Source organism: Furipterus horrens, unplaced genomic scaffold (assembly GCF_987537825.1).
Source record: "Furipterus horrens unplaced genomic scaffold, mFurHor1.1.pri manual_scaffold_7, whole genome shotgun sequence".
In the NCBI taxonomy this organism is placed as follows: domain Eukaryota; kingdom Metazoa; phylum Chordata; class Mammalia; order Chiroptera; family Furipteridae; genus Furipterus; species Furipterus horrens.
The window spans coordinates 24,144,245-24,650,201 of record NW_028327177.1 but is presented as its reverse complement, the minus strand read 5'-3'; the positions used below and the strand labels follow the sequence as shown (position 1 = coordinate 24,650,201).

The 505,957-nt window shown below is 34.8% G+C and overlaps 2 protein-coding genes and 1 long non-coding RNA gene across 14 annotated transcripts; 2 read left to right on the top strand and 1 right to left on the bottom strand.

Annotated features, from left to right (window-relative positions):
• Positions 1–56,720: 56,720 nt before the first annotated feature.
• On the bottom strand, positions 56,721–61,327 carry LOC150004122 (uncharacterized). Of its 4 annotated transcripts, none has more exons than XR_016512363.1 (3): positions 61,163–61,327; positions 58,566–58,675; positions 56,721–56,990 (listed from the first exon to the last, which is right to left on the bottom strand). It is a non-coding gene; the product is annotated as an uncharacterized LOC150004122 (long non-coding RNA). The 4 variants fall into 4 exon arrangements; XR_016512362.1 differs by lacking the exon at positions 61,163–61,327 and adding an exon at positions 60,734–60,881; XR_016512360.1 differs by lacking the exon at positions 61,163–61,327 and adding an exon at positions 60,739–60,881.
• On the top strand, positions 60,746–487,509 carry RIMS2 (regulating synaptic membrane exocytosis 2). Of its 9 annotated transcripts, XM_090283465.1 has the most exons (29): positions 60,746–61,254; positions 143,512–143,722; positions 186,815–187,125; positions 260,161–261,086; positions 278,150–278,358; positions 279,823–279,942; positions 282,124–282,223; positions 283,088–283,211; positions 287,014–287,060; positions 290,640–290,752; positions 297,968–298,015; positions 301,689–301,819; positions 304,685–304,856; positions 306,855–307,008; positions 309,900–309,968; positions 314,653–314,809; positions 316,294–316,410; positions 334,709–334,888; positions 335,784–335,893; positions 336,687–336,719; positions 359,579–359,611; positions 373,362–373,462; positions 392,424–392,596; positions 425,817–426,058; positions 479,904–480,045; positions 482,030–482,142; positions 482,462–482,563; positions 483,960–484,099; positions 484,656–487,509. In XM_090283465.1, the coding sequence occupies exons 1-29, from the start codon at positions 61,079–61,081 to the stop codon at positions 484,872–484,874; spliced, it is 4,773 nt and encodes a 1,590-aa protein (XP_090139591.1). In that variant the 5' UTR covers positions 60,746–61,078; the 3' UTR covers positions 484,875–487,509. The 9 variants fall into 9 exon arrangements, with proteins under 9 accessions (XP_090139591.1, XP_090139590.1, XP_090139589.1 ...); XM_090283464.1 differs by lacking the exons at positions 278,150–278,358; positions 297,968–298,015; positions 336,687–336,719 and adding exons at positions 159,583–159,594; positions 277,965–278,032; XM_090283463.1 differs by lacking the exons at positions 297,968–298,015; positions 336,687–336,719; positions 359,579–359,611.
• On the top strand, positions 80,915–81,431 carry LOC150004121 (large ribosomal subunit protein uL23). The gene has a single exon (XM_090283471.1). It carries the CDS (start codon positions 80,922–80,924, stop codon positions 81,390–81,392), a length of 471 nt encoding a protein of 156 aa, XP_090139597.1. The 5' UTR covers positions 80,915–80,921; the 3' UTR covers positions 81,393–81,431.
• Positions 487,510–505,957: the final 18,448 nt, after the last annotated feature.

Genomic DNA, 505,957 nt, shown 5'->3' with positions numbered 1-505,957 from the left:
CATTCTAGGGGTTTGGAGAGGTTTGCAGTTCCCAGATCCTCGGAACATCCTTGGAGATCTCCCACTTCATATTTCAGAGTCCTATGTTTTCCCTTCCAGAGTCCTGTTTTTAGCAACAAAGACCTACATTGGCTGAATATTTAAATGTCTCAGGAGCTCTGCAACTCTCAAATCTTTTTTCTGTTCTGCAACTTTGCACTTTGACCGCAGGAAGTAAGGGCTTCTTTGTAAGCTAGCTGAGACAGGTTCCTGGCTCTCACATGTAGGCTTTAATTATTAACGGTCCTCAGTTTCTCATTAATCCTCTCCAGGGCACCAGTACATCTAAATAACCAGCAACTCTGCTGCCTTTATAGACACTGCCCCTTGATTCTTTAAAATCCTTGAGCCATCACTGCTGTAAGGGTATTTCCCAACATCAGGACATTTTCCTAGGTCAGCACCACCGAAATCTTCGGCAATTGGGCCACTCCAGATGGGGCCATTTGTTACCAGTCAGGTAGTGAGTAAGCCTGTCCCCAAACCCCAACTTCACTACCTGTTTTTTTGAACCACCCCTAGTAGCCCTTGGGTCTGTTCAGGTTCTCTGAGAAACATACACCAAAACAGGGTTAGACGAGAAGAGATTTACTGGAGGGAATTGCTTGTGAAGGATAAAGAGTAAGGAGTCTTCCCTCTGTATCAAGGCTTCACACCTGTGACAGGAGGGAGGGAAAGAAGAAAGACTGAGTAGGAAGAGCCTGAGACCACAAGTGCAGTTTTAAGAAAGCTTTAGCCAAGCCAATGCAGAGTCCCATAGCCAAAGTTGCCTATTATAGAAGTCCTAAATCCTACAGCAATAGGCCAGCACTAAGACCCCTACTGTGCTCAGTCATTGGCTGGGAACAGCTGAGGAAAGTATAGCTATAGTGGGATCCAGAGGTGGGTTGCAGCTGGGGTTCTTGGTCAGCTGTGCTCCCCACAGACAATTCTCTTGAAGGGGATCATGAAGAGGACCACAGATTTCTGTTCTTATCAAAGGGGATGGGCAAAGGGTTTCAATGGTGGAAAAACGTTAATACAGGGTTCTGGCATCTCCACAATCTGACCACTGATACTTGCCATCATCCTTCTGCATTTTTACTTGAGGGGAGTATAGAGGGGAATAATGGAAGGAAAATGGTCACCAAGCCTACCTTCATGCCTGATGACTGGGTTCCCAACTTGAAATCAAAAGAAGATGTTGGTGAAATGAATATACAGCATAAGCATATTTTTTGTTATATAATTGACAGGTAACATATCAATTTCAGGTGTACAACATAATAATCCGATATTTGTATATATTGTGAGATGATCACTGTAATATTTAGTTAACATCCATCACCATACATAATTGCAATTTTTTTCTCATAATGAGAAGTTTTGAGATCTTTTCTTATAGCAACTCTGTTGTTTGGACCATCCTCACTGATTTTGCAACCCCCCTTTCCTTTCTGGCAGCCATCAATCTATTCTCTGTATCTATGCATTCAGGGGTCTCTGTTTTGTTTCTTCGGGGGGATGTTTTAGGTTCCATATGTGAGATCATAGGTATTTGTCTTTCTCTGCCTGACTTATTTTACTTAGCATAAGGCCCTGTCATGTAAGCCCTGACAGTTTGGCTCTTCTTTGTGTGATGCAGGTGCCTGACTTAAGCTTTGATTGCCATAGCATCCAATCTCCAATATACATGTTGCCAGCCGTGACTAGATAAAGAGCCAGGGCATGCATATTATGTCAGGGTCCCTTTAGGGGCTGCCACCCTATCTCAGGGTCCTTTGTTTCAGAAGTATTGGTTGATTTTAGTAATTGACCATGGGGGCCACTTGGTTTTTTCTCTTTCCATGCATTAAACTTCTGCTCTTATGTTTTAAAATCACCAATTAGAGTGAGCCCATGAAACCCTCAATACATTCCACAACATGTGGCCCAGGTCTGCTATGTAATTTCCAGGTTCTGTAAGAAATAAACCTTATTTTATTTCAGTTTTCAGGAAGTTATTGCTGAGGGCATCTTGTAATCATAATAAGAGCCACAAGGGCTGGTTGCCGCAATATTGGTTATTGATAGGCACACAACATGCCCTCAAGGCCCATCCATGTTGTTGCAAATGGTGCAGTTTTTTTCTTTTTTATAGCTCAATAATATTCCATTAATTTTGTGTGTGAATAATGATACACTGAACATATACATGTAGATATCTCTTCAAGGTCCTTATTTCAATGCCTTTGGATATAGACCCAAAGGTAGTAAGGTAGTTCCATTTTTAATTTTTTGAGGAACCTCTGTACTGTTTTCCATAGTGGCTGAACCAGTATACATACCCACTAACACTGTACAAGTGTTCCTTTTTCTCTACATCCTCTCCAGCACTGGTTATCTTGGTCTTTCCTTTCCTTTCCTTTTTTTCCCTTCCTTCCTTCTTTTCTTTTCTTTTTTCTTTCTTTCTTTCTTTCTCTCTTTCTTTCTTTCTTTCTTTCTTTCTTTTTCTTTCTTTCTTTCTTTCTTTCTTTCTTTCTTTCTTTCTTTCTTTCTTTCTTTCTTTCTTTCTCTTTCTTTCTTTCTTTCTTTCTTTCTTTCTTTCTTCCTTTCTTTCTTTCCTTCCTTCCTTCCTTCCTTCCTTCCTTCCTTCCTTCCTTCCTTCCTTCCTTCCTTCCTTCCTTCCTTCCTTCCTTCCTTCTTTCTTTCTTTCTTTCTTCTTTCTTTCTTTCTTTCTTTCTTTCTTTCTTTCTTCCTTTCTTTCTTTCCTTTCCTTCCTTCCTTCCTTCCTTCCTTCCTTCCTTCCTTCCTTCCTTCCTTCTTCTTTCTTTCTTTCTTCTTTCTTTCTTTCTTTCTTTCTTTCTTTCTTTCTTTCTTTCTTTCTTTCTTCTTCTTTCTTTCTCTTCTTTCTTTCTTTCTTTCTTTTTTTTGTTTCTTTTTTGATAATAGCCATTCTATAGAGTGTGAGGAAATATATCATTGTGGTTTTTTTAACTTACTAGTCTACCTGACAACTGTAGGTAGTTTTTTAATATCAACCGTAGCATGCATTTAATTTGGAAAGATAAGAATGCCTTAACATTTAGAAAGAACTTTAGAAACAGCCAATTGGATATTGATGTTTATAATTTTGGCTTTTTTAATGTTACAATTAGAATCTTGTGTATATCTTTTTATATTTGTCTAAATATTTCCTTCAGATAAAACTCCTAAAGATTGCTGACCATTTTGAAATGTAACTTACCCAGTCAAAATCTTCTGGAATAAAACGCACAGATATATTTTAAGAAGTAAGGGTGTTAGGGTAGAACCCTGAGGCAGGAAGTAAGGATGGTAGAGAGATGAAAGTGTTGCTTGAGGAGCCAGAGAAACATTAGTAAATACAAAGGATTTATAGTAGCCCCTCAGAAAGGAAATTTGCCTCAGATCCTTACTGAGTCTTATCATTAGGTCTCTGCTACAATCCTTAGCTTTGAGAACCAGAGAAGGCAGACTGCTCTTCACCCTGTGGGGATTGTATAATTCCCACTCATCATCTTATTTTCAGAAAAAAGGAAGGGAAAAGAGGAATCCTCCTGCCTGCTACCCATCTGGTGATATGGGCATAGAATAGTCTTTTTGTCTTTTCCTTCTTTTCTTTTTGTTCTTTCCTTTCTTTCCTCCACTTCCTTCTCCTTCTTCTTCATCTTCTACATTTTACAGAACAGATGAGGGAGATTTTTCAAAATTGATGTGGCATCTGTGTACTAGAGAGACTTAAGGACTCTGTATGTCATAGGCAAGAAGGGCTAATCAGAAAATCAGGCATCTTAAATCCTTATAGAACATTCATTGTCAGTTTGGATGTTTGAGCACTGAATCCAAAACTGATTGCAACCAAGTGAAATTGGTGATTTAAAACCCCATATATTAGAAGATTCCTAATTTGATTATTTGATGAAAGGGATTAAAAAACATACTATAAGTCAATGTTTTCCAGTTTTGTGGTACTATGACACTTGTAGTAGTGATAATGGTGCATACATTTCAAAGTAAACATTGTTTGCTTTGATCCCTTCCTTTAAAGTTATTGAACAGCTAGAGGATGCTGTCAATGAATGAATGATTGAATGAATGAATGAATGAAGTGGATGAGCATTCTTTGATAAGGTCAACATTTATTGAGTCCCAGCTATGGGGCGGGGGGGTTGTTTTTAAGTCAGCTTCATGCCTGTGTCTCTTCACAAGCGAAGCTAATGTCCCATAAGTGAACTTATTATTTTGCTCCAACTCCCAAATTTCTTCTTCTTCTGTATTCCCTGTTTTTGAATGGCATATCACCCACAGAGCTACCCAGACAGAAACCTGGGTGTAAGAAAGCAAGTTATTAATAATAATTATAGTAGTAGCAATAGCTGCTAATGTTTATTGAACAGTCAGCACAGCACTGCAAGTTAATTTACTTTAAATTATCATAATAACCCCCAAAGGAAGGCCCTATTATAATCCATACTTAGTCTCTGTACTCAATCTACAAAAGATTCTAAAAGGAGCTCAGTTTGAAAGGAGACAAACATGAAAACAAGTAATTGCAGTACATTATGAAGACTTAGCAGGATACTATAGCAGCACTGGAGAGGAAAAGCTTAACTTCCTACTGGGGAGGGAAGAGGTGAATGATGTTTTTCAAAGGCCAGTGGGTTTTAGCATATTGTTTGGGTGAGTACAGACACAGCAAGTTTGTTTTCAGTATAAATCTGTGATTTCTCTTTCAGATTGCTCACTATTAATGAAAGAAACTGTTGCAGCAATGCTATATTATCAGAAACTTATTACCCTTGGTCAAATAACATATAAAGTTGGGGCTGATATTCTCCAGAGAGATAGTCATCTGGGGATAGAAATTTCATTAGGTACTCAAAAATTAATGGATCAGAAAAAATAAAAAATACATCAAACCGTCTTAGGGCAGAGGGCAAGAAGGGCAAGTGTCAAGTAAAGATAAGGGTAGGGGTGAGAAGTGGAGGTACCTGGCCAAAGCGTGCTACAGACTCTGGTGGACAGGTCCATGACAAGACCAGTCAGCAGCGACAGAAAGCAGGCTTCCAGCAGGTGCCCACTCAAACATGAAAGAGTAGGGAGAGGGCTGGCAGCAGCAAATAGGGAAGTAATCTCTTCTGATCTTGACACCCATAATTCGCCCAAACAACGGAGGCAATAAGCTTTACTTTTAGGGCCATTTTAAAAAGTAGGCCTGAATAATTTTGTTATTCCTAATCTCCTGCCCCCACTAAATAAAACATCTCTTTACCGGAACTAAACACAAAGATTAAAAAATGAATTAATAGACTGATGCGAACACACCATGGTTTTGTTGTAGATTAGGGGTTATTTTGTTGCAAGGAACAAGATTTTCCTCTAGGTAGTTTTGAGATTTTTGTGGCGAGTGGTCAGAAAAATTCAAGGACAGGAACCCCGGCACAGCCGAGCCAGCCACGCAGGGCTCTGGAGCTGGCATTAAAGAGTCACTAGGAAATGAGACTCCTGCATCTGCTCTTCTTTTTACTCATAACTTCTACTCTTCCATAACTTCAGCTCTTCTTTTTCCCGATTGGTTGCCCCAGCCTGCCTCAACATGATTTTTTAGTTCCAATGCTCCATCAATTGGCTACTTATTTCTATGCTTTTTGATTTCAGTTGCCCAGAGAAAAAAACCCCTTAGCTGGGATCACCTATTTGGGGGTAGAGTCCCTAGTGACAGAGTCACGCAGAGGCCCTGGTTAGCAGGTCCGCCCTTGACCACTTGCGTAGCATGGGCTGGAGGTGGGACATTTTCAGAAGGAGCTCTGCATAAGCAAGCCACCAAAATGCTCACTACATTTCAGTTAATCATCAATATAAATAGTAACATCATGACAGTATTTTGATATCAGCAAGGAGGGGAAGAAAACAGGAAGGACTCGGGAGTTCAAAGTGGGAGACAGGCCACTCCTGAGTTGATGTAAGGGCAGAGAAGGAGGAGGTTGATGTCTGCCTTAACTCATTTTGACTGCCTCTGTTTTCCCAGCTTCTTAACTCCAGGTTTCCCGAGGCACGTCCCAAACTGCCCCCTTGGCTCAGTCTTGCCTCCAGTGCTCCTAACTGAGTTAGGAAGGATAAGGAAAGCGTGGGATTCAGTTAGACTCCCTAGGTCATTGATGCTCCCTGGGTCTGGGGGTAGAACCCAATCATCCTTTCTCCAGGTGGTGAGTAGTGCCAGGGAACTTGAACTAGTTTCTACTAAACTGGCTTCCCATGGCTGCATCCTGCTAGCCTGTGCCCTGCTTACTGGCATAATGGACACTTCGTAATTGTCTTGTCTGGCTCCTAATCTGAACCACCCCGCTCTGAAACCCTCACTCTGCGCTCTGACCAATCACTGATGAGCCCGAAATTCTGTCCAAGCTTGCAAAATCACAGTGCTGCTAAGAGGTACCGCATCCCTTACCAGCAAAGGCAGCCCTTACGTTGCCAAGCCAGAGCTTATCTCAGACGGCCGAGGGTTCAGCAAGCCTTGCACCTGAGAAGAACACAAACTTTGCAGCCTTCATAATTACCTCAAAGAGAAATTTGTCTTCACCTTAGCGGAGATGAAATAGAAACTCTGTACAGAGGTGGTAGCCTGCTAACACTTTCAGGAATCCTTGCTTTGTTGGCTTTAACACTTTGAACTTCCTCATGAAGAAACTTATTTCCCCCAAGGATTCCTTAATCAAAACATCACAACATTAGATTTGTAAAAATCTTTCATTAAACAGTTAGAATTCTTAGGGAACATAAGCACCAATATTGAGTTTGGTATGACGGTAATACACAATTCTCAAGATTTGTCATTTTAATTTAAAAGATCGTTTGGATTTACGTCTACTTGTCACAGTACACAAAATCCCAAAATTTTAAGCTCAAATATCACAACCAATTAACTAGAACAAATATATTTGAGTAATTTCAATTCTATAAGGAAATAGGTCAGGAAATTAATTTATAAAAAGCAATATTGTTAATTAGTTTCAATGTAAAGCTTTGAGAAGCATTATCCAATCTGATTTATAATTAATAAACTCAATTTCTATTGTAATGAAGAAACTTTCTATTTCTGCATCAGGGCCATATTTTTCTAGAGGAAATATATATTTAAAAATAATTTTAATTATTGTGTTTTGCTTAAGTTCAATAAATAAGGTAGAAGAAAATAATTACTCCAAATCTGTTCATGTTTCGTAATAACCAATAATGATGATAGTATGTGACATTCTTACTGAGACTCATTATTTCAAATGGGTATATTAGGGTGGGTATTCCCACACCTACACAGAGTTGAGGGTTTCTAATGAGACAATGCCACACCCTAAGCAAACAGCAATCTTGACAAAGATGCTTGCTTTGAGGTCTAAGAATCAAAGTTAAGGGTAGACCCTGGTGGTGTTTGTTATTTGAATTGGCCAGTGGAGATACACCTTGAGCAGAGTTTCTCTGAAGCCCTTAGAAACATTTCTGAACTCCTTGGCTGAAATTCTTTTTTTTTTAAATTAAAATAACACTTTAATCAGTTTTCACAAGCATTGAGTGTGCATTGAGCATTTGTCCTTCTTGGGGCTGCCCAGTATCTATTTTGATGGAATCTATACCGTGTGGTTTTTCAAGTGATAGCCAAACACTCCCTGTCCCCATTCCCTATTCCCTCATGGGAAAAGACAATTGGATGCTCCTGCCCAGTTCTTTGAATCTGGGGTTAGTGAGCCGATTATGCAGGGACAGCTTTGAGTTGACACATGGAGATGCATCCAGCAGTCACAGTGGCAGTCATGTCCACTGAGACATACCAAACAGACCATTCCTGCATTGGGACTTTGGCCTGGTTCCTGCTCCCTAACCTTCCCTGGTTCCTATCACATTTCTAGCCTTGGTGTCCAGCCTTCCTATGCAATCTGTGATCTATCCTATACATTTTCAACAAATTCCTTTTCTGCTAAAGTTAGCAAATTGACTATAGTCAATTTCTGTTTGGCTCTCAGCCAATTCATTAGGAAATTACCTTTCGGAAGTGACCTTAGAAAGAATTCTAATTTGTTAGTTTTTCTTAAGTTAAATTGTGCCTTTCTGAGAATTATTTAAACAACAACAACAACAACAACAACAACAACAACAAAAACAAAACAAAACAAAAAACCATTTGAATGGGAACCCTACAAAAAATGGCAAGCCTTTATACAATCTATTGACCTGGATATCTTGCTTATGAACTACCTCTTCTGGTTTGAATGGGAACTTTTTCTCCTACTGGGGCTGTATATTTCCCTCTCTCTATTCCTTTGTAACCCTGTCTTGCTCTTCTCAAGACCATTTTTTCTCATCTCCTAATTCCTGCACCTCCCACTAGTTAGTTTCAATCGGTCAAGGAAAGCGGATTCCATGAAGAAGGAGCACAGAGGATGGGAATACTGCAGTGTCTGGGAAGGGAAGAAGGGACAGGAAGGAAAGCTTTATCATATTTCTACTTTAATAAATCACTATGCCACATTTTCTGTGCAGTTAACGTTTTCTACTCTTGAGACAGAAAAATGAAAAGAGAAAAGATAGAAGAAAGAAAGCTTTCTTGTCACAATTGTTTATCCTCAGTCCCTTATTTCCAACTAGACAGCAAGAACTTTGTGTTGATTATTGTTGATTTCTCAGCATGTAAACAGAATCTGTTGTATCATAGATACTCAATTGAGCTTGTCGAATAAATAGAGGGATCTCTTCAACATGATTTTTATAGATTCTTATTCTAGTTATATTAAGGCTTAAAATACATTCTTAGGAGCTGGTTTGGGAACTTATCCACAATTTATACCTTTGTCCTATTAGAAATTATATTCCAAGAGTGAAATAGTGGTCTTACAAAAAGATATATGTAAGGCAATTTTAGGAAGCTTAGGAATGGCCTCTCCAAGCAGAAGAGTGCTCATGTTAACAGTGATGATGTTAAGTCAAGAAAATTTCACATCAAAGTTGATTTGCATTCATAAAGAAAGTATTAACATGACTTTAATAAATGAATTGACTAATAACTGTTCTCCATTTAAAAATATTTACTCAAATTCTGTCTTCAGCAGTAAATCTATACCAGATATCTAAAGTGAATTTTAATAAAAATATTTAAGAAGTGTTTTGAGCCCTGGCTGGTGTGGCTCAGTGGATTGAGCACTGGCCTGTGAACTGAAGGGTCCCTGGTTTGATTCCCAGTCAGGGCATATGCCTGTGTTGTGGGCCAGTACCCAGTTGGGGGTGTGCGAGAGACAACCACACATTGATGTTCCTCTCCCTCTCCCTCTTCCTCCCTTTCACTCTCTTTAAAAATAAATAAAATCTTTAAAAAAATTTTTTAAAAAGAAATGTTTTGAAAGTACCAAAAAGCTTCAGAAGCCTTGCCATCTTGAAGACTGCCCACAGCTACCAACACTGCTCCTTCTACCATTATTCTCAGCATCCATCCCTGCCTTCTTAAGCTGCCGTACCATCATCCTACATTCCACCTCTCAGCTTCTTCCCCCTGCCCTGCAACATGCTAGCACTGCTCCACTAATATTTATTTGTTACACGAGAGTTCTAGTTTTAGATGTTCTTGGCCCCTCCCTCTCCTTCCAACAGTCCTAAATAGCTCTCAATTATCTTCGAATCTTCCCTCTGCTCTTTATTCCCCACCACCAACACCTCAGTCTAGCCCTCCATCAGACTAATGCCATGGCCTCCTACATTGTAAAAAATGTTCGTTTCTTTTACATGAATTTCTTTGCTTTTCAGTTTGTCCTCTACACTTTTGCCAGAATCATCTTCTTTAAAAGCCAGTCTGATCATGTCCTTCCTGTGCTTAAAAGCCTTTCAATAGCTTTCTATGCCATTAGAACCAAGTCCAAAGTTCTTAACATGGCTCACAAGCTCTCCATGGTCTGCGCTCCCCATCGCCGGTATGCCTCCACCTCATGCCACACGCCTCCTCTATGCTCAGCCAACTGGACTTCTCTCAGTTCTTTGATAACACTGTACTTTCTGCTGCCTCAAGATTTCTGCAAATTGTTCCCGCTACCCTCAGGGCTTGTCCAAAACTCTTCAGGTCTTCTCAAACATTTCCTCAGAGGAAACTCTCCTGACTTCACAGGGCAGGTAGGTCCCCCCTTATCTAATCCCTAAGCACTTCTCTGCCAACTACAAACTCTAAGGGCACACGGACCGTGTCTGTCTTATCCTCACCTGGAGTTTCAGCTCCCTGCTTTGGCATATCCCACAAAACTCCCCCTTTCCTCATTACAAACTCTCTCTTAGAGAAATATATTCAATAATTAATATACTACAGGCCTGAGAGTCAGTGTGAGAGGTCTCTGATTAATCGATTTCTTTTTCTTTTTCTTTTTTAAGTATATTTTATTGATTATGTTGTTATAGTAGTTCCAATTTTTTTCCCCTTTGCTCCCCTCTGTCCATGGGTCATGCTTGTGAGTTCTTTGGCTTCACCCTTTCCTATATTATTCTTAACTTCCCCCTGTCTATTTTGTACCAACTGATTATGCTTCTTAATCCCTGCACCATTTCCCCATTTCTTCCCCTTCTGCCTCCCAGCTGATAACCCTCCAAATGATCCCCATACCTATGATTCTGTTCCTATTCTGGTTTGCTTAGCTGGGTTTTGTTTTTATGTTTTAGATTCAGTTGCTGATAGTTGTGAGTTTGTTGTCATTTTAGTGTTCATAGTTTCGATCTTCTTTTTCTTCAGTAAGTCCCTTTGACATTTCATATAATAATAGCTTGGTGATGATGAACTTTTTTAGTTTTACCTTGTCTGGGTAGCACTTCATCTGCCCTTCCATTCTAAATTATAGCTTTGCTAGATAGAGTAATCTTGGTTGTAGGTCCTTGCTTTTCATCACATTGAATACTGCTTACCAGTCCCTTCTTGCCTGCAAAGTGTCTTTTGAGAAATCAGCTGATAGTCTTATAGGCACTCCTTTGTAGGTAACTGTCCACTTCTCTCTTGCTGCTTTTAGGATTCTCTTTATCTTTCACCTTTGGCTTTTTAATTATGACGTGTCTTGGTGTGGTCCCCTTTGGGTCCAGCTCGCCTGGGACTCTCCATGCTTCCTGGACTTGTATGTCTATTTCCTTCGCAAAATTTGGGAAGTTTTTCTTCATTATTTTTTTTAATGTTTTTTATTGATTATATTGTTACAACAGTTCCAATTTTCTCCCCCTTGTTCCCCTCCACCCAGCACCCCCCTCCCCCAGCAATCCCCCCCAAGTCCATACCCCTGGTTCGTAAAAATTAACTATCCCCCCACCTCTCAAATATTAGGACCCTTTGTAATCTTGTAAAGGACAATGGGCGAAGGTCTCAAGCTCCTCTAGCTGCTTCAAGCTGGACATGGTCATCGTCCTACCTACCCTTGGGTCCAGAAAACCCTAATAAGAGTGGGGGTGTGGAGGGGAGGGTGGCCTTCCCACATGGGGAAGGATCGTGCAGACTCCAGGTCAGTTGGCTGTCTCCGGTCAACGGCGTGCTTGGTTTAACAGGCTGGTGTCCTTGTTGTGTTCTGGGGGCAACAGATTTGGCGAAAAGGGTTAAAAGACATCATTCAATCCATAACTACTAGATGACAAAAGGCAGGGATTAATTTTTCAATGTTCCATATTAGGGAAAAAAAAAAAAAAAGCTTCTTTGTAAGAAGGTGTGCTAGGCACATCTCGCCTGTCCAAAACCCTTTTGCCCATTATACTTAGTTTGGGCTGAGGTAAATAGTTTAGGTTTTTCCCCCTCTCAGACCTCTGGGCCTTTTCTGTCCAAGCCGTTAGGATAGAAAAGAGAAACCCGTTTTAAAGTGAAGCCCACAGACCACCCCATTCTTCCCCAACCCAGCCATTTAGTTCAGCCAAACCGTTGAGTCTCAGGAGGCAGCGCTGCAGAGAGGATTAAGTGAGGCTTATGCGTACAGATAATCACTCAGGTAATGCGATCATTGGCTTATGTCCTTTGAAAACAAAAAACACGTGTTAATTTATGTAACATAACCCGCAAACAAGTCTCTAAATCTGGAGAAGAAACTTTTAAGACGGTTAGTTGCCCTGTTTTGTACTCTACTACTGATCATTGTGATTTTCCTTGAATAATAATTTTTCTCCCTAAGGTTACCCTCCTTGTCTTTAAAGGGACTACATTAAGTCCATTTTTAATTTATCCTGTTCATTTGCATAAACATAACAAGAGCAGCAAATGATCACTTACGATCTTTAGTTCTGCTTTGCTGGAACTTACCCAAGGAATATTTGGGGTGACCTTCAGTCTGTTCTTCAGGGCACAGAAGCTGTGCCACATATCTGGCATTCATCCTTGCCTGTACACACCTGTTTTTTCCAAGTCTTTCTGGTCTTTCCTTGTGCCTTAAGGTCCCTTCTAGCCATCTTTCAGGAAAACAACCTTCGTTCCTTCCCTGGAAAGATTGCTGTGGACCGCACAACCAACCATGGTACCAGGCCTTTTATCTCACGGGCTTTTATTACCTTTGAAAGTCATTCCCAGTTCCTCAGGGCTTTCTGGTAACAATCTGAGCCCAAGTATGTTTCCTTTAGGCTTGACATTCCAGTCAAAGACTTGGTCAAAAAAAAAAAAGAACCTCTGTTGACAACTGGTCTTATTAGTTCTATGCAAAGGAACTTATGTCATTACTTACTTGTTTAGAATGCCAAACACTGGAGGGATCAAATAGGGAGAAAAATATACAACGTGAAGGAAAATCTTTGTCCTAATATTCACTGAACTGGCATTTCCATTCTTCATATTTTCATTTTTCCCCCACTAAAAAATTTTTGTTTGTTTTTCCATTACAGTTGTCTCACTTTTTTAGCCCTCTTGTTTCCCTGCACCCTGTCCCTCCCCTCCCCCACATTTAGTCCCCACTCAGTTGCACCTGTCTGTGGGTCATTCATATATATATATTTTTTAACTTGACCCATCCCCTTACACCTTTCTTTTCCTCCCCCCTGCCCCCCTTGTTACTGTTAGTCTACTTCTTGTTTATATACCTCTGGTTCAATTTTGCTCATTTGTTTGTGTTGTTCATTAGTTTCCTGTAATAGGTGACAGCATAAGGTATTTTTCTTTTGTTGCCTGGCTTATTTCACTAAGCATAATTTTCTCTAGTTCCATCCATGTTGTTGCAAATGGTAGAAGTTCCTTCTTTCTTTCTGCTACATAGAATTCCATTGTGTAAATGTACCACAGTTTTTTGATCCACTCATCTACAGATGGGCATCTAGGTTGTTTCCAGCACTTGGCTATTGTAAATAGTGCTGCTATGAACATTAGAGTGCATAGGTTCTTTTGAATTGGTGTTTCGGGATTTTTTGGATATAATCCTAGCAATGGAATTGCTGGTTCAAAAGGCAGTTCCATTTTTAGTTTTTTAAGGAAATTCCAAACTGTTTTCCACAGTGGCTGCACCAATCTGCATTCCCACCAGCAATGCACCAGGGTTCCCATTTCTCCGCATCCTCTCCAGCATAAGTTGTTTGTTGATTTGTTGATGATTGCCATTTTGACTGGTGTGAGGTGGTATCTCATTGTGGTTTTAATTTGCATCTCTCTGATGGCTAGTGATGTTGAGCATACTTTCATATGTCTATGGGCCCTCTGTATGTCTTCTTTGGAGAAGTGTTTGTTCAGGTCCTTTGCCCATTTTTTAATTGGGTTGTCTGTCTTCTTGGTGTTGAGTCGTATGAGTTCTTTATATATTTTGGAGATCAATCCCTTGTCTGAGATGTCATTGGCGAATATATTTTCCCATATGGTTGGTTTCCTTTGCATCTTGCTGATGTTGTCTTTAGCTGAGCAGAAACTTTTTAGTTTGATGTAGTCCCATTTGTTTATTCTTTCCTTTATTTCCCTTGCCTTAGGAGATATATCAGTGAAAATGTTGCTACGTGGGATATCTGAAATTTTCCTGCCTATTTTTTCCTCTAGGACTTTTATGGTGTCACGGCTTACATTTAAGTCTTTGATCCATTTTGAGTTTATTCTGGTGTATGGTGTGAGCTGGTGGTCTAGTTTCATTTTTTTGCATGTCCCTGTCCAGTTCTCCCAACACCATTTGTTGAAGAGGCTCTTTTCACTCCATTTGATGTTCTTTCCCCCTTTGTCAAATATTAGTTGACCATATGAACCTGGGCTTATTTCTGGGCTCTCTATTCTGTTCCATTGATCTATATGTCTGTTTTTATGCCAGTACCAGACTGTTTTGATTACCGTGGCCTTGTAGTATAGTTTGATATCGGGTACTGTGATTCCTCCTACTGTGTTCTGCCTCAAAATTGCTGTGGCTATTCGGGCTCTTTTTTGGTTCCATATAAATTTTTGAAGTATTTGTTCTAGGTCTGTGAAATATGTTGCTGGTATTTTAATAGGGATTGCATTGAATCTATAAATTGCTTTGGGTAGTATGGACATTTTAATGATGTTGATTCTTCCCATCCATAAGCATGGTATACGCTTCCATTTATTTGTATCTTCTTTAATTTCTTTCTTCAGTGTTATGTAGTTTTCTGTGTACAGGTCTTTTACCTCTTTGGTTAAGTTTATTCCTAGGTATTTTATTTTTCTTGTTGCTATGGTAAATGGGATTTTTCTTTCAGTTTCTATCTCTGAGTTTTTATTGTTGGTATATAAAAATGCCTTCGATTTCTTAATATTGACTTTGTATCCTGCTATTTTGCCGAATTCACTTATTAGATTGAGTAGTTTTTTTGTGGAGTCTAAAGGATTTTCTATGTACACTATCATGTCATCTGCAAATAATGACAGTTTTACTTCCTCTTTTCCAATTTGGATGCCTTTTATTTCTCTTTCTTGTCTGATTGCTGTGGCTAGAACTTCCAAGACTATGTTGAATAGGAGTGGAGAGAGCGGACATCCTTGTCTTGTTCCTGATCTCAGGGGGAATGCTCTCAGTTTTTGCCCATTGAGTATGATGTTGGCTTCAGGTTTCTCATATATGGCATTTATTATGTTGAGGTATGCTCCCTCTATTCCCATTTTGCTGAGAGTTTTTATCATAAATGGGTGTTGTACTTTATCAAATGCTTTTTCCGCATCTATTGATATGATCACGTGGTTTTTGTCTTTCATTTTGTTTATGTGGTGTATCACGTTTATTGATTTGCGAATATTAAACCATCCTTGCATCCCTGGGATGAATCCTACTTGATCGTGGTGTATGATCTTTCTAATGTGTTGCTGGATCCGGTTTGCCAATATTTTGTTGAGGATTTTAGCATCTATGTTCATCAGCGATATTGGTCTGTAGTTTTCTTTCTTTGTTGTGTCTTGACCTGGTTTTGGAATTAGGGTTATACTGGCTTCATAGAACGAGTTTGGGAGTCTTCCCTCTTCTTGTATCTTTTGGAATAGTCTGAGGAGGATAGGAGTTAGTTCTTTCCTAAATGTTTTGTAGAATTCACTTGTGAAGCCATCTGGTCCTGGGCTTTTGTGTGCTGGGAGTTTTTTGATTACTGCTTCAATTTCACTAGCTGTTATTGGTCTATTCAGACTTTCTGCTTCTTCTTGATTCAGTTTGGGCAGACTATAGTTTTCCAGGAATCTGTCCATTTCCTCTAGGTTGTCAAATTTCTTGCCATACAGTTGTTCGTAATAATTTCTTATAATTCTTTGTATTTCTGTGGTATCAGTTGTGATTTCTCCTCTTTCATTTCTGATTTTATTCATTTGGGTTCTCTCTCTTTTTTTCTTGATGAGCCTGGCTAAAGGCTTGTCAATTTTGTTTATCTTTTCAAAGAACCAGCTCCTACTTTTGTTGATCTTTTGAATTGTTACTTTAGACTCTATGTCATTTAATTCTGCTCTGATCTTGATGATTTCCTTCCTTCTACTTGATCTGGGTTTTGCTTGTTGTTCTTCCTCTAGTTCTTGTAGCTGTAGGGTTAAATTTTTTATTAGAGATTCTTCTAGCTTTTTTAGGTAGGCTTGTATTGCTATGAACTTTCCTCTTAAGACTGCTTTCACTGTATCCCATAGGTTTTGGGTTGTTGTGTGTTCATTATCATTGGTTTCCAGGAACTTTTTGATTTCTTCCTTGATGTCATTGTTAACCCATTCATTATTTAATAGCATGTTATTCATTCTCCATGAGTTTGAATGTTTTTGAGTTTTTTCCTTGAGGTTGATTTCCAATTTTAAGGCATTGTGATCTGAGAAGATGCTTGATATAATTTCAATTTTCTTGAATTTATTGAGGCTTGTTTTGTGTCCTACCATGTGGTCTATCTTTGAAAATGTTCCATGTGCACTTGAGAAATATGTATATTTTGCTTCTTTGGGGTGTAAACTTCTATATATATCGACTAAGTCCATTTGATCTAAAGTGTTGTTCAGTGCCTCAATATCTTTGGTGTTTCTTTGCTTTGAAGATCTGTCCATTGTTGACAATGGGGTGTTAAAGTCCCCTACGATGAGTGTGTTGCTGCCTATATCTTTCTTGGAGTCTTTCAAAATTTTCCTTACATATTTGGGTGCTCCTAAGTTGGGTGCATATATATTTATAAGGGTTATATCTTCTTGATGGATTTTTCCCTTAAGTATTATGAAATGCCCTTCTTTGTCTCTTTTTATGGACTTTGCTGTGAAATCTGTTTTGTCTGATATAAGTATTGCTACCCCAGCTTTTTTTTCATGTCCATTTGCTTGGAATACATTTTTCCATCCCTTTACTTTCAGTCTGTGTAGATCTTTTGTTCTAAGGTGGGTCTCTTGTAGACAGCATATATGTGGGTCATTCTTTCTAATCCATTCAGCTACCCTATGTCTTTTAATTGGAGCATTTAATCCATTTACGTTTAAGGTTATTACTGATAAGTACTTATTCATTGTCATTTTCCCCCTTTGTACTCGTGTTCTTCTCTGTTTCTCTCTGTTTCTTTATCTTCTTAGAGCAGACCCTTTAGCATCTCTTGCATTGCTGGTTTGGTGGAGATGTATTCTTTTAGTCTTCCTTTGTCTGAGAAACTCCTTATTTCGCCTTCCATTTTGAATGAGAGCCTTGCTGGGTAGAGTATTCTTGGTTGTAGGCCTTTGTTTTTCATTGCTTGGAATATTTTTTGCCATTCCCTTCTGGCTTGTAGTGTTTCTGCTGAGAAATCTGAGGATAGCCTTATTGGAGCTCCCTTGTATGTTATTAGTTGTTTCCCTCTTGCTGCTTTTAGGATTCTCTCTTTGTCTTTGGATGTTGCCATTTTAATTATGATGTGTCTTGAGGTGGGCCTGTTGGGGTTCATCTTCATTGGGACCCTCTGTGCCTCCTGGATTTGCGTGACTCTTTCTCTCCTCATGTGAGGGAAGTTTTCTGTCATTAGTTTTTCAAAGAGGTTTTCTATCCCTTGCTCTTCTTCTTCTCCTTCTGGAATTCCAATGATACGGATATTGTTACGTTTCATGTTGTCCTGCAGCTGTCTTAGAACTTCTTCAGTCTTGTTCAGTCTTTTTTCATTTTGTTGCATTGTCTGGGAGTTTTTGTGTACGTTGTCCTCCAGCTCGCTGATCCGATCTTCTGCTTCCTCTAGCCTGCTTTTAATTCCTTCTACTGTGTTCTTCAATTCAGAGATTGTATTCTTCATTTCCTCCTAGCTCTTATTGATAGCTTCCATGTCCTTTTTGATGCTGGTATAATTCTCAGTAAGTTCCTTATAGTTCTTCTGGAGTTCACTGTAGTTTTTCTGGAGTTCTTTGTAGTTTCCGCTGAGCTCATTTAGCTTCTCCATAATCCATGTTTTAAATTCTGTATCTGATATTTTGCTCCCCTCTATTTCATTTAGCACTCTTTCTGGGGATTCTACCTTTCCTTTTGATGGGGGGTTGTTTCTCTGTCTCCCCATTTTTGTGATTCCTTTTGTTTATTGGTGCTTCTTGGAATGATCAGTTCTTCCTGGATCTGCCTCTGGTAGCGTCAGATCATGTACCAGACTGGCCCTAGGCAGCCTGTTGGAGACTTCCAGGGATCTACTGCCTTTGTCTCTCTTCTTTAGTTGTTACTATACTCAATCTGTGATCAGCCGTCAGGCTTAAGGACCGTGGGTGTGGCAACTTAATTCCTGTAGGCAGGGCTTTTATTTCCCCTTAGTATGACACCACTTGGAGGGGGATGGTCTGTCTGCTGTACTGGGGCTGAGTCAGCACTGGCTGGTCCTGGGAGGGGGTTAGTGTAGCTTCCACTTACTCCTCCGCCCTCCTGGATCTCCGTCTGTGTTGTCCTTGATGATATTTCTTTAATCTGTCTGGTTGTATTTCAGCTACTTTTTGGTGGATCTTTTTCTCTGGTTAGTTGATTGAGAGTCACTCTGCCCACCTTGTCTTGAGATCTTTTGTGAAGGTGCTGCTAAAACATAATTACACAACCCAGGCAAGAAACCCACACCCTCCAATGTCTCCCCCAAATACAATCCCACTATAGGCTGCAAATGAGCCCGTGTTAATATACTTGTGGAGATACTGGGACTCTTATTTCATAGGAGAAACAGAAAGGAGTTGTTTTAAATGAAGGAAGGGTAATTTTTGAGCTGGAAGTTGATAGAGTATTAATATTAGCAATTGGGATCAAGGTTATGTAAGAGAGCAATTAACACTTACACTGTCTGTTTGAAAAGGAGGGGAGGGTTACAGTGTGGAGTGTGAAAGTTGAAGTGCATAGTATTAGGATTATATAATCGGTATATACTATATGATTAGCGTGGGAGGTAGGGTAGACACAACAGACATCCAGGTAGACAGACAGCCAGAAATTGAAAGAGAGGGCTGGGGAGGTTAGAAGGTAGGAAATAAATTGAGAGAGAATTTTTTAAGGATAAAAATACAGAGTAGAAAATAGCAAGACAGGAAGGGAGAGAGGAAAGAGAGAGAGAAAGTAGAGAAGAGAAGGGTAGGAGAGAGAACAAAAGAAGAAGGGGAGGTAGAAGAGAGGGGACGGAATTAAAATTCTTTTTTAAATTATATGTTATAAAAAAGATTAGGAGATTAAAACATGATATAAAGTTGCAAGATAGAGAGAAAAGGTGAATATAGAGAGAGAGGAATAGGAGATAGGAAAGCAAGAGGATTTGGGAGGAAAAGAGCTCAGAGGAGGGAAGGAAATCAGGAGGAAGAGGAGATATTAGGGAGGGGAGGATTGAAATTGAAGAGTTGGCAAAAGATAGGATGAAGGAGAGAAATACAAGAGGTAGGGAAAGAAGTGGGGGGATGGGGTAGAAAAAGAGAAGGGGTAAGAATGGGAGAGTAAAGGGAGAGGGGGATAGATTAGAATTATAATTTGAATATTAAGAGATTAGAATATAAAGTGTAATAGGGAGAGAGAGATTATGTATAGGGAGAGAAGGAAAATAAGGACAAGAGATGAAAGAAAAATGAATGTAGACTGAAGGGGGACAAAATAAAGAAAGAAATTTAATAAAGTTGAAGGTGCGTAGCGCAGAGAAAGGAGAGGGTGAGAAAGGGAGAGAACTTAAAATTATAAAATTAACTGAGAATAGGATGCAGGGGAGAATGCTAAGGGGAGAGAAGGGAGGGAAGGGGAGGGGAGAAAAGGAGCGAGAATAAGAAGGGACTGACGGTGGGGGTAGTTAGAGAGAGAGTGAGAGATAAAAGAATGAGGATTTTAACTCAATTCAACTTTTATGCACAGTCTCTGGGTATTTTTGGTTTGTTTGTTTTTTGGTTTTTCCTTGCTTCCTTCCTGAGTCTGCTCCTATTCAAAATTCCATGAGTTTCAAATCTTTTCTGGTTGGTTGGCTGGCTGTGGGAGGGTTCTGCTTGATTCTGGGGTTGCTAGTCTTTTTTTTTGTGGGCCTACCGCTGCTCTGCTGTGAGCTGCCTTTAGTTGTCCCCTCCTGAGGCAGCCTCAGCCCTCCTCAGGCTTGTCCAGCTACTCCTTCCCTCTGTTGGTCCAGCCTGTGCCTGCCAGCAATCCCCGCCCTGCCTCCGGTCCTGTCTCTATTCCCAGGCTACAGCTTCTGCTCTCTTCCCTGTCTATATGCCTGCGCACCCTACCTCTCTCCCTGTCTCAAGATCATCCTTTTGTTCTGCAGGACTCTGGCACAGTTGGTCAAAGTGCCGGGCCCAGTGGCCCTTTCCTGCCCAGGGCCTCTCCCCTAGTCTGGAGCTTTGCAGTGGCTTTCCTGCCTGTGCTCTTCTCCTTGCCCCAAAACTTTCTCTATTCCGAGCTACCGCTTCCGCTGGCTTCCCTGTCTATCGGCCTGCGCGCTCTATCTTTCTTCCCGCCACAGCACCGTCCCTTTGTTCTGTGGGACTCTAGTGTGGTCGGTCAGCGCAGCACTCTCCTTCCCTGGAGCTCTCTGCCGGTCTGGAGCTCTGCAGCAGCCCTTCCCTGCGGGCCCTTCTCCTTGCCCTAAAACCGTCTCCCCTCCAGAACCTCCGCCTCCGCTCTCTTCCCTACTTACACACCCTGCACGTCCTATTTCTCTCTTAGCCCCAAACCTGCCTTTTGTTCTGTGGGATTCTAGCGCGACTAAAGAGCAAACACTGATTTCAAGAACACAGTTCTCCCCCAGTCCGGAGTTCCGCAGCAGCTTTTCTGTGCGGCCTGTCTCCTAGCCCCAAAACTGCTCCTTTGTTCTGTAGGGCCCTAGCGCAAGTGCTGGGCGCGCCCGGGTTGCCGAGCTTTCCGTCGGAGGTTGCAGCTGAGGATGTTTCTCTCTAGACTCAGGTCACACAGTTTCTCCCAGTCCTGGTTGTTCACTGTTCTCTCCCTCCTCTGGCTTTTTCGGCCAAATCCTCTCCCTAGCTCCCTACAAGAATTCACTCCCGGCTAGTGAGCTCTCCGGCTTGATAATGCAAACGCACGGAGTCTCAGAATGACTCAGCCTGCAGTTTGTGATAAACCCCTCCACCCCCCTCCACGCTGCTCCCACGATCTCCTCCCCGTTCATGTTATCAGATATTCCCACTCACTCAGTCATTCCTCCCCGAGTTTGTTCCTCCTGGATTGTCTCCTTAACAGGAGCGAGCTGAGAACACTGTTCCTACTCCGTGGCCATCTTGGTCCCCCCCCTCTTCATTATTTTTTCAAATAAGCTTTCAATTTCTTGCTCTTCTTCTTCTCCTTCTGGCACCCCTATGAGTCAGATGTTGGCGCATTTAAAGTTGTCCCAAAGGTTCCCAAGCCTTTCCTTATTTTTTTCAATTCTTGTTCCCTTATTCTGCACTGGTTGACTGTTTTTTTCTTCCTTGTATTCCAAATCATTGATTTGAACCCCGGTTTTCTTCCCTTCACCATTGGTTTCGTGTGGATTTTCCTTTGTTTCATTTAGCATAGCCTTCACTTCTTCTCTTATGTGTTTGCCATACTCAAGCATATCTGTCAAGCCTGTGAGCATCTTCATCACCAGTGTTTTGAATTCTGTGTCTGTTAGGTTGGCTATCTTTTCGTCACTTAATTCTCCCACTGGAACCTTGATCTGTTCCTTCTTTTGGGTCATACTTCTCTGTCTCCTCATCTTGACAGGATCCTGTGTTTGTTTGCCTCTGTGTCTTAGGTAGAGCTGTTGCTCCTGTTACATTATAAAGGACAGAGCCTTAGAGATTCGTCAGTACAGGGTGACCCATTTCATCACGCTGTGGTGCTGTATGTGGGGGAGGGGTCTGAGAGGGAACAATGTTGCTTGCCCAGCACTTTCCCCTTTTCCAGGCACTTCTCCCAGTTCCATATGGGACTGGTGCCTCTCTAGCTGTGGCCCTGGCTGTCGTTTCCAGAGTGGATGGGTCTGAGGATGTTCTTGGACCATGGGGCCCTTTAAACAAATGGACTCTGCTGAGAGACCAGCAATTTCTTCCGCCACCCCAACCCCCACTGGTTTGCACAGTCAAAAGCAATGAGGCTTGGTTTTCCCTGGTGCTAGGACCGTGAGCTTCTAGGTCTGTTGAGGAGCTGGGAACACTCCCCAGGTGTCCCTCCTGATTTTTTAAAATGTGTAACTGTGCTTTCCACCAGCCTGCTGCTGCCGCCACCACACTGCGTCCTCCCCACCCCAGCACCCCCCCTCCTACCTGTCTGAATGAGTATTTCTTCTTTATATCTTTGTTTGTTGGACTTCCATGCAATTTGATTTTCTGGAACTTCTGGTTGTCTCTAGTTTTGAGGTGGTTGTATTCCCTCTTAGTTGTGGAGGAAGAAGCAACGTGTCTGTCTACACCTCCATCTTGGCCAGAAGTCTGATTAACCTATTTCAATAAGTAATTTCAGAGAGAGAGAGTAGTACGGTAGATAAGATCATGGCTCCTTAAGTTAGACTGCTTGAGTTTAAATCCTTACTTTGAAAATTACAAGGAGTGTAACCTTGGGTAAATTACTCAATCTCTATCCTTGATTGATTTTCCTCATCTGTAAAGTGGTAGGGTTGTTGGGACAATTAAATTAGTTAATATATGTCAAAAACCTAGAATAGCACCTGGTATGTAACATATGCTATGCAAATATTTGCTATGATCATTTCTTGAACACAGACTCTGTGCCACATTAAACTAGAAAAGTTAAACTTATAAGGGTAGGGCTTATGTTGGTCTTATTTATTTTCATTTTCCCAATGGCTAGCACAGTAACTAGCACTAAATAGTTGTACATTGAATATTTGTAGCAGGAAATCAAGAATGACTGAATGAATGGTCATCATTTGTTAGAATCATCATAGTGTAAGATAACAGAGAAGGTACCTACACTTTATTGAGAGTTTTTATAAACCTCCTCTCCTTATCTTAAAATGGTAGTAATAATCCTCTTCATGGGACTTTTGTGATATTTCAGTGACAATAAATTATATAAAAGACTTACTCCAGTAACCAGCACAGTAAACTCACCAAATATGGGCTATTATCTTTTCCAAGTATGGAAGCTAGTAGGTCTCTTTCTTTCTCTGGGTTCCTTTATTACTTATTATTATGGCATTTGGGAAAAGATGATCTTCTGTTTTCTCAACCTCTGATTATTGTTATAAAATCTCTATGAAAGGCCAGCAGACTCCTCTGACTTCAATATTAGCCAACACTTTCTCTGTCCAGAGCTTACTCTACCCTTACGGATATTGAGAAGATAAACAGAAATGATTAGAATGTACTTTCTAAATATAAAACATTGTACTACAGACATTTGTCAAAGGGGATTAATATAGCCAGATATCTGTAGAACTTTATGAAGACCCTGTGTATCTCTCAACCTTAATGTCTAAGATCATAGATGTGATAGAAATCTGTGAATAGCATGTAAAAGCAATTTATTAAAGTCTAGGACAACTGCATTACCCAGCTGTACACAGCATGTTATTTCTTCAGATGCTGTGATAAATGGAAAAAAAATGGTTGCCATAGAAATAATTAAACTATTCCCTTTGGCTAATATATTGAAGTCCATTTCAACCCAGGAGAAGACAATGTATTTTGCTTTTAAGTGATATTTACAGATTACTTTTCTCACAGATGCAATACAAAATATTAAAACAAATATTAAACCTATAAACATTGCTCTTTATGAAGACTTTTTTGTACTTTTGGTAAAACTTATTTTAACATTTATGTGAAAACCTTAAAAGCTACTATATTTTAGCCTTGGGAAATGTAATTTAAAGCTCTTTCTTCTACAATATTATAAAAATCTTCTTTAAAATCCATTCTACCACATAGTTGGCTTCATTTTCTTTGAAGCTCATATTTTATTTTTGAGTCATTTGTCAGAGGCAATATGTAGTATCACAAAGGATATGCTTTTGAAACATGGAAAACCCATTTAATAATAATTCATATTAATCAGTAGAAAGATTTGTGGTAATATTCAGAACCTTATGTAGTCATTTAATCTATTCTTCAAAATGAAGGAAGTCATTATAAATCCACAGCTGGGAAAATCTCCAGTTGATGCAAGCATTTGCTGCAGGGAGAAAATTTGTCAAGGTTAAGCTTATTTTGCCTGGTTGGGTAAGATAGGTTCTATGGATAACAAAGAGGAAGCTGGATATTTTTTTTTTAAATTGAATGAATTTTATGTCATCATAAATCTGACCACCGTTCCTTGAAGTATTGCTGCATAAATCTAATTTTTCCAGGTGTGATAACTTAAAAGAGATTTGCATTCCTTAGGAAAATAATAATTTCCGTCTTTTCCTGGCATTGGGTATTTAGTCACGACCTTCCTTTGCCCAGGCCAAGGTTTAGATAATTGCTTCCTTTCCCTTTGCTGGTGGTGGCTATTTATATCGGTGAGTGTGTGTGTGTGTGTGTGTGTGTGTGTGTGTGTGTAAGTGTATGTGTTTAATTGGGCATTGAAAGGGAGAAAGACTAGTAGAGAAAAAGTATCTTGCTAAATATCTTAAACTCTAAGCCCCTTAAAGTTCTAAATTTGGATGAGTAAATGATCATGTAGCTCATTTTCCATCTTCTCCTTTCTCCCAAACTCCATTGTCTTTCTTTTAAATGTAGTAAAAGCAAATGAGTCAATATGTGTGAAGATCTTTTAGAACAAAAAAAGAAAGGCCACAAATCATTTAAGGTAGAATATCAGTTTTCTTTTTTTCTGAGATGAAGTGAAAACCTAAGCAACATCATAATTCCTAGGTTAAGAGAGTTGAAATGAGTCATATATTGTCCATGTTCTTGTTTATTATGCATAAAATCAGTTATTTTACTTACCTATTTAACCAAGAATCTCTTTAATGTTTATACAAAGAAAAGCGCAGCAAATGATGAAATACGACAAGTCTAAAACCCACTTCCCACCCACTTACCCATTCCTAACTCTCTACTAGAGAGGCTAGAAATGCTAAATATTTTCTTTCTGCCTCCCTTACAATTAGGGAGGCCATGTGAGCCTGCGCTGGCCAATGTGGCATAAACAGAAGTTTCCTGTGAGGTTTCAGGGAAAGCTTCTCTTTCCTAATTAAGAGACAGATTTGGTTGCCACCTTCTTTCTCCCCACACATGTCCCCCATCCCTTTTTTTTTCTGCCTTTAGTGTATATGTGCTGTCTGGTCCTGTGGTGGCCACATTATGACCATGAGTCCAAAGTATGAAGCTAAGTATGGTGGAGTGGAAAGACAGAAAATTCAGGGTCTTTGATGACATCATTGAGCAGGAGGTCCTACCTCCTATCTCCTGTTTTCTAATTATGAGATAAATAAATCCTTATTGGTTTAAGCCACTGTTAGTTTAATTTTCTGAATACTTATAGCCAAGAAAGCATCCTAAATGATATAAGACTTGGTCTGAGTTTCATTCTGTAAACCACCTCTTACCACAAAGGATAAGTTCATACTTTTCACTTTATTCCTTGTTTATTTTAAGTGAGGTTGTTTCATCTGCAATAATCATTATACATTTTTTAAAATTCAATAAGTAAGCTGGACCTTTCCAAATGTGGAAAAGAGGTGATAGTTTGCTGTTATGCAAACATGAGCATGTTATCAAGATGTACATGTAGCACAGTTCAAGAATCATCCTCAGGGTGACAATAACACTTAACCAATTTGAGAAATGAGGCCAATTGCAGACCATGAGGGAACAAATTTAAAGTTAATCCCTTTTAATTAGGGGTTCAAGTAAATGGCTTGTATCAAGACATTTTCCATGGAAGTTAATGAGACTGACTTTCAAAAAGTAAAAAACACATCTTCCGTGCAAGGATTCTTAGTTTTTCTACCCAAATTCTGTATCTCCATGGCTAGCACATGATCTTTTAGCACACTCATCTGTTCATAATAGAATGATGTATAAGTCTTCCACAGCACTTCTCCCGTTGACTCCCCGTCCTAATTAGTACTCCACAGAATGGTAGATGTCCTTCTATAGTTTCTACGCTGTCAGCTGTGATGCCACGTATCTATCACCTTCATCACCTGACACTATCAAGTTCCCCATGATCTCCCAGTCACTTCAGACAGGCGGCCGTGTCCAAATTAATGTCATTTGTTCTGAACCCATTCTCCATCAGTTATGGGAAAACAAACTAGATAATTTATGCTGCTATTTAACAGCTATCAGCTAAACTTTGAGCATACACAGTCATAAAAAGGATTTCCCTTAAAAGATAGCCTTATATGATTCTTTGGAAAATTATTTCCACTCAATAGACTATTTCCATCATCAAAAGTCATCGACATAATGTTGCATTTTGTTGATCCTGGCTTCAAATTTGCAGATCGTTCAGTAACAATCATCAACTGCTTTTTGTTTTAAATTGAGGTTAAATTTACATAACATGAAATTAACCAGTCGTAAGTATACAAACAATTCAATGACATTTGGTATATTAACAACTTTGTGCAACTACCACCTCTATCAATTCCAAAACATTTTTACCACCTCTAAAGAACACCCCGTAACCATTAAGCAGTCACTCATTATTCTCTCCCGTCAGTCTGGGACAGCCACTGATCTGCTTTTTGCCTTTATAGATTTACCTGTTCTGGAAACTTCGTGTATATGGGATCATACAGTATGTGACCTTTTGTGCCTGGCTTATTTAATTTAGCATAATGTTTTTACATCATGGCACATATCAGTACTTTCTTTTTATTTTTGGCCAAATAATATTCTATTGTATTCATACACCATGTTTTGTTTATTCATTAATTCACTGATTAACATTTGGGTTGTTTCCACCTTTAGGCTATTGGGAATAGTGCTGCTATAGACATTTATGTACAAATATTTGAGTACCTGTTTGTTTGTTCGTTTAGTTAGTACCTGTTTCAAATTTTTTGGAGTGGAATTGCTGGGTCACATGGTAATTTTATGTTTAGCTTTTTGAGACTAACTACACTGTTTTCCATAGCAGCTGCATTACTTTAGATACTCACCAGGAAAGTACAGTTCCAATGTTTCACATCCTTACCACTTGTTCTTTTTTTTTTTTTTTTTAATAATAGCCTTCTTAATGGGTGTAAAGTGGCATCTCATCGTGTTTTTGACCTTTCTTTCCCTAATGATCAATGACGTTGAGCATCTTTTCATGTATGTACTCATTGGCCATTTGCATATCATTTTCTGGAAAATATGACTACCAGTTCTTTGTCCATTTTAAATAAGATTGTTTATATCTCTGTTGTTGAGTTGTAAGAGTTCTTTCTATATTTTAGGTACAAGTCCTCTTTTGTATATGTGATTTGCAAATAAGTTGTATGGGCTCTCTTTTCAGTGTTTTGCTAATATCCTTTGATGCATGAAAGTTTTTAATTAAAAAATTTATTTACTTGTTTGTTTATTTATTTATTTATTTTTAGAGAGAGGGGAAAGGAGAAAAAGAAGGAGAGAAATATCACTGTGTGGTTGCCTCTCACTTGTGCCCCCAACTGGGGACCTGACGTGCAACCTAGTCATGTGCCCTGACTGGGAATCGAACCAGTGACACTTGGCTCTCAGGCCGACGCTCAATCCACTGAGCCACAGCAGCTAGGGCAAAAGTTTTTAATTTTGATAAAGTCCAGTTTATCCATTTTTTCTTTTGTTGCTTGTGTTTTTGGCATCATATCTAAGAATCCATCACCTAATCGAAGGTCATGAAGATTTACCACTGTATTGTCTTCGAAGAGTTTTATAGCATCTAATGCTTTTGTGAAGCTAGCACAGCATGACTGCTGAGAAGAAAAGTAAAAATAAATAAAGTTTATGGACTAACCTGTTCTAGAGAGAGCTTATCTGATGCTGAAAACGTTTTGTTTTCAGCACTGTTTGATTAGAAGCTAGTCCTGGATTCTGCTACCTAGACTTCTACATTGTCCTCTTAGCATCTAATTAACAGAGGTTGTTAACTGAAATCAAGAAAAAGACAACAAGAAGGTCAGCACAGCCCTTGGAAGATAAGCAGGAGGTTTGGTGATAAAATGCCAAGCTTCTTAGCAAATAAAGGTGTACAGCACAAACCAATAGCTGCTATGGTTCAAAATATTTTACCTATCACATAAATTTATTTTATTCCTTAAACAGCTCCATTAGCAAATATCTTTTACTGAATATCAAGGCAAATCCTCCACCAGTAAGATGTTAGACACAGCTTTAAAATGGGTGGGTGGTAGAATGCCCTCATAATACTATACAGCAAGCAGGGCCAGCCTTTGGAAAACTGGACTAGAGATTAAGTTTGTCTTTAGTACCTATTGTCCTTACTAAGGTTTCAGAGAAGCATAGGACAGCCTCTGGGCCCCACATATGAATGATTTCTTGGTAGAGTCTCTGTAGATTTTTAGATTTCCAAGTTGAGACATTATTTTTTTACTTCTTACAAAACTATTCAAGTTTAGGGAGAACTCAGGTTATTCTAACCTAACTCACAAGAGGCTGCTTTATAAAAGGATTTCAGAATTTACAGATGCCCCCATTGGCTATTTGCTTCAACTTTTCTCTCTTGGTAAATCCAAGTTGTGGTAAATCCACTTTGGAAAACAAGGTGTTGGTGCTGCATTTTGGTAGAAATTCAGTAAAATTGTGTGTGGCGAATTCAGATAGTATGGATAGTTACTTGAACCTCTCCACTCACAGTATCAGGAAACTTATGTATAAATATTAGTTGATTTTCCCCTCAAAGACTTTCTGTCTTTCACCAGGTACATTGTTCATTCCCACACACAGCTGTTCTCTTTGGTAGGTTGTAGCCTGAATAAAAGCATATTCAGAGTATTTAGGAAAATCGCTCTATTTGCATTTCTCTGCCAACAATTCATTACATACCAGGGGAGATCTTACTCTTCTGTTAATAATCGAAAGCCCTCTTCACAAATGGCTCCCTGCAGTTTACACAATGAGTAATCCAGTAGTTTCAGTAACTTAAAAATAAGCTTCAGAGCCACCTAAGTAGGAGAAAGTTAATGGTGCTTTATTTTCTCCTTTTTTTTTTCCTCTCAAAAAGTAAGAAGGAGCCTGAAAAAAACAAGTGAATGAGTTTAGCACTTTTCTTCTTACACACCAAACCATAAAATTGTTAGGGACAAGCAATATATATCTTAGGGTTTCCCAGAGAGAAATTTGTATATCACCAGTAGAACAAATGTTGATTTCAGCTGTCACACAGATGGAGAGCTTTGATTTTGAAGGTTATATATTTATGGTAATGTGTGTTATAAAAAGCTCAAACTAGCTTGTCAAACTCATGATGTCATAGACACTATTGCTTAGGATGAAGCTAAAGTGTGAAAAAAATGAATAAGTTATTTTAAAGAGTTACATTAAGTTATATTAAGATAAGAATAAAGTTACATTAAGGAAGAATTACATTAAGAATATAGCTGGTACGAAGAAGATACGTTACAGTTGTTAAAAGTAGTACCCATGACTAAAATTTGGGAAACACTGAATTTATTTCTTATATTAACTAACAAAGTTATAGAAGCATTGATGTAGCATGTCTTTACAGCTGATTTAATACATCCAACTAATCACACTCTATTCCCTATCTTCTACTTTGACTGGTTATAAGTGCTTACCCTGACTCAATTGCTTAACATTACAAAGTATCAGCTTCATTTAGGGGGAAAAAAATGCTTACTGTGGCAAGCTCTACGTGGGACATCTTCTCCCAATTTCCCTTCTCATTCAAGCATTCAGATTCAGTGTTTATCTATAAATGCACTCCCTTGTGATTATGCCTCATCCTAACTTCCTCTTATCAGTGGGTTGGCCTTGCCTTTCTCCTGGTCTTTCTGTTCATCCACTCCTGAGCTGCATGTCTTTTGAAACTTTCATTTAGCAATTTATTTTTCTATCTGGCACTAAATGTACATTATTTTCATTATCCATGGCATTTTTATCCACTCTTCTTCCTAGTTCTTTCTGCCTACTGCTACATTCAGTGACAATAATGACAACAAAAATAGTTAGATGTAATTACTGGCTATTTTTATAAAATTAAGTGTAGCTTGCCCCTGTTCTATTCTAGGTATATTCTAACTAAATAATTGACATTGGCCCGCTGAAGTCAAAGTGTCCTTCCCTTTGGGGAGGTGGATAAAACTAATGTTAGCTTTGCTTTCTTGCCTGCCTTTTCTTAGGTCTGAGGCAGACTTCCAATACTGCTGTTACAACAGCACAAGAATCTGAGGCATTCATTATCAGTGAGTATGCTTCAGTTCTTTGAGAAACCCGTGACTTTCTTCATTGAACTAAGAGACAATGGCTCCATTTGGTACATGTTTACAAACTACTTAAATTGTAGTTTTAATATCAGAGCTAACATTTTCTTGACCTCATCCCCAAATGTTGGAGCTGTAACCTATTTGAAGCCTTAATGAATTACTATGATTGGGCCTTTCTGTCTTAATTAGGTGCCCATATGTAAAGTAATCTTTGCCAACAAGGTTTTTGTTGATTAAAACTTGTGGCTATAAAAAGAAAATCCTTCCCCAGTGAATGTGTGGCTTTAAGGACACAGTAGGCCTGTCAGTATGGAGGCAAGAATAATTGAAATGTAAATGAGCTTTATGTTGTATTAAGAGGGAAGAGATAAAGGTTCTGAAAGTACTTGGAAGTATAACCATGAGAGACAAAGATGGACAAAATGAAATATAGACGTTACTTAAAGAGACACTCAAAGAAAGTTCTAGAAGCATAGGAAACTAGAGCAGAGATAGGCATTTGTAAGGATGTTTGGCAAGCCTAGAGGGAGAAGTAATTAGCTTTATATAGATAAGTTACCTAGAAAAGGCTTGAAAACAGGAAACAGCAGCTTATATCACTTCATCCGAACAGATGGAAGAGATCTTGAGATGAGAAATTTGGTAAAGAGTTTAGACTGGAATCCAACGAGAACTAACTACTGAAGTAATATCTGGAGGTTGCAGAAAGAAAGAAATCTTCAGTTGGGATCAAGGACACTATCTAGTGGCTAGATCTGAGCTGACCAAGGGAGTGAAGTTTGAGAAACAATCTCTTAAAATTGGGTTTAATAAGTTAAGAATCATCAAGCTGGTTTAAGAGGCCAGACTGTATTCTGACCACTCTGGATAATTTGCTGAAATTTCCTCACTGCAGAACCACATTGAAACCTAAGTGACTGACTGACTGGACTGAAATAACAAGACCCAGAAAGGAGGGGAAATAGAGATGAAATAATAATAAAATATAATAAAAATTCACTGTCCATATGACAGGTGGTGATAGGGAAACTTCCTAGGCACGGAATTCCAGGAAGATTTTTTCCGGGAGTACTCTGGTATATTTTTGTCCCAAGGTATTTTGAGGTATATCTTTCTAGTACCCTCTAAATCATTCCATGTCTAGTCCTGAGAATAAACTAAGGTGGTTTTAAAAAATACACTTAAAAATACACACTGATATCGACTGTATAATCGAAGCATAAGTAGGCACAAGTAAAGTGTAAGTACATTTTTTTCAAATCAGATTTTCTTGATGTCAGAAGTTAAACCAAAGAAACACATCACTGAATACTTTATTCTCTACATTTCTACCACAATTGCTCCATTCTTCTCTGTATTATCATTTAGGTTTGGCGAGCAATGATGTGTTTTTGATTTCTTATGATTCAGGTTACTTTTAAATTCCTTTGTTTTGGATAGGTAAAACTCTGAACACATTTTTCTTAAAGCTCTTCCCCACTGCAAAGACCAATTTTATTTTCAATAGTTTTTGTTTTTATTTTAAAAACAAATTAGAAATTAGAAAATTGAATCCAGTGGTTATCATAGAGAGCACAAAATTTTGATTTGGGGGTGTGGAAGAGATTTGGCAATTTATTAAAATGAAGTGACCTGGTGGTAGAATCAGACCTCCAAGTGAAAAAATGAAAACAGGGCATATGACACTGTGCTATCTCAGAAATGGGAGACCCGTGTCAAGTGTCAGTAATAGATGGCACCTGGCTCAGGGACAGCCATCAACCAGATAAGACAAACCTGGGGATCCTATCCTGGGCTCTTTACTTAGTGCCCTACCCCCATGCCCTGTTGTGGGATAAAAGTTCATGGGGAAATTAACAAAGGAGAAAAGAAGATGATTCATGTTTCAGGTAATAGGATGAGAATTTCCTAAGCATACACTTGGCACCAGAGTGTAGGCAGAATTTACCATTCGTATACACAAGCCTGAGAGTGCACATGGGGTAGGTAGGGGAATGGATAAGGCTTCTTTTGAGAAGAGAACAACCAAAACCACATTAAACGGTTGCCACAGTTTGTCTTCCTTTTCTACCATTTCTCAGTCTTGATTTCTCACTGCTTCCTCTACATCTTCCCATCATGTTATTAACAACTGCCAACTCTCACATTAGGAAATTGTTGAAAAGGAGCCACATTATGATTGATACCTAAAACTACTCATCTCCAAAACAAATTGAGAATTCATGTCCCCTTCCTGCTGTCTCCATCTGTCCAAAGACAAACATATATGCCCTTGATATTTAGGCTATTTGCAGTCCTCAGTGACTTTTTTCCCCCCACGAAGGTGTCCATGATGTTCACCTGTAACTGTTCCCTGTCCCTGTGGGATGGTCCTGGTCAGACACCATGTTCTCTGCACTACACGTATACTGGGCACTTATTTATACACACTCAGTGGATATTCATGTAGAATATCTCCCTTTGTGTCTGTAGCTTCCAGGGATTCTAAACTCTGTCACAAGCCAACACTCAGCCTTTAGCAATTCATTAAAAAAAAAATTAGTTGTATTATTTTTAGTTGCTTATATGGCACCTGGAGTTTCTTCCTCTTGTGCTCTGGGACAAGTAAGTCAATGTTCTCAACCCATCTCTCCTTGGAAGGGTCTGTCTTTCCTTGGATTTCAATGAACTTTGTTGCCCTGCGATATCAGTTCTTTGATGAGTTTATGGGAAAGTATGATTATGTTGATCACCCTGCCTTTTCTTTTTATTAGGGTAAAACTAATGTTCTTTTCAGTTCTTTATATCCTAGGTGGTAGCTGAATTATGTTTACTTTTAACTATATTTGATTTGGGCCGATGGTAGAATAAGCATGCAGATATCTATAAGCAGTAGTTACAATTGAAGACACAAGACATAAAAATTCAGATTTTACTTGTAAATGTGATTGATCACCAAAGTTGAAAGAATAGATACTTCAGGGGAAGAATAAACTGAAATAAAAAGAGCTGATGGTTGGAGACAGAATGAAGTTACTGAACTTACTGTAAAAAGGATAATGTTTGTATATATGTATGTGTTTGATGGCAAGTGGATGGTTGAACAAATTAGTAATTATACATTCTCTTCAGTCTTCTGTCATTCCAGTTTTATGTCTGATTTCCTGCTCTCTGTGCCTTGTAGTTAAAGCAAAACTCTTCCTAGAGAATCATCTAGTCTTTCTTCTTTCTAAGTTAGTTAATATTAATATATTCTGGCTTCATCAACAAAGAAAGAAATCACCATTTCTTTTATTTTCTTCTTTTAAATTCCCTTAATTATTTAAAGTGGTGCTGCTCCAAATAGCTAAAGACTAATTAAAAAAACTAACTGGTGATTCATTCATTTCCTCCGCCAGAGCCACATCTCAGCCCAAGGGCTCTGGATGGCAGCAGCATGAGGTTAATTCTGGAATCACAGGCTGCTTGCTTGTGAGCTGTTAGTTTCACTGCTCATCTCCTCCGGATGGGGAGCTCCCACTGATTGCATATACAGAATAACAGATGAGGATTTGGTTTTCTGATTGGGAATTAGGTATTTTGAGCAAAGTTAAGTATGGTGTAGGTAGGGTGGATTAGGTTGAAAACAACCCTGCTCTGATGAGGCTCTTAAAATATACATACACGTACACATCCACTAGACAACAAAGCCAGCATTCACCCTCAAAAATGAGGTAAAGCACCAAACATCTGCAGTATCTCACTAGTTTTCCAGCAACAGCAGCATATTGTGATAATTAAAGTGATTAAGGCTTTGGACTCTGGATTTACATCCCGGCTGCATCATCTACTAGCTGTGTAACCTTGAAAAATTACCTGATCTCCTTGAGTTTCAGTTTCCTCTAATGTTATAAAGGGGTTGGCAGATGTTCAAATATATTAAAAGATACGAGAAAGGTTGAACCTCGCGTGAATCACATGAGGTATTATGTCTGAAAGCACTAGACATCGTAATTGTCATATAGTAAGAAATTGAAAGATATTACTTGAATCTGAATCTCCTGTAGAAAGTCTTTGCAGAGCAAATTATCATGCCCTAATTTATCTTTTATGTAAATCTAAATGTTCCTATGATGAATTTACATCAAGCAGGCTAATACTAAAAAAATCCTTCTTTTTCATTTATAAATATTCTTTTATAAAAAAATGAGTTTTAATATGTTTTAAGGAATTTTCTTTTTTAAAAGTATATTTTATTGATTATGTTATTACAGTATTTCCAATTTTTTCCCCCCTTTGCTCCCCTTTGCCCAGTACCCCACTTCCCTCCAGCAATCCCACCCCCTTAGTTCATGTCCATGGGTCATGCATATAAGTTCTTTGACCTCACCCTTTCCTATAGTATTCTTACCTTCCCCTGTCTATTTTGTACCAACTGAATATGCTTCATTTTTTTTTTTTTAAAACCCAAAACGACTTTATTTAACAAAAGACAAAAACAAAACTTATTTACAGTAGTTTTCTGCTCAAATTATTCAACGGGGTAACTGCTAGATCTCCCAATTTACCTCACAACCAAACCAAGCAGAGGCAGCTCAGCCCCAGCCTCCAGATTTTGCGCTAAGGGGGAAGGCCAACCAGAACCCAGCAGCATGGCTCCCACACCCCTCAGCACCCCCACTGCTCAGTGCACTGCGGAAGGCAGTCCCACCCTAGCCCCATTACCCTGGTCTGCTACAAGCATCTTATGACAACCGCACCAGACCTGGGTGGGGTGGAAGGGACTGGGCAATGAATATGCTTCTTAATCCCTGCACCACTTCCCCATTTCTCCCTCTCCCCGCTCCCAGCTGATAACCCTTCAAATGATCCCCATACCTATGATTCTATTCCTATTCTGGTTTGCTTAGGTGGGTTTTGTTTTTATTTTTTAGATTCAGTTGTTGATAGTTGTGAGTTTGTTGTCATTTTAGCGTTCATAGTTTTGATCTTCTTTTTCTTATGTAAGTCCTTTTGACATTTCATATAATAATGGCTTGGTGATGATGATCTCCTTTAGCTTCACCTTGTCTGGGAAGCACTTCATCTGCCCTTCCATTCTAAATGATAGCTTGCTGGATAGAGTAATCTTGACTGTAGGTTGCTTTTCATCCCATTGAATACTGCTTGCCAGTCCCTTCCTGCCTGCAAAGTGTCCTCTGATAAATCAGCTCTTAGTCCTATAGGCACCTCCCTGTAGGCAACTCTCTGCCTCTCTCTTGCTGCCCCCAGGACTCTGTCTTTATCTTTCACGTTTGGCATTTCAGTCATGATACGTCCTGGTGTGGTCCCCTCTGGGTCCAGCTTGCCCGGGACCCTACGTGCTTCCCAGACCTGTATGTCCATCTCCTTCACAAAATTTGGGAAGTTTTCCTCATTTTTTTCAATTCTTGCTTCCTCATTTGCACTGGTTCACTGTGTTTTTCTTCCTTATGTTCCAAATCATTGATTTGAACCCTGGTTTCCTTCCCTTCACCGTTGGTTTTGTGTGGATTTTCCTTCGTTTCACTTAGCATAACTTTCACTTCTTCTCTTTTGCGTTTGCCATACTCAAGCATATCTGTCAAGTATGTTAGCATCTTTATCACCAGTGTTTTGAATTCTGCATCTGTTAGGTTGTCTATGTCCTCATTTGTTAGGTTGGCTATCTCCTCATCACCTAGTTCTCCCATTGGAACCTTGATCCATTTCCCCTTCTGGGCTATACCTCTCTGCATCCTCATTCTGACAGGCTCCCGTGTTTGTTTGCCTCCATGTCCCAGGTAGAGCTGTCATTCCTATTACGTTGTAAGGGACAGAGCCTTAGGGATTTGTCAGTACAGGACAACTTGTTTCGCCACGTTGTGGCACTGTATGTGGGGGAGGGGTCTGAGAGGGAACAATGCTGTCTGCATTGCCACCCCCTGCCCAGGCACTTCTACCTCCGCACTGGACTGGCACCCCTCCAGCTGCCCCCTGGGGCCATCGTTCCCAGAGTGGGTGAGTCTGAGGATGTTCTAGGACTGTGGGGGCCCTTTAAACAAGTGGACTCTACTGAGAGACTGGCAGTGTCTACCTCTGTCCCAACCCTCACTGGTCTGCACATTCAGAAGCAATGAGGCTTGATTTTCCCCGGTGCTGGGACCATGAGCTGTGAAGTCCGGTGAGGAGCTGGGAATGTTCCCCAGGTGTTCCTCTTGGCTTTTTAAAACATGTGACTGCCCTTTCTGCCAGCCTGCCACCACCACCATGTCCTGTCTGCCTGGCTCTGCCCCTCCTATCTGTCTGGATGAGTCTTTCTTCTTTACATCTTTGTTTGCTGGACTTCCATGCACTTTGATTTTCTGGAACTTCTGGTTGTTTCTAGTTTTGAGGTAGCTGTATTCCTTCTTAGTTGTGGAGGGAGAGGCAGCATGTCTGTCTACACCTCCATCTTGGCCGGAAGTCTAAGGAATCTTCTTTTTAAAATAATAGAGCCAAATATATTTTACAATATTAATTTGTTTTTAAAATAAATGGTCATTTTTAATGTGATGTTTGATAAATAAAATAATTTGGAAAAACATATCACTTGAAAATTTTATGTGCAAATATAACATTAGAAAGTTAGTCAGTGTATTTAAGATTCTTAATGAATCAACAAATCTATAGTTCCAGTTATATAATTATAAAATATATTAATATTTTGAAGGCAATAAAATTTTAATTAAAAATTTTTATTTTAAAATGTATTAAATGTATCAGAAGATATTAAGAAAAATATACTAATTATAATTAGTGTAGTCATTTGAAATTTTTCATAAAATTCTCCACTTTATTTATAATAATGCATTGGTATGTTATTGATAAAAATTATATTATTGCTTTACATAAATTACAAGTCAATTTGGTCTTTAACTAGAAAAAACATTGGTTTTTGGATGCTTCTCTTTTCTCTTTTGTACATTAGGAATTGATATTTCTATTCACAATTTTTCTTTAAATAATAATTTTAGAGGAAATATTTGACTTTTAGAGTAAAACTTATTTTACTCCTGCTCCCTTCCTCTACTTAGGCTAGATAATACTCTTATTTAATCATATGATATAGATTTCTCTTAAACAAAATTGAGGTGACAATATGAATTCATTCATCCTAGGTATTGGGGCTTTGGGTTAGTTATGACCACAGCAAGAACAGTCTAACATTGTAGGACAATAGCTCCATGCTGGCACTTGATGACCTTGAATGTATCCACAAAGGCCATGTAAGCAAGATTGAACTGCAAAGTGCTGCCATTTTCCCAAAACACGGAGAGTGGGAGGCCGTTGCCCACTCCCTTCCTTATCTATTAGGGAGGGTGCCATGAAACAGTTTCCCTTTACCTTTGGGAAGGGGAACTGATGAGTACGAGGCTTTCTGCCTTGCTCCCACCCCACACTTGGGGCTTAGCTGCAGCCTATACAACTGCTTAGCAGCAAAGTGTCCCTGTCATTTGTGGGGCAGTCATCAGGCCTCGGATGTTTTGGGGTTGCCATGCCAAAGGGCCACAGGGAGCTGGCGACTTTGCATTTTCCCCCCGTTGCTGTCTATGTAAGTAATAAACCATCTGAATCTTTAAAAGGGCCTGTTGTTTCTTTTGCTAGTCATACAGTGCCTTGTGTCTGACAGTAATAAAACACCTAATAACAAACTTTGCTAACTTATATATACATCTTAAATACATCAGGAAAAGATGAATTATTCAATAAAATGATTTTGGGACAACTGGCAATTTAGGAAAAATATTTGTATCTCTACTTCATTTCTTACAATGTCCTTCTACCCCAATTCAGATAGATAAAATATTTAGTCAGAAAAGGAAATGAAACCACAAAAATGTCAATGGGAAAACAGATAATTTTTTGAATATACTTCTTGAGATGAGGCCTTGAGTATGGTACAAAGTACAGACTTTAGAGAACAAAAGGATGATGATGAAGTTGACAACATAAAATACTGAAACATTTATGTGAGAAAGATATACCACAAAAATGTTCAAAAGAAAAAGGCAATCTGGAAAATATATTCTCAACACATGTGACAGACAAAATACCAATTTCTATCATATGCAAATAATTTTTATTTTTATTTAAAATATTTTTTAAAGGTTTTACTTATTTTTTTTTAGAGAGGGGGAAAGGGAGGGAGAAAGAGAGGCAAAGAAACAGCGACCGATCAGTTGCCTCTCTGCACACCCACAACCAGGGACTTGACCTACAACCCAGGTACATGCCCTGACTGGGAATAGAACTAGTGACCTTTCAGTTCCCAGGCTGGCATTCAATCCACTGAGCCACACCAGCCAGGGCTGCAAATAATTTTTAGGTACCAGTAAGAAAAAGACAAAAATGAAAAGGAATGGACATTTTGCAGTAACTCCTCATAAATGGCCATTAAATATTTGTCGTTCATAATTGAAGAAATAAACATTAAAATAACAAGTAGACATTATTTTTCATCTATTGGATTGTCAAGGATTAAAAATAATTGTAATATCTAGTGCTGGTGAGAGTGTGGGGAAACAAGTATTCTTACACAGGAGCTGGGAACCTAAATTTGTGTGATCTTCATTAGAGGAGAGCTTTTGGCAATCAATAAAGAATGTAGCCCTGTTAGTGTGACTCAGTTGGTTGGAGTATTGTCTGGTAGATCAAGGGCACATGCCTACATTACAGTCTCCCTCCCTTGCATCAATATTTCTCTCCCTCTCTCTCTCTCCCACCTTTCCCCTCTCTCTCTATTTTTAAAAAATATTTTATTTACTTATTTTTAGAGAGAGGGGAAGGGAGGGAGAAAGAGAGGGAGAGAAACATCAATGTGTGGTTGCCTCTTGAGCACCCCCTGGAGACCTGGGCCGCAACCCAGGCATGTGCCCCAACCAGGAATCAAAATGGCGACACTTTGGCTCACAGGCTGGTGCTCAATCCACTGAGCCACACCAGCCAGGGCTCGCATCTCTCTAAAATCAATGGACATGTCCTCGGGTGAGGATTAAAAAAAAAAAAAAAAGACTAACATGCATCTACTATTTCATCTAGAAATTCTTGCATGAGTACACAAAAATGTCCAAAAAAACCAGACATCAAACTATACTACAAAGCCACTGTGGCCAAAACAGTCTGGTACTGGCATAAGAACAGACATATAGATCAATGGAACAGAATAGAGAGTCCAGAAATAAACCCAGGACTATATGGTCATCTAATATTTGACAAAGAGGGAAGGAGCATAAAATGGAGTGAGAAGAGCCTCTTCAACAAATGGTGCTGGGAGAACTGGACAGGGACATGCAAAAAAATGAAACTAGATCACCAGCTTACACCACACACCAGAATAAACTCAAGATGGATCAAAGACTTAAATGTAAGTCATGACACCATAAAAATCCTAGAGTAAAATATAGGCAGGAAAATTTCAGATATCCCACATAGCAGTATTTTCACCGATACATCTCCTAAGGCAAGGGAAATAAAGGAAAAAATAAACAAATGGGACTACATCAAACTAAAGAGTTTCTACTCAGCAAAAGAAAACATTAGCAAGATGAAAAGGGAACCAACCATATGGGAAAACATATTTGCCAATGATACCTCAGACAAGGGATTGGTCTCCAAAATATATATATAGAACTTACACATCTCAACACCAAGAAGACAGACAGCCCAATTAAAAAATGGGCAAAAGACCTGAACAAACACTTCCTCAAGGAGGATACACAGAGGATCCATAGACACATGAAAGGCTGCTCAACATCACTAACCATCAGAGAGATGCAAATAAAAACCACAATGAGAAACCACCTGACACCAGTCAGAATGGCCATCATCAACAAATCAACAAGCAACAAGTGCTGGCGAGGATGTGGAGAAACGGGAACCCTACTGCACTGTTGGTGGAAATGCAAGCTGGTGCAGCCACTATGGAGAACAGTATGGAATTACCTCAAAAAATTAAAAATGGAACTGCCTTTTGAACCAGCGAGTCCACTGCTAGGATTATACCCGAAAAATCCTAAAACCCCAATTCAAAAGAACTTATGCACCCCTTGTTCATAGCAGCACTGTTTACAATAGCTAAGTGCTGGAAACAGCCCAGGTGCCCATCTGTTGATGAGTGGATTAAAAAACTGTGGTACATTTACACAATGGAATACTGTGCAGCAGAAAGAAAGAAGGAACTCCTGCCATTTGCGACAACATGGATGGAACTAGAGAGAATTATGCTTAGTGAAATAAGCCAGGCATTGAAGGAAAAATACCATATGATATCACCTAATACAGGAAATTAAGGAACAACACAGAACAAGGAACAGAATAACAGTTATCAAGGGGAAGGAGGGAGTGAGAGAATGGGGAATAAGTAAGGGAAGGATTTAGTCAAAGAAGATGTATAAATGACTCATGGACATGGACAATGGGGTGGGGATTGACTGTGGGAGAAAAGGTGGGCTGGGTGGGGGGGAGTAGTGGGGGAAAAACGGGACAACTGTAATTGAAAAACAAAAAAAATAAAAAATTTAAAAAATGTCTAAAAAAGATGTTCATCATAACATTGTAATAACAAGACAACTAGAAATAACTTTAGTACCTATTAATAAGGGATTGGTTAAATAAACCATGGTGCTCTGATATAAATGGAAAACTATGCAAACCATTAAGAATGATGTAATTCTTTAGAATTATACACCTGAAACCTATATAATTTTATTAACTAATGTCACTCCAATAAATTTAATTAAAAAGAAAAATTAAAAAAAGAATAATGTAACTCTTTAATACTAACATGGAAAGGTGTCCAAGATGGATATTAAAACAAAAATGCAAATTAGCAGAACAGTATGTATATTATAATCTCATTCCCTTAATTATATATTGTATCTGCATAGCAAATTTCTAAATAATTTTGAGTAAAAGTGTTAATAATGGTTGTCTCTACAGAGTGGAACTGGGAAAAGGATGGCTGGGGACAAAGAGAAAAATGTTTGAATATTTTTTGCTATGATATAGTATATTTTTAAAAAATTATTTAATATAAATTATAAAACCTTACACCATGTAATATAAATTTCCAAATTTGTATAAATGCCCAAAGATTTTTCCTAAATAATAATCTTCCTTTTTTTTGTTGTTTTTTTAGAAGAATTTTATAAGAGTTTATTTGAGCCAAACAGACTATGTGTGCTGGGGAGCAAGATCTCGGATGCTCTTGATAATCTTCAAATTTAAATTTAACTTTTTCTGTGAGTCAAAGCATTAAGGATAAACAATTGGAGAAAAAAGAAGTTAAAAACATGACCCATCTACCTAAGTAACTCACAGTCGCCCTATTAAAGCATTAAAAACTAAATAGTTTTTATCTGCACTCTAAGGATAGCATGATTTCAGTAATAAAAGTTACCTGTTTTTTAAGAGGTAGAGTAACTGGAAAAAGCCTTATTCTGGCAGTGAGATTCTAAATTTTCTCATTGAATAGGAGACGATTTAGAAAGGGAAGAGGCAAGGTCATTTCAGCAATACACAGGCATTAAAGCAAATGTGCTTGGCATTGTGGAGGAAGTGCCTAGATAGATGTCTCTGTCTGAAATGAGTCTATGTTTCAGGCAGTACTGGGAAATAAAATTTATACAAGTAGAATGGAGTTGAATTGTAGAGGGCTCTCATTTCTCAGAAAGAGAAGCGTGGCCTTGATACCCTAAGCAATACGGATTCTTGAGAGGATGAGTAGTGACATGATAAAAATAATTATTAGAAATATTAATCTGATAGCAATATACAATGATTGAAGTAGGGTGACCTGTACTGAGGTAATAGCAGTGGGGAAGGAAAGAAAAAAATGAAAGTGGAGAAAATGTTTAAAACAGGAGGATTTAGGGATAGTATAGATACAATATAGATAGGGCCTCAGTGGAGAAAAGAATCAAAAGTAGTTCTCATTTTTTTTTTTTTTTTCTAGCCCGCAAGCCTAGGAGAATTGATATCGATGCTATGGGTAACCCTGTTAATTGGTTGACTGAAGTTAATGAGAACCGTAATTCTTCATCCTTTATGTACCTTCTGGGTATAATTTTCTATTCTTTTCAAATACAGAAACATTTTGTATACATTAAGATTTCTTTCCCCCATGTCATTTCTTGTCATTTTTTCTCAATTATGTTTGTAAAGACCCACAATTCCCCCGATCTCAATGCTATTTCTCTTTTATTTCTAACTCCTCTAAGCTTTCCTCAATTGAATTTTTATATCTTCTTTTTCTATTGCTCAATATTATTTTAACTCTGTTAAATCTGCTACTCCTGATTATTACTAAATAGTTAAGCCATTAGGGAGTTATCTTTGTACCAGCCCAGCACAGCATCATGTGGAGTAGAAGTAATCACCAGGCACCACAGGGGTCTATAATTAAATTTATGATAATGGTAATAGTTAAAATATTACCATGTTTTTAGTCTGGTTTTGCTGAGATTTTCATCATTATTTCACTATCTCCATCTCTTAGGGAAACCATAAAAGTTGACATGTTTAAAGAGTAATCTTATAAACTTTGTAAAAATATTTTTAAGCCATGTCACAATGCCATGCCCTTTTCTTACAAAAGCTGAAACACAAAACTGTCTGAAGTTCATTCAGTGAAAATAAACTAAGAAAGGAGAATCTCTAGGAGGAGAATCCAAGTAAATTCTTTCACCTCCACTTCCATCTTCCCTTGGGAAGATTTTTCCTGTCCCACTTTGAATTATGATGGGTACCAAATTCTGGTCCAAATGTGAACAATGTAGCCTATGTTGGTTCTCCTTAGGACAGAAGAAATAGGTGGTCATTTTGAAAACTTGACTACATATTAAGATAGAACAAAATATTAAAGAAAATCACAAAAAATCAAGCAAAATAGGTAAGATTTTGATGAGGTAATTATAATTGTATAGCAACCACAGAAGTTTAGATCATTTTGCAAGCATGGTTTCCTCCCTGTCATCTCCCTGCTTCTACATGACAGGGCATCTCATTTACCATTCATTGCAAAAGAGCCGTTTTTGTTTCATTCTTGCACCAATTTTAATATCTCAGACTAACTAGTCTCATGCCCTTCAGGTTTCTAGCCTGAGATATACACTTGCCTTATTCATAATGGATTATTGGAATTTTTACAGTTCACACAATGGAATCTATACCTTTCTGGATGGAGTTAACAGAACTGCGAACTTCTTGAGTATGTGGGGAAGTGATTGAAAGGGTTATTATCATCATCATTACAAAATGACTTTAATCATATCACTATAACACATGCACAATAACAACAGAGTAGTCTTTTCATAGAAATGCATAGAGAATGAAGAAGGAAAAAATATCAGCAATTCTGTAGCAGAAAATTATGACCTTCTATACTACAAGCTAGAAAAGAATATAATCACTTTTTATTTTTTCTATTAAAAATTAAATTAAAAGAAATTAAAATTAAAACGAAGGTGAATTAGAGTTTGGAAAAGTGAAATGATGTGTCATCGATTTACCTAACCAGGTAATTTAAATTATTTTCAATACTTGTTAAATATAAAGCTAAAAGCAAAAGGAAAAAAATGTCCACCAACATTTTAAATGAAGAAAATCACATTGCTTAGATGTTTTTCTTTCAAGGGTCAGGATTTTAGAGTCAAAACATTGTCTGTGAATTGTTGGCTTATTAGCAGGACTTACTGATTTTAAATTAGATTCAATAAATATTCACTGGGGTAGAAGGCGCTGTGCTAGATGGAAAGTGAATAATAGTCAGAAGAAGTCTTCTCACATACCTTCAAGCAGTTCATAATCCACTGGAGAAGACAGAACAATTATTATAAACTTTACCTAGGAATGCATATTTTAAGCTTAAGAAAGAAACTGCAGTAGTTATTTGCATACTCATTGTTTATTGAATCTGTTTTTAGAAATTAGTGTTTTCTTAACGTGTTAATAATTCTTACTTCTATACTTTGCTATGTTACTCTGGTAAATTTAAATTTATAAAGCACATTCATTTCATTTAGATTATTAGGAGTACATTTAATAGAGAGAAAAAGGCATTAGGTGTGTGCTAACGATCTCCATTTATAAATAAAAGATTGTGACAGCTGGAATTGCTTTCTTCTTTTGAAGTGCAATGATTCAAGGAGAATTTTTTAGAGCAGTCATATTTGAATTAAAAATGTGAATTAAAAATTAAAATGCCAGGCAGCTGCAAAACTACAAGCAACAGTTGCACGGTGAAGCCTTTATTATTAGAGACATATTAATTACTCAAATTTCAAGTCATGACATTTCAGTAAAATATATAATGCGTGGTTTCTATTAATAAAATATTTTGTATAGAAATAGCAAAATATTTTGGTCCAAGTAGTGGGTCTGTCATCACTTCCACTTGCAAAGGATGAAGACTATCAATAAGTCCTGTTTCCTAGAACATCTTGGATTCTAATAGTTAGAGAAGCAGGAAGGAGGTCAAGGGAACAGTTATGAAATAAATGAGTAGAATATGGTTTCTCTGATGTCACTTGAGGGAAAATATTTTGGAAGATCCAAAAAACAATAAGAAACTTAGATTAAGATTGTCAAGGCTAACAAAGCCATTTGTGGAAGCATAAATATATTGTTGGGCACAGCAATTAAAAGATCATATTGGCTTAAAACTCATTCAGAAAGCAGAAATGGGATTCTGCAGGCTCCTGTTTTAGGGAAAGAAACCTGCCAAGTTTTTTTTAAAACCCTGGAACCCATTGTTTAACTTGTTACTCTCCCTCAAGGTCAGTTCTAAGATTGGAGACACTCTATCACAACCAAACTTCTTTCAACCACCTAGTTCCACTTTCCAAATATATAGTGTTAAATACACCATAAAACTATTTTATCCTTCATTGAGTGTTCTCTGTATGCAGCTCAGTGCTGAATAGGAATATAATGTCCCTGACTTCAAGGAACTTATAATATTCTTAGGGAGGTAAGACATGTATACATAAAAGACAGTAAGGGCATGTCAAGGCAGTGTTAATAGAAACTGACATTGTCAGAGATATGGTCTTTAACTGAGCCTTAGGAATGGTGAAATGGATATTCTTGACTCCATAACCAAAATCTATTACCTTCTTTCCAATTATTAACAGCACCCAGACTTTAACTTGGATAATATCCTTTACCATAAGCCTAAGTACTCAAGCTTCAGGAGGACCTGTGGCTGGATTAATTCAATCATTGGAATATCATTACCTTGTTTGGTTAGGGCTGGGGTAAGGGATGAGAAGAGGAAGATACATTCAGTTAAGGTGAATTTCAGGACTGTTGTTTGGAATGCTGGGAAGAATCTCTCTTCCAACAACAATGTGCATGAATGTGGAGCCTGGAACCGCTAGAACTATTTTTTCCAGATGTAAGGACAGCCTGAGGGCCAAGAAAATACCCAGAGGAGGGCACTACAAGGATACCTGCAAAGAAGAGATACAGCACCAGAATGAACCCAATCTGAAACCCTGTCTTACCACTAGACCAATGTATTTTCTTATTGTTTAACCTAATTTAAGTTGACATTTTTTTCCATATAGCTAAAAGCCTTCTGACTTAGATGGGTATACCTCGAACAAGTAAAGAGACTGGGGGGTTCCAGGCATAAGTGATACTGGGGAGATGCAACTAAGTCAGGGATTTCTCGAAGATAAAGAATAGACCAGTATGTTTGAGGTGGAGGGTCTATAAAATGCAATAGTAAGGGCAGGTGTAATAAAAAGTGATTCAGAGGCAGATGTAGAAAAATGTAAAATTCAGGCCATGATTTTGGATTTGTTTAGCAGGGTGAGGTCAATTAATGGCTTTTGTTTGAGAAATGTAAGAATAACAAACATTTATTGAACACTTAGAATGTGCCAGGCTTTATATATGTATTACATAATTTAATCATTAAAATTTTTAATGAGGTGCTATCTTTTCCTGTGTTAGACAGATGAGGAACATATGTCATGGAACACGGTTGGTAAGTGGCAAAGATGAGATTAGAATCTGCATTCTGACTTTAGAGCTGGCATTCTTTTCTTTCTTTTTTTGAATCACGATTTTTCTCCTTAAGATTACCCTCCTTGTCATTAAATGGACTGCATTAAGTCCATTTTTAGGTCACCCTAAATGTTCCTTGCGTAAGTTCCAGCAAAGCAGAACTAAAGATCATAAGTGATCATTTGCTGCTCTTGTTGTGTTTATGCAAATGAAGAGCTGGCACTCTTAATTATGGTTTTCTTCATCTGTCTTCTTCACGTCATGACCAAAGTGGTGGTTTTTTTTTTTTTAAACAAGGTTAATCTGGCAGCAATATATAGAATGATTTAAAAGGAAAGAGTAGAGGAGACTGAAGCAAGGGAAAATAGTTCTGCCACAAGATTTTAGAACTGAAGAGAACATAGTGATAATCTTGTCTAATTTTATGCAGTTTATAGCAGAATTTGGAGCTAAAAAATTGTGATACCTATAATGAAATAACTAATTAGTGGCATACTAACTCAAAAAGTCCATGGTGCCTAGGATAGTGCAATTATTTGAGTGAGATGTTAAAGCGGTGGCAGTGAGCATAATTTAGGGGCTACCTTTGAGATATTACAAGAAATAATTGGTAGTATATAGAGACCAATTAGATATAAAACAAAAATATAAAGGATAATCACAGATGTTTTTGATACTATAACCCAGAAGATTTGGGGGAAAATTATGGCTCCAATGACAGATAGATGGAAATCAGAAAAGTAACTGTTTGTTGTTGTTGGGGAAGGGGAGAGTGGATAAATTCTGCTTTAGGCACATTAAGTGGTAGTGGAATACTCAAGTATAAATACCACATAGACAGATGAGAATAAAGGACTGAAACTGGAGATACAGTTTTAGATATTAGATTCACTGATGTAGCAGTTGAAACTATAACTATCATTAAACATAAAGTGAGAGTAAAACTAAGTGGGGGCATTATTATTTTTTTAATCTCCAGCATCTACCTGGGGTCCCTTGAGTTACTTGAAAAAACTTTAGGAAAGTAAACTTTCAGTTACTTTGAATGTTTGCAATGCTTCTGCCGAACTTGGATAAAAATATTCCAATCAATAATGGAGAAAATATAAACAATAACATGCCCAAGATTATACCTTATCATGGTAATCAATTCAATATATCTTTGTATATTAGAAACTTTATATGATAGTTATTGTCTATGTGTATTTATATATATATATATATTTTTAAAATATGCTTTATTGATTATGCTGTTACAGTTGTCCCAATTTCTTTTCCCTTTGTTCCCCTCTACCCAATGACCCCCCTCTCTCCAGTTGTCCCCCCGCCCCTTAGTCCATGCCCATTGGTTGTGCATATAGTTCTCAACATTTTCCTGTCTACTCCACTTCCTCCTACTATGCTTCTTAATTCCTGTACCATCTCCCTCCCTTGCCCCCCTTCCGCTTCCCAGGTGACCTCTCTGCAATATGTTCCCTGTACCTATAATCCTTTTTCCACTCTCATTGCCTACTTAGTTTGCCTTTGTTTCAGTTCCCTAGCTTCTGTTGTTGGTTGTTGTGAGGCAGTTTTTATTTTAATGTTCATAGTTTTGATTCTCTTTCTCCTAAATAAGTCCCTTTAACATCTCATATAATAGTGGTTTGGCTCTGATGAACTCCTTCAGCTTTACTTTGTCCTGGAAGCACTTTCTCTGCCCTTCTATTCTGAATGACAGCTTCGCTGGATAGAGTATTCATAGCTGTAGGTTTTTGATGTTCATTACTTTGAATATTTCTTGCCAGTCCCTTCTTGCCTGCAGAGTTTCTTTTGAGAAGTCAGCTGATAGTCTTATTGGGACCCCTTTGTATGTAAGTCTCTTCTTCTTTCTTGCTGCTTTTAAGATTCTCCCTTTATCCTTAATTTTTGATATTTTGATTATAATGTGTCTTGGTGTGGTTCTCCCTGGGTCCAGTTTTTTGGAACTCTCTGTGCTTCCTGGATTTGTAATTCTATTTCTTTCCCCAAGTTAGGGAAGTTCTGCTTCATTATTTTTTCACATAATTTTTCAATTTCTAGTTCTTCTTCACCTTCTGGCAACCCTATGATTCGGTGGTTGGCCCCACTTATAGCTGTCCCATAGGTTTCTGAGTCTCTCCTCATTTTCCTCATTTTTAGTTTCCTCTTTCTGCACTGGTTGACTGTTTGTTCCTTCCCTATGTTCCAATTTGTTGATTTGATCCCTGGTTTTCCTTCCCTCACCATTTGTTTCATATGTGTTTTCATTCATTTCAGCAGGACTAGCCTTCATTTCTTCCCCATCTAGTTTAAGATCCGCTGTTAGGTCTGTAAGCTTTCTTATAACCAGAGCTCTGAACTGTGCCTCAGAAAGATTTCCTGTTTGCTGGTCCAATAGATTATATATTTGCTGTCCTGTCAGCTGCATGATTGGGATCTCTATCATGATCCCTGCCATCCTGACAGTTTTGTGTTTATCTTTGGTTCCTGGGTGGGGCTGTCACACCTCCTACACTATAGGGGGCAGAGCCCTGTGCACTCATCACTACCAGGCGACCCTTCTCACCACACTGTGGTGCTTTGTTGTGGGGGGGCCAAGATGGATTCCTGCCGTTCACTCTCTGCTGAGAGAATGGGAGCCTCTTCCTCTGTTCCCACGCCTTCCAGCCCTCACAGTCCAAGGCAATGGGGGTCTGCCTTCCCTGCCATTAGAATCGCGAGCTAACAGGTTTGGTCTGCAGCCAGGGGTGCTCCCCAGGCACTTCTTGCCTCCCCTTAAATACAGGTGTCTATGCTTACCGCTATCCCACCGCCCCTCGCCACAGCTGCCGCCACCAGCACAGCTTGACCTCTTTGCCCTGGCTTCGCCTCTCCTCCCCATCTGGACAAGCACCACTTGTTTATAACTTCATATGTTGGACTTCCATGTAGCTTTATTTTCTGGAACTTCTGGTTATTTTTTGTTTTGCAGTAGTCATATTCCTTCTTAGTTGTGGAGGGAGACTGAGTGTGTTAATCTAGGCCTCCATCTTGGCAAGAAGTCTATGTGTATATATTTTAACAGTGGAGTGGCCAAAGTCCTTCTGGTACTGCTTCCATTTTTAAAAAAGATTGTCACCTAGAGTTTTAGGGTAAAAAAATCTAGGTATATCCCAATCATCCTTATAACATAGCATCAGTTCTTCTTGAGTCTACATCCCTCATTTTTTGTGGCTGCAGTGAAAATGTAAAACTTATCTTAATGCCACCATTTTCTTCCTTAGGCTTTCACATTTCACAGTGTATTTTCTTATCATGATAATATTACTTAAAATGTAAAGATTAAAAAAATAAGTTGATTAAAGTGGAAACTAAAAAATAGTTCGCCTTCTTTTTCTGCTGACATAGTAAACACATATTATAGCTATTTCCCCAACATCTATTTCACTCTTTCCCCATTACGTGGCAACCATGTGGTTTGGATGGGCCAAGCATATCAGGTAATCCCATTCACTTGCTACAGATGGTTTCAGGTTAGTCAGACCTAAGACTTCAGAGCTTGGTCTGCGCTTCCCTGAGGGATGATTTAGAAGTGCTTCTTCAATCAATGCGCAGTTTGGAACTTCAGTTGATTAGATATGGAAGCAGACTAACTCGGATATGGAAATTCCCTGGTTGTTGTTGTTAGTCATATTATGCCAGTGAGAAGTAATCATTGTTAAAATAAAGTTAACACCATAGACAATTAAGTGCAGATATAGAACCAAAGAGTCCCTGATAAACCATAACTAGATAATGGATCAACCAATTTGGAAATCTTGTCTTCTTATGGATTTTCTATATTTAAATGAGCCAGTAAATTACCTTATTGTCTGTCAGTTTCTGTTAAATTTTACGTTAGCTATCACTGAAATCATCCTAAGTGGTAAATGGAGAAAAGTCCTAGAATAGCCTATACCTCTGTAGTCAGTTTTTTCTTGACTAAACTACTCGTGGCAGTTGCACAAGGCTAAAAATTCTGTCTTCTTTATCCATTGTTTACATATTGGGAACGTGTTTGTTATCATACTCATGAACTTACTTGCAAATGAGCTCATTTTCTCAAGGGTGTTATGATCTTGAGACGTCTTCTGGGATTTCCAAACCTTGGAGTTGTTTCTCAAAGGACAATGATGTTGTTGAGTCTGCCAAGATGTCCTCACCTTCAATATGGTTTTTAAAAGTTCCTATATCTTATTTCATTGACTGTTGCATTAAAAAAAAATTAAAGTATCTCCCAAGAAGAAATGAAATAAGCAAAGAATAAAGAGAGTGGGATTTTTTCATAATGTTGACTCCTTGCTATGTAGATGCCTAAATATTCCTCTATTAGTCCTGTCCAGTAGAAATTTCTTCTAATGGAAAAGTTCTATATTGGTGCTATGCAGAATGGTAGCCACTAGCCACATATAGTTGTTGAACACTTGAAATGTGACTGGTGTAACTGAAGGACTAAAATTTTAATGTTATTTAATTAATATAATAATAAATTAATATACATTTAAATAGCCATATGTGGCTAGAGTAGCTATGGCTAGGAGCTACTATATTGGACAGCACATCTCTAGATCAACCTTAGACTATTACAGGGTTAAATAGAACAATGGCAAAAGATTGCTGTATCCAAACAAGTGTACTTTTTTTTTCTTTATTTTTTGTTGATACTATTACAGATGCCCCGTTTTCCCCCTTTGCCAACTTCCACACAGCCTCCACACTCCTCCACTCTGGCCATCACCACACTGTTGTCTGTGTCTATGAGTTATGCATATATGTTCTTTGGTTGTACTTTTATAGTTTTTTCTTATCTTTGGGGTACAGTTCAACATTGATTTAATGAGAATTTATTCATTTAAATCAAATTAAGTGAAACTTGTGTGGACATTTCTTTCCTTTACATGTCATAGCTGATTGTGACATGTCCTATTTGTCCTACATCATAAAGCTATCTTAAAGATATCATCTCCCTTCAGTATCCACCATCATTGGGCAGCTTCTTTTTGACCTTTATTATTTTAATAACTTCCCAATTTTTCTCTGTACTACCACCCTTACTCCTTTCCATTTCACTTCCTACCTGTTCATAGGGTAATCTTTCCTAAAAACAATCTCACTATTATCATTTCCCTGCTTATAATACAGTTCACACTCAAAATGTGGTCCATGGATCAGCAGTATAGGAAATATCACTTGTAGCTCATTTGAAATGCAGAATCTCAGGCTCCACTCGAAACTAAATTAATCAGAACCTGCATTTTAATGAAATCTACAAAGGTGATTTTCATGCTCATTCAAGTTTGAGAAGCACTGTTGCAGGATGAAGTCCAAACTCCTTAGCATATATTCGAGGTTCTGGTCAATTTTCAGCCTCCTCTCCAGCAAATGCCCATTTGCAATTTTTTAAAACTGATACTTTTCATCTTTGTTTCTCTACCTAAATAACGTTCTTTCCTGGTCTTTGAAAACCATTCAAAATTCTTCTTACTATGGTTTCTCATAGGAGTTAGGCATATCCTCTTTGCACTCCCACAGAATTTTATAGATACCTCTCTTATAGCATGTACCACAATGAATTATAAGTATTCGTATGTCTTCTATGTTAGGCTGAACTTTTTGAGGTAGACATTATTTCTTACACAGTTATGTTGTTCTCAATAGTTCCCAATTTATGCTTGCTGTTTGGATATGTTTCGGAAGTGAGTATTAGATAATGGTAGTATTTCATAGAATCATCACATTTGAAAAGTATAAAGAATCTTACTGATCACCTTGTAGAGCATTTTTATTCTATAAGAGAAAAACTGGAGCTCCCAAAGTTGGATGACTTTTCCAAAATTATTGGCATGGTGACATTTTCTCTTTATATACTAGGCACCCCACAAAATATTCAGCCAATAAATATGATAAATTTATTTATTTTTCTCTGGTATTTGGATGATCTAAATTTCCTTTGACTAAGTAAAGACTTTAATAAAGTTGGATTATTCTTAATCTCTTTTGCTAATCTTTTCTTCACCTTTCCTTTGTGGGAAATGACAGGACTCTTTTCTATCTCCCTTTCAGTTTAGTGTTACATGACACTAATCAGAAAGATAGTGAAGTAATTAGGGATGCAGTACCATCACTACACAGCTGATAGCAAGCTCTGCATCTCCTTTCATCAGATCTAGGATGTGGTTTCTTGAATTTCACTGTGTCTGGCAGAGTAAAGAACATGGACTAAAGCAATTGGATCAGGCACCATCTAGATAAGACTAATACGATCCTCAAAGGCAGAGGGGGACGTTTGAAGTATACAGCAACCAGTTCATATTGTAGAAGATAAACCCACCCTTTGTCACTGAAAGCCACAATTTTGTGGGAAATCTTAGATTGCGGGTTATCCCTAAGTGATTAGATTTTTGGCTGAGACTTCTACCGTCACTTCCCACATGCTTTCATATAAACAACTATTATCTTTTCTTACAGTTGGGAAGTTTGTTATGACTTTATCTTCTTGCACTATATGCCAACCTATGTAGACAACATCCATGTCAATTATTATGCTTATCATACAAATGCTAGGCAGTTTCACCCACTTTGCCATGAATCTTCATTACAAGATGGGCTTGATATTCCTGATATTCTGATTAGTTATTTCTGAATTCCAACTGGGGTCAAAATCTTGTCCTTGGGGAAAATATGTGCCAATCAGAGTAATTTACTCTTTTGTAATGGAGAATTCATTAACTCTATTTCAACCAAATGTGTTTAATGTCTAGCGTGTAGTATGGTAACTACAGGATGGTTATGACATGCACTTTTACTCTAGGAACACACTGTTTGGATTTTATAGATTTTTCTATACCCATTACAGATGTGCATGTGCATATGAGCCTAATTCATATTACGCTAAATATAGCATGGCCATAAAATTTGAGATGCAAATTGAGATAGTTTTGAGGGTGAAAGGAATTGCAGTGAATAATTTCCCTGATCAACAGATTAAATGACTGTCCAGGGCAAACTGAGATAGTGTCAGGCAACTGGAACATGACTAAACATTAGTTTCTGTTATAATTGCTTTCCACATTTTAAGTATGGTAGTTATTAGGGAGCAGGTTGGGTTAAATAAAACTTTTATGATGGCTATTATATGCCAGACACTAAAGTAAAAGTGTACTCAGGTTTAGTCAGGGAAACAGAATATATACATATCACAATGCATATAACCATTTTAAGCAGTTGTATATAGTGGCATGAATACTGGATAGGGAGCCAGGAGACCTAGATCTGAGAATTTCCCTTGAAATTCCATCTTTTTTTGTTGTTGTTTAAAATATCTCTCAAGCCATTTTCTTACATATAAAATGAAATAATACTAATTCTTCATAGAATGGTTGGTGTGAGAAGGTGGTAAAAAATGTGATAGCAACTAACAGCGTTATCTATCAAATAATGAATGCTTGATAAATGGTTGAGTTTGCTGACTTCCTAGTTTAGTGAAAGGCAGCCATAGTGGGAGCTAGACTTATTCTCTTTCTAAAAACTTTCATCAGAAATAATTTTTTATTGTTTTCTATGGACAATTTTGCTCCACTCACAACCCCATCTATATTATTTTGAAGTAAATCTCAGATATTTCATAATTTCATCTATACATATTTCAGTGTTAATAAGGATTCTTTATGCTTTAACATCATCACAATATTACTATTAATCTAAGAAAACAATAACTTCCAATTATTCTCAAGTTGATAGTTACTGTCCAAATTTCCAGTTCTCTTATAAAAGATTTTTTAGTCTTTTTTTCTTTAAAAACCAAGGTCCAAATGAGGTTCACAAATCCTTATACTTGGTTGATGTCTTTTAAGTTCCATTTAAAGTGTAATATAGATTCCCCTTTCCTTCTCTTTATTTTTTCCTTGCATTATAATTGTTGACAAAACTGGGATTTGTCCCATAGAATGTTCTATAGTATTCCATAGATTGCAATCCCATGCTACAGTTTGATATGGTCCTCTGTCCTCAGTATTTCCTGTAAATTGGTATGTGAATCTAGATGTTCAAGTCAGTTTTTATTATTTATTTATTTTGGCAAGACAACTTCATAGGTTGTGTTGTGTTCTTCCACCAGCAAGCACACAATGTCTGGTTATTTTTTGTGATAAAAGCTATTACTATTTAGTTGATATATGTTTATTGATTTTAGAGAGAGGAAGGGAAAGGGAGAGAAACATTGACCAGGTGCTCCCATACATGGCACAACTGGGGTTCAAGCCCATAACCTAGGAATGTGCCCTGAATGGGAATCAAACCCATGACCTTTTGGTGTATGGGATGCTCCAACCAACTGAGCCATCCAACCACGGCCCTATTTTGTTGATATTTACAGCCTAGATCTATTTGTTCATTAGCAGTTTTTATTTCTAATATCATAAAATTCACTTAAAAAAAAAGAAACTTTTGTAGTGGTCCGAGTTGTAATTAAGATGAAAATGTAATTATTTAAGAAAATAGTAACAGTAATTATGCTTGTATGTCCCAACCTCTAATATTGTCCTATTTCACTTTAAAGATGTGTTCATTGATTGGTAGGGGGGAACAAAAGTAGAAATAACTTTATAATGCTATAAATGAAAGGTGATTTTAATATGATTTTTCCAGATCCTTTTAATATAAATAGTTCTATGGGTTTTATGACATAATAATTAGTAACTTCCTATATTGCTAAATACACGAAAAGTTATTAATAAAGCTTATCTACACTAACATCCACTAAGTTTTTCATTACTTCTTGGCTTCAAATTCCAGTAATTAAACAATACTAATCTCTAGCATCTTTTCTAGGAACAAACAGTGTATACTTTCTCTTATGCTGTGCTCTTTTGTTATCATCGATAAAATAGTGCTATTTTAACTTAAAATGACAGTATCGTTCTGTAACAATAGCTAAGCACTTTGAACTACTTTCCCAATAACAGTGATTAACTTTTGATTAACTAGTCATATTCTTCCACCCAGTTCCTGGTCAAAAAATAGCATATTATCATCTGACAACTGGCAAAGATTAACAGTCAGCTGTGGCCACTGCACTGGCTGACTCACCCAAAGATCTAAACCATGACCTTGACCTCATTATCATGCTGTTACAATCTACTGAACAAAAGAGTCAGTAAAATAAATTCTGATGAAGTAAAAAATTCTGCTATTTGAGGCTCCACTCCTGAACAACGCACATCTGTGTCCTTTCAGTAATTCTATTAGCAGGTGTTTTGGATATGGATGAAGAACAAAAGGCAGTAGATATTATCCTGAATATCAAAGCTGATCATGTCCGTTCTCTAAAAGAAAATCTCCACTGCCTGTCTAGTGACTGACTACAGGACAAGTTCAAATTCTTTAGCATAGCATATAAGGTTGTAGCATAATCTTGCCACAACCTTTCTCCAGCTTTATCTCTTGCTACAACACCCTTCCTCCCTCTCTTCACTCCAGTAAGAGTAATTTTTCTCATTATTTTATAACTGCTCATGTAATTGTGCAGCATATATTTATTGAGTCCTTATAATACATAAGACAGTTTAAGAGGCCCTGGGGAAACTGGAGTAAAAGGCATATTCCTTGCTCTGCCCTTAAAAGAATTCATGGTAGTTGAGACAGACAAGGAAATAAATGTTTACAAGACTGAGTGACAAGTGCTACCTGTGACCAGGCAGGTACAGTGCCTGAAACAGCTAGGAGGAGAATGGGAGGGAGGAGCATATGGTGAAGACAAAGAAGTTAACAGAGAGGAAGGTTAAGTGAGAGAGTAGAAAAGGTGATCTAAACTGAGGGAATAGGAAAATCACAGATAAGAAGCTACATATTCAGTGAAGTGCAAGTAGGTTGTCATGGTTTAAGAGGTTGAGGTGTTGGTAAGCTGGGCTGGAGAAAAGGCTACAGGGAGGCAAAAGCTTAATTCTAAATGAATCTTTATTTCCTGACAGAGTTTTAGATCTTACTTCTCTGTACCTGTTTCCCTCTTTAGAGTATGATTTTTCTCTTTCTCCTGCCCAGCTGAAACCAATAATGACAAATCCTTTCCCCAGAAATTCATTCAATAAGTACTTGTTGGAACACCTATTATGTGCCATGTGTGTTTTAGGTGCTTGGGATACATGCGTGTAAATACTGCTCTATCTGTTTATACTGTAGTAGGGGGCAGCTGATGATCAACCATAAACAGGAAGTGGTAAGTGCTATGGAAAAAAGAGGCTGGGTAAAGTAAAGGAGATTGGAGTGAACAGGAACTGGGTGGGGCAGGCTGGAGTATTACAGAGGATGGATAACCGAGTAAAAATGTGACAAGTGAACCAAGTGAGTATCTTATTGAAGAATGTTCTAGGCGGCGGCAACAGCTAGAGGAAAGCCTAAAAGAAAGTAGATGAGGTCAGAGAGATCATGAGGGACTTGGAGGTCATTTAAGGAGTTTAGCTCTGAGAAAAATGGAGATTTTATTTCAAGGTCAAAAATGCTCCAAAGATTTTTTTAAAAAAGATTTTTTTTATTTATTTATTTTTAGAGAAAAGGGAAAGGAGGGAGAAAGAGAAACATTGATGTGAGAGAGAAACATCAATAGGTGGCTTCTCACACGTGCAACCAGCACGTTCCCATGCTCGTGCCTTTGCCCTGACAGAGGCTCCTCTGAGACCTTTTGGTTTGTTGCATGAGGCCCAACCCACCGATCAGGGCCACCACAGGATTTTGACCAGTGGAGTGACTGACTAATGTTTCCGGAGGCTTGCTCTTTGTTCTGTGTTGGTAAAAAGATTATAGAGCTGCAAGGAGAGAAGCAGAGAGATTTGTTAGGAAAAACTGTAGAAATGCCAACCATCCATGCATATTCGTGTGCAGAACAGCTGTAATGATTCAATGCATTGTGAGGCAGCTGGATATCTAAGCAAGAGTACTGAGTCCTTAGAAAATCCCTCTGATGTGACTATTTTAGTTTAGATATGCTTCCTTTGAAGATTACAAGTAGCCCTTACTCATGTAAAAATGAAAGTCCACAGATTCATAGGCTTCAGAAGCTTGTGTTCCTATAGGAACTGACAAAAGACTTGCATTTTGGACTGTTCCCCATCAACACCTTGAGAATTCAATGAAGATAGCCAGTTACTTTTAAAGTTAAATAAAAATGACACAGTTGTTTAAACTTCAAATGTGTTCATATATTTGAGAGACATGCCCAAGTAAACCAGAACAAACAAAATGTCTCTAAGGTCCACACTGTATTAAGATATTTTGAAGGTATTTTACTTTCTTTAGTTCTGAGCATAGCAATCTTAAATTGAGCCTACAACTTTGAAAAGTAGTCCACTTAAAATTCTATGTAATAGTCTATATATGTAAATTTTTATTTTGAAAAGGTGTATGAAACAGGGTGGAAGGTGATTTTAAGATATTTTCACCATAAGGATTCCCTTTAATAGGAAAGACAAACAGTTATAGTAAAAAAATGTAAAAAGGAAATACAGTAACAGTAAGCTCACTCACTTCTGCTTCAATCCTATAAGTGAGGTGTCCGAGTGATAGCTGCTCCTGCACATCCGGTTTCATATGATTGCACTATCTCCAGGCTGGGGAGAGGCAGTGGGGGCAGGCAGCCAGCTGCAGGCAGCCAGCATTCTATGTGACTGGTAGAAAACAGTGCAGGGCCCAGGATATGACTCTCTACTGTAAAAGGAAGCCAAAATTGCCCAATCTGCACAACCACTTTTAAGTTCACATTTTATGTACTCAAAATAACTATACTATTTTAACCTCAGAGTTTCAGCCTCAGAGTAGTATATGTATTCTGGCTTCTGTCTGCTTGGGTTGATAGTTGGCTGGAGGATGAAATAGTGTTACTTCTTCAAATCCAGCTCATAAATGGTTGAATAAGGTAGACTATTCCACCCATCCCCTTTGATTTTTAGTTCTCATCTCCTCCCTTTTAAAGGAGCTCGTAGCTATTTCAGTGGCAAGAAGGGTTTCCTAAGTGTGTGTACTTACTGGTACTTGTCATTGCATATGAGTAGAAGAGGAAAGTGTGACTATTAGAACACCATCAATGTTTCAATGTTAGGTAAATATAAAAAGTTCAGCCTTCCTGGAAGTGTTCTTTTTGCTTGTTTTCCACTTCCCAATTTCTCCTCCATTATTGATTTTGCAATGCACATAGTATAGTTCTCAACCTTCACTATACATTATTCACTTGGAAAATTTTAAAAATATACCCATGACAAGGGTCCTAACCCCAGAGATTTGATCTAGGGTTGGATCCAGGTGGTCTTTATGAAAAGTGAGCCAGGTAATTTTAATGTGCAGCTCGGGCTGAACACCCCTATAGTTTCAAAATGGAGTAAGCATACCTACGTTCGAGTTGCAGTTGCAGCACTGCCATTTACTAGCTGGCTGATCTCAGCACCCACTTTCCCGTAGATGATGATCTCGGATAGAGATTGAGAAAAATTCTCTAACTCTAAAAACAAAATGAAATATAATGAAATTTGTATGATATCTAGTTTGCTCAGCTCCGAAGAGATGCAAATGGAATTATTTGGGGTATGAGAGAGTTCGGTTTAAATCAGGCGAGTAATAAAAAAATAAAACAAAACACAAACTTTCCTCTCTTCCCTCTTCCCAATTACAAGGCCCGTGAGAAAAGAACTGTTAGTTTAGGAATCCCGAGAGACTTCTAGGGCTGCTTTGTCTGCCCCCTGCTCTCTCAAATTGGGAGCTAGTCAGATGGTCCCAGGGGACAGAGGAAGGGGAGACAGAGCTGACTACACTACAAGAAAGTAAATATAATATAATCCCCAAAGGCCTTGCACTGCTCCTCAGACCACAATCTGGTCTGCTACTCAACAGGCGACTGTGGAAGGCGGGGCAGGGGCGTGTGCCTGTCCCTGCTGCCCCTTCCCCCACCCACTCTGTCGTCCGCTGCAAGGGCTAGGAGCACCCAGAAGAGGAGGCGCACCCTGGAGGCCCACCCCCTGCCCCACCCCCACCCGGAGGGCTACCCGACCTCTTTCACCGAAGCCACCTCCAGAAACTGACTCCGCTCTACCCGATGCCCGGCTTAGGGCTTCCCTAGACGAGGCCAGCCAAAAAAGGCTGAACACGTGCAGGCAGGACCCCGGGCCCCAGCTCATAGTCAGCCTCCGGAGCATCCTCCGTCCCTGTCCCCGGACAGCCTGCCGCCCCCTCCGGGTCGGGTCCGCACACCTCTCCCGGACGAGCCCTAGCTCTCCAATGTCACCTCCCCACTTCCCCACGCTCTCTGACGTCTCCCCGCAGCACTTCACTGGGTGTTTTTTATTTTCTTTTTGCCACGAACCTCTCAGTTTTCCAGAACTTCCTCACCGCAACCCCTCTTGCCGCCCCCGAGCTGGGCCCCAGGTCCTTGACCTCACCTGAGCTTCTCACTCGCTCAAGCCTTCCCTTCCCCTCCACTCAACTGGCCCCTTGTGCCCCCCCAAACCCTGACATCCCAGGGATCTCCTCCAGGCCTACGAGCTCCCTCTTTCCAGGACCCCGCCCAAGACCTCAGGAGCTCCCCATCCGCTCACACCCCTCCCCTACTGTTCCCTCTTCCCAAACCGCGGGCACCCCGGCTCCCTAGTCACACCCCATCTCTGGCCCTGATACTTCCCCCACTCCAGTCCCCATGCTCCCGCCCCTTTATCTCCCGATTCGACCCACGGGGTCCCGCCACCCACCAGGCTCACACCCCTGATTCCTCGGACGCCCCCTCTGGGTTCTCCTTCTCCACACCCCGCCCTTGGCCCCTCTCCTCCCTCCCAGCCTCGCCCTGCCGGGAGGGGTGGCTGCCGCCCGCCCGGCGCCCAAGGTGCCGGGGCCTGGGCTGTCGGGAGGTGACGCGGCCCTCGCGGGAGGAGCCCGGGAAGCGGAGGGGAGGAGGCGCGGGCAACGGCAGTGGCGGCGGCGTAGGGAGGGAGCGGGCCCTCAGCGCTGACTCCACGAAGCTAAGGCAGCTGAGGGACCCCGAGCCAGCGCGTGATGAGAGAGGATAGTCGCCCGACCCCGCGACGTGTCGGAGCTCGCTGGGATCCGGGCGCGGGCAGCCGAGGGGCCTTGGCCCCGGGACTCTCCGCCGCTAGCCCTGGTCATCCCTTCCCCGCTTTCGTTTCTCCACTCTAGCCCGGAGGGTCTCCGGACTCGGGACCATCTCCCCGTCGTTTCTGGAGGGGTCCCTCCTCTGCGGCGCCTGGAGCCCTGTGACGCGTCAGCTGGCGGGACGGCTGAGCTGCTTCCCTGGGAAATTAGCCCCTGCTCCCTCACCACCTTCTCCGCTCCCGCCTCGGCGCCCCTCTTGCTCCCGGGACGCCGCCTCCGGGCGCCCGGAGCGAGTTGCCGGGACTCCCCTGGGGAGCTGGTGCACGGCTACCCTTTTTCCCTCCGAGGTGGCGCGCGTGCCCCTCGCCCCCTCCGCGGCCGGACACACTCGCGCCCTGGCCCTTGCGCCGCCCTCGCGCCCGCTCCCTCAAGTCACCCCACCCTTAGTCGTCCCCGCCACCTTACTCCATCGCCCTCCCCCGCCGCTCAGCGCACACCGCATCCGGGCCCGGCCTCACGCTCCGCTCTCACCCAAACCGCTCACTTGCCAGCCCTTCGCCCCCGGAGGCTGAGGAAACATTTCCCGGAGCGCACTCCTCAGCCCTCCCTCCCCCCACAGCGCTCGCCCTCCCCTCCCCCTGCTCTTTCTTTCTTGGGGGAGGGGGGCTGTCTCCTGGGATTGAAGGCCATTGATTTGTATGTATTTGTCCCGGCGCTGGAGGCTGCCCCAGCCGCCCAAGCGGGTGCTGCCGCTGCCAGTGGAGTTGCCTCCCGACTTCCCTAGGGTGGTTAGGCTCCACCAAACATGTCGGCTCCTGCTGGGCCGCGGGGCCGCCCGGCTCCCACCCCAGCAGCCTCTCAGCCGCCTCTGCAGCCCGAGATGCCTGACCTCAGCCACCTCACGGAGGAGGAGAGGAAAATCATCCTGGCTGTCATGGATCGGCAGAAGAAAGAAGAGGAGAAGGAGCAGTCAGTGCTCAAGTAAGGACCTAGCTCCATCTTCCCGCCTCCCTCCCTGCCCTCCGCCCCCTCGGCGGCTGCCCTGCGCGCCCCGGATCGCCGCCCTCCCTCCCGCCGGCAGCGCTTGGGCCATGAGGGCTGCGGCCGGGCGCCGGCCGCCGGGGCCGCGCTCTGGGTGTCAGAGCACGGGGGTGTGTGTTGGGAGGGAGAGCGTGAGGCCGGCTGAAGAGAGAGTGGCGCGCCATTGGGTGTTGTAATTTTCCCGAGCGTCCTTGGTGATATCCCCGCGGGCAAGATCGGCTGGGTGGGGGGGCCCAGCCGGGTCAGGGGCTGAGCCCCGGGTCCGCGTGTCTTCTTTGCCGCCGCCCCTGCTCGGAGGCAGTGACTGGGGCAATGCATCCAATATGGCCGTGCACAGGTGCTCCCGGTCCGGACCCGGGCGTAGGCGCGCGAGCCGGCGATGCGGGCGCCACCGCTGGCCCCAGGTCCGGCGCTTTCACAGGGAGGCTCTGCCCCTAGCACTGAGGAGTGGAGAGCGGCCCACGGTCACCGCGGGCAGGAGGGCGGCGGTGCGGGTGAGGGGCCTATGCTCTGCTGTGTCTCGGGTGGGTGTGCGACCGCCGCCATCTTCCAGCCCCTCCCCCTGCACTCTGCTGCTCTTCCTGTTTGCAACTAGTAAATCTATTTAATCCTGAGGACACTCCAGTTCCTACCATTACTGCAGTTTGGGATGCTCCCTTACCTTGTGAAGTTCTATTCGTGCTCACAGTCTAGGCTGCCGAGATTTGGCTAAGGGTGGGAGAGGGAAAGCAGTAGCCAGACCTCGGGTGAGCGGCGGTGTAACTTCAGCACTAGGGAACTGTCCAGACAGCTATAGAGTTGAGATGATTTCTTGTTAGTTTCTTGTAAATGTTTCACGGTGATTTGTTTTCTCTGTTAACTGTGTGAAGGAGATTGTGCAGAAGATCTGTAACTTTTTTATGTTTTTCCAACTCAACTTTTTTCTTCTTACTTGATTTATTCAATAAGATTAATTTGTATAGTTTATATGCCAAAGAGGGACAGTTCTTTTGTGTTATTAAATATACTTTCCCATATACTCCACAGAAACACACAGTGGAAAGTGTAGCATTCCTCTATGAAGGAACTAACACACTAACCTTTAATCACGTAAATTTTAAAAACAGGTTGTTGAATTCAGTATTTAACACACTTACAAAGAAACAATTCTGTCTATATGTATATTTCCATACTTTATCAAAAATATTACTTTAAGTAATTAATGATAAAAGTGTCAAATATTTGTACATGTTTGAGAAAAATGCTACTTATCAAAAAATATGGAAGGACTAAAATAAAGAACAATTGCTTCTTCTAAGATAATTTCTGGGCTTAAGCCCTTTTGGGACTGTGATTTATTAGTAGGCTTGGGAATGGAAAAAAGATTAAGAGACTTAAGTAGCCTATTTCAACTAATAGAAGAATAAAGCATGATTTTTAAAAGCTTTTTGAGCATACTCCTAACTTTGCTTTACTATGTATACTGACAATACCAAGCTTTTGATGACTTAGTTTGATATTTAGATATATTAGTCTATATTTTTACTATATTGCCATAAAATTAGTGTTGCCAAAATGATGTTCAAATAAAACAGTTTTATTTCTTTGACTCACATATTTAAATGTAGAATGTGTTTTTTTATTTCTTTATAGTATGCTAAATAACAGTATTTATTGGCAAATTCACTATAGTTTCAAATCTTTTTACTATAATATATAGAAATTGAACTTTTGCATACTGAATTAAGAATTACTCAAAATGAACAATACATTATACTAGAAAAATGTTGTGAAACGGTTGGTTATTCAGGTGGGTACATGTAAATGTATTACACTTCTTTGTAAACCTACATACTATGTAAATACATATAATGTTTGTGTGTTCATATCTTTATAATTTAGGTAGAAACAAACATTCTCTAAAGATATTCATATAGTCTATGAATTTACATTGATGAAAAATTATTCATATTTAAAAATCTATATATATTTGTATTTATTCCTAACTTAGCCTTGGAAAGGGTCTTAGTTCAAAATGACCTACATGGCTTCAAAATTATTGTTGTTTTCATTTTAACAATAACTTATTCGAGGTTAAGACATAATATATTTGAAAATTTAATTGTACATGATCTTTAAAAGTGCTTTTATAATAAAATAATAGTAGGCAAGGAAAATGAGGAATAGACTTTAAATAGAATTGTAATGAGAGATGAAGCATTTTCAGGAGTTTGACAATTTATTAAGTAATATATTATCGATATTGGATATTAAGTTTCACATGCCATATATAAGGAAAAATAATAATAATCTTCAATGGTTATTATTTCCCATTAACTTTTAAGGGACAAATACCTGGTTATGACTATAATATCCTTTGTTTCTCTTTAGTGATATCCATTTAGTTGCATGTTAATATCTATTCTAAAAGGTCATGGACAGAGAGAAATAAATTGAAATTCAAATTCATATCTGCTGTCTTTTAACAACTGTGTTAGAAAGAAGAGTTTGGTGTGTGAAAAATTGAAACTTGAATAAAAATATTTTTGTGTGATCTGTGAGTTTCAATATTCATGTTAAGTATTCATACAAAGTGGGTGTGCATTACAAGATGATATATTGGAGTACAGGAAAATATTAAAATATATATACATTTCTACTCTTATTTGATAAAGTAATTAAGCTTTACTTATATATATAGATTGATAATATTAAGATGCATATAGTTTACAAAGCAAGATTTATGCCTGAGACATTTTTAACAAGAGAGGTGAGCAATTATAAAACAGACTGAAACCACTATAATAATCTCTTGCCTTAGGAGCTGGCATAATTGAAAAACTATATTTAATTGTTAGCAATTTCTTCCAAGCCTAGCTGAACTTATCACCATCAAATACCATTTTACATGTGAGTGAGATACTAGAATTTTGAAAGCATTTTGAATTTTGAAAGCATTTTTATATACCTTATAGATCCCTAAATAGATCAATAATTACTTTTGTTTATCCTTACATGAATTCCATTAAAACTTTCAGTTTGGATAACTCAATCTATCAGTAAATTCTATAATGCCCTTTTACTGATTAATGTTTTTAAGCCTTGTCTTTCAAGACTATAAACTTCTTGAGGGCAAGACTAAAAATGTACCTTTTTTTTGAGTTTGTGTTTTACAGTATCCTTAACACCTGTGCATAATAGGTACCTAATAAATAAATGTTGATTTAACTTGTGGTAATGTTAATAAAGTAGTTTACCAATTTTGTTGGGACGATGGAGAATGATTTTTTTAAAAGAAAAGCATAACTTAAGCATTTTTATTTTCCAGTGAAGCTTTTTTGTTTGTTTTTTTTTTTTGGTGTAGGTACTATGAAAAAATATGAGGAACACAGACCCACTGAAATCAGTAGAGAGGTGTTCATTCAGTAAATATTTATTGAATTTCTACTGTGTGCATACATAGTCTTTCATGTGGGGTGTTTTTTGTCACAGATTAGAAATTATGAGTTTCTTAACGTGTAAATTATCTTTTCAGTCTCAGTTTAGATTTTCTGTTAATGTCAAAGGGATAATTTGCCCCCCAAATAAAGATAATAAAAACAATTTCCTGATAGATCAAAGTAATAGTTTAGCTTATATTTAAAACAGGTGAGTAGTTCTACATATTTTAATAATTCAATTTTAAAAGTACTTTCCAAAGTCTATTTGTAATCTTCTTTATTTAATAGATAATAAATAAATGGTACAAAATTTCTTACTGTTTTATACAAAATTTCTACCATTTTCTCTAGTCAGAGGCAACTACTATTGTATAGTCCACCAGAAAATTCTATGTGTAAGAGTAGATATGTATATATATCAAATATTTTGTGTCTGTATATTAGCGCATATGTGTGCACAAGCATATATGAATGTATGTGTATAAACATAAAAAACACAAATGTATCCTGAAGTTTACTTTTTAGGAGATAATTTCCACACCCATTAATATATAGCCACCCATTCATTTTAAGGACTGCATAATATTCCATTTTATGAATGTTCTGTAATTTCTTTAATAGTACCATATTTTTTGGTAAGTTGATTCTAATTATTTTACTATTAGGAAAAACACTTAAATATCTTTGGACATATACCATTTTCTGACGTATATGACTATATCACTGGGATAAATTTTTAGAAATGGAATTATTTGGTCAAAAGGCCAGTATATTTTATATTTTAATATCACCTAATTTACTTTCATAGAGGAAGTATACATAAGTGACATAAATGAGGGAGACTTTCCCACATCATTGTCAACTCAATGTGTGATAATCTTTGCCAATACTTTGGTGAAAAATATGCCATTGTAGATTTAATTGGTGTTTTCTCAGCAAGGGTAAGAGCCTTTTACATTTGTGTAGAGCCTTTTGTATTTCTTTTTCTGTTGGTCATTTTTAGTGATCTGTAGAAGCTCTTTTTATGTCTTCTGTTTTGTGACTTTTTTGTGTCTTTTTTTATGGGTCAAAATTTTAAAAATGTATTTGAATTTGTTACTTTTTGTTTTATGGGTTGGGGTTGGTGATATACTTAGAATGATCTTACTCATTCTAATATTTAAAAAAATCTACCATACTTTCTTCTTAGAGCTAAATGAAAATTTAAGAACATGGTATGTCAGATGAATGATGCAATTTAATTATGCAGACTTTCAAATAAAAATTATTATACATGTAAATAACTGTAGCCATTACCATTGCCAAAATTGAAAACCTCTATTTTGTAAGGATTCAAAATCCATTCTAAAATTTTAATTGGCATTTTTATAAGGAAGTACATAATAAATTCTTTATATATATTCTGTATTTTAAAGTAACTAGGACAATTAAAGAATGCTTTCTTGTTGACAATACATATTGATAAAGAACTGTGTGATGAAAAGGGAAGTAGTGGAGGCAAGGGTGATGGACCAGATGGACTTTGACCTGAAACTTTACTTCACTAATCATTAATAACTGTAAGGTCTGGCTTACGTTATTAAACTCTCTGGGCCTGTTTCCTCATCTGTATTATCTGAGTAATATTAAAACTCTCAAGTCTACATCCCCCTCAAACTTTATCTTTCATTTGTAAAAGAGAGTCAGTGCATGGTCTGGAGCATGATATTTAAATGGAGGCAAGTTAGTAGGAGAGACTGGAGAGATGGCAAGGGTCATAGCTTAAAAGACTTTTCCTGCTTTTTATTGAATTTATTGAGGTGACACTGGTTAACAAAATTATACAGGTTTCAGGTGCACAATTTTACAACATACCATCTGTACACTGTATTGTGTGCTCACCACCCCAAGGCAAGTTTCCTTCCAGCACCAATTATCTCCCCATATCCTCCTCCATCTCCCCCCTCCACACCCATCCTCACAGTCACCACACTGTTGGCCCTGTCCATGAGTTTTCTCTCTTTTCTTTCTTGCTCAAGCTCTCTACCCAGCCCGTCTCCCCCTAGATGTTAGCCTGCTCTCTATCTGTGAGTCTGTCTCAGAGCTTAAAAGAATTTATCTGCTGTTCTTTTAATTTGGATTTAATTCTGTGTTCCCAGTGGGTGGTCCATTGTAAGTGGATATAAGTGTTTTTGAATGAATGATTAAATCTGGCATTGTCTAGCAGTGAAAAGCTGCTAATACCTCAAGAAATGATTATCTTTGGGATTTAGTGGCCACGGTTGTAAGTTTCATTGTTTACTTCTGTTGGACATGAGAGCTATTGGTTATGGTGTATGGTATGCATTAAACTAATCAAGCAGTGGACAACAAATATGAAATCAGTGAGAACAAAATATATTTAATAAATATTTTTTCCACTTAAAAAACTTTTCATTTAATAAATGAGATGAGAGTTTAAGCCACCTTTCCTGGGGATAGGCACCTGTTTTTGCTATGGTGTGGTGTATTTTTCTATTTGAAATAGTAGTTGTTAACATTTTAGAAAACCACCAAAAGAAAATTCCTTGGGCAATCATGATGGTGGTATTGCAGAGGTAGGAAGCCAAGTGGATCTTCAGAGAGAATATGTGGAATTGGATCATCTTGTAGGTATGCTTACAAAAAAACAAAACAAACAAACAAACAAAAAAAAAAACCCCAGAATTTTAAAATCAAGGGAACTTCAGCACAGACATTTAAATGGTCAGCTAGTGCAGAGGGTATGTATGCACTTTTCAGGACAAAGCATCTTTCACCAGGTTTAATGTTGATATCTAGCTAATAAAGGATATAAAGAATATTCACATAAAGAATATTTACATAATGGGCAGTGCCACTCTTCTAGTATGCTAACAAGAACAAGGTAACATGATAATGAAGTTGAGCCAAAGAAATGAACCAGGACCTGATTCATTCAGTTGGTTAGAGCATTGTCCTAATAAGCCAAGGTTGCGGGTTCCATTCCCAGTGTGGACACTTACAAGAATCAGCCACTGATGCATAAATCAATGGAACAACAAACTGATGTTTCTCTCTTTCTCTTTCTCTCAAATCAATAAATTAAAAAAATTAAAAGAAAAAAAGAAGAGATTAACCAGAAGGTAGGTGTAATCAACTGTTTCTTTTGAGGAAATCAATGGCTAAGATTACTTTAAATCAAAGAGCCTTTGCTCTACCTCTATCTCATGTTTAATTTCTTAAAATATTTCCCTTTACTTTCTAGTAATATTCTTACAGTAAACTCCAGTCTATTTTTGTTGATGTAATAATGAGAGCTTATGGTACCCCTAGAGACAATATTGTTGTAGTACCATAGGTCGTCTTAGCTGAGATCTGAGAAGGAATATATGGAGTTGGAAGAAAGAAGTGGAAATTCAGGAAATTCAGGAGTATGAGACTAGTATTCAGTTTTTATCTTAAGATGGTTCCTGTCCACATAGGCTTATTTATTTATTTTTTTAAGCCTTTCAGTGCCAACATCACTGTGAGTGATGCTGACACATTTTCCCAAAAGTGCGAGCGTCGCTCCCAGCGACTCTTTTTCAATGGCTATAAATGTAAATAACAATGGAATAATTCATATTTTATGTTTTATTCTCTTTTTTTGTACCTCATGTTATATATTGATATAATTTTTTTTCATGTTGATCAAAATTTTGAATTACACATGGCACTCAAAGGATTAAATTTGAATATATGTCTGGACTTGTAGCAGGAATTGAAGGAAGCAATTAATATTCAGTGTCTATTACAGGCTAAGATCCAGGTCACAAAGCTTACAAACACCAGTATACAGATCTGTACCGGGATCATTCTAACACTAAAACCCATTTTCTATTCATCATATTGCTGTTCAGTCTTCTGGAAAACAGTTAAGAGCCTAGTGCATATGTGTCGGAACTCAGACAAGCTTGGGTTTGAGTCCCAGCTCTGTTACTTGATAGCTGTGTACCTCAGTGTGTAAAATGGGAATAACAACACCTATTTGAGAAGCTGTTATGAGGATTAATTGAGTTTGCATTTGTAAAGCCCTTATAATTCTTAGCACATAATAAATACCATATAAGTGTTTATTATATAAATAAATTAGCTAGAACGGGAAAGTATTGATAGCTATAGAGAATATCAATCTCGTTTATCATCAATAAATAGTTTTATGAACCCCCAATTTCTAAATGCCTGTTGAAAGGACATTGTTACTTTCTTTAATAAAGACCCAGATCTTCCACGGTTATAAATAGTATTTTTTGTGTTAGTTTTCTACTACTAACAAACTTAGTGGCTTAAAACAACACAAATTTATTATCTGACAGCCCTCTCGGTCAGAGTTCTGACATGGGTCTCATTGGACTAAAATCAAAGGAATTGGCTGCATTTCTTTCTGAAAGCTAAAGGGGGAGGATATTTCCTTGATCATTTAGGTTGAAAGAATTCAGTTCCTTGAGCTTATATGATTGAGATTCCCATTTCCTTGTTGGCTCTTGTTGAATGCCGTTCTGACCTCCTAGAGGTTTTGCTCTCTCTCTCTCTCTCTCTCTCTCTCTCTCTCTCTCCCCGCCCCCGCCATCCCCCCCTTGCAAGTAGCCTCCTAAATCAATGGGCTGCCATCTCTCTGACACTACTTGTGCGGGTATCTCTCCGCTCAGAAATTTTTGAGCTGGGAAAGATTTTTCTCTTTTAAGGATTTATATGGTAGATTGGGCCCACTAAATATTTCAAACAACCTTTCTTCTTAAATCACATCTGAAATCCTTTTTGCCATGTAAGAATATATATTTACACGTTCTTGGAATTAGAATGTGAACATCTTTTGGGGTAGGGGGGCGGTTGCATTATTCTCTTTATATTTCTCTATTGAGTGCTGCTAGGTATAAGACTGCTTGTCTGTTTTTTATAAAATAGACATTGTGTTCTTATTTTAAAAGATGTATTTTGTATTCAGAGATGCAAATTCCAGAGTGATATCTTTGAGATAATATTTTACAATGCACTTTTCCATAGGTACATAATACTTTATTGCCCTGAAATTACTGCCAATCTGATCCTCACTTTTTTATTTAACAGTTTACTCCTGAATTAAAATGTTAGTCTAACTGGGGGTAGGATTGGGAGTCTGGGGAACAACAGTATTAATTGTTCTTGGCTCTGCACATAAGCGCTCTTCCTAACTAGTCATTTTAGTTAATAATTGTGTTTAGTTTTTATAGGAAAGAAAAAATAATATTGCCATATGACTAACATAATGAAGTTATTGAAATCTTTCCAAATGCAGTATTTTCATTATCATTTAAAAAGACTCATCATAAACTTTATATTGCAGTATGACTAAATAAAGATTTGGACTTAATCTTTTGGCAAGAATATGATTTCTCTTGGAATGTTTGCTTGAAGAACCATTTCTTATTCTACAATAAGTGTGCCATATTTTTTCTTATGGTTATTAGCCTAGATGTTTGACTTAATAAAAAGATGTAGTATGTATTATGACTTAAACTTTATCAGTATTTAAAATATAATAAATTGTTTTAACATAGTATATAAAACATTAAAAGTAGTTGTGAAACAAAGTAGAGAAAGAAAGTAATCCAAGGTTGTCTTTCAAAACTACTACTAATAATTTATGCTGCAATATATAGATTTATGTGATAGGAAACACTAGATATCAGAGTTCAGTCAGGTGACAAACTAAAAAAGTAATTTGAACAGGAAAATTTTAATATAAAGGGTTATTAACCTTTGGCAGAGCTATAGGCCTTTTAGGACTGAGTCCCAGTACCCAAGCAAGAAAAAACTTGGAAGAGGCCCCTGCTCTTCATGACTGAAGCTGAGATTCAGCCCTTGTAGGAGGGTGTGGCTATGGCTCTTTGTTGTTGCAGTCTGGGGTAAACAAGCAGGACATCACCTGTGGGGTTATCAGTGGGACTCATAGAGAAGCTGGCTAGAGTGATCACGGAACTCACTGGGAAGCCACCTAGTGGGGTTTCAGCGAGACTTGCGGGGATACTGCCTGCTGGAGTGCTGCTGAAACTGTTGGAAAGATGCCCCATGGAGAAACCCCACTAGGAAGGTGAGTGCCCTTGGTGTCCTCTAAGCTCCTGGCAGCCACGTATCTCAGGAAAACAACAAAGCACCCAGACCTAGAAAGAGTAGCCCCTTCCTTTAATGTCCCTCTAGCTCCCTCTACCGACAAAGCCTAACATGTGCCATCTGGTAAAGGGGAAATGGTTGGAGTCCAGATCCTGTATCAGGAAGCAGGACAAAGAAGGGTGGATTTGGAGCTAGAAGGCAATAAGTTTATAAATTTACAGTAGGCTGTGTTATCCCAAAATGTCAATAGCATAAAACAACGAAGGTTTATTTTTCTTCATGCTATATGTTTTCTCTGGGTCACTTGGGATCTCTATTCCATGTCATCCTTATTCTGGAACACCCAGGCTGATGGAGAAGCTAGCTGTAGCATTGAGAACACATGAAAAGAAAGACTGGTGAACAACAAGTTGTCTCTTAAAGTTTCCTCTCAGGGGAAATATATATATCCACCAATGTATATAATATGAAATATAGACATTTGTTGAAGAAGAGATAAGATACAAAAAACATCGTACATTGGACAGTGACGCCTCAGTCCCCTTCAAAGTAGGCACCTTGGGACCTCACACAGTTCTCCCAATCGCCATCAGCTGCCCTGTCATGTTTTCCTGAATCTCATTGATGGTCTGAAATCTCTTCCCTTTCAAAGGTGATTTTAGTTTTGGGAAAAGCCAGAAGTTGTGGAGTGCCAAATCTGGCTTCCAAGGGTGCTGAATCACCTGAGTGATTTGATGTTTTGCCAAAAAACTGCATAAGACATGATGCATGAGCAGGTGAATTGTCATGATAAGGCTGCCAATCACCAGTTGCCCATAGCTGCGGACTTCTGAATCATCCAAGTAGTTTCCATGAAGGAATGTTCAAGCTTAATGCAAAATTTGATATAGATTTGTTGCTCTACTTGCTCAGTCATTTTGAATGCAAAAGCCACACAGTACATGTGCTCACTCCACGGGTCTACCACCCCCACTGACTAGTACGGTGAAGTTGTCATTGTTCACTCATGTGCATTCCAGTCCTTTCCCCTTGACTTTCAAAGTTACATCGATGTCATGCATATCATTCTCATATTAACAATGGCTGGACTTTTTCCAGAAAGACTCACATTTCATTGGCTAAATCAAGTCAAATCAAGTTATATGATTAAGCCTACCTCAGGGTAGAGAAGTGCAATTCTACCACGTATGGAGAGAGAGACAGAGATATTTAAAAAAAAATTACGACAAGATTGACAGGATTGACATTAGAAAATTTGGCAATCCGTAGGATAATTATTTATAATTCTCCCTTTAAAATTTTGTTTTATTTGCTTTGCAGTTTTTATGAATTTTAGTGAAAAATAGCATCAACATAGTAATTGATGGTACTCTTGACTTGAGGTCAGTGACCTCAAGCCAGACAGTGAAGTTATTCATCAGTCTGAAACAATAAAGTTGAAAATGAATTAAAGCATTAAAGCAGCAGAAAATTTGTTTTGAGGCTTAGATACAAATAGACTTTATTTTTAAATTTTGCATTAAATTTTTTTTTTATGTTAACTTACATGAAAAATGAAATGTCCCTTTATGTAAAAAAGAGTTTTTTCATTTATGGTCTGTCATGGATAGGTGATAAAAAACAATATTTAGAGATCTGGATTAGAGTTCTGGTCCCATTATTCCCAAGCTATATTATCTTGAAGAATCATCTGAACTCCCTAAGCTCAGTGAAATGGAGATTGAAAACATAGGTCCAAAATCATTGAACTGAAGCTCATGGTGCCAGATATGTTTTAGAATTCAGTTGTTTTGGATTTTAGAAATGTAAAGGTGCATATACCATATTGTAAATTGCCGTAATATGTAACTCTTAGCAGGGTCAGGACAGCAGCCCTAATCAAACACATTATGTATCTCCAATGAAACACAAGAATATTTGTAAGTGGGTTAAATAAAGGCTATCTAAGTCTCATGCTAATTCGTATCAGGAATTTAAGACAGTATTACAAAATTTGTTTTCAGAGCTTTTTGGATTTTGGAATTATGGGTAAGTAATTATGGGCCTGTGGTGGCTAATGATGGTATCATTCGCACCAGCCATTTAAAATAATATTTAAAGGAAAGAATTGAATATTAGATTTTTGCTGCTGTTGGCTCACTTAAAGAGATCAGTATTGGGGTCTTGATCTCAAATCATTTGAATTTTTAGTTAAAATGATTTAAATGGCACTGTTGCCAGAAAGCTTCACACATGAAAAATATGATCATGTAAATAACTCCTTTGCATAAAATATCAGTGTCTTCCCAATGCTATCTGCATGCAGTCTTTAACTGTAGTCCCTCCTCTCAACCATGGAACACACAAAATTATGAGTAATTCTTTTTTCAGGTGTGAGCACATAGCTAGTACCATTGTAGATGTATAGGAGATGAATTAATTTATTACATACAATGGATGCTTTAGGGCTTTAGAGCTTAATTCTTCTATATCTCTGGTTGAATAGTTACTCTCCTTTACTTAGTGCTTTCAAACCTTTTTCATGTCATGCCACACACAGAAAATGATAATAGACATGTATGTTGTGTTGGGGTAAACTGGAAGAGATTTGGGGTGTTTATATGGGACTTTCTAAAAAAATAAATCTCATTTCATATTATATAATTATAAGCAAAACAAATGCAAGATATTATGGAAGATAGTAAACGTTGAATTGTAAAAACTTTTAAATGGGAAACTTAGCTGACTTTTTGTAAGTACAAGTTTTAAAAAAATCAGGTTTATTTCCTTATTTTTGAAACATACACATGGTTCTTGATCTAGACTAATTAGTGATGACCTCTTTTAATTTTCTTCAGTTTCCACTGATAAAAAACACTATATAACTAATTGGTAGCAAGTTACAGGAAATAACTCACTTATTTTTACATAAAAAAGTTGATGGAAACTTTAATGCTATCAGCCAGAATTTTGAAAATTCATCCTCTTTAAGTTTTACTTCAATCAGTTATTAACTAGATTACTACCTGTAGATTCACTGATCTGCATTGAAAACTTAGTACTGAGTAATCAGACTTTTTGTTTAGGGCTGTCTCTATATCCTCTCAAATGCTATATAATACTAATGTCCTCTCAAATACTAATAATATTGTTGAAAGTGCCACTCATTCTCTCCTTCTGTTTTTCCCTTTTAATTTATTGATTTCAAATATAGTGTTGGCAATTTCCTTACAGAATGGTAAATAAGCAGTTCTGCCTTGTGCTTTGTTATTTTTTCACTTGCAGTCACTTTAAAAAGTAAAATCTTTTACTTTCTGGTAAGGTGCTGGCATCGTTTATTTGATTCCATTACTTTGTGATAACTTTTTCGTGGCCAGAAGAATTATCAGGGTATAGAAATCCAAATTAAAATCTTTATTATATTGTTAACTAGTGATTTAAACTTTCACTTCAATAATTAAAGTTTTGAAAAATTCACCATTGCTTTCATGTGGGATTAAAACTATCTTCAAAAAATATTTACTTATTTAATTATGTTAACCACATTTATTTATTTAATTATGTTAAATGGTTTTTATTTTTAAAATTAAAGTAATTCACTATGAAATTCTGTCATGAATGAGTCTCTTGTTAATTGTTAGCATCAAAAACCAATAAAAGACAAAAATAAAAGAAAGGAAGAAAAAAGAAGGACAGGCAATAAAAAAATTGACTAAGTAATTTATGTTCTAATAAGGACATCTAATATGAAAGAATGATGATACTGATGAGGACAGTGATAGCAATTATGCATAATTTTATATGTTAGAAAACATGAAAGTAAGGGCAAATTAAATTAAAACTAAATATTTAACATATGCATGTAAAACAAAGAACTCATTAATAATAACCCCATTGTGGTAAAAGTAATAATTAGAATAGATTACCTGAGATGATCCATTGAGAAGGCCAGGGAGACATACTACACGGTGCTGCTTTTACAAAATGAAGGATAAAAACCACACGATCGTATCAATAGATGCAGAAGAAGCATTTGATAAAATCCGGCACCTCTTTATGATAAAAACTCTCAGTAAAGTGGGATTAGAGGGAACATACTTAAACATAATAAAGGCCATATATGACAAACCTACTGCCAGCATCATACTCAATGGGCGAAAACTGCAAACCTTCCCCTTAAGACTGGGAACAAGACAGGGATGTCTTCTTTCACCTCTCTTTTCAACACAGTACTGGAAGTCCTGGCTACAGTAATCAGAAAAACAAGGAATAAAAGGCATCCAAATTGGAAAGGAAGAAGTAAAACTGTCATTATTTGCAGACCACATGATACTATATATAGAAAACCCCAAAGATTCCACCAAGAAACTATTAGAACTGATAAATGTATTCAGCAAAGTAACAGGATACAAAAATAATATCCAGAAATCAGTTGCATTTTTTATATGCCAATAACAAACTAACAGAAAGGGAAATTAAGAAAACAATCCTCCCTGGCTGGTGTGGCTAAGTGGATTGAGTGCTGGCCTGCGAACCAAAGGGTTGCCTGTTCAATTCCCAGTCAGAGCATGTGTCTGGTTTGTGGGCTGGGTCCACATGAGGGACAGCCACACATTGATGTTTCTCTCCCTCTCTTTCTCTCTCAGTTACCCTCTCTAAAAATGAATAAATAAATAAAATCTTAAAGAGAAGAAAAGAAAATCCCATTCACAATTGCTACAAAAAGAATAAAATGCCTAGGAATAAATCTAACCAAGGATGCAAAAGACCAGTACTAGGAAAAATATAAGACATTGAATAAAGAAATGGAAGAAGATACTAGTAAGTGGAAGCACATACAGTGTTCATAAGTAGGAAGAGTTAACATCATTAAAATGTCCATACCATCTAAAGCAATCTATAGGCTCAGTGCAATTCCTATCAAGATTCCAATGATGTATTTCACAGAACTAGAACAAATATTTTAAAAACTTATATGGAACTATAAAAGGCCCCACATAGCAACAGCGATTCTGATAATGAAGAACAAAGTTGGAGTAATCATGCTTCCTAATATCAAACTATACTATAAGGCCATAGTAATCAAAACAGCATGGTACTGGCATAAAAACAACACATAGATCAATGGAACAGAATAGAGGGCACAGAAATAAACCCACACCTTTATGGTCAATGTTTGACAGAGGGAGCAAGCATAGACAATGGGTTAAAGATAGTTTATTCAATAAATGGTGTTGGGAAAATTTGACAGATACTTGCATGAAGTGTTGATTATGATCTCGGAAGCTGAGATAAATCCAGCAAGCAGGATGATTGGCTAGTAACAAACAGAGGACTGTGGCTCGCTCTGACCAACAGCAGAGAGCGGGAAGCCTCATCCTCCTTTTATTAGGATTTCAAAAGTTACTAGAACAGGGGGTGTGACATTCCAACCAACAATAGGAGAATTTTACAAGTGAAAGAATTCTTACAAAGTATTATTAATATGTAAAATGCAGCCAGGGTAACTCCTGATTTAGCTAGCACCTATCAGGGAAGCAAAGCAGATCCACTAATCCTCAATGCCAGCTCCATTTTAAGACTTTATTTACACAACAGAACTCGCTGTTCCCAGGATTCTATGACTCAGTGGCCTCAACAGCCTAAAGCCGAAGGCGGAGACAAGATTAGCTCATCATCTCCTGGGTCACTGGACGACACCTGGGCGGAGGAGCATGAGAATGCCCCTACCCAGAGATCTGTGTTCCTGCAACACTTGCAGAAAAATGAAACCAGATCATCTTCTTACACCACACACAAGAATAAATTCAAAATGGATCAAAGACTTAAATGTTAGACCCAAAACCATAAAAATCATAGAAGAACACATAGGCAGCAAAATCTTGGACATTGCTCATAGCAATATTTTATCAGATATATCTTCCCAGGCAAGGGAAACAAAAGAAAAAATAAACAAATGGGACTACATGAAACTAAAAAGTTTTTGCACAGCAAAGGAAATCATCAACAAAGTAAAAAGATAACTCACAGAATGGGAGAACATATTTACCAATACATCTGATAAGGGGTTCATGTCCAGACTTTGAACTTATAAAACAACACATCCAAAAAATAAAAATCCAATTAAAAAATGGGCGAAGGACCTGAATAGACACTTCTCCAAAGAGGACATACAGATGGCCAATAGACATGGAAAGATATTCAACATCACTAATCATCAGGTAAATGCAAATTAATACCACAATGAGATAACACCTCACACCTGCCAGAATGACTATCATCAATAAATCAACAAACAAAGTGCTGGTGAGGCTGTGGAGGTAGGGGAACCCTTTTGCACTGTTGGTGGAAATGCAGATTGGTGTAGCCATTGTGGAAAGCAGTATGGAGATACCTCAAAAAATTAAAAATGGATCTGCTTTTCGACCCTCTGATCCCACCTCTGGGAATATATCTGAAGGGACCCAAAATACTAATTTGAAAGAACATAATCACCCCTATGTTCATTGCAGCATTATTTACAATCGCCAAGATACAGCAACAGCCTTACTACCCTTCAGTAGATGAGTGGGTAAAACAGCCATAGGGTATTTACACAATTGAATACTACTTGGCCATAAAAAACAAGAAACTTTAACCTTTGGGACAGTATGGATGGATTAGAGAACAGGGAAAGGCAGACACCATACAATTTCACTCTAATTGGAACTAATTAACAAACTGAACTAACCAGGAAAATGGGGACAGACTCATAGATGAAGGGCAGGATGACAGCTACGTGGGAGGTGTGTTTAGGGTGTGGAGGGATTGAACAAAAAGGAAAAAGGACTCATGGACATGGACGACAGTGTGGTGATTGTTGTGGGAAGGAGGTATAAGGTGACTAAATGGTAATGCAAAAAACAAACAAACAAAAACAAACCAATAAAGATTAAATTAAATAAATAAAAACTTAACTAAAAACACCTTTGAAGAGAGTCAGATAATATTAAAGGCACAAACCTCATTACTCATTTTCTTGAACTTTAATAAGAATCTTATGGAATTGTTTTGGAACACATGCTTCCAATCTGCCACCAGATTTTGCAGCAGGAATTTATATAACCATGCCATAGCTCACAATTTACTGTCTCACAATTTACCATATGTTTCAGTATTTCCAGTGTTTTCAAACACACTCTTGTTTCCCACCCTTTCCAGTTCACATTTCTTAGTTTTATCCTGGCTTTACCCCACAGTTCTTATTCATTTCTGTGATTCATGAATAATCTCTGTTATAGCCTTCCAGTTTAGAGTCAGTTTCTAATCTGGTTCTCTTTTCTGGGTTCTTTTCTTGATTTATAAACAATGCTTAATCCTCAGTTTAGAACTTGATATCTGTGCTAGGTTCTTGTTTTTTATAGCTTTGCTACTTGTCTTTTACCTCTGTTTAAAGTTAATAGAGTCAGAAGGATTATGATTTAGAGTTGGGCCAGTTTTTGTAACTATAAGATAGTAGGTCTTACTTTCATCTGGTTAGAATTTAGGGGATTTTCTGAAGTCTCAATCTAATCAGTTAAAATAGCTTTGTAAAAGTAGCTATATCTTTATGACTGCAAATACTGCTTTTTCTGCTTATTTTCCTCCTAATACTGTGTTTCCTTAGCTGGTTTCAAGAAGTCAAGGCAGTACAATGTGTGAAAGAAGTATAAAGGAAAGGCTTTGGCATTAGGCAACTCTGGATCATAGCCTAGTTTGCTAGTTACTAGTTTTGTGACCTTGAGCAAGTCACTTAATCTCTTGGACTCTGTTGCTTTATCTATAAATTGAGAACAATAATGTCTGTTTCATAGGGTTAATGTGATATGCAAATATAATGCACCTGATATGTAGAAGATATACAATGAACTTTAATAGGAAAAAATAGGTATTATGAATTTTAGGTTACTTTATCTGCTACCAGTCTTGTGCTTGTTATTTCTATCTGAATTTAGACTCATTTGCTTATGTGAAGGTCAGTGTTGAGGTTAGATTAAGAGACGAGAGAGGAAGTGAGAAGAGAACAACTGAAATTCATCTTGAGTATTTGTCCTTGAACATTTTCTTCACTAAAGGGTTTTTGAAATTGTTGATAATAGCAAATTGACTTCTTGAATCTGGAGAGTGGGTTGACTTTTTTTTTTTAAACAACATGCTGAAAAATTAATCAGTAGCTCAGCTTCACTCTACTCTAGTTATTGGTAACCTGACAGTTGTATTTAAAAATTCTTTTTATAACTAAAAAGTAACTTTTAAAAATGGTTTTGTTCTTAAAATTCTGCAAACCGCTTATCCAAATCTAAGCCCTGCTATGGATTTATGTAGTTTGACAAGTGTATATTTCAAGAGTGTTCATAACCTTCTCAAATTGATCCAAGTAGTAATACTTGTAAATTTATATTAATTCACTTCTTACTATCTTAGGCACTGAAATCACCATTTTTCAAATACTTTCACCTAGTGCACTGATTACATTATGCAGAAATAGAAAATTCAAAGACTATTCATTTTTCTCAATTTTTATTATAAAACTTAATACACATTAAAAAAAGACAAAATTCTGTATTTCTTACCACCCTATACAACTGTTTTTACATATTCCATATGTGTATATACACATATCTCAATCATATGCTTTACATATGTGCAGTTATGGTACATGAGGTCTGGCTGGAAAGGGCCCAGCCATTGTTAATATAATGAGAATGGTTCGCGCGACATCGATGTAACCTGGCAGCCAAGGGAAGTGGCTTGGAATGTGCATGCGTGAACAACGACGACTTCACTGTACTAGTCGGTGGGGGCAGCAGATGACATTGTGTGAGCATGTGTACTGTGTGGCCATCATATTCAAAATGACTGAGTGAGTAGAGCAACAAATCTGCATTAAATTTTCCATTAAGCCTGAACATTCCTCTGCGGAAACTATTTGAATGATTCAGAAGGCTCTTGGGAGTGATACTATGAGTGCATTGCAAATAAATGTGTGGTGCAAATACTTCAAAGGTAGTCAAGAACCTGTCAAAAGTGATCCATGTTCTAGAAGGCCTGAAAGAAGCAGAACACCTGAGAATGTTGAATGTGTATGGGCTGCAATCAACAAAGCTCAGCAACTGACAGTGCAAGAACTAGAAGCTGATCTGGGGATTCCAGAACCTACTGTGTCTGAGATTTTGATGCAGGATCTTGGCATGAAGCGTGCCATGGAAAAATTTTTTTCATTGCTTCTGCTACTAGAGCAGAATGAACATCATGCTGCAGTTGCTAATGACTTGATTCGAACTGCTACCAATGAACCAGATTTCCTCAAGAAGGTCATGACTGGAGATAAATGGTAGGTCTATATCTTTGATCTGGAAACAAAGGCCCAGTTGTCTCAATGGAAGTTGCCTGGTTCTTCATACCTGAAGAAGGTGCAGCAAAATCGCAGCAAGATCAAGACTATGTTAACTGTGTTTTTGATTGGGAAGGTGTTGTCCATCACGAGTAAGCCCTTCCAGGCCAAACAATTAATAAGGAGCACTACCTCAGTATTCTTCTTTGGTTGAGAGTTGTAATATGATGAAAATTGCTGCAGCTCTGAGCAATTGGTGATTGACAACTTCATCATGACAATGTGCCTGCTCATGTATCATGTCTCTTGCTGAGTTTTTTTGTGAAACATCAAATCATCCAGGTGACTCAGCCCCCTTTACAGCCAAGGTTTGGTGCCAGGTGACTTCTGGCTTTTCTCAAAACTAAAATCACCTTTGAAAGAGAAGAGATTTAAGATCATTGGTGAGATTCAGGAAAATATGACAGGGTAGCTGATGATGAGTCTAACAAAGGATTTTTCAGAGTGTTTTGAACAGTGGAAGAGATGCTGGGAGTACTGTGTGAGGTCCCAATGTGCCTACCTGGAAGGGGACTGAGGTATTATTGTCCTAGGTACATTGTTTCTTGTATCTTCTTAATAAATGTCTCCAGTTTTCATATGATGTGGCTGGATACCTTCTGGACAGGCCTTGTGTATACAATTTTATATTCTGCTTATACTTTATTATAATTTTTTTTTACTTAAAAGGATATAGCCTTTCCACGAAGATGGCGCCCAAAGCGAAGAAGGAAGCTCCTGCCCCTCCCAAAGCCGAAGCCAAGGCAAAGGCTTTGAAGGCAAAGAAAGCAGTGCTAAAAGGCGTCCACAGCCACAAAAAAAAGAAGATCCGCACGTCACCTACCTTCCGGAGGCCTAAGACACTGCGGCTCCGAAGGCAGCCTAAATATCCTCGCAAGAGTGCTCCGAGGAGAAACAAGCTTGACCACTATGCTATCATCAAGTTCCCCCTGACTACTGAGTCAGCCATGAAGAAGATAGAAGACAACAATACACTCGTGTTCATTGTGGATGTCAAGGCCAACAAGCACCAGATCAAACAGGCTGTGAAGAAGCTCTATGACATTGATGTGGCCAAGGTCAACACCCTGATTAGGCCTGATGGAGAGAAGAAGGCATATGTTCGACTGGCTCCAGACTATGATGCTTTGGACGTTGCCAACAAAATTGGGATCATCTAAACTGAGTCCAGCTGGCTAATTCTAAATATAAAAATTTTATTCTAAAAAAAAAAAAAAAAAAAAAAAAAAAAAGGATATAATTTTTTATGAATATATTTCTCAATCATTTACCTCATCACCTATAACATGTTATGTATATTCAATTAAATGGGTTCTCCTCTATGTTTTTTTAATACTTGCAGAACATATCATTGCAATTACAACAAAAAAAATTAAATATTTGACTACTTATTTTTTGCTGTATTTTTTGCTTTTATCTTTGTTCTGGTGTCATGCCAAATGTGGGACACAGCCCTATATTTTGGATTCTAAAATTTTACTTATATTAGGTGACAGTGTTCATAGCATTTCTCTGGAGATTTAGGGATAATTCAAATTGAATTATACTTTTCCACTCTTAAAACCTTTGGGTTCCAACTTATAGGCATAATGTTAGCTAACCTTTTTCTTTTCTTTTTTTGCTCTCTTTCTTTTTCTCTCTTTTTCTTCTCTCTCCAATTTCTATTAATTTTTACACATATGAACCTATTCTTAGAGTTCCCCTTCCATTTGGAAGTAGTTTAGCAAAGTATGTTTCTAAATGTAGTTTTTTTCCTCCCCCAAAACCCTTCCAATATTATTTGTTAAGAATATTTTTTTTCTCTACTCTGTTGCATAGGTTTTTTCATAAGTTGTGGTTTAGTTGCTTTTGGTTTGTCTTTAGGGAATTTCTTTAGAACTGGTAAGTTCACTTGGACCTGGATAATATTAAAATGTGGGTAAGAGTTTTATGGTATCTACCTAAGAGAAAGGTTAAGGAACATTAGGTTGACATTATAATTAAATTTCATCAATATTTTCCTGGTGTTTATATGGAGTGACCACCTTGATTAACTGACCCTCTTAAGACATAGCTTTTTTATAATAGCCTCATTAAAGTAGAAAAAGAATATTTGTCTTTTGAAACAGGGTTGTGATTCTTGTGGCCCAAAGACAGTGTTTCTAATGCCAAGGCATTTATATGCCAAGTTTGGTGATAATGAGGGTGAGGCCACAGTATGCTATCTTGTGTTTATTTTAGTTTTACCATTTGATACATTTTCCCCATTTGTGAATGAGTTCTTTGGGTATCTACTATTCTCCTACCCTTTAATCTTCTTTCCTCAATCTGTAGCACACTAGAGAAAGAACAATCAATCATTTATATTTTCCCAAGTGGCAAATATTAATAAAATAACCTTAATTTTCCAAATGGCTAATTAAATAAAGTTATAACCCTAAGTGGATAGTTAGTTACAGGTTAAACTTGTTATTAATAGATTATTTTTTATGTGGAAACTGAAGACAGGAACTGTGTGTGATGATGTATCACTCTACTTCTTTTTGAGGTTAGCACATTGCCTGATACATAGTAGGTGCTCAGTAATGAATTAATGAAGGAATTAAAGACATTGTTCAAAGCATTTCAAGGTACTGATAGGAGATATGAAGGGAATGTTAGGGAATTTTAGTATAGTATTAGAAATAATCTAAAAGCTGACCCTGAAGGTAAACTTAGTTAATCATTTTGGTGTAGCCATAAATGAGAATTTGGGTTGTGTGTGTGTGTGTGTGAGGGAGAGAGAGAGAGAGAGAGAGAGAGAGAGAGAGAGAGAGAGATATGGATGGGGGAAGCACATGAGAGATGATTTACTCTTCATGACCTAGGAGAATGTGAGGGAATCTCTTCAATCTTCAGTATCCATTTTATGTTAATATATTCCCTGCCAAACAGTGAAGTTTCCACTTTCATTTTTGGATTGAGCATCAATTTATTGTTACCTATTATTTACCTAGGAAAGATGTCATTAACTTTAATTTTGGCCACTTCTCTTGAGGAGGACAGGAGACAAGAAAGTATGTGAGAGATTTGCATAGGATGGACTGAAAGGGACTTTGTGCACGTGTGTGTGTGTGTATGATGAGTTAAGTTGAGTAATTATGTGACCATTGGTTATTTTCCTTATCTCTGTGTGTTGCATAAGGGAAGTAGATACATTGAGGATGGACCAGTAGACAGGAGCCAGCCAGATTAGGCAGAGACTTATATGATGTGGCAAAGAGTTTGGTTTTATTCTAAATATAATGGCAATTTAAGGGTACCCGATTTGAGTGTATTGATCTGGGGTGGGGGAAGTGATAGTAGAAAGTATTTTAGAGTGGGACAAAAGATGTACCTGATTTCTGGTTCAAACAAGAGTTTAGTTTTGAACATATGCTAGGTTTGGTTTGTGATCCCAAGGGAACAGATGAACTTGTTGTGTCTTCCAGACATAGCTAATAGATTAAAAAAACCTCTTAGGTGAATTAAATATTTTGACATTGTCTTATTGTTATCTTCTAAAACAGGTACCAAGCTTCTCTTGTTTATTATGGGATAATGATGATACTTTTGAAATGAGTCTTTCAGGCTAGGAAGATGTTGCCACTCAAATGGTGAATTGTGGTGGTGTTTATGAAAACTGTATACTAGGTATTGACATTCGTAATTAAAACAAAAATTGGATTTTAATAAGGAGTTATTGTTTCTAAGGAAATTATTGTTTTTGTACTTGAACTACTGATTACGTAATTGAAAACATTCCAACCTCTTTTGCTCTAAGTGTCATAATAATAAAAAAGTGACGTAGATACTATTAGTATACTTAAGAACTAGGTCAAGAAGAAAGAGAAAAAAGGAAATAGAGAGGATAGAGAAATGGAGTGAATGAATGAAAAAAATGAGTGGACAAAAGAAACATAAAAATGGAAAATAGAAAAAAGAAGATGCACATGACACTCCAAGTTGTGTAATTAAAAAATAAGGAGTTACTTTAAGTATTTCAAACAAAGGGAATTAATTACAAAAAGTAATGGCTGGAGAAGCAAAAGTAGGTGAAGAATTTATTGAAAGATCAGCAACAGCAGGAAGCTATTACCATTTCTAGGACTAAAAATGAAAATGGTGTTAAACTGAACCCATAAGTACTATGATGCTAAGATTGTTGGAGTATCACTGCTACCTCTGGAGCTACTACTGCTCTACAGAAAGCCTAGAAGCCTGTGCATCTAGTGATGTAGAAAATGTAGAAAGCCTGTAGTCTTGTTGATGATGCTGGACTCACCTTAGAAGATGCTAGAGCCTGCAATCACCCACTGCTACCTGTACTGGAACTGCACTGCTGTTACAGTAACCAGCACTTACTTACACGGTAATTATCTGGTGCTGCTATTGCTGCTGGAGGCAAAACCCATGATCAAACTTCTGCTGAGGTTTCTGGGATACTGCTGCTGTCTCTGCAGGAACTAGAAACAGAAGGAAGAAAATAAAATGGTTGGTCTTCTTCTGCCATCTAATTTTTACTAGTGTTTCCTAGTGGCAAGGGAACCAGCTATCAAGGGAGTAGGAGAAATGTAGTTTATAGGCTTCTAGCCCTCTGAAGTAAAAGGAGAGCATGGAAGAGCTGGAATGGAGCTGAGAGTCAACAAAGAACCAGCACAGAGGGAAGTTATAAAATACTTTATTCACAATAGACAGGAAAAGCATTTTGCAACTTTCAGAGTAATGTTAAGACCCCCCCACCCCCTTTTATTTCTGATTGATAGAAAGATTAAGTTATAGGGACCTGTAGAAAACTTGAAAGTGAGATTTCCATTGGGGTATCAATTGAGTATTTTAGTTTCAAGCAACAAAAAAACAGACCCTGGTTAACTTAAGAAGAAAATATATTCATGATAAGAATATTGGATAGCTCTCAGAAAAGTAGAATAGTCCCTGGAAAAGATAGAAATTCGTGATACCTAGTTTGCCAAAACTAACTGATGGCCTGTTCATGGGGCTACTTGCTGTTTGTATGGATCAGCTTCACTATTTTCTTCCTAAGGGTCACATTACCAGTAGAGAGGCAGATCTGCCCTAGCTTTCATCAGAGGAGGACATGGCACCTTGATTAACAGCTACATCAAGATCACCCAGTAGTTCAGGACTAGTTTGTCAAAGGAATTTTCAGGTGTTAGAGGAGAATGGGTAGCAGGCAGGCAAAACTACAACATATGTATTAACTGTGCCTTATTTTGGATTAGTGAAAGATAGCTCAAAACCATAGCCAAAAGTTCTTGAGCACTTAATATGTAATAGGCACTCTAATCTCTTTTAATAACATGTTTGAGGAAGTTGTCATTATTATCCTCATTTTACAGATAAGAGGAATTGAGAGGTGCACTTCTGGTGATGGTGGATTAGGCAATTTGGACTAACTCTCCCACTGAGAACAACTAGAAAAGATGGATCATATATAAAAATCATCTGTTTGAAGGTATCAGAGAGCTAACACATCAGTGAAGACTATGGGGACAAGACCCTGGAGAAGAAGGAAACTCAAAGAGGTGAGCTGGGCATGAGAGGCTTTTTTCTGTTAGGAGAAACTTCTGTTTCCAGTAGAGGTGTCTGAGAGGCTAAGAAGCCGAGAAGAATTTTTGACACACTAGTGGGGTGGGGCTAACAGAGCAATAGTTTGAGTTTAGGGTCCACCAACAAGGGAGATTTCCTGCTAAATCCCCCAGGCTTGGGGTTGGGACCCTGAAGGGCTATGCCTTAAGAGTAAGGGTAAATAAAAAATAGGATGGACTACTTATAAATAAAACCTAGTGTAGAATCATTGATTGGATTAAGGCTATCCAGGATTGTTAGTGACTCTAGCCACTTGTTTAAACAAAAGTCAACCCTTTTTGGAGGAAGATAATGTTATCTTAGACCTCAAATAAGTTTTACAGTTTTTTCATAAAATATCTTACATGCACACAAATACAGCCAGGAATTCTGGAGACAAGATTATATACTGAAACTAAGTGAAACAAAGACCATAGGAAAAGACTCACAAGGGAGCCAGATAATGGAATTTTCAGACAATAGGTCAAGCAGACAAAAAAAATTAGTAATAATGTAGAATATGTGAACAAATGATTAATATGCTCTACCTTATGACATATGTAGAGTATTGCACCCAACACCTGCAGAATGTATGATCTTTTGAAGTGTACATGGAACATCAGAATTGATCATATTCTGGATCATAAAGCAATTCTCAACAAAAATCAGACAATAGAAACATGCAGAGTATATCCTCTGAACATTACTGGAAATCAGTAATATGAAAGTAATTAGAAAGTTCCCATATATTTAGAAATCAGGATATCCACTTCCAAATAACCCAAGGATTAAATAAGAAATTACAAAGAAAATTTGAAAATATTTTTACCTGAACAATAATGAAAACACAGCTTGTCAAAATTTGTATGATGCAGCTAAGGCCCTTTGAAAGTAATTGATAACTTTCTGGACATATATCATAAAAGAAGAAAGGGTGAAAATGATCTAATGAATTTATCTCAAGAAAGTAAAATCAAAACCCCAGCAAATTAAGCCTGAGAAAGAAGAAGGGCATAAATAATAAAGACAAGAGAGAAATCAATGAAAAGAAAAATGAACATAAAATCAACAATGAAAAGATTAATAAAAAGTGGTAAACACCTGATATCACTGATGAAAAAGAAGAGAGAGAAGGATCAACTAACTAGTATCAAGAATGGAAAACAGGACATCACTGTAGACACTATAGATTCTAAGAAGTAATTAAAGGGTATTATGATCAATCCTATGGCAATACAGTTAAAAAAAGAAATAGAAAATTTGACCTATCCTTTAACTCTTAGTGAAATTGAGTCTTTAATTTTAAAAACTTTCTCACAAAGAAAGCTTAAAGACCAGATGGCTTAGCAGATATCTCTGAAAAGGAAATAATGCTTATCTTAAACTCAGAGAATAGAAAAGAGAACAATTTCAAACTTCATTTTGTAAGGTCAGCAAAACTTTGATACCAAAACCTAATATTACTTATTAAAAAGGAAAATTACAGGCTAGATTTTGCTCAGAAATGTAGAAGAAAAATTGTAAAGAACCCAAACAATTAGCAAAAGTCTATCAAGAGAAAAGATAATAGAACTGATAAAATTGTGTATATTCCAAGAATATAAGGTTGGTTTAGCATTTGAAAACCAATCAATCTGATTCACAAAAACTGTGATAATGTCATCAGATGTAGAAAATATATTTGATAAAATCCATTATCCATTTTTGATAAAAATTCTTAGCAAATTAGGAATTGGTAAGAACATCATTAATCTGATATAAATATTAGAAAGACTTTATAGCAAATATACTTATGTCAGAGAAAGGGATTCCCCCTCTCAACATTTTCTTGATTCCTAGCCAGTAAGAAAAAGAAATACATCATGTTGGGATTAGAAGGAAAAAAATAAAACCATTATTTGCAAATGTTGATATAGAGAGAATTAAAAAATATACAGATACTCTTTTATAATTAATAAAGATTTTAGCAAGGTTTCTGGATGCAAAGTTAATATACAGGAATTTATATAGAAAATATAAAATATAAAAAATATTTATATTTTTATATAAATATAACACCAGAAAGTAAATCTAAAATATATTGATTTACTTCACATAACAAGAAATCTGAGGAAAGATATGTAAGGTTTTCACACTGAAAACAATGAAACATTATTTAGACAAATAAGAATTAAATAATGTTGGTAGATTGGAATGCTTTATGTTATTGAAATGTTAATTATCTCTTAAGTTTATCCATCGAATCAGTGCAACTCTAATAAAAATTTATCAGTTTATTTTAATTTTTAAGTAAACTGATAGGCCAGTTCTAAAAATTATGTGGAAATGCAAAGGACCAAGAATAGTCAAAGGCACTCTTTTAGAAGAAGAACAAAGTGAAAAAAAATTACTCTACTGGATGCTAAGAATTATTATAATTCTAGACTTTGAGTTAATTGTTCAAGGTAAACAGATCCCTACACGAACCATAAATATATGGACACCTGGGTTTTTGAAAGAAGAGCACAGCAGAGCAGCAGGGAGAGAGAGTGTTTTCAGTGAACAGTGCAGGGCCAGTTGTGATACTCTGATTTTTCTCCTACCATGTGCTACATTCACATATCAATCCAAGATCTAAATAGAGAAGCAAAATAATAGAATTTCTAGAAGATAATTCAGGAAAAGATCTTAATGACTTTGGGAGGGGAAAAGAATTCTTAAACAGGAGTAAAAGAGTAGTCATCATATAACAAATGATTGGTATATTGTATTATATTGAAAATAACTTCTGTTCATCAAAAAATGTCACTTAGTACAAAGCAAGTCAGAGAGTTGGAGGTACTTGAAAATTTGGATAAAAATCATAACATGACTGGAAATACAGTCACAGTATCTTTTATATATATATATATATATAGAGAGAGAGAGAGAGAGAGAGAGAGAGAGAGAGAGAGAAAGGGAGGATGCATTGTATCATATACTTTATTTAGCTGTTTATATTTTTTTAGTACAGTTGCTCAAAAGGGATCTTAGAAAGTTCTCTTTGCTGGTAAGGGATCTAATTTATTTAAGCATTATATTAAATACTATATTTAGTCCAAAGGGACTGCATTTTTCTATATTCTATATGTGACACTATGATAAAATGATCTATATGTGTGTGTATTTGCTAGACTCTGAGCTACTTAAAATATTTGCTCTGTTTTCTTTATTGCATAGTTTGAACTCATTGTTTGATGGACAAATGAATAGTACTGATTTAGGTAGGCAATAATAATACTAGTTGCAAGCTACAAATATGATTATTAAAATGTTACAAAAGAGAAATTCAGGGCCATTTCTGGTTACCCACCTCAATTTACTCATGTATTGAAAAGTCAGCTTTTAATTTTAATTCAAATGAAAAGAAAGAGGTAGCAACAGTCCTACCTCTTCCATCAGTTCTGTGGCCTTGAAGTCTCATACCTTCTTACTTCATTTGTAAAACTAAGAGCCTGTGCTGGATGGTGTATCTCTATGGCTTCTCCACTTTTAATGTTTATAATTCTATTATCAGAAGAATTAAAATTTTACCCACTTGTTGCATTATGAAACAAGTGAATTATACTTTAGATTTTTAATGATTATTGTAATATAAAACTTGAGTTTTAATAGTACATGTCCAATTTCTGCTTATTATTTTAACATTCTCTGTTCTGTGTTTATGTCTTTAAAATTGTATATGGTACAGAAGATACATATAGGGTCAATACTTAATGTCATTTTAAATTATTTAAAAACTTTAAGAAAAAAATTGATCACACTTTGAACAACAGATATTTGCTGTAATGTTGATTGGCTTTATTGGGTTCAAGTAAGCAATATAGGTTTTGGAAGCAGACAAAGTTGGTTCCTTTCATCTATTAGTTTGTTGTTTAATAAGTTATTTACCCAGAGGGACTGTAATGTAAGGTAATTTATTTTGTAGTACATTGAGAATGGGGCAAGAAACAAATGAAGTGCATAGTCATAGTATTTGCAGTTAAAAATTATTTATTTTCCATCCTCTCTTTAACAATACCGAGTGGGGCTGTCTACCTGAGGCTACATAAAGACAAGAGAAATAGTTAGAAATGACACATTATGCAATGTTCAATAATTAGCTAACGTAAATTTAGGCATAGATATATACAGTAAAGTACAATAATATGCAGCTACAACTATTTTGTGCTTCTAGTGTTAATTTCCAATTATTCCTCATAAAGTTCTGGTGAAATGCTCAGCCAGATGTGGCTGAAGGATATAGCTTTGTTATGGTCCCAGTCAGATCATCTTTCATTCTTTTGGTTCTTCATTGTCCACAGATATGATTTTCTGTTTAATTCAAATCTATTTCCCACTCATTACATCACAGAATTATGATTCACTAGATCTTATATGTGGTTCTAGGTAGGAGTGAAGGAAAGATTTTTTTAGGATGTTCTGATTTTTATCTCCGTCACTCCATTGATGGCTTTTAACTAGGGGTTAGCAAATTATACTAATCATGGGCCAAATATGCTCTCTTTTTTTGTATGACCTATGAGATAAGAGTGGTTTTTACATTTTTAAGTGGTTGTAAATAAAGTTCTTTTGGAGCTGTCATGATCATTTGTTTATGTCTTGTGTATGGCTGTTTTTGTAAATACTATACTGGCAGAGTTGAGTAGCTGGACAGAGACCCATATGTGGCACTCCTTTTCTCTGTACTGCTGCCTGATCACAAATTATGTGATGCAGTTTAAAACTCAACAGCATTTTGAGTGGCATGTGGCCAGCTGCACTTTTGCAGCATAATGGAGTATGGATTATTCTATTATCAAATTAGATGATAAAGCATCATGTTTATTATGTATTGACGCAATAGCTGTGCTAAAATAATACAATATATGTTGATATTACCATACCAAGCACCCATCACAATACTCCAATGCAGGGAAAATTAGAGAGTTTTAAGTGGAATATTTATTATAGCAGAATTTCTTTACAAAAGTAAAAAAAATGAAGACGTGCTTTAATCAAAGAAAGTTCCCAAATGGCTCATTTGTTAGCCAGTCCATTTACCATGGTGAGCTAATTAAATCACATTTGTTTTGCAGCAGCTGAAAAAATGTGTCTAGAGAAAATAAACTTGTTTAAGACTATTAAGCTTTTCAATGTGAATAGTTTTTCAAAGAGTCGAGGACGTTGGGAGCAACATCTTACAGTCAATTAAAATACAAGGCAAATGATTTTGAAGTTTTCCTTGGTCCTGCTAAGTTGACATATTGGTATTGTTCTGTTGTTTATTTGAGGAGTCCAGGACTGAGTTGTAAGTGACTGAAAAATAAGCCTCTGTGAATAGTCTTTGTGGAACAAGAGGCAAGACCATTTTTTTTTTTTTTTTTCCCAAGAGAGGGAAGGGGATTAGAGGTAAGAGGGAAACTCCTGGTCCACCTCGAGGGGCCCCTTGGCGCAAGGGGGAAGGGGGGAAGGAGGAAAGGGGAAAGAAGGTGCGGGGAGGGGGACATGAGGGAGGCTCCCGGTTGCCCAGAAGGGCCTGTGGGAGTTGCCTCCTCTATGACAAGACTATTTTTAATGAATTTAAAAGAACACAAATTCAGTACAATTTGAAGTAATCTTCTACAGTGTGTTAAAACTGATGATAAAAATTTGTATGGAGTAGAAAAAGGCTAAGTTAGAAAAGCTTACAAACCTTATGGAAATACAAGATTTTGAACAACCATGGTTACTCACTATGTTATTTATGAGTAAGTACTTTGCAGAAAATATTTGAATCATCATGGACTATTGAATTAGTAGTGTTAACAGTGAACTTAATTCTCTCTTGTGTACTTAACCACCAGTTCTGTGCATTTTTGTCAGAAACCAAAACTGAATATCATGACTTGCTCTATCACATAGAAGTTTGATGGCATACAAGTGGTAAAATTACAGTTTTTGAGCTCAGGGCTGACATTTTATCTGTCTCTACAGGAGAAAAAAAATGCCCTTAACCACTGTTATTGAACACTGTATGGCTTTGGAAATTTGTTTTTGCTGTAGAATTGGTGAAATTTCTGAGTTCAACTTATAATTACAAGGCAAAACTGTGCTTATCTGTTGAATTTATTATACTGTTGTACAGTAATTTCAATGACAATATTTATCACAAATAATTTCAGCTGCTTTTATGCTTCCCATGCTATAAAAAGTTAAAGCAATTAGTAGCAAGTTCTCCATTCCCACACAAATTTGCAGTGTATGTATTTTCCCAGTTCCAACTATGCTTCCACTAACATTTTCAGACTTTGAGGCAGGTGCAAAAAATTTACATATTTAAAGATTCAGTTGAAGAGCTGTCATTCAACCTAAATCTTCAGTGTAATGACATGCTAAAAAGCAAATACCAAGAGAAGAATCTAATTCAGTTCTTTAAGTGTCCTTTAAATGATGAATATGGCCAATAGAACTTAATATTTTTTATCTGTGTGAAAAGACATTTCTAAGATAAAATATGTAAAGTCATGTTATAGATTATAAATAATAGAAGGTCATTTCTAAATTCTTTGGGTGATTTGGGGTACTGACTTTCTAAGTAAAATATTGTTCCCTCCAAAATAATGCCATTATATTCTTATGAATAGACCTATCTTATTGCACTCAATTATTTGAATTTTGTCAATAACAATTTTGTGGAAATGTGTTTCCTCTCTTGTTATGTTAGTAGTACATATTATCCTAATCTTGCCTTCTGAACCACAAAAACTAAAACATTTACTATCTAGCTTTTTACTGAAAAACTTTGCTGACCTTTGATTTAGGCCAGTGAATACGAGGAGATACTAATCTGAGATCTGCACATTGTATTGGTTTTCTTTTTTCGAGTAATCAAGAAGAATTTGTTGCTCTTTAGCGTGGTGTATCCAGTTTATTATTGTCTACTTCTGGCTAAAATAATGTTTTTTTGAGGAACTTTTGAATATAATTTGTTTACAACTTTAGAACATATATGGTTGGTCTCAGCATCATTACATCCTTTTTTTAAAACATCCTTTGCAAAGTGGACCAGCTAGAAACAACTGTAAACTGTGGACAGAACTAGATCAACTATCTTCATCATCACCTCTGAATGTCAGAGCTCCTTTCTCCCAGTGAAATTTTATTCTATCATTAGATTAGGCTAGTAGTGTTACTGGTGGAAGTGGGCTCTTTCATAGGATCCTGAGAAAAGCATTTCATGGACTTACACATGGACGATTGCTGTGTGGCCGATTTTTTGGGGTGGAAGACTGTCCCTGTGTCCTATCTTAATCCGTCCCACCATGGAAAAAGTCCAACTGTGTCTTCAAAAAGGCCAAAACAAAGGCCAGTATCCAGAGTTCCTGTGCCATATTAAAGCTTAGTCTAGTTCAGCCTTTCCCTCCATCTGCCTAGCTTAGTTTGTGTTCCTGGCTGCAATTCGTTGCTGTGCTGCAGTATCCAGGCTCCTTTTGGAGCCTGTGTTTGAGTCTAAGGGACTGATGGTCATGCAACTGCTAGGGCCACACGTTATGTAAAGAGAATGTGCGAGTGCAAAGGGTGAACACAAAGGGTGAATGCGGCTCACGGAGGGAGCTCTTATTTGTTCCCTGGGGTTATATATCTTGGGCTTGGGAAGGACCAGGAGCTTTTTCAATCACCTTCCCAAACTTGCACAGGTTTCTGATGGGTCCACCTCCTAGCTCCTTTCCCAGGTTAGACTGACAGACCTCTATGGTCAAGCAGCTTCCCCTGAACCATTTTAACTTCTGTTGTACATGTGCTTACTTCCCCCTGGGTCCCCCTCCACCCCACAACAATCCAGTACTGGAGTGGGGAAGGGAGGGGTGTGAATCCTTGTGGGGCAATGCTGTGATCCCTGGGGAGTGTGACGTTGTAGCCTTCTGGCTAAGCAAAGAGGCTCATGCTCCCCAACCCATTAAGCTCAGCAATGTCAGATTCCCTTGCTTCCTTCCTTTATTAGTAATTAGCTACCTATGGCAATAGTAGGAGTAAAAATAGCTGTGGAGGGACAGTAGAAATTCTTTCTTTTCCCTTGACGTGCAGAATATCATTTCACCCTGATTTCAAATAGTCTAGCAATGAGCTGCATTCTAGAAAGCCTTATTTAAACCCATATTCTAAACTTTTGACTCTGACATTAGAAACTTCTAAGAGCCTTGTTCATAAGTTTGATTATTTATTCTGTAAGTGACACATCAGGCCAGGATTTTAATATTATAATGTTTAACCCCATCATTGGGGTGATCTACCTGGAGTACCTGCAGAGCTTTGCCAGAATTCAACATTAGGTTTTGACTAGGTTCCAGGAGCCAGTGGTGAACCTTGGCCATCTGGTCATTTTCTGCACTTTCAGATTTTGCCAAACAGTGAGACAACAATTTGGTGCATTTTGATTAATGATAGGCTTGGCGAGGGGTGATGAGTAGGCTTTCAGGTAGCTAAATGTGACAATATGAGTAGGACTTTAACAACCTTCTGGATACTATAAGCTTAGAGTGAAGGAGAGAATGTGAAAAGGCCTAAGAACCAAAGTTCAGGAAGGGACTTAAATTTATAGAGCAGCTAGATGCTTTACATGTATCATTTTATTAAATTATAGCCAAAAAACCTGGGAGTGAGGTAGATGAAACTCAGAGACAAATGATTTTTTTTTATTTACTTTATTGGAGTACCATTGGTTAATAGAACCATACAGGTTTCAAGTCTACAACTCAAAGCATCATTTGCACACTGCATTATGCACTCACCAGCCAAAGTCAAGTCTCTTCCATCCCCATTTATCCCCTCCTTTGCCCAGTTTCACTTCCCCCACTCCCCTTTCCTTCTTGCTATCACCATAGTGTTGTCCATGTCTATATATATACATATATATATATGTATATATGTATATATATTCTTTTTTTGCTTAACCCCTTCACCTTTTTCACCCAGCCTCCCAACCACCCTCCCCTCTGGCAGCTACAGTCTGTTCTATGTATCTATGCTTCTGTTTCTATTTTGTTTGTTAAATTATTTTTTAATTTATATTTTATTGATTATGCTATTATAGTTGTCCCAATTTTTCCCTCTTTGCCCCACTCCACACAGCCCCTCCCATACTCCCTCAGGCAATCCCCACACCGTTGTCCACATCCATGAGTCATGCATATATGTTCTTTGGCTACTCCATTTCCTGTGCTGTACTTTATATCCCTATGACTATTCTGTAACTACCAATTTGTATTTCTTAATCCCTTCACCTTATTTTACCCCCTCCCCCCCAATCTGGCAACCATCAAAATGTTCTCTGTATCTATGACTCTTTTTGTTTTGCTTATTAATTTTGTTTTTTAGATTGAGTTGTTGATGTGTATTTGTTGCCATTTTACTGTTCATAGTTTCAATCTTCTCTTGAAAGAAGACCCTTTAACATTTCATATAATGCTGTCTTGGTGGCGATGAACTCCTTTAGCTTTTTCTTGTCTGGGAAACCCTATCTGTCCTTCAGTTCTAAATGATAGCTTGCTGGGTAGAGTAATCTTGGTTGTATGTCTTTGCTTTTCACCACTTTGAGTATTTCTTGCCAGTCCCTTCTAGCCTGCAAAGCTTCTTTTGAGAAATCATATGACAGTCTTATGGGGGTTCTCTTGTAAGTAACTAACTACTTTTCTATTGCTGTTTTTAACATTCTCTCTTTGTTTATAACCTTTGGCATTTTAATTATGATGTGTCATGGGGTAGGCCCCTTTGGGTTCATCTTGTTTGGGACTCTGTGCTTTCTGGACTTCTATGTCTATTTCCTTCACCAGGTTAGGGAAACCTTCTGTCATTTTTTCAAATAGGTTTCCAATTTCTTGCTCTCTCTCTTCTCCTGGCATGCCTATGATGCAAATGTTGGTATGCTTGAAGTTGTCCCAGGGGCTTCTTATGCTATCCTCAATATTTTGAATTCTTTTTTCTTTTTGCTATTCTGATTGGGTGTTTTTGCTTCCTTATATTCTTGGCTTCATTCGGTCTGCCGTTATTCCCTGTAAATTGTTCTGCATTTTAATTAGTGTATCCTTCATTTCTGACTGGTTCTTTTTTTATGGATTTTATGCCCTTTTTAATGCTTTTGAAGTTCTCACTAAGTTCACTGAGAATCCTTATAACTAGTGTTTTGAACTTTGCATCTAGTAGCTTGCTTTTCTGCATTTTGTTTAGTTCTTTTTCTGGAGTTTAGTTCTGTTCTTTCATTTGGGTCATATTTCTTTGTCTCCTCATTTTGGCAGCCTCCCTATGTTTGCTTCTATGTATCAGGTAGAGCTGCTATGTCTCCCAGGTTTTGTATGGTGGCCTAATGTAGTAGGTGTTGTGTACAGTCCCAGTGGCACAGCCTTTCCTATTACCCAAGCTTGGTACTTGAGGTACGCCCACTCTGTGGGCTATGTACACCCTCCTGTTGTAGTTCAGCATTGATTGCTCTTGGCACATCCAAGGTCAGCCACCACCTGTGTTTTGTCCAGGGTCACACAGCCTAAGCAACAAATCAATCTTCAGATGCCTGCTTTTGTCCTGGGCTTGGAGGAGTTCAGGTGAGGCTTAGCTGTGAACCAGGGCTGGCTGCTGCTAGTGCCAGGCCTGGGGCATTGTAGTGAAAGGTATGAGGTTCTCTGAAGACAGATGCTGCTTGTTTGAGGTAATTTAGAAAAATATGAAGCATGGGCCAAAACAAGTCCACATGGAAAACAAGCATTTATATGGAAAAGTTACTGGAAACAGCTTGGGTGTGGCTGAAAGTTGGGAGGGGCAGGGCCTCACAAATCACCAGGGTGGGGCAAACAGTGAGAGTTAGGTTGATAGAGACTCAAATATGGTGTCCGCCTGCTGGCTCTGTGGCTCTGTGGCTCTGTGGGGCGGGGGGGAGGGCTTCTGCCAGAACTTCTGTTTGGGAGAAAGTTGCCCCCCTGCTCTCCCCCTGTTGCTGGCCAATGCAGTTCCTCCTCGTATGTTTCTGATACCTTTCAAGCTGCTGCACCAACACTGGAACTCAGAGGGAGTGGGTCTGGGTAAGTCTGTGTGTGGGCCCTTAAAGAGGATTTGCTAGGGAGTTCAACTATTTCTGTCTTCCAAATCCTCAACATCTGTTGGTTTTTACAGCCAGATGTTATAGCGACTTCTCTTCCTGGCTCTGAGACCCTGGGCTGCAGGTCCTGGAATGGGGTTGGGACCCTTTGCTCCTGAGATATTCCTCTTGATTTTTATCGCCCCAGGTGGGTGTGGGGCCATCCTGTTCTGTGTCTCTGCCCCTCCTACCAGTCTCGTTGTAGTTTCTTCTTTAATTCCATTGTTGTAGGACTTGTAGCTTGATTTCTGATCATTCTGAATGATGGTTGTTCTATAGTTTAGATGTAATTTTGATGTGGTTGTATGAGCAGGTGAACTGTATTTACCTCTGCTTTCATCTTGACTGGAAGTCTTGTAGGTTAAATTATTTTGTTCATTAGATTTCACATGTAAGTGAGATCATATGGCATTTGTCTTTCTCTGACTGGCTTATTTCACTTAACACAGTAATTTCTAGTTACATCATGCTGTCACAAAAGGTGGGATCTTCTTTTCCTCCTCTTCTACCTTCTCCTCCTTCTTTCTCCTCTTCTTCCTCTCTCTCTCCTTTGCTAAGTAGTATTCCCATTGTGTAAATGCACCACAGCTTTTTATCTACTCATCTACTGTTAGGCACTTGGACTGTTACCAGATCTTGGCTGTTGTAAGCAATGCTGCAACGAACATAGGGCTGCATATATTCCATTAAGTTAGTATTTTCGGATTTCTTCGAGGTAACTCAAAGTAGTGCGTATAGATTAAAGCCTAGTCTGTCTGTCTTCAGTACTTGACTCTTGTGATGTAGTTGACACAAGTAAGTATTTATAGCCAAATGAGAAAAGGCCAATAATAAAACAGCAGTTTGGGACACCTCTGACTTCAGCTTCATCATATTGCATTTTATTGGGAAGCCCAATTGTGTTTGATCCAAGCTTCTTTTCTGGGAATAGGACTGCAGAGAATATCCTGATCTTTTTTTGTTGTTGTTGTTAAGCTCTAAGAGGAAGCTTTCATGACTGCCATAGTAGAAACACACAAGAGCACTTCCGTAGTAGATTGAAGAGAGATTTTTACGTAAGAAAAAATTCAAAGTTTAGTTATATATATTTTTAGATGTGCTTTATGGTAGAGGAGGCTTAAAAGAGTCTGCATGGACCTAACAAAAAGCAATAAAAAAGAAGAAAATATTAATATAGTATAGAAATTGTGAAATAATCTCAAGATATATACTGGTCGGTCTTTGAATAATGTCTATTTTTCAATTGTAAAGTTTAGAAGAGACAAGACAGGTCACAATTTTAAAAGTGTACATAAATCAATTTATGTACTGTATTTAGGTATTATAGGAGTACTGGGCATGGGTAATCTGTGCTCTGGTTCTAACACTTCCCTAACTAAATGTGCAGCTTTGGGCAGGTTACTTTTTAATAATGTGTAAAATTAAAATGTAAGATTAGAGTACTTCTAAGGTTTCTTCAGGTCTAAAAAATTTCTTTGGTTCTAAGGTTTTAAAAAAGCTGTGAAAAAGTACCTTTTCTATAGAATGTGTTATTGTTCTGATACTGTCAACTCAGGGAGGATCCAGAATTCCAGCCTTATTCTTTTGTAAGTTAAAACTATGTCATCTAAATCAACTACACTGAATCTGAATCAAGGAGGCCAGGTAAAAGCCTACTATTGATAAACCAAAATCCTTATGTCTTTGCAGTTTTGTTACTTCAGCATTTTCACTTAAAATTTTCTCATCCTGCTTGTAGGTAAGGATTTACCCCAAAACATGATCATGCAGCATTCTCCTTTATGATAAATACCCAACAACCTCAATATTGGTTAAATAGATATGGTAAAAATATATATAGAACAAAAGATAAATTTTGCCGGAAGAGCAAAATTTAAAATGATGCTATGTTCTTTAGTTTTTAGGTTTAAAGAAATCTCTGTTGCTGGTCACTATTGTATGTTTTCAAGGTTTGGGTGAGCAGTGTGAATAGAAATTGAGAAAACAAACAAACAAATTATGTCACCTAGCATAGTTCTAAACACAGTAGAAGATATTCAATAAATACTTATTATATCATATTGGTTCATTAGATTGTCAAGGACTTTGAAAGATCTGAGATTTTACTTTACTTATAAGTTAACCTACCACGGTTTCATGGATGCTAGTGGAAGATGAGACTCTGGTCAGAGATGAAGGACTGAAGGATAGTTGAGTATTTACAGCAGCAGCAGTAGCCAGAGTATCATCATTTGTGCTAATTCTCTGAACTCCTACGCCCATAGAGTGACACGAAGAGTTCCAGATTATATCTGTACATGCAGTATGTTAAGTTATAGTAGAGGAACTTTGAGCCTTGGGGCCCCAAATTTTGTATGTGTAGTATGCATACCTGCTCTTTGCTCTGGTAGGAGACATTTATCTTTCATGGCTGTAAGCATCTCCGCCTTCGGCTTATGAGGCAGGTCTTATTTTCCAGATTTTTCTTTTTAATATACATCCTTGAGAAGATAGTACAGAACAATGATAAGTCAGTGTTTCTGCTCACAAAACACATTGAAATAAAGACAACCCCAAGGAAAATCATCTCCCAACAGATTCTTTATTAGAATTATTGTTATATTAAATAATGAAAAAGTAAATTTAGATTTCATCTTACCTATCTCTATTCACTAAAATACTAGGTGCTGATAAACATGTGTACTTTATATAAAATTCTTCAGAAAAGAGTTTACTCTGAAAGCAGCATTTAAGTCAGTTCATGAATGTTACTGAACACACAGTTCACATATTTGACTTTGTTTAGTCTTTGAAACAAGGGAGATGGAAAGGTAGCTCATATAAAAATTCAGGTGTCTTACATATAAAGTAATGAGGCTGTATGTCAATGTCTGGGGACTTGGAGACTGTTAAAAAACACAAGATGCAATCCTATGAAATTTAAGATGTCTTAAAATTTAAAAATAAGGTTACTTTAAGACTCTCATTCACTTCATCAAATCTCTAAATGAAAAATGAAACCCCAAATACCATATTTTTGTTCTTTTGAGGCTCTGTTAATAAATATAGATGTACTATTTATATAAGTAGGAATTGGTTGTTAATAAATATAGATGTACTATATATATAAGTAGGAATTGGTTAACAATTTGCCTCATATTGCTGGCAAACAAATAACAAAAAACTGCAAAGCAAAGACACATGAAAACAAATCAATAACGAAAATCACTATCTGTATCTTTAAATTCTTAAATGTGTTTTAGAATTTGACAAAGTTAGGTTGATTTTAAAATTTAGTGCCGTGACTCAGTTGCAGCTGTTCCAAATAATTGGTTGTGAGCTTCTTATACTGTTTGGCTTAATTTAACAGAGTGCAGCTTCTTGCCATTTTTTTCCTCCATGTAATCAAGAATTTGAAGTATACTCACGTTAGGGTATTACCTCAGTTGTTCATATTTAAGAATAACAATTTAATTATTAGTCTTATGAAGAGCAGTTTTAATATACTTTTTATTTTAGATACTTTCATCTGAATAGATAAAAATAATAGGAATTCCAAGTGATTATGTATTTTAAAAATAAGCTCATTGTATCAAGATAAAAAATCCAGGCATATATCAGTAAAAGAAATACTACTGCTTTCACTGAGAGATAGCTACTTAAATATTTGATATATGACCCTACCACTATGTTGTAACATCAGATTTATTGCTTTTGTAATGATTAAAATTATTTACCTATTATGATTATGGTGGAAGTCAAGAGATACATAAATTACCAGTCCTGATCCATTGAGAACCAATTTCTTATTCATATTATCAAGAAAGCAAAAAGGAATGCTCCTCTTGACTTAATAAATACTAGCTACTTGATAACCATAAAAATGAGTTAGTGCTTACTTGACTGGGTTACTCAAGATCTTTATATAGTAAGTGTTTCTCCTGGCCTGTTTTTATGACCTCAAATCACAGCGTATACTGTTGCACTGCAGTGACTAAGTCTGCTGCAAAATTTTGGTCCTATTTTCCCCATATAGAGGAAGGACAGAACATTTGTAACACATACACTAAAGTTAATCTTTCTTTTCAACTCTCATCTCACATGTGTTTATTTGAAATATGATTATAGGGAAAAACAAACTGATTTTTAATAAATGCATCAGAACCTGAAATTTTGAACAAATATTTTCTCCCTTAAAGCAGTCACCGTGGGAGATTATGAGTTTATTCCAATTATCCTGTCATTGCTGTTCACATTTTTAGGAGTTAGGCATGGTCATCTCTTTGCAAGAATGAGAGCAAGAGAGAAAATGAGAGAGTGTGAATAAGAGGGAGGGAAGGAAGAAAGCAAGAGACTGATTGTTACATGATATAGTTCCATCTTCAGATTTTTAGCCACATCTTTAGAGTAGCCTCATACTGAGGACTCTGGCTGGGTCCTATTTGGGCTGTCACAGGAGCCTCGACAGACTAAAAACATGTATGTATATAGAAATTCATTGTCTGTAATGGTTTTGAACTGCATTTCCCTAATGACTAATAATGTTGAGCATCTTTTCATGTGCTTATTGGCCGTTTAAAACCTTCCTTGAAGAAATGCCTATTCAAATCCCTTGTCCAGTTTTACCTGGAATTATCTTTTCATTATTGAGTTTTAAAAGTTGTACATTTTGCATACAAGCCCCTTATTGGATATGTGATTTACAAATATTTTTTCCCATTATGTGGATTGTTTTTCCTCTTTCTTGATGATGTTCAATGAAGTACAAAAGTTATACATTTTGATGTAGTCCAATTTGTCTTTTTCTGTTGTTGTTGCATGTTCTTTAGTGTCATATCTATGAAACATTATTTAACCCAAGGTCATGATAATTTACTTCTCTGTTTTTTCTAAGAGTTGTATTTTTTAGCTCTGACATTTAGGTCTTTAATTTATTTTGAGTTAATTTTATATTAACTGAATTTATTACCTTGCATGTGGATATACAGTTTTCCTAGCAGCATTTGTGAAAAACCTATTTATTTCCATTGAATTGTCTTGACACACCTGTTGAAAATCAATTCATCATTGATAGAAGCGTTTATTTCTGGAATTTAAATTCTTTTCTATTGATCTACATGTCTCTCCTTATGCTAGTATGACTCTCTTTTGAATGTTGTAGCTTTGTAGTAACTTGGAATTGGAACGTGAACAAATTTGTTCACCTTTTTCAACATTATTTTGGCTACTCTGGGTTCTTTGAATTCCCAGTTGAATTTTAGGATTATCTTGACAATATCTACAAAAAAGCCAACTTGGATTTTGATAACTATTGCATTCAATTGGTACGTAAATTTAGGGAGTGATGCCATCTTAACAATATTAAGTCCTCTTGTCTCTGAACATGGGATGTCTTCCCATTTATTCAGATCTTTAATTTCTTTTAACAATGATTTGTAGTTTTCAGTGTACAAGTCTTACACTTTTGTGAAATATACCTAAATATTTAATTCTTTTTGCTACTGTTTTAAAATGTGTTTTCATTTTCTTTTTCTTTTATTTTTTGTTTTTTCAATTACAGTTGTTCCATTTTTCCTCCATTGCTCTCCCCCACCCAGCCCACCTCTTCTCCCACAATCATATCCCTCCGCGTTGTCCATGTCCATGAGTCATTTATACACGTTCCTTGACTAAACCCTTCCCTTACTTATCCCCCTTCTCTCCCTCCCCCCTCTTCCCTATTGACCGCTATTCTACTCTTTGTCCTATTTAGTTTGTTTGTTTGTGTTGTTCTTTAGTTTCCTGTATTAGGTGATATCATATGGTATTTTTCTTTCATTGCCTGGCTTATTCCACTAAGCATAATTCTCTCTAGTTCCATCCATGTTGTCTCAAATGGCAGGAGTTCCTTCTTTCTTTCTGCTACATAGTATTCCATTGTGTAAATGTACCACAGTTTTTTGATCCACTCATCTACAGATGGGCACTTAGGCTGTTTCCAATGTATTTTCTTAATTGCATTTCTGGAATGTTCATTGATAGTGTATAGAAATACAGTTGATTTTTGTATATTGATCTTGTATCTTGCAATGAGTTATAATTTACTCAGAACTCTTTTCAAATATCATCTTTTCTGTGAAGTTTTCACTGACCCTTCTGGAGAGAATGAGGTAAACCCTTCTTTATGGTGCTATAAATCCCTACCCATACCCTCATTATATAATGTATTTCTATGTTATTTTGTTATTGTGGGTTTATTTCCAGACATCTTATCTAAACTGTGAGATTTGCTTTTAGTCCCAATGTTGTAACATACTTGTATCCAAGTTTAGTGAAAAAGTTTGTCCCAAATATTTTTTAAAAGTATATTTTATTGATTACACTATTAAAGTTGTCCCAATTTTTCCCCATTGCTTCCCTCCACCATGTACTCTGTTTCCCTTCAACAATTCCCCACTTCTTAGTTCATGTCCGTGGGCCATGCATATAAGTTCATTGGCTTCTTCATTTCCCATACTATTCTTAACATCCCCCTGCCTATTTTGTACCTACCGATTATGCTTCTTAATTCCTGTACTTTTCCCCCATTCTCCACCTTCCCCATCCCCACTGATAACCCTCCAAATGATCTCCATATCTATGATTCTGTTCCTGTTCTAGTTGTTAGCTTAGTTTGTTTTTGTTTTTCAGATTCAATTGTTGATAGTTGTGAGTTTGTTGTTATTTTAGAGTTCATAGTTTTGATCTTTCTTAAATTTTAAGCCCCTTTAACATTTCATATAATAAGGGCTTGGTGATGATGAACTCCTTTAGCTTTACCTTGTCTGGGAAGCACTTTATATGCCCTTCCATTCTAAATGATAGCTTTGCTAGATAGAGTAATCATTGTTGTAAGTCCTTGCTTTTCATCACTTTAAATACTTATTGCCAGTCCCTTCTTGCCTGCAAAGTTTCTTTTGATAAGTCAGCTGACAGTCTTATGGGAACTCCCCTGTAGGTAACTTTTTGCTTTTCTCTTGCTGCTTTTAAGATTCTTTATCTGAACCTTTGGCATTTTAATTATGATGTGTCTTGGTGTGGTCCTCTTTGGGTCTAACTTGTTTGGTACTCTCTGTGCTTCCTAGACTTGTATGTCTATTTCCTTTATCAGATTAGGGAAGTTTTCTTTCATTATTTTTCAAATAAATTTTCAATTTTTTGCTCTTCTTCTTCTTCTTCTTCTGGCATCCCTGTGATTCATTCAGATGTTGGCACTTTTGGAGATGTCCTAGAATCTTCTTATTTTCTTCTCATTTTTTTTGAATTCTTGTTCCTTCATTCTATTCAGGTTGACTGATTATTTCTTTTTTAAATTCCAAATTATTCATTTGAACCCTGGCTTCCACTTTTTCACTATTGGTTCCCTGTGGGTTTTTCTTTATTTCACTTAGTGTAGTCCTCATTTCTTCCCTTATGCTTTTGCTGTACTCATTGAGTTCTCTGAGCGTCTTATGACCAGTGTTTTAAACTCTGCATCTGATAGGTTGACTGTCTCCATTTTGTTTAGTTTTTTTTCTGGGGTTTTGTTCTGCTCTTTCATTTGAGCCATATTTCTTTGTCTTCTCAATTTATCAGCTTCCCTGTGTGATTCTGAATGTTAGGTAGAGCTGCTTTGACTTCCTGTCTTGGTGCTTCTGTTATTGTATGGGGTGGTGATCACCAGGGCAGGGCAACCTCTTCACCACTTTGTGCCTCTGTATGTGGTGGAGGGGCCGAAGAGGAGACAGTGTTGCTGCCTGGCTGCTGGAGGTTTGCTCTGTACTTGCACCTTTTCTAGTTACTTTGCCCCCTTCCCGTATGTGACTGGCGCCCCTCTAGCTGTTGCCCTGGTGGTGGTTTCGAGAGTGAGTGGGTTTACGTACATTCTAGGACTGTGTGGGCCCTTTAAATGGACTCTTCTGAGTCCAGCAGTTCATTCCACCACCCCAACACCCACTTGTTTTTACAGACAGAAGATATGAGGCTTTATTTTCCCGGCTTTGGAACCCTGGGCTGCGTGGTCTGGCCTGGGGCTGGGAGCGCTCACTCCCCACTATCCCTCTTGATTTTCATCCACCACACGTGCATGTGGGACCACCCGTTCCACTGGCTGCCTCTGCCGTGCTGCCCCGACTGTCACCACACCGTATCCTCTCTGCTCGGCTCCTCGTCTCTGCCCCTCCTACCTGTCTGGATGAATATGACTTTGAATCCTTGGTTTTGGACTTCCATACAATTCGATTATCTGGCAGTTATGGGTGTTTTTTGCTTTGAGGTTAGTTGTGATTTTTTTTTATAGTTGTGCATATCTATCTATGCCTCCATCTTGACTGGAAGTTGTCCCAAATATTTCTTGAAGTACTGAAGTTTGTGAAGAATTACTTGCTACTTAATAGTAGCTTACTTTAAAACTCTGTAAATCTAATTCTAACAACAAAATAAGGTTTATTTTTCTATCTTTGAATGGCATTTGTTTCTTTGTCTTATTTATAATATGTATATAGAGTGGAGTTTGGGGCAAAAAAAGACCAATTTTGAAAAAATAAAATTTAGGACTTAAAAATTGTTTTACTTCCTATTCTTTATTATTTATTTAACCCTGAAGAATGACATTTTTTGTTCTTTAAATGAGCGTACTAAATTCACATGCATATTTAATGTTTTTATGAATAACTTTCTCCTACTCCATTAACTCTCTGATGCTTGACTTCTGTGAACATTTTTTTTAAGAAAATATTTGGGCAGGAGATGCAAATGTGTTTAGATGGAAAAGGTTAACAATACTCCCACAGACTATAAGTTTCTTAAGGCAAGGAATTGTGTTTTATTTATTGTTAGCACCTCACACATAATAGTTAAAATAAATTCACTGCTGGGTGAATATTTCTACTTGTAAATCTTAAAGATACCTTTTTGTAAAAAGAACACATTTGGTGAGCACCTACTAAGGGCTAGACACTACTCTAGACCCTGGGTTTTAATAGTGATTACAACTTTCATGGAGCTTACCTTTTAGTAGGAAGTACTTAAACTTTCAGATCAAGCTCATAGTATTTATTGACAGAAGCTATTGCTTTTTATACTGTCTTTCTAATATTAATTACTCAAAATAAATATTTTTGAGTCATTGTAATAATGACTAATTCAATCTGCTTTAGATTTTTCTTTTTTCCTATTTGTTCTCACCCATTTTCTTATCCATTCTTATTTGTCACCAATGTTTTCTTTAAAGAATGCAGACATGATCACTATACTATAAATCCCACTAAAGCAGCTCTTATGTGTATATATTCTCTAATATAGTGCCTGATGCACAGGAGGTATTTAGTAAATAGGCATTGAATGAATAAAAGAATGTCACTTATGTTCTTAAAAATATCATAGATCCCTATTTTTAACAGCAATTTTGTATTTCTCAATAATCTGATCAATTTATGTTTCTAACCTCATCTGCATTGTTTCTCTTTTCTACTTTTTCCACACCAGTCTGCTTGAGGTTTCCTGAAAATACTGTAACAAGACATTAATAGAAATAGGATATTAATTTGAAGATTTGGCCAAGATTCTCAGGCAACAGATTTTACCACCTAGTAGAGTTATATTTAGCTCTTTATCCTCTGGGTATATAGAATAAAGCTGCTTTCCTTTTGTGTATGAGTGTATACTGCATCAAAAAATTATGAAAATCCCTCTGCCATATATGTATACATTTCCATCTATTTTGTGATTTATAGACATAAGATTTTATATTAGTTACTATCTTTTTTCTTTGTGTTAAAAAACAAGTTAAATTAGTTTAAAGAAAAAAAATATTATTGACTCATAAACCTGGGAAGTCCAGTAGGTGACTGGAACCAGGGTCTCAGAAAGTATCTTTAGGACTTTTTCCTCTGTTCTCTTCATTCTGCTTCCTTTTATTTGTTGGCGTCAGAATTTTTTGTATCTCTTTTCTGCAACTGACAAAGGCTACTTGCATATTTGGGGCACATGTCCCAATTTATCAATCTTTTCATGCATTTATAACGCAAATAACAAAAGCAATAATTATAATAATGGTATTAATACATAATATTAAATTTAATGATTTTTAAAATGCCAGTTACTAGGCTAAGTTCTCTATATGTTTTATTATATTTAATTTTCATAATAGCTCTATGTGGAAGGTATTATTAGTAGCTGTGTTTTAAAGATGAGGATTTTAAGAGACAGACCAGTTAAGTAACTTTCTTAATCATTCCGTTAGTTAGTGGTAGAGCCAGGAGTTAAAAGTCTAGGCAGACACTTTGTGCTTACCACTGCATTATGCTGTCCATCCAGAATCAATCCAGGGAAGAACTCTTACTATATTTGCTTCAGTTGCATGCCCACTCTCAGACCAATTACTATATGCAAAAAATAATGGTACCATGTTTACTCAGAGCTGAGTTATCTACCTGACCCCATTGGCAGCTTTATTGGAACTACATAGAATGGGGGAGGGTGATTCCCTAAAGAAAGTTATCTTGGGATAAACCAAATATGCCCACTAAACAAAGATTTTGTGGACAATGTTGCTTCAAAATAGAGTTCCCTATTAAACATTGAAAGGCTTAGCTGCAACTATCAGCAGCCAAGTGTTGTCCATTTTGATTATAGACTACTTAAATGTGTTGTTTTTGTAGGTGAGACCATTTGCTGGTAGTACATAGTTTGAATGATTATTTATGAAAATCTTAGATTATGACTTTTTAAAATGAATCACTTTGGATAGTTTCAAAATACTTTAAACTCATATGTATTTTATTTATCTATACTTTAAAAGAAATTTGACTTAAAAATAATCTTAAGAATCTTAGATGGAAAAAAGGAAAATGAAGCAGATAAAATAATGACAAAAGATACTTTTCATAATTTTCCTCAACTGTGCATTGACTGCAGTAAGCTGTTTGGTTTTTTACCCTATCAATGTCTTTCATCTGCCTACTATAGGTAGGCTTCGTTCTTTTGTGAGGTGAAGTATGGAATTACCTAAGAGACAATACTAACTGGATGTTATTTAAGGAGAAATTGGATATCATATTTGCCTTAGGCTCACCCAATTTATTAAATAAAAAGATATTTGGACAAAAGGTGTTTCTAACAATCATAATAATTCTGATGTGGAGTGCTCTTGTTATACTTAGAGTAGTGAATCTGAAGACAATACTTTCATATACTAGTCTTCCCTCCTGTACTTTCCATTAAGACTTTGTCATATAAAAACAGGTATCTCTCAGCCTAATATAGTTCATAGCCTTATCTTGAACAGTTTCCCCAAGTTTGTTATGGTTGACTTGTTCCTATTTCTAGAGGTTCATTTTCCTATTTATTTCTTTCCTCCCCTGATATGTAACTACTCTGATACTGTCATTCTCTGTCTACAATGTTTGCATTTATGACAATTTCATTCTTTCTAAGATACCTTTGCTTACCCTGTAAAAATATGCTTCTTGGCCTACCTGGTTCCTGCCAGTCCCTGCTACTTGGCTGTTACACATTTGCTTGAGCTTCAGAAATTGTGACTGATTACCAGGAAGTCCTTACTTTGGAAGATGATAAATGAATTCTGTTTACCTAGGGGACTCTTCCATTTAAATGTATACTCAGTATACACTAAATGTATACTTAGGATCTGCAGAGGATACAAAGGAGATAGGAGATATTTTTAGCCCCTGCTCTGAAGTGCCTTTTAGTCTAGACATTTAGTCATGTTATATTGAAGGCTTCTGATAAGCCATGATGTCAGCATTGTAGCCATCAAAGTTTCTTACAAGGAAGGATCCACAGAGAGCTACCAGAATGCTTCCTTTTTAACTCTTATAAAGTCCTCATTTATGTGACAATGTGGACTCATCCAGATTATATAAACAACTTACACAAATCAATAAAACAGTAAACTATTCAATTGAAAAATGGGTAAGATGTGAAAACACTGGATAAAAGAGGTTATGTAAATGGGCATTAAACATGTGAAAAGTGCTCAACATCATTAGTTGCAATTGCACATTACAACCACAACAAAACTGTACTGTGTAACCCACCAGAGTGGCTAAAATAATAATGTTAAAAAAAGGAAATACCAAGTGTTGCAAGGTATGGAATAACTGCAATCTAGATACACTGCTTCTGGGAGTTTAAATTAATTCCACCACTTTGGAAAATATTGGTAAAATCTGCTAAAATTGAATCTGTGATACCTTATGACCCAACATTCCATTCTGAGGAATTTACCCATTGGAAGTGAGTACATGCATAAACCAAGAGAAAAGTCAAGAATATGCATTATTTATAATGTATCTGTATTAGTTTCCTATTGCTGCTATAACAAATTATCACAAACCTAGTGGCTTGAAGCAATACAGACTTATTCTCTTACAGTTGTTTAGGTCAGAAGTCTAAAATGGGTCTCACTGAGTCAAGGTGTTGGCGTGCTGCTTCCTTTTGGAAGCTCTAGTGAAGAATTCCTTTCCATGTCCTTTCCAGCTACTGCACAGTGTCCATTTTCTTAGTTTGTAGCCCCATGTTTCATTGCCTTTTTTCCTTTTGCTTCTGTTTCCACATGGCCTTCTTTTCTGACTGTCGTGAATTCTTATAAAGACCCTTGTTATTACATTTGGCCCACCTGGATAGTCCAGGATCATGTTGTCACCTCAAGAGTCTTAATCATATCTGTAAAGTTTCTTTTGCTATATAAGATAACATTCACAAGTTCTGAGGGTTAGGATGTGGATGGAAGTCAAGGGTCATTATTTGGCTTACCACAGTCGCTAAACTAGAAACAACCTAAATGTTCATTGAGAATAGAATGGATAATTGCACAGTGGTCTATTTACATAATTGAATACTAAAAAGTATAATAATAAAAATGAAAGAACTATTACTAAACTCAGAAACATGGGTTTCTTTTTGGGTCGAGGTTGTTTGGGATGCTGTGTGCTTCCTGGACTTGTATGTCTATTTCCTTTGCTAAATTTGGGAAGGTTTGCTTCATTATTTTCTCACATAAGCTTTCAATTTCTTGCTCTTCCTCTTCTCCTTCTGGCACCCCTAAGGTTTGGATGTTGACATATTTAAAGTTCTCTCAGAGGTTCCTAAGCCTGTCCTCATTTTTTTCAATTCTTGTTTCCTCCTTCTGTATTGGTTGACTGTTTTTTTCTTCCTTATGTTCCAAATCATTGATTTGAACCCCAGTTTCCTTCCCTTCACCATTGGTTTTGTGTGGATTTTTTCTTCATTTCATTTAGCATAGCCTTCACTTCTTCCCTTATGCATTTGCCATACTTAAGCATATCTGTCAAACCTATGAGTATCTTTATGACCCGTGTTTTGAACTCTGCATCTGTTAGGTTGGCTATCTCCTCATTTGTTAGGTTGGCTATCTCCTCATCTCTTAGTTCTCCCATTGGAACCTCCCCCTTTTGGCCCATGCTTTTCTGTTTCCTCATCTTGACAGGCTCTTGTGTTTGTTTGCCTCTGTGTCTTAGGTAGAGTGGTCATTCCTGTTATGTTGTAAGGGGCAGAGGCTTGGGTTTCTCGTCAGCAGAGGGCGACCTATTTCACCATGTTGTGGCGCTGTGTGTGGGGGAGGGGTCTGATAGGGAACAATGTTGCTTGCTCAGTTTACCCCTTTTCCAGGCACTTCTCCCACTTCTGTATGGGACTGGCACCTCTATAGCTGTTGCCCTGGCTATTGTTCACAGAGTGGGTGGGTCTGTGGACATTCTAGGACTGTGGGGGCCCTTTAAACAAGCGGACTCTACTGAGAGACTGGCAATTTCTGCCTCTGTCCCCACCCCACTGGTTTGCACAGTCAGAAGCAATGCGACTTTATTTTCCCTGGTGCTGGGACTGTGAGCTGCGTGGTTTGATCTGGTGCTGGTAGTGCTCCCCAGGTGTCCATCTGACTTTTTAAAATGTGTGACTGCACTTTACAGCAGCCTGCTGCTGCCAGCACCATACGGCATCCTCTTCGCCCTGGCTATGCCCCCCTCCTACCTGTCTGGATGAGTATTTCTTCTTTATATATTTGCATGTTGGACTTCCATGCAGCTCGATTTTCTGGAATTTGTGGTTGTCTCTAGTTTTGAGGTAGTTGTATTCCTTCTTAGTTGTGGAGGGAGACGCAGCATGTCTAGTCCTCCATCTCGGCTGGAAGTCCCATTCCCTATAAAAATTCCAATGACATTCTTCACAGATATAGAGTAAACAATCCTAAAATTTACATGGAAGCACAAAAACACCTAAAGTAGTCTTGAGAAAGAATAAACCTGGAGACATCCATCATTTCCTGGTTTCAAAGTGTGTTACAAAGCTATAGTAATCAAAACAGTATGTTATTCACATAAAAACAGAATAGATCAATGGAATGCAATAGAGAGCTTAGGAGTAAACCCATGCACATATGGTCAAATAATTTACAACAGAGGAACCAAGAATATATAATAGGGAAAAGGTAGCCTGTTTGATAAATTTTGTTGGGAAAACTTGACAGCCACATGCAAAAGAATAAAACTGGCCCCTAACTTACACCATACACAAAAATAAACTCAAAATGTATTAAAGACTTGAATATAAGAGCTGAGACCATAAAACTCATAGAAGAAATATAAGCGGTAAGCAGCTTAACATTGATCTTGACAATGATGCTTTTTGAATATGACATGAGAGCACAAGCAACAAAAGCAAAAATTAACAAATTGGGTGACATCAAACTAAAAAGGTTTTGCCCAGCAAATGAAATTATCAACAAAAGAAAAAAGACAATCTACAGAATGGGAGAAAATATTTGCCAACCATATGTTGGATAACTTGTTAATATCCAAACTATATAAAGAACTCATGCAACACAATAACAAACATGCAATTCGATTAAAAAGTGGACAGATGAAGGGAATAGATATTTACCCAAAGATGGCATACAAATGGCCAACAGATCATGAAAAGGTGTTTAACATCTTTAATTATCAGGGACATGCAGGTCAAAACCACAATGAGATGTCCCATCAAACTGGTTAGAATGACTGTCATCAAAAAGACAAGAGATAACGTGTTGTCCTGTATGTGCAGTAAAGAGAAACCTTGTGCCGTGTTAGTGGGAATATAACTTGATTTAGCCACTATGGAAAACAGTATAGAAGTTCCTCAAAAAACTAAAAATAGAACTATGTGATCCAACAATTCTACTTCAGGGTATATACGAAAGAACATGAAAACAGGATATTGAAGAGATATCTGCACTCTCAATTTTATCGCAGCACTATTCAAATAGCTGAGATATCAAATAAATCTATGTATCTGTCAGTGTATGAATGGATAAAGAAAATACGCATACATATATACACATGCACACCCATGCACACACACAATGGAGTATTACTCAGCCATGAGAAAGAAGGAAGTACTGCCTTTTGTGACAGTATGAATGAAACTTGAGGGTATTATGCTAAGTGAGATAAATCAGACAGAGAAAGAAAAATACTGTATGATATCACTTATGTGTGGAATGTAAAAAAGCTGAACTTGTAGAAATGGAAAATAGAATGGTGATTACCTGGGGTAGGGTGTGGGGTAATTGGGGAGGTGTTAAAGGGTACAAGCTTACAACTAGAAGATGATTAAGTTCTGGATACCTAATGCACAGCATAGTGATTATCATCAATAATACTGTATTACATACTTCAAAGTTCCTAAAAGACTGGATGGTTAATATTCTCACCATAAAAAGAAATGATAATTATGTGATGTGATAGATTTGTTAGCTATGCTAAGCTTGCAATCATACTGCAATATAAATTTATCAAATCAAGTTGTATACCCTAAAGTTTTACAATGTCATATGTCAGTTATATAGTAATAAAAAACAAACAAACAAACAAAAAAGGAGTTGTTGGTGGTTGTTTTTGGTAACCTATTTCCTATTACAGGTTACTTACAATATTTCTTTTACAAACTGTGTCGCAGTGAACATGTTTGTAACATTCTTGGGTTTCAGGGTATTTTGCAGCTTTTACTCCTTTTTTAGATGGTTCATAATCTGAAATTTGTCTTTTAATGGGACTTATTTTCATATCTTTTTTCTTTTACTAAAACCAAAAAGTCTTTGTAATGTCTTACTTTAATAATAAGTCAGTTAAGTAGGGAATATTTCAAAACTTCAAAGTTGAAGAGTATATTATGAATGCTGTACATATTTTATGAAATATTTAAGCATCTAAGTTGGTATTTCTTTTCATTCTGTTAACTTGCTTTTTACTAAAATTATCTGTGACTAATATTTTGCTAATAAGTTTAGGTGTTCACCAATTAATAGGACTGCTAATATCACATAGATCTTTTTAAAAATTATTTTTGTGCTACATTTGCCTAAGGATGAACTGGATTGAATAGGTTTTGGTGAATTATTAGGTAGTGAATTTGTTCTGCTCATAAATATAAATGTGTGACTAATTATAATAAATTTAAATCTGACCTCAATTTGAATTTTTCTATTAATTTGTTACATAAGTACTGATTCTTATTCTTTTCCAAAAAATAAAAAAAAGAGCCCGGCTGGGTGGCTTAGTTGGTTGGAGTGTCATCCCATATATCAAAAGGTTGGAAGTTTGCTTCCAGGTCTGAGCATATACCTAGGCTATGGGTTCAGTCCCAGGTTGGAACACATACAGGAGGCAACTGATTGATGTTTCTCTCTCACAGCAATGTTTCTCTCTGCCTCTCTATCCATTTCTCTCTCTCTGAAATCAATAAACGTATCCTTGGGTGAGGATTTAAAAAAAAACAACAAAACTGTTCAGTAATTTTTCAAAGATGTAGCTTAAGCATTGCCAAATGATAATTACTTTGTAGTAATTGCATAACTATGGTAATTTATTGAGCTATCTTGGAAGTAATTTTTTATTAGTAAAGAGTAATAAAAAAGATAAATAAAAAGTTAGCTTCTTATAATATGAATCTTAATTTATTTTTCAACTAAAACAACATCAATATTTCCAGAGTATAGTTGTGTGCATGACATATTAATTTAGGAAACCATTTGGATCTGCAAAGAATTATAAAACAATGTGGCAGAATTCTATTCTAAGTTCTGGCAATAGGAAATTACCAGATAGATAAAGAACATGTTTATTTACTCAGTAGAGCATTTTAATAAAAATAGGTCAGGATAATTTGTAGGAAAGAAGTGCTAATTAATAGAGCATAATAAACAAAGACCACATTAAAAAAAAACAAACTACAGTGAGTTGTAGTTGCATAAAAAGTTCTAGTTCTCTGATAGCCCCAGAGAACACACATAATAGCACAGTTCCATGCCTTTCTGCTCTCATGCATGAGGCAGCCAAATGCCATCAGCCTTTTTTCTTTTCTGGCATAGCATTATTTTCTGTTGGCCTTGTTTCCTTTTGTGTGCCTGTATCTGCTTTCCCTTCCGTCTCTGGCTCCATTTAGCCTCCTGCTTCAGGTTCTGCTCATTTTCCTGGCTCAGTCTGTGTTTATACTCCATTCTCTGTTTCCTTTGTCAGCCCAGTAGGTCCTGCACCTCCTGCCTCTGCCCACTTAATGTTCATTTCCTTTTCTTTGCTCAATATTTATGCTTACCGTCTGGCCCTAATAAACCTCCCTCTTCTAATTTACTCTTCTTTGCACTCCTTTACACATAGAATTAAAATGATTTGAAACCCATAGGACTACTGAACAACTTACTGCATCTGCATATATAAAAGGTGATTATAAAGGCACCCCAGGTTATTTGGCTATTTTTAAGTCTTAACCTGCTCTCCTAAACTTAAGGAATATTTTGAAATTCATGAGGAACTCAGAAGATATGGATTTGGACTGAGGTCTTAAGATGCAATTTATCTGTAGTTACTATAAAGGAGTGTTTTTTCAGACTGTGGGTGATGGAATCAGTTTAGTGTGAGTACAACTAGCAAATAAGAACAAAGATGTAAATGGAGAAGAATAGTCTCTATCATTGTGTATTTGCTCAGTAAGTATTGTTTCATGGCATTTTATTATATGCCTTTATATAAATATGTAAAAAGTATTTCTTACCGTGGGTCAAGTTAAAAAATGTTAACTCATTGTGTAAAATATTTACTTTTAGCCTTGGCTGCTTTCTGATGATACTTATTCAAAGAGACCACTTCATATGGTTGTGATCAACTTTAGAAGCATACATACAAAGCTCTGAGAGTGAGCAGAGGCACCTGAATTCTATCACAATATTTGCATGAGCCGCAGAACAACATTCTTCTCTTTGAGATGCTTGGCTCAGAACTTCATTTGGTGAAGCCACTGTGGATTCCAAAGTGTAATTCAACAGTGAATAAGCATTTGAAGCTCTGTTGTAGCTCCTTTGGGCCTATGCTACATTTGACAGTGACTAGGCTAGGAGGAATGCACTGAAAGATTCATATATATATTGAAGTCCTACTCTTCTTCCTATTTATAAGAAAGAAAAGAAAAAAATAAACAAATGATACTACATCAAACTAAAATATTTTTGCAGAGCAAAGGACACCATCAACAAAATGAAAAGACAACCCACTGAGTAGGAATACATATTTGCTGATACTTCTGATAAGTGGTTAATATCCAAAATTTATAAAGAACTTATAAAACCAACACCAAAAAGACAAACAATCCAATTAAAAACTGGGCGAAGGACCTGAATAAACACTTTTCCAGAGAGAACTTTAGATGGCCAGTAGGCATATGAAAAGATGCTCAGTCACTAATCATCAGAGAAATGCAAATTAAAACCACAATGAGATATCACCTCACATCTGTCAGAATGGCCATCATGAATAAATTGACAAACAACAAGTACTGGCAAGGATGTGGAGCAAAGGGAACCCTAATGCAAGTTGGTGCAGCCACTATGGAAAGCAGTATGGAGTTACCTAAAAAAATTAAAAATATAATTACTTTATAACCCGATGATTCTAATTCTGGGAATTTATCTGAAGAAACCCGAAACACTAACTTGAAAGAATACATGCACCCCTATGTTCATTGCAGTGCTATTTACAATAGTCAAGATTTGGAAGCAGCCCACGTGTTCATCAGTAGATGAGTGTATAAAAAAAGAAATCTATGGTACATTTACACAATTGAATACTACTCATCTATAAAAGAAGGAAATATTACCCTTTGCATCAGTATTGATGAACCTGCAGAAGATTATGCTAAGTAAAATACGCCCGTCAGAGAAAGACAAGTACCATATGATTTTACTCTTACATGGAATCTAATGAACACAATGAACTAAACAAGCAAAATAGTGATAGACTTAGAGTCTGATAGCTGTCGGGGGTGCAGGGCTGGAGAGGTGGAGTGATTGAATGAAAAATAAAAAGAGAGAGAAAACTCATGAACTGCAACAACAGTGTGGTGATTGCTGGGGGTAGTTGTGGGTGTAGGGGTGGAAGGAGGGTATGGGGGGATAAATGATGATAGAAAGAGACTTGGTGTGGTGAACACACAATACAATGTACAGATGACGTGTTGTAGAATTGTGTACCTGAAACCTGTATAATTTTGTTTTCTGGTGTCACCCCAATAAATTCAATTAGAAAAAAATAATGTTTTCACTGCTGGTAAGGAAAGAGATTTCAGATAATGAACTCTGTTAAATAGTGAAGCATAAACATAATATTCCCATAGTTATTTACAGAGTAAATTGCATTAATCAGCATTCAAATGTAATTGGATTTCATCTTGTTGATTTGTAGGAATTTTCTGAATAGTCTAACACTAATGCTTTTTTAGTATTGCAGATTCTTCTTCCACTGTGTCACCCATCTGTTAGTGATAGGTGTCCTATGTTGTCCTTCATTAAACAGACATTTTTAATTATAATGTTGCCTGGTGCACAATTTTTTACTGCAATGTGATTTTAAGAAATCTTTATTCATTCCAAGAGTCAGTTAGATGTTTTTCTTTATTTATATGTTAGTTTTATAGTTTTATCTTTCACAGTTAGTACTTCAATCTAATTTAAAAAATTTTCATTGAATTTATTGGGGTGACATTGGTTAATAAAATTATATAGGCTTCAGGTATACAATTCTATAATACATCACTTGTGTATTGTATTGTGTGTTCCCCACTCCAAGTCCAGTCTCCTTCCCTCACCATTTATTCCCCTATTTACCCTTTCCTCTGCCCTCCCAATTTTTTAAAATGGTGTGTAGCAGGATTTCTCAAACTGCAACCCACAGTCCATATTTGTCTCAAATCTGAATTTTTATACAGCTTGTGAGTTATGAATGACTTGATATTTTGAAGTGGTAAATAAAATAAAAGAATAATAATACTTTGTCATATGTGAAAATTATATGAAATTAAGTTTTTAGTGTTTATAAATAAAGTGTTATTGGAACTCAGCCATGTTCATTCATTTGTGTGTTGTCTATGGTTATTTTTGTTCTAAAATGACATAGTTGAGTAGTTGCAACAGGGATTGTATAGCCTGTAAAGTATAAAATATTTATTATCTGACCCTTTACAGGAAATTTGCTGATCCCTGATGTAAAGTAAGGATATAATTTCAGTTTTCCCTTTACAGTGAGTTAATTTTGATACCATTAATAAAGCATCCACTTTTTGTTCTTCCACTGGTATGTGATGCAACCTATTCTATGAGTTCTGTGTGTTTGAACCACTATAGATTTGTAAGTTTAGTCCATTAAACTACAGGAGTCCTTAGAAGTGGGTTCCTTTTTGCAGTCTGCCTTAACTTTGTCTGTTCTGAATTTACTTGATCATCATTTTTCTATTTATGTTTCTTTTCTCTTAGGCTTTGAGAAAACTCTTTTACACCCTTGTGCTGAAAGTCATTACATGATGTTTATTTGTTGTGATAAATCTGCCTGGAGGTATAGGTCTAAATTTGGTGACTTCTTCTTGTTTCTTTTTTAATTTAAGCTAAAAAAACAAACTCTGGTTTAATTTTCATGACTGTAACAAGGAAGTGAATCAACATTTATTGAGAGCCCATTATATGCCACTCATTGCACTGCATGTTTTTATAATATTCCAAACATATAGAAACTTCAGAGTGTAATAAGACACACATCATATATTTTTATCTGTTACTTTATTTAATCCTAACTACCAATCTATGAGTTAGCTATTTTAGTCCACATTTTTACAAATGGATTATAAAGTGATTAAGTAACTTGCCAAACAGTAAACACTGGAGCTAGTAATATTCACACCTCAATCTGCTTGACTCCAAAGTCTATACTATTCCATATAAAATTAAATTGGGAGATCACATTGTTTCTTTCTTAACCTCCAATATGTCAGATAAAATCCCTTATCATCCTTATTTTCTTTGAGCATCTTGTAGATGGACTACAGACACAGTGTCTTTCTTTATTCCTTTTAAGTTCTTCTGAAGTCTCATTATTTTGAGTTCTCTCATATGTTGTGACAGCAGGTTCCTTTGTCAACCATCCTGTTCAGAATAAATAGCCTGTGCTATGCCAGCATGATTTATTGCTGCTACTTCCTTTCTTTATGTTTTGAGTAATTTTATCAGAAGGATATGAAGTATTTTAGACATGTGAAAATGCCTGAGTGACTAGAACAGTTCACCTGGCTGCTTGGCCACCTGCCTGTGGACAGTTTGATAGCAGAGAAGAGAAGATATGAGAACAAATTAGATTTGTCAAGTAAGATCCATATACCCAATCTCATCAGCGTTTCTCCTCTAATGACATCCACAGAGAATTGCCAAAGGATATCAAAGGATCAGAGAACATATATATAAGATTTACTTCTGTTCTTTGAAAAACTCTTTAATTTATTGTGACAAGGCCAGAAAGAACTTGTGTAGCTGAACAGGAGGTGCTAATTGTAAATTCCTTTTTGTGGAGACTTTGAAAATGGATTTTATATATATATGTGAAAGATAGTTTAATCTTTAAAACTGCCTATAAACATAGGGTGCACAGGATGGTTTGTTCTTTTTAAAAACCAGATGGTATCTTAAAAATATTTTACATACTTAATTATAAGAAAATGTAATTACAGGAAATTTATAAAATACTGGAAGAATTGAATCACTCACAATCTTGCCACTCTAATAGAAATGCTAATAATATTTTGATGTATTTCATGCTTGTTTTTTTTTAATCTTATGCATTACAAAAAAAAAAAAAAAACAACAAAAAACAAAAAACAAGCCAAACAACTTAAAGCTATTCTTCCAGATACTATCGTAATATTTTTTTCTGGACTCAAGGCTATATGAGTTATAGTGATGTTGCCAAGGAATTCCAAAATGTCTACTTTTGTGTCATTGGATATATATATTTAATCAGATATAGATACCTTTCTAACATAGACTGATTTGTTGCCTCGTCCATCTGAACTATTAATTCTTGTAATCTACTATGGAAAAATAGTTTTTCCGTCTTTATGATTTAACTGGTTTTCTCATTTGTAAAAAGTAATGACGCTCTTCTTTGTGAGCGATTTTTATATTTTTGAGAAGTGTATATTTCTCTGCAAGTCTCTAGAATTTAAATGGTAGTTTTAAAAAAGTATATTTAAATAAATGTATGTATTTTATAAAATATTCAAGAAAATTAATACATATTTTACATAAAAAATAATAGTGAAAGAAAAGTGTTCAAAATATTAACCTTTATATCTCTAAATGATGGAATTATAGATGTTTTTTGTTGTGCTTTTAACTATTAACAAGCTTTTTTCTTAGCCGTAATAAAGAATGAATATATATGAATGTTCTAAAATGAAAAAATGTACACAATGAATACATCAGTGAATGAAAAGAAGAAATTGTAAGATAGCGTGTATGATCCTAATTTTATTTAAAAGGAAATGTTTTTTAAACTATTATTTTTTACTAAATTTATTGAGGTGCCATTGGTTAATAGGATCATATAGGTTTCAAGTGTACATTTCTATGATACATGATCTGTGTATTGCATGTGGCCCCAAAGTCAAACCATCTTCCATCACCATATATTTGGCCTCCGTTATCCTTTGCTACCCCCAGCACTCCTTCCCTTTGGTAACTATTACACTGTTGTCTGTATCTATGAGTTTCAGTTTTATATTCCGCATAAGAGTGAAATTCATATGGTTCTTAGCTTTTTCTGACTGACTTATTTCACTTAACATATTATTCTCAAGGTCCATCCATGTTGTCGCAAATGGCAGTATTTCATCTTTTCTATGGCTGAGTAGTATTACATAGTATATATATGCTCCACATCTTCTTTATCCAGTTCTCTATTGGCCACCATGAATAGTGTTGCAGTGAACACAGGGGTGTATATATCTTTGCGAATAAATGATTTTGATTTTTTGGGTAAATACCCAGAAGAGGGATTGCTGGGTCATATGGTAACTCCATTCTTAATATTTTGAAGAACTGCTATACATTTTCTGTAGGGGCTCTACTAGTTTACATTTCCACCAGCAGTGAAGGAGGATAACTTTTCCTCCACAACCTCTTTAACACTTATTACCTGTCTTTAAGATTTACTACCTGTCTTATAATAATAGCCTTTCTAACAGGTGTGAGGTGGTATCTTACTGTAATTTTGATTTGCATTTACCTAATAGCTAGTGAAGTTGGATATTTTTCATATATCCTTTGGCTGCTTATATGTCTTCTTGGGAGAGGTGTCCTCTGCCTATTTTTTAATTGGATTGTTTGGTGTTAAGTTGTATGAATTCTTGATATATAATATTTTGGATATTAACCTTTTGTCAGAACTGTTGTGTGCAAACATCTCTTGTTTGGTTGGCTGCCTTTTTGTTTTGTTGTCAGTTTCTTTTGCTGTGCAGAAGCTTTTTAGTTTGATATAGTCCCATTCATTTATTTTTCCCTTTACTTCCCTTGCCTTTGGTGTCAAATTCATAAAATATTCTACATAGCCAAGATTCATAAGTTTAGTACCTATGTTCTCTTCTATGTACTTTATTGTTTCAGATCTTATATTTAGGTCTTTGATCCATTTTGAATTAATTTTGTACATGGGGATAAACTGTAATCTAGTTTCATTCTTTTGCATATGGCTTTCCAATTTTCCCACCATCATTTATTGAAGAGACTCTCTTTTCTCCACTGTGTGTTTTTGGCCCGTTCGTCAAAAATTATTTGCCCATATACATTTGGTTTTATTTCTGGGCTCTCAGTTCTGTTCCATTGATTTGTGTGTGTGTGTGTGTGTGTGTGTGTGTGTTTCTGCCAATACCATGCTCTTTTGATTATCATAGCTCTGTAGTATAATTTGAATAGGTACTGTGACACCTCCAGCTTTGTTCTTTTGTCTCAGGATTGCTTTGGCTATTCAGCAACTTTTGTGGTTTGATACAGATCTGATGATTTCCTTTCTATTTCTTTATAAAATAACATGGGATTTTGATGGGGATTGCATTAAATCTGTATATTGCTTTGGGTAATAGAGCCATTTTAACTATGTTGATTCTTCTAATCCATGAACACAGAATATCATTCCATTTCACTGTGTCTTTTACAATCTCTTAATAATGTTTTATACTTTTTAGTATACAATATTCCCTCACTTATTGCAGGTATTATGTTCTAGACCCCCCCACGAAGTGGGAACCTTACATTTATTCTACACTCTTAAACCTATGTGACTTTAACAACATACATATATAGTACCACAAAATCCCACGATATAGCAAAAAATCCACTATCAATAATTAAGTATAATATTTTTAAAAATCCCGCGGTACAGTGAGGCCGTGATAAGTGAACCACGATATAGAGAGGGACGACTGTATAGGCCGCTCACATCCTTTGTTAAGGTTATTCCTAGATACTTGTTTTCTTTCGGTTGCAATTGTGAAAGCAATTGTTTTCTTTCTTTCTTTCTTTCTTCCTTCCTTCCTTCCTTCCTTCCTTCCTTCCTTCCTTCCTTCCTTTCTTTCTTTCTTTCTTTTTGTTTGATATAGTCCCATTTGTTTATTCTTTCCCTTATTTCCCTTGTCTTAGGAGATATATTGGTGAAAATTTTGCTACGTGGGATATCTGAAATTTTCCTGCCTATGTTCTCCTCTAGGACTTTTATGGTGTCATGGCTTACATTTATGTTCTTTTTTTTTTTTTTTCCCCTGAGATTTATTTGTTAGTATATTGGAAAACAGTGTATTTTTGTACATTAATTTTTATATCCTGCAACTTTTTTTGTTTTTTGTTTCTAATAGTTTTTTTGTTATATGGACATTTTAACGATGTTAATTCTTCCCATTTGTGAGAAGGGTAAATATATACTTTCATTTATTTGCATCTTCTCTGATTTCTTTCTTCAATGTCTTGTAATTTTTTTGAGTATAGGTCTTTTACCTTCTTGGTTAGATTTATCCCTAGGAATTTGCTTTTATTTTTTGATGCAATTTTAAATGGGATTATTATTAAGTTTCTCTTTTGATAGTTTGTTAGTGTATAAAATGCAACCAATTTCTGAATATTTATTTTATATCCTGCTACTTTACTGTATTTATTTATCAGCTCTGGTAGTTTTTTAATTTTTTTTATTTTTTAATTTTTTATGGAATCTTTAAGGGCTCTTTATATACAGTATTATGTCATCTGCAAATAATGACAGTTTTACTTCTTCCTTTCAAATTTAGATGCCTTTTATTTCTTATTCTTGTCTGATTGCTGTGGCTAAGATTTTCAGTAATGTGTTGAGAACAGACAGCCTATCTTGTTCCTGAGCTTATTGGAGACACTTGTAGTTTTTTCCAATTGGGTATGATGTTGGCTATGGGTTTGTCATGTATGGCCTTTATTACATTGAGGTATGTTTTCTCTATTTTCAATTTGCTGAGGGTTTTTTTTCATAAATGGGTGCTGGATTTTATCAAATATTTTTTGCATCTATTGATATGGTCATATGAATTTTTAAAAATTTTGTTTGTGTGGTGTAGCACAGTAATTGACTTGAAGATATTGAACTATTCTTTCATTTCAGGAATAAATCCATTTGATTATGGTGTATGATCTTTTTAATGTATTGTTGAATTTGCTTTGCTAATAAGTTGTTGAGGCTTTTTGCATCTAAGTGCTACTGATTCTTAGCATTATATTTCATTCTTTAAAAAACTTTCCAACCCTTGTGTTCTTTCATGTTGTTTACTTTTTCTATTAGAACCTTTGACATATTAACATTAGTTATGTTTCCCAATCAGGTAGGGAAAAATATAAACCTTTGCCATCTCTGAGTCTGGTTCTGATGCATACTTTGTCTGTTCAGACTATGTGTGGTTTTACTTATTTAACCTTTTAGAATGTCCTGCATTTTTTTTGTCAAGTAAAATGAATGTGTGTAGATAGCACTTTTGAGTCAGTTTTTATATTTATCCTTCTAGGATTTAGGCTGTGGTTACTCTTTGCCGTAGCTGTGGTGTCAGAGGCTAAAATTTCTTCTATTATCCTTATTTTTTTTCTGATTTTTAAAGTTGTGTTAAAATCCAAAAACATAAAACATATTATCTTAACCATTTTAAGTGTACAGATCAGTAATATTGAATCTATTCATAATGTGCTTTCTTTACTACTGTCTATATAAAGAACATTTTTCATGCTATAAAATTGCAACTGTATACCCATTAAAAATAACTCCTCATTTTCCCCTTCCATCAGCAGCTGGAAACTATGATTCTACTGTCTGTTTCTCTGATTTCAACTACTTTGTCTTATATAAGTGGAATCATACAGTATTTGTCTTTTTGTGAGTGGCTTATTGTACTTAGCACAATGTGTTCAAGGTTCATCCATGTTATAACATATATTAGAATTTCATTCTTTTTTAAGGCTGCACAATATTCCCTTGTATGTATATACCACATTTTGCTTATCCATTTGTCCACGGATCAACCCTGAAGACGTGTTTATTCTGTAGTTATTATGAATAATGCTGCTGTAAACATGGGTGTACAAATATCTCCTTGAGGTTCTGCTTTCACTTTTTAAGAGCGTATACCCATAAGTGGAATTGCTGGCTCACATGGTAATTTTTAATTTTTCGAACATCCACTATACTGTTATCCATGGAAATGGAACCTTTTTATATCTTTACCAAAAGGGATCAATGGTTCCAATTTCTCCACATCCTTGCCAACACATATTTTCTGTGTGTGTTTATTTTAATAGTGGCCATTCTAATTACCGGATGTAACACGCTATCTCACAGTAGTTTTGATTTGCATTTCCCTGGTAAATGAGATTGAGCATATTTTCATGTGCTTATTGGCTATTTGTATATCCTTTGTTGAGACATGTCTATTTTCTAATTTGCCCATTTTTGAATACTTTTGTTTAGTTATGTAAGTTCTTTATATAATAATCACTTATTAGATATATGATTTGTGAACATTTCCTGCCGTTCTATGGCTTGCCTTTGTACTCTGTTGATAGTCTTTTGATGCACAAATTTTTAGAATTTTTGTGAGGCTGAATTTGTCTGCTTTTTATAAACTGCTTTTCATGTTATATCCAAGAAATCATTGCCAAATCCAAAGTGGTGCAGATCTTGTCCCATATTATTTTACATTTAGGTCTTTGATTTTGAGTTAATTTTTGCATACATTGTTAAGTAAGTGTTCAACTTCATTCTTTTGCATGTGGATATCCAGTTTTTCCATTCGTTGAAAAGACCGTCCTTTCCCCTTGTCAAAAAACATTTGATTTTATGTGTGAAGGTTCATTTCTGGGGTATGTTCTATGCCATTTGTCTGTGCTCTTCTTTATGCCAGTACCACACTGATTACTCCAGCTTTGTAGTGATTTTTGGCATCAGGAAGTGTGAGTCCTCCAGCTTTGTTGAACCTTTTCAAGACTGTTTTGACTGCAGTCCTTTGAGATTCCATATGAATTTAGGATTAGTTTTTATATTTCTGCAGAAAACATCACTGGGATTTTGATAACAATTGAATTGTGTCTGTAGATCACTTTGTGTACTAATTGGACATTTATCTGTAGTTTTGTTATAGTGTCTTTGGCTTTGGTATGGTAATCGTGGTCTCAAAGAATGGGTTAGGAAGTGTTTCTCCTTGAATTTTTAGGAGAAGTTAACAAAGTATTGGTATTAGTTCATCTTTAAAAGTTTGGTAGAATTTACCAGTGAAGACATCAGGTTTATGGCTTTTCATTGTCAGGAACTTTTTGATTAATGATTCAACCTTCTTACTAGTCATAGGTCTATTGATATCTTTTATTTCTTCATGATTTCTTGGTGGGTTTTATGTTTCTAGGAATTTGTCAATTTAAGATAGGTTGTCTAACTTGTTGGCACACAATTGTCTGTGGTACTCTCACATTTAAAAAATTTCTGTAGAATAGTAGTAACATCACCACTTTTGTTTATGATTTTAGTAATTTGAGTCTTCTCTCTTTTCTTTATCCATCTAACTAAATGTTTGTCCATTTAGTTGATCTTTTCAAAGAACCAACTTTTAGTTTCATTGATTTTTCTCTATTGGTTTTCTCCTCTCTGTTTCACTTCTGCTCTAATCTTTATTCCTTCCTTCTGCTGGGTTTCAGTTAATTTCTCCCTCCTGGTTTCCTAAGTTTAAAGGTAGGTTGTTGATTTGAAATCTTTCTTGTTTTTCAGTGTGTTTATAGCTATAAATTTCTTGTGTAGCACTGCTTTAGCTATATCCCTTAAATTTTAGTAAACTACAGCAGTCCCTTTCTATATAGTAGTTCACTTATTGCGGCCTCACTGTATTGTGGGATTTTAAAAAATATTATATTTAATTATTGATCGTGGATTTTTCGCTGTATCATGGGGTTTTGTGGTACTGTATACGTATGTTGTTAAAGTTATGTAGGTTTAAGAGTGTAGAATAAATGTAATGTTCCTACTTTGTGGGGCGGAGGGTCTAGAACGTAATACCCATAATAAGTGAGGGAATACTGTATTATTTTTGTTTTCACTTGTTTCTGATTTTCCTTGTGTTTTCTTCTTTGATTAATATTTTTATAAGTGTGTAATTTAATTTTTATACATTTGTGAATTTTCTGTTTTTAAAAAAGTCGATTTATTACTTCATCTGGTTGTGGACAGAAAAGATACTTTATATGATTTCTATATTTTAAAATCTATGGAGACTTAATTTGTGGCATAATATATGGTTAGTCCTGGAAAATCTCCTAAGTGCAACTGAGAAAAATGAGTATACTCTTCTTGTTGAATAGAGTATTCTGCATATATTTGTTAGATTTAATTGGCTTATTATGTCTGTGTGGATGATTTCATCTTGGAGTTTGTTGATATTCTTAAATATTTATATTCATGTCTTTTATCAAATTTGGAAAGTTTTCAGCCATTATTTTTTAAATATTCACTCTGCTTTCCTTCTCCTTCTCCCACTCTTTCTCTCTTTTCTTTTGGAATTCCCACATCAAGCCTATGTTGGTTCACTTGACAGTGTTCCACAGGTTTCTTTGAGTCTGTTCATTTTTCTCAAATATTTTTTTTGTTTCTCAGATTCAATAATTTCCATTGTTATCTCTTCAAATTTGCTGAGTTCTTATTCTTTCTCAAATGTGCCTTTGAATCCTCTTAGTGAATTTTTCATGTCAGTTGTACTTTTGAGCTTCAGAATTTTTTTTTGCTTTTTAGGTTTTATATATCTTTATTTATACTTCTATTTTTTTCATACATTGTTATTTCACTTTTTCCACTTCCTTTTTAAAATTCCTTGAGTATGTTTAAGATGGTTGTTTAATTAAAGTCTTTGTCTACTAGATCTGCCCTCCGGTTTTTTATTTGGGGACTTTTTTTTTGTTGATTCTTTTTTCCTTTGTTTGGAATGTACTTTCCTCCTTCTCTGTATGCCTTCTGATTTTTTTGTTGTTGTTGAAAACTGGACATTTGAATCTAATAATTTGGTAACTCAGGAAATCAGATTCTCTGCCATCACCAGGTTTTGTTGTTTTCTGTTGGAGGACAGGTCCTTTCAACCTTCCCTGGCTCCTGTAAGCTGTGTGCAGGTTGCGTCCAGAGTAAGTGCGCTACTACCTGCCATGGGGCCAGGGGTGGGGATGGGTAGCTGCTAGCGTGCTAAAATCTCAGACTGACCAAAATTAATTGCAATATACAGTTCAAACCTCCTGAAGTTGAAAATCTTCAACTGGCTGCAGATTTCCAAATAGTTACATCAGACAGATTCTGCCATTGACTAGGTGGTGAGACAGATTTCTGTTGCTTTCTACTCAGTCAACTTTCAAGAATACTCTCTCCTATTGTCTTTATTTTTATCTTTCTTCCTGTTTTGTGTTTTCCTAGAGATTCCTTACTAAATGGTGTCTAAAGCTTGCAGTTCTTTTAGTTGTAAATCCCCTATTATTATTTAGGAACTCCATTGATTTGGTGGTAAGGTGTTGACACAGGATAAACATTTGATAGTCCTATAATTAGGTCTCAGTCTTTCAGTGAGCCTGAGTTGGGTATTTCCCTTCCCCCATGTAGAAAGTTTGAAGGGGCTGTAGTTTGGTGTTTTCCTTCTCCCACATTGAAGACTAGAGGGTTATGTAATTGGGTAGTCACCTTACTTGGGCTTGTTTGGTTTTGATATAATTCCAGTTGGTTAGACTCTGGTAAACTATTTTCCCTCCACTTGAAGGTTGTTAGGAGAGTTGAGAGCTCTAGGAGTATTTTAAAGTGGTTACTTTCCCTTCTTCCTGTTGGAGGTTTTTATCTCACCTTTTCAGTGAGTAACTGTTAGGGCTCCTGGAGGTAAAATTTATGGAAGTGGCTAAGACTGGACACATTGGAATTTTAAACACTCTATCTAGTTTACACGGAGTCAATTATAGTTAAAAGTGTTCCTACAGATACTGACCCCAGCTGTTGGCTTTTGTTCCCCGGCCTGTACTTTTGGTAAAGTGTGATACTCTGCTTGTCTGTTTCTCTAGTTTTCAGGGCAGCACTTTGTCCTGTGCCCTAGATTCTTCATGGCTTTAAGAATTACTGATTTTCAGTTTGTTCATCTTTTTTCTTTGTAAGGATGGGAGTAATGATTTCCAAGCTCCTTATGTATCAGACTAGAAACTAGATGTCCCTTACACACTTTTTGGAGTGCAGAAATGTAGGTTTTCATTGTCAATAATGTTAGTGTATTGACAAAGAAGTATGTACTTCTTCATATTACCAGTTCTCACTTAATTATCTCAACATGAATTTTAACTATGATCGGATGGATACTTTGAGGTTTGATTTTATTTAAAATATTGGAAAAATGGAGAATAATTTTACACTCGTGATTTTATTTAAAGACAGGATAAATGTTGATACTGCCATATTATGATACATATTTTACTTGGGAAGCTGATGCAAATGTTTGCATATTTTATTTATAGATATTTTACAACACCCAGCAATAATTCCTGAATTGGTAATCAAAATTTTTATGTCTATTAACTTTTTCAAGTAAAGATTTGAAATGGAAAACTAATTTGTAGATTAATATCTATTTGTGATAAAAAGAAAAAGAAAACTTTTGTCACTAATTAAGGGAAACATGATTCCTAAAAAAAGTCCTCACTCAGGATTTTTTAAAAAAAGTATCTTCTCATATACACATTTATTTCAATATTTGTTGTTTTTAACATACATATTATTTGATTAAGTATAATCTTGAATTCTCTGTTTTGATGAACTGGTATGATAATCTTTCTTTGTCGTTATCTATATGGGGCCACTTTTGTTCTAAAATCTTAAGAATTATTTTTCTTATTTTCAAAGAAATACAATGATAACTTTCCTAAATAGAATCCAGTGTCATTATAGTTTACATGTGTTTGCTTGTTAATATGATTTCTGGTGTTAGATATAACCTATTGTACTATCAGTTATAAAATTATTTACATATTAAATGACTTTGGCTTTAGCTTTAGGCTAAAAATATTACACTTGTTGAAGTGAATGCGAGAGCAGGGGATTTTTTTTTGTGGTTAATATAGAGCTTTATAATTACTAGTTATATTTATTCATTAGGATACAAAGATGTATAAGGGTACCTTTTCATTTATTGCTTATATCATTAAAAATAAGAATACACTGGAAAAGAAAATCAATTTGATGTTAAGAGAATTTAATTTATAGTATTAATATAACTTCCTAAAGAAAGTCCTCAATTTTGGTCACCGGTTTTAGCTACCAATTCTTAGTCTTTCTTTGGGAAAGTAAAAGCTAATCATCTCACCACTGAGACATAGTGTTACTTACTTGTCAGGACCAGTCCTAAGCAAAGTGTGGGAAGCCAAATTTCAGGGGCATCACTACCCTTGTGTATGATCTTCCTCCACCTTTTAAATATTTAGTGCTCTTTCAGTAAAGCACTGAGTTGATTATAGTTTAAATGCATTTTTAGTTTGTTATAGTTATATGAATAATTTACTTTAGCTTATGAATATTTTAAATTTAATATACGTACTTATCTAGTAGCTATTTTTAGGAAGATTGGATACATTACCCTCTCCCACATTTCCTTTAACTGCTCCTTTAAGCAGTAAATACAGTCATTTGTAAGGCTTTAAAAATACATTTATAAAACCTTACATTTTATTTAAAATTTTATGCCTTTGCTTCAATTTATATTAATGAAAAAATTTTAAAAATAAAAAGGAAATCTATTTCTGTTCAATAAATGAAATGTAACTGAGTTTAATGTGGTACCTTAGAATAATTATTTTAAAAGCATCAATAGCAATAAAAATATACAGAAAAACTTAAGGACTAAATCATGAAATCATTTAGAACAGCGGTAAAGTTTTAATATTAGTCCTCTATTAAGAACAAATGATTCAACTTCTCTTTTTTCTTGTGCCAAATTAATTCAAATGTGTAACTTCAATATATAGCAAAGCATTCAGCTTTCCCCTTTAACCTCAGTTTTCATTTTTATATGACCACAAATCTGTAAATAGACATTTCTTGCTAGTACAGTGCACTCAGTTGTGCAAACTTATCTTTTTAGGGTCAAAGAAGAACACAAACCACAACCGACACAGTAAGTAAATGTATGAAGAGTGCAGTAGGCTTGACTTCTGTACCTTTGCCATACTCTGCTTTCTGCACCTTTGATGGTATTAGCTTACTCTAATACTGGATAGGCTGCAGCTAGTGTGTCTTCTGCTTTCTGACTCTCTGGCTTGTAAGAGAGCTGCCTGTAGTTTTTTACTTCATCCACATACTGACTGGATGTGGTTTTTTGCTGCCTGCTTTTGGACTAGTTAAGTGTTCAAACTTAATTTCCCTATATTCTGACTGCCTGGATGATAATTGGAGCTCACGTTTCCATTGGCTGTAGCTTTTGTGCCTGTGTATTTTTATTATTATTGATAAGAAAACATTTGACCTACATTGTTATTCATTTGGTTATTCAGTCACATTATTTGCTTGTTTAAACAGGTGGTTTCCCTTTAGTGGGATCACTGAACTGGTAAATAACGTTCTTCAGCCCCAGCAAAAACAACAAAATGAAAAGGAGCCCCAGACGTAAGTAAGCTGATCTGTATAGACTAAATATTATCTCTGATAGTATAACATGCAAAAGAGTATGTTTAAAATACTGCCCTTGGAATATTACTCCACAGAAATGAAAATTGTTAGGTTATGAGTTTGGTACCTTAACCTTTAATTGTCCCATAGAAATCTAAAAAGAATACAAGGCTAATTTATAGGATAGTAAAAGCAAAGAGGTAATTCTCCCCCTAGTTTTCGTATAAATAATGTAAAACATATTTATGCAATTAAATATCTTTCTCTAATAATGCAGTATATTTTAAAGTGTGTTTCTTTCAAAATAATTCCAGCAGACATTAAGGGTATTAATTCCCAAATTCAATCTTTGGTCAATAGTTTTGGAAAGATTCTTTTTAAAAACTTTAAGCAGTTTTCTTTATTGTAGTACTTCTGAGTTTCGAAATGTGCTCCAAAGTGTTAGAACATGCAATGTTTACTAAACTTATTTGACTACTGAGTCCTCTTATCACTGAACATTTCATTAGAGTGGTGTACCATCATTTGGGAAAGCAGCAATTTATTCTCATATTGACCTGAAACATTAAAAAAAAAGGTCCATTCCATTTATAAGGTTGGTGCAAAAATAATGTCCGATATCAAGGTCTATCTTAAAAATGAAGAAGCCCATGATTATGAAAATATTTATTCATTAACATAACCTCCTTTGCTTTCTAGAACCTCATTCCATCTGTCATCTAGCCTATATATGCCATGCTTTTAAAATTCTTTAGGTTTTGAAGCAAAAGATGAATCCAACTCATTTTCAACCTCGTCTCTTGATGTCAACCTAAGACCATGAAAATGGTTCTGTAGTCTCCGAAACAAGTGATAATCGATATTTTGTTATTATTTAAGAAGTAGGTCACACTTGTATCTTTTTAACTTTGTGCAGGCCATATTATTTATGTTGTGAATTGAAAGTCAGTCTGAGAAAGTGAGAGAGACAGTATATATTCAAATTCTAGTCTCCTGAGGAAAACCTCCCATCTTACTCAGAAATGCTCCCACCACCCAGCCTCTACACTTTTTAAAGTAGGAGTTATGTTTACAGAGAAGATGGTTTGGTTGTAGGAATGGGCAGTTTGAGAAGGACATGAACTCTAGAAAAGAACAAAAATGACTATTAGGAGCTCTAAAGTGAAATAGAGAAACATTCACTTTTACCATGAGGGTAATCTCTCCATACTTTGTTACCTTGTAAGCATTTAATTTAAAATTTTGTCATTTCAGTTTCAACTAAAGTAAAACAATGTTGTGATATACTAGTAATAGTTGGTATATAGTTCTAAAATTGGAACTGTTGCTATATATATGCTAGTTGAAGTCAAGACCTGTTTAACTTGTCTACTTTTTTATCATTGGCATCTAGTGGATGCCAACTGATTTTGCCTTTTATATTTTATAACATAATAATAGTATGTCACAAGGAATAGAAATAATTTTTTCCTCTAATTAGCAAAAATTGTATCAAAATGGCACATAATGTCATTGTCTGGCTGATTTATTTTCCTAAGGCATTGAATCATGTAATAAATTAGTAAAATCAATAGCAAAATATAATTAGATGCAACTTCGCTTCAATTTTAAATAACCAAATTATGTATCATGTTTATGAGTTTGAGAGAATAATAAAGTTTAAGTTTTATTATTTAGTGGATTGCAATGGTTATTAAATAGTAATTTTATTAATAACTTTAAAAAGTGATCTCTGTTGAAATGAAGTGACATTTGATTGGCATAAACAAAGATCAAGGCAAATTTGAAAAGAAAGAACTTTACTTCAATAATAAATAGGAAGGGCTAAGTGGATAAGAAGATGGTTGGAAAAAAGACATACTTTCAGATGTTTTAAAAAATAATTATTGATTAATAGAGATTGTTTTCATTAAAGTTTGTTGAATAACTCACACAATACACATTTACTTGTTCTTCACTAATTCAAGCATTTGTAAGTATTTATAGAGATGTTGGCTATGGTCTATGCATTAGGCCAGTCAGTGGGCTAAAAAGGAGAGCAGAAACAGAAGAAATAATCCCCATGGATTATATTAGGCATAAGTCAGATAATCATTTATCTTAAAAAAAGGAAATGCAATGTACTATAGTGTTTTGAAAATATTTAAAGGAAGGGTTTAACATAGTCAGAAATGTTAAGGAGTACCTTCGCAAGAAAGAGTTACTGAAGTGCATTGAAAATAATGAGGAGTTATGGAAGTGAAAAGTAGAAAGTATTATGGTCATATCGGTTTCATGCAATTGTTGGGGAACTGGCTTTTACTTTTTTCTGAAACAAATATAAACATGAGACTATCTTATAGAGGCCCTTAACCTTTTTTTTAATATTTTTTATTTTTTGGCAAATTGATGAATCCTATAGGGTTTTTCTCAAAATAATGTTTTGAAATGCAGTTAAAATAAATATAAAATAAGGTATAATAGAAGCAATTGCAAAGGGAGCCAATTAAATTGAAATACAGGTCTATGTATAGACTTTTTTTGGGGTAGATTGCAAGTTAAGGTGAAAAAAATTTTAGTTAAAAATTTGCCTGGCCGTATAGGCAGTTACTGTTTTTGAGATTGTCAATAAATGGTCTCATTATGCTTGTAGGAGGGAAAACTCAACATTGTAAAGACATCGGTTCTCCTAAAACTAATGTATAAATGAAATGCAATTCCAATAAAACTTCTACCAGGATTTTTAAGAGAACTTGGTAAAAGGATTAAAATATTTATATGAATGAAAATTTTTATAAAGAGTAAAACAATTTTCAGAAGTAACAAGGAGGAAGATTCATTTTGCCAGATATCAAAACAAGTTGCAAAGCCAAAGTACTATATATTCTGGACTATATGGAGTTCTTCATTTTTCTAATAAAAGGAATTTGCTTTATTTTTCATTCTTATAAAATCTATCTTATTATGAGAGGCCCTTGATTTCTTTAGTTTGAATCACAAAGTACTGCTTGGAGAAGACACATTATCCTGAAAGGACCTCAAATAATCATATCTATACCTATAGAGATTACATTAGTCTCAGTATTCATGTTTTTGCTTTTCGCGGTTTCAGTTACCAGCTATCAACCCTGGTCTGAAAATATTAAATAGAAAATTCTAGAAGTAAACAGTTCATAAATTTTAAATTGTGTACCATTTTGGGTAACAGGAAGAAATCTTGTGCCGCCCCGCTCAGTCCTGCCTAGGATGTGAGTCATCTCTTTGTTCAGCACATCCACATTGTATATGTCACCCACCCCTTTAGTCACTTAGAAGCCACTCAGTCATCATGACAGTGTTTGTGTTCAAATAACCCTCACTTACTTAACAATGGCTCCAAAGTACAAGAGTATTGATGCTTGCATTTTAGATAGCCAAAGAAAAGCCAAAAAGTGCTTTCTTTAAGTGAAAGTGTGGAAGTTCTAGACTTAAGGAAAGGGGAAAAAAAATATAACCTGATGTTGGTAAGATCTAAAGTAAGCATGAATCTTCTATTAAATTGTGAAGAAGGAAAAAAAAATTGTGTTAGTTTTGCTGTTTCACTTCAAACTAAAAAAGCTATGACTACATTGTGTGGTAAGTGCTTATTAGTTCAAATGGAAAACTCATCAAATTTGTGGGTGGAAGACCTGAACAGAAACATAATCTTTTTATTACAGTGCATTTTTATAATTGTTCTATTTTGTTACTAATTATTGTTCTTAATCTCTTACTGTGTCTCTGGTTTATAAATTACATTTTATCATAGATATATATGGATAGGAAAAATCATAGTATATACAGACTTTGGTATTACTGTGGATTCAGATCTCCACTGGGGGTCTTGGAATGTATATTCTGTGGATGGGGGTGCTACTGTACCTGATAGAATTTGTGAAAGGGGAGATAAAGAAATTTAACATCAGTCTAGAAATTCATAATGGCTGGTGTTGGAAGTTGTAATAAACAAACCTTTAAAGCTTACTTTAAAAAAGTAGTAATGTAAATGTTTAAGGAGATCATGAAAGTGTACCTATTACTTCCGGCCAAGATGGAGGCTTAGACGGATGCGCTAGGTCTCCCTCTACAACTAGAGAGGAATACAACTACTTCAAAACAAAGGATAACTAGAAATTCCAGAAAATAAAACTACACGGAAGCCCAACATATGAAGTTATAAACCAGCGGCGCCCTTTGGGCAGGTAGGACGAGAGAAAGGGGGCGGTGCTGTTTGCGGTCGCACCTGGGACAGCGGCGGGGAGAACAACCCCGGCTGCAGTCGAACCCCTGGCAGCTTGCGACCCCAACGCTGGGGAAAGCAGCCACCACATCGCCTTGAACAGTGAGGCCCAGGGGGACGGGAGGACGGATCCTGGTCTCCTAACGGAATAACTGTGTGAATCCATCTTGGACCCCCGCCCCCAAAGAAAGCGCCACAGGGCTGTGAAATAGGTCGCGGACAGGCACGGGTCGCTGGACTGTGACGACAAAGCACCACGGTGCAGCAAGAAAGGCTGCCGAACGGGTCATTACGAGTACACAGGCACTGCCCCCTACAGCCGGCCCAAGAAAACAAAACGCATCTGTCAAAATGAGGCAGACAACTATAGAAATCCCGGTGGCACAGCTCACCAGGCAACAGATGGAGAACCTGACAGATGAACAGATAAGAAACCTGTCAGATGCTCAGTTCTGGGCCATTGTTATCAGGTGGCTTACAGAATTCACAAAAGATCTGGAAAAAGATGAGAAAGAAGCGAAAAACACTCATAACGAAAGGAACAAAACCACATACGAGACAGATGGTGAGGAAAAAAAATCCAGAGTTCATTTCAACAAACTGGAATATGGAGAAGGAACAAGCAGTCAACCAGTGCAGCGAGAGGAAATGGGAAGCAACGATGAGAGGATCAGAAACCTCTGGGACAGCTATAAAAGGCCCAACATAAGAATCATTGGTTTGCCAGAGAGCGAGGAAGATGAACTAGAACTTGAAAAATTGAGTGAAAATATAATAAAGGAGAACTTCCCAGACTTGGGGAAGGAAATAGACTTACAGGTCCAGGAAGCACAGAGAGTTCCAAAAAAACTGGACCCAGGGAGAACCACTCCAAGACACATTATAATCAAAATGTCAAAAATTAAAGATAAAGAGAGAATCTTAAAAGCAGCAAGAGAGAAGAAAAGAATTATGTACAAAGGGGTCCCAATTAGACTATCAGCTGACTTCTCAAGGGAGACCCTGCAGGCAAGAAGGGACTGGCAAGAAATATTCAAAGTAATGAAAATCCAAAACCTACAACCACGAATACTCTATCCAGCGAAATTGTCATTCAGAATAGAAGGACAGAGAAAGTGTTTCCAGGACAAAATAAAACTGAAAGAGTTCATTAGATCCAAACCACTGTTATATGAGATGTTAAAGGGACTGGTTTAGAAAAAGGAGGATCAAGACAATGAAATCTAAAATGAAAACTGCATCACAAGAAACAACAGAAGCTAGGGAATTGAAACAAAGGCAAACTAAACAGGCAACGAGAGTGGAAAAAGAACTATAGGTACGGGGAACATATTGGGGGGAGGTCAACAGGGAGGGGGAATGGGGAGAGGGAGGGAGATGATATAGGAATTAAGGATCATGGTAGGAGGGAATGGAATAGACAGAGAGAGGTTGAGAAGAACTATATGCACAACTAATGGACATGATCTAAAAGGGGGGGACAACTGGAGGGAGGGGGGCCACCGGGTGGAGGGGAGCAGAGGGAAGGGAAATTGGCACAAATGTAATATTATAATCAATAAAACACATTAAAAAAATAATAAAAAAAATAATAAAATCCAAAAAAAAAAAAAAAAAGAAAGTGTATCTATTAGATCAATGAGTAAACAACAGTAACACAAACCTATGTGGTTGGGTATAAAATTTCGAGGACCAGCAGAATTACCTTGAACTAAGAGACTGAAAAGTTTAGTTTTGTCAAAGAACTCAGAAGTGAAGAAAATTTATTCTGGACAACATTGAGTTCCATGACTTGCTTTAGTGATAATAGAGACATCGATATAGAATATATACATTAAAAATTTGGATTATAAAAGAGCTTTGTGAAATAAGAAAGTGGAAAAAGCCATATTTCCAAATTAATATATTATTGTATATGTCTCTTAAGCATTTATTTGTAATAAAAGTTTTAAATTAAATATGAGTATATCTTTGGCTTTTATTTATATCAGGGATTTGCAAAATATGGCCTGTGATTCAAATCCTGCCTGCTGCCCATTTCTGTAAATAAAGATTTATTGGAACACAAACTAATTTGTTTGAATATTTTATATGACTGCGCTTGCATTCCACTGGCAAGTTTGAGTGTTTGTGACAGAGACCCTATGCCCACAAAGCCTAAAATATCTACTATCTGGACCTTTACAGAAAATGTTATCTGATGTCTGATTTACATCACTGGAAGGTTATATACATATTCAGGTTTACATATTTAAGATCTTTTAGACCTTTCATTGTATTTGGAGTTTGGTTCTGACAGTGTTGTTCTGGAGTAGGAATGAACATAAAAACCAATGAGATAAAAGAGTCCATAAATAGACCTATGCACATGTGGAAATTTAGTATATGATAGATTGCCATCATAAATCAGGATGCACTATTTTGTGGTCCTGTGAAAATGGAATCTCTGTATGGAGAACATTGAAATTAAATTCTTGCATCATATCACATATAAAAATAAACACCAGATCAATTAAAAGCCTAAATATGAGAGGCACAATTATAAAGCTATTAGAAAAAAACTCTGTAATTTTTTTGTGGTTGAATTAGGGGTAAGTAAGGATTGTTTTAGAGCTAGCTACCAAAATCACAAACCATGAAGGAAGAAATTTATGTATTTGACTATATAAAAATAAAACATTTCTCTGTTTTAACAAAGGACACCATCTACAAAATCAGGAGTCAGTTGTCAGACTGGGAAATTTGTTTTGTTTAACATGTAAAGGATTAACATATAGGTTATATTGTGTGCTCCTGAAAATCAGTAAGAAAAATATAGGAAATCCAAGAGTATTGGTAAAGATGAAGTGAATAGGTGATTCATAGGAGGAGGAATCCAATTAGGTAAATGTCATTAGGAGTCAGAAGAACACGAACTTAAAAAGAAGCTCCAACAACTTCAAAAGTTGAATAGTATTACATATTGGCAAGGACAAGAGAAAACTGAAATGTTCATACCCTGCTAGCTGGTGTGGTAACTGGATTAAGCTATATGGGAGAGCAGCTCAGAGATATTTAGTGAATTTGAGTATGTGTATTATATTCCTGCATGTATACTGCAGAGAAAACTATATAAATATGTCATTACAGAAAGATTATATTATAGTAAATTATAAAGGTCCAACTTTAAAAAAATAAATGCACGAATAAAATGTAGTTTATGCAAATGGGATATTATACACTATTAAAATGCAGGAAGGAGATGTATAAACTATTATGGCAAAGAGCATGGATTCTGGAGCAATACTGAATGTAGATCTGGCTTTAATCACTTATTGGCTTGTGACCATGAGCAAAGATAATGTTTCTGAAGAATAAAAATAATAGTAGGAATAATAATAATAGTACCTATCTACCTGATACAGCGTAAGCACCATATGCATCAAGTATAGTTTATATATAAAGATGTATAGTTGAATGACATGTAAGAAACACCATTTAATGAAGTAGGAACAATGGAAGAGTATATGGTTTGTATAGGAAAATCATGAGTTCAGTTTTGCAAATACTGAGTTTCTTCTGGTGGTGCTGAGATATCCAGATAGAGATGTCAAGGAGGCCATTACATATCGAAACTCAGAGGAGCAATGTGAACTGGGGATTTATGTCTTTAAGTCTTTTAAATTTATAAGTGGAAATTGAAGCCTTAGGCATGGGTAAGACTGCCCAGAAGACCTTATAGAATTAAAAGAGAAGAGAAGTTGAGTCATAGCCTGGAAAGGAGAAAGAAAATGACAGGTTATAGGTACAGGAAGAAAACCAGGACTATGTTATGAAGGCCAAGGGAGTAGTGAACATAATTGAATGTCATTTCAAATCTTGTTCAGGACTCAGTATGATGAAGACTAAAAAATCTGTCCATTAATTTGATCATTGATGAACTTTGTGCTAATTAGGAAGTAGACTGGAAATTAGGTTAGGTTGGTTGAAGAATGACTGGTGTGAGGAAACAGAGATAGAATTTTGCTTATTTATAAATGGGAGGGGAGGGTGTACTCTTCTTGGCAAGGAATGAAATTTAGCTACTGAATTGGCCTATATTCACCACTTCTACATCTTATAGGCTAATTTCTCATTTTTATAAGACTGGAAGGATGAATACATAAAACCTCTCTAAAACTCTTTAAAATTTTTTTATTGTATTTATTTTCCATTACCATTTAGTCCCCTTATTCCCCCCTCCCCCCAGTAATCACCACACTGTTGTCCATTTCCATGACTCCTTTTTCCTTTTTTGCTCAATCCCTCTACCCTCTTAACTCTCCTGCTTCCCAACCACACTGGCTGTCATCTGCTCTCCATCTATAAGTCTGTCTCAATTTTGTTTGTTAGTTCAGTTTGTTCTGTAGATTCCACATATGAGTGAAATCATGTGGTATTTGTCTTTCTCTGACTGGCTTATTTCACATAGCATCATGTTCTCCAGGTCCATCCATACTGTTTCAAAGAGTAAAACATTCTTTTTTATGGCCGAGTAGTATTCCATTGTGTAAATGTCCGTAGTTGTTTTATCCACTCATCTATTGATGGACACTTGGCCTGCTTCCATATCTTGGTGATTGTAAATAACTGCAACGAACATAAGGGTGCTTATGATTTTTTAAATTAGTGTTTCAGGTTATTCAAATTATTATAGTCAGGTCCTGTCTGGAGTGCAGTTTCTATTCTTTCCACATTTGGAACCTTTTGATTCCACCCTGCAACTTTAATGATGTCAGAGGCACTAAGTTAAGCACAGTTCACTTAACTGGATTTCTACTTTTTGTTCCTGTGTGCTTTGGTAACTTGCCTAGTAAGTACTCCAGTGTCTCTCCAACTGAAACAAAGAATCGCTCTTTCTAATTTTCCTTTTCCAGCCTTCTTTTTCATTCAATGAAGTTCAGCCATTTACTAAGAGGTATGCCAAAAATCATGTGTATCCACAGCTATACAGTAGAAATGTACAATGTATCTCACACATTGAAAGATAAGCTCTGCTGTAGAGCTGAATCAATAGTCCATTTAAAATCGTGCATGTTGGAGAGGGGAAAAAAAAAAAAGTGCATGTTTTGGTATGTTTTATTGGCTTGAACCTCCTGTAATGGTTGGTGCTTGTTTTGTATTAGCAAAGCTTTACTTAATTTTTTAAACTTGGTCTGGAGATCATCAGGGAAAAACAGTGTATTATCTGAAGTTATGAAAAAAGTTAATAAAACTGGCATGGTTATTTGAATTTATTGGTATGTGTGAAAAAGGAAGGTACACTTTGTGATTAACTAGATATAAGGACTCATTCACATAGCTCTTCTTTTAATTTACCTACTGACTTAAGGTTAGCAATGTGAAACTAACTTTTTTTAAAAGTCTGGTTTTTTGAGGTATAATTTATTAAGTAAAATTAACTACTTTGAGATAAACATTTCAGTGAATTTTAAAAAACATATGCAGTTGTATATTTACTACCATAATCAAAACAGAATATTTCTTATCCCTTAAAGTATCTTTTGCCCGCTTGTAATTTTATGCCCCTTGCCTTACTGCAGCCGCTAACAACCACTGATCTGATTTCAGTACTTAAAATTTTGCTTTTTCCAGAATGTCATATAAATGAAACCATATAGTACAGAAGTGGGCTATTTATGGCCCATAGGCCAAATTTAGCCCACTGCTTGTTATTTGTATAAATGGTAAGTTAAAAATGATTTTTACATTTAAAATTGGTTGAAAAAATTTTTTAAATTATAATATTCTGTCACTATAAAATCACATGAAATTCAGATTTGTGTTCATAAAAATGTTTTATTGGAACATAGCTACGTTTGTTCATTTATATATTGGCTACTTTCTAGTTCATACTTTTTACATCCATTGAAGAAGTCTTTATTTAACACATGAGCACAATTTTCTTCAATTTTGTCTTCTAAAAGTTCTATAGTTTTAGTCATTATATTTATTTCTGTAGTCCATTGATTATTCTGTAATATATTAAGTTAATTTTAATACAAGGTGTGAGGTAGGAGTTGAGGCTAAACTTTTTACACATCGATTTTCAATTACTTTTTTACACATGTATTTCCCATTGCTTAAAAGACTATTTTTTCTTCAGTGAATTATCTTGGAATCTTTTTTAAAAAATAAATGAGTATTTAAGTATTGAACTACTCTGGACTCAATTCTGTTCCATTGCTATGTGGAGTTTCCTCTTTGCCAATATCATATTGACTTGATTACTTGTGTAGATTTTATAGTAAATCTTGAAATCAGGTATTATGAGTCCTTCAACCTTCTTTTCAAAATATTGTGCCATTCTAGGAACTTTGCTTTTTTATATACCTTTTAGAGTTAGCTTGTCAATTTATTTAAAAAATTATGCTGAGATTTTGATTGGAATGACATTGAATCAATAGATATATTTTTTGAGACTTGATATCTTATTATTGATGTATACAGTATATTTTTTATATTATTTAGATCTTATTTGATTCTTATGTATATTTTATTGATTATGCTATTACAGTTGTCCCAGTTTTTTTCTCTTTTGCCCCCTTCTGTCTGGTATCTTCCCTTCCCTTCAACGATCACCCCCCTTAGTTCATATCCATGGGTCATGCATATAGATATAGGATTTGTCAGGCTCTCTATTTATTGTTGAGTTAGGTGTGATAATTTCTAACTTCTGTCTTAAAAGGAAATGTTCTGTTGCTCATGTAAGTTTTAGCACTTATGGCATGGAGTCATTTGCAGCATTCTCTTATAATCCTTTAAATTTAATTTTGTTTAATTGTGGAATTTGTAGTTTTAAATTTCTGTAGGTAATTTTTGTTTTTCAGTTGTGTCTAGAGTTTTATCAATTTTATTGAAGTTTTTAAAAGAATAGCATTTGGTCTCATTGATTTCTTCTCTAATCCTTTTTATTCCTTTCCTCTACTTTTTTGGGTTTAACCTTCTCTTCTTTTACTTTTTTGGAAATGTTTCCATATAATATGTCCAAGTGATATCATACTTCTTTGGCCTAAAGAACTTAACTCTAAATTCCTTGCATTTAAGGTCTTCTGATAATGAATTATTTCAACATTTGTTTGCTTGAAAAAGTCTTTATGTATATTTTGCCTTTTTGTTTTTTGAAGCATATCACTGCATATGGGATCTTAGGTTGACCATTCTTCTTTCAGTACTTTATGTAAATGTCACTTCGAAGTCTTATTAGCTTGCATGGTCTCTAAAGGATAGTCTGTAATTCTTATCATTCGTCTCTTTACATAATGTTTCATTTTCTCTGGCTTCTTTCATTTTTTAGCTTTGGTTTTTAGCAGTATAACTATGACATGTCTCTCTCTGTGTGTGTGTGTCTCGTGTGTGTGTGCGTATTTAGTAATTGTTCTACAAAGGATTCTCTGAGATTCAGGTATCTATGATATGGTGGGTTTCATTAGTTTTGGAAAATTCATGGCCATTGCCTCTTCAAGTATTTCCTTTGCAGTGTTTATTCTTTCTTCTTCTAGAGCTCCAATTTCACATATGTTAGATCCATTTAGCTCTTGGATAGCTCTTGGATGCTCTGTTTTTTTCCCCTTTTTTTACTCTTTTGTAAAAAAATTTTTTTAGTTTAGATAATTTTTATTGACTTACTTTCAAGTTTACTGATATCTTTGTCACATTTTTTTCAAGCCTACTCCTGATCTCATTGAAGAAATTCTTCATCTCTGATGGCATATTTTATATTTTTAGAATTTTATTTGACTCTTAGAGTTTCATCTTTCTGCTTTAATACCTCATCTGTTTGTGCGTATTGTCCACCTTTTTCTATATATCTTTTACTTTAACAATTTTAATTACTTAGAAGCCTGTGTATGATAATTTCACTACCCTTGTCATCTCTGAATCTTATTATATTGGTTATTTTATCTCTTGGTGATGGGTTGTTTAACCCTTGTTATTTACCCCCTCCCCAAGTCTCATGGTTTTGAATAGCATTTATGTTTTAAAGTGGGCATGCCTTTTCTGTTAGATCATTAGTGTTGGGGAATAAATCACCAATCAGGTCAGTAATTCAGATAGGTTTGGAATGGAAGTGACATTGTTTATAGCTTTGTAAATCCTAAGCAGAACTAATTATAGTTCTAAAACATTTTCAACTTTCCTTATAAAAATAATGAAAGTTATATCACTATTTATTTTTAATTAGAGTAAATAATACCTTTGACTAGGTATCTTTTCTTATACTTCTACTTTATCTATAAAGTAAAACTTGGCCTTAACTTTTATTTGCCCAGACTCATTCTGTAAAATCCTAATATTTCATAGTGTTTTTATAGCCAACTAATGTCCAGACTGTTGAATAGATTTCAACAATTAGGGAGAGCACTCATCCAGTGCGTTCCCCTGTTTGGACTCGTAAGATCACTTCAACTGAGATTCTGTCTCAACGATTTGAGTTTCATAGGTTTTGACTTCACTGTGTATGTCTAATTAGCTGCCTTTATTTAGAAATTAAACTGTTGAAAAATAATATGGTAAATATTTTGGAGTGTATGATGGAAAATATATTGCAAATGGTAGGTAGAAAATTTACAATTGTAATAGAAGAAATACCTCCATAAACGTATATTGTATTAATTGGTTCTTAAATTCATATGTATATCAGGAGGCAGAATTAGTTGCAACACTTATGATGTTATTCCATTATCAGAAAATTAAAATTTTATTCTTTTTCACTCTATGGATTTTTTGATATGAAATTGTGTCTACAGATTGTAGTGAGTTATTTTTTTAAGACCATCAGGAAACCAATTTTTCCTTATCTGTTTTCTTTGCAGAAAACTTCATCAGCAGTTTGAAATGTATAAGGAACAGGTAAAGAAGATGGGAGAAGAATCACAGCAGCAGCAAGAACAGAAGGGTGATGCTCCAACATGTGGTATCTGCCACAAAACAAAGTTTGCTGATGGATGTGGCCATAACTGTTCATATTGCCAAACAAAGTTCTGTGCGCGTTGTGGAGGTCGAGTGTCATTACGCTCAAACAAGGTACAGAAATGAAAATCACACATAATAATTCTCTTATAGTTAAGCTTATTGTGAGTAAAATGTAAAAGACAACTGAAATTAATATTCAGATTAACCAATAAAAAAAACCTTTTCCAGCATCTTCATTTTAGTTAGAAGAAATTGGTGTTTTTTTTCTGTGGTTTAAAAATATATTTGTTTTATTGTTTATGTCCTTTAAGTTATGATTTTGTTTAGAATCATAGAATCTTAGGCTCTCAAAGATGATGAATAGAATTTGGGGACCAAATGGTCTAATTCCTTAATTTTACAGGTGCAGAAAACTCAGATCCAGAGAGACTGAAGTTCATTTTTAGAGCCAGAGAACTGATTAACATTAGAGTTCTGACACACCCTTTTCCATTGCCATGCATAATTTTATAAACTTGGTAGATACACTCTCCCCTTGGCCCCTGTTTTATTTCCTTTCTAAAAGAGTCTCTCTCTAACTTTGAGATTCTGTGTTCTGTAATTTTAAAGCTTTTAAAGCTGCACTACCTTTTATTTTGTCTTAACATTAATGAAATAAACATCATACTATGGAATTTCAAGAAGAAATGTTAAAGGAGGTGTTTCACATTTATACTAGATTTTTGTAGTTCACCCATCCCCTTTAGAACAATATTAATGCTACCTAAAGAATGTTTGTTGAAGCCCTGGCTGCTGTGGCTCAGTGGATTGAGCGTCGGCCTGCAAGCCAAGTATCGCTGGTTTGGTTCCCAGTCAGGGTACATGACTGGCTTTCACGTCAGGTCCCCAGTTAGGGGTGCAAGTGAGAGGCAACTGTACAGTGATAAAAAAAAAGAATGTTTGTTGAAATGAGCAAAAACAGTTTTTTAAAAAAAATTTGTCTTAAAAGCTCTTTAGAATTTGCTTTTATCTCCTCACTTGTATCTTATCAATCAGTTCTTCATTTAGATGGTTTTTAAATAGTAAGCTGATATCTTTACATACCTTACTTAGGCATAATGGTGTTAATTTTGTTGCCCTGTGAGATTTCATTTCTCCATTTTCTTATTTCTTCCCTTTCTCATTGTTTTGTTTATTCCAATTGATTTTTCACCCTGGTTTACCTGATTATGCTTTTTTCTTGGCTAGTTGCATTGGCTAGAAATGGCAGTACAATTCTGAATAGAAGTGGTGAGAGCAGACATCCTATCTTGTTATTGATCTTAGGGAAAGAGCATTCAGTTTTTCACTATTAAAAATTACGTTAGATATCAGCTTTTCATAGATGCTGTATTCCTAATTTCTGAGAGTTATTTTTTAACATCAGGAATAGGTGTTGGATTTTCTCAAGTGTTTTTTCTCTAAGCGTTGAGATTAGGAATGTGCAGGTCCTTTAAAGGGACTCTACTGAGAGACAGGCAGTTTCTTCTGCCGCTCCAATGCCCACTGATTTTACAGCCAAAGTTTTGAGGTGGTCTGGACTGAGGCTGCGTGCTCACTCCCTAAGTAACCCGCCTGATTTTATCCATCACTCATGCATGTGGGAGCACCCATTCCGCCAGCTGCCATCCTGCTGCCTTACTGGTGCCTCCTTTCCACTGCCACACCATGTCCTCTCCTCCCTGGCTCCCAGGCTCTGCCCCTCCTACCCATCAAGATGAGTATGGCTTCTTTAAATTCTTGGTTGTCAGACATCCATAGAGTTCAATTTCCTGGCAGTTCTGGGTGTTTTTGTTTTGAGGTCAGTTGTGATTCTTCTTATGGTTGTGCAAGGAGACGAAGAGTGTCCACCTATTCCTCCATCTTGACTGCAAACCTTCTGTACTTTCTTTTAGATACTATTTCAGTGGCATCTCAAATATTGTGTCATTTTAAAATTTTTATGCATTTAAAAATAATTTTTCTTTTCCTCTATGACCCATTGATAACTTATAATTATGTTATTTATTTTCCAAATATTAGGGGTTTTCAGACATCTTTCTGTTAATGCTTTTTAATTTAATTCTGTTGTATTCCCAGATATACTTTGTATATCTTGAATCTTTTGAAATGTATTGATACTTATTTTATGGCCCAGAATGTGACTTATTTTGGTAAATGTCCTGCATGAAAAGAATGTATATTCTGCCATTTTTGGAGAGTGTTTTAAATTATTCATTAGGTCAAGTTGGTTAATAGAGTTATTCAAATCTATAATATCCCTGTTGATTTTTTTCCTATTTATTTTATCACTTATTACAAGAGGTATATTGAAATATATAGCAATAGTTGGATTTATTTGTTTCTTGCAGTTCTATCAGTTTTTGTTTCATACAATTTTAAGATCTGTTCAGGTGCATAAACACTTGGGATTATTATGTCCTCCCAATTAACTGACTTTATCTTATTGAGTTTCTTTATTCCAAGTAATATTGTTTGTTCTGAAATTCACTTTGTATTATATTAATGTAGCCTTTCCAACTTGTATTGATTAGTATTAATATGATTTATGCTTTTCTATTCATTTACTTCAAACTTATTTGTGTCTACATATCTAAAGTACTTTTCTTTTAATTGAGCCTTGCTTTGTTATCGAATTTGACAATTTTTGCTTTTAAATTGGTGTGTTTAGATAATTTACATTTAATGTGATTATATATTATAACATCTTTTTTTCCCCTACTTGTACCCTCTGATTTTTGTTTATATTTTTCTTTTTCACTCTTGTTTTGATTAACCAAGTGTTTTTTATTTTGTTTTAACTTCTTTGTTGGCTCATTAGCTATAACTTTTTATTTTATTATTTTAATAATTGCTTCAGGTTTATAGTATATATGTTTAGATCACCATAGTCAATCTTAACTGATATTATACTATAATATCAATATATGTATAACGTAAGAATATCACAATAGTGCACTTCCATTTCTCTACTCTTGGACTTTACGTTATTGGTTTCATATGTATTACTTTTACTTATTTTATAAACCTCATGTGCATTGTTATTCCTTTTGTTTTAAAATTGTATCTTTTAATGAGTATTACATAATAAGGGAAAAAGTAGATATTTGCTTTTGTCATGATTATATCTAGTGCTATTTATTTATTTATTTACTTATTGTAGATCTGTATTTCTAGCTGATATTATAATATTATATTACATCTGCTTAGAGGATTTCCTTCCTTCCTTTTTTTTTTTTTGGATGGTGCAACCTGCTGGTGATGAATTGACAAATGCCTTCAACTTTTTATGCTGAAAAATTTGCCTTTGGGTTTTTAAAAAAGATATTTTTGCTTGGTGTTCCATGTTTTCTCCCTTTCTCTTTTTCTAATGAGATGTGTGATATCATTCTTATCTTTGGTATATTTTGCTTCATATTTCTTGTGCTTGGAGTCTTTTGAGCTTCTTTTTTTTTTTCATCTATAAATTTACAGTTTTCATAGGGTTTTGGAAAATTTTGACCATTTTTTCTTCACGTATTTTTGCTGGCCCCTCCTCTCTTCTCTTTCAGGGACTTCTGTTACTCATAGAATAGGCTGCGTGAAGTTCTTTTCATTAAGCCAAATTTTATTTTATAAATTTTCTATAGCTGTGTCTTTAAGTTTACTAATCCTTTCTTTGGCAATGACAAATCTGATCTTATCTTTCAGTGTATTTTTTATCTTAGACATGGTAGTTTTTACATCTAGAATTTCAGCCCTGGCTGGTGTGGCTCAGTTGGTTGTAATGTCCTCCTGTAGCTGAAAGGTTGTGGGTTTGATTCCCGGTCAGGCTACACACCCGGGTTGTGGGTTCCATCCCCGGATTGGACATGTATGATCCCCAATCTGGGCACATGTGGGAGCCTTCTCTCTTGTATGATGTTTCTGTCTCTCCCTTTCTCTCTACTGTCCTCTTTCTCTAAAAGCAATACAAAAAACATCCTTGGGTGAGGATAAAAAACATTAAATTTCAATTCTGGACTTTTTGATATTTTTCATGATCTATTTAACTTTTTGAATATGTAGAATACACTGTAATAACTGTTTTTGATATTCTCCTTTGTTAATTCTAGCATTTCTGTCAGTTTTTCTTTATGGTCTGCATTTTCTTGAATCTGCATGCTTGTTATCTTTTGTTGGATGCCAGGCATTGCAAATTTTACCATGATGGTTACTGGATACTTTTTGTGTTTCTATTACTCTTCTTTAGTTTTGTCTGGGATGCAGTTATGTGGAAACAATTTGGCACTTTCTCATCTTTCTTTTATGATTTGTTAGGTGGATATGGAGTTGAGTTCCATTTAGCACTAATTATTCTCTTCTACTAAGGCAAGGCTTTCATGAGTACTTTAACCAATACCCTATGATTTAAGAGTTTTTCCAGTCTTGCTGGTGGGAATATCCTTTGTTCTCTTTAATCTTTTCAAATAGTTCCCCCCCCCCCCCCCACTGTTGGGTCTTTTCTCATACGCGTGCTCACTGATCATTATTAAGCGAAGTACTTCAAGGGACCCTCTGCAGATCTCCAAGGTTCACTCTCAGTGTGGCTTTCTTTCTTCTGGTAACTTGTCTTATGACCTATTGTTGCCCTCCTCAGACTCTCAGTTATAATCCCTTAGACTCAGGATATCTGCCAGAATGAACTTTAGCTCCTCTGTGCTGCTCCACTGCCTAAAAAGTATTTCAAAGCAATAAGCTAGCTGGGACAACTGTAGAGCTTATATTTTTTGTTTCCCATCTATCACTGTCTTTTGTTGCAACATTCGAAATGTTGGAAACCATACTTTCATATGTTTTTTGTCTGTCTGTTTTAAGCAGGTGGAGAATTCAAGCCCTTGCTACCTCATTTAAGTCAGAAGCCGAAGTCTCTAATGATATCTGATTATAGTTTGCTTGGAAATATATTTCTTGATTTCTAACACAGGTCCCTTTATGCTGAACAAAGTTTCAGTCAATAAATTAAGTATGGTGAAAAATTGGAATACCCCTTGAAAATCTGTTGCAATTTAGTTTACCATAAATTTCTGTATGTTTTGGATTAGTCTGATGGAGATGGTTTATAGAAGGAGTGTTCCCTTCTTTTTTCATATATATATGAAAAAATATATATATATTCCTTTCACAGTTTCCTTAGATCTAAATATATATCTGAGGAAAGTGTCAAGGGAGTAAAACATAAAAAAATATATAGTTTAACTCAAGAAAGATAGCGTGGATTTTTAAATTAGTTTTTGTACATTTTCATTGAGGTAAGAAGCCTGTCATAAGAGTGTAATAATTTACTTGGGATAATGTTCCTTTGAATGATATGTATAAAGGTTGCCTATATTCTAAATGAAAAAGTATTGCATTCAATTTCTCTTTTCAAATTAAATCATAATGTAATAGAAGACTTTTGCTTTCAATAAATGCTGAATACATTTCTTTGATTTATTATATCTCCAAAGGACTAAGCCCAGTGAAATTTGGTCACACTATTCTAATGAAGTAGAATAATGAGAATACAAATATTTTATGGCTTGAAATTTAATTATAAAGCTATTTAAAAATTAGCTTAGTAACCTTTTAAGAATCAAGATAAAATAATCTTTTGTTTTAATTTTGAAGCTCTTAGATGTGGAGCCATCCTTAAAAATTATTTAATTATTTTGAGTACATTTAGGATACAGAGAGAATAAATGAAGTGAAGGACATATGGAAATTTCAGTATAAGATTTTATGAAATAGTGCTTCTATTTATTTCCTTCTAAGGTGATATCCCATTAATAAAAGCTATATGTTTAGTCACATTAAAAAATGATGACTTTATAAGGAAGACATTATTTTGTAATCATAGAATGCTTACTCTAGTAGGAAAGATTATGATAATTTACAATAAGGATTATTTTAAGCTTTAATATGGGCATCATTAATTTTTTTGTTTCTTTTAATTTTTGGCATGAAAAATAAATTACCACATGCTTAAAGGTTAATCTAATTTGGATAAAGACCATACATTTTTAGAAATTTATTGTTTAATTTATAAATGTAACATATGAATTTTTCTATCATGAATTATCAGACTTGAAGCAGAATGAATTATAACTTTATAATGACTATAACAGAAACCGATGCTTGAGAAAGTCCTTTAAATATATTGGTATATGTGTTTTCAGTATATCAGGTGGTAAGAATGGAATGATAATATTGACATGCTTCTGTGTAAATGAGTCATTAAGTATCACTTATATGAGTGGTTTTAATGACTAATATTTAAATTGTGCATTGAGAGATAAAATAATGGTTAGAGTATTTTTTTAATATTCTAAGCCATTCCTTTCTTTTCTTAAAATTTCAAGCTATTGTGCTTACCTGCAAGTCTGTAGCTAGTGTGCTAGTGCAATATGCAATCATTACCCTTACATCAAAGGCAAGCATATCATATGAATTTTCTTTCAGACTTCATAGAATTACTAGAACCCAGTATATTGGGAAAAAAGTTGGACAGTCTCCAGGAAGAGGGTGTCATCATTTGAGAAAATTAGGAGAACCAAGTTTAGTTCCTTCCCTGATATTGTATGACTTTAGTTTGATGTGTTATGTCATGTCTTAGTGCTTCTGTGTTAAAATCTGTAAAATGAAAGCATCAGTCTAACTGATTTGTAGGTTTTTTGGGGGGTGATTAAACGTTTTATGATTTTAAAATTAATACTGGATTACTCATGTAATTTTTTTAAAAATTTAATCTTTATTGCATTTTTCCCCATTACCATTTAGTCCCCTTATACATCCCTCCTGCCAGTAATACCACACTGTTGTCCATGTCCGTGAGTCCTTTTTCCTTCTTCTTATGATAAAAAAAGATTTTATTTATTTATTTTTAGAGAGAGGGGAAGGGAGGGAGAAAGAGAAGGAGAGAAACATCAGTGTGTGTTTGACTTTTGTGCATCCCCAACTGGGGACCTGGCCTGCAACCCATACATGTGTCCTGACTGGGAATCAAACCTGCAACCCTTTGGTTTGCAGGCCGGCACTCAGTCCACTGAGCCACACCAGCCAGACCTTTTCCTTTTTTGCTCAATCCCTCTACCTCCTAACCTCTCTGCCCCCAGCTAGCTGTCATCTGCTCTTCATCTATGAGTCTGTCTCTGTTTTGCTTTTTTGTTGAGTTTGTTTATTAGATTCTACATATGAGTGAAATCATATGGTATTTGTCTTTCTCTGACTGGCTTATTTCACTTAGCATCTTGTTTTCCAGGTCCATTCATACTGTAACAATGGGTAAAATTTTCTTCTTTATTACAGCCAAGTAGAATTCCATTGTGTAAATGTCCCATAGTTGTTTTATCCACTCATCTACTGATGGACACTTGGGCTGCTTCCATATCTTGGTGATTGTAAATAATGCTGCAGTTAACATATGGGTGCTTCTGTTCTTTTGCATTAGTGTTTTGGGTTCCTTTAGATATAGTTACAGAAGTGGGATCACTGGGTTAAAGGCAGATACATTTTTCATTTTCTGAGGTAACTCCATACTGCTTTCCACTGTGGCTGCACCAGTCTGCATTCCCATCAACAGTGCAAAAGGGTTCCCCTTTTTTCATATCCTGGCCAGCACTGGTTGTTTGTTGATTTACTGATGATAGGCATTCTGACAGGTGTGAGATGATACCTCATTGTGGTTTTAATTTTCATTTGTCTGATGATTAGTGACATTGAGCATCTTTTCATATGTCTACAGTATTGGCCATCTGTATGTCTTCTTTGGAGGAGTGTGTGTTCAGGTCCTTTGCCCATTTTCTAATTGGGCTGTTGGTTTTTTTGGTATTGAGTTTTTTAAGTACTTTATAAACTTTGGATATTAACACCTTAGAACATGTATCAACGAATATGTTATTCCATTCTATGGTTTTTTTTTTTTTGTGATGATGATGTATTTCTATTGCTGTGCAAAAACTTCTTAGTTTCATGTAGTCCCATTTGTTTATTTTTTCTTTTGTTTCCCTTGCCTGGGGAGATATATCTGATAAAATATTGCTACAAGCAATGTCCAAGATTTTGCTGCCTACGTTTTCTTCTACGATTTTTATGTTTTTGGATGTAACATTTAAGTCTTTGATCCATTTTGAATTTATTCTTGTGTGTGGTGTAGTTTCATTTTTCTGCATGTATCTGTCCAATTTTCCCAACACCATTTATTAACTAAACTATCTGTACTTGCTTCCTCTGTTGAATATTAATTGGCTCTAAAGATGTGGGTTTATTTCTGGGCTCTCTATTCTGTTCCAGTGATCTGTGTGTCTATTTTTATGCCAGTACCATGCTGTTTTGATTAGTATGGCCTTGTCGTACAGTTTGATATTGGGTAGCATGATTCCTCCAACTTTGTTCTTCCTTCCCATGATCGCTCTTGAAATGTGGTGCCTTTTATGGTTTCATTTAAATTTTTGAAATATTTGCTCTTGTTCTGTGAAATACTTCATTAGAATCTTAATGTGAATTGTGTTGAATCTATAGATTGCTTTGGGTAGTATGGATATTTTAATGATGTTAATTCTTTCTTCAGTGTCTTATAATTTTCCTAGTACTGGTCTTTAATGTTGGTTAGGTTTATTCCTACGCATTTTATTCTTTTTGTAGCAATTGTGAATGGGATTATTTTCTTAAATTCCCTTTCTGTTATTTAGTGGCATATAAAAATACAACTTATTTCTCGATATTAATTTTGTATCCTTCTACTTTGCTGAATACATTTATCAGTTCTAATAGTTTCTTGGTAGAATCTTTGGGGTTCTCTATGCACAGTATCATGTCATCTGCAAGTAAAGACAGTTAGTTTTACTTCTTCCTTTCCAATTTGGATGCCTTGTATTTCTTGTTTTTGTCTGATTAACTGGAACTTATTCACTGTGTTGAATAAGAGAGGTAAAAGAAGACATTGCTGTCTTTTTCCCAATCTTAAGGGGAACACTTATAGTTTTTGCCTGTTGAATATGATGCTGGCAATGGGTTTGTCATATATGGCTTTTCTTATGTTTAGGTATGTTCCCTCTAATCCCACTTTGCTGAGAGTTTTGATCATAAATGGGTGCTAGATTTTACCAAATGCTTTTTCTGCATCTATTGATATAATCATGTGGTTTTTCTCCTTCTTTTTGTTTATGTGGTGAATCACATTTATTGATTTATGAACGTTGTATCAACCTTGGATTCCCAGAATAAATCCCACTTGATCATGTTGTATGATTTTTTTGATACATTGCTGTATTCAGTTTGCTAAGATTTTGTTGAAGATTTTAGCATCTGGGTTCATCAGGGATGTTAGCGTATAATTATTTTCCTTTGTATTGTCTTTATCTGGTTTTGGAATTAGGGTAATGCTGGTATTGTAAAATGAGTGTGGGACCCCTCCCTCTTCCTGAATTTTATGAAATAGTTTGAGAAGGAAAGGTGTTAGTTCTTCTCAGAATGTTTGGTAAAATTCACCTGTGAAGCCATTTGGTCCTACAAAACGTTGCAGGTGAACCTGAAAAGTATGCATATTCTGCTGCTTTGGGGTGAAATAATCTGAAGATATCAGTTAAATCCATTTGATCTAGTCTGTCATTTAAGGCTGTTGTCTTCTTGATTTTCTGAAGGTCTATCCATTGAAATCAGTGGCGTGTTAAAATCCCCAACTGTGATTGTATTTCTGTCAATCTACTTCTATGTCCATCAAGATTTGCTTCACATATTTAGATGCTCCTATGTTGGGTGCATAAATGTTTACTAGGGTTATGTCCTCTTGTTGGATTGTTCCTGTTATCATTATGTAGTGTCCTTTGTCTCTTACTATAGCCTTGGTTTTAAAGTCTGTTTTGTCTGATATAAATACTGCTACCTCAACTTTTTTTTCTTTTCCATTTGCATGAAATATATTTTTCCAACCCTTTTATTTTGTGTGTATCTTTCGATCTGAGATGGGTCTCCTGGAGGCAGCATAGATATATATATGGATCTTGTTTTCTTTTTTATTTTTATTTTTTTATTTTTTATTTTTTTTACTTTCCCCTGGATCTTGTTTTCTATCCACTCAGCTACCCTATATCTTTTGGTCAGAGCATTTAAGTCATTTACATTTAAGGTGATTATTGATAGCTATGTAGGTGGTGGCATTTTACTGTTAGACTGTTTTCCTGTTTTTTATTTATTTATTTTTCTTACTCTCTTTCTTCTTCTTTTTCTTAAAGCAAGCCCTTTAATATTTGTTGCAGTGCTGGCTTGGTGTTAACAGACTCCTTTAGCTTTTTCTTGTCTTGGAAGCTCCCTGTTTCTTCTTTGATTTTAAATGATAGTCTTGCTGGGTAAAGTAACCTTGGTTGTAGGTCCTAGCTTTGCATCACCTTGAATATTTTGCACCTCTCCTTTCTGGCCTGAAATATTTCAGTTGAGTAATCAGATGCCAGTCTAATTGGGGCTCACTTGTAGGTAATTACCTGCTTTTCTCTTGTGGCTTTTAGGATTCTCTCCTTGTCTTTAGGCCTTGTCATTTTAATGATAATGTGTCTTAGTGTAGGCCTCTTTGGCTTCAAGTTGTTTTGGACTCTCTGAGCTTCCTAGACTTGTGTGTCTATTTTCTTCACCAGATTAGAGAAGTTTTCAGTCATTATTTCTTCAAATAGGTTCTCAATCCCTTGCTCAGTCTCTTCCCCTGTATTACCATGGCGCAGACATTGTTACATTTCATGTTGTCCAAAATGTTTCTTAAGCTTTCATCATTTTTTAAAATCCCTTTTTCTTTTTGCTGCTCTGCCTGAGTGTTTTTTTTCTACCTTGTCTTCCAAAACACTGATTCTATCCTTTGTTTCATCTAACCTATTCTTCCTTCCTTCCAGTGTATTATTTATCTCAGATATTGCATTCTTTATTTTTGACTGCCCCTTTTTTATGGTTTATATGTATTGTTTAATGCTGTCGAGTATCCTTACAATCATTACTCTAAACTCTCTATCTGAAAATTGCTTGCCTCTATTTGCATTTAGTTCTTCTGAAGAATTCTCTTGTTCTTCCATCTGGGGTCTGTTTCTTTGTCTTCCCATTTTGGCTGCTTCTTTGTATTTTCTGCCTTAGATGGTGAACTAATTAGCCATTAAACCAATCAGTTGTTAATATAATCAAGCTGTAATCAGCTGTCTGATTTAAGAACCACAGGGTGGGACAGAGTAATTCTTCTGGGCAGGGCTATTGCTTCCCTTCAGGCTGATGCCACTTGGAGAGGAGTGCTCTGCCTAAGAACGATGGTTCCTGCATTATGGGGAATGACTCTGCACAGGAACCCTGGCAGCTGTTCTCTCCATTCTCTCCCCAGAGCCACCAACCCCAGACTCTCATCAAGCATCTCTAGTCCACTCTGCCCTCCCTTTGATGAAGCCCAGGGTAGGTGGCTGCTAATTAAATTTTGTGCATTGGCCCTTTAGTAGGCTTTCTGCATGTCCGGCCATCTCTCCCTGGCAGACAGAAACCCTGCTGCTTTTCACAGCTGGATGTTATCTGGGTTCCTTTCCAGCTCTGGTGCTGTAGGCTGGGGAGCCCAGCTTGGGGGTGAGACCCCACACTTCTTAGGGGGATGCCCTTGGCCACTGAAATATCTCTCCAGCACTTCAGCTGCCACCTGTGGGATCCCAGCTAGTCCTCTCACACCTCCTCTGCAATCCCTGACAGTCACACTGATGCAGCTCCTTCTATCTTTGGTAATTATAACGTTTCTCTAGCTAATGTTCGGTTGGTACTTCTGGATTATTTTTTCACAATTTAGTTGTAATTCCAGATTGGTCCTGGGGGGAGGTTAATGTAGCTTCCACTTACTCCTCCGATATCTGGGATCTCTATGGAATTCTTGAAGTATCTGAAAAGTATATTAATATAGCCAAATATTCTATTATTTAAGTAATTTTAAAAAAGTAATTGACAAACTTCATTAATTCTCTGATGTTACTATGTCTAGCATATTGTATGTTAATCTTTGGTTTTTATTCCTTCCCACATTTATATAACATGGGGGGAGTTGAGGGTACCACCATTTTAGAAAACTGTATTTATAGGAATTTGAGGAATAAGTAAAGCAGGAAAACTTATCAGAATTATATAAATTATAGCATCCATTGTTAAGTAAATGGTTTCATCAGGTAAGCTTCTCAATTTCAAGTATTTACACTGAATAACCTAGAGTGTGTGAGAATATTTTTAGAAAACAGTTGTAGAATTTAAGAGGAAGAAAGAGAATTGTTTTCTTTTATTGATATCAACCTCCCTAATAGTGCAGGATAGTGTAGTGACTCTGAGAAAGAGTCAGACTTGTAGAATTTTAGGAAATTTTATACCTCCTAATGAATATTAGCATTGTGGAAAGAGGCAAAATAATGTATCAAACCAAGTGTAAAGGAACACATTTTCACCATGTAAACTTGTCCTGGAGCCTCATCAATACAAATTCTGAAGGGAGAATAAGTTTGAATCCCATCTTCAGCACTTACTAGTTGACTTGTACAAGATGCTTAATATCACTTCTTCAGTTTCTTCATCTGTAAATGGAAGTAATAGTAGTTATCTCACAGGCTGTCAGTGAAGATAAAATTATGTAAATTTATATGAAGCACTTAGATGTGTAGTTGCTACACAGTAAGAGCTATAGAACTGTTTTGCAATAATTTTTATGTTATTAGATTTAAAAAACATATTATATATGTCAGGTATTATATAAAATGCTATCACATATATTTTCTTATTCAATATACAAATATTCCTTAATATTTGTATATTGGGTTAGTGTATTCCTATTGCATACATAAACTGAGTCTGCCATAATGAATATGTATGTAAATATATAAAGCAATTTAAATCTTTGAATTGAACCATTTAGTCTTTTTATTTTTATTTTCACACAAACTGAGTGTAAAAGTGAAGGAAATATCCAGATGATTCAGATTGAAATTTACTTTTAAAGAAAATGCATTTGAAATAAAAATTATTCATATGTTTGAAATAAAGATAGTTCTCCACACTAAGCTGTTATTTATATTTACATGGGATTTTAATCAGTCTTTGTCTTGAGGTCCTTGATAATATTTTATATTTGTATATTACCTTTGCTTTTCAAGCAACCCAATTCCAATTTGATTATTAATAAGTTTAATATCACTTTTGCAAATACAATGAAACTTCTGAGTTGATTGTATTACTGAAATCTGATAGAAGATATATTTATTCTTTTGTTTTGAATTTCTTCTGAAGGTTTGCCAGTTCATTTTGATTAGGGTCATCATCCTCAGTCTTTCTTTTTCTTTTAACAGTTTTCTTGGGATGTTTTATTCACTCTTATAGTTTCAAATATTACAAATATTCTGATGATTTACAGATACTATTTTACTAGTCAAATTATTTTTGAGTTCCAGATCCATTTATATAGCTGCCTGCTGAAAATCTCTGCTTAATAGGCACCTCAAATTCACCTTATGTACATCTGAATTCATTATTTTCCCCAAATCTGCTTCTCATATATCCTTCCCCCCACCCCCAAGGAATTGTCATCCTCTTATCCTCCCTGTTGCCTAAGCCACGTTGTGGAAGTAATCCTCTGTTTTCTCATTAATGAAGTCTTAAAGGGACTTACTTGTCATATCTTCTAAATCACTTTTTTCCATTCCTCTTGCTACTACTATAATTTGTACTGCTCTGATATTTGTTTCTTACTCAAAATATTGCAACAATTCTTATTTGTTCTCCTTGCTTCCAGGTTTGTCTTTTCTTATTTAGCTTGCACATTGTAGTGTAGTGAACACTCAATATTCATTTGATAGCTAATACTATGTCTTATTTATAAATCATATGGTAGGTTTTGTGTTTATTTTTCCTTCTATTGAAACATAATAAAGATATGATAGAGGTAATATTTCATGATATATTATAGCTAAGTTTTTCATGTATATGTTATAGCTAAAATTGAACTTGTTTTAATCTGTTAAGAGGGATTAACTATTAACAAATTTATTCGTTATAACTTCAATTTTTCTTTTTTTTTTTTAAATTTTGCTTGACTTTTTTTTTTTAAGATTTCATTTATTTATTTTTAGAGAGAGGAAGGAAGGAAAAAAGAGAGGGAAGGAAACATGGATGTGCAAGTGATACATTGATAAGTATGTGCCCTGACTGGGAATTGAACCGGAGACCTTTTGGTTTGCAGGATGGCACTCACTCCACTGAGCCACACCAGCCAGGGCTCAAGTTTTTCTTTTAATTAAAAAAGTTCTGCAATGTGAGTTATCTTGTGAAAGTTTTATGCTTCTGACATTTTGCCAGACAGATATTAATGTAGTTAACCATGAACATTTTAGTTCTAACGTATCATTTATAATCTAGTTACATATTCCTGACTACTTATATTCCAAACAGGCCAGTTTTGTTTGTGCTTTTGTGCTTTTTGCATATGCCATATTCTTTGCATAAAATGTTCTCCCTCACTGGTCTTGCTGACATTCTCATCGTTATTCTTTAAAGCCCTGCTTACATCACAGAAATCTCTTAATCCTTTCTCTAAATCCTGGTATTTCCTCTTTTATTTGTGTTTCCATAATGCTTTGTTATTCCCTTGCTTTCAGAATAACTTTTTGTTCTGCAGTGATTTATTTCTCTCTCATTATATTTAGATCCTTGAGGTCAGAAACTGACTTACTCATTTTTTACACCTGAGACTTCTAGTGTAGTGCCTGATACATATATGAGTGCTCTGAAAATGATTTTTTTGGACTAAATTATTGTCAATAGATAGATGTCCTTTATTGTATGCAATAGCTTTTATATGATCTTTAGTTTTAACACTTGTAACAAAGCAGTCAAGAACACAGTACTGTAAATAATGCAGTTCTATCTATGTAATACCCTATGTTTTAATAGGCTAGAATATAAGATGTAGAACTATATTCTAGACACTGTGTTGAAAGCTTTTCATGCTATTTTATTTAATTCTCAAAAAAGTCTATAAAGTTTTGCAGAGCTTGAGGAAATTGCATAAGATATACAGCTAGGAGTGTTGTTTAAAAGGTAGAATTTCAAGATAGGTCTTTCTGATTGCAAAGTTTGTCCTCTTAGTCACAAGTATATACTGCCACTCATATTTTAGAGAAAGGGAACCTGAAAACACATGATTTTGACTTTTAATTTATATAGTCCTTGTAATATAGTAGGTCATTATTATATTATCACTTTTACTATATTATCATAGCTTAAATAAAGATAAATGTAATAATTGCATTTAATTTTATTATATCTAAAATGTTCTTTTGACCAAATCATGCATCTTATCAGTTTTCATTTTCCACATTTACAATATTAGGAAACTATGACCCAAAATTATCAATTTTAATCAATAATTTATCTTTATGGCTTTTATGATTAGTATTTTCTTTTTAGTCATGAATTTAGGAGACAAAAATTAATGGGACAGGGATGACTTTTAGAAGCAATATGCATAATTTGTATAAAAATACATTTTGTCTACTTTTGCTAATATATGATGAAATTAAAGAGTATTTTACTGTCTTCGTGCATGAAGCCTTTTTCCTTAACATTTTTCAGTTTTTTTTTTTTAGTTAATTGAATATTTAATTAGGATTTCATTTGTGGAAAGAACATTCTCCTTTTTCTAATGTTTGGGTATCTAATTGCTTTTATAGAAATTATTCTTAATATATCTAGTATATAGTATAAGTATAGTATAGTATATAGTATAGTATATAGTAAATTTTTCCCCTTAAAATGTTTAGATTTCAGTCAAAATGTAATTAGACTTCTTCAGAATTTTTATTTCACTAAGAAACTTTTAAAAACTCTTATTTATTTTAAGAATGGAATTAATTATTTCTTTTTTTGTTTTGTCTTTTCTGTCCTTTCTAACTTGCTTTCGTGGATATTCACACCAGGAGGACAAAGTGGTTAGAGTCTTTTTTCTGTCTAATATTATTTTCTTTCTTATTGTTGTTATTGCTAATTTTAATTTTATAGCTGTATTTAGTTTATATACTTTTAAGTGTTTCGTTATAGTTGTAATGCATGATAATCACTATACATTAAGATATTTTAAGCATGCTGTTAGATTTTCCTGATAGATATATTTTATTATATTATAGATTAAAATTGATTACTTTATTTGGTTCTTAAAGAGGCTTGCCTCTTTAGAAAATAGCATTTTTAAGGAGACCTTATAGCATTATTCATTGTGTTGAGAATTCTTTTAATCTTAAAATGTTTTCCTAAACTCATCATTGTACTGGTGAGTATGCTTAAAAGAAGCTTCTGAGTTAGTATCAAGATTCAATATTTGTAATAATGAACGAATCACAATAATATTGAACATGGGTTTTTCTAAAGTACATATTTATAGTTGATTATAAGTATTTATCATATTTTAAATTTTAATATGTTTTAGAGATTGGTAAAGTATCTATCTTATATCCTTATATTAAATATTAGACATAATTATAATTTAAAAATATTTAGGTTTAGAGGATTCAACTCTAGCCTAGTTTTACTATTTTGTCAATACTTGCCCTTAGAGGTTTGATTTGGATTTGGATTTGCTCTACAGACTGGTGACTTCCTGCAAACGTAGATAAAATCTTTCTATTCTGAATCTTTTTGATGAGTCAAACTAAACTTGAGGTTTTTTCAAGTATTCCCAAATTTAAATTGGCATAAAACCCAAAGAGGATATCATTTAGCTGAGCTCTTCTAAACACTGACTTCTTTTTTTGTCAGTTAGAGTCTTTTTATACTCTCCCCAGTCTTCAGTTACTAGGCTGGGGATAATGTAGGTGGTGGCAAATTTTGAGTTGATTGCAGAAGGAAATCTCTGAGCCAAAGAAAAGATCTTCAGGGTTGCTTGATTCCATTCCCCTTCCTTCCTTCCTTCTTTCCTTCCTTCCTTCCTTCCTTCTTTCCTTCCTTCCTTCCTTCCTTCCTTCCTTCCTTCCTTCCTTCCTTCCTTCCATTTTTTTACCTATCGGAATTCTATCTTTTGAGGCAGTTTGAAGATTAATTGCTGTAGGCACATCCCAGACTGTGCATCATCATTAACCCAGGGTAGATGCTCTAGAGAATCTACCAACCTTCTATTGGCTAACCATACCGGCTGACTCTCAAGTAGTACTCAGGCAATTCAAAACCTTTAGAATCTCTAGAGCTATTTTTGTGTCCACGGTTAATACAGGATACATAATGGCTTAATTATTGTCTGTAGTTTTTTTTTTTTAATTGAATGTATTGGGATGACATTGGTTAATAAAATTATATAGGTTTCATGTGTACAATTCTTTAACACATCATCTGTATATTGTATTGTGTGTTCACCACCCCGAGTCAAGTCTCCTGACAAGATTTTGTAATCTAACAGTCTATATTTTAAATCAAGGATTGACTAACAGGTAAAAGTATACTAATCTTATGTGGATTTGGAACCTTGCAAATAAAATGCAACAGGCCTTTTTGTAACACTCTTTATGCAGTACTGTTCAACAGAACTTGCTGCAATGATTAAAATATTTTATATCTTCACCATCAAAAACAGCAGGCTCTATCTCATGATAGAACACTTGAAATGTGGCTAGTGTGAGGAATTGAATTGTTAATTTTATTGAATCTTAGCTAATTTAAATTTCAATAGCCCTCTGTGGCTAGTGGCAAATGAAACCCCAAAGCCTGGATAACAAACATTCTATCTATGACTATTCACCACCCAAAGGCAATATCGTGCACTCATACTAGCAGTATGATGTGCATACTGGCAGTGGAGATAAAAGCTGTACACAACATAAGGAAGATACATTTGCCAATGCCAGCCTCTGATATAGCCAAGGAAGGATAACAGACAAGGCAAACAGTTTTTGCACAGATGTTGTGCACCTTAATTTTATCTCTTACTACCATATCTTAGAAAATTTTTCATGTTGACATGTATATAACTATCACATTTGTCTTAGTGAATTCAGTATTATTTTATATGGATATACCACAATTTATTTAACTAGGTATCTAATCTTTAAATCTTATAAGCATATTTTTGCACGTGTCACGCTGCATATGTACAAGTATACCTGTAGAAAAACTTCCTTGAAATGGAATTGCAGAACATTTCAAATTTTGATCAGTATGCCAAATTGTCCTCTCTAAAGGTTATATTAATTTATAATTTTACTAACAGCATGTGAGAATGCTTGTTCTCATATCCTTGACAACACCATGTGTCCAACTTTTCAATCTTTTACCAATTTCATTGTAATTTTAATTTGCATTTATCTCACTATGAAGGATGTTGAGCATATTTTTCATGTTTAGAAGCCATTTGTGTTTCCTCTTCTTTGTACTGTCCATGCTTTCAAAGAAGAGGAAAGCGCTGCATTGTGTTGAGGTTCTAGAATCATCAAAAGCTCTTTTATTAATATATAGTCATATTAAAGCAAGATGCTTTATCAAGCACTGGAAGTTTCACCACGTTTTTAAATATGAGGTTGAAAAACAAAGGGTTTGGAATAAGGCAGAAAAGGAAAAAATACATAGTTCTACTCCCTTTTCAAGAAGTTTATGATAATTGTTCACATTTACTTTTCCATATGACCATTTAGGAGCAGTTTGTCTAGCAAGTTCACTGCAAAGTAATTTATGTCTTAAATGATTAACAAGTACATTTTATAAAGCATCACAGTTAGCCATACTATCTAACTGTAACTATGTTTTATGACTTCAATGTTGTTTCAACTGTGTATACAAATACGGAGATGGGGTTTTTATTTTTAGAGATTAAGAGAGGCTCTGTATTATAAGTGAAAGCTGTGTTCTTTGGTACTAAATGTCAGGAAACATAGGGCGGATGAAATCCATAATGGATTTTAGTCTCATGAGTTCAGCTAATGGATACTTGTAACTGATGAGGTGTTTACGTAAGGTCCAAGTGCTTCATAAATTCCCTTTAATCAAAATTTTATTCCTTTAGTAAAGAGAGACTTTTTTTCTGATTTCATATTTTTCTTATGTAGGGGCTTGCATTTTGCTTATTCTATACTATTCTTCACTCATTTATAGTAGTGTTTTTGTTTTTTTTTTAATGAGTCCTTTGTATGTTAACGAATAATTTTCTGCCCTGGACAGGTAGCTCAGTTGGTTAGAGTGTCGTCCTGATATGCCAAGGTTGTGGGTTCCATCCCCTGTCACGGTACATACAAGAGGCAACCAATGAATGCAGAAATAAGAGGAACAACTAATTGATGTCTCTTTCTCTCCCTTTCTCTCTCACTAAAGTCAATAAATAAAACATTTTTTAATGATACATACTGCAAACGTCCCAGGTGTTTATTTTTCTTTTTATTTTCTTTATTGATCTGTAGGAATGTTTAATTGCCTTGTAGTCGAATTTATCAATCTTTATAGCATCTGGATTTTACATCACACACAATGAAACCTTCTTAGCATCTGGATTTTATATCACATAGAATAAAACCTTCTTTGTTCCAAGGTTCCAAAAACAAAACCTTCAATATTCTATCATGGCTCTTTTTGGGAGTGGGATGGGGTGAAGGAGGTATTCAGTTTTTAAAATATTTAGGACCTTGAATATTCAGAATTTATTTTGGTGTAGGCTATAAGGTATTGATCCAACTTTATTTCATATTGTTATCCATTTGTCATAATGCTACTTATTGAATAATCCATTTTTTATTCATTAATGTGCACAGCCACTTTTTTTCACATATGGAATTCCCATAGCACTATGGTCCAGTTGTAGTCTCTTTAATCTGCATGTTGATTTTTCTGTTCTTCAGCCAGTACCAAGTATTATGGAGTTTAATGACTGTACCTTTTTATTATGTCTTACTGGTTCCTTGTAGCATTGATCAGTGGCATATTAGGGAATGGTGGTGGGAGTCGGCCACCAGGTTACAGACACTATGGAGTTGTCTGTAGAAAATATTAAAAAAAAAAAAAACTAACTGAAGGTTTATTTGCTTATTATTATCTCCGTATACAGGCAATTCTAAACCATTTGGCATTAAAGTATTCCTTCCTACTGGGGGAGATTCCATAAAATTTCATGTACCCATGTTACACCACTGGGATTAGTTTCCTCAGAATTGCTCTTTTTTTCTTTTCAAATTATATCCTAGCTCTTCTTTTTTAATTTCATTTTTTAAAAACTTGAAGTATAACTTAAAATAAAATGCATGATATTTAGGTATACTTTGATGAGCTTTAAAAAATATGTATATTCCCATGTAATTATTACCCTCACCAAGTTATATATTATTCCAGTAATCACTTATGCCCTTTCCTTGTCAATTCTTTCTACTCTCCCAAGAGGCAACCTCCCTCCTGACTTCTGTTACCACAGATAGTTTTGCCTGTTCTTGAACCTCATATAAATAGAACCATACAGTATGTATCATATGTACTGTCTTCTCTCAATTCAAAGACTATGAGATTAGTCCACATTGTGGTCTGTGTCATCAGTTTGTTCCTTTTTATTCCTCACTATTACTGTATTGTGTGAATATACCACAGTTTGATTATTCAGTTGCAGGAGATGTGGGTTGTTATTATTATTATTTTTTGGCTATGATAAATAAAGTTGCTATAAACATTTGGGTTACAGGTTCCCTTTGTGGACATATATTTTATTTCTCTTTGATAAATACCTAGGAGTAGAATTGCTGAAACAAGGCGTTAGGTCTGTTCAGAGTGTATCCAACTATGTAATTAGAAAAATAGAGACATTTACTGAAGGAGATACAAGATATAAGCAACACTGTACATAGGACAATGACGCCTCAGTCCCCTTCAAAGTAGGCACCTTGGGACCTCACACAGTTCTCCCAATCACCATCAGCTGCCCTGTTGTGTTTTCCTGAATCTCACTGACTGTCCAAAATCTCTTCCCTTTCAAAGGTGATTTTAGTTTTGGGAAAAGGCAGAAGTCACAGGGCACCAAATCTGGGCTTTAGGGAGGCTGAGTCATCTGGGTGATTTGATATTTCTCCAAAAAACTGCATGAGATGTGATGCATGATCAGGCGCATTGCTGTGTTGAAGCTGCCAATCACCAGGTGCCCATAACTGCTGCCTTCTGAATCATACAAGTAGTTTCCATGGAAGAATGTTCAAGCTTAATGCAAAATTTGATGCACATTTGTTGCTCTACACGCTCAGTCATTTTGAATGTGACAGCCACACAGTACACATGCTCACTCAACAGTGTCTACTTCCCCCACTGACTAGTACAGTGAAGTTGTCATTGTTCACACATGTGCATTCCAGCCCACTCTTCTTGGCTGCCAGGTTACATTGATGTCATGCAAACTGTTCTCATTATGTTAACAATGACTGGAATTTTCTGGATAGCCCTCATATGTTTAACTTTTATTACAAACAGTTTCTAAACTTCATGTACAATTTTATATTTCCATCAGCAATATATAAAAGTTCTGGTTGCACCACAACCTTAGAAGCATTTGGTGTTGTCAGTCTTTTATTTAAGTTATTCTACAGAGTGTGAAGGGGTTTGGTTTTTATTTTTATTTCTTCAGTGGCTAGTGATGTTGAGCATGGTTAGTGTCTATTGGCCTTTCCTATTATTTCTCTTGTGAAATGTCTGTTTAAATGTTTGCTGATATTTTAAATTTTGCTTTTGTCTTTTTATTATTGACATGCAGGAGTTTTCCCTATGTATATTCTGAATACAACTATCATATATATGCATTAAGAATATTTTCCCAGTTTATTGCATGCCTTTTAATTTCTTAATGATGCATTTTGGAGAGCAGAAAAGTTTTAACTTGATAAAGTGCAATTTATTAACTTTGTTCTTTTATATATAGTTAATGCTTTTTGTAGCCTAAGGTATCTTTGTCTACTCTAAAGTTGCAAAGATATTCTCTTTGCCATATTTTCATCTATATATTAAAATAATCTTGTTTAGTTCTAAATAAATCAGATAGGTATTTTTTTAACCTAGGATCACATTTAATTATGAATAAATTTGGGAAGAATTGTTATTTTTATGATATTGCATTTACACGTTTAAAATTAGAATATGATTTTTGATTTCTTCATCTTCCTTTATATGCCCCAGTAGCATTATATATATTAGTTGGGCATATTTCTGAATAATTTATTTTAAAATTATAAATGAAATATTCAATTACTTTTTCTAGTTATTTTTATATAAGAATATATTAATTTTTGTATGTTAATATTGTACACAGCCACCTTTCTAAATTATATTTATAAATTTATATTTATCATAGTTTTTCAGTTATTCCTTTTGCATTATAACAGTATAAAACCACATGGCCTGAAAATAATTACCTCTTCCTTCCTCATTTATTTTTCTTGTTTAGTTATATTAGCCACAACCTTCAGAATGACCTGAAATAAAAATATATTCACTTATATAATTAAAATAATCTATTGTCATTTTGTTGTATTTTTAAATACAGTCAAACCTTGGTTCTTGAACATCTTGGTTCTTGAACAATTCAGTTCTCGACCAAGTTGTTCATGGAAAAAAAATATCTCGGTTGTCTAATAAAACTTTTGGTCTTGATTATCTACCTGACAACCCTTTCATGCTGATAACAATCATGCATCTCTTAGGCAACCAAGGAGATTCAGTTTTTGAACAAATTGCTTCTTGAACAGTTTTCCAGGACAAATTAAGTTTGAGAGTTGATGCTCCACTGTATTTTATAATTGTATAATTACTTTCAAGTTTTTCCCACTGCTCCTGTGCAAACATGTTTAACATTTCTGTTACAGATTTTCCCAGTTTTGTTTAGAAATTTCTTGATATACTTCTTTCCTATTTTATGATCTTTAAGAGTTATAAATCATCCAACTCTCTTTCTTGGTTTGTTACCTTTCGGCTAGCTCCGATTCTGAGGACAGCCACTGAAGCATGTTAGTTACAGGAATTTGGCAACTAAATGGGGGAAGTGGTCAAGATAGAGTTGGAGTGTGGGGATAAAAAGGCAGATGAGGTTTTTAACCTGATGTGAAATTCATATAGAGACAAAAGGGGACAATGAAAAGAAAACAAAATATTTTTCTTACTGATTTTTACCTTTATTTTTCTTCATCTACTGGCATCATTACACGATTTTTCTCTTTTAATCTGTTGCGTGGTAAATCAGAATCTTTGGTTTTCATAAGCAGCTTTGTGTCCTTAGGATAAAACTCACTTGGTTATAATATAATACTCTTTAAAAAAATATGTATATGTATTTCTGACTTTGATTTGCTAATATTTTGGAAAGGATTTATCCATCTTATGCTCATGAAGGATATTAATTGGTATTTTCTGTTCTATGTTCTTTTCTGGTTTTGGTTTTAAGGTTATTTTGACCTCATAAAATGAAACAGTTTCATATCTTTGTATTTCCAAAAGAATTTGTATTATATTTTTTTTCCTCCAAGAATATGATAGCATTCACCAGTGAGGCCAGCTAAGTCGAGTTCTCTGTGGAATGTTACTCAAGGTTTGGCTAAGTTTTAGTTTTTTGACTGATTTTAATTTGAGACTTGGTTTTTATATGGAAACAACATTTTGGTATATTTTTGGGAGAGCTTAGGGGATTTTAGAAGTGTAATAAAATGGCCTAAAATGGACTTTTGTCACTAAAAATGACTCCTATGAAGGATTTTTAGGGATGATATCTAGTTTGAACAGAATCTTATAGGCCTTTGTGAACTGGAGTGTATTGTGAATTTTGGCTTGTTTTCCTCAGATCACCTCTCCCTTTCAGCTGAATGTAAACCAAATTCTAAGATGTCATATCCAAGTACCATTGACTGGTAGCACAGATTTATTTCTCACAGTTCTGGGACTGGGAAACTGAAGAACAAGACACTGGCAAATTCTGAGTCTGGTGAGGGCTCACTTTTTGCTTCTTTTCACTGTGGCTCTTCACATGGTGGAATGGTGAAGGGTTTCTCTGGGATCTGTTTGAAAAAGGCACTAATCCGATTCACAAGGGCTATGCCCTAATGACGTAATTACCTCCCAGAGATCCCACCTTCTAATACCATCACCTTGGCAGTTAGGATTTTAACATATGAGTTTTGGGGAAACGTCGATATTCAGTCCATAGCAACTGATGTTTTCTATTTTCTAGTCTGACCCGCACTCTGGAGTTATATATCTAACTACCTCTCTATTTGGCCTATCGCCTTAGATATATAATAGCTATCTCAAACTTAATATATAGCCCCCAAAACAGTATCATTGGATACCCTCTTCCCTGAACTAAAAATCTAGACATTATTTTTTGTCCTTACACAACAATTTGATTTTTATCATCAAGTCCTGTTGGCTTCTTCTAAGACACATCTTTCTATTTCTATTGCTATCATTTATTTTACTCTAAGCCACTATTATCTCTCATTTGGACTCCTGCAATAGCTTCCTAATTAGTCTTTTTGCTTCCTTTATCCAACCCCCTCTCCATACATCTTCTAGGGTAAACTTTAAAAATGTAATCAGATTATGTTATTCTTTTGCTTAAATACCTTATCTGCTTTTTCATACGACTTCTTACTGGAGCATACAGGGAGGGGGATACATGATCTGGTTTTTAGCTCTTTAACATCATCTCATACCAATCTCTTCCTCATTGCTTTTTTCCCCAGCGTTTTTCTCCCTGAAGCCACCAAGCCCTTCCTACCTGTAGGCATTTGCATATGTTGTTTCTTCTACCTGGAATGCATTTCACCAGCTTTTCATAGGGAGAGCTCATTCTCACCTTTGGTATCAATTCACCTGTCATCACTTCAGAGGGGCCTTCTCTGACTACCCTCTGTAGGGTGTTACTCACATTCAACATTTACTCTCTAGCATATCACTTTAAAAATATTCTCCAAAGCACACATGTATATTGTTAATTTATTTTTTTACTTGCTTATTGTCTGTCTCCCCCACTAGACTGTAAACCCCATAAGAAAAGAACTTGTTTTTTTAATCACTGTATGTCTAGTAAGCAGCAAAGCGCTTGGTACAAAGAGTAGATAGGCAATAAGTATTTGTCAATATATGAATAAGTAAGTGATTGAATGAAATAGACAGTTTTTGATATTACTAACTTTTTAGGACCGCAACCCAGCATGAGCAGATTAAATACAAAAACATAAAATGAGTTAATTATTTTATTATTCTTAGAGAAATAACAGCATCATAAAAGCAAAATTGAAGTGGAAAGATTTTGAGTTTGTCACTTTGAGTTAAGCTTCAGTATTATTTAAAAATTTAAGGCTTGTGTCTTGCATGCCAAATGAGGTTAGATAAAACTGGCTGCATCAGGCCAGGTAATTCTTCCTCTGTTGCCATCAGTTTTCTGATATTTGGTCCAATTGTTTGGTATTATGAGACATTAGAAATTAAAAGTGGTCAGTTTAGTTAGAGAATGAAACAATCATGTCTTTATTATGCAGTTCCCCACTCCTCACTGTATTTCAAAGGATTTCTTTATTTGTGTCTCAGGGACTGGTTGTCTCCAGTTACAAAATATAATATTTTCCTTAAGTCTAACTGAGTGCTTACCAGCTCAGAGCCTATTTTGTTATACAGACTAGGTCTTTAAGCGCCATAATCATATATCTTAGGGTCTGTTCCATTTTTGAGGGATGTTCTTATGTTGGATGGTGGGACTAGATTAAAATGGGCATGGACAAGAAGTGTCTGCTCCTGTCTGGAGCCCTCCAGTGCTTCATTACAACAGACTCTCTGGATCCAGACTACCTAAGAGCCCACCAGAGTGTAATGAACCTGGTAGCTGACCAAATTGGATCTCTAAGAATAGCTCTAGATTAGGTCTCGCCATGGACAGAGTAACTGACCTGGGTTTTCAGTGAATAGGGAGTGATTCCTCAGGGACTTATGTCTGCTAGGCAGGATGTGCACTGGTAGCTGGCGTAACTTTTTATTCAGGATTTATTTTTAGGTACTTATCATAAGAGAATTTGCTGAGTTGTTTGTGCTCCTTTTAAAAAAAGTCAGCACATTGTGCTGCTTGGGATTAAGGGTATGCTTATTTAGTTGAAGATGGCACCAAGTGAGGCTAGTTTTAACTTAATAGCATAGTGTTAGAATTTATTGTGATGTTGAAAAAGCAGGGAAGTGAATAATTAAAAGTTAGTGTTCACTAGCAGTGTGCTGAAAGTAGCCCATACAAGATCCAGACAGAGACTCTGAGAACCTAAGAACCACCGACTTGGTTAAATTATTTGGTTTGGGGGAGAAGATAGGGTTTAGAGAAGGTTGATAATTGCTATTGGGATTTAGTTACCACATAGCATATAAGACCATTCATTATTGGAATTTTTTTGGTTATGTTCTTCTTACAATTTTTTTCATTGTGGTAAAATGCACAAACATAAAATTTACCAGCTTCACCATTTTTAAATGTACAATTCAGTGGTATTAAGTAAATTAATAATGTGCATCTATCACCATCATCCATCTTCATAATGTTATTTTATCATGTAAAACTGAAACTCTACCAATTAAAAAACAACTCCCCATTCTTCCCTCCCCTAGCCCCTGGCAGCTACAATTCTACTTTTTGTCTCATATAAATGGAATCATACCCTATTTGTCTTTTTGTGACTGGCATTTTTTGCTTAACATAAAGTCTTCAAAGCTTATTTATGTTGTAGCATATGTAAGAATTTTCATCCTTTTTAAGGCTGCGTAATATCCCCTTATGTGTATCCACCACATTTTGCTTATGCATTTACGCACTGGTAGACCCTTGAGGTGTGTCCATGTTGTAGCTATTGTGAATAACACTGCTATGAACATGGGTGTATAAATATTCCCTCAAGGCCCTGCTTTCAATTTCTTTGGATGTTTACACAGAAGTAAAATTGCTGGCTCATATGATGATTTTTTTTTTTTTTGAGGAACCACCATGCTGTTATCCATGGCACTTATGCCACTTTATATTCCTACCAATAGTATTCAAGTGTTCTAATTTCTCTACATCCTCACCAACACTTATTATTCTTTTTATAGTAGCCGTCCTAATTAGTAGGTGTGAGGTGGTATCTCACAGTAGTTTTGGTTTGCATTTCCCTATGATTAGTGAGGTTGAACATGTTTTTCTGTGCTTCTTGGAAATTTGTATGTCTTCTTTGGAGAAATGTCTATTCAAGTCCTTTGGCCATTTTTGAACTTGCTTAGCCTAGCAGTCAGGAGTGAAGGAGCCTGAATGTTACAAGCAATAGCAGAGATGGCAGTTCAGCCATTAATCTTGAAAAGTATTTATTTCAAGCTTCTAACTTAACTTCTAAAAACTTTTTACCTCATCACATATTTTTAAGATGACATCTAACAGTTTCATCATATGTTTAAATGGTTGCAAATGGTATAATTTCTAGCATACTACGAACACTGATATTTTACGGCACAGCTGTTACATTACAGTTCCTTGAAAAATTTGAATAGTGGAACCTAAAGAGCATCAGTTAGATAACTTCCATTGTCCTTAAAAATCAAACAAATAATGAACTCATTTGTAGCAGTTGGAAATTTCCTTTCTTAATTTCCCTTGAAAATATATTTACATTCTGTTGTCTCCACAGTATTTTATCTTACTGTGATATATTTTTTTACTAGAAATCTTTTAAAAATCACCTTCTTATGTTGTCTTAATAAAGTATGTATATCGAGTTAAATATTTCAAAATTTCCAATGACTGTAAGGCTTAAAGTTTTGAAAAATTTCTAATGAATTGAGGTTAATTATGATAATTATGATAATAACAAATTATCCTCAAAAATTATTTAAAATTATATAGTAGCTGATCACTCATTTAGTTCATTATTAATTCACAATTGCTTAAAATAAGATAAATACAAATTTAAATTGAAATTATTAAATATATGAAATAAAATTAATTTCTTAGTGAGGTGGGTGGGACTCATTTTCTTTTAAACTTTGTTTATAAGTTCATGTATGGATATTATTTATAGACCAAGACAGAATTCAACGTCAATTCTATTTCCTTTATTTTTATAGATGCAAGTACTTAGGAAACTTGTTCATGTTAATGACTAGATGTGAATGTGGCTTTTGTTGCAACAATTCATTCAATTCTTTGAATTCTGTCCAAGGTCCTGACAATGAATATAGTAACCTATCATCAAAAATTAAGTTATATATTAGATGACTTTTCATTTAGGTTTTTCTATAATTTGTTAAAATCAAAGAAGTGAAAACACCAAGCTCACAAAATGTTTTGTTACCCACTTAGTGATTCAGTCTTTCTGTTTCTAGGAGTCGTATCACAAAGCCTTTATGGAAACTTATCAAATGACTATTATTATTACTAATTTTTCAGTTAAGGTCACCTTTGTTTAAACCAATACACTAAAAAGGATTTTGAAAATGTTGATTTTAGTACCCCTGCTAACCTTTATTTATTTATTTATAATGGGGTAACATTGGTTAATAAAATTATATTAACTTTAAGTATACAGTTCTGTGATACATTGTCTGTATACCGCATTGTGTGTTTACCACTCAAAGTCAAATCTTCTTCCTTCACCATATGTTTGACTCCCTTTACCGTTTACTACCCCCTCCACACCCCCTTTCCCTCTGGTAACCACCATATTTTTGTCTGTGTCTATGAGTTTTTGTTTGTGGTCTTTGTTTGTTTATTTGTTGCTTTCAGTTAAATCATATAGTTCTTGACTTTTTCTGTTTGACAATTATTCCCAAAGATATATGCACCCTTGTGTTCATTGCAGCATTATTCATGATTGCCAATTACAACTTATATTGATAAAATTATTTTGCCTTTTCACATGCTTTAAATTATTTTTATAACTATCTTAAAACTGCATATTTAATTCTTTTAGTTTATATAATATATGGAACATATGAGCTAATAGGTAAAGGTAGTTCTTGTCTTCAATTAGCCAAATGAAACATTCTGAAAAAGTCTCCCTTTTCAATTTAAATAAACATGTTAATACACATCCTTTGATAATCTAAATGTGATTTCTTAATGTGACAAAAACTATGTATGAGTGGACCACATTTAGTCATGTGTTGCTTGAAAATATTTAAGTTTATATATTAATATAGTAATATTTCCAATTTTAATGATAGCATCTGATACTTAAACAAAGACCCAACTTTTGGGGCAATTTCTCAATATAGGATTTAAAATTCAGGTCTTATCCATAGACTGTTGTTTTGGTGATTATTCACTGAATTGACTCTTCATTAAGATCCTTATATTCATTGCCAACTAAGTCCCAAATAAGCCGAATATGGATGTTCACATTTTTGAAATCTCTTCATTGGTTTTTTCATTGTAATATACTTATTGTTAATATATTAATTTGCTCATTCTTTGGACACATCTTGGTGTTTTCTAGGCACTTGGAATATAGCAGTGAACTAAAATAGACAAACATCTCTTACCTTCCTGGAGGACATATTCTAATTAGGAGATGCACTTAACAACTGAGATAAATAAATATTAGAAGATGTAAGTGTCCTGGAGAAAATTAAAATTTGAGATACTTAATTTTGGGTGGTATTGCCATTTTAGTTTGTATGGCCTTGAAAAGTGACAGTTGAACGATGACCTGAGACAGTTGAAGAGTTAGCATTGCAGTCGTGATTGAGGTAATGGTGACTACAAAGGTCTTGTGTTAGGAGGCTGCTGGGCAGTTTGAAAGAGGAGCAAGGAAGTCATTGTGGCTGGAGCAGAGCAAGTGGGTCAGATGAGTGAGAAACAAAGTTAGAGTGAGATTGCAGAGGAGCTGTGGGATCATGTTAAGGACTTGGGCATTTATTCTGAGCAAAATGGGGAATATTAAAGATTCTGACAAAAACCTGACAGGCTGTAACTTTTATTTTAAGACACTTGAAAAGGTTTATTTTGACTGTTTTGTTGCAACAGATCAATGAAGAGAATGAGAAAAGGGAGGAGCTTGGGAGACCGGCTATGAGGTTACCTGTAATAATTTAGGCAGGTGATGGAGGTGATTTAGACTCGGGTGCTTTGTGGTGTAGGTGGTGATATAATTTTAAAGTAGAATCGAAAGGATTTTCTGATGGAAGGTATGAGGTCTGTCCAGAAGGTATCCGGCCATGTAATATGAAAAATAGAGACATTTATTGAAGCAACACTGCACATAAGACAGTGATGCCTCAGTCCCCTTCAAAGTAGGCACGTTGGGACCTCACACAGTTCTCCTAATCACTGTCAGTTGCCATGCCATATCTTTCTGAATCTCATTGGTTGTATGAAATCTCTTCTCTCTCAAAGGTGATCTTAGTTTGGGGAAAAACCAGAAGGTGCAGGGTGCCATATATGGGCTGTAGAGGGGCTGAGTCACCTGGGTGATTTGCTGTTTCACAAAAAAACTGCAGGAGACGTGATGCATGAGTGGGTGCGTTGTTTTGATGGAGCTGCCAATCACCAGTTGCCCATAGCTGCAGCCTTCTGAATCATCTGAATAGTTTCTGCGGAGGAATGTTCAAGCTTAACGCAAAATTGATGCAGATCCGTTGCTCTACTCGCTCAGTCATTTTGAGTGTGACACCCACACAGTACACATGCTCACTCAGTGTCATCTACTGCCCCCACTGACCAGTATAGAGAAGGCATCATTGTTCACTCGTGAATTCTTGTCCACTTTTCTTGGCTGCCAGGTTACATTGATGTTGCGGAAACCATTCTTGTTATATTAACAATGGCTGGATTTTTTTCTGATAGACCTTGTATATGGGATATGGGAGAAAAAAAATTTTTTTTCATGATTTTTGTCCTGAGATAAATTGGGAAGCCAGAGGGTTGCCCTTAACTGCTATGAATAAGTCTGTGGATAGAGTGAGATTGCAGAGGACCTGTGGGATAATTTAAAAGACTTCGGCATTTATTATGAACAAAATGGGGAATATTAAAGATTCTGACAAAAAAAGTGACAGGGTGTGACTTTTATTCTAAGATACTTTAAAAGCTTTATTTTGAATGTTTTGTTGCGATAGATTAATGAAGAGAACGCGAAAAGGGTGGAGCTTGGGAGATTGGCTATTCGATTATTTGTAATGACCTCACTCTATCCAGTTTTAGGGTGAAGCAGTCTTGGTCGTGTTAAGTTTGAGATGAATCAAAATACAAATTCACTGAAGCTTAGATATAGGCTGTGCTTTTAATTTTGTTCTGTGATAGTGTTGTGATAGGTTATTTTTTTAGAATAGTATATCTCCCTTGGGTGGGCCAAGTTGGACTTGCTTTACATTGAATCTGCTTTAAAGTAGGTCAGACTGCTGTATGCGCTTTAGTGATGTTATTGCCTTTTAGCAGTTACAGGAGCAAGAAACACAATTTGCGAAAGGAAGTCCATGTAGTAGTCCACGGCTTCTGACAATTTACTTTCAAGAGGCCATGGAGGATCCCAAATAGTTTTGTCTATTGACTTTAAAGTTTTTAATAATTACTAGCGAGAATCTGAGAAACAGGTAAATGAAACTTTATACTTTGAACTTTTTCTCTGAAAAATAACCCTTCCTTAAAAATTTATTCTCCAAAAGAGTTGTCTCACGATTTCCTTATCATCATATTTTTGTTAGTATTTCCTTTGTGTTGCTTCTAGTTTCACATTTCCAATTCTCTTTAATTTGGATACTGCATCATCCTCTTTACCATCTGTTAAACTTCCATATAATTATGTTCTGGCTCCCTTCTTTGTATAAGATATCCTCTTCAGGAATAGTCATGTCCTGTATTTCATTTCATTTCACTTTTTTGAAAAACTTTTGTTGTATTTTTCCTGTTACTATTTGTCCCCCTTATACCCTCTTCCACCTCCACCCATTCCCCTCCCTGCCTCACCCCCACAGCTCTTCGAGGCGAATATGCTCTCTATTTTACGAAAACTTAAACTTGCTTAATTTTACTTTAAATTTATTGGAATTATTTTATTGTTCTATAATTTGCACATAGCCTTTAAGTTCTTCTAAATGATGAAAGAGAAAACTGTCAACTGATAGATTTTATTTACTCTATTGAATCTGTAGTCAGTCAATAGTCAATGGAAAATAATTATTCTAATTAATATCATTACATATTGTAATGCGAATAATGATACTCTTCAAGTCATTTTTTAATTTTATTAAAGTTATTATAGTTTTAACTGAAATTTATTTTTAGGGAAAAAAGTAGGTTAACGAAGTAGTACAAAATGCAAACAGGCCTTTGGGATTGGGACCATTTTGAACAAAGTGCTATAGCACAGACTAGTGGAAAAATGTAATTACTGCATAAATGTTCATGGTTTTTAATCTCGATGGATGTATCTGCTGTTTTAAAAGTTACCTTTTCTTGAAAAATAATGTAGGGAAATTTAAGCTTAAAATGCAATTCTGAATTGAAGTAAGTTTTAAAACTCTAATATTTATTATAGAGGCAATAAGTACTTATTCTGATAATAACCCTATACAATTAAAGTTTTTTCAATGATTAATTTACTTTGGCAGCCACTTCCATAGTTTTTAGATATAATTTAATATAGAGCATAAAGTTTTTAAAAATATCATATACTTTGATGAAAATGAAAATAAAATCAACACTACAAAGAATTTAGTTAATTGGTTACCTTTGATATGATTGCCTGGCTACACATACCCATCTATAAGTCCCCAAAGTATGCCAAATTGTATTTTAAAAATTATATTTGTATGAAAATTCAGTAATTTGTTCTCAATTAACTAATATGTTTATATTAAGTACATGTTTCCTTTCAGTGTAATTATGAGTATCAGTAAATATTTTCACTAGTCTAATTAACCTTAACTGGTTACTACTCTGACATTCCTAGTTATACATTCCAATGTCTTCCCACTTTTTTTCTTTTCCCTTTTGTTCACTTTGAAATATTTAAAACATGTCAAGACATTTAGAGACTAATACCAGCCAGTTATACAAATCTTAAACTTTTTTCATAAATAGTTTTTGTAGAGATACAGCAGTTTTCTGAATACTTAATCATTCTACACATTTTTATTTGTATAGTTTAATTTTATTCATATATGCTGCTAAACCATATATAGTATTATTTTGCAAGGGTTTCAACTTTATATTATGGAGTACACTCTATTTATTTTTCTGAAACTTCTTTAACTATACTTTGAGAATTACCTCAAAATTTAGATTTATTAAAATTAATTTATTTGACTGCTGGATATAATTCTTCTGCATGGAGATGCTATAGTTTATTCATTTTCATGTTGATTTAGGTTGTCTAAATTATTTTCTAAGAGAAATAGTACTCAATAAATATACCTGTTCATGTCTTCTTGTGCCTCAGTGAGAATTTCTGTAAGGTTTCTGGGTCATAAATGATATAGGTAGCCATTTCTATTTCACTAGGTCTTGGTACAGGTCACTATAATTTTTAGTTCTCTGTAATATTCTGAGATTTTGAGTGTAAGATGAAGTTGTTTTTTGCAAGTGTGTTTTGTTTTGATATAGTAGTGCAGCTATCTAAAATTCTTAGTAATATTGACTGCATGGCAATCCAATAAATAATGGTATTGTCTTTTATTTAATGTTTGGCATCCAAAGTTGCCAAAATGTGGGAGATGGACCCATCATATTACATGTTTATGAAGCTCTTGAAATTGCAACTTAATTATCTGCATGTTTCATTTTTCTGATTTAAACGGTTATTTATTGTAAGGCCATGGAAATTAATACTCAATGTTCTAAGCACCCTAGTTTACTACTTTAATTGGTTGAAACCAGGTTTAGTTTCACTCTTTTATAGAGCATCCTCCTAAAGTAAATTAATTCTTCAGTACTTATGACACTGTTGTCTGTTTCTTTTGAAAGGAACTGGCTTACTACTAACATGCTATGAATAGTATGTTGAAGTTTAACCATAGGCAGTAGTTTTTTTTTTTTTTTTCCCAGAAGTTACAGAAATTGTTCCTTTGATTCTCTAAACTGGCTCTGTTCACTAGTTTCTGTTATTTACCTCAGGCCCTCCTACCATTGGTGTTCAGTGCTATTTCTTTCCTGACTTCTTAGTTTTGCTATGGGGGGGGGGGCAAAAGTAAGTTTACAGTTGTCAGTATGTGAAACAGTTTATTTTTGTGTTTTATTAAGTAATGTATTATTTTCCATATGAACAATTGTAAATCTACTTTTTGCCCCACCCTATATTAAAAACTTGGCATTTTAAAAATGATTTCTTTAAGTAACATCAACTTTGGATAGAATAGGCTACTGTCACCTTCCCTAAAGACCCACCTTGGTTGGACTAGATTCCTTGTCGATCTTCTTTAGCCACAATCCACAACTTCTGCTCAGAGCAGAAGAATTAGCCATTTTATCAGAAACCCGAAGCTCCCAGGACTTCATTCCCTGGGTGTGGATCTGGTCCGCACATTACCAACCCTTTCAGTCCTTCTGCTCAATGCTGTTTCTGCTGATAGAACAAAACTGAGTTACGAAAAGCAGAGCAGAAATCTTATTCTTTGATTAAGGAATAGAGAAGGGTGAGATCACGCTGTAATGGCACCTTCTCCCCAACAGGGAAGGAGCCTTCTCTATTAATAGGCTATGGGGTGGGGTAATTAAGTTCTTTCAGGCATGCATCTTTACTCTCTTGTTGCCCTCGGCCCTTTTGCACATGGTTCTTTTTGCACATGATGCCGCATCGTCATCTTGGTTTTTGCATGACACCTTGGCCTTTGTATCCAAAATCCTTTTCAGTTTCTGTAAGCAAGCATAGCTGGCGACAGTTTTGGTATTGAGAAATGCTAGGGTCTTTTGGATATTAGTCTAGTGACACATACTTTGTATTTAGGAAAATATTAATCTATGAATATAACTGACAGTATTCAAATTGAAGTGTAAAAGATATATTTGAAGTGTCTCCTATTTTAGATTTTTAAAAAATCACTCAGTTGGCATCTATTTTTCTTTTGTGCCATTAGGCAATACAGGGGTTAAGGGAAGCTATGCAAGGGTGAAATGGGAAGCCTAAAGCTCCTTAGTTCAAGCCTGAGGGTGTTTGGGGGAAATTGTTAGGTATACAGAAAAAAAAAAAAGCCAAGAAAGAGTCTGCCCCCTTCTATCCTTGTACATTGTGGGAAAGAGAAAGGAAACAGAGCTGAGACCTGTAGATGATCAGAGCTAAGCTCTCCATCCCTGGCTTTGACCCAGGAGCAAGTGCAGATTGGTTAAGTTGAATGACAGATTTAACCCTTCTTACTATTTGAGGTTCTTGGAAGAGATCACCTCTCAGGATGCCCTGGCATTTATCTGGGGACAGGTACTGCAGAGGGAACTTGGCAGTGCATCATGGCTATGTCAAGAAAGGGCCAGCATTAGCTTTCTAGTTTGGCATGGGGGACACAAAGTAGCTGCTTGCCTGTGTCATGACACTCTCCTTAGCGCCCCCATAGTGAGAGATGAGGGATGAGGTGACTTCGCAGAAGAGGGTGTGGAACACATGGCTTGGGTTACGGCTGAACAGAGGATTGCTCCAAGACAAAGAGGGGTCAGCAGTGCCTTGGGACCTGAAGTGGGATTAAGGCAGGAGCGGAGCACAATCCTGTCCAAATTGAGAAGGACCAGCTAAGAATTAGATGAGCTGCAGAGTTCAGCAGTGGAAACCCCACAGAACACCTATAACATTTCTTTGGAAAACAGTGAAGGGATAGAAATATCAGAAACAGACAATTTATTCAAAGGAGCCATTTAGTACACTAAAATTTATTGGGCAGCTTTAAAAGAAAAGGGCAGGTATGCTTTTGAGGAAAATCAGAGCAAAAATAGAGAAATAAACAAGCTACATTTGTTTCTATGTTTTTTCCATTTTTATTGAATCTATTGGAGTGAAACTGGTTAACAAAATTATACTGGTTTCAGGTGCACAATTCCACAATAATTCATCTGTACACTGTATATTGTGTGTTTACCACCCCAAGTCAAGTCTTCAAGTCTTCGTCCATCATCATTTATCTCCCCCATTGTCCCCAGAAATCACTGCACTGTTGTCCATGTCCACGAGTTTTTCTGTTTGTGAGTATGTTTTAAAGCCACAGCAGCCAAACAGAGAAGAGAAGACTTGGAAATGTTCTAGGTTAAAGCTTCTTCTGTACTTTTGCTTTCTCCTAGAGACTCATGGGAGACACCATCAGACTTTCCTCTTGCAGCCTGCAAATGTGGCCATAGCTAGAGATAGCATGCTTGTAGTCCATGGGGGATCTGAGGGGAGATTCTACCTACTTGTCTTGGGGTATCAGATGAAGCAAAATTTCTGCTTTTTGTTTTGTAATCCAGAAGCCTATTATATGGAGGTTACCGTGATCTCTTAATTGCTTAAGGAACATATTTGGAAAATTTTAACACTCTAAGGATATAGGCCAGTATTTCAACTTTTCCAAATCCACGAAGATAGTGCTGGAGAAGCTTGTAGGTTAGTAGCCCCAAATACCACTGAATTTTTTCTTTTGAGAGACAGAGACACCCTGAATCTAATGATGGGAACACTTGAAGGTGATTCTGTGATGAGCCATTTGAATTTCCAGGCCTCTTGCAGATTTCTTCTGCATCCTCCTTTTTTCCTAAACACAGGTAGGGGAGAGGGAGGCATTGAGGGATTTATGATGTGAATGTATTTCTTTTGTAGCACTTACCATCATTGCAATATAAACAATATTTTTGTAATTATTTGTTTGCTACACTCTACATTCCATAGCAATATCTATGTCTGTTGAGCTGTGTTCACCAGCTCTTTGTATGATCTGGCATATATAGGCATTTAATGAATACTGTATGAATAAGTAAATGATTAATGAATTAATCTTAGTAATTTTTTGTGTCAGTCTATAAATAAATAGATATGGTCTGAATTAATTTTTAATAATTCTATGTATGAATAATTAATGAATTAATGTTAATAGTTATTTGTCCATCTATACATAGATATATTATGGTCTGAATTGAGTTAAAGTTTCATCCAAATTTATCTATCAGTACTGTATTAATCTTTTAGTAGAATATAGTAGATCCATTATATTCAGTGGCATGCTGATAAATGTTAATGACTGGCTGTCTGTAAGAAAAAGCCATGATTTGTAGCATTTCCCAATTTCTGTAGTCTAAATGCATTTACCACGGTTACTTTCCAGCAAACCACATTACTTGACTGAATGTGGAGTTGGGAAGAAATGTGTATAACTTGTTCTTAATGACTTAGTGAAAGCTGACTCTGGATCAACAGTGAGCACATTTATGTGCTGGTTTTAGTCATGGATTGTTCTTCACTTATAAAGATTGTGCTGGTGGTATGCATTCAATAGAACATGTATTTTTAAAAGATTTTGAATTAGTTAAATGCTATCAATAGTAAAAGATACACTCAAATGTCTCGATAGCTCAACACAGTAGATGTTTGTTTCTCACCTACATCAAATCCACACTGGTGTCGCTGATCAGCAGAGTATTCTCTTGCAAGTGCTCATTCAGGTTCCCAGCTTACATTTTTGGTGTGGCTCCTTTATCCTCTAGAGTCTTGAATGAAGAGCATGATAGTAGCATGAGAGTTTTCTAATAATCATGAGAATGGCCCACATCATTCCATTTATAACCCAGTGACCAGAATGTAGTCATATGGCCATGGCTATCCCTAGCTACAAGGGAAATTGGGAAATGTAATTTCTAAGAGAAAAAGGAAATAGCCAGTTTTTTCCACAGTTTTCTAGTCACCTGATAGGGTTAAGCGGATCAATTTGCACTCTTTTCTTCTCAGTCAAATGTACACATTTATTAGCAGGCTAGCAATAATTAGAGGTAGAACTTAGTAAATTCTTTTTTTTTTTTTTTTGCACATTAGCTATATCTTATGAGCTTGACCTATGGTCTCATTAGCACCAGTCTTCAACCAATAATCTCACCCTTCTCAGAATTACTCTATTATTTATCACCTCTATTTAGATGAAAATCACAGCATTTTCAGAGCTTTAAATTCCATTAAATTATTGTATGCCCTTAACATAATTTTGGTTTTGCTTTTTTTGACTACTCAGTTTAGCTATTACATATACCATTTTTATTGTTTTAAAGAGATATTTTTATTTTCCCAAGTTGTTTTCCCCTTTCACACCCACCAAGGATGACTGTGGAATGGAACATATGTTCATAAGTGACAAATTTGGGTCATGAGTATTTCCTGTCTCATATTGCTATATTACTTTGAAAAAGTTGGCATATTTAGAATTGACTGTAATAATACCTTATAATTTTGAAATCTGTATGACTTTGTAATTATATGGCCTAGATGTTTTTATATTTATGAGGATCAGCAAAACTAATAGGTTCTAACCGTGGGATTTATAGCCATATAAAATTTCTAAGATATATATTTTTAAGTATATTTTATTGATTATGTTGTTACAGTAGTTCCAATTTTTTCCCCTTTGCTCCCCTCTGCCCAGTACCCCCCTTCCCTCAGCAACCCCACCCCCCTTAGTTCATGTCCATGGGTCATGCATATAAGTTCTTTGGCATCACCCTTTCCTATATTATTCTTAACTTCCCCCTGTCTAATTTGTACCAAGTGATTATGCTTCTTAGTCCCTGCACCATTTCCCTATTTATCCCCCTCCCCTTTTCCCCCTCCCAGCTGCTAACCCTCCAAATGATTCCCATACCTATGATTCTGTTCCTATTCTGGTTTGCTTAGTTGGATTTTGTTTTTATTTTTTAGATTCAGTTGTTGATAGTTGTGAGTTTGTTGTCATTTTAGTGTTCATAGTTTTGATCTTCTTTTTCTTAAATAAGTCCCTTTAACATTTCATATAATAATGGCTTGGTGATGATGAACTCCTTTAGCTTCACCTTGTCTGGGAAGCACTTCATCTGCCCTTTCATTCTAAATGATAGCTTTGCTGGATAGAGTAATCTTGGTTGTAGGTTGCTTTTCATCACATTGAATACTGCTTGCCAATCCCTCCCTGCCTGCAAAGTGTCCTCTGAGAAATCAGCTGACAGTCCTATAGGCACCCCCCTATAGGCAACTCTCCACCTCTCTCTTGCTGCTCCCAGGGCTCTTCTCTTTATCTTTCACCTTTGGCATCTCAATCATGAAGCATCCTGGTGTGGTGCCCTCTGGGTCCAGCTCACAAAATTTGGGAAGTATTCCTCATTTTTTTTCAATTCTTGCTTCCTCATTCTGCACTGGTTGACTGTTTTTTTCTTCTTTATGTTCCAAATCATTGATTTGAACCCTGGTTTCCTTCCCTTCACCATTGGTTCTGTGTGGATTTTCCTTCATTTCACTCGAATAGCCTTCATTTCTTCTCTTATGAACTTGCCATACTCAAGCATATCTGTCAAGTCTGTGAGCATCTTTATCACCAGTGTTTTGAATTCTGTGTCTGTTAGGTTGTCTATCTCCTCATCTGTTGGGTTGTCTATCTCCTCATCGCTTAGTTCTCTCACTGGAACCTTGATCCATTTCCCCTTTTGGGCCATACTTCTCTGTCTCCTCATTCTGACAGGCTCCTCTGTTTGTTTGCCTCCATGTCCCAGGTAGAGCTGTCACTCCTGTTATGTTGTAATGGTTCTAAGATATTTTAAATAGCATTCACCATAAGATGCAGTTAGTGGTTAACTTTATTGGTTAAAAAGTTTCATTAATAAAATTCTTGCTGTTTTATTTCCATATGTTAAATTTTGTTCTGTTGCTACAGAATTTGCCTCTAATAGACATTAGTTATCTCACCGCCAATTAGTGAAAACTCATCTCACTGCGTGTATATGTGTTTGTACTTGTGAATAATTGTTCTGTGTCACTGATTTATAAGTTAAGTTGCTGTGTGTGTAAGACCTTCAGGTGAAAGTGTCAATCCCTTGTACTACTTGAAGTGAATAGATTTAGGCTTCCTGAGCTTTAAAGATTAATCAACTATTAATTCAAGGGTGGGAGGAGACAGAAAAAGAAGAAAAGAAATGTAATTCGGTACTGGGATATGAGGATACTAGAAGCTAGCAGTTTAAAGGGAACATAGAAACTAGCCAGAAAAAGAGCAATCAGTATGTAGAGCCCAAAGAGTATGGGAATACAATATTCCCTTACTTATCATGGGTATTACATTCTAGACCCCCCGCGATAGGTGAAAATCAGTGAAGTAGGAACCTTACATTTATTTTAGTATTTACTGTACAGTACCGCAAAATCCCATGATATAGTGAAAAATCCAAAATAAATAATTAAATATAATATTTTAAAAAATCCCGTGATACGGTGAGGCCGCCATAAGTGAACCGTGATATAGAGAGGGACAACTGTAGTATTAATACATAAAGCGTCTTTAATGAGAATCAAACATCATACATCATGCCTTCCATTTATCTTATATTACTATCCACTGGGTGTTAATAGATGGGGAACAGGAAGCCCATAGTCTTTCCAAGTCTTTTTCTCATTTTGGGCTACACGTAAGTCATAGATTTTTCTAGTTCGCACTGAGGTAAATTAGCAAAACTGATCATGACCTCTATTGGCCTTATCTAGCCACTCTGAGAACACACTCGTAACTCACTTCACATATTAAGCTGGGAATCTCTGCCCTGACCAGTGGTTCTCTAACTTTATCAAGCATCAGAATTACCAGTAGGATTTTGCAAAAACAAACAAACAAAACAAAAACATTTCTGGTTCCCACCCGAAATTTCTGATTCAGTAGTGTTAGAGTGAGGGCCTGAGAATTTGCAGGTCTACTGAGTTCCCACGTGATACTGGTGCTGCTGTTCCAGGGATATTCTTTGAGCATCTCTGTTCTAGAAGAGTTAGTTAAGTAACCTGCTTACCTTGTGATAAATTATGAAGCAGCAATAGGTTGTTTTGCAGATGATTATGATTGGCTAATTGTCTCATTGACTTTCTTTTCTGTTTCATTGTCAGTTACCAGGAAGGAAAGGATGTTATTCTTGAATATTCTGAGTGTGACTTATTCTACATAAATTCACATCACAGAATCATGTAGGATATATTATTATTGTATCATGAGTAATGTTTAAAATAAACAGAAAAAAGTTGAATATCAAACAATTTATTTGAACATTATTTTCTGGTTCTATTTTTATTTTATTTTTTCACTTTTTTATTTTTATTTAATCTTTTAAAAAGTTTTTTACATTACCTTTTAGTCCTCTTATGTCCCCCTTCATCCCAGCAATTACCACACTGTTGTCCATGTCCATGAGTCCCTTTTTCCTTTGCCTTTCTTTTAAGAGATCTGCAGTACCTACATTTGTCACAAGATGGCATTGAAAGGCTGGAGGTTTTGTTTGAAACTTGATTTTTCAAACTATTAATGAGTTAGATATATTTATATTTTATGTGAATTCAAACCAAAAGAAATTTGAAATATGAGGTATTTATTTTTAAAAATTGAGTGAGCTTTTGGTGTTTTCATATAAAAACTTTCTTAATTAGTTATAAAAAAGTAAGTAGTCACATATATTGACATTATTGATGACTAATTCTTTTGGAAATCTATGAAAACATAACTCTTAATGTAATAACATCAAACATTTTATTATCATGTATCCTCCAGAGGTCTTCAAATAAATTCAAGTTAGCAAGCATTTTAAAGGTCTTACTGTTCTATGATTTATAAGGTCTTACTATGCGTAAGAAGATATACATCTTGCTTGCAATGAGCTTTAAATTTAGTTGGGAAAAAGAAATGTATCTACAATTCAAAGAGAGAAAAAAATAACACAATGTTGTGTGATATGGAATATATAAACAATATGAACTGGAATAAGCAATTGAACAAAAAAATTTATATGTTATTTTACAAAAACATACTTGTATTAGTTGAAAACACTCTTTAATCCTTCTTTTACTCTGGTTATATGTACTATTATAATTAAACTTATGAGGAAATATTCAGCAATATTGAGAAATGTGTAAGATTCAGTATTTGACATAAATAAAACATCAGAACCACTCATTTGAATTATGAACTCATCTTTTATTTTATGAATATGTGATTTTATTTTTTTCTGATTAATTAAAATATTTTTCAGAAGAGGGTGAAGATTTTGTAGTCACATAGACATTACTTATGATATTCTTAGATTCCCGGAGTCTGAAAACCATATTTATGTTAAAAAATCAAGTGTAGAATGGTGGTTACCGGGATATTGTGGTTGAGGGAAAGGTGGCTGATACACTGTTTAATAGGTATAGATTTTGAATGCTGCAAACTGATCAAGTTTTAGAGATCTGTTTCATAGCAGTGTGAATATACTTAACGCTGTTGGACTGTGCACTTAAAAAAGTGTCTTACTAGAAACTATGAGCAAATAATAGGTTTTTATTGAAGATCAACAATGTTTCTAGCTTTATTTTAGCTACTTAAAAGAAATAAGACCCTTTTAGGAAGCCTATCATATAATTGGTGATAGAAGATTAACCCAGTATACTAATAAAGTAATCTACTGAAAGTATAACATATATTAGGCATTTTGCTAGACATGTATATTTTATTTAAAAATATTTTTATTTCTAAAATTAAACTTATTGGGGTGACATTAGTTAGTAAAATTATATGTTTCAAGTGTACAAGTCTATGATACATCATAGAAATTATTTGTCATTTTTTCAGTCCTCAATACAGGAAAGTTAGTATTATCATCCCTATTTCCCCATTTTATCATTTAGGATACTAAGTACTGAATATTCATATCTATAGTACCTTGTTGAATGTTGCAAAGTTTCTAATCATGGAGTTGGTATTTAAACCCAAGCCTGTCCTGTCTAGCCTCAAAATCCATTTTCTGTAAACTACACCATGCTCCTAATTTAAATAAAAAATAATTAAAGAATACATATAAAAAACTAATACTTTGTTTGGTATTTTTACTACCAGTAAACATTGTCTATTTTATTATAATTATTCTGGCAAAATTAAAATAAAGGACAGTTAATGGTAGGTGTTAATCTGGATTACATTTTAACTTCAGGAAGAATAACCATATACTTTTTTGTTGACTTGAATTGTCTCTCTTTTTGTTTGTTTTTAACTTTTGGAAACACTAATTTCTTTTTCCTGTGTATTCATGTGCAGGTTATGTGGGTATGTAATTTGTGCCGAAAACAACAAGAAATCCTCACTAAATCAGGAGCATGGTTTTATAATAGTGGATCTAATACACCACAGCAACCTGACCAAAAGGCTCTCCGAGGACTGCGGAATGAGGAGGCGCCTCAGGAGAAGAAAGCAAAACTGCATGAGCAGGCCCAGTTCCAAGGACCCTCAGGTGACTTATCTGTACCTGCAGTGGAGAAAAGTCGATCTCATGGGCTCACAAGACAGAATTCTATTAAAAATGGGTCAGGAGTGAAGCACCAAATTGCCAGTGACATAGCTTCAGACAGGTAAACATTTTGCTTAATCTTTAGGTAAACATTATTTTTAATCTTCATTCCAAAAAGAAATAAAAATACATGTAATGTTTAGTCAACTCGTTGTCTAAATGTAATGTAAATGTCCATCTTGTATACAAATGCTTAAAGTGATGTTTAGTGCTTAAGCTATTATAGGTCTGGACAATCTTAAATTTGATAAAGGAGTGTCAGGTTATCTGATTTTCCAGAATAAAGAAGTAAAATAAAACAGGGAACTTAGATAGGAGGTTGTTGTCATAGGAAGAAACTGGACAATGAGAAGGAAGAAGAGATGATTTTAAGACACGTTAGAGAGGTTGGACTGATAGACTAACTGGAAGTGGGAGTTAAGAGAATGGGGAAGGTTAACAGTGTTTCTCAAGATTCTGCCCTGGGCTGAAGGATGAAGTGGTTTTCCAGTAGGTAAATACAGAAGAAAGGATTTAATGAATTTGATATATCCACGGACTGACTCTGTTACTACTATTTGGCTCAATTTTATGGCCTTCTCCATGTTAAAATTGTTAGGGTTTATAGTTCTTACATTTCCTACCTTTGAAAGGAGGAAAATGAAAAATTTTCGTGTGAAGATTATTTTTCTATTCCATATTTCTCTTTTGAATTAAAAATTTTAAGGAAAATCTGGTTTATACTATATATATTGTGCAGAAGTGGCAGATGCGTTTCTGTGTAAACAAGTATAGAGTCATGCCTTTGTGGAAAAACAAATTAAATTGTCCTTACAGCGTGGTGGATTCTGAGCAGTCAGGTGAGATAACTGGGAGTCACTAAAGATGGTGACTAAAGCCATCACACAGATGTGTTGCTAAAGTCTTGGGAGAATAGTAAAATGATGGCTGCACCAGTTTTTTGTTTTGTTTTGTTTTGTTTCATTTTGTTTTGAAAACTAGTAGTGAAACAGGCAATGTGATTCTATCTTTGGGTGAAACCATGGTGATTTCATAACTGGAATACTGTGAACACATCTCATTGCAGAATCTCAGGAACCCAAGAATTTTTAGGTAGGAAGATTGTTTTAGGTTTAGAACTTAAGCACACAAAGGTTTGAGGGCAGATAGTTTATTCGGATGCCCAGCCCAGAAACCACCTGTAGGGGAGAGGAAAATGACCCAGTAATGAGGGCAAACACAATACTGCGTGCATTCGAGAGCAGTTTACCTCTTCTGGTAGTTGTGTCTCAATCTTTCAGGGACTTCTAGAAGACACAGGGTATCATGACTTCAGTTATTTCTCATGATCGGCTAGGACGCTGGGGTATTTATCCATAACTGTCTGTTGTTATTGGTCTAGGCCTGCTCTGCTGTATATAAAGTATTTTAGGATGGACTGTATGCATTTTGTTCTGACATTGAATAAATATCAAGACTGATCTTGCATGGATCATAAAAAAAAAAAATCACCCTGTTTGAAAAGGATATATATAGAATTTTGTTCCATGCCTTCTAAACTGGGTGCAGAGGCATAGGTATCAACTTCTGAACTTATTCATAGCATATCATTCTGAAGTATTATTTCTTTTTTGTTATTAAAGCTTACCACAAGTTTGACAGTTTAAAAAAGGTTTCTTAACCTTTTTTATAGGTTAGAAGTTAAAAAATGAAATAACATATGAAAAGTACATATTATAGGAAAGTTTGATTAAATTAAGTTTATTTTTTTCTTTATGAATGTGTTAAAAGTTATTTTGTTCTAAGTGACTTCTTATTGCGATAGAAATGGATTTGATAGCTACTTGAAAAATTACTATGCTGATTTAAAATATAGTTTAAGAGCTTGTTCTATAAATACTCCAATTTTTTTATTTGCATTATTTTTTGAATTCTTGTTTTTAGAGTAAACTTTAGACCACTGAGCTCATAGAAAAGAATTTTCTTATGCTTCAGGGAGTAATTTTCTTCTGTGTATTATCCCCTTATTCTATATAGCTACTCCATACCCTAGCCACTCAGTATTTTTTTTTTGTCTTTTGCAACTACTGTTGCTATTTCTGCTTGTGTGTATTTTATAGATATTCTCTGCAAACATAGGAATGTAATGTATATGTACTTATTCCTTTAAAATGATAGCATAAATATATATGGTATTCTATTTTTCTTTTTCATTTATTAACGTATGTTGGAGACCTTTCTTTACCAGTACCTAACAAGTGTGCTTCTTCATTATTTTATTTTTATTTTTTTTATCTTCACCTGAGGACATGCTCATTGATATTAGAGACAGGGGAAGGGGAGGAGAGAGAGAGGGAGAGAAACTTCAATGTGAGAGAGAAGCATCAATTGGTTGCGTCGCTCATGCACTCCCACTGGAACTGAACTGTAACTCAGGCATGTGCCCTGACTGAGAATTGTACCTGCGACCTTTCGGTTTATGGATGACACTCCAACCAACCAAGCCACACTGACCAGGGCCATGTTTTGTTATTTTTTTATTTTTTATTTTTATTTTTTAATTTATTTGTTTATTTATTTATTTTTAGAGCAAGAAGAAAGGAGAAAGAGAGGGAGAGAAACATCACTTTGTGGTTGCCTCTCATTCGCGCCCTCAACTGGGGACCTTACGTGCAATCTAGTCATGTGCCCTGACTGGGAATCGAACCAGTGAAACTTGGCTCGCAGGCCGATGCTCAATCCACTGAGCCACAGCAGCCAGGGTTGCCATGATTATTTTTAATGGTTGTGTCAAAATTATTTAGTCCCTAATGAGGCTAACCTAGGCTATTATCTTTTTTTTTTTGCTATTACAAACACTATTGTAATAAATAATCTCATGTATACATATATGCATATACATGCATATATATACCTTTATATATGCATATATACAAATGCATGTGTATACTTATAATTTTGTATAAGAGCAAATCTATAAGATAAGCTAAAGTTCTCAGAGGTGGAATTACTTTGTCAGAGTATGTGCAGTTTCAATTTTTTATAGGCATTGCCAAATTCCTTACAATAGAGGATGTACCAATTTATACTACTATCAACAAAAACACTTGATTTTTACCAGTCTGATTGGTGAAAAACAACACTGCATTATACTTTTAATATTTCTTTCTCATATCATAAATGAATCAAGTTGAGCATTTTTGTATATGTCTAAGAACATTATATTAATACTTCTTTTTTTCTTTTTGAAATTTAGCTTCATATATCTTGCCCATTTTTCTATTGAGTTGTTAATCTTCATCTAAATGGATATTTAGCATCTCCATTTATATTATGGAACATAACCTTCTGTGGAATGGATTGTGTATTAGCTTTCGATTGCTGTGATTTACCACAAATCTGGTGGTTTAAAACAACATAAATTTATTACCTCAGTTTCCATGGATCAAGATCAGACTACAGGTTAGCTGAATCCTTGGCTTAGAGTCTCACTAGGCTGAAATCAAGGTGTTGGCTGGAGCTGTGACATCATTTGATACTTGGGATTCTTTTCAAAGCTCACCGATTGTGGGCAAAATTCAGTGTCTTCCAGTTGTATTAATGAAACCCTCAGCTCTTAGAGGCCACCCACTATTCCCTTGCAAGTGTCCCCACAGCATCACAGTTTTTTTCTTTTTCTTCAAAACCAACAGAGGAATATCTATGCTGCTTTGAGTCTTTTGGACTTCTGTCTCTGTCATATACAAACTCTTTTAAAGGGCTAACCTGCTCAATCTAGCCTACCTATGACAGCTTCCCTTTTAGCTTAAAGTCACCGGAGTAGGAACTTTAATTATATCCACAGAGTCATCTCACTTTTGTCATACAATGTAATCTTACCATGGCAGTTATATCCCATCATAGTCACAGGACCTGCTCACACTTAAGGATTGCAGGGGGCTGGTGATCATACAAGTGTGTACGCCAGAAAGTGGGGTCATTTTAGAAACCTATGTACCTCAGATTGCAAATGCTTTTTCCCAGTTTGTTACTATTTTTGACTTCACTTACTCGTTTTCCAAAGCTTAAACATACACATGTTTTTTACTGTGGTAAAAATTCTTTCGACTATTTATTTTTTAGGGAGGTATATTCATTATTTTATGGAGGAAAAAAAATCACCCTTTTAGAGTGTACAATTCAGTGGTTTTAGTATATTTATGAATCTGTGAAACCATCACCTCTGTTTAATTCCAGAACCTTTCAATCACCTTCAGAAGAAACACTGTTCTCATTAACAGTCACTTCTCGTTCTCTTCCGCCCTCTGCTTCCTGACGACTACTAATCTACTTTATATCTCTATGGTTTTGCCTATTCTGGACATTACATAAAAAAGTGGAATCTTACAATATGTGGCCTTTTGTGATCTGGCTTCTTTCATGTACCATGTTTTCAAGGTTCATCCATCTTGTAGCATGAATCAGTAATTTATTTGTTTTTATGACTGAATAATATTTTATTGTATGAATATATGACAGTTTGTTCATGCATTGAGTTATTTCTATTTTTTGTCTATTATGAGTAATGCTATTAATGCAAGTTTTTATGTGGACATATGTTTTTAAATCTTTTGTGTGCGTTTTTGATTATGATCATCCCAGTGTGTATAAAGTTGTTATCTCGTTGTGGTTTTGATTTGCATTTCTCTAATGATTAATGATGTTGATCATCTTTTCTTCTGTTTATTGACCATTTATATATCTTCAATGGAGAGGTGTCTAGTCTAATCCTTTGTTGTAGCCCTTTGCTAAGATAAAAATATTCCTATAATTTCTTTTGATACTATTATTAATATTTCCTCTATTATTAATATTTTACTTTTACATAGTAAAACAGGAATCTGTCTGAAATTTATTAGAGTATGGTGTGAGGTACAGACCCAAACTTAACTTTTTCCATATGATTATCTTTTGTCCCACTGTATTTATTGAGGGAGCAATCTTTTCTTCCCACTGATTTGAGATGCTATTTTTTAAATCACATATTGATTACTATGTGTTAGGGTGTATGTATAGATGTTCTGTATTGTTCAATTGATCAATCTGTTCAGACAAAGCTTATACATATCTAGTTTCAAAAATCCCATTTCCATTACTTAAGCAAACCAAACTATTAGTTGTTGAAAGCAAGAAAATTGGCAACATGAACTTTAGTAATACACTTCATAGTTATATAACTACAGTACACATTGTGGTGTATATTTGATCATGCAATGAATAAATTTTGAAGAGTTAGGAAGGTCCTGCAGAGTGGGAAGATTGATGTTTTTACAATAATACTTCTTCCAGTTATATAGCTTGAATATATTAGTGACCAGACTAAGAAGTGAGAAGAAAAATAGCAATTATGATGGAAAGGAAGAATGAAAAATTCTTTACCTATAGTATATTGCTGGAAACGGCATTGTAAGTCAAAGGATAAGGGTTCATTTCAACTTTTAAAACGCTTAGAAATAAGCCTGTGTTTATTTTTTGCCACCAGATGGCGAAGGTGCACCCTAAAAGCAGAACTGTTTAGTTTTGTGATTATTTCAATTGATTTATTTTCAGAGATGGTTATAGACCAATAAGTGGATTAAGTTGGCACTTGAGATTGTAATAAACAGGACTTCTTGTGTAACATTGATTTTCATATTGAAATATGATATTTATTCTCAAATGTTTATTTTTTGTTCTGATATCTCCATGTACCAGACTTGTATTTACAACTGGAGGCTGTAGAATGTTACCTCTTCTCCCACAAGTACTTCAGCATCAAAATATTCTGATTTTAAGTGTTTATTTCCTCCCTAAATAATGTCATTCCCTAGTCTTGCTGATTGCAACATCAATCATCCTGCTTCCTAAATTAAGATACTTAGGTGTTTATTTTCTAATTCTTTTCCTCTTAATTTTCATATTCAGTGATTATTTACTTAAGTTTTTGGTCAATTCCATCTCCATTATATCTCTTATATTCCACCCTTCTTTCCAATGTGGATATTGTCACTGCCCTGTTTATGCATTAACTATGTCTACCTTTCTTTCTGGCTTCCTGTTTCTCAGTTTATTTGCTTTTTTTCATATTCTTTGTTTCCAGATTTATGATTTTAAGTACAGATATGCTGAAGTTATTTTTTTGGCTCACTTATGATGGCTTCTCATTTTTACTTAAAATGTAAATCCTTAGTTTTCTAAAAGAAACTAACAATTTATCGAGTACCTACTTTGTCCTAGGCTCTGGGACAAAAATTTTCAGGCATTATAATTTTAATTTACATAACAATGTTGTAAGGTGGGGTTTAAGATACGTTTTGTATATAGAAGTAATTTCCTAAGATTCCAAAATTAGAGGAAGATTTTCGACCAAAACAGGTTTTTCTGACTCCTGTCATTCTACATGCTGCGGCTCACTATTACCTGTCCTTTCTAAGCTTCTCTCTCACCTCTTCTTTTTCCATTCCCCTAACACGACCTACAACTAGCCACAGCAGATAACTAACAAATTCAGAAACGTCATTCATCCTTAAAATTTAAGTATTTTCTCATGCTTTTCCTCTTATCTAGAATTTTGTTCTAGCTATGCTTACGATAACCCAACAAATATTTACTGAATGTTGATCATGTGCCATACAGATTACAAGATGCTGAAGTTACAGCAGTGGTAGCAGTGAACAAAATCCCTCAGGTAGATTGCTTTTTAGTTAGAGAAGACAAAGGAATATAAAAGCTAACTGTTGTACTGGGTAGCAATATAGCTTGAGGCCTGTGCATTCTATTGCTTAATTGCTTACTATAGGGGATTGGACAATTTATACTTTTATAAAGTTACTAGGATTCCTATTTTTTAACTCTTTAGTCAACATAATGCTTTAAAACTTTTGATTCTTACCAGTCTGATTGTTAAAAGAGATACTGCTTTATACTTTTACTCTTGTATCATACATGAGTCAAGTTGAGCATTTCTGCAGAACTCCAGGGGGTTCCATTCACTAGATGTGAGTGGCTCAGCCTGTAGTTGGTACCTCTCCTGCCTGAGCAACAAGTGCTGTGCAGGACAATAATACAGGAGGAGGGAAGGGAATTTTGGAGGGGGATGGTTAACAATTTTTAATTAGAGGTTAGGGAAGGCCTTAGCACTGAGTTAAGACTTGAGGGAGTTGAAGAAGTGAGCCATGTGGATATCTGGGGGAAGAACACTCCAGGAAGAGAAATAGCAAGGGTCAAGATCCTTACAGGAGGGTGCACCTTGGAATGTCTTCCTAAATTTTCCTTTTCCTTTCAAGTTCAGCTTGTGTCCCTACTTACATGAAGCCTTCTCTTATTTTTTTCCAGCAAGAATTATATTTTTTGCTTATAAAGAGTACATATATATATATATCTCCTTTATTTATATTTATGTATTTCAACATTTATCACTGTCTGCCCTTTAGTATACTTGTTGTCAATGTATCTTGTCCCCTTACCATATTTTGAATAACTTGAGGGCATCCTATCATTTACGTCTTTGTTTCTGTATATGCCTAGTTTAGGTTCTAGAAATAGTAGGTACTGATCGAATATTAATTGAAATACATTGAATCACTGAAATTACAAGTAGATAACCAATTCTTTCTTTTATTTTTTATCTGTTACAACTGTCCTGTGTTTAGAACAATTGAACTTATTTACAGAATCCAGTACTAATTTATTTTGTAATGTCTTTGTAAAAATATATTCACCTGTATAATAGAACTAAACTATTGGTTTTTACATATAAGGTTGGTCTCTATAATTCTGTGGTTTCTTAGAGACCTGCAATGATGATGGGCATGCTAAGTGCTTTAACATTTTTCAAAAGAAATTCTCATGCCTATTTGCTTTGACCTATCATATTTCAGCTTCACTTTAAAGATTTTGATTTAATACCTTGCTTTTTTTCCATGTTCTTCAATCTATTTTTGGCAGGGTGACCTATATTCCAGTTTGTCAGGGCCATTGCTGGCTTATACCTGTTGTTCCAGCATAATGATTAAGCAAACACATTTCACTCTCTTGGAAGATTTCTGTTTGCTATCTAGTGAAACTAGTAATTCTTAGACTTATGGAAAGTTCTCCATGGAACTATATTACAGCAAATATTACTTCAGGTTACTTAGTCTACAATATTTATTGAGTATATACTTTATTTATAATGCTACTTTATATAGAGAAGTACAAAGACAGTAGAAGATACTCTGTGCCATAAGAATTTAATAAGTCAGCGTAAACAATGTAGTTATATAACTATTTGAAACTGGTAAAAACTAATGTAACAAAATATAACTTAGAAATATATGGAACCAATAGGAAAATTTAGGGGAGATTTTATAGATTTGTTAAAACTTCAAAATTTTAATGAAGGAATTTTAAAGACAGAAGAAAATACAACATGATTTAAAAATAATAGGAAAACAAGGTGTGTAGTATAGATATTCCTAGATCATAAGTATATCTTCTGCCACTTTTTGTTTTATTTTTGTTCTCAGATATAGAGTTTTGTTAATCATATTGATCACTTTATGGCACTTCAGTGATCTGTGTGGTGTTTCTCTTTTTTGTAATTTTTTCAAACCTTTGAAATATAATATCTTTGAATAATAAAAAATTTTATGTTGTGTATATATGTGTTTTAAATTATTTAAATGATGTGGTCTGGTACATTAGGTCTCACATTTTTAAAGATTTATTTAAGCAGGAATATCAGTTTGTTGCTCTAGACTATTGCATTATACTCTGTGGCATACAAAATAATGGTCCCTAAACATGTCCACGCCCTGATCCCTGGAATCTCTGCATGTGTTATCTCACATGGCAAAAGGGATTTTGCTGGTGTGGTTAAGGTTATGGAATTTGGGTGTGGAGATTATCCTGGATTATCTAGGTGAGTTTAATCTAATCATCTGAGTCCTTAAAAGTGGAGAACCTTTCCCGACTGGTTCAAAGAGATGAGATGGAAAAGGAGGAGGAGAAATTCAAAGCACAAATGGACTTGACCGGCCTTTGTAGAGTCTGGAGATGGAGGAAGGGGGCCACGAGTTAATTCAGCAGCTTCTTTGAAGCTGGAAATCACTGCAGTTTACGGTCAGTGGGAAAATGGTGACTTTATTCTACAACCAAGAGGGGCTGAATTCTGCTAACCAAAAGGAATTCAACCAGAAGCTTGATTTTAGTCCATCAAAGTTTTTACTAGACTTCTGACCTATAGAATTGTAAAACAATAACCTGGTGTTTGAAAACTAATACAGTATACCCTCACTTATTGTGGGTATTACATTCTAGACCCCCCCGCGATAGGTGAATATCCGCTAAGTAGGAACCTTACATTTATTTTAGTATTCATATATATTTTAAGGCTTTATAAACCCTTCCCACACACTTATAAACTGTTCCCAGTCCCTTATTAACCTTTCCCACTCCCTTATTAACCTTTTCCACACTTTTATAAACACTACTTATGTTCTTAAACATATTCCACACTCTTAAACCTACGTAACTTTAACAACATACGTATACAGTATTGCAAAATCCCACAATATAGTGAAAAATCCACGATAAATAATTAAATATAATATTTTAAAAAATCCTGCGATACAGTGAGGCCGCGATAAGTGAACCGCGATATAGAGAGGGACTACTGTACATATTTCCTAGTGTGCATTTACCATATGTTATCTGACAATCTGTTAGTGATGGATGGCCTAGATTACGTGAAAACTCCTCATTATTATAAACATTGAATCAATGAACATTCCTGTAACATGTCTCCTTAGGGACCTATGCAAGACTTTCTCTGTAGTCTGTATATCTAGATGTGGAATTACTGTGACATAGGATATGTTTACTTCATTTCTCTGGTTCAGTCCTCAGGAATGGCTCTGTCTATACTCTTGCTTGCAGTTCTTGAGGATGTGTGATTCCCCATATTGCAACTAATATTTAATATTATTCAGACTTTTGCTTTTTTGCCAGCCTGGTGAATGTTAAGGGATATTTTTTGTGTTAATTTGCATTTTTTGATTACATTGAAGCCAAGCATTCCTTCATATACTTGTTGGATCTTTGGGTTGCCATTACTGTGAATTGTTTATGTGTATCATTTGCTCATTTGAAAAGAAAATAGCTTCCCATAATTTTTTTCTGCAGTGTCTTTGCTGAACACATATTCTTATTTTGAATACTAAAATTCGTTACTTTTTTTACTTTATAGTTGTGATCTTTTAGTCATGATTAAGAGACCTTACTCAAAGATCCTGAAAATACTCTTTTACACTTTCTACTACTAGCTTTTAGTTCTACCTTTCTCATATGTCATTAATCACCCTGGAGTTCACGAGGGAATATGAAAAAGTATGAATCAAATTTACTTTTCCCGTATATTGAGCCAATGTTCTCAGCAGTAGCTATTAAACAATCCATTTGTACTCTACTGCTTTTTGGCAGTACCTCTGTTTATAACATGTTCCTTTATATAGTTGGGCCATTTTTGAGTTCTCTATTCTGTCATATTGGTGCACTTCTCCTGTGACATTACCACACTATTTTTAAACATCCTTTGAGGATTTTTATAGATAATTACATCACCTGTACCAAAGACAGCTTTATCTCTTACTTTTCAATTTGTAAGCTATTTATTCCCATTACTTGTGCTGTTTTACTGGCTAGTGCCTCCACTACAAATAGAAGTGGTGAAAGTGACATCTTTGCCTTATTCCCAATCTTAAGGTGAATGCTTTCAGTGCTTCACAATCGAATGTGATATTAGTTGTACATTTTTCACAGATGCCCTTTATGAGGTTGAGGATTTTTTCTTTTGTTAGTAGTTTATTGAGAATTTTTGTCATGTGTGGCTGTGGAATTTTTGATACTTGTTTTTTTTCTGTCTGTACTGAGACAATAATATGATTTTCCTTCTTTAGTCTATTTATATAATGAATTACATTGATATTTTTCAAATGTAGTATCAACCTTGAATTCCTGGGATACCACTTTTGGCCATGATGGTATTATTCTACAAGTATTTATATATTGCTGGAGTTTATTTACTAATATTTTGTTAAAGAATTTTAAAATTTATGTTTATGAAGGATATTGGTGTATAGTTTCCTTTTCTTGTAACATTATTAGTTTTGGTATCCAGGGAATAGTGGCTTCATGATTTAGAAAGTGATCTTCTTATCTTAAATTTTCTGCCATAGTTTGTATAGAACTATTATTTCTTCTCTAAATGTTTGACAGGATTTGCCTCTGATGCCAGAGGCTTGGAGTTCTCATGTGGGTAGGGTTTCTTTTAATAACTAATAATTTAAATTGTTCAATAGATACAGAACTGAATGTTCAGGGTACTTATTTATTCTTGAGCATGTGGATATTCTTACAGTCTAGTTTTGGTTTTATAAGCTATGAAAGCTGTATTCATTTGGGGATGTCTCACTAATTATTTGAAAGTCATTTTATCTTCTTTCTTATAACATACTGCAGACAGAATAAGGCATTTTGATAGAACACTTCTTTTCAGCTTAACCTTTTGCATGTTCCATACATGATCTGTATCTTAGAACTCTATTTTATTACAATTGCACCTCACCTTTATATCTGCCAGTATCTTTGGCATAATTTCAGGGACCATCCATCCCTCTGTGTTTCTGGTTGTATTTGGTGACATTTTACTTTTCATGCAGAGACATTCAATCATAGTTATTAGTATTAGTTTTATTTTGCCTTATAGAAGTTTTACCTTGTAGCTGGCTGTCCACTTGGTTTGTCTTTCTAATTCAAAGTCTAAGGAAGTTGTTAATTCCTTTAGAATATGACTTTACTGTATTGATCACTTTTAAAGTACAGTAAGTCCTCCCTTAATGTTGTCAATAAGTTCTGCACCTTTAAGGGAAACCATAAATAACAAAACCAGTTTTACCATAAGCTAATTGATATTAATAAGTTAAGTTCCTATGACATCTCCTCAATATTATAATGAAATAGTGTTGAATGAAACGAAGTTGAATGAAGTGAGGTTGTTTGAAATGAGGCCGAAAAGCTTTAGTTGCTTTTCAGTCATACTTTAAGTATCATAAGCCAATATTCATTCTCCTAAGCCATGGCATTTGATTGACTGAGACTCTGCTTATTACTATTACAGTGTCTATAAATGAATTTTTAACAAGTTCCCTTTGAGTGTCATATTTCACTTATAAATAGTTTTCTTGCATTAATAATTATATCAAAGAAATGCTTTAATAGTAAAATTAGAAGGAAAGGAAAGCTAGAAAGACATTAAGACAGGGTAATTTGTTAGCCAATGGTGGTGGTTTTGCTAGCCAGCAGCACTCTTTTTAAAGCTTTTGCTGATAAAATTATTGGTTAACAGCAAAATGACTATTTTTGAGACTCCTTAATTTATTCCAATACTAATGTGTATCTTGGATTAGTCAAATCATTCATACATCAAAAGAATAAAATTTAATAAACTGTAACAGGTTATTAACTAATATTAGCATATATGCTCATATAATCCTTTCCCACAGATATTTTACAGATTTTTCGGCAGTAGAAGCATATGTGTGGGTCTGCACAGTGAACTGTGGGACTGTATTGCTTCTAGTTTGGACTTTATGGCAATATTAATGTTATAAACTGATTTTTAGTGGATCTTACCCACATATCCCCTTACCCTTTGGCTCTCCTGATATCCACCAAGTGAAGCAGTTCTGATATTGGTCAGAGTGAGGGTTGGTGAGTGTAAAACTGGTTTTTTAGATCTTTTAGTAAAGTAAATAAAGTGGTTTGAAGTAAATACCTACTTCCATTTTGTTCAGTGCATGTTTTCCTCTCTTATGGTGCATGTGATAGGACAGGCCTGGGATGAAACAATTGGGAAGTACCCTTCGGAAGTTCAAAGAGGCCAGACACTAGATTTGTATTGTTCTGTATTGAAGCTTAAGGTGTAAAAATAGTCTTTGCAAGGCTTATACAAGGTTTAGCATATCTCACTAGAGTTAAAAAATAGGGAGTTGTAATTAAGTTGTACAATAAATACAGATAAAGTTACATTTTCTTATTTGATGTATTTCATTGTTTAAGGATTTTGGTATCTAAAGTTGTCAATCCATAATAACATGAATAACAGTAGTCAGCATCATGTTAGAGCCTTAGAATTCCTTTATACTCATATACACAGAAGGATCTGTGCTTAGATTCTCTGCCTTTGCTCACATTATCATAGGTAAACAATCCCTGATCTAGCTTTGTATAGAACTTTCTTATTTTTATCTGCTCAAGAACGCAGTTCCTGCAGTTCCCTGAAATTGTAAAAGTATGGGATTGGGTGGGGAATATTTCAACATTTACCGATTATAGTCCAAATGATTATAGTCCAAAATTTCAAGCTAAAAGATATGGAAAGCTGAATAACTTGAATAACTCCTTTAATTTAAAATTTTATTTTATATTAGGAGCATAACTACTGTTTATTTATTTTAAAATAAGCACACTACTTGCAGAAAGTAATTTTTCTTTTCTCATCTGTCATAGTAAGAGGCAACTTTGATTTAAATAGTGGTTCTCAATATTTTTCGTCTTGGTACTGCTTTACAATCTTAAAAATGATTGAGAACATCATAGAGCTTTTGTTTATATCAATAATATTTATTGATATTTACTATAATAGGAATAAAAACAAAAAATGTAAACATCTTAATTAATTAAAAAATAACAATACATCCACTGCATTTTAACTAATCGTGTCAAGTGGATAGAATTCTAAGTTGACCTGCAATGAGTTTACCCTGACCTTAAGAATGTATGGAACCTATGACTTGCTTCTAGCTAATAGAGCATGGCACAGATGATGGGATAGCCCCTTCTGTGATTACATTATATTGTGTGAGGCTATGTCTTAGTCTGAAGCAGGAGATTATTATGCTGGCTTTGAAGAAGTCAGCTACCATACTGTGAAAGACCTGTGAGAGGACCATATTGCCGGAAACTGGGGGATTTCTAGGAGCTGAGAGCATCCTTGGATGACAGCCAGCAAGAAAATGGGACCTCAGTCTTAGAGCCAGAGGGAACTGAATTCTGCCAACAATCACTTGAGCTTGGAAAAGGACCTGTAACTCTAGAAAGAAATGTGGCCTGGCCAATAGTCTGGTTACACCCTTTTACTGTGCATGGACTACAGAAACTGTGAGATAATAAATTTTTTTTTTTAATGCCACTAAGGTTGTGGTGAGTTGTTTTGCAGGAGTAGGAAACTAATACAACATATTTTAAAAAGAAAAAAAATTAGTGAGAAAATTGACATTATTTTACATTTCTATAAATCCCTTTAATGTCTGATTTAGTGTAACAGAGCTGGATTCTTTTTATTTCCTGTATTCAATATCTTGATATATCATACTTGATGTAACCCTTGGAGAACTTCACTGTATACTCATAAGAGAATGAGAGTTCAAAAGGCAAATAGCAATTTAGTGTTATTATGAATATAAGTTTGACCTTGCAGATCCTCTGAAAGAGTTGTGAGGACCTCCCTGCGGTCACTAGACTACATTGTTTAGAATTACTAGATTAGAAATTTTTACTAGTCTACTGTGCCATTACCAATAGACTATTTAATTATATTTAGACAGAATTATATGAGATAATCTAGTCAGAACTCTCAGCTTCCTTGCTTATTTTTCACTTGACTTCTGCTTATGTCCTTGAGTTTGTCTGTATGGTTTATTTCCACTACTCCTCATGGAACCAAATACAAAAGATCTTTGCTGACTTTCATTTCTAGGAGAGGTAGGTAGCAATATTTAAGAGGTAGTAGATTAGGATGAGGTTTTTCTTGAAATGATCCTGGGAAAGGTGCAGCCATTGAGAGATTTGCTTTAAAACACATGGAACGTTTTCTAAATATGTATTTTTATTTGTAACAAATTTATAGAAATTGTATCATTTTAATTTTAATTATGTTCATTTTTATGTGTGTATGTATATGAATTTCTTAGTAATGACACTAGTGCATATTTCTCTTGTGTGTTCATTTTAATTTTGAGTTTTAGTGTAGAAAATAAAAATTGTTATATATAATCAACTATATTTTTTTCTGTGATATATACCTATATGTATTATCTGACACAGTTGGAAGTTTTAAGGTATGATTTGGAGCATTTTGTCTGGGAAGAAGGTTTTTCGAGGCTGGTTTGAAGGTTATTGATGGAACAATCCTCACTGTGCTTACCTAATTACACAGTGCTTGAACTGGAAAATTAAACTTAAGGGTGACCTCTCCCTCTCTACTGTTGCAACCCCCTTTCATTTTTCCCTTTTAATTCTTCTATTCTTTTTTGTTATAGTTCTACCTGAGCAGTTTTTTTGTTTGTCTGCTTCCTAGATATTAGTTTTCAATTTATTTTTCCACAATGATATTTCAAACTTTTATGGAAATTTCTATTTATGTTATCTCTTTAATTATTTTAGCCCTTCTTTTTGGTGCATGAGAATTGATTTTTGTTGGTAGAGCAAGATTAACAAAATTTAGTTACAAATCTCAGAAAAAGTTTATATTTTTCATACAATGAAGACTGTGGAATATACAGTCTCAAAATTGTTGTAATTTAAAAGAATTTTTTAACTTCTGTGGTATATGAGGTCTGTCTGGAAAAAGTCCAGCCATTGTAAATATAAAGAGAACAAATTGTGTGACATCAATGTTACCTGGCAGACTGGGCTGGAATGCACATGTGTGAACAATTACGACTTCACTGTACTGGTTGGTGGGGGTGGTAGATACCATTGAGTGATGATGTGTACTGTGTGGCTGGCTCATTCAAAATGACTGAGTGAGTAAAGCAGTGAATCTGCATCAAATTTTGCCTTAAGTTTGAACATTCTTCCATGGAAACTATTCAGATGATGCAGAAGGTCATAGCTGTGGGCAACTGGTGATTGGCAGCTTCATCATGAAAATGTACCCATTCATGCATCATGTCTCATGCAGAGTTTTTTTTTTTTTTTTTTTTTTTTTTTTGGTAAAACATCAAATCACCCAGGTGACTCAGCCCCTGTACAGCCCAGATTTGGCATCCTGCAACTTCTGGCTTTTCCCAAAACTAAAATCATCTTTGAAAGGGAAGATATTTCAGACCATCAGTGAGATTCAGGAAAATATGACAGGGCAGCTGATGGCGATTGGGAGAACTGTGTGAGGTTCCAAGGTGCCTACTTTGAAGGGGACTGAGGTATCATCATCCTATGTAAAATGTTTCTTGTATCTTGCATCTTCTTTGATAATTTTTCATCTTACATGGCTGAATACTTTCTGGACAGACTTCATATATCTGAAATTAACTTATATAAATTATTTGACATGCTTAAAAGTTTTGAGGTATGATTTAAAACCCACAACTGGATAGTTGTAAGAAACCTGTTTCTTCTGGCTGATTTTGCTTAATAAGAATTAGAGTCACATGACCGGGGAGAATTAATGAAAGTTTGATCTTTCTCACTGCAGTATTTCCTCTTTTTTGCTTAAGCATAATATATTTTGATCTAATGCTTCAGGCCATATTTGTGTTTTATTTGCTCAAAAAATATGGTATTTGGGAATAACATTCATTTTCAAGGTCTGCATTGGCCTTATTTGTATTTTCACATCATCCTTTTTTACATTGGGGATCCTTATAAATGTATAATTAGTCTGCATATTAAATGAGAGCATCCATAAGGAGTTGGTGAGTGTCAAAGACATGGTAGTACTAGATAAGGAGTACTGGCCTGTGAAAAGGAGATGTATATGCTCATTCTAACTGTCGCCAACACCTTGGACAAAATGCATCTTCTTTCTGTAAAATGAGGGCATTAATATTCTATTTTAAATGTGATAGGATACCATTGTTTAAATATGAAAAGGTTATGATATTATTTATGTTTTGATATGGTCATTCACTTGCACAGAGAATGGTTTGTAGGGGATAAGAATTGTTGCAGTAACATGGAACATTTTCTAGGATAGTTCACATGCTGGGACACAAAACAAGTCTCAATAAATTTAAGAAGGCTGAAATCATATCAAGCATTTTCTTTGACCATAATGGTATGAAACTAGAAATCAATCACAAGAAGAAAATAGAAAAACACCCAAAGACATGGAGGCTAAATAACATGTTACTAAATGATGAACAGGTTAACAATGAAATCAAGTGGAAAAAAATCATAAGTACCTGGAAACAAATGAGAACACAACAACCCCAAATCTATGGGACACAGTAAAAGCAATCCTAAGAGGGATATTCGTAACATAACAGGCCTATCTCAGGAAACAAGAAAAATCTCAAATAAACAATCTAACTTTATACTAAAGGAATTTGAAAAAGAACAACAAAGTCCAAAGTAGTAGGAGGAAAGAAATAATAAAGATTAAAGCAAAAATAAATGAAATAGATTTGAAAAAATACAAAATATCAAAAAACCAAGAGTTGGGTCTTTGAAGTGATAAACAAGATTGACGAGAAAAAAAGGATCCTGGTACTGGTATAAGAACAGACGTATAGATCAATGGAACAGAATAGAGAGTCCAGAAATAAACCCCAGTTTATACAATCAACTAATATTTGACAAAGGGGGAAGGAACATAAAATGGAGTGAAAAGAGCCTCTTCAACAAATGGTGCTGGGAGAACTGGACAGTGATGTGCAAAAAAATGAAACTAGACCACCAACTTACACCATACACCAAAATAAACTCAAGAGGGATCAAAGACTTAAATGTAAGCCATGACACCATAAAAGTCCTAGAGGATAACATAGGCAGGAAAATTTCAGATATCCCACGTAGCAATATTTTCACTGATACATCTCCTAAGGCAAGAGAAATAAAGGAAAGAATAAACAAATGGGACTACATCAAACTAAAGAGTTTCTGCTCAGCAAAACAAAACATCACCAAGATGAAAAGGGAACCAACCATATGGGAAAACACATTTGCCAATGGTACCTAAGACAAGGGATTGATCTCCAAAATATATAAAGAACTTACACATCTCAACACCAAGAAGACAGAGCTTAATTAAAAAATGGGCAAAAGACCTGAACAAACACTTCTCCAAGGAAGATACACCGAGAGTCCATAGGCATATGAAAGAATGCTCAACATCACTAGCCATCAGAGAGATGCAAATAAAAATCACAATGAGATATCACTTTACACCAGTCAGAATGACTATCATCAACAAATCAATGAACAACAAGTGCTGGCAGGGATGTGGAGAAACAGGAACCCTAGTGCATTGTTGGTGGGAATGCAGACTGGTGCCTCCACTATGGAAAACAGTATGGAATTTCCTCAAAATTTAAAAATGGAACTGCCTTTTGAACCAGCAATTTCATTGCTAGGATTATACCTGAAGAATCCTGAAATTGCAATTCAAACAAACTTATGCACCCCTATGTTCATAGCAGCATTGTTTACAATAGCCAGGTGCTGGAAACAACCTAAGTGCCCATCTGTAGATGAGTGGATCAAAAAACTGTGGTACATTTACACAATGGAATACTATGCAGCAGAAAGAAAGAAGGAACTCCTACCATTTGTGACAACATGAATGGAACTAGAGAGAATTATGCTTAGTGAAATAAGCCAGGCAGTGAAAGTAAAAGGCCATATGATATCACCTGATACAGGAGACTAATGAACAACACAAACAAATGAACAAAATTGAACAAGGAACACAACAGATATCGGTGGGAGGAGGGAAGGGAGGAAAGGTGGGTAAGTAGGGGAAGGGTTTAGTAAAGGAATTAGTATAAATAACCCATGACTGTGGGAGAAAGGGTTGGGCTGGGTGTGTGTGGGGGGAGCAATGGGGGAAAAATGGGACAACTGTAATAGAAAAACAATAAAATTAAATTTTAAAAACAGGAGAGGACTCAAGTAAATGATATCAGAAATAGAAGAGGAGAAGTAAGAACTGATACCAAAAAAATAAAAAGAATTGTAAGAAAATACTACTAACAACTACATGCCCATAAATGGACAGTCTGGCTAAAATGGATAAGTTCCTAGAAACATACAATCTTCATAAACTGAATCAAGAAGAATCAGAAAATATGAATAGATTGTAATTAGTGAAATGGGAGCAGTGATCAGAAAACTCACAACAAACAAAAGTCCTGGACTGGATGGTTTTACAGGTGAATTTTACTAAACATTCAAAGAAGAACTAATATCTCTTCTTCTCAAAATATTCCAAAAAAATTCAAGAGGAGGAAAGATTCCCAAGCTCATTTTAAGAGGGTAGCATTAATCCTAATTTAAAAACCAGATAAAAACACTACAAAGAAAGAAAATTATAGGCTAATATTCCCGATGAACATAGATGCTAAAATCCTCAACAAAATATTAGCAAAGCAGATCCTCCAGCAATACATTGAAAAGATCATACACCATGATCTAGTGGGATTTATTTCAGGGATGCAAAGTTGGTACAATATCCACAAATCAGTAAACATGATACACCACGTAAACAAAAGGATAAAAATCACACAATCATATCAATACAATAAATGCTGAGAAAGCATTTTATAAAATCCAGCACCCACTTATTATAAAAACTCTCAGAAAAGTGGCAATAGAGGGAACATACCTAAACATAATAATGGCCATATATGGCAAACCCACTGCCAGCATCACGCTCAATGGTTAAAAACTACAAGTGTTTCCCTTAAGATTGGAATAAGACAGGGATCTTCACTCTCACCACTCTTATTCAACATAGTACTGGAAGTTCTAGCTACAGCAATCAGATAAGATGAAGAAATAAAAGGCATCCAAATTGGAAAGAAAGAAGTAAAAGTATCATTATTTGCAGATGAGATGATACAATATATAGAGGGCCTTAGAGATTCTAACAAAAAACTACTAGAACTGATAAATGAATTCAGTAAAATAGCAAGATACAAAATAAATATCCAGAAACCAGTTGCATTTTTATGGACCAATAGTGAACTATCAAGAAAACAATCTCATTCTTCTTGTGTCAAAAAGAATAAAATACCTAGGAATAAATTTAACTAAAGAGGTAAAAGACCTGTACTCAGAAAATTATAAGACACTGAAGAAAGAAATTAAAGAAGATACAAATAAGTGGAAGCTGTTCACGGATAGGAAGAATTAATCATTAAAATGTCCATACGACTCAAAGCAATTTATAGATTCAATGCTATTCCTATCAAGATACCATTAGCATATTTCATAGAACTAGAACAAATATTCCAATTAATGTATGGAACCACAAAAGATCCCAAATAGCAACAACGATCTTAAGAAAGAAGAACAGAGGACTTCCGGCTAAGATGGATGCCTAGGCAGACATGCTGGGTCTCCCCTCACAACTAAGAAGGAATATAACTACCTCAAAACTAGAGACAACCAGAAGTTCCAGAAGATCAAGCTGCCTGGAAGTCCAACAAACAAAGATATAAAGAAGAAATACTCATCTAGATAGGTAAGAGGGGTGGAGCCCGGGCAGAGAGGACGCAGTGTGGTGGTGGTGGCAGTGGTGGCAACAGCAGGCTGGCAGAAAGCGCAGTCACACACAGAGTCAGATTAATGTTGGTTGAGGCCCCAGGTGCAGAAGAAAATATTAGGCCCCTTAAAAAGAGAGAGAGACAGGGAAAATAAAAATATATGTTAACCATATATTATGCAGTGTAGTAATGAAACCAAACTTGGTGTCATTGGAAAAAAGTGTAAAGTTGGGGTTTTGTGGGCCCTTCAGAAGTCGGGGCCCAGGGCATGCGCTGGTGCACCTGCTATTAAATCAGCCTCTGGTCACAAGTTTTAAAATGTGGGGAGGGACACCTGGGGAGTGTTCCTAGCTCCTGACCAGACTGCACAGCTCAGGGTCCTAGCACCAGGGAAAATCAAGCTTCATTGCTTCTGACTGTGTAAACCAGTGGGGGTTGGGGTGGAGGAAGAAACTGCTGGTCTCTCAGTAGAGTCCGCTTGTTTAAAGGGCCCCCATGGTCCTAGAACATCCGCAGACCCACCCATTCTGGGAATGACGGCCAGGGCAACAACTAGAGAGGCACCAGTCCCATACAAAAGTGGAAGTGTCTGGAAAAAGGGACAAGTGCTGAGCAAGAGGCATTGTTCCCTCTCTGACCCCTCCCCAACATACAGCATCACAACGTGATGAAACAGGTCGCCCTGTACTGACGAATACCTAAGGCTCTGCCCCTTACAACGTAACAGGAGTGACAGCTCTACCTAACATAAAGAGGCAAACAAACAGAGGAGACTGTCAAGGTGAGGAGACAGAGAAATATGGCCCAAAAGGGGGAATGGATCAAGGTACCTGTGGGAGAACTAAGCAACGAGGATACAGCCAACCTCACAGATGCAGAATTCAAAACACTGGTGATAAAGATGCTCACAGACTTGACAGATACGCTGGAGTATGGCAAATGCATAAGGGAAGAATTGAAGGCTATCTTAAGTGAAATGAAGGAAAATCCACACAAAATGAATGGTGAAGGGAAGGAAACTGGGATTCAAATCAATGATTTGGAACACAAGGAAGAAAAACACGGTCAACCAGCACAGAATAAGGAAACAAGAATTGAAAAAAATTAGAAGAGGCTTAGGAACCTCTGGGACAACTTTAAATGTGGCAACATCCGAATCATAGGTGTGCCAGAAGGAGAGGAGGAAGAGCAAGAAATTGAACGCTTATTGAAAAAATAATGAAGGAAAATTTCCCAAATTTGGAGAAAGAAATAGCATACAAGTTCAGGAAGCACAGAGAGTCCCAAACAAGCTAGACTTCAGAAGGACCACACCAAGACACATCATCATTAAAATGCTAAAGGTTCAAGATAAAGAGAGAATCTTAAAAGTGTCAAGAGAAGAGCAGAGAGTTACCTACAAAGGGGTGCCTATAAGACTATCAGCTGATTTCTCAAAAGAAACTTTCCAGACAAGAAGGGATTGGCAAGAAGTATTTAATGTGATGAAAAGCAAGGACCTATAACCAAGATTACTCTATCCAGCAAAGGTGTCATCTGGAATGGAAGGGCAGATGAAGTGCTTCCCAGACAAGGTAAAGCTAAAAGAGTTCATTATCACCAAGCCATTATTCTATGAAATGTTAAAGGGACTTGCTTAAGAAAAAGATCAAAACTATGAACACTAAAATGACAACAAACTCATACTATAACTTCTTACACTATAAACACGAATAAACTTAGACTGGATTAAAGACTTGAATGTTAGACTTGAAACCATAAAAAATCCTAGAGGAAAACACAGACAGTAAAATTTTGAACATTTCTCATAGCAATGTTGTTGTTGTCGGCAGCCGTCCGTCTTGAGAGACGATGGTGTAGCTTCTTAAGAGTCTATCTGCACCGCCTAGAATGGCTGTGCAGTCCGACTCGGGAGTGACACGGTATCTGTCTCCTCCCGTGTTGAATCGACATCTTGCGATGACGCTAGAGTGTCCTCTCCAGTGAAGCTGAAGCTACAGAGCCTGGGCAGGGTGATATGGAGGGTCTGCTGTTGCCCATGCAGCAGACCCCCCCTCTCTTCGCAGCTGAAGGGTCCAAGGGAAAGACGGAGTCAATACAGCTTGGCTTCAGGTGCGCCGCAGGAGTTGCCGGTGTTGACAACAACGTCAAACCGCCTTAGGGACTCCGGCTCCGGATTTTCTGTCGGGGTTTACTCCCCTAGCCTTTCCCCTGAAGAGGTATGCCGCAAGGCAGCGGAGGTTTTTTGGAGTCAGAGTTTTCCTTCTCTGATGTACCCTGACTGGAAGATCGAACCAGCGACACTTAGCTCGCAGGCCGACGCTCAATCCACTGAGCCAAACCAGCCAGGTCATAGCAATGTATCTTCTGATATATCTCACTGGGCTAGGGAAACCAAATAAAAACATAAACAAATGGGACTATGTCAAACTAAATAGTTTTTGCACAGCAAAGGAAACCATCGACAAATAAGAAGACAGCCCACTGAATGGGAGAACATATTCACCAATGATACTTTTGATAAGGGGTTAATATCCAAAATTTATAAAGAACTTATACTACCAACACCCCACCATCTCCCCAAAAAACAAACAATCCAATTAAAAAATGAACAAAGGACCTGAATAGACATTTTTCCAAAGAGGACATACAGATGGCCAATAAGCATATGAAGAGATGCTCAACATCAATAATCAGAGAAATGCAAATTAAAACCACATTGAAATATCCCTTCACACCTGTTAGAATGACTGTCATCATTACATCAACAAACAACACCTGTTGGAAAGGATGTGGCGAAAAAGGAACCCTAGTGCACTGTTGGTGGAAATGCAGACTGGTGCAGCCATCATGGAAAACAGTATGAAATTTCCTCAGAAATCTAAAAATGAAACTGCCTTTTGACCTAGCAATCCCTCTGCTGGGAATATACCCTAAGAATCCTGAATCACCAATTTAAAAGAATTTATGCACCCTTATTTCATAGCAGTGTTATTTACAATAGCCAAGATTTGGAAACAGCCCAAGTGTCCATCAGTAGATCAGTGGATAACAAATTACGGTACATTTACACAATAGAATATAACACTACTTGTCCATAAAAAGAAGGAAATCTTACCCTTTGTGACAACCTGGATGGACCTGCAGAGCATTATGCTAAGTGAAAGAGCCAATGAGAGAAAGAACAAACTGAACTAACAAGCAAAATAGAAATGGACTCATAGAGAACAGGCTGAAAGCTGTTGTTGTTTGCAGGATAAGGGGATGGGTTGGGATTGAACAAAACAAAACAAAACAAAATAAAGCAAAAAAACAAGAGAAAAACTCATGGGCTGGGACAACAGTGTGTGATTTCTGGGAGGAGGGGGATAGAAGAAGGTGTAGGAGGGGACAGGGGGATAAACGATGATGGAAGGAGACTTGACTTAGGGTGGTGAACACACAGTACAGTGTACAGATGATGTGTTGTGGAACTGTGCACCTGAAAACTGTATAATTTTGTTAACCAGTGCCATCCCAATAAATTCAACAAAAAGAAAAAAAAAAAGATTTGATGCAGAGAGAAGTTAGGAGGCTATTGAAGTAGTCTAAGGAAAATTATTGGTAGGTCAAACTAGAAGATGGAAAAGTTGATGGATTTGTGCTTCATTTAGAAGGTGGAGTTAGTAGAAATTACTTCTAATAGATTTAGATATAGGAATATCAAGGATCCCTCCTAGATAAATCATGGTGTTTTTCCAAGATAGGAAAAACTGTGGAAAGACTAGTTCAGGTGAAGAGATTAGGAATTCGGTTTGGTTCCCTTTTGACTTCCATTTGGGAATGTCAAGTTGACAGATGATTATATGAGTTTGGAGTCTAGGGGATGAGTAAGGCAAAAGTATAACATAGAGAAGATATTTAATACCATGGGATGTAAGTCATCTAGTGAGAGCATGGAGTTTAAAAAATAGAAGTTTCCAATATAGCTGAAATAGAGCATTGGACAATCCTGATGTTTATAGAAACCAAAGAGAGGCATAAGAGCCAGCAAAAGACATAGACAAAAAGTTGCCACTGAGCAAAAGGGGAAATCAGGAGAATATGTCTGACCAACAAAGAATAAAAATGGTTTAAGAGTCATGGATAACATAGTGTCAATGTTAACTGGTAGAGGAAAATCATAGTAAGAAAAGAACAGAGATTTGTCTTTAAATTTGGCAACATGGAAGTCATTGGTGAGAGCAATTCAGCAGAGTATTACAGATGAAAACTTGATTGTTACAGATTGAGAAGAGAATGTGAAATTAAGTAGACATAACAGATGTAGACATCTTCACGAAATTTTGCTCTGGGAATCTGGGATCAAGGGAGGCTTTTTTTTTTTTAAGATAGGAAATGATATAGCATTAAAATCACTGGTTATTTGATTCACACATAAAATAAATGTTATTAATTTGTCATTACAAGTATCATTAGAACCAAGAGGCTTTTAAAATAGATTCAATAATAAATGAAGTAGGTATTTTAGGAAGAAGCTTGTAAGAAAAAGAGGTAAGCTACAGGGAAAATTGATAGAACAAGTCTTCTTTACATCATTTTTTTTCCACTTTCATATTTGGTGCCTAATTAACTTCACTTATAAGTATCTGGGTTCTCTGACTAATTTTGATATCTGTCCATTTTTAAGGGCCAGACATGTCTGATTGTATTTTTTAAGTTGGTAGGATTGGATCAAAATACATTTAAATTTGCATGAGTTTATTTGCATAAGATCTTCTGCTTTGCCTGAACCAAGACTAAAAATTTTGTCTGCTTACCTTTCTACAAAGAAGGAAAGTGGGTTGATGGCAGAAACTTAGAAGATACCTGTTCCCAGTCCATTTTCATGAGTCCTATGGAATAAGTGATTTTAGTCTAAATGAACCTGAGAATTTTCAGAATTGTTTTGAATCACAGGGTCACAAGCAGCACTTATTCAAATTCCAGATGACAGAATATATTGTATAACACAGAACTGATTATACCATTCTTCTTAAACACTCTATTTCATTGGCTTCTAGGCCTTCATGCTCTCCTGATTTCCCTCCTACTTCTATGGCTGTTCCTCTTTTCTCCCCTTCACTGATTTCTTCTTTACCTGGTGGCTCAATGTAGAACTGGTGCTTTGTCTACTAGAGTGCCTCCCCCAACCCCCACTTTTTTTTTTTTTTTTTTTTCAATTTTGTACTTACTCTTTGGTGATTTCATCTTCTCGCTTGGTTGAAACATTACTAATATGCTGATGCTTCCTAAATTTATATCTTCAGCTGAGAACTCTCTTCTGAACTCCAGAGTGACATACTCAATTGCATGCTACTTAAATTCTACAACTCATTATCTTCCTCTTCCTTCTCCCTCAATCTGCTCCTCCTTTAACATTTTCTGTCTCAGCAAGTTTTAAGACTATCTATTTGGTTACTTAAGAGAGAAATCTGAGAGTCATTTTTGACTTCTCTCTTGACCTTTATATATCACATCCCACTCCTGTGGCAAATCAATCATTATGTCTTGTTTATCCACATCCACTTTTTTTTAGCGCTCCTTTATCTCCATCTTACTGTGATCACTTTAATCCAAGCCAACCGATGCCTTGCTTTGACTACTGCATTAGCTTTCTAATTGTTCTCCCTGCTTCCACATGAAGTGAGAGAATATTCTGGTGCCTCTATGATGTCTCCACTCTCCCATTTTTTTTCATGATGTAATGACTAGAAGGAAATTGCATGAAAGAAAGAAATTGTGGATAGGAACTCTTGGTGGCCAGTATTATTGCATAGTATTTTATTGTTCTCTTATTTTGCTAAACATGTTTATAGCAGTGCCAATGATTATTATTTTTAATTTTCTTAAGATAACAATGAGTAGGCACTATTTCTTTCCTTGAAAAATCTAGAGACACTTGGAAGTTATTAGGTAGCTGAGGGGTCTTGTGGAGGGAGTTTGCAAGCTTAGGTGTGAGTGCTTGAAGTCCCAAGGCTATAAACATTCTTTATACTGTAGTTCTTGGTAAATGTAGCTATTAGAGATGGAGTTGGATCTTGTTTATATTCCTATAGCTCCTTGAAATTGTAGTGTTGCTTTCAGTACTTCTCTTACTAGTTATCAAGGGAATATATACTCAGAACTAGCACTCCTAAGACTGGATGGACTTAAGAAATTGTGTTTTCAGAGATCTTGGTTCTCTTTCCTCTGAAACATGGAAGCTCTAGGTGTCAGAACAGATAATCACTCTGGACATTTTTGTTCTTGAACTTAAATCTAGGATTGGTCCTCGATAGCCTAACTCTTGCATTCAGTGGGAAAGGTATTTCTGCTGCTGCCAGTTTGCAGGTGTAGGAACTACTTTGGTAAGAGCTGCTGGGGCTCTGGACAGTTGAAGCAAGCCTGTATTACCTCACATAACAATGCAGCTGAAGCCAAAGCACAGTAGGATTAGCCCTCACATTTCTGGTCTGGGAAGAGAAGTCAGGGAGAATGATGCATCTGTGGAGCTTTCTCTGTTCCTTCCTGAATTAGATGGTATAAACTGTAAGGAGTCTGTTCTGCAGCAGTGGTCAAAACTAGGTGCAAAGTTCAAGCCCTAGGAAGTACTACAGATTTTTGTTGTACGTTAGAAAACAACTGAGCATCAACATGTTTTTTAAAACTTGTTATGGAAACTGCTGTAGGTATTTGGAACTAAACGTTTTCTTTCTTTCTTTTCTAACTGTTTATTGTTTACACTTTAGCAGATGTCACTCTGCCCCAACCCACCCCTTGCCCACTTCTACTCAGCCCCTGTCCCCTCTTCCCTCAGGTCATCACCACACCTTTGTCTGTGTCTGGGGGTTATGCACGTATGTTCTTTGGCTAATTCCTTCACCGTCTTCCATCCACTTTCCCCTTTCCCCTCCCCTCAGTCAGCTGCCAGTCTGTTCCATGTCCCCGCAACTCTGTTTCTATTTTGTTCATCAGTTTATTAGTTCATTAGATTCCACATATAAGTGAGATCATATGTATTTATTTTTCACTGACTATTTTCCGATTTTTATTTGAAGTCTTTAGATTTATAGTGTGCTTATTTAGGTTCATACTAAGTTGAAACAGCTCTATACCATTGCTAATGGTTACCTTTATTGAATGCCCTTTTCTTTTTCTTTCTTCCTTCTCCTCCTCCTCATGCTTCCCTCCCCCCTCCCCTTCCCCCTCTCCTTTTCTTCTTCTTCTCCTTTTCCTTCTCCTTCTCCTTCTTGAAGTTTTTTCATCTGCCTTTTATTTCTTTGCTTGTTACCCATGAGGTGAATGGATCTGTGGTCTTGCCATAGAGAAATATTATAATGCAAGACTTTTGTTTGCAAAACATATTTAAAAATGCCTTGTCTTCTGGACCATATTCCTGCTAACCCTTAGATTTTAATCAGTAAGATGCTTCAGATAGTCAATGGAACAAGAATAATGCAATGGAAGAATAGTACAGTTATTACAACTGTATAGGTAGAATTACAGATCTGTATTTTAATAAAATGAAAAATTTCTTTAGGATTTTAGGGATTTGTTATGGATTGTACATATATGTTATATGGTTTCATTAATTGATTAGCTATGCTTAGATGTTTGCATGTAAGGAACACTTTAATAGAAAAATTTTGATACTCTTAAAAATTCAAAATAAACTCAGACATCTTTAAAACTATAACATTTAAAGGTACCATGAGTGATTTTGCCTTACAAGTAACAGGCTTTGTTGTTATTTAGAAGAACATAATTTTCCAATTAAAAAAAAATTAATTTCTGAGTTTGTGTCAGATGTTTAGCATTAACCACTAGGCATTTGTAAACCAAGATTCTTAAATAATTTTAATTTAAGAGCTTATATATTTTTAAAGATGTTAGTACTAATATTGATTTCCTCATTTTATTTGAATGTTTCAATTAAACAATGTGAGGTTTTATAGAATTTTAGGAACTTATTTATAAAGGGGAGGATACTATTACTAATAGATACAGCTAAGCACATGAAAACTAATAATTTGGTATTTGATTCACTTGAGCATTGCTAAGCAAAAGCCAACACTTAATATGTTATGTTTAATGATTTCATTGTAATTTTAGAGTTCTCTGCCTTAGGTAACTTTGGGCCTTTCTTTAGGCTAGTGTATCAAAAAATATAATGGAAAAAAATTTGTGATGTTTTCACCCAGAGATAATCAATGCTAACATTTTGGTGTTTATTCTTCTGGTGTCCTCTCAGGTTTTGAACATTTTCAAAGTTTTAGATACATATTACTGAGTATTTCTCAAAAAGTTCTACCAGTGTACAATCCTACCAGTAAATATGGTGTGAGAGTGCCCATTCTCTGATCCATTGGTCAATACTTTGCCAATTCAATAGGCAAAAATACATTATATTATTATTTCTATGTGAAATCTTTTCATTACTTTTAGATTGAACTTTTTTCAAGCATTGAATGGTTTATTTTTAAATTAAATTTATTGGGGTGACATTGGTCAATAAGATTATATAGATTTCGAGTTTACAATTCTATGATAGATATCTGGGTGAAAAAAGTGAAGGAGTTAAGCAGAAAAAACCCCAAAAACTCATAGACACAGGCAACAGCATGGTGATTACCTGAGGTAAAAGGGGTAGGGGAGGTAGAAGAGGGTCAAGCAGAGATAAGTGACAATAGAAGGAGACTTGACTTTCGGTGGTGAACATTCAATACAATGTACAGATCATGTGTTATAGACTTGTACACCTGAAACCTATATAATTTTATTAACCAATGTCACCCCAAAAATTCAATAAAAATTATAAAACAAATTTTAAAAAGTGATAGCAACATTATGACCCACTCACAGTGTTTTCTGGATATTAAAAAAATAATTTTAGAAGTACTTTATAAACCAAAATACTTTATGTGTGTGCATATATATTTCATAAAAAGATTAATGTGCACCTATAATATTATTGCTTAAGTAATTAGCAAAATAGGGGTACTTTTAGTTGAAGACAAGCTCATAATTGAACATCTTATTTTATAGAAGTAATAAGTTGCTTAAAAAATTATCTTACAGAATATTTATTTTTGAGTCATTCAAAATTTATTTTATTACATGTTTATTTTGTGTTCTTCTTTTGTGATATGTTTATTCATGTCAAAAAAAAAAAGAATTCACCAGTTAAAAAAAACTTCTTAGTATATTTATATGCTTATTTATTGATAGTGGTATGTGCGTGAAGGAATAGAGGGAGTTAGGCAAAAAAAAAAAAGTCATGAGGTCACTATGTATGGCCTTTTAAAAGGGACGAGATTGAACATTATTGACTTTTCTTAAAAATAATTAAATGAAGACATTTTAAAATTAAATAAGAAATTAAGACAAGTACATGTTTTCCAAATGTTTCTTTAGAAGTATGGCATTATAAATGCAGGCAATTAAAGCTCTACAGTCTATCATATTTTTATTGCTTCATGATATCAAAAGAAGGACATACCACTTATTTTTAGAGAGTTCTGGTCTATGCAGCAGCTTGAACATGGTAGAGACCTATATACTCTGTTGCTGGAGTTATTTATTTTTCAGGGAAAGAGAAAAAGGTTGGGAAATGCATAATTTCTTTTCTTTTTACTTAATAGTTACATTAAGAAGATACCTTGTCCCCATTTTTATTACTTCTTAGATTTTATTGCTGGCAGCCAGATGTGTTGAAACTCCTGACGACAGCATCTATTCATTGCGTGTTTTTAATAGGCTTAGAGAAATATGAGTAGAGTACATGAAAGCAGCTCAGCTTCACACTTCAGCTGGGAATGCCCAAAAAGCTCACTGCTGTTTAGAATTCTTGCTACAGTCAGGAGAAAGCCGAAAGCTGCACGGGTACTGAATCTTCTACGACTGAATTAGAAGAATAATGACTGTACAATTAGCTATCAACCTCTGCTCATTTAAGCACAGTTTTTACAGAGCTCAGGAGAAATATGGAACTTGATTGGCATGTTTTTATGTGATGGTGTCTGCAAATAGATGACTTTAAAGACAGGTGGTAAGGAAAAATAAGAGAAGAGAGAAAAAAAAAAAAAAAAAAAAAAAGAAAGAAAATGCAATTTGAGACATTGCGCCAGGTCTGCAATTCTGTTTTATCTCATTTTCATGGGGTTTTTTCATCCCCTCCAAATATTTTGCAAAATGAGCTTTTTGGACAAACGCTGAACAATGCAAGGTGAGTAAAGCTAAACTATATTTTCTTTTTGTATTGATATTTGAAGACTAATAATCTTATATGTAAAAATTTTTCTGTATGGAAATGCTGGCATTATAAGAGTGTTGTCTTTATATCAGAAATATAAAATTTTATGTATTGTTCTTAATTGATTTTAAGAAGGAAAACAAGCTTCTTTAAAGCACAGAAAGCATCTTAAATTTAACTAGCTTGACCTCTGAAATATACAGGCTGTTTCAGTGATTTCATTTTGTAATAAATGAAAGGGTTAACTTAAAATGCCTGACATTTTTTTTCTTTGTGATAATAGCAGTGATTATATTGCATATATAGGGATGGGGCTATATGATCATATGTGATTTGCTGGAAAACGTGAATTAGCAGTCATGCATGCTCTTTGCAAAACATGCGGAAGATATTTTCTAGGTCTAAGATGCTTCTCTATGCAGGGTAGATCAATAATCACTTTTGAACAAGCTCTATTATGAAACTGCTAACACTGCTTTGTATTGGATTGGCTAGTTTGGAAGGATGTTTTGTTATAAATTCTATTGCTTTTCAACCTGATCATTATTTTTGTGTGTGTGTTGTGAGGTTGTTAAATTATGAACATGTGTTTTAGATGGTTTCTCCAGCTTACAGTAAAAGAGATAGCCTATAGAGAATGCTTTTAAAATGCAGTTTTATCAGCCAGTTTTTCCCTCCTTTAAGTTGTTTGCCTTTTAAGAATTTCTAATGTTATATGCCTAGTATAGACAAAAATCCCATTGTAACCAAATATATGTGGAGAAAGACTGAAGAAGAAATGATAAAGCATTGAAACCTTCTGGAAATTGAGGGAAAACTAATAGTGCATAGAATATCAAATGGTTTTGCTCTTCTTTTTTTAGGGTCTTTTGAACAAGGTGAGGCAGCCTATTTTAGAGGCTTAAAAAATACCTATTAATAGTATGTGCTTTAATTTAGCAAATGTAAGGAAGGCTTTATAAATTTGTAGGCACTTAAAATGTTTACCAACGATAAATATATCTCTGACCTTTCCATTGAATATGGAACAGCTTATCTCCTTTATAAATTTCAGTGCAGTTTTGTTCAATTAACTAATTTGATTTTTTAATATTTTGCTTTTGGACTAATGTAAAATATATAATATGTGAAATGTTATGGTATTCTATAATAGGCTATCTATATTTTAAGATAGTGAGCTTATTTAGTAATACATCATTTAAGTGTGTGATTTATGATTTAAAATATTCTGTATTGATTTAAATAAAAGAGGCAGTATGGCTTTCTTTAAAATTCCATGACCCGAAGCTACCAGAGTTTTAGGATCTGTACTGATCCTCTATAAGTCTTTTCCTTGTTTGAGTTCTCTCTCATTTTATTAATGCCAAAATTCATGTGTTTAAAATATTAGTATTAGGGCTGGGTATATATTAACTTTAGAAATTGTGCTATTAACAGCGTGATATGGAATTAATTTTAAAGTAAATGTTACTAGTTTTAAAATATGAGAACATTTATTTTTGAGGGAATTGCATGCATCTCTATTACTGCACATTTGCTTTGACCTCAAGTTTCTTTTATTGTTGTCATCCTTAATATTGCAATGCTCTCATTATTAAAAACCTGAAATTTTATACTGCTGTAACTAAACATTAAATTATTGCATTTCTAAGGATTCTGTAAGACGAGTTGTACTTAACTTACTTTTATTTTTTACCTAAATTATTGAAAACTACCAATTAGTCAATAAAAATTTTATTCTGTTTTAGGGGAAAAAACCCCATGCCTTTGTTCTTAACTTCTTGGTCTTATAAAAACATATGACATTTTTTACTCATAGATCTGTTGATCTTCATAATTAATCAAGTACTTGATTTACTTATAAAATCCATCAAAACCAGTTTACAAATAGCTATTACTTTAGAAATATGAACAGTAAAACTAAATTTATAAGAATGCACAATTAATGCCTCCCTCTACGTATTTTAATATTGTGGTTACTTTGTATTCAAATCAGACACAATGGTCTTTGAAAATTGTTGTTCTGCTTAGATTCAAAAACAACCACAACAACCTAAGCATGAATATTTTAGATAGCACTGTAGGCTAAAAAATAAGAAGTTATCCTTGAAGAAAAAAAAATGGTAAAGAATGTCTTGAGTATGTCATAGGAGATGTTATCTTACAACTTTAAATATTTTTCTAAATAATGGGCCTTTCAACTCATGGACTAGACATGCTCTTGAGATCTGAAGCATCAGTTATATAACTATCACCTCTGGAAAGAATAGTTTGGTTGTTATCGCATAAATAGTAATTGTTTGTTTTGGCTCGTTCAATGGAATATTCAGTATTTGTATTGTGACATTAAATTACATCTTTAAACTGATAGAAAATAACATCAGGGATATGGACAATTAGATTATATTTTCTTCTGAATTGCTTTCTAGGAGAAATTACTAAAATAATACTATGCATCAATTGTAGACAATGTATTATTTAAAGGGGATCCTTTCAAGTAGTTTTCCTGAGACTTATTTTAGGTGCCTGATTTATCCGTAAATTTGCAACTCTACTTTTATCAAGTCGTCAGATGATAGGACAGTTTACTTCTGTGATATATTAGCAATAAAAGATTAAAAGATGAAAATCTCCCAAAATTATTACTCAAAAAGCATTTTCAGGTTCAACTTGTCAAAGGAACAAAGATTTTAAAGACACCAATAATATTTTATGTATCATAAATCACTAAAGTGGAAATTAGTATAGATTGTTAAAACATTTTGTTATCTAATGAGTAATTGAAATTTATTTGTGAGTGAAAATCATTAGAATATTTTAGAGTAACTTTTTGTTGGGAATTATATGGCACAACCCTTATGTTTCAAACTGAAGGTTCTTAACTTACTCTTATCATTGTGGTTCTTGAATAATATTTTAGTGCATAAAAGGGGTGGCAGGATATCCTCTGTTTTTTTACATCTAAAATGAAGCAATTGAAGATTCAGCAAGGAAAAAAAAAACAGTGTCTGAATCCTATGTGAATTCACTTGATAGGTTTTGATGAAATGCCACTTTAATATAATTTTTTTATCAAGTTTTCTAACTATAAACTTATTTTTCCCAAATTAAATTAATCAGGATACAAAGACAATTTTTTGTTGCCAGTAGAAAAGTTCTCAACTACTAAATTTATTATGAAATCTAAATCTTGTGATCTTGTCTTTGGAAGGAAACATAAACATTGGCATGCTAGAAAGTGTATTTTTTAATAGAGTTCACTGCATTGAGTAATCAGTTGCTTTGAATAGTATTCAAAAGATGATTATCTTTTTGATAAAATTTCTGGAAAAGTGTACTTACTATCTCCTAAGTTTTTCCATTTACTGATTTTTAGTGATCTTTCTTGTACAGTGAAGAAATATATATTTCCTCCAGATGTAATTCTTTGTCACTAAATGTGTGACAGTGAATTTGCTATCTTGGCTGACCACACAGGGGCATAATAGGATTGGATTTACTCAGAATGGATATTAAAGCTAGGCTTTCTCTCCCTTCTGGATACATGTGCAGACTTTCATATTAAAAGATACACAGACTTTATATTAAATGTAAGAATAAAAAAAAAGTAGACCAAAGAGTATTTGGATTTGTTGGTGTTTTTAATTATAAGTAAGTTAACCATAAGCAAGTTCTGGTTTGTCTGAACTAGTCCTGGTTTATGTCTGCTGTGTTCCACTATTGATTAATAGTACCACTTTTCTCTCTTAAAGGTGTTTAACAAGAAATTACAGGGCTGCTCTTAAGTATAAAAAGCTTGAAATTAACTAGTGTAAATGGATTCTTTTCCCCTGATACATTGCCCGCAGTTCTAAAACATAAATGTTATTTAAGATAAAATTTGAATTTATAAAAGAAATGTTTAATTATTTACTCTGATAGTGTTTCTGGTCAAAAGTACTTGGTCATTTACCTAGCATTTACTGTTGCTTTGGTTTATAATAAGCTATCAGTATGTGTTCAGGATTTCTGGCACAGACACCTGTTATTTATCATGGCACATTAATGACTACTTTGACATTGAAAGAATAGCATGCATACTTTTCATAGTTCTGAGAGTGCAATACTGACAGTGTGTGTTGTTTGCAGTTTGTAGGAGCACAGCACAATCGATATATCATGATAGGAACATATTTCATTACCATATTCTGAAGTATAGAACCACTCAATAGTCTGATACACATGGGCACACATACATGCACATATTATGTATGTATATAAACCTTGATAAATATATGATAATTATAAATTATATATTGCAGACATAAAAGGTTCTCTTAACAATGATCTCTGTATTTCTAATCAAAATGACTTTCAATTCATGGATTTATAGCATTAATATTTTTACTTGAATCTTTATTGTAGACCTAGCTATATACCACAATTATTAGTATACACACTTAATCTGACACTGATAAACAGTCTTTAAGTATTTTCTTTATTGAAAAAACTTTTTATAAAGCTGTTGCTTTTATTGATTACTGACAGGTAAATGTTAACTATACTTTTTATTCTAAACTTTTATATGATCATAAAGGATCTTTGAAAACTCAAAGAAGATAATTACTAGTAAACTTTTTTTCTGTTTAATTCTGGCACTATTCACTGAGTAGAAGATGAATTCATTTCATATGTGCTATGGCTGTCCTTATATCCACTTTTAAATTACAAAGGTTCAGCAAATGAATTCCTAGGACTGATTCACAATTTGAGTTTGGCTTCTCAATTTGAAAAGTTTTAATTAAGTATATCAGATATGTGTACAAACACTTCCTTTGGACAAAATGGAAAAAGCCTTTGAACTTTAAAATTGTAATTACCTAAAAAGTTAAATGCTCTTTATTTTGCTAAATGTTTTTTAAGCTATGCTTCCCTTCTCCTCCCAAAATTAACTCAGTATGTAAAGCAGGTGAAAGTGGAACAGATCTAGTTTAGAAATTGGGACAAGGGACCCACACAGGCTCTAAGAAAAAAACAATTTTTAGCTGATTTCTTAAATCAAACTCAAGACTTCTTAAACTCCTTTAAATTTTCCATCTCATTCTGTGACCTTTGAAAAGTCAGAAATAGAAATAATGGAAAATGACAAGGGGAGCTGCCATGTTTAATTAAGGATTGATTTGTGCCTGACTTTTCTACAAATACTGTGATAGCTTTACCTTGTGTGGTGTTCAACACAGGACTTCTGTTCATATACTTGCACGGCTACTTACTGGCTATGCAATATTGGTAAAGTCACTATACCTTGAGCTTCTTGAGTTAGGGACTATCATTAACCGCTGAATTTCCACACTTAACCCCTCTGGCTTCTTTCCAGTGAATACTGGCTTCCCTCAGCCTCCAGAACCAAATACTATTCTGCTTTTTTCCCTGCTATAAAGTAGCTTGTAGGTCCTAGAATTTCATATAATTGAAATCATATAGAATACACTCTTTTATAAAAGACTTAATCAGCATAACTTAAGAAATTCATCCATGTTGTGGCATGTATGAATAGTTTTTTTTTCCTTTGTATTTATTTCTGAGTAGTATTCCATGTTATAAACATACCATAACTCTTCTCACACTTTTTTGTGGAGCTATCTATAGCTATATCTATGTGTCTATATCTATATCTATATATGTGTGTGTGTGTGTGTGTGTGTGTATGTATATATGTATATTTTGGATGAATACTCAGAAGAGGAAATGAGTCCCAGAATAGGTGTATGTTTAGTATTATGATGCCAGACCATTTAAAAATGGGGTTGTACATTTTAAATTCCCACCAAATATGTTTGAGAGTTTTGGTGGTTCCTTCCACTTTCCAACATTTGATGATATGTTTTTTAAATTTTTGTCATTTGAGTTTATAATAGCATCTCCTTATAATATTATTTTGTATTTGCTTAATGATTAAAAATGTCAAGCACTTTTAAAATATGCTCATTGGCTATTTTTATATCTTCCTTTGTGAGGTGTTTGTTCAAAAAATTTTTTTTAGTGAGGTTACTTCTGTTTCTTATTAATGAGTTGTAGATATATGCAAGATATACGCTGGGTGAACATTTTATCCTGATCTGTGACTTGACTATTTATTTTCTTAATGTCTTTAGATGAGCAAAAGTTTAAATTCTGATGAATTGTAAGTTATCAATATTTTTCTCTTATGGTTTTTGTTTTCTTTCTTTTTTTAATGGTTTTTGTTTTCTATGTGCTATCTAAAAATCCTTGCCAATCCCTAAGTCATGAAACTATTCTCCTTTATATTTCCCAGAGATTTATAGTTTTAGCTTTTCATTTTAGGTTTACGATCCAGCACACATTAATTTTTATGTGTATGGTGTGAAGATACAAGTCAAGATTTATATTTTTCCAGATGGATTCTCAGTGTTTCATCACTATTTGTTGAATAGAATTAAAGACTTTCTATAACCTATTGGATTGTCTTGTCACCTTTATAGAGACATAATGGTATAAGTGCGGTTCAATTTCTGGGCTATCTATTCTGTTTCATTGAGCTATCTATCTCTCTTTATGCGGTACCCCAATATCTTACCTTTATAAGTAATCTTGAAGTCAGGTAGTGTAAGTTTTGCACCTTTATTTTTTTAAGATATTCTAAATATTCTAGGTGCTTTGCATTTTATATATATTTTATAATCAATTTATAATTTTGCTTTAAAAGGTTGTTGGAGTTAAGTCTTAGATTGTTTTGTATTTCTATAGATTATTTATGGGAGAATTAACATCTTAACAACGTTGAGTCTCCCAGTGGTATATCTTTTCATTTATGTAGGTCTTTTAAAATTTATCTAAGACTGTTTTGTAGTTTTAAGTGTAGAAAGCTTGAATGCCATTTGTTAATTTTTTGGTAAGTATTTTAAGCTTTTGATCTTACTATAAATTGAATTAGTTTTTAAATTTCAGTTTCTAGTTGTTTTCTGGTAGTATACAAATATAATTTATTTTTAATATTATCCTTGTATCTTTTGACCTTAGTTTTAGATTTGTTACGATATCCTGTATAAACAATTATGCCATCTGCAAATAGAGACAGCTTTACTTCTTATCCAATTCTTTTTTTTTTTTATTATAATGCTTTAAGACCAATTGTACAAGGTTAAACAGAAATTGTGAGAGCCTATTACTTTATTAATAGTTTTTAAAAAATTATGAATGAATTTGCATTTTGTGAAATGCTTTTCAGTAGTTATTGAAATGATCATGATTCTTCTTCCTTGTTTTGTTAATATTGCTAATTAGTTGAGTTTTGAATATTAAACCAACTTTGCATTTCTGGGTTAAATCTCATTTGGTCATGGGATGTTATCCATTTAATATACTGCTGGTTTAGATTTTTTACTTTTTTAATGGATTTATTTATTTATGTTCATGAAAGATATTCTGTTTTATTGAAATTAAATCGATAGGTTTTGGCATTAGGTTTTTCTGATTCATAAAATGAGCTGGGGATTTCTTTAAACTGCTGTATTTTGTCAACATTTGGTGTGGGATTGATGTTATTTCTTTCTTAAATATGTGATGGAATTCACCAGTGAAACCATATGGACATGAAATTTTTGTGTAAGTTTGGATAAAGAATTTTTAATTTGTTCAAGATAAATAGGGTTATTTAGATTTTGTTTAATGTTTGTTACTTGTGGTAAGTGTTTTTCAAGAAGTTGGCCATTTTATTTAAGTTTATTAATCTGTTGTTATAAATTTCATAATTTTCATTGGCTTTTCAATGTCGATTGAATCTATATTGATAATCTTTCTTTTATTTCTGATATTGGTATAGTTTGTAATTTGTGGTCTTTCTTTTGTTTGCTTGATCACTTTACCTAGAAGTTTATCATATTTTTCTCTTTAGTGTTGTTGATTTTCCCTGTTGTTTGTCTACTATTTCACTGATTAATGTTTTCATGCTAATTATTTTCTTTATCATTTTAATCATTTTTCTTCCTGAAGACCTAAGTTTCCATTTGATATAGTTTTCTTCAGCCTGGAGAACTTCCTTTAGCATTTCATGAAGTGCAGATGTTCACTTCTCTGTTTACTTTTATTTGAAAAAAATTCTTTATATAGTTTTTTTTAGAAGAGCTTTGCTGGTTATAGCATTCTGTGTTAACAATCTTTTTTGCTTTTTAAAAAGTTTTTGCTGTTTAAAGAAGCTTCCATAGTTAATGATGAGAAGAAGTGTTTGATGACAAGTCAGTGGAACTTTAAAAATTATTTTCCTTTTGTATTTAATGTGTTGTTTTTCTCAGGTTCAGATTGCTTTCAAAATTTTCTCTTTATCTTTTGTTTGTTGTACTTTTTACTTATATATGTCTATATGCAGTTTTTGGTGTATTTATCTTTTACCTAACATGATTATTTTTTCCATTGTTTTAACATTTTTTTCTATCTCCTCCTCTTTTTTTCTCAGTTATTCATAATTTAGGCTTTATGTATCTAGGTTTTTTATAAATTATTCCCAAATGCTTATATTTTTTCAATTTTTCTCTTACTTAGATTGAGTAATTTTCAACTTCATTGATTCTTTCAAATCTGCTGTTAGACAGTTCATCTAGTGAATTTCTTATTTCAGATGTTTTTTGTTCTAAAATTAAATTTTTTTTTTAATTTTATTTTTTGGTTTTTCAATTACAGTTGTCGCATTTTTTCCCCATTGCCCCCCCCCACCCAGCCCACCCCTTCTCCCACAATCATATCCCTCCCCGTTGTCCATATCCATGAGTCATTTATACATGTCCCTTCCCTTACTTCTCTCTCTCCCCCTCCCCCCTAATAACTTATTCTGTTCCTTGTTCTATTTAGTTCATTTGTTTGTGTTGTTCCTTAGTTTCCTGTATTAGGTGATATCATATGGTATTTGTCTTTTGTTGCCTGGCTTATTTCACTAAGCATAATTCTCTCTAGTTCCATCCATGTTGTCACAAGTGGCAGGAGTTCCTTCTTTCTTTCTGCTGCATAGTATTCCATTGTGTAAATGTACCACAGTTTTTTGATTCACTCATCTACAGGTGGGTTATCTTTTATAGTCACTAATTCTCTGTTGGGATTTTTTACTTATGATGAGCATACTGCCTTTACTTCCTTTAGCAGAGTTATTATAATAGCTTTAAAATTCTTTTAGGCTAATTTTGATATCCAGTTTATCTCTCCATTTCCATTGATTGTTCTTATTTCTCTTGATTATGTTTTTATCTTGTGATGATAACTTTGAAGACTTACTCTCTTAGCAACTTTCAAATTTATAATACAGTTTTGTTAATGATAGCCACCATGCTGGACATTGCATCCCAGGACTTAATAATCTGCAACTGGAAGTTTGTAGCTTTTGAACACCTTCACTCATTTCAACCCTGACCCACATCTGTCACCCACCCATTTCTTCTCATATCTGTCTATGAGTTTGTATTTTTTTCTTTTTGTTAGATTCCACATATAAGTGAGATCATGCAGTAGTAGTCTTTTCTCTGTCTGACTTATTTGACTTAGCATAATGCTCTCACAGTTGGAAATTGCAGAATTTTTTTCTTTTCTATGATTGAATAATATTCACATATTTGAATATATATATATGCCTACATACATATATAATCATCTATCTATCTATCTATCTATCTATCTATCTTATCTATCAAAAAATCATATTTTCTTTATCCTTTATCCATCCACAGACACATAGCTTATTTCCACATCTTGGCTATTGTAAATAATACTGCTGTGAGCATGGGAGTGTAGATATATTTTCGAGCTAGTATTTTTGTTTCCTTTGGATAAATACTTAGAAATGGAATTGCTGGTTCATATGTTAGCCCTGTTTTTAATTTTTTGAGTCCTATTTTAAGTTTCCTTAGCGGCATAACAATTTACATTCCCTCTAATGATGCACAAGGGTTTCCTTTTTATCCACATCCTCACCAACACTTGTTATTTTTGTTTGTTTGTTTGTTTTTTGATGTAGTTATTCTAACAGGTGTGAGGTGACATCTTATTGAAGTTTTGATTTGCATGTCCCTAATGATTAGTGATGTTGAACATTTTTTTTGTGTGCCTGTTTACCATTTGTTGATTTCTTTGAAAAAAATGTCTATTTAGATTCTCTGTCCATTTTTTTAGTTGGCTTGTTAGTATTTTTGTTATTGAGTTATATGAGTTCTTTATGTATTTTGGATATTAACTCATTATCAGATATATGATTTTGCAGGCATTTTCACTCATTCCACAGGATGCCTTTTCATTTTGTTCATGGTTTTCTTTGATGTGCAAAACCTTTTTAGTTTAGTGTTGTCCCTTTTGTTTATATTTACTTTTGTTGCCTTTACTTTTGGTATCATATCTAAAAACATCTTTGCCAACACTAAGAAACTTACTGCTTGTGTTTCCTTTAGTCGTTTAATGGCTTCAGGTCTTAAGTTAAAGTCTTTATTCTGAGTTGATTTTTGTGTATGGTGTAATATAGTGGTCCAGTTTTGTTCTTTTGCCTGTGATTGTCTAGTTTCCCCAACACTCTGTTTTGAAGAGACTGTCTTTATCCCATTGCATATTCTTGGCTCCTTTGTTATAAATTAATTGAATATTATGCATGGGTTTTTCTGAGCTCTTTATTCTGTTCAGTTGATCTGTGTGTCTATTTTTATGTCAGTACCATACTGTTTTGATTACTCTACTTTTGTAATATAGTTTGAAATCCTGAAGTGTAATGCCTCCTGCATTGTTCTTTCTCCAGATTGCTTTTTTTTTTTTTTGTGGTCTTTTGTGGTTCCATACAAATTTTAGGATTGTTCTGTTTTTGTGAAAAATGCCATTAGAATTTTTATAGGGATTGTATTGAATCTATAGATGGCTTTACGTAGTAGAGACATTTTAGTAATATTATTTCTTCTAATCCATGAGCATGGAATATTTTTTTCTATTTAATTGTGTCTTCAAATTTTTTTCATCTATGCAGTGTACAGGTATTTTACTTTCTTGGTCAAATTTTCCTAAGTATTTTAACCTTTTTGATGCAATTGTAAATGAGATTGTTTTCTTAATTTCTCTTTTTGATAGTTTGTTATAAGTATATAGAAATGCAACTGATTTTTTAGTATTAATTTTTTATCTTGCAGCTTTACTGAATTTGTTTATTAGTTATAACAGTTTTTGATGAAGTCTTTAGAATTTTCTAAATATAAAATTATGTTATATTTAAATAGAGACAGCTTTACTCCTTCCTTTTTTATTTGGATGGCCTTATTTATTTTTCTTGCCTAATTAACCTGGCTAGGTCTTTCAGTATTATGTTGAATGAAAGTAGCAGGAATGGGCGTCCTTTTTTTGTTCTTGATCATAAAGGAAACACTTCCAGATTTTCCCCAGTGAGGATTATGTTTGCTGTTAGCTTGTCACATATGGCCTTTATTAGACTGAGGTATGTTCTCTCTTTACCCACTTTACTGAGAGTTTCAAAATCATGAATGAGTGTTGTATTTTTGTCAGATGCTTTTTCTGCATCTACTGAGATGATTATATAATGTTTATCTTTCATTTTATTAATGTGGTGTATAACTTGGATTGACTTGTGGATGTTGAACCATCTTTCATTCCTGGAATAAATCCCACTTTGTCATAGTGTGTTATGCTTTTAATGTTTGTTGAAGACAGTTTGCTAATATTTTGTTTAGAATTTTTGAAAGTAAGTTCATCAAGGATATTGGCCTGTAATTTGTGTGTGTGTGTGTGTATGTGTGTGTTATAAATATTTTTATATCCCTACTGATTTTACTTTTTTTTTATTATTTAGTGAGAAGAGAGTGTTAAAATTTCCAGCTGTGATTGAATATTTGTCTGTTTCTTAGTTTAGTCTTTCATTTTTTTGCTTCATTATTTTGTTGTTCTGTTTTAGATACTTATAGTTATTATTATTTTTAAATGAATATACTCTAATTTCTTTGAAATCTCTGACTTTGGTAATATTTTTTTCTGGGTTATATTTTGTCTGATATTATTGTAGCTGCACTGGCATTTTATGATAAGTATTTACATGCAATATTTTTTCCCATTCTTTTAACCTACTGGTTTTCTTATATATAAAGTATGTATGTGTTGTGTGAGTGTGCATTTTAAATAACAGATGGGTTCTAATTTTTCCCTAGTCCCACTGTTTTTTTTCATTGGATTGCTCAGTCCATTATGTTTCATGTAATTACTGATGTAGTTGGACTTAATCCATCAGCTTGCTATTTTCTTTCCTTCTATTTTTACATTGGTTCTTTTTTCCCCTTTTATTCATATCCTTTTATGTGATTTATTAATTCACTTTTAGCATTTCATTTTCTCTTCTCTAATAGGTTTTTAACTATAACTTTTAAAGTTTTATCTTGGGGTTATAACATATATTCTTAACTAACAGTTTTATCATGAATTAATATCATATATAATATATGAATCTTATAATAGTATAATTTCATTTTTACCCCCTTGTTTTTGTGCTATTGTCACTTTATATTTTACTATTCACAAGTTTTGCATTGTTATCAAAACTTTTGATTTAAAAAAAGAGCCTTTTATGATTACCTACATATTTACTGTTTTTGATTATCTTTATTTCTCTCTCCAGATATGGGCCTTTATTTAAAAAATCACCACTTCTCTTCTATTTGAAGAACTTAAGTTAGTATTTCATGTACCTATGTGCAACTGACTCTTTTAGCCACTGTAGGTTTAAAAATATTTATTTTCACCTTAAAATTTTGGAAGGGTATTTAATTATGGATTAGATATAAAATTAAGTGAACTTTTTTTTTTCCCTTTCAGCACTTAAAATATGTCTTTCAGTTGTCTTCTGACATCCATTGTTTATGAGAGAAGTCAGCTATAATCTTTATTGTTTTCCTCCTTTAGGTATTGTGCTATTTTTCTCTGGTTGCTTTTAATATATATCTTTATCTTCTGTTTTCAGCTGTTTTATTTGAAGTATTTAGGTGTATTTGTGTTTAGTCTCATTGTGCTTTAGTGAGGTGCTTAGATTTATGACTTGGTATCAGTGCTCAATGTTACATATCGTCGTCGTCGTCGTCGGCAGCCGTCCGTCTCGAGAGACGATGGTGTAGCTTCTTAAGAGTCTATCTGCACCACCGAGAATGGCTGTGCAGTCCGACTCGGGAGTGACACGGTATCTGTCTCCTCCCGTGTTGAATCGACATCTTGTGATGACGCTGGAGTGTCCTCTCCAGTGAAGCTGAAGCTACAGAGCCTGGGCAGGGTGATATGGAGGGTCTGCTGTTGCCCATGCAGCAGACCCCGCCTCTCTTCGCAGCCGAAGGGTCCAAGGGAAAGACGGAGTCAATACAGCTTGGCTTCAGGTGCGCCGCAGGAGTTGCCGGTGTTGACTACAAGGTCAAACCGCCTTAGGGACTCCGGCTCCGGATTTTCTGTCGGGGTTTACTCCCTTAGCCTTTCCCCTGAAGAGGTATGCCGCAAGGCAGCGGAGGTTTTTTGGAATCAGAGTTTTCCTTCTCTGTCAATGTTACAAATGTTGGTCATTATCTCTAAATATTTTCTCTGCTTGCCCCACCTGTTTGTCCTTTTCCTCCATAACTCCAATTACATACATGTTTGACTGTTGCCCTACCAATCTTACATGTTCTGTTTTTTCATTTTTCTATTTCTGTACTCAGTCGGCCTAACAATCTATTTTGAATTCACTTTTTGCTATATTTATTTTATTCTACTCTTAACCATGTGCACTATATTCTATTCTTATCTTATTACATATTTCAGTTCTAAAATTTATACATTTCCCCCCAAGCTTTCATTATTCTGTGGAATTTCTTTCTGTTTCCCTACTCTACCACATTTATCCACTACATTCTTTGACATATTCATTGTAGTCATTTTGATGTTCTTGTCTAATTGTAACATTCTGGCCATCTGTACAACTGTTTTTGTTAACTTTGCTCTCTTGATTATGAGTTCACTTTTTGCCTCTTTGCATGTCTTTTAATACTTAAGTGTATACTGAACATTGTAAATGATGCATTGTAGAGATTTTGCATTGTTTTAATCTGAAGAATGCTTTTATTTTTTAATTATATTTTATTGATTTTGCTATTACAGTTGTCCTGATTTTTTTCCCTTAGCCTGTCTCCACCCAGAATGCCCAACTCTCTCAGGCAATCTGCCCACTATTGTTCATGTCCATAGGTCATGTCTATAAGTTTTTTGACTAAACCATATCCTATACTATACTTTACACCCCCGTCACTATTCTGTAACTGCCTATTTGTACTTCTTAATCCTCTCACCTCTTCACCCATTCTCTCACATCCCTCTCCCGTCTGGCAACCATCAAAACACTCTCTGTGTCCATGATTCTGTCTCTGTTGTTGATTGTTTAGCTTGTTTTTTAGCTTCAGTTGTTGATAGATATGTATTTTTGCCATTTTATTGTTCATAGTTTTGATCTTTTTCTTAAATAAGTCCCTTTAACATTTCACCTAATAATAGTTTGGTGATGATGAACTCCTTTAGTTTTTTCTTGTTTGGGAAGCTCTTGATCTGCCCTTTGATTCTAAATGATAGCTTTGCTGGGAAGAGCTATCTTGGCTGTACGTCCCTGCTTTTCATGACTTTGAATATTTCTTGCCAATCCCTTCTAGCCTGCAGTTTCTTTTGAGAAATCAGCTGACAGTCTTGTGGGAACTCCCTTGTTCTTTTCTCTTGCTGCTTTTAAGATTCTCTCTTTATCTTTAACCTTTGGCATTTTAATTATGATGTGTCTCGAAATGGGCATTTTTGCATCCATCTTGTTTGGGACTCTGTGCTTCCTGCGTTTTCATGTCTATTTTCTTCACCAAGTTAGGGAAGTTTTGTTTCATTATTTTTTTTTAAATTGATTTCCAATTTCTTGTTCTTGTCTTTCTCCTCTTTCTCCTTATGGTGCAGATGTTGGACCTCTTGAAGTTATGCCAGAAGCTGCTTATAATACTATCCTCATTTTTTTTTTTTTGATTCTTTTTTCTTTCTGTTGTTCTCATTGGTGGTTTTTGCTTCCTTATGTTCCAAATCATTGATTCTATTCTCGGCTTCATTCACTCTAGTGTTGTTTACCTGCAAATTGTTTTTTATTTCATTTAGCGTATTCTTCATTTCTGACTGGATCTCTCTTATGCTGTTGAAGTCCTCACTAAGTTCCTTCAGCATCCTTATCAAGGTTTTGAGCTCTGCATCTGATAGATAGCTTATCTCCATTTTCTTCAGCTCTTTTTCTAGAATTTTTATTTGTTCTTTCATTTGGGCCATGTTTCTTTGTCTCCTTATTTTGGCAGCCTCCCTGTGTTTGTTTCTATGTATTAAGTAGAGCTGCTTTGACTCCATGTCTTGTTAATGTGGCCTAATATATATAGTAGGTGTCCTGTAGGGTCCAGTGGCACAGCCTCCCCTATCACTCAAACTGGATACTTGGGTGTGCCCTTTGTGTGGGCTGAGTACACCCTCCTCTTGTAGTTGAGACTTGATTTATGTTGGTGGATCAATGGGAGGAATTTACCCAGGCCAGTCCTCTGCAAGGACTGGCTGTGACCACTGACCACCAACCTCTGCTCTCTGTGGAGGACCAGCTGTGCAGGGGCAGAGTGGTGATGCTCTGACATGGACTGTAGCTGTTCACAGGGTGTGCTGGCCCTGGGGTTTCCCAGGTGGTGCAGGCCAAGGTCAGCCCCCACCTGTGTTTTGCCTGGGGCCACCCTGACTGAGCTGTAAAGCAACCTGAGATGGCTGCTACTTTTGCTGGACTTGGAGATTCCCAGGCAAAGCCAAACTATGAATCTAGGCTGCCTGCTGCTAGTGCCAGGTGTGGGGCTCACAGAGGAAAGCTGTTGCTTGTCTGAGAGGCTTTAGGAAGCTGTGCAGCATAAGCCCCAGACTAGCCATTCATGAGAAAAAGCAGCTTGGGTGGGCGCATAAATTGGGTGGGGTGGAGTCTCTGGGAATCTCCAAGGCATGTCAGTGTTAGCCAAGTTGATGGAGTCTCAGATATGGCACCATCGTACTGGCCCTGTTGTGGGAGGGTTTCGAAAAGGGGCAATGGCTTCTGCTGGCCTTGATGCCAGACACTTCAGTTCCTCCCTTTATGCCACTGGTGTCTTTCAAGCTGCTCCCCCTTGCTGGAGCTCAGAGGGGTTGTGTCCATCTGTGGGTTCTTTAAAAGGAACTGCTTGGGGATCCAGCACTTTCTTTTACCTTCTCAATCCCCACTGGTTTTTGCAGCCAGAACTTGTGGAGACTTTTTTCCTGGCACTAGGACCCTGGCAGGGGGCCTGGTGTGGGGCTGGGACTCCTTGCTCCCGAGATATGCCTTCTGAATATTTATCCACCACATGTGGGTGACGAAGCAGCCCATTCCGCATCTGTGACCCTCCTACACTCTGGATGGACATAGTTTCTTTAATTTCGTAGTTGTTGAACTTTCATCCAACTTGATATCTGATGGTTCTGAGTGATGGGTGTTCTATATTTTAGTTGTAATTTTGATGTGGTTGTGAAGAGGTGAGCCATGTCATCTATGCGGCTTTCTTGACCGGAAGTTGAAGAATGCTTTTTTAAAAATCATGTCTTTTGATTAAATTAAGGAGGACTATCTTGATCTTGTCAAAGGTTGGTTTTAGATCTCATCTGGGTAGCACTTTTTACTTTTTACCTTTGTCATAGGGTACAGTCATTACTCCAGGGGTGTAGTTTCTTACCTTTAATACACGACCTTTTTGGCATCTCAATTGAACGCTTGGGAATTTCACAAATATCTCTCCAAGCCTGGTTGACCAGATAGTTTCATAATACTATGTGAGTTCTAAAATTTCTGTTTATTTTGCAGGCCTCAAAAGGTGCAATCTACCAAGCTCCAGAAAACTTGCATATGTATTGCTTAGGATTTGGACAGGAACCTGAGTAAAATTTCTATTTCTATTTCTGGAATTTAGTCTCTTAGCTGTCTTTTCTCTTTGCCTAGCATCACATGTCTCCCTGCATTAGTAAGCTCCTGAGTTCCTCTGTCAGGAAATGAATTTCCTTTTTATTTTCATCTCTGGAAACAATGCATGCAAAATCTGTAAAACTTGTTTTCATGTCTGAAGTTTTTGCCTTTTTTCTCACTAGCTCTGAAGAATAAATGTCTTACTTTTTTCTCTCTCATACATGATATTACTGTATGAATTATCTCTTTCATTTGGGTGTTTATTGCTAAACACTGAGAAAACTAGATTTGACAATTTTCTCTCTTGGTATAAATCTTCATTATCAGCAACAAGATGCTAGCGTGTGAATTGGAGTAAGATTTTCAGTCCTCATAGCCTGATGATGGTGTTCTGTCTCATTGCCTGTAGCTGCAGAAATGCAGGTGAGGCTTATTAACCAATCAGCCAGACATCTTTTTCCATCAAATCTTACAGATGCTTCAGATGGTTCAGAACTCTCTTAGCATCTGTTTAAAATTCTCAAACTGCTTTCACCAAATTTGTTTAAATCCTTTTTGTGGTTACACTTGATTATACATTTGTAGACATTTGAGGATTGGCATTAAGAATAGTTTTGTGTCTTATACTTATCTGATACTAACATTACTTCTAGTGCAGCTGTAATTGAAGTGAAAAATAAACAAAAACAAAGCCCCAAATTTTTTGAGATTAGGATATTTAAGAAATAGAGCTTAACTTCATTTTATGTGGATTTATAACATCATGCACATAAAGCAAAATCTTAGTTTTCTATTGACTTTCATTAAATTTTAAGTTATTTGATAATAGAATAATAATGCTATTTTTTTTACTTCCTTTCCCCATTCAAGTGAAAAAGTAACATAGATGTGATTTTTGCTTTTGTTTTACAAGTAAGAAATAAAAGCATAGAAAAAAGAAAATATACCAAAATAGAAACAGCAAATGCTTTGGGTTTTATAATTTTAAATATACCTAAAATATAAATAATGTGACAGTGAATTTTATGAGAATTAAGTGAGCTAAAATATGGAAGGTATTTAGAATATGGACTGAAATATAATAAGCATTGATTAAATAATAGTGATTATTGATTATACCGCTTTTTAATTCAGGATTTTACTTTGAAAGTTTCCCTGAAGTTTAATTACTAAGTCAAAAGTTATCTTTTCTAAGACTCCTATTATTGTCAAGTTGCTTTCCTAAAATGTTAAGTTAATTCCATTTTCACAATGAACCTATAAAATTGCTTTTTATAATTAGCATTGATTGCTTTCATATTGTTCTATTTTTAATTTCTTTGGTTATAAAAGTTTTTGAAATATTTAAAAAAATATTTACTTATTTGTATTAATTTGCTAGGGCTCCCATAACAAAGTACCACTGATGGTTTCACTAGACTTTTTTTTTTTCTCACAGTTCTATAGATTAGAAGTCTAAGATCAAGGTGTCGACAGGTTTGGCCACTTTTTGCTGAGATCTCACATGGTCTTTCCTAGGTATTTGTGTGTCCCTGCTGTCTCTTTGTGAGTCCAAATATACTCTTATACTGACAGCAGTGAGATTGAATTAGGCCCTTATTCCTGATTCAGACATTTCTACTATGGCAGGCACTCTTTTGCGAGCATGTTGATATTAGTAGAATAAGGCTGGCCAGAAGGAAACATACTGGGTTAGTTAAGTGAAAAAGGAGAAGGTTGATAAAGTGGTTCTGAAAATACATACTATAAAGTAAAACAAAAATGCAAGAGAGAACAAACAGGGTCAGAGAGAGGAATTTATAGCCTTTGCAAAGATGTTTAGTAATCATTGTCCTGCTTTTGAATGGATTGAGACAAACCTTGGTCCCAAATTCAGTTTCATTATAGCAAGGGTAGCAGAAGGATTTGCTGCAATCAGGTGACATCAATGCTATCTGCATTTCACCTCAAAGTTTAATATTTTTGATGTTTTCTCTCAGTTTATCATTTATTGCTTTTCTCCTTTTCTCTTTTTTCTATTTTGTTGTTTGAAATGTTACCTAACTTCTTTCTTCTACATTAGTTTTTATGCTTTTAGTTTTTTTTTTTTTTTCCACCTTTGTTGAGACTTGCACAACTGTGGGACAAAACTTAGTTATATCTTTTAAATTTTAATCTGGAACCTTGATCCTGGTGTAAGTATTAAATTTTGCTAAATCCTTTCCTTGTACACTGAGTATATGTAATTTTCTTCCTGTGACAAGTTGAAAAGCACCTGTTTTAAACAAAGACAGCAATCAAGTACTTTTAATTTATTGTTTCAACTAATATTTGCTAAGTATCTACAATTCATCAAGTGCTTGTAGGCAAGGAGGGGGAGCTTGGTGGAAAAGAAGGTCAGAGTCTCTATCCTTGGAGAACTTTTACTGTGACATGTCAATTCACTCCAAGGAAAACTTGTGTACAAAGGAACCATCCTTGATTCTGCCCTAATTGAAAAGTTGCTTGAGGTGACTGACTCATTTTTTAAGTTTGTATGGACTCTGGGGCCTGAGTACTAGAAGTCAGAATCTTGGTATTTAATTAATATTAACCTTGATGTCTGCTTTCTTCTTGTTACCTTGCACTTGAAAAGTCCAGTTCATTAGAATTTATGCTAAGGGTTAGAAAAATAAAAATAGCAGTATCTTGGTGCAAGTTGCTTAGACACAGAGCCTGACAGGAATTCAGATGTACATGCTTTATTGAGCTAGTGTTCTTCAGCAAAAACTATAAGGAAGTGCATGAAGCATGGCAGGGACAAGCTAGTCAAGGATGTGGCCTCAGGTTACATCTAGTCACGGGGGTGGGAGATTCCTGAGCAGGAATATTTCCTCAAGAGTTGTTCCTCCCTTTTATATACTTCTATCTCAGTCACCCACTGGTTAACATCTGTCCTGTAATAGGGGGTAACTTCCGTTGAGAACTCTGTCATCACTTGAGGACATCTCTTGGTGAACAGGGTTAGCTCTGAGCAATACCAGCCAATGGTCACAGCATCTGCAAGGTGGGTGCACTCGCCTGACAATGACGATGTGGGCCTGGGCCTACAGAGACAGCCACCACTAGCTTCTCAGCTTTGCTCATGTCCCCGCTCACTCCCCACTGGTGTGTTTGTACCAACTTGGTAAGTGGAATAGCCCCTGAATTCTCTGACGAACATAGTCAGTGTGTTTTCAGTCTTATATAGCAGAACCGTTTGAGCATATACACTTCACCAAGCCTTTTGATCCCTTCCTTCACGATCTTCCAGGGCAATACCAGCATTGTTACTTCATTTAATGTAGACCACCACTTTTTCAGCCTTCAGGAGCTATCTAGTTGCCTATTAATACTATCTGCTGTGACCCTTCAATGGTTAACATCCTGTTAGTTGAGGAGGACAGTTGCTGAAGGTGGACAGTGCATTCCATTATAGTAGCCAGCACTCATAGAAACTGAGGGAAGGATTTATAAGCCTGGTAAAGGGGATCTGGGAAGGACATGATCAGTGTCTACCATAAGAAGACAAAATTATGTCTTATCTTCTTGGAATAAAGAGGCTTAAGGAGAGTCTATAGATTTCAGTGTTTTCATAGAGTAGTGAGGCAAAATATTAAAAAGAAAAATGATCTAAATATGTGTTTACATATATCTTTTCTAAAGAGGATGAATATAGTAAAAGACAAGTATTGAATAGTTTTTATATTGCAAACATACCAGGTTTCAAAAAAAATCCTCACCCAAAGGATATGTTTATTGATGAGAGAGAGAAAGAAAAATGTGAGAGAAATGTGAGAGAGAAACATCAATTGGTTGCCTCCCACATACACCCTGATGTAACCTAGGTATGTCCTAGGTATGTGCCCTGTCTGGAAATCAAACCAGTGACCTTTTGGTGTACGGGGTGACAATACAATCAACCGAGTCACCTGACCAGGGCAATATCAATTGTTTAGTATTGGGAAATTTGCCAATATCTTATCTAATAAGGTATTAACATTCCTTTCTTTTCACTCACTTTTCTAGAAATTTTTCTTTATACTTGAAGATAATGTTACAGATGGAGTGCTTACTGTTTAAATGTAGTTATTCAGTTACATATGATTATATACTATGCAAGTAAAAAATTTCTAAGGCTTTCATCGATAATGTCTGTTTGTAGAGCAAAAGGATACAATACTATCCCATTTTAAGAAAACGTTTTTATAAAATGGGTATTTAATTTTAAAATGTAACATATCCTTCCCTGGCTGGGTAGTTCAGTTGGTTAGATCATTATCTCCATGCTCCATGGTTTTGGGGTCGATCCCTTGGGCAGGGTACATACAAGTCAACCAAATTATGCATAAATAAGTGGAACAACAAATCGATGTTTCTTTCTCTTTTCTCATCCTTCCTCTCTCTGTTTAAAATCAATAAATTAAAAAAATTAAATTTAAAATGTAATATATGCTTGGTGTTGGTAATAAATTGTTAAACAATTTTCTCATTTCATCATACTTGAGATCCCTACATCATTGACAACTCAGTAGATTTCCTCTTGTGCATGTGCCATTTGGAGTCCTATTACAGAGGCTGCTAAGTGCACTATCTTGGAGAAAGGATCATCTTCCCTTGTTATTCCCTGGTGCCTTTTTAGTTCTCCAATGAATGTCAAAGACCAAATGCTCTGGTTTTTGATTGAGGGTGAAGAAACTGATGGCACCCTAATTTTGATCTTTTTATCTTTTGTGGACACTTATTCTTTCTTCATCACCATGAATTTCTAATTTTACCTTATACTATGTTTCCTGTTAACAACTCTAAGGGAGCAGTACTAAGGAAGTAAGCTTGGGGTTTAGTAGGTAAGTCATATATTTTTAATATGAATGATTGAAATGTACTGGATCTTCCCTGTTGCACATGACTTCTTATCTGAAAGTATATTTAGAATCCTATATATATATATATTTCTTATCTGGTATCTACTGCTGTATAAGACAGCTAACTCTTGAGTATAAAGTGTATTAATTATATAATTTTCTACATTAAACCTATGTTGTCTTCGAGTGAGGCAAACTTTTGGTAACTTTTAGATAAATGTTAGAAACATCCTAGTTATTTATTCACTTAGTCAGAGTTTTGGAAAATTGATTTTTAAAGTCTCATTACATTTTATAGTTTTACATTATAAATTGTTTACTGTCACATTTGATGTGAATTCTTATATCCAGGCATGAAGGGTGCTTAGAGAACAGTTCTTTTAATATTCATTTAAAGATTTTTTTTTATGAAGGAATATGTTAAATCAAAAGGGAAATAAAAACTGCATAGTCACAGTCAAATACTTGTATGTCTATTTTGTTACTGATATTGTTTTAGAGCCAGGAAAATTGATTTTAATGTGGTTGTGAGTTTTCTATTGGTACGTGTGATATATTTTTATTAAGAATTAAGAGCTATTTTATTATATGCTTCACTAGTTATCTGTAAGTGCCATATAATTTTGACAATTCAGAAATAGTTGTAATGCCCATAAAATATGAAAAAAATGATAATGTTATGATGATGGTTCCTTGAAATAATATTAAAATAAATAATCTGAGAAAAATAATGTAAGTTGCATTCTACATAGTTAGAACAATGAGCTTTAAACCATGTGACTAAAAGTTCAGTATATTTTCTTTTTCTACATGTTCAGAAAATAGTTTGATTTTAATATTCTTCCGCTTGTTAACTGCAGACCAGTTGCATATACATTTGTGTATATGCTTGTGCGTATATCATGCATACACACACACAAATGCAACCCAAAAGGTGAAAATTGAAAGGATGACATGGCTTTGGTCTTAAATAAATAAAGCCAAAGAAATTATTTACAGTGATGTCCAATGTGGGACTTAATATGTGTTGTGATTTCATTTTCAGTATTAAAATTTTAAAAATTTAAATTACAGTTTACATACAATATTACGTTAGTTTCAGGTGTACCACGTAGAAATTGGACACTTATATAACCTACAAAGTGATCCCCCCAAAAGTCTTGTACCATCTGACACCATACAATACTACAATATTATTGACTATATTTTTATGTGGTGCTTTACATCTCCATGGCAATATGTACATCTGTTTTTTTTTTTTTTCAGTTCAGATTCCACATATAAGTGAAATCATATGATATATTATTGATTATATTTTAAGGACAAATAACACATGAAAATGAAATTGCCCTTTTAGGAAAATGATTAATTATTTCATGATTTAGTGTCACAGAGAGCCAAGAAAGGATCAGAGACATCTGGATTGTAGCTCCCTATACCTGCTGGGTAGATGCTACAGGGCAGATGGGTATTTAGAGCAGTCTTCCACCCCAGTTTGTAAGATAGAAGAATTACTAATGACTTTTTATCCCCCAAAACATTTCGTTAGAGAGTGAAGAAGCTACTTTGACAGTAAAACCATGGTTTCAACTTCCAGCAAGACTGAATCCTGTTTTTTTTTCCTATGGCATAGTGGTTGGTTTGCATGAGAGGACTCAGTACTAATAGAATTAAGAGCCACAACAAGTGACAAACAGAATATATAGAGTGGGTGGAATAGCAGAAGACTCCTGTAGGGAATTGGGAATGAACTTTAACAGTTTAAGTATCAATGAATTAAATACACACAAAAATGTTTTTTTTTTAATTTGAATTTTGAAAGTAAGATTACAGGTAATATTACATTATTAATATTCAAGTCTTACAGTTACAAAGCATTTTTACATGCAAGTTTTAACTCAGTAATATGGCATAAAGTAATTCAAAACTGCATTTTATCTGTGACTTTTGATTTGGAAGGGCATCCCAAGACATTTTTAGTTAAAAGGAGTCATGTCTGCTTCACAATAATAATTTTCATAGTAACTGATAAATATGCTAGGAACAAGGTCACATGATATTTTGAAAAGAAGAGATAAAAGAGGGCATAAGAAACGAAGAAAGTTGAAAACCTCTTACAATTTAACAGGATATATCTAAAAGCATACATTTTCAAATAACCAAAATGCTGGTTCTACTTATGATAAATATGGCATATATCTCATAGTGCTTCAATAAACGTTAAATATTTCCATTTATAGTTTGATTTACCATCTTTAAGTCGGGTCTCTTTAAAAAGCTTTCCCAAGTAGTTTAAGCTGAGGTTTTTTTCCCTCTAGGTATTCATATTATAAGTGGAGACTTTCAATATTATTACATTAAACTTAGAGCTTTCCCCCTCCTAATCTGCAGACTCTCTTCTTAGACGTTTGGTAATAGCTCACAGAGTACTTTACATTGTTGTATAAAATTTTACTCAGCGGAATTCATGAGTATTGATTCTGTTATCAAAGTTAATAGATAAGACATCAGGTATGTAGTTATTTATTGATATATAAATCTGAGCTTACAAATATGCGCTGTCTTTAGTGAAGACGCTGAGGACATGGCTAGTGCCTCAGAATCTTTTGTTGAGCAGTTTTCTTTTTTTAAAACAGGACAGAATTTGTTGAAATGCTTCTTCAACCAATTGTGTATAACCACACTCACTTTTTTTCATATTTGTTTCACTCTTACACAACTTTTTGTTTATATTAATATAATGCTTATCTGAAGGTCTTCATTTACCAGTGAAGCTTAAGTCTTGCTTTGGGTTATATTGGTGTATTTTAAGATGTATGTTTACATGAAATTATGCATTTTGGCCTTTAGTTTCATTTCACATTGTTTGATGATGATCCTCAGTTTCCCACCTGGATGTCTGAATATTTATTATTTTTTATTTTACTATAAAGTTTTGCTATTGTACTCTATTCAATTTATTATTTTTGGAATTACACTTAACTGGAAAAACGAAATAATAGTTCACAGATTGCAACGTGTGTAGACACTCTCTGTGATCTCACTAAGTATCCACTGTGACTCTTGTCACTCCATTCCTCTACTATAGATTTTTCTCTACTATAGTAGCTGTGAAATGAAAAGTTCTTCTTAAATATTTTTTAATTGTAGGTTTAGGTAGCCTTCAGTTCTGGACAAAGAGATCAGGTCTGCAGTGCAGCCTCTCTAGCTTTTCTGTCTTTTCTTCCTGGCACATGGAAGAAATGCCTGAGCTGCAGTATCCAAGTCCAGAACTGTAGAGCAATACATTATAGAGAGCCTAGTGCTTTGTTGGCATCATTTAGTGCTGTACCAGCCCTGGACTGACTTCTTGTGCAAGTCAAAGAAATACTTCTCCTGTCAAAAGTTCTGTTTGATGGATTTTCTGGACTTGAAGCCAAGAGTAGTTTAAACTAAGTACTAGATTACCTTTTAGAATTGAGCTTCAAAAATGTTTCTACATTACCCTTAAAACAGGAATGAGACATTGTCCTAGCTAGGTCTATGTAACTTTAAGAAAACTTTAAGAGGCACAGTGAATACTATTTCATTAATGTTTTTAATTCCAGGCATGTCTAGCACAATGTTTATGGCTAGCAGAAAATTAAGACATGTATGAAGGAATAAAAAAATTGAGTGTAAAGGAATACATAAATTATTGGACACTGCTTATAACAAATTTAAATATATACTTTCTGATTTTGATTTTTTAACAGTAGGATATATTTCACCCTTATAATTGTTTACTTAGCTCAGATTCTATACTACTTTTTAAAATAAAATTATTTTATACATTAAAAAATAAGTATTAAGAAAGTAACTTTACAGGTGTGTTAAATTACAAAATTTGCTACCATAGGCTAGACAGTATTTTTTAGTGAACTGCTACTTTATCAGAAAAATTAGAACTGAAAATTTCAAAGCTTGTTGATAGTTTGTATTAGGAAAAAGTACAGGATGGGTGGAAGGATTAAGAATCCGTTACTGTCACAAAATCTACTAATTCTAGTATTTTATTAAGATTCAAGAAATCTAGCCAATGCATGAAAGCTAAGAAGGAAAACTGTGATGATTTATTAGGAGGGGTTAAACATAATTTAAAGAATCAAAAATTTGTATGTTGTATTCAGTCATTAGTTCTACTAAAATAATTTGGTATAGGTTTTCATTGAGAAAATAAGTAACACCTGTACATTATTATTTATGTATATTATTATATAAAATATTACTAATGAATATTTAAAAATTCTGGAAGAGTACATCAGAAAAGTCCAAATACTATAATTACTTTTTATATTTGTATAAATATGTTTGTTTCCAGAAAGCCAAAAAAAATCTAAGACGATTTCAACATAGTCATAAGAATATTTGTTTATAAAATTGCCAGACCCCTATCACATAGTAGGAAGTTCAAGGACCCTTGAACAAATTAAAATTACTGATGACATTATTATGTTTAGCAATTGTTAATATTAATTAACCAACTTTTAAAAAGTTTATGTTATGTATTTATACAATTTGATACTCATTTTTGTAGTAGTCTCAGATTCTATGGACCTTTATTTAATTATAAATCCAAAAACTCTTTACATTTTAAATATTAAAATAAAAAAGTGAACTTTCCAATTTATTTTAATGTTGGGATACAAAAAAGCATTGGATTATCATGTAAAATTAGGAGAATTAAGTTAAAAAGAACCTAAGCACAGAGGATAGTTGGGCTCACCTTAACTCAGAACCGAGTTACCTAAAGTTGTGGTTTATTTCTCCTAGCTGGGTAGTGTAGTAAAAATTCTACAACAATGTATATAGTATTATAGAGTAATAATTTACAACAATATAGTATGCAGTATTATAGGATCATAGTAGGGTAGAATTAGAGAGCATCTTATTATTTAATCTGAATCTTTCATTTTTCAGAGAAGGGAAAACAGATGTTCTTTAGAAGGATATTTTTTGTCATTCATGCATTTCTATGAATGAATTCAATCTGAATAGTTCTGTATAGTCTTTAGTTGAAATAGATAATTGTGGCTTGAAGAAATTTTCCGTATCAAATAAGATTAAATAACTACTACAATTGATAGGTTGGGATAACATGAGACTCTAAATAATTGTAATAGGATATGGAGTGTCTTTTCCTGGTGCTTTGGAATTAGAGACTGGAGCTTAATGTGAACAACAACAACAAAACCCCGTTACATTCACCATTATTAAACAAAAGTCCTGCCAATAATTATGACCCAATGCTTCTCTTGGCATTACCTAAAAAAGAGAGAAAGTGGCAGCTACTTTCAGCCATCACCTTTATGGGAATCTTCACTTTCCATAATATACAAGAGGACTGGGGAAAGGGGGGTGGGCTCGGGGAGTACAGTGGCCTTCTCCTTTATATATCACATTGGAAAGGAATATTCTATCCTCCTCCATCAAAAACCAAGTGAAGGGAATCTTTGAACTACTTGTGGTGATTAGAGGCTGTGACAGGAAAAGGATGATAGCATCCTGTTCTCTGGTAATCCATCTATTTAGGTAATAGAGTTGTTGATCTATTTATCCTCATGTCTATTTCAGCAGAGGAAAAGATAATTGGAAAGAGAGTGGTAAGTAGGGGATGCATGTATAGAGCAGCCTGAATTTCCTTGTGTGAGATGGATGTGTAAGTTTATCATTCATGATTGGCAAGGTTATGTAGCAGTAACAAGCAACATACAAAACTTGAACAAAAAAGGTTACTTCTTGCTCTCGATAGTGTGGTATAGTGTGATACTGTGGGTAAGGATGACTGACTCTCCAGAGCAGTTGCTTCCCATGTGGTTCAGTGATAGCAACCTTGTCATCTTGCTGCTATATTATCTAGTACTTGTGGGCAGAGGAAGAGAGACTGGAGAATTGGACATGAGCTTTTTACTACCTCAGCCCAGAAATGATAAACTTTCCTTCATAGCTCATTGGATGGGATCAATCTTTTGGCCTCTGCCAGTTGGAAGGGGGAAGAGAAGTTCAATGTTCTGCGTGCCCAGAAAGGGGAAGAAAATTTGACATCACAGGACTCTAGCAATATCTACCACAATGAATTTCCTAAATAGGTCAAGTCGACATCATTGAAGGTCTAATCTTGAGCTATTCTTTGTGTCATTATGAAATGGGAAAGGTAGATAGAGGACAATTCTCCAATTTCAGTTTTATCAGCAATAGAGGTAGTTTTCCATGGTCATCTATCTCTTTTGTCTATTTCCAAATTAGCTTAGAAGTTGGATGGGGGATAGTTGAACGTAAATTACTTTAAAAAAGCAGTTGTTGCCCTTGCTAGTGAGTTGGGCATCATCCTGCAAACCCAACCATCACCAGTCTGATTCCTGATCAGGGCACTTACTGTGGTTGCGGGCCGGGTCTGGTTGGGGATGTGCAAGAGAGAGGCAACCAGTTGATGTTTCTCTAGCTCATCGATGTTTCTCTCCCTCTGTTTCTCTCTCTCTAAACATGAACGCATGGAATCTTTAAAAAAGAATAAACAGCTTGTTGCTCTTGCCTGAGACACATTGAGTATGATTTGTTTTTATCCTTTTCTAGCCTTAAATGGAACAAGTCATGATTAGTGTATGAAATTTAATATTGAACATGCAATCTTGTGATTTTTGACCTTAGAAATGATTTTAATCTCATTAAATTACTGTCTTTTAGTGTAAAACTGGAAATACTTTAAAGAAGTCATGTGACTACAGAACACATAAGGGTCCCAGAGTACTTACTTTTTACAAAGGAAAAACCAATTTGTGTAGAAACAGAGTTCATAATCTGTATCACAGATTCTGTTATCTAAGAAGATTTCAGGTGCAAGTAATAGAAAACCCAATTAAAACTAATTTAAAAATAAAAGATTTTATTGAGTTACCTGATTGAAAACTCCAGAGGTCATATTGTGTCAGGTGAGCATTGATCCTGAATTTCATATAATGTGGACCTAGTTTCTTTCTTTCTATTTTTAATTGCCACTAAGTGGATATTTATTCCATTTTGGGAAACCTCCTCCAATTCATGACCCTAAATTGATTTTAGTAGCTTTGAGAGTCACCTGAATCCTCAATCATAAAATGGGAAATCAGTGTCTCATCATTGTCACACATGTCCTTAAAGTCACTGTGACTGGACCAGCTTTGGTCATTGTGGTAGATATTATTCAGGGATGGTGCTGTGCTAATCATGACTCGCCTCCAGGGCAAGTGAAGTTGATTCAATCCAAACCACAAAGATGAGAATGGAGAAAACATTTCTTCTTTTCCAAGAGAGAAGAAAAACGATAGAGAGCCAAACAACAGATACTCATTATAGTTGTTTCCAGAGTACATGTTTTATGTTCTTCATTCAGAGGACTTTAAGTAATCCAGAAATTCACCTATTTTTAGCATGTTATTATGTAACACATTTTTAGAGAATAGGCATAAATTAAAAAGGTTAAGCAATTAAGATCACAATATGGTATTATTTTCTATCAGTTACTTTTAAGACTGCTGAAGAAACTTTGCTTTAAAAGTGATTTTTAAAAAGTATAATTTATTAGGGGGAATTTATCTTAAAATATGGCTGCATTCCAGAGTTCTAACTCCAGTGTCTTATCTAGCTGTCTCACCATCCTCATGGTCTGAGACATGCCTTTTCATTAAAATCCTTCTTTTAATGTGGTGTTTAAAATAGAACATATGTTTTAAATATTATCAAACCACACAGATACACTTCATGAAATGGAACAGCCTTCTTTAACAAAGGTCAGCACCCCCAGTGTCTTCTATCATAATCTGTTTCTGCTTATTTGGGGCCTCGCTTCAGCAACCATCACTTTTTTTTTTTTTTGGTAAAGAAGAGTGGGAGACAAGCTGGTAAGAGGCTAAGAGAGCTTTATTGCAGGGTGAATTACTTCAAGAAAAGAGCAGAATTATTATAAAGAGGATGTTTTATGGAAGTTTTGCTCTCTGGGCTGCAATGCTATTTTCTTTTCCTCAGTAAACTTTTCTTAAAATGTTCATCATGCTTTAATGTTTTTGTAGTGTAGACATGTAAGTTTGGAGCTGACTTTCTGAACCTGGGAATGGAGGGGAAACAATGGTATCCTAAGATACAAGTGTACATATATCCTTTTGAGGACGGCCACTTTTGAAGACTATCTGCTAAAGAGTTCATTTTATAGTATTTTACTGGTCTGAAAGTATTAAGGAATCTAAATGTCTGTCTTGAAGAGAATACATTGTACTCAGTGAGGCTAATTGATGCCTAATTGAAGCAATGCAATATTGGGATAGGTAGCTAAGGAACACCGAGATATCATGCTGGCACGCAGATGTTAGGTGTTGTTTTCTCTGCCTGAGAAAGAACATTCTGTTAACTGGAAGATAAATTGGATTTCTCTAATTGATTTAATTGAGCCAGATAAGAATTGCAGGTTAGGTAGAAATAATTTACATCAGCTCCTTCAGCTTTGTATCAAGATATATAACATGGTATATTACATAGGAAAAAATATTTTACCACAAGTACAGGTGTAATGAAGATTCCAACATTTAAATGAAATATATTTTATTTATTTATTTATTTATTGTCATGGTAGTTGTTCCAAACATTACTGTATTGAATTGTCATCATGAATCCTCTTCTAAGAAAAATCTTGTTTAGTACGTGCTTTCTCTGGACCTGTCACTCTCTCAAATAATTTGATTGAGTTGTGTTCTCATGCAGGTTAGTGACAGGCTAATTGACAAAGCCGTAGCTCTATTTTTCAAAGAGTCTTTCTGTTCTGTTACTAAGAAACAGCTTTTCTTTAACTCCTCATCTCTCCCTATCTCAAGCAATGCAGTGTTCTCTATGTCTCTGAAAAACAGTCTTTTAAATTATGAAATCACTCTTACAAATTAACAAAATGGCACAAAAAAGATTCAGTGGTTGGGAGGGTGAAGAAGTTGATGTTATCAAGATTCATGTATTAAAGGCACATCTTTTATTTATTTACTTAAGAGTAGTATTTTGGGTAATTTGTGAGTTTATTTTTCATTGTAAAATACAAATAAGGAAAATAACTAGCGTGAGTTTTCGCTAATACTCTTAAATTTATATTGTAGATAGGCTAATTGGGAGGATGAAATTAATTTTTAATATCTTGTTTATGTAGCTTTACTTATTCAATAAGTATTTATTGAGTACCTATTATGTGCAGGCATTTGGGAATGAAGAGACCAAAACAGTGATTTCTGCATGAGGAAACAGTAAATACAACAAGTAAAATATATACCATAACTAAAAGGGGATAAATGACATGAAAAAGGCAAAAAGGTAAAGCAGGTTAGGGGATTGAGATTGGAAGTACAGGAAGTAGACAGAGATTGAAATATTTATTATGGTGTTCAGGGTAGGCCTCCTTGAGAAAGTACCATTGAGTGAAGACTTGAAGATGGTCTCTCTACTGATTAGAAGACTCGATGTCTTTTCTGATACGTGGAGGAACAGCATTCCAGGCAGAGGGAAATGCCAGAACAATAGTCCTAAAATGAGAACATACAGGGAAGCGAGCATGGCTGGATCTGAGTGAGCCAGGTGTGAGCAACAGGGAAGAAGGCCAGAGGCTAATAATGGGTGCTGGATCCCATGGGCCTTGTAGCAAAATGGGGAAGGTTTCAAGCATATTAGTGACAGAGTCTGACTTACAGTTGTGCTGCTGTGTTGAGACTAAGCTGTAGGGTTATGGTAGAACAGAAGAAGTGGAGACCAGTTAGGAAGCGTTTGCAATAATTCATTCAAAAAATGTTGGTGACTTCACTAGGCTTGTACTTGTGGAGGTGATATTTGGATTCTGTATATAATCTAAATCCAGCAGAATTTCACCATGGATTGGATGAGCAACTGGAGGGAAATAATTGCTATTAACTGAAATGGAATATGATGCTTCCACTTGAACCTACTTAACTGTGTTTTCCACATTTTAATAAACTGTATGATTCTTTTTTCCCCGATGAAGACATAAACACATAAGATTAAAATTAGTTGTATAATGTTTGGTTTACAGATAAGCAGAACCTATTTTTTTTCCTTTGGTATATACCTCTAGAGATACTTATTTCCTTTCATGTGAAGAGGCTTCTCTTCTCTGAATAATTGTGGTTTTAGACCCTGACCAAAACCCTTTAAGTTGTCTGTTTAGAATGAATAAAGGAGGAAATAATAGAACAGGTGTATTAAACCAGTAATCAAAGTTCAATAAAGAAACTGTAATGTTAAAAGAATATAAAGGTGATAGGGGAGAATGGAAAGAAGCAACTTTCTTGGGTTTTCACTGATGATTATGTAAGATAGTTTGTTAAACTTATTTATACCTATTTTCCTCTTCTATTTCTCTTATCTTCTTTATATAATTTTCAATAAATCTTAATTTTTTTATTGTGAGATTGTTTCTAAGGTTGCCATAGACTCAGGTAGAACACCTTAAAAGGGGAAAATAAAATCACTACAGGTTTAAATTATCTTCTAGTATAGAATGGTTCCTAGCCTTTCTTTTTTATTAATGGCAGTTTTGGGCGGTATACTAGTGAGAGGGGAGTGGTACAATGATTACTATAGGGAAGCATCATTTGTGCACCATTTTCTAAGATTCGTGTGTACAAAGTCTTCATCTTTTAAACATAAGTTGAAAATATTGGCATGAATAGGATAAAAGTTAATTAATACTGGTTTCTGATCCATAAAATCTTTTTATCTTATACTTTTGAAGAAGTCAAATGGATACTAAAGATACAATAATTTTCATGAAAGTTTTTTAAATCCAAAATTGTATCATAGCAAATTTGAACCCATATATTTACGCAGGAAATTAAAAAAAAAAAAAGTAAAAGTAAAGAGTTAAAAATGTCCTCAAAGGACAATATAACCCTCAATGAGTAGGGTAGAGAGGAGACAATTGGAGACCTAGAAAGATCTGTAGAGAGCAAAGAGAAGCCGTAATGGTATTAGAAATACAAATGGGAGTGTGGGTGGACAGATAAAAGGAAGCAGAAACAAGGTGAACGGTAGAGGGGATTGGCTGCAGAGTGTGCATTGCAGGTGGGGGAATGCTGCCACGAGAACTCACTGAGGTGTATAAGTGAACAGAAGGAAAAGTAAAGAAGAAGGTTTGCTCTTATAGCATCAGCTATAATGTTGTTTCTGAAATCTTCTGAATCAGCTTGGAAGGATCAAAATATTCTATGGAATTTTGTTTTCAGTTTCTTATGAACTTATGGGGTGCAAATGGTTGAATTTTATTATTGGCTAACATTCTTATGAAAATGAATTATTTTGAATTTTTATTGCATTTCTGCTTGAAGAATCTACAAGTCATTATTAGGAATCTTAGAGGGGAGAAAGGCCTTTATTTGTCCCCACACCTCTCACAATCTCTCCAAGTGCTATACTTAATTCTAGGAAAAAATTCTGTATCGATGCTGCACAAATAGTTGAGTGGTTCTGCCACATATCCCTAGAGCCTCATTTAAACTTGAAATTCAGGAGACCAGAAAACAGAACAGTGCTTTTGCGTCTCTCCCCACTCTTCAGACACTGACTTTTTCTCTTTTATTTAAGTTTATTTGGAATCACTTAAATATAATTTTCAGACGTATAATAGTAACATCTACATAATTGGCTTTTGGTAGAAAGGCATCTGTGGTGTTACCTTCTTTCCTGTTTTTAATTTTTTTTTGTGTGACTGAATGGAGCCATGGAGAGGTTAAGGATAAATTAAAGCAGACAAAGCTTGACTTAAATTCAGTGTCTAACCAACTTCTCAGTTCATGGAACACATTTTTTATTAAATTTCTCCAGAAACTGTTGTTTTTTGTTCCATAACCCCTTTGGGGGAAGCATTCTCTTCTTAGTAAAAATTAAGAAACTTAAACTTATTAAATGATTGAAAAGAAACTATGGGATAGACCTGTTAAAACCGTCACCATCTTTCATTATCACTGTACACTTCATGGTTAAACAGTACAGTAGACTTATCAATAACAAACAATGAATTTTGCTATTTAAAAAGTATTTAATTCATATAGGAGAACATAGCTTACAGATTTCTGAATCTGTCCCTTTTAAATAAAGTGTTGAGAAATGCCTTAGATATAAGATGCATTTGGTGTTCAGTATTGTGAGGCACTAATCAGCTAAGTACCATAATCCTCCTTACAGGGTACATTCTTACTTGACCTGGAGCTATATACAGCCACATAGTAACAGCATTAAATAACCTTTTCCTTAACGGGACTATTCCTAGAGGATTTTATGACTCCATCTGTGAATGAATGTTGTTTCATGTGTAACTTTTTAGTAATTGACTTTTGAAATAAAATGATTGTAAGCAAATGGAGACATTCAAATCATCTTATTAAGGATGGCTCCCATGATTTCGCTAGAGCCAGAAGGATTAGATGAAAGCGCTGCCCGGTATTGTGTTAATGTATTTTTGTCAACATGATGTTTCGTGCTCTACAGATGTGCATTGGTTGAGCAAAAGGTAAAACTATAATAATGTGTTAAATATTGTGATATATAATAAAATGTAAATCGATTTTATAGTTTTTAATGAATATAAATAAATGGTTTGACTTGTTAAAACCATTTTGTTAGAATTATAGGAATGGAACCTATATATTTTATGTTTTACAGGATCAAATACTTATGTTAATTCCTTGATTTAATGTCTTAACAGCTTCAGATTTCACAATTTGATTGCAATGTTATGTTTAAACTGTATGGTTAGCATGTTTAATTGAATTAATGAGGTATCACTTTAGTTTATTTGGCAATATCCATGCGTTCTAAAGCTTTAAAAACAATGACTTTTTTCAGATTATTGATTCTTTAAATGGTATTTCTATTCTTTTTTAAATAAAATGACAATTATTTAATCATCTCTATAATAACGATTATGATTGAGAGATTTTCATCTACATAGTGCTTAATTGTAATATAAAATTTGAATTTATAGAAATTTGTAATTTCAAATTCTTCACTTTTAGTGTCATGATTTTTATAATTTACATAGGTCTTAAGAGTTAAAAATATATAAATATTAAAACTCAAGTTTCCATCTAATTGTTCATTGTCCTTATAAATGTTTTTTAAATGTTTTCTAGATTACATTTTTAGAAACTTGATTATTCTATAGTATATGGTCAGTATTGATATATACAGGTGGTATAATAACAGAAACCACAAAGGATGGTAAAGTTGTAAATATCAAAATAAAAACTGGTAAACATGATGAATTAATATACAGTATGTAAATTGAGACTGCCTTTGGTAAATGGGAAAGTGACTAATTGGGAAAGAGGGTTTTTATTTGGAGTTTCTCAATCAGTCAGTATAATATTTAGACATGGAAATTTAAAGAGACTAATTGGTAGTTTCTTACTCAAACTAATATATGCAATCAAGTGTGTGAATACATAGCTAGAATATTTAGAAATAGATTGGTTAATCCACATTAGAAAAAATAAACAATGAACAGAAATGCTACTGATTAAAGTATAAATAGGATATTTCTATATGTAATTTTCTGTAAACTGGTCCCAATTAAGATGACTATAAGAGAGTAAAAGAAAATAATTCTTAACAACCTGGGTTTGAATAAAGAGAAGGTGAACAGACATTAGGTTAATATAAAGTAAATATAAAGATATAGTGACATTTTATTATCAGTAAGAAATAGGGATTGATAGAATGAAGAGAAGCAAAAATTAAAGCACTATATAATGTCACATGTACATTTTATTCTAAAAGGCGTAATTTCAGATTCTGGCTCTTAATCTCTCCAGTTCTTTGAAGGATTAAGTTAAATATGACATCTTAGATGAATCGCTCCATTTTTCTGAGTTGTAATTTATTAGTTAAATACTGTAAATGCTTCATCATTGTTTAGAGCACATACATTATCATTGTTATTTTACCTATGAAATGTTTTCCAACTGATAATATAAATGCTAATGCTTGTTTATAAAGGCCAAAGGTGAAGATAGAGATTAGATCACATACATTATCATTGTTACTTTACCTATGAAATGTTTTCCAACTGATAATATAAATGCTAATGATTGTTTATGAAGGCCAAAGGTGAAGATAGAGAGTAGAGATACTGTACTTGAATTTTTATCAGTTCCTGAAAAAAATACAAAGTCTAAGAAATATAGCAGTTTTAATTCAAAAGAGAGTATTTATGCAATAATTCACATTATAGTTTTTAAAGTTTGTTTTGACAGGGTATTTTAATATTCTGGAGTAACTCATATTAGATTATTCATTGTTTGGTAAGGTGCCTTAAAGCATATTTTTAAAAACCTAATTCCGTGTTAAGTAACAGTGACAGTAGTTATCCCAGTTTCAGAAATCATGACCACTGTTCTATTTTTACTTAAATCCAGTACAAATCAACATCCATGGTATGATTCACATGCTTCAGGCAAATTTCATAATCTCTAGAATAAAGTGATTGCTGGATTTAATACTGAATTCAATTTATTGAAGGTATGATTTTTTATAAAACACCTATATGGCTTGCTAATGAGTAAGTATTAATATCCTTTTTACTGTACTGAATTCTGTAAGTAAATATTCTTATTTATCAATAAAATAGAATCTATTGCTTGTGTTATAAAGGCTTACTATATTCACTTTATTTATATCCTACTTTCAGAAATTCATGTTAATTCCTCATGGAATGAAGTGTTCCTTTAAAATTATTTTATTTTATTTTACTTCTGTCCTCTAAAACTCAGTGAGTTGTTAAGTATATTACTAGAAGTCACTAATTTACAAAGAGGTTTTGTTTTAAATGTTTAGTTGTAAAGTGATTGATACTCAAAGTATATTTTGCCAGAAAAGTAATTTTATAAACAAGAGCTGGCCTCTGAAAACTAAGGACAAAAGCCAAATTAACATATGATAGAACTAAATTACACTACTAACAAAAGTAGTTCCTTTCACTTGAGTTGCTATTACTGCCAGGGGCACAGTAGGAGAAAGAACTAGACTGTTTTAGCAATCAGTGGGTTTCAGTATAGGAAAGAAAAGAGAACAAGCCATGAAAAGTAGTAGAGATAATTTAAGGGAGAATTAATTAATCAGTTCTTTAATTTAACAGATGTTTATTGAGCACTTGCTATATTCCAGCCTCCTTAGATACAGGTTGCCAGTCCTCATGAAACCTAACATTTTGGGATACTATAAATATTCCTGGATAGAAATGGGTAACTTTACCTAGGGAAGACATACAGTGAAAAAGAAGGTCAACATTATGTTGAATTGCCTTCAAAGTATCCATTATTCTTCTTAATATTTTCTGAAAACTTTTACTTCACTTTCTTGTATGGCCTTGTTTTCTTCACATTATACAGATTAATTTGTATTAACAATCTTAAGGCATGTTAAGTAATTTTGATAATATGATAAAACTGTATTCACTTTTATTTAATGTGCATGTTTTACTTTTGACTTTCCACTGAGATAATATATAATGGGGAATTGGAATTTACCCCATGTGGGAGCATGAAGCATTTTGAAATGGAGGAGTATGTGAAAAAGGCTTTAGTAGGCTGCTTTTAGGTAGGTGGTAGAGATCAACTAGCTTGGAAAATCCTTGATTTAATAAAACAGCAATTAAGAATTCAGTTGACTTATATTTTATAGACAGCTTTGAATAAAATTTAAAAAATAATGGCAACTTAGTGAGAAACCCAAAATATTTTCAGTGAAGTTGTACATATATTTTTAAAATGGGCTTTATTCAATGTAACTACATATTTAGGTCTTTTCAGAAAGAACTTCTGTATCAAAAGTAGCCTTTGTTAAGTCACCGTTAAGAATTTTCACTGTTTCAGCTTTTTAATAGTATTCATCACTGTATGAAAACACCTTAATTTATTTTGTGCTTTCTGTCTGCCTCCCCATTAGAAAGACAGTTTCTTAAGAGCACAGACCTTATGTGTATTTTCTCTGTTGTGTTCCTAACAAATGGAATCATACCTGGCACATAGTAAGCCCTAAATAAATACCTGTTGAGTGAATGAATAAATACTAGGGCTACAAAGGTATATTTGACACAGTACTTTCTGGTTCAAAAATTTAAAGTCTAGTAAATAATACAGAGTATTAGTTAGGTAATTGTGAATAGAATGATTAGTATTATGTTGAGGAATACAAAGGCACAAAAGTGAGTTCATCTCCTGGTCCATTGTAATGAGGTAATTAATACTACTTTCAACAGAAAAACAATTAAAAAGAAAAACAAAACAATAATACTTCCACTTAACAAACCACATTTTATTTCCATTTGTATGTCTCTGAAATTCATATATAGAGTTACATAATTTCCTATTCAGCCCACATTGAACTTTACACGAAGTAGAATTCATTTAAGTAAACAATCTCTAAATGAAATTAAAAAAATAATTTCCTTCTGTACCATGTAAATTTGAGAAATAGTAGAATTTTACTCTTGGCACAGTATAAATTTCTTGATATTAAATAAGGTTTATGAATAACTACTGTATTTTTAGAGAAAAATATGTTTATTAGTTTAGATTTGAAAATATTATTGTATCTTTTTTAACATACCAAAATAGATTTGAATTCCCAACATAAAGTCTGCATCTGATAGAAGCTAGATGGTCAGTTTGAGAAGAAACTAATTCTTCAGAGGTCTTTAGAGAAATTCTCTTCTATCTCAGTATTTTAGTAAAGTAAATAGATAAAAGCAGCCAGTTAGTGAGATATGTTAAAATTTTCCACCAGTTAATTACATCTTCACAGGGGTATCATTATTTTTTGCTATGCTTCAAGATTTCATTTAGGCATATTAACTTGAAGTTGTGGTATCAATATTATAATATTGTAACCCCTAAGAAATGGAAGAGGGTTTTAGAATCATTTAGCTTCTGAAAATCAAAGGTCTCTTACTAATTTCTGTATTCTCAGCCTATATTATAGTATGTGACATTTAGTTCTTAACTAGTACATATTTTTAAAAATGATATATGAGTTAATATGTATAATCTATGTCTCTCACTTTTAAGTACAGACTCTCAAAGCAGAAGTGACTATATAGGTTCAAATAATCAGTTAATGTCAAATGTAGGACTATGAAACCCAGCTCCCTCAACTTTAGTGTTCTGTTACATTGCTACCATGCTAATATGTTTTTCTTTATGTACAAAAATAATGGCAGAAAGTAAAATGAGTTATGCATAACAGATGTTATGTAGGTTAAACCATAAAATTTATTTGAGTGCTCTGTTTTGGTTGTATATTTTAAACTGTAGGAGTCTATGGATTTATGTAACAATTGTAACCTAAGACTTGTAATTAAGAGCTAAATATTTTATATTTATGTGTAAATGTAAGAATGCAAATGTAAAAAAAGGAATCATATCCACTTCCTTCATCATAAAACATTTAGGGGAGCAGACCAGTTTTTTCATTTATGACGATACTTTTCCCCTTTATGGTTCCAGGTTAGATTTTACTCTGTTGATGCATTTGTTTGAGATTTGAAAGGTTGAAGAGTTATAAAAGCCATTATTGTTAAGCAGCAGTTGTTGGCAGGCAGATAGGCAGATGTGAGAGTCTTAATGGCTCCTGGACAAGCTTTTGTTAATTGACCACCCAAACGTGTAGGCAGCTGGTAATTGGTGGAAGAGTCCCAAAGGTCCTTGAGCTTCACAACCACTTCCTAATGACCATTTTCAGAACCTCTGCCTTTATTTATTGTTCAGGTTTAAAATAGCAGTACATATTAACTTCTCTGGCCTTCATTGCACTGGCTTGTTCAACAGTTGTGTGGCTTCTTGTGGCTTCTTTCTTCTTCTTCTTCTTCTATTTTTTTTTTTTTTTGGATGATCCTTATTTATTTATTTTTTATTTATACACATTATTTTTTATTACTAAATTGATTTGGGTGACATTGGTTAATAAGATTATGTAAGTTTCAAGTGTACATTTCCATGATACATGATCTGTATATTGCATTGTGTGCCCACCACCCAAAATCATATCATCTTCTGTCACCATATGTCTGGCCCTCTTGACTCTTTACATCTCCCACCTCTGCTTTCCTCTTGTTACTACCACATATAAGAGAAATCATATGGTTCTTAGCTTTTTCTGACTTATTTCACTGCTCGAGGCTCATTCATGTTGTTGCAAATGGCAGTATTTCATCTTTTCTCATGGCCAAGTAGTATTCCATTGTATATATGCATCACATCTTCTTTATCCAATAATCTAGAGAAGGGCACTTCAGTTGTTTCCCTGTTTTGGCCACCATGAATAATGCTGCAATGAACATAGAGTGCATGTATCTTTATGAATAATTGTTTTCGAATTTTTTGGGTAGATACCCAGAAGAGGGATTGCTGGGTATATGGTAACTTTATTTTTAAATTTTTTGATGACCCTCCATACTCTTTTCCATAGTGGCTGTACCAGTTTACATTCCCACTAGCACAATCCTTTTTCTACACACCCACTCCAACACTAGTTATTACTTGTCCTGTTGATAATAGCCATTCTAACAGCTGTGAGAAAGCCTCTTCAATAAATGGTGCTGGGAAAATTGGAAAGCCATATACAAAAGAATGAAACTAGAATGCAGTTTGTCCCCTTGTACAAAAATTAATTTAAAATGAATCAAAGACCTAAATATAAGAACTGAAACAATAAATTACATAAAAGAAGACATAGGTACTAAACTTATTATGGACTTTGGTCTCAGAGAAGGTTTTATAAATTTGACCTCAAAGACGAGAAGTAAAGGCAAAGATAAACAAATGGCACTATATCACACTGACAAGTTTCTGCACAGCAGAAGAAACCACAAACAACACAAAAAGGCAATCAACCACGTGGGAGAAGATATTTGCAAACAACAGCCCTGATAAGGGGTTGATATACAAAATATATAAAGAACTCATACAACTCAACCCCAAACAAACAATTCATTTAAAAAAATGGACAGAGGACTGAACAGACACTTCTTCCAAAAAGACATACAAATGGCCAACAGATACATGAAAAGATGCTCAACTTTACTAGCTATTAGGGAAATGCAGATCAAAACTACAATGAGATACCAGTTGTGTAACTTCTGATTTCTGTATTAAAACCCTTCCTACCTTGAAAACCTAGAGTGACTTCTGTTTTTCTTAATGAACCCTAATTGATACATTGACAAACTATATTCCAGATATGGGGTAAAAGGGAGTCAGGGACACAGAGGAGACTTCAGAGGATAGTGATGTTGCTGGGTTGCATCATTTCACATATATTCTTTCTCTACTCTTGCTTTTGGATCAAATAAATATTGTGTAAGAAATTCACCACTGAACTAATATTGGCCATCCTTAAATCCAACTGATCCTACTATTTTATTATCTCCTGTTCATGTGTTCTGAGAAAATCTTCATAACATAATTCTAAACCTTCCCTATCATCTTCAGCATCCCAGTTCCATTGCTTCTCATTGGCTAGTGGTTGACATCGTCTGAGTGCATGCCAGAGAAGAGGGCAATGTGAATATTTTGTTGACAAAAAATATTATATTAAGTGTGAATGCAAGGTCCATCAGGTTGTACCAGTGTTAGAGGGGCAGGTTGAGAACAATATACAATATATTCCTCTGAGACTAAGGAAACATGAAGGGTCAGATGTGAAGCCAGAGAAGTGTCATCGAGCTGGCCTTAATCTTTATGAAGATGGAATAAGAATAGCAGTCCTTTCTGATTTCTAGGGGTTTTGTGATGAATAAATCGTTGTTGTTGGTGTTTACTTAAGGTGCTTATGTCAAGTTAGAGCAGTAAGGAAGGGTTGGAGAAATGACAGTAAGATGAAGACTTAGATGCATCAATGCTAGGAGTGATTTACAGAGGTGGATGAATGAAAACTGATTTTTAAGAGCCAACACTTAGCTTGAGTCAGAAAGTATTCAACTCTTGAGCCAAGTTAGTTTGGCTTCATTATGTTTTCAAGGAACTTTCAGAAATGTGTCAAAAATAGAAAGAATAGGAGGAGGAATTTTTTATAGCTTCTGAATAACAGTTAGGAGATAGCTGAAGTTGGGATCCAAGCAAGGAAATTAGAATGAACTCTGTTTATAGCAGTAAAATGTGATGGTTATGTAGTTTCAGGACATAAGTATATTTCATATACAGTGTACCAGGCATTTAATAACCACATCAAAAGTACCTTTTAAATTTCCAATTTGAACTATTATAAATAAATAGAATGAATATAAGTAAGACTTTTGTTTTAGCATAACTTTAAAATGAAATTTTAAAAAATGAAGCAAAAGAGCCATTTGAATTTATTCATCAACCTGCCAGTGAATCAATAAAATGTAAGATTATTTAAATGTTGATCTTCTCACAATTTCTTTTCTTTGATTACTTAGGAATAGAAGTCCATCAGTGTCCAGAGATCAGAAGAGAAGATACGACCAAAGGGAAGAAAGAGAGGAATATTCACAGTATGCTACTTCAGATAGCGCAATGCCTAGATCTCCATCAGATTATGCTGATAGGCGGTCTCAACGTGAACCTCAGTTTTATGAAGAATCTGATCATATAAATTATAGGGACTCCAATAGGAGAAGCCATAAGCATTCCAAAGAATATATTGTAGATGATGAGGATGTGGAGAGCAGAGATGAATATGAAAGACAAAGGAGAGAGGAGGAATACCAGGCACGCTATCGAAGTGATCCAAATTTGGCCCGTTATCCCGTAAAGCCACAGCCCTATGAAGAACAAATGCGTATTCATGCTGAAGTGTCCAGAGCACGGCATGAGAGAAGACATAGTGATGTTTCTTTGGCAAATGCTGAAATGGAAGATTCCAGGATTTCTATGCTAAGGATGGAACGGCCGTCAAGGCAAAGATCTATATCTGAACGTAGAGCTGCCATGGAAAATCAGCGATCTTACTCAATGGAAAGAACTCGAGAGGCTCAGGGACCAAGTTCTTACCCACAAAGGACCACAAACCATAGTCCTCCAACCCCCCGGAGGAGTCCAATACCCATTGATAGACCCGACATGAGGCGTACTGACTCCCTAAGGAAACAACACCACTTAGATCCTAGTTCTGCTGTGAGGAAAACAAAACGGGAAAAAATGGAAACCATGTTAAGGAATGATTCTCTCAGTTCCGATCAGTCAGAGTCAGTGAGACCTCCACCACCCAAGCCTCATAAATCAAAGAAAGGAGGTAAAATGCGCCAGGTTTCATTGAGCAGTTCAGAGGAGGAATTAGCTTCCACACCTGAATACACAAGTTGTGATGATGTTGAGATTGAAAGCGAGAGTGTAAGTGAAAAAGGTAAGCCGCTCTATTCTCATCACACAATTCCCTGCAGTTGATTGAGTGAAGGGTTTTTTTGTTTTAGGTTGTATTTCTGAGTGAACATTGAAAAGTTAGATATTACTTACTACCTTTAAGCATTTTAATGGTATGGATTATATGAAGAAAATTTCAAGTTATAAAAAGTGAACATCCTCTACCTGTTGATTTTTAAAATTGTCTTTTGCTTTGTTTCTGAAAAATTCCTTGCACCACTTGATGGTGTATTTTTAAAAAACTTAGTAGTTATATCATTTTTTTTGTTTTTCATTTTAAAAATAACTTTGTGTACTATAGAACATTGGAAAAACTCCAACTGTAAAGAATGAAATACTGGGTTGGCCAAATATTTGTTTAGTTTTTCTGTACAAAGGCTCTAGTAGTGCTTAGTTGTCTTTAACTTCATTCAAAACAATTTTGTGAGATTGTATTGTGACAGCTGTCATATCATCGTGCGTTAAGAAAAACTTGTCAAACTTGGTGAATTTTTGTGTAGCTATTTTAAATATTGAAGATGGAAGAAAAAAGCAACATTTTTGGCATATTATGCCTTATTATTTCAAGAAAGGTGAGAACACAACTGAAATGCAAAAAAATAGATTTGTGCAGTGTATGGAGAAGGTGCTGTGACCGATAGAACATGTCAAAAGTTGTTTGCAAAGTTTCTTGATACTATTGACACTTTGGCCAAATAATTCTGTGCTGTAGGACTGTCTGATGCATTGGAAGGTGTTTAGCAGCACCCTTGGCCTCTGCCCACTAGAAGACAATAGCAAGAGATAGCCAACTCAAAATATCAAAATCAATGAAGTTATTGGTGAAAATGAAAAAAGTGTCTTATTTTATGTAAAAACCTAAATGGACTTTTTGGCCAACCCATCATAAGCTATCCATAAACTTTTCTCCAAATATAACCATTATTAACATTTTGTTGTATTTTTTTCCTTTTTCCTATGCATGTGTTCTGTTTTTTTTAAATTGGTATCATCATGTCATTAGACTTTTCCAAGCCATTAGCTAGTTTTCAGAAATACATTTTAAATGGCTGCACTTATGTTGCAGTTGCTTCCACTTGTTATTACGAATGGTATTATAATGATCATTTTTATTACATAATTTTTTGCCTTTATCTCTGATTTTTCACACCTATTTGTGCTGTGATTTTTAAAAGCTTTTAATTCAGATTACCAGCCTGCTTTCCAAAAAGGTTATAATACTCCATACCCCTGTCATATGCTTTCATCAAGCAAAGAAGCTCGAGCTTTGGGGCTAGATGCACCAAATCTTTGCCTTTTGAATAGACCACACGCACACACAAAATACTATCTCTTTGTCATTTTAATTTAAATTTGATTGTGAAGTTGAATATTTTGTATGTAAATTGGTGTTTGATATCTTCTATGAATTATCTATTCCATTTGTTTCTTCTGCCCATGTTCCTGTTGGGTATTAATTAGTTTTTGTCTTACTGATTTTTAAGAGCTTTTTATGTGGTTAGAATTTTTACCCATTTAACTGTCATCTGTTCCAAATGTATTTCCCATTTTGATGTTTACCTACTAATTTTGCTTGGTCATTTGGAAATATCGAACTTAATATAGCTAAGCCTTTGCATTCTTTGATGATTTTTTTTTATCCTTTTATCGCCAGAAACTCTTTATTCATTCCCAAGTCAATTAAATATTTAAGTGTGTATTTCCTCATGATTTTATTATTGTTTTTTAACCTTTAACTTCTTAATCTTTCCATAACTTATTTTGGTGTATGCCAAAATACACCAGATAGGTGAGTATCTAACATTAATCCCTTTTACCACTCACCCCTGCCCCATACACAATTATCTGATACTATTAGAGGAATAATTAACTTCTTGTATGTAAAAATGAACAGAAATCAGTAAAGGGATTTGAGAAGGTGGATGCATATGAAATTAATATAGAATTATTTTATAGTGTATGAAAAATAATTAGGAATTACAAATGAGAGGCAATTTCCATTCTGAACTAAAACACAAAATGTGATTTAAAAATAAATAATAAGAAATGAGGGGAGTTCCATGAAGAAAGCTACATTTACTTCATGTTCCTAACTAGGAAGACCAAATATCATGAAGATACATGTTCCTTTCAGATCATCTCTAGAGGTTAATAATATTTTAATCATAATCTTAATTGGTTCATTGAAGTATCCTATTTCTAAAGTTATACTGGAAGATGTAAGAAGTGGAAAAACTTAACTCTTCTATGCCTTTTAAATTCATTGGCTTGGTCTTATAAGTTAGACTGACAAAAGACAGATTATTATGAGAAAAACAAATTTATTTTCATATGCATTGCATATACATATGAGAACACTCAGCCAAGAGACACTAAAACTTGTGGTTAGAATTTGAGCTTATATAACAAAAAAACAACACATTTTTAGAGGGGACAAGACAAATTTGAGCTTCTAGGGGTGGCAAATTGTGGGAAACTATGGAAGATAGGGGCTAGTTTTAGCAAGTTTTGTTATGTAGTCCCCTTAGGTGCTTTGGTAAGGGTCAAGAGTTCTCTACAGTGGTTAACTTCTGTACTCCTGACAGAGAAGAGAGGGGATCGCCTTTACAAATACATGTCCTGCTTTGAGGCAAATAGGGAGAAGGCAGGGAACTTTTTGTATCTGCTTCTCCTCAGTTGCTTTCATCTCAAAACAATCCTTTTGCCAAAGTGGCGTATTACAGCAAATAAGTGATAAAAACATAGAAATCACCACAAGCCAAAGGGTAATAAAAAATTTATTCAATACATGGGCTTGAGGAAAATGCATATAGAGTGGGGAAAAAAGTCAAGTTAGAGTCTCATTTTACACAAGTTGCATTTAAGTTATAAATAATAAGAAACTTGTGCTTGTTAAAATGTAAAGTTCTGTAAAGAAAACTGTAGATCTTAATTTTGTCATAGAACATATAAATATTTCCCAGAAGCTGCAATACTCTTTTAAGTATATTTAATAATCTTCAGTTTGATAATTTTCAATATTTGCCTGATTGTATTATAAAAGGTAAAAAAAAGATAGTTTTGTTATTCTTAATGGTTTGGTTTAGATTCTGTTACATACTTCTATTATTTGCTAAAGTAATGCCTCCACTTTTACCACATAAAGATATAAAGACCCACCCACCCACCAAAAAAAAGACAAATGCTTCAATCTAATATTTGAAACCTTTTTATATATGGTATCCTCCTAAGGTCTTCTTACACATTGTTTCAGGATTTTGAAGTACAATTATAAACATCTCACATAAATAAAACGCTATATATGAGTTAAATTAAAATCCTTTGTGATACTATTTAGCAGAACAAAAACATTTATCAAATATGGAAAGAAACTATAGGTCACACATGTCTGTATTATTCCTTAACTTGAACTCTTAGTAAATACTTTCAGGAATAGTCCTCCTTTTCATCTATGTAATAATTTGTTCCACAGAGTATGGTTTCTTGCCAACATGTATTTCCAGTAGAAAATCATAATTGAATTCAGCTTAGGAAGAAGAAATATATATAAAATAACTTTTTCCTGTTTGATATCATCCCCAATAGTAATATGAAGTGAGAAGTACCTGTTTAGAGACTAGAATAGTCTCTAATAGTGATTTGTATGCTTCATAACACTTATTTCTTAACTCATTATGATAGAGTTTGCTTACCACCATGCTATATGAACCACTTCCCCAAATTGCAACTTATCTTCTTTGTTTTTTTATCTTTGTATTATGGAATGAGATATCTTAGATTACTGATGTCACAGTACCTCCAAATGTAAATGCCGGACATGGCTATCAAAGTCCTAAATATATTTTTTCATAAGCTTTAATAATTACCATTGACTTTACAGTTTTATGTAATATCATTTTGTTAAATAATCCAGAGCAAGTTTCTCAGTCTTGGCACTATCGACATTTGGGGCTGGATTGTTTTGTGGAGCTGTCTTGTGTATTTTAAGGTGTTTAGCAGCATCCATGACCTCTACCCACTAGATGGCAGTAGCATCTCCATCCCCAGTTGTGACAACTCAAAATATCTCTAGACATTGCCAAATACCCACTGTTGGACAAAGTCCCCCATAGCTACTCCCCCACCTTCCATCTCTACTCCCTCCATTTACCCTCCTTCCCTCCTCACTTTTAGAACCAACTGAGAGTCATAACCCTATTTAACAAAAAGAGGGAGACTGGAATAGGATGGAGTAGAAAACATCAGAGTGAAGTGTACCGAGTAAGGGTAATGAATCTGTGAAACATATTTTTTAGTGTTGTGTGTGTATTGTATAGGCTCACAAAGTAGATATACGTATATTTCTTACTGTGGATCATGGCCAAAAATGTTTAAAGCTACTCTATTAGGATTTTGTGACTCACTTGATACTAGTGTTCCCTGCCTTCCCCGTTTTCTTCTATACCTGGAAAAAGGTCTAGAGATGATGTTCAGTGGCTAATTGATGTATTGTAGGCATTATACTTTTTCTAATTTAATGTATTTTAATGTTAATATTATAGTGCACCACAGTTTTTCACTTCCGTTACACAATCACGTTGCCAAACAGTTTTGCCCAATTGCACAAAACATACCTAGTTTGATCTTTTTAAAGATCAATTGTGGAGCATTTTAGTTTCCCCTATCTCTCAGGTCCTCATCAGACTGATTTTACTTTGTAGTTGCAGATTTCTTTTTCTTTTCTGTAAAATCTTGGAACGCTGGGATAGTCAATGCAAGAATATACGTGCATGGCAGTTTCATAGGTTATATAAATTGTGAAATGTTTGATTCAATTAGACTCTTGAAAGTAGCACAATACACTGTTTCCTTGTACTTATTTTTGAAAGAGGGTGAATAGAGGTGTGAAGGTGGAGCAATTTGGAAGACAGAGACAAAATAGGAAGAAGAGAAGATAGATTGCAAACTTCCAGATAAAAGCATATGTCTTAAGTATTAAAAAATAAACCCGAGAGGTATTAGCTGTATATATGTCTGCATTTAGGTGTATGTATTAACAGTGAAATTTACCTCCTAGTATAATTTCAAGATTCTTATAATTTTTATTAATTTGCTATATATGTTATAAAGAAAATTGGCTGTTGAAGTGATAGACAATATACTTCAGAAATTTGAGGAAAATGTTGATGATGGTATTTGAGATCAATCTCACATATAAGAATTCTGAACCAGGTGAACTAAAAAATTTTATAATGGAATATTTAAAAATTTTTAAATAGCTATTTTATTACTAAGACATTCTCAAGTAAAATTTTTAGATGTCAGAGATTGATTATTTTTTGTTTATTTACTCCATTTATTGGTAAAATAATTTTACGCTAAATATTCTAATTGTCGCATGAGTCTTAGAGCTTAACTATGGAATAAAAACTTAATTTCATCAAATTTACATGGATTTAAGTAATTACTCTGTTGCTGTATTAGGCAACATTATGAAATTATTTCATCATATCTTTTAAAAACTAGGATACTTTTCATACACAGAAAAAGCGAGTTGCAAATGTGTATTATAAAGCTGATTTCAGACTTGAAATTATGTAACATAAATGTAAGGTGATTAAGAAGCTAAACTAACTCAAAGTTGACTTGTAAAGTGCATAACCAGAAGGTAGATTTATAAGTGGGAATAAAGGAGATTTTTTTGTTTCCTTATGAAAAGAAGCATATAAAATGTTTATGATGGTAATTCATTCTCTTTGCAAAACGTATTTTCTTGTTAATTATGAATGAAACACTCTATTGAGCATTTGCTTAAAGGAAAAGGATTGTTTTTAATGGAAACTTCATACCCAAGAAAATTACCAAGTAGGCATCAAGAAAAATATCTTCCAGATTTCAGTTTGTAGGATATTTGAGAGGGTGCTTTAGCTAGTTGAATGGAAAATTAAAATTAAAATTTAATTATAGACCAGCTGTTGAAGTTAGTTTAGAATACAGAAAATGTTAACTTTTAACTTAAAATGATGTTTCTGTTTAATAGAATTTAGTAGATGATGCCTGGATATTGTTATTTTGTGCAGCTTTAAAAATTCAATGTCATCCCAATAAATTTAATTAAAAATTTGATGATGGAACATGTTCGATAGCAAAATATAAAGCTTCGTAAAGAACATATTGTTATTAAATGATAAGAGGCATATCAGAATAAATGCCCTAATATAGTTATAAATGCTATACAAGCCAATTATATTTGAATTAAAAAAGCATTGAAATGGATAAAAAATTGGGTCTAAGACTAATTAAAAATTTCAAGAAGTATACTGTAGATTGATTGATTGTTTCATTCATTCTTTATTTCATTCAACTAAAATATATTAAATGTTAATAATCTATGGTAGTATAGTATGAAACAATAATGAAGACATTTTCTAACACCATAATTGCAGCTTGTGCTATAAATTTAACTGCATTTTTTAAATTTAAATTTTATTTTTCTATTACTGTTTATATTCAATATTATTTTGTATTAGTTTCAGGTGCACAGCATAGTGCACAGGATAGTGCAGTGATGTGCTTTTCAAAGTGTTCCCTCTGATATTTCCAGTACCCACCTGGCACCATACATAGTTGTTACAATAATATTAACTGTATTTCCCATGTTATACTTGATATCCCATGACTATTTTGTAACTGCCAATTTGTACTTCTTAGTCTCTTCACCCTTTTTTCACCCAGTCTCCCAACCCCTGTCCTCTCTGGCAACCATTAGTTTGTTCTCTGTATCTGTGAGTCTGCTTCAATTTTGTTTGTTTACTTTGTTCTTTAGATTCCACATGTAAGTGAAATCACATGGTATTTGTCTTTCTCTGACTGACTTATTTCACTTAGCCTTATACCATGTAGGTTCATCCATGTTGTCACAAATGGTAAGATTCATTGGGCACTTGGATTGCTTCTCAATCATGGCTATTGGAAGTAACACTGCAATGAACCTATGGGTGTGTATGTTCTTTTGAATTAGTGTTTGGGTTTTATCGGATCTATATGCAGAAGTGGATTCACTGGGTCATAAGATAGTTCCATTTTTCACTTTTTTGAGGAAACTACATACTGTTTTCCTTGGTGGCTGCACTGATCTGTATACAGTGCACGAGGATTTCCTTTTCTTCTTGACAACACTTGTTTGATTTGTTGATAGCTATTCTGGCAGGTATTAGATGATTTCTTACAATATAAATAGTTTTAATTTGCATTTCTCTGATGATTAATGACATTGAGCATCTTTTTATATGTCTTTGGCCATCTGTGTGTGTCGTCTTTGGAGAAGTGCCTGTGTCCTCTGCCCATTTTTTAACTGGATTGTTTGTTTTCTTGCTGTTGAGTTGCCTGAGTTTTTTATAAATTTTGAACATTAACCCCTTATGTGATGTATCATTGGTGAACATCTTATCCCATCCAGTAGCTTGTATTTTCATTTTGTTGATGGTTTCCTTTGCTCTGCAAAACTTTCTAGTTTGGTGTACTCCCATTTGTTTATTTTTTTATTTTGTTTCTCTTGTCTCTTATAGCTAAGAGAAATGTCAGAAGTTTTACTGCCTATGTTTTGTTCTAGGAGTTTTATGGTTTTAGCTCTTACATTTAAGTCTCTAATCCATTTTGAGTTTATTCTTGTGTGTGGTGTAAGGTGAACCTGGCTGGTTTGGCTCAGTGGATTGAGCGTCGGCCTGCGAGCTAAGTGTCGCTGGTTCGATCTTCCAGTCAGGGCACATCAGAGAAGGAAAACTCTGATTCCAAAAAACCTCCGCTGCCTTGTGGCATACCTCTTCAGGGGAAAGGCTAAGGGAGTAAACCCCGACAGAAAATCCGGAGCCGGAGTCCCTAAGGCGGTTTGACGTTGTAGTCAACACCGGCAACTCCTGCGGCGCACCTGAAGCCAAGCTGTATTGACTCCCGTCTTTCCCTTGGATCCTTCAGCTGCGAAGAGAGGGGGGGTCTGCTGCATGGGCAACAGCAGACCCTCCATATCACCCTGCCCAGGCTCTGTAGCTTCAGCTTCACTGGAGAGGACACTCCAGCGTCATCACAAGATGTCGATTCAACACGGGAGGAGACAGATACCGTGTCACTCCCGAGTTGGACTGCACAGCCATTCTCGGCGTGCAGATAGACTCTTAAGAAGCTACACCATCGTCTCTCGAGACAGACGGCTGCCGACGACGACGGTGTAAGGTGGTGGTCTAGTTTCAATTTTTTGCATATATCTGTCCAATTTTCCTAGGACCATTTATTGAATAGACTGTCTTTACCCCATTTATGTTTTGTTTCCTTTGTCATGTATTAATTGACCATATAGGTGTGGGTTTTTTTCTGTGCTCTCTGTTCTGTTAAATTTGACTGCATTTATGTTAGCTGACTCATCCAAGAAAATTATGCATCTGTTGGGCTTGCCTTTTTTCCTGCTTGTCCTAGATTCTGCCTGTCTGTTTTCCTGTCTAGGATATACCCATGAGAAGGGCTTTTTGAGGAAATATTTGAGATGTGGAAAGGTGTGTTTCAAAACAGGACAGCCCGAATTATTACCATTCATGAGCCCATTTTCTCTAGAACTCCCTTTCTGCCTCTTTTTGTAGGGCTTAGCTAAGAATCCTTTCAGGAACAATTAAAGTGAGCCTGACGTAGTAAAATTCATGCATGGCTCCTACAATACAAGACTGATGTTGATTCTTTTAACAGAAGATCTAATGAAATACAAGTAGAAGTTTACTTCATAGGAATCTAAAATGCTCCTTGTCCAAATCTTGAAATATATAATTACATATAATTAATCTGTATAATGGAATGTTGAATACAATAGTAAAAATCTATAAAATTGTTAACTTTAATGAATGACCAAGATGATAACTAGACTATGTATAAAATGAAGGATATTAGGAGCACAAATTAAATGGAAGAGAATAAAAGGATGTTAAAATTCTGTGTTACAATAAATGTATATTAAGGCCATACTTTACAGTTTCCTCAACCCAAATACATTTTAGATATGATTATATTTTAAAAAGTAGTACAGATATTCTGCCCTGGCTGGTTTAGCTCAGTGGATTGAGCGTCGGCCTGCGAGCTAAGTGTCGCTGGTTCGATCTTCCAGTCAGGGCACATCAGAGAAGGAAAACTCTGACTCCAAAAAACCTCCGCTGCCTTGCGGCATACCTCTTCAGGGGAAAGGCTAAGGGAGTAAACCCCGACAGAAAATCCGGAGCCGGAGTCCCTAAGGCGGTTTGATGTTGTAGTCAACACCGGCAACTCCTGCGGCGCACCTGAAGCCAAGCTGTATCGACTCCGTCTTTCCCTTGGACCCTTCAGCTGCGAAGAGAGGGGGGGTCTGCTGCATGGGCAACAGCAGACCCTCCATATCACCCTGCCCAGGCTCTGTAGCTTCAGCGTCATCACAAGATGTCGATTCAACACGGGAGGAGACAGATACCATGTCACTCCCGAGTCGGACTGCACAGCCATTCTCAGCGGTGCAGATAGACTCTTAAGAAGCTACACCATCGTCTCTCGAGACGGACGGCTGCCGACGACGAGTACAGATATTCAAAAGTGAGTGTATGTCTTGAAAGTGTCAGCAGATAAGTCGAGTTAATTTTTTTTTTTTACAGGTAATTGTACACACCCTTTTATTTCAGCACATCTTGATGTGTATATGCTGAGAAATTTTTAAAGAAAAGTTTATTTCCCATAGGACTACTGACCTTTGCTTTGTAATTAAGGATATCTAGGGTTTGATTTACCTAGAATTTGGATCTCATGTCCTATTCTTGAGATAGTAGAAGTGTGAAAACTCTGCCAATTTTACTGAGGAAAGAGGAAATATGTTTCTAATTTTGAACTTTAGATATGTTTTCCCAAAGAAATATAATTATTTTATTAGTTTTCTCTTTGAAAGTTCATTATTGGTGTATAAAAATACATCTGATTTCTGGATATTTATTTTGCTTCCTGCAACTTTACTGAATTTATTTATCAGTTCTAGTAGGGTTTTGGTGGAATCTTTAGGTTTTCTACATACAGTATCATGTCATCTGCAAACGATGACTTTTATTCTTTCTTCCCAAGTTGGACACCTTTTGTTTCTTCTTCTTGTATGATCTCTGTGCTCAGAACTTCTAGTACTGTGTTGGATAAACGTGGTGAGAGTGAACATCCCTGTCTTGCCTCCTGAATGTAAGGGAAATAAATGCTTGTAGTTTTTGTCCATTGAGTATGATGTTGGTTGCGGGTTTGTCATATATGGCTTTTATTACCTTGCAGTATGTCCCCTCTATTCTCATTTTTCTGAGTGTTTAAATCATAAATGGGTGCTGGATTTTATCAGATGATTTTTCTGCATCTGTTGATATGAATTATGTGGTTTTTAGCCTTCATTTTGTTTATGTGGTGTATCACATTTATTGATTTGCAGATATTGTACCAACCTTGCATTTCCAGAATAAATTTCACTTGATCATGATGTGTAATCTTTTCATTGTATCCTAATATTTTGTTTAGGATTTTAATTTTTTTTTTAATCCTTGCTTAATGACATTTTTTTCATTGCTTTTAGGGAAAGAGCAAGGGGGAAAGGAAGGGAGAGAGAGTAAGATTGGTGAGAGAAAGAAGCATCAATTGGATGCCTTCCAAGAGAGAAGCATCAATTGGATGCCTTCCATATGAACCTTAACAGAGCATCGTTTGGGTCTGGTCCAGGGATTGAACCCACAACCTTGTTGAGGATTTTACCATGTATGTTTAACAGGGTTATTGGCCTATAATTTTCTTTCTTTGTAGTCTTTATCTGGTTTTGGAACTAGGATAATACTGGCCTTGTAAAATGAGCTTGGGAGTCTTTCCCTCTCTTGAAATTTTTGGAATATTTTGAGAAGGATAAGTGTTAGTTCTTCCTTGAAACTTTGGTAAAATTAGCCTTTGAAGCCATCCAGTTCAGGACTTTTATCTACTGAGAGGCCTCTTTTTTTTTAATTACTGCTTCAGTTTCACTAGTTGTGATCTGTCTTTTCAGATTCTGTGATTCTTCCTGATTTAGTTTTAGAAGATCGTATGTTTCTAGGAATTGGTCTTTTTTTTCTAGATTGTCCATTTGTTGGCATATGGTTGTTAGTAATATATTCTTACGATACTCTGTATTTCTTTTGTGTCAGTTATTACTTCTTTTATTTATGATTTTATTTATTTGAGTACCCTCTCTTCTTTCTTGATGAATTTGCTAAAAGGTTTGTCAATCCTGTTTATCTTTTCAAAGAACCACCTCTGGATTTGTTGATCTTTTGTATTTTTTAAGACTATTTCATTTATTTCTGCTCTGCTTCTTATTGTTCTTTTCCTTCTACTCACTTTGGGCTTTGTTTGTTGTCCTTTTTCAAGTTTCTTTAAGTGTGAAATTAGATTTCTTATTTGAGCTTTTTCTTGTTTTTTTGAGATAGGCCTGTAAAGCTATGAACTTTTCTCTTAGTATTGTTTTGCTGTGTTCTTTCACCAAGTTAGGGAAGTTTTCTTTCATTATTTTTTCAAATAGGTTTTCAATTTTTTGCTCCCTCTCTTCTCTCTCCAGCACCCCTCTGATGTGAATATTGGTATACTTGAAATTGTCCCAGAGACTTACTACACTATCTTCATTTTTATGGATTTTTTTTTCTTTTTGCTGTTCTGATTGTTTTTTTGTTTCCTTTTATTCCAAATTGCCGATTTGATTCTTGGCTTCATCTACTTTACTCTTGATTCCCTGAAAGTTATTCTTTATTTCAGTTAGTGTATCCTTTATTTCTGACTGGCTTTTAAAAAAATAATGGTTTCAATGTCCCTTTTCATGCTGTTGAAGTTTTCACTAAGTTCCTTGAGCATTCTTATAACCATGGTTTTGAACACTGTCTGGTAATTTCCTTGTCTCCATTTCATTTAGTTCTTTTTCTGGAGATTTCTCCTGCTCTTTCCTTTGGAACCTGTTATTTTTGTCTCTGCATTTTGGATGCTTCTTTATGTTTCTTTATATGTATTAGATAGAGCTTCTATATCTACTAGACTTGATAGAGAGGCCTTGTATAGTGTAGGTGTCCTGTAGGGCCCTGTGACACAGCCTCCACACTCCAAGTGTGCCCCATGTGGATGTGTGCACTGTCCTGTTGTAGTTGAGTCTTGATTGCTCTTGACATCACTGGGAAGAATTGACCCCTAGGCCAGTTGGCTTTGAGGACTGGCTGAGACTACAGCAGAGGAGCTGCTGTGCAGGAGATGACCCTGTGGAGCAGGATTTGCTTCAGTGGGGCTTTGGTGCTCACCAAGTCCATCCCTCGAGTGTGTCACCAATGGAGGTGGTAGGGTTGTAATGTGACATAGTCTGAAACTGTCCACTCAGTTTCGGGCTTCCCTGGAGGTGCAAGGTTAAATGCTACCTGTGTTCTGCTTGGGTTGCCTGTAGACAGCTGCTACATGTGCTGGGTTTGGCGATGCCCCAGAGAGGCCAAGCTGAGAACCAGCGCCTCTGTCACAAGTGCCAGGCCTGGGGCCACTTAGCAAGAGGTACAGGGTATGCAGATGCCAGATGTTCCTTTTTTTGAGAACTTTTAGGAAAGTCTGAAGCATGAGGCAAAAGAGGCCATTTGTATGGGCAAGCCTCTCAAAATGGCTTGGGTGGGCCTGAAAGTTGGGTGGCGCAGGGTGAACAGTGTGAGCCATGTTGATGGAGACTCAGATATGATGCCCGCTTGCCAGCACTACGGCTTTGTGGGAGGAAGGCTCAGCAAAGGAACAATAGTTGGTGCCAGCACTTCTGTCTGGGAGAATATTGCCAATCTCACCCTGATGCCAGACAATGCAGTTCTTCTCTGTATGTCCCTGGTTCCTTTCAAGGTGCTACTTCAGCATTGGAAGTCAGAGGGAGTGAGTTCAAGTCAGTGCACAGGCCCTTTAAGAGGAACTGCCTGAGACTTCAGAAGCCCTCTGTCTCATTCATCCACAATTCTTGCTGGTTTTTATAGTCACAAGTTATGGGGACTTCTTCTCCTGGCGCTAGAACCCTGGGTGGGGAGACTCGGTGTGTGACTGGGACCTCTCACTCCTCAGGGGAAACCTTCACAGGTTAGATATCCCTTCAAGTTTTTATCTGCCCCATGTGGATGTGGGACCAGTCCACTCGTGTCTCTACCCCTCCTACCAGTCTTGATGTGGCTTCTTCTTTAACTTTGTAGTTGTAGGGCTTCTATTCAGCTAGATTGCAGGCAGTTCTGCATCATGGTTTTTCTGAGGTGTAGTTGTAAATTTGATGTGGTTGTTGGAGGATAGAGTACTGCATTTACTACGCCGCCATCTTGACCGGAATCTTAAAGATCTTTCTCATGCCACACTTTTATAATAACACCCTTTCCCCATTCCCAACTTCTGCTGACCATTAATTTATTCTCCATTTCTAATTTTATCATGTAGAGAATGTTACATGAATGAAATCTAATAGTGTGCAACTTTTTGTGATTTTTAAAATTTTTATTCAGCACATTGCCCTTGAGATCCATCTATGTTTTATGTATCAATAATTTTTTTCCTCCTTTTATTACTGAGTAGTATTCCATGGTATGGTTATACCACAATTTGTTGATCTGTTGTCCCACTGAAGGACATTTTGGTTGTTTCCACTTTTCAGCTATTAAAAATGAAGGTATCTTTTTGGTGAAATTTCTCTTCATATAAAGTATTTAGCTATTTACCATTAAGTATGATCTTAGCTGTAGGTTTTGGTTGATGTTCTTTATTTACATAAGCAAGTTATCCTCAACTTCTTATTGTTGTTTTTTGTGAACGTTTTTCTGTGTCAGTGACTAGGATCATGTTATTTTTCTCCTGTAACTTTTGTGAATATGATAGGTTACATTGATTTTTCAATTTTCAAGCACTCTTGCATTCCATCAATAAAAAACCCATATGATCAGCCTGTATAATTCTTTTTGCATGCTGTTGCTGAATTGTATTTGTTAATATTTTGTTAAGGATTTCTGTGTCTTATATTTATGAAGGATATTGGTCTACACTTGTTTGCCATGTTCTTTTTTGTTTTTTATTTGTTCCCTCATTTTTTTTCCTTGCCTTGCTCTGGGTTATTTGAACTTTTTTCTGAATTGCTTTTTTATTCATCTGTAGTCTTTTTGAGTGTATTTCTTTGCAAGGATTTTTTTTTTTTTTTTAGTGGTTGCTCTAGCTAATATATTACATGTGCACAACTTATCACATCTTACTGGTATTGACATCTTACTAGTTAGAGTGAAATGTAAAAACCTTACATACTTTAAATTATTTTATCTTTTCCTGTTTATAATGCAGTTGTTTAATATATTTCTTCCATATATGTCAAAAAGCACATCAGACAATGTATAGTTTTTGCTTCAAATATCAGATATAATTTAGAGGAGAAGGAAAGCCTATTGTATTTAACCATATTTTTACTTACCTTGCTCTTTATTCCTTCTGTATATTTCCTGGTTCCCTCTTTTTGTTACCAGAACTTCTTTTAGCCATTCTTTTAGGGTGGTTCCACTGGTGACAAATTCTCTTACTTTTCTTTTGTCTCAGAACGTCTTTATAGCTCATTCATTTCTGAAAGATCATTTCATTATATTTAGAAATCAGGGTGGGTATTTCTTTTAGTATAAGTAAGTTAAAAGTACTGTGCCACTTCATTTTGGTCTCAAGTTCTCTGATGAGAAATCCATTATCATTTGACATGTTTTTATCCTTTGGGTAAAGTGTGTTTCTTCCTGGCTGCTTTCAACAGTTTGTCTTTGGTTTTTAGTTTAATTATGATGTATCTTGGCATAGATTTTTTTGTGTATTTCTTGTTTGGGGGGTTATGTAGTTTCTTGAATCAGTAGGCTTACATGTTTTGCAAATTTGGGAACTTTTCAGTTATTATTATATCTTCAAGTACTTTTTCAGCCCCATTTTCTTTCTCTTCTGGGACTACAATGAGATGAATGTTCTGTTATGCTATTTGGGGATTTTACTTTATGAACCATTTATCTATACACGTTTTTCTACTTCTTGTCTCTCTTTGACTCTTCAGTTACTTCACTTTAATTTTAATTTTCATCATTTTATCTAGAGTGATTTTCCTAACATCTTTCTTGATCTTGTGTTGCCAAATCAAATGCACACTTTTCAGTTCTTCATTGTTTTTGATGTGTAGAAATCATTCAGTATAGTTGATTTCTCTTCTTGTTTTGTTTAGGAAACTCTCTTCTGTTTGGTTTTGAGACTTTCATCTCCCTCCCTCATTTTATTTTATCTGTCAGTATTTTTTCTTAGTCTCCCTCTCTCTTACTCCTTTTCCTTCTTTCTTTTATCCTCATTTTCCTTCTTTTCCTCCTTCTCTTGCTCCTCCTCCTTCTTTTTCAACTCAAACTCTAAATGTTACAATTCAGTCTGGGTCCTCTCCATAGCTTACTTTATTCTCTATTTCTAAATTATCTATTTATGCCTTTATGCTAGTAATTCCAAATTTATGTCTCCAGCTCAGACCTTCCTTCTAAGCTTTATTATAGTTTAACTAATGATTTCTTATATGCCCACTTGAATAAGGTCTGGGTTTTTCAAACAACATATCCAAAATTAATCACCATGTTTAATAAATTCTAAAATGCGTGTTTTTATTTTAATATCTATGAATCTTATACTTACTGGCATCTTAGATTCTATGAAATAGAGTAATTCCTTCCTACTCCTTCCTTAATACAGTGTTCTTTTTCCAGTCATCTCCTGCTCATAAATGGTCTTTCTTCTGCCATTTAGTTATTAACAGCAGAAACCTGGGAGCTATCCTTGACCCTTCAGTCTTTCTTAATACTTAATTCTACCACCAAAACACCTCTCAGTTTCCTCTTTTCTTACCTTGTCTGTTGCCATCACCACTCTGTTGTATATCTCATTGTTTTATCCCATACACTAGAACTTAGCATAATGCATAGCAAATGGAAGGGGTTTAGTAAATGTTTTTAAATAAATGAAAGTACAAATAAAGTTATAAAGGTATATATGTATATACATAAACTAAAAAGAATTTTTTCCAATGTAAGGCAAATAAGGAATATATAATTTTGTGAAATAGATACTCATTCTTAGTTGCCATTTACACAAATTATCTAACAATATTATTTTTAAAGAAAATTTACTTTTTATGAGTGCAATTTCCGAAAATTGAAAAATTACTTCAAAATAATATTAAGTAATTTATAAATACAGTTTATTTTATTTTTACTAATAGGACTTTTAGTGCATCTGTTTTGTCACTTTCATACAAAAATTTTTTTGTGTGTATGTAAGCAATTTTTTTTAACACCCAAATAGTTTTAGGAGGTTTCAGCATTAAAAAGCATATTATAGAACATTCCAGAAACATTTAATTACTTGGCTCTTTGTTATAGTGGTTATTGGCAAACCACTTTTTAATCTTTAAAATGTTCTTTAATCTTTGGAAAAGAACTCATGTCTATAGGCCAGCATGTCTAAAATATATCATGAGTAACAGACATAACCAATAACCTTTTTCTTTTTTTAGAATATATAATTTTTTCATTTCAATTTCTGTTTATTATTAGCCTCTTCTATTCTTTAAGGACTTTAGTTCCGTAGGGTCTGTCTAGAGATCGTAAGCTTTATATTCTGCATTGTATAGATTTTACTCATTTGATATCCAAGCTTTCTCTTGGTATGTATAGTGAGTGCTACAGACAAAGTTCTTGAAACCAGACGGTATCACACAGTTTAAAATGTTTATAATGTCTCTCTCTGTCCTTTCTTTCGCCGTCTCCTTTACTGCACTCTTTTGTCTGTCTGACTCTCACAGGAGACATGGATTACAACTGGTTGGACCATACGTCTTGGCATAGCAGTGAGGCATCCCCAATGTCTTTGGTGAGACATGTGGAGCCTTACTACTTAATTTCTGTTATCATTTCACTTTTCCTTTTTTATTTACACCTTTGCATGTTTTCTTTTTTGTATTTTTTTTTTTTTATCCCACACCTGTAGGGGACAGTCAAAAGGGAAAAAGAAAAACTAGTGAGCAGGCAGTTTTGTCGGACTCTAACACCAGGTCTGAGAGACAAAAGAAAATGATGTACTTTGGTGGTCACTCTTTGGAAGAAGATCTGGAATGGTCTGAGCCTCAAATTAAGGACTCTGGGGTAGATACCTGTAGTAGCACAACCCTTAACGAGGAGCATAGCCATAGTGATAAGGTACTGAGATTGTGGAGCCTGCCTTTTAACCTGCTCATTTGGTCTTCGTTTGCTCTCTGTCACTCATTCAAACAGAACGTAATAAAAGGACAGGGCATTGCAAGGGTCAATGTAGCATTTCTTAAGGTGCAGAAAAGAAAAACAAAACCAAAACAAACAAATCAAAATCTTTCTCGCTGGCTTTGCTGTTTTTGTTGTTTGACGGCATACCAAAATCTAAGTAAATGAAATAAAAATTAGGAACAAAGGAATGCTTTGTCTATTGTCGCATGAGATAATTTTGTAATGTTATTATAAAACAACAAATACAAAGAATATTTTGGATTGGCTTATTCGATTGCTTGTATATATTTTCCTTGGGATGAAAATTAAATAATTAATAGTTTGAATCCCAGGCAAAAGGGAGATAATTGGGTCTGTTTGCACAGAAAAAGTTGTTTTTCTTTTTTCCCTTTCACTGTCATTTTGCTTTTTTGTTTTATTGTCATAGCATTTCAATGTAGCATTAATTAATTAGAACCATTGCCATCTGCTTTTGTATTTATTATTTTTGCGCTTAGCATAGTGAGACTTGAAATCTTATTACCATATAGATGTGATTGACTGAAACTTGTCTTTTGCCTGATAAATTTTGCATGAAGATATGCATGTTACTTTAAAATAACTGTGAAACTGTGATTACACAAATCATTTACTTTGCTATTTGACTTGTAATTCATAATGGAATGGTGTTGTGATGTATAAAGGGCGTGGTCTGCCCTTAGAAAGAGATAAACTCCTAATATTTCCAAGGTTATTAACAACAGATACCATTGAAATATCTAATAAAATTAATTTACTAAATAGATCAAAGATCTGAAAGAATCAATGAACATCTAAAAAATGAGAAATGTAATCTATCCTCACCTTTGAATTAGGCCTATTTCTTACAGAATCACTTAGAAACTTACTGGGGCTTGTGTATTTTTTGTAATTTTAATTGAGAAGTCTACTTCAAGAAAGCCCTGATATGTTTGAATTTTGTGTTTTATTTAATGGACCTTTTAACTTTTATTGTAATAAGATCTATCAAAGCCTTCCAAAAGTGTTTGAAGATTATATTTTCATTTTTAAGTGAGTTTATCTTTTCTACTCATGAATTTATTAATCTTCAGCATGTATGTAATTAAATTAGAGTTTGAATCTATTTTCAAGATATCACAGATTTTGTAGAACTATATAGTATATAACTTCAGTATTGTGTCAGTATTAAGAACTTGAAATAATTTGATTTTGAAAAAACTTGAGATTATAATTGAGGTTATAAGGATAATGCAGTAAGCCCTTTTTATCACAGTTTAGAATACCAACCGGTTTGTGTAATCATAATACTTTGGACATCTGAAAATCAGAAAGATTGCACAGTAATGGGTCATATTTCTTAAAAGAACATTAACATTTTTGTTTTTTGATGCAATATGTCAGCACCCTGTGACATGGCAGCCATCTAAAGATGGAGATTGTTTAATTGGTCGTATTTTATTAAATAAACGTCTAAAGGATGGAAGTGTACCTCGAGATTCAGGAGCAATGCTTGGCTTGAAGGTATGTAATGAAATATATAAGCTTTTGGATGTATACTTCTTTACAGATTTATCAGAAAAGCAAAAAATATTATTACTCTTTCTACCTATACTAATTTAGTGAATTTTCTTTCCATTTTCAAGAATTCCCAAATATTGGCCCTCATTATCTATTTCTTATTTTCCAAATGTCATTTAAGAAGTTGCCATTGGTCTACAATAAAACTCAAATATATAATTTTGGCAATTATAAAAAGTTATATACTTTATTCCTAAATATAGTGTTCAAGCTTATTTTACCTATACAGTGTTATTGAATTGCTAAATATGTAGACTTGAGAAATGTAATATTTGTGTCATATAGGAATATAATTTTTGTTAGTGTAACAAAATATGTGTGTCTATTTCTGTGTGTGTGTGTGTACATGAGAGAGAATACTGTTTGAAGACTGGAACTGAAAAATACTTATGTTAAGAGATTTAATATAAATATTAATTTATACTTCACTGTAAAATACCAAACAATTTATTTGGTAATTATACCAAGTAGAGTTTTGTTTGCTTGGTGTTTGTTTGTTTGGTGAATTAAAAATGGAATGAAAAAGGAGGAAGTATTTTTGAGTTAAACCATTGCTATAGAAATTTTCTTTGAGAGATACTAGAAAATTTTGGGTGTAAGTGGAATTGGGCAACTTACAATTTATTGGGTGACTGATACGTGGCTGGCACTCATCTGAGCATTTTACATCCTTCATTTTGTTTAACACTCACAACAGATAAAAAATAAGTTTAGAGAATTGTTGTAACTTGCCCGTGGTCACAAAACGGTAATGAAGGTGGGATTTAAACATAGATCTCCCCAGTATAGAATGAGAGCAGTGTAGTATGGAAGTTAGGAAGTCTGGCTTGATTTCTAGTTACAGCAATTACTAGGTACATACCATTGGTCAGCTAAAGTTCTTTTAGCTTAAGACTCCTCATCTGTACAATGGAGATAATGCTTACTGAATTGTTATAAGCAGGTTAAATAAAGCAATTATAAATATTCAGTCCATGTGCAGTGCCTGACACATTATACGGTTTCAGTAATAATTATAGTCAGTAATATTAATATTAAATTTTATCAAGTAAAAAAAAAGATGTTTTTAAAAATTAACATAGGGATATAAATCCAGAATACCTATATATTTAATTTTTAGAATAAATTTTGGAATAATTAGTATTAGCTGAACTGCACCTGAGTTTAATTCATGGCAGTTTGGGAATAAATACATGGAATAAGACTAATAAATGGCTTTTTAATTTGGATATCTTTCACTCAATTTATAAGAGGAAAAGAACTATTTTAGTCAATGAAGTTAGTTACTATTGTTTGCTTAGCTTGCTATAAAGCAGATATATTGACTGAATGGCAGTTGATGACAATCAAAACATTAATTTTGTAAGAGGCTACTCTTACAGGTATGACTATGGTTTCATAGCATTATTGGTAATGTTTGTTTTTTTCTGAAGGATATACAGGGAGGGCAGAGTAAGTTCACAGTTGTGAGTACATAAAACACAAGAGTTTACTCTTGTATTATTATTTATCAATTATTGTATTATTTCACATTGGACAACTGTAAACCGACTTTTGCCTCAACCTGTACATTAATTGAAACATAAAATTAAAAAAAACTGACATGCAAATGGTCAGAAGTTTGCATTAATTCTGACATAATTAAGTAACTTTTGTAATTTTCTCAGAAGAAATATATTATCATCATGCACATTATCAATATGCCTAAAAGATTACTAATGAAATTTTTGTAGAATATCATAATAGTGAAAGTAACAAGTATTTATATTATTGTGAAATTTGAAATCTAACTAAATATGTTAATTACAGAGTACTGAAATAGCATGTTTTAAGGAATGACAGAAGTTAATAATTCTGTAATAAAGGAATTACAAATTATTGTTTCTAAGGCATGCAACATTTTCAAAAAATATTGGATTAAAATGTAAAACATTTGGAATATGTAAAAAGCTTACTATTGGGACATATGCTCAGTTCCTAATAACAACACTATGATACTTAAAAATATTTTTAGTATAGTAAATTATAGTTTCTAAAGCTGTAAGTTATAGTTATTTTTCACTTGAATCTTCAACCAGGTTCATTAGAACAATATGTCTCTTAAAACCTTCCTCTTTTAAACAGGTTGTAGGAGGTAAGATGACTGAATCAGGTCGGCTCTGTGCATTTATTACCAAAGTAAAAAAAGGAAGTTTAGCTGATACTGTAGGACATCTTAGACCAGGTAGGTTTCTATCTTTGGTTATTTATATTTAAACTCTTAAACTCAAGTAGTTATGAAAAAGTTATCCTGATTTAGAAGTGATTTGACCAGTAACAAAGAGCTAATTTCACTTAAGTTAAATTTATTCATTAATGAAAAGTTGTATTATTATTTCTTGAGTCACATCGAAGAGAAAGATTTTTGTAATTACTGATTTTTTCTTATGAATATTCCCACTATGTATCTAGTATTAACCCATTTTGTTTCCTATAAGCTTGTCTTTTGAAAAATTCCAACATAGTTTGGGAAACAAACTTCATGGATACATACATATTTCCTAAATGTGTCACTTCTTATCTCTTTGGATAGGAGAGACCCTAAGATGCTAAATATAAAGCTCTTTATAAGACTGTTTAAAACAAGGTGCTCAGCCAAATGTATTTTGAGAAAACTAGAATGCAGAGTAATGAAATCTACAAAGTGGCAACTAGATAGTTTCTAGAATTAAAGTGAATTAAAATTTTTGTTAGAATTAGAATATCTATATCACCAAGAATTTGACATAGATTACTCCTGAATTTGTTCCCCTTCACAAGAAGAAGAACTAACAACTATTCATGGACAAGACACCACTGAGAAAATCCTGGAAATCATAGCAATAGCTTTCATGTAATTTCTTTTCTGACCCTTACTTTTTGGGTGAAATATACTAATTATCCTTGTCATCAGATTTTATGCCACTGGAGCTGTTCTCAGTATGCTTCTTATTTCATGTGGTGATTTTATTCTATGGAGTTCATTGCAGCTTAAAATTGCTTTGTTTATAGAGTATTTTATGGCATTAGATTTTCTTTCTAAGATTATCATTACTGACACACACAATAGGTGATGAAGTGTTAGAATGGAATGGAAGGCTATTGCAAGGAGCCACATTTGAAGAAGTATATAACATCATTCTGGAATCCAAACCTGAACCACAGGTGGAGCTTGTTGTTTCAAGGCCTATTGGGTGAGTTGGTTTGAATACTTCCCACATGTTCTACTATTAAACAATTTGTGATGTGCAATCCAAAAGTGTCTGATTCTGTTATAAAAATAAAGTATTTTGAGGACTTTTTTTTTCTTTACTAAAAACACCTCACCAAAAATTATGACATCTCTTTATCTAATTATACAGTTAATTATAAAAAAGAAATATTTACCTGTTTATTATTTTTGTTTTCTTAGTAGCTTAGATGGCTAATGTCATTAGTAGAAGGGGCCGTAGTAACAATTACTATTAAAGGAAATTTCATTAACTGTGGTCTTTTATATTAAAAAATGAAGACCAACTATATTCTATTGATTTTATGTATTTTTTCCAAATGGAGATATCAACGTAGGAAAGAGAGGGCTTAAGGACATATTATTTCCAGCTAGAGGGAACAATTTAAGAAAAAGCATAATATCTTTAAAGAAACAATTTTTAAAAAATAAGCAAATGCCAAATACTCTTCTGTTTTTATAATTTTTCAGCTATAGATTAAATTGACAATTTCTAAAAGTTGGCAATAAGTATAGTCCTTTGCACCTCTATTATGAGAATTACTCTTTAAATATCATAGTTGTATTTCCTCTATAGAAGCCTATAGTCTAAGCCAATGTAAAAGATATACCTAAAATTAGAAAAAGCAATTAAACATTGTAAACTGACAGTGAATTATTGTAGTAACAGCATTCTAGGGTGGAGGCTGTAGAAATTATTTTTAATTGTAGAATATAATGCCTAGTTTTCACTCATTTAGGAAATGATGGGTTATATTATTTTGTTCCCTATTTATGCTGTAGAAAATGACTTATGTTGGTGACTTAGTTTTTGAAATGTTCCTTTCCAGAATCATGAATCTGCCACATGAAATTGTATCTGTTTTTCATTTTGTCTCTTCAGGTATTACAGTAAAATTGTACTGTATCAGCTTAGTGTATTACTCAGTTAGTGTATTTAATCATATTAAAAGACACTAAACATTTTTGCTTAATGTCTTAAATATTCTTTTATATAATTTTCTGAATGATCTTAAACATTAATATCTATCCCTTTTGGTAAATCTCAAACAAAATGTACATAGTTTTGGTGTAAATACAGTTACAAAGTAATTTTGTTAGTCCCAATAAAAAATTTATACATTTGCATTTTTCTCAGTGGAGTTATTACATTTTTAAAAATCTCAAACAAAATTTGAAGTATTAAGTTTTTGTTTTGGTGATATTTTATTTGAATTTTAATGCTATGATTTAGAACAATAGCAAGTGAAAATAGAGAGTGAGCTAGAATTATAACATATCTATAAAACTTATTGAATGTAGGAATTTTTTAGAATGGACAATTGTATAGTGAGGCATATAGAAAATAAAGTTTATGTTTTTACAAATCTTCTATAAATATGTATTAATTTAAATTTTAAAAAATTTATTATTATTATTATTTTTGGGGGGCAGACCCCCACTCTGTACAATTCCCCCTTCTTAGACTTAAGAGCCTTTATAATTTTATAAAGGACAATAGGCAAAAGTCTCTTGCTCTTCTAGCTGCTTCAAGCTGAACATGATCATCGTCCTACCTACCCGTGGGTCTAGAAATCCCTAATAAGAGTGGGGGTGTGGAGGGGAGGGTGGCCTTCCCACATGGGGAAGGATCTTGCAGATTCCAGGTCACCTGGCTGTCCCCGGACATTGGCATGCTCAGTTTAGCAAGCTGGCATCCTTGTATTCTGGAGGTAACAGATTTGGCAAAAGGGATAAAAGGCATCATTGAAACCATAACTACTAAATGAAAAAAGACAGAGATTCATTTTTCAATGGCACACATTAGGGGGGGGGAAAGGCTTCTTTGGAGGAAAGTGTGCAAGACACGTCACACCTGTTCAAGGTCCTTTTGTCCACTATACTTAGTTTAGGCTGAGGGGAATATTTTATGTTTCCCCCTTCTCAGACCTCTGGGGCCTTTCTGTCCAAGTCATTAGGACAGAAAAGAGAAAACAGTTTTAAAGTAAAGCCCACAGACCACCCCATACTTTACCAACCCAGCCACTTAGTTCAACCAAACCATTGAGTCTCAGGAAGCAGCGATGCAGACAGGATTAAGTGAGGCCTATATGTGCAGACAGTCACTCAGGAAATGAGATCATAGGCTTATGCCCTTTGAAAACAGAAAACACATGCTAATTTATGCAACATAACCCACAAACCAGTCTCTAAATCTGCGAAACTATCTTATTGGGAAGACATCCAGTTGCAAGACATTTGACATTCTTCTTGCCTGTAAATTAAGCATCTTTGGTGATGTCACAGACCTAGTTTAACTTTCAAATGAAAACAAACTTTAAATGAAAAGAAACTTTAAAGACAGTTAACTGCACTATTTTATAGTCTACCACTGAGCATTGTGATTTTCCTTGAATCATGATTTTTCTCCTTCAGATTACCCTCCTTGTCATTAAAGGGAATACATTAAGTCTGGTTTAAATTTATCCTGTTCATTTGCATAAACACAACAAGAGCAGCAAATGATCACATATGATCTTTAAGTCTGCTTTGCTGGAATTTATACAAGGAACCTTTAGGGTGACTTTCAGTCTGCACTTCAGAGCACAGAAGCTGAGCCACACACCTGCCATTCAGCCTTGCCTGTAAACACCTGTCTTTTCCCAGTCCTTCAGGTTTTCCATTGTGCCTTAAGGTCCCTTCTAGGCATCTTTCAGGAAAGCAACCTTCGTTCCTTCCCTGGAAAGATTGCCATGAACCGCGCAACCCACCAAGGTACCAGGCCTTTTATCTCGTGGGCTTTTATTACCTTTGAAAGTCAATCTCAGTTCCTCAGGGCTTTTTGGTACCAACCAGATCCCAGGTATGCCCCCTTTAGGCATGGCAAAGTCATGTCAAGGTCTTGTTAACAAAACCTCTATTAACAACTTGTTTTATTAGTTTTATGCAAAGAACAGTATGTCATTACTTCTTCAGAATGCTAAATTCTGAAGGGATCAGGTAGGGAGAAAAATATACAGTGTGAAGGAAAATCCTTGTCATTCTAATATTTACTAAAATTGTATTTCCATGCTTTATACTTCCTTTTGTTCACTTTGCTACAAGTGAAATATTTTTTGGGCGGGGGATTTGCTGGCTCATTTATTTATTTATTTTGATTTCATTTTTTATTTTTTTCCCACTAAAAATTGTTTTCTGTTTGTTTTTCTATTACAGTTGTCCCACTTTTTTCCCCATTGCTTCCTCCACCCTGCCCACCCCTTCTCTCACAGTCAATCCGCACCCCATTATCCATGTCCATGGGTCATTTATACATGTTTTTTGACTAGACCCTTCCCCTTCTTACCCCCTCTCTCCCTTCCCTCTCCCCTCTTATCATTGTTAGTCTGCTCCTTGTTTACATGCCTCTGGTTCAATTTTGCTCATTTGTTTGTGTTGTTCATTAGTTCCCTGTATTAGGAGATATCATATGGTATTTGTCTTTCATTGCCTGGCTTATTTCGCTAAGCATAATTCTCTCTAGTTCCATCCATGTTGTCACAAACGGTAGGAGTTCCTTCTTTCTTTCTGCTACATCAATTTAAATTTTTTAAAGTATTTGGTATTAACCAAGAATACTTTTATTAGTAATATAGGACTATGTTTTGTTTTTCTTATTTATGTAATGCTGCTATCATATGCAGTTTTGTTCATTCTATACTGTCCCATTATAATATAGCTTGATAATGGTCAAAACAGCAGTTGTGTTGTTTCAACAATTTCTTGTTTTCTTTTTTCTATCTTTTCAGAGATATACCTAGAATACCTGATAGCACACATGCACAACTGGAGTCCAGTAAGTTTCATTTATTATAGAAGAAAATCTTATTAATAATATCATTCATCAGGGATAAAATTAAGTATTTCATCTGTGAATACAAAGTAGGAAATATAATGATGTTATCAAGTATGTAATCATATAAAGATGTAAAATTTAGTATTATTTTATGTTATGGGGAAAAGTACAAAAGTCTCTAACACTTTAAGATAGCTTTTTTTTTTTTTTTTTTTTTTTTACCACACTGTCTTAACTACTATGTAGTTTTAGATAGCTTTATTAGGTTATATTACTATAAACTATACATATTGAAAATGTACAATTAGATACGTTTTGACATATTTGTGAAATCATCACAAAAAATAATGAACATACTATCACTCCCCAAATTTCACCATCCTCTCCCCAAAATCTCTCCTAATTTTAAAATTTACTGCTGTGTAACCTAACGTTCAGTAAATGGGGAGTGCTTGGGACAATCTAGTGAATAATTATATATACTCTTATTTATATTTTTAGAAAATGAGATAATATTTCTGATTTAACATTGGAGTCATAGTGAGACAGTAGACATATTGTATAAGTTCATTTTAAGTAATGCTAGACACATAAATAGTTATTATTGTGTTTGAGTGTTATTTCAGATGTTAAACTAATGAATTTTTTCCAGTGAACTAAGTTTCTTTATTGATTGAGAGCAGAATAAGGGATATTGTGAAAGAAGAGAGAAGGGTTGCAACTTGAAAGAGTTGTTCAGAGTAGACCACAATAGGGAGGAAGGATTTCGGCAAAGATTTGAAAGACTGGCTGTCTGAGGGCAAGGCGTTCTAGGTACAGGGACCAGGCAGGCATACAATGCCTCTGAGGCAAAAAGGCCCAAGATAAATGTAAAGAAAGGAAGAAGACCAGATTGGCTGCACCTGAGTTAGCAAGGGAAGGAAGGATGGTAGCAAGTAGGCTAGAAGAGTAACGGGCAGCCAAATCGCAGACTTTATAAGCCGCTGTAAAGACATTGGCTTTTACTCTGAGAAAAATCAAGAAGTACATAGGATGGTTTTGGTGAGAGACTTAATGTTTTAAAATCTGCCTGTTCTGTTGAAATTATGTTAAATGGAGTTAAGGGTGAAATCAGAGGGACTAGTGAGAGAACTATTTTATTATTTTAGTGGCAAAATGATGATGACTTAGACCATGTTGGTAGCATCGAAGTGGTGAGAAGTGGTCATATTCTCTACATGTACAATAATTGAGAATATCTTATCAGAATAGATCTATTTTTAATTTTATATTACAATTATAAGTATAAAAGCTTCACTTTTAAAAATTATTTATTTTCCTCATTAAAAAAATTTTATTGTTGTTCAATTACAGTTGTCCCAATTTTTCCCCCAGTGCTCAATTATAAGTATAAAATTAAAAAAAAATTTTTTACCCAATAGGTGAAATCCCTTTGGAATGTCATAGCTCTATACTTTAAAATATGATCATATGACTTACTTGATTTAGTACCTTTGTCTAAGTACTAAATCATTTTATCCAAAATAACATCACAGGAAATTAAAACAAATAAATATTAATATAATGATAATGATTTTATACAATGATATCATTATTATCATCGCTCCAATTTTATTGAGTTCCTAAAACTATGCTTGATATTGTTTGTACGTTATCACAGTTCTTAAAACAATCCTGTGATGAACATACACATTTTATTCACTTATGTTACATCACTCGGATATTGTGTGAGCAGTGTGGAACAATTCCAAAATTGTTCCTGAGGAGATGAGTCCTTTCTCAAATCAGATTTAATTCTTTATTATATAAATCCTGAAGAATAGGTTTCTCCAAGGCCCAATTCTTAACCCTCTATCTTTAGTTCCTCAATAAATTCTTCTCTTCATATGGTTTTATTGTCATATGACTCCTAAGTTTACATATAAAAGTGATCTATAATTGTCTTTTCATCCCTGGATGTTTAAAGAATGCACTCTTAAGTGTCTTCTTGTTCCCTGTAGAAAACTGAGCTTATTTTTTTACTATAAAGTCAGGATTCTTTTAACTTCTAAATATTATAAACGGTATCACTGTAATAGTAATTTCTGATCCCAAGGCTCGCTGTTTCCTCCTTCACTTTACACTACACTCTCTAGAGGTGAATTTTATCTGCATGTGCTTCAAATTAGGGAGACACTTCACAGTTTAATTTCTAACACTAATGTCTGCTCTATATTTGCTTCCATCCATATATTCAGTTACCTGTTTTATATCTCTCCTTGGATGCCTCAGAGGTATCACAGAGTCACTGTATTCCAAATTAACTTTTCCACTGATTCCTTTAAACATAGGACTTCTCCAGTGTTTTCTCTCCCAGGTAATCATATCAGCATGGGCCTATGCAGAGAACAAGACAGACACATAGGGGACTTTCCTGACCTCATATCTAGCTACAAGACTTGAAGTCCTAATATTATTCCCTCTCTTTCCTTTATACCTCATATCTAATTAGTTTTTGAATCTTTATTTTCTTATTTTATGATATTGCCTGAAATCTTTCTATTTTATTTTTGCAGCCTTTCCTGTTATTATTTATTGAATTCCACTTCTTCCTGTTTTCCATGTCTCTCTATTTAACCTACACTTTATTTATTTATTTTTTTATAATTTATTTCTTAACATAATCCCATAACTGCTGCTTTATTCATTTCTATTACTATCTCTTAAAAATTTCTTTTTGATTTATTTATTGTTTTTCTATTACAGTTGTCCCACTTCTTCTTTCATTGCCCCCTCACCCCGCCCACCCCTTCTCCCACAGTTAATTCCCACCCCATTGTCCATGTCCATGAGTCATTTATACTAGTTCCTTCACTAGTCCTGAAATAAGTGGTAAAATCACCTTCCTCAAATGCAGTTTTTCTTACCTCAGTCATGAGAGTTTAGCATGGATATTTTATTAGTGCCAAAATATGTAACCCTGTTTCCCATTAGTCCCATTTTTGTTCACTTTCCAATTTGTCCCTTCCCCCCATATAAAGAAATTCATACGTATCACTTCTGAGTACTGTGGTTATGCTTTTTCTGGAATTTTTTCATAGTCCTTCACTTCCTTTCAGCCCATCTAATTATTTTATTCTTGCAGATATGGTTAAATGATCACTTCCTGTAAACATTTTTATAATTAACATTATATTACTATGTTTTTAGTATTGGATATTTAGAGCATCTTCAAATTGCCTTATTTATTTAGGTTTTGTTTTTTTTATACCTAATTTTTATTTAAAAATTTTCTTAACATTATTGTAAGATATGACTTTAGTACATAATAACAAAGTAATATTAAGTCCTGAAGTAGATGTCTTATCTCTACTCTTATTGGCACAGAAAATGGTTCACCCTTGGTCCTAAGAAAATCCCTAAGCTTCACTTACGCTTCAGTAAAATCCTCTAAGTGCATTTGAACATTGTGACAAATAAAATTATCTATATAATGACATTCTGTGGACATTTAAAAAATTTAAGAGTTATGTGGTGAAAATTATTAAGATACTAATGAAGAACCATTGTTATTATTCTTTATTATAATTACCATTTCAGGTTCAAGTTCATTCGAATCTCAAAAAATGGATCGTCCTTCTATTTCCGTTACCTCTCCCATGAGTCCTGGCATGTTGAGAGATGTTCCACAGTTCTTATCTGGACAACTTTCAGTATGTAATCACTAAATTAATTTCTCTTTCTGGAATATCAAGTAGTATTTTTATTATATGTTGCTAGTTTTTTGTTTTTTTTTTTTTTGTAAACCAAGTTCTCCTAAAAATATAATTGTGTTTTTAACCATCAACTTTCTCATTCTTAGTAATTTCATTATTTGAAATTCAATTAGACTGTATGTAGGGGGAGAGGGGAGGGATCGAACCCCAAAGAATGAATTTCAATTTTAATTATTTACCATAGTGCTTTCTTTATTAGCATTAGGTTTTCTGGACTTTAATGAGCATTAGAATTCATGAAGATAGCTACAATTTTTTTTACTTTAGTAATATTTTAAAATTCAAGGTTATGGCTTTTGCTCAGTACCTTAAAATGGCTATGATATGCTATAAACTTTTAAGGAAAATAAAAATTCTGCACTATACAAAGATCGTATTTTTGAAATAAAAGTAAATATTTATGTATTTTCCCCTGCTTTTTAACCTTAAGGAAATTTTGGGTAAGGTATGAATGTTGCTCTGGAATGCAATAATACTTGAGATGTTTTTGTCAACAGACAAAACTAAGTACATGGGTAAATATATAATTGACTAATGAGTATAGCAGATGATTTCATATGAAAAATCTCTAATTTGAATAAAATATTAGAAGTTCAATTACAGCAGTTCTTCTTTATCGTGGTTCACTTATAGCGGCCTCACTGTATCGCGGGATTTTAAAAAATATTATATTTAATTAGTTATTGCAGATTTTTCGCTATATCTCGGGGTTTTGCGGTACTATGTACGTATTTTGTTAAAGTTACATAGGTTTAAGAATGTAGAATAAATGTAAGGTTCCTACTTAGCAGGGGGGGAGGGTCTAGAACATAATACCCGTGTTAAGTGAGGGAATACTGTATGCATTTTATTTTCATATTAGAAGCCCTCACTGTTTGTTAACTTCTTCAGTTTACTTTGCCTTTTAAGCAATTTAAAAATATTAAAATTTATCCAGTCATATTTTGGAAACATACTAGTTAACATGGACAATAATGCCAATAAATTATTAAATTTGAAACCTTATGGTTACTAAAAACTGTTTGGATTCTCAAAATTCAGACACTGAATTTAGGATAAAAATTATAATTAAAAACTAAATTATTTTTGGGCTGATATTTTAAGAGCAATAGAAAAATCTTTATTAAATAAGCTATAAAATATCTCCTTTTATTTTGGGGGAAGTATTTGATTTATACTGAGTTTTCATTAATTTAAAGAAGATGTAGGGTTTATAAACAAAGTTAACATTAATATTTGTTGCAGAAGTCATTAGACATATCTGTTTTGGGGCTATTTTGATAAGAAAGGTGACAGTTACAAAAGTTATGCAAGAAAGAAAATTGAGATACTGTTAGGAGATTGTAAATGTCTTACTAAAATGAATTTCTTCTCTTTACTATTTTCCTTTCTCTTTCATAAACAGAGTGAGCTTTTCATTTGAGAACAATGGTCTTTTTCATTTTTCCACAATAAGTAGCATCTTTCTACTTATTCTCTTACATATATCGACAGTACAGACGTTGTCATTTATGGTTACAAATGTATATGTCTTTTTTTGTCCACCATTTTAGGAAGCAATAATAAATGTTAGTTGTATTTCTTTTTTAATGGCTCTATTTAAATAATTCATCTTTTTTTTCTTTTTTTTAAGTAATGTTCTGGATGCTGGGAGGATGCCAGTATATAAATAAATGTGTGTGTGTGTAGTTGGCTTCAGTTGGTGAAGGAGGAAGGAGTGGAAGTTATGCTTCCATGCTGAGTACCACTTTGTTACCTCATTTAAAACCCTCAGGCCCTGTTACAGACTGGACTAGGGTGAAGGGTGAGGAGCATAGTGCAGGCATTTAGACAGATTTCAGATTCTACAATTTTTCCTCATGATTCCAAATCAATATGGTAAAACAGAAATGCTGTTAAAATATTTGGGGAAATACAAACATAAAAGTTTACTTAAAAATACAGGAAATTATATAAAATTATATTATTTAATTTATAAATGATGATGGTTTAAAAATCCATGTAATTGTAATTTTAAATTACAATTATCATTTTCTTATTTTTTATCATCTCTCATTTTACAAATGTAAAATATTTACAAGTATAATAATATTCATTGTGGTATATCTAGAAAGTACAGATAAATAAATAAAAATCACCTATAATCCTGTGACTAAAATATAAACATTTACAAACATATAATTTTAAAAACAAAACTGCAGTAAATCTGTGTGTGCTATTTGGAAACCTGTTTTTCATTTACTGCTATATTGTATACTTTTTCCTTTAAAGTTTTGAGAAAATTCCACTTTGAATGATTTTAATAGCTTTTTAATACTCCATTTTAATTTAATTTGTTATAATAGGATATCTTGCTGTTTTTCTAATTTATGTTATTATAAATAACGATGCTATGCAAATCCTTTAATATAAAATTTGTATATTTTGTTAGGACAGGATTCTTTTGTTAGGATAACTTTCCAGAAGTAAAATTAGAATATGAAAGGAAAAGAAAATTTTTAAGGTTTGTGAAATCTGTTGCCCGAAATTTCCTCCAAAATATTTTGACCAAATTAAACTCTAATTATCTATTTAAGAAATATATGTTAAGGTCTGACCCCAGTTCATCCATAATACTAGTAGCTAGGAATACAACAGGGAAAAAGATAAACATGAATTTTATCTTCATGAAACTTAATTTTATATTTATTCTTTGCATGCAGGAAAACATAAGCAAGATACCCTTTGGCTATAGTATTTCCCTTAATATTTAATCTTATTTCTGCCAACTGGAGACAATTTTGGTTTGCTGTAATGATGCAGAGGTTGGGAAAATGTGTGTCCGCCTATGTCACCCGTTGGGAACACCCCTAGAAAGTCACAAGGCAACATTACAATTTATATATTCTTTTCTTTTCTTGGGCATTTTTGCTGTTGGTGAGATTTTACCTGGGCCCACAACTTAACAAAATCATAGCACGCTAATGCTGAGAACAAAGAAAATTTGTATAGTATGTGAGCTAACCTCCCTGATATATGTCAGTTTAAGGACTGACATTTTCTCAAATAGATAGTATAATTATAATGCAAATTGGTGTTTAAACTTTCAGGCTCAAGGCTGTTGATGATTTTTTAAAAAATTGTGCAGTATATTTCCTCTCTACACTTGAATTGTGCTGCTGCTTTTGGTTATTCTAGGGCATCACTATGAAAGTGCCATTAATGTACTTGGTGAGAAAACGAGTATGAATTCATGTTTAGGCGTCCGGACCGTTTGTTAGCGTTTTCACTGTCCGTACCCCAATATTTTGATTTTTAAAAATATTTGTGTTCTTCCATAGTTTAGCACATTCCTTCTTCAGAGGATTACTTTTATAATTCTCTCAATATTTAAAAAATAATTTTCAGTTTTTGGCTAGTTACTTTGATAGGAATTAAGATAAAATATAGCCTTCAATACTTTTAAAAGTGAGAAATGGCTCAGAATTATTTTTCCTGTGGGAATGCACTGATTCTTTTTGACAATGCCACTTTACTTTAGGGTCTGTGCTTTATTTACAGTTGCAAGTTTCTCTAACCTTGCTTTAGTATTTTTGACTCAATTTTTAATGATGAATTTGTCTATGTCTTACATACCCATTTTATATGCCCATTTAAATAAAATAATTAACTGAAGAACAGGTATACAAGCTTTAATATCTCCTTAGAAACTCTGTAGACTTTAAAAACTTTCTATAAATTAAAGATTTTTCTTTGAGTATTTATCTTTCATACTTTATTGTCATAACCTTGTTATTTCAGAAGTATTGCTTAAAAGGAATGTCCTAAAGTTAGTAGTATATAGTAGAAAATGGCGTTAAAAATCGTAAAATAAATTGTGGTGTACAAAATCAAATTCTTTATTTGGATGAGGTTGAATTGTTATGGATACCAGGTATTTCATGTTTAAAATAAATGAAGTATTTTTAATTACAAGTTGCAATGAAAAATACATAATACTTCACCATTCCAGTGTGAAATGTCCAGAACCCATATAGACAGAAAGCAGCTTAGAGGTTGCCAGGAGCTGGGAGGATGGGGGGCACAGGGAATGATTACTTAACAGGTACATGATATTCTTATGGGGCAATGAAAAGGTTTTGAAACCAGTGAGAGGTGATGGTTGCACAGTATTGTGAATGCACTCTAAATGCCTCTGAATTGTACCCTTTAAATCATTCATATGTTATTTGAATTTCACCTCAGTTTAAAAAAATAATAAAACAAAAATGTTTTTATAGCCAATTTTAATGTATAAACTTATGTGTGAAAATTAGGTTTAAATTGCCATGGATTTTAGACAGTTGATTTCAGAAAGCTGAGTTTTGCTCATTTGAGATAATTTTAGAAGGTTGAATATCTTTGCCTTAAAAGATTAATTTATTTTAAAATACTATTCCTTTTAAAGTTATCTTTTAATTTATAAATGAAAATAATGTTTACTTCCATTATCTTGATATTTTTGGTCTAAAACAGGTAAAACAGATGAGAGGGCAAGGAAAATAAAATCTATTTCTTTTTTTTTTTTTAATTTATTTTATTTTTTAGAGAGAGGGGAAAGGGAAAGAGAGGAAGAGAAACATCACTGTGTGGTTGCCTCTCACTCATGCCCCCAACTGGGGACCTGACATGCAACCTGGTAATGTGCCCTGACTGGGAATCGAACCAGCGACACTTGGCTTACAGGCCAACGCTCAATCCACTGAGCCACAGCAGCCAGGGCTTAAAATCTATTTCTAAATAGAATACCTTGTTAGTTCCTTCCTTCAGCATGCCTATTTAATCTGTATGAATTTCATACATCCCTTCCCCATTTGCTAGAGAATTATCCTCCTAGAGCAGCAGTTCTCAACCTTCGGGTCGCGACCCCTTTGGGGGTCGAACGACCCTTTCACAGGGGTTGCCTAAGACCATCGGAAAACACATATATAATTGCATATTGTTTTTGTGATTAATCACTATGCTTTAATTATGTTCAATTTGTAACGATGAAAATACATCCTGCATATCAGATATTTACATTACGATTCATAACAGTAGCAAAATTACAGTTATGAAGTAGCAACGAAAATAATTTTATGGTTGGGGGTCATCACAACATGAGGAACTATATTAAAGGGTCATGGCATTAGGAAGGTTGAGAACCACTGTCCTAGAGTTATGTAGACAGATGTCAGTAACACACTTCATATCTAAACATTTCTTTCTTCCTTTGGATATGTTTCTGAACACAAGGAAGACATCTTAGATTTGGGATTTTGTTAGTTTTTAGAGAGAGAATGGTGAGTAATGATTGAATGATTGGTTTTTTGTTTTTTTTAAAGGTCTGTTTTCCTTTAGGTCTTAGATTTATGTCTTACAAAGTATAAGGTTGATGATAGTTAAAGAGGGCAACAGTCCTCCTAGTACCTGGTAACTGTTTCCATATAGCTGTCTGAAGCCATTAAGTACAATATGTACAACTCTTTGAATTCGACAAGATAGACCTCCATAGGGATTGTAAGGAATGGAATGTAATTTTGGTGAAAGAAGCAAAATTAAATGTCTTGAAATGCATTTCCAAGCCCAGAAATTAGCATCTTGATTTTGTTCCTGATAATAAAGGCACAAAATTCTGATTATTTTGGTATCTTTGTTGGAAATGGTTTCAAATAAAAACAAAATAAGTCAAAAGAAAATGAGATTTGATTTTACTCAAAGAATACAAAAAAGGATGATTTAATCAGAGGTGGGCTCTCTTTTCTACCTTTCTACCTTTATGTTGTCAATGTAGGAAACACTCAAACTTGTAGAGAATTTTTGGTGAGTTTGCCAAATTGATGACAATTGCAGGGAAGCAATATCTGAATGAACTGAGAAATGCGCCAGAGACTGGCAGTTTAGTGTTATTTTATACATTAGAATTAAAGGAGGAGCTATAAGGGGGTTACATGCAGTCCATTGGTGTTAGATTAGCTGGGGCAGGAGAAAGCGAAGGGGGAAACCTCTGGGATTGGATAAAAGGTAAAATGATAGACACACTCTTCTTTTACTTGGGTGGGTAAAGGATAGCTAACCGTCAACAATTAACATGGTAACAATAACAATGAGAGGGTTTGTGGTCTCATCTTGTGCCCAAGGGCTTTGGGAAGTAGGGAAGTTACCTTGACATTACAAAGGTGTGTTATCACAGATGCAAAAGATAACAGGTCAAAATTGACCTTTGCTAGGGGAAAATACTGGCCTAAGACATGACTACCTGCCATGAACTGCTTTTAGCTAATAATTTTAAATTTTAGATCATCCTCTGTAGTTGCTGTAGCTCCCTGAGTTTGTAAGGTTGCCGCACAAGCCTCCCCTGAGCTTGTCAGGTTAATATGTGGCCCCCCTTTCTTCCACAGTCTTACCTTTTGACTGAGTGTCTAGTCATTTTTTTGTTGCTATTCTGTTTGTTTTTTCCTCCGCAGATTAGAAATAATACCAACTGGCACCTCGTATTGTTGGAAGCAATAAATTTGCAATAAACTGTCAGTAAAGGCTTAGAAAAAGATAAAGAACTGTATAAGTAAAAATAAATGAGATAGTGTTATCTTGAGTAGTACACAATAAATGTCTGAAAATGGCTGTTTAAATACTAGAACCTGGTATAAATTCTTAAAGTACGAATCACCCCTAATTAATCCTGTGCATTCCAGCATACTTTTATCTTTATTCTTTTAAGAAGTCACACAACTACTTCTACAGATGTCTTTTCATTAATAATTCTATAATGCATTTTTATCTGACTTCATTTTGTACTGGGATTTTTTTCTTTGTACTGTGTTTAAAGGGGAAACCTAAAATGTCTTGGCTATTGGGTTTCATTTACACTCATACTTTAAGAATTTATGAGCTGAATATGTTATTTTGCACCCAGTTTTAATTCCTGTTATGCTGATTATATTTAAAACCTGATTTAGAAATTCTAAGATTTTATATATTTTAGCATTTTGACAAAATTAATTTATTCATTACATTGATGTACTTAATTTGTGTCATGGAAAAGTTATATTTAAGGGGTAGTTGTATGTGTTTGTTTTTACTTTGGTTTTTAGTTTCAGTGTGTTGTCCTTTTGGTTTTGTTTTATTGCTTTTTTCTTTAATTTTGCTTACCAGAGCCAAAGCCTTAGTAGAAGAACAACGCCTTTTGTTCCTAGGGTTCAGGTAAAGGCCTTGTCTGCCTGATAGAAACTAAAGTTGTGTTTTAACCGTTATTTGTATGCTTTTGGAAAATGCATAGTGGGTTAACTTTTTTTTGGTATGTTACTCCAAACCATATTATTGAGTTTGAAATCATTTTATGAGCCAGCTGGTAAAATTCTGCATGGGGATTAAAATAAAATAGCAATTTAAAGAGACAATTTTTGTTAGTGATTTTATATGGTGAACTGAATACTAAAACTCATAGTTGCATTTAACGTAGATTCTACTTATATGTGTAACACTGAAAGAAATAGCTAATTTTATACTGTTGATATTTGCCTTTATTACACACAGTTGCTGTCTCTTTAAATCATTCATTATATCACTTAACATCTCCATTCTTTTGCATTTTCCAAGCAATATCTCCTTGAGGAGATTGGAAAATAAATTTGTACCCTATCTAAAAATATGGGTTTTATGCATATTATATATAAGGTTCAACATTTGGAAAGTATATTACATTGAAAGAACAAAATCACAATCTAACTAAAATGTGTTGGGTTTATTTGTTTACATTTTGCAATTGTAATTTCATTTCATTTTAATGTAATAATTGGGTACAAGTTGTTTTCCTCTTTTCATTAGGAAACCATTATATTATATGGTAATGTCAATATAGTTTGTTTAAAAAAGTAGTAGTATGCTTTCCTTGCTTTGCTGCATGTTTTTTGTTTGTTTGTTATTGGTTTTGAATAATGCTAATTTAGTTAAAATTTAAAAATTAAAGTTGTCCTAATTAATATTATATGGTGTAAAATATTGTGCTGCTCAGGTTCTGCTTAGGGAATTTAAAAATGGTTACATGGTAAAGCTGGAGTGATAGTTATGTTTAAACAATTAAAATGATTCCAAGATTTTTATGAATGAAAATGAGGTAACTATAAAGAAGTATGTTATATCTAGAATTATGAAATGCATTTATTATGTTTTAGGGAATCAACAGATATGTTAACCATTCATTTAAAAAGCATAGATAAAGAATTTTGAACTGTGATAAAATAATCTAATAAAATGGTTATGTTTTGATAATGTGAACTGGATATCTATTAAAAACTTCAATGTGAGTCTGTGATATAAAATGAAAATTGGAGCTGTTGATCAAATGCCTAGTTTAAGACGATTTATAAAAAAGTATAACTTAGATAAAAATTTGAAGTAAAAATGTGCCTGTTTTATATCTATATATTTTCACATTTATATATTTGTAAAGTATAATTTAACAAACTATTAAGTATTATGAAAATATGGGAGCCATATGCCTAATATCTGTTTTTATAAGAAATGAATATTATTATTAAGTTATAGTTTTGATTTTCCATGGCATAAGAATATCTAGAAACAATATTCCTTATCATATATATCTCTCAGATATTTTGCTGTAATTATTTCAAAGGATTAAACATATTGCCTGTAGAGAGAACTACAAGTGCTTAGTCTTAATCCCTTAAAAAAACCTCACAGAAATCAATAATTTTCTTTATTAATTATGAGCTTAGTGTAATAATCATCATTATTATTTCTTTGTTTCTTAACTATAAAGTTTACTGGAAAAAAATTTTAGCCTTTTAGAAATTTTTTCTCTTCAAGATGTCTAATATTAGATTTTTAATATCAGAAAAATAAAACCATAACCTTTTTTGTATTTATAGACAATAGAGAATGTCAGAAATTAATCTGTTTTTGATCACACCTTTTAGAGGACCCATGATGGATGAAAACATCTCTGTTTCATCTCATATAGAAGATACTCTTGTTTTTCTTACCCTTTGTTTTTGTTTTCCCCATTTGTCTTTTGACAGAATAGTCCCTTTTTTTCCACTTACCCTCATATGTAGCTATGTTCTAATATTGTCAAGCAAGCAAATCATTGTCCTTTTATCTCCATTCAAATGTAAGAGGCTTTTTTTTTTTTTTTAAGCTGATCCCCTAATCTAAGACCATGATTCTCAAACTACAATGACCCTAAGAATCACCTGGAGGACTTTGTTAAAATGATAATTCCTGGACCCTATCCTGATTCAGTAGATGATAGGTGGGCCGCAAGAATTTTTAGAGTCTTCATACTGATGCAGGAGGTTTGTGAACCACAGACTTTTCTAGTCTGTTTGAATGGAGCAGCCTATTGGGAAAACTTATTGTTACACAGTGGCACGATAATACCTGCATTAAACGTAAGGGCATAACAAAAAGAGTTGTGATTTCAATTTTAAAAATTTAAATATTTCTTTCTGTTGTTCTATAAGGGGGCTGATTTTATTTGACATACACACACACAAAAATAGAAAAACATCTAAATAATTTTCTATACTCTTCTGGACCATCAGTCTTCCTCTTCTCTTGATCAGCTTCTGATTCTCTAAGACACAAAGTCAGGGAGGGACTCAACAAAGCCATGTTATCCTGGCCTGGACCTGCCTGTCCGCTTTGGAGAAGAGAGGGAAGGGCTGACATGAGATATATATTTAAACTTTTTTTCTTTTTTATTGAATTTATATGGGGGTAACATTGGTTAATATAATTACATAGCTTTTAGGTGTACAGTTCTGTAATACTTCATCTGTATATTGTATTGTGTGTTCACCACCCCAAGTTAAGTCTCCCATACCTTCTTCTTCCCCCCCTACCCTCTTTCCCTCTGGTAATTTGCAAACATTGTATATCCAGATTAAAGGAAAAATTAAATCATTAACATATATATACCATAAAAAAATAAACCACAAAATACATATTCTATAAATATAATTTTATTCCCAAATTTAAAATTTTTGATTTAATTTCAATTTCAAGATAGTAGTCAGATGAGTTCTGAACCAACTTATGGGCCAGAGCCACTGTTATCATAGTCCTGCTATAGTAGAATCAGCTAGCTAGGTGTGGGTGTGTGAGGTACGTGCAGAAGCGGTGACAATTGTTAAATCAAATGTACCAGCAGCTGGATGTGAAGTTCTAATTCCTAATTATAACATAGGCAAATTATTCACGTTTTCTCATCTCAAATTATAAAATATACCCTCACTATTCTAAGGATGTGATTCATTTGTATCACAAACATAAGAGACTTTATGTCTAATCAAGAAATTTAAAAATATGCTTTTATTATAATTTTAAATACAAACATTAGTTTACTGACTAAAGCTACTAGTAATCCCCCATTGCTTATATCCTTGAAATGTCTTCTGCTGTGGAATTATGTAAAACATTTGCTTATAAATTTTCTATGAATGCCATATTAAACAAGTTACTATCTACTCAGTTCATTTTGAGCATTTATTTTGAGCTCACTACTGTAAGGGGGCCAAAATGAATTACAGTGATTTTTGCATAAACACAGCAATCATTGTATAGAAATCCCTTAGCTATGGTAGTATAATTATTATGAACATGTTAATAAGCAATCACATTAAGATATCAAAAGTCCAAGTAATATATTATTCAAACAAAATATTTGAATTAATTCCTCTATTCATTGAAGTTATTAAAGCATATCCTTTTATTTTAACTAAGTGCAATTTATTAAGTGAAATGTATATTCTGTGCTAGTATCAGTATAAGAGAATGTGGTGAATGATGATTGGAATATAAAAATTATGGTAGTAAATGTTTGAACTGATAAATGAATATTTTTGCATTTCAGATAAAACTATGGTTTGACAAGGTTGGTCACCAACTAATAGTTACAATTTTGGGAGCAAAGGATCTCCCTTCCAGGGAAGATGGGAGGCCAAGGAATCCTTATGTTAAAATTTACTTTCTTCCAGACAGAAGGTAGGGATATGAGACAAAAATAAATGTTTTTGAAAATAAGTGAGAAATGTTAATAGCAGTGGGTGTTTTGACTCTATATTATTTATTTTTATCATACCTGTCATACACTTATGAAATTGAATATATATATGATTTTCAGGAATCAAAATAGTAAAAATAAATACTTTGAGATTATTTTTAAAACATAAATGTTTATATTACTTTTCTTGCATATTTATTTTAGGTTATATGGATTATTTCTTAAATAATGTATGTTTTTATTTATCAAAATTATTAAAATTATCCTCCTTTAAATCAAATGTATTTTTAACACAAACTACAGAGGCAAATATAATACTAGAAATAGTAGTAAAAGCTACTCATCACATTCCTCTACAATTGCTACTTTCTTTTACTAAGATATTATTTCTTTAAATTCTGTAAAATTAATGCATGTACTTTTTATTTCATTACCCCATATCATCAAGGAAATTTACCATAGGGTCCAGAATCAGCTTCTTCAAGCATCATTTGTTTTGTGTCCTTGCTAATCGAAATAAATATTTGTTCTACCTTGATTTAAATAGAGAAATTAGGATTGGAGAAATAACTTGTCAAAAATTATCTAATCACTCTTAATTTCAGGCACGTAAAAAATAAAAGATATTATTTCATAGCATCATTCAAAAAGAAGGAAGTAATGGCTCCAACTGCCCTTTCCCCAGGTATTCTGCATCCCTGGCTGTCAGGGCTGGATGTTTTCAGGTCTGGTCATTTTTTCTCAAGTTGGAAGTGGCTGGGGTACAATGTGATTGTAAATATGTTTAATATACTTTTGGACCCTTATTTACTTAGTTTAAGTTAAAGACATCCTGGTTGTGTGCCAAAGTATTATCTGAAGAACAATTTCAGTGAAGAAAAAGAGGAAAGTAAAGAAAGACAATTATCAAAGACCTTCAGTTTTATTTGATACACAGCTAAAATGGAAGTTGTAATAGAAAATATGTCAAGGTGGCAGAATATCTAAAGTTACTAGAAACTGTTTGCTATATAATTTTATTTTACAAAGTTTGCTTGAAGATAGTTGTTATCTAACAACTTACATTGTCTTTTGGACAGGGATACACTTTGTATCGCAAGGAAGGAAGAGGACATCCATGACTAGACTGATAACTCTTGCTTAAATTTCAGTTTGCCTTATTAAATTGTAATCGTATATGATGGGTTTGAAAAGAACTTCAAATATATCTAGTCTCCATCCCACCCAGTATATAAATCTCTTCTAAAATAGTCATTCTCTGAGAGCTTTTTCCATTCCTTAAAGAGGAAGTCAAGGCTTATTCTTATATTCCCTTTCAGATGGAAGTATAAACCATTCTCGAATTAAATAGCAAGGCCCACTAAATGCTTATTTTCTGGCTTAATGGAAGGAACTTTGTATCTGGATAGGGTCTAATAATTCATTTTTAAAATGGATGGAATATAAGTAGATGCTTTGCAAATATTAGTTAAAATTTTAGAAGGACCGGGCTTAGAGAAAAGTCACAAATCATAGTTCTATTATTATTTCCATTATTTTTACTTACGGTGCCAGTTCTTTTCCATAAAATTTAAGAAAGATAAAATCTCCTACATGGCTTTTCTTTCCAGGCCTTAAAAGATACATTGTTTTTAGGTGACTTTCTGCCCCATTAAATACATATGCTCTGGAAACATTTGCTTTTTATTAAGTCAAATTTACATTAAACATTAAGCCCTATGTTTACTTAGGAGAAGTTACTTAGCTCTCAGAGATGTTGAGTCGCTTCTTAGTTCTCCCTGCTTCTTCTTTCCCAGCACTGTTAGCACTATGTTATGCCGATAGAATTTGTAGCAGTTAATATAGTTTGACTTGGAGTTCATTGTCCACCTCTTGCATCAAATAGACTGTCTAGGTAAACTAACCTTTCCTTCTTAGATGATTTCCTTCATTACTGTTCTGCCATTGATCTTAATAATCTAGAGTAGTGAGCTCCAAAAAGAGTCGACGTACCCAGGGGAAATGTAAGACAATCCATTGGAGTTCAAGGAGAAATATTAGAATGTTTATTTATTTTATCTCATTATTTTAATTTCTATTTTATATATTTATAAATGTATATAATATTTAGTACAACAGTATAGAAATATATATATGTAATTAATAAATATATGTGTATATAATGAAGTGCATAGTCAAAAACATTCACCAATCACTTGATATATACAAAAAAGCACAGTAGCCTTTGAGATGTAAATTCCACCTATCAGGATGTCCAGCTTCCATTTCCAGCTCACATTCAGTAGCCAACTGACATAGAAATAATTTAAAATGTTTTAAAAGAATTAATAAATGTCAAATAGGCATTCTTGTATGTAGAAAGTTACTTGATAAAATGTAATTATAATTGCTCATTAGCTAACTATATGAATATGAAGTTGTAAACATCACAATTTACTAAGTCTTTTGGTACAATAAGACTTCTGTAGTTTAAGTGAATGGTATATTTAATGATTTAGGTTAATAAGCATTTGGAAGATTTCCAGTAGGGCAATACGTTAAAAAAATTTAGAAATTAATTTCTGTAGTCTGCTTTTATTTAGATTTTGAGAAAGATTACATTCCAATGATCTATCATGGAAACTTTTCAGATTTATTGAAATATGGCTATTATTAAGTCATACATGTAACATGATATAATTATGCAATTTATAATTTTAATAGTAATCTTAAAGATTATATTTGTAATGTATGATAAATTTGTGGCAAAACTTTACTTGACCTCTTTCCTGAAAAATTTTACATTAATAATTCATGGCAAACTTAAAGAGTTACATAAGTTAGCGTATTCTAATTTTTTTTCATAGTGATAAAAACAAGAGAAGAACTAAAACTGTAAAGAAAACATTGGAACCCAAATGGAACCAGACATTTATTTATTCTCCAGTCCACCGAAGAGAGTTTCGGGAACGAATGTTGGAAATTACCCTTTGGGATCAAGCTCGAGTTCGAGAGGAAGAAAGTGAATTCTTAGGAGAGGTATCTGGAATTATGTTAAAGCTTAAACTAGTCCTGTCATCCTGAATACATTTGCCTGTACGATTGTCAGTAAAAATTTATGTTTTGAATATCTGAAAAGTAAACATAATTTCTTGAATGGAATTAATTTAGCTACTGCTTTAAGACATAACTTACTAATGTCATTAAAAACAATGGTTCTAGATACTCTGTGATCATTTTTACCTGTTTATTCTTATTGTAGAGGTCTCATTGTTGAATGGTAAGTGGTAGGTTTGTATTTCACTAGTAAGTTGCTCTTATAATATGTGTGTGTCATTAATTTACTGAGCCAACTGGACAACTTTTAGCTCATTCAGTATACCCATAATATGCTAGGGACTGATGCTTCAAAGGTGAAGACAGCATCTTACTTTCTTCAAGGAATTTATAATCCACTGGGGACACAGACCAGTGAATAGGCAATTGTAACATAGTATGCAGATGCTGTTAGAAGGTAATGCAGTAGGAATACATATTTGCTCCAGAGAAAGTAGAATTTAGCAAAGTCAAGGGGAGGGAAATTTCTGTAGAAGAAATAAGACACTAGAGCTGAGGGGCAACTGCACTGAAACTGGAAGAGAAAGTGGTAAAAAATGAGACTTGAAGATTAAACAGTAAAAAGTTTGGTTTTTATCTTGTGGATAGTGGGAACCAATGATGGTTTTTAAAAGAGAATGGCTTCATTACATTTGTATCAGAGAAAAATATTTTTAGTGTAATGTGGAGAGGGGCAAGATTAGAGGCAGTTTTCCAACTATTAACACACTAAGTTATCTGATTTTATCACTTTTCAATATGACTGGTTTTCCTAATTAAATGGTAACTTCATGGGAAAACCAACAAGCCATAGAAATATTAAAAACTAAACATCAGTAGTTAAGGAATCAAAGAATAGTAAACCCATTACAAGGAGCAGAATCAAGGACAACCCTCTGGGCCTGCATTTGTGATACTTTCGCTTTCTAACCTGTATCCTTGAGCAAGTTATTAAATATATTTTCTCTTCAAGTGGGAATCAACAGTAGTATGCAACTCAGGGTTAATATGAGGATTAAATAAGTGTGTATGTGTATGTGTGGGTAAACATTTGGAATGCAGTCCCTATAATTTTGAAAACGACTAGGGAAAATATAGGAAGAATGAATGTTTTGCTTCATTACCCATCATAGCTAATAATGATTTATTATTATATAGCAGTTCTCATGTACCAAAGTATGAACAATGTCCTGTTTGATCATGACCTTAAAAGAAAATAAAGTGTCATTTATTTCTATGGACTGATTTATTTTTTAAGTTTATTAAATATTTATATTATAAAATCCATATTATAATATGGTTCATTTTAAAAATCCACTTTTCCTGTTTTGAATACTTAGCAGCATGACATGTTGAACACAGAGTTTTATTTGATTCATATTACAGCCCTTTCATTTATCTGTTGATGTGAACTTAGATAAGTTCTTTTAACCTTTTTAGCCTTGATTTTATCTGTAAAAGTTGACTAACAAGGCCAAACTAGTAGTTTTTTCTGAAAATTAAGATAACGTATAACATGGTTTTTAATGCACATTAGGCACTTCTAATTTGGTTTTCTCTCCTCATATAGTTTTTACAAAGGCTAAATTAAAAAACGAAAATGCTTTTTAAATTATAAAGTGATATACATATATTAGTTATTATTACAGACTTTTAATAATGAAGCTATTTCTGTAATAGCAAATTCAACATCCTCTAATAGGTGGTTGGTCAAGGGTCTACAAAATAAATATCTTGGATAGTTAAAACCTTTAAATCATTAAGAAATTATAAGTATTTATCTTTTATTTAGTTATTGTGAAAACATGAAAAATTTTGCAAGATGACTTTGCTTTTGATCTAACAGTATTATTGTTATTATTATTTTCAAAGCTATGAGACCATTTAAGAGAATTTTTGTATTATTGATATATAACAATTTTTTGTCTCTTTGCTTTGTAGATTTTAATTGAATTAGAAACAGCATTATTAGATGATGAGCCACATTGGTACAAACTTCAGACCCATGATGTCTCTTCATTTCCACTTCCCCGTCCTTCTCCACATCTGCCGCGGCGACAACTTCATGGAGAGAGCCCAACACGGAGGTTGCAAAGTAAGTTTTCAGTAAAATTTATTGTATCTTTATTGAACTATCTTGAATGCTATATATAAAATAAAATTTGAAGATACCATTATGGGTATTAACACGTATTTCAGTGTTTTCATAGTGTTTAAGTGGTCGTATACACTAAATGAGGTTATACCTCTAATATTCACTGACTATTATAGTATGGCTCCAAATGAAATATTATTTTTTAAATTTTAGCTCTTAGAATCTTAAATGTGTGAGAGATAAATAATATAGTAGAATTTGGTCATGTAGGTGTAGATGCTTGAAATTATGATTTCCACCTTCATTATGCCAGGTATTTTATGAATATGTAAGACAGTAAGTACTATAGCATAGTGGTTGAAAACATGACCATGTACTTTACTCAGACAAACCCGAGTTTAAATTTTGATTATCTCATTTAAAGGCTGTGTGGCTTGAGGTGGGTCATCTATATTTTCTCATTTAGAAAATGGAAATAATACCTTCTTTACAGGATGGTTATAGGAGTTAATCTCAGAGATATAAACTGATTTTATTGTTACTAGTATTATCGGTGTTGCATTTTACTCTGAACTATACATAGCCCAAACCATAAAATAGGATTAGATCAATCCAGAGAATCTTAATGGAAACTCAGAATGTTTCCAATTGAAAATTGTTGGCTTATAGCTCCTAAAACTCAAGTTTTTTCCCTGGTGTATCTAGTATTAGAAGATGAGATGGGTGCTTGCTTCTCTGGATAGTGTTCATGGGTTAATTTTATCTGCATGGAGTCAGCATATTCCAGATGTAGCAACATTTATGTCAAGTATTGGAGAACTGATTGGCATCAACCAAATTTCAGAAGTGTAAATTTATAAGCATGGATGTCATGTCATTTATCAATCATGAGAAGTATACCCAGCTACTAACAAATAATTATTATGTAGATGTATCACACTCTTCTGTGAATAGAGGACAAAATTAGACATCATTTCACTGTTAAGCAAATAGAGAATTAGCACAAAGAATTATTTTCTCTCCTTTTAAAAATGTTCTTGCAAATGATTAGAATTTTATTTTCATTAGATATAGTCTTTTACACTTGGATGGTATTAATTAAATACTAATTTTACAGCATTCATTTTTTTAGCTTCCTCACATAATAAACACCCACCCATGCTTATTTGCAATTGCCATTATAGCATTATTTGTTGTAAGAATTTAATAATTACATTATCATGAATTTTATGTGTATTACTTTTAGACTGTCTAATCTTTCTGGCCACTGTAATCTACTCTGTATAGTTCTCTCTAAATCATGATGTAGGATGATGGGTTACTACATGAAAGTTACTAATTAACTTATTATATACTAATTTTTTATAGTTTAAGTTTATAGGCTGCTAATGATGGCCACCATTGCTCTTTCTTACAAGGCTGGCCTTATCTCCATTTACTTCAGTTGTTATTGCAGTAAGGAGTAGGTTTGACAACTCTCAATATCTGGTACTTAAACATGGAGAGAATGCCATGTTTATGCCTAATAATACAGTGCTATACAACATGCTAAATTCTTCTAAATTGAGGAATTGATTGACAGCAGTTCAAATCAAAATTTCAATAGGATGTTTTTATACAATTTGACAACTTAATCTAAAATTGTTATGGAAGAGCAAAGGGGTAAAATCCAGTATATGATGGAATTGCTTTTCATTATATAATATTATAATAACAAAGATAGTGAGTTATTGGTTTATGAATAGAGAGCTTATACAAGAAAAACAAATAGAGCACCAAACAGCCTATCAGATAGGATATATTTACTTATGACAGGTGGCATCACAGATCATTGAGGATCAGTGGAAATATTAAATAAACAATTCTGGGATGTGTTATCTGTATGGAAAAAGCAAGGTTGCATTATTTCTCACACCATACATAATTCTCTTCAAGAGAGATGAGGATGTAAATGGCAAAAGGAAAATTTAAACTCTAGAAAATATAAGAGAATATCTCTGCTTATAAGCTTAGGAAAAATTTCTTAAACAAGACACTGAAAATACTTCTTTTTAAAGAGATCAGTACATTCAATGACATTAAACTTTGCTTCTTGAATTCATCAGAATGTGAAAAGACAGCATGTGGTTTAGTGTGTTGTTCATTGCCTGTATATCCTTGGTGTTTCTTTGCTTCGATGATCTGTCTATTGTTGATAATGGAATGTTGAAGTCCCCTACTATGAGTGTGTTGTTGTTAATATCCTTCTTGTGGCCTTCTAGTATTTGCTTTATGTATTTGGGTGCTCCTATGTTGGGTGCATATATGTTTATCAGTGTTGGATGGCTTATTTCTAATTTTCTTCTCAAAGCAATAGAAAATAGCTAAACTGATAATTAAAAAGTGATGTTTGAGATATCTTAAATTATGCTTCCTCCTTTTGAGTGTGAAAAATAACTAATTGGGTATACATAGCTTATTAGACATGCATATTAGAAAAATACATTAATTTTGAAGTAACATGTTGTTTAAGTTTTGAAATTTACCAAGACTTAAGTGCCTTGGTCTGAAAGCATTTTAAACTGACTAGACTTAGCTATTTTGACTTAGCTTTTGTCCAATAGGTTTTATCAATCAGCATCAAATCACTTACATATATTATTTGATATTTACTATCATTTCAAGCTTTATGCCACTTAGGAGATTTATCTTATATATTTCAAGAATAATATACCTACATCATGAGATATTTATAAAAATATGTTTGTGATCTCATAGTGACTTTCCTTCTCTCTACATTTCTTATTCTTAAGTTCCATTCAAAATCCTTTCATTTGTTTTTCAGCTTGGTGAGCATATTTATTTTTTTCATTAATAATCAGCAGTTTTAATTATTGCTGTTTGCTTTATAGGGTCAAAGAGAATAAGTGATAGTGAAGTCTCTGACTATGACTGTGATGATGGAATTGGTGTAGTATCAGGTAAGAATTTCAAAATTGTTTTATAGTAATAAAAAGAAAGTAATTCATTATTATTTACCAGCAGATAGATAAATAAGATGAGAAAGAAATAACTTGCCTCCTCATCCCTCCAAAAGCAACCTTATGGTAATTTAAACTTCTGAGTAGTCCAGTTGCTGGAATACTGCTACCAATTGTTAAACTGAATATTCTTATGAAAATATTTTAGAAAAGTGAATACTTATACATTTCCAATTTTAAACTGCTAAATAATAAGCATTTCACTATAATTTTGAGTTATTCTATAGTAATTGAAACTTCTTTATATACTGTGCTAACAATGTGAAAAAGAATAAAATCTTTTTGACATCACCAGCATACCCAAATATGTCAACTATTTGAATAAGCTATTTTGAAAAATTTTTTCATTATTGTTAAGTATCAAGCACAGCTACATTTTGAAATTATGGTATTATAGTTTAAAATATTTTCTAATTTATGATTATGTATTATCTGATGATTTAAAATTTACATATGTAACTATTTCTAAAAAGTAAATTTTGGAAAAAACATATATATCACACTATACTCTTAATATTGGAAAAGTGTTTCTCTTCTTGAAAGAGAATTAGCCTAACAAATTTCAAGTGTATTACTATTTTTAACTTGAGTAAAATATGTTCTATTTTATGTAAAACATGCTACAGTTGCATCAGTGATTGCTAAGAATTTTTGTTTGGGAATTTTTGTTAAAGTTGTGTCAATTAACATACTATCAGTGTACTACTATCTTTTTAGCCCTCATTTTTTTCACTAAGGGTGAACAATATATTAACTTACTATTATAATAAATTACAATAAATAATATTAATTTACTGCAAAAAATAATTTCTACATTTTATGGTTTGTGAATTAAGCCTCAATAAAATGGTATTAAACTATATTTCCCACGGTCTCTGGCTTGGAGATGATTACAATTTTTTTCCAATTGTATTTATTCCTTTGATAATTGATTTTTCCACTTTTTCTATTTACTAAGTATCTCGTGACATCATATATATATTTTAAATATGCTTTATTGATTATGCTGTTACAGTTGTCCCAATTTCTTTTCCCTTTGTTTCCCTCCACCCAGTGACCCCCCTCCCTTCAGTTGTCTCCCACCTTAGTCCATGCCCATTGGTTGTGCATATAGTTCTTCTCAACATCTTCCTGTCTACTCCACTCCCTCCTACTATGCTTCTTAATTCTTCTACCATCTCCCTCCCTTTCCCCACTTCCCCCTCCCTGCTGACCTCCCCCAATATGTTCCCCATACCTATAATTCTTTTCCCACTCTCATTGCCTACTTAGTTTGCCTTTGTTTCAATTCCTTAGCTTCTGCTGTTGTGATATAGTTTTCATTTTAATGTTCATAGTTTTGATCCTCCTTCTCCTAAACAAGTCCCTTTAACATTTCACTGTCTCCATTGCTGATATCCTCGTGCAAACCACTGTCATCTCTCGCCTGACTTATTGCCCTGTTGCCTTTCATTCTGTTATCAGCATAGCAATTAAAGTGATCTTGTTTAAGGAAAATATAGGTCATGACTATTTCTGTTCAAAAATCCTCTCATGGGTTAAAATCATTCAGGTTAAAAGTTAAAAATCTTTATAAAATTCATAAGTTTCTTTTTTCTTGTTTCCAGATCTTGGCTATTGTAAATAACACTACAATGAACATATGGGTACATATATTCTTTTGAATTAGTGTTTCGGGTTTCTTTGGGTATGTTTCCTGAAGTGGAATTGCTGGGTCAAAAGGCAGTTTCCATTTTAAATTTTTTGAGGAAACTCCATATTGTTTTTCACAGTGGCTGCACCAGTCTGCATTTCCACTAACAGTGCACTAGGGTTCCCTTTGCTGCACATCCTCACCAGCACTTGTTTGTTGATTTATTGACAGGTGTGAGTTGATATTTCATTATGGTTTTAATTTGCATCTCTGATGATTAGTGATATTGAGCATTTTTTTCATATGTCTATTGGCTATCTATATGTCCTCTTTGGAAAAGTATTCAGATCCTTTGCTCATTCTTTTAATTGGCTTGTTTGGCTTCTTAGTATTGACTTGTGTCAGTTCTTTATATATTTTGGAAATTAACCCCTTATCAGATGTATCATAGGCAGATGTGTTCTCTCTTTCTGTGGGTTTCCTTTTTATTTTGTTGATGGTTTCTTTTACAGTACAGAAGCTTTTTAGTTCGGGGTAGACCCATTTTTTAACAAAAATTTATTTCCCTGGCCTAGGAGGCATAGCAGCAAAACTCTTGCTATGAGAGATATGTGAGATTTTACTGCCTATGTTTTCTCCTAGGATTTTTATGGCCACTAAGATTTGGGAAGGCAGAATCTAGTCTCCTTTTGTGGGTGGTACCAGCAAGCCTGTAGGAAGGGGGCAGGCACTTCTCCTTCTCACAATAGCAAGAGCTGGTATCACAGGAGAGAAAGGAGTGCCTCCCTTCCACAATGTAGCCACACAACCCAGCACCCTGATTCCCAGGAAAGTTCCAGCTCTATCCCCTAGCTCAACTGAACTAAGCAGGGCGGCGCCGCAGAGTGGAAGGGCAGGTCAAGTGTTTCAACAGGTGGGAAGTGGCACTGGCTATGCAATGGAGGTGGGATTGAATGGTCATATTTGCATAGCTATGCAGTTCAACCACTGTCTGAGTGCCTGGCAAGAGCTCCTCCAGAAGAGCACCCCATTGGTTCCTGCTGGGTGCGCCAGCAAGCAGACCCCTCTCTGTAGGACTTGAGCAGGCAGAGTGGTGTCACCAGTAGTTAGAGGACTGGGCAGTGCACTTCCCGGGCTGGTGCTGTAACAGTTGGAGTGCTCAACCCTGGGAAGGTGGCATCTGGGTCTCTAGCAGACTCTCTTCTCTCCCATGTGATCTGAATCCCCATTGATTTTTACCACCAGATGCTATGCAGGCTTTTTTTCCTATCTCTGTTGCTTGGGTTTGGGGATCCCTATGCAGGGTTTAGACCCCATGCTCATGAGGGTAGGGAGTTTTGTAGCCGAGGTGTCTCTCCAGTTCCTCAGCTTGCAGAGCACCATGAGTGCAGGGACCAGCCCTTTCCACAGCTCCACCCTTCTTACTAGTCTCTGTGTGGCTCCTTCTGTAAATCCTTGGCTATACTATTTCAGTTCAGCTAGCCCTCAATTGGTTATTCAGGTTGATTGCTTTATAATTTATCAGTAAATTTTGTTTGGCTCCAGGACCAGAGTGTAGCTTCCATCTACTTTGCAGCCATCTTGGAATCTCTGAATTTTTGATCTCCCTTTACCCTGTCCTATTTTCCTCATGTTGCCTAATCACCTTCAAGGATATTATTATTTAATACTTGCTGAGCTTTGAATTGTCTCTATGACTCTTCAGCTAGAATTTAAGCTTCATAAGGGCAAGGCTTTTTGTTTGTTTTGCTCACTGTAGCACATAGAATAACATCTGGCATGCATATGTACTCATAAATATTTGTTGAGTCAATGACTGTATTGATTCTTTCTGTGTAGTTGTTGCCATTACTAATTGTCATATTCCAAAGTTGTGCCACTAGCTGTATTCATGTTCCAGAGCTTCCAGTGGGATCAGGCTGAGATCACATTCTTGCTTAGTTTCTTCTCATGCCCTCTTCTGCTCTTAAAATTCCTTTCTCCTGAAAGCATCCTTCAATTATTCATGTGCACCTAAGTGTTTAACTGTTTTGCTCTGTTTTTAGGGAACCTAAGATAATACTGCAAAATGTTGACATGTTGGGAAAAATCACATGTAAACCAATACTGTTTCTGAGTTTATTTCTGAAACAAGTGTTGAACCAGAACCCTGTAAAATGCCTTTTTCTAGAATATAGTAAAAGATCAGTTAAGAGTAGTCATAATGTGCACGATGAAGATAGTGGTGGTGATGATACTCTCACTTTCTGCTCAGAAATTTCAGGCTCTTTCCATTATAAACCTCATGACATTTTAGATATAGACAGCTTGGATGAAATTTACCTTCACCACTGATTTCCCCACTGCTGCCCACATTGAACTTAGAATTTCTTCTACTTTCTCTCCATCTGTCAAATACCAGCAGCTTTCTAGGGCTCATCTGAATAATATCACTGCTAATATACTTTGTCTAAGTGTGTCAAATCATGGGGCTATTTCCCTCCTCCAGTTTGTCATATTTTTATTCTCAGGCTTCTATTCATCTCAGTCCTATCACATACTATAAGAAAAGCAGTTCATACCTAGTACTTCAGTGATGTTCAGAGTGCTTTCTAATGCTGTTTATTTCTTAAAGAAATAACTCTAGACTTTTAAAAACTTTTTGTGGTTAATAATTTTAAATATACATAGCTTTTGAGAACTGTTTGAAGCTCTCTTAGGGCATTGAAGAGATGAGAGTGGTTTTAGATTAACATGTATTTTATTGAAGTTAAATGTATATGTTTTACTCTACCAAGCACAGTGCCTTGGACATAGCAGCTAATAAATATTTGAATATTTGCCATTCTTTTTAAATGCTTGCAAAATATTATTATGTCTTAGTATTATGCTATGCCTTTAATATAGTCAAAGCCTTTCAGCATCACCAACATTTTATGTGTTTCAGTAAAGTACAAAATACAAAATGATTTAGTGTGTAGATAACTATAATACTAATCTTTCCATCTTTAGATTATCGACACAATGGTCGAGATCTTCAAAGCTCAACATTATCAGTGCCAGAACAAGTAATGTCATCAAACCATTGTTCACCATCTGGTTCTCCTCACCGAGTAGATGTTATTGGAAGGACTAGATCATGGTCACCCAGCGTCCCTCCTCCACAAAGGTAAGATAGCATATACATTTTATTTGTAAGGGAGTATTACAAGCCTATTTATCATAAAATACCATCAATAACCTCTAAAAATAATAAATTCTTGTGGAAAAAGTTACTTCAGGAAAAACAAAGATGCTATTGGATAACCTTCATAACGAGAGTAATATAAAATATAGGCTACTTTATAACTTTGGATGAACTATGTATTATTTTATTGTGAGAGTTCAAAATTATAAACAGGGTCCAGCTTTAAATCACTTATTAACTTGAGCAGATCTAGTAATAACCAAATAATTATTGATATCATAAATAATAGAGATATTGATAATCTACTAAGTAAGAGAAAATATACTTATGATGAGACTTTAAAATTAGAAACAATATGCAAAGAATTAAAAGGAATGTACAGGTAGTGGGAAGAATGGCTTAGTAAATATAAGGCTTCAGGTCTTATGCCTAGTGGAAAACTGATCAATCCAGTTAAGTGTGGAAAGGCTTATTGTAGTAAGAGCCACAGAAATACTATGTTTGCTAATAAGAAATATGTGCATAATTCACAATTTATATACTTGCAACATTTAGAAACTTTGAACACTTAGAATAATAGCCTCACAACTCCTACTATAAATGAATAATTGAGTTAGCTTTATACTTGAAATTTTTAATTGTAATCTTAATTTTATGCATGGTACTGGACCATCTAAGAAAACTTGAGATTTATTATATTTATAAATCTAATTAATTTAATTTATAAGGACATTAAGCACTTAAAAATGTTTACCTAATTTAGACTCTAAAGAAATTAAAAAGAAATGTAATATATTAAAGATTTATAAATATGGTTTAAAATTTTTGAAGGTGTTGACTGAACTAAGTATGTCCATGGGACTACAATTATTAATTTTTCTGAAAAGTAATTTCTTAAATGTGGTAGACCTAGCAATGCAGTAATAAGATTAATAACTTGCATAAAAGGTTTATTTTATCATGAGTATGAAGTGGATATCCAGGCCAAGAATGGTAGCTTTCAAAAATCATCATTGATCAATTATAAAGACTTCAGTTTAAAGATTAAAAACATTTATTATCCCTAAAAATAGGATCTACCAATATATTGTCTATAAGCAACATGCTGAACTCACTTTTTCCACACAAATCTACTCCTCCGGCTATGTTTTTTTCAATCATTGAGTATTACTACTGGAGACCTGAGAGTCATATATCAATAGTTTTGATAATCCTCATCTCTATTCTCATTGATATTATCTTAATTTTATGTCACATCTGTTCTAGAACTAACCTTCTAACTTCACTGCTAACCTCCAGTGGATGTTTATACCATTAACCAGAGATACAATTAGTTCAAACAAAATGAAAAACTTGGACTTTATAGTAATTTTTCTCTTTTTCTATTGTCTTTATTAATAAACCTTATTTGGTAGTATAGTATATGATTGTGGTTTTAAGATACTTAACGGATCTTGCTATTTTAGTCGGAATGTGGAGCAGGGACTTCGAGGGACACGCTCTACTACTGGCCATTATAATACAATTAGCCGGATGGATAGGCATCGTGTCATGGATGACCATTATTCTCCAGATAGAGACAGGTGAATATAATTAAATACTATTATACCTTATTATAGTTGCTACCTTCAGGAAAAAGGTGTTACCATAAAATATTTTCATCCTGAACTTGGCTACTTCTTATCTTATGGTTTCTAAAACACTATGTTTCCTTTACAATGCCTACATTTATTCTTATGACCATCACATCATTTAATGAAAATAAAACAAAAAAACACGATATTTTTTTTAGTAAGGAAAAATAATATAATTACCTTACTCTTGCAGTTTTGGTCCGTTGTTAAAGCAAACCAGTAGTTAGTAAATTTGCATGTGCAGTCATAATGATAGTCATAATGAAAACAAGATGTTTTATTATTTTTACCTTATCATAATTATTACATATAAAAATACTTTCATGAGATCACAGATTTTAGTCTGTTACATTCATCAGGAAAATCAATGTGACTTTTAATATATAAAACTATTGACTTAAGTTGGTTTGTTTAGGAAACAAACATAAAGACTGATTCATGAAGAGGTTTTTCCTCATGGCTTTCAGTAAACCTTTAAGCATCTTAAAGAATCATGTTGATTGCTGTACTTGGAAGAATTCCCTGAATTTGCTCTATCAAATGTGACATACTTGGAAGTAACATGGTATGCTTCAATATATACATTAATTATGGCTAATTTTTTAATTTAAGCAAATTAGCTCTCTAATTCACCGTTAGATTGTATATAAAATGAAAAATACTATGATATTTCTCCCAAAGTATCAAATGGATTTTATATTAGGAAAGAAAACTTAATATACCATTCAAAGAGCATTATGATAAAATAACAAGGGAACTCAGAAGTCCCTTTGTATGCATCCTAAACTAATTTTAGTAGAAATACTTGGAGGCTTTTAAGTTAACCGATATGAGATGCTGTAATCAATTTTCATAAATTTATTTGTTATGTCTAAGTCTAGGGTTATACTCAATTCATGCTTATAATCGCCGTGTCTTTTAGCACAGTTTTTTCAAAAGAGAAGATATGGAATAACTTAGTTTTTAATAGTGTCAAACCAATTCTTGGCTGTTGAGTCTGAAATCTAAGAAGAAATTAGAAAGCTATCAAATTAATATCTTTATCAACATTGAATGAAAGTTAATGTAGTGTATTACTAATTTTTAATTTATTTGACTTTCATAGTTTTTTATGTCTTTAGGAGTAATTATAGGTATGCTAACTATAGAAATTTATGCTTATCAAAAACAATAATAGTGATGAAAGATAACTATGTTGGCATAATTAGGAGTTGGAAGGAGTTTTATTAGGGTGTGTGAATGAGTACTTTTGTTACCTAATAGAATTTTAACAAGTTTTGGAAACTATTTACATAGTGATTCACAAACTCTTTGTTTAGTGAAAGTTGAAGGAAATAATGAGACAGAAAACTCTGTAATGACTTTAAATCTTTCAAGTTTATGTTAAGTTTTTCTTTTAATGAAAATTGGACTTGATCTTCTCTCTGAAGACAATACTGTCTAAATCTTGCAGAGAACATTGGGATAAAATTAACCTCTAGAATTATACTTGAACACAAAAAGTGTCACCATCATGCAGACACATAATATTTTATCAATATTTTAAGGCAAATGGCCCTAGTATTAATGAAAAGAAAATTGACTAAGACTTTTGTTTACTTCATAACTTAATGAGACTTCTAGTTTAGCAAAAAATTTTAAGTAATTCAGAGTTTTGGGAAAATTGATCTATGTGGTTTTATTACTCTCTTAGAGTGCCATATATTACCAGATGATAATTACTGTTAATTGTGAGGCATTTTAAATCCTTTTGAAATAAATAAAATAGAAACTCATTTAAACAGGACTATATAACCATTTCTAATATATTATTTTTGAGCTATTTTTGTAGTCATTATTCATTAACATGAGGAATCAAACATAAAAATGTATGGTATTATCCATGTGGTCTATCACAATAAAACAACGGGTTCTTAATTTCTGTTTATTCTAATATTCTGAAATATTTTTAATAATAGGACTCACATGAAGGCATTGTAATTCTTATGTATTTTTTAATTGCTAAGAATACTCTAGAACTCTTACAGTGAATTTTCATGAACAGTATTTTATAGAGTCAATCAATAATATTGTTGATTAAAAAAATCTAAAAGAAAATTTCCAGTGTGGTAATTGCAGTGTAGAGGAGTTTAAGGAGGATAAATGGTAATGGAAAAAAAATAAATATTTAAAACGAGTTTTTAAAAAAGTCTAAAAGAAAATTTCCAGTGTGGTAATTGCGGTGTGGGGGAGTTTAAAGGGAATTGATGGTAATGGAAAAAAATAAATATTTAAAAGCAGTTTAAAAAAAAGTCTAAAAGAAATTTTCCTTTGAGTAGTAAGTAAATTTAGGTATTTTGCATGGTGCATTAACCTTTCTTGTCAGTAAGAATTGATGCACTGGACTCCAACAGTATTTTATTGAATACTTTTTCATAAGATTCGGAACCAAATGGCATTGGGTTTAGATTTAGGCTTTTTACTACTTGCTAACCATGAATCTTTAGGAAAATTAACTTGTTTGAAATTTGATTTTCTTTTCTATATAATTATAGAATTAGTACCCATTATACAAGGCTTGGGGGCACATTGAATGAAACAGTGCCTCCAATAATATAATATATACTCAGAAAATGTGCCTTATTTTTAATATTCAAAAGGATCTTTTCTCTTACAAATAATCTACATTTTATGTGCTTATTAGTTAAGCAGAAAAAAAGAGAAATGGGTCAATTCAAATGTTTTTTAAAGAGCTAAGTAGAGAATGTAGGACATGAGTTGGACCCTAATAAATGAGCATGTTTATTCAGTCAAGAACGAGAGCAAAGATACAGAGGCAGAACAACATATATACATCAGAAAGACCCAGTGTGCAGGATGAAATACTTGGGAACATGTTGAAAAGTTATACATGAAGATAATGGCTTTTCCATTGGCTATAGTGGGTGAGAAATGATGCTATTTGACATTTATTTATAGTACCTGGTTAAACTTAAGTGGTATTAGAAGGAGATATAGTATTCATATCTTTTCTTACAGGTAACATAAAAAAATCATATATCAAAATTTGATTGGATCTTTATTTCTCTGCACATCTCACTCTTTTATCATTAGTCAAAATCTTATTTTGTTTTGAAAAGAAAATAGGTTTTTTACGAGTTAGAAACTTGGGTGCCAGGGGTATTAGCTAAAATGATGAATTGCAAAGGATATCTTTTATTTTCCTATTACTTTTTGTATCATTGTTTCTCTAGTAAGTGTGATAACTACTACAACTAGGAAGATAATTTTCCTGGGGCAAACTATGCAGCTTTAGTATTAGAAATCATTTCAAGAGCTTATTTGTTTACATGACTTAATTTACTATCAGAATAAGTATGGAGTACCAGATAATATTCCTGTAACCTGTCAGAAATGTCCTGTAGTAAGAATTATGTTTATTTTAGAGGCCAGAATATTTTGGGTACATGGAGTTAAACAAAAAAACTTTCACCGCCAAAATCTTTTCTGAAAGAAACATTTTATTGAGCCAAATGGTTAGCCAGAAAGGGACCAGGACCTTCAGTATGAAGTCTAAACTACCAGCAGCAGGGCTGGGTGGGAAAGATAAATATGTTTGCCATCCTGGTGTTGACAGCTGGTTATATGTTTCAGGGAAGAAAGGTGTAAGTTCTTTTGAAAGAACAGATAAGGGGCTACAGATAAGGGGGTAGGTAGTAAGAAGTGAAGTGGGTCCCATTCTAGGATAGGTGCACAGTCTGTCGTCGTCGTCGGCAGCTGTCCGTCTCGAGAGACGATGGTGTAGCTTCTTAAGAGTCTATCTGCACCGCCGAGAATGGCTGTGCAGTCCGACTCGGGAGTGACACGGTATCTGTCTCCTCCCGTGTTGAATCGACATCTTGCGATGTCGCTGGAGTGTCCTCTCCAGTGAAGCTGAAGCTACAGAGCCTGGGTGATATGGAGGGTCTGCTGTTGCCCATGCAGCAGACCCCCCCCTCTCTTCGCAGCTGAAGGATCCAAGGGAAAGACGGAGTCAATACAGCTTGGCTTCAGGTGCGCCGCAGGAGTTGCCGGTGTTGACTACAACGTCAAACCGCCTTAGGGACTCCGGCTCCAGATTTTCTGTCGGGGTTTACTCCCTTAGCCTTTCCCCTGAAGAGGTATGCCGCAAGGCAGCAGAGGTTTTTTGGAATCAGAGTTTTCCTTCTCTGATGTGCCCTGACTGGAAGATCGAACCAGCGACACTTAGCTCGCAGGCCGACGCTCAATCCACTGAGCCAAACCAGCCAGGGTCTGCACAGTCTGTAAGGAAGTGATATTTACTATTGAGGATAGTTTTGATTGGTTGTGGGAAACAGTTCTGAAAGTTCATGCATAAGCAGGAGGTTGTGACATCTGGTAGTCACTACAGAAGTTGATTCAAAACTCCGTGCATGTAAGCAGTCTCTTAGTAAGCCCGCAGCTCTTAACAGGTTAACTACTCTTGTCGCTTGCCCTGGCCAGGTGGCTTAAATTAGTTGGACCCTTGTCCAGTACACCAAAAAGTTCCCTATCAGGGCACATACCTAGGTTGTGGGTTTCATTCCCAGTCGGGGTGAGTATGGGAGGCAACTGGTAGATGTTTCTCTCTCTGCCTCTCTCTCTCTCCCTCTTTCTCTCTCTCTAAAATCAATAAATATTTCCTCACGTGAGGATTAAAAAAAAAAAAAAAAACCTAAAAAATATTCTTGTCTCTTTCTGTTACTCCCCATCCAGCCCATTGTAATTTAATATAGGACATCTCAGATCTTTTTTTTCTCAATACTTTTAGCGTAATAAGAAAACACAAATTAACACTAGCAGAAAACATATTAGTTCATAAACTTTCTTCTGTGGATTCAATTAATGCATTTCTATTTTAAAAAGAAAACTGACTGACTAAATGGACCTCTGAAATACCTGACATGCTTAAGCCATTTATCTGTTCTTTACTAGGCAACCAGCAAACCGTAAGTCTCAAACCCATAACTAATTATAGTCTTTTTGGCCCTTTCAGTTATCACGTATGAGGTGAAACGCATCTCTGAAAGTTTGAAAATATAAAGTAAATGGAAAGAGAATTTACTTTACAAAAATAATGCAACATTTTAGGAATATATTTTAATATAGTTAAATCACACTGAGTATATTTTAGGAACCATAGGGTAGCAAAACAATATTAAATACAGAGCAGAAAGTTTTGCATTAAGTTGAGATTGTTTGAAACTTAGCTTTCAAAAACTATTAGCTACTTAAGGGTATTATATTTATCTTCTCATTTTGCAGTCCTTTTTTGTGTCTGGTGGTTTCTAAAAGGGGACATTTGGGCTAATTTAATATAATGGAACGATAATTACTCAAAATTATATTTGTTCTGTCTAAAGATTTTATTAATAAGAATCAAAGTGTTTCAAGAAATTTGATCAGTGAATCTAGTTCAATTCTTTGAATAGTGATATTTTTATCATAATTTTAGAATGTATAACTTCATTTTTTTGCTTTTTAAAATGTAATTTTTTAGTTTTCTGTTTTTCTCTCTTACAATAAACCGCTCTGCTCGATTTTTTATAAATTTAGAACAGATGGGATTAAGTGCCATTTTTAATGTAACTTATTTTATTTGTTTAGTTCATTATGTATATTCAAGACAGTGTTTATTGATAAAACAAGTGGTCTTCTGCTCACAAAGGTAGCGCCAGATGTCTAAAAGAGCAAATGTCTTGCTCAAGCCTAACAATTAACATGTGTTTTCTGAAGAGTCTACATGACACTCAAGCAGCCATGTGAAGAGCCTGCAAAGCATGGCAATGTGCCGTGAAACCCAAAGAAAAATTAGGGCTAAAGCAAAGTGAGAGCTTACACTATAAAAACAAATACTCTTATCCAATAAAAATGTACTGGAATATAAAAAAGGCTGAGGATTATCTCTTGGGAAACCACAGCATCAAAGGACTATAGAGAAAGGGAATCCAGTAAATGAAACGGATGAAGAAGCAGTTAGACAGGAGAGACCAAGTCATAGTATAAATGTTAAGATCCTGAATTTTGGATTAAGGAAGTTTTGTTTGAAACTGAGTCCTGCTGCTTACTCTACGGCTAGGGGCAAGCACTCAGCCTCAATGTCTTTGTCTGTGGGAACCCCAGAACTACCTCAGAGAGTTGTTATGGGAAGTAAATGAGATAAAGTAGACAAAGTTTCAATGGAGTATCTGGCACATAGTTAAGTGTTAAATAAATACTATTTTTATAGCCAGAAAAAAAAGTGTTTTAGAAAATAAGAGAGAAAAGTGTCAAAAAATAGAGGTTGAAAATCAATGTCTATCTAATTCCACAGATACAAGTAGTATGATGAAGATCAAGAAGAGATTAAAGGATTTGGGGAGATTTCACAGATAACATTCACAGGTTAGCATCAAGAGAATTGTAGAGGCAGAAATCAAGGAAAGTCAGATACAATGGCTTGAGAGGAAGGCAAGTTTAGTTAAGATTTTATTTTAAGGTTAAGTGCACTTGAGGCATGGTAGGCAATAATGAATGAAGCAAGGTCATGTGGGAAGTAGAATTACAAGCAGAGGAATTTCTTACTTTGGTGACAAAGAAAAGGACAAGTGAGTATATAAATATATATTTACTCTATAGCTAGAGGTAGAAGAATGGAAGTCCAGAGAGTTCAAGGTTGGTTTCCATTTCTTATGGAAAGATAGTGATCATCTGCCAAAATTAAATGTTTTGGCAATAAAGGTTTTAAGAAAATAGAAAAATTTAAATCAGTGCTATGCAAAGAAAATCAACTACAGAGGGGTAAGAGGTCAGTGTGCTGCTTTGATGGCTATGGTGGGCATGAGGCATGAAATGCAGCAGAGCCAATAGCATGTTATAACTATAATAAAAATAGTGAATGGGAAAATGGATAGTATCCAATAAATTTAATATAAAATTAATAATCAGAAATAATTTGAATCAGTTTGTTCTTTTCTAAATGGAATTTATAAAAGCCCTTTAGTTATTAATGATAGAAGAAGAAATAATTACCTTATAAATGAATCTCCTTAGTATAAGTATTAGAAATTGCCTCTTTTATTATTTTCTTCTTAAACTCTCTCGTTATTTTATTATTTTTCTCTTCTCATCTTTCCTCCTAAAAATTGGAAAGCATCTATATTGCTTAACATTTTATAGACTGCTAAAGATTTTTGAGTAATTATTGATAAGATTTTATTTTGGAATATAATTTGTTTAAACCTCAGTTTGTTATATTTTGTTATGTTTTATTTTAGAATACTACAATAGTTTAACTTTTATCACTGACATATTATAATAGATATAGGGTGGAAGGAGCAAGCTTTCCAGTATCAATTTTCATTTGCTTTGCTTACTATCTGCTTATCTTCTTTTATTCTCTTTAAAAATTAAACTATTCCTTTCACTTCTTTCCTGAGTCTCATTTATATTCTTGTTTCTGCCATGCTTGCAGTCATTTTCTTACTCTACCTCGCTCCAGATACAGTCAAACCACTGAACGTCATCACAGGGATGGCAGGTATATTTTTCTTACAATTGAGTCTGTTTGTAGGATTGCATGTACCTGTCTATGATACGATATAATTCAATTCTATTTCTGTTATGTATATATATATATACGTATATATGATTATAATGAAATATAGATATATTATCCTTATAAACTAGTAGAAAATAAAACATATATAAACTCTTTAATTGTTGTATGATGTCAAAAATACGCTTCCTTTTAATAAGTTGTGATTATCTCTTCGATGATCTAAAAATTTAGTTCTCCAGTAAGTATGATTAACTTTTAATTGCCTAGGAGGACAGAATAACAGTTTAATTACATTTGACTGCTCACCTTCCTCAGCAGAGGTCATAATTAGGTATTTAGTCAACATTGGTTATTTGTACACAGCTTAACAACCCACTGCCCTACCTTCCTCCACAGTGGAAGAGTCCGCCCTTGAAGTGCTTAAGTTGAACTGATCAGTTTATGGTCACCTTGTCAAAGGTGGCTGTGATCTACTCCTTGGTTGTTGTTGTAGATAATTTTGGATTTGTGGAAAATACTGGATCTGTGGGAAAGTTTTTTTTCATTTCTCATCTACCACCATTCCCCTTATGTCAAAGGGAATAATCAATGACATGGCATTTAACCAAAGGGAGAATTAACTAGAAAAAGAAGGGAAAGAAGGCCTGTATGTAGCTTTGGGGATTTGAGCCAGTTCCGTGAAAACACTTTGAGGGCCTATAGGCAGGGAAGAGAATGGCAGTGATAATGTGGTGAGTTCAGCTAGTATAGATGAGGAAATAGATGCTGTTCCTGCTCTGTCCTTTAAAAGTGATTTGGGTTATGTGTGACCACTTTTATCCTTTTAATTTAGTTAATTAAGAGTTAATAAGAAAATAGTTTAGGAAAAAATAGTTGAAACTGAGTAAATTTCTAAGGATTGAAATGATGTAGATAAATGTGGCAGGAAACGATACCCTTAACAATATATTCCTAATAATTTAAGTTTTGTGATGTGTTTCAGTAATATAATTGAAATTTAATGCCTTTCACTTTATTATATGATGGTAGTCGTTACTATATTTAATTTTGTTTTGCACTTTCTCAGTCCCTTTTCTGTTATTTTGCTTCAATACTAAATAATTCTTATTTTGTATTTTTTGTTTGCAATGATTATACATTTATCTTAAAAATGTATGAAAAAAGTAGTTATATAGTTGTTTTTATAATTAGCCAAAACCTTTCTTAAGTTGAGTGACATGAATGAGACATTAATGATTACAGGCTTATTCTACTTACTCTGTTATCTCTACATTTCAATGCAAGTTAAAATCATACACCACATTTTTAAATATTCTGTATTAATTATAATTATCAATAAATAGATGGTCTATTTCATATTATTCTTTTAATAAATCATCATGAGTAGAATCAGTTCTTTATCAGTTCTAGGTTGGTTAATTTCATAATACTTACTAAATTCTCAACCTAGCCAACCTATTTTGAAGGACACATTTATGAATTTTTTTTTGTACCATAATTTTGTTTATGGTTAGGAAACACAATATTATTTATATTTGCATTGAAGTAAAACAGATAGGAAAATCAGTTTCAGAAAAGAAGTTTTCAAATATCTAACTGTGAGATTTGCTGTCATTTAAATGATTCAAATTGTGAGTCTATACATGGTTCTTATTTATTCTTTTGTTGAGTTGCTTCTACCTCACTAGTTCTTTTATGTGAATAGAGGAACTCCACTCTCTTGACTTTTCCCCTTTCCCTATTAGTCTCTACTTTTCTGACTTGCTTACCTATCCAGAGGTTGAATCTATTCTCAGAGAAATCCTCAATCCCAGGTTACATTGTTCTTCTTTTACTTCTTTGGCAAAGTTCGAATATGCATCAACCTTTTTCTCCTGCAGAATAGTTTTTAAACTAAGTTATCCACATTTTCCCTAATTTACCTACTTGAGTCAAAATAATAAAACATTCTAAGGAAAAGTGACCTCTTTATTGAGGGTTGTTAAAAAGGAACAAAAATTAACAACTCTCTAAGTATCCAGTTTCCCAGCCTAGATTTCAAGGTGGCATTTACTGCCATGTTACTACCACGGTCAGAAAGTTCCCCTTTGGAGAATAAATATGTATTAGTAGCTCCAAGTGGGTCATAGTCTGGCTATATGAAATCTGGAATTTTCTGAATGGAATGAATGTAGTAAACTCAATGTGGTACCACCAGTCTGTAAAGAATCAGATTCTCTGGTGTCTGTACCCCAAGATTATAAAATGAAAAATTAGGTGTGCTGTCTCTTTGGAACGGATAGATAGAGGCTTAAGCAATGTTTGCTAAACTTCTTCTATATTCAGAAGAAAAATATTAACTAATATTAGAACTCAAAGCTCTTTTTTCTTCCGGTGAGGTTATGCTGACCACTATTAAATTAACTTCAATTTATTGTGTATTATAAAACATTTAACATTAAAAAAATATTTAGAATGGATAGCATGTTATCTTTTATTAGTATCCCTTTATTAAGATATATCCTTTATTTTAATAAATATTCCTTTTATATTAAAAAATTTTACCCAGTACCCTTTTTCCCCCCTAGTATTTATCTTTACTTAAAGCTATACACAGCATATTAAGGAATCACTGACATTAATGGTGGACAGCATGATGATGGACTTTATGTAAAGATGTCATGGATGAGACAACTAGGCTATATATTTTTATATAAGAGGAGGAATTGGAGTTATTTACAATTATATGGAGGTAAGGTAGGATATCAGTGAAATTTTAAAGAAATGTATGAGCAAATTTGCTACAGTAATAAACATCATGTTTTAGTACTGTTGGAGCATTATCCACAAGGCAAGGAATAACAAGAAATTAACCTGGAATGATAAAGATGATCCCAATTACAAATAACCTTATATTAGGTTATTCTCTTAAGGAACTTAGGTCTGAGACTGTAAGCAATGCAGGTACTTTCAAGAGTTTTAATTAGGGGGTGGGTATAATAATAATTACTCTAGAGACTCTGTGGGTGGTTGACTTGAGAGAAGAGGTTATGGAAAAGAAAAGTATGTATTGGGACATTTGCCGTGGTCTAGGACAACAGAAATTCTCTGAGGGCCTGAACTAGGCAAGGTAGTAGATGGGGAGATATAGAGAGATGAGAGATTTAATCAATTAAAATCATGAATACTTGGTAAATAATGAGTATTGGATGTTGAGGGGGAGCAGAGTCAAGAAACACTCCTAGTCTCATAGCTTGAGTAACAGGGTGCATGTGGGACCTTAACAAAGGTAGGGGCTTGGCGTGTTAGAAGAAGAATCAGTTTAGGTGAGGTACAGGTTCAGTTTTGGAACTATTGGAAACCTCTAGCAAGGAGTCAAATAAATACTTTTAAACCTTAAAGAAGTTTAGGCTACACAGAGCAAATTGGAAGTATCTTCACTACTAATGGGAAGGTAGCCACAAAAAACGAAGGTGAAATCAACCAGGGAAACAACCCATAAAGGATTTTCCTCTGCCCTGGGAAATGTTAACATTTAAGTGGTAGAGAACAAGAAGCTTCTGAAGAACATAGAGAAGAAAGCATGAGGATATGAAGAATAGAACTAAGACAATAGAAAGTTTTAAGAAGGAAGAAATAATTTCAACAGTAAAAAACCATAAGTGAAAAACACCCATTAGAAGGGCAGAGAGAAAAACAAAGCAGATTGAAAGCCTCAGCTCAATGAATACTGAAATGTTAATACTGTACAGTTACTTCTCAAACTAATTTACTTAATTGATATTTAAGTTACTATCATTCCCTCTCAAAAATTCTATTTCTAATCATAGATCATTTTATTTTATTTTAAGGGCTGGGAATTTCAGGTTTTTTCTTTGGCTTATTCATTTTTACATTTAAAATGTATTTTTTAAAATTCATTTTTACATTTAAAATAAATAAATGGTGATTTGTCAAACATCAGGAGTAAAAGAAACATTTTTTCTATCAGAGAAGTTAACAGGCTTTAGAATCAAGAGAGCTCAATTCAAGTTCTAGCTCAGAAAATATCTAATTGTATAACTTTGTCCAAGCTGCTGTGAGCTTTAGTTTGCTTATTTCTAAAATGAAAGAGTGGTTTATATGACTTTTGAGATTCCTTCTAACCCTAACATTCTGTTAATATAATTCTATATAGTGTGTGTATTCTAATAGTGTACATTGTATATTTTGTCCATTGTGATCTGTAACATTTTTCATCCATCCCTTCTTAATTTCTACCCCTCTTACTATAAGTCAGTCTTTTCCTACCCTAATTCATTCTGTGTACTGCAGCCGAATTCATCTTCTCAATTCATTACCTAAAAAGTGCCTTTGTTCAGAAGCTTTTGGTCAGTATAATTGGAAATTAAGTGCATTTAATTTTCATTTAATTAAATGAAATGTCTAAACCTGTTAACTGGATATTTCGGATCTCCATAAAATGACTCCGAGCTAATTTTCTAACTAACTTTTTGCTGTATTCTATTTTCTGTTATTTCTAGATTTCCATTTGACATTTTTTCTTCCAATTAGATTTATGGAAAACAAAAATTCTACATACAAAGTAACCTATGCCTGCTGCTTCAAAACATATCCTTTTTTACTAATATTTTGATGAGTCAGTCTACTGGGTCATAATGTAGCTTACTGTAAAATTAGTAGAAAAGTACCCAACGCACATTAAATGAATGGCCTAAACTGAAACTTTAACATCTCTTTAAGATCAAATTCCCATGTAAGGTTGCTGAGAACCGATAGAAGGCATGAAGAGGCCATTTTGCTACCGTGATGCCATTGTATAACAATATTTCAATGATCTTATTCTAGACACACCATAGGAATATCAGTAGGGTCAGAGGTTAGCTTAGGTGCTTGCTGGGCTAGAACAGGTATCACCCTACGATCCCACAGCAGCCCAGGTTAAGTTCCTGTGAGACTGAGCACAGGACACAGAACTCCAGCAATGGACGGGTTCTTCACTGTGTTCTGTAAGTGCTGCTCCGAAGTGCCCTCCCCTCCATGCACTGTCTATCCTGGCCCAGGGCCCTTCAGCATGTCCTATCGTCTCCACCTCAGGCCTCCCATTTGGCTCTTCCTTGTGGTCTCCATTTATCTGCTGAAATTTCTCCAGCTTTTCATGCATGCTGTCCATCTTTTGCTCTGGTCTTTAACATCAATCATGCTGATTTTAAATTCCCTATCTTATAGTTACGTTTGTATTATCTCTGAGTCTGACCTTGTTGGTTGCTTTGCTTCTTGACAGTGTGCCTTATTTTTTCTTGCTTTCTGGTGTTTCTAGAAATTTTTTATGACTGTGGGATATCATGTAATCAGTAGTGACTAAGACAGAGAACATCTATACCTGAAAATGTGCATGCCTCTTGTTCTGTTAGACTGTGTGTGTGTATGTTTAGGGGGGATTAATTGATCCTCAGACTGCTGCGTCTATGTATAGTGTGAGTCAGATTTGAACTGAAAGGAAGTGACAGCTAAGGGCAGCTGGCAGCAGTGTTTAGTGAGGAATTTGCACTAGACACGTTCCACTCTCAATGTAAGTGAGCTAGCAAAACAAAAGGAAGGCTATTGAGTTGTTCAAAGTGGATCAGTGAAACGGTGGAACGTGGCACTCGGATATTCTACTGTGGGGACCGTGCATCCTCACATTTATTCATATAAAGAGTAACAATGCCGAATTCAGTCCTATGATATGATACGTCTTTAAAATGTTTTTTTATTTTATGGAATATTTGAGGATATAGAAATGGAAACATAGGGCTAATAATTGGTGGAATAACTTGACTTTCCTACAACTGACAAATGTTACTAAATAACATCCACTGAAAATGGAAACTATTTAGTAAAATTAAAAATTTATAGATAGAAGGTGCTAATTATATTTTCTCTGAGGATTTTGAAAATATTTATTTTAATGATGTATTAATTTAGTGCATGTTAGTTGTTGCTGGGTAAATAATTCCACTTATTTGTAGTTTTGTTTCTGGGTTGTTGTTTTTTTGAGGTAACAAATAAAAATTATAAATATTTAATAAGATACTAAAAAATGTTTTCAAGATATATACATCTAATGCTTCTGTATGTGCATATTTAATAATACAATATATCTTTGTTGTTTGTTAATGTATTTGTCCCTAATTTTCTTGAGGAAATTGGGATATTTAATCTTTCTTCTTGCTGTTTCCAATAATGACTTTCTTTTTAAGCACCCTCTCTAGATATAAGCACTTACTTCTTTTTTTGATAATTATTTAGGCTTCTGGGTAATAGTAATATGTTTTTTTACATTAAAGCTCTCTTACTTTCTCTTACCAATATATGTTTTATTACTACTTTCACATTTTAGATTATTATTAACTTGACTGACTTTAAATATTGCTGTTATTTTTTAATAAGCTTATTTATTTTTAACAATCATACAGAATTTACATTTAACTGAACATAAATGTTCTGTGGAGAAATGCAATCATTCCCAAAGATAAAGTAATGTGTCTTCCACCAAAATAAGAAAATGTTCCTATTTTTACACAGTACTTATTTACCATGATTTCCATAGTGAATATGTTGCAATTCTTCTAACTTTGGAAGCAAAGCTAAACTAATATCAACTAGTTTTTAAAAAAGTTAAATTTGTAACTCTCACATGATAATGAACATGAAAATTATATAGTTGAGTCATATAATTACTTGAAATTATTTGTTACATTATACAAATATGTGTTATATTAATTACCCTAAAATGACTCATGTAAACATTGTACAGTATTATATACTTATTTCTTATAGTATGCAACTAACATTCAGAAAATCTCTAGACATTTGAGATAATGCTTCTGGTGTTACTCAGTTTGCTATATACAATGTGGATATAGGGAAGGAATTTCTTAGCCCATTCCTGAGATTATACTTCTTGTCCTCCAGAGATACATCTATTTTTTAAAGATTTCAGCTTTATAAATAAATAATTTCTTTATACAGAAAAGAGAATAGTAACTAATTCCTAAACATCTTTAGTTTTTACAGACTTATTTTTCAGGAAAATCAATTCGATTTACTTATGACATTATATACAATACAAACATGAAATAAGACCAATTTAGCTTAGACTACAAGATATGATTATTTTCATTGCTATATCTGAGAATTACTTTCAAATTTTGCATTGTGTTGGTTGTTTTTTATTTTGGAATATATTATTATTATTATTCTGTCTAGAGAGATACTCTACATTGAGCTTATGTTGATTTGAAGTTGTATCCTTGCAATGGTTGATATAAGTGGTTACAGAAAAGAATATCCACTGGCCTATTCTTCCTGTTATGCTGCATAACTTCCTTGTACTTTGATTTCAAATAGGGTAAATAAGTAGCAAAAATGATGAATAGGTAAGAAGCAGTGTTATATATTTGGAAATTTTAAAAATCTTTCAAGAACAACCATACTGAGAGGAAAAATGACTCAAAATGGACAACTTCACAGGATGATTATAAAATTAATTTTTCTTTAGAAATCTTCATCTCAAAATCATATACTATTATATGATTTTAAAGCTAGTGTAACGAATACAGGCTCTTGTTACATTATTATTAGTTAATATAAATAAACTGTATTTGCAGAGAGGCTATTCAGCTATATCCTCTCCAAGTGCTTGCAATTCAGAATAATGGTCACTAAATGTGGCAGAGCAGTAATCTATCCAGGTAAATGACACATATAAAAAGTGAACTATTTTAAACATATATTAGAAAATATAAACTATTTATTAAAAAGATAGAATCATGACATATATTGTCACTTTTTGAAAGACAACCTAATTATTTACCTAATAAAGATTGAAATATATAGTTGAGTGTTCCCTAACCCTTTAAATGGCTTGCCCCTTGGCAATCTTGTAAAACATATGACTGTCTTTTTTGAATAATGTTTTAAAATGCATAAAGTAAAGTAAGTAAGCAAGTAAGGTTGCAAAGGAAATTACTTAATATAGTTACAGATCCCATGTTAAGAATCCCAGGTAGGCACTAAAATATTTTAGGCATTGTAAATGGTTATCAATTATTTCCCACAGCTCAGTTGCTACTATTCAGAATTGTTTATGTTATCTTAAAATTCACTAAGGATTTAGGTGCAGATTGTCAAATTTTATATTTCAATCCCTTAAAAAACCTGCTATGAGACTGGACATGTATGTGAGACTTACGCTTAGTTTGCTGCTTTCAATTATCTCAGCAATGACCTTAGTTCTTATCTAGTAAGACCTATGCTTACCCATTTGTGGGAGCAGGAGCTGTCTTGACCTTCTATTGTGTAATCAAAATTTAAAATATGGTAGCTTTCCATTCCTCTTAACTGTGGTGGAGCATTTCAGCAAATTTCTACTTCTTTCTGTGGTTCTTTGTATATTTTACTTAATAACAGATTTTTTAATTTCACACAGTGGAAGTCATGTAATTTATGTAATGGAGAGACAATATTAGTAAAATTTAAAATGAAAAGATATATTTTCTATATATATTTTCTAAAGAGTGACCTGTTTTCTTTATAAATAATAGTACCTTTTAAAGGACATAGAATGTAGTAACACAATTCAAATGTTCTTTGGATTTCACTCACAATTATATATTTCAGTTATTAAAAATAGTGTCAAAGATGTAAAAGTGTATATCCTAATGTTTCACTTTTCACTTGGGAAAATTGCTTGATGGGATCAGAATGAATCAAATTTTGTATAAATAAATGAAATAACCTATATTTCTGTTTGGGTCATCTTAAATATTCCACAAAGTTTTTATTAATACATGTTCTTTAATGGGATAAGTCAATTTTAAGATAATAGGAATTCTGACAACTATAAATATTGATATTCTTCAAAAATGAGTTTTAAGGAATCTAAGATATGTATATCCTTTGATGTCATGAAGATATTCAAAGATATGTACACTAAGAACATTTAACAAATTATTGAGCATATTTATTTCTAAAGAGAAGTGTTTTCTCTAAAATAGTTTTTTGAGAATAAAAATAGAATTATGAGTTTTTAAAAAGATTTTATTTATTTATTTATTTAGAGAGAGGGGAAAAGAGGGAGAAAGAGAAACACATTACAAGGGAAATATAGATCAGTTGCCTCTCGTATGCCCCCTTTTGGGGACCTGGCCTGCAACCCAGGCATGTGCCCTGTCTGGAAATTGAACCTGTGACCTTTCAGTCCACAGGCTAGTGCTTAATCCACTGAGCCACACCAGCCAGGACAAAATTATGAGTTTTAAAATTATCAAGTAGCCTTTTTCCCTCTCTTTGACAAGTAACTGAATATTGTATATGTATTTACATTTAATCTCAGATTGTTGGCATATTCTGGATACACTTATATAAAAGTATTAAAATTATCTTAGGTAATCAATCGTATTATGGTACATGGACTTAAAAATATTTAAAAAATTATTTGACATATATTACCCTATGAATTTAAAATGTAAGATAATGATAAGATATATTGTAGAATAAATTCACTTTCTAATGCCATCTAATCTACTGATTTGAAGTTAAATGCCATGCACTTAATTGCATATGGGAAATTGTGGTCTTTCTTTTCTTTTTTTTTTTTTTAAATTGTTTGCCTTTTTATTATCAAAAATAAGATTGAGGGAATGTATAGATAAAGTGAACATCCTTGATACATTAGTCTTGCTTTATCATCTATAATACATAAGCATTTTCATTACTGTAGTTACAAATAGTTGGAAGGTCATAGTTTGATTTGAAGTATATTTTGTATTATGCATTACTTTGGAGTTTTAGAGTCAAAGCTAGTATTTTTACTGTTGTCTTACTGCTAATGGGGCTTATATTATAATGCATTTATGGGCCTCATGTTAGGTGTAAAAGCATTACGCTAAACTCCAGGGATAGAAATAAATCAATATTGATAGATTATTTAAATTTCAGTGTGCTTCTTTCAACAAGGATTAGGATTCGATACTGGTTTATTAGTCATCAAAGAAATCACGTTGTTTCAGAACCATTATTATTTCAGTCAGTTAATACCCATTCTGAATTGTATTGGTTGGCATGATCACTAAAGTGCACTGAGACAGAAGGCATTGATTGGCTGCTTAACCAGTTTTCTAAACAGTGGTTTTTCTTGTGGACCATGTTTCACAAGACTGCAAAGTAGCTCTGTTTTCTTGAAACATTTTGATTCTTCTGTTTGAATGTACCAGTATACTATGATGGTGTTGAAAGCCTTTTTTATATCTTATTTGGTATAGTAAACAGCCTTAGGGGCTTGAGAATAGTGCTTATATGCTTTTTTTCTACTCTCTTGAAAATGTTAGAAAAACTCATTGAATTCTTTTAAAATAGAATACTTCACATATTTCACATGTTCCAATGGGAATTCACTTTGGAAAGCAAGTGGTTTGGTTTGTCATTTATTCTAACTGAACAACTCCTATTATCTTCACTGAGAATTGCTATTAAAGACAGATTTTGGTTCCTTAGAAGATCTTAAAGTTTAGTGAGAATTTTCTCAGAATATTGGGGAAGAGAATTTTTGTTACATATTCAGTGACTTTAAGCAATTACCTTTATCAAAATCAGTTTGATGCATCATAACCAAATAGCAGAAGGGCACAAAAGATCAACTGAGCTGCTTTCTGGCTAACGTTTCAGGGATTGTGAAGCAGCAGATAGACAGCCATATCACAGATCCAGATCAACAGAACAGCGGCCTCTCCTAGAGCGGACCACCACCCGCTCCAGATCCACTGAACGTCCTGATACAAACCTCATGAGGTCGATGCCTTCATTAATGACTGGAAGATCTGCCCCTCCTTCACCTGCCTTATCGAGGTGAAAGATAAATCAATCAGACTAACTTCCCCTTTGCCCCACCAACACACCATTTTATTTTCCCAGCAGCTAAATGGTCTCTTCTATCATCCTTGGCTAATCACTAATAACAGTCGATACTAACCTTTTCAGTGTAAGCACACTATTTATATTCAGTGGATATAATAGTGTGTGGCTACCATTGTAAAATGTTTATTAACTGTCCTGACTGCATTTGTTTTGTGATTTCTCATTTATCAGGAGTCCTGGGTAAATCCCCACATAATGCACCTCATAACTATCATGTTCTTCTCCTACAGAATGAGAAATTGTTTGTGTTCATTAGACATCACTGTTGGAATAATCATCATAATGGCAAATAAAACTAAACTAGGCTTTTAGTTTCTATCAATACTAATATCATGTATTGACTGTTGTCTTTTTTAGATAAACTTTGAATTATTCAGGATTTTATTTTTAGTTTCATCAGATATTGTCTGATAAAGGGATATATCCATTATAAGCCTGAGTAAAAATCTCTTTGGGTCAAGGGAGAGAGAGTTTATAGAGTTTAGAGTTTGAAATCTGGGAGCAAGAAATGTAAAGCATTACCTTTTATTTTTTGAGCTGCAGAATTCTCTTGCTTTAGTATGGCTAGAATATTAATTTACATTAATAAGTCCATGAATTTCACTATAGGATTTCTGTGCATGTATCTGTGTACATATGCATATTACACAAAAGTTTAAACATCTTTGACTATTTAGCTAATCATCCAAATATCCATACTGTGTCCTACTTTCCTAACCTTTTAACCAGCAGCTAAACTTCTTTTAAAATTGCATTTATACAGCTATCATTTTAGAAGTATTTAGCTCATTCTATTGAAAGTGAATATTAATGGTGTATTTTGTAGGTCTCATCCTCGTACTGGGTCTGTCCAAACAAGCCCATCAAGTACTCCAGTGGCAGGACGAAGGGGCCGGCAACTTCCACAACTTCCACCAAAGGGAACACTGGAGAGAAGTAAGTTTTATTTCTAATTATGTCATATAGGAGGTGCACATGGGAGCTAAGGTGAACCAAGTCTTTTACTACCTTTGTTAGTTTTCTTCCATTGTTCATTGAAAGCCTTAGTTGCAGTTAGCAGTAATTAAGTATTATATATTTTGCATTTAAAATATGTAATATTTGCAGGTAAAGTAACCTACCATTATTGCTCTTGTGCATTTTACAAATTTGAAATAATACATTTTAAAAAGTAAACTTAATGCTCTTGTTTAATAAGCAGTTGGATGATATATATTTTATTTGCTATAACTAAGTTTATGTAATTGTTGATAATTACATAAAGTTTATTAGTAACTAGCCAAATCAATTTTCACACACTGCGAAGGACTGATTAGCTGATGCACAGCACTGGTGATCCTTCTCAAAAGCGGAGTGCCAGAAAAAGGTAATCACGAATATGCAAAGAAAGATGCATGTTGTACTGATAATTTTAATATTTTCAAATATTTGCATAAGAAGCATTATTTGCTTACACACAGATGAATATACTCCCCAAGCATCTATAAATTCTTGGTTAGTTAATGAACCTCTAAAAGCATGGGATGATAGAATATAATAATTTTTATTGTTATTTTTGAAATGGTCCCTTTATATGGTAACTGCATATGCTGTGCCAAAAGAAAAAAAATCAAATCACTATTTAACTTTTCTTTAATAGTTGATACATTCTGTGCCTTTGGAAATTTCTGTTGTTTTTAACCCCTGTGCTTTGGTTCCCTTTTTTGTTGTTTTTATTTTGTTTTCCTAGACAATGGAGTCAAGGAGATAGAACCTTATGAAGGTCTGTACATGAAGGAGTGTTTGTTTTGTGCTGACGGCCTTTTTGGGGGGGCTTTGTGAGCAAAAATAAACCCACTGCAATTGGTGTTCTTCTTTCACATGGACTTTTATATGCAGTAAAATTATTTTGTTTCATAATTTCTAGTAAACTATTTGACTTTTCTTTTACTTGGAAATTATGCCAAGGAGTTAAATATCTTTCATTCAATCAGGTAAGAATGCAAAGACTTTAACTTCTTTTAAATGGCAAGATAAAATTTTCTCTTTTAAAAAAATATAATTTGCCTTTTAAGCAGAATTCTATGCTTTCTGCAAGACTTTAACCAAAGATATCAATTGCAGTCTGTGTTTATGTCATTGAGGGTGCACACCTAGTCTAGTTATAGTTATCATCATATATTTCATTTGTATTTAGGATGATCTTGTAATTATTAGATTTGGCTTTCTAGAAAAGGGAGTTGTTGAATTAGATAGTCATTGTGACTTGTATTTCCTCCATCATTTTTCATGTTGTAGCAAGATTGCTTACAGTATATCAAAGTTAAATACGTACAGATTTATTGTCACAGTACGTTATGACTCAAGAGAAAATACTGAGTTGTGATATATGGTGTGTCATACATTTACTAGGACTATAGCATTTCTCTGCTAATTATATAATTCAGAAATTGACTTGGTAACTTTGAAGAATTAACTGTTTTATTTCTTAAATAATCTCTAGCACATAGAATAATGCCTGGCACATTATAGGCCCTCAATAAATATTTGTTGAATGAATGTGTGAAATATTTATTTAAAAACTGCAAAGCTACTTCAATAGTGTATAAAACACCACTGAAATAATCTTGTCATTCTATAATATGTATATTTGAATTCATATTCTGTAACCCATTTGTAACAAGTTTTCAACTGCATTGCATTTGGGCAGCAATGCTTTTATTGCCTTTTATATGTAACTTGGAACAAGTTTTGTTCTTAGTTGTAGTTGAATGATTTATCAACTTCTATTTTGTGGTTATTTCTGTTTGCTATATGCCATGATTTTAAACAACTTAATGCTATAGTGATTCATGATATTATGCGACCCGATAAAAATATTTTAGCAGCATTTCTATACATCTCAATTATTTGCATTAGAATGGGGTATATAATTTTAAAAGTACTTTCCAAAAGGAAACTTCTGTAGTATGCATCCAAGGTAGAATTTTGATGGTATTTAATGGCATATGAAATCAGAAACATAGTTTATATAACATGTTTTCGTAATTTCAATTTTAATATCTTTTATAGCAATTGTCTATTGACATATGAGTAGTTTACATTCTTTGTAATAGTAAATACACCAGAAAACTAACATAGTGCTGATACTGAAAATTGCATTTGAGGAAGTTTTTAATGGGCTTCTCAACAAACATTCTATTTACTATTTGTAAACCCAGTTTTCCTTTAATGTCTCTAATTGTGTCTTTCCATTTTTATAATTAGGAGAGCCAAAAGCTCCCCTATCCTTTCCAGTTTGAAATAAAAGGAGTTTTTGTTTGTTTTGCTTAAAATTGTGAGTGATTTTAACAGTGTTTTTATAAATGTTGATATGAAGACCGGTAGATACATGATTATGTAATTTTCTTTAGCTTTAAAGGAGGTATATAATATTTCTTTAGAAGTCTTTAACTTATAACTGAAGTTAAAGGTACATAACCCAAAACAGACTATTAATTGATAGTCTAAATCAACTTATATTTGGATTGTCTTTAAAAAGTTGTGAGAAGTTGTAATTTAATTGCATTATTTTGGAATAAAAGTAATGACAAATTTATTTTTCTAATCCTGTTCAACAGCTAAAAAATGAGCAAGTCCTAATTTAATTTCTTTTTATTTTGGTTACATTTTAGTCTGTTAATTAAATTAATTTAAAGCCTTATATATATTGATCTTGATGGCGGTAAAACGTTAGTCGTCCCTCTTTGTCTTGAAACCAGAGAAAATAGGAGCAATATAATGAAAGCAGAATGTGCTAAACAACAGTAAGGCATTATTAATATTTTAAAAATTTCCCCTAACTTTGATGTAGTGGCATTTTGTAATTTTAGTTTTATAAAAATGTATCAAGTTAATAAAAAAAGGTTTTGTATACTTTACATAGTTTTCACATATTGCAAATATTTTAGGGGCCATAATTTCTCTTTTACAAGTCAAAGTCATTATAAAAGGTGATAATATGATTATTTATTATGGTATACATTTTTATTCCAAGATATGTCAGAAACTTGTTAAAAATAATCTGTTAGTCTTCTAATAATCACTAATATATCATGAATAATTTGAAGTGTTTTGTTTCACTTAAGAGTAATAAATATACATATCTTCTTCTTATTATTATTTTACTTTTACTGTGCAAATACAGAAGTTAATGAAGAAACTGGGCATGTGGAAGAGCAGGGGGGAGAAGAGCAGGGTGAAGAAACACAGGGTGAAGAAAAGCAGGGTGAAGAAAAGCAGGGTGAAGAGAAGCAGGGTGAAGAAAAGCAGGGTGAAGAGGTCAAGGCAGGTCTGTCTGTGTCTAAAATAAATAATTGAATATTTTAGAAGTATAACTTTTCAATTTTAAATTTATAGTGTACAAAAAAGAACATTATTTTTCAGTATTAATTTTAAAATACCTAATTTTTAATGGAGAGATATTATATAAGCTATCTAGATAACTTAAATGAATATTTAGTTTGTCCATTTGAATATTTTTCTAATGTTTAATCACACTAAAATTATAGACAATGCTTCCGACCACGATTTACACTTATCTTTTACCCCAGCTTTACATTCTGTTCACTCATTTATTCAAAAATATTAAAATGCTACATTTTACGATGTGTCACACTGAGTAAAGGTGCTTTTAAGTCCTAGCCTCCTCTTTCAGGAATTTTGATTTTGTAGGGGCAAATTGCAAATAAATATAGAGCAGAGTATAAATTCCAAATTTTAATTCTTAATACTTTTAGAGACTATCATGATTTTATCCATAAATTTTTTCCCTAAAAAATCCCCAATTAACTATAGTTTCCTTTTCTTCATTCCAACTCAATATTACTTTAATATTTATTAGCCATCATAATTTTTCATCTAAGAATCCTTTTTCTAAGTGGTTATGATGACAACTTCATTTTGGTGTTTTAAGTTCCTATTATATTTACATATAATTTTTTCCACTTTCTTTGTCAGAATGTTCCTGAAAGGATTTTAAAACTTAAAATGTTATATAATCAGTAAATATATTCATATACTTCTTTATCCAACTTTTACTACTTTAGTTTGAAACTCAGAGTTAAAACTTATCTAAGCTGTCATTTAAAAAATTTTTTCTTTGAACAATGCAGAGTAACTTTAGATCTAATTTTATTATTTTTAAATGATCATCACTTTTTATCCATGAATAATAAAGTGTACTTCATGTTCCTTTTATTTTACCCTTTAATATTGTGCGAAAGCAATGCTATTATGTAAATTGTGGATGAGTTGTATTTTCATGGATGCATTTTTCAAAGGTGCAGTTGTGGATTAACAGTAACTTTTTAATGTTATACAGATGAGAAAAATCAGACTACTTCTGATAATGAAAACAAAGGCAAGTTTAGATGCATGTTCATAGAAATGTTTAACTATCTCTGTTAAAAATTTCTAGTATACTGACTACTAGAATGATGCACATCTTTCATTTTCCTGAAATGCTATAGGAATGCCATTCTTATGAATAATGTAGGAATGAACTTTATTTTAATTTAGTTATGCAGTTAATATTTTCATATTTCTCATTCTTAAATATGTTTTACTAGTTCATACTGATAGGGAAAGGCTTTCACACTGTTCATGAATTAGCTTCAACAGTAAAGTCATTTTTTAGGATATTGTTAGTTTGGGGACTTCAGCAATAGTTAATATCACTTTTTAAAACTTTATTAGGATAAAGAAGCCCATTTGTCGAACCAGCTTATTGCCTATACATTATTCTCAAAATTAAGTTAGTGAATGACATCAATTCTCGAATTAGCATAAAATATAACTATAATCTTCCTAACCTCATAAAATGACTCATTATTCCTCATTTTATTTTTCTACTTTTTGTATAGGATAGGAAGGATATACTTTACTCTTGTGTTCATGGGTGTGAGATGTCATGTTTAGTGCATGGATTTGTTTCCTTAGTGTGTGATGTCACCTTTTGTGGTGTGCTTGATTTTTATTTGGGTTGTTAATGGTATTAATAATTAACCATTATTGTCTATTTTCAATGTTACAAAGACAATGAGGGAGAGACACCAAGCCCACCTAATAATGGGAAAAAAGGCAAGTGTAATATGAAGTTAATAATGCCTTTCTATATATTAAACTCACAATATTGACTTTTGTGATGTGCATAAAAATGCTTTCTTAAATTAAATATGCAAAAATACAAGTATTAGTCCCATATTAAGTAACCCAATATTAAATGTGTCTGCTTTTTTTTTGTACTATATTTCTGAACATGAAATTTGTTTTTAAAATACTTACCTTATTATTAAATTCTGGTAAAATCCTATTCTGTTAAAATTGATAGCATTAAAATTAGGAGTTTTGCTTTGTTGGTCAAGTTAAGGAATAAGATTCTGAGGAACATAGTAATAGACATGTTATCGTGCGTTTAGAAAAGTTCAAAGTATTTTTTAAAACCAGAAATTGTTTTTAAATTAAACTAATTTAAAACTCTCTTAAAACAGAATTTAAAGTAGTTAAGGAAATGAACTTTATGAGTTCAACAGTATTAAACAATATTTATAACTTGTAGATTTTTCACAGTCTTATATACATGAATTAATGTATTGTGTAGGTGAATGAAAAAGATGATTGATTTTAATACTTAGATTTAGTTTTCCTATAACTCTTGATGATTTAATTCTGTAACCCACCACAACCAAGTTTTGTCAAAAAAGTAGGACTTCATATGCTTTGTTAGAGATTAATAATGAAATATAGCCACACACATTTATTTAATGTCAGCATTTAAAATTGTTACATCAAAAAAAATCAACATTCTAAAATTTCTCTATATTATAATAGTTTGCTCTTGTTATTGAGCCAAATCAAGAAATGAATAGTTTTGTGCTTTTGTAATATAATTGAAATGTCCTTCAGTCTTGAATATATATTTTGTTCCCTGATTTCATCTTTTATAAATAATGTCTATAATGTTACATGTAAGATCTAATTAGCCCTAAAATAATTTTATAATCTTTCTAATTGTAGAGTGTTAATTATTCATTAACACCCGTCCATGTATAAAACTGTTAAAACATGCTGGGATATTATAAAAAGGCAAAAATAATATAATAAATTAAATTAAATTAAATCAAGTATTATAAAATATGAATATTCTCTATAAAACATAAAAATGTAATGAGCTCTCAATATGTATTTATGTATTTGTCATTATTATCTATTTCTTGACCACTATGATTTTTGCTTAGTACCTAGGAAAGGATATGTTCATATGTTCTTAAATATATGTCAGTGAATATACCCCCTTAAATGTTTTGTCAATTACTAGGATTAAACACATTTTAAGAACATTTAATGCCATTTAATATTTAAGTGCATTTAAAGGTATCAATCTATTATCTGCTTCAAACAGTCACTAAGTTAATAATTTTAACTAATGAAGTACTTTCAGCAGATTTATTTTTGTTTTGTTCTCTGACATCTAGCTAGCCCTGAATACCATTAAGTCTTTTACCTCTAGACTGTTCTGCTGTCTTGTTGTTTCCTTTGACAATGATTGTTGGAACCTCAGTCATGCACACTCGTTATTGATTTACTTTTTATGATTTATATCAAAGTCCTCTCCACTAGAAACATCACTGTTGTTATGTAGACAAATCCTACATGTGATATAGTTGGACCTAGAAGGGAGATAATGAATGAAAACTTGAAAAATGAGAACTTTGTATATTTTATATATGCTTTGTTTTTATTTAGTTTAGTCTTTTCATAATCTACCCATGATTAAGGTCTACCTATAATGAAGGTATCTAATATATCTTCTGTTTTCTTTTGGAAGAGACAAATTTACTGTTTGTTTTGAATCTCACAGTAAAGTTCATGAGTAAGATTCTAGATACTAAAAGGATGTTACCATGTTCCTACTTCTCCTATATAGTCACAGGAAAAAAGGTAACTGAGTCCCAGCTGAAATCATGTATTAGAAATGCCCAGCCATTGGATTGAATGGTGGATTTACTACCATCCTCTCTTCTGATTTAAAATGTAAAGGGAGAGAGATAGGACAGAAACCATGTATGTATAGTGGCTTTGAATACAACAAGAAAGTACTTGAAGCAGGAGAGAATTAGCGGAGCGTGACATGGTCACTAGATTTAATAAGTAGGAAGTCGTGTTAACTTGCAGTAATAGTTTTGGTGGAGTCAGAGGAAGTGAAAGGCTGATCAGAGTGGATTTAAAAGAATGTAAGAGAGAGGAGACATTGAGCATAAACACCTTTAAAAGTCTGGCTGTAAAAAGAAGAAAAGAAATAAAGATCTAGAGTTGGGGGAGGTCAGGGGAACAGAATATGTGAAGGAAGCTGTGTTCAGTCTTTGTCTTCTAACTTCCTATCTGCCAATTTACTATGTAAAGCCATCTTGCCCTGAGTCATCTGCCCGTAGTTTACTAATGTATCAATCAGCACCTAGATTTAGAATCAAGACTTTTAGATTTGAAAGGAACCTTATAAGTCTCTCAATAAAACTGCTTTCCTTTGTTGATAAAGAGCAGAACTCTAGAGGATAATTAATTTCCTCTAACCACATAGTAGCAGATCTCTAGTCTTGACTCCCAATCTCATGGTTTTATGTTCATGCCTCTTCAACTAAATGGCATTCCCCTTGCATGGGTTTCAGCCATTTATTTTATTTTAGATATTAGCTAATGATTTAGTTCAATTTAACCATTATCTGCTATTTTCAATGTATTGTACTAGGTTGCAATTGAAGATACAATGATGAATAAGATATATTCCCGCTTTGGGGAAGCTCCCAAGAGAAAATAATAATATGATAACAAATAAAACATAGCTGGTAAAATTATTCTATCACATGTCACTTACATAAAGTCTTAAAATTGTAGTGTAAACTCAGAGCCAACTTTATGAAGAGCAGGTAAGTTTCAAGGGGGGTCTGAGTAGGTTTTCAGCCCAAAATATTTCTCCCACTACTTGTTATAGTACTTTATACTCTACTATTCTTTTATGGCTTAATTATTTTAATAATATAAAACTTTAAGCTTTCCAGAACACTGAAATAGAAATATTCCTGAGGGGACTGACCTGAGCTGTCATCACATACACCTTTTCATGGGAGGCAAGTTAGAGCCTATGAATGGAGAAAGCTAGATACAGGGAGAGTGATGCTAAACAATGTGATAGAACACTAGGTACCTTGGAAAGATGAAATGACAGACTCTGCCCTTAACTAGCCCCAAGTTTACTCTAAATATATGACATTACTTGCTGTGTGGATATGTTGAATGTTTCCTTTTTAAAATAATTTGTTACATTTAAATTGCTTAGAACAATACTTGTCACATAGTAACTACTCTGTTACTATCATTACTATTATTTCTTAGTGAAGTCTTGCTATAATTTTGTATTTTTAACATACAATCTGAAAACTTTAGATTTAAGTTCAAATTAAACCTGATTATAATGATCACCATGAACCAGTTATTCAACACATCTTGTTTAGTAGTGTTTTAGGAAGTCAGTACCCTTGATCAAGCAGCTTGCATAAGAAACAATATCGGGGGAAAATAAAGTGAATTGGATGGCAACATAAGGTGTTGTGTAATGTGCTAATACAATTGTACGTGTTTCAATACATGTGTAAAAAATCAATGTGAAAATATTTAGAGTACTTTTTTCTAAATCACAGAACTGTATAATCAGCGAATCTCAACTGGTATGCTGCAGGAATATTAAAAACATGCAATACCTGATTATTTAATCTTGGGGACTGACCTCTTTCTTCTCCCTTAGACTGTCAAATAAAAGAATAACAACAGCTAATACAACAATAGCCTTTCAGTGTGAATGAACCAAAATTATACCAATTTTTTGACAGATTGGCAGAAAATATATTTTTTGGTGTGCTGCAGAATTTTTGTAATTAGTTTATGTGTGCAGTGAGATGAAAAGGGTTGAAAATTGCTGGTTTAAATCATTAGAACTTTTCAATGAGAATTACACTGGAAGTCAATATTTGGGTGATAAACTCAGTTCTGCTTCTAAGTTTATGACCTCTCAAGGCTTTTAATTTTTGTGGACCTCAGTTTTCTCTTCCATAATGATTATAACACAAAATGAAGTGTTTTTGGATATGCAACTGAAAATGTTCAAAGTCTCAAATAGTTTTGTTTCTAACTTATTATTTATATTGTTATTGTTTTTTGTTTTGTTGGTTTTAGAAACTTAACAGATACAACCTCCTAATTTGCTGTAGTGAGTCAACACTGTTGGAATTATAGACTAAACCCCACCATAGTGCCTATCAGAAAGGCTTGTCCCTAAAGATATATAATGAGACTAAAGGAAAAATATTTTGTTCGTTTAAGCCTCAATGTACAGTTGCCCACATTATTTCAAATATAGATATCCTTATAAATAAGAAATAAAGAAAGAAGGGAAGGAAGGAAGGGTGTAAGAAGTTGGGGGGTGCAGATTACAAAGGAACCAAAAGTAACAAAATAATGTTGACAGCCTTTGTAATGGATGCTTGCTTCTATAGGCGTTTGGGCAATTGGGCAGCAGTTGGGGTAGTAGAATACGTCCAGGCTTTGTTCTGCTCCCTCTGCATTCTCATGAAATCTTGTAGGGTGAGGAGAGCACCAGTGTCCATGTCTTAATTTCCAAATTTGATTAATATCTCAGTAGGAATGTATATTATAGTGGCAATAGTAGATGCTTCTTAAATACAGCATTTTCTGCCAACTTAGGCCAATAGCCATTTGACCAAAATTAATCTAGAAGAAATTCAGGGATCTTTTAAAAAAGCCAGAGATTTATCATATATTTTTGAGCAGGATGAGAATTCAATTACATCTGTGTAATGGAATAGTATGTTGGTGTCAGTGAGCAGGATGGACGTGGGAGAGAAGAGACTGAGAGCATGTGACTGACTGTTAGGTATTTCAGTAGTTCACTATATGATGACCTGAACCAGAGCAGAGACTATAAAAAAGAGGAATAAATGCATTTAAAATTTTCTGTCTCCATTCAAATCCATAAGCCTAAGTGAATTGGTTGTAGAAGTTAAGTTCTTGTTAAACAAATGTTTTCTAACTTTTTTCTTTACCTTTCCTAGCCTTCCTGGAGACCATTTCTCCTGATTTTGCTTTTTTTCCCCTTTTTGCTCATTTTATTTTTTTCTGTACATCCATAGCCTTAATTGACTAATTTATTTAGGAAAGAACCCTTTCCTCATTCCTTTCGGCAGACTTTAGCCATTGTTCAAGACCTGTCATGGTTGACTTCCTAAATACAATTCTATGTCTCTACATGGACTTAGGAAGGTGATATGGTACTAGAGAAAGAGGACAGGTTTTAGAGCCTTGGCTCAGGGTCTGCCTTTACTATGTATCAAGAGTGTGACACTAGGCCCTTAATCCAAGTTAGTTCATCTGAGAAAAGGGAATCTTTGCATAGTTCTTTTATTTTCAATATGAGGCAATACACATGCAATTGTAAACTAGGTTGGATATTCAGTCTTATCCTTATTAATCAGCTCTTTGTCTTCTTACCAGTAGAAACCACCCAGTGAAGGTCCTTTCTGTGTTTTATAGGATCAAATATGATGCTGTATGTGAAAGCACATTAAAACATACAGTCTTACATAAATATAATCTTGCTAATATAAGAATTTGTACTCTTTAATTCATAGTGTTTGTTATATGGTATAATGAAGACTAACTGGTATATAGTTATTTTGTAGAAATATGGGTTTTTCAAAATATTGTTTAAAAAGCTCACCTCAAAGTTAAGTCTTAATGTGTAAAATTGTTCCTCAAATTATCTATTAAATTAATATTTTAGCTTCTCAATGTAAAAATTAAACTTACAACTGATATTTACTCCATGCATTTTAAAAATCCTCAATAAAATATTGGTGAAAAAAAGTTATCTCCTTATAGCAGTTTTCTGTATTTGAATGGGCTTTGATATATATTGTTTCAAAGTAATCTTACAAATTAAATTACATTATACATCTCTAATTTTTGCTTTTTATCCACTGTCATGAGCTACAGCTTTGTACTTATATTTTAATTTTAAGATCTTTATCATTTAACAATAAGAAGACTTTTGCTTTTAAAATTACCACAATGGTCCTTTAATAGAAAAGACTGTCTTGTTCAGTGATATTTTTGCTATTTTTGTTTAATGTAACTAAAGCAACTTTCAAACAATTTGAACTTTTTTTCTAATATAAAACTAGGTTGCTTTTAATTACTTTATGTATTTCATTTTAATTGTATGACCTACAATGTAAATTCAGAGAGGGTTATGTATGGGTAGCTCTTAACATTGTTTTTTAGATGATAAATGGATTAATGATTTGGTAGTTCTGTTCTTTTTATGATTTTAATTATGTTTTGAAATAGAACTTTGGTTTTGATACAGGGTTTAATAATAGCCACATTTAGAACTTCTGAGAAATCTTCTAAATTCTAAGTGTCTTAATTTCATCGTATCTGGTATAGGTCCTGTTCCACAAACTCTAACTACTCTGTCTAGAATCATTAAGAAGCAAGAGAAACTCTTTAATTTCAGGGCAGAAATAACCTTAGAGATTTTCAAGACCAAATTTCTCACTTCTGATATAACAGTGTAGAGGTCAGAGAGGCTATGGAAAGTCCCTAACGTTATGCACCTAGTTAAAGGCAGAAATATTCCTAAAATCCATCATTTCTAGCTCAGACTGGCAACATATCTACTACCTTTTGTAACAATCATTGATAGGCTTAGGCTTGGTCTTGGTCTTCTTTTTTGTTGTTTTGGCTGGTATTTATAAATTTATGGCTATGCGACATTTTTGTCACTGGCATATAATATTTTCAACAAATACTTGCCATTTTCACTCTGTCAGCACAAGACAAATGATTCTATAAATAATTTATCACCAACTAAGTGTCAACTCAAAGAAAGTGTTTAAAATTTTTAAATGTTATGAATTAAGGAATTTTTCTGCACACTTCAGAAGATGCTTTCTTCCGGTTTACAGATAGGCTGATCTATTCCAAAACAATCATTTTCTGCTCTACACGCTCAGTCTTATTTCAATAGGAGCATGCCTTCTATTTGTGGAACGCTACTAACTTTATCAAATGATAAAAGGTGAAACAACTTTTCAAAATGACATATATGTAGGATTCTAAAAAATTTGACTTTGAACAACTCTGTAATACTTGTAAAATCTTTCATATTGTTTTTTTGGTTGGTAACCAAAAGTGCAGGTCACTCAAAATTTAAAAGTACTATTGTAACAATATATTCAATAAAATATACTTTAAAAATAAATAAAAGTACTTTATGATTAATGAGCTAATTATTTTCCCTAACATGGGAAAATTAGTATGTTGGATTTTTTTGTGTGTATGTTACTACAGATTAACTTTGGTTAAGAAATAGATGATTCCTTTGTTCTCCTAGCTAAAGAAGGCTGTACTAGTCTTGAAATTTATCTGAAAACTTGTATATTTTTTAAAGGTTTTAGGATTTCTCTTTCCACTAGCAGTTGCCTGAAATATAGCAACTTCAAAATTTTTTTTATTTATTTATTGTTTTTCTATTACAGTTGTCCCACTTTTTCTCTCATTGCTCCCCCCACCCACCCCCATCCCATTTCCCACAGTCAATCCCTACCCCATTGTCCATGTCCATGGGTCATTCATACCAGTTCCTTGACTATATATAGCATCTTTATTCAGATTGGTTACCATTTGGAAATCCTGTATTGCATCTTTATCAGGTTATTTACTAATTAGAAAACTAGGTGTCAGCTACACACCCAGGTGTCACTTTAATATTCCCATAGCAAGAATTTTGTTTTCTTGTAGTAGCTGATTGATGTTGGACCAGTTTAAAGTGTCCTATTATTAACAGCATTTATTTAAAGTCTAGGAAAGGGAAAACCTTATACTGTACTCACTGCAGTCAATGTTAGCAGTATAAGTAATCCAAAATAGTAGCGTATCCTAGAGGTGAAACATACTATGGAAGTGACCAAGAGGCAGAGTAACATGTTTCCCCTCTCCAAACTTGGGGGCTCATGGAACCATGGATTTCAAATTGGTGTGTGCTAGTTCTAGTCACCCTAATTTCTGTATCTAGTTTAGTAAATATGGTGGTGGAATTAGTTTGGTTTTAATTAAAATGGTTCCTTGTGCTTAAAAAAAAATAGTAATTGTATCCACAATCACTTGTATTTGATGTTTCCATACAGCATTTTTTTTTTCATTTTTGACAGTGATTTCAAGTCCTAGTTATGTTTTTTAGCTTAATATTATAAAATGCTAGTTTTTCATTATTTATGGCCAAGGAGGTGAATAAGGTGCCAGAAATTAAAACGTACATACATAGCAACCATCTACTTGACTTAGAGTGTAGCTTTAGAAACATGTGAATAAAAATATAGGCAAATGTATATACTTAAGTGTTTATGAATGCTATTATGAGAGTAGGGTTCAGTGGTAACCAGTGAACCTTTTGATACATGACCCACAAGGCCCTACGTGATCTGTACTCTCCACACTTCTCATTTCCTTGCTTTCTCTTACAGTAATTTTTTCTATTACCATTTACCCCTCTTATACCCTCTTCCACCTCCACCCACCTACTTCCTCCTGCAATCACCACACTGTTGTCCATGAGTCCTTTTTTTTGGCTTGATCCTACCGCCCCCTAACTACCCTCCATCCCAGAGCCATCAGCCTGCCCTCCATCTATGAGTCTGTCTCTATTTTCCTTGTTAGTTTAGTTTGTTCATTAGATCCCACATAGGAGCGAAATCATATGGTATTTGTCTTTCTCTGACTGGCTTATTTCACTTAGCATAACGTCCTCTATGTGCATTCATGCTGTGGCAAAGGGTAAAATTTTATTCTTTTTTTTATGGCTGAGTTGCATTCCATTGTGTAAATGTAACATAGTTGTTTTATCCACTCATCTACTGAAGGGGCACTCTGGCTGCTCCCAAATCCTGTCTGTTAATCTCATCTTCTACCATTTTCCCCATTGTTCACTCTGCCTTAGCCCTGGAGATCTCCCATTCAAATTGATGATTGTTTTCTAGAACTGTCAGACACGCTCCCTGCTGCCCCCTCAGGATATTTGCAAGTGATGTTCTTCTGCCTGTACTGCCCTCTCTTCAGATAAACATACAGCTACCTCCCTTATTAAAATATAAACTTTATTGGAGCATGTATTTTTGTTTATTTTGTTACTTATTATATCCCCAGTGCCTAGACATGCCTGGATTATCATAGTTGCTGAATAGAATATATATTGTTGAATTAATGGACATTAGGTCATACTACAAATAATTCTAAATAGTCTTAAATAAACCAGGTAACTCATATTCAACAATACCAAATTTTTACTAATTTTTTCAAGCTGTATCCTATAGCACACAGATTTTTGTATCATTTAATGAAAGTACGAAATATGATAATAAAGTAGCCATTTTATCTTATATATTAAAATTTAATTTCTATTGATATGTATAATTTCTGCATTTTAATTTCATGTGTACATTTCATTTCACCACAAAAAAAAGTGTTTAGCAAAATGCTCATTTCTAAAATAATATTATTCATATCAACTAAGAAAAATGTATTTGTCAAATCAATTTCATTATCATTTTCTTCATACCTTTGTCCCATTTATTTTATTGGGAGTGAATTTTAGTGCTTTGGATATTTGAACTCCATTCCAAAAAATTCAAATGTCACATTTGTTTTTTTAAAACATTAACTACATACTACCGAAAAGTTATGGGAGAATTTAGGGAAAAATCTTTTAAAAATACCTGAAGTATTTTTAGGTTCTCGTTATGAACATTGCTAATGTTACTGACAAGCTCTGTTTATGTTTTTTGTTATTTATACTAGAAGTTACATGGGAAGACCAACAGAAAAAGGTGAATGGTACAATAACTGATGACATACCATTGCCGAAAAAGAAACACCAATCTGAGCCAGGTTTGTCAGGATTTGGAGAACCACTGAAAGCATGAGAGGATAAGCATTGCATTTCATGCTTTTTAAATATGTGTGTGCTTGCATCCTATTTTTCTCATTTTGGTGTGAACTTTATAGTTTGTAATGAACACTTTATTTCAGGGTTTATTTAAAATTATTCTACATATTTTGGGGAAAAGTAAAAATATTTTATTAACATTCCTTCTTTAGGAAAAAATGACAAATATAAGCACAAATGGTCATTTATATATTTGGACATTTTGACTCAAATTAAGGTACTTTAATGAGGAGCATTTGGCTTTCCTAAGAAGTACTAGAGTAAGCTCACTATATTGTTTAATTTTGTTTGTAGGCCATTTCTTATTTTTTCATTTCAAATGCTATTGAGGTATTATATTACATATTGGTAATGACTTATTTACAACTTCTGAAGCTAAAAATATTGCCAAAAACAATGAGGATTAGTAGCATAATATGTGAATTTAGTAAAGAGTCTCTTAAAACCATTAATTCCACCAATGAATTGAAATAAAATGACTATTCTCCTCTCCCTTCTCTCTCTTGGAGAGAGATGATTACTAGAAGACACAAACTTGAATCAGGAGCAAAAAGAAGAGAAGCAAAATGCTAAGATAGTCAACTGGGTAATCAGTATTGCTCTTAATTAGTAATCGAATGAGAGAGAGAGTTCATCAAAAATTTCTTCAAAATTGTAGAATGCAAATGGAGTTTTTGATAATAATATCATTAAAATGGATGTGTCTGTAGTAACAGTGTTAATGTACTTTTATATGATGATTCATTTCCTTTTAGATCTTCAAACGCTTGTATTTAAAAATCTGCCAGTGTCTGAATTAAACTAAACTTATTGACAAATATTAATTGCTGTCCTGTTGTATGCCAGGCATTGTGGTTGGCTCTGAGTTATTGGAGTAGACAAGATAGATGCAACAATTGCCCTAATAGAGTTTATATTTGGCAAAAATACATAATTTAAAAATAATTATACTAATGGTTGAGTTAATACAGCAGTGATAGGGTGCTTTGATAAAAAATATTACATTGCATAAGTCTGGAAAAGGAAAAATGCCATAGTGAAAATGGCTTAGTCTGTGAATTCTCTGATAGTGAAACAGATACATCCTAAAATTTTAACAAAATACATTGGATTTTGTATGGAGAATTTAAATACGCGCATAAAGTTGTAAGAAAATATCTTACATGTTTTTTCAAATCTTCAATTAAAAATCAGTTTATTTGGAAAAAGTAATATATTATTATGTATTTTTATCTTTAAGTTGATTTAAGAAGTAAAGTATGTGTAAAATTAGGTTTTATGTTGTGATTTATATAACAAATACCATTACTGTAAAAATCTTTCCTTGGTATATTATGTAATGTGGATTATCTCTAGTTATGAACTATTATTTATTTGTTTGTCCTGTTTGCCTTCATGTCTGATTACATGAATATGTTTGTGGCCATACATATTTATGCAAATGAATCATATTGTATATTAAAATTATGAAACAATGCAATGTTTGGCTAAAAATATATTTAAACCTCACTAACAAAATTTTAAAGATCTACTTTACATAATGTTAATTTGTGTATTCTTGTATATAGCATATATATTTTTTATCACTTAAGCCCTCTAATTGAGTAAACTATGTGTGCAATAGAGAAAAAGTAATGTAATTAGAATATCTTAATATTATGGTTTAAAATGTTTATAGATCTTTTTTTATTTTGCCTATTGTGCATTTTCCTATATACTAGGAGATTCCAGATATTCAAAGCTTTAATGTCATGAGTAAGTATGTAATATGCTGAGGCCGTAAATGCTGTGTTAAATTTTAGTTTTCTGTAAATACTATTGTTTATTCCTAAAATAAATGGAGGATATGTAGAGAATATTCTTAATTATTGAAACTTTGGAGTGATATAATAGGAGGAAAATAGTGTGACATCAAGTGCAGCTAATTACATTTCAATAACACGTGTATGAGCTTGGGCTTTACAGAGAATGGAGGCATTCTTTATTTTATGTATAAATACATCTATGATCTTAAAATTCTGTTAATTGTAATCAGTGTTTAAAACAATTTTGATGCACTGAAATCTAAGATTATCTTTCATTAGTAGTCAAATAGTTTTCATCAGAGGATTATTTTAGTGAACTTGTGTTATTCGAAAAAGTTTGGAAGGACTTAAACCCAAACCGGATATGAGAAGTTTACTATGTATCAATAGCATATATTGTTGTCTTTTTCCATTGCTGTGTTATGAAAGCCTATGCAAGAACAGTACTTGGGAACTTTGCTATTTTTAGGATATATACTAACAGTAAAAAAATTATATTGAAATTTTTATTTTAAGTGTAATACTATAGAATTGAAGGTCTAAATGGCATTATATAGACTAGAAAATGAGTTAATAAATATTTACATACTTTAACTATTATGGATTAGTATCTGCTTATTTAGAGGAAAAATCTTGACATCTCTGAACTAGGGTGCCTCAGGAGGTTAATTAGTAAAAGAGGTGATTTATTTTCTCTGGGAAAAATAATGATATTTATCATATTGATATCTTTGCTGTGAACATAAAATATAGGCTTATTTAAAATCAAGTGATTTTAAATCCCAGGTTTTATGGATAATGTTTACAGTAAATTACTAAATGTCTTTCTTGTGTGTAATGTGGATTAGATTTTGTTTCGGCCATAAAGTCAATAAAATATTTTTAATGCAAATCAAGGATATATGAGCAGGGCAAATCTGTTATTTATTTCAATGAGCAATCCTATTCTGAACTAGAATGCAGTCTGTAATAATGCAGTGCTATTAAATATTGAAAGCAAATTTTAATCTTTTGAACTTTATTATAATTTTCACTTTCAGCTTACTTGTTCTTATAGTAGTTTGAAATGTGCCTGAGAAAAGAGCATATTTGTACATAGGATATTTTATCTCATATTTAAAAAAAATACATCCTATAAAATAATCTGGTGGGAAAGATAACTTCAGTTAGATTGACTGAATGTTTTAGAACTCATACAGTTTCTCAAAAATGAGAAACTCTTAGAACTAAATAGTTCAGAATCTACTTTGAAATATAATTTAAATGATTTCTAATGTTTGATGATTAATTCCTCCTATTTATAAAAGGACTCTCACTTTGATTTGTTATTTTCTAAGTGTAAGTTATGCTATACTTAGGAAAATCTTGGACTGACTTAGTGTAGTTACCCTGAAACCATCCCAGAGTTACTTACCTTGCTGTATCTTGTCTGGAAAATATGTTTTTCTGAAACATTGAGGGCAGTGAAACACTTTGTTTTAAGTATGATTGTATAGTATTTTGGAAATAAAAAATATTGAAAGTAATGAGTGGTGTTCAACTACTAACTATAACATCTTCTGTGCATAAACCCCTAGATTTAGCATTATATGATTTAGTTAATATATTAACCTTTGATTTTTTTTTCAACATGGACCTTTGCATGTTGTATTCTTTACGAATCTGTGACAGTGGAGAGTGTAGGGACTTTTTTTCTTACTTCTACATTTGAAATTATGTTCTATAAAATTTATCTTAAGGAAAAGGAAATATTCAAAGATGTATTTTATTAGTGAATTTTATGCTTTAAAAATTTTTTCTTGAGTTTTGATATAATGGATTTACATTCTCTTTTATTCTTGAATAAGTTGATATATCTTAAAAGTAGAAACAATTCATTTCATTCTAAACCAGACTAACTCTAAATTAGTCTTCTAATTAGATGCTATTCTAAACCATCCACCTGGAAAAAAGAATTAAGGTTTTTCCTGGTCAATATTAGCAAGTTGGTAATTTCTAGTTATTTCTGGATTGTTGTAGAATAATGTATTTCAATTTTTTACAGAAAAAAATGTGATCTAAAACAAAGTAAATATTTTAAACAACACAAATTAACAGATGGAATTTTATAACTAAATACTACTAACACCCTTAGACATAAATATAGCATTCTTTGTTAACAAGAATATTTTCCTGTAAGTAAAGTGAAATACATAATTTATGAGTTTAATTGCTCACTTAAAGTTGGTTCAGGTTCCTCTGAACATACAGATACATTTATAAAGCCAAAATTTACTTTAGTGACCATCTATTTTTGTGATAAATTGTGTGCAATAGTTTGGAAATCAATTATTTTCAACTCCCTAATGCATACTCTGTTTTTCCTCTGTGTTTAAAATTGCTTTACATATCAGACTTCAAGGATAGAATCAGAAAAAGCAAGCTAGGAAAAGGAAAGAAGAGATTTAAAAGATAAACTTTTTTAGCAGACCAACAGTGACCAGGGGGAAGGGGAGAATGAGGGTAAGAAGGGGAAGGGTCTAGTTAAGGAACTAGTATAAATGACCCATGGACATGGACAGCGGGGTGGGGATTGACTTGGGAGAAGGGGTGGGGAGGGAGTAGTGGGGGGAAAATGGGACAACTGTAATAGAAAAACAATAAATAAATCAAATTTTTAAAAAAGATAAACTTTTTTAGTGAGATTTTAAAAAGAGTAATATTTTAAAATACTGTACCTTATTTTAATAGATATAAATTATTATAAATGTTCAAAAATATGGTTGCTGACAAATTATGGAAAGTTATAATGAGTTTAAAAAATAAATTCAAATACTTGGATTGAGGTATTTTTCTACAGATTTTTGTCACAGTAGAGAAGTTTTAGTTTGAAATCAGTAAACTTAATAAACATTTTCTTTCTATATTCTAGGTCTATCCTGATCTTTGTATCATTGTAGATACTTATTTAGGCTTCATTTTGAAAGGGATCTCTCCTGCCCTCAATGTAAACATTCTAAGATTTCTGTGACCTTTAATAATAAGATTCCTGTGATCTTTGAAAAGCCCTCATAACATGATCAGCTTTTAATTATGTCTAAGTTCTAATATACACTTAAAGTTCTGAGTTCTCTTTCATTGTCAGAAATCTTTTTAACAACTGCGTGCTCCTTTAGGAGATATTTTTACTCCAGTAAAATTAAATCTGATAATAGGACCAATTATACAGGTCTGTCATAAATGTTGATAAATGGGAACATTAGCCAAATCAACAAAATTTCAAATAGTATCATATCATATATCCTTGTTAAAAACTGAATTTATAGATAAACATGCTCCTTGTATGTGCCTTTTAAAAATAAGTATTACAGATTATTATTTTTGCTTGAATTTGGTGTGTTCAGTTGAAATATATTATTTAATACGTTACATTGGCAGGGGAAATATTTTTGATTAACACAAAATTTTACATAAAATCTGACCATTATTATTATGAACTAACCAAATACCTTAATGAAAATGATTATTTTATGTATCACTCTATCTTCAGTATATTGTTTTTATTTAAAGACCAATACAGAGAGCTTTCATGCATATAAAATATGTTATACTACTTTATTTGATTAAAAGCCCATTCTTTTCATGGATTGTAGCTTGATAATATCTTAAATTTAAAAATATTTGTTCAAAAATAACTTACTATGTTATAAAATGCTGTTTGTTATTCAATATATTTTATGTGCCATTTGTTCAGTATATTATATGAAAGTATTTTTTTTTGTAGTTCATATACACGCCCCCCCACACACAAACAAAACAAAACAAAACAAAACAAAACAAAAAAAAAAAAACTGCATTCTCTTTACAAAGTCTTTGTAATTCCTAAGTCTGAACCTAAGATCCAGCCATAGTTGTGACAGTAATGGACCCCTAAGGAAGGTTATACTTTTATTGTCCTTAATCACTCTAACTGGTTATTGGTTAAATGAACCATTGGAAAGAGTTCTCAGTAGAACTGCCATTAACAGCACTGAAAAGTAGAATGTTTGTGGCAAAGTAACAATTAAAGGAAAAGTAGGGGGTTAGGGAGAGTAGAGGAAGTAATCCTAGCTTCTTAAGGTTCACCAAAGCCTCTGATTCATTACAATAAAATATGTAAAATAAGTTTATATTGTATTACTATATAAATAAGATGGCTATTTAAATGATATTAGTTGACTATGTTTCTTTTTTTAAAAGGCTGTTTTAATACAAATAGTATATAATAAAAACTGTAACCACAAGAAAGGCAAGAAATCCAAAAATATTTACATTGTTTAAATGAATATTAAATATGCTAATTAAAATTAAATCAGTTTTTATATGAGATTAGTTAAGATCCGTTAATAGCTCATATTCACATAAATGATGAAGAAATGATTTAATGGGCACTTTCACTTAGTAGTGAGATCATTGCCAAATCTCTCATTTTCACCCTTTTATGTAATATAAATTTTGTATAATTTTTTCAAATATTAAATTACTGGTGCTAATTGTTACTATATTTCTCACAAACGTAATAGCATTGGTAAATAGCTTTCCTAGTTGTAGCATGTACCTCTTTTTTTAAATACTCTAATTAAGTATTATGTAATAAAATGTCAGATTCAGATATCACCACACAAAAATTTTTGTTTTTTTCCTTGTTTGACTTTTTATTTCACATCTTTTTATTGCATCATATAGTATCTAGTTAAAAAAAAAAATTGACCTGGTAATCAGGAGACCTCTGTTGTATTTCTGGTTCTGCCACTGAACTTGTTCGTGACCTTGGGTAAATCACTGGTACTCTGTCTCACTTAATCTCTATAATACTTTAATAAATGGGTTGAGAAGAATTTTGAGTTTTTTGAAGTCATATAATATGAAAAACATTGCTGCAGTGCCATTATAAAATAATCCAAGGTACAGGAACATATTAGGTAAAGAAACTTCATTTATTTATTGTTTTTATATTTTCTACAAAAAAATGTTTCCTTAGAAATGGAATATTTGTGAGCAGTTGTTTTATCCAATTTATACCAATTTTATTTTAACATGTGAGGAAACTATTTTGATAGTATGATAAATATGTGGAAAATTTTTGCACAGAAGAAATAATGTAAGCTATGATACAATTCAACTAACCTGTCATATTTATATATCTGTGATTTTTTTCCTCTTTTCTGTGAGAAGTGGGTAGACTGGGGATGGAAAAGAAAATAATGGCATATATCATATTAATGTATAAGGGCATTTCAGGAGGACAGTACTTTACTTGCAGTCAATTCTATTAGCAGAGTCTGGGTTGTACTATAGTTATGAAGAGATTTACTGTCTGATTATCAAGAGGTCAAAGATGTGCTTGTATAATAATCAAAACTGCGTTGTTAAATTTCAAATTGTGTTCCTTTGTCAGTTCTCTATCATTCATACTAGGATTTCTCTTTTTTCTAAGCAAAAAATTTTGGTCATGTGTGTACTTTTTTCCTAGTGGAATGTTCTTATTTTCTCATTATTCAGGAAAAGAGATACATTTGTTGTAGGAAAGAATGCTCTCAAGAGCTATAATTTCAATAAATCAATATTCCAAGTATAGTTTGATATAATATGGTTTTCTGTAAGTCATTTAATAGCTATGATACAACTATTGCAGGAATGAATGTGTTTTCATTTAAGAATTTTGTGGTACCTAATTCAAAACGAAGTTGGTAATTGAAATAGGAGATTCTGGTTTTTGTATTGCGTTGTTTATCTGTGTCACTCACATCAATACTAACTCACTAGTATATTTGGAAGAAATTTATTTGAAATGCTGAAATTAGCATACGTTTTCTGCTGTAAGTCACTGTATAAAATGTCTTTTGAACTTCTCTATTGGCAATGGGGAAATAGTGTTTCCAAAATGTGTGCCATGTCTGTTATAGTAAAGGTTGGATTTGGATGGGCAAATTTGAGTAGAAACATCAATGATCTATTATGTGGTATCAATAAGACCTTTCTTAATAAATAAGCATTATAAGGGAATTTGATCAAAGAAAATTTGCCTAAATTGAAGGTTAATTTGAAATTTTAATATTTAAATAAGGCTGTATATTTCAGCTACTCTTCCTATAATGAGTTTTATTTTGTATGTTACTCTCCATAATGTTGCTACGATAATATTTGCTGTACTGAAGTAACTTAGTGAAATACTGGCCCGATGGACAATTTTCATGTGTACACTGATCAATTTCGGCAATTTAGAAGGCATAATATCTGTTGAAACTATTTTTATTGTTCTCTTTGAAGATGTTTCAATTAAATTTTATAGATGATAACTAAAAATTAAAAAAGCATTTTTCATAGATCTTAAATAGAATCAGTAATGTCTTAAACAATGTGGTCATTCAGGTAACATGGTATTTATTAATGGTATCTTTCTTCAGCATCAGTGTTCAGGATTGGCTGTCTGCAAATAATTATAAACTTTTGAATCCTTTTTCTTTTTCTACACTAACTTTATTTTTCTGATTCTACTAACCCATCAGTTCTTCTGTAGTTTTTTTGTTTTTGTTTTGTTTTTTTAATATAGTGTGTGTTTGATTATATCTTCCCTACCATTATGCACAGGATTCTTTCTCAAAATGATTTGGGGCTCTTTCCTTCGGTGTCATTTTACCCTTTGAGTACACCCACTCACACCCATCTCCTTTGTCTATGTCTGTCCATTACACGATGTGGCCACAGAAGAAGTGGACTCCACAAGGAGAAGACATGCAGGTCTGTCTCTTCTACTGCTTTCTTTTGTTACTTTTTCTTTTTTTAATCTAACTTGTCCTAGAACTTTTTACTACTTTTTTATTTATTTAATTTTTCATTTTCCTCTAATATAACAAATGTTAAATCTTCCAGCCATTTTCATTTTAGGTAGTTGTATAGCCAACTTTTGGCAACAACGGCTCCAATTAGATGGATGAAAATAAAATGATTAATTTTTGTGTGATATGTATCTATATTCAATATATATATTTTTCCATAACTGGGTACGAGTACATTTATAATCTAGCTCTAGTCAGCTAGATTATATTAAATTAATTATATTTGTTCTTCAACTTATTTTAGACTTAAGACTTTTGTTCAACTTTTTTTACCTAATAGCAGAAGTATATTTATATCATGAGTTAGCGATGTGCTGGACTGTGGAAAATACTAAATAAACTATCAATATCAGTGAGGAGTTAAAATATGTGGATAACATGTTATGTTTGTATGCCAATATGGATGACTCTAACAAAGGTATAATTAAAATTTGTTTTAACTAGATGGCCAGAAAGGCTTCATGGAAAAAGTAACATGAACTAAAATTTGAACATTCATTCAATACTCACTTATTTAAGCACATGCTATATGGTGCTTTTCCAGGTGCTGAAAATAACAGGACACAACATAGCCCCCTATCCCGTGGGCTTTTCTAGTGTGGGTCTGATAATTACACACAATAATGTTCCAGGTACTTTGACATGTATATAAATGGAATCACAAAGTGTGATTATTTCTACCTGAAAAGAGTAGATATTAGTTCAAGAAAGACTTCATAGAAGAGATGACCCTTGAGTTGAACGTTCAAAACTAGAAAGATGTTGGCCTCGTGTATAGAGAGCATTTCAGGCAGTGAGGGTTATAAAATAGGGGTAGGAACAAGATTAGATATTTGTTTCTGGAAAGGTTAGAAGCTATATTTTAAAAATGTACCTGAGTAATATAAGCAGAAAGAGCATTTATGAAATATGGCATCAGTCAATTAAGAGAAAATAATGGACTGAATTAATGTATCAACAGAGACAATTGATCCATGAGAAGTTATTTAAAGATGTAGAATCTGTAAGGCTTATTAGATATTATTGATGCAGGAAAAGGAGGAATAAGATAAAAATCTCAGGTACCTAAAATGTTTGGATAGATGGAAAAAAAAAGTTTGATTGGTAGTTACAAAATAGTAATGAGGATGTAAAGTACAGCATAGGAAATACACAGTTATATTGTAATAACTATGTATCACCATACATAGACGGGTACTGGAAGTATTGGGGCAAACACTTTGTAAAGTTAATGGTTGTATAACCACTCTGCTGTACACTGAAACTAATACAAAATAATATTGAATGTAAACTGTGCAGTAAATTAATTAATTAATTAATTAATTAAAAAAATATAAAGTGCAGTTTGGGTATTAGTTGGGTTTCCTGTGAAAAATTCAGATATAAATGACTAGTAGACATGATTAGATGTATGTGTCTGAGCTCAGGAGAGAAGTCTGAGCTAGAAACATTAAAAATTAGAGTATCAACATTTAACTAGTTCCATAGGAGTGAGTGGAATTGCCAGAATCATTTGAAGAATAAGAATCAAAATTCTGGCATCATCAACATTTATTTAATTAAAGAGTGGATGAAATAATAAGAGCCAGAAAACTATGCTGAAAAGAAACATTCAAAGACAGATATTTAGAAAAGAACAATTTAAGGAAGGGAAGTGTTTCTAGAAGGGTATACTCAACAGAAAAATTCCAGAGAAAGACAAATATGTTGTTAAATGACAAAACTAATTAATAATAATCTTTGCCTGATTGGTTTTTATTAAAGTTGTGGAGGGAGCTGGAAGCCACATTGAAGAGAAGGGAAGGGAGATCTGAAAGAAAAAAATGGAGGTGAATGTGGAAAAGGTTTCCTAATGGTGTGAGGATGGAACAGAAAGTTCACCAAAGATGCATAGAACAGTGACAGTTTAAGTGAACAACTTAAATTTGTGATGGCATTGATTCTCTAAGATTGTGGACCTAAGGTTGGAAGTTTGTGGGCAGTTTTGGTAGTAAGAAGTAGAAGATGGGGGTGCTCATGTGGCTGGCAAGGAAAGTGGTTAACATGATGTCCAAGATAGATTAGGGAAGAGCCTTTCCATGTTTAATCATGTTATCTTGTTAAATATTGTTTAGATTCAGAGTTTTCTATGAACTGGGGGAGAAGCACTTCAATGAAAGAATTGCAGTTTGTGGAGATATTAAAAGCAAATGAAAGCAGATGGAGAAGGTTATTTTTAGAGATTGATTTCACAATGGTTAGAGTCTTTATATGTTAGATAATTCCAAATAATGTGAAGATGCAAGTTTTGGTTTGGGGGGTGGGTTTCCGAGATGCAGCATGGATTACCCTTTGGAGGTCAAGGAAAGCAACACACTTTGATGCTAGGATTTTTATATAAGTATCGAAGTCACCGAAGGCCTACGGTTGATAGAAAATCAGTGAAGAAAATTGCCTAGGAAGTAGACTATAACAGGGAGAAAGTATAATGGTATGAACTTGAAAGAGTAGATTTTACTTGAAATGAGAAAGGCAAACATGTGGAGGCAGCAACGCTGACCTGAAATAAGGTTTAAAATCCCTTTCAGTCTTCTGTAGTATTTAAGGTGTAGGATTTTGGAGGGTTTCCCCTCAAAATGTTTCTGAGGGAGGTAATATTCTTGTTGAAGGATCAACTTTCCCTTCCAGCTAAGAGAGGAAATGAGCATTCTATGATGATGCTGAGGACGTATAAGATTTAAGTAAAAGGAATAGGGCTTCAGAATGCACAGTGGAAAATATTAGGATGTCTGTCCCTAAGTTATGTGGGAAGAATTAGAGAAAGAAGCTCTGATAGGTACATTGAGAGTACAGACAGGAAGTGTTTAAGAAAAAGGGATAGGTGCTAGGAAAATGGAGAAAAATAGGGAATTTAAACTATGCTTGAGCGTAAATTCAACAGGTTGAACAAAGAAATCTTCATGATATGCATAAAAGTAAAAGGGAAGTAGTTGAGGGAGTTTGAAGATGGGAAGAGGAGATTATAATGGAAGCAACCTTTCTTAAGAAAAAAAAATGGTATCTAGGACATATATGAAATGGTTAAATTTACAGAGGGACGGGAACTTACTTTATTCAAATTACAGGCCCCAAATTACTTCCAATTGTTAACCGAATGTAATTTGAAACCTTCCTTAGCATCAGATCTACAACTGCAGTCATAGCTGTAGCTCTGCAACACTTCCTTTTCTTCTGGCGCCAGGAAGCGGAAGAGTGAGTTTTCTCAGTCCTAGCTGTCGACCTGTAATACTGTTGGCTGGGACTTGGTCTGTGTTAACTGGCACTGGCTTTAGGGTTCCACACACTTTCTGAGCGTAGAAATATATGAAGACAAGTACATTCTGTTTCAAAGGAAGTAAGAGTAAGGAGCAAATGGTAGAGAAGTTACTAAGAAGAGCTTCCAAAAAAAAAAGAAGAAACTAATTTTAGAAGAGAAAGCAGTACATTTTGTGACAAGCAAATTAGAATGTATTTCACTTGTTTCCTAAGTTACATGTGTTAAGGCTTTTCAAAAATTTACTGGAGTGTGTGACCAATAAAATGCAATACCTTTATTAAGCTGTCACAGCTCTAAGAAATGTGTAAGTTGGTATTTTTCTCTATTAACATAACCCATTAATAATTCAACCCAAATGTGATGGAAACATAATTTCATAAGGCTAATCATTTTCCTGAAATATTAGATTGAAGTGTCTGTTCATGTTTCATACCTCAATCATAGGATCTTCATTTGATTAAGAGGTCCTTGTGTAGTCAATGCAACATAATTCTGCACAATGAATGGAGGAATAGAGTTGATAACACATTTTGAAGCCGCAAAATAAAAAGAAAACCAAAACACTGATTTTTGCCCTTGCAAATCATAACCAAGTTTCTTTTAAGTAAGAAATAGTGAACTTTATTAAGCTTTACACTTTTTCTTCTTATTCTTATGGAATTTCATATGACAATGTTATTTTTTAGATAATTATACAAGCCTTACAGATCATTAAAAGAGAGCTAATGATGCAGAAGAGATTTTTAAAATACTATTCGGTAAGTTTTAGAAAACAGCATCTGCTCATGTTTTTATATTCAAGTTTCAACTACACTGATTTTCAGAATTACTTTCATACCTGGTCTAAAGCATCTGACGAACTTAAGTGCTTGTCTGATACATAAGCTTCATTCATAGGGAGATCTCAAAAATAAAAGATATTTTGTCAGCAATATTTCTGAGTAATCCCTTATATAAATTATTATAACAACAATTATTATATTATGTTAGCTAGTTATTACATTATTATCACAGTTGATACTCTGCTACATCCAAGTTTTATAAAATATGTTAAAAATTACTTTTCAGACTGGTCTATTAATCTGCCAGGTACAAATGTTAATTTGAAAAGCTTTATAATTTAAGTTCAACAGATTTCAAACAGTTCTTAGTAAAAATATAATGAGGAATAAGTAACATAAACTCTGTGTTGTAATTATTTTGCTTTTTAAATTTTTTAATTTTTAAAGAATTTTTTCACTTTTTATGAGACATAATTCACATATAACATTGTATTAGTTTAAGGTATACAACATAATGATTTGAATATGTACATATGGTGAAATGATTACCACATGAGTTTAGTTAACATCCTATAAAAGTCTTAATAAAATTATTACTTCAGTTTCTGTTAGGGTAAGCTAAGGTAAAATTTTCAAAATTAGTAAAATTATATTATTCTTCTTAGCATAAAAAAGTTTCTCATTTTTCTTTTACTCTCTGATTATTCTGAGTATTGACATGGACTTGTATTACTTCAAACTTGCACTTTAATTCTTACCAGATTTGCTAGGCATATATGGCATACTTTGAGTGCTATGTGCTTCCACTTCACATTTTGTTCTGCTTGTGTTGTACCCTAAAAGATTAAGAGAAGTAACGTTCATTTTAGGGGACATTTAACATGTGTACACATATAAATGCACATATAAACTGTTACTGAAATTCTCCAACATCTTTCAATTATTGATTTATTGTCAGTCTTATTACACATTCTACTCATTTTATAGATATTCTTAGAAAAGGTAAATCTCAGTTCAAATGGAAGTGTCAACTCTACATTCAGTACTGTGCTAGAGAGCTTAGATTTTACAAGAGACATGGTATCTTAGAATAATATTTTATATACTTTTAAGCTTAATATTTTAAGTAATATTATATTTCAACCAAAAATTTATCAAATGAAATATGTATATGTTCATATATAAAAAAACATTATATCTTATAGGAAAGTTCCTATTGGTAAAGTGAAATACTTTTGCTTAATTCTCTAAAGCCTATAAATACTCAGACATGAGAGACTTAATTAAGAAAAGTTCTTGGAACTTGAAATAGTAGCAATACCCAAACATGAAATAAATATTCTCTTGAGCATTTCTTCCTTGTGTGGGTGATGTGGAAGACACTGGAAAGATTATTAGGAGTCAGTCAAAGGACCTCAATAGCCCTAGTCCTGCCACTGAGCTGTGTGATTCCAGACACATATTTAATGTCTTTGGGTTTAACTGTCTCATCTTTAAATGGGGGGATTTGGAATACATTGTTTTTAAATTCTTTATAAACATAAAATTCCAGTTTCATTGGAAGATGCATCCTGAATTTAAGGTGTTACTGCTAAATTCTCAAAATATTATTCACACGTTGTGAACACTGTAACATTCAGTATTATCTAGGCCTATTGTCCATCTTAACTCTCTTTCCTAAAATTTTCAGCTAATAGGGAAAGTATTTGTTCCTGTAAGAAATGTCAGTCCACGAAGCAGTATTAGAGCACAGACTCTGGAACTAGACTCCCTGATCAGTCCCACCACTTATTTGCTGTGAGTTTTTATGCCTCGGATTTCTTATCTGTAAAATGGTTACAATAATACTACTACCTCAAAGGATTGTTGTAAGGATTAAATTAGTTAATGTTACTATATAATATGTAAAGCATCTAAAGACACTATGTGGTATATAATAAGCACTATATAAGTGAAAGTATTATTTTATAAAATACATTAAAAAAACAATTTTTATTTTGGATCAGCTGTATTGAAACACATGCATTTTGGAGTTTAGGCATTCTTTATGCCGAGTTAATTCTTTATGTTATATGCATTCCAAATATTTATACCAATTTGTGGCTACCAGTTTAGTGTTAGCTGTCGTACAAACCAGTGCATCTATATTTTTTTATGATTTGGAAAAAAAGAAAGTAGTAATATCTGTAAAGAACTTATTATTGCAGGGTTTTGTCCAAACTGGATAATCAAAACATGGTAGGTCTTAATTACTACTAAAGCACTTCTACCAAAAGGTTATTTTAACATGTAGTTATACTTATTTAGCTCTTTATTTATTATTTATACTTGTTTTTAGCAAAACCATGGGTTTTGCAATAGGGTTTTGAATTTAATTAATATGTCAATAACCTATAAACAATGAGTTCAGATAATCTATCCATCTCTAGGATTATTTAAAAATAGAAAATAATTTTAATGGTAGAGCTGAGCATTGAACTATACTTATTAATCAGTTTCCTTATTTATTTGTAGAATTAGAAACAAGACAAACTACTTCTAGATACTTTTTAAAAAAATAATTATGTTTTCTTTGAAGAACAGTTGAACAAGTAATGTTTTGGTTTCTATTGCCTTACAAGGAAGCTTGTTGGTGAGCAGTAGAGTATGAGATTCAAACTCCTGTGTGTTCTTAAGTATTCTTAATCTTTTCAAGTTTCAGTTTATTCATTGATTAAAGGGAATCAATAACTTGTGTATGTGTGATTACTTTTGATCAACAGAAGAATAAAGCAAATGACCTACCAAGATAAAAAATTTCTGTTTCAAGAGTAAGCAAATAAATGCCTAAAAAGGAAAACAAAAAACTGTGAACTACCACTTTTGTCATATAGGACTGAAGTGGTATTTTTGAAAAATTTTTTATTGTTGACACTATTTCAGATGTCGCAATTCTGCCCTCCCCCTCTACTTGTCCACCTCCACTCAACCCCATTCCCTCCCACCCCTACTGTCTGTGCCTATGGATTATGAATATATATTCTTTGGCTAATTCCTTTAGCATCTTTCATCCAGTCCCTCCCTCCCCCTCCCCTTTGCCCTCTGACAGGTGGCCAAAGTGATATTTTTAACATGTTATGTATGAACTATTCAAACTGTTCAAATTTCTCCTCAAGGTATTCTAACACACACAGAATAACCAGTGACAATGCTAACACTCTGGTGTATAAATCTTAAATCTTTATCATCCCATTTCATTTTTATAGATTATGTGCATACGTATTTTATGATTAGTTTTTAAAATTATGGCTTATGAACTATAGTATTTATCTAGCACTTAATCTGTTTATGGTTATTAATTGCAGTTTCTTTATATAGTTTTCATATGTGAATGCACATGCACACCATACTCATCATTTATCATGGATGCATAGTATGTATTCTCTAGATATACCATAAATAAAGTTAACTAATCCCCCATTGTTGGACATTTAGAGTTTCTTTTCCCAGGCCTTCAGTGGTGCAATGAATGTACACTGACTTATCTTTGCACATTAATTTCTTTAGGAAAGATCCTGGAGAGTAGAATCAGGTTAAAAAATATGACCATTATAAAATCTTTTGATACAGAGTATCAAATATATGGTTTTTTAAAGTAATTTACATTTTATCATGTACATGTGGCACTTAGAAAAACATGCATATAAACATTAATTTTTGTCAAAAGCTAGTATATAATTCTCAATCTGAAAAATAATTTTTCATAGTTATTAGGTGTTGAAAGAATAGTTAAAATATTCAATAAAATCAAGAACATAATTTTTTTTGAATTATATTGCCTTTGAAACAAAATTATAACATGACAAAATATTAGATTCATACTTATTTAATGTCTTCAACAATTTCTATTCTTATTCCTCTGATTATTGAAAGACATCAATAACTTGTTTTTAGAATCTATCCTACTGGATCTAGAAAATAAAAATAAATAGCCATGTTTTCTCCTGTGTAATTGTCACCTGGAAATGAGCAAATAGCAGCACACACTGATGATACTTTTTCTTTATTGCATTTAATTTGGTGCATACCTAAATGATGATTACATGAATTTGGCCCCTTTAACTTTGTTTGTAATATGTTATTTCTGTCAATCTCATTATTGTCTGGATTCTTGTTTTGTTTTGTGTTTCTTCCACATTGTATTTTCTTCCAAGAAAAATTCATTTACTAAAATTCAGAAATAGTTGATTTTTTAAATATTTCTACTATATAAGTAATATACTTTTATGACTTCAGTCAGAAAAATGCTGTAGGTAATATTTTGTTTTATGTTCAGATTACATTTATTACATATATGTATTTATGAAATCAATTAGATTTGTTAAAGCTACACTTTATATTGTTATCAATTGTTTGGATAGTTCAATAGAAAAGTTTTTGTTGGAATTCCTTCATTAGTTTTTTTATTTATTGATTTTAAAGAGAGAGAGGAAAGGAGAGAGCGAAACATCAATATGTTGTTGCACTTATTTATGCAGTCATTGATTGATTCTTATATGTGCCCCGATCAAATATCAAACCTGAAACCTTGGCATATGGGGATGACTCTCTAAACTAGTGAACTAACTACCCAGCCAGGGTGGAAGTGCTTCACTATTAATTAACATTTAATATTGAACAAATGCCTTTAATTCTTAAATTTAACTGGAAAAAAATTTAACATGTGCCCTTTAAAAGGTTAAAATTCAGCCCTGGCTGGTGTGGCTCAGGGGATTGAGTGCCGGCCTGTGAACCAAAGTGTCACAGGTTCAATTCCCAGTCAGGGCACATGCCTGGGTTGTGGGCCAGGTCCCCAGTTAGGGGTGCGTGAGAGGCAACCACACATTAATGTTTCTCTCCCTCTCTTCCCCTCTCTCTAAAAATAAATAAATAAATAAATTCTTCTTAAAAAAAAAAGATTAAAGTTCATAATAAATTCAGTTATAAATGCTAATGTTTAATGATCATTTCACAAGTTCCTGATGTATTATTTTTAAATATAATAATATAAATTTGTTTTCTAATCTCAGACTTTTTAGAGGCACATCTTAGTTTTGTGAAGACATAAATAAAGAAAAAGGAGTTACAAATAGATTATTTTCATTAGAAACCCTCATGATAAATTTTTAAATCTCAATTAAAGGAAGACTTTTTTTAAGGTAAAGCCACATATTTACATAGAGATAGAAAAGGATAGGATGGGAAGATGGGAGGATATTTAAAAAATCTTAGCTACAAAAGTTTGGGGTACTAACTGATGTAGTTTCTGGATTTCAGTTAAGAGTAATAATCTTAAACTCCCATTATGTATGCAATTATAGGTTCACTCATATTCTTCTGAATTTTGGGTTTTTTTCTTGGAGCTTTGATATTAGGCTTAACAGATTTTCCTCTTAAGATCCCCAGATTTGAGCATTTCATTTAAGATCACAAGATAGATCACCAACTTGTCACTCCTGTCATCTTCTGATCACTACTGTTTGGCCTCATTATGAATTATATTACTGCCAAATCTGTATCCCTGCTTCAAAGAAATTTGGGGTATAAAGCTGCTTTAGGACCTCAAAAGCTGTGTGTGTGTGTGTGTGTGTGTGTGTGTGTGTAAAGAAAACTAAACTAATTCTGTTTGACGTGTACTACAGAAATCACCGAAGGTGTACTGATGATCTTTATAGCACACATGTAAACAGTAAAACCTAAGCTACCACTGGCTTGTTGCTTGTTAATATGGCCCTTTTCTACTACATGTCTGGATACAAAATCCACCTATAACTTAGATTTTTTAACTTGGTTGTCTTACCAACATGATACATATGACTAACTTTCTGGGCACATTAAGTAGACTTTTTAAGTTCTAAAGAACCATTGATTGATTTGAGCTTATTGATTTAAGAACAAGTAAAACTCTTAAATGGCTTATATCAAAATAAATAGCTTACCAAATACGTGATATGATGTTAGAAAACACATTAAATCAGTATCAAAATATTGTATTTTTAAAATTAAGTGACAGACAATGGACCAGGAGTTTCCAATTTGAGGAAAACAAATGTTTTGAGATATTTATGAATATTTCTCAGCACATCTACATTCTACTTTTCCTTTAGTTCTCTGCCTTAAATTATTTAGAGTAGATAAAACAAAGCATTGTGTAATTTAAATCCATTATTAGGAGAGCCAGTCAGACAATTTGAATATTGCAGTTTAATACTTTTAAATAAATTATCTCCTCATTACATAGACAAATATGTGCAAACTTTTGTTGCAAGTGTGTTTGTCCAAGAAGTGTGATTGTTCCATTAACCTCTTACTCACTTGTTATTATAATTTGAAAATGATTTGATATTTAATTTGATTTTGAACATATAACTAATTTTAGCTTGCTTAAATAGCAAAATCAAATGAAACCATTAATATGCCATTACATATAATAATATGAATTTAAAAAATTCCTAGATAAATTTACCCACTAAACCTATAAGCCAGTATTTCACACAATGTATTTTTGACATTGTTATAACAAGATATTGACAGATAACAGGTGGGGGGTTAGATTTCTGTGATGAAATGATTATTCTTTATTGTAGAATTTTTAGGACCTCTTCTATGCAAATTTGCAATGTAAATCTGAAAGATAGGCAATTGAACAAAAACCTGTCTCTTTAACAATTTCACTTATTTTCCTTTTATATAAGTACAGCATTGGACATCAGTGTTGAAAGTTTAGAAATTATGTATTTCTTTCTCCAACCAGAGAGTGAACAGCTCTTCTACTTGCAATTTCCCTAAATTGTTTTTCATTCCTCAGGGAAAGAAAAAGAAGACTGAGTTTGGTTGTAACCAACATAATGCTATTGAAATACTATTTCTAGGTTATTTTCACTAGAAAAAAGGACCAGCAAAGAAAAATCAACTTGCTGGTGAAGAATTTTTTATGATGGATACTTTTATCAATAGGATGCTTTCTTTGTCAGGGATATTGTTGCTTGTGGAGTGTTTTCTTTATGAAAATAGGTTGATAAAGTACAAGAAGGGAATGGAATGGAAATATTCATATGAGCCAAATAATTTTGGAGAGACACATGTCAGGTTATTCTCCTAAGGATTAACCTCATAGGAGAATTTACATTGTATGTTAAAAATATATTCACCCACATTTGTTGTGGTACGTTCACTAAGGTGGTACCTTGAGATTTCATGGTTAAGGCTCTAACATAATATTTTTCCATTTAGGGATCATTAATAGATGATGATTGATTGAGTCTGGATTTGAGAGATGTGTTTGAGATTGGAATTTAGTTGATAGCGTATTTAAATGATTAAGATGCAAACTCTGACAGCAAATACAGGTTAATATCCTTTTTAGAACCCCCCACCCCCCAGTTATCTGTTAAACATAAATGATGTTCTGAAAAAAAATCATAAAATTGATTCTAAAAATCTCTAAACTATTATTAAGGAGAAAGGCTTCTTTTGCAAAACAATATTAAACCAGTATATCTTAACTGAGGGATTGGCAAACTGGCCCACAGACCAAATCCAGCCCACTGCCCATTTTGTAAATAAGGTTTTATTAGAGGACAGCTGCATTCATTTGTGTATGAATTGTCTGTATCTGTAGCTACCTTTGCGTTACAATGGCAGAGTTTTGGCAGAAACCATATGGTCTGCAAAGCCTAAGGTATTTACTATTGGCCCTTCTCAGAAAAAGTTTGCCAACTCCTGCCAACATATATCCTATATAGTACCAGTAATCAGAAAGAATCAAATGTAGCTTCGTAAGAGGTTGATTTCAGAAAATAGTCTAAATATTGGAAAATACATATTTATGTATGTATATGTATGGATCTATATGTATGTGTCTGTATATATAATTCAACTTTTGTCGATTGCTGTTATTCTATATAAAATACAATTTTCAAAATGTAACTTTTTAAAAGGAACTTCTTAGACTCTCAGTTTAGCTAATATTCTTTCAGTATAGGCATTCTTTTATGCCATCATGGCTTTATTTATTTAGTTCCCTTGCTCTTGGATAAAATAAACATATTTACTTGAGAATACTTTTGAGGTACAAACAATTCCAAACTTGTATTTTAATCAACTAATAGATATGATACTTGACTCTATTTCACATGCACATCACGGGAACACTCACTTGATTTTATGTCATTCAGTTGATATTAACATGATATGTATATTCCCCATTTTATAATTTGAGAATCAATTATTCAATTAATTATTAAAATGTTACTCTTAAAAGAAATTGATTACTTCACTATTGAATAGTTGATTTAAATTTGCTGTTACACTTAATGATCATATCATATAAGGTCTTCATACATTATTTTATTCAAGATTTTCTGACTCCTCTTTAGGATTTTTTCTTTCCTCTTTATATTAGTTAATTGATTTCTACTCAAAATTTGTTACTATCAAGAATTATCATACATATAATGGATTTTTTAGAATGACTATTTAAATACCTACCTTTAAACAGACATAATTTTATCCAATATCTTTATTGCATTTTTAAAGTTATGGTCTTATGCAAGAAGCATGCATGAGTATATTTACATTCAGACGTATAGTCAGTGTTTGTGCATTTATATGACAACATTTATTATAGCTACCCACTTGAGCCTACCAAGTTATGATTATTTTTCCCAGCTTGAAGATTTGTAATGTAAAATTGAGATTTTGTTTTTATTTTGTTTTTTATTTATGAAAAATTGAATTTTCCTATAAAATTTATTTAAAAATCATAAATATACTTTTAATGCACTTTTTATGTTTGCTAAGTTTTGCTAACAGAATTTAGTTATTGTCCTAACCAAAGTTTTTAAAGACATTCTTGATATCTATAATTGATATGTTTGGAAGTAGCACCTATTATAGAGAGCATTAATCTTATTTTTAATAAACTTACCATCTCACATTTTCACCTCCTTGCTTTCTTTTTTTCTGAAATTATTTCAATAATACACTGTGTATCTTCTGAGCAGTACTGTTCTAAGTGCTTCTTTCTTGATCCCAGTTCTAGAAAGTTCAAGTTCAAAATATCTTGAAACTGCATCCACATGTATGTTAGGGCAACCTATTTTAATACACGGGCTAATTTTATGAAATAGTTTCTAAATGCAATTGTAATTTGAGACCAATTAAACTTATAGGTTTTCTTCAGTAAATAAAGTTTTGATGAATTACAAACCAAAGTTTTTATAATAAAATTATTGTCAAATTTATGTGTTGTCAAATATATACTCCTTGACCTACATGTACCAGAAAGTGTTTTATATTAGTGAAGATTTGTTGTCTTTTGTTTAAATTTCACTTACATTTTATTCAGATTAAAATTATTTCACATATTAATAATTATTATTTTATTTGCCAAATTGAATATTTAAATATATCAAAAATTATACATTGAATTTTTCATTACTACCTTGAATGTAAGTAATATAACAGTCTAGCATTTCTTCTTTTATACAGACTATAAGTAGGGCTCACAAGTAAGACCTGAACATTAATTTTATGGGTTTTTTTCTACTCGATAGGTTCTATGGATATAGAGGAGAGAAATCGCCAAATGAAAATTAACAAATACAAACAGGTAGCCGGATCAGATTCCAGACTGGAACAAGATTACCATTCAAAGGCAAGACATTTTTCTTTTTAAAAGTTGTAAAATCAATTAATCATATCAAACCATTAGATTCTCTTAAACAGCTGAATGCAGATTAGTCAGACACAAACATATAATGCAGTAACCCCATGATATTATTAAATGGTCAAATTTATAATGAATTTGTATACCAACTTTTAGTGATAGAATTTGCCTTGTTTTTAAAAATCATTATATTAAAGAATAAAGAAATGAAACTCATAAATGATATGAAAAACAAATCTTTTAGAATTTTTCATTTTATGAAATCTATAAAGGCTCTTAACACCCTCAAAATGTTTAAGCACTATTATCTTCTTATGGTATTCCTACACATAGAATTTTTTTATTTTATAGTATTTTAACTGAATCTGATTTATTAATGAGATATTAGAGCAAAATACATACTTATGAGGTAGGTACTGTACATAGTTCAAAAAGTCTTTTTAGCAACAATTTTCTTAAACTGCTTTTTTGGAGAATAAGTTGAAGTAGAAGGCTTACCATGGTAGGAAAAAATTATTATTTCATTGCTCTTGCTCTTCATTGCCTTTATATTTTCAAAACATTTTAATGTTCATGATATTACTCATGACCAAAGTCAGGAAGAGACTTTTCTCCAATGTATCTATTTAAGATTTAATAAAAGAATGAAAATCCCAAACCTTACTCATAACATTTAGTTATTATGCACTCTATCACTTAGTAATTTAATCATTGCAGTCATGTAATGTTTGTGGTGTATTTATCTGCAGTTTGGATTTTTCTATTCTTAGATATATTTTATCCTTACCTACTAAACCTTCTGTTTCTCTCTATTATACTCCATTCTTCAGTAAAGTCAAGACTTAAATAGAACATAACTGGCTATATTGGATATGCACATGTGATAAGTAGCGTGGATTTCTGGTTTCTCCTCTATATGAGCTAGAAGAGGCAGAGAGTCTTACATCAGCATCATCTTTCAAACCACCAGTGTCTTCCCCAAATATACTGAATACTGACATGGTGAATGTTGATTGTTCATCACAAAATTGTGGCATATTGGAAATGGTGCCGGCCCAAAGCCAAGGGAGGTAAATTTAAGACAAAAATAGCCTTGCCTTTACTCACCAGGTTCTGAACTTCTGGAAGTTTTTCTCTAAAATAAAAATATGAAAAACTTCAAATAACTTTAGTGAATTTCAAAGAAAATAGTTTTGTAATGATATACTATTTCAGATACAACACTAACCTTTTGAGCTTGTTATCAGAAATGATATCTATGCATTTCCAGGTACTTTCTTTGGTATTTCTGCCTTGGGCTATATAGGTAGATTTGATCTTATGTGGCCTCTCTTATGCTCTAATCTTTCATTTATGCATTTTATATAATCCAAAGACCAAGGCATGAGTCCTAATAAAATAGGATATTAAAACTTTTGTTATCATGTCTTCAGATAACACAAATTTATCTTATTTGTTTATTTATATCCTACTATACTTCAGAAGGAGTGTAGGTAATTTTTAAAAATGCATATGATACTCCCAGTAATAATGTCAATGAAGAAATGAGTATCAAGGGAAAATGAAGTCAAGACAAAACAAGGTCAAGTTTGTGAGCAAAATGCAGTGTAGTATCCTATACACCTGCTATATGTGGGGCATATACTTTGACCATGAGCTTCCTAGCAAGCAGCAAAGGCAGAAGGAGAAATTCAGTTGGCTGTATGATTTATATAGTTTATACAATAAAAACAAGTTTCTTAGAAACAATGGCAATGATTCTTCTTATGGATACATGACAGAAATTTGTTACAGGAAGATTGACTAAAGACTACTATAGGCATGACTCAAAATATTTTTCAGAAAAACAAGTTTTGATTCCATTTCAATTCATAAATAAATGAATGCCTGAGGCTTCAAACTTTTATAACTTTGACACTATTTATGTTAGATTAGAAGAAATTTTAGTCTTGGCAAAGAACTAATTTTATGAAGCAATATAATTCCCTTAACATTCTCTCAGGTAGTGGTTTCCAAATGGTTTTCCAGTAGCATCAACATCACTTGATAACTTTTAGAATGTAATTTTCTCGCTCCCTCTAGATCTATTAAGCAAAAGTCTGGGTGGTATTTCTGTAATTTAACAAGCCTACCCGGTAATTGTGATGTCAACTATGGTATCAGAACTACTACTCAAAAGTGAGCAGCTTGTAAAATTTATTTATGGGCAACTGAATTCAGTTGACTCCACTATTAGGGTTTTAATTGGAAGCCAGTGTTGAGTAATGTTATTGAAAATGGAGGTTTTGTTTTGAGAATGAAAAATCTGACACCTTTACCAGGCCTCTCACAGTTTCTAACAAATCCTATCATCTGACTATAAAATACTTATCCTGTTTTCTATTGCTGAAATTATGCTTTCAGCTTAACCAAAAATGTAATTAACTCATACGGTACAACCTATTAAAAGGGTCCACAACACAACTTTCTCTTGTTTACTACAAACTATTTCCTCATGGTGAACTATCTTTGTTGAGTCATCTATCTCATCATTCCTAGCCTGATCTTCCTGTCTCATAGATCAAAGAACAAATTATAATTCATCATAAAACATACCTTTGTGCCAGTGTTAGATGGAATCATCTGATGAATAGAACTCAAGAATTCCAATAGGAGCAATCTCAGTAATCCAAACTCTACCCCGCAGGGTCTTCCAGGAGTAGGTTAAGATGTCCCATAGAAGTAATGAAGCATCCTTTCTTGGTATAGGCAGTCTGTTGTTTCATCAACAGAGGTAGGATTCAGATTTTCAAAAAAAATTCCCACTAGATTTAATCTGGCCAGATATTCAGCAGAAAGGTTTCATTTTTTTAAAAAATTGGAATTAAGATCACCTACTCACAGTTTTCATCCCAAACCAGGTCAAGAAATATTAGCAATCAATCTTATTGATGAAAAAAACAGAGAGAATTCTAGTGGCTGCACCCAGATTTCTTTTTTTCTTTTTTTCACTGTGGTTGCCTCTCACTTGTGCCCCTAACTGGAGACCTGATGTGCAACCTAGTAATGTGCCCTGACTGGGAATCAAACCAGCGACACTTGACTTGCAGGCCGACGCTCAATCCACTGAGCCACAGTAGCCAGGGCATTGCACCCAGATTTCTTAATGAAACACACCATTTCTCTAAACTTCAGTTATACCTTGTAACATTTTTCTGTTCTTGTGTCCATTTCTACGTAACCCTGCAATCAGATAACTTCATGTTCTGTCGAAAAATCTCAAGAGAAATTTTGTGGAACTGCTGATATGGGAACATAGGGAGGAGAAAAAAAACAAATTACATTACCCAGAAGCATTCTTGCTGCCAGATTTAGTCTACATGCCTCTGAGGAAGTGTGCTGATTCCGCCTTCTCATGGCCCACGTCCCTCCACCATCTGAGGACACATTTTGACTAAGCATTGCACCCTTCAGATTGTTCCCTAGCCCCAAATGAGGCCACACCCTACTAGACTGTGGCTGCTTATCCAAGCCAACCAACCTTCAAGCCTTTGATTAGTCACCTGCTGTGTACTTTTTTACATCATACCTTTTCCCGAGTGTATTTATGAAGAGAAATAAAACTAGATTTTAAAATCTAGTTAATTGAACTATTAAATAAGAGCAGCGATATACGATGTGGCCCTAGATGTACAAGAGATATTAGTGGTAATCTTTATCAAGGCCTGATTTAAAAATCTTTAGTTCCACCTACAAAATCTACAAATGTCTGTATTGCCTAATTAAAAGTGAGTCATGGATTGAAATGAAAAAGAAACTAGATAAAATCATATGTTAAAATAGTTTATAACCTATATTCTCTCTTCTAAGGTTTTTTTCTTATTTATGTCTGTGAAGGTGGATTTCTCACTCATATTAAAATTCACAAAGCTAGAATTTAAAAATAAAAATTTTCCACAAGTATTCATATAATTTCTCAATTTGTCTTTGAGATAAATAAAGGAGGGGATGATCAGTATATCAAGGGAGAAATGGCTGTTGCAAGAATAACTTCTTGCTGTTGGTGTGCATTATGGAAACCGTAGTGACAGCCACATCCACAGTATAGCCTCTGAAGTCTGAGTCACAGTAACAGAGACAGAAGCAGTTTTGTTAAGCAGCCTTCTGTTTATTTTTACTGATTGTGATTAAATATAGACTACAGAGTAGTATTAGAAATGTGGACTCCAGAACCAAACTGCCTGGGTTCAGATCTTACCTTTGTATGACCTTGGGCAAGTTAATTAACATCTTTGTGCCTAGATTTCTTATTCTATAGGATATGCTAATAATAGTACCTTCCTCGTAGGATTGTTTTCAAAATTATATGTATATAAAACTCTTAAGCATAGTTTGAAATATAATAAAGAATAATTAAATGGTAGCTGTAACATGATGATAGTGGTGATGATAAAAGTGATGGTGATGATGATGATGACTATGATGATGAAGGAGAAAAACAAAAATTGTTAAATTATTTGCAAGAGATAACTGGTTCTTACCTAAGTTCTTGGATTTCAGGTCTATATTTGTTTCCATCAACAATCTACTAGCTGGATATAAGTATATATCTAAGGTAATCTTAAAAATAAATGAGTGGAAAGAGAAGAAAAGGGTAAAAATTAATGATAATTTTTAAAGTCTAAACATTTATTCGATTTTTCTTATTTTTCTTAGTTTAGTCAACTTTTTATATATCTCAAATTATTATTCTTACCATTTCTACTCCCCAGCAACTAGTAGTATTTAAACTTTAATTTAAAGATAGGTAAAGTTATATTTACACATAATTTACCTCTATCTACACACATGCACACACATGCACACACAAATCCTAAAGCTCTAAGCCAAAGGAGAATTTCTTTCCTTCATATTTTAGCTGATAGAAGCAAGAGCTATTAATTTCCTTTTTGTCTCATAGGTACAAATATACCTTGCTTTACATGGAATTTTAGAAATTTATATTTTTATCTGTGATTAATCTTTGAATTTAAAAGTTTCTAACTTCAGGATTTATTTTTCCTTAACATTTTGTGTTAGTTTGCTAGAGCTGCCATGCAAAATACCACAGACTATCTTAAACAACAAAAATTAATTTTCTCACAGTTCTGAGGCTCTAAGTCCAAGATCAAAGTAAAGTGTTGGCTAGTTTGGTTTCTTTCTAGATCTCCCTCTTTGGCATCCAGATGACCACCTTCTGGCTGTGTCCTCCTCTGGTCTTCCCTTTGTGTGCATCTGTGTCCAAATTTCCTCTTCTTATCAGGACACCAGTCCTATTGGATTAAGGCCCATGTACATGGCCTATTTTTACCTTAATTACCTCTTTAAAGGCACTGCCTCCAAATAAAGTCACATTCTGAGGGACTAGGAGTTTGGATTACAACATATGAATTTGGGGTTACACAGTTCAGCCATAACATATCTCTTCAAAGTAATTAATGGTATTTTAAGTCATTACTTAAATGCATTATGAAAGCATTTTGATTATAATGTGAAGACCGATTTTTAGGTAAATAAATAATAATTTCAAACGCTTTGATTTTTGTAAAATGTTACTTTTCTTTTTTGATTTTTTTCCAAGTGCATTCTCTCACATTCTAGCAGATGAAATAGAGTTATGTGTTTGTAAGCTTATTTTTAAAATTATTTTTCTTATTCACAAAACCATATTTAAGTTAAAATATGGTTTTTTTATCCATAATTTTATGCTGATGTTTAAGCATTGGTCCTTTTTCTTTACACGTATTTGTGAGTTTCAACCTCTTACTGTATAACCACATATCAGGCCAGGAAATTAAAAATATTTATTTATTAATTATTAAGTATTCATTTGAGATGACTAAGAGTAATTTGTATTTTAGCACACTATAAAATTAAGGAAGAAAAATTAACTTCTCCTCTTTTAGTAATATAATGTTACTAAAAATTGACAAAAGAAAGAATTTTAAAGAAGTTGCGTTCAGGTCACCTGCAGCTAAAAGGGTCAATCTATGGACAGTAGTGTCTATTGCTAAAAGCAATAATTTCTTCCTGTATATTGCCTAAGAACACACAGAAAAGACTTTTATTTTACCTCCAACAAAAAAGAAATTTAGGCATTCATCTTTGCTTTCATCAAGCATCCAGAGTTACAGGCTTGCTAGCAACTAGAATACTCTGCAGGGGATACAAGGGGTGAATGCTATTGGTCACCAACAGGATGGAGAGCTTGCTTTATAGAATCAGGGAGGATATGGGAAATAAGGAAGGAAGAAAATGTGATATGTAGGGCAGAAGCATTCTTCCCAACTCAAATTTCGTATGATCTAAAAGGGTTACGTATTGACATAAAAATTACAAATATAAGAATACTCATAGACTTTCTGAACCTATGGCATTTATTACCTACTAAAATACATTATTCTGTCTTATATAGTTATTTACATCTTTTGTGTTAAAGTATGTACTTCTTGAGAATGGGGACTATATTATATTCGTTTTTGTGGTCTCTCCAGTAGCAAGCATTTTGCTTTAGCTGTAATAAGCACTCATTGAGGTGGGGTGGTGTATGTGTGTAAATGAACATGAACCTAGATGTTAGAATGGCAGGTGGGGCATATGTTTGGAAAAGGTTTTAGAGTAGATGAATATTAAACATCTTGTACCAAGATGTGAGCTTAAAGAGAAAGTATGAGTTGATTATTGCATAAGAATCCAAAGCAGATTTTCTAGTGGCCATGTTATTATTTGTTTCTGTCTACAGTTAACCATAATAGAATACTGAGAAATAATTGGAAGATTTGGGTTCTAATTTTGATTCTACCACTTAGGTGATAAGACCTTGGATAAATTTCCCAATAGTCCTTTGCAGCCCAACATTTTTCTGTGTACAAATTGAGGGAACCCTGTAATCTATAAAGTGCTACACAAATATATGGTACTTTGAAGGCTGCATTGAAAAAATCACTATTAACACTTGGATTTTCAGCAGCCTCATTATTAATTAAGCAAATTATTTGATCTCATAGCCTAATCTTTAAAATCAGGTTTGAACTAGATTTTCTGTGTTTCATTTCCTTCACCTAATACTATTTTCTCATTCATTGATTCCATAATCTCTGATCAGTGTCAGACTCTCATCTGGATGTATTCTCATAAGTGACTGAATCTACACATTTTTAAATCAACTTATGGCATAATAATTATGATTTAGAGTATAAATTTGTATGTATAATGTCTTTGCCTATTACTTTCATGAAATAATTAACAGCTAAGTTTGAATCAACACAAGTTAAAACCTTTAGTCAATTAGCCCAATTATTTAATTATGGAGCCATCTAAATTGGTAATTTCTATTTAGCTAATTATAATTTGAACATATCTATACTTTTATTATGTGATAACTTTGTTTATGAGCACAAAAATTTGTTATAATTTTTCTTCAACAGAAAGTTTACAGATATTATTTATTAGCAAATAAATTTACTGATGTTTTCCTAAACATGGAATTTCAATTATTTCATTTCATTAGTTTTAGAGATTGTAAAACAATACATCAATCTGGAAATAATATAACTAACCTTGAAATATGTCTCATATGAAAAAGGAACATAACTTCAGGAGGTAGAAATATTGTTTGTAAAAGGATATGGAAGTTGGCCTGGCTCAAGGGAGTACCCAATAACAGTAGTTATTTTTATTATTTATTATAACATATGAGGTAGGGGTAATAAACAAAAACAAAACTGACAGCTGAATTCCATTCTGATGGATGAACCAAAACTTACCAGTTCAATATAACGTTCTGAGTAACAGAAAATGGCTATGATTTTATTATTAGCCCTTTCAGGTCATGTTCATGACTAAGAATACTCATAACAAGGCCAACAGTCTGCAGCATCCAGTCATATAAAAACGTGTTACTTCTTAACTTATGCTCATTTCCATTTTTCCCTGGCACCAAAACTAAAGAAATAAAAGATTGCCTAAATTTTAAATTGAATATAAAAGTGTTAGTTCAATAGGATGTAAAACATGTTTTTATTTAAGTTAGTTTATATGATACTGTATTTTTATCATTTTAAAGTTTCACTTGTTTAAAATCTATCCAACTTGTGTTATTTTTATGCTGTTTTTATATTCTGATTATACGTGACATTTTAGATAGAATTTTCAAAATTTCAGAAAGAAAATAAAATCTTTATTTTAAAATATATACTTAAAGAAAAAAAATGTGAATATTTTAAAAAGAAATGACTGAGGTTTCTAAACATAGTATCCCATTAAAAGTGAAATTATAGTTCACAAAAATTCTTTAAATGAAAAGAAATAGACTTTTATATTAACAAGTTGTATAAGTTTAGTCAATTCACTTCTCTGACTCTCAGTTATCTCATCTATAAAATGAGGAAGCCAATGAGGATGTCACTTTTGCCTTTAAAATATTGTGAGATTTTTGGTTGTTTGTTTGTTTTTATGAATGACTCAGTAATGAGCAAATAACTAAAGGTATGCTTCAGCATCAAATGACATTCTTTGGGTTTTTTTAAAGGGTGATTATGTGAGTCCTCTTGTACATCTGCACATATTTTGTAACCTCAGGGGACATTTACTAGCTTTCCCTTTCCTGCAACTCAGAACTGCATACCTGAATTCTGGGTTTGCAAAATTAAAAGACAAAAAAATGCCAGAAAAACAATAAAAGGAATGGCGGTAAAACAAAGGACTGCGTGAATGAGGAAGAAATAAAGGAAGGAATCTAGAAATGAAAAAAAGAAGAGAGAGAGGATGCAAAGAAAGGAAGGAGGGAGGAGAAGGGAGGTATATAATTCTTCCAATCTAGGAGTTAGTTCATAATCAAATTAGCAAGACACACATATAAGTAATGCTCATAGAAAATAGGCTGTGTTAAGTGATATAATAAAAATAAACCCTGCAAAGGAAGAGTAAGAAAAGTATTCATGTCGCTTGGAGAAATCTGTGAATACACTGTAGAATGTGAAGGACAGGACAGGCAGAGGGGAGGTCTTAAGCAAGGTTGTACAAGCCTGTGAGCACAAGCCATATATAAGGAACAGCTAGCTAGTGGTTCTTCAGAATGGAAATGCAGAACAAACTGGGATATGTATTAGGAGATAACAGTGGAAAGTTGGCTGGGACAAGACTGTGGAGGGCTTTAAATCTCATTTAAAAATCTAGAATGTTCCTTTTTACATTCATGGGCTTTAAAGAAGAAGTCGCCAATATGAACACATTTGTGCTTTTAGAAGATAATTTTAATGGTATACTTAAGATACATTTGGAAAGGAGATTAAAGACAAGGAGTCCCAGTCAAAGGCTATTGCTGTAGTCCAAGCAAGACCTAATTGTTATTCCTTGCCATGTTTTGACTGTTGGCTCAGTTCTTTATGGTTTTAATGCAAACTCAGTTGATGTTGCTCTGTCTTCTCACACAAGGAGTGAGACTAGTGGGCCTCTTCCAGATTTCTGCTTATTCTAAATTTGGTGGGTCATTGTAACTCTCAGGCCCTTTCAAGTTTTTCAACACTGGTAATAGAGTACCTTAAGTTACTCTGTTATTTTCAAAAGTATGACTATTTGAAAGGGAGCCCCACTTTATATTACCAATCCATTAATTTTTGTTGTGTTTCTACCTGCTGTAGATTCCCAGGACCTTGGTTCTGCTTTTGGAATGCTAGCTTGTCAATCAATATCCATAATATCTCTATGCTATATTCTAATAAAAGATATATTCTCTAAAAATACAAAAATTATATGATAAGACACATAATATTTAAAGATATTTATAAAAGACCAAATATCAGGAATTTGTATGGATAAGGAGAGTTTCTTTATGGTATTTCTTAATTCTAGCTAGATTTTACAGGTTTTAATCTGAGGGCTTGGGGGAACTTTTAGTCATAATAATGGTATAAGTGCTTTAACATTGACTCTTCTCTATTCTGGAAAAATAAAGGGCTCATTGGTTTGGACTAGCAGCAGAGACCTCTGTTCTACTCTTTCTGAGATTGGATCTGAATGAAATGTTACATATATCAGAATGAAATACTGTTATTAATATAAGGGTCTGGGAGATTGATGCAGAGATTTCAGGAGTTATTAAGGGCATAAAAATTAATCTAACATTTGAAAGCAATACAAAATAATAGTGAAAACAAACTATAATTAAAAATTATAAGATAAACAAAATTTTAAAAATAAATCTAATACTAAAACTGTCAAAAAGAAAAAAATTATTCAAGTTATGTGACTGTATCTAAATTAATAAATGGCTGAGTGTTAATACATATTATCAGTAAATTTAAAGATAACAGTTGTCTTAGACATTAGGAAAAAGAATTGATATAGAAAATATTTGAAAGTTATTTGTAAACTACAAAAATTATTCAACTTTTAATAATTATTAATGTTATGGTCATGGATTGTTACATTTACATTCTTTGGTTTAACTTCTCTGGATGCCAACTATAAAAATAATTATAAAGTCTAATGCAGGTTAACAGCTTTAAGAATAAAAAATTTCCAGTTTAGGTTTGATGTTACCCTACCTTAAGTAAATCAACCAATCTGGTGTCAAAAAACAGTAACTTATTTTTTATATGGGATATGGAATTAGGAACTTACAATGTTTTCATAGCTTTTTTCAAGTCAAGATAAAATGTTTAGATCACAGCCAAATGATGATGAAAATTGAGTGTCACAATCTAGAGCTTCTTAAGTTTTATCATGGACTATGCCTAATTATTATCATGATAACTATTTACTATGTGTCAGGACCTATGTTCTCATTTAAAACTTATATTAGGTTCAGAGAAGAGACTTGCTCAAGAGATACAGCTACCCATAGGTGGGAGAGCAGTTATACATTTGTATCTTTCGACTATCTGTTCCATGGTCATTACGATATACTGCTTCTTCTCATTAAAACTAGATGACTATATTATGGTTTTCATCAGCATTACTGGTTAAAGAATGTTCTTTTATACTGTAAGGACAGAAAATATTCTTCTGACACAGAACAGAATGACTGGCATATCATTCAGGTTTACATTCAGATGTTCATAACAAAAAAACTTACAGAATTATCTGAATAAGTACAGATTATATTTTCACAAACAAGGGATCTAAACTACTCCCTGTTTTTAGAGCTTGTGTTCCAGCTCCCTGTTGCTAGAGTAAGACATTCATCCCCATTGTCACAGAATGACTCCTACAGCCCTAAGTTCAAGTTTCAACTCTGAGTCCAGTCCGAAGAAAAGGCAAGAGGAAAAGGCAAATGGCCATACCAGACGAGTCACCCCTCTGTACTAAGAAAGTAATTGCTCTCTCTAAACCCCTCCCGTAGATGTCAGCTTATATCTCAGAGGCCAGACTCAAGTCAAATAATCACTTCTAGTTACACAAGGGATCCTGAAGTGGTTTTGTTTCTTTGTTGTTGTTTGTTAGACAACTAAAATAAATCTGGATTTTTTTTTTTTAGTAAAAAACAAAGAGAATATTAGTAGGCATTCAGCAGCAACTGTGACAAATAAATAAGTGTAATAGACTGATTATCAACATGAAAGACCAAGGACCCATTCAACAGTCCCAGATAGCTAAAAAGTGAGATATTTGTTTCTATAAAATGACTGAGCAGTATTTCTCAACTGATTAGAATGTGGAATATTGTAGGAGAAGTCAAAGATAGCTCACAGATTTTCTAGGTTTTAGTTGGATATTGAGCCTGTTAAATAATGCAGGAAATATAAGTGATACAAAAAACAGCTAGCTTGGGGTGAAAGAGAGAATAAATTTGGTTTTGGCCACATTGAATTTGATGTACCCACAAAATAACATATGAGAGATGTCCTGTTAGAATCTGGAAATACAGGTCTGAAGATGGGGAGAAAGACAAGGGAGAAAGATAAGAAGTTGTCTGTCATTACCTGGTAGTTAAAATGGATAGATAATGGATTAGATCACCCTGGGGGGATATATATATATAGTGAAAAGAAAAGAGGGCTAAAGATTAAAACTTTTGAAAAATATAATTTAAAATCAGGTTAGAGGAAGCAGAGGTCAGCAAAGGAGGTTAAGAAGGGTAGTCAAGGAAACAGGGGAGAAACTATGAATGACATTATTTGAGAAGCCATAGTGGAAAAGTATCAGGGAGAGAGAGAACTTCAACATTAGATGTAATAGCAACGTCAAGAAAGAAGAAAACTAAAAAGACACTGCTGGCTGGTAAGTTAGGATATTATTGGTGTTTTTGTTTTTGAGAACAGTTGCAGTAAGTGATAGAACAGAGTAGGTGAAAAGTTACGGGTTCTGAGAGGGAAAGTGGTAAATGCATTTGTTAAAGGTAAAAGCATGAGCTAGATCTCTAAGCCTGAGATTTCATTGCAAAACTCAAATTTCCATCTCTGAAAATTCTGAGAAATCAATGGAAATAAATAAAGGATGACATTTCTCAAGGAACAGCTTTTTAATAGTAGGCATAGAGTTCCCACTGAGCCAAGCCTTTGGGAAAGTTATAATTGATTACTAGCAAGAATTCTTCCTATACAAATTCTCCCTGAAAAATAATTAACCATATAAATTTCCTTCAAACCAAGAGACAAAAGTATTGGCCTCTAGGCCAGTGGCTACCCTTTCTAAAATTGTGGATTTTTACCTTAAGCTGTTTTTTGCTGGTTCATCTTTCACAAGATTTCGCTAGATGACTAATTTACAGATCTGATGTGTTATTGTCTTTCACTCATTGTGTCTTAGGAGTCTGAGTGAGTCCTACGAACAATGCATGTGTTCCTACACCCCACGCCTAGTGGTGTGTACCACTTCTGTTCAGTGACCATTTGGTAATTTGAAATCAGCTGTGATGGGAATATTTATTGCTCGGAAATCAGCAAACTGTAAATCAGAACTTTTCCTCCTTGGATAGCTGGTTGTTAAACATATACTAGCCCACCCCTGACTATACATACACGCATGGAGAATGAAAGAATTAGGTGACCAAACTATTCAGTTATCATCACAGTGTTTTATGCTCTTATTTGATACTTTTTACTGGAGATACTACTCCAGTGTATAGCCCAGATAAAACAAGCATTCTGTTCATTTTTATTGAGTTCCTTTACATGCCAGACACTGATCTAGATAATAGGAATATAAAATAAATAAGACAATAATTATCTCCAGGGAGTTTATGCTTTAGCAGAATGGGTGGATAGAAGATGGATGGAGGGATGGATGGATGATAGATAGGCGACTGAGACAGATCTATGATAAAACTATAAGAAGGGCATGAATAAATTAGTTTAGGAACATGCAAGGTAGTGATTAATTCTTCTTGAAGAAATTAAGGAAGGTTTTTCTAGCTGGGATTTCGTTTGAAGAATATTGTTTATAAGGCTACACCTTAAATTAGCTCTCAATATTCAGCGGCCTGCCCTGTATTCTCTCTCCCAAGCACAGACCTTATCACACAATACCCTCTTTAGGAGACCTATCTAAATATAATTATCTCTGGCAAACAGATTTTTGCACAGTTGCAGCATTCAGATCAGACACTGATAAGAGCCTTAGCTAAGACAGAGAAGAAAATCATCTGGAAGTAACTCATCAGGGTATCTACAATTGTGGTACTATCAAAAGACAACAGCTACTCTCTTTGAGTTATGATGTGCAATAAAAATAGGATGTCAAAAAAGAGGAGATCTTCTTGTTCACATGATTCTTCAATTGACCACAGTGCCAAGACTCACTGTGCTCTGTTCTTATCTCCTCTATACATCCCCACTAATACCAAAGCCCTGCCCAGAATTTCAGCCTCTCCTTTCTCTTCCAAAGATTATGTTTGCCTAATTTTTCCCTATCTTTGATCTAGTCATTGTGTTTTCTCTCTGAATATATCAATAGTACTGCAAGTCTTCTTAATGATATAAAACTTGTTTTTTCTTCAAATCTGGGCTTTCTTACTATCCACTAGTTTGCAATAATCCATTCTTGGCCTAGAGCTTTAGACTGCAAATGACAGCGTTCTGGTGAGATTGATTATACTGAAGACCTGAAATGCTAAAGGGAACTCATAATTCCACCCACATGTTTTGTCTGAGAAGTTCCTGTACAAACCTCAAACAACCTGAGATGCTGTAGAGAAATCGCTAGGAAATAAACTAATTTTTAAAAATTTTAAATGAGTATACTGGAGAAAATAAAAATTTTATTTTAGATATTTGAATATACTTTTTTCTCAGGAATATTATTCTAAAAGTTTAATTAAAACTTTCAATAGAGCTTTGCAGATATGCTGTTACTTTCCACTAATGTTAGGTAAATAGGGAGAACATTAACTTTTCCCGGCCACTTAGAAACTCCTTAGAGTCTGAAACATCCTGAAGAATAATAATTTCCTGTAAACTTTTCTAGTTCATGATCTGCTTAATAGAAATGTACAAAACATCAAAACGTTGTCGGGAAAAGCTTCCTCACTCTCTTACAAGATTTTAATGATCTCTAATCAGAGCACAATTTCAGCTGGGATCATATAATTCTATGCAATAACCTTGCTTTCTTATTTTTCCATTAAAGAGAAGGATGAACATATCATTCATTGTTCATCTGTCAGCTATAAACTAATACTTGCTAATTCTTTAAAACACTGTTTATTGTGTAGTGCCAAGACAACACCAACTATTTCCCAAATAAATGAACTTACATTTATAACTCATTACCTTGGTATAATAATAACTTAGCCACTTCTATCTATCTCAATTTTAAAGTATATAACTTTTGTTTCTTATACTTTAGGACAAGCAAAAAAACACATTTAAGAAAAGCAAAAAAAAAAAAAATTACCCATTTTAAAAGTGAACTCTAGTGTTAGGTCATTTATTACTTTGATTTCTGGGCATTTTGTGAATTGTATATATGAAGATGTTATACTCTAAATATATTTAAAATAAGTTCTAACTTTTTATTTATAAAAATATTTTTCTTATTATTTCTCACTTTCCATATTTCTCATTCTGTTGAACATGTATATATTTGTAATGGAAACCTGAGCTAATCCAAACGTGAACAAGCTTAGCCACTTAGAAGCACCCAGCGCAATGCACCTGGAGCAAGCCTGGGGTAGGCAGCAGAATCTTCCTCAACTAGAGATTTGGGCTAGTTTGCAGTTTTTCTTTATATGAATTTTTCAGTCTGTCTTTATTTAATGACCTACTTTTTAGGCACTGCTATGTGTGAGCACACTATTGGGTATTTTGAATCTTATTTTTCTTACTCCTCACAATAATCCTTAAAATAAGATTTATCTTTATCCTTCTGGTTCAAAGGCTAAATTTGAGTTCCAATTGAATTAAATTAAATCTCTGACTTGTAGGTAGTAAGAGAGCTACAAAGATAAGGAAGATATTCTCCTGACCTTTAGGTGTTTTTATTCTAATAGAGATTTAGAAAATTAAACACAAACACTCTTATATACACACACACATATACACACCCCTATAACAAGAGGTATTATGTGATAAATTATATAAAAGGTATAAAAATATAGTATACGGAATCTTCTCTTTCCTTAAATTTTGCATATCCAAAATTTTAGCTCAGCAAACTAGATTACCTGAGAGGTCTTAGGCAACCAAAGGTATGTGCAATACACCATGTGTGTTTAAAAAACACATTCTTAAGCCTTAGGTTAGCATGTATGCACCTATGAATTGTTGCAACAGGATCAAAAGTCACGACTACGTAAGAAAGGCTAGAGAATGCAAAGTCAGGTCCTAACTACTGAAATTCAAAAGTCAAATAAGCAGTTAGGCTTCAGAACAAAAAGGACAAGAACTAATCCTGGAGAAATGGGATACACAGGTACCAGGAGGCCTTGCATATCAGGGTAAAGAGAGAGAGAAAATGTAAAATAAAGCATCTTTGTCAGCCAAGAAGTGTCATATGTCTCCTGCTGAGCTAAAGCTCTTCCTCATCCTGCGTTGGGAATGAGTAATTCCCTATGAGGTGATGGAATATGAACGAACCTGGCCTGAAGCCTGAGGACATACTGGGAGTTAGTGGAAAAAATTGGTTTAATATTTAAATTTTGCTTTATAAAAACATTTTCTGAAACAAGTCTTTTGGATTTATGTAGAAATAGTTACATTTGTATTGTAGCTTAGAGCAGACTTAAAGTAATAAATTTATTGTTGGGTATTTTTTACCCAATACTTCTTTTGTTAAAGACATTCCTAGGACTGATACTAAGCCAGTATTTAACTACTATCTAATCATCATCATCATCGTTATCACCATCATTTCTCATTTATAAAACACTTGTTATGTGTTACATACTGTTCTAAGTGCTTTGCATATATTATTTAATTCTTACAGCGAGCCTAGGAGATGGGTATGATTGTTATCCACTTTATGACAGATAAGAAACTGGAATCATAGAAACAAAACCAACATCATATACCTAATAATTAATGTAACCAGGATTCAGACCACTGATTCAGTCTCACTCCAGAGCATGTGCTCATTCATGGAGATTATAATATTACCCTTACTACCTCCTAGAGTTAAAATTTGGATTTTTTAATTTAAATTTAGATGGTATAATCCATGAACAAAAGCAAAGAAAAAGATATAATACCAAAACAGCTGCAAAGAAAAAAATGTAATACCAAAAATGCTTACCTGTTTAATGTTAAGTTATTTTAAAAGGTATAATGTCAGACTGCTTTTCTCTTTTAATATAAATAACAAAAATGAGAAAGATAAAGTCCCCCAAATGCAGTCCAGTATCTATTGAACAGTTTAATAGTTTTGAAAATTTTCTTAATACATCCACTTTTCATATAAGTGAAATGTCCAAAAAATATATAAATAAAAAGAAAGACTTCCATTTATGTCTCAACTTGAGATCAGATTTAATGTTAATATATTTGGTGAAACATATACATATACAATGTGTGTATGTGTGTATTAAGACAGATAATGTGGACCCCCTACCCCCTGTTGAAATGCTGTTAGGTAGTATCTGACATTTTCTTTTATAAATTTTAAAAATATTTTAAATTTTTTTGGTTTGAAAAAGAATATCATAGACTAGATGTTCTCCAAATAAATCCACTGTAAATAAATAATCTTCCTTTTCAAATAAAACATAGAGTTCTAGTTACAGAGATAGTTCTTGGGGAATAAAAGCAGTATTTTATCAAAAAATTTAATTATGTTCTTTGTGTTCATTGAGAATTTATTAAACAAAATGGAAAGTTAAAGTGGACTAAGATAGGCCAATTTTTACCTAATTTGAATGTATATTTCTAAATTAAGAGTTTGATTATTAAAATTTTATGAAGCCTTAGAAATAATCTCTTTACATTTGAAGAAAAGGATCAGTTGTTAATTCAAAAATGTATAACTAGGTACTGGAAGATTGTGGAGAAAAAAAAAACAGGTTGTTCAAATATGATCTAATGTTTATACTACACCCTGCTACAATTCATTTTTATAACAATTCATACAGACCTGTTTATTAGGTAATGATTCTTCAAGTCACAGTAAATGGTTTCTATAAGATAATGTTTTAATGCTTTGTGAAATTTACCACTATCTTCTGATTAGAGAAACCTCTGTTACAAAATTCACAGATAAGGATAGTTCAGTATTATGTTTGAAGTGTACATAATTAAAGAAAAATCTATTAGCAGATATTCTCTTAACCCAGTAATAGCCATCAGTAACATAATAATACTGGCTGAATATTTTATGTTGTATCAGATGCCAGACATGTATTACATTTGACCCTTGAACAACACTGGTTTGAACTGTGCAGGGTCCACTTTACACATGTTTTTCAATATACATGGTAAATGTATTCTCTCATTATTTTCTTAGTAACAAAAAAATATGTATTAATTGACTGCATACATAATCGATATGGCTTCCAGCAAACAGTAGGTTATTAGTAGTTAAATTTTGAAGGAGTTAAAAGTTATATGATTTTCAATTGCTCCGGGATAGAGGGGCAAGTATCAACTCTTCTAAACCTCCATGTTGTTCAAGGGTCGACTGTATTTCTAATTTTGAAAACAACCCTTCATAAAAGATATTATTGTTCCTATTGTTTTATAAACAGGATTTTAAAGGTTAAATGATTTGCTTAATTTTAGTCAGCTAGTAAGAGGTTTTCTTATTCTAGGTTTTCCAGACTCCATAATCTATTATTTTTTACATCCCAATGTCATTAACATAAAGCATTTATGATGACTTTCAATTTACCAGAATATTTGAACATCCAGAACACCCTGCATCCTGGCTGTGCCAGGTAACTATCTGATCATTTCAATTGCAGGAACTTTGAATTGAATAAATAATAATGACATTTTCTAGCATTTCTAGGATTCATCAAAATTCCAGCAATCATTCAAAAGTTAAATTTTCTCTTTTCTCTTGGCTTTTCTAAAAAAAGTTAGTTTTTTAATAATTAGATTTTGTATTATCTCTAGGTTTTCAGTGAATCATAATGGATTAAAGAGGAAATTGATGGCTACTAAAATTGTTTTTATAAGTTATGATGGCAAGTTTATTATAACTTTTCTTTCAAGTTTTATTTAGAAAAAAAAATGCTACTTCCTAATATTAAGCCAAACTTTTATTTCCCAGATTTTACCTAAATGTTCTTTCCTGAGGCCATTGCTGTTGTGAAACTATTTTAATGGCCTTCATTGGGGTGTGGTGAAAATGCTCTAATTGCCTTTGCTAAAAACAAAGGTTTTATATAAATTGAATTTTTCTTTTAGGATAATTGCCATTCACTTTTGTTTTATATGCAACTGAGTGGGGTTTTGCAGTATCCTCTGTGGACAATAAAGTGCTGAAATAGGAGAAGCTAATAATTGCTTTGTGTGGTAATACTGACAACTTCTGCGTATTTGTCAATCTGTGTTAACAGTATCGATCAGGATGGGATCCTCATAGAGGGGCAGATAATATTTCCACTAAATCTTCGGACAGTGATGTAAGTGATATATCTGCGGTTTCAAGGACTAGTAGTGCTTCTCGTTTCAGCAGCACAAGCTACATGTCTGTCCAATCAGAACGGCCAAGAGGAAACAAGAAAATCAGGTGAGTAAGGGGACTTTCGCAGGAAACTCTTCTAAATATGTCTTAGAAGGTCTTTATTTTTCTTTCCATAAACATAAAATCCTTTATTTATAAACATTAATGTTTGTCATTAAGGCAGTAAGAACTTCTGTAGATATTATTTTTTATTTTATTTTGGTCTACCTTTCAAAACTTGCACAGGCGAGTTTTATAGATCTTACAACAATTTTCTTACTAAATTACTTGAAATAATATCATTAGTTATTTTTAATGCCTTATATTTTAAAAAGTAATTGTCATATATTTGTTGAGTTTAAAGTGATGATTTTGTGAAAACTTGAATTTTGTAATGTTCTAAGAAATATGAAAAATTACATTTGGAGGGGATTTTTTCCTAGCTAAATATATTTCATGATTCAGAAAATGTAAGAATATTGCTTTCTTTAGTAGGATGCTCTTATAAATGCATGGAAAAAGTCCTCAGCTTCTCAGAATTTATAAATGTTATATATATGCTCATAAAATTTGCAATTATCACCAGACCTATAGATTTTACGTGGACCAGAGTTAAATTTTTTTCCTTCTAAGTGTCAAAAAAAAAAAAAAATCTGTAATGAAGAGACAACTTTTTTCCATGCCACTCTTTAACAGAAAAATGTCATTTAAAAAACAACTGTGATGAAGTATTGCTTACACAAGTGCTTCTCCGGTGTACTGAGGAAAAGTTACAACACTTAAAAGTTTTAATTTTTATTTATGTTTTAGTAGTTTTTATTTCCTTTCTGTTTTATGTGCATTTTTCTTACTTTTTCTTTCTTTTTTGTGTTTATTTGCATGCCTTCCTTCCATTTCTGTTGCTTTCAAAGACCAAAGGGAGTAGAAGAGGGAGGGGAAGAAGGGGATAAGCATGAAGAGGTAGTTCATGAGGAGGAAGAGGTAAAGGAAGAAAGAATTAATGAGACTGAGAAAGGGAAAGAGATTAAAAAAACATCTAATGAGAAAAACAGAGAATCGGGAGATGAGGAAAAACCACAAGATATACCTGAGCAAGGGAAAGAAAAAGAACAGTGGAATAAAGAGGATTTGCAAAGGCGTTTCTCACAAGATGGTGACAGGTAAAATATGCTCATTTGTGTAGACATTTCCCATTAGTAATTAGTAATGTAGTCTTTTTTTTTTTTTCCTACCCATGAAAACTATTTTGCCTTTAACATTTGGTTTATTTTCTTGTGTTCTCTCTGTCTTCTAATACAACTGATTAATATGTTGTCTAATTATTATCAAATAGATTGATTTATGAAATAGTCTTTCATTTGTATCCACTAGTTCTGAGAGTCTGAATTATTGGTTTTCAAGTTACTTAGGGTGAATCAAACGCAAATTTCCCATTAGTTTTTTTAGCATGAGTTACTTTCTATCATTCCCATTTGTATAGTCAACATCTTTGAAATGAAGTTCTGAAAGGGCTGAAAAAACTTAGCCTACTTTATAAGAAATATTATATATTAGAAATGAGTTTTTAAGAAGAGTAGCAAAATAACTAATAAGTAAGCTTTATTCAGTCTCTGGCTCTCTTGCCTCTTAGTTTTCTGGTGGGTGCTGGTGCAGTTTTGAGTCTTCAATAAGAGTGCAAAGCAGAACAGTGGAAAAGGAAGGGTAGCTGCCCCAGGGTTCATTAGAAGGCAGACATATTGGATTTGGCCCCTCTCAAAATTCATTCAGCTAGAGAACCCACCAGAGAAGGAAATGTGAACAGCGGATAAAGGCAGGGAAAAAACAGAGACAGCAAGGTATAAAGCAACTATGCTTTTATTTTCATAACACAAAGCCCTTAAGATGAAGCTATCCTTACAGCGCTATACTGAAGGTCAAATCAGCACAAGTAAGCAGAAAGACTTCAGCTTTCTGCATGAGGAGATGAGGTTTCTTTAATTACATTTACGTGAGACTGAGGATTGCAAATCTTGTACGTTTTGGAGGAATTGGGGTTTCTAGTATTCAGTCCAGAATGTGATTTTGTGTTAGTTCAAGTCTGCTTGATAAGCACACACTATTATAAGCCAATTTTTGTATCAATGTGTCTTAACCCAATCCCAGTTTGTGCTTTAATTAATGAAAACGATCATTGGGACAGATATTTATCCCGTGGTTTAATCTACGATACTTAACATTTACCTCAATTTGGTATATTTATATCTCAGCTCTATGAAAGATTCTGTACAACAGACATTAAACCTAATGAAATTAAAGTAGGCATATTTTGTTATTTGAGTCTAAACTATTAATTCAGTCTGTTTTTATCTAACTTCTGATAATTACATGAGTTTATTATTAAAGGCCATTTTACTGATTTGTAGGTCATAGTATCATTTTGTCATTAATTCACAGAGAAAAGCTTTCCAATTTATCCTTGGAAAGAGATATGGTTTTCTTTTGTGTATACGTACTGTATAAATGAGAACGTGAGTCCATACTGGCTAAGCTGGCTTGTATACAGGTTTAGAGAATATTATAACCTAAATTCCCAATATATCTTTTTTAAATTCTTGTCTGAGGACATTTTTCATTGCTTTTAGAGAGAGGGGAAGAATAGGGGGTGGGGAGAGAGAGAGAAAGAGAGAAATATCAATGTGGGAGAGAAATATCGATTGGCTGCCTTCTCCTAGTGTCCCAATCTTGGATCAATCCCGCAACCAGGGTATGCGCCCTGATCAGGAATCGAACCTGCAACCTTTCCATCTAGGAGATAACGCTCCAACCAACTGAGCCACACCAGCCAGGACCTAAGTTTCCAGTTTTTTATATTTCGTTCTTCAGGAAAGGAACACATTATTTTACAGAGAAATGTGCTACGTTTCTAACAATCTGAGTCATCAAGGCATTGTATTCAGTTTCAGTAACCAAGCATATTTCTGGAACTGTAAACTGAAGAAGCTCAGGCTGATCTTTCCAGGGAACATGTATTCCATGAAATGGCAAGGGTGTTAACTGTAATTTTTATAAGAAAATGGTGGTGTCAGGCTACAAATAGGATCTTGAATTTGCTTTCATTTCTTCAAATAAAACTAGCAGTCTTCTTTCTGAGAGAAAGTATGTTTGCGTACTCCCAGTGTCATTTTGTTTGGGTAGTTGTTAAAAGCAATCATACATTGTTTAAATGCTAAAAACAACTTATGGGCTTATACAACATTGGAAATAATCATATTCTATAATGCACCATTGATGTTTTATGCCTTTTACTTGTAATCCAAGGTTTTTGAACAAAAAAATTTTTTTGACTTCAGAGTTTAAGTATTTATAGTACTGTTACTATTTAAAGTTAACCTAATGACTACAATGAACAAAATTTATTATAGTTGCTACTTTCATTACAGTGTTCAGATCTCATAGCATGATACAGAATTATGTTTTCTGTGCTCTGCTAAGTCAAATTAATGTACATCTTCTGAATGTACAAGTAGAAAATGAATAGCAAAATATAGACTCAAGAAAGTTTATTAAACATTTGAATGTATTTGTCCTAAGTTGATAATAATATATTCATATTTAACTATTTATATTTATACACATGTATATAGGTCTATTAAAGTGCCCTAATATCATTCATGATGATATGGTGAACTCTAGAAAATCTGGAATTATATTTGCCATTTAAATTATTTTTCTTACTCTGCACATATTTTAATTTTTATATCTATTTATATTTGCTGATTATATGCCAAATACATGTAGTAAGCTAGCCCGGGGGGAGAAAAAGAAAAACATTGTTACGAGGTAAGAAGAAATCATTCATCCAACTAATATTTACTTAGAAAATTTCTATGACACTGTACTTAAAAGTAGGAATGGAAATGAAACTAAATATTTTCATACTTTCAAGCCTGAGAGTGAAGCAATTCTTTAGCCTTGGGTGGATGGATGTTTAAACATAGCTCCATGTCCAAAAAAATGTCATCAATACCTAAACAAAGTCAAAAGTTTTTTTGACAAAAAAATTTGGCAAGGAAAGGGGAGATTTAAAATCTGCAACGGAAGATAGAAAAAACAAATACTGAGAATATAGCAATGTCAAAATCAGCAATGTTGGTAGCTTTGTCATCAAATTAGGTTCTTAATTTATTCTTCCAGACTCTTTTCTGGAGACATAAGACAAAACAAAAAAAATTCCAGAAACTAATCCTTTATAAATTTTTAGTTCAAAGGCATTTCTATAAATGCTAAGGAATTATAATTTATCTTTTGGAAGAGAGTGTCCTTGAGATAGGGAAATTTTTTAAAAGAAAAAGATAACATGAGTTTAAATTTTCATGAATAGCTGTTTTTAAGAGACTTAAGCCATCTGTATTATCAAGCAAAAAGTTATCTTTAGAAGGGCAAGCAGAATAATTGTTAATGAAATATTTATTGCTGCTAACATATTATTTTTAGAAAACATACATTCATGACTATGTAATATAACTTGATGTGCATGGCATATATCTGCTTATGTTATTTTTCTCCTAAAGGGAACAGTATGTTTCATGAAAATAATTGTGGATTAAGAATCTAAGATATCTGGACTCTCACCTTCACTTTGTCACATGTACCCACCCACTATATCAGCTTGGGCTTTTTTACTTGTCAAATAGAGGAATGGATGACTCATGTCCTCTTCCATCGTTTAGATAGATGTAGAACACACAAAACAGGAAAGTAGGCGTCTTCAGTTATACTGACGATTATTATCATGAACTCAAAATATAATAGGTTCTGTGACTAACCACTAGTAGAACAAACAGCTCAACATAAGTTTCTGTCATTTGGCAAACATTTTTTAAATTTAAGCAGCCAATATTTAATACTTCATTGATCAAGTTGATCAAGTTGAGTGTTTTTGGTTTCCTGGAAGTATTTTTCAGTGCTAACTTATCCCAGAGGTCACACTGATGGACTATGTTCTTCCACTGATGTATTACTGATGGTTTGTGTGTGTGTTTTTTTTCTTTTGCATTGAGGCTATATCTTCTAGTTAATACTACTGAAGATATTAATAAGCCCAAGAAACTTATCTTCTGTTTTATGATTGTACATAAATAGGAAACTTTTAAAAAATACTTAAAAATCACTCTTAGATTTGTGATTCTGGAAAGTTTGGATGGAGCCTAGAAATTTACATTTTTAAAACAAACATCCCAGGGGATTATGATGCAGGTAGCTATGATGCTATCCATTTTCTTTTGGGGGTTGCTTGTATTTCCTAAGGCATTTTAAGGTTAATATGTTAATTTTTGAGAAAAAAGGTAGCAGGGATTTTGATAGGCATTGTTTTTAATTAATTAGATCATTGGGGATCACTGCCACCTTAACAATATTGTTTTCTGATCTGTGAGCAAGAGATGTTCCATTTATTTATGTTTTTCTTTTTTTCAATGATGTTTTGTAGTTTTCAGGGTACACATATTGCACTTCTTTTGTTCAATTTATTCTAAGTATTTTAATTTTTATATTATTGTAAATGGTATTGTTTTATTAATTTCATTTTTGGATTGTTCATTGCTAGTGTATAGAAATGCAATTAATTTTTGTATATTGATCTTGTATTCTACAACCTTGAAGTATTAATTTATTGGCTCTAAGAGTTATTTTTTGTTAATTCTTTAATTCTTTAGGATATTCTATACAGGAGACCATTTCATCTGTGAATAAACATAGTTTTAATTTCTCTTTCCAGGATGAATGACTTTTATTTCTTTTTTTTTTTTTTTTTCCTAATCGACCTTGCTAAAATCTCCACTACAATGTAAACTAAAAATGGAAAGTTCTTTATGGAAAGTTCTTAAAAGAAACAGCCTCATAGAATTATTTTGTATCAGCTAGAAAAGCATTTTTGAGGATGTCTTCTATGCTATTCATTCATTTAAAAATAGTATATGTAAAACTTTCTTTTAAAATTTTATAAGTATCTCTCTTAACGAATATATTTGCTTCACTGAAAAGAAAACGATGTAGCTCGTATTTTCTTTTTCATTTAGTCTATCAGGAAGTTTAAGTTCAGATCCAAAAACATAATAATTTAGTTCCATTTCTTAGACTATATTGTATTAAAATTATTATATTTTATATAATAATTGGTATTTTCTCTCTTGCCACCTTAAACTTTGTTCTTCTGTTTTATTTTGTTACAGTTGTGAAATATATAACTTTTTGTTAAAACTGCCTCCAATGATACATGCTGTCAAATCTAGGTAACAGATTTTTTATCATGCATACTTTAGTGTTTGACCCCATGACCATTCTCTTCTTGAAAGGCTTTGCCCTCCAGGCTTTTGTTTTTGTACACTCCCTTAGGTTTCCATTCATCTCCTTGGTCACCTCTGTCCTTGTGAGCTTTCTCTGTGCTTCTTTTGCATTGATATTTCCTAAGATCCTACCTAAGCTGTCTTTCTTTACATTCTATCTTAATGGTGCACTCTGTTCTATGGCTTCAAGTAGCACCTATATGTTGATGACTTCCAAATCTGTACTTCCGTCCCAGATCTTTTTACTAATCATCTGCCAGACCCCTCTAGTCCTGTTCTGGCCATCTACTTGTCTGTCCCAGGGACATACCAACCTCAACATATAAAATTCAATTCATTATACCCGTTATCAAACAAACAACCAGAATTAATAACCGGTTATTCCTTAGGTAGTTTCTTTTTCAGTGGATAGCATCAGTGTGCTCCCACCTGCCCAAACCAGAAATGTGAGCATCAACTCTTTCCTAGTCCTTCTCCACTGAGCACATTTTCCTCCCTTGACACCAAGTCTTACTGAATCCAATGCTTAATTATCTGTGAAATATGTCCATTTTTCCCTAACCCCATTTCTATTTTCATAATTTAAGCTGTTATCTCTTGTAGACATTACTAGGTAATTCTTATCTTTAAAAATAATAACCCATAAATCCGAGCTCAATATGATCACATAAAAAATTAGTGGACAGTTAATCTGCAGTAGCTCAATTGTGAATTGTATACTTTGAAAGGGTGAATTTTTTTAAAATGTCAAACTAATTAGGTGGGTTTTTTTAAAATAATTTATTTATTTATTTGTTTGTTTGTTTTATTTTTAGAGAGATGGGAAAGGAGAAAGAGAGGGAGAGAAACATCACTGTGTGGTTGCCTCTCACTCGCGCCCCTAACTGGGGACCTGACGTGCAACCTAGCAATGTGCCCTGACTGGGAATCAAACCAGCGACACTTGGCTCACAGGCTGACGCTCAATCCACTGAGCCACAGCAGCCAGGGCCAAATTAATTAGGTTTATTTGATATGTTAAATTAAATGGGAAGCATCATCAAATGAGAAGTGATGTTAAGCCTTCTTAGGTTATATTTATTTGAAGGCATGTTGTTAATACAAGTATTCTAGAAATTGTATAGAATTCCTGGAAATCTAATGTGTCCAAGTACAATGTTATCAGTCATAATTCCAGTTATTATTTTAAAATGTAGTATGTCATAGAAATAACTAAATTTCCTTGTCAATTCATTATAATAAACTTTCATCAGATCATTAACAATTGACATGTTTAAGTCTTTTGCCATTTACAGAGTTATTGCTTTACTCTAATGCTTTTGCAAAAGTAAGATTCATGGAAAGGATCATACCAATACTTTTTTTTTTTACATTAAAAAATATTATTTGATTACAGTTTGCATTGAACACCATTTTGTATTAATTTCAGGTGTACAACACAACTGATAGACACTCATATAAGTTACAGTGTTCTCTCTGATAATTCAAGTGCCCTCCTGACACCATAGATAGTTATTACAATATTGTTAACTATATTCCCTTACATTACCTTACATTCCCATGCCTGTCTTGTAAGTAACAGTTAGTGTGTTTTATCCCATCACTTTACCTCACCCCACCCCCCAACACACCTGCCTTCTGGCCTCCATCAGTTTATTTTGTGTATTTATAAGCCTATTTTGTTCCATTTGTTTGTTTTGTTCTTTAGATTCCACATATGTGATATCATAGTATTTGTCTTTCTCTGTCTGGCTTATTTCACTTAGCATAATAGCATCTGGATTCATCCATGCTGTTGCAAATGGTATAATTTCATTATTTTTTAAGGCTGAGTAATAGTCCATTATATATATACCACCATTTTTTTAATCCATTCGCCTATCAGTGGGCACTTGGGTTGTTTCCATATCTTGGCTGTTATAAAAAATGCTACAATGAACACGGAGTTGCAGATATTCTTTTGAATTAGTATTTTGGGTTTCATCTGATGTATACCCAGAAGTAGAATTGCTACATTGTAAAGCAGTTCCAGTTTTTAATTTTTGAGGAACCTCCACAGTGTTTTCCATAGCAATTTCACTCTTCTGCATTCCCATCAACAGTGCATGAGGGTTTCCTTTTCTCCACATCTTTACCAACATTTGTTGTTGATTTATTGATAATAGCTTTTCTGGCAGGTATGAGGTGGTATCTCTGTGGTTTTATTTTGCATTTCTGGGATGATCAGTTATGCTGAGCATCTTTTCATATATCTATTGTTTATCTGTATGTCCTCTTTGAGAATTGTCCATTTAGGTACTCTGCCCACTTTTTAATTGTGTTGTTTTTTTGGTAATAAGTTGTCTTAGTTCTTTATAAATTTTGAATATTAGCCTCATCAGATGCAATACTGACAAATATTTTGTTTCATTCAGTAGGTGGTCTTCTTGTTTTGCTGATAGTTTTCCTTGCTGTGAAAAAAACTTTTTAGGTTGATGTAGTCCCATTTACTTATTTTTTTATTTCTTTTCCTTGCCCAAGGAGCTATGTCAGAAAAAAATCTTGCTAAGGGAAATGTCCAAGCTTTTTACTGTCGATGTTTTCTTCTAGGAGTTTATGGTTTCATATATTACACTTAAGTTTTTAATTCATTTTGGGTTTATTCTTGTATATGGTGTAAGAGGTTGATCTAGTTTCAATTTTTTTTTGCATACATCTGTCTAATTTTCTTAACGCCATTTATTGAATAGACTGTCTTTACCCCATTGCATGTCCTTGCTTCCTTTGTCAAAGATTAATTGTCCATATAGGTGTGATTTATGTCTAGGCTTTCTATTTAGTTCCATTGGTTTATGTGTCTGTTTTTAAGCTAATACCATGCTGATTTGAATAGTATAGCCTTGTAGTATAGTTTGATATGTAGTGTGATACCTCCTACTTTGTTATTATTTTTCAAAATTACTCTAGCTATTTGTGGTCTTTTGTGTTTCCATACAAATTTTTGGATTATTTATTCTAGTTCTATGAAAAATGCCCTTGGTATTTTGATAGGAATTGTATTGAATCTACAGATTGCTTTGGGTAGTATGGACATTTCAATGCTGCTGATATTTCCTATCCATGAGCATGGTATATGTTTCCATTTATTAGTGTCTCCTTCAATTTCTTACTTCAATGTCTTATAAGTTTTGAATATAGGTCTTGTACCTCCTTGGTTAAATTTATTATTAGTGTTTTTTTTATGCACTTGTAAATGGAATTGTTTTCTTAGTTTCCTTCCTGATGGTGTATAAAAATGCAACCAATTTTTCGATATTTATTTTGTATCCTGTTACTTACTGTACTTATCAGTTCTAGTAGTTTTTGGTGGAATCTTTAGGGTTCTCTATATATAGTGTCGTGTCATCAGTAAATAATGAGAGTTTTATATCTTCCTTTCCAATTTGGATACCTTCCATTTCTTCTTATCTGATTGCTCTGTAGGACTTCTAGTACTATGTTGAATACAGATAGTGAAAATGGACATCCTGTCTTTTTCCTGATCTTAAGGGAAACACTTCTAGTTTTTCCCCCATTGAGTATGATGTTAGCTATGGGTTTGTCATATATGGCCTTTATTGTGTTGAGGTATACCCCCTGTATTTCCACTTTGCTGAGAGTTTTTATCATAAATGGGTGCTATATTTTGTCAGATACTTTTTCTTCACCAATTGATATGTTCATATGATTTTAATCCTTCATTTTGTTTATGTGGTATATTATATTAATTGATTTGTGGGTATTGAATGAGACTTGAACCCCAGGAATAAATCATGCTTGATAATGGTGTACGATCATTTTATTGCCCTGCTGAATTCATTTTGCTAGTATTTTGTTGAGGATTTTTGTATCTATGGTCATCAGGGATATTGACCTGTAATTTTCTTTTTTGTAATCAAGATAATGCTGGCCTTGTAAAATGAGCTGAGGTTGGGGACTGGTCTTCCCTTTTATTGATTGTTTTGGAATAGTTTGAGAAGGATAGATGTTAATTATTTTCTGACTGATTGGTAAAAATTAACCTGTGAAGCCATCCAGTCCAGTTTGTTGGGAGTTTTTGATTACTGCTTCAATTTTGTTCGTTGTAATTGGTCTGTTCAGATTTTATGTTTCTTCTTGATTTAGTCTTGGAATATTGTGTGGTTCTAGGAAGTTATTAATTTCTTTCAGTTTGTCAAATTTATTGACATATAATTAATTATTCATAGTATTTTCTGTGGTGTCAGTTGTTTCTTCTCCTTTTTCACTTCCTATTTTATTTATATGGGTCCTCTCTCCTCTTGATTAGTCTGGTTAAAGTTTTATCAGTCTTGTTTATCTTTTCAATAACTAGCTTTTAGTTTTATTAATCTTTTGTATTGTTTTTTTAGACTGTATTTTATTCACGTCCCCTCTGAGCTTAATTTTTTTTTTCTTCTGCTTACTTTAGGTTTTGTTGTTCTTTTTCTAGTTCCTTTAGGTGTAAGGTTAGGTTGCTTATTTGTTTATTTGAGGGGATTTTTATGTTTGTTTGTTTTGTTTTTGGTTTCTTGAGGTAGGCCTGAATTGCTATGAATTTCCCTCTTTGGACTGCTTTTTCTATGTCCCATAGATTGTTTGATCATTTTGTTTTCATTTTCATTTGTCTCAAGGTATTTTTTCTTTTTTTCTTTTACTTGTTGTTTAGTAATACATTAGCCTCCATTTATTTGTGTGTTTTAATTTTTTTCTTGTAATTTTTTTTTAGTTTCATACCATTGTGGTATGAATTTGCTTGATATGATTTCAGTCTTCTTAAATTTACTGACACTTATTTTGTATCCTAATATGTATTCTGTCCTGGAAACTGTTCCATGTGCACTTAAAAAAAAAAGTTTATTCTGCTACTTTGTGGTGAAATGCTCTGAAAATATAAATTAAACCCATTTGATCTAATGTGTCATGTAAAGCTTCTGTTTCCTTATTGATTTTTTTGCCTAAAGATTTATTCATTGATGTAAATGGGGTGTTAAAGTCTCCTACTATGACTGTACTACTATTGATCTCTGCCCTTATGTTCATTAATATTTGCTTTATATGTTTAGTTGCTCCTATGTTGGGTACATAAATGTTTACAAGGGTAATATCCTTTTGTTGGATTGGCCCATTTATCATTATGTAATGTCCTTGTTTGCCTCTTATTATAGCCTTTATTTTAAAGTCTATTTTGTCTAAGTATTTCTATGCCACCTTTTTTTCATTTCTATTTGCATGAAACTTATTTTTCCATCCCTTTAATTTCAGTATGTATTTATCCTTCCATCTGAAGTGGTTCTCTTGTAGACAGCATATACATGATCTTGTTTTGTTATTTATTCAGTTACTCTCTGTCTTTTGATTAGAGATTTAATCCATTTACATTTAAAGTGATTATTAATAGGTACGGATTTCCTACCATTGTATTCTTTAAAGGGTGAATTTTATGGTATGTGAATTATATCTTTTAAATTGCTCAAAAGAAAGTCTGTAAAAAAGGGAATCTATAATCTCTGTTGTTTCTCTAATAATTATTATGAAATTAGTGTTGATAAAATGCAAATGATATTTTGTTTATGGTTTAGTTTGTCAAGCATCTCTTCTTCTATTCTAACACTCCTTAAGAGCCACCTTTTCTTAAAATATTTATCTATCTCTTTTTAAATTCTTGCATACATTTTTAACATTTCCAGGGTGCTGGAGATGAGTAAAGAACACAGAACTTTTTCTCACAAAAACATGATGATATTTTTTCTTTTCTTTTTTTTTACAGTTCAAAATTTATCCTTTGCACATAAATATAATAGTTGACCTAAAACTGTGAAGTCTATACACATGAGAGTTCTGAGTTTATAATTAAACAAGCTATTCAAATACAAATTTAGAAAAACTACTGGATTAAATGTTGATTGTCTATCACATTATCTTCCATGTGTGATAGGCTGTGCTTGTGACACCATTTTTTATGAGATCAGTGAAAGTGGTTGATATGAGTTTGATCTTTATACACTGACCAGTGGGCCCTTTTAAAACCTTTTCTTCTATGATTCCTCTCACTACTATCGGACTTCATACAGCACTTTTACATAAAAAATAATGATTATCATATTGTAAATTAGTATTCTGAATCTTTCTTTCAAAATATTTTGAATAGATGACAACTGCATATATCAGGACCTGCTCTATTTTACCATTTATCATAGAGAATGAATTACTTCATAGTCCACCTGTCATGTGTAGGTTCTCAACAAATATTTGTTGAATAATGAATGTATAAATGAATACCTATTTCAGTAATTTATTTTAAATCTTTTTTAAATTAGAATAGCTAAACTTAGAAATAATAAGAAAGATACTAATCCACTAATCCTTTAATTACCATGAAATACTGTAATCCTCATATTCTATCCTTGATTATAATTTTTCTTGATAATGACTCACTCTTATAATCTTAATATAATGCTTCTCTATAGTTAGACTGTTTATATAAATACATAATCTATTATTGTCAGCAATTATCTAATACTCTGAACTAAAGTAAGACTCTTCTTATATCAGTGATTTTGAAACCAGTATCATAAAAAAGTCACTAGGGGAGCATTTTAAAAATATAAATTCTCTGCCCTTGACATGAGAATTCTATCCTTATATATAAATGTGATGATTGGTAACCCTGTACAGTATCACTGATAGTTGGTTGTCCAACTTGTCGAAAGAATTCAGAGCTTTCCACCTCTGAGAAAGTTTGTTATATTTTTGGATATTTGGACATTTGGTGATCACTTCATAAGGTATATAAATGTTGAATAACTATTGTATACCCAAAACTCACATAAGATTGCATGTCAACTATAATAAAATATTTTTTGTTTTCTTATTTAAAAAATATTTTTAAAGACTTCTTTTAATTGAATCTATGTCTTTGTACTTCTTTGTATTTATGATCTATTTCACAACTTTAAAAACATGAAAACAGGATTGGAAGGGAAGATTGTGTCAGGACCTATAAACTCAGAATGGAGCCAAGTTTTATTTATCCACAATACATATAACCACTGTGTTTATATATATATATATATATATGTATATATATATATATATATATATATATATATGATCATTCTTCTTTGATTGGTGCAGGACTTTGTGTTTTTCATAGTGCTTTTATGCTCCAATTCTGATACCAAAATGTGGTTTTTTAACAGAATAAACTACCCTCATTATCCAATTATATTGAGGGTCCCTATAACATATTTAAACAATTGGATGATTTTTTAAAATTTACAGTTCTAGTCTTTCTACTACAGTAATTTGCAATAATGAGATAATAGCATAAAAATAAAATTAAGACAAGTAGGAAAAATGTCATTTTATAATTTTTGTAGATATTTTCTGTTCTGTGGTTCTATAGTTAAATATAATAAATCTAAGTTTTTAAGGCTCTGAACTTGTATCTAACAAATAAAATTGTTCTGATACTATAATTTTCTAATTTGTGTCAAATTTTACTTCTACTGGAAAGTAATTTTAATGTTCTTCAAGTGTGTTTAAAATATTCTTACTGTTAATTTTAAATTATTATTTACTTTTTAGACACCCCCCCCCCACATACCAAGGAGACATTCTATCTTGGCATTTTATTATTTTTTTGTTTCTTTTTTTATTGTTGTTCTATTACAGTTGTCCCAATTTCCCCCCCGTTGGTCTCCACTGCCCCAACCCCCACTCCCTTTCTTGGCATTTTAAATGGTATTTATTTTCACATATTCCATTTATCTCTATTATAAAATTGCTATATGAATTTTTTTCCATTTGAGGTAATCATGCAATTTGATATTAAATCAATATATCATACATCTTTAATTGAAAGTCTGCAAATAGTTTCAAAATAGTGAAAATTTTCCTCTTCAGCACAATTTTAAAACATTGTAAGTTTCTAGCAGTGCTATGGAAAAGAAACAAAAAAGAGAAGTTAAAATGTTGGAGGAAAGAACAAAAATATTGAAAGAATTAGATAATATATTTTCTTTAAGAAATACATAAATTGTGCTATAAATCATTTTCATTAGCCTTTTGAATAGAGTCAAACCTACTCACTATTTAAACCCATTAGAAATTTGTTTACAAATGTAAATAGCTAATATTCCTCTTAGCCACAGTAAGACTATAACCAAATTATTTATTTTGAAAAGTCTGGCAGTTCTTTCTGAATTGGTAGAATAGATATCTACACCTTAATCATCAGCAGAGTTGCTGTGGAGAATCATAGACTAAAAACTCAATATTCCTTTAATGCAGTTGTTCTCAACCTGTGGGTTGCGACCCCTTTGGAGGTCGAACGACCCTTTCACAGGGATCACCTAAGACCATTGGAAAACACACATATAATTACATATTGTTTTTGTGATTAATCACTATGTTTTAGTTATGGTTGGTGGTCACCACAACATGAGGAACTGCATTAAAGGGTCACAGCATTAGGAAGGTTGAGAACCACTGCTTTAATGTTTTATTTTTGTTTAATTTTGATTTTCTTTCTTAATTATTTAAAATGTTCATTTACATAAAATTATAAGAAAACTCTTTAGCCCTGATAGCTTTTAAGCTTGTATTGAGGATTGCAAATTTTTAAACTATAATAACTATGAGAACTCTGAGTCAATATTTCTTCATAAATTAAAAATAATTAGATGTGTTGTCTCAGAATATTATCACATGAATAGCCTATACTAATTTTTCCACAATGACAAAAAGTGATAGTAGTGCTAAGACTATAAGTGCATTTAAATTTGCCTTGAATTTATTATAACTCCTTAAATACAATGATAATAATGGTAATTAAATTCTTAAACTTTTAGCAACATAAATTGCATAGGCATATGGCTACCCCTCATTCCTTTTTGTCTCAGTAGTAGTTGTCTATTTAAGTACGTGTTCTGTTCAAGGATGAAGTTTCTTTAGTGCTAGATTGACAGTAGTTGCTTGATTATTTTATTGAGTCATTAACTCTCTTAGGGTCCAGTATTTGCATATTTGTAATGAAAACCACATACAAAAAAAAAAAAAAGCCTTAATGATCATTTAATTGGTTCAATTAGGAGGCTAGGTTTTTTAACTTTTTTAAAAGATTTTATTTATTTACTTTCAGAGAGAGGGGAAGGGAGGGTGAGAAACATCTATGTATGAGAGATACATCAATTGATTGCCTCTGGCAGGCCCCCAACTGGAGACCTGGCCCACAATCCAGGCCTGTGCCCTCATCAGGAATCGAATCAGTGAACGTTCAGTTCCCAAATCAGTGCTCAATCAACTGAGCCACACTAGCCAGGGCTAGGATTTTTGACTTTATTAGAATAAAATCTTTAATTGTTCCTCCGAAATGTATAGAAACAATTGCTCAGTGTATCTGGTGGTATTGACCAACTAGCTAGAAACAAACTAGAACTATTAACCAAGCTTTACCAGAAATAGGAAAGTAACCATAGAAACTCCGACATGAAAGAAACTGAGATTTGTTCTAAAGGAAACTCTCACAGAATTTTTTCCAGACTAAGATTAATTTCTATGGCCCCTCCAGTTACAGTGTCTAATACTAGTCCAGGCATCTCAGACTCAAAGTCCTAAGTGATTAAAATGAGGTCTAAGGATGAGGTAGAGGTAAGGTTGGGAATTGTGGCCACCTGGACAGCACATGCTCCCTTTGAAGGAGAAACTGCTGTTCAGCTTCAGCTTGATATTGCAGGAGCCCCAAAGCTCTAATTCCTATGTCATCTTTGCAGACAGTTCTTCTGGCTAAGAAAATATATCAATGTGGGCCACATCCATTGGGTGGGCCACCTGTTTGACGTTGAAATAGTTCTTGTTGGAATAATGACCCTGAGTTACTAAAAGTTTTAAGTGATCAAAACAGGAATAAGTAGTTTTCTTCATCTTGTCCTAAGTCATAAAACTGTTGATATGTTTTAGAACATTCTTAAGTAATGTAAATACCAACATATTAGACAAAATATTGTATTTTTAAAATATATTTAATGATTAGAGAGAGATGCATGTATGTCAGCAACTAATCAAACTTTGGCTCTTTGCCTCACTTACCTCAGGTAACAGAATAATGAGATGTTATAAGGAATTGTTATATGGAGTACTATAAAGCCCTTAACAGATACAAAGAAGAGCTGTGATGGATTTTTAAGTATCTAGGAGTGGAGCTAATTATAGAAATGCTAAATAAGTATAAATAAATGATGTTGCCTATGTGGAAAACTGTTTTCTATATTTTATGTGATTGCTTAGATTAAGGGAACATTAAATTAAGCTTTACTGGAATTTCTAGAAAATAGAAAACAGTTAAGTTGGCTCTAAAAAAATGGTTTTAATAAAGCAGCTCTTTAAAATGCAAAATTAAATACTATTGTTGACTAGTCTAGGGTTTACATAATATACAGTGAGTTATACTGAGTTTTATACTTTCAGCTAGTAGTTTTGGAATTTGGGGGATACTATTTAATTTACCCTTTTTTAGCTTTTGTTTTTAACTCTGATTAAGCATATGACTAAGACCAAACAAGCATAGCATTATATTATTTATTATTTGTAAAGATAGATAAAATTTTAAAAATACCTTTATCTGTCTAACTTAAGTGTAAATATACTTATAATTTACTTTTTATATTTATTTTTTAAAGCATAAAGAGCTTTCCTTATATTACTTTAAGTGTAATAAACTATTGTGTGAATTTGGAAAAAGTCTATATACAGGGTGTGGCAAAAGTAGGTTTATAGTCCTGATTTCCAAAAACAGTTTATTCTTGTATTGTTATTCATTAATTATTGAATTGTTTTCCACATGCACAACTGTAAACCTACTATTTGCCCTACCCTGCACAGTGAATTACATCAGTATGTTTTGGAAATCTCATGCTTCACCTTTTTTCTGATCTAACAACTGAAACATATTTGTACAACTTTAATTCAGCTTTTCCAAAATTCATCACAGTGTACATATTGATATTTAAATTATACAAATGATTTACATTGGGTTGGCCAAAAAGTCCATTTAGTTTTTCCCATAAAATAAAAGGCACATTTTTCATTTGCACCAATAACTATTGATTTGTGTATTTTGAGTGTGTCAGCCATCTCCCACTATTGGCGTCTAGTGGGTCAAGGCCAGGGATGCTATAAACATCTTCCAAGGCATAAGACTACCACACTTCAAAGAACTATTTGGCCAAAATGTCAATAGTACCAAGAAACTTCGCGAACCACTTTTGACATGTTCAATCAGTCATAGCACTTTCTCCATACACTACACAAATTTACAAATCTTTTTTGCGTTTCAGTTTTGTTTTTTCATTTCTTGAAATAAAACATAATACACCAAAAATATTGCATATTTTCTTCCATATTCAATGTTAAAATGGCTGCAAAAAATTCACCAATTTTGATAAGTATTTTTTTAATTGCACGCTGATATGACAGCTATCACAATACAGTCTAACAAAGTTGTTTCAAATGAAGTTAAAGACAACTAAATGCTACTAGAGGCATCATATGGAAAAAGCTAAACAAAGTGTTTGGCCAACCCAATATATGAGCACACAGTGTGTTTGTTGGTGTATATACTGTATTTCTTAGATATCAATAATCTAATGTATTCAAACAAGGTTACTGTTTTAGGGTAATGGAACTTTAAAATTTCTGTGGAAATACTTTTGAAAAATAACGTATCTTTAAGAATTTTCAGAGAATGTAATTATAAGCAAAATAATCTTTACATTTTCTGTTGATTGACTATGTGGAGTATTGTTGTGCTTTAATCAACAGAAGCCAGTACTTTAATCTCTATATTTAGCTGTTAAAGAAAATACTTGGCAAAATACATTTTTCCCTTAGTTTGTAGAGTAAAATTTTCAGATAATTTAAAAACTGTCCCAGTATTTACTTACTCATTAGAGAGAGTAAAATTGTACAAATGTTTGTAAAAAAAGATTATTTTAAGTTAAAAATATGGTATGGTATTCATTTTTATTTACCTCTAAATTTGATTTTTCAGTGTTTTCTCTGAAACAAAATTCATAATACACGTACAGCATGTTTGGGCAGTGTTTTATCAAATTCTGCCTGACTGGTGCCTATGAATGACTGCTCCCAGGTGAAGCTGAATAAGGGCTTTTTAACTATTCTTGCCTGTCACATTGCTACGGTCTCACTCAAAATTCTGGTGACTGAAAAAATTACAGTGTCCTAGAGCCCACAAAAGTAACACACCCTTTTCTCTTACTTGAACAGCAAAAACAAATGCATGTATGGACAGAAAATTTGATTCAGATTTATTGCTGTTTAATAACACTGTTTCAGAACTCTAATTTTTCTTGTATTTTTAGACAAATATAGAGCACTTTGTGGTGAGAAGAATTAATATTAAATAATTTTCTAGTTTATTTCCACATGTTATAGTAGAAACAGCATTCAATTTGATAGATTCTAATTCTATTTGGCTATGAGCATTCTGTTAGACCTGGGGCAAGTATTTGCATGTCTTCAGTGTCTCCAACATATAAAGAGTAAACCAGATTATCTTTAAGTCTCTTTTGCCTATACAATTCAGATTTAGATCATTACATTATTTTAACACTTAAGCAATATTTAATATTTAATCTGAGCTCCAAAATTTATAACTTTAAAAAATTAATGCTTAATACTTTTGCTTTTTACCCAGTAATATAAAGTATATTTATAATTTTTTTAATTCCTCAAGTTAATTATTTTAGTTTGTTTTTTGACAACTTTAATTAAATTTATTGGGGTGACATTGGTTAATAAAATTATGTAAGCTTCAAGTTTACAGTTCCATGATATATCATCTGTATATTACATTGTGTTTACCACCCAAAGTCAAATCTTCTTTTGTCACTGTGTATTTGAGCCCCTTTAACCTTTGCTATTGGTAACCCCCCCTCTTGTAACCACTGTACTGTTGTCTGTGTCTATGAGTTTTGTTTGTTTGTTTTGTTTGTTCATTTAAACTTTCAGTTTTATATCCCACATATGAGTGAAATCATGGTTCTTAACTTTTTTTTTGTCTAACTTATTTCATGATATTCTCACGATTATTTATGTTGTTGCAAGTAGCAGTATTTCATTCTTGCTATGGCTGAGTAGTATTTCATTATATATGTACCACATCTTATTTCTTTAATCACCTATTGAAGGACACTTCAGTTGTTTCCATATCTTGGCCACTGTGAATAATGCTGCAGTGAACTCGGGGTGCACATATCTTTGTGAATAAATGTTTTCAAATTTTGGTGGGTAGATATCCAGAAGAGGGGTTGGTGGATCATATATTAACTCTATTCTTAATTTTTTGAGGAGCCTCCATACTGTTTCCCATAGTGACTTATCAGTTTACATTCCCACCAGCAGTGAATGAGGTATCTATGGCTGTTGAAAGAAAAATTGGGGAATTGAAAGTATTATAAATTTTAAGCAGATGAAGAATAAAAGATTTAAAATTTTTTGAATTTTTAAAAGGCACAAAATTGCCATGAAAGTAATTGTAGAGTGAATCTGCATATTTCTATTTAGATACATACTTATAGTCTGTTGAAAAGAAATAAGAACAATCCATATTATTGTTATTGAAATAAAAATTAACTTTAGTCTTTAAAACAATGTAATAAAAATAAGGTATTAATTATACCATCTGAGATTATTGTAAACGGTTTCCATGGCGGACATTTAAATTTTCTATTTTCCTATATACTTTTTGAATAAAGTGCTTGGCAATCAACAAATTACTCTTTACCTTTCAGACTACCAAGAAACATTAATCTAAATAAGTTTTCTGTACTGCTAAATAAAGGAAAGAATACATGGTTTACTGAACAACACTATACTTTGGCATCTTAATTTTCAGTTTGCTTCGGTCATTTATTATTGCCATTTTCTTTTGTATAATGATATAATCTTCAAAAAATGTCTGATAAATTAGAGTGCAATGGAGTGACATTTTAAAGCATAGAAAATATTGCATTCAATATAAGAGTATCTAGATTTTTTCCATCTGAAAGAAGATATTTAATTACCTTCTAAAAATATGTTTATTTTGTAATACTAACTTTTTTTTTTTTAGTGCCGCTGTAATACTAACTTTTATTGAACTTGTATATTTCTTGATTTTAGTTGATGTAAAATCACAGGAAATTAAGGGAATTTATGATAGTTCAACAAAAGAACTTTTATTCAAATTATAGGCAATAAAGTTGAAAAGTCTGGGTCACAGAAAAATCATCTATATCTCTCAATTTAGTATGGAATGACCCAGATCATTCTTCTTAGGCAATGTTTCTCCCACTTAAACAATAAAAAGCTCTAAGGATGAAATTTTACACTAGTACAATAGTGCTTAAGAATTAATGAGTATGACAGACATTATTCACACTAAACTTTTATTAGGTAGACTGAGGTATAACAGTAGATGATGTTTTTTAAATCACATATTTAATGTGCAAAGAGGATCTTTCTGTTATTTCTCAAATACATTCCATGTAAGAATAGAATATAGCCAAATGTAAAACACTGGTGGAATACAGAAATATTGCAAATAATGGTTAACTTTTATTTTTTAAACCAATTTTGTATATAGGCACAAGTATGACTCAGAGTGATTTAAAATTATTTTCAAAGCTCAAAATACAAAATTGCCAAATGTTTGAAATCTTGTGTGGTCAAAAATATTTTAAATTTTACATGAAAATCAGAGGATAGTAAAGTAAAAAATTTAATAAAATACACAAAGTACAATTAGCTAATGTCCAAATAAAGTTTTCATACATAAACACATCAAAAAATTCCAAAGTTGGTTATCTTATATGTGGAATTATCAACCAACGTGGACCTGTACAATTACAACTACTTCTGTACCAAAAAAGAAAACATTTATTCTTCCCAAAATTTTAAATCAGCCAGTGTAAAAATAAAAGAAAAACTAATGATATACAGTATTACCTGTGCATGAGAGGAAAACACTTTCCCCCCAAATCATTCTTATGTGTATGCTAATCATGATAACACAAAGAAGAATTTTACCTGATTCCAGATATACAAAGTATTAATGAAAGATAATCCAGATTATCTTTTAGCTAAATGGCTCTGAAAATGTGGGTAACAACTGCTGGAATGGTGTTTTACTAATAAAAAACAACTTTAGTATACACCTACCCTCCCCCCTAACCCTTCCCACCCCCAGATCCAGAGAGGCTCCTTTCTCATTGTTAGGAGGAAATTGGAATTCGGGTCAATTTTTTATTCTTTTTCTTATGTTTTACTGTGCCTTAAAAAAAGGAAGTCCACTCCAATTTTATTTACTTTATGAAAAATAATATAAGTATAGAAGCTGAGAAATTACTATTAAAATGCAAAATAAGATGTTGGCCAAACCAAAAAAAAAAAAAGTAAGCTAACTCATAAATGGAAAATAATGTTGTACTGGTACTTCTACCTTTTTGTAGCTTCAGTGCAATAAATTTTCAAACTCACTTGGAGGATATCAAAACTCTGATGGCCAGATTTTTTTTAAAAAGTGCCAGTGAAATCAAGTAAAGGGTACAGACTGATTTTAAAATAACCTACGAGACAATAAAATGTGTTGAGGTTTTGTTGATGGGTATAGTACAATGCTCAAGCAAATTGTCTCTAGAACGAGGTAAATGTGGGGTTAAATCAAAACCACTCATCAGGTTGTGAGCTTGAACAAGGTTTTCACTTTCTAAATAATCAGTTTCTTTATTGGCCCTGGTTGGGTAGCTCAGGTGATTAGAGCATCGACCCAATATGCCAAGATTGTGGGTTCTATCCCTGATCAGAGCTCATAAGAGAAACAAAGGAAACAATAAATGCATAATTAAGTGGAACAACAAATCGATGTTTCGCTCTCTTCCCCCACCCTTCCTCTGTCTCTCTAAAATAAATAAATTTTAAAAAATTAAAGATGTTTTTTAAAAAGATTATTTTGAATGTAAAATGAAGTAAAATATATGTGAGGTGCTTAATGGCTAATACGGAGTAGGCATTCAATATATGTTAGACAAAGTTAGAAGCTGCATTTGAAGTAGTATGATGATATTTTGAATGGAACTGAAAACTCCAAGTACATTAATGGCATTAATGAAAGTTATGATTTTTTTTAAAGTAAAGAAATTTTCTTCAATTAAGCTGCTTTGGTCCTTGATTTCAAAATAATTTTCAAGATAGGAAATCCATGCAGCTACATTAGCCTCCAGAGATAAGGAACCAAAGAGGAAGTGCAAGTGTTCAAGCCAGTTTCCATGGTGACCACGCTGAAGCTAGATGGTAACTGGTGAGAATATATATAATAGATTTGGTGCTAGATTATAACCACTCCTAAAACTGGCAAAACTGGGGGTCTCCCCAGGTACGACCATGAGCTGTTATTTCATTAGATTCAGAAAAACCTTCCTGTTTTAATTTTTTTTCATAGAGAGGATAAATATTCTTCAAATTTATGAGGAGGATATTTGTTTTTGCTTACGTAATCTTAGGCTAGATGCACTAAGACGTGAGCTGATGTAACCATGCCTGATTGTTACTCTAGACTCGATTCAAGTACAATTTCTTAAGTCATGCCTTTCATCCCTACTTTAAGAAGCACGTGAAGAGCAAAGTAACACATTCTAAGACTAGATTGTTTTTATGTAGGTAGAACTGAGGCTTAAGAATAAGATTTCATAACAAATCAATGAAAATATTTGCTGATATCTCACTGTATACTTTGACTGTCTGCATATAGTTGAAGGTATAACCAGAGTATAATGTGTGCTTCCTGGAAGATGGAAGGATTAGTTTAAATAGAAGAAAGAAAGAGGCTGCTCCAAATGAATGCAATGCTTTACATATCGGCACAGAAGCAAAAACAAGTGAAACATCAGCCCCTGCATGGCCTACATGGGATGAAGGACTGTTGTGGTGTGTACAAATGGACAGAGAAGATTAGTGGTGGTCTTAATTTATTACCTGAAATTCTTTATTATTTGGTGTCTTTAGCATTAATTGACACCATGTTTTATCTTGCGTTCTATTTTGTCTTTACACTTTATTTAGCAAACTGAGTTATAACTGGTTTTAGAACAAATGTTATGTCTTATATTTATAATTGGTATTGCATTGACTGCGATGTCTTAAATATTTGTTAATTGGTTGATATCTATATATTTCTAAAACAGTTATTAGCAAGTTTTGTTTTCCTTATCAGCAAATACATATTTATTGAGAACAAAGATGATTTTGAAGCATACTAGATGCAGCTTAAACATTAATATTTAATTATCTTACATTACTAAGAGTATTCTTTCATACAATGAATTTATTTATTTCACTTATTCAATAAATTCTTTCCTTAGAACTATTTAGTGCCAAGCATCAGATACTAGGCTGCTGAAATAACTGACAAAATAAACTATCCATTTCGTGAGAAGAGAGCAAACAATTGCAATAGAATTTCTATAATTGAGATATATTAAAACCTTGAGAATACATTATAATTGACATAAAAATTTCATAATGTCAAGTGTAATGTTCCTATACGAAATGATCTGGGTGAAGCTGTACAGCTAGCTTGCAGTCTTGCTACAGGAGCCCAGCTGCCCAGATACCAATTGCATTCTGGTGCCACCTGGCGGTATTTATCTACTCAAATGAAAATACCAAAAATGTGAGTGATTCTGAACCCTGTGGCTGACTGAGACTTTCAGTATCGTGGCAGAGTCCAGGCATCCCCATGGTGGCTTTCACAGCTCATGGCAGAGAATTGGGGGACCTGCCGTCTATCTCCCTGTTTCTTAAAATGGGTTTCAGAGCCACATCCCCCTCACAGAAGATGAGAATTCTTACCCACCTGTTTACGAATAGGTGTGTAGGCAATCATGTTATGTCTGATTTCATATTGCTATAGAACATGTTTTTGTAAGGTATTACTGTCTATATAGTTGACATAAAGAAAAGTGCATCAAAGTCACACGAGCTGATGGGAGGGAGATTAGAGAAGTCTTCCCAGAGGAGCTCTTATTCAAGCAGAGACTTCAGTGACAGATAGAGGTTTGCCAGCTGGCTTTGTGGAAAAGCAGTGTGTTTATGAGAGGGGAGAAAAGCAGATGTCAAGCACAGAAAACTGGAAGTATGTAAATATTCCAGGGAACTACATGTAGTTGTGGTTTTCTGGAGCATAGTTTAAAAACAAGAGGAGAAGGAGATGAAATCGGAATGTTAGGTATGGGTCACAACTTTTCACACTTCGTAGGCCACGCAACAAACATTCTGTCTTATTCTATGGTGAGTCACTAAAGAAAAATTTTCAGGAATTTTATTTATAAAAAATTACTATAAAACTCAGTTTTCTCCTCTATAAAGTAGAGATAATAGTAATTTACTGGGTTGTGTGGGTTAGACAGAAAATAGGTGAAGATTTTGCATGGAGTTCATTGCGAAATAAATATTAAGTGGTAGCTTTAAGTATTACGTTAGTACTAATGTTACTATAATTAATGGTTGGAGAGGCAAGGCAAGAGGGTTGTGGCTAATTTTCTAAGTTCATAAATATGTATTTTCTGTTTCAGTGACAATCAAATTCACATAGACATCTAAATAATTTTGAAAGTTATTCATTCTTTTCCATTTTACATGTTAACATATAATTAGAACTAAGATGAATACATTTTAGTATATATGTTTTCTTAGATGAAATATTTATGTTCTATGTTACTCTAAACTTATTACCCTTAATGAAAAAAAATCTGCTTTACAGACTTTCTTTTGGCCATTTTAGAATTTCTGTCTTTTGTCATAGAATTCTGTTCTATTCTATACTATCCATTCCCTTAAGTTTACAGTTGAAAAACCGAGGCCAGAGAGATCAAGTCATTTGTCTAAAGTCATATGCTATTTAGTCAGAACTCCAGCCTCATGAGCCTAGATTCTTACTTATTAACCTAATTTTGCTAATAATTTAAAAGCGTAGAACTACCTGGAAAAAATTCCTGAGTTTTCGTCCTAACTTTTCTCTGACCTATTGTTATGGGAGGACATGAAAACAAAAATGTTGACTGCATAGGCAGAGACAAAATAAACCCCTGATTGTGGGGACTGTAAAATCTCTAAGGCACACAGAAGAATGGATAAGCACAATTAGCCCAGCATAATGTAATGCCTGCCTGTGAGGTGAGGCAGAGTAGCAGCTCATGGTAGGTAGGTAGTACATGCAAATTTGAAAGAATTGAGCAAAACAAAAGGAGTGACCTGAATATTTTTTTTTACCAAACAGCAAATGAAGGCTTACCATCTTTTCACACAAGATATAGTTGTACTACTATGTAAGACTCAGCCAGCGAGGCTCAAAATAGGGTTGCTGGGTGTGCAACTCAGCATCACCTGGAAACTTGTTAGAGATGCAAGTTTTCAGGCTCCCCTCTAGATCTACTAGATCACAAACTCTGGGAATGGGGCAGAGAAATTTGTGTTTTCACAAGCCCTCCAGATTATTCTGTTGCAGTGTAAAGTTTGCCAACCCTGCTATAGACTCAGTGGAATTTGTTTTCATCTTCTTGGAGTCCTGGTGAAGTGTGGCAGTTTAAGAGCATGCGGTTTAGAATCGGACTGCTGGGTTCCAGTGCCAGCCTCACGGCTTCCTAGCAGTGAGACCTTGGGGAAACGTCATCCCCTTTCTGCACTCGGCATTCTTCTGTTCTTCTCAGGTGCTACTTCATAAGGCTATTCTGAGGAGTGTTTCAAATGAGATAAAATATTTGCTAAGGTACAGAGATGTAAAAGTTCTTAACATTTTCCAGGAATTTAAAAGAGGCTGAAAAGTAGTTTATAAAGAAAAAATGAGATTAAATGAAAGAGAAAGGCAGAAGCCAAATCACACGCTCATGCAGGACCCTGGAGAATGAAGGCATGGGCTTCTGAGTCCTGTGTAGGAGTTGCTATTTACAGGGATGGACTTTTCTCCCTTCTTTGTTGTGGGAAGAAAAAGAGAACAATGTGCAGAAGTAACTAGATTTATAAACTGATGGTTGGAGGATGAGGAAACTTCTGATAATTTCTGTTTATGGATTTTGTTTTTTCCACGTACAACGAGAAGACATCGAAGACTTTTAGCAGTCGAGTGACATTGCCCAATTTATGTTTTTGAAAAAATTACTCTGGCTGCTATATGGAAAGTGGAACATGGATGGTTAGGATGCTATTGCAGTCAAGTAGACAAGCGTAGCATGGACTTGAGTGGTAGATGTCAGGAAGGGAGTAATGGAAGCATATGAATCTATTTTAGGGGTAGACTCTGTAAGACCTAATGATAGATTGCGTGTGGAGAGAAAGGAGAAGGAGAAATCAAGGGTGCCTGTTGGATTTCCAAATTCAGCAACTTGATGAAAAGCTATACTCTTTACTGAAACAGGGTAGACTACAGGAATACATTTGATTTTTTTTTTTTTAAGTTAGGTTCAGTTGGACACATCAAATTGTGAAATCCTGTGTGACATCTGAGCGTTATTACAAGTAGGCTGTTGGTTAGACAGTTCTGGAGCTCAAAAAAGCTTAGTCAGCTAACTTAAATTTAGAAGTTATTGGTGTGTCTATGCATGTGTGTGTGTATGTATACATTGGTATAAATGTGTTGTATATACTGTATGTTATTTTTAAAATAAGGAAATTTCTTAAGATAGCTTCCATTTTTCCTATGAAATAAAAGGAAAAGTTATCTGTGGAGAGGAAAGCAAAAGGCGGGAGATTTGAGTAGCATGAGGGAGTGCAGTGGTCATTGTGGAGCGTGGGAAGTGCATGTGTACTCCCTTTTTAAGGTTAATGACAGTGAATTACAGCGGAATCAAGGAGTCCTGCTGATATTTTTTCAACAATGCTCAAACGTTGAGATGTAGGCATAGAAGAAGCACATAGTAGCACTGAACAAAGGGTCCTGCCAGTTGGGTGTAATATGAGGAGGCGTGCTAAAATGTTAAAGGTATTTGCAAAAGAGTGATTGAAATGAGGGGCTATGAAATCTAAGTCTAAGTAAGAAAAGGGAGCTGATAATTTGAGGAAAAGTATGGGAATCAAAATTATAATATTGAAAGGTAAGGATACCTTATTAAATGAGCTATAAAGAAAGGAAATAGCCTTGTAGCAACTCTCTGAATAACGTTGGGGCATATTATCCCCATTTTATGAAATAGGACAACTGAGGAACAGACTACTTGGATTACTCAGTTACAGCGTGAGTAGTGCAGCTAACTCATGAATGTTGAGTCCTCTGGTTTTAAATTCAGGTGACTTCCCAGTAGATAATTATTTTTCTTACTAGATATGCAAGTCATAAGTATTCTTTGTTCAAGATTAGGAATAACTGCCCTTAAAAGAGTGGAAATCCATATGCCCAAATAAGTATTTAAATAGAAAAATATATTGTTGATTTTAGAGCACTTGTCTGCTTTAATCTTCATAACATTTATTTGCTGAGTATTCTTTTACTGCTTTATATTTTTACTTTCAATGTACTTATTTTGTTTTATTTGAGTGTCAGTTATATTATAGTTTTATTTTTAATATTAAGCTTAATGTTTTGTCAGTGATATCATTGATTACCTTTGAAAGGTGTTTGCATCAGTCCATCTTATTCACAGAGCAACACTTATTTCATAATTAACATCAGTAAGAAATTATAATTTAAATAGGAAAATAAATTTTATTTCAAACATTTTTGCTGTAATCTATGCCATTCTAAACCAATTATCTACAGCAGCATTGTCCAATAAAATATGAGCCACATACGTAACTACAAATATTTTCATAGATACATTAAAAAATAAAAATGAAGAAGTGAAAATAATAATATTTTATGTAACCCAATATATCCCAAATATTCTCATTTCAAATATCGATCTATGTAAAAAATTAATGATATAGTTTATTCATTTTTGAGAGGTGTACTAAGTGTGTATATTATATGTACATTGCATCTCAATTTGGATGAGGCACATTTCAAGTGCTCATTAGACACATGTTGCTAGTGCTTATAGTACTGGACAGTGCCACTCCAGAGACATCATAAAGTATAATTTAACAAAGTAGAATACTCAAAGTCAAGCTCTTTGTCTGTTTCTGCTGAGAGAAATATGGTCTAAGAAACCTTGGATAGGAAAGATAGAGATTTGTTGGAAAGAAGAAAGAAAAGATAGTAGTGATTTTGTTTTTTGATTTTTTTAAATAAAAAGACTATCAAATTGGTACAAAGTTCTGGTCTTTTTTTAATACAACAATTTGATTGGTAATCCTATCTTTTAAACCCATAATTTTTTCATTAAACTTTTTATAAGTGACTACTTGTAAAAATAGATATGACATAATTGTGTGTATTATATAAATTTGACTTTAAGTGACTGATGATAAATCTTGGGCAATTTAGTAGTTTCATTGTGTAATAATTTATATCCATCATTCAAAAAGTTCTGAGGGTTAATGATTCTTATTTTGGAACATAAGAATTTTAAAATATAAGGATTTGAGCATGTAGGATTTAATAAATGTTAAAATTCAAATTTATGTTTTTAAATTAAAATTAAGATCTTCATTTACTATCAGCAACATTACTGTTTTCAACATTTAAAATCAAAATTTTATTATAAAATAAATATTTAGTGCAATAAAAGTAATATCAGCACGTACTTATCATGTGCTTATAATTGAATACTGTAAGACATGTCAACGGTGAAGGAAAATACTTTGTTTTTTTATTTGCATTTGTACACTTAATTTATTATTTATTCATTCAAACATGAGTTTAAAAGAAGTGGCAGGTTATGTTTATTAAAGGAAAAAAACTTAGATAAATATCCATAAAAGCAGAAGTAACCTATAAACGTACTGTGAGAAGCATGTTTGAGACACGGTATTTACAATTTTTAAAAATTCTGTTTATTATTTCATTATAATGAATAGTTTCATTTGGAAATGAAAGTGATAGTTTCATAAAATGGCTAATTGTAATAGAAGTAATAATGGTCTTGAATATTATTGCTGTTAGTTTCAACACAAACTTGAGGAAATAGTACTTTAATGTTTCATGTGAACGCTTTTGCCACAGTGTGCCCAGGTTACAGTGGTGACTCCTGTTTGAAGACCTCTTCACTGGCTGTCATATGTCTCTAATCGCACTAAGCATTTTTATGTAGTCTTAATGACAGTTAGCTAAGAACAATAATACAGCACTTAAATTGAAATTTTTTCCAGGCCAAAAAGTGTTGATGGGAAAGCCTTGAGTTTTGGAGTTTGGGAGTGTTTTCAGGAAGAAGATCCGTAAAATAAAGAGAACTTCCCGTTTTATTCATTATTTATCAACAAAATGGAAGAGTAATTTTATTGGCATGGATTGTATATAGCATTTCATTTAGTGCCAAATGTGTATAACTTTTTATTCAGTACCAAACACATTATGACATTTTATAGATAATAAATGTCTGTTAAATTGAATTTACTTGTCTACATAGTATTAATTAATCATATCTGTAACAAAATATCTTATAAATATTTTCATTGAAATACATCTTTTCAAGTTTGAAATGACCAAAGGTATAGGAATTATTCACCTGTATTAAATCTGAGGGACCATTTCTTTGAGGTCACAGAACTACTCTGTTTATGTAAAATAGCTGCTTCAAATAAATCTAGCAAGTTTAAGTTTCTATTTTTACTAAAGCCTCAATGTAATTGTAATTATAATCACATATACTACTTAGAAGTAACATTTAGCATGTGCTAATTGCTGCATGTACATTTTTTCATGTAATCCTCACCACAACCTTGTGCTAGCTATTATTTCTGTTAGGTTAATTAACTTGTTTATTCAACAAATATTTACTGTACACTTACCATGTGGCAGGCATTATTTTAAAACCTAGGATGTTACAGTGAACTAAAGAGGTAAAGTCCTTGCCCCATGGAGCTTACCTTCAAGTGGAACAATATATAATAAATAGATGAGAAAACTAATGCTCAGAACATGTAAAGAAATATTCTCAAGGTCATGAGAATATGATAGAAATAGAATAGAAAACCATGTTTGATTAATTTTGAACCTAAAGTTAGGTTTTACATCTTGATAAAATTATCAGATTTTGTTGCCTTGACTAAATCATATAATATTGTTGAACTGCTTATTGACCAAAGAATCAAGTATAATTTTTTTTTCATGATGGACTATGCCCTAAGCTTAAGAGAATTTGAAAAATATAGAAGAATTAGAGTAGCCACTCGCCTCCAGCCTCCTTGGTTTCACTTACACTGTTTCAGTTACTTGTAATCCACCTCAGTCCAAAATTTTAAATGGAAAATTCCAGAAATAATTCATAAGTTTTAAAATATTTGCCAAGTTCTTTATGCCCTTCATATCCAACCATGAAAATTAAAATGCAAAAATCACAAGGTACAATAAACCACATTATGCGAGGATATATTTTACTTCCTTTGTAAACAATAGATTAAGTGGGTTTTTTGTTTTTGTTTTTCTTTAAGAAAATACATGTTTGGGGTAAGAATTCTTGCATAGCAGGAGCACTTCATTTACTAACAGCAACATTATTGTTTTCAACAATTTAAATCAAAATTTTCTTATAAAATATTTAGTGCAATATAAAACAATATCAGCACATACTTAACATGTGCTTATAATTGAATACTGTAAGACATGTCAAAGGTGAAGAAAAATACTAGGTTACTGTGACTATCTGGACATATGTGATTATTTTCAAAGCCTTAGTCTCAACCAAACTTTGATTTTTCTATGCTATGCCACACCTTTTCTGAGGACAGCTTACTATGAAAATCTTATATTGCATTTCTGTGTTTATTGGCTCTGAGTCCCTGGAACAAGATGTTTAATAGATGCTTATTGGATGATGGTGGTGGTGGTGGTGATAATGAGAAAGGGGAAGAAAATAATTTTGGGAGCTCTTATGTGTCTGGCATTCTGTCCAGTGCTTTACTTATGTTTTCTAACTTATTAAACAAGGAAACTAAATTCCAGAAAGGGAAACAATTCTCCCAAGATCGGTCAGTAAAGCCAAAGAACAAACCCAGAATTCCTGACTCAGTATAGTCTACTCTCCATTATATAATACTGGCTGGCTATATAAAAACCATTTTAGGCATTTTAATCTCAAAATTTTTAATATAAATTTATAATTACAAATATTTCTGTTGATGCTGTTAAGTATTTATATAATACATGTTGAGGGACTTTAACCGTATTTTATCTGTTGTCCTTATTACCTGATAATAATTATTATAATTTCCATTTTTTGCATTTTTACTTCAGACATATTATCTCTATTCTTGAAAATAAAATATTCTAATTTATAAATTAGAGGAAACTTGGGCTCAGAGTAGAGCAATTAACTCTTTTAGAGGAAGTTAGTTAAGAGGCAGCAAATTTGGAATTCAAGCCCAAGTCTGCCTCCAAAACTCAAATAGCAAAATCAAACATGCCTGAAAATGATCGACTCAGGCTTTATAGAAGCATATGCACTGTTTTCTCTGATTGCTCTCTCTTTCTCTCTCTCTCTCTTTCACTCTCTCTCGTTCTCTCCCTTTCTCTCTCTCCCTATTCTCATTTCTCCTTGAAACTAATGTAAAGGGTAAAAATAATACACTTTACTGTATTTTTTTAATATCATACTGAGCCTTTCCCCTTTTAAATACTTTTTAAAAATGTGCATACATGAATAAAATTAACAAGTAATCCTATCCTTGTAGCAGATTTTACTCTTGGATAGGTGGGAAATATTATTTTTTTACTAAGACCAAGAAATAGAATTAAAGATAAGCACTCACCTCGATGGGGCAGTTTTCTTATTCTTATCTTTTAAATGAAGTATAAATACAGATCTAATGTGTTTTTACTTTTAATTTTGTCTCTATAATGATGTATTACCTAGTCTGACTTTCTAATACAGAGTCAACAGTTGGTGCTGTATAAATGTCTTCCTATTTTTGCACATCAGGCTGCTTCTGTCACATTCGTCAAGGTTTATGGGGCCAGCAGGATAGCCGCTTACTCAGCCTCCTCTGACACGCCAATAATCACAGAAAAACCCAGGGTCCTTTCTCTGGTTACTCCCATTCTCGATCTAGCAGACCATCAAGGAGCTCATGCTTCATTGACTCATTGATTGCTTTATGACCATTGTCTAGAAAACTGATAATGAGTTTTCTTCCTGTCAAATGAATGCAAGAGGAAAAAATTTTTTGAATATAGATTTATATCAATGAACATAAACTCATATAAAATGAAATAAATTATTTTAATTCAAAGCTAATGAAAACATCAATCCCTGTTAGAAAATATAGCTACTATTAGATAAATAAACCTTATTAGGTTTTTCATAAGTGAAAAAAAAATTTTTTTAAAGGCCACTCTTAGCACTGGATCCTGTAAGTTTTGCCATTTTTTTTTTTTTTTTTTGTAAAATTTTCTCACTAATTTCTTTTTGAAGGCAATAGTAAATCGGGTTGGAGAAGAATGCTTTTGGAAACTTCTGTATGCTATACAGCTGCCGGAGGACAGATTTGCACTTGCAGGAGAGCATGTTCTCATGAATGAGTCCACTGACTTTTCATGAACTGTTTTTCATGCAAACTAGTGTCTTCTTTGACTCCAGAAATGAAATCCTAGGTTTGATTTTCTTTAGTTGTGTTAAGGTTTGTCCTGAATAGTAAGGCCCATTCAAGACCATGGTATTTGATTCATTTTAATTCTAAAAATATGTCCCATAAATGATATAATTTAGTTACATTTCAGATGTTTCATCTAAAATACCTTTTCTGTCTTTCCCCCTTTTTTTTTTTACTCTTATCTTCACTTTTAACGATTCATCGACCTACAGTGTCTTTACCTCCAAAATGCAAAGCAGACAGATGGGCATCTCAGGGAAGAACATGACGAAAAGCACCAGCATCAGTGGAGACATGTGCTCGCTGGAGAAGAACGACGGCAGCCAGTCGGACACCGCGGTGGGCGCCTTGGGCACCAGCGGCCAAAAGCGGCGCTCTAGCATTGGGGCCAAAATGGTAGCTATTGTGGGGCTCTCGCGGAAAAGTCGCAGCGCTTCTCAGCTCAGCCAAACGGGTAGGCATTTCTCCGTTACTTCTGACTTTACCTTTGAGTTGTAATTAAAATACGCATTCTTTTTCTCTTATTTTATTGCAGTCATATGTGGATGATGGCATGTTTCAAAAGGAAAGGGGCACTTGAAACTAGTCAACTTCTCTGAAAATATAACAGTGACTTTGCTTTTCAGTGATGAATGAACCTGCTTTAAAGTAGACCTTGGCCACTGTTCTTGGAACGTGTTTAATGTCTTTCTTCCTCAGGGAGGAGTTGAGCTATGGTTCCCAGACTGCCGGTCGCTGATGCTTTGTAAAGGTATTCTGATCTGTGAGATATTTGCTTTCTTGTAGCTTTCTCGAGTTGGCACCAGACAAATTAATTCTCATTCCCAGCAAGTTATGGTGATGAAGATGACACCTTATATGTTGTGTGAATTACATATTTTTATTGCCGACGACCGAACTTCTTTTTCAGTTTGTAAGCAGCACTTTCTGTAGTATCAATTTTCTCACTGCAGTTTTATTTCCCTGTAAAACTTCAAGCAACAATATTCTCCAGCAGCAGGGATGGAGGAATTTTCTGCTGACAGTGAAGATATCCAAAGCTTGGCTAATTTAAAGTTCAGTTTCAAAATCACATCTGCAAAAATAAATTAGATACAACACTCCTACTGAAAGCCACTGTTAGCAATTAAGAAATCTGTGAGTCCTCGCAATGTCTTTTTTCAAATGGGTGTTGGTAATTAAACATTAAGTCCCTGGTATCTTGGAAATAATAGTATATCTTCTACTTAACAAACAAAAGCATATAATATGGTGTTTCTTTTACAGCAAATAAATTACAGGCAAATGGATTAAATCTTGTTTATGTTTGAATACTAGGGTTCTTGTACACAAAAGTCAAGACTTAAATGTGTAACACAGAAAAATTTAAACGTATATTATTTTTTGGACCCGGCTAATCTTGACTTTATAAACTATAGTGGTGATTTTGGAATTTGTGCCTTATGCAATAATATTATGTTGAAATAGTTATTTGATGGTATTCCTTATAACCTGGTTGTAACTCACTATATTTAGTATGTTTGTTATAGGAACTTTTCATTTGGTGCTTCAGAATGTTACCTTGCATTTTAATATAGAAATAGAAATTTAATTAATGAGCATAAAGTTTATATTTAAATGATTTTTAATTGCTAATATTTATACATAATTAACTGTGTTGTGCTAATATGATAAACATTGGCCTCTAGAAATTTTTTTTATATTTCTCTGACAATTAGAACTCAATTTTATTGCATTTTTAGCTTTAAAACTTATAATCATCTATAAACCAAAAATGCTTTAAATAATAAAGTCTATTAATTAAAAAATAAGAGCCTAAAAAAAGACATTAATAAGACTACAAGTAAGAGAATGTGGTGTTAAACTAAATAATTCCATTCATTCAAGGTTTTTAAATAAATATTGAGCACTTACTATGTGCCAGGTACATGGAGAACAAAGATGAAAAAGAAATTGTTTATAACTTAAGTTGCTTATAATCTAGTAGAAGATAGACACTTAAACAGATTGCTTCAAGACAGTAAGAAGTTGGTAAAACTGGAATTGCATAGAAAGTGTGCAGATGCCCAGAGGAAGTTCACTTGATCCATTCTGGAATTCTGGGGAAAAGTGACTAGAGGAGATGATACCCGATTTAAGGCCTGAAAGGACAGTGATTGTTAACCAAGTGTAGGACAATTTGAAAGATGTTCCAAACAGAACCCATAAAAAATTATAATGAACAAAGGTATGGAGGCATGATATGTACAGGAGTAACAGACAGTTGGATAATTTTACCATAAAATGTTGGACCGAATGTAGCTAGAGATGAGGCTGGTAGATAAGTGAGACCAGATCATGGAGTGTCCTGAATATCATATTAATTTATAGGTTATTGGAAGTTTTAAAATGTTTTCAGTAGAGGATTGATATGGTCAGATTTGCATAATTTGTAGGACATTCAGGCTGCCGTTTATTTATCTAACAAACATTTGTAAAACATCTACCACATGCCAGGAACTATTCTAAAGAAAACATAAACAAACAAAGAAACAAAAAAGAGATCCTTCTTTTTGTGCTTATATTCTAGTGGGGCTACAATAAAAAAGTAAACTCAAGTCATCTTCTAGTAAAGAGTATTTCAGAATGAATAAGCAAAATAGTACAATAATTCAAGTAAGAGATAAGAGCCTGGATGAATCTGAATTAAGTCAGTTGTAATAAAGATAGAGAGAGGTAACAGTTTCAGGGAAATATTAAAGAGCAAAATTATCAATAGTAGTCAGCCATTAGATTTAGTGACTCTTCGGATACGGAGAGGTGAAGGAGAGATAATTCTAAGGTAATTTATATTTCTGGCTTGCATCCTGGGTGGATGGTCGTAGTGCTATTAATGAATATTAGAAGTACAAAAGGAGTAGGTTGGGGGAAGAGGGAGAGGGATGAGTCCTGAGCTCATGAAGGAGACCAAGAGAGTGATCATGAGGAAATGACAAAATCTATGGGAGTACTGTCACAGAAGCTGAGAGCACAGAAGATTTCAAGAAGAGAATGGTCAATGTTTCTGGATGATGAGGTTTATGTCTTTATAGTTTGGGTGAATATGTCCCATATATCTTTCCTTGGCAATATTTTTATTGAAAAAGTATATATTGGTTGACCACACACTGAGATTCTGTAACAATATTGCTTTGTTTTCTATGTATGAGTAGTTACAGGTTTTTAATCTTCAAAAACATTGTGATGTTGGCAGATTTAAGAAACGTAGTCTTGTTCCTTATTATATCATATAGCTTCTTTCTATAAAGTCCAGCAGAAAATAAAATATTCTTTTTTTGTCATTTTCATTAATATTTAGTAACATTATAATGACTGAGATTTTAATCATTCTTAAAATGTGCAATTATTTTTACCTATCCACCTAATAGCTTTGCGTTTTGACAGTAGAATTCAGAATATCTCACACTTTCCAGCTTATATTTACCTGTAGAATAGCAAACAGAGAATGTTTTGCAATTTCTGACTCCAAACTTTCAATGGGTTCGTAAATTCTCTATGTGTGTGTATATGTGTCATTGTTTTACATAAGATTTTTATGTTTTCTTAAGAAAAAAGTTAAAAACTCCAAGAGTATTTAAAACTGAAATCTTCTAATTTAATCCCTAAGCCATTTGATTATACGATGGCATTCACAACAATGTCATGAAGCAGGAATTAATTACTGTTATCCTCATTTACCAACGAGGAAACCAAAGTAAAAAGAGGGGGACTGGCTTCCCCAAGTTCACCCAACGAGTAAGGATAGAAGTTGAGATTTTAATCCAGGCAGTATGGATCTGGAGGAGATTTCATTCTAAATTATTCTGTTACAGTCTAGACCAGCACTGTCCAACAGAACTTTTGGCAATGATGGCAATGCCCTCTATTATGCTGTCCAATAACTGTATGGTAGCACTAGCCACATGCACCTATTGAGCACTTGAATTGTGGCTAGTGTGACTGAGTAACAGAATTTTTAATATTTTAAAACATTTTTAATTAAATTAAATTTTAAAAGGCACATACTACCAGTGACTACTGTCTTGAGCAGTACAAATAAAAACAACTCATTCTGGAATTTTTTAATTAAAAATTAAAGAGATAAGACTGTAGCTTGGGGAAGATGGAGTCAAAGAAGAGTTTTGGTTTCTTAATGAGAGAGAGGGCATATTTGTGGGACCTGAATAGGTGAAAGAGCTTTGGAGCCAGAGCTTAAATGCAAATCAGCTGTTATGACCTGTGGTCACTCAGAAATCTGCTCTTTTCATCTTATGATAATTTCTAAGCTCTCACTGTACTTTACATTTACTCTCATTATAATAATAACTGTAATCATATACTTACTTGTCTATATTTTGGCTAGAACCTATTTTATATATCCTTCTCAGTATCTGGTATAGTTTCAAATATAGTGATCTAAAATGAAAAGCCCATGTACTCCTTGGGATACATATTTACATCTCTGGGGAATGGAAATGATCACTTCTAACGCTGATGCCAAGATAACCACTGATTTGAGCCTTGAATTGTGGATAATGTTTATATGATGAGAATGCTGAAACAGGCATGCACATTTCAGGCATGAGCAGTATTAGACTCAGAGATGCGGAAATGAGGTTTATGTATGAGCAGATGAGAGAGTATTTGACACATGGTGGGAGGTGAGACTAGTGATAGAGGTCAGGGCCAAATTAGAAATAACATCAAGCTAAGTAGTTAGAACCATAGAGTTGGCAATAGGGAGCTATTGCAGGATTTAAAACAGGGTCTTGACAATCAGATCTAGAAAGATTCGGTCACTAAGGAAGTCTAGAGTTCAAGAGCAAGAGACAGTTTTATTTGTTTAAAGCAGAGATGATGAGGGCCTGATCAATGAGTATTAATTTTCTATTGATGCCATAGGAAATTACTACAAACTTTGCAACTTAAAACAAATTCAGCATTCTGTCAGAAGCCTGGGTGAGCTTGGCTGGTCTCTGTATCTCTCAAGACCAAAATTAAAGTGTCATCAAGGCAGTGTTTTTATCTGAAGGCTCCAGGGAAGACTCCATTTCCAAGCTCGTTCAGATGTTGGTAGGAGTCAGTTCCTTGCCTTTGCAGGACTGAGCTCCCATTTTTCTTCAACACATGGCCTCCCTCATCTTTAAGCACATTGAATATTTCTTGTGCTTCTAATCTCTCTGAGTACCCCTTCTGCTGCGTCTCTTCTGCCCTCCAGCTCAAGAGAGTTCTCTGCTTTTAGGGGATCATGGAACTAGGTTGGGCCACTGAGATGATCCAGGATAATCTTCCTGTTTTATGGTCCTTAACCTTAATTACACCTGCAAAGTGCCTTTTGCCTTGTAATATAACATATTTTTCAGAGCCTACAAAATAGTGCATGGTCATCTGTGGGGGGACCATTCTGCTTACCACAATGACAATAGTGGAGAGAGAAGGAAACGTGGGGAGAATCAAGAAATATTGTAGATGTGGTTTATAAAAATTATTATTTATGTCCTATATGCTTTCTGGGAGGCAGTGCAAATGGAAATAAGTTTATCTTCACAGATTACACTATCTGATCAAAGTACATGTACCAGTTATTAATATACCAGCTTTTTTCTAATTTAAAACTTAGAAAAAAATTTACCAGTCATTAAAAAACATAATTAGTAATAGCATGAATTTTTTCATTTTAATTTCACAACCTTATATGTATGCATTATCATGCCCAGTTCACATGTCAGAGAACTGAATCTCAGAAGGAGTTTCATGGTGGGCAGATACACTCCAAAGCTGGTACTCGTTACATAACCCCACTGTATATTTTTATAACTAGTATATTATAACAGTATATTTTTGTATAATTAGGAGGAAAAATACTTTCTCTTCAAAATAAATATTTCTCAGGGAACTGCTTTTAATTTAACATAGATTTTATTTAATTTAATTGGGCAGAATTTTAACATGTAAATAGCCAAAGGCATTGTACTGGCTGGTAATCACTAAAGTGCTAGTAGCTGTAAATCATTAAACCATAAAGAGTTTAATTATAAGCTGAGATGTACTTTCAAAAAGAAGTCTTTTAATTTTATTAAAATAAGTGCTTTAAGGTTTTTGAGCATTTGATGTATAAGCAGAAATGCAATTTCAAGGTAAATCCATTTTTAATGAAATTTCCATACATTCTGAATAGGTATGTGGACTACTAGATGTTTTTTATTCAATTGAGTCCTGTTCCAGTTAACTACTAGGAAGACTTCCAAAAAGACAGTAGCAAGTATTTGTTGGAAATTTAATAAAGCCCTAGCTGAACAGTATAAAATTCTACCAGGAGTAATGATGATAGTTCATTCCTCCAACATACGGAAAAAAGTATGAGTGTTGGCTTATTGTTCCCTTGAGCTTTGAGAGCTATTTGGTCTCAGAAACTTTGTAGGATGGAAAACAATAAGGCAGAATTCATTTTTTCTCTCGGATGCTGCTCTAAGTGGACAAATTCTTCTAACCTTTTACTGTTAGATGAAGTTGATTTTTTTAAAACTGACACTACCTCATAACATCTTTACATTATATTGTTACTCGGTAAATATTTATTGATTCTCTACTCTATGACAGACACCCAGGGTATGCATTCACTGGGTTCCTCCTCATATAGTATTTATGTTCCAGTGGGTGGGAGAGACAGGCCTTAACACATAAAGTAAAATGGTCAAAATTACAAAACTTACCTTGAGAGAAAAGTATCAAGTAACTTGAAAGCATATTATAGGAGGTACTAACTTGGTCTGGCGCATTTTTTCATCCACCTTGGCTCTTGTCGGATACTTTGCACACAATGGGGTTTCAACAACTGTCCCTTGAATGATATAAAATGTTACACAAAGTGTAAGGTGCCTTTCTGTCTTTGTGTTTGGTATGTTAGGTAATCTCCATATTTATGAATATGATCCACAGATAATCACCTTGTGTTGTCAGTCTGTATGTGTTTTTTGTTAAAAACAGTTGAAAGCCAAACGACTTTTTGAAAGGGGGTTTAAATTCAACTGTATAGGATCTGAATTTATGTACTATGTATGTACTATGAGGGAGAGGGGCAATAGATTCTGATTTAACTTAGATATATGCTTGAAGTTGAAATAGTGGGAAAGTGGATCTAATGTACGAGGTCTGTCCAGAAAAAGTACAGCTGTTGTTAATCAAACAAGAACAGTTTGCACAACATCACTGTAATCTGGCAGCCAAGGAGAGTGGTCTGGAATGCGCATGCGTGAACAATGATGACTTCACTGTATTAATCGGTGGTGGTGGTAGACAGTTGAATGAGCAAGTATACTGTGTGGCTGTCGCATTAAAAATGACTAAGCAAGTAGAACAATGAATCTGCATCAAATTTTGCGTTAAGCTTGAACATTCCACGGGAACTATTCATGTGATTCAGAAGGCCACAGCTATGGGCAACTGGTGATTGGCAGCTTCACCACAACAACACGCCTGGTCATACATCATGTCTCCAGCAGAGTTTTGGCAAAACATCAAATCACCGAGATGACTCAGCCCCGCTACAGCCCACATTTGGTGCCCTGCAACTTCTGTCTTTTCCCAAAACTAAAATCACCTTTGAAAGGGAAGAGATTTTAGACTATAGATGAGACTCAGGAAAATAAGACCAGGCAGTTGATGGCAATTGGGAGAACTGTGTGAGGTCCCAAGGCACCTACTTTGAAGCGGACTGAGGCGTCATTGTCCTATGTGCAATGTTTCTTGTATCTTATCTCTTCTTCAATAAATGACTCTATTTTTCATATTGCATGTCTGGATAACTTCTGGACAGACCTCATACTTAGGCATGAAAGTTTGGCACTGACATAAAAATGCAATTTTTATAGCTTTTATTCCAAAAAAGTTGTTGTTTCTATGTTTCTGTTTTTGTTCTGGAATGTGAGGAACTTACTCCTTTTTACTTCAAGTCATGATTCCTTGGAAAATGAGAGTGGAACAAGAGCTACTAGAAAAGTATGAGATGAGGTAGGGAAACATTCTGCTGAGGAAATTGATGGTGAGGCCACATGTAATGCAGAAGTATAAGAAAGCATAGAAATATGTGGAGACAAGGAAATAATCTGAGAAAACCACCAAGACTCCCCAGCGGGCTGTGCTCATAACTGAAGCATTTCTGCTTCAGCACCTTGCAACCAGACCCTCCTTGCCAAAGGAGGTATAGCGGCCAGAGGTAGAGGAGCAGCCATCAGTCTTCTATTAGATCCCTTCCAGTCCCACTTATGTCTGAAGTATCTCAATTCCTTGTCCTGTTTTGCCTTCCTCGTCCACTGCCAGCCGTCATTTTGTCCTGGAATTAGAGCCATCTGTGTCAAAGGGGAGCTGATGACCAGAGGTTTCTGACTTGCTAGCAGCCAACCAGTTCTTCATTGAACCAGTCAGTTGTAAAATTATCTTACTGGTTATTGTAAATAATGTTGCAATGAACATAGGGGTGCTTATGTTCTTTCAAATAAGTGTTTTGGGTTTCTTGGGATAAACTCCCAGAAGTGGAATCACTCAGTCATAAGGCAGTTCCATTTTTAACTTTTTTAGAAGATGGTATATATTTATTTATATTTTTAAAATATATTTTATTGATTATGCTATTACAGTTGTCCCAATTTCCCCCCCCTTTCCCCCTTCCCCCCAGTACCCACTTCCCTCCAGTCATAACCCCACTTAGTTCATGTCCATGGGTCATGCATATCAGTTCTTTGACTTCCATTTCCTACACTATTCTTAAAATCTCCCTGTCTATTCTGTGCCTACCAATCTTAATCTCTGTACCTTTTCTTCCATTCTCCCCCTTTTCCCTCCCAGATGATAACTCTCCAAATGATCTCCATATCTATGATTCTGTTCCCATTCTGGTTGTTTGCTTAGTTTGTCTTTTTAGATTCAGTTGTTGATAGTTGTGAATTTGTTGCCATTTTAATAATCATAGTTTTGATCTTCCTTTTCTTAAATAAGTCCCTTGAACATTTCATGTAATAAGGGCTTGGTGATAAATGAACTCTTTTAGCTTTACCTTGTCTGGGAAGCACTTTATCTGCCCTTCCATTCTAAATGATAGTTTTGCTGGATAGAGTAATCTTGGTTATAGGTCCTTGCTTTGCATCACTTTGAATACTTCTTGCCATTCCCTTGTTGCTGGCAAAGTTTCTTTTGAGAAATCAGCTGATAGTCTAATGGGAACTCCTTTATAGGTAACTCTCTGCTTTTCTCTTGCTGCTTTTAAGATTCTCTTTTTATCTTCAGCCCTTGACATTTTAATTATGATGTGTCATGGTGTGGTCCTCTTTGGGTCCAACTTGTCTGGGACTCCCTGTGCTTCCTGGACTTGTATATCTGTTTCCTACACCAAATCAGAGAAGTTTTCTTTCATTATTTTTTCCATTTCTTGCTCTTCTTCTTCTCCTTTTGGAATCCTCATGATTTGGAAGTTGGTACATTTGGAGATGTCCCAGAGCGTCTTTATACTATCCTCTTTTTATTCTTTTTTTTTTTTTTTTTTTTGCTGTTCTGGTCGAATGCTTATGTTCCAAATCATTGATTTGAATCCTGCCATCATCACCTCCACTGATGGTTTCCTGTAGATTTTCTTTATTTTACTTAGTGTAATCTTCATTTCTTCCTTTATGTTGTTGTCATACTCAATGAGTTCTTTGAGCATCCTCATCATCAGTGTTTTGAACTCTGCATCTGATGGGTTGCTTATCTCCATTTCATTTAGTTCTTTCTCCTCAATTTGGCAGGCTCCCTGTGTTTGTTTCTGTGTAGGAGGTAGAGCCGCTTTGACTCCCTGTCTTAGTAGCATAGCCTGTTGTAGAAAAGGCACCTGTGAATTGTGTGGGGCAGAACCTTAGGTAATTGCCAGGGGGTTGGGGGGCAACCCGCTTCAGGACTTTGTGGTTCTGTATAAGGGGGGAGCTCAGAGAGGTGACAGTGCCACTGCCTGGCTTCTGGAGGTTTTCCCAGCCCGCGCGGTGTTTCCAGTCACTTCACTTCCTGTATGCAACTGGTGCCCTTCCAGCTGTTGTCCTGGTGGCAAATCCCAGACTGGTAGGTTTGCATACATTCTAAGTTCGTGTGTGCCCTTTAAATGGAGACTCCTGAAAATTCAGCAGTTTCTTCCACTGCTCCAATCCCCACTTGTTTTTATCTTCCTGGCACTCGAACTGTGGCTTTGTGGTCTGGCCTGGGGCTGGAATCACTTTCTTCCAAGGTATCCCTCCTGATTGTTCTTTACCACATGTGAATATGGGACTGTCCATCCCACCACTGCTGCCGCCACCCCACACCACACCTCATCTCCGTGCCTCTCCACCTGTCTCTGTGACTTTGCCCCTCCTGTCTAGATGAATGTGGCTTCTTTAAATCTTTGGTTGTCAGACTTCCACAGAGCTCAATTTTCTGATGGTTCTGGGTGCTTTTTTTTTTTTTTTTTTTTTTTTTGAGATCTAGTTGCAATTCTTTCTATGGTTGTGCAAGAAGGCAAAACATGTTTACCTACACCTCCATCTTGACCAGAAGTGAAGTCTCATTTTTAATTTTTTGAGGGAACTCCATACTGCTTTCCTCAGTGGCTGCACAAATCTGCATTCCCACCAACAGTGCAAAAGGGTTCCCCTTTATCCACATCCTCACCAGGACTTGTTTTTTTTTTGTTGATTTATTGATGATAACCATTCTGACCAGTGTTAAGTGATATTTCATTGTGGTGTTAATTTTCATTTCTCTGATGTTTAGTGATGTTGTGCATCTTTTCATATGTCTATTGGACATCTCTATGTCCTCTTTGGAGAAGTGTCTGTTCAGTTTCTTTGTCCATTTTTTAATTGGATTGTTTGTTTGTTTTTTGGTGTTGAGTTTTATAGGTTTTTTTATACACTTAGATATTAACCTCTTATCAAATGTATCAGCAAATATGTTCTCCCATTCAGTGGGTTATCTCTTTATTTTGTTGATGTTTTCCTCTGCTGTACAAAAAAATTTTTAGTTTGATGTATTCCCATTCATTTATTTTTTTTTCTTTTGTTTCCCTTGCCTGAGGAGATATATCAGAAAAAATATTTTTACAAGTTGTATCTGAGATTTTACTGCCTATGTTTTCTTCTAGAACCTTTATGGTTTCAGGTCTAACATTAAAGTCTTTAATCCATTTTGAATTTATTCTTGTGTGTGGCATAAGAAGGTGGTCTAGTTTTATTTTTCTGCACATATCTGTCAAGTTTTTCCAACACCGTTTATTGAATAAACTACCTTTAGCACATTGTATATGCCTACCTCCTCTGTCAACTATTAATTGACTGTAAAAGTGTGGGTTTATTTCTGGGTTCTCTATTCTGTTACATTGATCTAAGTGTCTGTTTTCATGCCAGTACCATGCTGTTTTGATTACTATGGCCTTATAGTTTCTTATTAGGTAGCACAATTCTTTCCATGTTGTTCTTTCTCAAGATTACTGTTGCTATTGGAGGCCTTTTGTGGTCTCATATAAATGTTTGAAATATTTGTTCTAGTTTTGTAAAATACATCACTGATATCATGATAGGAATTACATTGAATCTATAGAGCTTTGGGTAGTATGGATATTTTAATGATGTTAATTCTTCCTGTCCATGAGCATGGTATGTGCTTTTACTTATTTTGTATCTTCTATTTCTTTCTTCGGTGTCTAATAGTTTTCTAAGTTCAGGTCTTTTACATCCTTGTTTAGATTTATTCCTAGGTATTTTATTCTTTTTCAAGCAATTGTGAATGGAATTGTTTTCTAAATTTGTCTTTGTGATAGTTCATTATTGGCATATAAAATGCAACTGATTTCTAGATAATTTTATATCCTGCTACTTTACTGAAGTCATTTATCAGTTCTAGTAGTTTCTTGGTGGAATCTTTAGCATTCTGTATGTACAGTATCATGCCACCTGCAAACGATGACAGTTTTACTTATTCCTTTCCAATTTGAATGCCTTTTATTTCTTCTTCTTGTCTGATTGCTATGGCTAGGACTTCCAGTGCTATTTTAAATAGGAGAGGTGAAAGTGGACATCCCTGTCTTATTCCAGTTTTAAGAGAAACACTTGCAGTTTTTGACCATTGAGTATCATGCTGGCAGTGGGTTTGTCATATATGGTCTTTGTTATGTGTAGTTATGTTCATTCTGTTTCCACTTTCATGAGAGATTTTATCATAAATGGGTGCTAGATTTTATCAAGTGTTGTTTTCTACATCTATTGATATGAAAGTCCATTTCTTATTTCTAATTGAAATTCATTTTCTCCCTCAACAAAGTTCAGTATTTCTTATTTCCAAAATATATAGCACAATGCACAATCTTAATGTTATACAAGGTCTTCTCTTTGAGTTACATTCTAGTATTTACGCTTACAATCAAATATTTTTTGTTTTATATTTTGTAGTGATGAAAACCAAGTGATTCACATTCTATATTTTTGAATAATCTTTTGTATATTTAGATATGAGTTAGCCTTATTATTCTAAGTTACACAATCTCAACTGTATTAAAATTTCCTCACAGATTTTGCATACTATATTATTCCTCTTTTTAATCCTCTCAATCATTTTTAGTATTTCCTGCATGTGTATGTATTTTGAATTTGTCTTAATGGTAGAAAATTAAACTGGAAAATATTATTAAAATGTTTATTTTTTTCTGACATTTTTGTAGAAAATTCATGTGTGTCAGTAAAATCTTATGATTGCTTCATTTTGAATAAGAGAACTGTGCAAGTTTACTTACTTTTAACTTGCATTATATTCTTGGTTCTTTATGATTGCCCAATCATTCCTTATATCTTCATGGTGTTATTTTCATTTTGTTCTTAAAGGAGTCCTCATTAAGTTTTATTTTATTTCTAATAGGACATTTTAGTATAATAAGCCCAGTTAAAATTTGTGACACATAAATATAGCTTTAAGTTGTAAGTGGACTATCAAACTAGCACTAAACAGTTTGATTTTTTAACAAGTATTATAAATTTAAATTATTCAATCAGTATGACTGTATTTTTAATAAAAGGTGTTGTGCAAGTACAATGGACTGTTAAAAATGGTACAAATCACAGATACATTCTCCAAAATCTTAAGATACATTAGGAAAGATATGTTCGGTAGCATATTAGTAGCACAAAATACTATAAGATTTCAGAAAGATCACTTCTGACTAGAATTAGATTTTGGATGAATTCTTTGAATGTTTATAATTTGAGCCAGAATCTGAAGATTAAGTAGTATTTAAATGCAATGATATGAGTGCATATCAAGCAAAAGGAACTTTAGCAGTATAGGGTAAGTTCAGAAAAACATAGAATATGTAAAGAAAGTTCAGTGATCTAATTTGACTAATGTATTGGTTTTCAAACACTTTTCTAAGCAATGGGAGCCCTTTTAATATTTGGAAGAGTCAGACAACACAGCCTGAAAGTGAACTCAGAGGCTGGCATGGCTCGAGGAACTAAGCTGCATTCAGTGTGCCTGAAACAGAGAGTACAGGAAGTGGAGTTGAGATATAAGGTTGGAGAGTTGGGCAGAGAACAGAACTTGGAATACCTTAAAAGTCATGTTTGGAAAATTAAATTTTATCCTAAAACTATTGACGGTTTTGGCAAAGCAAGGAAGATTAGAGGTAGGGAAAAGCTGCTGGAGAGCTTTGCAGTGATTTTTCAAGGCAGAGTAGTGGCCTGGACTACCAGGTAGTTTTGGGGAGGGAAAGATGTGGATGGATTTGATAATTTGAGAATCAGAAGAACTAAATGGTAGTTTAGACAAGAGGGAGAGAGAGGAATCAAAGCTGATTTCTGACTTGAGCAGCTGGAAGGAGAGGGAGAAGAAACAAGATTTTTTTTCCTTTGCAACCTAAAATCTGCATTATATAAGTCATGTTGTCAAATAAGAAAGTAAAGTTGTTTTCATTTGTACTGTATCCTTTGAGGTTTTTTGAAGCATAAACTTTAATCTATGATTCATTGCTTTTTAAGGTCACTGAACTATTTAATGTTTTTATATGACATTGGGTCTTTTGCCTATCTCAGATCTATTTCCAGCTATCAGTATTTTCAAAAGCATGAGAAAGTACATTTAAAAAATCAATTAAGGAAGTGACAGGAACAAGGACAAAAATAATCAGAAGCAATATTTATTAAGGGTTTCTGTGCCTATTGCATTCTAACTTTTCTCATTTAACACTGTTTCTGGTTAAAAATGAACACTATCAGACATCATGAAAAATGAAAAAAAAATTTAATCTAAAGTAGTATTTCCCAAAGTGTATCCCACAGATCTTTAGATGTTAAACAGGAAAAAGGTGTTTTGTGGTCAAATAAGTATAGAAAATATGAGATAAACAGTTTAAATATGTGAGTTTTTATAAATTGCAGGACTTCATAAAGTTTATGTGCTTTGCGACTTCAAAACAAAGATACACTATGTAGTGTCTCTCTGACTCATTTTAACCAATAATCCTTTGTCTGTAAAGCATATCTTAGAATTAATATTTTTGGAATACTTTGGAAAATACCTAAACATTTTCAAATTTAAATTGTAGCATATGCTTTTAAGAAAACAGAGTTAGAAGCAGTAGACAAAACACTGTTCTCTGATTACTCAGTTGTATACTTCATTGCGAATTTCTAATTGCATTTTTCATTAAATGGATTGACCAAGAAATAAAACGGCCTTCTTAGCTGTTTTAAGTATCTGTGATCCATTCTTTAAGTGATTCATGAAGACAGCATTCAAAATTAGCTGGGTGGTAATAAATGAGGTGAGGGATGTGGTAGGAAGAAGAAAGATGCAATGACAGAGAAAAGGAGGCAGTGATAAAGGTGTATTAGCTATACAGAGATGAATTGCTTTAATATAGAATGGTACCTATGGCATTAATGGGGCTTGTTGATTTGAGATACACCATAATGATAAAACATAGTATAACTATAGTGATTATTTTCTACAGTTTTGAAATCTCTTTAATGTTTAGTTTTATGAAAAGAGAGATTCTTATACATGTACCTGTTGTGATATGTTGTTTGGGTTGAAGTTCACAAAGAAAATGCAGTCTCAAAAACAAATTTTTGGAAAAGGGAAACATCATTTTCAAATGTCCCTAATGTTGCTTTTGTACAACTGTTGTGTAAATTTGAGGGACATAGTGTAAGATTTATAGCACAGATGATGAAAGCTGCAACTACCAAAGGTGATAATTGAAAATTTTACAAAAAGGATAATTTACTTACAAAATAAAATTATTGATAAGCATATTAAGGGTAAAGGATATTGGGAAAGAGTCAAAATGGGGCTCTGAGATTTAGCTTAGATGAGTGTGTCCAAAAGAAATATAATGTGAGCCACATCTGTAAATTTAAATTTTCTAGCAGCCTTATTTTAAAAAGTAAAGGGAAACAGGTAAAATTAATTTTAATAATATACTTTATTTAACCCAGTACATATAAAATATTATTTCAATTTACAGTGAGTTATTTTACATTCAGAATTTTGTACAAAGTACATTATTCCCTCACTTATTGCAGGTATTACGTCCTAGACCCCCCACGAAGTAGGAACCTTACACTTATTCTACACTCTTAAACCTACCTAACTTCAACAATATATGCATACAGTACTGCAAAATCCCACGATATAGCAAAAAATACACGATAAATAATTAAATATAATATTTTAAAAAATCCCATGATAGAGTGAGGCCATGATAAGTTAAACTGCAATATAGAGAGGGTCTACTGTATTTGAAACCTGGTGTTCAATTTTTTTTTTTTTTTTTTTGGTGGGGGAAATATTTAATCAAAGTCTTGTGATAAACATTTTATAGAACCACAATTAATTAAAATCAGAAGATATTTTTGAAATCACTTTGTCTTATTCCCTGATTTTAAAAGTACAGAACAGAGGCATAAAGATACTAATTGACTTATATGAATTACATACTACTTAGTGGGCAAAAGATGACAGTCTAATTGGTGTTCCCTTGTAGGTAACTACCTGCTTTTCTCTTATGGCTTTTAGGATTCTTTCCTTGTCTTTAAGCCTTGTCTTTAAGCCTTGTCAATTTAATTAAATTATGATGTGTCTCGGTGTAGGCCTCTTTGGGTCCAACTTGTTTGGGGCTCTCGGAGCTTTCTGGACTTGTGTATCTTTTTCCTTCACCAGATTAAGGAAGTTTTTGGTCATTATTTCTTCAAATAGGTTCTCAATCCCTTGCTCGCCCTCTTCTCCTTTTGGTATTCCTAGTCTGTAGATGTTGTTACATTTCATGTTGTCCAAAATGTATCTTAAGCTTTCCTCTTTTTCTTTTTTCATTCTTTTTTCTTTTTGCTGCTCTGCCTGGTGTTTTTTCTACCTTGTCTTCCAAATCACTGACTTGATCCTCTGCTTCATCTAATCTATTGTATTTTCTGCCTGAGTAGTTAAACTAATCAGTGATACAGCCTTAAGTTATAATCAGCAGCTTGGCTTAGGCCCACAGGGTGGGACAGAGTAATTCCTGCAACAGGGCTATTGCTTCCCCTCAGGCTGATGCCATTCAGAGAGGAGTGCTCTGCCTGAGAAAGATGGCTGCTGCAGTATGGGGAATGACTCAGCACAGGGATCCTGGCAGCCGGTCCTTCAGTTCCCTCCCAGAGCCACCAGACTCACTCAAGCGTCTCTAGTCCACTCTTCCCTACCGCTGCCTGAGCCCAGTGTACATGGTGGCAAATGATATTTTGTGTGTTGGCTCTTTAAGCGGCGCTCTGCGTCTCCAGCTGTCTCTCCCTGATAGACAGAAACCCTGCTGCTTTTCACAGCTGGATGTTATCTGGGTTCTTTTCCAGCTCTGGTGATGTAGACTGGGGAGCCCAGCTCGAGGTTTAGACCCCACACTTTTCAGGGGGAACCCCCTAGCCACTGAAATATCTCTCTGGAATTTCAGCTGCCACCCATGGGAGCAAGCCAGTACTCTCATGTCTCCTTTGCACTCCCTACCAGTCTCATTGTGGTGAAGTAGTTTCTTCTGTCTGTCCTTGGTTATAAGGCTTCTCTCCAGCTAGTGTTCAGTAGTTCTTTGGGATGATTTCGCTACAATTTAGTTGTGAATCCAGATTGGTCCTGGAAGGAGGTTAGTGTAGCTTCCACTTACTTCACCATGTTGGGTCTCCCCAGACTGGTCACATCTCAAGGGCTCAGTTGCCGCATGTGGCTTTACCCTGCTACATTGTACAGCACAGGTTTGGACTCTACCACTTTGTAGATGTGCATCTTCTTGAGCCTAGGCTTCCTCATCTGTACAATGGAGATAAACTCCATTTCAATGGTTTAATATGAGGATCAAATTATAAAATGGATGGGAAGGTATTATATAAATTGTTTACAAATATTAATGATTATTCATTTTAATATAAGTCTTGGAACAGTTGAAGTTGTTCCAGAGGTGCAGCTAAAAACACATTCTTCCTTTAAGCCTCAGAAAAAAAGAAACAAATGAAGGCATTAAAAATGAATCCATGACAATACAGAAGTAACTACAACTTTTACCCCTATGTTTTGTTTTGTGTGATGGAGGACAACTAAACAAAATAAACTTTTTCATGTACTAGTGATACTTTTCCAAAGAATTAAGTTATCAAAAGGATTGCTTTCTATGGAAAAATTAACATTTTTTTCCTGTCTAATCATTTAATTCTCTACTCCCTATTATTACTTTGGCTGCAAAGAAGTTTAAAGTTAAATTTGCAGTTCAACTATAACAATTAAATAGGACTTCTAGTAGTGTGTTTCTACTCATTTACATTCTATCATTTTTCATGCTTTATTTTATTTTACCATGTTTTTCATTTGTCCTTCTTAAGTAAACTCACACATTTTGTATAATCAGTAATGTAAGTAAGTAGAAACAGAGGTCAAACTCTTTTACAGATTTTTGAGGTTAATAAGATTGATGTTCAAGGTAGACAATTTTGGATACTAAAATAATTATTTACACCACAATGCAAAGGTTTCAGAATACCATGAAAAAAAAAATTGTTTTAAAAATAAACTGACATTTTAAAAAGAGAAAAATCTGAGTTTTCAAGGAATATAGAACTAATTGTTAGGAAATGCCACATATAGTCCTTTAAAAAATAAATTCTAAAAATCTCATCAAGTATAAAAGAATATGATTTTATTGGAGGTGAGATCCACAGCTTTTACCATAACTAAGCTTAGCAAGGTGCAATACAAGTAAATCCATAGTATGTATTTGATAGTCTCATTAATTATATGTATTTTCACTATTACAGGACTTTGGGGAAAGCAGTAAGGAGTCTAAGTTATATATATATATAAATGTATGTGTGTATGTATATATATGTGTGTGTGTGTGTGTGTGTGTGTGTGTGTGTGTGTGTTGAAGTCTAGACTGAAGTTCAAAACTGTGAAAGCAACATTTTTTGATAAAACTTCCTGTAACACTTAATAGCAGTCTTACATAGTATGGGGATCTACAAAGACAAAACTACTGTTTCTTTAGTTTGGTATTAAGTATCTTTTTGGGGGTGTATGGGCATAATCTGTAAAGACTATGAAAACATGGAAAGTGTCAAAAAAAAAAAAAAAACCAACCAACCACAAGAAACAGTATCTATCTATGTCACAACTTGTGTTCAGTCTTGGGTATACAGAAAACATATGCCATTTGATTTTTTAAAACATGTCGACTATGCACCAGAAAAAAACAAGGTAACTATGCTATGTCTTGAAATTTAGGCAAACTATTTCTGAAGCCCTGTGTTTTCTCAAGACTACAGTCTCCATAGATTGCTCATATAAAATCAGATTATATGCTTTTCAAGTGCAAAGACTATCTCTCTATAAATTATTACTCTTAAAATATCTACACTTAACCATGCATGTAATTATATTTTTGCATGTGTAATTTGACTTACTAATAACTGGGCTAGTTTAAAAACATCTGGAGAGAAAATACCACTTGTTATAACTCTTTTACCTACCTCGTGATATCCAAAACAGTACTTAGTACTTTTATTGGATAATGTGAAAACTGTTTCTTGCTTGATTGGTCATAAATACTTTTTCTGATAGTATCAAGATGAAATCTCTCACTGACTGTAGTCCTAAGTCTTTATGATTTCTCTTTTAATATCTATGTTGAGGAGTGTTTCCAAATAGATTAATGAAGTTTATAGAGGCATTAGTAGTTGCTATTGAATGACTTTTTATTTTATTTTATTTTATTTTGGTTAATCCTTAAAGATTCAGTAAAACATTAAATAATGTGATACATGAAGTCTGTCCAGAAAAAGTCAAGTCATTTTGTTAATATAAAAAGAACGGTTTCCATGACATGGATATAACTGGGCAGCCAAGGAGAATGGACTGAAATGTGCATGAGTGAACAATGACAACTTCACTGTACTAGTCAGTGGAGGTGGTAGATGTCAGTGAGTGAGCATGTGTACTGTGTGGCCACTGCATTCAAAATGACTGAGCACCAAATCTGCATCAAATTCTGTATTAAGCTTGAACATTCCTCCACGGAAGCTATTCAGGTGACTCAGAGGGCTTTCAGGGATGATGCAATGAGTGCAGCACAAATAAAAGTGTGGTACAAATGCTTCAAAGATGGTCGAGAATCTTGAAAGTGATCCATGTTCTGGAAGGCCTGCAAAAGCAGAGAACCTGAGAAAGTTGAACATGTACGGGCTGCAATCAACAAAGTTGGCAACCCAGGTGACTTGGCCACCCTACAGCCCAGATTTGGCTCCCCGTGACTTCTCGCTTTTCCCAAAATTAAGTCACCTTTAAAAGGGAAGAGATTTCAGACCATCCATGAGATTCAGGAAAATATGACAGGGCAGCTGATGGCGATTCCAACAAAGGATTTTGCAGAGTGCTTTGAACAGTGCAAGAGACGCTGGGAGAATTGTGTGAGGCCCCCACAGTGCCTACTTTGAAGGGGACTGAGGTGTCATTGTCCTTTGTACAATGTTTCTTGTATCTTATCTCTTCTTCAATAAATATATCTATTTTTCATATTGTGTGGCTGGATACTTTCTGGACAGACCTCTTGCTTTTAGAAATCCTTAATAAATCAGATTGATTTGTGGAAGTAATAAATATGTCTACTGAGATTCATGTACATCCTTTGAAAAGTATTGTGTTTAGGAACTCTTTTAATATATATGTACACACATATGTATGTGAGAAGTCAGATTCTAACCAAAGTTTGTGATAGGGAAAAAATAAACAGAAAATTCATGGTCTATGAAAGAGTTTTTGTTTTACTTCTCTTATTTTGGGTACTGATAGTACTAGCTAGCATGTGTTCTGACTGGTGAGTTGTAAAATCCAGTGTGAATCCTGGTTTGTATGAAGCATACTTGCCTTGATTATATCTTCTGTGTATAAATAAATGAAAATGTGTTTAAATTTCCTTAGTTACATTTACATTCCATGCTAGGAACCTAATTTCAACTCAATAACCACTGAAAATATGGCATAAAATCTTGCTTAAGCCAATAATTAATTATATTTCATAGTAAACAAAAGTGATTTATTAAACTTTTATGATTTTCCTTTCTGGTAATTGTGGGTTGCGTATAAATTTTTAATTATCCCTTATGTCTGTAATCTTTCAAAGCTGTCATTTTAAGTCTTCATTTTTTTCTGATTCTAATGAAGAGCAATTCAACATGACTAAATAATATATAGGTGTTATTTCCAAAGGGCCAAAGGCCATTCATTCAGGTTTGCCTGAATCGATTTTATCTGTAGCCCAAAGTCTTGGCAAAATTCACTAATGCAAATAGTAAGCATTATACTAAAAGAGAGCCTTCAGCTATGGAAATATAAGTAGAAATTAAAGGGGTTTACCACTTAAACTCCAAATAATATAAATATCTAAATATTCAAGTTTTTTGTTTTCTTACTAAATAGCTTCTTAGTTATAATTACTTCTACTGCACTTTTTTAAAAAAATTTATTTTTCAGTTACAGTTGGCATTCAATATTATTTTGTGTTAGATTCAGTGTACAGCACAGTGGTTAGACAATCATATACTTTACAAAGTGTTCCCCCTGCTGTTTCCACTACCCACCTGGCACTATACACAATTATTACAGTATTATTGGCTATATTCCCTGTGCTGTACTTTACATCCCCATGACTGTTTTATAACTACCGATCTGTTCTTCTTTATCCCTTCAGCTTTTTCACACAGTGCACTACCCCCTCCCCTCTGGCAACCATCAGTCTGTTCTTTATATCTATGAGTCTGTTTCTGTTTACAGGGGTCTCATTTCTAGCATTGCAAAGGTAGGGAGTCGGGGTACAAAAAAAATAGGGGAGAATTAATAATTCCCTTTGTCTATAGGGCTGACTACCAATGTTATTCTGTTGTCACAACTCTGAGGGCTTGTCATGGCATAGTTCAGCCTGTGGCCTTAATGCCATCACCACCTGCATTCTTTAGTTCTTTAAGGCCTTACCTACTCATGGGTTGCTGACTCTCAGTGCAGAAAGGTTCTCCAAGAAGGCCAGGTTGTTTTCATTCTCTGTATTTGAGAATACTTAACATTCCATCTCCCTGACCTTTTACCTATTCTATTCTAGGACCAAGTCAGAATCAGAAAAAGGCCCTTGGAGCCTAAAAAAGCTGTACCCCAGCATGATTTGTTCCCAAAGTTTAGAAAAGGATATTATTTAAAGGAAACAAAAATACCTTGAAGGAAAATAGAAGAAAGAACCTATTTCCACCGGGAGATCTGGGGCAAAGAAAACGGGAAAAGAAGAGGATGGGAAGAAATAGTATTGGTAGACTGAGAAGCAGAACAAAGCTGTAATACTCATCTCAAGTCTCAAGTTACATGATTTAAATATGTCTTCTCAGAGGAAATCAAGTGGTTGCCTTTGAAAAAAGGTAATCTGTGAAAAAGCTATTATATGATTCTTGCTTTTTCCTTCATAGACTTGGTGAGGCAAACTTTAGGCAAAAATGTAAGTGTGGAAAATATATGTTCTTTAAGTTTCAAAAGAATTCACGTAGGCACTTAGTCCTTTGTTGTATTATTTTGGATTAGTTCCTCTTCGCTGTGAGAATTTCTATTCAGTGCTTATAGTATGAACAATATAATGATGATAATATATAGTGTGTTTAAGAATAAATCTCAGGGAACATAGACAGACAAATAGTTTCCTGCTGTTAGTGAAATATCAATGCAGAGTTAAAATAACCTAAGAAAATAAATCTGTAGGTGAAACTGAACATTTCAAAGCTGGAGTCTTTTATTCTATCACTATGTTCTAATCTAGCATAGAAATGTAACTATTTTTATTTAGGTATGTACCTACTTGAAAACTAAATCTCTTGCTTTCAACATTAAAAGCAACACATTGTGTATTTCTTAAAGTTTTATTTGGAGGCATGAAATCCATTTGTTTGGTTGAAGGATTTTTTAAGTGAATTACTTCAAATGACTTTGCCAATAATTAAAAAAGTAAATATAATTATATCTTAGGTATATTATTTATTATTTAGGAATCATATTTTGTAGAAGTAAGACCCACCAGAGCCTTTGGGGTTGGGTAAAATCTCAAAGAATCCAGAGCCTCTCAAAGGAAGACTCTTAACCACTAGGCAGTATGGGCATAGTTCCTACAGGCTGTAGGAAATATTAATGCACCGTAGCTGCATTGTTTCCCAGTCTGCTTAGGATAAATTTCTGTAGCAAATATTAATATTAATATTAATATTATGAGTTTTCTTTTTTTTCAAATTTCCAAAATGCTTTTATATTCTACTTTTGTATTAGATATTTTTGATTTTGTTGTTGTTGTTGGTTTTTGTTTTTGCGTGTGATTCCTCTGTAACCTTCAGATGTTGTTGTAAATTCATGTTTTGGAGCAAAAGCTTTCTGCAAATAGCTTACCAAAATTATGAGCAGTTAAGATTTCATAGTTTATGAATATTATCAAGCATTATTTAAACTGTATGATCATATAACTCTTCAAAAATCTTCATGGTGATTCATAATCAATGACAATTTTTCCCCAAAACATCTTTATATCAAGACTGAATGTAAAAATAAATTTTAAAAAATTTGCTAAGCTATCACTACATTTAAAATATTGTTAGACATAAGGTGGAGACATGAGTGTGAATGGAAATAAATTCAAATGAAGAGGACAGTGGTATTAGTCTTAAAGTTCAGTTGACTATATTCACTCATTCATTAGCAAAAACCATTTATTGAGTATCTAGTTCATGACACAAAACGTGTCTGATCCATGATAGGTATTAATAATTACTTGATGAATCAACGAATGAATAAATGTAATTGTAATGGAGCTTGAATACTGTGTGGTAGAAACAGACTGCAGATGTCTCAGTCTCAGAGAGGGGCATCTTCCTAAGGAGATTAGGAATTATTCCCTGGGAGATACCTGAATATATGTGTAGAAAATGTCTAGGTAAGAGAAAAGCATGGAAGAAGGCATCCCAGGTATCCCACCTGCACATACATGCCAGAGCTAGGAGTGAAAGACCGAGAGAAGCAAGACATGATGATAAAGACCAAAGGAAGGGAAACCACTGAGAAGTTTTTAAGCAAAGCAGTGACATGGACTAACTTGCTATTTAAATAGATCATCTGGCTTCATGAAGGATAGATAGGAAAGTACTTAAGTTGAAGAGACATTAAACTGAATATTGAAGGATGAGCAGTATATCAATAAGCAGGAGAGTATTCTGTGACCAACATCCAGTAGGGTCTTTAACAGGCTCTGAATCTGCAAGGCTGCCTGGACCTTGAAAACATAAGCCTAGGGTTGGGTGGAAGGAAACTCGAACTGGATGGTGTAGAGATGCTGCAGAGCTGAACTCTCTTCCTGACCCACAGTCTACAATGTGCTTTAAAGGGGACTGTGATGAGCCTGGGCTCTACTTGCAGAAAGAAGTGAGGACGTGTGTGATGAGAGAAATCATCTAGAAATGGCAGTATTCAGAGTCAGACTAGAAGCTATTATGATCCTGAGGGTCCAGAGGCTGGAGGTATGAGGAATCACACAGCTTCAAGTCCCACAATGAAGAATGGTCAGGGTATCATTTAGCTCTAGCATAGCAGACAGGCTTTGGACAAGAAGATGAATTCCACATCCTATTCATGGACCAACCTGGAGGGAAGGAAGAAATAAGAAGTAAAAAGATATGCTGGGTGGCAGTAAAATAGAGTAGTGAAGCTTGATTAAAGCTGTTTCTGCTTAAAAATGTGGGAATAAAATTATGAAGGTCTTTTGGTTAGAAACCCAGAATTCCAGGATCAGTAGATTAGATTTTGTACTATCACCTCACTGAGAATTTGCTTCTTGGTGTTGTTTTTCTTAGGAAAAAAACCTGTTCTAGGAAAATGAACCTGGCAAAAATATCCCGGATGGATTGAAAGGGAGGGACTGGAGGCAGAAATGCCAACAAGCAGGTTTTGGAATAATTCGCACAAGTAAAGAGGGCTGGGCATGTGAAGTAGAAACTGAAAAGAAGACATATCTACCATATGTATTGTCAAATCTGAGTTGGTACGAGCCTCAAGTCATTTTTGTCTTAAAACTATGCCAATGAGTACTCTAACAAAGTTTTAATCCCAGCCCAGGAATTGATTTTTGAAATAACTTTAAGAACATAATTAATATATTTGCTTTGTCTTATTTTTTTAATATATGACATGTAGGATCATAACTACATACTTGGGTTTATGGGAATTTTAAATTACTACACAGAGCTGTGTTCCCAACACTCATTTAGTAACAACACTTAACGGTTTGTATATTATTCCACAACTATCACAAAATTCTCAAAATATTCTGAAAATAAACTTTAATTCACTTTAATTTGATATGTTATTAATAATATCTAGGAGAAGGAGATGGTCGTGAAAGCAAATGCACAATTAAGGGACATAAAGAACTCAGCATCACCAGGTTAAATGAAGATACTGGATTAAGACATTTTAAAATTCAAGATTTTACATTTCTATTATATTTAATTAAGTGGTTAGAAAATGACACAGTTAATTTTTAATGTATCAGTGCTTTAAAAAATAGCTATACTTGTAGTACTGAACATTTCAGTTGATGGAAGCAAGAAACATTTTGATTTATTTCCTAATCAGTGGAGGTGTGAAAGGTATTCGGGCCCTCATTTGCTTTGGTGAATCAGATGAGCTATAATTGAATTTCATAGAGCATTTTAAGTATCAAAGGTGTAATCTGTGAATAATGATCTAGAATGCTAATGAAGAAAAGTCAATTCTAAAAATTACAACCACAGTAATAGTAGTCAGATGATTCATTCACATTCACCACAGAAACTGATTTTAGCAGTTTTAATTTTGAAATATACTTTTTTAAACAATAATGAAAGAAGAATTAGAGTATGCCTGTTGGTAATGAACAGCTCCATTATCAGAATTTATTTAGATAAAATAGTGAACTAAGCCCTGATCATTGTGGTAGGCCCTGAAAATTCTAATAATATCAACAAAAAATAAAATTTCTGCCCTTACGAAACTTAAAGGCGGATGTATATAAAAATGTAATGACAAGTGTGGTTTTTAAGAGACTATATAAATAATTCATCTTTGTTTAAACTGGAAGCATAATATCCACCATCGACGTAGAAACAACAGTTTTTAAAACAGCAGAAATAATTAAAAAATACCATTTGATTTATGGAAAATCACTTCAGAGCTAAAATTCTATGATAGAAATAGACATGATTTATTAAGACAGCAAAATCGTATGAGATGTTAAAAAATGTAGAATAGATCTACATAATGCTAAGTAAATTATTTAAATTTTTATAAAAGAGGCTGGTGAAAGCTTTTGAAAGCAATGTAAAGCTGAAGATTATAGGAGACTTAATTTATCTCAAGGCATATTAGATTACTTTGCCATAATAAAATACTACAGACTGGGTGGTTTAAACAGCAGACATTCAATTTCTCACAGTTTTGGAAGCTGGAGGGCGTTAAATCAATGCCAGATAATCACAAAGAATAAATAATGGATAGCAGAAAAATAAAGAACTCAGAATTCTATGCCACAGTTTCTCTATGTCCAAATGCTGGTAAATGGTGGTGGTTAGACTATAAATAAACACTTTCAGAGAAAAGCTTTTGGAGTGGCGTTTTCAAATTTTAAATATAATACATATATTTGCACATTTGGTTACTTTTTAACTGTAAATCATACATCAAGACTTGCGGTTCTGCCCCAAATGTCTTTTCACAATTTTTGTCAAGTATGGGATTTGAAATGCTACTTCATTAGAAGGTTGAGTTGTTGGAGTTGCCAAACAGAAGAATCCAAGTTATAAAGCAGTGGTCAAGGAGAAGCCTTATAACATATTCCCTTACCTAGAACACATATTGATTTGCCTTCCTTTTTAATTACTTGTATTTATTTGAGAGTTTCTCTGTGTCACCACGAATTTACCTCTCACTCCAACTGTTTTCCTAGGGAAATAGTCTTCCTGACCTGAGCTTCTCACCTTGCTGTGGAAGTATAAATAAAGCATGCTATAATGGAACCATTTCGAATTGAATTTTAAGAGGGAAATATGTTTAATCTGTATTGTTGTTTTCTATTATGTTACTTCCTGTATGGAGTTTCATATTCACTAGACAGACTGTCACTATACAATACTTTTTGTAACAAAGTGCCTTAGTGAGAGTCAGCTTATGAATTGTTTCCTTTGCTTTCTAAATTGGCTGCTCTGCACACAATCTTAACTGGTTACCAAATATACTGAGCTGTGACTAGAACTGCCTTCAGGCAGCAGTTCACTTCTGCCCAATCTTGGTGTTGTTTGTCCTACAACTGTATAAGATGAATGTTTTTCAAGGTGTTGTTTTTGGGGGGAGATTGCCAGAAGCTATTTAAAATCTTACAATTTTTAATGCTTTGACAGAATCCTTATTTTCACTGCCTTTGGTTTTTAACAACTTTAAATGACTTATAAGTTTTATGCCTTCAGATAAAATGAAAAACAGGGTGCCTGCAACTTAGAAGTCAACTAGACAGTTAAGTCAAAATATCTATGAAAAAATTTAAATTTTCTAATTTTATATTAATAAGGTATCAAGTAGTATAAACCAATGGAATTTATTTATAAAAAATTGTGTATTCTTACATGTTTAAACTTCAGTCACCTTCAAAGTATTCTCTATTTGATGCAATACACCTATCGAGACATTTCCACAGCTCGTGACAGTTTTGAACTCATTGATTTTAATGCCTTTTAGTGCTTCTGCTGTTTTTTGTTTCACCTCTTTCACATCAGCAAAACGTTTCCCTTTGAGGACTTTTTTCATCCAGGGAAACAAAAAACCATTGTTTGGGGTGAGATCTGGTGAATAGGGAGGGTGGGGGACAAGGGTCATGCCGTTTTTGGTAAAAAACTGCTTAATACTCTGAGCAGTTTGGGCAGGTGCACTCCTAAACCACCCATCGTGAAATAGGCAAATGCATTGAGTCTTCAAAAAGCATTAATTGAGGCCGAATGCAGTCTCTCACGGTGTACAACGCCAGCTTGTACACTGATACAGATGGGTTCTTAGAACACTCACCTAGCAGGGAAAGACTGTACTAAGGGGCCCAACCTCCAGAAGATAATATTGGTTTTTTTGTGCCCCTCCCCCTCATATAACCATTGATATCCAACCAATGTATGATTTGGTTAAACAAAATAATAATGAAAGGAAGTCTTTACTGACATGTATACTGAAGTGAATACATGAAGCTTAGTCAATAAAAAAAAATAGAAGGAACAGGAACAAGTAGTAACTAGACAATTGCGGCTAAGGGAGTCCCTCTGCTTTCCATGAAAACCTAATGTCACTCTCACCACAATGTGGTGTAAGGAGTAAATGAATAGTGAATTAATAAATAAATAATGAATGAATACGGCAGTTTAAATCATATACTTTTTATAAATATTTCATAGCTATTGGCTTTGGTGCCCAAAACTTACATAAAAATTTTAGCTCTTGCTGTGTATTTGTGCAGAAGATTTACTCTCACAAAATCTTACAGTGCCATTGATCTCATAAGGATATGTGACATTGCTAGGTGATGGTCATTTAGAATTTCAAGGGAATTATAATAGAAGTAATTTTTTCCTCAAATATTTGAGAATGTTCTTCTAATATTAATATGAAGACCTTGTATAAATTTATCTCTTTGGTAGGAATAGTGGAACAGAATGCTGGAGCAGGGAGTTTCTCAGATTTGGAGGTGATCCTTGCTACTACCACTTTCCCAAGGGACTGGAAAAAGAGAGACCCTTGTAGGGAGTCCTGTCCCTGGCCCATGTCCAAAGATCCAGAAGAGGCATATTAGTAGTTACTATAGTCAGGTTATAGAAACTTCTGTTTTCCATTTCTTTCACTGCTATTTTCTGCCTACAAAACATCATTCAGGTGGCTTCCTCTGTGAAGCTTTTTTTAGACCATCTAAGTAGAGTTGGTCACTCCCAATTTTATGTCCCCAGAGTGCCTAAACCTATGACAAGTATACTAATAATTCTACTATATTGCATTTGCTTTTCCTGTCTGTGTTACCCTCGCTACCTCCTACTACCAGACTGAGCTCCTTGAGGGTCAAACCCATGTGTTGTGTGTATATGTTACCCAAATATCCTAGTAGAGCCTCTGACATATGGTGCGCAATAAACATCTCAGTGCTAAGGCCATCATTACATTAGAAAGGAAACTCTCTGAATGATGGAAACATACTGATATTTCGTGCACCTCTCTTTTGTCCTAAACAAGTTTCTCTAAATGTCACTCTTTCTAGTCTGTCCAGAGATCTTTAACTTATCATTGGATCATGCTTAATCTTATCAGTGTAATAAATTGCTTCCTTTTAATGAATATTTTATTTTTTTGTCTTTGAAAATGGTATTTCACATGACTTTTAAAACTTATATAGAGGTATGTAGAAGGTATGAACGTTCTTTCTCTCAATTTTGGTATTTTTTAACCAAAATGTTTGGCTTATGATTGGATTGACTCCATTTCATTTGGAAATATACTTTTGGGGGTGGCCAACTATCAATAAATAATAAATTTCAAGAATGTGTATTCACTATTTCCTCTGGAGACTTGGTTCATGTGGTTCTTTCTGAATTCATATCTTTACACTTATTTTTTATTTTTTGTACATTGACTTCTAAAACTTCTGAAGGACATCAATAAAAGTTTTGGATTTTTCGTGATAGCTACATGATGATTTATATAAATATGCCAAATAATAAAACATGCTAAAAGTAAAAAGAACTACCAGGCCAAATTTCCTGTTACAAATGAAAAAACTGTCCTCATTGGCAGCCCCAATGCCTCATTGTTGGTATCAGTGGGTCCTCTTAACCAGTGCCATTTAGTAGTTAGAGAGTATTGTAACACCTGGATTCAGATCTTGCGTTTGCTACTTATAACATTGGACAAACTATTTTATAACACTGGGCATTGAACTTTATGGGTTTCAATCCTGATTTTATTTCTTAGTAGGTTATATATGTGACTTTGGACAGGAAACTAACCTTCAGTGTGCCTCAGTTTTCTCATTTATAAAATGAAGATATTAACAATAATATCTCCTTCATGGGGTTGTGTGTTTATAAAATGAATTGTGCTGGTATGTAAAGTTGTTTAGAAAAAGGGCATGGTATATAGTAAGTGGGATGTAAGTGTTAAATTATTCTGCTAGCATATGAGTTCCATGAGGGCAGCAATCATTGTCCATTTTTGTTCACTGTTGCATCTCCAGTGACTGGACTAGTGTCTTTCATGCAGTAGGCACTTAACATCTTTAGTGAATTGATAAGCATCACTTTTCTTGTCTGTGAAATGAGAAGTAGTTACTCTACAGGGTGTTTATAAAGATTAAATGAGGCAAAGTATATGAAGAATATAACATTATCTATCATCATCATTGTTATACATAAAGGGCCATAATTAATCTCAAATATTAATTATTTCCCTGTATTGTCCAGCTCTTTTGCTCTTCAGATTCATGACTTTGGTCTTTAGAGTTTTTCCCCTTTGTTCCTCAGTCAAATCTTACCACTATTTTTAACCTAATCAATAAATTATTTTGCTTACTTCCATGGACTTTTTCTATTATAAGAGAAAGGCAAATATAATAAATTTCATTATAGAAATAATTATTTAATATTTATTTTTCTCTTCTCATACCTTAAACATCTTTTGACTTTTTTAACCTTTGTGAAATTTTGGGTTAACCAACTGCTAAAGTATAACATCTGCTATTCACCTTTAAAGTCTTATGTGTAAACAGCAAAAATACTATTGAAAACTGAAATCACAAAAGCTCACAGTTTATTTGTACCATATTGACAAACCTGGGGATGGGAGAAAAGACTGTATAGTTTGAATTTCATATTCAATTCAAGGGTAATTGCCCAAGACTATTAAATAATTTTAGCAATTTGAAGTCGGTATAAAAACGTTGGATATGTGGATTCTAGCTCTCCTGAGTTAAATGCAAAGATATTTTGTTACAGCAAAAATATACAAATTTTAGGATTCTGAGACTTGGTTTGAATAAAACCAAAATATATCCACAAATATTTTTACTTAGCATAGAGATATTTACTATGAATAGGAATAGTCCAAAATGGCAAATATATTGCATCATTGTGAAGACTTAGAGACAAATCACCATGTTACCAAGAAGAAATGTATACTAAGAGAAAAGAAGTTGGTCCAGTGTGGAGCAAGGTTCTATAATCTACCCTTAGCAATTCTTTTCCAGCAACCAGCCATTTCTGGGTTGACTGGAAAACACTAAATTATGTCAGAATAGCAAGCAGTAAGAGTACTTTTTCTATTTCTTTTTAGCATATCCATATCAGGGCCTTACTATTTGTTTTTCCCACTAATTCTTAGAGGGACTTACTTCCTCTTCTCTTCCCTTTGCTAGTAGTTTGCGTTCTCATCATCATCACCTGCATCATATCTAGCTCAGAAAAGAGCAAGACTGCAAAAGGCACAACTATATTTCTGATTGAACTAATCTGTGGTCTAGACCCCATATAACTGTGTCACAGAATGCCCTTTTTACATGTTAAGTGACCAACCCTCTATTTCAGGAATAAACTAATTTAACATAGTTCAGCAGGTCATGTAATATTATTGACTCTTTATTAGCTCATTTATAAAGAAGAAATAACAATAACATTCTCAGGATTGATGTAAAAATTAAATAGCATAATTGGTGTGATATGTTTCATGTTGATCAAATACAATGCTATGATAGTATATGCAAGTTATCTCTGCGTATCTTTTTTTCAAAAAGATTATTTTTATATTTAATGGTGAAATCTTTTTTCAAGGCCATATTTTGCTTTTAGAAGGAAATTTATTGTGTATATTTGTGGCTCACCTTTTCTTTAATCTTTCAGTGAATTAGAAAGTTAAAAATAACTTGAATACTGTGGATTATAATAATTCTGGAATTAACAGAATTATATTGTGGACCATCATTTGAGAGCTACAGCCAAAGCCATTTGAGTATATATTCTCGTATGGAAGAATAACATTTCCAATCTTTTATCAGTAGTTTATATATTATGTACATTTTAACATTTTGGGGGGGATGATAGTACTTAGAATAGAGTAAGGAATAATAAATAAAATTGTTAAAATATATGTAAACCAGAAATATTATTTATTATACATAGGAAAACAATTGAGCATTGGACAAAAAAAATGAATTATAAATTTTCTCTATAGGTTCAGCATATTCCACAGGTTACTGAAGACTAGAGATCTCTGGCCGTCGTTGTGGTTGGTCTCTCATACCTGTGTGTCAATACTCTTCTTTTTCCTTAAAGCTCTCTTTCCTGAAATAAGGTGATTTTTTTCCTCTCTTCTCTTGTTCTCTCTACTCCTCCTCTGCCATTCTTCTATCACTTATTCATATCTCTATGGTTCTCACCGTAGGAAAAAATATCAGAAAGCTTCCCAGGACAGACTTTTTCCAAAACTGCAAGAGAGCAATGATGCTCATGTAGAAATAGATGCATCTGGACTATTCCAGGCTAACCTCTTTTTTTGTTTATAACCGAACAACTCAAGCAAACAACTCAGACATGACCACTGATTCAGTTCTTAGGTTCCCTATCCCCATGCAAAATCACTAATGGAACCCCAAGATATTCCCTTCCAAAAAGACTTTCCACCATCATTACAATGTTCCTGGATGCACAAATAAAAGTTTGCAATCCCTGGCCAAGTAATTTTTCTAGGATTTCTCTATTCCAACCCCTCTTCCTTGGTACTTTCCTCTTGCTCATAATTCAATACAATACACACACAAGTGCATATGTGTGCACACACAGGCACACATATCATGAAATGATAATACAGTTGATGAGTAACTGCATGGGATATACTCTGATATTTTATTTTTAAAATGTTGATTAAAACCTAACAAGTTATTGTCATGACACTAAATATTTTTTAAAAAATTAGATGTCCATAAAGAGCTTTTAATTTCCAAAGTTCTTTGATTCTCTTATAATGAAAAGTTTAGGTAATAAAAAAGTTTTTATTCTCTGAATAAAAGCATAAGGTATGAAAAAATGCTCATAGCATTCCTGGTTTTATCAGTGTTCTATTAAAATGCTGATATTTTAGGAAGGTGAATAATAAACAGGAAATTGAACTGAGACAGAATTATAGGAATGCTAATGAGAAAAGACAAAGCCTCTCAGAAAAAGAGGCAAAAAGCCTGGATGACCCTGTCTAGGCAACCAAAAATTGTTATTATGTGATGGTAATCTTATTTGTACTGAAAGCTTACTAACTTTTATGCAGGTTTGAGAGCATTATTGTATGCATTTTTTTGTACCTTCTAAATTGTGATGTCCAATGGCCAAAACTGTTAACATACCTAGAAAGCCATGTGTGATCTGTCCCCATCTCAGCCTGTTATCTCTCTGATCTCCTGTCCTTCTCACTCCAGCTACCCTGGTCTCTGCTGTTCCATGAACGCACTAATGGCCATTGCACTGGAGGTTCTCTTTGCCTCAAACTCACTCTCTTCCTCACGTATCTGAATGGCTAACTTCCTCAACTTCTTGAAACCTCTGTTCAAATGTACTAAATGAGGCCCACACTGACAGCCCTTTTTATTTTTTTAATTTTATTTATGTATTTTTGCAGTAGTTGGTATTATTTTATTTATTTTTTATTGTATTTTTTCATTACCTTTTATCCCCCCTTAGACCCTCTTCCACCTCCACCCGCCTCCCACCCTTCCTGTAATCACCGCATTGTTTAAGTGTCCATAGTGTCCATGAGTTCTTTCTCTCTCTCTCTTTTTTTTTTTCTTTTTTGCTCCATCTGGTCAGCACCCCACCCCCAGAGCTGTCAGCCTGCTCTCTGTGTATGAATCTGTCTCTATTTTGCTTGTTAGTTCATTTTGTTCATTAGATTCCACACATGAGTGAAATCACATGGTAATTGCCTTTCTCTGACTGGCTTCTTTCACTTAGCGTAATGTCCTCCAGGTCGGTCCATGCTGACAACCCTTTTTTAAATTGCAGACTTTCCCATACCCCTTAAATTAAACTTTTTCCACTTGCATTTATCCCCTTTTAACACTATATAATTTACTGATTTATTGTGTCCCTCCCCCTAATATAATGTGAGTTCCCAGGGATTTTTTTCACTTTGATCACTGTTGTGTCCTAAGTGTTTACAAATGTATCTGCCATATACTAGGAGCTTAATTAATAGTAATTGAGTGTTTGAATCTCTCAGTATATTGAGCAAGGAACTTGTACATGTATACTACTCAGGAAATTCTTATTGTATGAGAAACCATTCTAGATTATATAGTTCACATTCTACAGAATACTTTGAAATCTCCTACTACACAGAGCCAAGAATCAAACGGTGGCATGGTTAGGACTGGAATCATTGCACCCTCCCCCAATACCCCCCACTGGAGAGGAGAGAGTGGATGAGTGGCATGTCTACAGTTACAAAAAATGGGGCAGTCTTCTGACTCGTATTAAAATGGAATTATGGTTGCTTTACGTTCTGGGGTAGAGATTTGCAGTTTGCAGAATGGGACAAGTTATTTCACTTGTAAACTTTTGTTTCTGGTATCCCTGTGTTGCTTCCAAATTTATGTTAAGAAAATGTTACCTTATATTTAGATGTTAAAGCCTTACGGAGTTCATTGTCATTCTTAGTAACACAGGTAGCAGATTAGTTAAATTGGAGAAAGAATGCATTAGAAACTCATGCAATGAAAGCAAAGTTGATAAATACCATAGTACTCTATATTGCTGGTGATTTTTCAGGTTCTTGATGATTTTAAAAAACTTTTTCCCCCTCTTGTTGACTTTTTATCCTTTAATAAAGGGAAGGTAAAAGTGAAAACTTTAATTCTCGGCTTTCGTAGAACTTGTTGAAAACAGTGAAGCCTTTGTGCAATGATTTGGGGGAAATTTCAGTATTCCCGGGCTACACTTTAAAGAGTGTTAATATTGTATGTGAAATTGAGGAAAGGGAAAGTGACTATCAAAAATGTGCCTGCTCTGTTACTCATCTGTGATGCCTAAAGTAATTGCATCCAATTAATCACAATTCTTTGGCCTTAACCCAGCGCGTGGGGAAAAGAGGAGACAGCTGGAGCTAATCCGATCAGAGTAGCCCAGAGCCCGCGGTGCGCCGCCGGCACCTCCCCCGACTTCCCCCTCTGTCCGCTGATTGGCGGGGACCACAGCATCAGCAGCATCTCCCTACGAGCGCGGGGCGGTGAGACTCCAGCAGCTACAGCCTCCGGGATACTCAGTTCCCTCCGGGATACTCGGCTCCCTCCTGGCCAGACCTTGGACTTCCACTGCGTGCAGCCGCGTCTTCGCCCGCCATCGCTTTGATCACCTCTTCCCAGCCCCTCCCCCAACAAAGTGGCGGTCTCTGCGGCCAACAAAGCCACGTCTGGTCCGGGCCGGGCCGGGGAGTCAGGGGCCAAAACCCCAGGGTCTCGCAGCACCATCCCCACTCCCGGAGCGCAGCGGTCGCCGCGCCCCAGCTGCCAAGACGCCTCGTATCTTGTACCGGGGGAAAAGCGGGTCTTCGTCCAAGATGGGCCGGCAGGGCTTGGGGGGCGCCGGCGCAGCGGGGCGCTCCATGCAGCGCTCCCAGAGCCGGAGCAGCCTCTCCGCCTCCTTCGAGGCACTGGCCGGCTACTTTCCCTGCATGAACTCCCTGGAGGAGGAGGAAGAAGGTGAGACTGTAGTTAGCATTCTGTCGGTTTATATCTCGAATCTTGAAAAGTCGGTGGTTGGAGGGCTGGCCAGGGGAGACAGACCGGTAAATAGCAGTGTCCCTGCGCCCAGCGTTCCCTGGGACAGTGCTGGGGGCGCCCCTAGAGCGTGCCAGCTAAGCCGAAGAGAAGTTCTGGCCAGTGGTTATTTGGAGAGCTGCAAAGGCGCCGACTTGGCAAACGCGTTCCTAGTGAAGTTCATTTGTCAAGTGTCTGGAAGTTGAACGAGGATGTATTCTGGTGGGGGGCTGACGGCGCCTGTTGGCACCCCGCTCAGTGTTTGTTCACTGCGGTCTCGGTATTAGCATTAGCCCCGAGGACGGAAATGCGCAAAAATTAAAGGTAGCAGCAAAACTTTGGAAGAGGAGTATCTATCAGCTGTGAAAACTCAGCATCCGGATGAGGTGAGGGGAGTGTATAGTGGACAGGTCAAAGGCTGACAATACCAAAGGCAGTTGGAGCTGTGGGGACTTGGAACTTGGTTCGCAGGTCAGTGAATCTGACCATTGGTTGTCGATCTCTGGTTTTTGCGCGATGTCTTTATAATTAAGCTAATGAGAAAAGCAGGGAAGGAGACTCACTGTTTTAAATTTCACAAAGTGGTTTCAAGTCAGCATATGCTTTCTTCATTTCAGATTTAACAATTAACAATAAAAATATAATTTGTAAATCAAATTAAGAATTCGCTGCTGAATAATAACATCTCAACATTTGAGATACTGTCTGTTAATTTATTTATATGCTTTGTTGTAAATTGTGTTCATCCTTATCCATATATACAGAGTGGGTTATTTATCATCACCGTGTAAACTGTATTATTGTGTATAATGGGATTTATTTTGCTTTTTTTCTGTGACCATCAATGACCTCTGATTAGGAAATCTGTAGTGAGTCCTAATTTGGAAGAAACTACCTGCTCTAAGAACAGGTCGAAATAAAGTTTTTCTCTATTTTACCCAATGGGAAACAAGGAAGTAAAAGATGGAGGATTAATAGTATGTGTGAAAGTGGACTTCAAAATAATTTGCTAGTTAGAGCTATCCAAGTTTCTTCTAGCTTACTGTTGCAATATCAGTTTGCTATAGATCAATACAGGTTTAATATTAGGGTACTTCCCTAAACATGATTTTATATTTTTATATAAATCCTTTGCTGTTCTTGCTTGTACATTTACATTTCACTTATGTTCTATAATTAAATGTTAAAAATTTGGGAAATGTAAACAAATTATAAAATCAAATTAGGTAAATTAATGATAATTGTAGCTAAACATTTCAATATTGATTATTAGCTAGGCTCTGTTCTAAGAACTTGATATGTATTTACTCTTAGGCCCACAACAACCTTATGAAGCAGTACAGGTAACCGCCATATAACATGGTTGTTAGGTTCCTACACATGCCATGTTATGCGAATCCGTGTTATACGAAACAAAGAAGACAAAAAGGGAGGTTAGGTTCCAAAATTTTTTTTAAATACTATTATACTTTTATAATTAAGAGAAATATCTTTATTAAAGCAATTATCATCAAAAGTTACATATTAATATGAATTAAGTAATGTTTTCTTCATCATCACTACTAAGCTCCATTAATTGAATGCGTTTTCTTTTTGACAAGATATCCTCATCCTCTGAACTTTCTTCAGCATTATCTTGATTTCTATGTGCTACTTCTTGCAAAAAATCTGTTATTTTAGATTGCTTGCTTTTAGCTGAGAGGTCTTTATAAATTTCATTATACGGTGCTAAGCACTTTTGAAGTTCTCTCTTAAATTCTGTGCTCCTTTCAGTGCAAGGGTCTTCATTTAAGAACTACAACTCTATTTGGCTAAGTCTAGGCCTTTCTTTACACTTTTTAGAGTAAACTGTTTAACTTCTTCATTTTCATCAGTGCTATCGTCCCCTAAGTTATCTTGGCACATTCCAGATATCATTTCCACCAAAATTGCTTCATCAGTTTCTTCTTCTACCAGAAATTCTTGGCTGTCTTCTACAGTCATATCATCAAAACCTTCCCCTCCTAAAGACTTAGCAAGTTCTACTATTGCATCCATTCTGTTTTCTGCTGGCTTGATTAGATTTTCTCTTTGAATTGACTCCTGCCATATATTTTTCCAACAAGCATTTAATGTTGTTGGTTTTGTTTCTTTGATGGATGACTTTATTAGATTAATATAGTCCAAAATTTTGTCATGTTCAGTATTGTACAGGGTTTTCCCTAATTTCATGTTATACGGGCGTTTTCCCCAATTCTCTAACCATGTTAGAGGGAAACCATATTATAGAATTACTGTGTGATACAGGGGGTTTATCCAGTTCTCTAACCATGCTATACAGAGGATACCTGTACATACTTTCATTATCCCCATTTCACAAATGAGGAAACTGAGACAGAGAGGTTCAAAAACTGGCCCAGGGGCACCCAGATAATAGGTAGGAGTTAGCATTTGAATCTAGGAAGTCAGCAGCACAAACTAGGCTCTACAAGATTATTATTTACAGTACTTGTCTACAGTCACACACCTAGTAAGTGGTGAAGCTAGAATGCAAACCTAGGTGGGCCTGAAAATACACATTTAAATACAACACATTATTAGAGACTCATTTCTCAATTTATATTTTTACACCAGGTCTTCAGTCTTGAGTTTGCTTTGTTTGGGTATACTATCTTCATTCTTCCTTAAGTTGTAACTAGAATTGTTGGATTTACAAAGTACCATACTGAAAGCCTTTTTTTGAGACAAGAAAAGCTTATATAAATGGGAACATTTTTCAAAATTTAAAGTATGCATTCCTTTAACCTTGGCTCCTACAGACTCTTCCCAAAGGAAATTCCTGCATCTACACATGGATAAATTGGAACAGGTTCCTGACCCGTAATATGGCTTCTTGAGTTGCCAAGACAAAATGTTCCATAAGGAAGCCAGCATTTTAAAAATGAAATATATAGTTCTTTACAGGTAACTAGAGAGAAGGCACTTCCCATAAATGAGAGGTCTTTCCACTGTCGTTTAATAGCCAAGAGAAAAAATCCTAACTTTTTGATTTTGCAATACTCCTACCACCCTTAAAAGTCCTGAGATTTTTTAGGGTATTTCACCATACCTTGCAGAGTGGTAAAAGTTAAAAATCACTAGCCTGGAGCAGTGCTTCTCTATAGTTTCTTTTTTTATTTCTATTGAGATACCCATACAGGATACATGAAGTTCATGAGGGTAACATACTCTCATGAGCCTACTCAGGAATATGTTGTTATAGTTATAACTGTGAAACCCATTCTAATTTGTAAAGGGAAGTAAATCCGTCATAACAAATGAATTTCACACTTGTTCAGAACAATTTATCTAATGAGAGAAGTGGTCTAGTAACCAGTGTGATTTGACTAAATCAGCTGATCATTTTAGTAAGCCAATCTGATTTTAAAGCTAGTCTATTTTTTGTCTTTTCAGAAATAGTGCAATATCTAAATAATCTCAAATTTACTGTGTCTTCCAGTTCCATATTGTCATTCAGTTCTTGTACAGTATATCCAGACACTACTTTCCTACAGAAGAAGGGCAAGAAATTTATTGAGAGGCCATGTTCTTTTCATTCATTTGTTCACACAGAAATATTTATTGAGGTTATTTTATGTATTAGGGACTATGATAGTCCCTAAATTAGGTGGATATTCTCCCTACCCTCTTAGAGTTTACTGCCTAATGAAGACTAGTATTAATAGAAGTCGTCGGCAGCCGTCCGTCTCGAGAGACGATGGTGTAGCTTCTTAAGAGTCTATCTGCACCGCCGAGAATGGCTGTGCAGTCCGACTCGGGAGTGACACGGTATCTGTCGCTGGAGTGTCCTCTCCAGTGAAGCTGAAGCTACAGAGCCTGGGCAGGGTGATATGGAGGGTCTGCTGTTGCCCATGCAGCAGACTCCCCCTCTCTTCGCAGCTGAAGGATCCAAGGGAAAGACGGAGTCAGTACAGCTTGGGTTCAGGTGCGCCGCAGGAGTTGCCGGTGTTGACTACAACGTCAAACCGCCTTAGGGACTCCGGCTCCGGATTTTGTGTCGGGGTTTACTCCCTTAGCCTTTCCCCTGAAGAGGTATGCCGCAAGGCAGCGGAGGTTTTTTGGAGTCAGAGTTTTCCTTCTCTGATTAATAGAAGTACCTATGTAATTATAACTGTTCAAACATTAGCAGGGCGAAGTACAGAGCACAATAAAAGATTATATGAAGACCTTAGGAGTTAAGAGAAAGGTGCCCTGAGAACGTGAAAATTAAACATGAATTCAGGTGTCAGTAATAGATTTCAGTCTGTCACGTGCCTCCCACATACCTTTGAAAACAACTTGCCCAGAGTCCACAACTAGTAGTGGTGGAACTAGGATCTTTACCCATAATTTGGCTCTGGAGTTTATAATCCTAACTACTCTGGGTATTGTTTCTTCATCATTATCCTGGATTTTCTTATAATATGCTATATTCTTTTTTTTTAAGTACAATAATAATAGTTACCATTTATTGAGCATCTTCTATGTGTCACATTTCTTTGACTATAATAATTCTTCAAGGAAGAAACCTAAGACTTAAGAGAAAAACAGCGTGGCAATGGGTTATAAATCTCAATGGGTTGACTGCAATGAGACTGAAAAGGACATTCCTATAGGCAAAATAAGTTATGATTGTTGACTGGCCTTTGTAGCATATATTTGTATGCTTGCAATTTTTTCATATAATTTGATTTTTTACTTTCTTGTTCTTGGATCTATTCCAAATAACTGTTCTCCTAATCTCTGATACCTTTTAAAAATGAAAGTAATAATAATAATACTTTACTGTATTTAACAGTTTATGTTATGTTTACTGATTTCATCATTGAATCCTAAATGGTGTTATCTTTACTATATAAAAACTACTAAGCCCAAGCATTGAATATACTTACCTAATGTAGACTTACAGTATGTAGAGGTTTGAAATATTACAGGTAATTCTAAGAAAGAAGGAACCATTTCAAGGAAGCAGCTACCATTCTTAGTAGGAGAAGCAACCCCATAACTTCCCACCGATATAATGTAGGAAATGGCACATTTCCTAATACTTGGTAGATCTGGTTTCTCAGAGACTTCTTAATGTTACCTGTGGTTCTGGGCTAGCTATTCTTAAGAGTTATGTACATAAAATTTGTGTTGAATTTGATTTGCTTGATTTTATGGCCGGCTTTTGTTAAAATTAAATAATTTATTTTTAATTGTTGACACTCTTACAGATGTCCCCCATTTATCCCCCTACTTGTCTTGTCCCCCTTTAACCCAGCACACACAACCCTCCCCTGTCCCTGCCTTCACCACACTGTTGTCTGTGTCCATGGGCTATGCATATATGTTCTTTGGCTAATTTCTTCGAAACCCCTCCACCCCCATTCAGGATCTGTCAGTCTGCTCCATGTATGCATTCCTCTGGTTTTATTTTGTACGTCAGTTTATTTTTTGCTTAAAATATGGCTTGTTAATCAAACAGAACAGATCCTATCAACATAATAATACTTAACTGAATAAATTAACTCATTTAATTTTTTTACATGCCACTAGCTTGAAAATTAAATTAAAAGAAAATCATCAAAGAAATAGAAAGATTTTAAGATTCACCAGAAAAACTGAGGAATGTTTCTTTGCATGTGATAGTAAAGCTGTGAGGAATAAATATTAAAGGAACTAAATAGACTATAATAGAAAGACCTATTTAATTCTCCCCCACTCTTTAAGAGGCTGTGCAACCAATAAGAGTATAAGACTTCTTATTCTAAAATTTGTGTATGATAAAGTAATACACTTAATTCTTAGTAAGTAGCCCTATTTGATAAAAATGGAGCTTAGCACTTTTTTATTCTAATAAAAGCCCATGTTTTATTAGAATAAAAAAATTTCCATACACAGAAATGTAACCCTCCTAAGAACAGACATCATGCCTAGTGCAGTAGGTATCCCATATCTATTAATAATAACAGTATAGTGTCCTACCATTCTTGGCAAGCTGAATGTCAATATAACTGACAAGATGCAATATCCATTATATTTGTACTGATTTTAAATTATATGTGATCTGGACTTTTTAAAATTCAGTGATCATAGATTTGCACATCATCAGAATACCAGTAGTGGGGGGCAGGACATGGGTAAACAGTTATAGTCTAAATATGTATTTTTTCAAAGAGAATATTATTTCTCCTAGATTATGATTGATTGTGTGTGATAAAACATTTCATAAATAAGTCCATACCATATTCAACAATAGCACAGTGTTTTTATATTATATTTACACTCTAGGCAGATAAGGTGAGGCAAAAAATTTTGAAGCTAAAGAAAATAAGTGAAACAACAATTTCACTCAGAGCACCTATCATATATTACCTTTTTAATCTCAGATTCAGACTCTTTCACTGCCAAGTGTCCTGACAGTACCCTTAAAGTAATTTGAAGCATTACTAAAAAGGTCAAGTTAAACCCCAATTTGCTTTTATCCTTCAGTATGTTCACTAAGTTCAAAACTAGTAATGGGAACGAGCTTTCCTATGGAGACATCTTATGTTTAATGACTCACAAAAGAATCCTGCTAGAAAGTTGTAATGACAGCAAGCTCTCTCTGCTGTTCTTAAGTAGATCCTTATTACTGATCACATAGGATCGTTCTCTATACAGTATTCCCTCACTTATCGCAGGTATTATGTTCTAGACACCCCCGCAATAGGTGAAAATCCACGAAGTAGGAACCTTACATTTATTTTAGTATTTATATATTTTTAAGGCTTTATAAACCCTTCCCACACACTTATAAACCGTTCCCACTCCCTTATTAACCTTTCCCAGTCCCTTATTAACCTTTTCCACACTTTTATAAACACTACTTATGTTCTTAAACATATTCTACACTCTTAAACCTACGTAACTTTAACAACATATGTGCACAGTACTGCAAAATCCTGTGATATAGCGAAAAATCTACGATAAATAATTAAATATAATGTTTTTTAAAATCCCGTGATACAGTTAGGCCGCTATAAGTGAACCGTGATATATAGAGAGGGACTACTGTAATGCTATTTGAGCAATTGAAAAAGGTAACATAAAAATGATAGTATCAATTCTAGTTTTGAAGTATCATTTCTTAAGATTTAGATTTTGCCCAGTGAGACAAATGAAAGGACTATTTATTTTAGTCATTTCAGTGATCACTTTTTTCTTTCTAATTCCTATAAATCAGGAGCCAGGATGGTAACATAAGTTCATAAGATAGGCCAGATGTAATATAAAAAGGGAAAAGCAATGACTCTGAAAAGCTGGAGGAAGCTTTCCCATCCACAGAGAAATGGTAAATACTCAGTTCTCGATAATTGATGCCAAATTGAATATCAGCCCAGGGTTGGCAGATTTACTCTTAATTTTTTCCCCGATGAGAACATATAAATCTAGATACTTGCTTAAAATCTTTAAATTTAAAATGTTGGCACCTAAGTGAAAAAATTTAAACATTATTTGGGCCAAACAAAACATATGTATTGACCAAATTTGTGCCACCAGTTGGCAGCTTCTAGCAAGGAAATACTTCCATGGTTTTCCTTATTTCCAGTCCTTATCATCACCTAGACAGTTCAGGACCACATTAGCTCACCTTTGAAATCATCTGAGAATCTCCCAAGCTGCTCTCTACCTTCTGGATCTCTCCATTCCAATCTAACTTCATTGCCTACGTCTTATTCCCGTAAACATCACCTTGATCTTGGCACCACGCTTCTAAAAGCCTCAGTAGATTCCCATCTCCTACTAAGTAAAGCCTTTAGCTTGACTTCAAAGTGTAATTATTTGGTTCTTACATACAGATAGCTTCCCTACCTTCTAAGGCCCTTAGAAACCCAATAAATCAATAAAGCTAAGGCTTCTTGCTCTTTACCTCCACATTTTTGTTCATGTCTTTTTTTTTCTTTCTTCCTCTATCCCTGTACATGCATGTCAAATTGCCCTTCAAAACTCAGCTCATATCCCATTGACTGTATGAAATCTTCAGAAGCTGTATTAGTGTCTATAGGCAGAGGAAAAAATGAATGGGCATAGAGTTAGACCTGGGTTTGAAATATTAACTCTACCTCTTCCTAGTTCTAAGCAAGAAAATTTCTTCGACCTTTTTTTTTTGCACAGGTCCTTCAGAAATTCAGTAGGCTTAGTTTCTTTGGTTCCAGTCAGTTCCAAGTGTAAATAACTCCAGCCAAACACCTTGTTGGGCAAAGACTTAAAGCCTCAAGTTTCTGTTCTTTCAGTTTCTAGCCTCTGTGCCCTGTCTACTTCCTTTGCTACCAACTTAATGGCAGCCACCTCAATATTATCTGAAAGCAGTGGTTTTGGGTGGGAAGGCAACTCCCTAACAATTTGGCCAGAAGTCTTTCCTCTTTGGATGGCCAGGCCCCACTTATTCATAGTTCTCTTCCTGCAAGTTTAGGATAATTTTACATCATTTCAGTCATTTCTAAAATAAGAATTGGTATAGCATTTTACAATTTTCAAAACTCTTTTACACAGATCGTGGTACCTGATCCCTATTCATCACTATTCTTTAAATACCACTGCATGTCATATATTCTGTGATGCAGGCTAAATATGATTGTGACTTTGTGCAAAAGAACACTGAGCTTCAGGAAGGTAAACTACCTGCCCAGAGTCAAAAAATGGTCAAATAGGAACTTGAAGTCATATCATCTGATTCTAAAATGGCATGCTCTTCTCTCCACAAATGTTGCCTCAAAATTGCTAACTTGAGAGTTAGGAAGAGGTTGGTGGCATTTCACGTCCATTGTGGAGAGAAACAGGCAAAGGTGTCAGGGGACTGATCCATAACCAAGGGCAGACCTGTCAGCTTAAAAAAGAAAAGAGAGGTGGGTGGAGCCAACTTCTAAATAATTTAACTTTGAATAAGGACTTGGTGATTTTCTAGTGGGCTTTGACGTGATTCCCCTTAGTGCCAAAGAGCAACATCAGATAGTAAGAACAAGAAAGTACAGTGGTACCTCAGTCCTCGGTACTTGCTGTTAATTCAGTCTAGAACTCATGGTGGGTGCCCAAACCGATGAGTACTGAAACTGATTCATACAAGTTCTAGCAAGCACTCAAGTCCTGAGCAGGTACCGAGTGCTGAAACATGTTTTTCTCATCACAATACGAGTTCTGAAGCCAACGAATACCGAGGTATGACTGTACCATAAAAATGACAAATCCCAAAAGAATAACAATGAGAGCTATAATTTCTTATATTTAAATGTGTTAAGAATACCAAAATGATAAGCCTTCACTTTTATGGAAATAATATAAACTAATATGGAAAAAAGTGATGTTTGGTTTTATTTCTTATTAAAATCAGGATTAATAATGATAGGAACTCACATTAGGAAGAGGGCATTCAGATCTGCTGGTATAACCCCTTTGTTTTGTATGAAATGACCAAACTGCCTTTATCAGTTTGTATTCCCACCAGCAAAGAATGACCACACTTCTATTCCTTCCACACCCTCGCCTGCATTTGGTTTGTCATTGTTCTGGATTTTGGTCATTCTAATGGATGTGCAGTGGTATCTCATTGATTTAATTTGTATTTCCCTAATGACATGATGTAGAGCAATTTTTCATATGCTTTTTTGCCATCTGTATATCTTACTTGTTGAAGTATCTGTGAGGTGTTTGGCCCATCTTTTAATCAGGTTGCTTCCTTAGTGTTGAGTGTGAAGAGTTGTTTGTATATTTGAGATAACAGTTTGCTATCTGGTATGTCTTTTACAAATACTTTCTTCAGTTACCTTGTCTTCTCATTATCCCAACAGTGCTTTTTACAGAGCAAAACTTTTTAATTTTTATGAAGTCCAGCTTATCAATTCTTTCTTTCATGAATCATGCTGCTGGTGTTGTAACTCAAAAGTCATTGCCAGACCCAAGGTCATCTAGATTTTCTCCTCTGTTATCTTCCCGGACTTTTGCATTTTTACATTTAGGTCTGTGGTTCATTTTGAGTTAATTTTGGTGAAAGTTGTAAAGTCTGTGTCTAGATTCACTTTTTTTGCATGTGAATGTCCAGTTGTTTCAGCACCATTTGTTGAAAAACCATCTTTTCTCCATTGTATTGTTTATGCTCTTGGTCAAACATCAATTCACTCTATTTATGTGGCTTTATATTTATGCTTGAATTCTATCATAAATGTATGTTGCCATCATGTTCATAAAGTCAGAATTTAGCAATAAAATAGACATTTTAATATTTTTTATGAGAGAACAAGAAAGCATAAATGATCTGAATCTCAACAATATTTGTGAAACAATTTAAGTTTATTTGGACATGCAAGGAGAACATGGGATGAATTTTCAAATCACTGAATATTCTGAAATTAAAAATTAGTTTCTAAAATACTAAATGAAAATGGAAGCCAGCACGCTTTGAAAAACAAGACTAGGCTTTGACACTGTTAGAATTTGGGTTCAAGTCTCACTTGTATCACTTGCCAGCTGTGTGACTTAATTTCCTCATATAAAAAGCGATAGTAATAATAACCACCATATGACATTTATGAAGACTAGAGGTAAGTGAGGTTTATATCCAAAGTATTTCCACAGAGTAGTAAGTCAAGAAACAATGGCTCTTTTTTTCTTCCTTTTCTTTCAATTTAGGAATTGAATTTTCCCCACATTTATTATGAAATATTTTAAACATACAAAAAAGAACTAGTACAATGAACATCCACTATATAGACTGACCGATTTTCAGTTGACTTCTTCTTTCATGCCTCTATTCTTCCCCTCCCTTCACATGTACACTTACACAGACACGCACAAAATATGGTATATAATGTTGCTGATCATTTAAGAGTAAGCTGCAGATACCATGACACCTTAAGAACTTCAATGTGCATCTCCTGATTTGTTTTTAAAACTTACATAAACAGATTATCAAAACCTCTTTATCATCTAATATTCCATATTTGTTTTTCTTCAGTTGTCTCAAAAATATCTTTATAGCTTTTTATTGTGTTGATTTTCTCCGAAACCCAGGATCTAGTCAAGGCTCATTCATAACATTTGATTGTTTTGTTTAATCTAAAACAGTACTTGCACTTTTTTTATGACACTGCCCTTTCGAAAAGAACAAAGTTGTGTTATACAGTAGAATGTCCAACAATCTGGATTTGTCTGATTATTTTTCTCTATTTTTTGTGTTTCTTATAAACTGGATATTAGGTCTAGAAACATGATTAGATTAGGATTACATGTTGCAGGAGGTGTCAACTTCATCTATCAGTAGACACATAATGTTAAGGGTTCTTGCTCTTTGGCATGCTTAGTTTGATCCCTTGGTTAAGAGGTGACTGATAGTTTCTCTCTTTGGAAGCAATATACCTTTCCCTCCATCATTACTAGTAATCTCTGGTAGGATACCTCAGTAGCGTGTGAATATCCTGTTTTCCAAAAACCTCTCATCTAATGCTTTTAACATTCAGTGTTGAACCTTGCCGGAATCAATTCTTAGACTGGGAATGGTGATTTTAATTGAATTTTTATCTGAAACATAATTAAACTGATTTTAATAAACTATTTAAAAATATTATATTAATTCTATCCCTTTACATTTTTCCATACAACACAAATTAATTTAGTATTAAAAACTTATTTTTATATACTCAGCATTTTTCACTTATGACTTTAAATGAGTATTTCTGTAGATGAGTATTTTCAACTTATTGTTTTTACTAAAAATAAGTAGTTTCATAATGAGTATACTTATACTACATTGAATTATCATACTGCATATGAAGAGCAGACTAAAAGGAGTTATAAATGTAAAAAAATGTCAAGAATTAGAGACATTAAAAATCTATCTCTAAGAAGAGCCCAAAGAGACATGATGACTAAATGTAATGTGACATCATGGATCAGGGAAGAAAATTTCAGGTAAAAAATAAGGAAATCTAAATAACATACATGCTTTAGTCAATAATCATGTATCAATATTAGTTCATGAACTGTGACAAATGTACCGTATCCAAGTAAGATGTTAATAATAGGGGAAATTAGGTATAGTGTATATTGGAATTTAGCGTACCATCTTCACAATTTTCCAGCAGAGCTAAAACTATTCTAAAATTAAAAGTTTATTTAAAATTATTTTAATGTGTTTTAAATATGAATCTGAAGTATAAAAACAATTAACATTTCTTAAATTATCCTTGTAAGACAAAATCCATGAAAGCAGTTATAAAATCAAATATCAACTGCAGAGTTTTTATTAACAGAGTGGTATTCAAAGTAGGCAATATTTTAATGTTGAAAAGGAAAAATTACAAAAATTTAAAACTTCTTAGTTACGTGGGAATGGAATATTGTCTTATAGCTATTGTTCGTGTATCTGTTAAATAAGTTAGGTTGGGTCGTAGTAATAAAAATCAAAATTATCAGTGGCTTCACACAAAAAATGCATGTCTCACTTTAGCTGCATGTCCACTGACAGTCATACCTGTGGTTCTACTCAGGGACCCAGACTGCTACTGGCCTCTACAAAGAGCAGAGGGGACCGGGTAGTCACACAGCGACTGCTGTTGCTTCTGTCCTGAAGTTATAGAACCCACTTTTACTCACATTTCATTGGTCAACCAAGTCACATGACCCCACTTTGCTTCAGAGGTGGGAAGAAGAGCGTATATATATTTAAACAGCCCCAATATCTACGTAATTATGATCTCTGCTTGTAGTTAACTGTATTACAGCTTTTAACTACATAATTTTCATAGTAGTTGTAACAAAGCTGTTGGAATAAATGAATTTGTGTTAAACTCTGAAACAATTTTGAAAATCAACTGTTAATTTTTATTAAATTTGATTTTATTTTAATTGTTGATGCAGATTCTGAATTAGCCCAAAAGAACCTGTCAGATATTTGTCCCTATTTTGTTTAGATTTTCAGAGATTTGAGTAATAGTCATTATAGTTAGAAGCTATAAGAGACATAAATATAAGTGCACAAGCTTTTATACACAAATATAGTATCCACATATTGAGGTCTTGCAGGACAAAATAGGTAAAAAAATCACCCTCTTTCATGTCTTGATACAAAATCTGTGGATGGAAAGTTATGGCCACACTGGCCACCATGGAATTTGGGGAGAGTGCTGGTAGGAATTCTTATACTTCAAAGTTTGAGGAATTAGAGGAGCAAGGTGGAAGAGAGTTAAGGTGCAATTGGAAATTATTCCTGGTTTTTAAAGATGAAAATTTTCTAATAAGAGGAACTAGCCATTCTGGGCCTCCGCTTGCTCATGGCTGCAATCAAGGAGAACATAAACTACAAAGGTACGCTGGATCCCTAAAAGAGCTTCTGAAATTCTATGAGTCGTTAGTTTTAGAAATTCTACTTTTAATGCGTTTTAAAACTCTTTAAATGTAAAATGACTTCTCTAAGTTATACTTATTCTGAAAAAAGGGTAATTTTGCGTAAAATGCAAAACTAGTGCCTTATGAACTCAAAGAACATAAATTATGGTCAAAACTAAAAATTTAAGTCAGTTTTCAGAATCTACCGACCGGTCAAACCTGTTTCCATAAATCATTTTCCATATTAACATCAAGAAATTCCAACTCTAAATTAAGTTTGTCTGCAATAGGAGATGACCTTCCAGGTGAAAGCCTACAGGAATGGGTTCTGTGGGGACAGGATTTGGAAAGAGGTCACCATGACTTTAAGTTTAGCATTTCATTGTGAGCCTCATCTGGGGGCTTAGGAGAGTTTCCAAATTGTAGCAAAGAGGACATTTTGGTTTTTGTTGTGAAGTCACTCAGGGTTTTCTGGTTTTCAGATACTGTTAGGGAAACTTACTCTTTGGTAGTTTATTTAATCAAGAGGCTTTCTTTGAATGCAGCAGGTGCCAAGTGAGTCACCAGACTAAGCAGAGCAGTAACAGAACACCTCCTGTGTTCAGCCTACTGCCGGTGGTGTTTTGCAATTCAAGAACTTGATTTTTACCTGCAGGCATCTCCAAGTGTACAATGGCTTAAAATACCTAATAGGGGAGTGAGTGGTTTAAGGCTCTAAAACAGTGGTTCTCAACCTTCCTAATGCTGCGACCCTTTAATACAGTTCCTCATGTTGTGGTGACCCCCAACTATAACTAAAGCATAGTGATTAATCACAAAAACAATATGTAATTATATATGTGTTTTCTGATGGTCTTAGGCGACCCCTGAGAAAGGGTCGTTCAACCCCCAAAGGAGTCGCAACCCACAGGTTGAGAACTGCTACTCTAAAACATAACCTGGGCCTTAGTTTACCTGAGTATTTTTAAACATCTTGATGTACATACACACACACACACACACACACACACACAGTATACATGTGTATGTATGTAGGGTATGCATATATACTTTTTAAAAATATATACACTTTTTTTTTATCATGGCCATCGAGTTCTTACAAATAATTTCAGTTGGTTTACTCTTAAAGTCGCAATAAATTACTTTCATAGATCTCTCCATTAAAAATTGTCTAAAAAATTACTTATTGTTAATTACTAATTATCACAAGTGTAGCAGCTTAAAACAACATCCATTTATTAGTTCACAACTGTGTAAGCCACTTGTGGTGTGGCTGGCTTTCCTGCTTAGGTATCAGGTGGTTGAAATCAAGGTGTTGGCTGGGCCGAGTACCTGCCTGGAGGCTCTGGGGGTTAATCTGCTTCCAGAGTCATTCAGGTGGCCACAGGATCCAGGCCCTTGCAGCTATAGGACTGAGGTCCCTGTTACTTGCTTTCAGCAGCTGGAGGCTGCTCTCAGGTCCCTTCTGCACAGCCCCCTCCATCTTCAAGCGATCTTCTGGTGTTTCGGGTCTCGCCAGCTGAGTCTTCCAGAACATTCCAGAGAAAGCACTCTGCTTTTAAAGGGTTCATGTGGATATGTTAGGCCCAGTCAGATAATCTCCATATCTCAGTTAACTGATTAGTAACTGGAATCACATCTGCAAAATCCCTTTTCCTTGTAAAATAATGGAATCACATCTGCAAAATCCCTTTTCCTTGTAAAATAATGGAATCATATCTGCAAAATCCCTTTTCCTTGTCAAATAACATAATCATGAGGCCTTCTTAAAATTCTGCCAACCGCATCCACCTTATGTAGACATTCGGTGTTACATAGATTCAGTTTTCAGGTTGAGTACTATGACAGCATTTGGAATACTAAATGTGAATCACCATAATGAATTAGATTGTTACTTTTATTGTGAATGTGATGCAAAGGATTTGTGGTACTGAAAAATACTTTTACTTTTTAAATGTCTGTAAATGTATCAGATAAAAGAACATTTAAAGGACGTAATTTAAAGAGCTCTTGTCAATGCCCAGCATATTGCCTGGAATTCTTTGATTTCATCAGGTGATAGAGAGTAGCATTATCTTCCTTAACGCATGTTGTTAATCGTGAGCTTGGTCATACAGTAACGATATAAACTCTGGGACTTTAGAGCTAAGAGATCAGAGAGCATCTGCTACCCGCCCCTCTCCCCTGCCTTTTTTTGTAAATGAGGAACCAGAATCTCAGAGAGGGGATACAACTCAGAGAAGGCCGCGTGGTGATCGGCCTAGAATACATGTTTACTGACTCCCTATCTACTAGTAATAGTAATAACAGTGCCATTAATTGAAGATTTTCTATGTATCAGGTACTATCCTAAGCACTTTAAATATTATTTTCCTTAATCTTAACAAAAATTCTATGAGATAGACATTATTACCATCATTGCCATTTCAGTTTGAGGAAACCGAGTCATGGAGAGGGTAACTTAACCAATGTCACCCAGCGTGTACGGGGCAGAGTGGGAGTTCAAAGAGAAGCAGGTCGACACCAGGACCTGACCTCGCCACCACTGCTCAGCTCGTCTACCCCACCAGCTCCTTCTGACCAGGCCCTTCACATGCAATGCGGAGTAAGCTTAGCATCCTCTCCGTTGACTCCTACGCAGGCTACATATTGGTTATATTCTGACAACGAATCTGAGAATAGCAGAGAATTGGAAGTCTGGAAACTGCACAAACTCCGGTTCTGTCATTTTCTTTGTGGCTTCAGGGAGTCGGGTAACCCCCTGGGTACTTGGATGCTGTATCTGTGAAATGAGATTGTTAGTGTTGCTCTGATGAGGACACGTGTAAACAGCAACCTGTAAATGAAAGGATACGTGTTCATTGTATTGTTATTCTTTGATAAACGGTGACTGGTATCGCAAAGGCTATGTCCTGAGACCCTTAGGAATCTCATCACTTTTGAAAGTCATGTTTCCGGTACATGACCTCATTCCACATTTTCAAACTTAATGGGAGGTTGTTTATCTCCCTTGATGGTGATTGTTAACAGGGCGTTCTCCACAGGAGGTGAGCAGGAAAGCTACAGGGAGAGGCCAGGACTCGGCCTTTGGCATAGCTTTCTCACACCAGCCTAGTACCTTCCATGATTCCAGTTCACACCTGGACAGTTTTTTCTTTTTTACTTTTTGATGTGGCCATTTGGGGATCACTCTCAAATAAAATCATAAATATTAAACACCAAGATCTACTCTTCATTCCCATCCTTTTTTAAAAACATTTTATCCTTTTTGTTTTATGATATTTTTTGCTATATCATTTGCAAATAAATTGCAGATAATGTAACATTTCAGGTGTAAATACTTAAGCATATATCTTGTAATGATAAAGACGTTTTTTATAATACATGCTATTATTTACCTAGGAAAATTAACAATGTCCTTATCCCATTTAATATCCAACCTATATTCAAATTTTTCTTACTTGTCTAAAATTAATTTTAGAGTGTTTTGCTTTTATGGTTTCTTGTTTTTGTTTTTTGCCCCCTAAAATAAATCAGTCACTCATAGCATTTAATAGTTATAGCCCTGTGATATTTTAAAATCTGGAACAATTCACCCACCTTGTTAGTTTATTTGTTTTTATGATATTAACTATTTTAAGTTAATTCTTTTGAACAAAATCCCATGTTCTGGGTTTGTCTGGTGTGTGTGTGCGTGATTTATCTTCTTGTTCTTCTGTATTTTTAAAAACTAGAAGTTGGTTCCAAAGATCTAATGAGAAATGGGTTGTATATTTTTGTTTGAAACAACTGATAGGTGAACTGTGTAGTTTGTATCAGGAAGCATATGTCTGCCCCACTATTATTGCTGATTTCAACCACTTGATTGAGATGGCGATAGTGAGGTATCCTGCCTGGAGTTAAAGTACTTTAACAAGTAGAACTAATCTGTGGAAGGCTTTTTTTTTTTTTTTTTTTTTGACTCAGTTGAATATCTGATGATGTTAGCATCCATAGCATCCATCTATGTACCTTTTATGAATCATTTATTCCATTAGAGGTAACAAATTGGCAATTTTAAAATTTATTCCATTTACATTTCTTAACTAACATTCCTCTGTAAAGAAGAGCTTTCGCTCATCAATGGAGGATGCTTTATTTATATCATCTTAAGTTCATATCAGTACAACATGCTTATTATCTGTTATCTAAACTATCTGCCTTGGATTATGGAACTGAATTGGAAATGAGTCATACTTTTATTTTGGATATACTTTTAAAAGCATTTTGATGGACATTAAAGTTGGAAATGGAGAATAGATGAAATTTAAAGCAGTGTTTCAAAGTGGTGAACAAATATTATAAGAGGCTTGGTGAAAAGGATTTCAACAAGTCACTGGCAATATCAGCAAATATTTATTGATCTAAAATGAACTTGTTAATAATAGGCATTAAAAAGCTTATTAAATCTCCCCAAAAGCTAATGATGTGCATGGTCAATGTCAATAAATATTTAAACCTGACAAGAAGTAAATTATTGCAGGTAATTTGATCTGTCACCCTGTTGCTAGGATGATAGTAGCCTCTCAACACCACATTCCAGTATGCAAGGCCCTTGCTAATGTGGGCTGAGGTTCTTGTCTGACCCACCCCCACCACTGCCATTCCATGTGGTTCAGTTATTTGCGCATCCCACAGCTGCCCGTTGTCATCCTCTCCACACCTTTGTGCGCGCTCTTTCCCTCAGCAACGCACTCTCTCCTTGCTTCTTCTTGTGTCCAGATGTGCCCATTTTGCAAGCTCAGCTCAAATTCTCCTCCCACTGTAAAGAAGCTCTTCCTCCCTGACCTCTCAGAGAGCACTTCTTACCTCTGTCCCATCTGTGGTAATTGACTCAGTTTCCCATTTAGAGGACATAACTGTCCATGGCCAAAAATTTAAAAGCTCTTCACATGGCACTGCTGGGTTTTTGTATTCCTCTGACAATCTCTCTGAGAGTTACCAATAGACGTGAAACTTACCAAACAGGGCTGTCTCTTCTGTGTAGCTTTCTTTGCCTTCTAACATCAATCACCCTACAAAAGTAGGTTTTCATGTGAAAGTTAAGGCTACAATTGAGTATTACTCACCACCTGTTCTTTGGAAATAATGTGAAGGCCTACTTCTCTTACTATGACAAAAAGGGAAAAAGACAGGTATAAATTAACCTTGCATTTAAATATTACAATAAAAACAAAGCTTATTTTGTTTTCCTTAGGTTCAACCTTTTCGTTCCTTTTGTTACCGATTTGAACACTGTTTTAAATGGAAACAAAACAATGGTATTTTGTGCTTCTTGAAGATTTTCAGAAAATCTTCATCCCACTCAACAAAACGTTGTTTCAAAGACCTTTTCTCTCTGCCTCCTTACGAAGAGCACTTTGTATTTGCATAGTTGTTTTCCTCTGAGGACCTCCAAGCAGTGGCTCCTATTTTTTGTCAGCAGGTGCTGATGACAAAGCTGTCGCCCTTTTGTTTTCTGTCTGTGCAGAGGCAGGGGGGAAAAAGCTGCGGAGCACTGTGCAGAGGAGCACCGAGACAGGTCTGGCCGTGGAGATGCGGAACTGGATGACGCGGCAGGCGAGTCGGGAGTCCACGGACGGCAGCATGAACAGCTACAGCTCCGAGGGGAAGTGAGTGGGTCTGGCCCTGGGGTGCTCCCTGCTGTGCTCCGCGGGGGGGTCCGTGTTCTCGGTCTCACTGTCCGCTTTCACAGAAGCCTGCTCATACTCTCTGCAGCGCCATCCTAATTGTCACTGGTTCATGCGCTGTGACGAGAACTTGTGCTCAGCTGCCACTGAGAATTGTGACGTATCTGGCTTTTTCTATCAAGGGGAACAGGTCTGCAGATAAAATGGTGTGCTTTAATGGCAAGATGCTAAAAGATGACTTTCACAATACATGCAAATAAAAATTTTCCCTAGCTTGGAATAATTCACATAAAAGCACAAAAATTAATAAGCACTCACGCCACACTCTGTGAGCAGCGCTGGTTTTTTAAATTTCGGCTCTAAGAGTTATTACTGAAAAGTATAGAATACTCAAATATACTTAGTTCCATGCAGTAACGAACAGTTTAGACAAATGTAAGAGCCAAAAAGGAACGCCACAAAGAGCACTGGTGAGCCTTTCCTGTGTGTAGTTACCATGTAGCTTCCCCTGGAATCATCTGTAACTGAGCTATTTTTAAAGCATTTATAAAGATTGTGAAGCCTTGTCACCAGCAAATTAACAGTCATTAGCAGCTGCGGATACATGGGTGCATAGATGGTATTAATAGAGGAAAGTGGGGTTTCCTTACTTCACTCTGTCATCCCCATGGAAGCATCAGATGTTTAGACAACATGCATGTGGCCAGTTCACAGAGGTGAGGCCATAGACCCTGTTGGCAGAGCATTACTGGTGTGCCCTGAGGATCGTTTGTCTAGCACGGTTATATAAACACAAAGGATATATATGGTTTCCATGCATTTATAAAGGAGGCTATCTGGGATACTTATGGAAACATTAAAATGCTTGGAGTAACTGTATATTGGGAAATTAAGGTTGGGGGAAGAAATGGTTTTAGTGTTAAGGATGTCTCAGAAGAGATGGAGGATCAAGTAAAAAATAAATGTGCACTGCAAAGCACGATGTCAGATACATCTGGGTAATCGATGTGTTTACACTGTGGCCCCTGCACTTCAAATATTTACAGTCTTATTGGAAAACTGGTGTGAACACTCAGAAATTCATTCAACGAAGAGAATCTAGAACTTCCAGTGCCCTAGGCACTGAGCTGTGAGTTGGGGATGTAAGCCATACAAGGGAGCCAAGATCAGTCAGTGGTTAAGACCATGGGCTTTAGAATCATATAGGCTTAAGTTCTCCTCTGGTAAGGGGTTTTCTGGTGCTAGAGAAACTTGAGTGAGTTTCTAGGCTTCATTGTAATTAATTGATTGAGCTTAAGTATTAAGTGCTTATAACACCCCAGGCATCGTTCTAGGTGCTGGAGATGTATCAGTGAACAAAATATGAAAAAAGAAGCAAACTCTGCCTTCACCAAACTTAGAGTATAGTAAGCCATTAAAGAAGACAAAATAGTAAACTGCATAATAGATTCGGTATTATAAGTTCTAAGGTGAAAAACGAAGAAAGGAAGAAAAATGATAGAAGGGATGGTTAGCGGTTCATGTCAGGTAGGCAGGAAGGGACCATTTAAGTGAAAACCTGAAGGGAGGGAGTAGGTGAGCATGTGGGTTAAATAATGGCATCTGTCTTACAGTGCAGCTAAGATGACTAATCATGATAATGCCGGTTATGGGGTGAGTGTTCGGTATGGACCGAGTGCTACTGATAGAAACCACAGTCCATGTCTCCAGACAGGGAAGAGAAAGACACATAAACAGAGGCCTGCAGTCCAGTGTGACAGGCGCTTCTGGTGACATACGTGGGCTGCTAGAGGATAAGGAGGGAGAACCACGGGAGGCAGAGTAGGGTGTTGGGATGCAATTAACATAAGTGGCCAAATAGTGGTACCAACTGCTCCTGCCTGGGGAAGGGGCTACAGAGAAACTGGAGCTGCCTGAATGTAGACAGGGGTTGAGGGTCTAATCCCATCTGTTATTTTGCTTCTAGTCTGATTTTCCCTGGGGTCCGCTTGGCCTCTGATAGCCAGTTCAGCGATTTTCTGGATGGCCTTGGTCCTGCACAGCTAGTGGGCCGTCAGACTCTAGCTACACCTGCAATGGGTAAGAATTTCTGTCACATGATTTTGTTGTTTTTCTTTTAGGTCATTAAAAATCACATTCTCAAATTTCCCAGAATTTTTAACAGTATTATTAGCAGACATGAGTATTTTATATTTTAGCAATTAAAAAAATCTTCCACTAACTTTTTTCCATTTAATGTATATGCTTTTTAAAATGAGATAAAATTCTAAATATATATGAATTTTAGGAGATAAATTGGAAAGGATAAAATGATGTTCAGCCAAGGCCTTTGGCACATCATTTTTCTTACTGCACTTATATACTAAGTCCTGTTTCTTTTTTCCTCACATCCTATTAGGTGACATTCAGGTAGGAATGATGGACAAAAAGGGACAGTTGGAGGTGGAGATCATTCGGGCCCGTGGCCTTGTCGTAAAACCAGGTTCCAAGACACTGCCAGGTAAACACAGAAGAGATTATTCTATTATTGCTCATAATGCACACTTTGCAATTCAGAGACTGTGTTTTCTATTAGCTGCTGAAAACTTTGTTTTTAGGTAATCAAGGATACTAACACGAGTCAGTTATCTGTGGTAGTTCATGTATTTATCTTGAATAAGCATCAGTGAGGGTGGACTGATGGGCATAATATACATTGTTAAATAAGTACATATGTCGTAGAAACCACTGCAAAATAAAAACTACCGCACTTAAATAATTCATGTTGTACAACATGTCCAGAAATTGTTCTTTTTATCGTTAGCTGGTGTTTTCTGTTATTCTTCAGTTTATCCGGAGCTTCAAAATTCTTCTTGGGAATCCTTAAGGTTCTGGAATTAGAATAAAAATAGATACAGGCCCCAAGTAGAGTAAGCCTATGTGTGCAGGTCATTCTCATTATAAGACCCTTACTTCCTGTAGTAGATAAAGAGAAAGAGGCTTATCCTGCGGTGCTGGTAGCATGGGAAGTGCCAGACTCAGCTGTACCGTGCAGAGGCGGACATCATCGGATCTGATGTACAGAACAGCTAGTTCCTCAGGAGTCCGAGACTTGGTTTCTCACCTCAGCACCTCTGCTGGCTGCTTGTAATTCTGAATTTCTTAACTCTGCTATCCTTGCAGATATTCTAAGTTATAATGTATATGACCTATTGTACAACCTTGCAGTGGTGATGAAGGCAAATGTGTTTATGAAGGTCTCAGCGCTGGTCAAGCCACTCTGATGTAAAGAATAAAATAATATCTACATGCATGCAAATGCTTTTATGAAGAAAGAGTTTATTGGATAAATTTCAAACTATGAAATTCATAATTAGTGGCCTCTTCCCAACTAATTTGGACATACTACATAAAACCTCCCCCTTGTACCCACACCACCATCAATAAACAAACCCTTTTGTATTTATTAAACAAATTTACTATCCAAAAAAAGAAAAACAACCTTTCTGTGTGATAATTAAGTGATTTGTGGTGGTGGGTAAATAAACAATATGGTTTCAAGCATGTTTAATTAGATTTAAGTATTGAAAAATGAAAGATTAAGGCATCTCCATTGAATATTGTTCAGGGGTAGAAGCATTTCACCTTATTTAATGCAAGGTTCGAATCTATATAACCAGTTGATGGCAAAATAGTGATTAGTTCAGAGGCTCTGTCAGCATTGCCGAGAACTGCCCGAAGAGCTGAGAGCTGTCTATTGTTTACCCAGTGGTGTTGATATAATGTGGAAAGACCAGCGACTTTGGGTTGCCAGCTCCTTCAGGCTAAGATTGACCTGTTGCAGATGTCACCCATGAGCTGGGTATCCCATAACCACAGCTCATCATTTCCCTCTCCTCTGTGTCTTCTTTCCCAAGCACCATATGTAAAGGTGTATCTGTTAGATAACGGAGTCTGCGTAGCCAAAAAGAAAACAAAAGTGGCAAGAAAAACGCTGGAACCCCTGTACCAGCAGCTGTTATCTTTTGAAGAAAGTCCCCAAGGAAAGGTTTTACAGGTATTTACTGAATTGTTTATCCCTTACCTAAGAAAATATTTTCATGGCATCAAACCTTCTACCCAACATCTTTACTTATCACATTCTTTTTTTTAAGTATATTTTATTGATTATATTGTTAGAGTTGTCCCCATTTCTTTTCCCTTTGCTCCCCTCCCTGCAATCCCACCCCCCTTAGTTCATGTCCATGGGTCATGCATATAAGTTCCTCACATTCCTCTGTGTTCCTCACAGCTGAAATCCGTGGGAAACTTCAAAGCAGTGGCTAGCACTCTGAAGCTAAAGACACTGTTGTTTCCTTTAAAGTGGATTATAGACTTGCAAACCCCCATCACACATAAACTCCAGTCTTCCTGGACTACTTGTGGTCTTCACACATCGTACCGTTTTCCTAATATACCTTTGGATTCTAGTTGTGAAAGACAACTATCCAAGAGTCAATACAACTATTTAATGTGATGTTTGATGTCAACACATTAACTGAATGTATTTTAGTTTACAAGTTTATATGTACATGATTACACTGACATTACTCTCCTTTTTATTTTGCCAATAGATCATTGTCTGGGGAGATTATGGCCGCATGGATCACAAATCTTTTATGGGAGTGGCCCAGATACTTTTAGATGAACTGGAGCTATCCAATATGGTGATTGGATGGTACAAACTTTTCCCCCCTTCCTCCCTAGTAGATCCAACCTTGGCCCCTCTGACAAGAAGAGCTTCCCAGTCATCTCTGGAAAGTTCAACCGGACCTTCTTATTCTCGTTCATAGCAGCTGTAAAACTGTTGTCATAGCAACCAGCGTTACAAAAAAAAAAAAAAATCACAGGTCGCTAACCCTGGTAACACTGCATGCTTAATGTTGTGTCTTCTGAGCCTGTTTCTAGGGGTACAAAGCGATCCTGTGCTCTCAGAGGAAGTTGCACACATTGTGCCCTAAAGAAGGCCCTCAGGTGAAGGAGCGGAGCTGTGAAGAACTATCAGGTCTAGAGTTCAGACACTCAAATTTTGGTCCAATCTGAAGCCATGGATTAATCTCAAAGAATCAGTCAGTTTCATGCAACAAAAGCCCTTTTCAATGGCACCTTTATATTTTTATCGTTCCTTTTTCTCATTTCTCTGTCCCCAAAGCGCTGCTATGCCACAGAAATGGAGCTCTAAAGTCATTAAGCCATGTTACACGTCAAGGACTGAAATCCTAGGAAGCATCAGGTAAAAAGCAGGAGACCAAAGAAATGGTCCGGGACAGAACGTCAGCCCTCCCCTGGACAGTGACCTGAGCAGCCAGTCCAGCGTGAGCAGTGGCTGATGTCAGAGCTCCAGTGGGCACGTCTTTCTCTAACGCCAAGATGTGTGGGACTCTGGAAAACAAAATTCTGTGGCGACTCTGTACTGAATTAAATTAAAGAAACTTTTTGCATGGACACAGATTAGCTGAATACTTAAATTATTTTCTTGGGGCTGCAACTTGCAAAAAAAAAAAAAAGAATAAAAATCAGCCATTTTCAACAATTTATATTATTTTTAAAAATAAATTTCACTAACGCATGGTTTTAAAAAGGGGAGAATGCAACAGGGTGATACAAAGACACACCATGTTTATTCTTTAATCATAGTCTGTGTTTTGGCAGACATTACAAATGAAAATACTTTCTAGAAAATACTTAAAATTCTCTTTATGTGACAAATAAGTATGTATTCAATTTATTTCCATGTTAAATAATACAAATCTAATGAAGTTCAGTATGTGCAAATTGTTCACATCTTTCTTCTTCTCCCTTTTCCTTTTCTCTTTTAATCTTTTATTTTCTTTCTCCCTACCAGAGTGAACATTATACTAAAAAATGACAAGTTTTTGACCCTATCCTCTCTTATACCCCATTTTTGATTCAGAGCTATAGATGCTTCTGAATTTATGAATTTCTCAAGGGAAAAATATTTAAGAGCTTTCTTTATTTCAAGCATGTTGAAAAGAATTTCGCAACATGACTTGGGAGTACATTAAAGTAAGTCAGCATGTATTTGATAAAGAAGATATTTGAACTTTTGCAACCTATTGTACAGTGCATGGTAATTTTATTTTCGCCTTCAAAGTTTAGTTTACAGGAAAATCCTAAAATCATGTGGCCATTGTAATGTCTAATAACTTTGTTTTTAGCACCAGCATTATTCATACAGGGGTTAAAAGTATTATTTCTAGAAGTCTTAGGTTTTGTTTTCTTTTTTTTAATTAATTAAAGCAATTTCTTTATCCAGTTTCCATTTACTATGTGAATAGAAACACTGGTAAAACTTTGGAGCCCCAAGACACAGGGCTGTTTATTAATTCATTTTTCTGTAGTAAACTTCAATTTTGCACAAATTATATTTCTAAAGAAATATAGTAAACATGAATTTACAACAAATAATTTTAAAGCTCCAATTTTTAGGTGACTCAGAGTAAGTCTGCCTATTAATAGTTCTTTGATGCCATCACCAAAAGTCTACACACAAATCTTCAAAAGTCAAACCCCTGCCTTTGATTTTACAGACAGTTGTTACTACCATCAGGTGATGCTACAAGGTCAAATTTCTCATGAGGTCCCCTGCTTAGAGGAAAAGTCACTGGTTAATGTAATAAACCACCCATACTTTTCTTTATGTACACGGTGATAACACATTCTTATAGGTTGATTTGAATTTCTTGCAGTAACTTTTGAAATCCACATAACATACCATTTCTTTAAATTAAGGCCATGCACAAAATTGCTTTTTTTTTTCCCTTTTAAAATTCAGTGCTGACCATTAAAAACCATCATGCTTGATATGGTGCAAAAGTTAAAATGAGTATCACTAAAAATGCCTTCTCTTTATGTGGTGCAATATGAAATACACCGAGACTGTCTTGACATACTGAGATCTATGATGGACCCAGGTAAAGTTGTTCAGTGAACGAGTAAAACTTTACTGAAATAATTTAGACACTTGTGTACCAGCAACAATTGGTTTAATAGACCTATAGTGTCTATACTCTCCCTTAGAATAAATGTTTCCCATTTCCTGATACGAAGACACAGTTGCAAAATTTGTGCATATTCCTATATACATTATTTCTAATTTTAATAAGAAGGACATGACTGTATGGAATATTTGTACATACTTGTCATTATGCAGTATTTATTTAAAAGTTGGTGTATTTTTTTTTTTTTTAATTTTCACGTCTGTACCTCGACTTGTGGTTTAGTCATGTAAATAGCACTATTCCAGTGACCATTGCGGCCCTGTACATAGTATGTTTTAAAAGTAAAGGGAATTCTAGTTGGGAAAAAAAAAAAGGGCAGATTAGTCCTATAATGAGCACCAACTAATGTAAATCAAATTCATCTGGTGATGGTATTTAACACTTTAAATAAAACACTTTCTTTACAGATGTTGTATGCATGACTTTCTCTGGCTTCTCCCCTGACACATGCTCAAGCCTGCTGCAGCTTATTCCCTGAACCTCATCATTTAAAGACAACAAAATGATCTCTACCTCTCCATAACAGAAGCAGGCTGCTCATCTTAGCAAACAGCCCTCAGGAGAGCATTTCTTTAAAGGATTTCTGCTCAATTCATTAAGAGCTGCTAATTTTTTTAAAAGTTGTTATTCCAGATTGGGGTACTTTCTGATTAAATGACTCAGCAGCTGGCAGAGTTTGAGTGAAATGGGTGAGATTTCTGAGTCAGCGTGGCCTCCACAGATAGCAGACTCAGAGAATCATGCACAGGCTCTGTGGTTTCCCAGGTGACAATGACGAGGGTGACAGTTGACTTTACACTCTTGTTTCCACTGAGGTGTCAGTTCAGCTGTGGGGGGTGGGGAGTGCAAAGAAATAATAGGATCTAGATTTTTTCCTTTACCATATTCATGAATGGCCAGCGACAAAGGAAGTATAGCTGATCATAAAGAGAATAGAAGCAGTGAGATGACTCAAGAGGTATAATAGTTCAGGAATGAAGGAACCAAGGCTGCACCCAGGAAGCACCCATGGAAACAACAAAGCATGGTTGAAAATAAAGCTGGGACAAAATATAACCACATGTATAAAGTTTAGGGTTTTAGAAGAATGTTGGTGCCAGTACCCAAAATAGAAAAGTTAGGGGAGAGGTACGTTTCAGGGCTGGGGAGGAAAATGATGAATATGGGTATAGATATGTTGGGCTTATACCTCTGTAAGTAAAGATGTCTATCTTGATGATAGCTGAAGACGTGTAGCTTGAGCTTGAGGGAAAAAAAGTCAGGTTGAGCTGTTGTATCAGTCAGGATAGACCAGGTTATGCTGCAACAATGAGCCACACTAAAATCCCAGTAGCCTGAAACAATGGCTTATTCGTAGCTCACACTCCATGGCCACTGCTTTTCAGCAATGAAACTTCATCCTAATTTCTCAAGGACTTAGTTGAATGGAGGCTCCATCTCAACATATATATTCTCAGTGATCAGAGACTGGGAAAGAGCACATGACAAACCAAAGTCTGGCTCATAAAACTGCTGCCCAGAAGCAACATGTGGCACTTTTTCTCACATTTCAGTGGCAATAATAAGTCACATGATCATTCCTGAGATAAGGTGAGTGCAGAGAAACAGTTCTACATGTGCCTCAGGCAGAAGAACTGCCATTTGTGAACCACTATCCTGACTCCTGTAGTATCCATATGAGAGGTGATCGAGACAGATCAGTAGATGCAATCTTTTATATGAAAAAGAACCGCAAGGAATGCTCCCATTACAGGTCAGTAGGAAGAACTCATATTTAAGGAGGCACAATAAAAACAGAAAAGCAAAGGGCTGAGCTTAGTCTAGGGTCATGTCTGTGTGAAGCGTCTCTGGAAAGCTCCTCACTGTTAAACCTGGAGATAAGTCAAAGAAGCTGAGGCCAAGGAAAAGCCACTGAATCTGACCTTGAAGAAGTGTGGTTGACCTTCAAGAGAGCTTGTTTGGGAGGCACTGGGGCCAGATAGGAAGCCAGATTGAGGAGGGAGTGATCCAAAGCAGAGGCCGGACATAAAACTGGAAAAAATAAAGGGAAAATGAAATGGTTGCTTGAGGTAGCAGCAAAATCAAAGCTGCTTTGCTAAATGAAATCTGACAGGATTTCATTCATTCATTCAGCAAATATTTACTGAGCCTTTATTCTTGCCAAACACAGTTTTAGGAGCTGGAAAGCGAGCAAGCAAGATAAGTTTTCTGTTCCCATGGAGCTTATCTTCCAGCAGAGGCAGACGGATGATAAACAAGTGAACAAAGAAATGGATGAGTGAAAAGGATCATTTCCAATTATATTTAGTTCTTCCTTTCCTTCTACAAGGCAGCGACCAATGGGTAAGGAGTGCGGGCTGAAGGGTAGATCCTACACTAATTAGTACAGCTTCTATAGAGGGGCTGACATATTAGCTGCCTCCCAGAGGACAAGAAGCATCGGCCAAGCAAGGATTTGGAGCTAGAGTGTTCCATGGTGGGCAGAGCTCTGATGAAACTACCAACTTCTCATAGAAAATAGGGATTAGAAGGAAAATTAAAAATGGCTGGGTGTGCATGTGTGTGTGTGTGAATATCTACAGCAAGTGAAGGTTCTAGAAGGCATTTTCTTCTCAATACACAGGATTCTGTGGTTTAGAAGCATTTGCCTTCTTCTTCAGGTAACCCTCCACAGAACCAGCGCCATTGTTTGGGAAAGATTGCTGCCGGGTAGAGAGCTGCTGAGGTAGGTTCTTTCTCGGCGTTGTGTATTGAACAGACTGTTTCTTTTCAAAGTGTTGAACCAATTCTTACTGGCTTCCCCCGAAATGCCTTTTGTACTTGCATTCTCCCTAGTTTCAGGTTTGCAGAATGCAGTCAAACATTTATATAAGCTTGACCTTTCTCACATGTCACTCTGGGTGCATGGAACACTTTCCTCAGCCTGCTCTTCTACCCACGTGGGTTTTCAGAGGAGAAGCTTAAACACATCGGTGCAGAACTCTATCACCCACTCCTGTGGCCTCAGGAGATGAGAGAGGTCCTTATTGTCATATGGTCAGAAGGAAACTACGGCTGGAACAAGTACATTCATTTTATTTTCGGTATGCTGCAGAGATTGATTTGTATTAATTTATTTCTATTTACTCATACTATTTGTTTATTGTCCCCACTCCCCTCCCCTGCTGTCACGTAAGCTCTATGCAGGCAGGGACATCTGTCTGCTTTGTGCACCGATGCATGTCCAGCTCCCAGAACAGCGCCGGGAAGGGAAAAGGTGCTCAGTAAAGACTGAGGGAATTAATGTGTCCTGTTCGGGCTGTGGGACCCTGGCAGGAAGGAAGGCTTTCTCTGGGGACTGCCCCAAAGGTGGTCAAGCTGCCCTGTGAGCTGTGAGGGCCAGTCTGGGGACTTGTTAAAGACTTCGCTCTGTCGGCCATAGAAGCCCCAGCCCTGCCGTCCAGAGAAAGCAGTGGAGACTCAGGAGGACGGCGGTGTGGGGAGCACACTTCCCTGAGTCCTTTCAGTACCAGAGGTAGAGAGGGGTGTCCCCTGCAGAGTACCATTCTGAGAGGAGACCTTTAGAATGTATTATTCTGATTGACATAAATTTAAAAATTCCCAAAATTATCTTAAAGGCCCAAATGGGATGACAAGGTCGGGAATGTGGCCACAGCCATATGTTCCTGCACATGCTGTGTGGGGCAAAGCAGTCAAGTTTACAGTCATTTTGTCACCAAGGTCTCCAACGCCCCCGGGGTTAAGGAGCACCCTATTTTACAGACGGGTTGACTGCAATTTAGTGGACGGTTTAATCTGGCGCTGCCGGTGGCTAGTGTGGTCCGGAAAGCAAGCCTGCAGCCACCCACTGCAGTGAAGAAACCAGGGAAGGGTGGGAGCCCAAGGACCCCTCCCCGGGGCTGACAGGATCACCAGCACTACCGAGCGGGGCCGGCAGAGGGCGCGGCTTGGCGAGACGAGGTGAAGTCACGGGCTGTGGATCCCGTGCCTTGGTCCTGCACCCCGCGGCTGTGTGTTAATATGCCAGCAGTTGGGGGAAATCTTGGGCCAGGCGGGCTGGAAAGGCCAGTACTGCTTTCAGTACATGTGTCGCAGGAGGAAACGGACTCCGGGCCGAGCTGGGCACCGGGCAGGAGGGCGCGGGTGGGTGACCGGGTCCTGCACAGCCGGCGCCTTACTCACGACCCGCGCTGGGCCCCAAACTTTCAAAAAACAGAGAAAGGAAAACAGAAGAGGCTCAGTGATTGTCAAGTCTCTCTGCTAAATCTAATTTAAAACAAAAAGTTGTGAGTGGGCATTATGGGAAGGAGACCCTTTCTCTGCAGGGCTTGGGGAGGGGGTTTCAGGACACGCGCTCAGAGAGAGGATGGGTCGTCTGCCCTCCAAGGAGCGTCCTCTCCCCGCGGGAGGCCAGGGGGGCTTCGCCTTTTCCAGCTCTCTGGTCCAACGAGTGGGGCGCGCCATTCTCTTCAGCAGGGCAGGACACCGAGGAGCCTGGTGCGCGTGGGCCTGTATTCTCCCCGCAAAGCCTCACCACGCTGTCCTTGTCCCCATGTCCCCACGCCTACGGAGGTTCGCCAGGCAAATTTTGGGTGCTCTGACTGAGGATGCCAGCTGGGGTCCATTCTTTGGTCTTCGGCATCTTTCTTTGCCCCCCCTTAGTGCTGACTGGAGGGGTCTGCCTCTTCAGAGCCAGCTGTGTCACCCGGTGCTGTTCGAGGTCTGACTCTAGAACTGGCTCTGAGAGCGGAGGCCAGGCTGAGCCCGGTGCCTAACGGGCCGCATGAGCACGGTGTGTACTCCCAGAGCTAATGCCCCGTGACAGATGGCTCTGGGCACCAGCCTCACGCTTGGCTGCGCGCTCCCGCCGAGAGGACAGTCCGCAGGGGAGCTGCTCCCAGAGAGGTTATTTCTGTGGGTTTGAAAAGCTTCAAAGCTTTTGAAGATGGATGATTAAGGGAGATGAACATCCTGTTTGCAGCTTTTACCTTCCCTCCCAGACAATCTGGAGGAATATGTGGGAACAGGGAAAATTGGTTCAATTACTCAGGGTGGGAGAGAGGGTGTCTGCTGAGCCTGGCGGCCCTTCTCTCCTGTTTTCTGTCTCTAAATCCTTTGGGCCAGCTCAGTGCTGCCTCTGGAAACACTCTGACCTTTATTAACTGTGAAGATTTCTCTCTTCTCTCAGTTCCCATGCTACCTATTATTTGACTTCCATTCAACTTTTACCAATTCCCTACTTTGTACCAGGCAAATGAAAATGGCAATGACACATCCCTCTTTGGGGACTTGGAGGAGAGATAGGTACTCATTAACACACTTCACAGTGCATTCATATATACTGTCTTAAAGTGTTTGCTTACCTCATCTGTATGTGCATATACTTATATGTTAATTATTGGTATATATGTGTGCATGTACATGTATGAATTGGTTTTCTCATTAGACTATAAGCACCTTGAGCACAGAGCTGTGTCTTGGTTTATAATTCCCAGGGTATAGAATATCAAGTAAATGTATATTAACTCCTTTGGAAATTGAAAGGAAATGAATTTGAGGTGGTAGAGTGCTGTGGTCAGAGCATCTCCTGGAAGAAAAACAGCAAATTGTTCATGTTTGTTACAACTAAGCATTCCCGGTTGGTTTCACTTGTACTTTTTCCACTTGAGCAAAACAGAATCAGCTACTGCTGATCTCAGGACTGCATGGTAGGCTGGTCATTTCCAGGCATTCCTTTTCAGGCAGCTAAATGGGCCTGTACGGAGCACTGAGGGCTCTGGCCGGGTGGCTCAGCTGCTTGGAGCATTGTCCGGTACACCTAGGTTGCAGGGCACATATTGAAAGCAGCCAATTGGAGTTTCTCTCTCATGTCAATCTTTCTCTCTCAAATCAGCAAACATATGCTCAGGAGAGGACTAAAAAAAACAAACGAACAAACAAAGCAATGAGGGATCATCTTAAAAAGAAAAAAGTTAAGTTAAAGCACTATGTCATACCATACACAAAAATAAATTCCAGATGGATTAAAGATTGAGATGTAAAAAGAAAAAGTAGTTAGAATATCTCTTTGTAATCTTGCAATGAAAAGGTCTTCCTAAACAATAAAAAAACAGAACAAAACAAAACAAAACAAAAAAAAAAAAAAAAAAGAAAACCCAGAAGGCTCAAAGGGAAAGACTGACAAATTTGAGCATATAAAATTAAAAACTTCTCTTATAAAGAAAGAAAAAGTATTTTCAAAAACCACCAAGTAGGTGAATATTTGCATACTAAATAGGGATTAATAAAAAAGTTTAAAAATTTTAAACGTAATCTAAAAGAAAAGAAAAGGATTTAAAAAATGACATAAGCAGAAAATTTACAGAAGAATACAAACGGCCAAGAATGGATGCCTTTAATTTTGCTTCTTAGGGTAAGCCTGTGTTTTTATTGTCATTAGTTTGTTTTCGGCAACAGCGTAACAAAATTCATGTTGTTAGGTGATTTCAAAATATAAGGCGCCATCTTTGATTTAAATCTTTTAGAAAAACGTAATGAATTGTATCCTTTGGGCATATTTTACCTCTTTGCAGTCTTCTAGACTCTGGTTTCCTCATTATGACCTAGAAACAAGAGGAAAACTTTTCCAAGACCTCAGCTTTGAGAAGCCATCAGTGGAAGATAAAAGTCACGGATCATGGCCACCAAGGCAGATCCTCCTAGTCACTGCCAGCCAGGAACCCTCTTTGATTGTCACAGGGATTCAGCCTTCTCAGCAGTGAAGAACTAAATGTTCCTCGGTGGCTAAAAGTAAACAAAGAGTTTATTTCAGTACCAGATATGTTTCAGACCTTCTTCATTCAAAGGCAAGCTGACTTCAAATCACACGTATTTTCTCCACACATAAAGATATGGTGCCTCTGCCTCCCCAGGCATGAGAAGCCTACACACACACACCTGTCCAAATAAGCGGTACTGGAGGTTAGGATTTCAACATCTGTTGTTGTCATTGGACCAGGGTTGGGGAGGAGCGGGGGGAGGAGCATAATTCAACTCATAACACAATCCCAGTTCTAACTGATGGTTTTAAACTCCAGACTTCACCGTTGGTTCTGACTAGTACAGCATCTTTTCTTTCCACCTCCCATCCTGTCAAACCTCCAAAGTCGACGATGTCTGTGGTTCCATTTTCCTGCACTTTTTATTATGGGCTGGGTTGTGTCCTCCCCAAATTGGAGTCCTAAGCCGCACTTCAGAATATGACTCCATTTGGTGAGAGAGCCTTTAGGGAGGCGATTAAGTTAAAATGAGGCTGAGTTGGCTGTACCCCCAATAGGACTGATGTCCTCATGAAAGGAGAAAATTTGGATGCACAGAGAGACACCGGGGATGTGCACACACTGAGGAAAGATCTTGTGAGGACACAGGGAGAAGGTGACCACCTGCAAGTCAAAAACAGAGGCCTCAGAAGAAACCAAACCTGCCGACACTTGGATCTCAGGCTGCTAGCCTCCAGAACTGCAAAAAAGAAATGGTGTCTAAACCACAGAGTGGTGGCATTTTGTTATGCAGCCTGAGCGGATCAATCCACTGCTACAAGCTGCTCCCCATGCCTGTGGCAATGCTCCTGAGCACTGTCCCCAGGCCTCACTGTCCCTAGGCCTCACTTTCTCTCCCCCAACCTGGGCTCTTCCTTGACTGGCATTTCTGAAAATCAGTGTGCAAAGTCTACGTAGCCATCTTCTTGGTTTAGGTAGGTTGGCATGGACTTCCACAGAGGGAGAGGCTGTTATGCTCCGGCCTGCTGACCACTGTGGCCTTTGATGCCACAGCACCCATGGCTGTGACAAGGGTCGGTGGGAGCAGAGGGAGGGATGGACACCAGCAGCTGGTTCAAGACTCTTCCTGGGCACAGAGAAGGGGAAAGAGGACCATGTGCACACCCAGCACATTGCTGAAGGAGAAACGTGACTGAAAAGCATGGTTGAGACTTGAAATTCTTTTATTCTTGTAGGTCCAGCAGTGGAGGAAGGAGGGAGTCACCCTTTCTGACTCTCTTCTTCTTCTTCTCTTTTTAAAAATTAATTTATTGTTGTTCTATTACAGTTGTACCATTTCTCCCCCATTGCTCTCCTGGCTCTCTTCTATGTCCACACTATCTTCGGGCTTTGGGTGTCTCCTGGAATCGACTTCCTTCCCTGGCTGGACATCCAGGTGTCCCCTCCCCATAGTGCTCTCCTTCCTTTTCCAGTTCTCCCCTTGTTGTCTGGCCTTCCTGTATAGCAGGAGTTATCACCACAAAGGGCGCTGAGCATGGAGCATCTCATTATTCTGGGCTCCATGGACACAGCTGGTCCAGGCTGACTTCTTGTGCTCTGGAGACAGAGACAAATAAGAAAACGATCAGAGAGCAACGTGCTGGGAGTTAAAATGGAAGGTGAGGTCGCAATTGATCAGGGGGTGGCTTTGGACAGGGTGGCCTTTGGTGCAGCTCCTGCAGTAGAAGGTGGGGAGTAAGTGACAGCTGATGATCTATGACACTATTAATGATGCTGCGAATGCACCAGGTACACCACAGAGTTCTGCCATCTTGCCTCTAAGTTACAAAAATGTAAACAAGGTTGCTTATCTATACCAGACAGAGGATGAAACCAGACCTGGTTAGACAATGAGCAAAAAGTGCTCCCAGGTCCCATTGCCTTTGTCTTTTTAGAGAGGATTTTTAGACTCCACAAAACTTTCTTATTAGGCCTTTGATAAGGAAATGGGATATTGTGAACGGCTGTAACCTAAGAACACAAAACCAGGAGGTACATATTTAATCTACCCAGGTACCTTCTTTAAGTCCCAGACGTGCAGGGACATTTGAAAAGTGACTTGGGATCCCAAAGCCAGACACTGTTCCTTAGGTCCCAGAACTAAGTCTAGGGGAGCTCTTTCAGGTGGAGCACACCTTTGCCAAGGGGCTGAGAGCCAGGGGCAGGCAGCACCCCAGGTCTCCCATAGGTGTTCTGTAGGTCTCTGTGGTAGCACTTTGTGGAACAAATTCAGGGGATGGGGGGTGATTTGGGGAGTACAGGTGGTGCCAGGAACAGCTGGAGCCTCAAGACACCCTGCCACACCCCAAAATGGCAGGAGAGAAAGCTTGGCTCTTCCATGTGCCCATGAAAGCTTGGTTCATTGCAGGGCCAACACACTGACCTTCAGCTCAAGAAGTGATTTCTTGGTCCGTTGCTGCTTCTGAGGGGCCTGCTGGGGTTTGAAATGAAGCAGCAGTTCTTATAACACCCAGTCATAAATCGGAATCTTTTTTTTTTAACCTAAGCAAAATAATGAGATAACTTGACATTTTGCATACTTAAATTTAGAACAGATTGCAGAAATTGAATATCCACGTCATAAGCTGCTTCGTTTAAGCACAGTACACACACCCAGACTGGTTTCATGTGATCTGCATCTTGACGGTGCTTCCTCCTTCGCCAAAATTTTAAAACCTTAAGGTGGCTAATGAACATCAGCTTAAGAATGAGGCTACCTGACCTCCAGTCCTGGCCCTCATGTGGCTGAGCAAAGGCACCCCTCTGGCTCTCGACGAACCCCTCTCTAAGAACAGAGTGCTTTGTGCAATGCCTGGCTCTTGTGCCCCAAGGGATGATCACAGGCAGTGGTCAGGGCATGCCTCAGTCTTGGGAATCACGTGAGTAGGAAGATCTATGAGATTTCCATAGAATCCATGCCTGATAACAGTTCTTAATAAGAGATGGGACTCACCGAGTCCTCTTCCCACATGCTGGGGATTGTTGGAGGCCTGTCTTGTTTGTCTTGATTCTCCTAGTTCTCATTACAACCTTATGAGGTATCACCATTTTACCAATGAGGAAACTGAAGATCAAAAAGGTTAAGTAGCTTTCCATGCTCACAAAATGCTAAGTGGGGAGCCAGGATACACACGTAGGCATCTGAGTGCACCCCATTACTTATAGCCTTTGTGTGTCAGCCCTGAGGTCTTCCCACCAAAACTGACTTGGGTTGATGAGAATGGGACAGAACCAGTCATTTACCCAAAGGCAGTCCCTCATTAGGGCGATTGTCTCTGGGCCTGTCCCAGAGCTGGGGAGAGAGGGACTTGTCCAGAGGCAGGAGGGAGAGGTAGAATATAAAGTAGTTGATTCAATTTAGGAAAAAAAAAAAAATCATTGCCTCATTGTCATGAGCAAAGTGAAGGTTTTAAAAGGTTTCCTTTTGAGAAAATTGTTGTAGAGCTTAGTAAAATGAATCTAATAGAAGAGGGAAAAAAAGGAATGCAAAAGGAGCCCAATGATTTGAGTATGAATATTCAAGTTTAGAGCATTGTTTCCCCTTTAAATACAACCTTTTACTCACCTTGGTGGCAAGTCCTGTTACTGTAGGTTTGTCTCAACTCTCACGCCAAAGGCTGGCTGGGCTCGTCAGGCAGGACCATCTGTGCCGAATGAGGCTTCTTCCAGAGACCTGATTCTGATTTTCTAGGAGCTGTACACCACACCATATATTTTAAAGAGAACTTCTTCACTTTTTTTTGTTGTTGCTTTTCTCCTGCCTAAAGAGGCGCCTGTCTATAATTTCATAAGCAGGACAGTGGGTGGTGGGGTACGGGGTGCACTCTCTTCTTTTTGTAGGATGCAGCTATAGAACCCGGAAGCCAAGCAATTCAGCCAGGCCTGTTTGCTGGCTGTGCCTGAGGACAAAACATTTAGACCAAGGTCAAACGTTTAGCCAAAGCCAGTGGGTCTAGCCTCTCCAACCCTTTCTTCATTTTTTTCTACTTAAGAGCTAGAATGACTTCACCTAGCTTTCTGTGGGTTTTCTTGGGTACACTTGTTTGTACTGATTGTGTTAATACACATATATATCAGTAGTTTCAATCCTCTTGTCACCTAATTTTAGTCCAATTGATAAATATGTGCAAGGCGGGTGCCATGGGGATGAGGAAAGGGAAGAGGTTTGGCATCACAGAGAATTATGAGAGTCCCTGAACTCCAGAGGCTTGTGTTCAAATTAAGTAACCATCTAATGTTTAAATAGATCAATAAATAGATACATCAGGTGCAAGAGAGTCATCCCTGTTGTTGGAGCTGAACTATTAAATAAGATAGAGCAAGAGAATATTATTAATAATAATAATGATACCATTTATTGAGCATCTGTTATGTGCCTGGCAACAATGTTGTGTGCAAGGTACCTTCCCCACATGGATAAAAGAACAGCAGGCTCTGTGACATGCCAAGGTCCTGAGTGCCCATCCTGTGCTCATGATGCCCTTGATGAGGAAGCCAAGGCACAGGCTGGTGATGTGACTTACCTGTGAGTGCATACAAAACAGGCTAATGAATAAAGCAAAATAGTATAATGAACTGAGTGGAGTCTGAGGACCTGGGTTTGACCCCTTCCTGCAAGTTCATACTCATGACTTTAGGAACCTCACATAGTAACTCTTTGTGCCTCAAGTTCTTTAGTTCTCCAATTTTCATAATACCAACCAACTCTTGTGATGTTGGATGGGAAGGTCCTTGTTAACTCTCCTAGTTTGTATAAAAGTACCACGCAAATGAACGATGTCTATTTTAACTGCTGGTGAAGTGAGGCCTATCATAGCTACGGCTGAACTGAGAAATAATGCTTTTAGGAGGTGGCATAATATAGCATCAGCTTTAACCTTTGTATCTTGCAAACAGAATCTGTATCTCAGTCCCTGGACTGGAGGCTCCCTATTCTGGCAGCAGGGAGAGCAATGACATGAACTCCCAGCAGCGCCAGGAATGGAGCTATTTCTGGCTGTACGGAGCATTGTTTTCTCCTATAAGTCACAAGTACCAGCAATGAGGTTTCCCTGACCCACAGAGTGAAGTTCCTCCATCTATGGAAGGAGATGCACACAGAAATCTAAGATGTCTTGCTTGCTTGCCTCCCCTCACTGACAAAGGCCCCCGATCACTGCAGGAACACTCATAAAGTGATTTTCTGGTGTGGCAGCCAGCAGCCCTGACACCTCCAGCCTCACTTCCCATGCCAGCATGGGCCCCGGAGGGCAGGACTGGCATGATCCCCATGTCCATTCATCTCTGCTTAACAGGCCCATGACTGCGGCTGCACCCCCGAGACTGTGGTGTTGTCAAGTTTCATAAAGCAAGTGCCCTGTCAAAGCATGCTGAAGAAACCTCTAAGGTGTCTTTCAGAAGAGATAGTAAGCACCTCTGTGCCACTAAGCCATGCTCCTTGCAACCAGCTATTCCAGTGCTCTGTCCTGTCCTCCCAGGTAGCCACGGGGAAGGCTCTAGCCTCGTTGTACAGATAAATGAGTTCAGGCCCAAAGAGGTAAAGGGCAGCTCAACTGGACAGAATCAGGATTTGAACCTTGGCCTTCTCTTTCTGTTGGACTTGGTTCCAGCTCTGCAAGGCTAAGACTGGGATTGGTTAGAGCCCCAAAGTGGCCCTAGCTCTGGGGGAGTCCAGTTCACATCTCTAATAGTAACTCTTGGTCTATGTCTGACCCTGTGTTTTACCAGCAGTATTGCATTAATTCTCATCATGATCCAGTGACATCAGTACCAACGTTACCCCGCTTTTAGGGAGCAAGGGCTCTGGGAACTTCAGTCACTTATCCACAGGCCACAGCAATAAGGGCTGAACCAGGATTCAAACCCAGGCCTGTCTGAGCACGAGGCCCTGGCTGTATGCTGCGTCACCTGTCGCGTGGCTTCCCAACGTTCATCTTAGGAGCTCATCCTGCCTGGGCTGCCCCACAGGGCAGTCAGGAGAATTTGAATCCAGGCAGGAAAAGGGTACGGGGTCTGGGGAAGGCCAGCTTGGGTCTGAGCTCTGCCATCTGTCCCTGTTAGCTTGATGGGGAACCAGCTGTGATAGTATGTGCCAGGCACTGGGTTGGTGCACTTAAATTTATTACATGGCTTAACTCTCAGAACAATTGTGTTGAGTAGGTGCTATTCTGTCCATTTTACAAATAAGGAAATTAGGGGCTACCTAGATAAGTGAGTCTCCTGCAGTCACATAACTAGTAAGTGGCAGAGGCTGGGTGGGAATCCTGGCTCCAGACAGTGTCTGAGAAATGGTTCTGCCAGTGGAACTCGTTGATTGACTTGACGGATGATCCCACTCCCTTATTCTCTGCACCTCTACTATAAAGAACAATTGCTGCCTTCCTCAGTCCCTGGCATGGTCTCATGACCTCATTCTGGGGAGTGGGATGTCAGCAGAAGTTAATTAGAAGCTTATGGGGAGGCCCTTGCTCTTTCTAATGACTGAGATGATGCCGTCGACCTCACCTCTTGGCTAAATGAGCCATGTGCCTTGAGTAGCATTAACCATCTCTCAGCCTTGTAAGAAAAGCCAAGAGCAGCTGGCCCAACGCCACTGAGCCGCTGGACCAACGTGATCAGCAGCATAGCCAAACACTTCTTGGTTTGTGCACCAAATACAGCTGTTTGTGTTCAAACCTCTGCAAGTCTGGTTTTCTATCCCTCGCAGCCCAGCGTATCCTTGACTGATACAGGTCCTCATAGTTGAGATTGAAGGAGTAGCGTGACTTGTGATCCATTGGTCACGTTGCATCTGTTGGTTAGTAAGTACTGAGATATGAATTCATGCTTTTACCAGGAACACAGCTCTTGTGTGTGATTATGAAACCAAGAACATGAACTAAAATTGATGGACTTCCAGGGAGTAAAGTTGTCAGGAGCTATGGTTCCTCTCTGTGACCCCTCTAAAGCCCTTCAAAACATGGTGGAAATCTTCCTGAGAAGAGTGGGAGAGGAGAAGTGAAAGTTGGCAACCCCAAGAGATAATTCCCAGGATGTGCCAAGAAATGTGGCGTATCAGTGACTCTGTGTGACACTTGCCTTGCTCCTCCTCCATCTGGTGTATAATTGACAAATTAATGCAGAGGCAAAGAGTGTAGGCTTCAAATTGTCTCGGTTCAAACCTCATTTATAAATACAATTCCATTTGTGAAACTTACTCTTCCTATGACACTGGATAAGTTACTTAAACTCTCTAAGCCTCTACTTCTTCATCTACAAAATGGGCTGGTAATGCTTACTTCATAGTGCTGTCAGTCATGAGGCTTAAATTTGATGAGCTGTGATATGCATACTCCAGACCTGGCATATAGTATATAACTGATCATGTGAGTTATTGTTAGAGACTTCAGCGAGAGCAGGCAGCTCTTTATCTATGATGCTTTTCTTGACCTTTTACTTGTGAAAGACCAAGAAGGTCACCTTGCCTCCAACCCCACTGCTCTTTGCCGGAGGCCTGCAATATTGGCCAATGTGCCAATATTGTTAACTCCCCTTGAGGTCAGAGAAGCAGGTGGCTGGGTATGCAAGACAGCTAGGACCTTGGCCAACATGCCAGTTGAAGGTCTTGGCCAGCATCCTTGACTTTGCCAACATCAACCTTTTCATACATAACAAGGCAAACTACTAGGGTCAGGTCAAGACAGGAGCAGGGATGCAAGAACAGAGCCAGCCCATGGAATAGGCAGCGGGACAGCCAGATACCCTCTGAGGGCCACTTTCAGCCCAATGATTTGATATTGGCACAAAATCAAATGCCATCAATTAAACTCAATGCGAGTCAACACGGATTGCCACCTCCCTTCCCACTCCAAGTCTGGGCAGTCTTCCTATTAGTCAAGACAACAAGCTATATATCTCCCCATGGACATGAGTGCTGGGCACACAACACACTCCGCTGTCTCCCCTGTTTCCAGAAAGGGTTGATGGATCCTTCCCCGCACATTTATGTCTGCCATTAATGTGGTGCAGTAGAATTTCAAGAAGACAGAAATAGAAGACAGAAAGGTTGGTCCTGTCAAAAGCTCTTAATATAATTATGAGAGTCCGACCTCCGCATGCACCCCCCACCCTAGGAATAATTAGGCTGTAAGATGCTGGGAACTGAACTGAGGTCGGGGGAGGTGGGGAGGGGATGGCAGGTTGAGGACACTGTGATTAGTGTGATGGCTGCAGCTTCTCTGCAGGGGGACGCTCCATGCCGCAGCCCTGCAGGCTCCCTGGGAATTCTGCAGGTTCATCAAAGCCCCACTTAGAGTTTGGATCATCCCAGGCAGCAATTAGTGGCTCTAATAGTTTCAGCTGAGGCCTTATGGCTGCCCACTGCACACACACACACACACACACACACACACACACACACACACACACACACACTGCTATTCCCTCTGCTGAAGGTTAGTTATGTAGAAACGTGCCCTCGTCACCCCCCACATCCACGGGATCTGTGGAAGGTGGCCAGGGACATTGAGACCATGGCACCAAGCTTTAGGATTAATGGCCTCAGAGGCAGGCCCAGCCGGGAACATCTAGGCTGCCAGCAGGACAGCAGAGCCCCTCTTTCCTTGAACATTGGCTTTGTGTTTAGTGTTTAATTTTCTCGCTGAAAGGCAATCTACGGAATGAAAAAAAGCAGTCCCCAAGGTCCATTGAGCTCTCTCTTCTCCAACTTAATTTCCATTCTAATGTTTCTGTGACTCCTGCCGTGGCAGCAGGCATTCACTGTTCTAACTCTGCCGCCAGCCTCCCCGGGGTCTGCTGTTTCTTCAGGGGTCCTGTGCCATTCTATTTCTGGGTCTGGGGTGGAACTAAAGAGCTCAGTTGTGGATGGAATGGGCACTCAAGGAGCCCTACACGCTGGGCACAAGCTTCCCAGGGACCCCTCCTTCCTGGCTCCAGAGGTGGGTTGCCTGTTCGCTCTACTGGCTGCCACGTGGCTCTGGAGCATCCCTTCTACATCTGGTGGCCAAGTGACAGAGATCTGTGCTCTGTACATGGGACAGACTCCAGTGCCTGAAAACTTTTCCTTCATGATTCTGCGTCTGGCCTCTGTCAACAGCGATACTGACTGTAGCTTTAAGAGTCACCTTGGTTTAGCCTTGAAAAGCACTCTCTACAGCTGAGCTTCCCTTGGATCTGAGTCTCAGAACTGCCACTCACCAGCCACATGACTTTGGGCAAGTTCTTTGACCGCTCTGTGCCTCAGTTTCTCATCTATAAAATTGGGTAGCAATAATATAGGACCGTTATTAGCATTAAATGAGTCAATAGATATAAATTTCCTGGGAGAGAGCTGGGCACACAACTGCAGTCAGCCTCAGCAGGTGGCGGCTGTCATCCCTCCCTCCTGGAGCTGGCCTGGATGTGGAGGTTGGAGCTGCAGTCCCCAGCATGCCCTGAAGGGGCGCCCTGCATCTCAGCAGCACAGAGAGGGTGGCTGTCACTGCTGGGTCCACTGCCTTGTACCCACGTATTGGGTTTTGTTGGACAGTGGGTGCTTCCATCCCTTCACAGGCTCCATCCATATCCCTCCAACCCACCCTGCCTGGTGACCCTTGGAATACGACTTGTTTGAGGAGGGCAGGCAGGCAGGGAGGAAATCACAGGAATTCTGATTTTCAGCCTCAGAGGGTTCAGTCACTGGACCAAGGTCACCCAAATAGCAAGTGGCATTGCATGGGTTCACATCCACATTGACTTGACCCCCGAGGGCACACTTGAGAGAACAACTCTTTTGCTAGGGGCTGCTCCATGCCATTGCAGGTGTGGACTGGTGACCATGTGGATGGGTCCAACAACAAGTCTCGGGAAACAGAGGTGAGGCTGTTTCATAATCTCCAAATGTTGGATACAGTCCAGGGGAGAGAGGCTGGCCTACTTTAGAGGCTTCAGAGAAGGAAATTCCTGGCCTGTCCAGACACGGGATGAGCTGCCACCTTCAGGCCAAGCTCGGATGACAGAGCTTCTTCCTAACATGCTCAGCCACCAGTTTGACCCTTGTGGGACCCAATGTCTCACAAATCTGTGCCCCTGCCCACAGCAAAGGGCCCCGAGGATCAAAGCAGAGCCTGTGCCTGCTGACTGCCTCAGTGGCCCCGCTTCTGCATGCCCCACCCCCACCCCCCCGCCAAATGACGTCCCCAGACAGGAGGATACACAACAGTCAGCCACTCCTCCGCATTTTCCTCGCTTGTTTGGTGACACATGGTCAGCTGTCTGAGTCAGGGGCTGCTCCACAGTGTAGAAATGCTGACCCCAGGGCTGCAGGCTGCACTTGGCCTCTGACAAGCTGGGTGGTGTCTGGTGAACCCCAGGAATGTGGGTCTCCTGCCGGCTGGGCTTGGGCCACAGGGTGGGCAGACTTCCATGATGCAGCCTGCCAGCCCAGGGCCTTCGACGCATGCCCCAGGCTGCCCGTCCAAGAGGCCAGGCCCGCTGACTGCTGTGAGTCTCTCTCTGTTCATGAAGCAGGGGTTTTCGGCTGAGTTTCCCCAGATCAAGGGTCCATCTACATTGTTCACAGCAGAACACACAGCCCCAGGTGATGTAAGAAGCTGCCAGAGCCTTTGAAGTTGGTCATTTTCCAGCCATGGTCTCCTCAGCTTCTGGCTTTTCCTGATGTCCGTGCCTGCCAGTCTCAGAAAAGGTCAGAGATCTGGGCCCTTCCTTCATGCCCATTCTGGAGCCCTCCCAGGCCCCTACAGAAGAGGAGGGGCGAGGCATCGAGGAGAGAGTTGCACTTTGGGGCCCGATCTGGGCTCCAGCACTGCTGTGGGCCCTTAGGCAAGGGACAACTCCATGCCCCCGGATGGTCCCCACACAGCAGGGAGAGCAGCAGCTCCATTGACTGTCACTGGGTGAGCGACAATGATGCAGGGCGCCCTGCAGCTGAGGACGCTGCACACGCTCACTGCTCCTTGGCTGCTTACTGAGTGATTTACCATTAAGCCCACGACATCTGGGCTGCTAGGCGAGCGTGGCAGCCGGCTGGGTGTGAGGCCCAGCAGACTGGGCTCCTTTGAATCTGAGAAAGTAAGGGACCCGCTGAAAGAGAGCAACAAAATCCAGAGCTCCCCCGAGTGGCAGAGAGAGGCATCAGCGGGCATTTGGGGAAGGAAAGAAAGAGGAAAGGGCAAAAGGTGTCACGAATGACTTGCTTGTTTGGTCCTTTTGGCCAAAGATGGTTCATCCTCAGGCAAGTCACTCACAAGGCTCCCGGGGCATCCTGGAGTCCCACCCAGGCCTCGCTGCTGGCACAGGTGACAACCACAAAAAAAAGTGAGGAGATGGGCAGAGATGTGTGTGACTGAAAGGCCAGGCTGCTGGCTACACGGATTCACCCTCTTGGATCTGGGGAGGTCTGCTGGCGGGACGAGAGGTTGGTCCCACAGAGGAGCCTGGTCCTTCAGGGGTCCATCTGGCTGTGGGGCCCGGGCCGCCTCCCCCAGGGCCACCTGCAGAGGGAAGGGGGGGTTCTCCAGGAACAAGGTGCATGAGCTGGGCAGAGCTGCCATGGAGGCTGACCCAGCGGCAGGCCTGGGCTCCTTCCTGTCTCGAGGCAGCCTCACAAGGAACCAGCACCCCTCCCCCAATTCTGCCCCACGAAGAACATCACAAATAAAATCACGGAAAAGGCATGTTGGTGCGTTTGCCATGATGCACACATAAATCAGGCAATTTTTCTGATACCTGAACTCCCCCTCCCCATGCCCTTTGATTTAATTATTCATAACCACCGTTAATAACTACTGATCCCCCGGGCAGTGAATGAAGCCCCTGGGGTTGTGCTGAGGGCGGTGAATGGGCCTGTTCCGCCCCAGCCAGACGCTTCTCTGAGCTGGCAGGCGCCACTGCCCATCAGAACTCAAAGCGCAAGGCCCTCCCATCCGTCATTTCTGCCCTATCTTATCGACCCTTTAAATAGCAGGCAGTAACAATTTATTAGCAATTTTCCAGAGTCTCTGCCTCCTGGCTAGATTTTTTTTTTTTCCATCTCGAGAGCTGAAGTAATATTTCTTCTAA

Bases quoted from the DNA above. Each gene is read 5' to 3' on its own strand.
- RIMS2 (XM_090283465.1), top strand. From the start codon at position 61,079: ATGTCGGCTCCTGCTGGGCCGCGGGGCCGCCCGGCTCCCACCCCAGCA. The intron at 283,212-287,013 runs GTGAGTTGGTTT...CTATCTTTTCAG, and splicing joins GTTGTTTCAAGGCCTATTGG to AGATATACCTAGAATACCTG. The intron at 307,009-309,899 runs GTAAGTTTTCAG...TTTGCTTTATAG, and splicing joins CCCAACACGGAGGTTGCAAA to GGTCAAAGAGAATAAGTGAT.
- LOC150004121 (XM_090283471.1), top strand. From the start codon at position 80,922: ATGGCGCCCAAAGCGAAGAAGGAAGCTCCTGCCCCTCCCAAAGCCGAA.